The sequence below is a fragment of the Apteryx mantelli genome, chromosome 3 (assembly GCF_036417845.1).
Source record: "Apteryx mantelli isolate bAptMan1 chromosome 3, bAptMan1.hap1, whole genome shotgun sequence".
In the NCBI taxonomy this organism is placed as follows: Eukaryota; Metazoa; Chordata; class Aves; order Apterygiformes; family Apterygidae; genus Apteryx; species Apteryx mantelli.
The window spans coordinates 65,704,883-66,281,598 of NC_089980.1; the positions used below are offsets into that span (position 1 = coordinate 65,704,883).

The 576,716-nt window shown below is 39.5% G+C and overlaps 10 protein-coding genes and 2 long non-coding RNA genes across 24 annotated transcripts; 6 read left to right on the plus strand and 6 right to left on the minus strand.

Moving 5' to 3' along the window:
* Positions 1 to 1,547: 1,547 nt before the first annotated feature.
* UST (uronyl 2-sulfotransferase) lies at positions 1,548 to 253,065 on the plus strand. Its single transcript, XM_067293545.1, has 9 exons — positions 1,548 to 2,178; positions 67,448 to 67,491; positions 86,375 to 86,530; positions 94,669 to 94,748; positions 110,614 to 110,767; positions 137,422 to 137,519; positions 140,368 to 140,525; positions 172,858 to 173,137; positions 251,338 to 253,065. Exons 1-9 carry the CDS (start codon positions 1,920 to 1,922, stop codon positions 251,471 to 251,473), a joined length of 1,365 nt encoding a protein of 454 aa, XP_067149646.1. The 5' UTR covers positions 1,548 to 1,919; the 3' UTR covers positions 251,474 to 253,065.
* LOC106486819 (uncharacterized) lies at positions 246,550 to 247,105 on the plus strand. Its single transcript, XR_001292960.2, has 3 exons — positions 246,550 to 246,626; positions 246,731 to 246,811; positions 246,972 to 247,105. It is a non-coding gene; the product is annotated as an uncharacterized lncRNA (long non-coding RNA).
* Positions 253,066 to 254,929: 1,864 nt separating the features above from the next.
* TAB2 (TGF-beta activated kinase 1 (MAP3K7) binding protein 2) lies at positions 254,930 to 324,068 on the plus strand. Of its 4 annotated transcripts, none has more exons than XM_067293547.1 (8): positions 275,734 to 275,748; positions 295,685 to 295,771; positions 304,098 to 304,287; positions 308,579 to 310,091; positions 317,727 to 317,887; positions 318,520 to 318,613; positions 319,978 to 320,058; positions 322,025 to 324,068. In XM_067293547.1, exons 3-8 carry the CDS (start codon positions 304,186 to 304,188, stop codon positions 322,168 to 322,170), a joined length of 2,097 nt encoding a protein of 698 aa, XP_067149648.1. In that variant the 5' UTR covers positions 275,734 to 275,748; positions 295,685 to 295,771; positions 304,098 to 304,185; the 3' UTR covers positions 322,171 to 324,068. The 4 variants fall into 4 exon arrangements, with proteins under 4 accessions (XP_067149647.1, XP_067149648.1, XP_067149649.1 ...); XM_067293548.1 differs by lacking the exon at positions 275,734 to 275,748 and adding an exon at positions 277,137 to 277,153; XM_067293546.1 differs by lacking the exons at positions 275,734 to 275,748; positions 295,685 to 295,771 and adding an exon at positions 254,930 to 255,218.
* A 15,098-nt stretch (positions 324,069 to 339,166) lies between these two features.
* Positions 339,167 to 356,936, minus strand: ZC3H12D (zinc finger CCCH-type containing 12D). 2 transcript variants are annotated; one of them, XM_067294751.1, is made up of 7 exons: positions 356,882 to 356,936; positions 352,079 to 352,518; positions 346,545 to 346,684; positions 345,229 to 345,463; positions 343,330 to 343,436; positions 341,638 to 342,557; positions 339,167 to 339,238 (listed from the first exon to the last, which is right to left on the minus strand). In XM_067294751.1, the coding sequence occupies exons 2-7, from the start codon at positions 352,459 to 352,461 to the stop codon at positions 339,224 to 339,226; spliced, it is 1,800 nt and encodes a 599-aa protein (XP_067150852.1). In that variant the 5' UTR covers positions 352,462 to 352,518; positions 356,882 to 356,936; the 3' UTR covers positions 339,167 to 339,223. The 2 variants fall into 2 exon arrangements, with proteins under 2 accessions (XP_067150852.1, XP_013813120.1); XM_013957666.2 differs by lacking the exon at positions 339,167 to 339,238 and having other exon boundaries at positions 340,569 to 342,557.
* A 9,446-nt stretch (positions 356,937 to 366,382) lies between these two features.
* PPIL4 (peptidylprolyl isomerase like 4) lies at positions 366,383 to 388,160 on the minus strand. The gene is made up of 13 exons (XM_067293550.1): positions 388,071 to 388,160; positions 386,840 to 386,907; positions 386,691 to 386,755; positions 384,989 to 385,106; positions 382,882 to 383,024; positions 382,054 to 382,150; positions 380,508 to 380,624; positions 378,405 to 378,529; positions 375,866 to 375,932; positions 374,830 to 374,941; positions 373,168 to 373,264; positions 372,576 to 372,714; positions 366,383 to 366,824 (listed from the first exon to the last, which is right to left on the minus strand). Exons 1-13 carry the CDS (start codon positions 388,138 to 388,140, stop codon positions 366,600 to 366,602), a joined length of 1,443 nt encoding a protein of 480 aa, XP_067149651.1. The 5' UTR covers positions 388,141 to 388,160; the 3' UTR covers positions 366,383 to 366,599.
* A 3,732-nt stretch (positions 388,161 to 391,892) lies between these two features.
* Positions 391,893 to 412,268, plus strand: GINM1 (glycosylated integral membrane protein 1). Its single transcript, XM_067293551.1, has 8 exons — positions 391,893 to 392,142; positions 401,267 to 401,326; positions 401,506 to 401,602; positions 404,604 to 404,755; positions 406,795 to 406,951; positions 407,729 to 407,859; positions 409,363 to 409,526; positions 411,378 to 412,268. Exons 1-8 carry the CDS (start codon positions 392,041 to 392,043, stop codon positions 411,484 to 411,486), a joined length of 972 nt encoding a protein of 323 aa, XP_067149652.1. The 5' UTR covers positions 391,893 to 392,040; the 3' UTR covers positions 411,487 to 412,268.
* Positions 412,269 to 416,340: 4,072 nt separating this feature from the next.
* Positions 416,341 to 437,296, minus strand: KATNA1 (katanin catalytic subunit A1). Of its 3 annotated transcripts, none has more exons than XM_067293553.1 (12): positions 437,247 to 437,296; positions 436,725 to 436,833; positions 431,439 to 431,613; positions 430,616 to 430,773; positions 427,961 to 428,144; positions 426,218 to 426,339; positions 424,882 to 424,987; positions 424,377 to 424,535; positions 423,064 to 423,190; positions 421,333 to 421,467; positions 420,935 to 421,061; positions 416,341 to 416,687 (listed from the first exon to the last, which is right to left on the minus strand). In XM_067293553.1, exons 3-12 carry the CDS (start codon positions 431,607 to 431,609, stop codon positions 416,489 to 416,491), a joined length of 1,488 nt encoding a protein of 495 aa, XP_067149654.1. In that variant the 5' UTR covers positions 431,610 to 431,613; positions 436,725 to 436,833; positions 437,247 to 437,296; the 3' UTR covers positions 416,341 to 416,488. The 3 variants fall into 3 exon arrangements, with proteins under 3 accessions (XP_067149654.1, XP_067149653.1, XP_067149655.1); XM_067293552.1 differs by having other exon boundaries at positions 437,175 to 437,252; XM_067293554.1 differs by lacking the exons at positions 431,439 to 431,613; positions 437,247 to 437,296 and having other exon boundaries at positions 436,725 to 437,138.
* A 1,310-nt stretch (positions 437,297 to 438,606) lies between these two features.
* Positions 438,607 to 465,372, minus strand: LATS1 (large tumor suppressor kinase 1). 4 transcript variants are annotated; one of them, XM_067293555.1, is made up of 9 exons: positions 465,192 to 465,372; positions 459,655 to 460,165; positions 455,599 to 455,749; positions 452,212 to 453,740; positions 445,839 to 446,421; positions 444,534 to 444,716; positions 444,184 to 444,290; positions 442,762 to 443,238; positions 438,607 to 439,121 (listed from the first exon to the last, which is right to left on the minus strand). In XM_067293555.1, exons 2-9 carry the CDS (start codon positions 460,003 to 460,005, stop codon positions 439,080 to 439,082), a joined length of 3,423 nt encoding a protein of 1,140 aa, XP_067149656.1. In that variant the 5' UTR covers positions 460,006 to 460,165; positions 465,192 to 465,372; the 3' UTR covers positions 438,607 to 439,079. The 4 variants fall into 4 exon arrangements, with proteins under 4 accessions (XP_067149656.1, XP_067149657.1, XP_067149660.1 ...); XM_067293557.1 differs by lacking the exon at positions 438,607 to 439,121 and adding an exon at positions 443,801 to 443,876 and having other exon boundaries at positions 443,199 to 443,238; XM_067293556.1 differs by lacking the exon at positions 438,607 to 439,121 and having other exon boundaries at positions 442,692 to 443,238; positions 455,614 to 455,749.
* Positions 465,373 to 466,294: 922 nt separating this feature from the next.
* Positions 466,295 to 476,434, minus strand: NUP43 (nucleoporin 43). Of its 2 annotated transcripts, XM_067293560.1 has the most exons (8): positions 476,273 to 476,434; positions 475,486 to 475,608; positions 475,172 to 475,249; positions 474,020 to 474,197; positions 471,206 to 471,341; positions 470,315 to 470,466; positions 468,616 to 468,738; positions 466,295 to 467,369 (listed from the first exon to the last, which is right to left on the minus strand). In XM_067293560.1, exons 1-8 carry the CDS (start codon positions 476,390 to 476,392, stop codon positions 467,155 to 467,157), a joined length of 1,125 nt encoding a protein of 374 aa, XP_067149661.1. In that variant the 5' UTR covers positions 476,393 to 476,434; the 3' UTR covers positions 466,295 to 467,154. The 2 variants fall into 2 exon arrangements, with proteins under 2 accessions (XP_067149661.1, XP_067149662.1); XM_067293561.1 differs by lacking the exon at positions 475,172 to 475,249.
* A 451-nt stretch (positions 476,435 to 476,885) lies between these two features.
* Positions 476,886 to 484,439, plus strand: LOC106496924 (uncharacterized). Of its 2 annotated transcripts, none has more exons than XR_001294706.2 (4): positions 476,886 to 477,122; positions 481,183 to 481,270; positions 483,163 to 483,384; positions 484,323 to 484,439. It is a non-coding gene; the product is annotated as an uncharacterized lncRNA (long non-coding RNA). The 2 variants fall into 2 exon arrangements; XR_001294707.2 differs by having other exon boundaries at positions 484,336 to 484,439.
* Positions 484,440 to 486,055: 1,616 nt separating this feature from the next.
* On the plus strand, positions 486,056 to 522,787 carry PCMT1 (protein-L-isoaspartate (D-aspartate) O-methyltransferase). Of its 2 annotated transcripts, none has more exons than XM_067293563.1 (8): positions 486,056 to 486,311; positions 498,987 to 499,091; positions 500,254 to 500,285; positions 503,035 to 503,139; positions 506,639 to 506,759; positions 513,438 to 513,523; positions 514,967 to 515,181; positions 522,569 to 522,787. In XM_067293563.1, the coding sequence occupies exons 1-7, from the start codon at positions 486,056 to 486,058 to the stop codon at positions 515,144 to 515,146; spliced, it is 885 nt and encodes a 294-aa protein (XP_067149664.1). In that variant the 3' UTR covers positions 515,147 to 515,181; positions 522,569 to 522,787. The 2 variants fall into 2 exon arrangements, with proteins under 2 accessions (XP_067149664.1, XP_067149663.1); XM_067293562.1 differs by having other exon boundaries at positions 514,967 to 515,136.
* Positions 522,788 to 530,112: 7,325 nt separating this feature from the next.
* Positions 530,113 to 555,002, minus strand: LRP11 (LDL receptor related protein 11). The gene is made up of 7 exons (XM_067294752.1): positions 554,405 to 555,002; positions 548,302 to 548,459; positions 544,407 to 544,548; positions 542,134 to 542,259; positions 541,150 to 541,362; positions 532,008 to 532,109; positions 530,113 to 531,723 (listed from the first exon to the last, which is right to left on the minus strand). The coding sequence occupies exons 1-7, from the start codon at positions 555,000 to 555,002 to the stop codon at positions 531,569 to 531,571; spliced, it is 1,494 nt and encodes a 497-aa protein (XP_067150853.1). The 3' UTR covers positions 530,113 to 531,568.
* Positions 555,003 to 576,716: the final 21,714 nt, after the last annotated feature.

The following is a 576,716-nucleotide window of genomic DNA, read 5'->3' on the forward strand; positions in this document are numbered from 1 at the left end:
CTAGCAACAATACTAAGCCAGCAGCATAGGTAAGATTCAGGCATTCAAGGTAAGATTCAGGCATTCACCCAGGCCTTTCAATGTAAGTGGCAAAAACATCTGACTCCTGTCTACTGAGCAGAATTTCCAGCTGCAAGTGCTAAAAAATTATGAGTCAGGCCCCCTAAATCAGACTGCATTTTTTAAGTCTAAAAAGGAAAGGAGTAATTGCTTTTTGGTTTCTGACCTGGCAAGTTGCACTTGGGTCATGATTTCCTATTTTTCTCCCGAACCACGATGGAGAAAACTTGTTTTGCTGGATCTTGAGGAAGCCCTTTCTACAAGGTCCATAAAATGAAACTGTGAGCTGGCAATACTATATTAAGGCCTCCATTGTTGTACTGGTAATGCAACCACAACGTGGAATGAAATGTATTTCTACTTTAGACAATGCCTAAGGACAAGAATAGTTCTAAAGAAGCCATCAGGACATATTGAGGACATATGTTGTATAAAGAGGATGAAGCCATTAAATAGCTCAGCACTGAGTGAATACCATCCCTCCTATGCATTGTAGGAAGCAGTAGTTCTCCAGGAAAAACAACATGATCATGTAATTAGAGACTGTATCACAACTCATATGCACAAGAAGGTCAAACGAAGGTTGCGTAAGCAATCTTAATTTTGGAATTTCCTTACAGGTCTAAAGCCTTGTCTCCAGTAGACAACAGTCCCGTGCTAGTTATCCCAGCAAAGCTGCAGTAAGAACCATCCCTCTTTTCCCCCACGAACAAAGTTACACTAAAATAAAGGCGCCGACTCTTGATGCTGCGTTAGATTCATCTACAGCACCACAACATTAAGTCACCTTTCTATCGCTGCAATCACAGCAACAAAAGCACCAGCAGCCCTAACATAAGCGCGTAGGCGTGGCGCCAGCCTTTGGGGCCCCGGGGCCTGGCCGGCAGGATGGGGGGCAGCAGGTCTGGCCCCCGTGCCACTGCCTCGGCCAGCCCCAGCGGGGCACCCCACCGCTGGAGAGCAGTGGCCCCGGCAGGGCAAGGGGGCTGGCGGGATCAGGACGTCTCTGGCCGGGTGGCCAGGGCCTTGGGGGGGGTCTCGGCCAACAGGCTGTTCCCCGCCAGGTCAGCCGCAAGCACAGCCCGTGCAGGCGGGTGGCTGTGGGGGTCCCTGCGTGCACCTCAGGGTCCCCCTTTGGCTGTGAGGGGCTCCCTGAAGGCAAATTGTGGAATTTGCCTTCGGGGAGCGCCTCGCAGGCACCTCTCGGCCTTAGGCAGCGGGGCACCAGCCCACCCGCCACGCAGGCCGGGGGCCAGGGCAGGGACCCGCTGCAAAGGGCCGGGACGGCGGGCGACCGGGGGGCCGTTGGGGCCAGGGCCTGGTGGGGCCGGGGGCCGGTGGGTGGGGCGGGCGGCCGGGCCCCGCCGAGGGCGGGCAGCGGCGGCGCCCGGCGGCGCCCGCAGGGGTCGCTCGCGCGGAGGCAACGGGCGCGTCGCGGGGGCCGCGGGGCCGGGCCGGGCCGGCGGGGCCGGGCGGCACGCACAAGCCCGCCGCGGGCCGCAGGCGCTCGCCGGCGGCGCATTGGCTGTAACTTGACACCGGCGCGAGAGGCCGAGCGGAGAGAGGGAGCGAGAGCGCGGCGGCGGCGGAGGAGGAGAGGCGAAGCCCCAGGGAGCGGGATGGTGACCACCTCCTCCGCCTTCCCCTCCCCTTAGCGCCGCTCCGCAGCCGCCGCCGCCGCCGCCGCCGCGCCGGGGACTCGCCTGCAGCGGGGCCGGGGCGGGCGGCGATGTGGACGGGACGGGTCCCCTGAGCGCCGGGAAGTTTCCCCGCCGCGGGCAGCCGGAGCCGAGCAGGCGGATGGAGGATGCGCTCTGCCCGGCGGGCTGTGTGACCCGGCGGCGGCGGCGAAGGGGAGGATGAAGAAGAAGCAGCAGCCCGGCGGCGGCGCTGGGGACTGCCCGGCGCCCCGGCCGCCCGCGGCCCCGCCGGCGGGAGGGGGCCCGGGCCAGGGCGGGGGCTGGAAGCGGCGGCGGCGCTTCTCGCTGCTGCCGCTGCTCTCGGTGCGCGACTACGGCTTCTGCATGGCCGCCCTGCTGCTCTTCTGCCTGGGCTCCCTCTTCTACCAGCTCAACGGCGGGCCGCCGCACTTTCTGCTGGACCTGCGGCACTATCTGGGTAAGGGCGGCGCGGCGCGGCGGCGACTTGTTGCGGCGCCTCCTCGCCCCCGCTGCGGGGCGGCTGCGGGGTGGCCGCCCGCTGCCGTGAGGGGCTCCCCGCGGTTCCTGTTTCGCTTCCCCCCCAGCCCGTTTTTTAAGAATTACTGGGCTTTCGCGGAGGCTTGCGGCGAGGGGGCTCCGGCCTCCCCGTCCGCACGTTTCCGCGGTGCCAGGGGGAGCCGGAGGCGGCCCGGGCTCAGTCGGGCATCGGCAGCCCGCGGGAGCGGGGAGGCCGCGCTGGGGGGGACCGTGCCCCGGGGAGAGGGGTGGTGGGAGCGAGTCTCCTCAGGAGTTAATTCTGGCGTAAGGTAGAGTTCCCTTCAGGCTCTCCCTTAAATCCGAAACAGATTTATGGCCAGGGATGTCTCTTTGTTTGCCTGCTGATCGTACGCGGAGCTCGGTTTACGAGTTGCGTCTTGCTGTCAGTCCAGGTCTGAGTTTGGAAGTCAAGGCGAAAGCTGCGCTTACTGCCCGCAGGTTACAAAACGTGGAAGTTCAGGCATAACAAGTTGTATCTGCACTTCTGGACTACGTTCAAACGTGCGTAGCCGTGCTGCTGTAGGCAGTAGGAGGAAAGGGGGATTACAAATGGCACTACTGTCCTCTCTGTTCGTGACAGAAGATGCAGTTGTAAAATATATACATATCTCTATACATATAATACATATATATAACGTACTTTGTGAACAAGGTGTCCATTAATGTGCCACTGGTTTGCTTCTTGAGAGAAGTGCGTCCTAGCGGGGGCCGAGCAGCGATGCTCGAATGCTTGAGTTCACTGTGGTGCTTTGCTACAGCCTGCGTGACCTTGAGCGAGGTGCCCAGGCGGGCATCCAGAGGGAGCAGCAGGCATGTGCGGTGCTCAGTAGCTCGTGGTCCTTGTCCTCAAGTTATGGACCTCCCTAGAGGCAGTCCCACATCCACTAGGTTGCACGTGGTTTTTCTTTGTGTCTCGTTTCCACACTGGTAAACGCTATTTCCCTACTGAACAAGGAAGTGACAAAAAACAGAGTATATAAGTACCTCAGCTTGGCAGGACTAACTCAAATAGGGAACAAAAACTAAGGGTTTTTCCATACGGGAGGATTACTGCAGAACAACTTGAGTTTTTATCACTTTAGCTACTCTGTGTCATTTGCCCATGAAGACAAGCATTTAGTATTATGCACTGTAGAAGGACAATCCAGAAGAGGTGGTGTTAAGTTGCAAACTAAAATGCAGTATTTGAAGAAAAATAAGCTGAAAACCCAAGTCTGTGTGTATTTTATGAACATTTTGGGAATATGACTCTGTGTGTGTGTGTGTGTGTGTGTGTGTGTGTGTGTGTGTGTATGTGTTGCTTTTCTTTAAAGGAAAACAATCCTATGTCTTCAGCTAATTGATGAGATAGTATGGAGAAGACAGAGCCGGGTTGTTCCGAGAGATGCATAGCAATACGACAAGAGGCAAGAGACACAAGCAAAAAGGGAAATTCCAATGAGATATTAGGGAAAAAAAATTCAACATGAGGATGGTTAAACATTGGAATAGGCTGCTCAGAGAGGTTTGAATATCCTTGCAGATATTCAGAACTCAGCTGGACAAGGTCCTCTGCAACCCGATTTAATTTGTCTCTGCTTTGTGGGGGGCTTTCAGAATTCTTTGATTCTAGTGTAGATGGAGAAAAACGTATATGAAAATTCTAGTGAGAACAGGAGAAAAAGAAACTCTTCGAATATTGCTTCCCAAAAACAACAGTGTATTGCATTTTTGGCTTCTATTTTACTGACTTATTTTTCTCTTCCTTTCATGTTACAATTATGAAGAAATTCCTCTGTTGAAGAGAACATTGACAAATTTTCCACTGAGGTGGAAGTAGGTTTTGCTTACAATTGATTGACTTTTTAACTGGGTCAAGCACGTATCTCTCTTTTCTAAAAGCAAGGTTGATGCCAATTTTTTATTTTTAATTTTCATCAAGGATGGATGTTGCTTGGCTAATCTAGGAATAGAGTCTGAGAAATACTGGCTTACATAGCTTCCCAGTTTGTGGTCTTTTGACTGCTTTTGAGGGATCCTGGAAATAAACTAGGATCTACTGTTTTAACACTAGTAGCCAGTAATTGTCTCTCTGCTGGAAATCTTGTGAGGCCTGCAAATCAAACACCTGGAAAGCCACTGGATCTAGGTGATTGGGTCACCAATTGGATCATTTGGATTGGATCATTTTTGTGAGGTGCTCAGCAAGTTCAGCAGAGCCTTACTGTATGCGTCTAAACGTCATGAGCTCATGAGGAAGGAGTGCCATATTCTTTGAAAATGGATTCTGAACACCGGCATCCCTCAGTAGATAGAGAGCTATTAATATGCACCCATTAAAGAACTTCTGCACTTTGCATACCAGTTAGTATAGGAATTTCCTCTTTGTGCCTGGGTCACCTGGGATGCTGAGAAGGCAAGGACTTGTCTAACATCCTGCAACAGGCTGGTGGCTGAGTGGGAAGCAGAGTCCTTGTGGCTCAAGTCCAAGTTGTGTGATCTCCCCAGTGAGCAACCTGTGCTGCTACCTCTACAAACGAATGGAACATATTTTGCCTCACTGCAGTGGTACATATTTGTATGTTACTTTCTAAAAGTTATTTTACACTTTCTTGGTGTACAGGATCACTTGGACTGTCAAAGGTGATCCATATGGTTGACACTGTTAAAGAGTTTTTGTACGAAGTGCAGGTTTTGCGAGAATGGTGGCATATTCTGTGGGCTATCCAGCCGGCAAGGTTTGCAAATGGTACCCCTGTAAACATCTCATTTTAAAAGTGAATTAAAGTGATCTAAACCTGAAAGAGTTTTCATGTTTGCATTAGAATGAATGGTCACAGTTGGTTACTTAAGCACCTGAACAGCTATGTAACCAAGTAGTCTCACTCTCTTCCAGGGAACTAACACAAGTGTTTGGAGGAGTAGGTATTGGGCATCCTATACTGCTAATGACCGAAGCCCTACATATGTGAATGTGTGTTTTATCTGACAGATTGACAAGTCAAGTTTCATGATATTAAAAAATATTAAACATTTTTTCCCCTGAAGCCACAGATCCAGTGAACAGGCAGCTCTTTCCTTCCAGCCATTCCAAGCCACAATTTATGGTGTGAAAATTTAAATCCCCAAACAGAAGGAAACAGTTAGTTTGCAAATCATGGTTCCAGTGTGTGATTTTTGCAGCCACCCTTTGCATTTAAAGCTACAAGAACCAAAAAAAGAACAGATCAAAGGTAAAATTGATTTCTCTGTTTAATTACTTTGCAGCCTTCATGAGGTGGGGGGTCTTCTTGTCTGGCTTTATTTTTATTTGCATTCAAGTTTCATTGCATTGTTCACGGTTAGTTATGTTACTCTGAAGGGAATACTTGGATGTTTTTACCTCAGAACTTGAAAGAATGTTCGTTAGTAACAACACCAAAACTTCAATAGAAATCAGGAGAGAAATCACATCTGCATCAGGCGGGTGGGTGCATAAAAAAATGTAGGCAGTGAGAAAGCAATGGAGTTGAATAGCTTTCATTTTGTTCTTAGACCTGCATCACACACTGTGGAGGAGGAGGAATAAGTTTATTTTCAAAGGAATTAACAGTGAAGATTTGCTAGTTAAAGCAAATCTTTTTTTGCTTTGCCTAAAACTTTTCTTTTTGAAGGGGAACAAAGATGACTGTATTTTCAGAATATTTAGATTATTAGTAATTTTTTTTTCCTGGACCAGCTTCTGTGGTTTCTTGTCCATGAATCTCTTGTTTTGTCCCGTTGCCACACAGATTGGGGAGAATCTTTTGGAAAAAAGTTGTGGCAGCTTGCAGGAGAAGAAGTACCTACATGCAGTATTTCCCCTTTTCCATTGCCATCTTTTCCCTTTTGCAAAATAGGAGTATGGGAAGAGAAATGGGAGGAGATCAGTAGATACGAGACTGTGCTAAGCATTGTGTTTTATCCTGTACTGACTTCAAGTTCATATTAGTTCAGTGGAAAGGTCTGTGGAAAGCCGTTGGTTTCTGCTGTCCATTCTGGCTATGGTTCACAAGAACGTGGCTCAAAATCTGCACTGTTGTAATGCCTTTAGGATAGTTCTAGAGCACTGGTTTTCAGTGTGTAATCCTTGGGGTCATGGGCATTTGTGGGTTATGTCTAAAGAATCTGTGAAAACTAGTAAAATAAGCCTGTTTCCAGTAGGCTTAAATTTGCTATATGGGAGTGCATACCAGTCCTGGACAATCTATGGGGTCCAAAAAATAAGAAAGTTTAAGATTTGCCAATTTTCAGTAATAAACTGGAGAATTGGGACTTACACAACATCTATGAGGTTTTACTTGCTAATTCTGCCAAGGTGGTACTGGCACCCTAATCAAAAATCAACTTCAACAGTTGAAGGAAGTGAGAAAGATCTCCTATAAGATGTATAAGACAGAACTCATGAATCTTGTCCAGTCCTGTGGGTTTAGGGGAGGGCACCAGCGACTCCATTCCCCTGAGACTGCTGTATTTTTAAGTTACCTTTTTTTTCCCTGCTTTAGCTTATGAAATATACCTGCTTCAAAATACGGAAATGAGTATTTCCAAGGGTTGGTAGCAACCCTCTAATAGCCAATAAAAAATAAATCTTTTGATCTTCAGTATTTGCAGTGCAAACTTTTTTGTGGCATTGTTCATGTCAATTAAGCCATTTCCCTGTTGAACTCCCCAGGAGATGGCCAACAAGTACGCAGCTGATGTCAAGGGTTTGATTGCTTGTGGAAGCTGCCTGTCCTGTGCACTTCCTGATGTGAGACAAAAGCCTGAAGTGACTGGTTGTGCTCTAAATTGCTCCCTAGACTCACTCTTCATTTCATTGGAAGCTCTTGAGTAGTTTGGCCAGGAGATGTACTCAGTAGGCTGAAAGTTGTCACAACAACAGTTACGTTTATCTTGGGCACATGAGGGAATATAACCATAATTTTGTCAAATGGAAGAAGGAGAAAGAAATTTTGGTTGAATTTTTAGAGATGCTGTAACAAAACTCTTCAAAATATTTTAAACTAAACCCAAGCAAATTTTTTTTTTTTTTGAGGTAGGATGAATTTGCTTTATTACAGTAGGGTTTTTTTCTGAAGTGTCTTTCTCTTTCCTGTTATCATCTTAAAAGAGGAGCAGAAAGGGAAAACCAACTATCCAAGGGAAACAATAAAAGTGACTGACAGTGTGTGGTATGCTTTTATGCCTGAACTATAGGAGGGGAAAAAAACAGCAACTTTTTTTTTTTTTTTGCTTTTCTTGTAATATTGCATTTATATTGAAAAGGATGGAAAGTGCAGCAAGTTTTTTTAAACAATAAAAGCACCTAGAATGCTTCATCATAGGTAAATAGTGTGCTGCTTTATTCTGGCCAAAGGTAGCATGGCCAGAAAGAGTTGTCACATCCAGTTTTGTTCTGCACGTGGATCCTGAATATGATTTTTTACAAACTTTCCATCTTTGAAGGCCCTTCAGGTGTGTGTGAAACAGAGTCTGGTCTAAGGATGTTTAATATACAGTATTACACAGTATCTATTTCTTAAAGGAGTATGTACCAAGGCTCTGGTTACCTTCTTACTGGCTTTTTTTCCCCTTCATTTTCAAGAATTCATAGTATTCTCAAAATAGTTCTTCAGTACTTTAAAGTATTTTGATTTTTGGTTGGCTTGTCAGTGGATTGTTTAAGAATACATTGCACTCAAGATTTACTACATTTTTAAATTCATTAACATTGCAGGGAACTGAAAGTTCAGTTGAGAAGCTTTTCTTTACAGCCTTGAAAAGAGATAGTCTGAATCAAAATGACAAGTCTGTAGCTATATCTTTCTTAATTGACTTTTCTGTCCTCTTTTGACTACCTTGTTTTGGTATTGAAAATGTGCTAGGTATTTTCTTTTGAAGTAGGATGTGTTTGGAGCCTAACCTACCTTACCAAGCTGTCAGGTTTTAAATGAGCTTGTCTGGAAAACAAGAAAGTGTAGCTCATCTCAAAGAGACTTTCCTGAAAAGCCTGCATGACTTGCTTATCATTCACAAATTGTCCAGTTGTAAGAGTAACCATGCTCTACCTATTGCAGCATGCTGTCAAAGGAAACCTCAAGGAGAAACGGAATGCCTCTGTTTTTATGACTGACTCAAGGCTTTTCCTTTCAGAAAGGCTCGTTACTGGACTACGCTATCCTCACTGGCCCTGTAACACCATATACGGTGAAGTGATAACAGAAAATATTTAAGACTGCGTGAATGTGTCTTGATGACATTCTAAATATATTTGGAAAATCGGACAGTATTTATTCAGGGATCTATTGTCTGCTTTTGAAACCAAACTCCAGCTTAGGTATCAGGCACTGTATATGTGCACCTATGTACATTTTTCTGTGTTTCATATTGTTGACTTTATCTGTGACTTTGAAGGGATTAATTCACTTTCCAACATGAGGGAGTATTATTATAGCTTTTCCAAAATTGTGCTTGGTTTTATATTAGTATCGGATTATATGGTAGGGTGGTATATGCACCTGTAAGAGGAACAGTCTACTGGTTAAATGGGATGCTACACTTGGACTTGGGGAAATGAGGGAGGCTTCAGTTCCCTGCTCTGACAGAGCTCGGGTGACTTGGAAGTTGTGTGTTATTTCTCTCTTCATTTAATACTCTTTTGCCCGAAGGACATTTTGAAGATAAATATGTAGTAGAGAATGATATTCTCAGATTTTAAAGTGATGATAGCCATAGAAATACTTAAAGGAAAAAGATATTAGTGATAAATCCTCTTGTCACTGAGGGATTTTGACCGTATCAAAAGAGATGAGGCAGACAGTGAGTGTTAGAGTGGAGCTGCTGTGTAGGCTGAGGCAAAGTCAGCGCTCCTGCTACTTCACTTTTCTTTTAAAGCTATCGCTAGAGTTCGTTAACTCTGTGGTCTCTGTGCAGTTCTACTTCAGAAGTTACTGCTATAACTGAGCTCCAGAGTCTGATCAAAGGGCATCAGTTTCTAACAGGTTTGCATATATGTTCTCATATCGAAGATTTCAATACAGGAGAATGTAAGCGGGTCACTTACTTCTTGTTTCTAGTGGCACTGCTTAGACTGCATTTGCAAAAACAGGTGAAAAATACAATTTCTTGAAGTCTCTTTCACCTCAAGTGAATGGGGCAAGCACTTCAGGCTCTGTCAGAGAATATTCAGCCAAAACAAATTCTGGCTGTCACAGGAGAAGAAGTGATTGATGGACTTGTTCTCATATTTTCATATGAAATTAGGCAGGAGGAAAATTGCTTTAACTTAGGGCTTGACAAAGAACAATAAGTGTTAAAGGTGGCCAGAAAGGGAAGCTTGCCAGCATAAGTAACTCATACAGAAGTTTCAACACACAAAACCCTATGGGGAAAATAAAACCTGTCTGATTTCTTTTTTTTAACTCTAGTAAATGATCTGAGATTCCTCCTGTGCTACCTGTGCTAGCTCTGTTGCACTGATTCCTGATAAAAATAACACTTTATTTTGAAATTCATAGCTCATGACTGTGAATTCCAGAATCAGTCGTGAGAGTTAAGTGGAAGAAAGGACATCAGTTTTTCATTTGTTATTTAAATATGTCTCCATTGTCAAAATTTGTATAACATATGATGAAGATAAAATGGAGCGACTTGATTTTGGGTGGAAAAACTCTGTAACAGATCAAATAAAACAAGATCCAAAGACAGAAAAGCTTGAAAGAGGAAAAAAACACAACTGGGTTAAAAGAAAGTGAACAACTCATTTATTTTTCCTATCTATTACACTTTTCTGGTATTCTGTTCTCCCTCTTGTTTCCATCTGGGACTTGGTTCTTTCTCTCTTCTTGTGATCCCATTGTTAATCACAAGAGAGGGTTTCTAATCACTTTCATGTCAAACGAGAAACTGGGAGTACTGAAATCTCTTGAGTGCTTTTTGAGAGATATTCACCCCAGGTCTTCAGACTTAAAGTTTTGGCACTTAAGAACCCCAAAGAAGGACTCTGTATTTCTTATCTTATCATTCTTATCTATGTTAATGTCTTACTCCTGTGACCCCAAGAATGCCAGTGGATATTTTGATCTAGTAGCTGTTCCTCTATGCAAAGATAATTTTGCAGATGAGTTGTAAGAGTTTACTACTTCATTTTGGACTGGGGAAAAAAGTCTATTTATAGGTTTTTTGGAAGTTCTGACTTTGCACCTGCTGATGACCCCCTGCGAGTGCTGTTTTGTATTGCAGCATGGTGTGTATCTCCACTTTTATGAAGTACAGCCAGATGAGTGAATAGCTGTGCTGTATGTTTGTGTGGGTTTGTATGAACACACTTAAGAAAATAAACTACCACACTGTTATTCAGGATAGATAATTTTTAAGGACCAGTTCTAATTTTATTGTCTACAATGCAGTTCTAATTTACAGCTGGTTCTAATTTTATGGCTTTTACTGAAAAATTGGGAGGGTGGGGGGAGGGGAGAGGGGAGGTTCCCTCCAGCCCCCAGTTTTGTATTATTTTACTTTGGAAGTAAAGATGAAGAGCCAGGAATTACAAGGGTCAAGAGTAAATGGTCATTCTTACGACAGGGGCAAGAAAGGGCTGAGAATCCCTTAGAAATTAATGAGAATTAAGTGCCTCTTTGGATTTTGGTGTAAGGCTGAGACTTGTATCCAAAACTTCATATACTCAGCAAGGTATCTGCTCTAAGCTGGTTATCTAGGTTTCCCCTCTTCTCAATGAGGAGAGAGAGCCGCCCCACTTCATTACGACTAATGATAGATGTCTAATGCAAGTAGGATCAATCTTTTTCAGAGATGCCAATTGTCTGTTGCCTGTTGCCATTAACTTGAAAGGGAGCACAGGGCTTGAGTACCCTGCTGCTGCCTTAACCTCTGCCTTCTTCCCCTGGCCACTGGAGTTGCTTGTTCATAAGACCTGATCTGACCAGTGCAGCAATGACTCAAAAGCAGAAGCTAAAATCTTTATTTTTTTTTTTAATATATATATATATTTTTAACTTTCAAGAGAAAGCTGTGGAAAATGTTGACGCATGACTTTTCATCAAGGAAAATTTCCCCAACATTATTGGTGAGCAGGCAAGTAGATTTTCAAACATAACTTATGTTTATATAATGAGGCATTTGTTTTTCTTTGTTTCAGAATCTGGGTTAGAGGATGTTTTGAGAATGGAGGGGTGGATAGGAAGTGGAGAGCAATTATTTGACTGAAATTTATTTTACCCCCTTGCCCTTTAGAGCTGCAGTGGGGGGAGCAGACCCTGTTGTGTGAAAAATAGATGTGTGTGGTTTTGTAAGAGTGAAAGCACAATGATTCAGTTTATACTATGGTTTCTTAGTACTAATGCTTTAGAAATAGACATTTGCGTGTTTGCCAGAGTTTTCCTCTTATCACACTTAATGCTCAGGGTAGAAGTCGTCATGAGACTGGGATGGAGATTTTGGAGCCCTTGGGGGTTTGAGTAAAGAAGCAGTGCAACTTGGCTATACCAAAGAAGTATGTTTCAGTGCCCCTGAGGGTGTTCATTTTAAAAACCTCTACTGATTAAGTGGATGGTTGGTTCAGTTCAGTATAGCTGTTCCAGAGAGGATGCCAACATAACCTTGTACTTGTACAACAGGGTCACCAAACTGCTAAGAAATGGTAAATCTTTGAGAATAGAGGACAGCAGCCAGATCAAAAGCTACTAATCAAAGGGATTTGACTCATGGTTTCCAATTTTTTCTCAGTTTGGAAATCACTGAACATCTTTCAGGGCAGCGGCGCTCCTTATCTAATGAATTTAAAGCTTCTAACAATTGGCTTGGTATTCTTGATTTTTTTTTTTTTTTTGGTCAAACTGTAATAGTTCATAGACCACTGTCCAAAGGAGGAATTAGGCATCAGTAAGAGTCAAAAGCAAAATGCAACAGCAAAATATGAAAGGGATGATTTTCAAAAAAACCCCTAAAAAACTAAAAGATAAGACAGACCTGCAAAAGACTGCAAGTCTTTTATATGGCTTTCCTATCCACAGAAGTTTTTTTCTATTGCCAGCAAGTATTTCTTCACTGTTTTTGTTTTAACTTCTGTATATCTTTTTGTTTTACTGTGAAATGAGGAAGATAGCCACAGAAGTGTCCCAAATCTTGGGACATTTCAATAGCAAGTTAGAGGGTTTTTCATAACTTTTTTCATAAGCCAAGGTACATAAAATACCATTTGGGTTGATTTTTTTGCTAGCTTGAAGTTTAACAATAGATATTTCTGAAATACATGTGAGAAATTTGGTATGAGTTGAGTAAGTAAATATTTCATAGCTTTTGCCTAAGTACATTTTTTTTAAGCTTTATGAAGCAGACTAGTAAATTTGTAAAGCATCTGTGAAATGAAGTGTCTTTTAGGTGTTTGATACGTGTTTTCTTTCCTGCCAAGTTCTGTCCTTTCACCTTGACAGGTGATGATAGACCTCTTCTGTACAAATCTGATGAGATTACATATAGAAATTGCATTTGGGTTGGGCAATATTGTACCAAGAAGAGACTGTTAAATGGGGAAGAACTGGTGGGGGGAGGAAGGGGCAGAGAGGTGTCTTTACGATCAGAAGCAGTTATTTGACATTGAAACTGCGTATGGGTCGTGTATAAGGCCCTGTCTCATTCTTTCAAACTCTGAGCACTTCCCTGAAGGGCTCAGATTAGGATCTCCCTCTGCTGCCTGAGGTTCCCTCTGTAGTCAGCAGAGAGAGGCAGGGGTATCTCCAAAGAGCAATTCAGGCCGCCCATGTCTTTATGACAGCTAAGCCCCTGCCTTGTGCACAGAGAAATGCTTCAAGTTTGGTGGGAAGAATCTGGGTCATCATGGTATTTATTCCTAAAAGCATTGGTAGATAACCAGTGGAAGGCTTTCAAAGAGAAGGAGGACGAGGCAGAGGAGAGCAGGAGTTACACTGGCAAGATTTTTAGACTGATAGGTCATTTTTAGATTGATAGGTCGTTTTTAGATTGATAGATCACTTCATGTCAGTTGGTCATTGAAAACTCAGTGCTTAGGATGTCTAAAAATAAGACTGCATAAAGCACTGGAAAAGTAGGCCAAAGGGAATATCTATCACCACTCATTGGGTGGATTTGATGACCTAATATGTTTATTTCTCCCTAAGTTTTGCAGTTCCCTGAAAAGGGTGTGCAACAACAGTTTTATATATTCCAAAACATTGCAGCAAATATTGTAAGGCAAAGGCTGTGAAATTGTGACTTCTCAGATCCTTTCATATCTGCAGCTAATTGTTCTTTTTTAGCAGAACTCTCCATAGAAATGTATAGGGTTTTTTGTGTTGCATGTTGGGCGATATCACAATAAGTAAATTATGGTGAATAATAAAATAGCAGCAGCTAAACCCTACCACTTGTGTTTGTTTTTTTTTCTTTTTTAATTTTAGTTGTGTTGTTTTGCTCATCACTGCATCTGCACAATAGGCAAGAGGGAGATAGCTGTATATATGAGTAATTAATGGTAGCAAATGTATTAGTTATCATTAGGAACACGTATGGAAGCAGGAGAGACTGAGAGTTAGCCAAAATCTGAGCATGTGCTGCTGCTTATTCGCTGAGGAAGCATCAAAACCAGAGGCAGTTTGGGAGGAAAGAGAAGGTCAATGTTTTACTAAAATCAAGTAGTTGCACTAGATGCACATCCCATGATTGCTGAATAGTTCCCAACCAATGTAATCTTCTGACAAAACTGTAGGGTTTTCAGCCACCTTCTGGACAAGGGAGCATGATTTGAGAATGTGAGAGGGAACTCCTTTGCAAAGTAGGTGGTTATTAAGAGGTCTTTTTCAGCCAAGTCTATGTCTGTGCATGTAGGAGGGAGAGAGGAATCCAAGTAAATATTAGGTACTTGCATAGTGCCTTTCTGTTGCTGATTCTTAAATCATTTTTGAGCTGATGGAAGTTCATGTTAGGAACTGGATAATATTACCACCTCTTTGCATGTAAATAGCCATTTGCGAAAGTTTAATATGGTAAAAGTTGAAGTATTAACTGCCTCTTTTTCTAACTGCAAGCTCTGTAAATTGCCTCACTAATAATGAACAAAATTAATCACTTTCTTTCATTCCTTTGGGAATATTTTTCTGTCGAGTCAGTAAAATTCAACATGAGTTAATCTTCTAATAAACAGCCTGTTCTCTTAACCCTGGTGTGTTTTCTCCTCTCTAATTTTGAATCTGATACTTGTCTCTCTAATCAATGAGGCAAACTTTGGCAATGCTCTAGGATTCTTTATAGCTCAGCAGTGGTCTGTTTTCTAAACTATGCTACATGGAAACAGCTGACAGTTTCAATTTTTTCCTGGAATGTTTTGGTTATAAATGTTAAAAGCTGAAGATTTTTAAATGGCATGTAGTGTCTTTCACCTTCTGACCTCAGCTCAAATACAGCTGAGGTTGGCAGTATTTGAATCATTACTGTCTTGAGGTGTTCAGTGGCTTGCATGCAGTAAGTTCACTGTGCAAGTAGCTGTGGTACCATTGCTGGCTTGGCCACTCCACTTTTCACTTGGCTGGCCCAAGAAGCAGGCATGTCAGGCCAGAGTGTGAGCATATGCCAGCAGTGGTGGATCTAATGGTTTTTAGCTGGTAGGGATCTCAACTGGCAGGGGTGCTTTTCTCCCCGTTCCAGTGTGTTGCAGTGCTGGGCTGGGTGCTGGCATATGCGCTGTCCATGCTTAGTGCAAGAGGGAAATAAGATTCAGAAAGATTTTACTGAGGGCTGTAAAGCTCGTGGGGGGGCATGGACCCAACTGTCCCCAAGGTAAAAGCTTCCCCTGTATAGTGGGTTTGTTTGTAGTACATCTGCTTGGTAGGTAGAGGTGTTTGTTTTGTAGCTATCGTGTCAGTGATAAGTGCATTTCTTACCCAAAAAAGAAAGTTGTTTGGAATTTCCTGCTAGGTGTCATAGACCAAAAAGTCTTGCAGCTTCTGAAAAGGAGCTGCCAAGTGTCCTCCTAGCTTCCTCTTCTTTCTCCGTCACTACTGACCGAAGAGTACAACTTTCTGTTTATCTGCATACAGCAGTTTTCATCCAGTGCTTCAAAAAGGAAAGTAAATATTAACACTTTCTTATTTAAGGGACACAGAGAGGTCATGCTGCTTGCTCAGTGTCATTTGCCTGATCAATAGCGGCATCAAGAATAGAGCTGTAATTTCCTGCACTCTTTGAAGTGCAGGGATTTGACTGGAAATGCGTACAGCGTGTCTGATAAAACACTGATGCAGAGGAAAACAAAGACCCTTCTGTTTGCCTTTATCTCAGCACTTACCTGGCTCCTGTGGTTGGTGTAATCTGAGTTTGTACAATCTGTAGGGTGTGTATCTTCCCAGCCTTCCTGAGAAGTAGTGAAGTTATTCTTATTTTTCTGATGGGGCTTCTAAGGCACAAAATAGTACAGGAAAGTGTGAAACCAAGTCTACCAAACTGTGGACTAGCTTTTCACACAGCAGACCCTCCTTCCCATGTAGGTATGGAAACTTGTATTTTCCTATCTGTGAGCAGCAACTTTTTAGAGTCTTTCCTAAGCTTGTTCCTGTCAGTAGGAGAAGCCTGCTTCTGCAGAGCTGTACATCAGGCTCAAGAGTCTTAAAATAGAAGGGAGATGTGTGGGAGGGAATGATTACTGGGAGAGGAAAAAGTGGGGTGAGAAAAGGACAGGTTGCTGGGTAAATCTTTCCCTATTTAAGCTGAAAGAGCATACCTTTTAATGTATTCTCCTTAAAGTGAGTGACAGACAGAAACAGTGAGTGAGAGACAGAAATAATACTGGGGGAGCAGATAAGTGATAAATGGCATGTTAAGGAGTCTATTCCTGCTGAAAAGATAATCGGAGTATTTTTTCCTGCTTTCTGTATCTGTCACCCCTCTGCATAATTTGCTCACCAAAACCTTTACTATGGATGGGAAAAATTGTGTATGTGGCATGGGTAATGTTAAAACAGTTGCTTTATGTAGCCTATGGAGCTTAAAAGCTGTATATTCAGTTTCAGAAATGTTTCCTTAAGTTACTTATGCTCAAAATAGAAATGTTTTTAATGCAAAGGAGCTCATAATGTGAGGGAGTCAATGAGGCTTTCGTGCAAATTTTATCCATTTATGAGACCTTGTGACCATTTTTGGCTAAAACTTTACATCTGCAGATTTCCTTAATTCTGAGGTAGACAGTTGCATCGCTTGAGAAAAAAGATCAAACAGGAAAATTTGATTTCTCATACTAACAGATCATTACCATGTTTCAAGGAAAAAATAATTATGAAATTTTAAGGCAGATCAGTTAGATGGCTTATGCTGCAATTCTTCACTTTTACAGCATGATTACACTTTGGCTCACTAAGTATGAAAATTTTCTGTTTGCATGCAGATTACTCTGGATCCTAATTCAAGCTTGAAATTTCATTTCTGTAAGAAGTAAATGTGGTGATCTTGAACTAGTCCTATGTGAATATGGTTTACATCAAAGAAAGTATGAAACCCATAGTAATTCAATTTGTAGTTAAGTTCGAGTTAAAAATGATGGGATTAGCTATTCCATTGGAATATGGCCCTGGTTCAGTACATTTCCTTACTCATACTCTATAAATAACATCATAAGTAGGGTTTACACTCTTCTCTTTCTCCAAACAGCCATGCTTCACTTCTGTTATAGACTGTTTGCACTCCTGATGCCTGACCTCACACTGGTTCCTGCTCCCTGGCCAAGCTTTTACTAATCTCTATTATTTGCCATGGTGGCATGCTGGGGCGGGGCATGGTTCCTGGATTGCAGAGCCAAGGATTTTTTGTTCATGATGCAACATGACTAGATAGATATATTAGTACATAGCAATATACTGTGTTTTTGTCACATAACACAGAGGCTTGTAATACTATAAAGTTCACGCCTACAGTTTGGAAAATGTTCCTGCTCAACTTGGAAAAGAAGGTTGGAGGAAGGAATAAGGAAGAGGAAAATCATAAGCATTCTTTCTCTTCCCTTCCTTAGCTCTGATTTTGGACACTTAAAGTGATGTTAGCACTAACATAAGACTTAACATGTTCTAACTCCTGCAGCTATATTTTTTCATGAACCCCAAAGAACAGTTTATTGAATAAACAAACTTGTGAAACATTCTTTTGTGTGCTTTTGAATGTATTAAGATATCTTTGACAAAGAAATTTACTTTACTAGCTTAAAAACTCTGGAAAGTAGAGGAGTTTAGAACTGGGCAAGTGTGCAGTAGACAACTAAAAAGTCAGAGTTTGCACTAATGGTTCTTATGTGAGCTATACAAATTTCACTCTCTGTGACACAAAAGTTACATTCCTGCTGCAAATAGCAGTTCAGTTGGGCCTGATGGTTATTTTCTTTATGTAGAAATAACACAGAGTGTGTGACCAAAGTAGGTTTAGTATGCTGTCATAATATTAAATAATGAAATGTAAATTCTAAGAAATTTTAATATAATTCATTTATGCAACTCTATCTTTGGTTTATTTTATTTGGAGTTTAGGCTGTAGTGACATATTTATTTTTTATTATTATTTTTAGAAGGAAAGTCTGCTAGGTTTGTTTCTTCAATAGTAATTTTTTTCCTGCATGTTTTTGAGTATAGAGAGCAAAGCTCAGACTCTGGGTTACAGGACTTTTTACTTAATAGCAGTAAGAGGCACTCTGCTTCTGAAAAAAAAGCAGGATCAATAGCAAATGCATGTGAGTGTAGATATCTGAAAGGAGGAGTCATACTCTTGATTACCATCAGTTCAACCAAAGTGAAAAGGAATGCTACTATTCATGCACAGCATAAAGCAAAAGCACGTGTAATACATTGTTTAAACCCATGCCTTCTTCTTTGACTTGCTACTTAGAAGTCAGTATTGTTTAAAAGTTAGTTGGGAATGGACATGAAGAATTAAAACACTTGCATTGGATCTCCTTTACCAATGCAGGTCAGGTGAGAAATGGTTGATGATTGTCTGCTACCTCACTGGTAATAGATAGCTGGTATTAAGCAAGGAATGAAGTAGTTACTAATTTTTGTGTATACAAAGGGTTAAATAATGCAGTGTATAGACAAATATAGAGAATATTTGGGATCAGTTTCCTACAAAATCTTCTCAGGATGAAAATAGCTAGGTTTTCTGTGAATATGGATACCAACGTGCCTATGAAGATACTGGTTGATGCAAGGTCTGAAGTGCTATTGACAATAACTCTGATTTGTGTGGATACACTTCTCTTGGAATTCAGGAGCTTAGGCAGAAATGGGTGTGTCTTGCTCCTTAAGAAATTGTTTTATACTTTATACTTTTTTAGTATTTTCTTATGAATTATTAAACATTAGCCTAGTGTCGCTGAAGACTTTCTGTAAGATCTGTACTGAATTCTTCCTAGGAGGAATAGAGACTGTCTGAGGATGGAGGGTTGGGATTAGGGAAGCCAAAACCCACCTGTGAATTGAAATCTGGTGAGGGACATCAAGGACAACAAGAAGGACTTCTACAAGAGCAAAAGGAAGGCTAGGGAAAGTGTGGGCCTGTTGCTGAATGAAGTGGGGGACGTGGTGACAAAGGGCATGAAAAAGGCCAGGGTACTCTTCTTCACCTTAGTCTTAAAATTGTTTTCAGGAATCCCAGGCAAGGAAGACTTACCCTCTGTTGAGAAGGATCGGGTTAGGGAGCATTTAAACAAACTGGGCGTTTACCAGTCCATGGAACCTGATGGGATGCACCCACAGGTGCTGGCCAATGTTATGGCAAGGCCACTTTCAATTAACTTGGAAAGTTCATGGTGATTAGGGGAGGTTCCTGAGGGCTGGAAGAAAGCAATTGTCGCTCCTATCTTCAAGACGGGCAAGAGGGAGGATCTGGGAAACTGCAGGCCTGTCAGCCTCACCCCACAATCCCTAGATTGGAGCAAATAAGCTGGGAAAACATTTCCAAACATTTGAAGGACAGAAAGGTGATTAGGAGTGGTCAGCATGGATTTACAAAGGGGAATCATCCCCAACAAACCTAATAGCCCTCTATAATGAGATGCCTGGCTCGGTGAATGAGGGGAGAACAGTACAGGTTGTTTATTTCTACTTCAGCAAGACTCAGTGCTGTCTCTCGTAACATCCTCATAGACAAACTGATGAAGTACAGACTAGACAAGTAGTCAGTGAAGTTGATTGGAAACTGGCTGAACCAGTCCTGGTGAGACCATATCTGGAGCACTGTGTCCAGTTTTGGGCTCCCCAATACAAGAGAGACATGGGCATAATGGAACAAGTCCAGCAAATGGCCATGAAGGTGATTAAGAGACTGGAGCATCTATTATAGGAGGAGAGGTTGAAAGAGCTGGGACTCTTCAGTCCCAGCTCAGGGGGAGACTGTTATCAGTGTGTATAGATACCTGATGGGAGGGTGTAAAGAGGACAGGGCCAGACTCTTAGTGGTGCCCACCGACAGGACAAGAAGCAATGGGTGCAAACTGAAATACAAGAAATTCCATTTAAAAGTGAGAATTTTTTTTTTTACTGCATCGGTGGTTGAACACTGGAACAGGTTGCCCAGAGATATTCAAAACCCAGCCCTGTGCAACCTGCTCTAACTGACCCTGCTCTGAGCAGGAGGGTCAGTGTACACTATCTCCAGAGGTCCCTTCCCACTTTAACGATTCTGTGTTTACTTGATGGAGACTGCATGTTTGGCCTTTCAGAAATTTAGTTAGGAGTAGGAGTGAATAGTTGGCATTAGGGTGAAGTGCAGAGAAGATGTTTCCTCTCTGATGCTAGGAAATGAAAAGGCCTAGAAAAGCATTTTTCATACTACTTTCTGTGTTTAGCCATAGATGAGATTATGAAATACAAACGTCCTTTGAAAGCCATGAGAGTCAAGTCCATGCAGCCAGTTTTTCGCTATTTGTCATACTGTACTTTGAAAATATGTGGAACTGTTGTTTAAACTCTAATGTGTGCATGGCTGAAGATAGATGTGAATTATCATGTTCCTGGTTAGTGGCAGATCCAGGAACAGAACCTGGGTCCTAGAATCAGTCTCAGTCTAAAGGAGATTGGTATGTCAAAATTGCATTTGTCGCATTCATAAATCACTTCTATGACTGGGATTTGTTTTCAGCACTGTTCTGTGAAGTGATTTATTCAATATGGAAGGTGGGAGGACATAATTCTCATGTTGCTAAGGGGAGGATGGAGCAAACCTCTGACTAGTTAACTTTGGACACCTTGAATCTTAATCACCACATTCTTTCAAGCTGGAAGGTGGAATATATCGCTACAAACTTTTCTTGGTCATGGAGTTCCTTGCACACATTTCTTTTGGTAGCTCTGTGAAATGTATCCATCTTCCTACATTCTCAAAGAAAGATATAGCTAGTGATTAGTGAGGAAAAAATAAGCAGTCGGACTTGGGCCCAGGAGTCAAAATAAAATGATTTAGATCTACAATTTACTGTAGTGGAAAACATTTTAGAAATACTGTTTGATTAGCATGTATTCTGCAGAATTAAGTTCTTCCAAAAATTCAACTTCTTAGCAAATGTGTGAGCATGAAAGAGAGAGAACAGATGGGAAATCCAGCACAGGGTGTAAGTATGATCGTGTTGGGAAAGGGGCGTTTCTTAATGATTCCAGTTACCTTATATCACTTTCACTGCCATCCTTTCTCTCCTTTCCCACTTACTTTGCGTATTTTCCCTCTTGGGTTGGGAGGAGAGAACATTCTTAGAATGGGGAAGGAGTACAGTAAATCCATTGTGCCTCTAGGACTTATTAACTTCAAAAGATACGGTGCTTCAGTCTCTCAGCCGAAATCAGGCAGAATCTAGCCTGTTTGTTTTTGCTTCTCTGACTCCAGTGCAAATCTCTCTTGCCAAGGGATGGGCTATCTTCTTTCAAGTGAAAAATATTGGAGCAGATTTATTTCAATAAAATTGATACCTCTGGCAAGTTGGACCTAATTCAGATGGCTGTGCCAAGGATGGGAATCTTGAAGGCTTGAGCTTGAAGTTGAAGGAGGCAAAAGGAAACAAAGAATTTTTTCAATTATAGTTTAATTTTAAAAAATTATAGCAAGTTTAGCTTAAAATTGGATGTGGATTGAGAGAGAAATTGCCATTGTGTTAATTTATTTACTGAGATGAGCAGTAATATTCTGAGATTTTCCTTTAGCACACACATGACATTCATTTTTGGCACTGGCAAACATTCCTATTTGAAATAATTTTTCTTGGTTCTTGTAGCACTTCTTCTGTTTCCTGGAGTTAAGGAAGATCAACCTGAGTACTTTTCCATCCCTTTTCCTATACTCTCCCTGTAATCATGTGTGTTAACTACATCTAGTTAACTAGTTAAGAGATTACAAGCTAGTTTTAAAGGAAACCTTCACAGGTTCTTTCAAAATTGAATGAATCAGTGCTATTTCATCAAGGCAGGCTCTGATATTTTTGCAGAAGTTCAATGAATGCAGTGATACCTCAGGTTTAGTGGGAATTTGTTTGAATAATTCAGATGACAGAATTGAGGCCTATATTTGCATTTCATTGTTTTTTGTTGTTTTTTTTTCCCCTCCCACTTCCTTTTCCTCAAGTGGCTTATTGGATTGTAGAAGCCTTTCTTGTGAAGTCCTCCATTCAAACAGATACCAAGTACTTCCCTTTTTTAAAAACCTTTGTTTTCTCTCTGTATTCTCTGTGGCTCTCTCTGCCGAATTGCCTATAAATTGCCCACAAATCTGAACATCCAAGGTGGAGTGGCAGGAAGAGGACAAGGCAGCCAACAGAGTATATTTTGACTTCTTAGCCTCTAACAGGTGTCTGCTACTAAATCACCAGGGGGTGAGAGGTGAAGGACAGTTCCAAAAAAAAAAACACCAAAACCGAAAAAAACCTGAAAGACCTGGGGAACAGGAAGAAAAACAAGGATTAAATAGTCAGAAAATGACTTGTGACCTTCATGGAAGTGTACTTGGCTGTTAAAATTTTGATTACTAAACTAAATAAACAAGAGGAAAGCAGTTCTCGGGTACTAGATCTGTGTAATTTTACCCCTTAAAATTGTTAAAATTGTGTTGCTCTGGAAGCAGAAACATTCCCTGTTAGTTGTAGGCCGTGCAAAAGAGCTGGGTAGTTTCCATTTTTCTTCTGCTGTCCCTTCAGCTGATTCTTGGATGTAAATAGCTTGTGAACGTGAAGAGAAAATGGCTATAGTCAAGGTAGGGTGGGGTGGTTTTTTTGTTTTTTTTTTTAAGCTGTTAACTTTTTGAGAAACAAAAGAACTGGGAAAACATAGTGGTAGTCATACTTCTAACGCTAAGGTCCTTGCTGCTTTAGTTTACAATTTCAAGCTTTATTCACGTTAAGTTGTGAAGTAAAGCTTGAAAACGTGACTCAGGTCCACTTGAAAGATTCAGAAACAATGAAACAAAAGGAATCCACAACTTTAAAAACAGTGTTGGGTTTTTAATCTGTTGTCAGTCTTTAAAATAGAGTTTTTTAATTTTGAGGTTGCTGTTTAGCTTTTACACATTCAAATACAGTAGAAGATTTTAATGTGTGATTTAATACTTTTAAATGTATGTATGCCTCATGTAAAAGATATTTCAAAGTTAGCGACAGTGTGGTTAATTACACTTGCTAAGGTCCTGTGAATAATCATGAACAAATGCTTGCTTATTTTGAAATGATTAAGTACATTTAACAACCCCTTAGTTTTGTTTCAGCTGATGAGTTTGTGCAAGAGATGTTTCTGTCACCCAGTTCTATCTTCAGTGCAAGAGAATCCAGTGAGTTAGTTTTTGATTTTGCTTCTGAAATAGTCGTGCTACTGCCGTGGCCTGCTTTATAGCAACAGAGCCATGTTATACTAGCTAAAGAGATAAGTAAGAGTGTCAAAGGGAGTGCATTTATAGATTATTAACAATCCACAATCAAAAACATTTTCACTCCCTTTTTGGCCTTCTTTTGTGGTTCTGAATAAATAGAATTATCAATACAAATTAAAAAATCAGGGTTTCATAATTTCAGCTCTTTTAAAATAAATATTCTTCCAGAGTTTACTATAATCCATAATTTGTTTTGCCTTTCTGATTTTTTGAAAAGGAAATCTGTGATATCGTAATCTGGAGAGAGGACTTGAAATAAGACAGGGTACCCTTGAAAATGTCAGAAGTATGCATTTTTAGGTTCCTGATGTAGTAGTGCACTGCCCTATGTTTTCTGCTCTGACATGTAAATGGAGATTCATTATCTCAAATAATTAAATTATAACCATTTTTATGATTACATGATTCTTATATGGCATAAAGAGTTATTCTGAAGGTGCGTTTGACGTGAAAATATATCTCGTTATAGTGCATATAATACCTCACTCTGTAACTTAGATTTATTATTACCAAAAAATGTTTATGTGATTTCTTGTTCTCACAAATAGCAAACTCATAATTCTTATTTATTGAAGTTATGCCTCTGTTGAGGGGCAGGGTTTTTTTGAATTTTGTTACTGGGAGGGGAAAAGTTGTGAAGGTAGAAATTTAGATAATCAGAACAAGTTGTAGAAACAATGCCTGTCAGAAACCAAAAATAAAAAAACGGTTCAGATACCTTAAGAAGGAGATTTGAGTCCAAAAAGAGGAAATAGTCTAGAAGATGATGTTCATTATTATTAAATAAATAGTTAAAATAAACTTAGAGAAATATAAACTTGGATTTAGATAGACAAGAATTTACAGAGAGGGAATCTTTCGTAACTACAGAGAGAAAGGAGAAATTATTTGAGTTTTAAGCTTATTGCTGTCAGTGTACCACTCTGTGTACCACATAACAAGAATCTGGAAACAACCAGGAATCGGAAGATATCCCAGAAAGTCAGCAACGTCAAGAAGGAAGGTTTGAAATGGCATGTAATCGAAATTTTTGTGTCTGTAAAGTTTTAAGTATGTTGCTATTGTGATCACATAGCTGTCGTTCTCTACTGATAGTTAAGAAAACCCCATGATCTGAAGGGAACAAATAACCACCTCTTACTGTTGGACTTGCATCAAAATTGTTTTCTTTCTCATAGAAAAATGCAGGCAGTTGTAGCTGCCAGCTAATGAACAAACAGAACCAAGAGAGAGAACAGCTGCGCTGTGAAAAATAGCATAGCTCAAATACAGCATTACTGGCCTCAGTTACTCTGCTTTTTTGTTTCAGACTAGAATTATATATTTCTGAGACATTTTACATATGTAAGCAAGCTTTTTTATGTGATGTTTATGGTTAAAAGTTTTATTGACTTAAAAGAAATGATGATATATTGATTTTTAGGAGTAACTTCATTCTGTTTTTTCCCACCTTTGTGCTTCTGACATTTCTCATATATTTCTGTGACAGTCAATTAGTGTCTGTCAAAAGGAGATTGTAAATCCTGATTTCTGCAGTCACCATCCTTAAAGTTCCGTGGTGAGCCTGTGTCTGCTGAAAAGGTCTTGTGTCGTGTTCACCTGAACTACTAGGGATATCATCTGGAAATGGGTGGTGGTGGCCTAATAAAATATTTTTACTTGGTGGTCTTACATGTTGCAGGAAGTGTGACCTTTTAGTTAACAGACAAAGTATGTGTTACATTTCAGTTAAGGCCGCAACGGTGTCTGCATACTTGTGGATTTAGAACAAAAGAGTAAGTTTTGGTTAAAATTAGGGAAACTGCAGTATAACAAAAATTTAAGGAGTGGTAGGTATTAAAGATTGAGAAGTATGAAGGTGTGTCGTTGGTTCATGCGTGTTTTTCTGTGCTTCTGCAAAACATTATTCTATATGCCCTTGAAATTTTCTTTAACTTTGCCTTCCATATGATAATCTTTTACAAAGTAGAAACTCATACCTTGACTAATCATCTTTTAGCAAAAGTAAATTTAATACTGTCAAAAAATCTGACTTCCATTGATTGTTCTAAGTGACTCAAAGTTTTTATATGGTATTATGCCCATCAATTATTACTGAGAAGTGGCAGCAGGTCTCCCTCCCTGTTGTGTGTTTTGTTCCAGATGCCACAGGATACGGTATTTTTTGAGGTACACAAAAGTAAGCTGACACTTGATTTGGTCCAAGCCAAAAGAGCAGTTATTTAATGTTTGTCATATTTTAGCCAACATGCTGTGTTTTAGAAAGGGTGAAATGCTGGAGTTTTCTAGATATTATGAATGTAATTTGTCATGCAGGTAAAATTCTGGGTATAGATTGTCTTAATTTCTAAATAGGTAACATGTTTCTGGATTCACGTTACAAAGTTCTGAATTATTGATTTAGTAAGGTTTACTCCTCTCAGGGCCATATGGTGCTTTGGTTTTTCGGATAAAACCAAGTAAATTTAAAGTGCATGGAGATTGTTTGCTGCGTTTGAAACTTGGGTGCCCCTGTCACCAAGCATGCAGGTAATGATTTACATTGATTTTTGACAGGGGTACTAACATACAGCCAAGATCTGTCTCTCTTCTTGCCGGTGGGGAGGCAGGATCTGTCCCTGGCCTCGCTGCCCTGGTTGGGCTCCACTGCCTTGCTGTGGTCAGGGCACGTTCCAGGCCTGAGAAGGGGCCTCTTCACCAGGTGCGTTTTTGGACACTGTGAGCAGGGAGCTTGCCTGACATACCAACATAGATTTTCCCCAATAGGTGGAGAAATAGCATTAGTATGGCCCTTGGTGACAAAAATTTTAAAGGACACGGTAGAAAAAATAAGCATCTGACTTTAGCAATGGCTTCTGTGAACAATATGATACATCAGTATACTTAACTGAAAGTATATTTGAATTGACAGTGCCCTAAGTAATTATTTCGGAATCATGCTCAGTAGTTTGGGACAAAATCCCTGTTCAAAATAAACTTATTTTTAGTTAACACCATCTTTGCTAGCTACAATAAAAATTTTTTTTCAATTTCCCACAAATTAAGGAAGAGGGAAAAAGCATTTATGAAAGGCACTGAACTAAGTATTAATTTGCTTTTAGTTTTATAGTTCTGACAAGATTTATTCCATAAATACAGAAAATACTTCTCAGGAGAAAGAAGCTGAGTCAGTTCTTCCCTTTCTTCTTTTTTCTTTTTTTTTCTTTCCTTTCTTTTTTTTTCCCCCCCTGAAGTTAGAATAAACCAACAATTACTGGCTGCTTCTACTTTTTTGTGAAAAGCATTTTAAAATGTTATAAGGGCAAATGTGCTGTTGGGAGTTGGGAGGTGGGAGGGAAGTGCTGGCACACGGTGATGATTGGAGAAAAGAGGAAGAAGAACTGTAGTATTTCCTGGAATTTGTCTGTGCTCAGATAGCACAGACGTGCTATAGCATGCACTCAGTTTTCTTCTTACATTCTGGAAATCTGGTGGCTTTTTTGATTTGCACATTTTTGAGAGATTAGAAAACTCTTCATATTTGTGAAAATGGTATCAAGAATATAGTACGGATTTCTGTTTGAAAGAAAGCTTCTAGTAATACTGAGTGGCTGGAAAAAATTATGGGTGTTTAAAAAGCAAACAAGGCAGATGGAGTAAAAATGTTGTTTTGGATATGCCTTACCTCTTTGAGTAATTGCAGGCCGTGTTGTGGCCGTGTTACTGGCTGACAAACGTCTCCTATTGAGCTGGGAGTTGCAAAGTGCATGAAGGGAAAGTCGCCTGCTCATGGGTGCTCCCGTGGTGTGGGCTGGGCTGGGGACGTCACCCCACTGGAGCTGTGCATTTCTGTTTCTGCCACTGCTTACCTGTATGAATGAAACTGGGAAGCATTTTTTGGAAAGAGAGTGGGGCAGTGGCTTGTCTGGAAGAATATTCATTTTTCAGGTGACTCAATACGTTGTGGGGGATGCAGGAGTTGGTGCCGGGATCTGGAGAGGACTCCTCCATTCTCTTGACATGAATGTGTACCAGTTTTCCCCTTAAACAGCAATATGACTGCCCTCCTTTAATTTAGTGTATGATACTGTCCCTAGAAAAAAATGTATTCTAAGACCATTAGTGTCTCTTAAAGGGTATCCAAGAAAATCATTATTTGTGTTTTGAGACTACTTTTACGATAATCCAAGTAACTTTCATCAAGGAAGAGTGTTCCAGCATATAAAACATGGACTTTTTTATGTGTGCCTTCCTTAAGGATTGTGTCTTTTTTGCCCTTGTGCTTTTCTGTTTGCCTTTTTTAAATTATTATTCCTTGTGAGAATTCTGAGATCTCATTGTATGTTCTTGCCGCTGTTTAAAAAAAAAAAAAAAAAGTGTCTAAGCAATCTCAGTGCAATACTACAGTACACTGGATATGTAGAAAATGAACTTTGGAAGATTTAGAGATCAATTGCATTTCTATTTCCAAAAAACAACATAACGCAATGCAGACCTGCTTCCTATTAGGAGAGAAAAGGGTTCTGATGAGTAGTGTAGTCACCCGTTCCTGTTAAAATGTCAGATTACATTAGTTACCAGAATACAAGTTAGATGCATGCTGAATCACTTGTGCTAACCATTGCAGGGTGAAGGAAGATGCTATTGTCAGTTGTGTGTAGCTCGTACGCTGTTAAATGCTATAGTCAATGTTGAAAATGGCTTTTTCGGTAAGTTTCCATTGATTTTTGTAATCGATTCTGTTCCACTGTATTTATTTAGAGCTTTTCATTTCTGAATAACCACACACACCTCTAATTACTTAGAACTACAAATAACACCAAAAACATCTATTTCCTGCCATCTAGTTGAGTAAATAATAGCTAGAAGTAAATAATAACTTGTGTATATGACAGACTTATTGTAGAAAGATTAAACGAACAAAAAATTAGATTTTTTTTCTCAGTATGGTTTGTTTATTTCTTGAAGTATATTGTATAAATTTTAATAAGATTTGCCAGGTTTCATGGGCCCAGAGAGAGGCCTTTTCCCAGGAAGGATGGAGACCAGTGGGAAGATGTTTCAAATATTTTAGCTGTGCTGAATATTTTGGTCTTGGTGTAATAACTATATCTGTTTTTATGACTAGGAGAAAGCTAGCAGAAAAGTAATGGTTAAAAAAGTGTAAATTTATGTTGAGTCAATTCTGAAACAATGACATTTGTCCTTCAGTTGCGGAATTAATAGCAGAAATGTTTCAATGAAACATTTCTGATAACCTCACTTGTTTTTCAGGAATACTCCGTAGATAAAGTAAAGCTGCAGGTCAAACTGATTCAAAATACAAAACTTGCCAATAATTGTCTTTAAAATAAATAAATAAATAAATCTTTTTGCAGTTTTTCAGTGGTTGTTACAGCACGTTTACAATTAGAGCTTTCTGTTGCCTTGAGGTTGTGACTTGAAAATCTGAGGTGATGAAGCTTGAAAGTTGTGGGAGTAAACCAAGAAGGGCTTTGTGGCCTATCGGCCAGAAGGTGTTCATTCAGACTTACCAACAGGGGACCTAAGCTATGTACAGAATTGGAGTTATAATGATAGCTTCCTCAAAGAGTGTGAGCCCCACTGTAAAATTCATGTTTTGCTCAGGGCTCTGATTGACGGGCCATCCAGTAGCTCTTGTAATGGCACTGAGTGCTTTTGGTCCAGGACCCCGGGAGGGCTTTACAGCATAAAACATTAGTTTCTCTGGGTGTGCTGGAATCAGTTGTCATGTATCGCAGTGCACCTGGAAGCTGTGGACAAGGTTGCGGGGGCACGGAAGTTGAAGAGGGTGCTGTGTTGCCACACCTGAGTGCCTGCACCAGTCTTGCAGCACATGCAGGCGTGTGTCTTCTCTTTCCATCCTAAGCAAAGCAGGTACTGGTGGTGTACTGATCAGCAAACTGAACAAACTTGCCGGTTTACTTTGTGAGAGATGGAAGTAAACTGTATATTGGCTAAATTAGAAATGTGTAAACTATATTTACTTGTGTTTATTCCTAACTTTGTCTCTGGATTTAGATGTAAATGTTGGGAGACAGCATTTGGTGAATTTCCTCCTCTCCTCTCCATCAGACAGGGACACTCTGGCCATGATCCCATCTACCCTAGCTGTTTTTATAATGTTGCTTCAAATTTGTTAGCACTTGCATGAGAAAGTAATAGTTTGCTAATTTTTTTTTTGTGTGATAATAAAAGTAGAAATTTGAAATCTAAGAAATTAGTCGTGTTTAATGCCTGAGATTCTGCTGATCTTAGAGAATAACATTTACAAAAGCTGGAGATAATAAACTTATTAGATTTTGGAGATGCTTTTTAGTGCTGTTTAAAACAGATTGCAGTAAAATTTTTGATCTGAACATTGCCAAATTCTTTGGGAGTGTTGTCTTTGTCTTTTGAATTTTGCAGCTGTCAGATATTTCTTTAGTGTGCTATATGGAAGTATTAGAAATTATGTGCATTTAGCTTTATGGAAGTATTTGTCTCATAAAGATAAGAGTGAAAATATTATTTTGTCATGTCTCCTCAGATGCAGAGAGTCTTTGGAATACTGTGGTTAAGATGTCGTTTCATTGTTTTCCTTTATGTTAGAGTTATTGACATTTTATGAATTTTTGTAACAACAGTTCAACGGAAGAAAACGTAGATTAGAGGCTTAGGATGGGGGAAACAACTTGCATTCTGTATGCCTCTTACTACTGGATATATTTGGTACATTTTTTAAAATTAACCTACCTCTTTTCCCTCTTTTGATAAGCATATGGGCTAAGCTATTTGTTTTTAAATGCTAAGCCACACTCTGGTGGTTCTGGATGTGTAATTACTGGAAAGACTCGGAACATAATCAAACCTACTCTTTTGGCGTTGTCTGAGTTGGACCAAAATATACAGCTTTTAATAGCACATATCAACAAACCTGTTTGTTTAAAAGTTGTTGTCTTTGTCTGTTACACCTAAATTTTAAAATTCAACTGAAAATCTAAGGTGATGTGGCATAATTTGCTGAAGACATCAGCCTTTTTTTTCTGTTCATTAGCTCTTGTCACATTGTCAAGAGCGAAAAGTTGCAAATAAGCCAAAAAAGCTGATATTGGACTACTTCCAAATTTGATTTGTGTGTTTAGTGGCATAAATGAAAAGCTTTGAAGAGGCGTTCCATGTGTCTTGTGAGGATATTGGCCATGAATAACAGAATTTAGAATATGTAGTTTGCCAAAATTTTGCAATGAAGAAATTCTGTTTTCCTGTTGAATATTTGTGGATTAAGCCCCGTCATTAGAAATGGTGTAGACTGTAACATTTTTTTTGTTAAAATTGATTTTTGTACTGCTGATCACCATACATCGTTTGCTACTGATTGAAAACCAGAAAGAGGAAGTGCAAGTTAGAAAGATAAAAATTGGTAGTAAATGTTTTGGAAGTATCTGAAGCAGTTTTATTTAAAATTAATTTTAGTCTCTCTAGCTCTTAGATAGCTGTAACTCCACAGTGCATTTCATGCTAATTGGTGCCTCTGTGTGTCGGCTGAGCTATAAGGTCAAGGACTGAATTGACATGGAGGATGATCTTGTGCTAAATCCCTGATCTACCTGTTTAGACATGTCACTGGGGTAGTAAGGAGTGAACAAAAATGGCAACAGTATAGGGTTGAAAGTTTTGGTTTCAGAATTTTCAACCCCAATAGTTAGTTGAGGTGAGAATCTCCCCTCTTTCATAGTAGTAGAATTTCTTTTTTTTTAGTCTTACATTACAGTAATTTTTGAGGTGGTGGGGCTTGCAAATAGGTTTGAAACTGTACAGGTGTGTTGGTAAAGTAATGTACTGAGACGTCCTTAAAGATCCAGCTCAGAGAACGTGAGCTAAGAGCTGAGTACCATTCTTCTGCGTCCCATTTCAGTGTACTTTCTCTGCCTTTGGGGTCACTTCCAAAGTTTGCTCCTCCTCTTGAAGACTTCCTGATTTCAAGCTGCAACCTCCAGCAGTGATATGAGATTGTAGAGGTAGCTGGGGGTTTTGTGTGCACGATGCATGGTGGCTGAAATCCCTGCCCGTGTGTGCCAGTCTGGGAGTATGCATTAATCAACAAATTGACAAATAAAGATTAATAATTGTTTGTACATTCTGTGTTAAAGAGGTTTTTAAGGACTTGGGTATCAACATGATACTGGGAAAAAATAACCAATAATATCAGCTAGGTTGTCAGTCTGCCAAATGGCAAGGGGAAAAGTGCAGAACACTATCTGAATCACAGAGTCATTGGGGTGGCAAGGCACCTCTGAAGATCATCTAGTCTAACTCCTGGTGGCCCAGGGCCTTGTCCAGTCGGGTTTTGAATATCTCCTAGGATGGAGACTCCACAACCTCTCTGGGCAACTTGTGCCGGTGTTCAACCACCCTCACAGTAAAGAAGTTTCTTATGTTCACATGGAATTTCCCTTGTTTTCAATTTGAGAAAAGAGCATTTGAGATTAGCTAGATGCTCATGAGCTATATAATATGGATTTCAAAGCTAGGAATAGAGGAGGGAAGGACACTCTGGATCCTAGAGTTCAATCTTGTGCTATTGTGAGCAACTTTATCCCTTTAAAAAAAAATGTTCAAATTTAATTTTAAAACTAGTTAGATTTGTTTACTTTTGTATTCCTACTGAAAGCTTGTTACCAAACAACAGTGCTCAGATGTTTAGAAAATTCCTCTCATTTCCAGCTGAAACTTTTCACTATGACATCTTTATTCATCTTTGTTCTTGTGTCGCAATCTTTTTGTAGTTTAAATAGCTCTTGTTCCTCTGAGATGCTCCATCCCTGGCTGACTGGCCTGTAAAAGCTAACATAACCCTTTACTGCTAAAGAAAAACAGCTCTTTTAGTTTCTGGTCAGACTCCCTATTTTCCTCTTTTGGGGCTAGGAACATTTCTTGCACCTGTTACAGAGTGAATTACTTTTTCTGGAACAAAGTTGACAAGAAAGGTAAGCAGTATTTTATATACACTGTCACACAGTACTTTGTTCAGTGGTATTACTACTTCCCTTCCTCTGCTGGAAATAACTTTCCCTATACACATTGGAATCCTATTTGCCTTTTTTGACTCCTGTCTTATTAGAGAAGTTCACATTAATCCCTCAGTGTGTGCTTTGTTTTTTGGTACTATTTCATTTCACGCCATTTCTTTATTCTAAGCCCCAGCATCACCACAGTTCTCCCTACACCGTGTTCTAATCTTCCTCTGTTGACAGTTCCTTCCAGCTTTGTGTTGCCAGGAAACTTCATTATAGTAGTCTTAACCTTTGTGCCAAATTAATTACAAAAATTATGCCATTCTGATTATAGACTGCAGCATGTCCAAAGTAAAGTTTGTGCAACTTTTCACATTATACAGTTACAAACTTCCTTTCTGTTTTTCTCAGAGAGAGAGTTATGAAGTTCAGAGCAGAGGACCAATTTCTGTTACGTTTTGGTTTGGGGTTGATCTGCAGTCACTCTCTGAAGCTATAGCGATTCTGTATTTGGTCAGGTAGCGGACTAAAATTAGTTGGTAGTAGTCAGTCAGGCCCTTCACTCTGAATTTGCCATTTCAGTTCCCTTTAACTTCAAATATCTTTGTAAAATGTAAGCACACAATTGGAAATTAGGTAAGGACTTAGACTGATGGTACCAGGGAACTCTTTCAAATAACTAGGATTGAATACATGTTTTTTTCCATTTATTCTGTGTATATGTTCTCCTCCTTACCTGAAGATATTCCATGGCAGATTTGTGTGAGGCCCCATGCATTCCTTCCACAACCCTTATATAGCTTGTAGGAGACCAAACTGAAGATCTTAGAAAAGGATGAGATTCATGCATGGATGTTCATTCTGGCTGAATCTTAAAAGATTTATCAAGTCATTAGTTATTTATATGTTGAATAGTAACATTGACTGTTTGTTTGGAAATTCCCATGACTGGAAGAATCTAACAAGTCTCTGAATTGCAAGTATTTAATATTTTTTCTAATTCCATCGTAGACCATTCAATATAAAAAATCTTTAAGTGGTTGATTTTGACAAATCTCTGTTAAAGGGAGCTTAGTTTTGTACAACCATGATCTTACAAGAGCAGGATAAAGAACTTCCCCTAACTAACATAATGTTATAGGTAATTCTTCTCCATTGTGGTAGTTTGCATGTGGTTTAGGTTTGGAGATAGGATTGAAAAGCTCTGTGATAAAGTGTGCTGAAAAGTCTCTTTGGATGTGTGGAATCTTTAACAGTTATTATAAAATGTGTTAATTCATTGAATCTTTTATGAATGAATACCAAAAGTAAAAACTTAGTGTGTAGGTGTAAGCTGCATACCTTCCCCCTTCCACACCTGTCAGATATGATATGGCTGACTCAGGATGGTATTGGCTGACTTCAAAGGGCTTTCTTTTCAGAAAAAACATATGGAGTCATTTATGTTAGGTGTTAAAGTATCTTTCCATCATTTAAAAACATGCTGTACTTCTAATTGTTGACCTTTGTCTCCTCCTATATTTTTGTCTGTCTACAAAAGCAAATGACCTGTAACAATGAGGATAGATGTTTAAACCTAGCAGAACCTGTAAGATCTGGTCAGTTAAGCAAAAGAAGAATGGCAAATCTGCCAGAGAAACACTGTGTAGAGCTTTAACTTGTGGGTGGTCTAGCTTTTACTCTTGAAGTTTTCCATAGGTTGCCAAAGTACCTGAGTGTTTTATTGAAAAGGAAAGCTTTTTGATGTTTTCTTGTGTTGGAAATAGGCAGTGTTTCTCCCTGTATTTGGAGACAGAGGGAGAACTAGGGTGGCTTTCAAGCTGGGGCAAGAAAGCCCTGCTAAAAAAGACTAGCAAGCAAGTTTTGTGCAAAATAGGCTTAAATTGCCCTAAGCAGGATGTATACCCATGGAGTGGAGGCAGTATCATCTCTTGTGCCACCTACTGAATTAGGCAATGGATGGCATGGCTGATGAACTGTTTGAAAATTCACATCTGCTATTTGAAAACTTTCTAAAATGCCCTAAGTATGTTGGATTTTGCTTTCTTACAGTAATTCTTTCCATCTGTTAAACAACAAAGATTTTATCTAGATACTGAGAAGTGTTGTAAGCATTCTTAATCAAGTGATCTGCCAATGCTGCTGAAACTGAGTTGCAGGTCTGATCAGGTGCTGATGTTCTCCATTCTAAACATTTAGACCATCTTGTAATGTCTAACCTGATGCAATGAATTTTGAAAGAAGTGGTAGCTTACCTGAATGATCAGCACTCCTAACATGCAATTAGATGCATAGGAAAGAGACTATTACACAAAAGCCTTTTGGAAGGCATGGGATTCAGGAGACTACTGTTTGTTTTTGGTTTTGTTTTTTTGTCAGAATCTAATTGCAATAGGACTTGTACATACTATATTTAGTGTGATGCGTGATTTAGCCTCTGGAAATCCAGTGCTCGTTTACCAAGAGTTCCAGGGAGAAAATTTCCACTTCATTTCTGCATTGTTTTCCTCACTAATTAGGGCTGGAGGGGTTTTTGGTTTGTTTTTACGTCCTGGTTTTTGGCTGTTGGTACCACTGTGTCCTTTTGCTGCAGTGCAGTAGTGCCCCAAGTCCAGGACTCGCTCAAGCGGCTGAGAGGAGTAAAGTAGGACTCCACAAAGTTGAAGGAGAATACTGTGTGTTAATACAATTTCCGTTTTATTCCTCCTGTTATTCTCAACTATTGTTGTGTGTTGATGGGACCTGCCTTGAATAGAATGGGTGGCAGATCAAGACTCAAAGTGGAACAGAATAGGAAGAGTGATCATGTTCTTCAGTGAGCTTCCTTAGCATTGGTGGATTTTGGTGAAACTTCTGGGTAAATGTATTTCCATCTAAAATGGCATAATACATTGCTAGCAATGCAGAAGAGTCCAGCCATCTAGAATTCTTCCCAGCCTGAAAGTGATGGACCTAAACTAACCATGATAAATGACACCCTGTCATAGTTCAAACTATTTTATTTGAAATTGAATTTAAGTAGAATTTCAATAACTTTCACAATACTTTTAAAAGCTCAAAGCAGAAGGAAGCAAAAACCTTAGAGTTCCTCCCTAAGAAAATAGACTGACATTTTTGCAGCTCAGTAAAGCACCAGAAAAGAAGTCAGCTTTTTCCGTCTTCTCCTGACCTTATGACAAAGTATAGTTTGTTCCCAATTAGTGTGCTTTGCTTTATAATACAATAGAAGATTGAGTCAGTGCTTTAGACAGACATTAACATTTACTCTTCTTTGATATAGCTATGTAATTGGCTTGTTAAGGATTAAGATGAAGTAGGATATCAAGAAATTACACAGATGCTGCCTTTCTCTGGGAGAGTGATGAGGAAGCATTGTGCAAAATGTGTGATAAGGTTAATGGAAAATGGTAACTGGTAAGAGATTTACTCTGGAGACCATTTCCTTAGCCAAGTTAATAAAACCAATTAAGAGCCCTGTATTTTCCCCTGACATTTAAATTTTGCTTAGAAAGTTTAATGGGAATGATGTGAGCTGATTTTATTGTATACTAGACCTTCAGGTGTAAAAGAGCGAGAAGCTGGCTCTACAGCTTAAACCGTAAGAACCAAGGAGAGTTACTGCTTTACCAATTAGCTGGTAGTACAGATAGAGGAAAATGGTGTTTTATATTGCATTCAGTTTCATATCCCAATAGGCAGTAAGAAAGCTCAACTGAAGAAAATTGGAGAGCAAAAACCCCCATCTCTATACATCTTTCTGGCTGCCTATGAATCAAAAATGATTGATATCTTTAATGCCTATGGTTAACAAAAATGGCTGAAGCAGTAGGAAACTCAGAATAGGGTTTGTGATTTATTTATATCTTATGTAGCCATGTGTATACCCTCAGGCTCAGGTGGTTAGAAACATCTCAAACTCAGAAGTGTATGTATGAGTTTGGAGGAATTTCGAAGACAGCTGTCCTTTTGCCATGATGACTAACTGTGCAGTTTTAGCTCTTGGAAAATGGGTAGTTTGGGTTTGATTGATGAAGCTGGCATGGAAAGTTTGTTTCCACTACTTGCAGACATTGTGGGTGACAGATGTATTGCAGATTCACACAGAAATACTGTACAACTGAGTGGTTCATACCACATTGCAAGGAAGACTTAGGCATGCAAAGTGAGAGTAATACCAAGAACCTGGGTATTAAGGATGTCCAAGGAGTTCCGCTGTCATTTAGGAAAGAAAAAATACAGCCAGACTGTTCTAAATAAGGACAAATATCTTTGTCATGCAAAAAGCTTATTGGAGTTGTAGAATGTTACAATTCTGCTGAATATGAGAAGAATAATAATCTGTAGTCTCTTTAAGCTAATTCATACGCTAATCAGGATAATGAGCTCAAGCAGAGTGCTGTGCTAATGTGATGAGACTGATGCAATGTCAAACTAGCTTGTTTTCAGGACTAGCCAGATATCTCCCATGGGACTTCATTGGCCAGCGCAATCCTGCCCTGAGAACGTTCTGATTGTCTGGCTAGGCTACATCTCAGTTCTCATGAGTGCAGTAATCATTGCGTAGGAAAAACAGTATTGTGTTTGGCCTAGATACAAAACCTGTGTTTTCTATGGTTGTACATGGTTGTACATTTGATTTTGTTGGAATAAGGAATGTCTTTATCACGGCCAGAGTCTTCAATTCCAGCTTCCATGATTGCTAATGGGAGTGACTTTTAAGGTCTCTTTGTATAGCTCATTGAATTAAAGGGAATGATAGGGAGCAATTGAGTTTTAGCAGCTACCAACTGCTTGTCCTGGGAAAGAGCCTCTGCTCCTAAATCCTTCTGCAACCTTCTCCCTCATATCAGAGAGCACTTGAAAGCTATCCACGTCTACATTCATGACACTTTTAAGTTAACATTAAAAAAAAATTGTATGTGGAGTTACTCGTATTTGCCAAAAATGGTAGTCTGACAGATAAAGAGGTGCTGAGGTACCTCCTGAGCATGGTGTGGAGGTGTAGTCCTCATTGTAACAATCTTTAAAGTGTTTGAGTATGTGCAATGTCTGCTTTTGCATTCTCTCTTCCTTACATGAAGGGACAAGGATTTAAACAGCAGTGGTCTGTGTCAGAAGTAATGCTTCTGTCAAACAGATGAAGGCCTCCTCTTTGAAACAAGATTGTTCCCTTTTTGAAAGTTGTTATTTCTTTGTAGTTAATTTGGATTATTTTAAATGGCATGTTTATTCCAGAGAATGAAGGGCTTTGTCAGTACAGTTACCTTTACCGCTTTTTCTCTGGAAATGATTACTGTTGGTTTCACCATGTTAAGTCAGCAGAAAGCTTTTCTGCTATTACTATAGTAGTTGCAGTTGTTTGTGAAGTAGGTCAAAGGGGTTTGAAGATATGCAAAAAGATGAGAGACCTATGTTGGGCTTTTCATAGTTAATCGATTAAGTAATAATGTTACAATAGCAACAAAGAGGAAATAAAATGTGCCACGTGCTGGAATTTGCAGGCTGTGGGTTTTCATGCATATGCTTGAAGCTCTTATTATAGATTCAAATGATTTGCCTAAAACTCAGGGATTGTATAATAATGAAAGATTTAAATTCACTTAATTTTTCCTAAGAGGAAGAAAGATTTGAAATCTTATTTATTACTTATTTCTATAATAATACTGCCAAACTTCTGTATTTGGAGGGTGGGAGGTGAGTTGGCTGTTGTAGAACAGGGCTTATGTAGGTGCAGAAGGAGATGCTGGGGGACCGAGCAGTGGAGGACTTGATGTTTGCGGCTGCAGCCACTTCTCTCGGGAGATGTGAATATGTCCCTTCCCTTCCCACAACTAGGGCTCGACCCTAAGCAGGAAGCTTTACAACAGAGATGAACAGGCAGGAGACCACCCTGTCCTGGAAGAGGGAGCTGGCTTTACAGAAGCCCTGCGTCTTTCGTGTCTCTTGATTGTAACCGATTTGTAGTGGAAGCGTAGCTTGATATCTCAGTTAAGCCCCTTCCCCACCTTGAAAATGTAAAAATGAGTTTCTGTGAGATGGACAGATACAGGATGAGGTTTTGGAAATGTCACTATGTTCAAGTCCAGCACACAGTCCTGCCTGTTCCTGAGGTGGACCCTGTGCCTACTGGAGGTCGTTTGAATCACCAGTTATTTTAGATGCAGTCACTGTGTGGCGAAGAGAAACATTCCCTTCCGTAACTGTTCCTCACCCCCCATGCTCTCTGCTTGCATAAAAGTAATTTTACTCATGGTGACAGGATTATTTTGAGGGCGATAGTGTTGGATGCCTCATGGCCACTATCCTTCCTAGAGTTAGAGCCTCTTGGGAAGTGTGTGGATGTTTTTAGCTGTAGGAAAGAAGATTAGTTATAAAAGAGATGTTTGATGTTTGTAGGAATGGAAAAGGAGATGGCAGAGAATAACCTTGGGGGACAGAGAGGAGAAAGAAACCCCTCACAATTGTCCCAAGTCTATACCTCCTTTCTTGTAATAGCAAAAAGGAGAGATGAAGCCAGGAAAGAACTGACCTTTTAAACTTTTTTGTCTTTTTAACAGAAAATGTCTTATAAAGAAAACTGATAGTTTTGCAAGGGAAGACAAACTGAGCCTTTTGATATTTTCACTGTGGATATCTCAAGTCTCTTCTCTGGGAAGTGCTGAGTGTTTTTTGTGTACATTAGGTCAGCCAGCGCTGACAGCAGTGAAAGCCAGTGGGTGCTTCCAGTGCTAGCACAGGCTGGTAAATACTGTGGCTGGTAGGAGCCGGGTATGTTTGTCACACTGGGTTCTGATTACTAGATTTGAGTCATTTGTGTGGTTATAGCTGTGTCTTCACAGTTTTTTTAAAAAGGTGAACACATTTGTAGCTGTTAGAAACTGGATGCTTAGTGCTGTATCACAGATGTAGACTTTTTAACTTATGCTTGCACTGTTAGATTCTTCATGCGTACCTACTTGTTAGACTTCAGATTGAAGAACGCTTGTCACAGAATCACAGAATCACAGAATCGCTGAGGTTGGAAGGGACCTCCAGAGATCATCTAGTCCAAGTTCCCCTGCTCAAGCAGGGTCACCTAGAGCACATTGCACAGGATCACGTCCAGGCGGGTTTTGAATATCTCCAGAGAAGGAGACTCCACAACCTCTCTGGGCAACCTGTTCCAGTGCTCTGTCACCTTCACAGTGAAAAAGTTTTTCCTCATGTTCAGATGGAAGTGTCTGTGTTTCAGTTTGTGCTCGTTGCCTCGCGTCCTGTCGCTGGGCACCACTGAAAAGAGTCTGGCTCCATCCTCTTGACACCCTCCCTTCAGATACTTGTACACATTGATAAGATCTCCTCTCAGCCTTCTCTTCTCCAGGCTAAACAGGCCCAGCTCTCTCAGCCTTTCCTCATAAGAGAGACGCTCCAGTCCCCTCATCATCTTTGTAGCCCTTCGCTGGACTTGCTCCAGTAGTGCCACATCCCTCTTGTACTGGGGAGCCCAGAACTGGACGCAGTACTCCAGATGTGGCCTCACCAGGGCTGAGTAGAGGGGGAGAATCACCTCCCTCGACCTGCTGGCAACACTCTTCCTGATGCAGCCCAGGATACCATTGGCCTTCTTGGCCACAAGGGCACATTGCTGGCTCATGCTTAACTTGGTGTCCACCAGCACTCCCAGGTCCTTCTCCGCAGAGCTGCTTTCCAGCAGGTCAACCCCCAACCTGTACTGGTGCATGGGGTTATTCCTCCCCAGGTGCAGGACCCTGCACTTGCCTTTGTTGAACTTCATGAGGTTCCTCTCCGCCCACCTCTCCAGCCTGTCCAGGTCTCTCTGAATGGCAGCACAGCCCTCTGGGGTATCAGTCACTCCTCCCAGTTTTGTATTGTCAGCAAACTTGCTGAGGGTGCACTCTGTCCCTTCATCCAGGTCATTGATGAAGAAGTTGAACAAGACTGGATCCAGTCCTGACCCCTGGGGGACACCGCTAGCTACAGGCCTCCAACTAGACTCTGTGCCGCTGATCACAACCCTCTGAGCTCTGCCATTCAGCCAGTTCTCAATCCACCTCACTGTCCACTCATCCAGCCCACACTTCCTGAGCTTGTCTGTGAGGATGTCATGGGAGACAGTGCCAAAAGCCTTGCTGAAGTCAAGGGAGACAACATCCACTGCTCTCCCCTCATCTACCCAGCCAGTCATTCCATCAGAGAAGGCTATCAGATTGGTTAAGCATGATTTCCCCTTGGTGAAGCCTGACTGTGGTGAAGCACTCCCTGACGCGCTCTGTCTCTGTGTAGTGCTTTAGTCCGAGTGCCAGCCCACTGTTGATGTGGTATGCTGTTTCTATTTCCAGATGTGGCTTTGCTATCTCTGCACCACCCATTGTGTGGTGCAGAAGTGTCCACAGTTGCATGCTATTGTGTTGTCATCAGTGCACTTTTTGGTGAAATGCAGAAATTAGTATGTTTAAAAGTGTTCTTGCTTTCCCTCAGCTTTATGGCCAGCTCTAATGATACTGATCATTTATTATGAGAGGAACTTGTCAGCATGAGGGTGTTTCAACAGATGCAGCAAACAAATGCTATTATGAAAAAAGAACTTCTAATGGAAATGGAATGTGAAAAAGAACTACTGGAGACTTTTGGAAAAAATGTCGTTCTTGTTTCTGGTGCTAGCAGAATTTCAAGATTTAAAGCTCTGTTGGGAGATCAGATTGGTGCTTGTAGAGGCATGTGCTAACATTTGGAGAGATCTAGATTTGAAATTGCTAATTAAGATTCACTTGATCTGTGTTTAAGAGTAATTCAGATAAAAAATCAGTGATACTTAAAAACAAAGGGGGAATGAAGGACATTAAAAACATTCTTAAAATTCTCTGGTCATCATCTTTTGTTGTTGAAGTGTTGAAAAGGCAGATGCCAAGTATTTGTATTTCTTACCTCATTTTAAAAGCTAACCCAAGGTGAGGGTAGGAGGTGCATAGGCACTTGTGTGTACATCTGCCTAAATCATCATGATAACATAGGAAATTGCCTTTGCTTAAGAAAAGAAGAGAAAAGAGAAGAGAAAAAAATCTACAGAATGGTGAAAAAATGTAAACACAATAAATCCAATTATCCAGTATCTTGTTCTTTGGGTTTTAAAACATTGTAGCCTTTTTGGCTAAGTCTAGTCAGTCATTTCCTCCATAAGAAAAGGAAAATTTTCAAAAGACCTTGAGAAGAGAAATTTTACAGAAATGTAAATACATATATAGGGGGGAAAAAAAGACATAACATCTCCATTCCTTCTATAACAGGAATGCAAGCAGTGTTTTCATACAAAATGTAGTGCCTATAGAGGAACCAAGGATCATGAACAGGTTTCATTAAAGAGATGTCATGCTTTGACTTCTGCTGCTGTAGACTTAATTTTTTTGAATATAGATGCACTGTTTTGCTTCAGAAATATTTAATGATAGCAACGGACATGAGGATTAGTTCAATGGCTATTGGCAAATAACTTTTAAATTGTAACTGTTACTAACTTGCTACATAGATATGGTGCTGGTGCCTATTTAGAATCATGGGGTACTTGCCTTAGAAAGTGTAGTCATTTGATGAGTAAAACTTTTTTTAATTTGAAAAATCCTCCTGGTCTTGCAGAGATAATCTGGCATTTAATATATTTATATATCTGTTAATTTTGGCCTAAGCAGCAGTAGCTGTATCACTAGTATAAAGTTTATGCTATCCAGACTTAAAATCTAACCTTGCAAATACTTAAATATGTGAAATCACTCAATTGTGTAGGTCAGTATTCAAGTTTAAACTTGTTTGATATCAAGTTTTCTTTCTCCTGTATCAATAAGAACTTCAGACTGATGCTCTAGTAAAAAGGAATAATTTGCTTCTGGTTTGTGTGAACAAAAGGATAGTTAAGTAAGTGACATTTTGTCTCTGTGCAAAGGGCAGTTCTGAAGAGCCACATTTTTAAGAAGAAAAAAAAAAATTGGTGAGAGTGCAGAAAAAAGCCACAAAATTGATTGGAGGGCTGGAAAAAATACCTTGTGATGTGAAACTTAGAGCTTACTAAGTATTGGTTAAGCATAAAGAAGACTGAGACCTAACTTGATTACAGTGGTTAAGTATCTTCTTAGAGAGAAAATACTCAGGAAATTATAGTACGTGAGAAAGTCATAACAGGAAGCCGCGGCTGGAAGCTGAAATCAGATAAATTTGATTTGGAAATACACTGCATAATCATGTTATGTGAAGAAATTTGGTACAACCATAAGACATGTAAAGAGATTAAAAAATCTGTTGTGGAGAATCTGCTTGTAAGAAAGTCAGTATCAGTAGCAAGTTTTGGTTGAAAGTTCCATTATGAGAAACATTTTGGCTTTCCTATGCCATTTGTGTAGAAGCTATGGAAAAAAACACATTTTTTAATTAAGGGAGGAGAAAAATGTTCTGGGAGGTTATCAAAAATGTAGGACAAAAACATTTCATGTGGCAAGGACTCAAAGATATGTCCTTTTCGGAAAAAAAAAAAAGAAAGTTCTCCTGATTTGTTTGGCAAATGCTAATGTTAAAATACTCAACACTCCAAAAACAAGTTGATTTTGTACCTTGTTGCAGGGCTTTAGTTTGGAAATAAAACTGGCTATAACAATCGTTGTCAAAATGGACTTGATCTTTTTTGAGCAGTATCGACTGCATTGTTTCTGCCTCCCAGAATGGCAGCTCTCACCGAAGGCAGGCAGACGCTGTGAATACAGCAGGGGAGAGGGAGGCTTGGGTCAGTAAGTGGTGGGTAAGAGTCTCTAACCTGTTATGCAGGATCATGATATGAGCATAATTTCTTCTGGCATTTGGGAGGGGAGAGAAGGAAGATTCTTTTCTCCTTTAGGAAAGAGTGAACTTTATGCTGCATTTTCAGCCGCCTTTGTTCGCTTTAGATACTTTGCCCAAGGGCTAACCTTTCTGTGTTTCAGTTGGATATTTTCCCTCTACAAGATACACATGCTGTGAATCTTTGTATTATTAAACAGCTGTGGATAATAGCTCTTGATAATGGCTCGTGACAGAGCCTTGAACAAGCGGCTTGTAGGGGAGCCAGAGAGAGAGCTCTGGTGAACTTCTGGTAGCCAGCAGACCTACAAAGTTTAGTGAAAAAGAAAGGTTCCACATGAGCTGACCGAACAAGATGTGCAAGTTCTCACTAAACAAGTTTTTCAACAGGAGTGCTTCCCCACCTGTTTTTTCTCCCACATAACCCGCCTTGGGGATCCTCATCCCTACTGACTAGAAGAAAGGGAGAAAGGTTACCTGCATCACAGGACTTGGGAAAGTGCCCAGACAGAGGGGCAAAGGAAGGGGCTTTGCCGAGAGAGAATCCGAATTGCATTTTGTAGATATTGGCAGAGGGAGGAAAGGGGCTCGAGGAGGGACAGTGAGAGCCAGGGAGGCTGGCGGAGGCGCTACGGGGGCGCAGCTGGCCAGCAAGGGCTGCCTGAGGTCTCGCCGGCGAGCCAGGGCGAGCAGGGCTGGCCTGTGCAGGAAGGGGAGCCGAGGGACCAGTTAAACGGTCGTAGCAGTCCCTGGGAAATCTGCATAAGTGCCAGGAGAGAGCTTTGATGCTCATGCTTTTCTTGGAGCTCTCTGTTGAGCTTTTTCGTAGAAAACAGCAAGAGGTTAGCATCCGACTGAATGTGGAGTTTGCCCCCTTGAATAGCTGAAATTGGAAAACAAAGTGTATGACTTCTTGTAGCTTAAGAGCAGATGTCCTGTTAAAATTATATACTTCCCGAAACACTTCATATTTCAAAAGAATTCTAAGCCAGTGCCAAATATTAACGCAGGCCTATTTCATTGGGAATATCAATATTGGTGCTCTTTTTCTGCGTTGGTCTTGCAGTGTTTGGGCTCCATTCAAATGGCTGGTAGTCAAGTTTTTTGTCTTTGTGGTAGCTGGATCTTCTATACCACTCTCTTTAACGTTTTGAATAATAGAACTAAAAATGCTGAGTGATGCTTCTTCCCTCCTATATTTCCTAGTGTAAAATAGCAAGGAAAGTAGGAGACTAGCCCTCTGTAATAGCAGAATAATCCCAGAAGCTCTTCCTCAGTATTACGGTTAGTACTAGGCCTTTAAATGTCAGAATTAGTCGTGACATGCACAACCTGTGTTAGATCTGAGCAAACTGGTAATCTGTTCTAATATAAACTAGAATGTACTTTCATTTGGGATCACCACTTGCAATAGGGAGGTACTGCCTGATTCCTTTCCCATGGTTTAAAAGGCCAGAATGTCACTGAACAAGTTTATTTTGCATATGAAATGGTTTTAGAAAAACGAATGTACTTGTTCTTGTGTGCATGGTGTTTAGCCAGATCTGATAGGTAACAGTGTGGAAAGAAATATTTTTGTCATTTGAAACTGTGACTGGAACACAGAAATTATTTTTTTAAAGTGAGAGATGTTAGTTGCTTCTCACCAAACACACCAAAACCAATGTGATAGTGTCTCTTCCCAGTTATACAAGAAAGTTAATTATGTTCTGCAGAACAGTGCTTGATTATCTTATTTGAACGTGCATGCTTTGGTTACGGAAAGTGTGAGCTAGTTTCTCAAATTTTGAGCCCTTTTATTTTGAATGACTGTGACATTTACTATTTTGGGGGAAAAAAAAAGTGTTAAAACCAGGGTTGGGTTTGCCCTGGCTGATAGGTATTGTTGTGTGGCTTGAGTACTTTGCTGTGGATTTTGTGCTCTATTTAAAAACTTCATAGAGGATTCCCAGGTCATAAGATGCACATCCCCACAGCCTTTTATTCCTTTAAAGCTTAATATTTAATAGGATGACCAGCTTACTAGTCAAAGGATTGTTATGGTCAAATGGGTGGAAAGAGAGACATAAATGCCTACATTTAAATAACGGGATGTTCAGTTGGATTCAGTTCAGTTATTTTTATTGGACAGCCTAGAAATGACAAAAGAAGCTAATGGGCTCAAGCTGTGTGAAGTAATGTATTTGTGTGGACAGTGCTGGAAGGCTTGTTGCTCTCATCATCTCTGCTTGCCGAATTCTGAATTTCTGTCTCAGCCCTTGTTTTTGAACAATTACTTCTGGAAAAGAAGGTGGATCTAGCGCAAACAAATCTTTTGGTATATTTTGTCAGACGTTAGAAAGGAGAATTGTGAATTTGTCTCTTTTTATAAGAATAGTCATGACTCCTGTGCTGTTTGGAAAGAAACAGCAGCCTGAGACATCTCTGTATGGAGAAGGGGAGAAGGATCTCATTGTACAGAATATCCATTACGTAGTACACGTTAACTGGATAGCAGCCAGTAGTTATCAGCCATAGTACATATCAGCCCCCCCAAAAAGGGGCTGGAGAAAGGGTCTGCCACAATCTGTTAATGAACTAATCAGTGTCTGAAAATGTCTGAAACAGGTATTTTAATCTGTTTTAATGGGCTTCACTGTGTTTTTGACATAGAATCCTCCCAAAGACTGCTTCTCTCCCTTATTGGCATTAGCAGCCTGTCTCCATTTTAATAGATTTTAGCAAGACTGTCCCGTCTTCCTCCCATGTGCTATGTGTATTTTTGTGGCTGTTCAGGATTTCACAGCTTTCAGTGTATGTTCTACCATTGGCTATTTCTGTGTTGTTGCATCAGAACTTTCTATGTACCAATCTCTGCCTACCAGCTGTGAAGCGATATCTGGAAATAGTATGCAAAACAGAACTCTTAATTACATGCATTTTTCAGGTTTACTGATCTATTTAAATGGCCTCTATATTACCAGAACAAAATGAACCTTAATCTTTCTTCTTCTGAAGAACAAAAGTAATTAAAATGAGACACCTGGGAACAAATTAGCACATCATCTGTATGCTGAAGACTTTGCTTTGAGGATAAAAATCTACTTCTGAAATTTAGAATATATGAATTAGTAACAGAATGACTACTGCACATCTGACTGGATTGTTTAAGTGTGATCACATTCTTTTTTTTCTTTTTTTTTTTAAACACATCATTTTTCCCAAGGAGCTGAACTAGGATTATGCTTTTACAATCCCATGATCCTGACATTCAACAAAAATGAGTCCATGTAGTTAAATTTTCAATACTTAAAAAGAAGAAAACCCCAAGCCCCAAAGCAAAACTTTGTTTAATTGAATTCAGCTGTCCCGTCTGGTGAGCTTTCAATTAAACACAAAAATAGTATACTCTTTGGTTTAGCACTAAGGTTTTTTCTTTATATTTCTTTGTTTCTTGTTGTATAATTTTGCTTCTTACATGTACTGAAAACCATTTGGATAGTGCAATATCAAGTTTTTGTCTGTATGTGTTGTCTTGTTTTCCTTTTTTTCTGCTCAATAAAAAAAACAGGTTATGTTTCCAGCTGTAATTTCCATGTCTAGCTTGAGAGTCTGTTTCAAAATAAATGTTCACTGTTTTTACAAGTCTTTGTAGATCATAAAATTTTAGAAGGAAAAAGCTCAAAGTTGTTCACACATTCTGCAGTTTTTAGATTACACAGAATAATTCCATTTGTAAAAATTAAATTTAACCTCTTCTGTAACATAACTCAATGCCAGAAATGATATCATATTGTGAAAATAATGGTTTGGTTGGAGAGGCAAGGCAAAGAAGAGTGAGTGAGTTCAGTTGCAGAGTGGTTCTATTGCCATGTGGAGCTGCAGGCATCTGATAGTTATGATATTGATGATGTTTCTTTCACCATTTTCATGAAAAGTATTCACCCAGCGACCAGGGTGTGACCTTCTGGAAAACTTGTGCATGCTCTGTGGGGTCTTTTTAATGTTTGACAAGTAGTGTGTTTGCAAATTTCCTCCTTCCTGCTGATGGGACTCTGCAGATCACTGAGGAAGGAAAACTAGGAGCATTACAGCAAGTATTGAACATGTTAGCAATAGATGTCAAGGAGTGGTAAACAGAGAATCTGGAAAATAGGTGTGTCAGATGCAGAAAGAGAACAGATTTCCCTCCGCATGTGTCAGTGCTGCAGGCAGGCTGGCTGCTCTCACCTTCATCAGGTGCCATTTTAAGATTGGTCACAAATGAGGCCGAAAATGGCAGGATGAGAGAGGGAAGCCTCACGGCTAAGGCAGGAGAGCATCCTGCTGGAGACGGGGATTCATCCTTGCCTCTACAGCAAGCGCTCTTGTGGGCAGCTCAGTTAAGTCAAAATGTTTGCGTGTGGTTGCAAACCCAGCATTCCTCCTTTGCGGACACCAAAGGGAAGACATTTCAGGCAGATTTCTGAGAGCCTTAGGTGTGCAAATGAAATCAGCTGTGGTTCAGGCAGAATGGCACGTCTGCCCTGCGTTTGGGGAGTAGAGCTCTGCTTTTTCATGGAGTAAATCAGAAGGTCGGAGAAGCCCAGTTTCAGCTGATCCCAGTGAGCTGCAGACAACTCCACAGCACTCCTTTCTGCTCTGGTGTTCCTTGCGGCTCTGCTTATACTTGGGGGAAAACACAGCCGAGTGGAATTTACCCGCTTTGCCTGTGGGCAGCGTGATGCTTTACCTGCTTCTCAGAGGTGCCTGGCTGGTGTTTCCCAATGCTGTTTTACTGATAGCTCCATAACTCCAGCTGCTGCTGTCTACTCGTATTGCAGGCTTGCTAGTACCCCTGCCTGCCTATGCACCTTGGTCAGTCCTAGCGGCAAGTAGGCTTGTTCCCCTGTAGAGCGCATCTCAGGCTGGTTATTACTGCGTCTGCCTGCGTCGCCATGGCAAATTCACGGTGGCCACAGGTCTGAGAGCGAGTGTAGGGCTGTAGCGCCTCGGTGTGGGGCAGAAATTCCTGCCGGATGCCTGTGGGTGCTGAGAGCATCAGGTTTTCCGTGGTGGCCATGCACAAGGGTCCCTCGCAGCCAGGCTGGGCACTGCTCGCTGGGGCTGCCTGCTGGGGCCGGGGCCTGGTTTGGCTCACACTGAGGTCCTGGGAGCTGCGCCGCTGATGGTGATAGGGGTAGTAATGGGCCCTAGAAAAAGAGAGTTGTGATCGCTGAACTCTCGCTTGGAGCAGGTTGGGGACTTTAATTTCTGCATTGATTAAGGTGGCAGTTAAGGTGCAGACAAGTCTCTAAGGGTTGAATTGCCTGTCGCTTGACTGACTTTGCACATTTGCCATGAATTTCAGCAGGACACTGTCAGGAAGTTTAGTTTGGTTAATATCACAAGTGAAGTGAATCTGTAGGGCTCAGGCTAAAGCTGTCATTCTTGAATATTATGCATTTGGAGTTGTGAGATATATATATATATATATATATATTTTTTTTTTCTTACTACTACATTAAAACTGCATTCCTCCCAGTTGAAAAGAGGTGCAGAATTGTCATGGTTAAAATGTATACAGGATATGTAAAGGTATGGTGGAGCATAGTGGAAGAGCAATGGGTGGGAAACCTTTAGTAGTCTGCCTAAATTTAGCTAGCCCTGGCTGGCAACATTAATCTGTTTAATTAAAAAAAATAAAAACTCAAGTGTCATTGAATAGTAGTGGGTTATTCATTAAGCAGTGCTTGCATCATTGGTTATTAGGCCTGTTTTTCTACCGAGTCCAAGAACAACTTTGCTGTTACAATAGATATCCCTAATTCAGATACTATTTTCTTCAGAGATTATGTGCCGGCACCAATTATCAAGATAGAAGGAGTACTGGGAGGAAAAAAAAAAAAACAGTTCTGGTGAAGAGATAAATGTGCTAGCACTGTACTTCCTAAACATGAGCTTAGTTAGATAAGTAGATTTGCACTTGTGTATGTTTTCTGTCTTCATAAGAAAATTGTTGGAGACAGAGGAGGTGTTATTTTCTGCTTTTGCAATAGTGACCAACATGGGGCTTCTTATTGATAAAACAGTAGAGGATTTGGTGCTTGTTTATATGCAGAAGGTTTGTAGAGTTTTGTTCTGTTTCTGTCCCCTGTTCAGAGCCATATCATCACTTCATCTGGAGAGACACTGACAAGTAGTCTAATCCTAAAGGAAAGAATTTGTCTCCAAAACCTTTAGTGACAATGAAACCACTAACCGACACTCTCCTGTTTTTAAGACGTAGGGATTTTGTCCTGTCGCTGTATGGAAGTTTCATGAAATGCAAAAGAGACTGCACTAGGAAAGCAGTGCAACTGATTGCACGCAAAATGCTGTTGCATACACAGGCTAAACAGATTGATAAAGAGGAAAGAAATATTTTACTTTGACACTTTTTTTTCTTTTTAATCCTTGGAGCTAGAGATGACTGTAGAAGATTAAAAAGGAGGCATTGTAAAAGCAGCATAAAATATTTAAGAATATAAGTAGAAACGCTATGATGTCCTGCTGGACTATTTCTGAAGTCACCAGTGAAAATGCCAGGATGTCTCCTGTGCCTTCTCACTTCAGGGTTAATGCCCTGATTGTGTCATTATGGCCACTTTTGCTGGGAGACTGAATGTTACTGCAGTCTTCAAAACATCTTGCTGATGCTTATGGTTTGGGTTTGTTTTGTTTTGTTTTGTTTTTTGAAGATGGGAATCTTAAAATATTATAAACTTTTTCCTAAATCAACTGTTGCTTTGAGTGCCCCCACCCCCTTTTATTTTCCTTGGTAATCAGGTGAACCACTGGATTGGGAGGAGAGTTTGAAGAAGAAACCTCTTAACAGTAGCACAGATTTTTTACTGTGCAGTACAGGATGCTCTTGTCACACTAGAAACGTTATTTTTTTAAATTATTTTTCAGAACTGGTATTTCTGCGAAAGTAAAAGCAAGAGAGTAAATGAAAGTGTGAATGCCCTTGAGTTTTTCCAAAAGCAGCAGTAACAAGAGAGTGCAAATAGGTTTCAGTTTCCATAGAAACAAAGGGCGAAAAAGGAATATCTCAAAACAACTTGTAATTCCCATGGCTCCTTTCCAGTTTTAACATTTAAACAGAAGTCTCAGAAGTAACCAGCTTATCATGAGTACTACTTCCAAACTTCATGGTTTTAGTTCAGTGCTGCTGGGAACTAAAACGTAGTAAAGAATGTTGTCCCAGTGAGTAATTTCATACGTGCCACATTGTGGCTTTGGAGCATTTAAAGCTACAGTTGCTCATTCAATCATAAACTCATCTCAATTTAAAAATAAAATGTTGTCGTGTAATGGCACACAGTTTGCTAATAGCCATAAAGCTTTTTTGTATCAAAAGTGTTATTATTCAAATGCTTTACACAAGGTGCAGAGAATTCAGAGGGCAGCTGCTGCATGTTCAGAGCAACAGTCCTGCTAACTGGTGCAGTGCTTGCTTGCATGTTGTAGTTGAAAACTGCTGGTTTATTGTATGAGCAGTTATTTCTCTAAGATGTGGATGATAGCAAATTCCTAGCAGTGTCCTGGCTCTATATGCCAAACTGCTAGTGACTCTCAATAGTTTTTATTAACTTCCTTTGTGTCAGATTTGGAGAACTGTAAAAGGGGAACTTGTGCTTTCTATAGTGATTCCTGTTTCCTTCTAAGGACATGGCTAGGAAGAAAGATTGCACAGCATGAGCTGGCTCCACATGCAGTTTTGCTTCGTGCTGAACCCTTGCAGCAGGAGGTTCAGGCCTTGCTCTGGGGTAGAGCTGAAGTACGTTTGCGGCGTTGTTCACATCACGCACGGCTCTTTTCCTCTGGTGGCGTGGGTGAGATGCCTGGCGAGTAGGTGGGGTAACGCTTCCAGTGCTGCGTTGGAGGCGAAGTGGCACCGCTGAGATGCGATTCAAATCTGCTAACGGCAGATGCAAGAGACTGTTGCGGGGAGACGACAGTCCCGGCTCTTTGCCCTGCAGAGCAGCGCCAGAGTCTCCCTGACGTGGGTGCCCAGCTCACGTCTGGGTGCAGCTTTGTGGCAGGTATGCAGGAGGACGATCGTGTGCCGATTGCAGTAGTCTGTTACGGTGCTAGCATTGGCTTGGTATCGGGTCTCGTTACTGCGCATCGGTTTGTCTGTCATTTAGGTTGTGCTGGAGTGCTACAAAGAAATTATAAACAGAAATCTGATAACGTATTATAGAAGCAAATGTTCTTTACTTCGTTTAATTGTCAATCTCCAGTAACATATCCTTTGTTGATGAAAATAATAGTAGTAAGTGTCATATTTTTCATATATCACAGTGTTAAGCTATAATAGCATACAAACACTGTAAGGAAGGTGTCTATTAAGGATTGGTACTCTGGTTTTGCTTAACCTCTGCATAAATACTTAGAAAGTGGAAAGTTAACTTTTGATTATATTTGCAGATGATTCTGAAGTGAAGATACTGCAAAAGCTGGTAAGGGTAGAGATACAGCTCAGAACAATCCAGAAAAATGAGGTTGACAGTTAATAAGTCAATTTTGCAAAAAGGTGGAACTAACAACCCTGCAGAAAAATAGCCCAAAATGCCAAAATTGCATAATGTTCTGAGTACTAACTAGGATACTAAAAACTGAACTCAAATCAAAAACAGTTTGGATGACAGATTGCATAGAAATAAAAAAAGACTATAATTTCAGCTCTGTGAAAACAGTGTTATGTTAGATATGATGCTAACCAATTCTTTCATTTGTAATGGCAGAATTTTGTAATCACTGAAGAAATCAAAACTGGATTTCTGACATTTCTGTGCTGCTTTATGAATTTCCTGAAAAGTGTGAACTGCTTTCATTTATTTCAGTACTGAAAACAAATTTTGAAACTAAATGCCTGTTTCTCTATGATCGTTTTAGCAGAAACCTTAGCTCCTCCAGAATATTGGTCAGAGGTTGGGAGGAGTAAAACTACTTTCCCCTTTGTGATCTTTGAGTGACTAAGTTATTCCTAGGAGTTAGCTGTGCTGTGAAATCACATTTCCCAGATTACACTATTTACTTCTGATACTGCTTATGCTTTATGTGTCAAGTTGTTGCTGATGCTAGCAATATTGTATAAAGTAATTTAAACAGATTAAAGCTTTTAAACTTTCAGAGTCACTTTTTATTTGCATGTGGAAACTGCTTGTGCATATTTAGGAAAGCGTGCCTTGACTATCTGGTATTTTTGTGTTAATTTTGTCAGAATGTTACATGAAATGTAAGTATCAGAAATGTCTGTCTTCAAACTACTCAGGTTCCTGCAGGAAATCCCTATTTCTTTAAGAGGAGAAACAATTCTGCTTAGAACAAAATTTATGCACCCTGAAAAGTTTTCACTGATTTCAGCAGCGGCTTCTAGCAAAAATTATTTTAAAAGTTCATTTGGCTTCTAATGTCTTGTGTATCTGTTCTCCAGAACTGTTGAGAAATTAACCTAAGGAATCCCTAAGTAAACAGGGGTTTTGTTTTGTTTGTCGTTTTTCTAGTGGTTTGTGGCTAGAGCAGAATAAGCCAATGTGATGATATAACCTATTTGCTTCTCGTGCTTGATCTGCTTTAGTCCTAGTGATGATGCCTATGTCAGTTGATGTATTAGCTTGGCTCAGTTGAATCTACAAGTTAGAGAAACACCTATGCAAGTCCATAAACTCCTTAACAGCTATTCAACTTGCTAATATCTCAGTTTGCCAATTCATTTTCGGTAAAAGTAGAGGAGAGGGATCCACCTGATGCTGGAATGTTTTGCTCCAGATTTCTTGGGACTCATCAGCACTGACCTTTGCCTGCATTAGCTCTTGCAGTAACTTGGAGTGTTTTTGCAATATAAACTAAAATGTTTGTGGTTCCCAAGAGCTGCGAATGTTGTCAGTTGTGAACATACTCTCTCATGCCATGTAGACACTTAAAAGCAATGGTCTGGCTACGGAGCTGTTGCTGGTAATGCTCCCAGAGCCGGCAGTGATAGTGGAAGAGGTCAAGAACCTGAACCAAGCACTTCAGGTAAAAGTGGCATTTTGCATGGAGCGTGGGCTTTTCTTTGCATCCCTGTCACTTCAGTGGCTGAGCTGCTTGGAGGTCACAACGTAGGGCTCAGATTTTTGCAATGTCAGTGAGGAGGTGCTGATATCCATGTTTCTGTTTGCTTTTTCTTCTTCCAGGGAATTCATAAGGGTTGATTGCTTTTAGTTAATAGCTTTCAGTCATGGTACTTAAAATTTGACTAAATATTTAGTGAGTGGCATGAGAATGCAGGGTGAAAATGTATCCTGTTATTTGACTGCATTTTAAAAATGGAGAAAATCATCAGAGCTATGTTGAGTGATAGAGACAAGCAGAAGGCCTTGAAATCTTTTACTTGACTGGAGGTAGGGGAAGAGGGTACGCTGAACATGCTGGCATCCTTCCCAGCCCAAGTAGAAACCTAGTAGCTTAATATGAAATGATAAATCAAGTGACAAGTCCTTCCCATGGAGATTATATGTAGAATAATTGATGATTTCATTACACTAAAGACACTTTCAAAATAGTGGATGAGAGGAGGAAGGAGAGAAGCAACAAACAAGTCAAAACCAGAATGATAAATTAGAACAAACCTGGCCTTCCCAGTTCTACTGTCAAGTTTTAGGCAGAATATTTTGTGCATTGTGCAGGTTTTTTGTTTTTATTTTTGGTGTGTGCACACTGGTTTCCTGTGATTCATGTGCTAGGCTGTCTGCTTTAAAAAGAAAACAAAAGAAACCCAGCTACCCTGGTTTCTACCCAGGGTGGCATGTGGGAGTCTGAGTCTTGTGAGACTGCTTTAAAATGCTATAGTTTTATATAAGCCTCATATAGCTGCCTGTGCAAAATCCTATTTGTGTTCACTCACCACATTTTCCTGCTGACAGCACCATATTTACGCATTTTTCTTTAAGTTTCCATGAACTAAAATGGCAGGGTACATCAGGGCTTCTCTGGAGCTGAATGCAGCACTTGTTTACATCCCAGGGAAACGGTAAAAATTGCAAGAGTATATAAAGTGCTGGAATTAAATAAATGAATAATAAACTCTTAGTGAAGTTTGAAGCTTGATATGTTTTAACTAATTATGAAGCTAGTGAGTGCTGGACACTATAAAAACATTTCAGAAGGTTGTATCTTCTTTCCAAAGAGGTGCTAATCTGAAGGCTCAATCCTGCAGGCACTGCTGCTGTAAAATTTATCCCATCAGTTGCTCCAATGGCTTTGCAGTAACTACTGCAGTAAAGTAATTCTTCACAGGGCTTTTGGGTCAGTTTACTTGTCTAATAGCTCTTACAAAACGTCTCAAACAATGTTTCAAATTTTAAGCTGGTTTTATCTAAAGAAAATAATCATTCTTAGAGATGTTTGAGGCAACAGAAGCATGTCTTATTTTAAAGAAGGATTGCAAAGAAGAGAGGAAAACTGCCTGGCAGGGGGGTAGAAGCTCTAGGCCCAGCTGAGTCATTTGAAGCACTTTATTGCTTCTGCCTTGGCTGTGAATACACATTTCAGTCTGAGTAAATACACCAGTGAATTCTGAAATCTGAATTATCGGTAAGCCCAGTACCACAGCTTTTTGTCAAGACTTTTACCCCCTTAAAGCCCCATTTTCAACTTCCTGATTTTCAGCAGTTTGATTTGTTTTGTTTGCAGTGTCAGAAGTCTGTCTTAGGCTGATTTCCCCCCCCCCCCTTAACTATTTATTTTAATTTGAGTAAAAAATAATCTATTATTTCTGAGAAGGCAGCTAGGGGAATTACATTGTTGTATTGTTTACCAATCAAGAGCTTTCCAAAACTTATTTTTGTCAAACACTGAGAAACAAAGTATACAGTGGAAACTGGTGTGGGAAGCAAGAGGAAAACAGTGGAGACCTGTAAAATGGCTTGTATGAAATTGCAGCAACAGTAGAGAGGATGTATTTTCACAGCTGTATTTTGTTTGGAGTTCAGGGGAGCTGAGGAGTTGACACTTGCTGACTGTAGCGTAAGAGCTGCTGGTAGTGGATCCATAAGGGCATTGAGACCTGGAAGGTAATGACTTGTGGTAGGAAGCCTGGGGACAATTTTTGAAGGCTAGAGAGAAAAATACAGCCACAAAAGCCCTGGCATGTGTGCCAAAGCCTAGAGCTTTGTCAGGCCTAAGGCACCGCAGTCCTAAGTGATTTGCTACAACCTTTGGCGGAAGGTTATTTCACCTTCATAGCAAGGGTAGCAAATGGAGCATGTCTGCTGCTAGGGCAGTGCAGTTCAGTCCAATGTACTAGCTTAAAGCAAAGGCTGCATTCAAATTAAAACAAATTTGGCGTTGGCATTATACTCATTTTAGATGCTATTTGAAATAGAATCCTTCTCCCACAAGAGTTCATTTGAATCAGAGTTCAATATTCTTCAGGAAGTCTTTGGATCAGAGGTCAGAACAATCCACAGAAGTGTTAAACTATCCACGAGTAACTAATAACATTCTGAAATACCAGAACTGCAGGTACAATCCAATACTTGTCTGTCTATCCTAACGCCTTTTACATTGTGGACCGTTGTTTGTCTATCTGCAGATGCTCAATTCCTTAATTTTTAGGTAACCACTTTGACACCAGGTACCTGGCTTCAGAAAGTCTGAGAATGTAACACTCTGAAAATGGCCTCTTTCAAGGTGTAAGGTATCCAGCCTGTTAGTTTTAAAAATGTAGATGTTTAAAAAAAAAAAAAAAAAAAAGGCAGATTCTTCGAGGAGAAAACACTTTAATGGATAGGATGAGATTTGATTTAGTTCCTGTAGTCATTGCTTGAACACATCTCCATTGTTCATCTCCCGAGTAAAGACTGCCAGTCATGCTAAATGGGCTCACTTAGGAGAAGTGAGTTTTGTAATATGCTGCTGACTGGGGAACTCAATAATTTAACTGCAGAATTACTTTACTTACAGAACCTCTGCTGTAAAGGAACAGAAATCCCAAATGAAGAGAGATGTAAGAAAATTAATGAATAAGATCTAGATGATACCGCCTTTAAGAGTATTTTCACTTAAGAAAAAATATAGCACATAAGAGTACACTGATCTATAATTATGTGTAAGTTAATGTTTAAACTTTCAATGCACAGAAGAGCAAGCATGGTTCCATAAACTTCGTAATAGGGGAGAAGATTCTTTTTATGTATTAAGTTTGTGTAAGATTAATTTCTTGTATTCTTCGTGCCTTCGTCTATAAGAAGATGAGAAGAACTCATGTTCAGTAGTTACTCATGAACTTCTTTTAAATTCCTGTTAACAAGTACTGCAATATACAGTTAAATAACATAAAACAGTAGCCTGGATTAGATCTAGAGGGTGTAAAAAATAAAAAAGAAATACAGATGTTCTCTATCATTATTCATGACCCAAACGTCATCTTTCTGAGAAGTGTAGAATCTAATACAGAATAAGAGATAAAGAATTGCATTTTTCAGCTATTTAAATGTTAGCTTCAATATTCTTTACACTGTATCTCAGTCAAGCTCAAAGGGAATTTGTAGAAATGAAATACTGCTGTTGAAATGACCCTGTGAAATGTTGCAGAATTGCGCTATTATGCCTGCTGTGTGATTAGAACAAAAAGCCTACGCTCACCTTTCAGCAAAAGTCAAGTATTGTATTATGGTCTGGCATTAAAAAAAGGATTATTACTCTTAAAGAGTAGGCTGGCAAGCACATCATAATAATAATACAACACTTAATGATACAATTCAGTAATGCATCTAAGTTATACTGCCCTTCCATAAGCATCTGTTTGAACTGGTAGCCTTGTTTTAATTTTTTTTTGAACAGGTAATTTCATTATTACTTAGTAGTCTCCCAACCATTCATACAAAACAGAGAAATTGCTGCTGATACATATTTGTGTAGTTGTGTAGTATCCAACATATGAATATAGATAAACTCAAAAGACTTAAAATCTTCTCTTTGTGTGTGTGTGTGCGCACACTGAGAAGCTGAATTTAGATATGGCTACTGTATGGTGATAGTCTACATTGCACAGATGTTGTTCATGTATTTTAAGATATTTCTTATAAGAAAAATGGTCTGCAGGAGGGCTGGTGAGTAGCAGTTAGAGATCTATTAAACTACCACATCTTGGTGGTAACATCCTGATGTGGTTCTCCAAGCTAAATAAAACACAGGAAACAGATATAAAAGGAAAGAGCACGCCTAGGTAATTGTTACCAGTAGTGAAGGTCTGCATCTTGGAGTGCAGAAGTGTGGTCAAAGCACCCAAGAACAGTCCTCAGTAAACAGTTATCCAAGTGAGTCAAAATGCATTTTAGACCTTCTTAATATTGTCATCAAGTTAAATTCCTGACCAGTAGGAGCAAGTGTTTAGTAGTATATAAAGCAGCAAATGTTTCTAGGACAGGTAGAAAGCAAGAGAAAAATAGTATCGTTTTGAAGAATTGTATTGAAGTCCATGAAACTAGTTGTGTGGTTGTATGACAGTCCTTTCAGTGTTGTTATTTTTTAACATACAAATGTTAATGCAGATCCCATCATTGTTGACATTCATGAGAGGCGGTTTTACAGTTGTTGAAGAGCTGAGGACTGTGAGAGTTAATCAACACATTTGAAAACTGTTCATGTGTCCTTTATATTCAAATGTTTTGACTCAAACTTTCGAAAGTTAAAAGAATACTAAATCTTTGCTATTTACAATCTGGGGAAAAACATCAGTACATACTGATATTTATTGCTGTACACTTTTATGAATTGATGCAGGCTATGAGGATTGTTACCTGTTTCATGCAGGTAAGCTGTGTATATGTTGTGGATCTTAGCCTTCAGTACTAAGGACAGGATTAGATTTTGAAGAACAAAAGTTTTATAGCAATGTCAAATTATTTTTTTCATAGGGCATCATACAGGATGTTAAAAAACTCTGTAACAAATCATGAGCTACTACAAAAATGAGCTAGTACATTGCTTAAGGTCATGAGAAGTGAGGCAGAAAGCAGGAAAACTGATCTTTTAAACCTTGACTTTTTTGCTGGCCTCTTACAGTGCTAGCTAGAAGCAGAAAACTCTTTCAGAAACATTGAGGTTTAAGTTACTTTTACCATGTGCTAAGCTAACTCTTCAAGTAGCCCATTATTCAGAAAAGGCTGAAATCTGAAGTTGAGGATATATATTGCAAGAAGTTGAGATGACAGGAATGTGGTTAATTTTGTCCTTTTACAGCTGTAGGATATAAAGGGGTGCTCAAATGGAAAGGCAGGTTTAAACAAAGTCCAATGCTATATGGTTGTTAAATCTTGCCTGTTATTTTTAAACATAAAACTTCTATATAGATACCAAAAATGTGAAACACTTCCACTGAAAAGTCGTTTTGTCACCAAAAAAAAAATCTGTCTGAGACACAGGTAGAAAGGAGTTAAAATGTCTTCATGAGCAGAAGCCAGTAGCTGGATAGTGTGAAAATTGAACAGTTTGGCCAAAGCATTTACAGTTCTGGAAAATATTTATATTAAATCATATTGAAGTCTAGAAAACCATCTGAAGTTTTAGTATTTTTTTGTAATACAGAATAATAAAACTTTATACTAATGTGTCATAAAGAAGAAATAGTTCATTTAGGTACAGTATGTTCCTTATCTAAGCTATTTATATGCTCTGTTTTGCAAACTTGGCCTTCTTACAGACCTTGACAAGAAATGCTACTTCGATGCTTTATGGTTGCTAAGTCTTTTGAGGAAGGGAAACTACTAATGATTAAACAATTTGTAAATTATTTTAATTTTATCTTCAAAAAGGAAAGCAACATAAAGATAGTTGTTACACAGAGTGTTTTTGCTTTTGAAGAGGTGTATAAATGTAAGGGAGAATTTTACACTGATCCTCTCACAGTACAAAAAATTGGCAGAGAGGAGGAAAAGGAGACAGACTTGTAAAAGGGCTCCTTTTCTACATTCAGTTGTCCTTCTTTTTAAGATCAGATAGAAAGAATACCTGAACTTTAAAGAAAGGAGAAACCTAAAGATTCACAACCTGTCCCTGCAAGGCTACCTCATACGGGCCATCCATTGTGCTAAACGCAGCTGCCTCTATAAAGAAGTGTGACAAAATCATAGCAATTGTATGACTTGAGAGACATTGTGAAATGTCTATGCAACAAAAACCTGTATGATTTTTAGCACGACAAAAATACAAAGAATTCTTTAGACCTTTGTGTGAACAATTGTCCGTAAAGTGTATTCATTTTTTCTTAACTAGGAAGGTGCTGCTGGGGTCAGACCACAGACCTAGGCAGCTTCTTGGAAATCTGTCTCCAAGCCGAGCCAGGGACAGGAACTTCAAGCCAAACGACCCATGCTAGACAACACTTGCAGTGCTTAAGAATACAGTAATGATAATAATAATAAAAGTCTTCCTTGCATAACTGGAGGCTAGCCAGCTGGGTATTTTCCAATTGATTGACTTGCTGTTTTCCAAGAGTGCCTGTGCAGAGGGAAAAGACAGAGGTATGTCCTGCAATATCTGCATGAATGCAATGAGCAGGAATAAAACTTGCAAGCTGGCTAAACTTTTTAAGTAAGTAAATAAAATCCTTGTCTCTGGAAAAAATATCATGCGGAACACCACAGCTGATGGCTGATATTGATGTAATAGGAAACTCTTGAGAACGGCATTGTCTGAGAAGGTGTCTGGTCACATACAGGTCCCTTGGGGGTTGAAGTCTTGATGACAGAGAGAAGCGAGAATAAAAGGCCTAGCACTTGACAGCGTCTTCATTCTAGCTTCATTGTTATGTCCATTGTCCAGCCCTCAACCACATCTTTAAATTGCCATCACTTTGGCAATGAGAGTCTTGTAAAGAGATATTTTGTCTGTGGAATTGCCATTCTGTACTTAATATGATCATTTGGAAGTTCCTGAATTTGATGTGCTGTTCACTGGGCTAGAGAAGAACATGAGCATTAAGAGGGAAAGTGTCATGACTCTGTCAGTACCTTTTGCCCCACAGTTTCCTCATATATGTGGTGTATTCTTTAGGATAGTGGTAAAAAGTTGTCTCTGATGAAGGCAAATGGCCTTCAAATATTCTGCCACCTCTCCATCACTGGAGGAAGAGGGGCAAACTGACAAACCCCTAGAGCTTAAAAGGTTATGAATTGGAAGACAAATTAAAATAGACTTCTTATTAAGCTAGTGAAACTATCACTGTGCATTCAGCTGGCAGGGAAAGATTTTCCTGAAGAATTTTCATGGATTGGTTAAAGAAATCCAAAGGAAGCAACTTAGTTTTCATTTCCCCTCATCTCATTCCACACTCTTTCTCATTATGTTTTTATGAAGTTGTTGCTCCTATCTAACCTGAAATTTTTCTATTTGTCTTTACTGTATTGCATCTTATGTTTTTGGGGCATTTCTTTAACTGCTCAGTATCGTTTTGACTCTGTTCCCTCCAAAGTTTCTTCAAGTATCAAATCCCTTCACTTGGTATTGTTAGCAAATTTAATATTAGTGTTCTCGAATGTGTTTTTCAAGTCATGAGTGAGACCGTTGAATGCTAGGGCCCAGAACAAAAGCCTGAGGAAGCTTGATTGATTTAAAAAAAATCCTTAAAAAGAAGTAAGGCTGGAACAGGAGGTGATTTAACTTACCTGTCTGTTCTAAAGCAGCATCACAGCACCTGTGTCATTCCTGACAGATGCTTCACTAATCTTCTCTTAAAGATCTCCAGTGATGACTAATGCACACCCTCCCCAGAAAGTTATAGCAACATTTTTCTATGCTTTATCCTTCCAGTTTAAGAGGGTTGGGTTTTGATAACTACTTTCAGGTTATTGTCTTTCAACTGGATTTTCACTCATTCATTTTCTCCTCTTTCTCAAAGATGTTAACAATACAGACTGCCACAACCACTTTCCTAAAACTGCTACCTGAATGTCATTAAGTCTAGCTGATTTCAAAATGTCAAATGTACCTAGCTACTCTCTGACTTAGTTTCTATGCTACAGCAATTCTTTTTGTGTTCAGCCTTGGTAATTTGACAGAGCTTCCACTGTTCTTCTCACCTTAGTCAGGAAATAAAGTAAGGGATCAGTCTTTTTATTTGTATGATTTGAATGGGTGGCAGTTCAGTTGTGAAACTGCTAGTTTTTCTGAACTTTATTTTTTTTGGCCTTGCAGAGCAATTTTTAAAATTTTCTCAAGTCTGCTTTTCTGAAGTTCATTATCTTTTATTGTACTCTCTTTTTTTCTATGGTTTCACCATTGTGGTCATTCAGGTAATTTTTTCACCTTCACATTTCCCACCATTTCTTGAGTATTGATCAGAAATCAGAAATTGAGGACCAACTGAAAAATAGAGTGAAGATTATGAACAGATCAATGCAACACTGAAGTACATTTAACAGGGAGTTACCTGGCAGCAGAGCTAGATAGCAGTCTTTGTTCTCATAGAGGAACACATTCAAGAAAAATTGAAATAGATTGGCTTAATGGTGCCCCATTTCTTGGTCATTAGGTTTTCTCTGCACTGCACTGATGATGAAAGCTGCATATCTGTTCTTCCTTTGAGTGCTGGAAAATATCTGTTTTGATTGTCTTTTTTTTTTTCCCCCCCTGCTCTCTCCCCCAGTAGTAATAAAATGGTTTGTTGACCAAACAAAAAATAAAGTGGAACGTATGCCTAGACATCTGTGAAAATGTTTGTTACCTTTCTGTAGCAGGTATATTGAAAGAAAACTTACTGTCACCATTCAGAAGGGATCTGTAATTTAACAGTCTTGCATTCTCAAGCTTGCTCTCTTTGCAGGAGGAAGTCTGTGTGTAACATGCACCTTCCCCCTTTCCTGTTTGCCTCTGCTTGTTGGACACGACCAAACTGGGAGGACTGTGTGCAGCCTCTGGTCAGGTGTAATCAGGAAGGTGGTGGGCATCAGTCCTGTGCAATAAGGATTAACTGGACCTGAAGGGATCTTGGAGAAGGTCTACGAGGATCATAAGAATAGAAAAGGGATGAGAGCTTGGCTTGCTTAGACCAGCAATGCAGACAATAGGGTTGCTATTGTAGGTATATTGGGTGCAGCCAGTACGTATTGTGGTTTGAAGACTTCTAGATGGTAAAGGCCAATGCAAGTACAAGAAAAAGCAGGTGTAAACTGGTCATGAATCCTTTCAGACTGAGGACTAGAAGAAGGTTTCTACTAACGGGTGCAGGGAGGTTTGAGGAAAAGCTTCCCAGAACGAATCTCAGACCAAAACTACTTGATATGTGTATAGGAAGAAAACAGAAAGTGATTGCTTATAATGGGAAGCATTTGAACTTCCTGACTTTAGTCCACCTAGTCCTGTGAGTCTGTAAAACAGAAGGATTTCTCTCCTTATTTGAGAGCAGTTTTATCCAAGAGTTTTGATTATCAAACTGTATTCGGGTTCCATTTCATCTAGCTAGCACTTCTAAATGTTCATTAAAGTATGTTTTTTTTATCTTGTAGAATTATAGGCTGGGAAGTTTGTCATTACAGGGTAGAAGCAAAAGCAAAAAGCATCAGGAATATCACGGATAACACAGTGTCTATGCTATTTCCATCATAGTGCTTGCAGTAAATCACACAATTTGTTAGGTGTGAGTAGTTAGATCTAATTCTGCAGTCTGTGTACTTTAAAAGCGAAGTGTATTAATATAAACACTAGTAGCTTTGGACAAAGTGGTAAAGATACAGAAAGTTAGTATTTTTCATTTTGTTTCTCTTCATAATGATATTTTTCTTTATTTAAACACTTTCTCTGGTTGAATTTTTATCTGCATTGATTTAGAACCTGTGGTTATATAAACCCCTCATATACCCCTTCATATAAACCCTTCTAGCAATACTTTCATATAAATTGTAGATGCAGAATCATCAGTAAGTTTTCAAAAACACTGCTTGACTGTGTCAATTTTTCTCCTAATTGTATTACAAATATAAAACTGGTAGGTAAACAAATCTGAATTATATCTTAATATACCCAGAGTTCAGCTGGCAAGGAAATAAAGCCAACTAGGTATTTTTACCATGTTCCAGGTTTTGGGTTTTTTTTTTTTTTCTTCATTGCATGCAATGATGTAGAGTGAATTAAATATATGATTTTTTTTTCTTGGTATTTATGATTTAAGAAATGAAGAACAACCAAAATGTTTTGAAAAGCAAGAAAGGAAACAGAAAATTCAATTTCAGAGTGTCGGAAAAAATAATGCTTATTATCCTGTTCTGTTAATCCTCAGAAAAGAAAATCTAGACAGGATATTAGTTTTATACTGAGGAAACCAGTAGTAGTTACAGAGCTATTTATACATTGTGGAAGAAATTGCAGTAAGTCACCTTGTACTCCAGCACAGACTAGCTGGTGAGGGGGTTGCGAGGTTAGTCTTCTCTGGCCACCTCTGAGAAAGTTCCCTCTGTTAAGGCTGGTATGGCTCTGCTGACCTCAGCAATAGCCGGATTTTCCTTTTGGATTGGATTTCAGCTGGGCAATGTTGGTGTCCTAAGCTGCTAGTTTTCAAGGTATAGTCCCTAGCCCCCTTCCTGCCCTTGGGTCATAAAATCCTTAAAGGGCTCCATAAAATGATGTATATAAGATGATACTATCATCTTATTTCAGATGTATAAAAATCTATGAAATTTCTAGGGATGCCAACTGCTCTGCTGGAAAGACATTTTAGAGATCCATAAAATGCAGAAAGCAGAGAATAAAATGCAGAAGGCTGAGGAGCGCTGCAGCACCCCCAGTCTCCTGTTTCTTCTGGCAGGCCTGTCTGGCAGAGGAATGTGCCACCAGTGTGGGCATCCTGTTCAAATTAACACTCCGACTGGTGGAACCTCCCCAGCGGCTGCAGGAGTGGGAATTTTTTTCATGGTGGAGAGAGAGGAGTGAGAAAATTGTGTAGAATAAAATGGTAATTGACACTGGGGAGCCATGGGGTGATTTTGATTGTGGGTAGCTTTTCAGATTCTTGATTAAATAATATTTGGCCAGAAGCAGAGCAGAACTAATCCTGTTCTGATTAGTCACTGGCAAGACTTTCATGTATTTTGAAGGTGCAGTTCTTAATAACTAGGGGTTCGTGGTGGGGCGGTCATTTTTCAGAGCTTTGATTTCCAAACCAGAAAATGCATCAGACAACTATTAAGCTACTTCTTTCATCATCTTTATACATCAGCTGATCTAAGGGAAGGTAAGGCAATAAAGATTGTCTTGGTGACCAAAAGTTTGAGACAATGACCAAGTGAAGAGAACAAAGTGGGATTTTCAGCAGACATGAAAAAATTCAGTGGTTGCTATGTCCCACTTCCCTTAGACTGCTTCTTATGATTGCCACCAAGGGAAAACCCTGCTCCAGGAAAATACTAAAAACTCCGTATTTTCCATGTTGGCTTTCTCCCTTCATCCCTGCTCAATTTTTTCCGCATGATATCTAAATTGTTCAAATGGAACAATCCAGCTGCTGTGAAAGAATCTTCAGTAACATGCATAAGCCCATTTACCATCCCTTCCCGTACTTTCCAGTCATTTTTTTAAAGGTTTTTTCCAAGATTGCAATTTTTCTTGTCTTTTGTGGTTATGAACAGGACACAGTGATATTTGTCCTTAATTCTGGTAACTGACCATTTTTCTATGTTTAAACTTGACTTCCTTCAAGCAGAAACCCCCACACTTCAGTGATTCCAAAAAGGAAAAAAAAGCATAACCACAAGGTTTCCCCAAAGATCTTACATATATCTGATTCATTTAACCTCAAAGATAATAAATTATGAAAATATTTGGACTGCTTTTATATATTCACCATGTTCTGTAACAAATCCAAATTCTTTTTTCTCTGACAGGCACTGGAGAAGTGTGTGTTCAGTCAGTGCAAGTGTAGTGATGATCATTTTTGTGGAATGCATAATACCACTGGGGTTTGAGCCTTTATTATTGTATCTGTTTTGTTGTTTCTAATGATCCAGACTTTCACTCTTTAAAAGGAAGACAGAAAATATCATAGGCTGATTTAAGAAAATACTTTTTTTTTTAAAGAAAAAATATTCCTCTCCAGAAAAACGAAAGCTAAAAATGTCTTGTTGGGAGACCGACAAGAACAATGATGTCTTTAGTAATGCTTTATTAAAGGACTTCAGAAAAGTCATCTTAATAATTTAATGAAATAGGTTCCTTCAAGGCATTGGACTACATTCGTAATGAAAACAGATGTCCTCTTCTTTTACTGCTTTATTATATCCACCACAGAAAGAATTTTTTCTTCTTGTTGGCACTTAGTTATGTCAAACACAAGGTTATATAATATTCTAAGTATTCTCTGTGCCAGAGCATTTAAAAGCTGCATAACATTCTCCATCTTAGGTAAGTATGTTAGGTTGATGTAGTTATGGTAAACACTAGCTTATCAGTAGTGGCTTCAGCATTTATGGTAGTCATTTCTAAGTCCCTGATTTTTACTGTGCAACTTTTCTCTTTTTACTTCTTTGTCACCTTTTAGTAGGAGATAGTTCGTAGAATGGCTTTACTTTGATATTCTTTCATTGCTGTGATATTTATCATACAGAGTTTTGGTTTTGTTTTGTTTTTTAAAAAACATAGTCAGATATGTATAACCTGAAAAGTAGCACTAGGGGGTGAAAGTGGTGTCCTCTCAAGTTTGCAAAATTTGTAAATATGCAACTCAGGAGTCATACTTAACATGCTTTTCATGGACTCTTCTGTATTAGAAAATGCTCGTCTTTTCTATAGGTTTTCTGCAGAAGTATTCTAACGTTGTTGCAGATTTCTCAGGCGCTGTCTCATATTCTTTAAGGCTTGTGTAGTGTGGGCTCTGTTTTGCAAGCAAAATGGAAGAAAGCCTGATTCTTTGATATGATGATCAATAGGAGCATATGCAAAACTTCACAGGGTTAAGGAACTGGCAGAAATACTGCCGAGCCTGCCTGCTCCATTTGATCACAGCTGCATTTGCTGAATTATTTTTTATTTTGGTGTTTTTACTTGTATAAATCTTACAGTAAAAGGTTCCATTTTATTGAAAACAAATACTCATTTTAAACATGAACCTAAAATAATTCAAGTTATCGAACTGATCATACCTGCTGTGGATGCTGAAGTCAGCTCTACTTTATATGCCAAAGGAGCACAGTTAGAATATTTGACAGGAGAAGGGAACTAACTGAGAGCATGGAGCTGGGGCAGAGTAACATGAGAGATTTTCCTTGCTGTGGCTTACCCACCTCTTCTCTTGTTTTATAAGTTATTCTAACTGGATTTCAAAACAGTACTCTTAATTTGGTTCACCACTTGTATCTGTTTTGCAATGAGTTCGTATCACCATGTGTTCCTTCTGGATTTGAGCAAAAAACTTTGATTAAAAAGACCTTTTCTAACTGGGTCAAAATTGTACTACTATCTTTTAAGTAGATGCAGTAGTAACTATACTGTGCTGTAAAAATATTTTGACAGCAGAAATCAAGCCTATGTGTACTCGTTCAAAGCCAGGGATATTTTGACATGAATTGAATATCTAGCAGACACTTGGTAAAAGTTATTCCCATGCTCCCTACTGATGTAAGGGTTGTACAAAGGTATTTTTGCTGTCTTTAATATGAGGGTGACTGAGATGAGAGGGATGTGTGGCCTGATGGGAGCCTGTAGAACTAGCACAAGGCTTTTGTTCTCTGCTAGGATGTATTGGGAAAATTGCTTAATCCTTCGGGAGATGGGTTCAGGATGAAAAGTTACAGGCAAGCAGGTGTGTATGTGAGTAGGGGTGTGTGCGTGTGTGCATTTTATATGTCTGTGTGTGTTTGCAAGGAATGGATAAAAAGTCTGAAATTGTTGCCAGTTCTTTTATTGTAACTAACCAAAAAAGGAGCATTTAAAAATTCTGGAAGCTTTTCTTCTGAATTAGAAGAGCATCTGGAACTGGCAGATGTATTTACATCTCAATACAACTACCATTCAAACTATACTTTTGTTCAGGAACAAAAAAATAGCTTAGAGGTTGGGGAAGAACCCTTATTAGAAGAAAGATGAATGAATGAATGCTTGTCAACTTCATCAGACCAAAATCTGATGAAGGCCTTTGATATTTTGTTATTTAAGAAATGTTTTGAGATTGACTGTGTTCAGTTTCTTAAAACGTACAAGGATGCAGCTGACTGCTTTTGTCATGCAAATAATTGAAAGTCATGATTATTTAATTTGAGCTACCTCGGCCTGTTCAGTTTTATGCTAAAATGACAATGTGTATCTAATTTTCTATCACAAATGTAGCCAAATCAAATTAGTTTTGTTTTTCTCTTTTTAAGCAAAAGTTAAAACAGACGGTATTTATTTTCCTTGAAATATTTGACAACACAGAACCAATGGGATAGAGATACACTGTTTCCATGAATTGACAAGTTTTGAAATTGCATTGGGTGATTTTTGTTTATTTCCCTCTTCTTCTTTTTGTAGGAAATTCCACTTATTTGGATGACCATGGACCACCCCCGCAAAAGGTGAGCTGCTATTATTTTGCAATTGCTTTCTTCTTGTTTTCTTAAAGCTAATTATGTGTTCACTTCTTCTGGAATATGTGCAAAGCAACCCTGCTGAGATCAACAGCACTTGGGCCTTCTCGCTTCTTTTTTTCACTGTTTTCTCTCCTAACTTGGGTTAGGTCTCTGTTTGATTAAGTTAATGGGATTTTTGTCATTGACTCAAGGGGAGATATGATTTTAATGATGATTTTTTGTCTGTCAGCATATTCATGCAAATACAAGACTTGGACAAACTTCCCTTAACTGTTCTAGGAAATTCACCAGTTGTTGTAATCACTGTTTTTCTTGTCAAGTATTTGCTTGCAAATGGAAATAGTGCTGGTAACTCCAGGTGAAACACTTTCTTTCAGTTCTTACAGGAAAAAACAAATCTATGCCAGGGTGGTTGAACCTCTCTAACTGTATCATTTTCTAAACTGATATAGTTATAGCATTAGAAGTATTCAGAAGCCAGCCCAAAGCCAAGGTTGGAGTTAATAAGGAAAGTGAAGATGGTCTCTTTGCTGGCAACAGTTCCTAGAACATGGGCTCTGATATAAGTGCAGTAATTTAAAGTAGAGCAGGAGGATATATTTAATGGATGTGCTTAATGAGCCCTTTTGTAGGGGTAAGGTACCCTTCAAATGCAACAGTGCAGCATTGGCTTTTCCCTCACCGTATTAAGTCACTCACAGCATTTTGGGCAAGACCCAACATACTGATATTTTTTTCAAGAAGAAAAAGTGGAAGCAGGCTTTGGCGGCGTTTGTTTTGTTTTACCCTGTGTTGGTAGGGCCATAAAGATGATGAAGGGCCTGGAGCATCTTTCTTCTGAGCAGAGGCTGAGAAGCTGTTCAGCCTGGAGAAGAGAAGGCTCAGGGGGATCTTATCAGCGTGTGTAAGTATCGGATGGGAGGCAGTAAAGAGGATGGAGGCAGACCCTTCTCAGTGGTGCCCACTGACAGCATGAGAGGCGACAGGCACAAACTGAAATACTGGAAATTCCATGTGAACATAAGAAAACACTTCTTTACTGAGAGGGTGACTGAGCACTGGAACAGGTTGCCCAGAGACGTTGTGGAGTCTCCATCCTTGGAGATATTCAAAAGCCATCTGGACAGGGTCCTGTGCAACGTGCTGTAAGTGACCCTGCTTGAGCAGGAGGGTTGGACTAAGTGATCTCCAAAGGTCCCTTCCAACCTCAACTGCTCTGTGTTTCTGTGGTTTAATTTAGTTAATCTCTAAAACCTGATTTGGTGATATCTTATGTCTGTCTGTCCAGGCAACAATAAGGCCATTAGAACTCCTTTGGTACAGTAGCTATTAGCTATTTCAAAAAAAGAGAGCCATTCTCTTGCCCTGTTTTAACTTCTCCACACTTGCTTTATTTCTATAGGTATAGTGTAATACCTTTTGAGTTATTTGGATAGAACTAAGGTGTTTCTTTGTAGTCTTTAAGCTGTGCAACTAGAACACTTAAAAGTGTACCTTTTCTGAAAGTTTCCTTTCCAAATTATATAGTATTTTTGTTGTTACTTGTAAAACCCCAAAGCAGAAGGGGGGAAGATTCTGCGATTGTGTATAATAATATGGAATTTGTAGGTTAGCCCTGGCTGTAGTTATATTTAGTTTGGTACTTTTCAAATAATTTTGTTTTGATGGAATTTAGATGTCTGAGTGCTTCTGTAAACCCTGTCAGTACTCATACACCTTTAAGCAGAAATTTTACTTGTTTTAAAAATTCCACAGAAAAGGTGAGATTCTGTCATCCCTCCAAGCCAAAAAGTGCCTGCTGCTGAGGAAAGGGTCAGTTCTTTCCCAGCAGTGCTGGGTTCACACTGGGCTGACACAAGTGTTCATATGGTGAGCTCGAGCAGTTACTGAAAATGCATCTTTCTTCTGGTTTAATTTTCAGCCAGATTATTTTGCTGATGTAGCTCACTGTGAATGCTCATGCAGCCACTAAGACTGAGTAGTTAGAGATCGAGTGAAAGTGAAGAGCCACTCTTTCTGGAGGCAGCCCACACTCATGTTTGTTTAAAGTGACCATGAAATCACATCCAGAGCCACCAGCCTCGACTTTGTGTTCAATCATATGTATAAGATAGTGTGGTGAAACAAGTGGCTTTTGGTCAGCAGAAGGAGGGTCATGTGGAAAGCAATTTGATTTCGCTTAGTTCTCAGTGAAAGCAAACTAAAATAATCTGTGTTTCTTCACATTTTGCTACAAACTCTGTGTGTGCATGGCAACTGTAACTTCCAGCTGATAAGTGAAAACTTGTTATGCTCTGGTAAATTGATAAAGTTCATACAGTTTAATTAAAGAAGAATGATGTATTTCTGGTTTTCTTGCCCTCAAAGAACACAAATGGCTCATGTGTTTTCTGCCTGCATGAATACAAGTGGCCACAGTCAGAAGTGACAAGATCAGCCTGTCAAATTCATCATTATTAACTGAGATGAGGGGGAAAATGTTAAGCTAAACAAATGTTTCACACTTAAAATTATTTTAGTACCCTCTTGTGTCCTTGAAAGACATTGTCTTTATTGTTTGGGCACAGTCTGCTTCCCTTTCCCCGCAACGCTGCAGCTTGCACGGAAGAAAGCATTACATGTCTCGCCTTCGCAGTGAACCCTCAGCTTGAAAGAAAAAAGTAATGCTTATTCCAGGCCCGTGTTTTTCATGTTTGCATTAGCATTCAGAAATGTCTTGCTCTGCTAATAAGGAAGAGGCTGTAATCTAGATAAGAGTTTTTAACCTTGAAAAGTTTATTCAAATTTTCATGCTGAATCTGACATTTTGGTCCTCTTACTTCAGGGATTTTGCATTACTGTTAAAAGTTACCATGGGTAGGAATTGTGCCATAATGCACAGTAGCAATTTATCCAGATTTATCCAGACCACACTCTTTCCTGTTTACATTGTGCAAATTTTTCTTGCCTATCTAAACCTTTAATTTTGGGCTGTGTTCGCACAGCCTCTTCCAGCTGCAGCTCAGCTGTGTACAGAAAGGCCAGCTGATTAGGTACTTACCCGATTGAGTGAGTGATTGTGTAGGTACTTTTTGAATGATTGATTAGTTACTTACACAGTCAGTAAAGGTTTTGGGCTTCTTCTCCTGTCATCCTCATTGGTGAAAGCTTGGTGCATAGCTCAGAGGAGTGAAAGGATGTAGCCTTATATTAATGACAGATACTTTGCTTTTTGAAGTGCTTGCCTGTGTTTAGAAACACCGATAAAAGATGGATGCAAACATTTTGATTATCCCTTGGACCACATATGTGCAAGCCTGCTTTTTCTTGTTTTTTCTTGTTTGTTTTTTTAGTCTTCTAATCAAAACATGGGTGGGGGTTATTAAAAGGGTAGATATTTCTTTGTATTTGCCAAGGGTCATATTCTGCACTTAGATGCTCTTGTTATGTAAATCTCATGCATTGCATCGTTGGCTAAGTGCAATGATTTACCCTCCTTACAACTTCAACTCTGAACTGTGAACTCTGCTTGTACTAGTGAAACTAAATTCTGATAATGTTAATGTAATTATCATTCAGGTAGTCTCTATTCATATCGCTAGGTAACTGTCTGTGCATAGAGTGATAGCTGGTTGTGGTCAATCGATGGTTTAATTTGACATATAAAGATCTGTGAGAAGAAATTAGCCCTGAATCCCACATTTAAAATAATTTCATTGCAGATAGTATTTTCAATTGTGATGCTAACAAGGCACAGTTCACAATGCAGCTTTCTTTAGTAATGTGTATAATACATAGTTGCAAAAGCCCTAAATTTGTTTCTCTCGATCCTGAAAAGCACTTATCCTGGAAAGAATAATTCTGACTTGCTGAATTTGACTGTGGTCAGTCCTACTTGGCACTATTATGGGAAGCTCTCCAGTGTTTTCCTAGCAGCTGCTGTATTCATCAGAGGGAATTACAGCACGTGCTAAATGAAATGAAAACATGAAAGGTAGATTTGGCAGGTTTAGGAAGTTTCAGAATCAAGATGATTATAACTTTATGCATCTGCTTAAAAATGCTTAAAAACTAGACATGCCTGTATGTTTGAGATAAGGAACAACAATCCAGGATTGAAATGAATGACAGCTAGTATCCAGGAGTTTTAGTTAGCCACCAACAGTTGATATGCACTGAATTGTAGGTGTTTTGCAGAGCATATTCTAATGTTTTGTTGGATATCATATTAGTTTTGGCTTTTCATCGTGGCTAGGTGCCAAAACTGGCTTTTTTTATACTAGCTTCCCCCCACCCCCCCCACTGGAAGAATTGAAAATAGCACTTGTTCTCTGAATAAGGAATGGTGTGCTTACATTTCAGGAGATCAGGGTCCTCCCCCCCCCCCCCCCCCCCCAGATAAAGGTGGCAGCAGCAATTTTCTCTGTGGAAATAGAGCAAGAAAGCTCTGCTCCCTGCTATACATGAACATTGCTCATGTGGTTCTGGTTCTCCTGTAAAAGTCTGTTCAGCCAGCTTTGCAAGTGTTCCCCCCAGGAAAGATTCACTTGACTATTAAAGGAAATGTTCCCGTGGTATGAAACTAATGTATGCAGCATAGACTGCTCTTCTTTGGTCCTTAGTTACCAAAGACTTGACCAGAGATTTATTGTTTTGTCAGTCAGCTCTAGTTTTAAAGCAGATCTGTGTGTGCTCTTCTGCAGATAGATGCAATTTCCAGTAACCTCAACGCTGCTCTGGCCTACCAGCTTGCTGATGTTAGTATGTGATGTATGAAAAGGGAATATAGTTGAGCCAGGCCTAACCTCCTACTGTGACAGTAAAATTTAATTCTTTAAATTGAAGCACTTGCATTTCCTAGATATATTTGAGTCTCTCTCTCTCTCTCTCTCTCTCTCTCTCTCACTCTCTTTTTATGTCCATCCAAAAATAACAATTTTAAGGTTTTTGCAAAATGATCATTTGTTTTTCCTTTCCATGTAGACTGGAGTCCAAGTATTGCCTATAGATGATACTAGCATGTTTTAAAAAATACCTGTGCAGTTGTTGTTAATTACTGACTGATAAAGTTGAGTTGATATATTTCATGTGTGAGCATTTCAGTGAATAAAAATAGTCTACTTTGTTCCAGTATTTGTGCTGGCTCTTTCCTTAGCAATACTTCCTGATTTTATTTTTTTTCCTCCATCCAAGATGATGAAGCTGACCTTTGAGGACAAATGATGTGATCTTTATCAAATCTACTATTGTCATTGATGAAAGCTTTTACCCCGAGAACTTGGTAAGAACGTCAGGATATGGTCCTCCTTTGGTTCACATGATATATATGTATAATGGAACTGTGAACGTAGATGACAGATAAATCATTTTCAAGTAGTCTTTTCTTTGGTTAAGTCTTCCTATAGTATGCCTGTCACGGATCTGATGCCTTTTGGCGGCTGCTTAGGTATCAGCAAAGTCCTGTGCTTGACATTTGTGTGACAGTACTTCAAAGCTTTGAAAGAATACAAAATTGACTGTGGGCCAGGTTGAGGTCAAAACAAACAAAAAAAACCCAAAATGCATACCAATAAGTTTGAACTGAATTTTACTAGTGTATTGAAATGATTACAAAGAGTTTGAAGCTGGAAAGTGGATAAATTGCCCTTACACCATTATTTTAGTTCTTATCTAGTACTTATGTGATAGTTGTGGATGTTTCCCTTGGAGATTAAGACTGTGGGAAAAGATATCAGAATTGTTAAGTTGCTTTTGATGTATACTGTACCTATGCATTGTCACACTCAGTTGTCAAGCAGACACTTTTTTTAAAGGCTATCTGAAAGTTGATGTCGACATTGTCCCCATTTCACTGAATTTGTATGTTCAACATAGCAATCAAGTTCATGTCAGCTTTATTTTTTCCAATTCTTTTGGTAACAGTACTTAGGTAACAACCCAGAGCTATATATTTTCCTTTGGTTCTTCTGAGTGGATGCTTGCTGTTTCATTTGAACTTATGCTCTTGTTCTAGAAATCTTACTTAAGAGTATGATTTTACCTTATCAAGCTGTACAGTCTTAACAGATTTATTTCTTAGAGGTGAAGTGCTTGGTTTAAAAAAAAAAAAAGGATTATTTTCTTTCTGATACATGTTTATTTGATTGATTCTAAAAATTGAGTTTGAAAGCATAAATAGTAGTAGATGTGTTCCTAGAATGCTCTCATTACCTATTCTAAAACAAATGGTACGTACTGTTTAAAGGAAGCCATCCTACTGTTTTTTGCAGTCTAGGTTAAACAGAGAGAAACAGCCAAAAAGGGGGTGGGAGCTGAGGAACAGAATTAAAGTCTCTTCCTCTGGAGTCATCTTGGCTTTTTTAATTTCAGTGATGATAAAAATCTGTCCTGCTTGTAAAATAAAGAGTTATTTATGTGATGATGGTGCAGTGTGGAAGTTTTGAGATAGAAAAAAATTGTCAGAATTTAGAAACACTAAAATGCAGTAAATAACTTTGTGTGCTTACAGGACTTAATGAATGGTTGCTAAAACCAAAATATTAGAAGAGAATTCAGTAAGTGCCTTAACCACAATGGTCCTCGTCATAGTTGGAAGTGTCATTGCACTGTATAACTGAGCTTTTGTAGCTAGTACAATCAGTAAAATACTGTGATTTTAAAAAAGATACAATAGTTCTCATTTTTCTTCATTTGATTAAAGATCTAAAATAACTATTGAAATATTGGAAATTGTCTGTTATTTTGTATTCTTTTTAAATTGTTTTCTCCTTACTATAAATTACAGTATTTCAAGGGGGAAAAATCTGTCCTTCCAGACGATTGTTTCACTGTATGTTATTTATAATTGGTTGGAGTCCTCCTGAAGCTATAGGTGCTGAGTGACCTAGCACTCTAGTGTTAGGGAGATATTGCCAGTAGCAAGAATTGGATCTGTACTATCAACTGTGCTTTGGGCCACAAAAACATCTGAATAGTACTGGAGTACTAATTTCTGTTTGTTTTGCTCATATTCATTTATAGATAGAGAATCTTCAGGATGAGAAATAACTTTATTCTGTTTTTCCCCAAAATAGAGAAGGTGAAGGATTATTTTTTTCTGAATACTGTTTCAGTTAAAAGTATGTCAGACAATGTTGATGGGGGGAAACTGACTGATAGAAAATGGAAAAGTAAAAAGAGACTTGGGAAATTAAAGCCTGGCTGCCTGTCGCAGGAAGATAAATCCATGAGGGACACTGTGTACACTGACATTCTACAAAAGATACAGCAGTAATGAATTTGGTTTTTATTAAGCCTGAAAGTTTCAGACCATAAATTTTGAAAGGCTTTGAGAGGCAACAGGGATGCAGATTTTGTGAATGATGGTAGTCTGTGGGTTTAATCCAATATATTTCAGAGATGCTTGATAACTATTTCTTGATAAGTATCTTTTGATTTGTACTCTAATTGTCGACTTGGGTGCATAGTTAAAGGTGGATTTTGATTGCATATGGTATTAACACAACAGCCTCTCCAATATTACACAAAATAGAAAAATTCTGATGTCGCCAATTTTGCAACTTTTAGGTTTTGTTCTACCTCACATAGCATAACTAAACAACTACTCGAGGCATTAGTGTCCCCACTTCTGAAGGTCTGTGTGTTTCCAGTGAAATTTAGGGCATAATCCATACTTCATATTGAACTGATTTCCATTCACCTGCTAAGCATCCTTGCAGGTTATTTCACAGCATATGAATATCTTCTACAGATTTCAGTTTTAATTTTCCAGCTATCTAAAACATCCCCCTCTTCTTCCCTTCTTTCTGTGACAGGAATGTATTCATAAACTGAAATGAAAGAAAGTACATTTGTACAATCATATACACTTAGACAAGGATCCTGTACTATCAGATAAATTTAGATAGATAGATGTTACTGTACCTAACAAAATGTAGTAGAAAGGCAAAGCTGCATAGAATGCCAGGTAAAAACAAAATTTGATAAATCAGTGCCTCCTTGAATATCTGTGTATTAGGAAGTGCTGGATTGTAATATTGAAGTCCAGCTTACCTGGAAACTGGAAAAAGAAAAATCTGCCATCCAGAAGGATGTTTCTGGATAGGGGTAATATGACAGGCTATCTTGTGAAAGCAACAAATAAAATGTTTTAGTTGATGTTGCTAATGCTTGTGACTCTGTTGAATAACACTCATGATTTTACAATTAATCATATGTTTCTTGATGCTATTCTTAAATCCTGAACTGTTATCATTAAACAGTTACGAAAGTATCATCTCAGCTGACCTGAAAAACAGATTTTTTTTTCTAGCCATTATGTTTGAAGAACTTGAAAACAAGGAATTTGGGATGCTATAGAGGCTGCAAAACTGAAAGACAAATAAGAATTCAAATGTTATGTTGAAAGCCTCATAATTTTGAAGGCAAGCTCATAAATCCTGGTTTTCTAGTTTGGCTTTTCAAAACTATGAAGTATAATCAGAAAATAGTAAGTAGTGATGAGGTACTTGGGCAATGCCACGATCTTTAATAAAAAGGGAGACTGTGAACTCACTAATGCATGTTCAATGATGCAGTCAAAACTATGGGCAAAGAGAACAGTGTGTCTTGTCTGGTTTGACCAAGCAAGTCAGGTTAATCATTTCAGTTTCCAAAGGGTGAAAGGAGAGCACCTGATGCTGAATGGTTAGTGCCTTGTCCATTATTGCCTCCAAAGTGTGGCATCTGTATCACCACAGGATCCTCTTATGACTCAAACATGGTCCATGGTCAGTCAGAGAAGTTATTCTGGGCCTGTGGGTAATTTTAGACACCCTGGGACTTCCATTCTGTCCTGGCTCTGCTAGAAGAGTTGACCCGAAGTGCTTTATGTGGGTACTTCTTGGGGTTAGTCCTTCCAGGTCATAAACTAGATTTGAGTCTATTACCTGCAGGTAGCTGTGTTGGAAATTCAGTAAATCAGTCCCTGTAAGTTCCTCTGAACGAGTGGCATTAGAGCACCCCAGAGTCAACTCATCAATAACAAACATCTGGGTTACGGTCCACCAGAAGTGGCCCGTCTTGCAAATAAAAATGCTAAAATGGTTATAAACATCATTTGTTTTATGCTTTATAAGTCAATTGACTTACAAAGTGTGCAGATTGCCTATGGAAAAGATGAATGTGATTAAGACCAAACTGGAATCATTAAAATGTAATGTGATTGAAGTGGGCCAAAACTAAAGGGTAGGAGGGCAACGTGAGAGATAGTATGACAAATCCTTGGTGAAGGTGAAGCCACAATGTGTTGCAGTAGCTACAGCTTAATAAATAGTCAACCATGGTAGAGAAGAAAGAGTTAAACCTTAATGTGAAGAAAGACAAATTCATAGAGAGGAATAAATTATTTAGTCTACCACTTACTACATTCAAATCCAATATTATTGGCTCCCTGGGTGAATTCATGACTATTTCATTGGAAGCATAGAAACTAATGTAAGGTAGTTAGGTTACTTAAGGGAACTCCGGTGCTGCGATGTATTATAAAAAGTTTTAAAACCAGGCTTAGCTACTTAATATCTGTCATTTTGTAAGTGTCTAAAATAAACATGTGGGTTGGATGTGATAGGATTTACTTCTTAAACAGAGAATAACTGTGCCGGTGTGTTCTGAGCATCACAGAGACTACAAAACCCTGGCTCGGAAGGAATAACAGTAGTTTTAAACCTTACAGTTCCAAGTCATATATAATGTGAAGCTGCCCTGGAATTAGAATATGGCCAACCCAAATTCTACAGCCTAAGCGTTTTTTGATACTATATGTAAAACCTTTCAGTGGAAAATGGGTAATTAAAGTGACGTAAAAATTCTTAACCTACCTGAATTCATGCACATTCCCTCAGCAAATACCAGCATCAGTGAACTATCTTCTTGCATCATTTATCTTTTCTTACTTTGTCATGAGATAGGTGCGTGCCAGGAAGAGGACTGGCACAACACGCTGAACTTCAGAACTAAGATACGAAAACACTGCTTTTCAGAAGAAAACTAATGACAATCTTTCTCTTCTTTATTTTCTGTTTTAACCTGTGTACACTCATGCAGCACTAAAGAGAGGCTAAAGCAAAAGAAAGAGCAAGTGGCTTTCTGTTCTGCACCACCTGTACACCAGAAAGAGTCCCACACACTGTGTTGTTTTTTTTTTTTAATGTCATCCTGAGATGTATTGAAAAGGGATATCTGCAAGTTATGGAGGATAATTATTCAGTTCACTTTGGTGCTAGAGAGACAAGATAGAGCACTGTGTTTAATTTCGGTCTCAGAAGAACAGGTGAACAAATTGTAAGCTGTAGAGGAAAGCAAGAAGAATGAAAAGGTTGAAAAACATGCTGTGTCAAGACAGGCTGAAATAAAAAGATTTGGTTCATCTAGCAGGTGTTCAGCTGTAGCCCCCTGAGCCATTACATGTTCGGTAGGGTGATTACATCTCATCTGCTTCTTCCCTGAGAGGAACCAGAGCTGCCATCACTTCTGTATGGGACAAGGTGTTGGGACTGCGCACAGCTGAGTGATTAGAGCCAAGAGTCCTGCTCACACCTCAGCATGGTGTCTAACATCAGTAACCTCTTAAAACTGCTGAGTAAACAGAGCATTTGCTCTTTACCAACCTCTTCGCATCCATGTGCTGAATTTAAACATTGCTGTGATTTCCTACACCTGAAATAAACCTGATTCTCTGCTCTCTCTAACTGGAAAGCTAGTGCAGCAGATTGCAGAAGCAGAGATTTTGCCTACCTGCAAGCTGCTGTTGTGGGAAAGTGAAAGCAATCATAGTTTCCTTGTGAGATATGAAAGGAGCAAAACCAAATTCACTGACAAGGTGCAGCCATAACTTTGAGAACTTGCTGTTTGCCCTTTTTTTTTTTTTTTTTTTTTAGAATTTTCCCAGCTTGTTATTGATATTATAGTAGTATCAATTTGCTCTAAATATAGACAAAGTATCTTGCTAATAGGGCCTGATCTGAGACTGAACAGGCACTGAGCTCTTTTTAGATTTGTAAGGGTGCAGCACTTCATCCCAGAAAAATTCATGGAGGTTTTGATTAGCAGTATAGATCTGTTCTGTGGCACAGATCAGAAATCATTAGCTAGGCAGACACTCTATAGTAGTGCTTTTCTTTAGTCTTAATAAGTTTAAGGACTGTGTGTGCATCCAGTCTCTTTTTGCTGCTTGCACTCCATGCTTATGTTTTTAATTTATCTTGGTACTTAGGGATATTGAATCATTAGAGAACATACTTTAACTTACTCTTCCAAATCTGTCAGCTGCCAATAGTAACAAAACCATGAAATGTTTTGTTTTGAAAAAAGTCATCCTTTCTCAATTGAATAAGTTGTTTAATGAAGACACAACAGAAGAACCTGCTGTTTCTTCTACTGCTTATTTTCAATGCTCTGTTGCAGCTATTTGGTTCTCCGACTTCGGAAACCATCAAACCCCGCCATTACCTTTCTTGTGGTTTCCAGTGCATTTTCAGTCACCCATTGGGAAGACTATGCTGTCTAGTCTACTTTAGAGTTGGTTAGTTTCAAAAGCTTGTCCCTGTCCTGTGTCACTATACTGTACAGGTAGATCTTTAAACTCTGAAATTAAGTGTGATGGTACTTGGCATAACTGGATCTGTGTGGCTTAGTTAAAGGAGGGATGAAGGAGGCTAACAGGTCTTTTTTTTTCTTTTTTCTTTTTCTAGTTTCACCTTTCAATCATGTTCTCTGTTGACATACCCTTGTGATAGGTAATTCTTTTTTGTAGTTGTTTTGAAAAGTGTGCAAGAATGAGATGATTTTTGTCTGGAATGAAATTTTGTGGGGGCAATTTCTGAAGTTATGTTTGGAATATGTTATCTCTTATTGGTCTCAGAGTTTGTCTTTCAATAGACCCTGACGGACTTGTTTTTGCTTACGAGAGGCATATGTTAGTCTCATATTTCTCTGAGAAAATTCTGTTGATCTACCATAAACGTAAGTATTGTTCTGCTACCAACTAAAAATCCTATGAAAGAACAACCTATTACAATAAATATAAACAGTGGTTGACCACTGCTTTGTTCATTCTTTTTTCATTATTTCAAAGCCTGAATGGGTTCTAGCTAGCCACGGGCATTAGAAGGTCCGTGCTGTACCTTAGGGAAAGTAAATAACCGGTTCTCTTGATGCCTGCAGGTTGTTTTTTTGTTTTTTTTTTGGGGGGGGGGGGTGGAGGGTCCCTATGGATTGTTCAGTCTCACTAGCAAAACAGCAACAGCGTCAATCAGTTCCCTAAGCCTGCACTGGCTGAAACTGTTTGCTATCAAAAGCACTTTGTCCATGTGCAGTGGTTTCCAGTCGGTCTTCTGCTTGATCTTGTCTTGCATCCCCTCCTGTTTTTCCTCTGATTAAGTCTCCAGCTATTCAGCCTCTTAGAGGTTTCAATTGTTGCTTCTGTTTTTGATTGAATTTACCAAGTCCTCTAATTCCACAGAAGTCAGAGGCATGATTAGCTTAGCAGTATTTTACTGCTTTCTGCTGCTATGTATGTTAGGTATGTATGTTGTGTGGATAGCAATAGATGTTATGCTGATTCATTCCCTCAGTGTAAGCTTAGTTGAAGAAGGGATGAAGGAGGCTAACAGGTCATTTATTTTGTTTTTTTAACTTAACAAAATTAACGAAAACCAACATAAATTGGATTTTGTTAACCCAGTAAAAGTGGAGTGATTTAGGCCTTTGTCTGGATCCCTAAATCATTGATGCTGCAAGTTATTATCCAGCCTGTTTTTCAAATGGTGCCAAGACAAAGCCACCACTGAAAATGGAAACATGGATTCTGTCAGGCTCTCTGAGAAGTGGCTCAGCTCCTGAAACTGGTAGACCTGCAGAGCTGCTTGACAGTCTTCTTCCTTAATGCAGATTCACTGTGGGATAATCTCACTTTTTCTTCCCTGCATTGCATTTGAAGTGGTTCTTGTCATTTGCTTTAACTGTGGAACAAAAGAAGAAAATTCGCAGTTTGAACTGACAAGTAAATTGTTTTGTAACTTTTCAAACGCTTGGAGAGAGCTGTTGTAATTACACTGTGGGTTTTACTTTTTTATAGCTGTAATTACTAATTCGTATAACTCCTAAGTGAATTATCTTTGAATTGTTTATATTATCTCTGAGCTTTGATGTAGTGCTCAATAAAGCTGCACTGTAATTATTTTGAAGTTGTGCATATTCTTACATGAATATCCTGTTGCCAGAGCATCGCCTCAGTAGTTACTTAATCTATACGATACATACTTTCATTGTAAAATAAAATGTAACTAAATTAGCCTTTAGTGAACCTCCAACTGCCATTCTTGTACATGTTTCTACTGATATAATGGGAGCCATCTTTTCAAGTTTGTCCTCTGCCACCATCCCTTGTATTGTTTGACTCCTGATGTTGTGCGTATTGTGAGTGGGAAAACAAAGTTGTTCCTCTTTTAAATTAAAGGCTTTCAATTTCTTGCATTTCTAGATCTGCCTGATACAAACACAGGTTTATGACAGCCATATTTCTTCTTCTAACAAATTACTTAGGTGATTCCAAAAACGCAGAAAGCGGATTTGCAGCATCTTAAAAGAACTGATCACATTAAACATACCTGCTTAAGTATCAAAAGTTTTTGTGTGGCCTTACTTTGTGTATTGGGCATGCTCCCTAGTGTATGTAGGTGTGTAGGTGGAATGGTGACATAAACAGATAAAACAGTAGCACAGCTTCAGCAGTGAATCCTTAAAGCTAGCCATATTCAGGAGTGCTGCAGGTGAAGTTTGGGTTACAGTTAAATAGTGTGTTCTTTTAAAGGGAGCATTGAGCTCTAGGGCTTATCTTGCATATTGTCTGATGGGGGCAGAAGTGGATTCTGATGTTTATTCAATCAAGACATTAATATATTGGCCTCCTTTAAACTAAAAAGTCTTCTGAAAATAATAACCTTTTATTTCAGTTTTCTTTGTCATCACCTAGACTGCAGTGAGTATTTGCTTATGGCTTGTTTTATTTGGGTTGCCATGGTTATCACCTATGTGCAGAATGGAGTTGCGTTATGTAAGGTAAGTTTCAGAAACAAAGGTGAGAACTGGCCAAACTTGGTAGCACCAGTAGGTTTTTTAGCTGGTAGAGTTGTTTGCAGCTAGAATAGAGTCTTTACAAAGGCCTGCTTTTTTTTCTTCTTCTTCTTCTATTTTTTTTTCTTTTTTTTTTTTTGGTATGGTATTAATAAGATTCATCCGAAGTTAATGGCTAATCAAATCAGGGCTTTAATTGTTGGAACTTGCATTTAATCAGAGTACAGTGAAATTCTACTTAAAATGATGTACCAATGAAGAAAAATTTTTGCTTGTTATATTGCAAAGTGCAACTCTGCTATGAAAATCAAAGTGATTAATAATTATGATGCATTGATTAACATTTCCATAGCCTTACAAACTCTGGTCATTTATCATATTTCCAGGGTGCTAGGCAGTGCACAAACATAGGCTGTATGAGCTCTTGCTCCTCCATGGGCACTTGTCAGCATCTACTTAATGAGACTGTTTTTCTTAAAGACTTTTACATGCTTCCCCAGCAAAGTATGCCAAAAGGGTATGTGTGAGCAGAGGAAAAACTCATTGCACAAGTCACAATGTTGTTCTGTGGACAGTACTGCAGAGCCATGGCAAATACTTTGGCCAACACTTGCTGAATTCCCTTCACCCTTCCCTGAGGTGAGAAGGCCTGCTACAGCTATCAACACAAGTGCACTGTCATTCTGGTAGATTTTTAGCTTTGTGGCTGTCGACCATCCAATGACATCTCTGTGGTCAAACTACTGAAGTAACTTAAGAAGTGGCTTTTTGTAGCCATGAAGGAGGGAATTGGCTTTGAGCACAATGCAGCTTGTCAGGCGGCTTTTCACATGCAGTTGATGTACACGGCAAGCGTACATTGCTGATTTTGTTGTACAAAGAAATGAATCAAAAAGCAGACAGGCTAGAATATCACTCATTGGCATTCTTACAAAAAATCTTTCATGATGGTGTCCCTGCAGTTGTATTCAAAATTATAAAATGTGTTCAGTGTTAACCATCGTTAGCACTTGTTTTGGAAAAGGTTAGCTGCAGCTGTAACCTACAAACGTTACATCCATCACCTTTGGAGTTCTCTGGTATTTGAAGCTGGGATTTTTCAGTTCAGAGACAGTTGTGTGTGTTAAGTGGGTTTTATGGGAGCCCTGGGAGGCCCGGGTTCACTGGCTGAATGAACAGATGTGATGTCCTGAAATTTTGAAGGCTTAACCAAGACAGTGATCACCAAATACCCTTCCTCAAATAATTTGGAGAATGGCAGCTTTCATAGATATGTAGCAGTGAAGGATTCAGGTGTTAAATTATCATAAACAGTTACCAGAAATAACATTAATTTCTTTTTGGTCATGAAGTGTATTGGTGGTAGCAAAGTACCATAAATAACTCAATATGTTCCCCTTATGTATAAGGGTATCCAGATTTTTCCATTTATTTTTCATTCTAATTTGCAGTCTAATTTGAAGGATTGCTTGAGGAATCATTCTGCTTGCCTGATGAAGATCTAGTAGCTGCTCAGATACTGCCAGAAGCCCACATGCCTCTTCTGGCTGCTGTTAATGACAGCAATCCTGGGAGAAAATGATTGCACAGAGCAAAAGTAACTATTACTTGAAACAAAGCATTACTTTGGCACATTACCCTTGTGCTGAACACTTTGCCTAGAACCACAATTCAGATCCTGTATCAGGAAACATTTTGCACAATCTTTGTAATAGAAAAATGAACTTTCCATAAATTGGTGCTATATATGCTGCTTCTGATGCACACAGAACTTAATTCATTGATTTCTAATTGTTAACTAAAAATGACATGCAAGTGATTTTAGATCGCTGATTTCTTAACAGAAGCAACTGTTGAGTCATAGCATAGGTGTTGCAAATAATCTTCTTCACTAAGAGCACATCTATTTATTGCCTGCTATAGGCGAAACTGGGACTTCCTGACAGTGTTAGCCAATTTAAAGGCCTAACAACAGACACCTCTTGGTCTATGTTATTAGATGATGCTGCCATATACCAAGGCTTTGACTAATGCAGTCATGTGATTTCAGAATGCCTTTTACTGAAAGTGTGGACCATGGCAATTAGTTAGCAACAAAATAAGACTTCATCTAACTCACTTTAGAACTATGAATTACTACTTGCATTTTCTCATTTTCCAGTTTTCAAGAATGGTTATGCAAAATAGATGCCAGAAACATAATGCTATCTTCTTCATCGTTTTGCTCTGGTAACTAGCCTAAGTCAAGGAACCTGGGGAAATCAGGCACTGGTAGCATTTTGGTGGTAACAAGTACAATAAAATGTGCTGTCCTGCATTTTGAGGGTCTGAGTTCTGAGAGGGGGTGATATGGAGTTAAGGGACTGGGACCCTGAGCAGAAACACTGCACAGGTGTGGGCAAAGGTCAATGCTTGGTAGATCTTGCTGCCCTCATGACCAGTAAGGACTAGCTGAAATTAGGAGCTGGAAGAGCTTTTTTAAGGGAATAGCTAAAATTTGCATACAACACATAAGGGATGAGAAGCAGTGAACTTTTCTCAACATCACTGAAGAAATCAAAACTGCTGAATGAATACAAAGTTAGTTTTGCTGGATCATTCCAGAAAAGGAAGCTTTGTTTCTCTGTTGTACAAATTCTGTTTGGTGTGTATTAGTGAGAGAAGGGTTTGGGGGGAAAAGGAAGGGAGCGCAGTGAAGACAGCACAGCAGAAGCACTGCTGCGCTCTTGGCACAGAGCTGGCATCACTGACTCCAACAAATGATTAAGACTCCAGTAGCAAAAATGAAAGTGAGTGAAAAAGATCTGAATTTTAGCAGGCCATATATAGTATTTAGAAGATCAGTCCAAAGCTAACTGTAGAACAGTGTTGTTATACTTCAGTGTGCATTGATTGTGTTACCTCAAAGGCCTAAATGGGGAAAATAGCTGGTGCAAATGTATGGAAACAAACTTCATGAATTTCAGTTTTTCATCTGGCAATTAATGAAAAGTATTTCTCAAATATTCATTTGAAGAAATAATCAAGAGCCTTTTTTCCTGACTCCTGTTTGAAAGGAAACAACCAAGAGAAGAAGTCCCTCCACCCAGCAGAGCCAGATATTCGTGCTGTCAAGGAAAATCTCAGTTTGGCAAGCCTGTTTGTTGTAGGTAGCTGTTTGATTCCCTACTCAAGACACTTAATAATCCTGAAATTTGGTACCATTTTGCTTTAGGTGCAGACAGTTGTGACCATAATTCCTCACTTAATTTGTGATAATGATAGCCTTCGTGATTTTCATGTACTGCTGTCCTTTATCTCCACAAACCATAATGACAAATTCACCTCTTTGTTATCCTCTTCTTTCATCCCTGAAAATTCTGACTGTAAAACTGTTATCTTTCCCTGTGTGATTTGGGGTTCAAATCAAACTGTCTTCCCATGCTGCTGATCTTATTATTGCTGGGATTGCTCTAAGTTGAACATCTAGTAATATGACTCTTCAGTTTAAAAAAAAAGCTGAATTTGCTATTGTTAGTCTAGTGTACAAAGCATCTTCAGTGAGATGTTGCTTTGCTTATTTTTGAAGCACATCTCTTCTGGAATACCTAAATTGTCTAAAAGCATTTAGTTTGCCATTCTAAGCAGCTCTGATAGTTGTGCTTTGCAAAAATACTAATACAACCACCCACATACCCCACACGCACCCCCAGCCTTTCTGTCTTTGCCTTAAAGGCAGTAATAAATTTCATTGTCTACTGTTGCCAAAATACAGTAGGAAGTTCTGTCTGAGAAACTGCTGAGAGAAGTTTCACATTTTTTCTACTATTTATCTTGTGGTTTTGGGGCAGAAAAGGAAACTAACCTCCAGCTTTACTATTTGGTAAACAGCAGTTATGCTTACAGTGCCCGGCCCAGGCCCCGGAACTCAGTTGCCCATTCTGTTAAATTATTAGAATAGTCCTTGGCATGGTTTTAGCCCAAGTCAACTTGCAGTATCCCAAGCAGGGAGAAGAGCATGGTTCAAGAGTTAGCGTGGACTGGGGATCATTCCCAGTAGCCAGGCTGGATGTAGCTGTTCTGTTTCAAGGTTTAATGGATTTTAACAGTACGGACATGATCAGACTGCGCCAGTTGACCTCAAGGCCAGCCAACAGCCTCTGACGTTGTTTAATTCAGAAGTACACATGTAGCCAGTGTCGTGATTTGTTCTCTTAAGTCTCTTTAAGATTTATGTCTCTTTAAGATTTATGTTTATGTTTTAAATTCAAACAGTCAATTCATTTTAGCTCTACCCAGTTGATTGTTGCTTTTTTTCTTTTCTTTTAAGCTGAAGTTTTGCAACTCAAGCATTCCTCTTGCATTATGTCAACTTCACTTTGAATTGCCAAACTGTAGCGAGAATTCACTGCTCTTTGTTCTTTGTATGGAGCCAGTCAACTAAAGCTGACTGTTTGCGATGAGGTTACAAGCAACAAGCTTAAGCCCATCACCACTTTCAGCAGAAGTCATCAGCAGTGGCTTAGTGTTTCTGAGATCACTACTGACCTGAGCTGTTACTTTAAATTGGGTGATAGAGGGGGAAATCTCTGTTTGCCATCTCCTGAGCCACATGTTAGCCCTTTATTCTGGAGAGTTTATAGCTTGCTGGTGGAACTGAATGCTTCTGACTTGGGCAGAGTCCTGAAAATTCTCCTGTACGTGTCTGTTGGCTTGTAGCCAAAGTATGCTGTGTCTGAGATAAATAGAAACAAAAATACCAATATACTGACTCCATTTTTTTTCAACCTTTATTTAGGTACTTCCTTTCCCCAGCCAGGTGGTCTACAACAGAGTTGGAAAGTGTGGGAGTCGAACTGTGGTTTTGCTTTTGAGAATTTTATCAGAGAAACATGGATTCAACCTGGTTACATCTGACATTCATAACAAAACAAGACTTACCAAAAACGAACAGGTAAATTATTCCTGGTCACCTTAGATGCTGTTTTCTTATTATATTTCTGAAACTGTGAAACAAAGGGGTATGCTAGCAGAAATCATACTGAAAGGATATGTATTACTTCTTTCACCTGAGTAATCAGCCAGAATTCATCATCCTTTGAGTGGCTTCAATTAACAGGAGAAATGGATGGTAGAGCCACAAGCAGCATGATGTGGAGAGCTACCAGAAAAAATAACTGTAAATGAGACAACTCTTGGATGTAGTCAACATAGCAGTTGTCAGTCCAGCATTAGTCAGTTCAGCAGAGAGTCAAGAAGGTTACTGTGAGTGGAGTTTGGCACTAGCAGCTTCTGGGACCTGCATTAATATATCTGCAGGGGACAGCCATTTATCATATAGACTTGCCAGCTTATTCAGGCCTGGCTTGGATCTCTTTAAGTAGAGCAGGAATTAAATAATAGCCAACAATTTCTTTGCTTGCTTTCTTCATTTGCTTTGAGTCATTACTTGCTTGAAAAAGTTGTTTCTGAGGGCTATGCTAACCTGTGTTGCTGTAGTCTCACACTTCCTTGATCCTATCCCAATATCTTCCTCTTTGCCTTTTTCACATTGTCATACACACTTTACCAAGGCAACACCCAGTGAAACCTTTCTCCCCAGACACCCCTTTTCATGTTCCTTTAAGGGGTAGAAAGCACTATTTTTGCAGCTTTGATTCCACAAAAGGTCCAGTTACCTAAATTTACCTGTATTTAGGGTAATCATATACTCACCATAAATATCACTACCATCAGGAGGTATTGATGCAGATAATGCAGAAACCTCAGACTCCAGAGACTTGGTGAGATGCTGTACACACAAGCGTGTTCTTTGCCCACAGCTGTTCTTTCAATCTGCTGATTCAGGTGAACGCTGCAATAACGGCCTGCGTCATTCCTAAGATTAGCAATCTACAAGCCACAAAAGGATGTGATGCTCAAAATACAGACGTGGAACCCACCAGTGGCATTGTACTGTAGTTAGGGGTTTTTCATTTGTAGCCTGTTTATGAACATAAGTTTCCCTGTTTGTTCATTTAGGTGGGGCAGTTTGTTCCAAGTGAAAGGCTGTGGGGAAGGCTGGAGTCCCACCTTTCGCCCCCGCTCAGCCCCCCGCGCTGTGGCCGCTGCGCCTGAGTGAGCAGAGGGACGGGGCAGAGCCCTGAGCTGCAGCTCTTGCAGCATCCCTGTGAGTGGCAAACTGCTGCCACCACTGCCACGGTTCCTGTAGGAGGCTGCAAAATGGTCGCATTGCGTCAGGGTCAAGCGATCCTGTGCTACACAGTGTGCTTAGTTATTTTGTCTGCTTTTAAGTTTTTCTGCTTAATTATTGGATATGGGATAGGGGATTTCTCCTGGTATAATTGGATTTGTGTTTTGGGTTGTTCAGGCCTTGTTCTGAAGAAGTTCTTCATCAAATTTCATTGCTCATTGGCTGGGAGATGTATCATAAAACCTAAAAATCTTTAAAACAGTAGTAACCTCCGTCTTCACCTTCATCACCTCCTTCATTGCAGCACTGTTGGGCAGATTGTCTGTGGTTAAGCATGACAAAAGATCACGTATAAACAGTCTTCTATGCTTTACTCCAGCCAAAATATTAAAATCCCAGAGTAGCCTACACTTATTTTTGATGCAGCAAATACATTGATGGAGGAAAAATATCTGTGTTATTTTTTGCAATACAAAAGCTGTTAGATTATGAGACAGCAAATGTGATAGAACAGAGATGGTGGTGGATATATTGCTACAGAGCTGAAGATTTACTCTCTAGATTGCCCTATTATAGCTTGAGTCACTTTATTTTAATTTATGGCTTATTTATGTAGTTACAATAGGTTCATAATTTAATGAGTACTTCTGCTGAAAAGTGCTTCCGATCACCTGGAAACATGCCTGGAGATAGTAACTATTCTGTTGGTTAAGGTATTTTTGGTTGTTGTCTTTTTTTTATGAGAATATGAGAAATCAATTACTTCTCCCACCTTTAATGTGATATACACAAGTGGAAATTAAGAGAATGGATGATCTCAGGCTCCAAGCACTGGAATGAGAAAAAAGTGATCTGAGCTGGACTGCAGGTTCCCAGCATGAGCATGGGCTGCTCACTCAAGATGCTACTACTCTGTTCCTTCTGTCATTTGTCTGTCTTGTGTTTGGTTAAAGCCCTGATCCAGCCAAGACTTTATGTAAATATTTATCTTATGCAGTCTGCCATTGTTAAATAAAGTTAAGCACTTAGGTGTTCTTTATGACTACAGAGATTGCACATAACTGGAATCCATATTCTCATTGCTTTTTCTAGTCTTCTTCCTACTAAGAAATTTTCCCAAATTGTGTGTGCTTGCCAGCAATTAGAAGTGTAGCCTTTGAACATCTGTGGGCATAAGGGAGTGGCTTTTGGAAACCAATGTGTTCATTTGTGCCTTGCCATTTGCAAAAATATTCTCAATTGAATTAAATACAGAAATTATATGCAATATTCATGTATACAGAGTCAAACTAATCAACAGCTTTATATATAATTCACGTTTAACACACTAATAATCCATTGCTAATTTTTCTTAAATGCTTATAAAGACAGAAAATTAGTCATAGCAGCTTGGGGAGTTTAAGAAATTTTTGAAGCAATTCCAAATTTTTAAGAGATGAAAGTGGAGGTTCAGTCACATTCCTGTGATGATGACACAGTTGTGAATTTTCTATGGAAAGGAAGTTCAACCAAGATGAAAGTGATATACTAAATGTCTGCAGATACTTGTCTCCTGGATCCTACATGCCTTCAGTAGAGACTGAAACCAAGAGAAGGTGGTAAACAACTCACAAGAGAGACAGATGCAGTGAACTTTTTGTTTTATTTGTATCAATGTTAGCCGCGACCATAGCGTAATCCAGCTGACATCACTGGGAAAATCACAGTTGCTTCACCATTTTTATACGTTTCAATCTTGAATTCTGTTGCAGTGAATGCAATAGTTTAAAAAAGTAATAGCATTTTGGCCAACCAAAAAAAAAAAATCTATAGGCAGCGTCATTATCTGATTTTTTCGTTTTGTTCCCAATGGAATTTACCTGTTACAAATCTTATCACGATGCAACGGCTCTGAGCAGGCCAACACAGTGGGGACGAATGTTTAGAGAAGAGGGAAAGAAGGTGTCCTATCTTGCAAATCTGACTTTAGTTTTTTTCAGGAACAATGCTGTGGCTGGCACAATGCCGTCCTCCACGTTTCTTTCCTGTAGGGGAGGGCCCCATCCAGTTTCTCCCTGAGTCGTTTCACTGTGCCATCTGCTGGATTGTTATTTAAAATGCAGCAACAACACAGTGTAAATATACTGATGAAGCTGAGCCATTATGATTTGGTTTCTTCAGTATGGCCAACTGAAGATCCTACAATGGTTGCGTAGGACAGTAGTCTACGGAAAAAGTTTTTAACTTGGAGGATTGCCTCTTGGTTTTCTTGCTTAGATGGGCTTTAAGATTCAAAATGAGCTTGTGTTTTACAGAGTTGCCTCTGTTTATGGATCTGGTCTTGCTTAAAGGTTCTGCTTGAAAGTCAGAGCAGAAAATGAATTTTAGAGAAAAGTTTGGAAAGAAAACTTAAGCAAGGAATCACAGTGGCAACAAGATATTATCCTAAGGAGCAAATCAGCATTTAGGCTAAAAGACTGTGTTCCTTGCAATTATTTGCTGTTTTAGTGGGCTTTTTAGAATCCAGATTTTTCTGGCCATGTAATGAGTATTTAAAACCCAGGTATTTCTAGCAATGGCAGCAAATGCATATCCGCACAGTCAGTCACACCGTGGAGGTCTTTGCAACTGCTTGCTTTTGTTTCAAGCTCTGCAGAGTCTCGCCGTGCTGTCTGTGCTCTCTACTTTTCTGCCGTAGCCCTTGGGCAGCACTGTGGGCTCCCTGGCAGGGGCTGCCCAGCCTGCACGTGATGCCAGCACCTGCCTCTCCCCACACGCACTTCATGTCCTGGCATTTCCCCTCTCCCTGGTTCCTCATTCAGCAGCATTAAGTTGTCTGGTGCAATTTAGTTCATTTCCAAAGCAAATTACTATCTTTTCAGCACTGTCTCACTGAAACAGCCTGAGAAACTCTTGCAGGAGAGATCGTGGCGGCACTGAGAAAGAAGGGATGGCTCTTTACAAGCCTAACTCCTCACTGGCATGTGCTCCATTTGGTCTTCCCTCAGCTATTTTTATAGCCTCTCCCACCAAATACAAAAATGTTCCTCTTCATCTCTACCCTGCCTGTGTTTGCCATGGTAGTTTATCTTCTGCTTGTGCCTTTTCATGTCTTTTCAAACTAATGATGGTTTAGGAAAGGTCTCCTAGGTGATCAGTACTTATATCTCTTCCTCCTGCATCTCCCATTACATCCAAATCTACTTGCTCTTATCCTCCCGACTCTCATCCTCTACTCACTCTTCATCTCTCTGTCTCCTCTACTCCAGCCTTCTTGTCTCTCCTTCTTAAAAAAGAAAAAAAATACTAGAGAGCTTACTCTTCTGGTAGATGTTGGAAGATTTATTTATTTATTTTTGCACCATCTTAGAAGGAAGGATGATTGCGTGGTGTTTCTGAGCAAGACGTTTGGCTTGTAAGTTGAAATCAGTTCAGCGCAGTGGGATCAGAGAGAGGGAGAGAGAGAGAGGCCCATGGGAAATCTGGCCACAATTTACATGTGGCCGTGAGCCATTGCAGTTATTTATTTTTCCCTACTGACATCTGTGTGTTGTTTCTGTTGAGCCTTACTTACCCTTTTGGCAGGGTTTTTAAAATAATGTTTTTTGCTTGTTTGTTCATATGCATAGTGCAATTTCATCCACATCTGCTTACAAGTCCTGTTGAGCAGTAAGTGTCTAAATATGAAGGTAGTTTAAGTCAAAACAAAATTCTATGTCTGTTTTGGAATAAGTTATTATCATAGCTCAAGAGATTGAGTTTGGTAGCAAGAACTTAAAAAAAAAAAAAAAAGAAAGGGCTAGGCAGCCAGATGCTGTCCAACTCTCTGTGTGCATCTCTGCAGACTCACTTTACTTCTGACCTAGAGGCACCTCTGCTACTCCAGCATGCAGATGTGCACAAGCCTGACACTTAGATCAGGTGATACACAATGTGAAAGGTTGTGGGATTTTGTGTGAGTCAACTTGGTGTTCGCAAATTGGTACAAGTCATGGGGGCAGGGGGAAAGGGAGGCTTCTGTGGTACTTTATAACACACATACACACACGCACACACACACACACATGCACACACACACACACACATTTATTTGTCATTATTATTTTAAAGCTGCCTGTCTTTTTAAACCTCAGTGTGACTACTTTGTATGTTCATACTATTTTTACATTTCCAGTTTATACTATGGAAAAAAACAAAAAAACTCCAAAATGAGACATCTGATATCTAGCCTTTGGAGTCCTTCTTCTGTTTCATTCTGGAAGCAAAACAAAAAGAGTTACCAATCTTAAAAAGCTGTCAGCTTATTCAGTTTGCTAAAAAAGCCTTTGTCTTAACAAAATATACTCAATTTTTTTTTTGTGACAGTTGTTGCAAAGTGTCCTGGGCTTTCTAATTCTGACCTAGTCAAGTTTTGTTCTTTATTTTTATGAATTTCTTTCTTATAGCATTTTATTGTAATAAAGGAGCTGTGTAAAGACTTGTTTATATTTGGATCAGTCGGAGTCTAGATATGACTGACTAAAACTAGGAGGCCATCTTCACTTCTTCCCATTTTTTTCCTCAAGCATCTTTTGTCTGTTTTTTTCCTTTCATATTATATTTCTTTCAGTCTCCTCCTCTGTTTGTTCCATTCCCTTGGGTTTATAGCATTTCACGGGCTGAAGCCTGGGGAAATAGACCTAAAGTTTGATACACTTGAGCTAGTTTGACAGAAAGAGGCCCATCCAGAGAAGATAGACAGACAAACTTATTGCTTCAGTGCTTCTCATATGTGTATGTGTATACAGTTGTTGAGGGCAGAGGAAGGGCAGGAAGAGAATATTTGTGTGTGCGCTTTTTCATTCCGTCCCAGAAGTTAAATGGCCATGGTTTGTCTTGGCTGAAAGAAGAAGATAGGATATGTGTCTCAGGAAAAAAAAAAAGAAAATGAAAAAGAGCTGATAAGCAGTAAAATGTGACGCACAAAGTAAACCATGGCAAAATACAGCGTATCAAAACTGGGAAATGTAAGAAAAAAATTGACTGATGTCCCTTAAATGTAGTTTATATATTTGTATGACATGGACATAATTTTCTACGAAGCTCTTCAGGGCTTTTTAGTGCAGTAACTGATTGCACACCAGTCAGCTTATCTTGACCACTTAATAAGCTGGACCCCATGCTTCTCCTTATTTTGTCTATGTCAGCTATAACATTCAAGTTAATATTTTTTAAAGTAACAGCCTCTTAATGGTGTTTATATTTAGAATATGAATTGATATGATCCAAACCAGGATGTTTAGGTCATCTTTTCCTGTCTCTTTCCCACTTCCCACCTCCCCTCAAAGGCTATGAATTTCTGTTATTTTCTGTATTATTTTCTACTACCTAGGCTATAAAATTCAATAATTCTGTATAATAAGCAACCTCCTTCAGAATAGGCATCACAGGAAGGAAGAGTGAAGGACTCAAAAGTTGAGAACTGTCCACAGAAGAGATGCTCATACTATATGCAACTACCATAATGCCTTGAGGGAGAAACAAAAACATCCCCTACCCCACCCCACCAGCTTTACCAACAAAATGGATGCAACTTCTTAAATTCTTGCTAAGGAAAGTATGTCTGTAGCAACCTATTCACTCCACTCCAGTGGGCTGTTATTTGGTTTTAGTTGAGAGGTCTCTTGAAAATTTCCACTGGAGATGTATTAATTTTTTAGAAATTTCACAGGTAGACTGCAGAATAGCGTACGGTGAACTTTTTCTTACCACCCAAATACAGTATAGCATCCCTACACACCACAGGTTTAAAGCTGCTACTAATCCAGTATTCTCTGTGATAACCTTTTCCAGCCACTGACACCCATACAAAATAGAATGCATATAATATAAGAAGCATTTCATACCCCTTTGCACCTATGAAAAGCACACATTCAAAATACAAAGCAATAAATAATCAGATATACAGTATCTACATTCCTAGTGCTGGAATATCACTGGAAAGTCTGTATTGTGAGTTTCAAATGCATTTGTGTTTAGTGTCCATAGTACAGCCTGCATTTGAGCATGGAACAGATGCTACTGAAAAGCAAATCTTAGGAGAGTAAAAGTGAGGAAGGAAAATTAATGAAAATGGTTCAACTTTCTAGCACTTTGCTCCACTTAACACTTTCAGTTTCTTGACATGCCCTACAATATTCTTGCAGCTGGAGTTGGGCTTACACAAAATATGTATTCATATTCTTGGAATGTGGTCTTCAGTGTATGCTGTTTACATGACAACTTTTTAATTATCTTTTTAATGCAAAATTTAAATAATTTAATTTTTAAAACAGAATTAAAATGCTGTGAATGCACCTGAACTACAGCTTAGCACCATCTTTCCAAAAGTGCAGGTTAGATTCATAATCTTAATTTTCTGTCATAGTGGAAGGAATGTTTTCTGTATTTAAGTAGGCAAACAACCACACAGTGTTTTGGCAAGGTTAGGAATTTTTATTGTTACATGAAAATGTTCATTGGCTCTGCTCCCACTTTCTGGTATGGTTTCAGATATTTTATGTTTTGACGTTCTGCTTAGTAGAGCCAGTATCTTGAGAAGGTAGCTGCCACTTGCAAAATTCTGATGCAGGTTTAGGCAGAGTTTAGATTTTTCCTTTGGTTTAAGCCCTTCTTTAAACTGATACCAGCTTCTGGAAGCACATAAGCCCCATGAGAGCATGATGGTGTCTGCATTTTAACTTTTCTTGCATAGGCATGAAATAGTAACAGTGCTATCTTGATTGCAGTTACCATCATAGTTTGGGAGAGATAGTGGCAGAGGAATTCCTGAGTAATTCTGGGCTTGAAAATTTCATCATTATTTATTGTTTGAGAGTTATATTTGTCTCAAAATGTGCCTTGACATAACACGGAAAATTTGATTTGTTAATTCTTTTTAGATGGAATTGATTAAAAACATAAGCACTGCTGAGCAGCCCTATTTATTCACTAGACATGTTCATTTCCTCAACTTCTCAAGGTAAGGCATTTATTCAGTTAAAAGGCTTTTTTGTTGATTTGTATTAATTTGTAATATACAGAACGCTTTCTCTTCTTTTTCAAATATAAACAATACAATGAACTTTTTTTTGTCCTTTCTGGCACTGGAAGTCACATTCAGAAGTTTTTTTCCTGTGGTATTTTTGCCTACAGGATAGTTATGTGCAGTATGTTTTTGAAAAGCCAGAAGCTGTTGCATGCTTGTGCTACAGAGACATTTCCAGCCAACCTGTATATAGCGTAGCTTATGTTAATGGAGTTCCTGTCAGATTCCCAACTGATCCTGAGTAATTCGAAGGTAGTGCTAACAGAGTATATGATAGTAACTTGGATCTTTAAACTGTGCGCCCTTGTTTTAAAACTGGCTCATGTTTTAAAAGCGGCTGCACACTGTTGTGAATGTTCTACCTGCAAGTAGTAGCTGACAATGGAAATTCACTAAGTTCATTCATTTTGTGCCTGGAATGACTTTTCACCCATTCAACTTATATTTTTGTACTGACAAAATAGTCCCCAATCCACAGGATACAGAAGCATTTATAAACCATGCACAAAAATTCTGCTCTGTATCATGGGAGTGCAATCCCATCTGGCATAAAATGTAACAGCTATTTAAAAGAACACAGCAAGACGCTAGAGGCATTTATAGCATAGAATGTGAAGAAAATTGAATTTGGATGAAACTTCTGAGGAATTTTTGGAAGGGTGCAGATGAGTTATGCCAGTTAGCAGTTAGCCAGGATACAGAGATTAAAGCTGACTGCAGTTGGTTATTGCCCAAGCTTTAAATTTCATATGAAAATTATATTCAGGAACCATGCCATCTGTGCCACTAAGTTGGACTCTTGGTACTTAGATAAAAGAATTTCTGTAGAAGTGTGGATTTTCTAGAGGTCTTTGCAAGAGCTTGCCTAACTTCCCAGCCTTTTTTTTTATGCAGTAATGTTAGTTCATGTACTTCAAATGTGTGGCTTCAGGCACGGGTACAGAGTGTGGTAAGAAATGCCAAACATTTAAATGGATTTTTTTAATACTTTTTTTTTTTTTTTTTAAAGAAAATGAAAATATTTTGAGCAATTGAAAGTTTGCTTTCCCTGCAACTAACTGTAGGCATGATTTCAATACAGGAAAACCTGATGACTTAACAAAATTCTCATCTTCTGTGTTCTCTATTTTATAAGACTTCCATTTCTAATACTTTATTTTTAAACATTCATTAAAATAGGACTTCACATCTTGGTAAATCATCTCTTCTCCCTGCCAAAACCCAGGATCAAACAAATAGCATGCCTGAGGGGCAAAGGGATGTTTCGTGATTATACTGATTTTTCAGAGATGGTACACAGTGTTAGACACATGAAAAAGAGATGAACATTGTCACCTCTTGCTCCTCCTAAGATACCATTTACTCTAAATATGGTACATCCTTGTCACACAGGTAGTATGTTTCCTGTGCAGTGTATGCGTAAGATGAAATCTCTCTGTTTTTCTTCCAATGTAAATTTTTGAAAATATATTGAAATATAAAATATTTGCAGCTTCCTTTTTTGCTGTTAGTTGCAAAATTGAAAAATACAAGTTTACATATTTAAATTTAGAGGGACACTTGGTTTAACTAGTAGCTGTACAGTAGTGAAAAGGCTGAGGAGTCTTTTAAATGAGACATCACTGAAGTGCATCAACATTGCTTACTTTTGGTTTAGCTCTTTCTAGTATTTTCTGGTACATTAAACACATGTGAACCAGAGCTTTAGTCTTTAATTTCAAAATCTATTGATAGTGTTACATCCGATAATGAAGTAACATGCTGGATTTTTTTTCTGTTCTTTAGTTCTAGGGCTTTTCTTTTTTTTCTTTAAACTGTGGATTTCATAAGGATGTGGAGTGTCAAGTATTGAATATGCAGAAATTTCAAGAATGTGATTTAAACAGGCGTTGTAAATAATACAGTATTGTGAAAGCGATCTAGTTTCACTTGTTTTTTGAAATTTCATTCCTTTATAGTCCATCTCTAGTGAATAGCTCAGCTCAAATTGTCTGTGGAGTATGGTTCTTCCCATTTGCCCTAGCTTTTCTGGCAGCTGAACATTAAAGCTGTGTAGTACCCTGGAAACTAAAAGAAAGAGCGTCAAAGTATTACTTTGGGGTTCTGACTGAGAGTTCACTGCCTGTTAGGCAGAAACCAGTGCAGTGGGTAGTGGGGCTGCTATACAGGAACAGGTAGGAGAAGTGACAATTTATTCCTGACCGCAGACTGAGGAAGCTTCAAATCTGTAAAAGACCCAAAGCCACCCAAAGTGACGGAATACCGCACGGATGGAAACCCTTGTTCCTGCACAGGGGAAGGGTCAAGGCTTTCCGTGCGGTGTTGCAGTACACATTTTACTGGAGAGCACAGACATCTGTGGGGGCAGCGATCCTGGACATGAGTCCAGTGACCAACCTGACTTCAGTCGTTTGTCATTTTATACCTCTGAAAGCAGCCTTCTGCTTGCAGGAAACTTTCTGCTCCTTCCTCCTGCATTTTATCAAAGTGGCAGGCAGGTAGTAGCCAGAAGGCATGTTATCATCGCTGCTCTTTCAGTGAGCTTCAAGGTTACTGTCGGGATGAAAGGAGTCACTTCTACTCAGCATAGACTTTTTTGTTCCAGTCCTTTCAGGATCCTTGGGAATTGCTACAAGCACTTCAGAGCACATCACTGGGCATGCAGGTATTAGATAAGCAGAGAAAGCGTAAGGCAGAGTCCTGCAAAACAGGAGTCTGCTTCGACTTCAGTTACTGGTGCCTCTGAGACACCCCAAACAGTAGTAAGAGAAATAAACTTTATTTTTTGTTAATGTCACTGATATGATTAATAGCAATGAAAAATCACTTGTGTTTTCCCCTTTCCACCCTGCACCTGCTTATAAACCTGTCAGCTCTTAAGCTCTCTGATTATTTAGAACAGCAGCATGGCATTTACTTACACTGTTTAAATTGTTTCCAACTTGGAAAACAGGGGCTTTATCTTCTTTCCAGAAAAGATCTCCTCATGTGGAACTGAGCTAAGCCTTAGCTCACAGGTGAATTTGAGCACATGCATTTTTCAGAGGCACCATTAGTTTTTCTGAATAAAATTCTAATAAATTGAAAATCTCGCTCCAACCTGGATGCTTGCCAGGGACATTTTCCCCTCTTTGCAAAAAATGCTTTAAGAATGTCTGCTGCTTCAGCTGCAGTAATGAATCTTCATTTACTCTCCTACCTTCTTTTCTTTCTTTAATTCGGTCCTATTTTTCCTCAATCCAAAACAGTGCAAAAAGGCAGACAAAAAGTCTAGTCTTGGAAGGACGCATTAAAGCAAATCTTATGTAAATTTATACTGGCATAGATCTAGTTAACTGCAGCTTCAAATAGAAGACAAAAATAAAAATGTTTCTTGCTCTTCTTTTGGTATGAGTGAACTTGTGCATCGTGCTTGTCATCAACCAGTCTAAGAAAAGCTTTTTTTTTCCCAGTGTTTTGCAGCTTCTGTTCCCAGTCAATCCGATGCAGATATGCCTAACATTGGGAGAGATCCCAGTGCCTCAGAAGGGTCGATTCCATCCATTTAGGAGTGGTTTTGGGTGGTGGTGGGTGTTTGCTGAGTTCTCTTTTGCTTGTGATTGCTGAATGAAGCTTTTCATTATGGCTTTCTGATCCTCATCTTGCTCATTTAATCTTAACTGCTGGACTGCCCTCTCCCCACGTGGCTTTCTTCTAATAACCCTACTTTGGAATGCTCCCCTGTGCAGAGGTAAATGTTTAGTTAAAAAGCAAATTTTAAATGCTTTTTAGTTTCATACTAGCTGTTGCTAAAGAGGCTAGCCTGGTGTATAATTTTACAGCTCTTGATTGGAAAATATGTATAATTCTTAGATGTCTTCCATAAAAGCATCCAGGCTGCATTTGAAGGCATCAGGTTATACTGCCTCTGCCACTTCCTTTGGTACTCTGTTCCAGCTGTCTGTCAGCTTTACTGTTAAATTGTTTTGGCTAATTTCTAATGTGAATTCCTCTGGCTTCTGCTGGAGAAAGCTAGTATTTTATTCATTGAAGTGCTTTTTATTCCATGGTGTTTCTCCCTGTGCATCTATCTACTGCTACCACTGCTATCTCCAAACACCTTTCAGTCTTCCTTTTGGTAACAGGTAGGAGACTGAACTCCTAAGCCTCTTGCTGTTGGATGTTTTCCTCATCCACTTAATAATTCTCTGGCTCTTCTCTGTAATTTCTCCAGTTGTTCCGTGTTCTTTGCTAAGTTTAAGTACTGAATCTGTACTCTTAACTGTGTCGGCTTCATTTATGCTATATATAATAGAAAAATAACCTCCTTGCAGCTCACCTGCTTATAGCTTCTAAAGTTAGAGTTGGCTAGTTTTGCCAGAGCAATCCAGATTCTCATGGTGAGTTGTTTTCCACTATGCTTCCTAGATATTTTTCTAGTCACTGTTAAGCAGACTGCCATTTTCAACTCAATGGGAATGGCTTTCGTTCCTTGTTCTTAAATATGCATTAACTAATGAAAAAAAAAAGAGATGTGAAATATCAAGCTGCAGAAGCAAAATTATCTTATGGCAGTGGATTTTTGAAGTAGAAAATTGTCCGATTTAAAAAAAAAAAAACTCTTTTGGTGTGCATCTGTATTCTCAGAATGCTGAGATCCATTGACTTATGTTAAAAACAAACAAACAAACAAAAATAAATAACTGAAGAACTTTTTTTTCACCTGCCCAGGAGTGCTAGAAGTTGTCAGTAGTAACCTGGGCTGTGGTCTGCAATGCTCACTGCAGAAGCAGCCGCCTCCATTTGGGAAGACCTGGAGAATTCAGTAGGTTTGCATCCATGCGCTGATGTATGCTCGAAAGGGGCACATAGCAGAAATAGGATGACAGCTAACATTTCCCTTTGTGATATTCCAGTTCCTTTTCAATGCCAGTGCTGCATGTATTTAAGAACTGTGGGAACCATTAAATTATCAAAAATACTGCTTTTTATTGCATTTTTCATAAGATATTGGTGGCTGTTTCTGAATTTAGGTTTATATGCTAATATTTCTGGGAAAAGCATCTGAAATGTTAATCAGAAGCAAAGCTTAAAGAATGTGTACACTCTAAAAAAAAGTGAAGATGTGTACACTGATACATTTGGTGAAATTACAGATGTTATCAGTAGATCAAAGGAGTACAGTGTTAGACTGAAGAAGCTTTGAAGAGCCAGAACAACTTGCAGAAACACAAAAAGCTAATTCAGGATAGCTGAAAGTTGTTCTCTGTGCTTCGTCATAAACACCAGTTGTCACCTATGTGTTTAGCCTAAGAAAAATCAAGCAGGAAGAAGCTTCAAGTTTGCTAAAAGGCCCCTCTTTGAACTCTTAGCAATCTTCTGATGAATTAACTAAATATAACAGTCTTTGGGCAACTACTCAAGATCCTTGGGGTGTGCTCCAAATGGCACAGATTTCAGAGGAACAGCAAGAACGCTGGCAGGAACGCACGCAGTGGGGATAGAAGCAGCAAGAATTGCATTACTGCTGTTCTGGGTGCACACAGGCAGCTTTCCTCCCTGCAGCACCAACTTGCAATGGGAATTTTTGTCTCTTCGAAGCATGCGTTTGCAGACCACTCTTAGGTGGAGTTGGCAGCTTGGCTGTTCCATCCTGGCCTGGGGTAAATGAGCATTACAGGGGAATGTGTAAAAATCTAAAGACATGTCTCTGTCAATGGTCAGTAAGTGACTGTTGCTTGTATAAAGGCGGGCTGATTAGGTCAGGGTAAAGGCAGAGGAGCGAGAAGCATCAAAAAGAGTGATCTCTCTAAAGATTTTCTGAGATGTGGCAAGGAGATGCAAAGAGACAAAGAGTGAACTTATTTTAATCTTACATTTTTCTTAGCCTTTGTATTTCAGTTCATTTGTTCTAAGCAAGGTTGAATTCATGCAAAGCATTAGGATGTGAGGAATCATCGTTTCTGCACCGTTGGCCTATCAACTGACTGCCGCTCTCTTCATTTCAGCTGCAGTTTAGTGTCTGCAGGGATGGGAAGAGTTTGTCTTCATTTCTGTTCCACTAGTTCCCCCTATCTGTGGGTGTGTGTGTCTGAGGGGGGGTGGCTCCACTTTCCTTTTAGCATAGCTTTCTAAGGAAATAAGACTCCAGCTGTTCTGTGTGTCTTCCCAGTTTCCCCCCCATCCCTAATTCCTAAAGAACTTCTGAACCCTTTGGCCACTTTCGAACCAAATTTGGAAGGGAGGTACAAGACTTGGAGACAGCTACGCTGCTGCAGGTGCCTCCGCGAAAGGGAAAGCCAAGTAAAACAGAGCTGCTGGACCTGCTGTGAGGGCCCGGCCAGTGCCTGACCACCCGCCCTTTGACCTGCTCAGACACTGCTGTATGGGGCCTGCTGGGCACAGGAGAGACATGGGTGGGGGAGAAATAGGTTTTGGGAAGGAGAGCAAGATGTTTCAGAAGCAAATGAGGCTTTGTTAGGTCTACTGCTCCTGAAGGTACTTGCCTTTAAAAGTGGTCCCTGGCATCAGCATAAGACGTATTTTTGGTTTTGTGTTATTCATGAGTAGAGTTAATGTGCAAAGTTCTTGTTTTTCTTGAAAAAGTATTTTCTGGTAAACACTCCATATTTAAATAACTGCACTACTGATTTTTTACATTACTTTTTTAAAGCAGACATAGTGGCCAACACTAACTAATAAAAATCAGTTCATTATAGGGACGAACACTGTTGCATGCAGTAGTGCTTATATGTTTGGACCGTGTGCTTCAACTCTGACCTAAATTCTGAATTATTGGTAGCAATAAATCACATGCTGCATGAAGGCAGTGACAGACAAAGAGAGATTCAGTTAGGCTAAGCCCGAAACTATACATAATTTCTGAATATTGTTCAGTTTTTCTATTATTCGTTAGTTTTGTGCTTTTTCCAATGAGGAAGCAGCTCTAAAAATTATGGTTTAACACAACACTTTGACATTGCAGAATTCCCTGTTCTTGGTCTCTGTAAAATGTGCGTGTAGCCAGCAAACAAAGAGGAGGTAAATCTTGAAGCATTAACTTGACTATATTTCATGTGAATGAGCTGCATGTTTGAAAGCAGAAGCACTCTCTGCACTGAAAGCTTGATGTTTGAAACTGTGACATGTTAGAAACTTACCACTGTTAGGGTAAGTTGATTTTTTTTTTTTTTTTAAGGGGTTGTATTATATGTTTGCCATTTTTTAAAACTAGATTATCTTGATTTGCCATGAATTAACTTATGCATGCATCTCTGGTCCCTCCATTTGGAATTAGAATTTCACTTTTAAATTTCCTTATATAACCTGCAAGAAGTCTGTAAAACCATAGTGATTTTGTGATGCTGTTTTCTTTCACTTAAACAAAGTCATGGAATATTTGTCACAACATTCAGATTATTAATAACTTGAGGATTCTTATTTCTCCCTTTTTCTGGAACAAGTAATACCACATAGAATATAAACGGTTAGCAGAATATGCCTATTATGGTTTTTTGACCATGCTCCACTAGCTTTTGGAAGTAGTGTGCTGGGCAAATGCATAGAGCTAGCATGACAAGATGCTGAATGTCCATGCCCTTTTGAATGCAAACTAAAGTGTGCTTTATATGAACTGCAATAATTCAGTCAATTTGCATTGATTCTGTACAGCTCAGTTGTAGGAGGAATCGAGCTCTTTGAGTGCTTCCATGCATCAATATCTTGAGACACCGATTGCAGCTTAATGTTATCTACCAAAGCAGTTACCTATTGTGAATTTTTTCTCCTTGAAAAAATAAACATACGCACCTAGGAAATGTCATTAAAAATTATGTTAATAAAAAAAATTATTGCCCTTTGGGTAAGCCCTTAAAAGGAGCAAAATGTCAGCTAAACTAGTGCGCATGGCCTTAACATTGTGTCTTTATGTGTGTTCATTACAATCTATGCTTTTCTCTAACACATCATGAAACACTTTCTACCATCATGGGAGGTCTGCCTTGTAAAATACACATTTCATGAATGGCCACATGGTGCAGTAATCCCTCCTACATCTTTTTTTCCTTTTTTATGCTTAATTTTTTTAATGATAGTAACTGTGACTTGATGGAAGGCTAAGCACAAGTGCAATTTGACCTTTGTGTGGTATGAGGGTTTGTGGGGTTTTTTTGTAAAACATTGCTCCATAATGAGTTTTGCCACAGTCTTTAAGATTATCTGATTTAAAATTGTTTCCCCTAGCTTCACTGGATCTATTCTTTACATAATAGATTTTTTTAGCCTTGATTTAGCTAGTAATAAGATATTCTCAAATTGGAAATTATTGCTTGAAATCTAGTCATTGAGAATTGAAGGTGGGATCAGGCACAACACCTGAATTATCCTTTTTTATTGTTGTTTGTGTTTCTGTTTCTCACATTTGCACTGTACATGACCAGTTTGGGTGTAACTTTATTCAAGAAAGATGTTGACTGGTTAGAGAAAATCCAAAAGAGTAATGAGAATGGTCAGAGATGGGGAAAAAAAAAAAGACCTGTGAGGGAAGAGTGAAAGGACAAAGACAGAAAAAGAGAGAAAACTGGGAGAGAGGGGACTGTGACAGTGGTTTTAAATTTTATATAAAAAGGGTTCTGCAAAGATAAAGGGAATAGACTGTTCTTTATAAGTAATGGCATCAGAAGTGTTGGTCTTAAGTTGCATCAAAAGAGTTCTAGGTTAGACATTAAGGAAAGCCGTTAACAGTTTGGATAGCTAAGCGTCAAAATAGATTATACCTGAGGATTGGGGAGCTGGTAATGACAACTGCATAGTTAATCCTGCCTTGAGACAAAAAGAAGGCTCATGGCACTTCTGACGCCTTTCTAGCTTTCTATCCCTTGCGTAATGCAAGCTGCTGACTACTTAGGTTTGAACTATAGTGTATCTTTCAGGAGGGGATTGGGGGGTAGGTCTTGATTCAAAATTACCAGTAATGACGAATCTGCTGTCCTTGGTAAATTGTTCCAACACTGAATTATGCTTTCTGATTGTAAATTGTGAGTTATTTTTTGTCTTAATTTTTCTGAGAAATAAAATTGACTCCTTTTCATTGGATATCAGAACACATTTTCCCACTATGTAAAGACTCCTTTTATCAAATCTCTCTTTCATTTATAAGCACTTACGTACTGTGGTCAAGCCATCTCTCAACCTTCTCTGCATTTTTTTTTGTTTTGTTTTCTTTCCAAGCTAAAGAATCTGAGCTGCTTGGCACTTTTTCCTAGTGTTTTTATCGTTCTTATGGCTCTGCTCTGAACTTTGTTCAGTTTGTTCTCATGCTTCTTAAAATGGACTCTGAACTCCGTTAGTGGTCGCATCAGGGCTGTGCTGGGTCTTTGTACCTCTCTGTACTCTTACATCTCAGAAAGAGGGAAACGAGGATCATTCTGGCTTGTAAGGTCTCACATGCTGCTAATAATCCATTCAGGCTTTCAGGTCCTTAGCAGAATTGCTGCTTTCCTATGAGTGTCACCTGCTTAACCCAAAGATACCCTAAAGCTAGATGCTTTGGGGTTTTTTGGCTGTACTAAAATGTATGTTTGTTTGCTTGTGTCTTGCTTGCCAAGTGACTCAAGTGGCTCTGTATCAGCAAATCACTGCCTTTGTTATTCTCCACTTTCAAAACTTTGCTATCTGAAAATGTTAATATTTTTCCACTTTTCTTCTGAATCACAGATTAACATATTAGTGTAGAACCAGATATTCAAACATGATAATATCCACAGGGACACCTCTACTTGATGGTGACTCTTTACATGAAAATATGTTTCTTGGACATGGCAGCCGTGTTCTAAGTTTAGGTTACATTGATTTTTTATGTTCTGTGTATTGTATACACAGTGCATACTACCAAGTTACAGGGTGTGCTGAAAGATGATTATTTTTTTCACTATGCCCAATGTACTGTATATCAGTTTCCATACAGATATTCCCAGCACTGTCTTCAGTAGCTCTCCGTGACACAGCCATTGCCACAATGAGCTGGAATCCCCTTAACACTCTTAGTAAATGTATTCTTGTGAGAAGCTGAAGATGTAATACCTAGTGCACTGTAACTTCTGACCCTTGCCTACATCCTCTGTGTGATGACCTTCCTAAGAAGTCAAGCCCCAAGATTTTATGTGACTTACCCAATTTTGAAAATATATCTTTTCTACACACCATATTGATTGATTTAATACTTTTGCAATAGTCTTGTATCTGCTGTTCTCTTATTTTGTGGGAATTGCTGCTGGGGTGATAGGACTGTGATTACCCTTTCTGTTCCTATATATAATGTGCAATGTTTACTTTTGATGGAACATTTCTAAACTGTGATGAAATCTCAGTCAGTGGTTCAGAGAGGATCTGAGCCACACCTTCTAAAACTCGTGAATGCAAGGGATCTGGAATTAAGTGATTTTAAATCGCTTGGCTTTAGTAGCAGTTAGCATTTTGAGGAGAGTTAATGTTTGCTCCCTTACTTGTTTCCACCTGTTAAGTTGCATGACACAAATTAAAACACAGTATTTCTCAAGTATTTGTTCCACTTGAGTTGAAGATGCTATGCAGTCACAAACAGAAGTTGTATCAATGTTGGTGTTGTTATATATAGATAGACAGATGTATGCATAATATATGTGTATGTGTGTATATATATACACACACACACACATATATGTATATGTGTGTATATATATATTATAAACTACTTTGATATCCTTAGCATAATGAAAGGCATAGGGGGAAAAAAAACCACATTGTGTGTTTAGCATGTATAAATGTAAAAGGTTGACAGAAACACAGCATAAATATTCTGGGAGATTTAGAAGATTTTGGATTATAAGGCTTTATAGTGTGATCTGCTAACAGTTCACTAGGCTGAGGCTATTTACTAAGCAATTCCCAGATGACTCAGTGTTTTTAACAGTGACATTTCCCAAGTAGTCACTTCAGAAGCTGAAATTTCTTGTAGTGAAATCACAGCTCCAGAAAGGGTAATTAAAGAGTGGAGCATTGCCTGTTTGCACTATTTGGTTGTCAGCCTTGCATCACAAGGGTTTTGGATTCTCTCGACACCGTGTTCAAGGCCAGCCCAGCAAAGAATGCGGTTTTGAAACTAAAAATTTTATCTTGGTTCAGTTTTTTCTCATAATTTCAAGCAAAGAAAAGCTTGAAAACATGACCACAGCCTAAGTTAAAGGCACAAAAGCTAGAAGAGAGGCACTACACACAAAAGCAAGAAGACAAACTCCTTGATTTTGGAGGATGGCAATAACATGTAGTACCACACAGGCAATACCTCAGCCTGCTCCCTGGGAATCTTTGCAGGAAATGTAGCCGCTTATCCTTAAGGAGGGTCATCGGAGTAAACCCAGAGCTGCTTTGCTCTGCTGCCTTATGCACAGAACAAGTTTGCTTTGCCAGAAGTGCATGTTGGTGCAAGAAGTTATAATATCTTTTCATTTCTAACTCTGCAAATAAGATACCTTTTTCAGAGGATTGATTTTGATAGACCTGCATCTATTTAAGTCCTAGAATGTTGAAAGTTGTACATTAGTGCTTTTGTGTGGCCTCCCGTGAAGCTGTGCTGTGGATCAGGCCATGGAGCTGTAGCACAATTCACATGTAATGCTTCCTGGGCAACTGTGCTCTCAGCATGTGATTTGCAGTCGTATGAAGCTGTAAGAGGAAACTGTGCTTCCTTTCTAAGAAGGACTCAGTATGCCTGTCCATGTTTGTGTGAGGTGATTGACAGTTCTTATTTGCTTCCATTGTATTTAACTTCTAGCAACCAATTCATTTGTTTCAGGGAAGACATTTTACATTAAAAGAGTAAGAGGCAGCCAAAGTTCTTATAGGGAATAATTTGGGAATCTTATTTTCCTCTAGGAATGTGGTTTGCCTGAAGGTGTGGAGAAGCCTGCTTCTGCTTGTGCAAAGAGTTTTGTGCTGAGCAGAAATTCAGCAGCTTACTGAACTGAAGTGACAAGACTACATTTATATTTAACCTTTCTTAAAAAAAAAAATGAAGTGAAAAATAACAGGAGCTGAGATATCCTCCATTTTGCAGCCAAGCAAATTACTTCGAAAATTTTTTTAGCTTTTTTTTTAAAAAAAAAACTTCTATGAAGTTTGCAAACTTCTGAAGAAAGTTTTTGCTCATGTAAATAACAAAATCAGAATTCATCGGAGACATTTTTCTAAGGCAGACTTGCAACATCTGGCATATTTGGGGCCTTTTTTTCTTTTTATTAAAAAACAAGTGAGGGAATATATTTATAGATGCATCTAAGTATCTTTCATTGATGCCTGCAAATGTTAGTTATTTTGATGAGGATTCCCAAAGTATATCTGTGACAACAGAACAGTTAAAACTAATGTGATGTAATACCATATACTAAATAAATCAGGAGAAACTAAATATAGAAGCAGAGCTGCAGAGGATCAGCATATGCACTGATACATTTTCATGGCTCTGTTGGAGCTCACTGTTGGAGTTCTGTCCTGACTTGCTCTATCAAATTGCAGCTATGTGCTACTGCGCATGAGAATGATCAGGTGCTTTGATCAGGTAGGACCCCAATCTTAATCCCACTCAGAAAAGCAAAGGCTTCTGCTTATACCTAGAAGAACATGACTGGGTTTCTTTTTGCATCCTTCACAGTAGATATTTGAGTATAAATAAGATGACACGATGTATAATGAGAGCACTGTATATTATTATTAGCATTTTCAGTGGTATTAATTTAAAAAGTTTAACTCTGGAGATCTAAATCATATTTAGTTTGATGAGATTGATAGAGATCTAAAAATACACTGAACATACTTAAACAAATATGTTATCGATTTCCCTTTTTTTTCCCTGTCTAAACAGCATAATATCATTCATTTTTAACCCTTAGGATTTCTTATGCCATGCAACTGCTGCTTAACTTCCATAATAGAGTCTCAGTACAGTCCATAGAAACAAATGGTTGGAATTTGAAGTATTATAAACTATGTTAGAAAATAAACACAGATTTGAATAAGAGCCAAAACAGACTAAATTTTTTTTTCTTTAATCATCTGCTTGTTGCCTGATGGAGCAACTGCAGCTGGGTATTTACTAGGCTGGTTAAAGTATGCAGGAAATCAGAAATTCTGACTGTCCTTTGTTTTGGGAGGCTACGGTCACCACTTCAGAAATCAGAAATTCTTCTGTACTTCTTTGTGAAAGAATGACATCTTATCTCAGCTGTCCTCTCAGGACGAGCTTGCCTACGCCTCTTCTCTCAGAGCTGGTGATACTGAATTTACCGTTCACACATTCAGGGATATGACCTTACCAGCAAAAGGACAGGCCTTGATATTTCATGGGCTGGTTTTGAAACCTGAACCCTCCTTTTACCTCAGAAAAGACAATAAATATGGGTATCTAGACAAATAATAATTGTCTGCACTTTTTTTTCTTTTTTCTGCTGAGAAACTTTCAGGCTTGGCATCCTCTAAAAAAAACAGGTTATCCCTGCTGTCTTGCCTCCTGCTTCTCTGAGACTTGGAGTGTCTCTCTCTCTCTCTCGAAAGTCTGGGAATCTGTCTGTCTCTTGTGGTCTAAAGCAGCTTGCTTCTTGCTGTCTTCATTGCTTCTGCTTTTCTTTATTATTCTCCATATTCTTCTGTCTTCAAATTACTGTTGATCTGTACCAAACAGCAGGAAAATATGTTCTGTAATTTAGGTGCAACCTATTATTGCCAGCAATCTCACTGGAGAAATTAATTGTCATGGCTAAGAAACATGGTATTGACCAAAGTCTTGCTATTTAAATAGATATTGTCAAAGCTTAATGCCCTTAATGTCCTGTGGTACATTTGCAGGAATGTCCTTTTTTTAATGTGGGTCTTATTTCAATAATAGAGGCAAAAAGAGTGGCAAAGACAAGCTCAGAGAAGAATCCGTGCTATCCCTTGCATGCGGACATGTTCCTGAATTGGGCTATGTACTAATCAGGAAGCAAGGACCATCTGCCTTCTTAATTGGGTTGTTTTAAAGTTTATGCTGTCTGTGCATTTTCAAATTATGGCAGTGATCCTGCAACACTGCGGTCAGTGAGATTACTCATATACATAAAATTATTCACATACACAAACCTTTGCAGACTGTACTTACTGGTCTGGAGAATTATGTGGAATAAAAATCAAGTTGAAACTGTATGGGATTTTTCTTGTCTTTTACGTTCATATTTTTAAATAATTTTGCTGGCTCTTTAATATTTGTAAAGAGCCCTGATCTTTTATTATACATCTTCAATTATTCATCTGACTCAGAAGATTAAGAGAAACCGAAAGGGTTTTTTTAATCTAAATGGTGTCTTCTATTTTCTCTCTTCTAATCTAATATTTTGAATTTTAAAAGAAAAAATAAAAGCTGTGACTAAAAGAATCATCTGAACAGCATTTAAATACTTAAATATGACTATGTCCTGAAGCTCCCAAAACAAAGCATGAGCTAATGCTTAAGTAAGGGTTGTTCCCCTAAATTGGGGAAACATAGGAGAGAAAAATAATTCATATTCTTAGTTCAGGCAAATTCCAAGTTCAGTTTATCCTAGAAACATCTCAGTCCAAATAGGTTTTACTTTTCTCTTTCTTTTTGTCTAACAGCATTTGCAGTCTGTAAGTCTGCTCCAGTGTGCAAATGTTCATTCTTCAGTTTTGACCAAGGAAGAACATAGCAGCTTCCCATTTTTTTCCACTGGGTTGGCAATTAGGCCTGTTCTCATTATGATGTTTATTGAAGTAAGATATGCAGTCAGTATTTTAACACTGTGAAAATAAGATATAACCACAGGCCTTATCTTCTCAAAGTCCATTTTCCTCCCTTCCTTCTTTTGTATCACAGTCACTAAACTGAAGATGTTTGTCATAATTCCCGAGAGGAAGCAAGCAAGAGAGTAAGCTTGAACTAAAGAGGTTGCTCTGGTTTATCTGCTCATCTCTAAATTGCAGGCATCTGTGCTGGATTTTCACTTTTGTGCAAACCCTGGTCACAGCCGTTTTTACCCCTTCCTTTTCCTTGGACATGTGTGTACTTGAAATTGATACCTAATTTCTTTTTGGAAGCAGGAGTTTTCCCTTTTTTTTTTCTTTTTTTTTTAATCTTAAAGTGCTGTATAAGGATAAGGTGCTACATAACCACTAAATAACCTCAAACCCAGCAGTTGGTGTAGATTTGGGGATGAGGGGAGGAAGATCTGCACTTGTTACAGCAAATAAAAACATGGAAATTCCATGCATATCTGTCAGTTCATCCAAATGAAACCTTTTGAAATAAGCTGGAATGTTGCAAAAAACATTATGTGTTACTACTCTTATTGTACAGGTGAAGGTGATTCCAAGGCTGTCTTATGGCAGACAGTTTTAGGCAATTCCTGCTCTGACATGATTTTCCAGAGAGGAAATGAGTGTTTAGAAAAAGAAATGTTCATCCTTGAGTTCAGCTGCAGAAAGTTCTTCCTCTGAAAACTGCAAGGAGAAAACCTGCAACCCATAACCATTGATGAAGTGGAAAAAAATGATATTAAACTAAAATGTTTATAGTATACGTATAGCTTAATGTGGTATTATATTTTCCTTTAATTCTGAAGAGATCTTGCATGCTTTTACAAGGTTTTGGTAACTAGTCATAAACTTTTCAGTTTTACTTCTAGCCTTATAAAAGCTCTGAACTTGTGTGGAGAGTAGCTTGAAAACATTCAGGTGAAAGATATGTATACCTGTCTGAAACCTTCTGATGAGATTCACTCATTTTTCTTTCCACCAGGTTTGGAGGAGACCAGCCAGTGTATATCAATATTATTAGAGATCCTGTCAATCGATTTTTATCCAACTATTTTTTTCGACGTTTTGGAGACTGGAGAGGAGAACAGAATCATATGATCCGTACCCCAAGCATGAGGCAGGAGGAGAGATATCTGGTATGTTTAAACAAACAGCTTTTAGTGGAACATTTCTGATTTCTTGGTGTAGTTAGGTAATGCTGATGTTCAAAACTGGCTGCTTGGCAGGCGTCACATTGCCTGGTCCTGAGTTTGGTCAGTTTTAGTATGGAGACTGTTGCATATGAATTTAGTTATCCAGTTTTATCTTATATAAGCTGGCAGTAAGTTCCAAATGCCACTGAATTAGAATCCTGCCATTCAATGGGCTTTGGATCTGGATTGCACACTAGCTGGCGTAATAATTCTGCCAGTATTTATCACTGTGAATATTCGGACAGATTTTTGGATTGAAATGGAGTCAATAACTATGCAGCCTTGCTAGAGGAAATTGGGAAACTGAGCAATTAAGTGAGCCCAAGCTTTTAATGTTTTTGCTGGTAATCTGTACAAAGTGTTCTTCACACCAGTGCTCCCATATCTCGGTCTTGGTTTTATTTTGTTGCCTTTTTTGGATTAAAAAGGTAATAATAATAGTGGTTGAGCTGCTATTCTTACAGCAGTTCTAATTTTGTGCAACAGCTGAACTGTCCTAATGCCTGTAAGCCTCTGTCACAGGCCAGGATCCCATGGTGGTAAGTGCTGTACAAATGCTGAATGAGAAACATGGAAACTAGAGTGGCTGTTGCTTTGTATAATGCCTGATACCTCTGCCATTTGCATGCACACCACCACCTGGTGTACATGCTCTACCCAAAAGACCAAAAGATGGGGTTAAATCGTATCCTTCCTGTAACAGAAAACCAGTTTGGTTGAATTCAGCCTTCAACCACAGTTGACCCTACAGGGGTTCAGTGGCACAACTGTGACAGGACAGTTTGATGCTCTGTTATGAGGTGTTGCAGGCCCAAACTTAATGCCAAAATAAAGTCAGGGAGGCTTGTGACTTCTGGAGAAGAGAAGAGAGAGAAAAAATGTATTGAAGGGGCAATAAAGATCCAGACAGTTGTTTCAGTCCTAGCTGAGGGCAGATGAATCCAAGGAAGGCTGTTTTTTTTCCATATGACAGGGCTGTGCTGGTTTTTTTGGACTTTAATACTCTTATCTGCTGACAGGGCTTTGCATGACAAGTCTATAAATTACAAATAATTAAGAGGGGTACTCTTTTTTCAGAGTGTAACTACATATAGCTTTAAACTTTCATCACATCTGCTCTGTAATTATAAACTCATTTCAAAAATGTTGCAAAGTGTTTCTATTTGATGTGTAGCTAGAGTTATCCAAGAGGTCTCTGAGTCAGCTGAGAAAGTTTCGACATTGTGGTGCGTAGGTTTTGGAAAGCAGTCTTGACAGTTTGCATTCTGCATGCTGTTTACGTGGGCTTTTGTTCCCGGGTGTGTGAATGGGACAGACAGTTTGCAAAAGTCTGTATGGGGTGGGTCTGTCACTGTATTATTACTTTGCTAGAGCTGTCATACTTTCCTTTTAAAAAAATTAAAGATTAGCAGCACAATCTGTACTTCAGCCTGAGTGTCCCTACTTTTCATTTGAAGTGGAATGTACGGTGATTGGCACCTCTCAAGATTGATTTACTTTGTAAAAGTTGATACTAATTCATTAGCAGCTGTGCAGTTTATTCCATTAAGAAGTCATGATATATATAGTGGGTAAAATTTTACTTCAGACAGAACTGGAACTTAATAAATAGATTAAATTCCTGTTATATTTGTGTTGTTTTAAAGACTAATAGGAGAAAATGGCCTAGTACTTTCATGTGTGTGTTGGGATATGCTTTAGTAGATTATATATTTAATTCTATATATGCACACACATACATATATATGTGTATATTATATATATATAAACATATGTATATTATATTTATATATATATATGTAAAATCACACACATACACACATCAGTATGGAAGCTATAAGCAAAAGGAAATAAAAATTGCCTTTCTGTTGGTATCATTAGTCTGGTGGTTCTCTTCAAAAGACAGTTTGCCTTTCTGAGACACCATTGGCAACCTTTATGAAAATTATTTCTGCTTTTTTGTTTTGATCTTCTCTGTTTATAATTCTGTATGAGAAGCCTGGAAATGTTTTTGGATCTGTCCTCTGTCCCTCCTTGGCAAAGTCTGATTGTCAGTTGTGCTGCTCAAAGTGGGTTGTTGTTCTTGTCAGGGTAAAGCATAGGCCGACTGCCAATGGAATTCATTTTAACAAAAGCCAGTCGTTCGGAATGTTAAGTGTTTTTAAGACTTGTGCTATCCAACCAAATAATATAGTACATGACTGCATTTTCATCTTTTCCTTGCTGGTGCAAGGAATTCTATTGGCATATGTTTTAAAACTCAGGTGATGGATTTTGTGGCATGGTAGCTTCAGAAGTCTGCTGAATCAATTGCCTGATCTAGCTATGAAGAAAATACGCAGTTGGTCTTACCTTTGCCCATGAGCCAGTGCAGCCCTTTAGCACACAAGGGATGGCTGGCCTGACTGCAGTCCTCTACTTTTCCCAGTTCTTCCCGGAGATTTTTTGTTGTTGTTGTTGTTGTTGTAAACTAACCATATAGTGTTACTTTTTTACAGGGGAAAACTTGAAGGATAAGCTTAGACTGAGGTGATCTCTGCATTTCAAATGCTTTATGAGTTATTTGTCTTATTTAATAGTTTCTATACTGATCACAGTATTAAACCTAAGTGTTTGGGATGAGATGTGCCTGACCATGAGCAGACGCATGAAAGTGGCAGGATACAAGAAGCTTTTACTTTTCTTCCATTATGCCTCAAATCAAAAGCTAGGAAAATACAGAACTACTAATTGCTCAACAATATTGAGATTGTTGCTTAAGAGCCTGAGAAGTCTAGCGTTGACAGCAGATATAAACTTCCAAAATAGATGGAAAAGTTGTAAATGTCTACCAAGGTCCAGTAACTCCTCTGTTTCTAGCTTCAGAAGAGCGAGGTTTGTTTGGAGGAAAGGTGCATTTGTTATGCAGCTGAGATATTCAGGAGTTAATAGTGCTTTTCTCAACCACTGATGCACATAGCTTCATCTCTTGCAAGATCATGCTGGAAACTTGGAGCCTTTTCAGTCCATTCTTTCATCTTAGTCAATAACTCCTAATACTAGCCTCCCTCAAAAAGTTGGGGGCATGCATTTTCTTTTAGTAACTTCAGTGTGCATCTGTGGGAGATCAGCACCTCTATAAAGTGGGCTTTTAAATAAGGGAAGAAAAGCATTTTAAAATAAGGTTTTCTAAAGTTCTGACTCAACAAACTCCTGCTTGGTCATCTGGTGTGATATCTTTAGATGGAGGTATTCCCTCCCCTCAATTCTGGTCATTAGTAAAAAGGGGGTGAAAAAAAACCCTGGAAGTCTTGTAGGTCTTTGGGTGCTATTTTTTAACTTTGAAAGTCTGAACTGCTGATATTGCAAATATCAGAAACAGAGATGGAAATTTCCACTGTCCACTGGTCATTTGAAAATTTCTCTGAATAGAGCTTCAGGCTTTGACTCTGTTCCAGAGAAAACCACCATTCATTTGAGACTCAGATAAGTTGTTTTAAATGTTTCGGTAAATGTCTGTGTTTACCAAAATGTATTCAAAGCCAAGACAGAAAACAAGTCCTTTATTTACAAGTCAGATATGGTAGAGGCAGCTGCTGCAATGTGAGACTTTCTACTCAGATCAGGCAGTTCCTTGCCTTGACCTGGAAAGGGCACTCACTCTGCTGAAGTGAGTTACTGTCAGTCACCTAAACAGATTACTTCCAAGCTTCTCCAAATTAAATAGTGGCAGTGCTAGTGTGGCTTATTGTATAGAGGGTAATGGTCTGGAACGACGACAGCCGCTTCAGATGGAGTCTCAAGCACTCTCATGCGAGGGTTGCCCTACCTTTTGTTCACATAACATGAGAGTTCATGATAGTGAATTCAAATGCATCCTAGTGAATATGTTGCAGGTTGAACTAAAGTTCTTAGGGTAAATACACTTCAGTAAAGCAAATAAATACCACATTTTTAGTACAGCTCTAACAGCTGTTCATACTAAGCAAAAGAAAAATATGCACCAGTTGATTTAGTTTAAGGCTTGAAAGTTCAGAAGGTAAGAAGCACTCCTGATAGAGTGTGACTACCATAAATATTTGAAAGCTTTGTATTAAAACTGTCCTTTCCAGATGGCCTGTTAGCAATTAGTTAATAATTTGTTACAACTGCAGTGTGAGACATCACATATAAAAAATATGTATAGCGTTTTTCATCTTTCTTTAATGTGTGCTTAAACTTTGATCTATGACTGCTGAGGTTGAATGAATATGTGAAGCAGCCTGAGCTGTGAATTGTTGGCTGAATTTCAAGAAATCTAGTTGTGGATGATTCTGATCTCTATTAACTCTAGAGTCACTTCACTGGGTATAGTAGCATGGCTCCTGACTTTGAGTGCAAGATCTAAACATCAGTGAGCCTAATTTACCAGAAGAGAGAGGTTTTGTGTGAAAAAGAGTTTAGTAAATGAAAAACTTGTCACCCACCTACAGAACATTTCAGACTTTCATTGTAATTAGTGGTTAAGTCTGCATCATATCTCTGTCAGGTTCAACACAGTCTTTCAGGTTCATCTCTGAAAATAAATATGATTTTCCTATCAAAAAAATGATAATATTCTAACCATATTCAGTCTCAGTTATGCTAAAGGTTACTTATTCACATAATCCCATAAGGGATCATCTCTCTTTTTATCTTTCAAATTAAATATAAATATTTAAATAATTGTAAAAAGTGCACTAGGATCACCACAAAGGAGCAAAGTAAAATTCAAAGGATGTCAGGAAACTTTTTAGTCAAGTTTTTTGCAAGAATGTAGATCTCTCCTGTGGCAAAGATTGGCTTTTCATACTAAATATTTGAATCATCATGTTATTGAGTTTTTTTCATAGAATTTAAACAAAAGTATTGAATATACTGAATAGTTAAACTCATCAATCTTTTTTTTTTATTCCTGAATTTTGAGAATTCACTTTGATAACTGCATTGGTTTTCATTAACATAAAGACATTCACTAAGTATGTGTAAGCAATTCTATTATTTATTTCCTAAAATTTCTATCTACAATGAAAAATATTACTTTACCAGTTGCTTTGGTGTTCTGATGGCAGCTCACCATCTTAGTTCTTATCTTTATTTGGATAATAAAAATACTTAACGATTTGCATTTTCAGCTATAGTAACACATTGAACTTTCTCCTTCAGGCTCTCTCTAGTTGGTTCATTTTTTGAATTAAGTGCACAGGAATCTTCTTAGAATTTTTTTTTACATTCTTAGAATGGGGTCTTCTGGTGGGTTTTAATTGAAAAGTAGAAGATATAGTCAAATTATTTAGGTAACACAATCTGTAAAGTTGAGAAATTCCAGGTCAATTCTAGCTGTATTATTTTCTATGTTTTAGGTATGTTTCTCGAGGATTTCAATTTGCCAGGGACATAGCCTTCAGGAGAGATCAGGCTACTGAACCTGAAAGTAGAGGCTCCTGCTCTCTACTTTTGTTCTCATGTGTGTGTTTCTGCATACCAAGGGGAGGGGGAGAGTTGCCTGCCCTCAGATTTATTTTTTTTAATTGCTTTTCTATATGCTATTTTTCTACTGAGGATCTCCGAAGAGGCTACGCACATCAGTTGATTGAACCTTGGAACTTTTTGAAGGGTCTGGAAGCATGGTTAAAATTGTTTAGATTGGAGAACTGAGGGAGGATAGGTTAAAATGATCTGCCTACATACATACAGTGCATATCAGTTATTTGGAAGTAAAAAAAAAATACACTTTCAGTTACTGGATTCTGAGCTTTAGTTAAGAGACTAAATATTTCAAGCGCCCTCACTGCAAGTTTCCCTAACTTACCCCCCATACACAGAGTAGTCATTTTGCTCCCTGTATTATACATTGGTGCTGAGATGATTTGTTAAGTTCTTTTGACGTCCTGCAGTATGCCCTGAGCTGAAGTGCAGATTTGCAGCTGTAAATCTCATTCAAGGCTCACACAGTAGCATCAATATCCAGCACTACCATTCAGGCTGCCAGGAGGGCACTTCTCAAGCGTAGCCACCTGTCAGCTGACCCAATTAGAACAGTTTTCTTTTTCTTCCCTCTGATGAGTTCTTTTAATAGTCTCCAGCTGTTCCCTTTTCCTGCATTAACTCTTCACAGCAAAATTTCTCTCATATTTTTATAACTGCTCATCTAAAGTGTTTGCTCTAAAGCAACAGGCAAACTATCTTTCACTTAGATTTTCCCATTCTGTATTAACAATTTATAGGACCACAAAGTTAAAGATAATTCAGACCCTAGTTGGAGGAGGGACTGATTAAGCAACTTATAAAATGTAATATTAAAGGATATGTTTTCACAGCTGACATTTAAATTTCAATGACTTTAATTTCCAAACCAATACTTTTTACTGTTCCCCTGCAGAGTTTGCACTACAAATGTTGCAGCATTATGCAATTATATGAGGGCCAGGAAATGCATCTTACTAATCTATTTTCATTTATTAATCTGCGTCAGTTACACATAGTAAATAATATACCATTGGTGAAAACTGCAGCATTAAAATCTATTATGTAATTCATAATAAATTCTTATATTAACAGCAAAGATAAAAAGATCTGGATTTTATTAATACCATGTTTTTATTTTAATTGTATCATTCTGTCTTGCTTTTCTTCTCAAGGAGGCAGGCTATAGGATAACCACAATATTTTGCTTCAGACTGTAAAAACTTGACGTATTTTTTCAGGCAGTTTTCTGGTGTTCTATGTGCCTGAAGATTTCTGGCTGTTGTAAATGTTAAGCAACTACTTGAGAAATTAGAGGCCAAGAAGCAGTAGAGTCCCAAGCATTAAGTACCCACAATCTCATGTAAACTAACATTATTACAGGTTCTTAACACCACCAATAAGCAGGACGTGATAATTGAGACATTTGTATTCATAGCAATTGAAGTAATTCATATTCTTTTATTTAAGGACTTATCCGTACTAATCCAAGTTGAGAAACATGATTCTTCATTTTTATGGTGATTTTGCCAAGTTTGTTAATGGTGCCTTTATGAATGCAAAGAATACAAGATAAATCTTTGGGGGGTTTTTTGGTGGTGGTGGTGCTTTTATAAGTATTGTGATAACCTGGGGAGCTAGTTTTCTCCAGCTTCTTTGTAGGAAGCTGGTGTTTGTAGGGTGGAAAATCCCAAATACAGAACAAAGACACTAATATACTGATGCTGGCCTTTTAAGGCCAAAGAAACTGGATATGGGAGGAGGGTACATCCATGTTATATTTTCAGAGAGTATTTTGGAGATTGAAACAAGAATAGAGGAGCATTCTTGTGTAGCCAAAGAATAAAAGCCAGCCTTGCCTTCAGCAAAGGCAGGAAAGTAATTGGCAGAGGGGAGTGTAATCCTCGTTTCACGTGGAAAACGTTGGAATAGCTGACTGTTATCAGTCAGGAATGAGATCTTGTGTGTATAGTGGATAGTTCTGTGATAGCATCAGCTCAATTCTCAGTCGCAGTCAAAAAAACAGATCAAAAGCAATAGAGAACAAAACAGAGAATGTCATTGTGTATAAATCTGTAGTGTGGCTGCATTTGACTTCTTTGAACGTTTGTGACCTCCCGTTCTCAAAAAGGGTATGGAAGAACTGGAAAATATTCAGAAATAGGTAACAGCAGTGAGGACAATATGGAATAGTTTCCATACAAGGAATGGCTAAATAGATTAGGACTCTTCAGATGGAGAAGAAAAAAGTAGGGGAGATGGTATGTTAAAAGACGACTTTGCAGAAGGCATGGAAAAGCTGTGTAAGGAACGATTCCTCACAGTCTGTTTCTGTACAAGAACTAGAAGATGTCAACTAGAAGGGGTGGTTGCCAGATATAATGGAGAAAAGAGACAAGATGGTTTGGACAATGTGTAATTAAGCTGTGGAAGTCCTGTGCTGGAGAAAGTTGTGGATAATAGAAGTTTATGTGTGTTCAGAAAGAACAAATATAACCATCAAGGACTACTAAATACCGCGGCAAGAACTCTACCTCAGAAAATCTCTGATGGGCTGGCGTCTAGGACAGTGCCCTGAAAAGTGTTTTGTTCCTGCAGTCCTCACATGGCAAGTGCCAAGGGCCTGGTGTGGGGCTGGACAGGCCCTGGCACCGCAGCAGGGGACCGTCGTCTGCTGAGGCTGGCTTGTGACAGGGGGACACAAGAGGGATGCTGGAAAGCGATGGAGGCACCGTGGCTGGGGGACTAGGAAACGGGAGATTCATATAGAGCTCCTGTCTTAAGACCAACAAGCTGTCTGGAGTGGTAGAGGTATATAGAATATACAGGGTTTTTTATTATTTGAGTTATATATTTGTAATTCATGTGTTAGCTAAGTGTTGTTTTATCCCTCAGTTAGTAATGAGCATTATTTTGCTTGTCAGTCTCTCCAACAACTTAAGCTCTCACTCCTTACCCCAGGAGAGAGTTACCCAATAAATGATGGCTTATGATAATTAGCCCACAAATAGCCATTGTCAGCTAGAATGCAGGTGATTGGAAACAAAACGTACCAAATCTCTTTGTGTGATGTTAAATGCATAGTCTAACATTTTGTGTATTATGAAGCTAGTGTGTTCTGTGCTCCAGTAGTCATCAAGTAAAACTAATTATTTGTTAATTTTTCTTTTTATGTATCTAAAGTTGGAATAAAGTGATTTTTAGAATTGCAAATTTATCATCATACAGAACTCCTCTGATTTCCTTTTTTATTAGCATACATTTTAAAATTCATTTTTTAATATCACATTTTGTATATGTTCCAATTGACATGATTAGAATTGCTTCTTGAATTTTATTATTTCTGAGCTAAACAACATAGATATGACACTGACCAGCAAACTGTTTTAAAAATATGATGTAATCATATATATATGCTTAGAAGTAGAAGTCTTACTTCTCTGAAATGTTTTGTATTGTATTCATATTTAATTTAAATAAGGTTTGAAATTTTGTCTAATGAAATCATAGTAGCCTTTCCCTAGAAAACCATACTAAATGCCTTCCTAAATGCACTCCTTGCTAGGAGTAGACCTATTTGTTTTTTCTGGTCATTTTGTGCTCTAACCACATTAAATCAGAGCTATTATATTGACAGTGTGATGGGGAAGGAAATTGCAGAACCTTTTAGTCTTCTTTACAGAAGAAGGGCAGGGAGAGCCACCCCTCCCTTACTGCCAATACATTGAATGTGTTCAGATTGTGGTGTGATAATGTAATTTCAAGCAACCAGATATTCATTTCATGCTGTAGGTGTCAAAGCCTGTAGGAACTGACAACTTCTAAGAATAAAACTGTATTTATTAGCCCATTTTATTTCTTGTCTGTCATTCTCCTTCCTCTTTCCTTTTTGTGGTATATACATTAGTTTTCTGGCTGTCAGCACTGCCAGCAAAGTGAAATAAACAGAAATCCTGATCTCTAAAACTTGTTTGGTGAAGCAAAGCTAAAGCTTTCAGAAGGCGGAATCATAGTGAAAATTCCAGTATCCTCGGTCAGCAGAATCACCCAACCCGTGGGGTGCGGGTGACATGGTAAGAGATAGCAGTGTTTTCATAAAAGCATTTGTGTCTGTCTTGTGCTTTAGATATCTGACACATTCACTGCTGACACGTTCAAGCTAATATGTAGTGTTAAAAGTAGTTATACTGATGCCCTGTTCTATTCTAAGCTATTTATTTGTCTCATTAGCATTAGCTTAAACTGTGTGTGTCATTAACCAGATACTTTCCTAAAATGTATTTTTTGGCGACGGTGTGGACTCCTCTGTGGACTTCAGAATGCTGGATCACGCTTGTAAATTATGTAGTTTTAAGACTATAAAGTAGTTTATGTTCAAACCACATGCAAGCAGAGATACAGCTTGTTGCAGAAGAAAAGGGATATTCAGTGCCCAGGCATACTCAAGATGTAGTTTATCCTATTTCTAGATTTTCTTCCCTTCCGAAGCTTCTTAAGACTTTTTCTAGGCTGTGGAGTGGAATACTCTGCTGAGTCCTGGTGCCAGGATCACTTGGACCCAGGGGCCTTCTGGAGCATGCTGTACTGCTTGTGGCCAGCACCCAGACCTCTGCTCCCTGGTGTCCGGGCACACTCTGGGGAAGGTGTGTGAGTGCCTAAGTGTTTTGAGATGCAGCTGAGATGCATGTCCACACCTGAGAGCTGGAAAGCACTTTCCAGTCCCACAGGTCAGGCAAAGCCTGCGGAGCCTCTGAAGCTTCTTGCATGGCTGCCTTCATGGCTACTGCATAGCTGTTCAGCTGCATAAGCACGCACCCTTTCAAGCAGATATGTGTGCTGAAAGATCACTGCAGAGGTTTCTTTGAAATGCTAAAGGCAATATGTTATTTTCTACTCAGGCTAAACAAAACTACTATTTCCTGTGACCAATAGGTCTTCAATTGTGGCAACTGCTATGCTGGTACCATCTGTTTGGCTAATGTCTGACCATGTCTTTAAGATTTTGGTTATTACTAAACATTGGCACACCTCAGAGAAGATGCCTGCTCTGCTTAGTTTCATAATGTCACCTTTCAAGTTAGGGTATTACTGAATTTTGGATCAAGAAGGGTGAGATGGAGCTCTAGAGGACTGGAAGGAGGAGAGAAGAAGGGGTCTTGTTGAGGGGAGGGAGAAGTCTCAAATCCAAGTCCTCAGTGCAGGGATCACAGTGTTTTCCAGGATGGTGGTATTATTTGTTCAGGTCTTTCTAATTAAATGGGGGAAGAGGCAAAAAAGTAAAGACTACTTTTATTTAAAGGATTATGGTCAACAATCACATTAGGAGCATCTGATCAACAATAAACATCATTGTCATGTGAGATTTGGGGGCACTGAAGGCCTTTGATCCGACTCACTCGTCCCCTCAGAGCAGCACTTCTTCCTGTTTTAGAGCACTTGCTCTTTACCCTCAGTGTAAAAAAGTAAGTTGTCTGCACAGTAAGTATTTCAGTATATGGGACACCCCTCCATGTGCACCTCTGGTTATCAGCACTCTCCACCTATCTCACGAGTAGTAGAGAAGGACCTGCATTGGTTTCTCTGCTTCTGTAACGTCACGTATCTTCCTCCTCCTTTTGTTAGATTAAGACTATGTAGTGTTAGTGGTGAATAAATTTAATGAAAGGCATTTAAATTTTAAGGGTCTTGTGTTCACAATATTGTGAATGCAAAGCAGTATATGCTAAGAGAATAGTATAACTTTTTTTCTTTTCATTTAAAAATAAGATTGACTATAATTCTTGACTGACTAAACAAATGCAAATAAAGGAAAGAATCCTTTGTATGATAGTAAAAAAGAGGCACAGAGATGCAAATTTAGTTCTTTGTTTCTGTCTCATTACAGAATGAGCAGTTCTGAACTGGGAAATAATTTTCCCAACAAACAGATGTTGGCTATCTAGTCTTGCTTTGTTTGGTTTAATATGCTCCTGTGAGGTAGAAATATGCATTTGTGTTTCTACAAAACAACTTTTAAATAGATACCAAACGCCATAGGTTTTTGTTGGCAACTGGATTTGGATGTTCTGTCCAGTTGCCTGGCCCTGCCTGGCAAATGATGGGTGTGCTTTCCCACAGGAGTGTTCTTCAGGTGTCAGATATTCCAGAAATTGGATTTTCCAATTTGGCATAAAGGATATTGCTGCAGAATTTTGGGGGCTTTTTTAAGAGTGTGGTGGGGGTTTTTTGGGTTTTTTTTTTTTTTTTTTTTTTTTTTTTTTTTTGCAAGAGTGAAACTTGTATAATGAGGTTATCAGCATTCTGATAGTTTCAATGAAATGAACTTTGTAGTATGGAGGCTCCAGGGTGGTATAATGTGTCCTCCCTTCTCTTTTTTTCCCAATGGGATATGAAAGGATTAGGGACTTCAGACAATGAAGTGGTGGATTGGCTTCACTGCCAGACCGATAAGCAGTTACCATCAAAAGAGCAATTGGCAAGTTTTGTTGTTTATCACAGTAGCTTTGAGAAGAATAACGGCTTCAGTGCCCTGAGACAAGGACTGATTCAAATCACATGCTCTGAGGCATCTCGGCACCTTAATGAAATGGAGACGCAATGGAAAAAAAACCCGAGGCATCTGAGGGATACTGATGGTCACTGAGAGTTCTTCAGAAAGTTATGTGTGACATGATTTCTTCAGCCTTTTTCTGGTGTATTTTACCTGAATTAAAAAAGCAAAAGGCAGTTTTAAATAAGTTGCTGAAACAGCATTGCGAGAAAAAAACTGAGGGAACAGATTGTGATGAGCTACAAACTTGTATGTGTTGACACTGAGTGGGGTTTTGGGCCATTTGGCCATTGCTTCCTTATATTCAGTCAAGTAAGAAATTGTATTGCTGCCAGGAACTCATTTTCCTTTCTTTCTAATAATTTCCTCACACCTCCCCTTTTTAAAGAAAGAAATGAGAGGGAACGAGACAGACACCAACTGTTTCAAATGCTTTAATTTTTTTCTTAAGATGACTATTTAAGTTCAAGTAACTTCATTCAAAAATAGTGTGAGACTCACAGACCTGTTGACTGATGATGTTGCATGATCATGAACTATCACAAGAGGCAGTGAAGGCCTTTCTTAAATGAAAATTTAATTCCATCTCTCAGAATAAGCAGTAAAGCTTCTGCATCGAGTCCATAAGCTGTTTTAACGTAGGGAAAATTTTTGAAGTAAAAGCAGTGTTTCACTTATTTTTATTCTAAGTGTTCTTTTCTTTTTCCCTGTTGACTAGGATTTTCAAAGCTCCTATATCCCTTGTGATTATAATTGCTGTATATAAAAACAGACAAAAAAACAACAAAGGGTGTAAAGCCAATTATTTATTGCTGTCGGCTCTGCAAAATGGACTGGCATTGTTTCAACAAAGCTGCATACTGCCCCATGAGTTTTTGAACACAGCCTCGTCAGGTTGCCTTGAACACAGCTTTTTCCTATGAACTCTGATCCAAGCAAAGCCAGCCCCTATTCATAACTAAGCTTGTCAAGAGTAATTTCCTTTTTCTTGGGGAAAAATCCACTAACCAGTGGCAAGTAGCAAACTTTCCATGGTGAATATGTTTTGCTAAATCTGATTTTTTCAGAAATTAACTTTCTTTTCTCTTTAAAAAAAAAAAAAAGCCCTACACATCAATGTTGGAGGAAAAAAATAGAAAAAAAACTCCTCAGAATGATATCTAAAGAGATGATGTCTTTGAGAAAAGGAAAGAAAAAAGCAGATTTTTTTGCTTTCCCCTTCCCCACCTTCTAGCAGCGTTATTAACTTCCATGAGATTGTAGCTGATCTTGTTATTTGCTGTATTTTTTGAAGCCTGGCTCCTGGAATGAAGTGATTGAAAGAATCTAAATGTGGGAAGGGGGACATGTTTCTGTTCTTTAGGGCTCAAAAACAAAAGAGGCAAAATCTATCATACCTCAGAATCCTGTAATTTTAGGAGTTTGTCTTTCACAGTGCTTAAACACTTGAAGTTGTCGATATGTGAAGCTGTCAATACAAACTGAAGAGTGAAAGCAGTATGTTTGTTCTGTTTTATTTCTGTTGTTCAGAATGGCTCTGCTACAAATAATGCAAAATATTAATAATTTCCCAGAAAAGCACTAGAGCTGTTCAGCAGGGGGAAGATTTAAAAAAAGGAAATTGAATAGGGTCAGTATAGTAAAAACCATCCCTAGTTGCAGCAGCAGGGAAGCCACATGTGAAAGTAGCATGCTTTTCTTCTCTACACAAGTTACCCTGAGGCTTCTGTGGATCTTTTTATGTCTCATTCTTGAGAGATGAAGGAAAAGATTCAAAGTCTTTAGACACTGGGCAGAAATCTAATAAAAAAATGGAATCTAATACACAATACACACATTTAGCTCTTTTCTCAGCATTCAAGAGAGGCTTGTAGTAGAGTGCCACCGTAAGTGTGGTAGGTAGAAGGGACATAAAGACATTTAGACCTTGCTGGTGTGAGGAAGCCTGTTATTTTTTCTCTGTTTGGCCAATACTGTGCTTTTAAGATTTATCATCCAACTTAAAAAATGGGCAAAAGCAAAGAAATTTATAACCTCTTTTATATGGTGATGATCGTACACTTTCTCATTTTTTAGAGAGAGGCAAGAAGTGATTTTTTTCTTTATTCCTGGACAGTGTAATTGATGTCACTGGATTATTTCAGGTATGTGTCACAAGTTGTTGAGTGCTATCCTTCTCCCTTTAGCATCAGTGGCAGGAAAATGTATCACTGGAATTCACAAGAGTAGTAAGTCTAAGCTATGACTGAGCATTATGTGGAAATAAAATTTTTAAGATACATCAGCTAGTCAGCGTTCATTTTCTTTGGTGAGAGTTGTGCTGTATCTGCTGATGAGAGAAGCTTAATAATAAAAAGAGACTAATTTCCTGAAGCCTGCAGTGCGGTTTTTTTGAGATATATTGTAGCATGTCTTCTCTCTTCCATGTACATATTTTTTTCTTTTGAAGATTTATTATGAAGAAGTTAAGAATTTTCTGCCCTAATTTGTGTCACATGAACTTCTGTAACAGTATGTGCAAATGGAGTGCTCTCTCCTGTTTGTTCTGTCTCTGTCTTGATGGCATGTCTAAGACAGTAGCATTAATATTTAATGTTCATTGCAAATGCAATTAATTTCCTTTTGGCTGATGGATTGCTTCTCTCTGGTAACATCTTTAACATTCAGAACTCTGATATTTGTTTTAGCCAGCCCTTTTTATCTTCCGTGTCATTAAAACTATTTCTTTGAGAAGCTTCCCTAAAAAGTCATTATAATGCTGGTTTCAGGATGTTATGGTATTAATAGAACTTAAATATGTTTCTGTTAGTATATGAGTGTTTAAGGGTTTTGCTAAAATCTGCTGAGCATAATTTCTGTACATGCTGTCAAGTTTTAAGGGAAAGAGGACATTTGGCCTAGGAAAGAAGACGTGAGAAAAATGTGAAACTACAGAAATGTCTGTTATAGAAATAGGCTTTCCTATATTGCAACGTCTATGTAACATTTTGAATAATTTAAATCCCATGACATCTGTGCAAATGACATCTAGTGTCATTGTAAAGATGTGAACTTTCTGCTGTAAGCCCTTCTTGAGAACCGAGCATAAGAACCGCTTGTACCAGGTCTGACATAGGCACCAGCTAGCCTGACTAGGGAAAAGGGTACAGGCTCCTTGTATGCTAGGGAAAAACTAAAGGACATGGGGAAACATAGTGTTACTTCCCCGCCAATATCTTCCCAGCTTCTGACATTCTTCAGTTTGCAGATTTCCTAACCCAGTTACGCCTTTGTCACCAGAAGTATCTTGTTTTAATGAGCTACGCTTTTATCAGCACCAGATTTCTTCCGACATTTATCACCTAATCACTCATCATTATGGGATCTTTCCATAACTCCTTGAGGTCAGATTTCTTATCCTCCCCCCCCTCCCCAATATTCCCTGATAAATTTGTTACTTCACTGTTAACCCTTCTTCGTTATAAGCAACAGAATTCTCATCACAGATCTCTGTGCAACCCTACTCAGGTTCTCCTTTCACAGAGAAAACTGACTGTTTTGTTCCTACCCTTAGTTTCCTATCCTTCGTCAGCCCCTCCTCTACTTTTCTTCCTGAGAATTTAGGTACGCAGGATTGTCTTTATCATTTGTTTATTGGCTGAGTCAAAGAATTGCAATAAGTTTGAGAGGAATAGCTTCCTTTGCTAAAACTGTGTTGATTCTTCCTCTGTATATCCTTTTGTATTTGCTAGTTGTGTTCTTCATTATAGTGTCTTCTAATACTAACTGGCTCTGGCAGTTTATTTGTGTTCATTTTATCCATTTTTTCTAAAACATCTTTGACTGTTGCCTCATTTTTAGACTGTTTTTTCTGACTTGTGCCCTCTCTAGACCTTTTCTATATGGGAAAGCATCGCAGATCTCCTGTGGTATGTTTCTTGTCATACTTTTTTTTCATTCCAAGCATTCTTAAATGCATATTACTGCTCATTTCTGGGCAGAACTTGCTCTCAATTCAATACACACAGAATTCTAGTTCTCTTTTTTCTATTATAATTAATATCCTTGGCTGGACAGTAAGGCTTTTAACATTAATAGAGCCATGTATTAGAGAGCTGATGTTCTGCAGTGTTTATAAGATGATTTCCTCTATCTGTCATGCAATTTGATTTTTTTTTTTTTTTTAATGAGTAGTACAAATGGTTTCTAGGATCCAGCACTTCATTTAATAAAGCAGATGCTGGGTACAAGGAGCCAGAGATGTGAAATTGTTCCTTAATTCTCTCCATAGCTCTCTTTTGTTCAGCAGAGAACTTAGGTAAGGCACCGACAAGGTCTTTTCTGCTTTACCCAGAGCTGAGGAAAAGGTCTAAGTAAAGTGTTCTGTTTTAGGACAGAACACTTTAACTTAAAAAGACAAAGATGTTCTAAGAATTTGGAGAGAGTCCAGAAGAGCAACTTAAAAAGGAAACACTGTATGGAGATGTAAATCTTCAGACAAGTGAAAATGTGTTATAAAGAGGATGTCCTTCAGTTATTCGTTGCATTCATTAAGCTTAAGACAAAAAGGAGTTGTCTTAAGTTACATGGAGGTGTATTCACATCAGATATTAGTAAAGAATTTCTAACTGTAGGAGTAGTAAAGCACTGATATGAGTTAGAGAGGATACGAACATTTTTATGAACAGATTGGAGAAATATTTGACAGATCTAGTCAAGATAAACTTGCTTCTTCCTTAAAAAAAGGATGGACTCGGTGGCTTCTCAAGGTACTCAGTTTTCTGTTTTGGTTAATGCAGCAGCGTTTCCTCACTGGCTCAGCAGCAGCCCAGTTTGCTGCCTACCACATTCAGGCAAGGGGATGTGCCTGTTACCATATGTGACCGCTCCTGCCAGTGATAACTTCATGGTACGTTGCCAGCCCATTAACTTCATGTCGTCATCACCAGGCTGAGATGGTGATCTGAAGCTGAATAACTTTCTGTGCTCCAGAATTACCTTTTGTGAGCATAAATTGCTGGATTTATCTGTTAACTCACTGCTTTCCTCACAAGCATCTGTTCACTAGCATCTAGCAACTCCGCCTTAGTGAGGGTTGAGAAATCAGTGTGGTGGAGAATATTGCTTGTTCAGCATTTGCAGAACTGAAAGTATCCTATCCCTAATTAACTTTCTTAAGGGTCATCATCTGAGCAAACTAATTTTCCAGGTTCATTTATGAAAAGCTGTTAGTAAACGGAATTAACAGATGTACTGTCTCAGTGCTGTTGGTTGCCACTGGGATTCATTCTCGACTGCAGTATAATGGTTCTGTATTTTTGGTCTTCCCTGGATCTGTACCCTCTATAACAGGACTGTTATTTAATGCTTATACATTTCCTCCAGCTGGCAGGCAGCAGTTTCCCTTTTCCTTTTTCTTTTTTTTTTTTTTTTGGCATAATTTCTTTCTTTCTTTTTTAATATATTTCCCATCCTAAGAAGGTTTGAGATTAAAAATACAAAAGTGATGGAAGAGAAGGATATGAGAAGGTCCCTATCTACAAAGATGAAGAAGTTCCATTCTAATTAGTAAAATTTGTCTTTTTCAAATTAATAATACAATTTCTGATAAAGGAAGAGAGATAATGATGTAATGTGCCTGTGAGAAAATATTTAGGTGTATGTATTTATAAATTAAAAATAGGGATCTGCAAATGGATTTTATGTTTGTCACATACAAATAGTGGTGTTGTAGGCCGAGTTGATCACCTCTGCTATGTTAATGCCAACAAAAGTATATATATGAATGAATAATTTATGCCTGTGCTAAGTGGAAACTATAGACGGTTAGCAGAAGATGCTGTTTTGTTAGCTGCTGCTTCACTTGCTAAGATGCCAGGAAGAAGAGCTGAATACATTGTTGGCAGAAAAACCAAGCAAATCAGCCCAGCCAAAAGAGTCTGTCAAAAAGAAAAATGTGGGAATTAAAGTTGGCAGGATATTTGCTTATGTGGTCTGGGGGAAAAAATGAAAAACATATCCTTTGCCAGAAAAAAGTGGAAAATCAATTCAAAGAAAACCCACAATTATCCCTTATAAAACAACCCCCTCCCCAGAATTCTATCCTGATGTAAAGACACCACAGTTGGAGTCTAAGCAAGCCATAGTCTACCATAGGGTAGTTTTAAAAAGTCAAGTTTCCTTGTTAGAGCAACATTAAAAGAGACTTAAGTGAACCAAGCTTCCAATCCTAACACTTCTCCAGATTTTCATAACAGACTTTTCTCTTGAATAGTTGTGCTTCTACAGTACAGGCTTTTTTAGTTGAAGAAAAATTATCTCCTACTATGAAACAAGCTGAAGTTTCATTAACTTGTAAGTATAAATGTCCTACCAATGCTGTTACTCACAAAAACTATCAGAAATATTGAGGAGTGGAACAAGAGATGCATATATTCCTTGTGATACTACCTGTACTGATATTTAGGGTTGACCTCGAGATCCTCTTCAACTGCCAACGTTCTTGTAAACTTTCTGTCCCCGTCCTCTCTCTCAAATGGAGCATTAATTATGTGTCCAAGCTACCCTGGACTGTGTGAAATAGAAATAACTAGTAATAAATCTGTAAACTGCACTTGCAGACATAGGTGAAAAAGGCTTAGCAGAAGCAATTGCCGCTGTTCAGTGGCGCAGCATGGTGGCACGCTCTGTCTGCACCAAAGAAATGGGTCCCTAGGGGGTGACTCTACACCCAGGAGCTGAACCCCCCCCAGCCACGAAGGTGAGGTGTGAAACGCTGCTGGGGCCTGCAGCTATACAGCTGATACCCACGTGATGGAGATTAAAGCTATTTGAGCTTGTCTGAGCTGTAGTCACACCTCTAGGCATTCGAATTGGTCTGGATATTGTTTTGGATACAGAGGTAAATACATTTTGGGTCTAAACATGCTAGTGGGTGAAAACTCATTAAAAAACCTAGAGATGAAACTGAAGAAAATTACCCCCAGGCTTGCCAAGATTTTATCACAGAATCACAAATCCTTTTAAATTCTATTTTCTCGAGTCCAGTACAAGCATTTGCAACCAACTTCCTCCACCCTTTCTCAAGATGGCTGGTGGACTTCTCCCTCACTGCAACAAGTGAAAGCTTTCTCTCTTGTAGTCTCCGTACATCAAATCTCTGTGTTGGTACCATTCGCCTTTTTTTCCCCTCATTAAAATGTTTGCACTTTCTGAAAAGACCCAAGGAGAAGAAAAGGAAGAGCTTAGAAAAAGGAAAGGTGGAAGGCGAAATGATAAATTTGCATTTTTTTATGGGATGGGAATATAAATACACAGAATCACTATCATATTAAACTTCAGGGAGAGATTCTTGAATAGCTACTAAATAGTCCTCATTACAGCTGTCTACATCTTCACTAGGAAAGTTCTTACAGCACTGAAATCCCTTTTTAAAATGGAAGACCAAGTTGACCACACAATTGTCAGTGCAATGAGGATATAAAATGTGCATTTTTACCAAAGATCAAGTGGCATCTAATCCCTCATTTATTTCAAAGGCAAGTAGAGCAATCCTACCCATGAAGAGAATATCATGCTAAGGAATGAACAAAAATTCTTCTTTTCTTTTAATTTTATTTAGACTAAGCATTGAAAAGTGAATTTTGGGGGAAGTTTTTAAAGTGTGTATTTCTTTAAAGAAAGATATTTCAAAACAGAGAGATTTATGTTCCCCTTTTCCCCCTTTTAATATATTTTTTCTCACATACATGGTTGACTTGCTTCAATTCCCCATATTGGGTCATTGTATGAGTCGCTGGGCATATCAAATATGCGTCACTCAGAGAGGGCACAAAATATGTTTGGGGCCTCTTAGCTGGCAGTGGCTAACTAGTCTGAAAGGCCGATAAGGAAAAGAACTAACGTGTGAGCATTTGAGCGTTGTTTCTGTTTGTAGTTGTCTTGTTTCCCCAAAACAATTTTGTATGTCATAACTTCTCATAAGATTAGTTTCACAAATAAAGCTGTGAATACTTACAAAAGTGTAGCAGGGTCCGTCCTCCAAGTCATTCTCATTGTCTCCCAGGGGCTTTGAGCAAGGCGCAGGGCTGGCCTTAGTAGTCCTTGACTGCTGACGTTAACGTTGTGCCACCATCTCTTGATGTCCGCAATTTCTGCTCTCCTGTGTGAAAACTGGTCACCCAGGCACTAGAATCGTGATGGTAAGTCTTAGATAAACAGCCCCACATGTCAAAGTGAATAGTTAACACATGATTTGCTGACAGAGACGTGGTTATAGAAGGCATTTGAAGAATTGGGAAAAAAGGGGGGAGGGGATCAATTTCCAGATAATAGGGAGTGACAATCATTGGGGGGAAAAAAGCATTCAGCAAACCATTTTTAAGAGCACATTACCTTGTTTTACAAGAAGACTTCTGTTTTTAAGTGATCTTTAAGTAAGGTGGCTGGAGGACAACCTTTTGCATCAAACAAACTGTCTCTATGGGGTGCTTTTGCTTTTCCTACACACTGCTGCTAAGAGTCCCTGAAACCTTTTAGAGGATACTCTTCTGATGTTTCTGGCTGTTACATTGTATCATTCACTATGAGTACACTGTGCATTACAGAGGTATTGCTGTTGAGAAGACTGATTTTTCAATTTTTCTCTTTTCTTCTCTTTATTCTCTGGTTGCTTTTGCTGCTACTTTTTATACAATGCATGATTTAGGTTAAGGTGGAGAACAGTTGGTAGAAGAAATGATAATGATGCTTTTCTGGGAATTTAAGAGATGAAAGATTTTTCAAAAAACGTTTCAACTACTGACAGATATGTGGAAGAAGGGAATTTGAATACCTACAAAAGTATGAAATATCTGTGAAGCCTTTTGAAAAGCTATACAAAAGCATTCCAAATTGTATCTCATAAAAAAAATAGACATACAAAGTGAGAAAGAGTTGAAAGGAATATTATCTGTGACTAAAAACTAGTTTTAAAATGGAAATCTTAACTCAACTTTAAATGCAGTGTTTGTCAAAGGTAGAGGTATCCATTTTGTCTTTGTGTGGATGGACTCCAGTCCTGACAGCAGGTGGGCATATGTGTGAGCTTCGGCATTGCCGCAGTGGGAGCATTTGGGCGCAGCAGGCGGTTACATCGCAGTGCTGGTGAGAAGAGGCTGCATGATCTGGTGACCAACTGCTTCCCCATCATTGCAATGATAGCACTAACAAAATACCTAAAAGAAATGAACCATGTGCCTGAAGTCACTTGGTATCACCTGCATCACTCCAGTGGGATGTATGCTACACAGTCATTAAATAGCAGTGTTATAGTGGGGATTATGGCATTTCTGTGAGATGGGCTGAGACAAGCCCATTTTGCTCACTGTCCTGGAAGAAGACCAGCCAAATATAGAGAAAAAGGTTTTCTATCGCTTTGCTGAGCTGGTGGAGCTTGCACAGGAGTCAAGGGGCTAGTGTGAAGGGGTGGTTGGGGACAGAAACCTACAGCTAGATCAGCTCTGCCATCTTGTGGAGCTCCACCCTGAAGTACCCACTTCTTGCTTGGGAGTCTGCCTTTGGTGTCAGAATAGATTTGGTCACCTTGCTGCAGTGTCCAGGGGACATTTAGATGTCTCAGAAAACTCCACACAGTTTGGCACAACCCACTACAACTGGCAGTCCTTCTTGGAGGGGCTCAATACCAGAATAGCATGGGCGAGGAGCTGCTCAGCTTCAGCTGTATTGGCAGTTGGGAAGTGACACCCAGTGCCTGTGGACCTCAAGGTGATCTGCTGCCAATGCTGTTTGTCTAGGTTCACGAGCAAGTACCAGATGCCTCCAGAATTTGAAACAAACAGGTCTTCATGATACTGTGCAGCTGTAATTATCCAAATATTTGATTGAGACGAATAGGAACATAAAATATCACCTGAGTGAAAACTTCTTTACTTAGGGTTAAAATTATGTATTGCATTGTAATTTATTTTCCACAGAAATATGTAAATGACTTGTGTTGCTAAATAACAAACAAGAAGTCATATTACAATTGTGTTTAAAAACTGTAATTCCGACTATACCTTGACTTTACAGTGTCTTTGGAGCAAGGTATGTATTTCTGCAGCCTTACAAAGTAGGAAATCATGCCTTTCCTTCTTTCAATTCTTATTTACATTTGCAAGCTGTTTTCTGAGCCATCTTGTTTCCATTTTCTTTCTCATTGCTCTGTGGCTACTCAGAACTCCCTAGCCAGGGGTCAGAGTAGTCAGTATTTCAGTGTAGTTGTATTTAGTTCATATGATGCAACGCTGCCATAAGGATGTAATGGTCAGCTTGACCTCTTTACAAATACCGAACAAGTATGTGAGAAAACATTTAAAAAGTTAAAAAGCAGTTAGAGGATTCTGAGGGCTCTCAGTAGAGTGCAAAAATTTTCCTTGGCTGCCCATGGTGAGGACTAGACTGTGCTTTTGACTGTAGCAGTGTATTAAGAACAGCCTTTTAAGCAAGAGAGGTCACCATAGACTGGGCTCACTCATGGGTTTTCCACATAATTTTATTTCATTTCCTTTTATGGTTCTGTTGCTACTTGAAAAGTATTTATTTAGTTCACTGCTTCCTCTGTAGCCTTATGACACACCTTAACTTCACATCTGTTACCTTCAGGCTTAAATAAGGAACATACGCTGTGACTGGATTGTGAGTAGAGTCTCTTCTGATTGCATCATAGAAGTTGCAGTATCCCAGTTGGGCAGGGCATGGAAAGACTCATATTTTTCATTTTGATTGTGAGAGAAGGAAAGGCTGTTTATATGACTCCCCATAGATTAATGGAAAAGTATTTGCAAGACATGTATGTATTTGAGTTATGATTCCTCATTTTATATTGTTAGTGATATTAAGAAGAATTGCCATACATCAATGGCAGAAGCTGGCATTCCTGTAATTTTTGGTTGAGACAGTGAGAATCAACAAATAGGGAATGTTTTTAAGCCCAAGAATTTTTTTTTTTTTAACTTACCTGTTCCTTCTACTGAGGAAAAATGTATTTCTATTAGTATTGTTGGAATTTTATATTAGAAAAAAAAACCAAACTTTCAAATCTAAGATCAAACCTTTTTTCGTCTGGTACAGTATTTGCAAAGGAGTATTTGCAAGCAAAATTTTACATGCTAGATGAGCAGACAGGGAGGTGGATTAAAAACTGGCTGAATGGCACGGCTCAGAGGGTTGTCATCAGTGGCCCAAAGTCTAGTTGGAGACCTGTAGCTAGCGGTGCACCCCAGGGGTCAATGCTGGATCCGATCCTGTTCAACTTCTTCATCAATGACCTGGATGAAGGGACAGAGTGCACCCTCAGCAAGTTTGCCGACGATACAAAACTGGGAGGAGTGGCCGATACCCCAGAGGGCTGTGCTGCCATTCAGAGAGACCTGGACAGGCTGGAGAGGTGGGCGGAGAGGAACCTCATGCAGTTCAACAAAGGCAAGTGCAGGGTCCTGCACCTGGGGAGGAATAACCCCAGTCACCAGTACAGGTTGGGGGTTGACCTGCTGGAAAGCAGCTCTGCGGAGAAGGACCTGGGAGTGCTGGTGGACACCAAGTTAAGCATGAGGCAGCAATGTGCCCTTGTGGCCAAGAAGGCCAATGGTATCCTGGGGTGCATCAGGAAGAGTGTTGCCAGCAAGTCAAGGGAGGTGATTCTCCCCCTCTACTCAGCCCTGGTGAGGCCACATCTGGAGTGCTGGGTTCAGTGCTGGGCTCCCCAGTACAAGAGAGACGTGGATCTACTGGGGCGAGTCCAGCGGAGGGCTCCTAAGGTGATGAAGGGCCTGGAGCATCTCTCCTGAGGAAAGGCTGTGAGAGCTGGGACTTCTCAGGCTCGAGAAGGGAAGACTGAGGAGGGATCTTATCAATGTGTATAAGTATCTGAAGGGATGGTGTAAAGAGGACGGGGCCAGACTCTTTTCAGTGGTGCCCACTGACAGGACAAGCAGCAGCAGGCACAAACTGAAGTGCAAGCAATTATGTCTGAATCTGAGGAAAAACTTCTTTACTGAGAGGGTGACTGAGCACTGGAACAGGTTGCCCAGAGAGGTTGTGGAGTCTCCATCCTTGGAGATACTCAAAAGCCATCTGGACACAATCCTGTGCAACATGCTCTAGGTGACCCTGCTTGTGCAGGGGGGTTGAATTAGATGATCTCTAAAGGCCTCTTCCAATTTCAACCATTCTGTGATTCTGTGAAAATTAAAGACTTATTGTTTTACAGTAAGTGCTTTGAAGTTTACAGTTTTATGATAGTATTCACATTCCAGAAGAAATTTCTCATCCAAGAAAACTTTTTAATCCTGTGCAGACTTTCTCTTATTGCATATATGAACTTGCTATGGCCAATAAAATGGTTGGTTTCTTATTAACTTAAAAAATAAACAAAAATATTATTAACTTATCTTTTATACATTTCTGATAGATCAGTAGTTGGCTGGTTCACAGAGTGATAGATTAGAGCAGGTCTTGATTTTCATATGAGAAACAGTCTTAGGGAAGAAGGAAGTAGACATTACTGGTGCTATTTAAGTTAAATTGTAATAGTAATGGAAAGATAAAGCATTATGAAAAAAATTTTGTTTCTGTTGTTACTTGCAGCAAGAAGCACGTAGGGCCCAATAGACAGGGTGTGTAAGGGGCCCAGGGATGGTTCATGAGAGGCCCTATGTCCTTGTGGAGATGGAAACCCAGCTGAATGCAATCAATGTAGATTATAGCTGATAGCTGAGGAATAAAGAAGAATTCCTTTTTAGTGTAGAGGGTTGTAATCAAAGTTGCTTTCTTTCTGGATCTTTTTTGGCCATGTTTCAATTATTATTATTTTTTTTAATGCTCTTCAAGTGATTTAAATGAGAAAAGCTGTCGTCTGTCACCTTGGACTTTTTATCTCCGCAACAAAACTATCTGCCCTAAAAGATCTGTGACCTGCTAGGGAAACAAGCTGTTAATGGAAAATGTAGTGTTAACATTGCTTAGGATAACAGAATAACATTGCCTAGAATAATGTAATTTCACCTTGGTTTTTTGTGCTCAGAAAAAACAGAAATTCCTATAAATCACGTCAGCAGCAAAAGAAGAGCTTCATTTAGGTATGTTTAAGTTTTGTAATAATTAATACACTGATAAATGCTTCACACTGGAGTATACCTCAGGCCACCCTTTCTTTTGTCCCACCTCTTGATAAAAATTATGATTTCACGGATCATGAAGCTGCATAATTATCATCAAGTAAAATCTCCTCGGAGGGGATGGGTGGTTGCTGGTGATTTATTTCACAAATTATGAATACATTAAAATATGAAAGGGTAGCAGGTGCTGTAAATGTATTAGAGCCATCCAGCAGCTGTAATGCATATCATATGTCAGTAAGTAATGCTGCTTTTTACAGCAGCAGTAGTAAACAGAGATTGAAAAGGGGCAGTCCTTTGACCACAGAGTAAACCTGGTGCTTCTGCTATCTGGAACATGAGTTTCCTGCACTGCCATGGGAATTTTCATTTCTCACTGACACTGGAATGCTCTGAATATCTCTCAGACTGGTGAGGAATTCTGGCTCTCAGATGACATGTTACCTACTGAAATGTTCTCCATCATGTTTTATTTACTTGATGAAGTATGTATTTGATTAGTCATTGGTTTGTTATTAATGTGTGTGCAGCCCATTGCGTCATACAAGCAGGTGTGTTTAAACAGGAATGAAAAGAAAGATTACTTTGCAAAGATGAGATTCTTTCATCTTTGCTTATGTTGTATTATGCTTTTTTTCCTCCAAAAGTCTCTCTGGAATCGGTGGATCTACTTGGAGAATAAGGATACTTAGGATATTTAGGGATAATAGAATTCAACTCCATTGAAGGTGTCTTTATTATTGAGCTAAAATAAAACTAGAAATGGGGTGCAGTTCCTCAGCATTTAGTAGCATGCCAAGTCTTTGAAAAATGATAAGTAGTTCCTCCTTAGATTAATGATAAATCAGAAAAATGATAAAGAGTTTCTAATCAGCTCTTTTCTCAGTAAGGGTTTACACAAGAGGATCAATTCTGAACATCTGAGGAACATACTGAGTTGTAATCAAAGGTGATATATGCTTTTATATAAAGAGCAAGCTCTGTGAATTAGAGTTTACAGTTGTTCAGTGCAGTTATTGTATGAAGCAGGATAATAAAAAATTATTGTCTCAATTTGATTTATTCTGGCTACTTCAGGTTTTCCCCAGAGTATATTTAGAAAGAAGAAGAATTAGAAAATAATGTCCTGAATATTTTAAATATTTAAATTTAATCTGTAGGTCATCCATGTGTCCTGTTTTGAATCATGCATGAATCCCAGTATAAAAATTGTGTGATTTGCAGCAAGACATTATAGCACAAAATAACTTTTTTTTTTCCTCCTTTAGCTTTCTAATAAAATTCAAAAGTATTAAAATGACCAAGTTATTTTTAAGGTACTTGGTATGACCTCAGCACAATTCTTTCATTCTGAGATGACTGTATGAAATATGAGATAAAGAAAACAAGTGTTAATAGAGTAGGGAAAACACAGTCTTCAGCCTCATTTTCTTTTTTGTTCCCCACAGGACATCAATGTATGTATCCTTGAAAACTACCCTGAATGTTCCAATCCCAGGTTATTTTACATCATACCATATTTCTGTGGACAGCATCCAAGATGCAGGTAAATGTGTACAAGGTATTTGTTAAGTGATAGTGGTTGCCAACTTTTTGTCTAAAGCAGAGGCAACAGCTATTTGAAGTACAAGAGAAAAGTGTATGTATAATGTGACTGTATGGGGTAATTGCATGCATACATTTTGGAGTAAGAAGGGTGATGCAAATAGTAATGTCCGTTTTTGCTGATTTCACACTTGAATAATTAACCAAATCTAGATATATGTATTAGGTTTTTACCACTGCTCCATAATGGAATAATTATATGTATCTTCAAAAATTTCTTACAAAAGCCATGCTTTTTTGTAGCAGTGCTAACAAGTGAAAATGTGTTCATTCCCACATCTTATTTTCAAAGTGTCTTTGCTGTAAAATCCTCCAAAAATGTATTTTGGCATAAATGAGGGTCTAATTAAGAAACAAAACACATTCATGATTTTATTTTCATTACACACTTTTCTCTTAAAGTATTTTGCAAATGTTTATGGGTGCGTATTTAACTTGTGTAAATGAGTAGTCCCATTAACAACAGTGACTCGCGTAAATGCTTTCACAACAAGTCTCTAGGGAGTTCTGAACAGTATATTGAAATACTGTTTCATAGCATTTTATAGGTCCCTTTCCTGCTGTTGCCACAAATCTGAAAAGTAGCATGTCTTTAAAATTAAAATTTCAAGATCAACTTCAACATTACTGCCTCTTCAGCTGAATGTGAGGAGTCGGATGGTAAGATCTGCTTTTTCAAAGAAGTCATGGCCTCACTGGGAATACTGCATGTTCTGCCCACCAAAAGAGTAGGACATGATTTTAAGAGTATAATTTCAAAGGGAGATCCTAAATCCACATGGGAATTTGCTGAGAAAGACCACACAGCTTCCATAGTGTTACCAGATGTCCATTGCTCAACTGAAATACTTGATGGTTGTCTGTTCAGGCCCAGGGCAAGAGATGAATACATACTGGTTTTGGCCATGTGGTGGGTACACATCCAGTCACATTTAACAGCACGTATGCACATTTCCTGTTGCAAGATCAGATATGTGCTTGTCATATTACATAGCCTGTCTATATCTTGGGCAGGCAATGGATATGTATACGCAGTCATGACTTGAGGGGACCATACCTACCACGTCCTCAGGAAATGCAGTATCAGGGAATAGCTTCCAACACAATTCATCTGGCCTGCAGCTGGCTTCTCGCCTGCCAGACCCCAAGGAAAATGTTCACTAAAGAGAAGACCACAGACAGGGTGAGCAGTTTGGGCATGTTGGATCCAGCCCTCATCCCTGCTATGCTGGATGCAGAGACTATCACATTGTACATCCACTTCTGTGAGCTGATTTCCCATTGGGATCTAACTCAGCTGTCAGGCAAACTGCTCTGGGAGCATGGTTATCCGACAAAACCTGTTTAGGATTGAAAATAGCAGCCTTGCTACATTGCGTTCTGTGACTTTGAACATATGAATGAACTGCATTGTAGCAGAGAGGAGATGATCAGGAAACCACCTCCCCATGCTTCCCCCATGGGGTCAGGAGCATGTCTCATATGATCAATTGCAGCACAAGCCCTTGTCTTCTCCTTTCTCACACCTGCCCAGCATCCCAGCACTGCCTTAAACTACTTCCTAATCTCACAAGGAGCTCGAAGAAGGACGATCATAGTCTATTTGTTAGGACATTGTGTTCTTCCAGAAAATGGGCCCATGCAAAGAATGGAATGATAAACTGTTCTAAATGGACTGTTTTGAAAAAGTACAGGTTTAATTAAACAAATTCAAAAGGAAGGCATGGGTAAGGTCTCTGGAAAAAATAGTGAAATGAAGTAAACCAAGCCGGAGTGTAAAGTAATAAGCTTTTCCACATGTTATCCAAAGAGCTTTTGACAACTGTAAACTCACTGGGACATAGCATTTGCAATAGCCTAATGGGAGTCAGGGAAGAGGTGCCATCTCTGGCCACTCTCAGGTAGCATATATGACTCAAATACTCGTCATCCCAGCTGTAACCTGTGAAGCTTTAGTTTGGGGCACTGAGCATGTCCCTTATCAATAGGAATGCTGACTGCTGCTCCCAGAGACATAAATTAATATGACTTAATCTAAGTGATTTAGGATTCATGTCCTTGTTTAACTTAATGGTGCTTCCATGAAACTATGAGAGAAGCATAAAAATTTACTGGTCTCCTACTAGTTTCTCTCAATGGGGGAAACACAGAATAACCTTAAATTGATCTTCAAAACAGGTATCAGTCAGAGCAAACAAATGCACATCTGGTAGCAGAGCACAGGGCAGTCATGGGGTAATGAAAGAGAAAGGGAAGGTCCTGGAGACTTTGGCAGAAGCTTAAATTAATGACAAGGCAGGAAAGAGGCTGGTAGATTCCTATGTGCTTTTTACTGAGTAATAAAAGACAGTGATTGCTTGCAGCAGCTCCTCTTGTGTTTTTCAGGGGACCCTGCCATTTCCCCAGAGCTGTTCACCACCTAGGGAAGCCATTCCTCCAGTGAGATGGACAGGGTCATGCTTCTGAGTAGAAATACATGATTTCACAAGTATGAGGTTTTAAATATCTCAGTAGAAGATGTCTAGAAAACTGAGTACTCCTGTACATTGTTTAACCTCATTTTAAAGTGATCGTGTTTTCACATGCCAAAACGAGTCTAAATGTTTTGTGGAAATGCTCTGTAAGCCACATAGATGCCTTTTTATTTTCTATTGGAAGTACAGCACCAAACACTGAACAGCTTTTCCTGCATTTGTGTTTTTAGTTTGAATTTCCAAGGCAAATGCACATTTAAAGACCCATTCTCTTTTTTTCTCCTCCCTTCCTCTCCCTCTTTTAATTTCATATAGGGAGCCTGGTGAGTGGGCCCTTGAAAGAGCAAAGCTGAACGTTAATGAAAATTTTCTGCTTGTGGGGATTCTGGAAGAGCTGGAGGATGTGCTGCTTTTATTAGAAAGATTCTTACCTCATTATTTCAAGGATGTGCTTAGCATCTACAAAAACCCAGGTAACTTTTTCCATTGAAAATCTATTCTTACAGAAACTTTGGCAAAATCTGCATCAAGGCTGACTGCTCAAAGGTAAGTCTATGTCTTATTCAGTCCATAAAGAGATTTATCTCCCTTTCAGGGAATGGATTTGATTGATGGGGAAAGGGGACATGTTCTGCTTTTATTCTTAATTTTAGTGTGTATTTTGCATTCCTGGGCAAGCACTCAGTGCTCCAATGATCTTGCCTCACACCGGAAAGTTTATCACACAAGTGGCTTTTCTTCTTTTAATTCTGTCATACCTGCTCTCAAAAAGGTGTCAGGGGATACGTACCTAAAGAAACTTTGAAGAAATGATGTGGGGAGCTGGACACTTTCGTACCAGAGTATTTATTTTCCCTCAACCTTGACTAACAAGTGCTGTGATATTAACCAGTTATCTTGAAATCACCCTTCACTTGAACTGAGTTTAGGTAAAGCACAAGTAAGAATGCTTATTTATAGCACGTTAAGTAGAAAGCATGGTCAGAAAAAAGATTCAAGTAGAGAAATGAAAGCAGAGAGCACTTAATCTACCCCTTAATTTGATTTGTACCCAAAGTCGAGTCTGAAAGGGTTTTCTCTTTTCTGTGTTCTCCCAATGCTTATTTATTGCTAGCTTGTTTAGAAGACAGCCTTGTGTCCTATGCCTAAACCAAGGAATACTGTACTGCTGTGGAACTGCACACGTCATTTTGACAGAACTGATTTCCTGCTTACATTTCACTGGGCCATCAAGCTCCTGTGAACCAAAGAGGGGTAAAACTTCCCTTCTTGCCTGGGGACTTGGTTGCATTCATGTCAGTGTCAAATGACTACAGCCACTGAAATGTATGTTTTATAGCAAGTAGTATATTAAAAACACATGAATCAAACACTGATTTTTGTTTGTAATGCATGCAGCTTAGAGCTGCTCTCAGTCAAGAGCCAGTGATAATAGTGATCAGTCACTCTGGAGAAATTAGGGGTTTCAGTGGGTGACTCTCCCCCAATCCCTGCAACCAGAACCCATCTTTGAAAACTTTGTATTTAGCAATGATACAGATACTGTAGGGGAAGGGTGATATTCCTGCACTAAACATGATTTCAGTGAGTCATTAAAACCATTTAAATTAGCTGCTTGCAATTAGGCAGAGAAGGCAGCTGTTTTAAAACTGTACTTATTACTTCGTTGCAATGCTACATCCAGTCATAGAGCTATTTTTACTCAATAGCAGACAGGAGGAGAGTGTGGTACGGAATTGACACAAGAGCAGTGCCCAGTTTTTGGGTCAGTTAATTCTCTTTGCTTTGTAATTTAGAGCATAAAAAGGCCCGTTTTTGTAGAATGTGGAAGTCTTCCTAAAGGTTTGATTCAGTCTCAGTTTTTTCCGTAGGGATATCATCCCAGAAGGAGGCAGGGAATCAATAGAAGGAGGCTCTCTTTGCAATCAGCAGATTTCTCAGTGGGAAACCATAAGATTTTTTCTGTTGTTCTCTACATCATAGATTTTCACTTCTCTCACAACGTGGGGAGCTAGCAAATAGCACAATAGGGTCTCGATTTTCATCAAGGTGACCTTGAAATTGTCAGATGTGAAATAAGTAATGTCCCAGGATCCTTAAGTGCTGGATAATCTTTCTCTTCTCTGTATATTCTAATACCTGTGGGAGGTTTGATCCCATATTTGTGATCCCACAGTGATTTCTTCTGCTCTGGGATTTCTTGTGTAAGGCCTGTCTTATCTAAAGATTCATTTATTTTCTTCAGTATTCCCCATGTGGATTAAGCTTTATTTTTTCCAGTCACTTATTGTCAAGGAAGAATAGAAACAGTTTCCTTGTGTTTACTCTCTCCTCTCTACTCTTTTGTTCAATTGCACATTTTTTCTTTTAGTCATATTTCTTTTGTGATTGTTTGTGATTGGTGCTAATGCTTATAAAAGACTAGCAAAATCAGCCAGAATGGAAAGGGGGGGGGGGGGGGGAAAACCTTGAGTGCTGTGTAAGAGTTGCTACATGGTTCTCCTCAATGCACCTTAGACCTGATCTGCAACACCCTCTGCTGTTGCATCTTGAAGTGCTGGGAAGAAGAGACATTATTCTCTCTGTGTGGTGGCCCACAAAGCAGCAGATATTTAGGGCCAGATATGGTGCCATTCAAAAGATTGCTTCTATTGTGACTAATACTTACAAATTAAATCTGTACAATTTACAGTTTTGTAAGCTAACCTGCTGCTCCACCTGAGATTCAGAAGTTTATTATGGCAGTCTTTCCTCTCTTTGTATAAAGCAGATAAAGCTTTTTGAGAACTTATTTTTAAAAACTGAATATATTGAGATGAGAAAAATACAGTGAAGGTCCCTGTACAGAAAGGTAATATATTGCCAGGCTAGTGAATCCCTGCACCAGAATCCACTGCAATAAGTGATTCTGGATTAGACTCATTTCAAAAATTGGATTTATAGAGCTACTTTGAAGCAGAAGGTAGCTGAAGGAAGAAAGTTTCCATCCAGTATTTCTTTAGTGGTATACATAAACTGGAAAGTAAAGTAAGAAATAGGTGATTGTCATCCCACCGATGTCATGATCTAAACCAAATTAAGAGCAACTTACCTCCTACTGTAGGTAGTAAGCCACTGGATGTGGTCAAGCCCATAAAATGCCATGGGCTCCAGAGGGTGACGTTTGGACGTGCCTGCAGCTGCACTTTTTGCTGTGCTGTCCAGGCCTGAAGGCTGCTTGGAGATCCCTTGAAAAGTGTTTAAGATACATCTGTGGAGTTCTGGGCTAAGCTTCTTCTCCTTCCCAAAGCTGGGACCCTCCTGCCTTGTTCCTGATGCACTGAGTGACACCAGCTCACTACAGCTCTCATCCAAGTGAACTTCTTATTATCAGGAACCTTCAGTCTAGGTTGATGCTAATGGAAATCAAGAAAGCTGTAGACTTTGTTTTTCTCATCTTTGCTTTTCTTAACTATGCAAGCCATACTCAAACTTCTCTTTTGTTCCTTCTTTGTCTGTAGTAGAATTTATCATCTGAGACATCATTCAATAGCATTTATTAAGATAACTCTTGCTTGCTGTCATCCTCCTAGCAAGAAAACAAAGCCTAGAGACTTTTCATTTTTTTTTACTTTTTTAATAGTGCTTTGGTACTATTCTGAAACATAAGATCAGTAAAACTATGACAGTATTGATCAGATAAATAATGGAACATTTACATCACAGAACACAAATGTGAGTGTGGACATCTGTCTACATATAATGACAGAGATAATAGTTCAATTCAATATGATTTGAGTGCTTTTGTCAGTGATGCTAGTGATTTATTTCGTTTTGTTTTGTGTAAGCTGGTAAGAGGATAATATGAAGGAAGGGAATGTTTTAAAGAAAAGAATGAAATGTAATTGGCCTCTTAAGTCATTATCACTAACAATTGGTTATTGAGATTTTTAATACCGTTGCCTTGCCAGCTGCTGTGTATTTATTCTGTGCTGACTTTTCTTTTTGATTGTGTTAACCTCACTTACAGTTTGAAATATGCATAAATTTTTCTTGAATTTTCTGAGTTTAAAAAAGTTATCAAGTCTGCAAGATAGGAAATTTTTGTGACACGGAACACAAGGAGAGTATTTTTCTTCATTGCATTAATAAAAATGTTACCTTCAGCTAATCCATATGCCAAGTATTTTATGACTTGCATATTTTTATAACAATGTGCAATGAAATATGAAAGCTCTGTTTGGTGGTAAAGTTTTCATTGGAACCAATCTCTCAATCTTGTAGAATACATTAAAGCTATGGGTTTCCTGTTTTCTTTTCCTTTTCCACTCTCTCTTTGAAATTAATTATTTGCTTAATGTTGATATCAAGTCAAATGTTGTGAAGGAACTCTTTTATTGTGCCTATCTCGTCCAAAATAACAAACACCTCCTGACTTGGCAGCCAGGACTGCCTTTGACAACAGATAGGGAGAAAAATCAAAAGCGTGTGTGGGATAGTGGAGAATAAGAAATGCTACTTTGTTTACTAGATTTCTTTGCTAACGCGGTAAAATTTGCTCACTATTTTGTCTTTCTTTTTCTCTGACCATCTGAGCAGATTGGTTCCGATTGCAGAGCTTTGGTTAGATATGCTTCAGAATTTGGAGAAAACTGACAACTGTATCCCAACCACAGAGAGGGAACTTCTGTATCTAATGGGTAAACCTAAGCCTGGCACTTAGGCCCTCCTTAATTCTGTGAAAGGCCTGAAATAGTTAGGGAGTAACTTCACATGCGAAATATCTCCTCACTCAGGAGCACAACTGAACGAAAAGTAGTGGTCAGTCCTGTTCATTTTTGCTGGGTATAGCTCACTTCCGTAGTCTGGCTAGTAGCCAGAAAGCAGAGAAAGCTTACACAGTTTCTTTTTAAATGGGCGTGTGTGGGTTTTGATATTCGGTGTTTTTTAAGGGACACAAAATATGCACAACACAGAGCAAAGCATGGCATATTCTTCTGCCTTTTCAACTTTTCTGACATGGAGTAAAAGTTAATAGCATCTAATGTAAAAGAATAGGCAATAAAAAATGTTTTTATCACCTCAGAAATGGCCCTTTTTCTCTCATCTTTCTGTAAGAACTCATAAAATTTCTTTGGCACCAGAAGCCCTAAAAACATTTCTCCCCAATACCAGGAAAAAAAAATCTTTGGTTCTTGGAAGTTAACTTTTGCAATAGCGAATGTGTAGATCTTACTATAAAGCAAGAAAATTGATTAAGACTTTTCAAATGATCGATTTTTCTGAGTATAATGAAATTACTCTTGCTGTCAGCTGGAACAAAATTTACTGTTGGAATAAAATGTAGAATGATGTGCTTTTTAAAAAAACACAGTGTGAAGGTGACTGCACCTCTTTTAAAAATCACATTTACAGGGAATGTTTTTATTTATGGTGGTAATATTATCCCAAGTAATATAAACATACTGATCCTTTAAAATCTTTGTGTTCATCAGTGCCAGTGACACAAACTTGATGGTTTTATTTATGAGTTTCTCCTTTTCTTTAACCCCAGTAAGGAGGGAGATGCTGTCATTTGTCTTTACTGCAAGGCTGAGGACAAGTGAGGCAGATGCTGATGAAGCCTTCTTTGGTGAAGTTAGGAAAAGGGTCAGATGAACTACAGAAGCCTTTACACCATGCTGAAGATTGCAGTGCTTTGGGGGCAGCATCTTTGGACAGTGATCACCTTATATTCTGCCTTTGCTCAGAATAAAATGAAAAGAAGTAAAAAATAAGACAAGTGATCTGCAGCTTCTAATATTCTACCCACTTCTCCTGGGCAGTACTTTCTGGAGAAGGCAGAGATTTGAGTGGATAGGTAGAAAGGGAATAGATAGGCACATCTCCTGTGCACACATACAAAATCTTTCTCTCTACAAGCATCTCCACCCTTGATGTGAGAAGAAAACAGTTTTGTTGAAATTAAGTTTAAATTCAGATTTTTTGCGTCTTTGTATCCATTACTTTCTTAAAACATAGATTGGGAAAACTTTGAATATGTTCAAATGCTCAAAAAGTTAGAATTCTCCAAAAATGCTTTCTTTTCTTTTGCCTCTCACTCCTGCCTTTTCTTTTGCTTTGCACAGCTTTCTTATTTCTCTCTGAGTAATCCTCTAAAGAGGAATCGCTGTATATGAAAGTCTTCTATAGAAAAGGAAAATTCCAAAATTTGTGGAGGTAGAATATGAAGCTGGACTTGAAGTAGCCAACTGCTTCCATGGCATGTTCCTGTCCATTATGTGAAGCAAATTGTATGTGTGACTTAATAGGATTTGTCCAGAAGGTGGTGTAATTTCCCTGCTTTTTTAGGACTTTCAGGGGACTTAAACATTGCGCTAGTGGTAATAACACATGTGAATATACATTCTGCCTGGGTGGCGTTTTCTTCTTTACCACCCAACATCCTGTTCTAAAAATAAAAATAGGAAATGTGACCGAACCATTCCTTCTTCTCCCTCTGAAGTCTGAACTTTCAAAATTACCTAGAAGAATGCTTTAAAACAATGTGTATGGTAAAACAAGCAGTTTTAGATCTAGGTAAAGTGTTTATTTTTTGGGGAGAAGGGGTTGTTTGGTTTTTGTTTTTGTTTTGTTTTGGGGTTTTTTTGTATTGTGAAACAATTTCCAGTTCTCTGTGTGCAAGAAAGACAGGGAAAGAGAAGGGGTCAGAGCACAGACCCTGAAGGAAGTTTGCTTCCCATCAGTCAATAGCATCTAAGACGGACATTCTAGTCCACGTACCACAGAGGCTCTGCTCCTGGGTTCACTTTGTAAAGATGCTGATCAAAAGCTGCTGATTTCACTCTTCAGCTGTGAAAATAAGGTTTAGAGAGCAGGAACAAAATCAGACTGCTTGATCTGGGATACCCTGAAGTTAGTGGATGCACCAATCAGTGATAAGCACAATCTGTGGAAATTTTTTTTTTTCAAATTCCATAAAAGGAAAATATGTGATTTTCTTTCAGAGGATTCAAATCCCATTGTGGATAAACTAAGCATTTTTTAAAATGTGAACTCTTGGAAGGATCTGAGCACTTTTGGGCTTTCTCGTGTCTCTGTATTTTTAAAAAGATCCTCCAGATTCATCTAAGAGGCTAACCCTCTCTATGGCAAGTTCTGCAGAAAACAGTGGCAGCTCATAACAGCTGCAGTTTTTCTTCTGCTGAGGAAGTTGAAGCCACCCCAGAGTATGTGTGTATTGCAGTGGGAGACATAACTGTGACACCAAAAGATATATCCATGATAGTTTGCGTCTCATTACTAAAATACCAGTGACACTAGAGGTGTGGCAAGAGTGTTTGGCAGGGCTTTGCAAGCCCACAGGGAGCTCGCATGCATCCAGGCTCAAGTCTGCTCTGCTTATGTTCCCTGCTAATGTGTGCTTGTTAGATTGAAGTTAGCTCATATGTGCATGTTTATGGAGCAGAGCATTTGTCTATAGATATACCTTCTGATCCAAAATGAATGATACATTTTGAGATGCAAACTGAGGTATCTGAAGGCCTGACATAACCATGGCTCTCACCTCGGGGAAATCTGCTCTCTGAGCTCAAGGTGCAGAGAGATGCAATTTATGGTCCCTCTGCCAAATGTATGAATATGGTTCTGCTTTCTCCTAAAGTCAGCAGGCATGTTGACTTTATAAGTACGACAGCACCAAAAATAATTGTTTAGGTCAGGTGAGAAATTGAAATATTTCATATTGGCAGATCAGGCTAGTGGGCATAGTTCATAAACTGGGGAATGAAAAGAGCTAGTGCTGAGCCATGATGCAACTGCCTGGCGTTCTAGGAGGTGCAGCAGCCTTCCAGGTCTCATGATTGAATATGGAGAGGAAGGATGACTTCGGTGCTTGCCAATAACAATACAGATTTTTAAATCCTTACTTTAGGCTTGGATTTTCATAGGACTTAAGTTTGTAAAGGCTCTGCTCAGATTGAGTTGTAGTGGAAGGTGAAGTCCCTGTTCCTTTAAATCATCCTTTGAAAAACCTAGATCAAATGTTTCTTTTCTGTTTACCTACTACTACTTTTTCTTTTCTACTACTTTTCTGGACATGTGAGCTCATAGACTAGCTGTAGCAACCAACAACGTGTAGTAGAGATAGGCTAAATATTTTTTCATAGAATCACTGAATCCTCCCTTTTTTTGTGCTACAATACAGGTTGCATTAATACTGTTGACTGGGCGCTAAGGTCTTTTTTAGTAGAAAAGGATTTCTTTCAGAGATTGCATCCAGTTTCTTGACATGCTTGTCATGATTGTTAGCTATCTCTGGAAACCCTTTGCTTCTCTGGCCCAGCCTTCCCTTGACGCACAGTCCATGTTGGGTTGGGTGCTGGTTTCAGCTGTTTGAAAATGTGGTTGTTTATGAGCCCTTCTAGAGATGCTGCCCATACTCTTCTGGCTGGTGTCCAGAAATCCTGCTTGTGCTCTGTGATCCACTACCTTTTTCTTTTTCCTCTCCACCACCTTTTTCTTATTCCTCTTTCCCATCAATTGTCAAGGTCTTTATTTGAAGCTAAAAGCCTTTTTTGCCTTCTCTTATCTAAGCCTCTCCATCCTGAACAGAGTTTCCCTCTCTAAACTTTCTGTATATTACATTTATACCTGTAGAATTATGAAGGCCAAGACCACCTATAGCATCATCTTCATATTTTAGTGCCTTTCCAAAAACATTCAGGCTCCAGATTTTGCGTTTCATTCCACATCTTCAGGATGCTTGCATTGTTTTCAATTTCCTTTCATCAGATCTATTGATAGGCTGTCTGGTTTTGGACTAAACTCACACAGATGTAATTTCATACTTCGTTGCAGTAAAAATAAAACATATTTGTGGTCTAGATCCCAAGGGACCAGTTAGCCAAACCCTTGCATCCCACATATCAGTCAAGAATTCGTGCATATTCTTTTGTGTCCAGAGGTCATTTTGAGGGCTAGTGCTGGTATCTTTCAAGCAACTGGAATGTTTATTTAATGAGCATATCAGTCGCTAAAGATGTTATGGACTAATAGCAGTGCTGCTGTTGTTCATCTTAAGTTGATTCCCTGATGCATCTTTTGAATTTTTTCTGTTCTTAATATAACAAAATGAAAAATTCATAGGCAAGCAGTATTGTTAAAGCTCTGACACACAGAGAAAGCTGCATTCAGATAGAGCATTAGTTAAATCTCATAAATAATCCAGGGTCCCTGATGACAAAACCCCACAAACTTTTTAATGACAGACAATTAAAGCTTGCAGTGACAGTTCATTCCTTCTTGACTAGTTTACCAAATAAAATCACAATGTTATTCTAATTACTAACATTACAGCTAGACCTCTGTTACTGTTTATGCTTTAAAAATAGCATTTGTGTAGGAATTATAACAGTACCAGATTATGCAAATTACTTCCTGACAACTTTTACCTCTATTCAGGCAACATAAGACATACAGGGAGGTGGAGTGCAGTTAAATTCCAGTTAATAGGCCTACTTCCTATTCTTGGCTACATCCCCAGTAACAATGCACAGGTTTCCATTTCACCAGTGTGGAAACAATAGAGTTGCACAAGGTGACTGAGGCTGGAATCTGAAAAATTTTTATTAGTAACAGGTCCATAATTACTTAGAATTTAATCTGATTATCATTGTGTCCCACAATACATTTTCAGGGCCATTGTTTGGGGAGAAATATCTTTTAATGGAAAATTAAGCATATTTGACAATATAGGGCATATTTGATGTATTTGGGGAAGAAACAGGTATAATATGGAACAGATCACACAGTTCTCTATTCACATTGCTTTTAGGAGCATAATCATATTTTCAGTTTTCAAAAAAGGCTGTTACATTTTTTTACCTTAGACTAATGATAACTCTTGCCCTTTGGAACAGCAGTGGAATAGACTACATGTTAAACTGATCATTCTCATCTCTGAAGAGATGAGAAGAGCATCTTGGAAGAGCAATGCAAGCAGCATGAGAAGGTATCTGTGATGGTTTCAAACTGAATCTTCTGAAATGTTTTTAAAGTATTAAATGTCAAGTAATTACAGAAAAAATAAAATTGAATATGATTCTGCATACAAATTATGTTCTGTAGGGATGAGTAGCCATAGCGAAGAAATCACTTGAGTTTTCACATAAACATTGCAATTTAAAAATAAGTTTTTACAGTGATAGAAATGAGTTACTATAATAACTAAAACAAGGAAAACATGAAAGAGCATGAATTCTGACAAGTTAGATGTGAAATTATAGCAAGGCACTATCTGGCATGCAGCTTGCTAAAGGCATTAAAGCTAATATTAAAAGCCATTTTCAACACCTCAGACCTAGGTGGCCTACCAGAGAGCGTGTGGGACTGGTGGGTAACTAAGAGAGGTGGCAGGTGCTCTCAAGGTAAGAGAAGGCCATAATAGAGAAGGTAACTATATTTATCTTGTCTATGGAGAAAGCATGGATCTGTTCTTGGTAACAACCAGTACGAGGAGCTGTCACAGACTGAAGTGTCAACAGAAAAGGTTTTAGAACAAATCAGTAAAGTTAAGCAGCAAGTGCCTGGTGATCCTCAAACTGTTAGTTTTCAACCCTTCCCCACCTGCTGGTGCCAAAGAGGATCTGAGGTCTGTCAGTTCCTGGTCGATTAGGAGTCTTCTCATGAGTCTGGAACATCCCAAGAGTATATCTGTAAATACATTAGTTACTCCAAAGAACGCAGTATATTGCCCTCCAAGCCTTAAAACCACTATTAGTATTAGGAAAAAAAGAAAAGAATTAGTATAATTAATTTTAGCAAAGTGCAAGGGTTGGCACTTGATTACAAAATGAGTAATTAAGTTATAACAATTAAAATCAAGGAAATGTATTAGCAATATAGCTCTTCTCTCAGCTGCTGCATGAGAGTCCTTCTGGTATGTCTCAGAGCCATTGCTCCCGAGGGGATAATTTGTTCACTTGAGCATAACTTCACACCATACACGTACTCATTCCTCAGAGTGCCTTTGCTAAAGGCAGAGGTCGGCTTTACCTGCCTTGGTGTAGGAGGTCATTTAAGATACTGGCAAGCTGACCCCTTACTCTTTCAAGAGTGATTCTTGGTGCTTATGCTCCCTGCTTTTTCAGTTGGAATTTCCCAGCCTTTTTGACCTGTCCCTCTTGAAAATTGTTTTCCAAGAAGCTTTAGCAACAGAAGAGATTTTTACTAAATATGGCTATGAAGATTCCCTTTTTCTTCCTTTCCTCTGTTCTTGGAGTTGAATCACAAACTTACAAATGTAGTAAGGAAGAGAGTCCTCCCCTCCACTGCTCTCAGGGCTCATCTTTCCTGTCTCCTCCCTTTCTTCTGAATTGCATTCCCATTGTGTTCTTTAATTAGTATATTCTTTTCAGTCTGGCTTCTTTTTTTCTATCATCTCCATCATTTGTACAATTGTTACTGCACTTTATAAATCTCATTGTATGAGTTGTACTTGTTGTATATATCTCTTTGGACTCGATGTGAATAACTTTTCTGTTATTTGCAGATGCCATCTATAATACAGATAACAGATCTGGTGTTAGGACCTTTTTTCCTCCTCAGTTATCTTTCCTCCTTGGCAATGTCAGGAGCGCTGCTGTTAAGGCTAGCATTCAGCAAGGATCTCTATGGAATTGAAATTTCCAACTCTGCTGTCTTTCCTATCATTCAATCAGCAGCTATTTTGGGAGACAGGAAGGTAATTAACATGACTCCAAGTTTTTAAAGGGCTGCAATGGTGATCTGGACAGCTACAGAAGAAAGAATCTGATTTATTTGTTGGTAGGAACTATAATAAAAAGTAGAATTAATAGACAGTTGGAAAAGTCAGTATAACTTTTGTAGAGCTTCACAAATCAACTAACTCACTGAAGGAGTCAACAAGTATGTGGATATGAGATGGTACAGTGTGATTTTCAGCAAGATCTCTGTCTAAAAGCTCTTAAAGAAAATACATTGTCAGAGTATGAGAGAAAATGTTCTCCTGCAGGATGAAATTGGTTGAAGTGGTAGTCATTAATTGTTTGGTAGTCTCCCTTTACTTTAAAATAAGCAGTGGAGTCCCACAGGGACTGTGCTCCAGCCTAGGATAAATGATCTGTTAAAAAGATGAGACTGAGGTGAGAGAGCTCACTGCCAATATGAAATCACCAGGAGACAGGAACACTGAAGTTTTTAGTGATCAAAACAAAGAAAGCAGTGCATTAAAATTCAGCTTTTATTTGTGTCCAGGTTCAACTTGGGACCTATGTGCAGTTTGGGAGATCTGTCCTCAGGGCTCAGGACCGCAGTCTGCTAATGCACTCAGTCCTGGTTTGTGCCCAAGTCAGTAGGAAAGTGCACATATTGTTGGGTGGCTGGGTAATTTTTTTTGCACAGAGAAGTAGTCTCCTACAGTTTGCCCTAGCCATTGGACAGCAGCATTTCTATGGCAAATAAATTCTTATACAAGGCTAGATCAAGACATGGCTCTCAGTCTTTCTAGATGACAGAAAATGATCATGTGGAGACAGAAAGGATGTTTTCAGACTGCAGCCCAAATCACAGTGGCAGCTGAAGGAAAAAAGTTCACATTTGAGCTGCTGCCCTAGTTGCAAAGAAGGGTATTCATGCTACTGCAGTTATGATCTACTTTTAATTATAGGTGTTTCAGGAGCATCAGTACATACCTACTGTTGTACTGATTTGTCAGTTTGCTTTCAAATTCATGTTCAGATCTGACAAAAGATAGCAAGGATGACAGTGAAGCCCAACAAAGGTATTTTCCTTAAAACACTAGGCCTTATTTGCCATCTAGACCTACCAGAGGAAGCAAGAAACTGTGGGAATGGTCTCTGGTTTTCTAGCAGTGAGTAGCAGCTGTTTTGGTAGCAGTAGCAGCAGCTCATATAACAAACGTTTCATAATGAACGCAAACAAAGGCCAGCCCTGAAATTCCAGCTCCACTATGTACACATAAAATATAAAACCAGTTCAAAATAACATAACCGCTCAACTTAAGGGATTTTTTCCCCCTCTAAATAAATTCCATATGAGCATTGGTGTTTGGTCTGCTTGGTTCTCCAGGGCTCACCCAGAAAACATTTTTATCATACAGGTTGAGAGGAAAACGTGAGCATAAAAACAGACTGAGAAGAAAATATTTTTAAAAGTGCATGTGCAAAGAGCTGTGTGGTTTGGGGGAAGGTTCTGAGGATACCAAACATGCCTACTGGAATGAAATCGCTGCTGATGTTTGTGAGTTAGCTCAATTGACTTGCCTCCAAAATAGGACTTGGAGAAATTCTGCACGCACCTCCATGCAATTTGGTTTCTGAAGATGACTTGTGGTTTTAAAGGCATCTTCACATTAGAAGAGTGTTATGCCCTTTAGCATGAATGTCTTTCCAGAGAGCTAGTGGGAGGATTTCTGAGGAACACAAGGAGCTGATGGGTGCATACTCAGGAAAATGAGGGATTAGTATTGAAGAGAAAGAAAAAAATAATACTTGCAAACTCAGGAGAAATAGAAAAGCTATCCAGGGGACAGTGGCTTAAATTGTCATCTTCCTCCAATTGCACAAATTAAAACAACAACAAAACCCCAGAATTCATAACCCCTCCCTGCTTTGCTGTTTGGTCAAAGTCTGGAACAGCATCTGTTGTATATCCACGCAAGTGCTCCAATCCTTCTTGGACTCTAAAGTATTCTCTCTCCGCAATCAATTTGCTTTCTCCATGCCTTTCTTTGATTCCTCTCTTCTGGCTTCCCTGTAACTAATGGATTAATCAGCTCTGTGTATCCAAAGAAGAAGAAACATTATTTCTTGTGTTCTGCAAGATCAATGATAAAACAATCTGTCCTATTCCCATGTCTTTTGTGGTATGATTCCATCTAACACTTTTTGTGTAGTAAAAATCTTAAACAAGGTAATTTCAGCGGTCTGTCTTTTTCCATAGCTTTTCTTTAAATTGTGTTTGGTGGATGTATGAAGCTATGTTACTGTGTGATGTATTGTAGTACTTCTTTGGGTACATGTGCACTAAGATTGTACCTGTAAAACATGATGAGTATTGCATCTTTGGTATTAAAAAGCACATGAATGCAAGACTTAGACCAAAATCACTTGTTTCACTCTTCTGCTGTTTGACTGTTTTGATTCATTTCCGAACAGCTGACTCCATTATTTGATTTCTTACCTTTTCTAGAATGGAAGAGGGAAGAGGAGAGTGATAAAGAGCACCACTGGGCCTAGCAAAAAAGAGTTTGGGGAGTTTCTTTGGTTTGGGAGGAGATAACCAGAAAGAAGTAATAAGAAGTGTTATTGGGACAATCCCAGTGCCACGTTAGGAAAATGGCACTGAGGTGGAATTGAAGAAAGAAAGAGAGAAAGAGAGAGAAAGAGAGAAAGAGGAAAAAGAGAAAGAGAGAAAGAGAAAGAGAGAGAGAAAGAGGAAAAGAGAGAGAGAAAGAGGAAAAGAGAGAAAGAGAGAAAGAGGAAAAAGAGAGAAAAAGAGAGACAGAAAGAGAAATAAAGAAGGAAGACCTAGAAGCAGGGCCTCACTTGGAGTCTCGGTCACCTTCTCCCTAGGTGTTAGAAGCTAGAATTGGATTTTCACATGAACAATGGTAAAACTTCAAAACTTCATTCATTTGTTTAAATCTTGCCTTCTGCTTTCTGTTCATTTCTTTCTTTTATTACCCCCTTTAATTTTGCATCCTGCTTCTCATTGTTTTTTTCTTTCTGATCTGTTTTTTCTCTCTCTCTCCTCCCAACCTCTCTATCCTTTTCACAGTTATAGATCAGATGGTCTTTGAATGTGTAATAAGTAACATCAGCTGATGTCAGAAACTGTTGATGTACCTTATAAATAAGATAAACTTCAATAAAAATCTTTGGTCACTCTCAATATGGCAATTACTTTCATGGTATTCATACTGCCAAGTTAGTACTTAGACATTTAGATCTCAGTTTCAGTACAGGAAGGATATTTGTCTATAAAATTAAAATTGGTTTGTCCCCAGACATCCAGCTGAATTTTTGCAGAGCTTCATATACTGACTGTTGAAGATTCCTGTCCTTCTCTGAACTAGTATGGCTGTGGTACAATTGTCCCAATGGCTTGTCTAACCCACTGTAAAACTAATGCACCATTTTTTTTTTACCTTTTACATTGAAATCATTACTTATTTTAGGCTTTCTTTTTGATCAGTGAAGTGAATGGTCACTCACCTGACCGATCATTGCTTTAGAATGAGATGAATATAGCCTGAAAAAGTCTAGCTCTTCTGCTGCCTATAAAGGAGATTAAGTGTCTAACTCAGCTGTCACATCAACATTTGGTCAGATGAAACACACTGCCAGGCCTTGTGAGTAATCTTGTAGGTGTTTCCCAGCTTTCCACTGATGTGACTGTTCACAGAAATGTATGGACTCCCCCAGCACACATGGAGGCATCATCTGTGCTACTTTAGTGAGCTCCTATAATGAGTTAATTCACGCCTCAGGCATCATTGAAGTTGTTATCTTTTCCTTCTCTTTTTTCCTCTGGGTCTCCAGACATGACCCTTCAGAGGCTAAATGGGTAGCTCTTGCGGGATTTAAGGTAGTCCTGTACAGGACAAAGGCTGTCTCTACTGGGCTCTGCAGGGCACACTACTCCTACTATTAAAGTGAGTTATAAATCTCATACTGCCCTAACAGGCAATGACCTGCCCCAGTTCTACAAGTCACTGACAAACCTTTGCAGAGCTCTGTTGTTGCTTGTGTTTAGCTTTTCTTGCACAGCAACAGGGGGTGAGGACGCAGCCCTGAAGGATGTGGAGCATGCTGACCTTGCTTCAGCAGAGCATTTAGTGCCTGCTTCACGCTGAGCAGATGGATGGTTGGTGCAGCTGGCTGGGCCAAGCCGGAGCACTGGGTGCTTTGCAGGACGGGGTTCTGAGTGCTTTTGTGGCACGAGCAAGTTTCAAAGTTTACTGCTTGAGCAGGATCGTGTACTTTTTCTGCTACATGAATTGAGAGTGTGGATTAATGTGTGGCTGATACATAATATAACTCTCCTAAAAGTTAGTGGAAATTGGACATGACAGGAATGAGAACATACCCAAAGCAAATTAATTTAAAATGTTGAATGAAAATATTCACAGAAAACTCTGCTTTATCCTAAATACCTCTAAATACTATTTTGTGAAATACTACTATTTTAGTGCAAATATTTTGATGGGCATCGAGCTCTTATTTTCATTTTACTTTTTAAGTTTTCCTCCACTCTTCACTGTCCCTGTAAGTGCTCTACCAGTTTCACAGTAGCCATGATTGATATTTGAAGGCTCTTCAAACAGCTAACAAACCTACTTTACTTACTGGGGTATTGCCATGACTTAAGTTTAGGTACTTAAATTCTGTGCCATGGAAACTTGAACTCTCTGCATGCTCAGTGGATAGAGGTGACCGGTCATTTTCTTTAGGAGCCTGTTTGATGCCCAGCATGGGTGTATGGAGTTCAGCAGTATGAATATCTCTTACTAGTGCTGTATGGTAGTATAAAGCTGGGTACAGATGAATGTTATCAAGGAGCTTGTATGCAGTAGTGTTTGTAGGAGCAAGGACAAAGTGGGCATATAAAAACTGTTTATGTCATGCCTTATTAGTGTTCCCCTTGCCTATCCAATAGATAGATCTGTGCATTGCTGATGGCTGTTTGAGCTAGGCTTTGGCGGGGGGCCAAAAGCGGGACTTTTTTTTTTTTTTTTTTTTTTTTAACAACTTTTGTACTATCTTTTGCTGCGGTGTTTCCAGGAGCAAAGTCTATGACCTGGTTCCCTGTATGGCAAAGAAATAGCAGCAGAAGCCCAGGACTCCTTTGCCAAGAGCAAAGGAGATGGAAGAAAAACAAGATCTATTCCAGTAAAACCTGGAGAAACCCCTGAGTGGTGACAAAAGCTGCTGCGAGAGGAGTGCTTAGAGGGAATGAACTGCAGAAAACAGGAAACCTGGAAAAGCAGTGTGGATACAGAACTGTAAAGGGATCTTGAAGAGGGTGGAGCATGGCAGGACCAGCTGGAGCAGGGGATGATAGTCAAAGAAACTTGTTCAGCTATTTGTCAGTGAGGTGATTTTGCCAGTTGCTTCCTCCATGTTCTCTCTGAGGTTTTTTGGATGTTACAACATGTGAGATGTATCTCTGGCCTTGCCCTGTCCACAGGTCATGTTTCACTCACTAAGACCTTGATCTGTTTTTCTGCGCTGAATCCTAGTACGTAGGTATTGGTGTTTGTCCAGTTTCACCATAAAGGTATCAAGTAATAGTGCTTTCCATGTCTTCCTTAGGGTTATTGTTTCAGGTTTTTTGGATTTTTCAGTCAGCTTTTTTTTCTCTAGATTCTTATCCTAAGCAGTCCCATTCTTAATTTAGCCCATTAAGATTTAGTGGTAACTTTGAGTGCCTGTGGCACCAGTTAAATACCAGCAAAGACAGAGTATAATCTGGGAATCCTGGACCTGTGTTTGAGATGCCAAAGATCGACTTTGAAGCGGTCACAGTCTTTTCTGTGTTTGGGTAATTAGTTTAGTTCATAATTTTGTGTGGTAAGCCAATTGATTTTCTTTACTGACTAGGTGAGATTTCCACATGGTGGAAATATAGTCTTTTTAAGCCCAATAAAACAAATTCCTTTTGTTAAGATTATTTTGTTTTATTTGCAAATGGCAAGTTGTTCTTGCCGGTCAGCATGGTGAAAAAGGGTGAAATGAGTGCTGTTGGTGTCCAAGCTCTTAACAGAGAGACATTATCCGGAGTAGGCTACAGTACATCATGATAAAGCAAGAACTGCTCCTCTGGGACTGCAAACCCTTTTCATTGCAAGCCAAGCACTTTTTAGGTGTAAGTAACAGGTACAAATTGCAGCTTGTACAACCTTGCCTGTCTGGTGCAGCTGTGCCAGTGCAAGTGGCTGATAGCTGAAAACCTCACAGTCTCTGTCCTCTTATATGTTAGCAAACAACTTACCAAAATGTCAGCCCAATTCCTCTAGTACTTTTAATAATAGAACAGCGGTGAAGTTGCAAAGCATATTTGTCTGTATATTGAATTTCAATATTTATTTGGCACTGCGTTCTGCTGCTGGTGGAACATGGGATGTCGGCCCCTGGTAGGCTCCAGCACATTTTGCAGTTGCAGAATAGACTATTTAGCCTGTTTTAAGGATAGACTCACCACTTAGCCAAAGGTTTTGCTTTGAATCGCTGAAAATTATTTTCCTTGGTGCATATATTTGCAAACTGCTTATAGAAATCAATGGTTTGAATTCTTGCTTAATTCAGCTGTTTAATTCATAGGCAGCTTCTGTTATCCTTCCAGACCACATCTTGGTGCACATCCCACTTGTTCAACAGTTTTGTTGGTTTTTTTTTAACAGAAATAGAAACTGTTTATGCCCTAACTTTTTATCTCATGTGCAGAAAGGGAAAAACTCCAAGCCCCACACATCTTTTTTATATTATATACACATGTGTGAATAATTCTATGAAGAAGTGGCATATGCTACATTGGTATATTTTATTAGCAATTGGCAATGCCAGACCAACATTTTGATTTCAAAGTAGTGGCAGAACTTACACAGATTGCCATTAAAATCAAAGGAAGAATCTTTAACACAGCGTTCCTGTTTGTGAGTCTTAGGACACAGACCGGGATAATCAAAGACAAGAGAAATACAAGGAAAATATTTTGATAAACAGATGTTGGACACTTTACAGCATTGAATTGCAGTTCAAATTTTCCCATGCTACATAAATATTCCCTTCACTTCCTTCAACCTCTTGCTTTTTTCATGTCCCGCTGTTATCTGAAAAACATTCATAAGAAACGAAACAAGAATGGGAAAAAAGTAGATATATTTATGAGGGCTCAATATTTGCTCAGTTTAGGATGTTTTTTTTTTTCATAAACGTACTTAATAAAATTAAATGTATTAGGAATATGCCAGGAATACCGCCAACCACTGTGGCAAACAGATGGACAAAGCGTCAGCTGAATGGGAAGTATCTGGGTTACTATATTTCTTTAGAAACTGATGACCATAGTTATTGGCCGCACCATAATAGCCAGCTAGGAATATGTTTTTAAAAGAGTTCAGAGTCACAGATTCATATTCCCAGCACCCACTTTGGGGATCTGGCTTACAGGAAATCTTGGCCTCCATATAGACACTGAACTAGAGAGTTTTAAAGTATTCTGGGATCAGTATACTCAACACTAAGAAAAAATCTGATTACTTGCATTCATTGCAAATGAATGTTGAGCTTACGTCAAAACATGGGCCTTATGGCCTGGTTGGGATGTGTAAGTGCACACACACATCCAATGCATTAGGTGTCCCTTCAACTTAAACTTACTCCAGGTCTCTCAGAGGTGAATTTTGGGTTTTCAGACAGGCCATTACAAGGCTCCCTTAATTTTTTTTATTGTTTTTGTTGCCATGGAAACCCTGAATGTACTGTTCTCTCAGATTTTTTTGTCATATTTTCCCTATAACTTATAAGCAGCCATTTTTGTTCTAGAAATGTAAATATGAGGTAAATAGTAATGGAAGGTGCATGTTGGCAACTAAACATAAAAACATCCATACGAAAGTTTAATACCTTTATCTGACTAACTCTTGACTAACGTTCTCCCATCTTAGCTGTGTCTTGCTTGAAACATTTTAATCTATGCTTTCTGCTTTGTTTCTGAGGAAGGTATACTGAATCTGTATCTACAGTGCCAAAAGTGAAGGGTAAACCTTATAATTCGTGTTGCAGTGACCAGCTTAGCACAAACTGAAGTAGTGAAATGAGTGCTAAAGTGGTAATATGTTGGCAGAGAGTGCATCAACTGTTATTGTTATCGCCTTGGTACCACAGAGGAGAACGACTGGGAGTAAGGGACTGAGAATAAGATTAATCTTCTCGAAAAGGCTTTGCACAACCATGTGAAACAGCCATATTAGTGCAGCATGAAAGGTCCTCAACGCAGACATAAATGACTGATAGCTGTAGAGCCCCATGGTCATGTTAGAGTGAGACATTGAGCAAAAGACCAGGATTTTTAGGCTGATAGTAATGCAGAAGGGCCCCCAGTGTCTTCAGTTATTGCTTTCAGTGTGCTGGCTCCTCTGCAGCACTCTGCCTGTCTGCTGTGGACACAGCTTATGGACGTCTTCTGGCCCTGCTTTTCAAGCTTTACACATTCCTTAGAGAATTGCTGTATGGCGTGAATATTTTTTACGTACTCTCTGCCCTCATGGCTTTTCAAGCCCAATGCTACCTTTATATTTGTTTTTTTAAAGCTTCTGCAGAAGATGACAATGCTATTTTCCTGCTTTCTTCTGCATGCTGTATCTAACTTTTTCTGTATGTGTTTTAGTCCATAGCAGGACATGCCCACAGTGACTGTCCCCTAAAGAGTATTGATACCTCTGTGTCAATAGATTTTGTCTCTTTATCTTGATGCAACTTGTAACATTGTGTGTCTCATGAATAGTGTTGGGGAGCTTTATTTTGCCACTTATGATAATTGTAATGCAAGGTAAACATTATTCAACAAAGGCCTCGTTTGCTGCTCTCTATTCCCTCCCAAAAATGATTTTTGTTAAGAGTTCTTCTTAACTGCTGTCACATCCTTCCTGGTTTCCCATTATACTCATCTAGCAATGTTAACATTTACATGTGGCCTTTCGTACTTACAGGGAAAAAGAAAGACAGTAGGTCATTTTATTTCCTATTTTCTTAAGCAGGTAGGAGAGTTTTGTGCAGGGTGAACTAGAAGCATGGTAGTCATTATATCAGGGCTAGTATTGTCATTAAATCAAAAAAGTGCAGTCATCCTGGAAAGTTTGATGCTAGCCAGTCTCTCTAACAGTAGAATGAAACTATTAATTGAGACACTACAGACTTGAGACAATATGCAGGATCAAGTGCAGAAGTAGCAACTTTTCCTACCATGTAAATCTTCCATCCTGATTCATGGATGTTTTCATAAAACTCAGCTAATTTCTTTAACCTGCAATAGAGTTAGGGTGACTGAAAATATACTTCCTGTAAACAAGGTGATAGATGGCAGAAATATTTACCCATGAATCTCTCCCCCTGTCACCACAATAATGCTAAACGTGACTTGAATTATAAAAGGATCATTGAGCAAACTGTTTGCTCAATGGATTGCTCTTGTGCTGACACACAAGCAAGTATGGTCAGGGTTTGGTGGAAGAGATCACATAAGTTTGTGAAGACAGATGAGAGGTACTACAGGGGAGGCTGCCTTTGCTACTGGCTGGTGCAGGTGCACGGGGTTCATAGGGAGGCCTTCTTATGCAAAGATCATAGTCTTATAAATATGTGTCAGAACCGTCATTTCTCCCCTTCAGGAGGAAAGTCTTCTGTATGGAAAACAGAACAAGTACATGCGGGTGTAAATCTTGATGGTGTTTGAACAGCATCTAAAAATGTCCTATATTAATTTGTGTTAACCTGAGCAGACTAAAAGCACGCTTCACCTTAAATTGGGGCCTGCTTCTGAAAACTCTCAGACATATAAATAATTCCTAGGAAAAGTTTCCTGCAACAGCTCACCAAGACAGTACATCCTGTAATATAACCTCTGAGGTAGCTCATGTCACTCAAATGCTTAAATGCTCAGAATCAAACAAGTCACTTAAACCCTGCAGATTTTGTTTTCAAGTTCCCTACCCTCGGCTGTGCCTGTGCTCCTAGGGAGGTGCTGAGGTTGGCACGTAGGTAGCCACTGCTTCCCTATGTAACCTCCACAGCAGCATCTCCCTGTGAGGTGTTGGGGGGAGGGACGTGACCTCTTGACTTGCAGTGAACCCCAGGGGTCCCAGAGGCTCTGTTACAGAGACTGCAGAAAGCCCAGGTACAAATTCAGCTGGACTTGGGTTTAATGATTTGTGAAATCCAGCAGGAGCCTTGGTCACTATGAAGCCCTGAGATAGCTAAACGTTTGACTTATTTACCTGTTAAACTCTAGTTGCGTGGACATTGCTGCTGCTGTTTCTGTGGAGAAGAGTGAGGATGCTCCACCTTCCGGTGGGCTCATTAGGGCAGGCATAGATGGGAGCAGTGGGTCACCTGGGGATTCCCAAAGGGAAGAAAGATGCATTCTTGCTTCTGGTTCATAATAACTCCAAGGACATGAAGACCCTGGCAGCCTTACGGCTTTAGCCCTATTGAGACACTGTACTTTGCCTTCTAGCCTGAAGGAGGTAGGAGAATCAAGGCAGTCCCTCATGAGGAAAAGCATGGGGTGAGAATTGCATTAGCTTACGTTAGATTACTCTTCTCTCCCAGCACTTTCAGTTAATATAATTCCCCTTCTTTTTAGTTTTTCTCTTGCTGAAACAAGTCTGCCTGTCTTAAACAACGGACCCTTTTCCTCAGTTTTGGCCAGAGGAGGAAGCCTTTGTCCCAGTGCCCTGGCAGCTGGCCAAGAAAGTTGGGCTCTGGGCCAGAAGGGGGTGAACTTGAAAGGAACAGTGTGTTGTTTCTGCTCTGGTTGCATTCTTCCTTCTTTACTAGTGCCTCAGCCCCTGGCCGTCTTTAGTAGCTCATTATACACAAAAGAACCTAACAGGAGAAGATATTTTTTTTCTTGACCTTCTTTAACTTACAATAATAAGAAGTAAAGCAATTTCAGACCTTTGAGTTGTCTATATGCAGACATAGTTAGTAGGAAATCTCTTTAGAACCAAATGGATTTCTCACATGGGAGAAAAGAACTGATATTTTCTTTTCTTCTCCATTTTAATAGCAGTATTTATATAATAATATGTACCTTTCAGTCCCATTGTACCATACCAGTAGTGGTTTTATCTTTGCAGTGCATAGATTTTATTATTGACCATTACTGTGGTCTTATTTAATCTTTTTGCTTTCTTCCTTTCTTATTTCAATGTTTGTTCTTATATAAAACCAATAAGCAGTCATATGAATGCTCTAGGAAGACAGCAAGAGCCAGCACTTTGAATTAAGAATTTTAAGATCATGTGCTCAAGCTTTTTTAACTTAACTAGTTAACTTTTTAAGTTTGCATTCCTACAGGGCCTGATATTGCAAGGTGGTGACCACTAGGCTTTGGAGAGTCAACCACTGGAAATGGTAGCAAATTGGGTGTTCAAACATCTTTCCAAAAATGACATTCATTTAGGTATCTCAGAGTCATTTACAAAAAGGTTTTCAAAAGTGATGCTTCAGATGTGGAAGCCGAGACTTTTAAGACTTCAGAAATTTGCAGCTATGAAAGATGGATCATTAGATCATTAAGTAGACAATTAGATCATTCAGTTTGGCTTCTGTGCTATAGGCCATGCAATTTCACTTACTTCTGTGCAGTAAGAAGTAAATTACTTTACAGTAGTAAGTTACTGTAACTACTATAGCAACCTGCAGTGATCAATAACTTGAGTTGGTTAAGGCATCCACTTTTGATATAAAAATATCAAGGGATAGCAAAGCTACCAACCCCTTTTCTTATTTTGTTCCAGTGATTGATCGCCTTCACCACTTAAAAAATATTGTGCCTTATTTCCAATTCACATTTTTCTGGCTTCAACTTCCAGCTCTTCAGTACCCATAGTTTTCTCACCATGAAAGTATGTAGATGCTGTAATCAAGTCACCTCTCAATCTTCTTTTTTTGGTAAGCCAAACGGAGTGAATTTATCATCCCTCTCTAGAGTGTTCTTTCCAACCCTGGAATTCATTTTGAGGCTCTTTTTTGTACCCTTTCTGATTTAGGGTGTGGTTACTAAAACTGAATGCTATATGCCAGTGTTGCACTCATCAATACTATATATGGAAATAAAAACACCTCTACCTCACTCCATCCCACTTAGACATCTTAAGTTTGCACAGCGTGCCTCTTCCATTACTTCCTTTTTGTGGACAAAATCTTTGACACCAGGCTACTGTTACCTTAAGACAAAGCTAAGATGCCTGCTCTAAGTTCTCGAGTCCCAGGCTATATCTATGTTTGCAGATTTTCTGCGTAACATATCTGCAGTGTGTTTTTTTTCTGCTCATCAGCACAGCTGAAACTTGTCTCAATCTCTGCAATTTCCTCTCCTCTCTGCAAAATGTAATAATGTTAGTATCTGCCTAACCTACTATGTAACACTGTTCACAAGTGATCTGCAAGAACCTATTTTTAAATTGTGGTTTTGTCAGATTGTCAAGTTGACTGGATTCATTCAATAGTACTTGTACAGCTATAAAAGGTACGTTAGAAATTTCATATGAACTGCAAGCATAGCAATTCTCTCAGCAATTTGAACTAGAGAATCCTGGCATTTCCTCTCTAGATGATTTTGGTTTTGGCACCTTCAACTGTGTCTAGTTCAACTTAGAAGTTGCTTAACAGCAGTAAAACTACCTGACCACATTTTCATAAGAATCTGCCTTTTCATTTTACCAATGTGGGTTAATTTTCAGCTTTTTATTTTCTTCTGTGTTAATTTACTTTATCTCAGAATGCTACATTAAATTGCCACCAAATATAAGGAGTCTCTTAGAAGATTCTGTGAGATTTGGTATCTGATCGTGTGTGAGATAAAGCCTCTTTCAGTCTTCTTGGACAGAGCCAGAGGCAACATGTTGTATGGGAGGGTAGGCTGAGGTGTCCCGTGCAGCTGGAAATCCACATCGTTAGATTGCACAGCATAGAATTGGTAGAGATAAAAATACTAACACTGTGAAGAGTTTCCCAGAGGAAATTTGGAGATTTCATGCTAACTACTTCCTGGCTGGAGAAGATACCTCAGAGAGTGATAAGCTGTTTACAAAGTTATAGGGAAAGGTATATATTTGTATTGTTGAATATTCCACATTTTGTAAGGCAGATGTTTCATAATAACGATACAATGCTTTTAATAGTTTAAGTAGTATTTCAACACACCATTGGACTCATATCACTGTTACACTGTCCAGTTCACAGTCAGGCCAATGCAATATTTACCTCCACAGTATTTTTGCAATATACATCATTTGTATCCTGTAGGAAAATGATGCTTTTATTACTTTCAACCTTACAAATCCAAGATACTTAGTACATTACGCAGAATCACAGAAAGGTTGAGGTTGGAAGGGACCTCCAGAGATCACCTAGTCCAAACCCCCTGTTCAAGCAGGGTCACCTAGAACACGTTGCCCAGGATTGTGTCCAGATGGCTTTTGAATATCTCCAAGGATGGAGACTCCACAACCTCTCTGGGCAACCTGAGCCAGTGCTCAGCCACCCTCTCAGTAAAGAAGTTTTTCCTCATGCTTAGACGGAATTTCCTGTGTTTCAGTTTGTGCCCGTTGCCTCTCGCCCTATCACTGGGCACTACTGAAAAGAGTCTGGCCCCATCCTCTCTACAGCCTCCCTTCAGACACTTACTCACTTTGATCAGATTCCCCCTCAGTCTTCTCTTCTCCAGGCTGAAAAGTCCCAGCTCTTGCAGCCTTTCCTCATAGAAGAGATGCTCCAGTCCCTTAATCATCTTAGTAGCCCTTCGCTGGACTTGCCCCAGTAGATCCATCTCTCTCTTGCATTGGGGAACCCAGCACTAGACACAGTACTCCAGATGTGGCCTCACCAGGGCTGAGTAGAGGGGGAGGATTAACTCCCTCAACCTGCTGGCAATGCTCTTCTAATGCAATGCAGGATACCATTGGCCTTCTTGGCCACAAGGGCACATTGGTGACTCATGGCCACTTGTTGTCCACCAGGACCCCCAGGTCTTTCTCCGCAGAGCTGCTTTCCAGCAGGTCAGCCCCCACTTCTCACTAACATTCTTCTTTTTTCATTTCTCTTTGTTGTTCTGGGTTTATATCATGCCTCCTTGGTGTTTACATCCTTCAGTATTAGTAACTGTTTGTTATGTGTCTTTAGAATTTCTCAGCTGTTCCTGGATAATCTCTCTTTTTTTGTCAGTCCCTCTATTTTTCTCTGCTAGGTAATCATTCTCTGAGCTCCCTGCAGTTTGTTCATGTTAATGCTAATAATGAAACTGCAGTAGGTTAACAGTGACATTATTCTTTCTTTATTCGTTGTAATAGCAACAAGAAACAGAATTGCTGTAATGGGCTCATCTAATTCAGGATCTGTCATTAGCAGCCATCATTCTCCAATGTCTGCACTAATTATAATCTGTTGTATTTGATAAGTAAGATGTCAGATTTGCCTAGGATTGCATGCTGCCAGTGTTGGAATTAAACTCAGGTCTCTGAAGTTCTGGGTATTGCCATTACCTCTGGATAGCTGTCATATAAGAGAGAACTGTATCTTACAGTTGAGAGATGGGACATTATTGTGTGCCAATATGCTAGAGTTTTCTTGCTAATCTCTGGAGTTAGTAGTTCCGTGTCATGAAACACAATCATTTATATCCCTTGTAAAACAAAGCAAGCATTGCTAGTGAGCCTAGTGTAACAGTTCTTATTATGCTCAGAAATGTCTAATCTTTCTTTGTCTCCATCTTGTTAAATCTTGCACCTTATTTTGTGAATAACTGAGAAGAGTTAACTTCTGTTACCCAGTAAATTCTAGCACTAAGAAAGTTTAAAAGTGGGATTCATAGTATTTCAGGCAGACAAACTACCACCTACCATGGGACAAACTGACCTTACCTTTTCATCAACTTTATTTTTTAATATACTTCCCAATTGGTGACTCCACTAGGTCTCCTCTGCAGTTCCTGTTTTACTTTGGCAAACATTCGTCTATGCAAGGTGCTCAATTGCACAGTGCGGCCATGTGGCACTGCCTTCCTCCTCCCGCCTAAGTGCTGGAGCCTGCCCTGGCCCCAGGGCTCTCCGGAGCAGTACCAAGGCCGGGACCATCAGGAGAGCAGTATGTGGGCCAAGCACAATGGCATGTCATCTGTTCTCCCAAAACTGGGATACCCTGCAAGATCCCTGCTAAAATTTTCAAGAGAAGTTTGAAAAACTGGTCCACTGTTTCACTGCCTGAAAATTTTCTGCTGTACTGCAGTTAAATATTTGGCGGGGTGGATCTAGTGTAGCTATCAGAGTCCTATTTTAACACTGCACTGATCATTTGAGTGGCATATCAAGCAGAGGCCCTCATTGATTCGTACGTCACATCTAACCACAGTGACATACATTCATTTCCATTTAAATCTGTGGAGAAGTATGTATGCACTGTAGCTCAGCTGCATATGATTGAAATGTGGGGCCTCCCTGTGTAGTTCCAGGAAATGAGTTTACTATATCTTTGACAACCATCATGTTCACACAGTCTTAGAGCAGCAGAGCTTGGTGTAGGATTTTTCCACTGTGAGTGTTAGCCTGGCTAGCCCACAATTACACTCGCTTGCAGCTTTCCCACGCTGGCTCAGCCTCAGTTACATCTCCCTACCTGATCTCTGAGGACTCTCAACTCCTTGCAACTTTGTTCAGTATTGAGGACTACTTGGGAGTCAGCCTTTGCATCGCATCAGCTGAAACATTAGATCATTGGCGAAAGCATAACTCATAAATTCTCTTTTGAGGTAGAGAATGCCTTTAAGATCATTTTGTCTAAATATGGCAATCCAAGTTTTTTCAAGCCACAAATTATAAAAACCACTCTTCCCTATGGTTTAGATTTCTGCTGCTTTACTGCAGTAAGTAAGGCAGATTTCTGAATTCCAAAAAAAAAAAAAAAAGAGAGAGAGTGGGGAAAGTAATGGTAACTACTCCTCACCTGGTAACCCAAAAGAATTTAGTTTTCTTCATCCATATCTGCATACCAGTTTAGTCTTCACCATGTTAATTCAAGGCATGAGCAGACTGTGCTGGGAGGTTTGGTTACTGTACAGTACATTCTTTTTAATAATTTAAAAGAATGCCAAAGCAAACAGTTTAAAAAAATAACACTAGAAAAGTAAATGGTGCAGTTTGTTGCCCTCCATATGGTTAGCTGTCTCAAAGGTCATAAAGTGAGGTCCTTTGGTGGGACAGCTGGGTTTATGTAGCATATGCAGATTGTTATGTTGGCTTAAAGCCAGATCTACATAATTTTTCCATTTTGCTTATACGTTGGGGAGAGTGGTTAAGGTGACTTCAAGGGGCTGTTCTGTGATTTCATTCATGTTTGTATTAAAAGGCCTTTTAAGAGAATTTAAGATTAGAAACCAGTCTAAATAAAATTCAAGTGCAAAAAAGTGAAGTTCACTTGTTTTATCAAAATCCAAGCCTGAAGCCAGGCACTGCCCTGACTTGCACCATTTGACAAACAGCATCTCATAGCTATGTATACTCTGCAGTTAGTAATAATTATACTGAGAGGCAAACCAATAGAAGCCATAAAATCTACAACACTCTTTAATTTTCAAAAGTAACCATAATGGACTAGAAGTTACCATCCTTGTGGGACAACTCACTGGAGGGAGACAAAAGAGCCTCCACTGATTAAAACAAAAAATACCACTTGGAGTTTCCTTTGTCTGATGTGCTGACAAGGGAGAGAGAGTTTGTAGCCTTTCAAAGCAAGAGTATGTGAGTGTGTGTGTGTATCTATGTGCACATATGTATAGATACATACGCATAGGAATGCACACGTGCATAAAGCAAAGCATAATTGCATGTATCCAGGAATCCTCTATTTCAGGACTACTGAAATTGCAAACCCCAGTCAAATTGAGACCACGAGTAAATTTTGCTGCTTTCCCCCTCTTCTCCTGCAGTGCCTGCCCCATGCCAGCACGGCTGCCTGCCGTGAGGGTGACGGGCAGCACCTCGCAGGTTTGGCAGAGCTGGTGCTGGTGGGCCTTTCCCTGCCTCGCATACCAAGAGTAAATTATTTTTTAGCTGGTCCTGCCCCATACTGTTCACCCCCACCAAGAAAACAGTCTAGCCTTTTCACCATGTCATCATTGGCAGCACTCCTGGGCCGAACACAAGTGCTTCTCTCTGCTGGAAGGAGCAGCCACCAAAAGGAGCTGGTGCTGTAAGAAGTGGCTTTTCCCAGTTAGAATCCTGGTGGGACCGTATAAATAAAGAGCTTTTTCCAGCTATATAAATGCAGTTTTCTGTAACAGAAATAACCTATATAAAATAAAAATGAAGTTGGCAACCAGTACAAAGGCTTAAACTTAATAAATTAAATAGTAGCGTATATTTGCTGCTGAGTTTGTAAAGAAAACCAGACTGCAAAGCTGGTGGAAGCTACCAGCTAAGCACCAGAAAGAGGAATTTCTTGAAGTGCTAAATCATCATAAGACAGTTCTTGCCTTCTTACACAAGGACAGAGTGATTATATTATTTTTCCTTGAGTTTTTTCATCTAATAGCTATCAATGAGAACTTGAACAACTAATTGAGAACTTAAAAAGACAAGACTGTTTGCCTAATCCAGTCTATGGGTAAACATGGTGTAGAAGGGAGTAAGCTCTTCTATCTTGAAGGGATCCATTGGCCAAAAACATTTCACCCCATTAACTAGCTACAGGTAGTGCTTTCTATGCTAGTGTCCATTTTAATTGCAAGCATTTCATGATCCTTCCTTTACACTTTTTCTTAGTTAAACAACATATTGAAGGTCACTTTTAAATTGTTTTTAAATTAAACTTTTGTATATAGTAATCAAGTTCCACTTCTATCTAAATAAAACTGTACAAATTGATAAACTGTAGACAATCATTAAGTATAAAGCATATATCACCATTTCTAAGGGAATTAAGGTAAAACTGTAAGAACTCTGTATACTAAGTTGTTTAATTACTTAGATATGTGAGTAGAGATTTCGTGATCAGTGTAAGGAATTATGAAGTTTGATATAAAAGCTCCATTTAATTATCAAACAGTATGTTTTAATCATTACAGGCTAGTGAAAACCATTCTTCCATTAGAAAATAAATTAAGAATACAAATGCAAGATAAACAAAAGTTTAATGCCTTAAGTCACTTTTTGTGATTTAGAATGGCATTAAGACTGGTAAGCTAGTTAACCTGTTCTCTCTTTATATTGTCACCTTCCCACATTTCAGATTACTCTGCTGTAATGGATAACCAGAAATGAGAGGAAAAATACCTCCCTTAGATGTAGCTTTTCTTCTGCAGCAGATGTGTGTCACACAATGAATTTAAATAATATGAGAATGTCCAGCCCAGTAGCACTTGCTGTCTCATGTAGCATTATTAAAATGAACAGCTCTCAGTTGTTTTCATTTAATGTCTTTACTCTGAAGTAGAATATGTCTGCTATGTTAAAATCAGAATGTATTTATATGTATGTAGATGCACTAAACTATATGAACATAAATCTTTTAAAATGTAAAGAAAGATTCTCATGTTCACATAGCTGTGCTCTACCTTTCAGCTGCATTTTTCAAGTTTTAAAATCTTGTGTAAATATACATTTTTGTCTGAAGAACGTTGCTGTTGTGTTCACTAGGTGTTCTTACTCACCTTTTGTTACCTCTTGAAATAAGTGGTTTTGCCTTTGGTTAAAAATCTTCTCTTCCCTAAAAAGTTTTTCTTGATTATTTCTTTTGGATGAATATACAGCTTGTGGAATCCCCAAAACTCACTTTTGCTACTAGGAGCCATTGATTTGTCCTTTAAACTTGTGCTTAAGCAACTGGGAAAACTTGCTGCTCTGTAGAGCTGCTAAGCATGTGTTTAGCTTTGCTTGCAGGTGCTCTGAAGACCTCAGTTCAGACTGAGCATGTGAGCAGAACTCTGCTCATGTCAAAATACCATTTCAATTCAGGGACTTTCTCTAGAAGTGAGACAGTGGTTGCTATTAACAGGACACCGGTGCCCTAGAAGTGGCATCGCTGAGTGTTGAGCTGTCCATGGTAGGCTGCCTCATGCCTACCGGTGTGTTGCTTACTGGTCATTAACACATTGCCAAAGGGTGGCAGCTACCAGTATATTTTCTTCCTTCTTTTCAGCACTGATCAACATAGCAGAATCCATTTTGAAGTTTGAAATGTTCTTTGTTGTCTGCTTTCTTCTTGTAAGTTCTTTCTTTGCAATGCTTCGGGGCCAGACCCTCTTGCATTCCTCCAAACTTGCAGTGAGAACTGCTATTACAATAAGAGACAGGTTTCCGTGTCAAAATCCAGCTTTTCTTCACTACAACAGTTAACCTGTATAGCCATGTAGAATATGGGGATTTCTGACTTGCGTTTGGAGCAGCACAGAGGATATAAATATCAAGGAAGGAGTTAATAGTAGAAGCCAAGTAACTTCCTGGAACAAAAAAGCAGTTCTCTTGCAAACCTTGATATCATAGCAAAATGCGAGGAAGTGACATAAGGATCACAAAGATAAAAATGAACCTATAGATTTTTAGAATCATGGAAAACAGCCTTAAGATGTTTTCTAGTCTAGTGACTTCCCTCAGGAGATAATCAACTATATTTATCCCATTTTTTGCAGTTTTTTTTCTTAATCTGGTCTTAAAAGCCTCCAGAGGTATAGGTTTCATAACACCTATACTCCACTGCTTAACTATCCTTGCCATGAAAAAGATTTTTAGCTAATGTCTAATTGGCATCCATGCAAGCCCACTGCTTCTATGCAAGCCCATTCCTCTTGCCTTTTCTGGACACAGGTATATTCTAAAGATGTTGTGATAATTTCCATATGGGTCACTTTCTGTCAGAGAAACATGAGGCCTATGGGATTGGAGCAATGAGGTTTCAGAAAACCTGATTAATTATAGGGGCTACCTCTTCATCAATTTAAGAGTCATCTCCACTTCTCCTAAAGAAAAATGTAGGTGTTTCGGAGAAAACACTGATGCTACAGGTCAGGACTTCCAAGTTAAGTGCTTTATGATTAATAATGTTTATAAAGCTTTTACTGTTCTCCTCCTTTCCAAATTGACTTTCAGTTACTTCTCTATCTTGGAGAAGAAGAAAATTCTTGATGTTCCAACAGCCTGTTGCCATCTGGAAGAAAACAGAAAAATGATTCCTTAAAGTGTGTGTTCTGTGCCATGTTCACTCATATACGTTAGCCTTCAATGTTAGAATAATCTAGAGAGAGAGAAGAGGCAATGAGAGGAGGCAATTCAATATTTTTGTTAGTCACTTTATTTCTTTATCAACTATAGAGATGTTTTATTTCAGTTTACCAAAGCAAAAGCTGTCAGGTGAAGAGAAATAGACTCAAATCTTCCAGTCCCAGGACACAACAGGAAGATGGGCTAGTTTAATTAACAGGTATAACCAGATGACAAAGTCAGCAGGCACATTCAGCCCTTGAGGTGTCATTTAGTGATGCCAACAGTGCTTTGATGCTAACCTGAGATGGAGACAGATAAATATATATCTGATTGACTCCTTTTTATTTGTTTAGATTTGAACAATACGAAAGCACAACTGAGCCAGTACATAATATGCCACGTAAGAAATAATTGATTAGCTCAGCTCAGCTGTATGTTGGATATACTTTCCATGCATCAGGCAAAATTTGCCAAGCTAGGCAAGGTTATATGTTTCTCTATATATAGTTTATGCTCATGATTGGTGTGACCTAATTTGCATTAGATAGCCCTTGCCAGTTAAGAACCTGAGTTGACTATATGCAATGCCAAATGCTATGAACTAGCCATATTTAAACACGCAAGTCTAACTTCAAATCTATAATTTTTCATCTCTCACTAAAAGTAAATAAATTATTAAGGAGGCAAATGAAGCTCTTTTTCTTAATCAGTAATATAGTAGGGCCATGCCTTAATTAAAAAAAAAAAAAGGTTTAGGTATGGTCTCTTTGTTCAGCACCTACCATGTTTTTGGGGTTTTTTTACAGAACACAGGAAACTTGGCAATTTGACTGTGACAGTGAAAAAGACCGTCCCTTCTCCAGAAGCCATACAGATCCTCTACCAACGCATGAGATATGAATATGAGTTCTATTACTATGTCAAAGAACAATTTCACCTGCTAAAGCGCAAGTTTGGACTCAAGTCTCATATCAGGAAACCACGTCCCAGACCCGAGTTCTTCATTCCTTCTCCCCTGGAAACAGAAGAACCAATAGACGATGAGGAAGAAGATGATGAAAAATGGCTAGAGGATATCTATAAAAGGTGATGAAAGCAAGAGCCATCCTTCTCTTCCGGTGACCCCTTCAGCTTTCTTAAGATTTTTTTAATTATTATTAAAAGTAATTCCTTAAGGAACTGAGTTAATGAGCAGCAGCATTTAAAACAGAACAAAGGAGAACATTTCCACATGCTGGGGAAATTGGGAGATACCTGGTTTTGCGGGTTTAATTTTATTATACTGTCTTGGCTCCATAGAATCCTCGCTGGAACATGGGTTAAGACAGAACTACTATGTATAGTCTCATCACAAAATAACTTTTGGAGTGCACAGTAGTGCTCTGTGCATCTGCAAAACATAAAAGAATAGGTTAGGCAGTATTGTGAAGTAAGTTTAGAGACTTCTCATCTCTTTCTCCAGAAACAAGTCTTCATTGCATAATGCTGCAGCATTAACAACCAGAAATGAGATGTTAGTGAGCCATTTGGGAAGAGTGCCTATTTCTAATTAGACAAAACTGGTGTTTTAGTGGTATAGTCAGAACCATTGTTACTGTCTGCACATCGAAGGATAACAGACTCAAAAGTGGATTAGACAGTGGTTTCTGAATAACTGTCTGTAGGAGGAGCAAGTATACTTTTTTTGGCAAATTAATATTAATTATTGACAATAAGGCAAGTTACAGGAACTAGATGTTTCTGGTGAACCTGTCTTGTTCATAGAGTGGAAAAAGTTACCAGGTCAGTGAATGGCAAGAATGGATGAAAAGTCTGCAAGGCAGGGTTACGTGATTTGTAGAGTTTTGTTGCTGCAGTTGAGTGCATTTCTATTAGGCTGTAATGGAAAAGGTGCAGTATATGGTTTTTATCTTCAGGAAAATTACTTGTAGATCATTACTGTTACTATGGATCACAAATTTGAAGACATACAAAAAGTCATTCACCTAAGAAACTTAAATGATATGGAACGCCTATTACCATGAGTGACATTTCTGTGATCTCAGAATTCAGTTCTTCATGTCTGAAGCAGAATGCAGCTGCCCCACCAATGCAAGCACCAGATGTCAACTTTTAATATGGCTATAAGAAAGTTAACAATATGAAGATACACAACTTTTCCAGTTTAAATATTTCAAAATGATAAAACAAGGAAAAAAAAGCCATGCTCTGTAAAACCAAAGTCAGTTCAATGATAGGTTGTTAAGAGAGTCACTGTAAAGGTTACGCATACTAATCACTACAAGTATTATCAGTAAACACTAGAAAGTGGAATGGTGGAGGCTGGGAGGTGAAATGGGAGTAGCTCCAGTATGTGACATGCCGTTGTCTTTAAGGTAAGTGTCCCTGGGGTTTCCTGTGACTTGTGGGCTAGATGGCTCTTTGGCAGTGCGCCCAGACAGGTGACGTAGGACTGACAGATGCGCCAGCGGGAACAGGCAGAGCTCCTTGGCCATTTGCTCCACAGTAGGACAGGGGAGACCTCGGGGTCTCAATGAAGCCTTGACTTCTTGGGCACCGCTGTTGCCCAGAAGGAGCTGAGCAAGTAGAGGGGTAGTAGCAATAAATCCTGTCCTAGAGAACAGGAAAGAAGCATGGCAGCACCTTGTGAGGATGAATCCCAATAACACTTCTGGGGTAATACAGCTGTATCTAACTCAAGTCCTTTCTCAAACATCTACTAGGCAATTTTTGCTTCCTGTTATGTGGCTGCCTCAGCAGTGTGTCTGCTGTCTGCAAAATAATCCTTTGGTTTGAACTAACAAGCAAAAGTTATTTTGTGATGGATGAGGCATATAAACTAAGCTCGGATGTGCTTTTCAAGGGTTTCCTCTTCCAGGAGCCTGCTGGTAGCCAATAGACGTTATGGACCATCCTTATCACCAGTCAGTCTTTACTGTACTTACATGCAGAGGACTAAAATAAAGAAGTGTAATCGTGTTAAGACAAGATGCTAATTTACAGAAAATATTATAGAGAAGATTCTGTTCTCATTATTAACATCTCAGTTTCATGGTATCAATGCACCACCATGAGGGAACACATTAAAGAAAGCTGGAAATGGCACAGATAACAACTAACGTATTAGCTAAAATATGAATCTGCTGCATTGTATATTTTAAGTGGTTTCTATGAAATTACATTGAAAGAGTAATGATTAGTTTACACACTGTGGAATTGTTATATTTTGGAAAGAAAATTAATATTCTCACCTTTCAGAAAATTCTGTTTGAATCCTTTTTGCCAATATTGTAACAAAATAATCAGTCACTTAACACATTCACCCTTCCTGCAAGTTCACTGCCACTTACTGTAAAGTCTATTTTTATCTGTTTATTTAAAGGTATCTTCAGCCATCACTACTTTATAACCTAAATACAAAAACTGTTTAATGATTTACTCGCTAGGTTTTAATGTTGTTGTATTTTTCCTACCAATCAACCCCGCCTCTCCTCCCTGAATGGTACTTCATGAATTTATTTGGCACATAGCTTGTAAGATTCCTGGTCCTACAGCCCATTTGTCTGTTATTAAATATATTATATTTTACTTAATTGTTAAAAGGTACGTTTTAAGCTGGTTAATCTTTGACTTATTTATTGAAACTTTTCAGCACATTCCAAATTCTAAGTTGCTCAGGAAGAAGTTGATTTAAATGATTTTATTTTGGTCTGATGAATATTTCTTATTCAAAAAAAATCATTGTTTTTAAGCCTTTAGCCCACGACAGCTTTGTAGGAAGTGCCATGCATGTACTTGTAAATCTTTGTGGGAGAAAAAGGTGGGTGCTTGACATTTATGAAAATAAGAAAACATATGTGTACATTAGCTTAGGTATAAATGAAAGCAACCTATGTTTTGGGATGAAATATTCTTTAACTTATTCACTACCATCATCTCCTGAAATATAAACAAGCCATATGACTCTCTATTTTTCAGTCCAGGGATGTTGAAAATAAAACTTGTACATTTCTTCATAGCGCCACAGTCTACTTGCTTGCACTAGTTTTCTTGTCTGGGTATACTGGCTATGGGTAACACTTTGTTTGGAATTGCATCTAGCAGAACAGTATTTTATACAGCATAGTTTATTATCTAAAAGTCATACTTCAGCAGTGAGATTTGGACAGGTTGTTCCTGGGTTGTTCTATGTCCTGAACTGTCTGGAGGTGTGAGATTGAAGGCTGAATTATTTCACTCACCTGAGAAATGCAGTAAGTACCCAGAAATACACTGGGTCATGTGCTTTATTGCTGCTAAGTAGAAAGAAATTTTATGTAGAAGAGAAACAGCTTGGTCCCCATACACTGCATTTTACTAGATGTGCTGTTTGATAGCCAGGCTGAAAAGCTCCAATAGTCCAAAGCTATTTTATAATGTAAGAGAAACATCAGTGCTTTCACAGTAAAGAGAACATCAACCATTGTTATAATGCAGCATTCTGGAAAAAATAAATTTTAGTTTTAAGTTTCAAATGTCAGTGACAAATGGTGCATTTTTTTGTTCCTGTTTAATTTATTTCTTTTCCACACAAATTGTTCTGATGATACAAGACTGAGTCAGAGTTTCTAAAATGCGCTTATAAGTAGAGAAGTAGTTCAGCAGAGCTCAAGGTATGTGAAATCAATGGCATGTTTGAAGCATTTCAATTTGTTTACAGTTCTTTATCATTGGACCTTTTCTGATGAGTTGTTTGACTTTTGTAGTATAGTGTGGTATGCAGTACCATAAAAACACGGAACAAAATTACAGGTTTTAAACACTGGAGAACAGATTCATGGATTCCAGCCATTGACTTCTTCCTCCTTTCAATATTTGATGTAATTAAAATATTTAAAGTAAAGGTGCATTTTTTGACTGACAAGAAGAAACACAATGGATGCCAAATGGGATCCTCTTATCAAATGAAAAAAACATGGTCCACCTATTTTAAAAGCCATCTTATTTAAAAAATAAAGATCTGAAATTCCTAGTTAAGGATAATGGTACTCTGATGTTTTCCTCCATTTTAAGAAAGGGAACATCTGTGATGCTAGACCATTGCCTAAAACAACAGCAGCAACATTTTTGTGAGCTAGAATACTGTAATACAATACCACAGCATTCTTTTTGTTTTGTTTTTTTTAAGGAGTCAGCTTTTAATGCAAAAACTCTAGCAAATATATAAAACATTGTTGATCAATCTGTTCGCATGAGTCAAGACCAAGAAAAGAACTGAGCATTGTTTCAGTCAAACCTCCATAAATAGACTCCATGTGAGAAACAAGAAAGGTCTTACCAAGCCTTGAAAAATGACTGGCTAGTGGTATTGGAATCAATGGGACCACTTCTGCTGTTATACTGTAGTGTCCCAAGGGACTGTTTGTAAAATTAGGGTTTATTCAGGCCCCCAGAGGTATGGTGTGAAGCAGCCTCGAAGAGAATTCAGTGAGAAGCAGCCATTGCAGGGGGGGGGGCAAAATATTAGAAGTGGATGGGAAGGATCTTATTTTGAAGGTCAAAAGTTAAATTTCAGCTCCCCAGCCAGTGTAAACCAGTATAGGACCACAGGTCTGCTGATGTCTCGCTTACTTATAATTGGAAAATTGTCATATATTTTCTTCACTTTGTCCAGAAATTGCACTGCATGCCAAGCTGCAGCAGTGATGTGAATGAAGTGAATTTTTGTAGCTCAATTATAATCTTTTGAAAATAGGTCTGTGTGACACTGTCAAATTTTAAGAGCCCCAGAGGTGGGGTGAAGGATTTTTCTGGGGCCACGGGAGATTGGGCAGAGGGGAGGTTTTCTGCAAATATATTTATTTGGCCTTTCACACTCCATTTGGCTTTCAGCACAAATGTATCCCTCCATCTGGCTCTATGTTGTTTCCTGAAGAACATACTTTGGCATTAGTCAAATGGTAAGATTTGACCAATGGTATATTTGAATGTGGATTTTGACTATAAACATGTGGATTTCCTTTTCTGAGTGCATAAAGGAAGAATGCAAGTCTGTTTTTGTGTTTAACTGATTGTGGCTGTCATGAAAGGGTAAGTAATAACACTGGTGTCAGCCAGACATGGTAGGAGTGTGTTTTGTGCAAACTTTCCCCATCCTTCTGTTCCCTTCTTTGTATCCAATGGGCAAAAAGACAAATGGCAAAGAATTTTGCTATATGCGTAAATCTGCGTTGTGAGAAACAGAGATTAGCAAGAGTGCATAGAGGTAATGCTGCTTAGAGTGAAGAATAAAGGTCTAAAAATTAGGATGATATAGAGCATCCAGCAGAAGTGCTACACAGACTGCTCATTCTATGTCTTTAGCTCATCTGGAAGACCTGAGACCATGGTTTGAAATCAAATGCTGCTTCAGGTGTGATTTGTATTAAGTCAACATTCTTTCGGCTTTTTCCATGCACTTCCAAACCGCTAGCCTAAGAAACTTGGCAGAGTATAAGCACGTGGCCTATACCTTTAACTGATGCCCGGGAACTGATATGAGAGAGAGATTTGATCCCTCAGTAAACCTGTATCCAGGCTGAGTGCTAGGACTACCAAATCAGTCCTTCTCAATGCAGTGGTGCTGCTGATGAGCTTAATAATATTTAGTTACTGTGCCCCAAAGGAAAAGTATAACTGCAGTTTTCAAATACACTGGGCCAGGACAAAACAGGAGACTTCACACAGCCTCAAGGCTGGCGGGAGCATTGTTAGGCTGTGAAGGCCAATTGTATCTTCCCAGTTTTGAACTCCTGACTGTCCCCCATTCAGGTGCAGTAAAGAAAGAGGCCTATAGCCCTTGGCCGAATTCCAGGGTATGGCTTCCCATGGCACAAAGGCACTGCTCTTTTAGGAGTCTGCTATCTGCTTTTTGCGGTGGTAAACTCAGTGAATGAAGGACAGGGAAAAAATTGACCATAGTTTTTAGTCTCTCCTCTGGTTCCCAAAAGTAGACAAGACCCCCAAGATCATGCTAGAGGGATTTACTTGAGAAGAAGTGGTAGTAAGGCACTGGGGAATGCCTGTGGGCTTTTTTTGTTTCCACTTTGTCCGCTTGTTTTGTATTTAAATAAAGCCAACCATAGACTGTATTTGGTGTATTTCCCAAGGTCAATCTATGGAGGATACTTCTGCAGTAGCTGCGTTGTCTGAACGTCTTTGAAAATAATTAGTATCTTTATCCTTATGATCTACAGTGGAGGTAAAGAAGTGCTATTGTCTCAATTTCATACATTGGAAATGGATACAGCGAGTGGGTAAGTAATATTCCCACACCACACAGGAAGGTTGTGATAAAACACAGATTATAATTTAGTTAAATGTCTTAAGCCTCGAACCATCTTTCCTGTTCTAAGAGGGGTCCTGGATTTTAGAAGGCAAAACAGGTACCATGAACGTTTTCAGTTACATGGTGTTGTCTCCTTTTGTCTTTCCCTTAGAACTATGCAAACTTCTCAGGTACCAGCCTCAATGTGAATGACTTTTTAGTGGTTCAGCAGACCATTTATGTCCTTTTGTGATAACAATTAATTCATAAACTTACCTATTTAGTTGAATAACAAACACCTGAAGAAATGGCATGGCTATAAGTTAGGTTTACATTTGGGAAAGATGATCCTGTAGTAATTGGAATAGATAGGTGGGTGGGTGGATGGATGGAATCACATCTTGGAAAATTAGTTGTTCCCAAGAATACGGCCACATTTTCTCCCTAAATACATGGTGCTTGACGTCTACTTGAACACTTATCAAATCCCTGTTTGTATATGTAGTCTAGGTTGTTTTTCCTTTGTATTCCGATAGTGCTTAGAAACCAAGTATATGAAGTGGTGCCTTACTGTTCAGCAACCAGCACCAACATACAGCAAAAAGACATGCTTCTCACCATGTATCTGGTTGTTTGGTGTGTTCATAAAACTGTCAGAAAGGGGTATGTTCCTCTCAGCTGAGAGATCTTTGCTTTTCCCTCATCTCCTCCCAGTCCCTCCCTTGCTATGTTGCCTCAACAGTGCTGCACATTGTTAAAAGCTTTTGCCTGTGTCTGCTGGAGAACTTCTTAAGGAAGAGTGAACAAGCATGGCCATGATCCAAACTCTTCTGTCAAAGTGCCAGTACTTTGTGGAGAGCAAGAGCTGCTGAGCCTTGGTCTAAACTTTGAAACTGGGACAAGGCTCTTGAGGTTAAACCCACCTTGTAGGTGTTAGCTTCATTCCTCTTCCAGATCTAGTTTCTGCTCTAAGAATTAGGGCTAGTCTTGGCCTGTCTCTGTTGAAATAGCTCAGGCTTAGCAATGCCAAACCCATCTCTTTTGGCTTCAAGCTGAGATGCTGAAATGCACTGGCAGGTGGGTGCATCAGGATACAAAGAAGTCTCAGCAGTGTCAGTCCTCAGATGTGAGCACAGACACTCACTATTGGTGTCAGCAGCAGGCCCTGGAAGGCTGGTTTTGAGGGGGGGAGAGGGAAACAGAGCTAGTTTCTCAGTTGCAGCTAGCTGGTGGGCATTTCTGCCAAATCTCCTTTGGACGAGTTCATGCTAGTCCTGTCAGCACTTGCTGTGGGAAAAAGCTTTACTTCCTTCACTTCTTTGGACAGAAAGCTGGCAAGGAGAGCCCAGCAGCGCCTCTCTTCCAAGGAGGCTGGAGGCATGCAGGGAAGATGTAAGGGTGCATGGGAAAGGGAACAGCCATCTCCCACCCAAGTACTGCACAGGGGGCCGAGCTCTGGGCAGTCTCTCACCAGATCCTGGCAGGATGGTGCTAATAGAAGACAGTGTTGCTCCTTGAAGCATGAAAACCGAGCTCCTCACAGTGGGATTACTTGTCAGAAACTCTGCTGCGAAAACTCCCTGAATTCTCCACATAGCTCTAGCTTTCCAGCAGCTTTTGCCCCAAAGAACTTGATTTGGCCCATCAGTATTGGCTGGAAACTGAGCTTTCTAGTGACTCCACAATCCAACCCTTGTCAGTCACGCTACTTTGGTCAGTGCATGGGGTTCTTTGTGATAAACCTCACTGGAATTTGGAAACTGTTCAGCAAATTTGACCTCTACTTTGTCTTATAAATATCACAGTGTCAAACAGCATCGCGCATGTCTTATCACTCAAAAACTGGAAGGAGGAGATGGAATTATTGTGCAGTCAGTTCTGATTTTCCAAAACAATATCTTTGAGTCAAAGGAAAAGCTTTTTTCTTCTCAGAAAGAAAAGAGACTGCCCTCTTTTTGCCTGGGGGAAGCGGGCTCTTCTGAAACTTATACTGATCACTCCTTTGCATGTACTAGTTGCCCCCAAAAGGGCCTAAAGCATTTCCATGTTTTGTAGGTAGAGCACAATTGCAGCCAGCTCCTGCGAGAAAGATGAGAATCAACCAATTTCTCTGTTCTCACTACAGGAAAGGGAATGGAGGCATCAGCAAAACCTTGGCCAAGAACAGCTCTTACCAAAATTAAGAGCTTGTAATTTCCCTGCAGAATAGATAGAAAAGCTCAGCGGAGCTATCCCAAAAATCTGGGGGGAGGGCAAAAGGGGAAAATGTATTTAGATGCAGATTGGCATCTTTTAAGAAATCTGCTTCGCTGACATGAATATGGTCAGGCCCTTTCTTTACTAAAAGTGTGTGTGCTCTTACTGTGCCTCCTGCCCCCGGCCCTGGTTTTGATGCTGCTCAGCATGCTGGGGCAGGGGCTGTGATGTCCAAAGCAAAGGAAGATCATGCAGAGACAGTGTTGCCTTGTGAGCTCAACACAGCTGGCAGTCCGGCCTGCTGCCGCCAAATTGCTGTGTGGCCTGGGCTCATTGCTTAAAGCTTTCCCAACTGTGAAGCCTGGGGTATAGTATTTATCTACTCTACAAAACTTTTATGAGAATTGGTACGTTTTTGTAGAATTCCTCAGTAACACAGATCACAATAGCTGTGGCAGAGCCAGACTTTTCAGACTAAAATGTCTATGCGTATTGCATTATTTACATGTAATCTCTTAAGCCAGGCCATTCAGAGAGTGCAGAAATTCTTGCTTCTTTGTTTCCCACCAATTCCAGCAGCAAGTGCCCTGGACCGCTCAAAATCCAGCTTAGGTACAATTGCCCAATACACCCAAAGCACTTGGGCTTCCACCTCCCTTTTTCAGTGCAAATCCCAGGCTCCTGGAAGGAGCCTGGGTGCCACTGAAAGGCAGCATAATGTAGAGCTCTAAACCACTCAGGAACTTTGCATTAGTTTATATTCCTCCAGAAATAAGAAGGAGGCACTGATGATTTCCATGGGGAAAACCTCCTTGTTTTCCTGACCGTATTTCTGATGGTGAGCTGAGAAAAGTAATTTGAAACAGGCCAGGTTCCCCCTGCTTCCCCAAAGTATCCTTTCAGGTATCAGCCGGCCCTGATGTACTGTATAGCCAGCAGTGTCATGTCATAGTCTTGAAGATTCGTCTTACAATCAACATTTAGAATCAAATATCAAATGAGTCTAATAATAATAACAAGAATATTGTGTTTACCTCACAGTGTTAATGTTCAACTGCAAAGTAGATGCTGCAATTGCAAACAACCAAAGAAAGTGCTTCATATGCAGAAGAGTCCTTGTGCAAGAGGTGGAAGACTGCAGGTTAAACTGTGGGAGCCTCTTGCACTGCTTGAGGCCTGGAGCATAGCTAGCTTTTCCCTTGTTCCCTCCCCTACAGTGCATGCCAATCATTTCAGTTTACCAAAGTGTCCATTGTTTTTTTCTAGTCTGTTACTCAAAAAAAGCTTTTGCAGTATGCTTTAGTCCAGTGAGTCAAAGGTATTGCTCCCTCACTCAGCGTTCCTATTTGCATTTCTCAAAAGAAGAATTGGCTGAGAACTGGTGTGGACAAGCGCTGAAGATTGCACTGGAAGCAGCTGAGGCTTGGTGGCTCACACACAGGGAAGTGCTGCATTGGTTGTTGGGGCTGTAGGCTTGGAGACTGTGTAAATGGTTATTGTTATTTGGTCAGAGCGAGTGGAGCCTGTGTGAAGGTGCCACCCCGTAGGGGACTGCAATCAGAAATGATCAAGTGGAGCAAAGCAGGGCTGGCACATGCAGCAATGGCAAGGGTCCCTTATAGCACTGATGTATGCAAAGTTAGGCAATTAGCGTGTATTAGGTCTCTGTACTGTAAAGAAACATAAGCAAGTATATGTGTGTAGCCTTGAAACACCAACTACAGCCCTCTGGAATGCCATAGGCCTTTTAAACACTAAAGACAGAAGGGTTTGGCTTGTACTAAGTTTGAAAGAAGTTTGGAGAGCAGACCAGAGAAACCGGAAATGAGGTGAGATGCTTGGTGAAGGTATAAGGAGCAGGACCCTGTACAAAAGGATGTGAGGAAAGATATTCCCAGTGCAGGTATTAAGCAGCAAGATGTACATAACACAGAGCTCACAGAAAGGCCAGTCTCAGCCTCTCTAGCTCCTTTCTCTCCCTGACCCCACTGTTGCAGACACACTCAGTGAAAAGCCTACACCTGATAAAGGCAGGTGCACCCAGCAACAGGCAAAGCATTCTTCTGCCTGGGCCCAGAAGTAGACATGGGTCCATGTTAAACCAATTAGTAACCTTGGAAGTCACTAGCTATGAGGTGCTGGAGCCAATCTGAGGTCAGTCAGGTAAGGATGGGATGATTTTGGTTCCCCTCAGCAAGGGCCGCTGTGGGCACAAATAAGTAATACCTCACATTTTTTAAAGGAAGCAAGGCTGCTTATGATATTGTTTCAAGCTTTCTTCTTGAAATCTGCCAACATCAGCTTTTTTTAAAGGTTTTCTTCACTTCTCGATCTTATCTTTGTGCCCTCTGCATCTCCCAAAAAGAGAGTGCTGAAATCTAGGAAGCCTCTAGATTGACTCATTTTTCTCAGAGGAAGGGTTTTGCCTCCTCCTGATGCATTCCCTTGTTCCCATACCTCATGGATCTCAGCATTTGAATGAAGAGCTTGGGCTCTGCAAAAATGCCTTCCAGGTTTTCAAAGAATGTATCTGTTTATACAGATATACCTCCTTACGGTCCAACATCCTGTTTTGGGAAAAATATCCTCTATAATGAGAAAGGGGGGGGAAGGGAACAAATGATTCTTCACTGAAGAGGTGAATGTCTTTCTTTTCTCCTTAACTTCTTTTCTACTTCAGGGATAGGCGTTTTTTTCAGAATAGTTGCCTGGAGAAAACATTTGATAATCCCAGCACACAAAGCAGCACTTCGAAGTGTTGGGGGTCTCCAGTCCAGCCTCTTTGCCCCTCCTCTCCACGCAGCGACACGCAGTGCCCTCTGCCTCCTGAGCCACAGTCCTAAAGAGCTACTGCCAGCTCAGAAGACCTGTGTATGTAGAGTTACTGCACTTTAAAATGGCTTTTTCTTTAGGAAAATACTGTGTGCATAGTTTTGCTTATTACTTAGGGCTGCAGTCATGGCAAAAAAAGACCTCTTGCTGGCCGCAGGACAGGTACAGCACAACCAGCAGTGGGGAGTTAAGACTCATGCTGATTTTGTGGTGAGCTGTCTCCTGATGAGTATGTTGGCCAAAATCCATGAGGTTTCTGTCCTGGGTGTGCGCTAGAGGGAGCTGCAGCCGCAACAATAATCTCTGCTTGGCAGTGGGCGCCTGCTGAAGGCCTCGCCTTGCTGCAGCTGGGCTTTGGCTAACACTGTGTCACCGTTGGCACGTGGGGGACCACGGACGGTGTGGTCCCCAGAGCAGACTGGGAAAACCGTACTGGCATATCAGTGTGGAAGCGTAAGGGAAATCCAAATCCCAGTTTGTCCTTCCCCCTTGTGCACCCATCTGGGCACATGGGGCAACCCAGGTCGCTGACACAGTGCAGATTAATCTGTGGAACGTGCTGCCTGTGGAAGATCAGCAATTGACAAAGTCGAGTAACACAGAGGTTGATTTCTGGTCACAAAACAACCCCTGATGTTTTCTATTGGTGTTGACTCTGGGTTAGTTTTGGAGACCAGCTCAAGTAGCATATTGGTTGGTTGTTGCTTGATGCCTGCGGCACTCCCAGCTTTACTTGCTTGCTCCCTTTTGCATCTGCCAGGCCAGTCGTTCCAGGTAACAGCACGGCCGCTGCTAGCCCTGGGCAGCTGGGGTGGGTGGGGGACAAACTCTTTCTGGCGGAAGGGCAGCTCTGTGCCAGAGCCCGGATAGAGCCAGGGATGCGAAATGATGCTGAAAGACAGAGCATTCAGGCACTGAGAAAGGCAAGAGACTACAGCTATGAGATCGTGTGAAATGTTGCAGGCTGTTAGGAAAGGAAAAACAGGGAGTGGCCACATCTCTGGGGATCGTAGTAAGGACAGGCTCGCTAGAAGAGAGGGGAAGAGAAAGGAAGTGTCTTGCTGTGCAATGAAACGATAATATGCAGCTTACTTTCAAGAGCCAACCAAAGAAATCAAGTATGTTAAAAGTCCCTTCCGCACTGAGGCTATAACAAACTTCGAAGAACAAATGTAAAACCTGCAAAACTGTATTTAAGTTGACTTTTGGCAATGGGAAGAACAAATGAAACTTCTTTCTTCTGGAGACATCAAAGCCCAGGAAAGATTAATGGCCTAAACGCTATTGCTCTCTTGAGAGATCATTCACTGTTATAATCCTAGTTTTGCAGGACACATTTAGAAGCACGTGACTTACACAGGATCACACATCAAGAATGGGAATCTAGGGCTCTTCCTAGCACTTCACTTTAAATAGGAGCCTTCCTCCCCAACCTTTGCCACTTTCCGTTGCCTCTCCTCCAGCAGCACTGTACGGGGCATTGGCAATTATCATTCGGTGAACTCACCCGTGGTCCCTTGTTAGCTATTTTGGTCAGCACAGAGCAGGGACCCTGGGACATGGGCACAGGGAGATTAGGTGATTTCAATCTTATGCCTTGGGCCCCTCTCCAAGGAAAAGCTGTTGCTAACTTACAGCTGTCTCGTGCTCTCTGTGGAATGAGAGGGAAGTCCATTCAGTGTGGTGAAAATAAACCCACCATCATAGCTGGCATTCTCGTTGGTAGTCTCAGTGCAGAGGCCAAGGATTTGAGGGCTATGACACATGAGGCATCTCACTCCTAAAGAGCTCGATCTGGGTTGAAACGTGTCATCAGAAAAGCATGAGGAGCCTTGTGCTCCTCCTGTCAATACAGTACTTGCCCTCTTCACACAGACAGTCTTTCCTTTTCTGTCCTGCCAGTCTGGCACCTGGCATGGGGACCATTTACTGTACACTCACTTTAAAGGTGAAGAACACCCAATTTCCTCTCATTAAGCTCAAGGACTCAACCATCATTCCTGCAGTTACCGTTTTTTTCATCACCACTTGCTCTTTTCTCCTCTTGAACAGAAAGTTGTGGCTTGTCCTACCTGCTACCTGGCAGGTACCCCACGATCTCCTTTGCCTATTTATCCTTCCCTGGCTCTTTCCAGACATGCAACTGAGTGCCAAGACAGTATCTGGATACAGTGACACATAGCTGGGCAGACTGTCAAAAGGATGGGCTGAGAGAGCAGTGAGAAATGGGCACTTTTCTTCTGCTAACAGTCAGGTGAGGCAGCACTGGGAGACTCTGCAGGCACCACTGTGCTGCACTGCATGCCCAGGAGAGCATGGGGCCCTGAGCAGCAGCCGTGACTTTTGCTCATCTAGTGATGGCTGAGAAGTGACTTGAGAAATTCTTCCTGAGTTTGCCAGCTGTTTGCCAGCTGCCTCCATCAGCTATCTGAGCATCACTTGGCAGCTGGACTTTCATGAAGAAAAGCTTTACATGCTTCTGTTTTGTGAAGCACTGTTGACTGGAGGGGCCACAGAAATAGTGCACAAGTGTTTTATTTGTCATTCTTCACACCACTTAAAATGAAGTTACTACGATACAATCCAAAGGGGGATATTAAGTAGAGGAATTAAATCTTGTCAGAGAATTATTCATCTCACTGGCTGGCCATGGGTGCAGCGCTAAGAACAAAGCAGTTGGCAGTAACTCTTCAAGGAGCACTGCAGTGACGTAGTCATGTATACGCTCTGCCCTTGTCCGACTTCTTTTTCTGTTTAGGACCAAGAGCAAGTCTATGTTAGTGCCAGTGGCCATCACAGGCAAGAAGTGTTGACTATAATAAGGGTATTTATCATATGCTATGAGAAAGCTGAAGCCTTCACCATAGAAGCTTGGAGTTTTTTCTTTACTGTTTTATCAACAGGTCTGAGAGTTTATACAAGATCCTCATGGAGGGTGAAATTTCTTTTGAAGTTGGTTTCATAATCTTCCCTCCTGAATTCATTTCATTGTGGCAAACAGCAGGAAGTAGATAGGCCAGACCAATTCCATGAGACAAGAAGGTAAGGAGAGTGAGGAGGACAGAAGTGATAGCTGGATACACCACCAGCACAAACTGAAACACAAAGAAAAACCTTCTTGAACAATTGTCATCCATCAAAACTGATTTGTCAGTTTACAGTGACACTGTAACTAGCTCACATTTCACAAGGTTTTCCTCACAGAGCCTAATTCAGCTACTTCTGGCTCTGTGGGGAAAATTCAAGAGGTGAGTTACCCTGGATGTGACCTGTGGTGTTTTTAAGTGAAAGAATGATCAGGAGGAAAAAAAAAAAGGAGGAGGTGGAGAGTAAAAAGAATCTGTCTTAAGTATCCAAACTTTCCCAGGCAGTTCTGGGTGGCCTAGTTTGATCTCCTCTCCCTGCATTCATTGACACAGATATTTTCTTGATACAACTTCCACACACTCGCTGTGAGTCCTCCTGAGAGCTGAACGTGGTATGTTCTCACTCTCCAATTAAAAAAAAAAAAAAAAAGTTGGAAAACTGTAACCAAGCGGTGCTCCAGTGAGGCTATGTGGACAGCTCTTCAGCTTCTGCAGCACCCAGCTTCTGCACACCTTTGTTTGAAGGATATGGAAATGGTTGTAAATGATACATTGCCAAGAGAAGGGGAGGCCTGCAGCTGTTTTGAGTCCTTGGGTGAGGAAGTTAAAAGAATAAAAGAATTAGAGGCAGTTCTTTCACATAGCTGATTAGTGCAATGGAATGTCAGATTCGGCAAAGAAAGTTTGCTTATCATGCTGGAGATTTATTAAATGTGTTCCAGACTTGCACAACTTCATTCAAGTTTAACAGAGCTGTAATACTTAATATGCCCTTTAGCAATTTAATACTCTCTTGTACAAATCATTGGAAAATTTAAAATAGAAAAATATGTCCAGGCTTAACTGTAAGAAGAAGGGGAACTCTGTACAAAAACAGAATAAAAGAATGTATGGATAAAGCTGAATATTACAGACCACCTTACCACATGCATTATTCTGCTATTATTAATACATGCACTCTCATCTGCAGACTGCGGAGGAACTAACAATAATAACTTACAGAACAACAATTTTCAGCATCAGAGCTAGAGACTGGCTTCATATCGTGCCCACAACTTACTCCTCAAGAACCATGTTTTATACATTTTTCATCTTCAGAGAGTACAGATGTGGTTTTCTTCTTTAGGGAAGTGAGAATCAGTTGTTGGTCCTGCTTGTAAGAGAAAGGGAATGTTGCTGTCAAACATCAGACAATTGCTTTCACAATAAAAAGGAGTGTAAACATTGAACAGGTACATCACTAGGGCATTAAAGACACTATTTGTTGGAGACAGAGAGTGGACAAGCTTGTAAAATGTCTAGCTGCTGCATAATTACATGTGAATATAAACACTTCTGTAGAAACATATTTGTGCATAAGTATTTTCAGTCTCGTACGCTGTGTAAGATAGTTCTTTTGAGGTTCTGTGTGCCCCAGGTGTGCAGGGATCTGTCCCAGTTTAGACAAGAGAATGTTATTTAACATTATGCATGCATGTGGGAAAGAAGAAGGACTTTATTTTGTAGCAGTCACTTAGACTGTTTGACTTTTTTTATGGAGAAAATGCTCTGAAAGCATCCTCTCCAACTAATTAACTTCACTATAAAAACATACTTCTGAATCTGTAAGTGCCTTGCAGGGGCTTGGACAAAAAGAGGCAACAGTGTCTGTTGCATCCTACAGTGGGATGTTCCCAGGACAAAATTGGAGTGCACGAAAGGGAACTATGCCCCTAGCTTTCAAATGCAATGACAAATATTATAAATGCTTACAGTTATATATGTGACAAAAGTACATCCGTTTTAATCGAGATGCAAATAATACTAAACTATTGTATAACGGTCACTTCTAATGACACTGACTAATTCTGTCAATCAATGTGTTGTTATTGAGCCACACTGACTGCCAGTAGCCAGCATGAATCAATGATATGCATAGATCAGAGAACCTTACGGAAGCTGGGAAGAACCATTGCTCTCATGGGACAAATTTATTGTGAAAATAAAAGACAGAGAGATCAAGGATTTGCCAAAATTCATGAACTGAATTAAGCAACAGCTGAGACTGGAATCCCCCATCTCCTGCCCTAGTCGCTCACTGCCAGGCCCTGAGCCATTTTAGCAATTATCGTTGCCTTCCACTGGCAACCTCAGACTAACACTTTCCATGCTATTTAACAGCTGCAGGGCTGGAAGGGACCTCCTGAATCACTGATCCCAGTCCCTTCTAATTGGAGGCAACCACATCATATGATCCTAGTCAGAAATGCCTCAAAGTGAGCAGGGTGGTGGGATGTGTGTGTGATGATTTCATCCTTCCAGATTCCAGAGGCAATACCCAAGAGTTTGTGGTTGTGATTGTCTCTTGCTCAGACATTACAGGAGAGACTACAGTTGCCTGTTAACAAAAGGAAATTGTACTGAGAGGTGTTTTGTTTGCTTTAATTTTCCTCATGTGGCTATGGAAACATGAGTGAGATGGGATTGGGATAGAGCAGCTGCTCATCTCTACCACCATGCTAAGCAGCAGTCACATAAAGTGCTATAAAGTAACTCCTCAGCATCTGAGAGACTAAGAGAGTTGTCTAGGCCTCTGAGAGCGCTATTAAAGCAGAGGCTGGTACAATCAGAAAGATCTGGTGTACAGCAATGGGACCTAATCTAGGCATGAATGTGCTAGCACTGTTTGCCTTTGAATGACAAATATTTTATGGCCCTTGAAATACACAGAATTTACTTTCTTCAGCAGTGTGGGGAGGGCTTTAGTCCTTTCAGAAGCTACAGGCTAGGGAGCAGCGTGGAAGCAGTGGGATGTGCCTGAGGTGGGGATGGGTGACAGCAAGAGAGAGAAAGAGAGAGAGAGAGAGAGAGAGAGAGGTGGGAGCAGCATCGCTTGGAGTTTTTGTGGGATGGAGAAGCAGCTAAAACAAGAGGGGATAGGGTATCCTATCACACCATCCTCTCTATTGACCATAGAGGCTGTGCCCACTGGGAGGTGGGGTCTGAGCCACCTGGGTGAAGCTCAAAGAGCTCTTAGATTTAGTCAGTATATGAGGGAGTCTGATTATGGACCAGAAATGCAGGGGAAAAAGAATGGAAAGGACTGAATGGAAGCATGCAGCAGCTCCTTGCTAGAAAGCAAAGACTTCTAGCAAGTGCCAGGGTCACCCAGGCATGGTGAGGCCCAACAGCACATTCCATCGTGGCATGGTAGAAACAAACAGCACACATGTCACTCAGGAGTAAGGGCCTTTCCACAGAATCAGCCCTCTTGTGCTTGAGTCTCCAAAGAAGTTGTCAAAATACAGTGGCAAACAGCTATGTTTGTATGTAAAAACAAAGGCCCATTAAATATCAAATGGTGTTTTAACTTGCTCCAAAATGCAGGGAGAAAACTGAGTTTTGTGTCACCATTGAATTGTGACAAGCTACCATAAAAGCCACTTAGGAGGAGCTGGCATGGTTTCTATAGCTGATATCCAAGAGCTACATAGAATTATCTGTGGAAACAAAATGAGGATAACAAACAAAAGAGATTCTGTTGTCAGAAGCAGGAAATGGGAATCACATATCTCAGATGTACTGAGGTAGATGATGTGAATAACTCAGATTTTTTTTAGTCTCATTTTCAATAAAAATCTAATAAAAGAACTCAGGAAAAAGAAGGGCAGATTACTTGTATGCATTGTGTGGATCTCATTCATGTAGCATTAATAAGCTCCCAGTACCACTGTAATTCAAGTACAGGATATTTCACTTGCATTTAAATGTTTAAATGAGAATAAGCTTTGTCACTTTATTGCCTAACACAACTGAAGAAAGTAATAGAACAAAGATTATCTCTCACAATTACATCTGTGTTAGTGTTAAACGCTCACTCAATTTTGCAAAATGATGAAGTGACAAAAGATTCTACTACCTAGAGTTTAGATGGAAAAAAGGAATGAGCCATTAGGAAAGCAGGAGAGCAGATAAAATGTGAAGCAGAAAAGCAACCAAAAGTTCTGGTGTGACCTGAGATGGCAGCTCAGATGTGGTCTGACATCTGCCTTGCAGGTAAACGCACTGTATGGCATCGTTACATTCCTCAGACAGGATCTTGCATGAGCATCTATGAGCCCAGCTTGTGTTTGGATCACAGCTGAATCTAGTTTGCTTTGCTGTGTCTCTGTGAAAAAGAGGTATCCAAATCTTGCCAGTCCTGAATTAGGTTTTAAATCTGAAGATTTAGGTCCCCAGAGTACAACTGGCAGTTTAGCATGATGGTTAGTGCCATGTGTACTCCTTGCACAGTGGACATAAGTAGCTGAAAATGATGACTGAAGTTTTAGAGTCTTTGTATGACTTTCAGTAGACAATACCTGGTTAATTTTCTCCCTAATTTGGGATTGTGAGGAAGAGAAATGTTGAAACTGTGGAAAATAAGTGAGTCCAGCTACTTAGGGAAACACAGACTAGCTGTAGGCTAGGAGTAGAGATTTGGGATTTGGGCTGGGAAGAAGATGTGGTGTTGACCCTTTCAGGAAAATACTGTGGGACTGCACAATGTCTTGAGTGGCTGGTCATTCACAGCTAGGGGGGAATAATCAATCAACCCAAAGACATTCTGCACATGCCCAAGTAGTTAAAGCTGGCATTCACTGTGAGGAGCTGTAGTGGCCAGGGACTTGGTCACGGTTCATGCATCAGAGTGTGCCCACCACTAGCCTAGGTGTTCTGAGGTTTTCTCTCTTTTCATAAGGCACCGACGTATCTGCAAAAGTTAAGGTGGGAGAAAACCTTTCAAACTACCAATAAATTCACAGAAGGCTTTATCCATTTCTGCTGGAGATTCATCTAGTTGTTTCTACATGTGGTTGTGCAAAATTTCTTGGCAAAGCTCAGCTTTGAGGAAGAATATTAGCAAATAGAGATTGTGTTACATCAGCATTGTGTGAAGAGATATTAAAAATGGACATAAATAGGAATGGCAGGTGTTGGTAGCACCAGTCTTCAAGTCAATCACATGTGGTTTCCATAAAATCCTTTCTTTATGAAAATCAGTGCTAAGAAAATATGATGACTTCTGCACCTACTCTGGAAACAAAGAGCTCCTTTGTGCAAGACCCAAAGGGAAGAGACCTCCTCAGCTGCAACTGAAGCAGCATGCTTGCAGCTCCCATTACTCTCTTTCCCTGCGCCCTCAGCCCGCTGCTATCCCTAACACAGAAGCAGTAGTAGAGTAGCATTGCCTCTCACCTGAGCTCTTCTCCTCCACCTGTGGCTACTTCTACAGGGCATTTCTAGAACCAAAAGGATAAGATTCTCACCTCACTGAAGTGATCTCATAACCCTTCCTTCAGAAAATGTAGGATCTTTGCCTATTTAGAAGGAAGACATGAAGTCCTTACTTGCACAAAGCTGCACACTCAGGCCCTCCAAGAACCAGGAGCTTCCTTTGATTGCATATTCTCCCTGACCTGATGATAAAAGATGTGATGTGGGCACAGGGACCCCAGCCACCAACACAGGGTTGGTTGTGGGCTTTAAGGAGGAATTAAAGAGAAAAATTTTCCTATCAAAAGTAATTTGGTATGTGCCCAGATGGGGTGATGGTGGCTGGCAGTGGAGTAACCGTAAAATACCTGTGGCAGGGCAGATCTAACAGCCTAAGAAAGTGCCGTGGTGAAGGGCCAATTTTTCCCAGTAGTTTATATTACCATGCAGACAAATTGGAGGTACCTCTGCAGGTACCTTGTCGGGGCTCATTGCAGGTTGACAGACCCAGATGCTTCTCTTGGGTTCCAGGTTCACAAGCATGTCTGTCCAACAAGAGCTGCGGGTTTGGGGCACTGCTTTTGCCACAAAGGGTCTCCCTCCTCCCCATGTCTCTCCAGGGCTAGTGGTTGGACAAGATGAGCTTTCAGCAGGCTGCGGGTGCTTCACAGCTGCTGAAAGCACACTTGGACACTGCTCCTCTGCTGTCTCCCCGCATGCAGTTACCTCTAGGAGGTAACATGGTTTCACATCATCCCAGCCTAGGGCAGGCAGACTACAGAAGAGCAGCTCCCACCAGTTCCCAGAGCAGACAGGCTTCTGTCGGCAGGAAAAGGTTTAGCCTGAGGGAGGTGTAGAGTTTCATTTCCTTTAGTCTCTCTCTGACTTTAACAGTTTATTTCCTCTGCTCCCTTCTACATGCACAGCTTGTAAAAAGGGGGAAGGAGAGAGGAGGGTCTCAAAATAGCCTGGCTGCCTGGGAAACTCACAGAATCACAGAATCACGGAATGGTTGAGGTTGGAAGGAACCTCTGGAGATCATCTAGTCCAACCCCCCCTGCCCAAGCAGGGTCACCTGGAGCACGTTGCACAGGATTGCGTCCAGGTGGGTTTTGAATATCTCCAGAGAAGGAGACTCCACAACCTCTCTGGGCAACCTGTTCCAGGGCTCTGTCACCCTCACAGTGGAGAAGTTTTTCCTCATGTTCAGATGGAAGTGTCTGTGTTTCAGTTTGTGCCCGTTGCCTCGCATCCTGTCACTGGGCACCACTGAAAAGAGTCTGGCTCCATCCTCTTGACACCCTCCCTTCAGATACTTGTACACATTGATAAGATCTCCTCTCAGTCTTCTTCTCCAGGCTAAACAGGCCCAGCTCTCTCAGCCTTTCCTCATAAGAGAGATGCTCCAGTCCCCTAATCATCTTTGTAGCCTTTTGCTGGACTTGCTCCAGTAGTGCCACATCCCTCTTGTACTGGGGAGCCCAGAACTGGACGCAGTACTCCAGATGTGGCCTCACCAGGGCTGAGTAGAGGGGGAGGATCACCTCCCTTGACCTGCTGGCAACACTCTTCCTGATGCACCCCAGGATACCGTTGGCCTTCTTGGCCACAAGGGCACATTGCTGCCTCATGCTTAACTTGGTGTCCACCAGCACTCCCAGGTCCTTCTCCGCAGAGCTGCTTTCCAGCAGGTCAACCCCCAGGCTGTACTGGTGCATGGGGTTATTCCTCCCCAGGTGCAGGACCCTGCACTTGCCTTTGTTGAACTTCATGAGGTTCCTCTCCGCCCACCTCTCCAACCTGTCCAGGTCTCTCTGAATGGCAGCACAGCCCTCTGGGGTATCGGCCACTCCTCCCAGTTTTGCATCATCAGCAAACTTGCTGAGGGTGCACTCTGTGCCTTCATCCAGGTCATTGATGAAGAAGTTGAACAAGACTGGACCCAGTACTGACCCCTGGGGGACACCGCTAGCTACAGGCCTCCAATTAGACTCTGTGCCGCTGATCACAACTCTCTGAGCTCTGCCATTCAGCCAGTTCTCAATCCACCTCACTGTCCACTCATCCAGCCCACACTTCCTGAGCTTGTCTGTGAGGATGTTATGGGAGACAGTGTCAAAAGCCTTGCTGAAGTCAAGGTAGACAACATCCACTGCTCTCCCCTCATCTACCCAGCCAGTCATTCCATCATAGAAGGCTATCAGATTGGTTAGGCATGATTTCCCCTTGGTGAAGCCATGCTGACTACTCCTGATCACCTTCTTGTCCTCCATATGCTTGGAGATGGCCTCCAGGATGAGCTGCTCCATCACCTTTCCAGGGATGCAGGTGAGGCTGACTGGCCTGTAGTTCCCTGGGTCCTCCTTCTTGCCCTTTTTGAAGACTGGGGTGACATTGGCTTTCTTCCAGTCCTCAGGCACCTCTCCTGTTCTCCGTGACCTTTCCAAGATGATGGAGAGTGGCTTAGCAATGACATCCGCCAGCTCCCTCAGCACTCGTGGGTGCATCCCATCAGGGCCCATGGATTTGTGGGTGTCAAGTTTGCTTAAATGATCTCTAACCCGATCCTCCTCCACCAAGGGAAAGTCTTCCTTTCTCCAGACTTTCTCTCTTGCCTCCAGGGTCTGGGGTTCCTGAGGGCTGGCCTGAGCAGTAAAGGCTGAAGCAAAGAAGGCATTCAGTAACTCTGCCTTCTCTGCATCCTTCGTCACCAGGGCACCCACCCCTTTCAGCAAAGGCCCCACATTTTCCCTAGTCTTCCTCTTGCTACTGATGTATTTGAAGAAGCCCTTCTTGTTGTCCTTGACATCTCTTGCCAGATTTAATTCCAAACGGGCCTTAGCCTTCCTCGTCACATCCCTGCATACTCTGACAACGTTCCTATATTCCTCCCAAGTGGCCTGTCCCCCTTTCCACTTTCTGTATACTTCCTTCTTCTGGTTGAGTTTTGCCAGGAGCTCCTTGCTCATCCATGCAGGTCTCCTGCCTCCTTTGCTTGACTTCCTACTCATAGGGATGCACTGCTCTTGAGCCTGGAGGAGATGATGTTTGAATATAAACCAGCTCTCTTGAACACTCCTTCCTTCTAGGGCCCTAACCCATGGGATTCCTCCAAGTAGGTCCCTGAAGAGGCCAAAGTTTGCTCTCCTGAAGTCCAGGGTTGCGATCCTACTTGGTGCCCTGCTGCCTCCTCGTAGGATCCTGAACTCCACCATCTCATGGTCACTGCAGCCAAGGCTGCCCCCGACCTTCACATCTTCAACCAGTCCTTCTTTGTTTGTTAGTACGAGGTCCAGCAGCACACCTCTCCTCATTGGCTCCTCCACCACCTGTGTCAAGAAGTTGTCACCAATGCCCTGCAGGAACCTCCAGGACTGTTTGTGCCTAGCTGTGTTGTCTTTCCAGCAGATATCGGGGTGGTTGAAGTCCCCCATGAGAACCAGGGCCTGGGATCGTGAGGCTACTTCCAGCTGTCTGTAGAAGGCCTCATTGACTTCCTCATCCTGATCAGGTGGCCTGTAGTAAACACCCACAACAGTGTCACCCATGCTAGCCTGCCCTTTAATCCTTACCCATAAGCTCTCGACTCGCTCTTCATCCACCCCTAGGCACAGCTCAATACATTCCAGTTGCTCTCTCACATAAAGAGCAACTCCACCACCTCGCTTTCCTGGCCTGTCTTTCCTAAAAAGCACGTAGCCATCCATGACAGCACTCCAGTCATGCGAGCTATCCCACCATGTCTCTGTAACTGCAATGAGATCATGGCCCTGCGACTGCACACACATCTCTAGTTCTTCCTGTTTGTTCCCCAAGCTGCGTGCATTGGTGCACAGGCATTTCAGGGAGGTGATCGAGCATGCAGGTTTCCCAGGAGGGATGCAAGAGGGTCCTCCATAGCCACATCCCATGCGCACTTCCCCGGCTGCATTCACCTGCTGGAGGCATCCTGACTTGAGCAGTCTTTTGCCAGCTACCCTGGCACTATAACTCACCCCTTCCCCCATCTTTCCTAGTTTAAAGCCCTCCTTACCAGGTTGGCCAACCTGTTGGCAAAGACCCGCGTGCCCCGCCTCGTGAAGTGGATCCCATCTCCTTTGACTGGAGAAAATGAGTTGTAAACCAGCACTTTTTCCTGCAGCATGAAAGACAGAGGATAACTCAAGACCTTGAACAGTCTACCTTCTGTTACAATACATGCATGTCTGTTAGGTTATTCTGTAGACAGGTCTCAGCAGCATGCCTACCAGATGAACTGCCAAGCACAGAACATCAAGAATTTACAGCAGCATAGAAGTCTTCAGCTATCGCATTGCACGCATCACAGCTACAACAATACCATTACTACAGCATCGAAATAGTGAAGGACGGGATAATGTTGTACAGGAAATTAGCCACAGTAAGTCTTTCAGGGAGTTCTTAACATTCTGAGACTAAGCATAATGAAATAATGTTTTTTTCAGTCTAATGTTTCATATGAATGCTAATGCTGGCTTATTAGCAGTGTGTGCATGCATGCATGTGTGTGTGTCCATGTTTCAAGGTTGCTTTGAATTAGATTGCATACCCAGCCTGGATATGAGATGCTGTACCTTTTTCTTTACATCCAGGAAAATGAATCCTTTACATTCAGGTGCTGTACACTAAGTATGTTTCCCTGATAGCTCAGCAAAAAGGTTCCAGCTGGCACTGACACAGTCATCAGTAGGTGCAAATGCAAAGATGATAGAAGGTCTGTTGGCATCTGGATCCTCCCCAGCCTCATGAGTGGAGTGCAGGCAGATCTGACAAGTCGGACTGTGACACACGTACTTTAAAAGCCATTCACATCTGCTTGTAACAAAATGCTGCTTGAGACAGGTGGCAGCAAATTTGGAGAGAAGCAAAAAAATGCATTTTCAGGGTCTGCTGTTGTAACTCAGAGGTGACAGTAGTTGTAACAGGAGTTGAAAGCATCCTTTCTTTGGAAAGAGTTGATTTCTGGTTGTCTTTTGAGGGGACATTCAGATCCACCACAAACCATCCAGATAGGCATGTTTGTTTACTAGAACTTCCTCAAGGGTGATGAGAGGAAGGCTGAGGAGGAAGAAGGTGGCTGATTACCAGCCTTCTCTTGCCCTGCCCCAGAATATATTTTTTTTGTTGGAAATGAAAGCATCCATATTCTACTGCCAGAACAGGATAGCCAGTGAGACTGGATAACTACTGAGACAAGGACCAACACCTATAACCAACAGAGGAAAATATAATCCTGAGAAGGGAGCTAATGCTGCCAGGACACCTGCCCATTTGTGACCATTATTTTCACTAAACAGCCATTTGTTTTCAGGTGGATCAGAGCATCTTCTCAGGGGAACAGAGGTCTTTCCATGGGTCCTTGAACTCGCAAAAACAGCTGGAAATAGCCCCAGTGGACTACTGTGGGCATCAGCAGGTTAAAGTAACAGCATTAAATCCTTTATTCCCCCCAAAGGTTGGTTGCTGAACACTTGCCTCAGTTTAAAAAGCAAGAGTCAATCATTTCAGGTGAGGTGTACAGTAAACAATGACCACTAGTATGAGTTTCAGATGGCTGCAGACTGCTCAGACACTGTGATTTTGGTGGTGCCATCAGAGGTTACCACCTATTCTGCCTGCAGCATCCGGGGGAGGGAAGGGGAAGGGTGTCCTATATTGTTTGAGGTGCACTGAGCGGTCCCTATGCCAAACACATTCTTTTGCTGAGTGCCCCCCCCCCCTTGTCTGTCAGACTGTTTTGATCCGAAGCCAAACTTTTTTGATCTTATCTGCAATCATCAGTCTTCCCTGGCCAGGCCTGGGGCTCTGCTATTCCTTAACATAAAAGGGCTTGCATAAATCTGATTGGCACCCCAGGCCCAGCTCACTACTTGCTGACTTCCCACCATTTTTCCCACCAGGCATTTTCTTCTTTTTTCAGGATGCCTTAAGAAAGCCCTAACAGCTGGATGAAATGGGTACCTTTGGCTGGAGAACAAATGACAGCTTTTAGGCTGTGAACTTGACAACCCAAGCTGATGTGAAATACTATCAAAGCCATCCAGTCAGATTTAAGTAGTCCAGTGTTAGCAGGATGAAACCCTGCCTATCCCTCTGTGTGTTTCCACTCCAAGTTTCCTTGTACAGCACATCAGCAAGGGGAGGGCCATGTTATTAGCTGACCAAGCAGATTGCAAGGAGTAGAGAATTTGACCTGCAGGATAAAGAAGCTGGGTTCAGCTCCCTGGTCTGTAAATTAGTTTTGAATCTACAAAAGGCTTGATCAGTGACACAGAAGTGACATGGAAAGGTGAAGCATGATTCAAAAGGAGAGGGGAATACAAACAGCACATACCTCTCCCCACAAACCTTGCCTGACTTTTTGCCTTATCCTGTCACTGCTGGAGTTACTCAGTGCTGACTCACTCTTCTTTCTAATGATTAAACCCTGACTGTGCTTGGGGGAGGAAATGGTGGTTCAAAGCATAAAGATGTGAGGCTAAAGGTCAAGCCTGTCAAACCAACATTTCAACATCCAGTTCCTATTTCCACCCTTTTCCAGGACGTACTGGTCTGTACACTCAGTTGGACTCTGTGTCCACTGGATACTTCCAAAAATTTGCCTCAATTTATCTAACTTGGTTTTCATTTCTCAGTGTACAACACTAGAAGATGTTTACTCTACTGTGGCTGCTCCTCATTTATGTTCCCATTCCCCCAGTGAGACAGATCAGTTCCATTAGTCTTATTTTGTTACAGGGCTTCAGAGTCAAGCTGGGGCTCCAGGTTCATACAGGAGGTCTGCGGGAGGGACCCCAGGCAGAAATTAATATCCCAGCCCATGGCACAGTATTCTCCAGTTTGCCAGAATCTACTGGAACCATCGTGGAGAGAGGCAGCAAAGTTATGATAGGCAAACATGCAACCAAATGGAAGATTTTTGTTTCCTTCATTGTGGGTCAGCCCCACAAAGATCACTGGAAGCAGGAGGGGAAAAACATAGATGCAGAAATTAAAGTATTTGCAATTTTGTGTTGAAGTAAGTTTGTAGCCTCGTGCTTTATTTTTAAGGGTTGGCATTACATGCACTGAGTTGAGCACAAAGTATCTCTAGGTCTGAATCTGCCCTGTGGAATTAGAGTCAGTGGATTTGGAGCCAGCCAGCCTTCTATTCGGGGAGGCAGGAAAGTGGTCATGTCTGAACTTCCTACCTGATCTTGCCAACTCTTCAATGACCTTTCTCTAGAAGTGAAAGCCTGGAGTTCAGTCTGAGCACAGCCTGTACTTTAGAAAGAAAAAAAAGTCAAGGCAGGTTCTGATTTTGGCAGCTTAAGCCCATCTCTTTCAGGGATGCAGGAGCCTCAGGCCTCACGCTGGTGAGACTGAGCCTGGAATGTGGTTGGTCTTTCTCATTGAAACCAAATTTGAGTCATATCAATAAATATGTAAGGAGATGCGTATGTGTGTATGTCTTTAATTACTGGCGTGCTACGGCCTAGAACGCTAACGTGTTCAAGCACCCCTTCTCCCTTAATCATTTAAAGCGCTGTGCATGCTGCTTGGATACGGACCTTCTAACAGTGTTTGCTAGATCAGATGTCAAATAGGAATGTTAAACTTTGAAAGGGACAGTGGTATGCCTTGGTAATTGCCCTTCTCTCTGAGTAACGGACTCCCCTCAGGACAGGACAATGATTTATGAACATTACCTCTCCTGCCTTCTCCCTTCTCCACACTTCATCTCAAGAAATTGAATCAGTAATTCTTATTGCCACATTTTAGGGTACCGTAATTATCCTAGAGGACTGGCAAATTTATCCCCCTAGAAAACTCATATTAATTCTCATAGGTGTTGGTGGAACACAAAATATTTTTCTGTCGTTGTTGTGTGAACATTTTTCTTATTCTCAAAGCCAGAATTCTTGTATTACTTCTATTCCTGATATTCCCTTTGCTTCTAGGTTTCTGTTCCTGATATTTTCATCAGTAACTGGAAACTGTTGAAGGTTAGAAGCTGTCCTAAGGCTGGGATCAGACCTATGAGCCTTTCACTGCTGCAACAGTTGAAACAGCTCAGAAGTGCCAGTAAATCCAGGTGTGACAGAGCAGAGTTTTGGTTCGGAGCTCCTCTCTATGGCTACTCAAATGGCAGCAGCTGCTACAGCAAAGGGCTGCTGCCCACCCCGTGGATACTGATGTTTGAGTTTCACTTCTGGCTAGTCTAGAAAATACATCATATTTCACCTGCTCACATTCCTGCCTCAGTGGCTTTACCTTTGCTGAGTTGTTAAATTAATAATCACCCAGAAAAAGCTCCTGGAAATGCTGGTACCTTGAAACCTTTTCTGAAAATACACTTGCACATCTCTCTCAGTTTCACTTACTTTTCAAAACTTCACTTCAGATCCCAATGTGGCTGTCTCAGAATCTGTCTGTTAAAGTGATATAAATTGTGAGTGTGATGAGGACCGTTCACCTTAAAAAGCCCATGGATGGTTAGAGATGAACTATCCCAGCCTTCAAGAAGGGCTCATGAATGTTTGCAACAGCACTGACAGGAGATGGTCACATAACTTTTCCTGAAGCTAAACAAATGTTTTCAAATTAATGAAGAAAAGCATCTCACTCCACACAGTAATTTAAAGTCAACTTCTAATGTCTAAAGCAACTTTTACCGCCATCCCCACAGGGACTCTATTTGCCCACCAGCACAATGCTTGACTGGCTCAGAAAAACCTGATTAGCATCTCAGAGGAAACGACTGGTATCAGTCCTTGGTCATCTACAGTTGAACTCTCTGTTGAGCAGAATGAGGTGTTTATCCCTCCCCAAATGGCACACCCTTTCCTTGCTCACATTGCAGTGTTTGCACCACCCCTTGCCTCTGCAGCCAACAGCAGCATTATGGCATGCTCTTCCTGCTAAACCAGTGCCGCTCTAGCTATGCACCTCTCATAAATGCTCCAAACCAGCATCTCCTCAAAGCTATTATCTCTCAATCTGGAAATAATAGCCCAGCTTGGCTTCTTGGACATACCTGCAAGGCTGAGCAACAGATTTGCTTCTAAGAAGTGTGACAATTCCCACCCTTTGTAACAGGGCAAATTTAGTCCCTTCTGCTCTGCTAATGGGACTTAAAAGACCCTGTTCACACAGTTGCCACTCTTGTTGAGAGAGAGCAAAAAACCTCCCAGGCTGAAATGGAAGTAGTTGGCATTTGCCAAGTTCAAGTGTAAACCATCATTTTTTGTAGTGAGCCAACTGAGACACTGGAAAAAGTTATCCAAAGACAGTTTTCAGAATTAGCTGATTCCTGATGAGGAAGGTCAAATCTAACCATCTCTTTGGACTTCTAAACCTATGAATTTATGGCAAAACACAGGAAAGCACTAAAGGAACTGTTCTTTTACTGCAAACAAAATATGAAAAGGAAGACACAACCACAGTCAACTTTACTGCTGATACCTGCCAGTTAAGTCTCCCTTCCCCTTAAACTTTTCCCTTGTTGCTCCCCTGATAGGCATCATGACTGCATTACTCTTGAAAAGAGATATTTTAGGTTTCTGTTGAAGTGATGGCTGAGCTGTGGGAAGAAAATTGACAGAACCAACCTCTGCTTTGAATAGCTGTATCTTTAATAACTTAATGAAAATGTGATAGAAATGCCTCAAATGGATCCTGAGAGAATTGTTACCTAGAGAATCTTTGTTCATGTTCCATAAAGCAGCGATTCTTTCTGTAATCCATGCTTAATATTTTTACACACACTTTGCTAATCAGATTCAGTATTTTGAACTTTTAAGGGGAAGCAAACATATTTTTCACTGGCTTCTTTACAGTGCAAGTGTCTTTCCCTCCCTGTGGATAGGGGAGGGAAATCCCTTGCAAGTTGACCATGCTTCTGTAGGAATGGCTGGATTTGGCCTGTTAGCCAGGGATTTGGCGTGTGCTCTGGGATTTAGACACGCATCAGCATTGGAGAATGCTGATGTGATGTCTATGGCACAGTCTCTTCACTTGCAGTAGGTTCAACAGAGCTTGGGTCTCATCCACATGCCTGGTATGTGGCTGCCTATACAAGCACACCTGGAGCTGCTGACTCACCCACAGAAGGTGGAAGTAAGCAAGTCTGATATCTAAAGTGATCACACAGCTTGCCTTTACAAGTGGTTTAGACACAACCATGTGCCTTCCGGCATGCTTTTTCTTTAATGCTCGTTTTGGCCAGTGATTATTTACACCTGATCTGAGGGACCAGCTAGATTAAAACATCAGGCAAAGGCATGTCTGCCTTTCCATTTTTCTCCCTCCCTGTGCAATGGGCCGAATTCTGCCCAAATGTGCAGCTCAGAGAGGTCTTGTCACAGGGGCCTTACTAGGACCACTCTGTGCCTAGAGTCTAGCTCAGAAGGCAGCTTTGTATCATATGAGGAGAGAAAAAAATTGTTCCCACATCAGCTTCACTTTGGGATGACATGAACAGGTTTATGTTGAGAAAAGCACAGCAACACAGGCTAGGAACATTCACGACACCAGTCTTTCCAATGTCACTTATGCTTACTGTGCCTTCATACACATTTTTAAAAAGCAGTCTATGTCAATGGAAAACAGCTCCTTTGCATCAGGAAGTCTGATCTCAATTGTTTTCATGGAGCTAGGCATCTATTCCAGTTAGTTGTCCAAAACAACTTTGCAAAAAATATGGTATCACATCTAAAAGCCATTTCCTGTTAATGTGGCATCTTCCTTGGCAGAAGCTTCTTAAAACAAAACAAAACAAAAAAAGCACAATAGATAAATTTCTCAACTTAAGACTTGCTTTAGATGATATCTGCCAGATAGCAAGCACTGTTGGTCACACAATAAGTGGCTTTCCCTGCTTTCCTTATTCCTGCTACAAGGTCCTGCACACGTTATATACATGTTTACGAATAAAACTCTGTGATTGCTTTGAAAGTGCAAAATACTTGGCATAAGGAGTTGTGACAGAGTTTCCTTGGCTCTGACAAGTCTTTCCTGTGCCATCAATTTTGGCTAGCCCAAAACAAAATCTTTGCTTCAAAATACTGTTCAATTTTTCAGCAATAAAACAAACATCTCAGATGTTGTCAGACAGCTTTCTCCTGTCACATGAAAACCCAATCTGCCCTCCTCAGGGGTTAGGAAGGAGGCTGGGGGAAGAATGCAAGTTCATATCTGAAAATTGGCATTTCAGAGGGATTTCTGGCTTTGACTTTTCCTTTGTGGAATCCTGGCAAACAGCCAGTTGTCTGAGTGTGAAAATCAGGGTCTTGTCTGGCCATTTCAGTGTGAACCATTAATCAACAAGCATGCAGGATACAGTCTGCTACTTTGAAGAGGACCTAGTGCTGGGGTGTGATGTTATATATTATTAGGGTTTGCTCTGGGCTCTTTACTTCAGGTTATCTCACATCTGAAATGTGCAGTTGGTACTTCCTCCCTTCCCCTTTCTACTGCTTACCTGTTCCTGCTTCTTCTGGCTCTAGCTAAAGCTGTGTTGGACCACTCACTGTGCTTTGCTTGGTATTGAACTCAGGATTGCTCAGGACGCTTGAAAGAGCTCCATACAACACATGCATGAGGTTAGTGGATGACGAGTTTTGTACTGGAAGAACAATTATTGAGAGGCCTGGCACAGTACCGGAAATACAAGTCCTTTTCTTACCTAAACATTTTCAGTTTTGATTAGCTGAGACTTGGATTCCAATTCTGTATGGGCTGGGATCCCTTAGGTTTATTTATGCAGTTATTTTGTTGTTTTTGAATTTAACAACTCCCTAGCTATCCTCACCATGGTAGAAAAAATATTAATATGCAAGGGAGAGGAGACCATTTTATGTTCAATTTCAGCAGAAACTAGGAAAACTATTCAACAAGAGGCATCACTGAAGAGCTCTGTCTATATTCACACACACACAAAAAATGGATGAACCATATTTGTTATCTCTTGCCACACAGCACTCCCTGTTTCTTGTGCTTTCCAGAATGGTGAGGGGTCTTAAAATTCAGATGCTAAAAAACAACACCTTTTTTCATTTAAGCTCTTCCCATGTATCTCTGATAAGAATATTTTGTTACAGGAAAAACAAAACTAAAAAAATCCTACAAATTGTGAAATCAGGGGATTTCTAATCAAAATACTACATCCCACATTGTCCAGCTGCACCAATATGAGAGACTGGTACACTGGGAGAAATACTGTCAACGGTGCAAACAGTCTAAGTAACACTGCATTTAGAGTTTAACAACAGTGTTGAATAAGCAGGGTTTAGGGTAAATACAAGTCTCAATTGTTTATTATGAAGTAGAAAAGGAATAGGCATTCCAGAGATCAAAATAGACAGCATATACTGCTTGATGCCATGGAAACAGGTTATGGTAGTGTCCATGAAGTAAGTCCATTGAATTATCTACCCCTCAGTCAGCCTTACTCTACCTGTTTCCCTCTACACCTCTTCTCATCTTGCTCATTTCCAGCACAAGGCCACAGATGGAGACTTTGTGGATGTTGGGAGGGGGCAGATATGACTACTTGCTTTACTTTTTTTTTTTATTATTCTGAAAAGGTAGGAATTCCTTTGCAAGATAATCCTTGTCTGAAAAGAATTTCCAACAAAAGGGGTATTGTACCCACAGAGAGAAATCTTTTGGCTTTCTGTATACTAGATAAAGATAATTAGTCACTGGACTGAAACTTGTTAGTTGCCTGCCTGTAGCAGCATGACATTCAGCAGGGGCAAACAGAAGACACTGCTGACTAGTCATAGAAGTATTTTCAAAGAACTAGTTTCCTGAAACTGAGAGAAGTTGGGAGAAAAAAAGGTAGGTAGAAGAAGAATGAATACGAACTTAGAGACAAATGTGTTTGATAGACGTATAAAATTGATCCAGTGATTTGGTAGAATTGAAGAGAGGAAGAGTTTGGGTTAAAAGCCCAAGGTGATGAAACGGAGGCAGAAATTCTGAGCAAAGAAGCAGTATGTAGAAAAGGGAATAAAGAAAACTATGAAGGACCACAAAACTGAGAAAGGAATCTAGAAACATCAAACAAATCACCAGCTGGCAAAACAACAAGGAATTTTAGAAAGTAAATGAGGAGCAAAAGCTGATCTAAAGTGACCTCATTCAAATTTTCAAAATAAAGTGAAATTCGGAGCACTTCACAAATGAGCCTACATTTCCTACTGAAGGAGATAGACACTTTAGCAAATGATTCAGATGCCAAAAGTTTAGACAGCATGAATATTTTTAATGTCTCTTAGAGCAAAATTGTCCCTGGTTGTTGGGAGTAACACTCAAGTGAAATTAACTTTCACTGTGCACTAAGAGAGAGAAAACTTTGGCACTTCAATAACATGGAACATATGTAAAAAGCTAGGTGAGAAGATAGGTGAGAATGAGGCAACCTTATCGATGATCTAAGCAACAATCTGACTACTTTGACACAAGGCTTAAAGGAATACTATGAGAGGAAAAGGGCCCCATGATGGATGAAGATGATAAAATGATCAGTAATCATGTAGAAAAAATAGACTTACTCTGTTCTTACCTATGTTTGGAAGGCAGAAGGCTGAAGTGCATATACCCCTTTTTTCCACTCATAAAAATGAGCTATATTAAACCACACTGACTCAGAATGAGTATTTTGAAAATCAGCAAATCTGGATAACTTGCAGCCAAGAGACCTAAAGAGATAATGGAGAACATTTTGGCCTAGAAATACTCAGTTTTAATGAATCTTGAAACATATGAAGGACCCTAGAAAAATGCATAGTGTTCGGCCAATGTCCCATTAGGTCACCAGGACACTTGACAGCACTGCAGCTCTGTTTGCCTAACAACAGATCCTGGGCCAAAAAAAAAAGGGATACTAAGTGGGGAAATGAACCATTAAGGACATTAGCTGGGGACACACTCAGTGGAAATCTACAGTGCTTTACAACACGGCATCTTTGTAAGAAACTAGTGATTGTGTCCAGGAGACTTGGCAAAGGGATTAACATAGGGGCTTGAAGCCACTCCAAAGAGTTTAAGAGCTCATCAGCTGGTTACCTTTAGATACAGCTGGTCATTCAGTGTGGCTCAGATACAACTAGACTGAACCAACAATCAGTTAAACCGCAGTTTTACTACTGCATATTAGTGGTCACTGAGGGGTGACCAGCTGTGGGTCACTGATAAGACTGACACAGCATTGACCTTGCCACATTGGAAAGGAACTGGTCAGGTGAGAGATTCATGAACCATCTCTGCTATAGAAAGAGGTGAAACCTCCCCAAATGTCCTCAACAATTTGACCTTTCAAAGCCATGTCAGGCGATCAATATGACTCAGAGCATGTGAGCAAGAGACACCAGCCAAACACCTAAGAGAGGAGGATCTCATCAGGAAATGGAAGCCAGATATCCTGTGTCCTATGTCTGCCAGGCTTTCCTCTTTTACAGGAAGGTGAATCCTACACGAGAGTAACCATCTGGTAAGTGTGCATCTGAGGAGGAAAAAAAAAAAAAAAAAAAAAAAACTTTCCTGAACCTGACAGGCTCTGACAGGGATTGAAAAAAACTCGGAATGAGATTGTCAGAACAGAAAATTTTACTACCCCAATCCAGTTTGAGCAGGATATGCTTTTATTCCTGTGTACAGTATTAAGGGGATTGTTTCAATGCCCACAGTTCTAGAAGGTTGTTGAAATATTGGAGTGGGTGCAGAAAACAGCCACAAAAGTTATGCAAGGTCTACAGAAAAATGCCATAGCACAGACTTGGAGAACTCAGTCTGTTGAGTTTACTAAAGACTTGTAAAAAATGAAAAGCAACTTGATTACAGGGGGCATCTCCCTCCTGGGGGAAAATGTCATGGACTAAAGAGCTCTTAATCTAGCAGAAAAATGCAAAACAAAAGCCAATAGCTGACAGCAGAAGCCTGACAAATTCAAATGAGGAAATAATCAGAAATGTTTAACAATGAGAGTAAGCATTAAAACAAGTTACCAAAGAAAGTGGTGGGTTGTTCATGTCAAGCTATAGTCACATCAAAGCTACAGGCCTTTCTAAATGATGAGCTTTTGTTAGACAAGCCATTCTGCTCCTTGTGAGGACAACTGTCCAAACCTTAATGACCCATCCAGGGGTAATTGTCTGAAATATAATAGGCTTCTGGAGGCTCAGAGGAGTTGAGTTATTGACCCTGCTAGCCCTCATTGTGTGGGTGTAAGAGACCGATACAGGTTGATTTAAATTTAAAATTTCTTATCTAACCACCTTATTTGTTGTCTCTCTAGTAAACAAAGACTTCCTGCAGCTATCAATCACCTGTTGAAAATCTATGGGCAGAGCAAATCCTCTTCTGAGAGAATTTCTCCTTGTAGCTAAGTACCCTGCAATAGCAGGGGCTTTTCTGTTCCCAGACGTTTCCATTATTCCTAAAAAAGGGGCAGTTTCTCTCTCTCTCACTCTCTTTCCATCTCCAGTTACAATTGCCAAGTCTCCTGGAAAATATTTTCTAGCTTCTGGAACGGATTATTATCCCTGCTTGGTGTAGATCTTCTGTACAGTATTTCTCTGGGTGGTTTTCAGAGCCTCTCGGGGCTCACTACTTCCTATGGTCTGGCAAAATCCCTGACCACCACTTGGGACCTTGGAGTGTTTATTTTAACATTTATAGTGCAAAAAACTGAAACCAATCAATGCCAACCATTGGTACAGTACAAAAAATTAATATAGACCAAACACATTTCTATCCACTAAAGAAAGATGTAGAATAAAGGCCTCACTCAGTGTCAAATTCAATAAAGGCCAGAGCTAAAAGTTTTGTCTTGTGACACATTCTACAACTGTCCAAACTGCGTGGTAAGAAGCAATAAATATTAGAGCCAACAGCTTGGAGGGGATGGATCCTCCTGCCTGATCCCGCAGCTCAGGGCTCAGAGTCAGACAGCAGGAGCATTCTGGTTCATTTCAACTACTGTAACAATTTAACAGCCCAAGGGCAGATCTCAACTCCTGTTGGAGCAAATGGGGAATGGGTTGTATGAGGTGCTCAGCTCTAGGAAAGCCAGTGCCTTAAATAACCACACATGACGCAGGCCTCAAAGGAGCAGTTCCTTTTCAGTTCTGCTGCTCTTTTGTCACTCCTGTTTTCCTATTTCTGTTTTGCTACTTACTATAGTTGGCCTTTGACTCTATTAGCTTTTCGACCACCTCATCTGTGGGGCTGATTTACTCTATGTTCTTTACTTTGATCTTTCCATATCTCTCTCCAGTCTTCCCAGGTTGGGGGATTTCTCACTAAAAAAGGAGGGCAAAGGAATTAAGTGTCACAGAGATATCTGGGAAAAGCTGTGTTACTCTTCACTGTAGTGTGCAAGCCCAGGTTGACAATGGAGAGCTGCCTCAGTTCCCATTCCTAAGTCTCTGGTGTTGCTGCTCTCCATGGTGGGGTTCCTGGATTTCCAGCCCTTAGTCCCATGTCTCAGGCAGCTCCAAAGCCATTGTTTTTTGTGCTGGAGTTATGTGATTTCTGTGCCAGGATTATAAGTAAACCATGAAAAACTATTAACATTTCTGTGTAGACTTTGTAACTTAAGATCCTCAAAAATGTCAAAATTCTCGTCTTGTCCTTAACCATAGGGAAGTGTATGGGATATATGTGTCTTCTTAAAGTAACAATAGTTTGTCCAGAAAGTGCATGTTTGCAGACTAGAGATGTTCTGAAGCACAACATCATGTATACAATTCCCACCAAAAGGACTTTGCAAAGGCCTAACCAAGCAGAAGGAAACAAAATCTGTTTTCCAGGCAAGCTTCAGCCTACAGGCACAGCTGCTGCTGCTGCTCTTGAACAGTCACAAAGCATGGTGGCAATGCCAATTACACTGGGACCAAGGCCTACAGAAAGACCCAGCATCCCCTAGGTCCCAACATGGAGCCACTTTTTACCAGGACTGGATGTCTTTTCCAGTCCTGGGGCCAGAGCTGGATGGGAGAATGGTAGTAATTGCCAGCCATGCGCTCATACTCTGGGGCCCACTGGCTTCATAACTGCCTTCCACCTAGGGCCCCAGTAATGCTCCCTTCGCTATCCTACCAGGAAACACCATTGTCCATGAGATCCCAAACATTTTATAAAGTGCCTCAAGCCTTAGCATTCATATCAGCACTTTGTAAAACACACAGAGATGGAAACACACATGCCAAATTCTTTGAGCAGTGAGGCTGATTAGTAGTTCAAGGTCTGTCCTGAGGAAATGCTAGCTGTCATGAACTGATAGGCTGCTGTCATTTATATTCGAGCAACCTTTCATTGTTCTGGAGCTCAGATACATCATGTGAAATCTATTTGGATTGATACATGTTTCTTGAGGTTGGTGAGTGGACATATGCGCATTACAGAGAATAGCTATACAGATGCTCAACAATTAAGCCGTTAGTGGACTCCCACACACTTGCAGGGTACATAAGGCCCATGGAGTGCCTGCCAAGTTCCCCAAGTTGTAACAGTTCATGACACTCTTGAGATATCTGCCAGATGCCGACACAGTGTTCTGAAGTTCCTATTTCAGGACATAATTTTAAAAATACTTCTATCTCAGGATTTAGAATGCCAAAAAGCATTTGTGTATGAAATTTAACGTAAACCATAAACCCAACAGGAAACTTCAGAGCCTTCTCCTTTTGTAGATATGATGTGACTAAGCAGTGTTAGAAAAATGTTCCTTTATTGGAAAGAAAACAAATACATTTTACTGTGCCATATGTGCAAAATGAAACAACCGATTAACATATATCTAGCACTGAAAATTTTTTTTTACCTTCCAGCACTGCCCACACATCCCAAATTGTATATTGATTGCAACATTTATGAATATTGCACAGGGGGGCAGATGGCAAACACTGCTAAGCACTGAGTTGAGTTGACAAGGAGGCACTGCAGTTTTAATAACTGAATCAGCAATATGCTTGGCCTGAATTTGCTCATGTTTCTGGTTCTCACCCTGGGAACACTCAGTGGCCTAGCAAAAGCTTTAACATCGTCACTTTCATGCTGTCAGCTGACTGGCATAATCACTCTCATAGTGCTAATATAATTCTTACCCTTTCAGTAGATGCCAAAATTAATTGCAGTGGAAAAACAGTCCCAAGAAGAAACACTGGTCTGCTTTGCCTAATTTAAGAGCTACATTTGTAGGTCTAAGTTCAGTAAAAAGTGAGTGTGTGTGTGTGTGTGTGTGTGTGTGTGTATGTGTGTTGGAGTGCGTGTGTGTGTATTTTGAAATATTTCTGGCACACTGGCCCTTTGAACCTTCCTTTCTTTTCTTAGTTAAGATTCGAGTTGGTATGAGGAGCAAGACTTAAAGCTATCAAGATGCTATCCCTGTTTTTCCCAGTGTGTTTTTACAAGGGAAATACAAAGACATTGATACGGACGACAGAATGCAATTCTCACCCCTGAGGTGAGCCATCTTCTACGTATCTTTTTACCCTAGCCATACCAGTCTCTGGACCAGAATAAAGTATTTGTTCGTTGTCGCTGGGATATTTGTCCACTGGCTCTTTGTACCTGCTGAGTAGATTCAGATGCCCCAGACCATAGCCAGACAGTTTTGATCAGCCCCCCAACCTTCGTTATCAAGACAGGGGAACTCACATATTGATTCGTAAGAGGATGAGAAGGGCCAGATGGGTCTGAACAATGGGCCACCTAGCCCAGTATCCTGGTCACACAGAATCTGGTAGGGAATGTTTGTAAAAGAGTGTAAGCATGCAGTGATATATCCCTGGTACATGCTCCCAAACTTCATCAACCAGTGACTGAGGAACCTCCTGAGCCAGAGGTGATATCTTCATGTGAAGGCCCCAAAGTTCAGGCTCACCAGGCTGTGTCACTGCTGCCCCTCAGGGTCAGTCTGTGGGCCAGTGACCAGCTCTGCCAGTAGCCCTTAGGCCTGCCACTGGTGATAGACTGGTTCAGCTTGGAAACTCCTTGAGTTTCCCCACATTGAAGCAATGTCACTCTGACTTACCTCCCAGCCCTGCCTCTTGCCATCGTGTGTTCAGAAAAAACTGCTGGCCTTGAACATGACCAGTCTGTCTGCATCAGTCCTGTAATTTCCTTTGTACTGCCCTCTTTTCCCTCTTTACTGTACTTCTTTCTAAAGCCTATTGCTAAACACAAACTTCTAGAAAGGTTCTGCTTAGCAAATGAGTAGCACAATGTGGATTGTTCTGGCAGTATGATAGGGACAGACCAATCCCATTTCTAAGACACTGAAACACCATATAAATGATAGTTTGGTGCCCCCTCTGCTGAAAGCTTTGGACTCCATTAAACATCTTCTCCAGACTCATGTAGCATGAGGTTAGCACACTCCACACTGTCCCATGAACAGCATAAATCAAGAGTTTTGATTTCCTGCATATCTGCATACGCTGTCCCCTATGATCTTCACCAAAATAACCCCAGCTTGTTCTTGATCCCTTACAGGATCATTATAATGATATAATGATAATCCTTATAACACCCAGGCTTTCCCCACATCCCCAACTGATCCCTTCTCCCGCCCCCCCCTAAGCCTCAGCTTCATCCGATGTTCTCATCATTTCCCCTCACCATAATAACTCCACTTTCTCATGCTCCTTAACTCAAATATTTCCTCCCATTTTTACTATTTACCATTTTTGCCTGGTAGGTGAGCAAGAGGCTCCAAGGACAAGGCCAGAACTATGTGTTCACCAAAGGTTCATAGGTAATGGCTACCTTCTGTCTGTCTTTCCCTTGGAAAGGGCACCAGTTTGGGTGTCTCTCTTTTTCCTTCCTTCCTCTTTCCTGGTACATTTCCATAAAACATGAAATTAGCTTTAAGAGGCTACCCTCCTGTCAAGTATGGTTGAAACTGGCTAACAGGTTCAAAAGTACTTAGGGAAAGAGTTGATAGACAGATGGGTTTCACATCAGCCCCATTTCCTCTGAACTCTTGCACTATTCACTGCAATGATGTTAAAGTGTTCAGGGTCTGGTATTAGTTTACTTCCCTCATTGTTTACTTCAAATTTATCCAGCAACATTTGTAATAGTGTATTAAATATATTTTTAAAATATTATTTTAAAATTGCAGCTTTACAACAATACATTCAGCGTAGCCAAACATGATAAAGTATCCTGCTGAAGTATCCTGCTACCTTCTGTTTTCAGAACTGTATGAGATTAGCATTTTACATAGAGTGTGGTAAGAAAGACCCGAACAGTAATTGCACTGTGTGAGTATGTAGGCAGCTGATTTTCATTAATTTGCAACAGAGGAAATTTTGCAGTTCTGATGAGGAAAGAAACTAGTAAGTGTAATTACAATGCTCCTCTCTTCTTTTCTCTTTTTACTTTTTTCACACTACCCCAATGTGTAACCAGATAACTTTCTGAGACCTCTATTAGCAAGCAGAGTTTGGTGCGCAGGCACTAATATTATGAGAGCTTAGAGGTCTTTGAGTGCAGAACAAATTGGTTTTAAAAGCAATAGCAATTGCTAAAAGGATTGTATTACAATAATAGATTTGAAAACTTATACTCTGAGCAATGCTGCAGATGAGAGCCAGTGATATAGATGAAGTACTTTGTGAGCTGCTGGGAGGAAAGCAGGTCCTGATCATTGCATTGACAGAGGTAGGTTGTGGGGGCAGCTGACACCTCATTAATGTCAGACCTTTCAACCCATGCACAACTACTGAGGGACTCGGAAAGGGTGCAGGAGCAGCACTTCTAATCATAGGCTGCACAGGGGAAGAAGGGGAGTCTGTATCTGCATAGTCAGTGGAGCTCTGCTCCGACTAGCCTAAATGCTGCTGTGATACAGATAATAGTAATTAACTCTAATAGCAAATGAAAGGAAAAACAAAGAAGAGGGGGATCCCCGAGTAAAGGGAACTCTAGAGAGTTCTGCATGACCTTAATGGAAGTCACTGAGGCTCAAACACCCAAAGATGTTCAGATGAGAGTCAGGTGGCAAAATAACTTTGAAGATTTAGGCCATACTCCAGAAGGACAGAGAAGGAGCTAGCAGTCTGCTAAGCTGCTTCTCAGCAGACTGCTTTGCATTCATTTTGAGAGGAAGCCTCAAAAGCTGAACTCTCGATATCTTTCAAGATGTTTGTGCCTTTGGGAATTAATCATGCTTTTATTTACTGCATCATAATATTTACATTCTGGTTTACATGTGGTATATGCGTCGGAAGTAACTTGAAATGCTAGAGATTTCTTTGCCTGGCTGCCTAAATACAGCAACACCATGTTTGGCAGGCTGAAGAAAGAAGTAGAAGTGTTTTGGCTATAATATCCTGCCATGATCAAATCAAGACCTTGATTTCCTCTAACACAAACTCCTCATTAGGACCACACTTTAGCAGCAACAGTTTATATAGCTAAAATACAATAGTTATTATTAGCTAAAGTCAAAACATATTCTGTCAATCAAATTCTGGTTTGGGGATGTTATGGATGGCATGTAAAATGAAGTACTAATGCCTGACAAAATAGCACAGCAATGAAATTCTGTTCATTAATTCATGCTCACTAATTTCCGAACTATTGTTAATGGCATCTTCTTTCTGGACATCAGCAAGGCAAGAATGGAAAGGCTGAAAAACACCAAGAATCACTGAATTAAATTTTAGTGTGTATACACATACAAACACACACACACACGCATAGATATGCATATAGACAGTCATATACATGTGTATGTATGTGTTTATTTATAATTTGTACAAGCGAAGTAATTCCATGTCCATTCTAAGTCACTTTTCTGCTTTTCCATCTGTACAAAGGGTTCTTAAAGCAATTATAAAAAAATACAGAGGATGAAGTAAGAAGCAAAGGAATATATGAACCAAGAGAAGCATACAAATCATGCAGACGCATACTGTGTGGGTAGTTTGAGCTGGCTCACAGACAGCAAAATAAGACGAGTCTGCCTCAGTGGATGCCACTTTGTGCTTTATCCCTAGCTTTATTATTTTACAAACATTCTGCTGGCCCTCAAATGGCTGTAAAGATGGTTTTGAAAATGTGAGCCAGAGATAAGTAATACAAAGGTGTCTGCTTGAGTCCGCAGGCAGGCAGAGCAAGGTCTTCAAAGATCTGAACTTTTGCCATTCATCTTAACGGCATGTTACTGCTGAAGTCATGCAGTAATGTACAGTTTAGTATTGTTAACTATTTCATTGCTGGATAAAACATGCAAGAAAAAACTAGAATGATGAATAGTATGAAGATGCACACTAGTCACTCTCACCGGCATCTCACTTTGGTCTCACATCACAGTAACATTTTTATCTGAGCTTCATATTTGCATCATAAAGGACTGTCTTGAAATTATATGCTCAATAACATAAGCTGATATCCTGATTATCCTATTGTTTATCTGACAATCTGCCTTTATGTCACAATCTAACATTACTGTGACCATTACCGTAGAGCTTAAGCTCCTGAGGAAAGTAAGGAAGGCAAATAGCATGGTAATAACCCTGGACTTCAGAATTATTCAGGGTAGGAAGGAAGACTTCACCTTCTTCAGGGTACTGGTAGGGAAGCTGTCCTGCAGGGTGAAGGAGCCCAGCACAGCTGGTTGATCTTCGAGGACAACCTTCTCAGAGCACAGGAATGGTCCATTCCAGTCTGCAAGAAAAAAGAGCAGCCGTGGCAGGAGATCAGCGTGGCTGAGGAGGGAACTCCTGACTGAAACGAAATACAACAAGGAAGTGCACGGAAGGTGCAAGTGGGAAAGGGATACCAAGAAGGAACGTAGAAGCATTGTCTGAGTGTGCAGGGGTGGAATTAAGAAAGTCAAAGCTCTGCTGAACTTGAACCTAATGGGGGGATGTGAAGGGTGACAATAAGAGCTTCTACAGTACATCAACAGCAAAAGGAAGAATAAGGAAAATGTTGGCCTGATGTTGAATGGCACAGGTGACTTTGTGGCAAAAGATTCAAACAGGGCTGAAATAGAGTGCCTTCATAGCCTTAGTCTGGCAGATTCTGTTCTCAGGCATCCCTGAGCCCAGGAGCAGAGCTGGAAGCAGAGTTTTGCTACCCATGAAGAGGATCTAATTAGAGACCAGTTAAGTAAACTGGACATTTGCAAATCCCTGCAACCAGAAGGGCTGCATCCAAGGGTGCTGAAAGAGCTGGCTGATACCATTGTGAGGAGGCTCTCCGTCATCTCTGAAAGGTTGTGACAACCAGGGGAGGTCCCCAATGACTGACAAAAGAGAAATGTTATGCCCATCCTCAAGAACATCAAGAGGGAGCATCCAGGGAAATACAGACTTCACCTAGATCACCTCACCTTACTTCAGTCTCTAGGAAGATTATGGAGCAAACCCTTACAGAAGCCATTTCTGGACACATGAAAGAGAAGAAGCCTGGGAATTGCTAGCGCAGTTTTACCAAAAGCAAATCATGTTTTGACCAACATGTATGAACCATCCTGTTCACTCTTCTTATGACCTTATTTCCTATAGAGCTTGCTCTGATTCTCCACTGTAGTACAAACAACATCTAAATCTTGTATGACTGCAAAGATCAGCAAGAGTCATGTAAGTAATGAAAGACAGAAAAGGCTAGTAGGTGTTTTGTGCAGTGTTATATCTTGGTAATTCTGAAAGTTTTGAGGCAAATTTTGTGGTCTATTTCACTGGAGGAAGCAAATGTCTCTTACCCTGCTAAAAATAATGTGCAGATCATGGAAGGTAGGACATAGGTATCTGTCTCAATATTGCAAGGCATTTTGACAGTGTGGCATTTTAAAATGCTTATTTCTTGTTACTCCTTAGTGAAATGTATGTGTTTTTCAAATCCTAAGGTGTTTGTGATAGGACTCCAAGTTGACTAGAACTTTGAGGTGGATCTGCCACCCTCTTTTTTCTTAAGTTGGGCACTCCTAAGACAGCAAAAGAGCTTTTAAACTCAAAGACAAGTTTTATTTGAACAGAAACTAGACCACGTGGCTTTTTGAACAGATAAAACGCAGAGTGAGACAAAATAGAAATAAAAGTGTTTGGAAACAGAATTCCTTCTTGCCCACTATGTCCTAGCAGAGAGGATCCTTTTTTCGGGCTTGATCTCAATTCTGCAGCTCAGGTCCATTCTGTATAGCAACAAAATCTGCAGTCTTCTCTGAGACTCTAGGAAATATCTTTCTCCCCATCTCTGAGGCCTGGATGTGTGTCTGCTCTTCTCAGCTGTTTGTCAGGCTGCATATAATGCAGGCTCTATGCTTGATGAGTTCTCCTCATATTGTCAGCATGAGTTCTCACATATTTTACTCAGTGATGTATTCTTTTAATTTGGTTATTATTTAACTGGATTCTTTGATTATGCAGTATCTACAAGGAACTCATATGAAACATAAAAGAGGCTGATAAGAGGGAAAATATTTGGTGGGGGAGTGAGGAGTGGAGGATATAAAGTGTCAAGGAAAGTTTATTTTAAGACCAGCGCAGCACTGAATGTATGCAGTGAAAGAACACCAAGTAAAGATTCCAGCCAAGTTTTTGGGTTTGGTTTTTGTGTTTTGTTTTTTTTTCTTTAGTTTTAAGGCTTTATCTCATATAAATTGCATCATAGGCGCAATAGGAAGAATTGTCCCATAGACTGGTATGTCTGTCAGAGAAGGACAAGATAATGGACATCTTCAGAAAAGACTATAGAAGACAGAATAAGAACAGCTACAAGAGGTAGAGAATCATAAAGCATTGGCAGAAAGAGAAACAGAAAGGGAGATGATTTTGCTATATGATGGATGTTGTTTTAGAGTAATACTGTAAATACTGTAAGAAATTTCATTCTATGTTGTACACAGACTCTTCCAGAAAGGAAAGTTGTATGTAGAAAATAAATTATTTGGTAAGTATACATTAACATAAAAATGTAACTTTGCTCACAGGCACTTTTTCTTTTTAATGGAAAACTGCAAGAATACAGATGGTTTTGGAAGACTTTCTTTGGTTTTATGCCATGTAATGCCACTGATTGGCATAAAGTTGTCTTACCCCACTAGTTCCAAAATTTTGGCTCTTACCAATTTTTAATCTGAAAGTGTTAAATTACACTATCAGAGAGTTTAACAGTACCTATTAAAGCAATGGTTCCCAGACTTTTTGTACTAACAGACTGCTATCTACCCATGAGATGTTTCCTATTCCAGTTGCACCCTTCTCATCAGATGGCTAATCAACAATCCTGCAAAAGTGCACTAGGAACATCCATCTCAGAGGATGGCCAAAGACAATGCGTATTGAAAGCCAAACTCTGATTGACTGGTTTAACCGCTTTTCACAATGCCGAAGCTGTATACCACCAATGACACCCCACTGTAACCAGATTGCTGAAGTTTGTCCTGAATCTCTTTGCCAGGTGTAGGGAGAGGATGGGGGAAGAGAAGACTTAGCAGAGATGAGATATGGAAAGGGAAAGATACCTACCCCAGGTACGCCAAGGAGCTGTGAGAAAGCAAAGAGTTCAAGAAGAGACAGCTTTATATTACTTTTTACATCCATTTTAGCACAGTCAGACAGCTCTTATTCATGCATTGGCAGTATGCAACTGATCTGAAGACTCTTCGTTGCCCTGCAGTTTATAGAAGAACAGGATTTGAACCACACAGGCACTGCTACGCAACTGACTGCTCTTGTGTAGTTGAAGACACGTGTCCCAAGTGTCAGGAACTGCAGCTCTGCCAAACTATGCAGTAATTGATGACAAGAGCAGAGCCTGGTGATTCAGAACACAGAGGCAGTGAACATATCCCTACCCACATTGTAACCAACTCACCATGTTGGTCTGTAGGATAGACAGGACCAAAATTCAGCTACTGTGTAATTGTATCTGTTTATTTCTAATGGAAAATTAAATGAGTGGGACAATTGCTTGACTGTGATCTGACAAGGGGCTCCACTTTATAGCTCTGCCTCTTTGGTTAAGAGTGATACAACTCTTTTTAAATGGAAAAATGCCTGAAACTAAATATAAAAATATCGCTCCAGTAAAGCTGTACTATAGCACAGAAACTAAATATGTGTAGAAATATTTTCATGACATCTACATAATCTTGATGGAGCTGAACTAACAGTGAAAATGAGGAGTTTCTGTACTGAACTGTAGTATGTGCTTGAAAAGTGTCACAGACTGCATTAGAAGAATCTGCACTGTGTTACCTCAGCCTGCAGAAAGGCAATCTTAGGGCAGTGAAGATCCTACTAAAATATGGGTTTACTCTAAACTTAATATTACTTTGAATATGTGCGTCTAAACTCCCATTTGTTTGCAGTACATGTTCTTTCCTACTGCAGAAAGTGCAAGCAATTTTTTTCATATTTAATTCTGATATTTTTTCCAAATTAAAAAATTGTATTGCTCTTAACCAGAGAGAGAAAGCTTTCTAATAATACCTTTCCTTTCTTTTGCTTTTAAAAGGACTGTGTGCACAGCAAATGGTGCTCATATTTTGGTCATTCCACCCTTTGAGTCAGCCATGCAGAGGAGAAGTCAGGCCTGTCCCTGAGGCCACTGGCCATAACAGAAAGATAAAGCTGCAGAACAGATGCCAAATCAACGCGGTTGTGGTGGCAAGAAAATGAGCTGGTCAGGCTAGAGAGATGGCAGGTTCCTGGCACTTCGTATTGTTAGAAAGGTCTGGGTGCGAAGGAAGAGCACAGTAGCCAGTCAAATAGTCCATCATAACAGCAGGTTGAAGTCCCAGAAAAGCCAGTGTCACATGGCAGGTATGCGTGCAGGAAGCTCAGAGATCTATTCCTTAATGAGGCTGCAGCGTGCCAGTCTTTAGATTGGCATGAGTCAACCATTTGGTTTTTAATCTCTTCCTCTGCATGCATAGTGACTATTCATGAGAGGATTACTATGAAGTGCCCTGAAATTAAATGGTATGTTTAGGATCTCATGGCTACATAAATAAAAGTCACAAGCAGGCTTGGCTAGTTTTAAGCAAGGTGCAGCCCTGTTTATATTTTTCAAAAAAAAATTTAACGATTAAATAGTTGGTGTCAAACTCTTACTCACAATTATCCAAACTTACAATGCAACAACATCTCTGAAGGTTCAATTGCTGTTGCCAGTGCGTAAGCAAAATACCTCACATGGGTGTCATCTCTTCAGGATCACCTTGTTCTTATCATTCATGAACCCCAGCAATGGGAGCAGGTGATCACATCAGCTGAGAAAGTGGACAAGCCAGTATCTGCTGCAGATCTAATTTTAAAAAATGTTTTAAACAAGCATGTGTCTGCCTGGATTTACCCTGCAAGAAAGTATAACACCCAGCTGTGTAACTACACACCTACTGCTTGTCACAATAAGACTCCTGTGAAGCTGAAGTTTTATGTAGATCCAGATGCTTCAGGCTCAGCCTTCATGAATATCTTCAGAGCACGTGCACTACTTCATAATTAAGGCTGTGCGTATATGTTTCAGAAAACAAGATCTCTTCCACCAGGGGTGAGGGGAACAGAGACATGGCACCTAACTACCTGCCTCAAGAAAGAGGAAAGTGAGTCACAGTCACTAAATAGGTCACTTCCATTTCATGTAAAAATGCTCTTTTGGTATTCAGGTTAGTTTCTGTAACAAAGAGATGTCTGGCCTCAAGTTTCCCTCCATGTTTGCTGTTTCCCCCCTAGAGAAGAAGGAAAAAGTAAGGAAAAAAATCTCTGTATAAAAATTAATGTTTTCAGATGATGAATATGTGATCATGGGGTCTAGTGAAAATATTCTAACTTCCACTGATTGAACATGTAGTTTAGTTTTGTTTTGTGCATCTATATAGCTTCTTCTTTTTAAAATAAAGCTCTGTAGCAGCTGCATTGGCTTCTGTTAATATTCCCTTCCCTTACAGAAAAACCTAAGCAGTTCAGCAAAAGATGCAAACCCTGTCTTTATTTTAATTTCAAATCATTTCTTTGAAATGTGGGCTTCTGCTGGAAGATGGAACACAAACTTATCCGTACTGAGGGGGAGGTTGTATTTGTTAGATCTTCTTTCAGGAAGCCTCTTTGACCCCAGACAGGATATTTTAGAGCATTTGAAGATTTAGAGATAACTATTTTTTTCCAGAAATTTGTCAAAGAGAGAGGGGTATTATTATTGCTTAGTTTTGTTGTAGTAGATAGACCTTTGTCTGGAGAAACTGTCCTTGCCGGAAGATCAGTTAAGGTCCAGTTTTGAATAGTGAGTATTTCCTCTGCTTTTAGTTACCATATTAGGTTTTTATAAGAAAAAAAAATTCTGTTCCTCATGTTCCTGTTACTTCCCTGAGAGCTCTGTGTCACAACAACTTACTGAATATGAAGTAAGCTGCTGCTTCTTTTTTTCCTCCCCCTTTTAGGAAACAGTTGCTATAAGACTGATTCTGATAACCTGACACCACTTGATATATTTTTGCTGGAATATGGAGCCTACATAAATTGCACCATAAGCAAATTTCTTCATAATGGAAGGATCGGGAAGCTGCAGCTTGGCAGCCCATTTCATTGGTGTTTTTTTTTTTTAAGGTGGATTTTCCAGACACTTTTTAACAGATAGTAGTGGAGACTTTTTCAAAAGATATTAGGGATATGCAATTGTCACTGTTTGTACAAAGTGTCCCACCTGTAGACAAGCGCTTGACAACCAAAAAAGATGCTCTCTGTCATAGATACCACTTTTCAAGCTGAAAAAAAGCTGCTGTTATTTGCCCTTCCCAATGTGCACAACTACTTATTAGCAGTGTTACAGGAACCTAGAAGCTCCTGCTGAAATCAAGTCTATGCTTCACTCTGCCCCAGATAAAGACCAAAAGTCAGTCCCTCTTCTACAGAGATGAACTGACAAAAAGTCCATAATGAGTAAATAAAAAAGCCATGCATGTGGTTAAACCAAAATATCCCTCCTTTCTGCCTGTGATACAGTAGCTGATGCAGAAACTTCTTTAGACACAGAATGGACAGATGTAAGAGACTGCAATGTGGCGTGATGCAGGCAAGGGCTCTTGCAGTGCCAGTCCTGAAAAGACATTGGTACAGAACTTAAAGCAGGAGAGTTTCCTCCTGGCTGAGCAAAAGCTCTTGCACATTATGGCTAGAATGAGCTCAACCAAAGCAGCTGGATCTGCTGCACACTGAGTGCATCCCAGGACTCCCCTTCAGCTTGACCATATTATGCCTCCCCAGTAAGTTGATCCTGCACTCCAAAAGCTTTTCTTTTAAATTGTTTGCATTGGAAGCAATGTTTATAAAAGGAGTCAGAGGGAGACTGAAATCCTTTGGGCATCCCTGGGACATATATAGCAAGCATGGCTGTGAGAAGAGCCTCCCCAGGCTGCCTTGCCAGGGTATATTTGGAACTTGCAGGGAGGGAAGAGGAAATGTAAAGCCTCAAGGCTCCCTTATTTCCTTATTCCCCCTGAGGAGACTGCCAACAGGGCACCAGATAAAGCAGACAGGCTGCTAACCAAACTTACCTAGGTGACAGTACCTAGCTTGCAGGTACAGCAGTACTGGCCACAGGTCCCCATTGCCATGGGCTATGCTTCAGCTGGTGGGAGGCTTCCTCTCCCCTTACTAAAGTCCTGAGACACTCAGTCCCCAGCACCTTCCACAAGTTGAGGGGTCAGCACTGTGTATCTGAACACATTAATAGCACGTCCTTTAACTGAGGCCCTTCTAGGGAGTCACGCTGATGCCTTTACTAGGACTTCCTCACAGCTCTGAGGAGAACAACTCCTCATAAGGCCAGGACTTTTTCCTCCTGTCACTGGGAGCTGCTATCCTTCCCTGCATTCAAACAAATAAGAGGAAATCTTGGCCGGTGACTTTGATATGGGAAGCACTTTCCAGAGAGTTTAAAACTGGTGTTGTTTGTCTGGCAGATGATGAGGTGCTGGGAAATGCTCCGAACTATGCAGACCATGCAAGTTCTGTCACCACATCATTCGAAATGGAGAGCTCCATTACAACCCATTAAAGCTCCCGGACTATTCAAACTTGATTATGTTGTCATTACAGTATTATCTGTCCCCAAGATACTGCATAGTAGTGCATCTTCAACCAGCTTTTATGCTTGCTACTCCACGTGAATGCATGTTGCCTGCTGCTGAGCTGTTTGTCAGGCTTTGCTGCACAGGAATTTCTCCTGATAAGGTAAACCCTTATGTTCTGTCCCGAAATGGAGCCTAGCCCTTCAAGAAGAAGGAAAGAAAGAGATTCACACTTTGTTTTTTGCACTGGAAGAATGTTGCCTAGTGATCAGATTCCAGTAAACACAAGATATAAGACTGGGCTGTCACTCCTGCATTATCAGTTCCAGGCCCCTACCTCAGGAGCCTTCTGTCATATCGTCATTCACCTTAGACTCAGTAAGCATTACAAAGACTTCTGGCTTTAGGGCTTGGTTCTGCTACTAACTTGTGGGATGATGAATGAATACTTTAAACTTACAGTGGATTGCTCCATTCATCTCCAAAACTAAGCATTTCCTAACAGGAATTTCACCCGACTCCCTGGAAACTCAATGATGATAAATTGCTTTGAGAGCCTTTCCTGAAAGGCTCTGAAGGGGCAAAACATATCTTCTTGTTATTTACAAATAGTAAATAAAATACACTCTCAGAGGCTCCTTTGAACAGGAGTTCAAAGAAATGGTTATGAACAACTAAAAAATGCATTATCACATAATAATTGGGACAATTATCCCATAGTCTTATGCTTTAACTATTCGAAAATGAAGGTATACCCTTAAAATACCCTTTTTATATCTTATTTACAATGTGTGAAAACCTAGTTTCTCTAAGCAAAACCTCATCTCTGCTGCTTGCTAACTGCTAAAGAGGAGCTGGTCTGTGGTCTGCAGGAGGGACTTTCCCCAAAACTCAGCACCTGGGGACACCAGCCCTCAGACCTTGTCACTTTGCATACACCTCCAGCTCTGGGGGTCTCCCAGACTCATCTCAGATTGCAGGTATCCTTAGTCACCAACTCTGGCAGTTTTAAAATTTTCATTTCTGTTTTCATAATGTATAAGTAGGGGTCTTTTTTTTGTAACTAATTTTCCAGATCATCTTTTTTTGTCTCACAAATTCTTACGGGCTGGCTGCTGAGGTGATGCTTCTCTCCTCACAGGGACCTTATCCTCTACAACGGCCAAAAACTAGATGTAAGGCAAGACTGAGGAAAGTGTCACTTTGCTGTAGCTGTGCAGAAAATATTCAGATGCTGTAAACGGGTGCTAGGGAAGTGGAGGGAGCCATACCCACAAGATGCACCACCAGCACAGCTCTAAAGGGGCAGCATGGTTAAAGATCTGGGTGGGTAGCACAGCTAGCACAGAGATACAAGCTTTTGCCAGGAAAGTCCTTTGGTCACACGATCTCCTACAGATCTGTCAGATCTGAAGATCTGTTGCCTTTTGTGGTGCAACAAAGCTGGAGATCCTGATAGAGACCTTCACCAGCTCGACACATTTCACCAAAAGAAGGAATAATCAGGTCTAATAAAAGAAGGAAATTAATTAGGAAGCAATTGGCTTAACTGTATTTTATTCTTTGCTAAAATTTTACTCTTAACTTTGCTTGCTTGTGTTTTTATTTTTACTACCTTGGTCTATGTCCTCTTCTTGCAAATTTCCTTTTTCACCTTTGTAACTTTTTTCTTGGTGTGTAGAATTTTGAAGAAAAATGATATAAGATGGTCTGGTGAGGTTTGGGGTTTTTTGTTTTTTTTTGGAGAAGAGCCTCACCTAGTCACCTAGTCACCTAAGAGAGTCACCTAAGAGCACTCTGAATATTATGTGCTGATGATATTCTATGGGGAAATCATTCAAACAGGGTGAAGTTCATGTCCACTAGTTCAACTGACCAATTCTCAGTGAATAAATAATTACTGTTCTTGTTTGACATTGCACAGCACAGGCATCCAACATTACAGTCTTAAAAATACAGAATAAAAAGCAGATCATGGTGATATAGTTCTCATAACTCTAAGATGGTGCTAAAATTGGACATTATTTGGCTATGATAACATGTCCAGGTCTTAATCTGTTTCACATAGAAAATGTTAATGGAAGACTAACTGAACAGTTCTAATCAGGATGTACTGGACATTTTATGTCCTATCAATGAAACATCAGGAAAGACATGTTCAAACAACCTGCTACTTTCCAGAGAGAATAAACAGCAAGGTACTCATGGTAGGGCTTGTAATATGCTATGCCAAGTTGCTACAAAACAAAGTACTTCCCTCTGGGATGGGAACCCCAGCAAGAGATCAACACAGCTTTGTTAGAAAGGTAGAGTGGTATATGTTGTTTAAACAAAGTGAGGAATATCAAAAAGACAAGATGCATGCATGTGTACAACAGAAACACATGTAAATTCTGTTCTTTCCCGTTTGCCTTATTTAGGATTATCTTTGGCTCTAAGTAGAACTTAACTCCTTCATGCATAGAGTGCACTGAAAGATGGGGATAAAGTGGCAGATGAAAATCAGTGATGAGAAATACAAACCAGGGGACATAGGGAACAAGAGAAATCAAACTACATATACAGAATGCTGGGTACTATATCACTTGTTGCTGCTTAGGAAAGGGACCTTGGAGTCACTGTGGGTAAATCTCTGCAGACGGTTGCATAAGTCTCAGCAGCAGTCAAAAAGCTCAATAGAAAGTGAGGAGTCTCTAAGAAAGGAATGAAGACTGAAACAGACAACTTCATTGTTTCACTGTGTAAGTTTATCATCCACCTACACTGTGGTTATTGCATGCAGTTCTGTTCCTTGTTCCAGAAAGAACTGGTCAAATGGGAAAAAGTTCACGAAAGAGAGACAAGGATGCTCAGTGGTGTGGAATGTGAGGGGAAACCAGCTGCAATTTTTCATCCTGAAAAAGAGATAACTGTGAGATGTGATATAGAGCTATAAAAGAACAAATGCAGTGGAGAAGATACATAGGTAACACCTATGATATTCATTACATTTTGTATCAGGAAAACTATGAGTCACATGAGAAAATGATCAGGCATCGGGTTAAAACAATACACACAGAGCACAATTATGCTGTGGAATCCATTCCCACAAGATGCTGTAATGGCCAAAAGAATAAATTAATTCTTAAGAAAATATTAGGCAATTTGTGGAGCGTAGGTTAATGAAGAACTAGTAACACAACAGTCCAGACACTATGTCCTACTCCAGAAATCCCTTATGTGATGATTGCTCAAAGCTGGAAAGGTAAGTCAGGTCACTCTGCCCATACTACTTTTGCTCTTCCTTTAAGCATTGCATCTGCTATGGATCACTGTCAGAAATAGGATACTGGATCAGATCGATTGGTACAGATATTCATACCATCCTGGCTTTCCAAGCTTGCACCCATTATGTGATCTAGGTAACACTCTGCAATACTATCAGAAAGTGAACATTTTTATAAGAACTAAGTTTTCAAAAGGATCATTGTCAACGAGTGCTAACATTGCTTTCAGTTGACCAAAAAGACTAAAGTGTCAGTAATAATAAAATGAAATACAAAAGCACAGGTCATGTTTTTTAAAGTCTTTAGAAATAATAGCAACCTCATTCAATCAACAGAAGTGTGATTCATTGGATACCTGTTTTCTCTGCAGGGTTCTTTTTTTTTTCCTTTGGAGGTGCAGAACAAATATAAGAAACTAATCATAAGGCTCCATAATTTACAACCAAACTACAATGGCATTATTTGTAAGAAGGAAAAGTTATTGCTCCACTCAAGCTGGGAATGCGAAACTTTTTAAATCTGGTGACCTATTACACTTCAGGAGCAAGTTCACTCACCTAATACAGTGAAGGCTGTCTGCTATGTTGCCCACACAGAGTTTTGCTGCAAGAAAAGCTCCTCAGCAAAGGAGACTGAGGCACTTTTAGAAAGAGAGGGAAAAGACAATTGCTTTTGTTACAACACGTCAAAGTATTTCCCATTTCCATTTCAAAACAGGTGAACTTTTAATAAATAATAATCCATTTGGGTGCTGTACACCACTTGGTATACACAGTGCAAGTACCTAACCGGTACTGTCTTTCCAGATACTTTGCTTTAAAGCATCTATAGGCATTGGAATGCCAGCATCTGAGAGGGTCATTACATTTTTCTAAGACCATGAAGTAGGTAAGCCCATATATGTATTTATACATATGTAAACATACACTTATGTGTTCAATATATTCAATCAGGTAATAACTTTTTTAACAGAAATTGTGCAACAGTATCTGTGTGACACTATTCAAATTTCTTCAGTATTTCTATCATTTTCATTAAACATTTTAACAGAGTCCTCTGAATTCCTATCAAATGCTTGCATTTTTCAGAAAGGGTTTGTTTCAGTAAATGAACATATCTGTGGATCATTTAGATAGATTGACTCTAATGCTATAGAAACTTTGCTGCAGAAAAGCTGTTGGTAACTTTTCACTTTAGGGGGAAAAAAGACATTTTTTTCTGGAAAAGACTTCTCATAGACAAATTTTTGACCGATTGTAATAAAAAGTCAAAGAAAAGAAAACATTCAGGTCTCTTGGCTCTTGCCAGCTCCTGCTGCTGCTATTTGTTTTTAGTTTATTCCTTTATTTTTATTATTGCCAAACATTTATTAGTACTGTAGTGGTGCCCAGAGCCCCCCACGATGATCATGACTACACTTTGCAGCATGATTTACAAACAGATGAGCTGATACCATTGCTCCCACAAAGAGCAATCCACCAACCTCGGAGCGAGGAAGAGCAATATAATAAAAACACGTCCAAGCTTTGGGTCTGTGTGTGAGCAAACACACAGGTCTTAGCATGTCCCAGAGAGGACTTTGAACAACTGCAGCCAAATAAAGTCCTAGTGCATCCCAGTCTGCACGCTGTGGATACTGGTGTACCCATGAGGTTCCTGCCGTACAGTTGAACACAATGTCAAAGACCAATCCCCAAGCAATGTTGAGAAGTGATGCTAACTAGAAAGCTATCAAAGATGGATACACTAGCAAAAGAGTATGTTCCTCCCTTAGCAGGGAAACAGAAGGGGAAGGGCAAACTAGTGCATTTGAAGTGCTGACTTCAGCCAAGGCAGGAAAATTTTGGAGTCACCTGTCCTGTTCACCTGCAGGGGGAAGTTGGTAATTTTTAATGTGCTTCTTAAAGGAAGAAGTGGCATTCCACAGGCAAAACAAAGGCTTTTGTTTATCCTCCAGAAATGGCTTATAACTGGATTCTGGAGGAGGCTTACCTGCAATGTCAGGCTGTGGTGTGCAACCGGTTCCCAAGCAGCTCAGTGATGCACACAGCCCAGTGACTGATAGCAGGAAGTTCATTAGCGACTCCCAGCTAATCATCCTGCTCAAAGGACAGAGCACTAAGCTGGTAGGACATGATATAGCCACAGTGGTGGGAATGTGGATGTATTTCTTCCCCTACTGTGTGCTTCAGTAGGTGATAGTAAAGAGGAAGCAGAGAGCCTTGGGTGTAGGAATGGTTTTGTGAATGAAAGAACTCATCTAGGTTTGAAACACAAGCAAGAGGAAGAAGAGTCAGGTAAACAGGGCAGTGCATAAAGTTTGGGAGGGTTTGGGCAGGTGATTATGAGAAGGAGAGAGGTGTGCGATCTTTTATTATTTTGAGAGTGTGGAGGGAGTCAGAGAGGACTGATGAAATTTAATGAAAGGAGGGAAGGCAGGAGGTCTACTGAGGCTAGAAGAGATTTCTTGCCCCCTTTGCCTACTCAGTCCTTCTGTGTGAGAATGGGCTAGTCACCCTGAGGGAAAGCCATATTAGACAGTGCACCAAAAATGGAATCCATGGGTTTTTTTTGTGAATATACAGAGGGGGGAAGGCATCAAGAGGCTGCAGAAAGCAATTGTCCTCTAATAGAGAGTAAAAAGATTATGAGGGAACCAAGTGGAAGGAAGACAGGTGGAAAGATTTAGGACTGAATGACACAGAAGAGATCAGGGACTTTGCAGTAATAGAGGAGGAGCTGGGCAGGGCTGGTAGCACCTGAGTCAGTGACAAGGGGAGGAAGCTAGAAGTAAGTCTGAAATAAGAGATATTGAAGAGGTGAAGAAAGTAAGGCTGATAGGGCAGTGAAGTGAGAAGAGTCTGTTGGGACAAGGCAGGAGGAGAGTGTTCGCTAAGGCGGGCAGCTTTACACTTTAAATAAGAGTGATTCCCTTGAAGGTAATGGGCTCAGTTTGACATTCATTAGGTGAGGACAGTGAGGAGATGAAATAAGAAGATGAAGATGATGAACTCTGGAATGAAATTCATTTCTAAGCCTACTAGATAATGTCTATCTTGGGAAGGCCATACTGTCAGGGACATGAACAGCAAGAGAGTAATTCTGTGTCTCCTATGGTAGTGAGGCCAAAGGGAACAAAGTGAATTATTAACAGTAGTTTATGTCGTCAATCACATAAAATTAATCCTGTAACAAGCTAAACTGATATTAACTAATAACTGTTTATGGATTTTTCAATGCAAGTTAAGCCAACAAAGAGTAATGTCTAGTCAGATATGCAATTAATGTTAGTTAACAAACTAGAGACACTGAGACAGTCATTGGAAAACATGATTATAAATGCTTAAATAGTGTAGTAGTTGCAGAGCAGATGTAAATTAGGTTAAATGGACAGCCTCAGGGACAGAGAAGGTATGCTTAACAGGTAGTAAATATTCTGCAGTGAACTCCGGGGATATTGGAAGGACGATAGGAGCAGTATTGCATTGCTGTATGTTAGATGATTTGCTTATAACATAGCCATGAATTTCTACCTCTTTATGAGAAAAATAAAAACTAAGGGATCAGTGCTCAGTCTGTAAACAAAAGCGTATCTGTGAAATTCACCAAGACACATCTGAAAAAGCATGAAAGGCTATCATTCATTTTGATTCGATGATCTGGAGAAAGCTGGCTTGGGAACTTATTAAATACATTGTTTCGAACAACTACTGATACTATATAAAGGATGAAATCCAGGTAAGCATGATTCTCAGCAAACTATTGCAAGCAAGGGTATATTGGCATGTTAAACCTATATTTTGCTTTCAATATCTATACTAGCAGCCTCATACAGAGAAAAAAAATCAATTTATTGGTATACAAATTTGTTATGGTATGTTTCTTTTGGCTGTTGGGAGTTGTTCTGTAACTCAGATCACGCCAATAAAGAGAGTCTACCTGAAATATTGTTGCTGTCATATGGCATTTATGTTGCTGATAAACAGGAAAATGTTTGCTCAGCATCTTGTTGTGAGGCCAGCATGAGGTAATAAGTGGTTTCTGAAAAGGAACGAGGTTGCTGTAGCTTGTATTTTACGGCTTTACTCTGAAAAATGATGTGTGAGATAGGAGTTTTTCTGTTCACTCTCTCATTCCCTCTCTGCCTCTTAGCCTCTTTAATACAATCTAGGGCAGAAAGATGGTGGGTAATCAAATAGTCTTTATCTCTTCTTCTGCCTGTTTGCTGGTGGTTGCCTAAAGCTCAAATGTCAAGGGTAGGCAAAGGGTCATAGAAGCAGTAATGAACATAGTACCAAGCCTCTATGCGGGAGTGAGGGTGTGGCGGTCTGGAGCTTAATAGTTATTCCATGATTCCAGCTGGGGAGAACTCACCATGAACCCGAATCAGGTTTTCAAGTGGCCTCTGCAAATATATTGTCTTTTAGCTTTCTCCCACATCCAAACACTTAATTCCAAGATTATACACTCAAGGGGCATCATTCAAGGTCGTCTTTAAAAACTCCAAAAGGAAAGGAGAAAGAGTTCTTTTCCTTCCACACAACATAGTTTATACTAGAAAATAAATATGGCCTTTTGCATACATTTTGATTTAAAAACAAAAAAACCCCAAACCAACAAAGAAAAAAACACCTCCTGAAGACAGAGCAAGTGGAGATGTCTGTTTTGAAAAATGTATTTTGTATTCTGTATTTTTGGAAGGGAATTTTTTATTGCACTTTTTTCTGTTTGTTTGCTCTGTTTTTGTTAGTAGAGAGGAGTTCAAGGTAATGAAATTAAGCCTATGAACTAGTACCAGTAATCACATTAAACAGCAACAATTTCCCCCAGCTGTAGGCAGTTTGTGAACCAGACAGTAAATCTATTGCCATCCAGCAGTTTCCCTTCTCTCTTCATCTGAATTTCCCTTGCACTCAGTGGATGGTTTCAAAGCCTTGTCTGCATTCAGTAGGAGGGATACAATACAAGAGAAGCCGAGGGTTTCCTCCTTTGTAATCACAGACCAGGGCAAGGCCTTTGAGTAACACACATGCTTCAGGGGACAGGCACAAAGGAGCAATCAGGTGCTGTGGAGCCTCCTGTGTCGCAGAACTCAGAAAATAGGTCAGCCATCCTTCAGCTGCTTTGCAAAAAAAAAAAAAAGGAGGGGGGGGACAAGTTTTTGTTTTTGTTTTTTTTTTCTTTCTCTCCTATTAATGTTGTTCCAAACTCGGGGGCTGGGGAGAGGAGGAGATATCCATCTCCTACAAGCTGGGTAACTCCTGATGTGCAGATTATTTGTTGTTTAATCTTTTTTTCCCCCTTTGACTTCTCAGCTCCTGGGGCTGTTAAGATATATAGGTGCCTGGGCAGTGCTGGGACAAGCAGCAACACTACTGAGGCAAATCTGCTGCTGCTGCTAATCCTGGAGAGCACGATGGTGTCCAGGGCACTGGAGCACTGCCCTTACTGCACTGCTCCTACTGCCCTTCGAAGCTAGACCACAGCTCTGCAGAAAGACCTCCTTTCTCTACTCTGTCTTTAATTTCCTCCCTAATCCCACAAACGTTTTTTTTTCCCTTTTCTTTTTTTTCCCCTTTGTACAAAGAAAAAGCTCTCTATGAAAAAGAGGGCTTGTACTTGGCATGTAGCATAGTAACATGAGCATAATAAACAAGAGTGGCTGTCCCCATAAATAATAAAAGGAATGTTTCTCCTCACATGGCAGCTTTTCAGAGCAGAAAAGGCAGGGAATAGGTAGTCCTGCTCTAATGTGCACGTCACGAGCTCTAATCCCCATTTCTGTTGTTTTCTTTGGCAGACCACCAGTTGGTGAAGCAGGGGGTACTTTTCTGTTTTGCATTCTCTTGTAACTTTTATTTTATTTCTTATCTTATACACTTTGGGTCTGTTGGAAACTGGAAGGCTCCTGAAAAACACCACTGTATTTCTTCCTTTTGTCTGTGTGGTGTTTTGTATTCTTACAGCAACTGAGCCACGCTCTGCTGGCAAAGAACTTCAACTCGTAATACCAACCTAGAGGTGAAAATAGACCATTCTCAACTTAACATCATCCTGATTTACATTACTGCAGCAAAGGTGACAAGCTTTTGATACAAGTGAATAACTGTATCATTGGAAAATGTTTCTGATGTTGTTTCAGCTGCTTATGTAAAAACGTTAAGCTTTCTCACCATTAAGGAACATGATTTACTGACACATCAAGATTTCCCTTTTCTGGCCACTCAGTTCAAACTTTGAATATATTGTAGTTGGCTTCAGTCTTCAGAGCTGTGTATTAGCTACTGCAGTAGCTGAAAATGCATGCAAATCATCCTTTTATTCTGACTGAGACTACAACATTAAATCAACAACAACAGAAAAAAGGCCATGCAGAAAGTATCATAAATAATTTAGCCTAAGTGAATGCTGGAATTAGTCAAGGCACCGCATTGCTTGGCTCCAGGCAGTCTATTTGCAGCCAGATATGCAGAGTACCCTCTGGCCAAAGCCTAGCCTTTCAAAAATGGAAAGCAGGAAAAACAATATGATCTTCTTTTAAAGAAGCATGTTAGAATGATCCGCAGGGTTAAATATACCTAGACAGTCCTCCGTGCCATAGCTCCAGTGATATCCGGAGAAAACAGAGCAGTTATAAAGAGCTATGAGCTAGGAAAGGGGATAATAAAATGTGCTTGTGTATTATTGGCAAGTGCTTTGAATGGTCCAGGCAAGCTAACTGCATACAGTATTATCTTGCGTAATTATTGAGTCACTGTACTGTAAGCTAAGTGGTTACTATACTTAGAAATACTACAGTGCTCAGTGCCTGATTACGGACTAGATCCATCTCTGACTCCCATCAGGACTGTATTTACACTGAGTTCAAAGGTTTGAATCGAGGCCTAGCAACTCTTCTCGGGACATCCTTCATTTCTGAATAGCTGAGACGACCGTGGTGACTGCACAGCGACCGGCATTCCTGGTCACAGCAGTAGGGATGCTCCCGCCACAGGGATGTCCACAGGAAGCCCTGAGGTTGAGAGCTGGCTGCGACAAGGCATTGTACAGCCTTTCCGGGGTGTCCGTGACATGAAGATACAGTGAGACAACAGGAGGACAAACCTGAATGGCTGAATAGGAGGATTTTGGAGAGAGAACCAACGTGGATTATAGAGCAGACTATTTGGCAGCCGTGTCATTATAGCTACTGCGTGATCAGAAACTCCAGATATTCTGCTTAGGGAACAACTGTCTGTTTCTGATACTTGCCTTTAAATGTGGGTACCACCCACAGGCAGAGTTTAAGAGGAGGTATTTCTTATCTCTATCCAGCAAAGTATAGCACATAGGGAACCAGCCATCTGGGCACTCACAAATTTAAATACAGCTCCAACAGGCAATGACTGCATTCTGCGGATGGGGGAAACGCTGAAGGAGCTTTTTATTATGCTCACTTTTAGAAACAGCCTCCTTAGCACATTTAAGAGTCCCAAAGTGACTGTGCAGTTGAATTAGTCACGGAGAAAGGGGGAGACCCCCAGAATAGCCAAAGGCAATTAGTTAAGCAACTAACTGTGTGTGTGTGTTTGTGTGCCTATGTATGCTTGTATGTATGCTCACACAAAAATACACAGCTACTGGGAGTTTAGTAGGCCATTCCCAGTGACACAGGACTGCACCAATGTCAAGAAGAGAGGCTGTGAAAACAAGGGGTGAAAGAAGAAAAAGAAGCAAAGATTTTTAGAGCACAATGAGAATGAAACAAGGGCCAGGAACTGATATACAGAAATGGGAAGTAGAAAATACACAGCAGCAAGAAATGAAGTTTTGAATAGAAGACAATGGAGAGAGAATAAAAAATGAAAATAAAAGGAACATTTCTGTTGGTTAAAGGAAGAATAAAGGACAAAGAGCCTTGGGGAATATAGAAGGTGAGAGAATAAAAGAAACTGAAGACTTGTGTAAAGAAAGCACCAGGAGAAATTACTGAACAACATTATCACAGCAAAGGGGATGAGAAACCTATCCCAAGGTGCTGGTGGCAATACTTGGTTTAACTGACACACAAAAAATGGGTTAGAGTTTATATTTTATTGCCCTTAACCAATGCAGACATTCTGTTGTTAACAGTTGTACCTGCACTGTAATAGGTCTGTATCTATTCCTACTCTGAAAAGTTTGCAGTTTAAGGGTGGGTATAGAGAAAAGCATAGGTTTTATTTGTATACCTGTATTGACTGACACATTGTTAATGCATCTCAAGTCCCAGAGAAACATTCTGAATTACTAGATCATAAGGTCAAAAAGGGTCCTGCTGATATGGGTTTCTTTCAGTTCCAGTTTCATGGGAATCAAATGTAATCGCAAACCCTAAACATCAAGGATTTCCTGTGTAAACGCTCATCTTCCCCAAGGCAATCACTAGGTGTATTGCTGCTTGGTACCATTGCATAACGTAACTGCTGTAATAGAGAATTTCCTCTGCCAGTCGTGCCAATCCTATCAGTGTTGTCCATCATCCAAACATGTGGGTATAAGGAGGGAAAGGTACTTCACTCCTTGGAGAAAGGAGGAGATGGTGAATCAGTCAGTAGATAAATTATCTGCGCCACTTTAATACAGGAGGAAAAAAAGGCAAAGAGAATCTGTTTTTATTATTTACACATGAAACATTAAATTTTGGGTTAGATCTTTCTAACTGTGTGTGTTTTAAGATCTCTAAAGATCTCTTTTCCAAAGATTAAACTCTGTTTATAACAAAGATGTTCCAAAAGGACCTAGATCCAATGACTGCTGCAGGGATGTTGCAGCGGGAGCCAAGATCTGACATAAAACCTCATTAAAACTGGGCAAAAATATTCAAACTTCATATAACCTGGAGATTAGTGGCAGAGATGCAGGTTTCACCCTTTCTCCTCCCTCCTGTGCAAGCCCCTGCTGCTGCACAGGCCAGGGCTTGCCTCAGGAGAAGCAGCGGGCCCTGCTGTGGGCAGACACCAGGAAGTAGGCTCCGTTGCACGTCTATGAAGAGCATGCTGCAAGTCATCCTTGGACTTGTACTGGGTATGAACCTTCTGTAGGGATACAGTGGTTGTGAAATAGTATGGTAAGGGTGCTTCCATTTCTTTCTTTCTTTCTGCTGAAGACCTCCGGTGTAGTCCTTGGGTGGCCAAAAGCACAGCACTTTTATGGAACAAAAATATATCTTTTGACAAGGGTGAGCCAGGCCACTTGTAGCTACAGTTTGGTAATTGGCAGCTGATTTTAATTCCTTTAGTGTTCTTTTTACCTGCTTCAGAGATGGTCAGTTATCATAAATGTAGCTTGACCTTTATGATTATGAGAGGTGCAGCTCTATCATATGGTAAGCGAAGACTGAGGTACATCAGCAAAAAGCATTTCCAAAGCATCTTTTTTGTGAGACCTCTGTTTTTTCACTTTTAAAGACACAAAGTCTATCTTAACGTACCTACCTAAGTAGTCTACCCTACTTCACTAAGATTAGGAAAAATACCTTGCCTTATTACACAGGACTGTTTGCCATATGAAGTCATGTTCACTCCATGTGCACAGCCATAGCATTGACCAAGATACCACCAGGGCTAGATTAGAAACCTTCTACAAGTCAGAAAATCTCACATGAAAATGAATTTGGTGTTCGTCATCAATGATCTTCAAGTCCTTCTTTGTGGAAGACTAAGATTGCACAGGAGCTCCTGGTGAATGTTAAGGGGACATCTAAACAAACATTTCAACAAATGCATAAATTATTTCTGGAGGCTTTTGTGTATAAGTAAGGCATGAGACAAGTTGCCCTGACTCGAAAGTGTTAGTCTTTCTTCTGAATTCTTACAGTAGTTTTTGCGGGGGGGGGGGTGTTACATTAGGCTTGCTATTTAGCCTGCTGTGTGTGCATTCAAGGCACAAGGCGGTAGCTTAGAGGGAAAGGGTTATTCATTCAGTAACCTTTGTATATTTATTTGTTCAGCATGCTAGCTCTTGTGCTATTTGCTGGGAAGGAATGCCTGCAAAAAACTGAGGTGGCTCAAATAAAAAAGCCCAGAATGTTTTGAAACCCTCCCTCCTGACTTCTGATTGAAGGAATCTGTAGGATTTTTGGCACGTTATAAATCTGTGTTTACTGAAACAAAAACACAACAACAACAACAAAAACCAAAAACACACTCCAGTTCAGGGTTTATGTCTATGAAACCCTATGTCAGTTCTAGTTTATAGAATGTCAAGTGCTAATAATTCACAATAGACTCAAGACAGAAGAAGACTTTAACTGCATTTTGGGTCAAAACATGTACAGTATTAAATCTAAAAATACTATGCAATTTGATCTTAAAGGAATGAGAAGATCCAAACTTACTCCAAATTGTTCCAAGTCTTCTCCTAGAAACTTAAATGTAAACTTTGCATTTAAATATAAACCCATCCCTGGATTTGGCCTATTCTCTCTGTTTATTTTATTTGCCATGCTGCTGAAAAGGTTATGCACACAAAGAAACGCCCCTCTCCTAACCTTTTTTAAGCCATTGACAGTGTAGCTTGTGCAAAACACTTGGTATCCTTGTGCATCTGGAAAAGGAAAGCAAATTTTAATTCCTTGTTCCCTTTTTCACACTACTGAATCTTTCTTTCTCTCCTAAATATTCATTCTAGCCTTTGGTTACATATATGCACATTCAGAACGTGATATGGACATGTTTCAGGGTTTAGAAGTTAACTCGGGCACAAAACTCTTGTTCTAACATGATGAAATCATTCTTTATGAAGACCTGGCTAATGTCTACAGAATAGGTTGGTACTTCATTAAATATGACCTGTCTCAGTCCAGTGTGCCATTTGTTCATAAGAACTGTGCCAGCTTCCTAAGTGAGGCAGAAGGACTTTCAGAATAGCAAACTGTGTTGTTACTTAAGATATTGGCAATCTAATTAGATAAATTGGAGCTCTGAAGATGAAATCTAACAATTGGGCAGGTGAGTTTGTGTCATTTTCTGTATGGTACCCTCCGAATTTTCCTGAACTTCTGCCTTCTGAATTTTCTTGGACATTTTCACACCTCACCTCGCCTATGTGCCCTTCACTGCTTGCACTGTGAAAGAGGTAGAGCTGTCTGCTTAAAATGGTGGTATCTGGGTACACTGTGGTAATTAAAATGAACACCTTTTGTGAGGAACTAGATGAATCAAAACAGTCCAAGCCTTTACTTTCAGCCCCCTCATTGAAATTTTAAACGCTCCTGTCTGATCACTCAAAATAAGAGTGAAAATGAAATGAACAGGTGCTTTATTGTACTACCTTATAATACTACTTAATAATAATGGCTGAAAAAAGCATTTACTATTAGTTTCCCTTATCATTTGCCAAAGGGGACCCAGTGTCAGAATACAACTACTGTGATGGATTTTAGCCATAGAAGCAACCTCTGAAGCAGAGAGGTTTGTTGGCATTACAAAAGATAACAATTTCTTTGACTGGCACCCAGAAGCTCATTCAGATGCCAAGCAGAGGTGCGTGTCTGGGATGTCTGATCTCTCTGAGGTACGTCGACGTGTCCTGCTCAACTGGATGCCTCTGTGGCAATGTTTACACCAGAGTCCTAAGGATAGGCTTAAAATCACCAGCATGGTTTCGGTGTTTATTGCTGGTTATTAATTTAGCTGTGGGTAAGAACTGAAGTTCTTCAGTTGAGCTTTGGAAGAGAAAAGTTTGGGGTATCCACTTGGATGGGATTACTGCACTTGGGGCACCACCTGTGGCTAAAGTCCCCCTGAGTGCACCACGGGAGACTCATACCTGGGAGGCAGGAGAAGCCAGAGTCATCGCCACCACCTTCTACCTTCACCTCTTTTCTGTAATTCCCAGACTAGGTAAAAAAAATACCACTCCTTTGGAATAGTGCCACATGCAAAAAAAAAAAAAAAAAAAAACCTAAAACATTACTGAGGTGGAATTTAATGAGCCATCCACAACACATGCCTTGCTTTTTATCACCTGAGTAGCCCTAGGCATTTCTAGTTTTCTGTACACCCCATGAGTTCTGCTGCCGCATGCCCAGAACTGCTGCCAGCTGATGGAGCTGAGCATCTTCACAGCTGCTTCCACTTAACCCCAAATGGAATTCACAAGTGAGGTGGCCCTGGTCACCTGAGGGGCTTGCTATCAGAGGGACACATTGAATTCAGCGCAGCAGTGCCATGGTCAACTTCCCTTGTGAATCTTCCCGTCTTTGGCCAAGAACGTTTCTGGTACGGTGCTAAAACTAACCTCTACAGGGAAAGAAAGAATATGAAAAGTTTCTTTCATGAAGCCTTGAAAATGTTTCTTCTGTATGTTAGAGTATCACTGTCCTGGCTACACTGAATTTAAATCTTTTGGATTCTCATCTCATGTTCTAATATGACCCAACAGTCAGAAAAAAAGGCACTATAAAGTCTATACTGTCTAAAAAAATGTAGGGAAGGGACTCTCTGGCCAGTCAATTAAATTAGTTTCCTTGAGGACTATGGAAAAGGACCAAGTACTGCCAGGGGTCCTGTGTCCTAGCGAGGTGAGTGGAGCTCTTCCTGTCTTAGCTTCTAATTAAACACAAATTGTTTTGGAGCAGATGGTGCTATTTACAGGTGGTGACCTGAGCTGTGTTGTATTCTGTGAAGAAACATCCAGAAAGCTGATTCTGGATACAGCAGCAGGAACAGGCCATGTGGTAACAAGGGGGAAAAAATTGGAGACCTGTAAATAACCATAAAAGTAATGACAAAAATTGCCAGATTTAGAAGTTTGGAAACTTTGCTGATAACCAGAACTCCACAAAGTTGCTAAAACAAAAAGTAAATGAGCTGCTTTATTCTGCTCTTGTGGAACACAGAGTTTTGTACTTGCTGGCCTTTATTTTGTATTTATTTTGTGTGGATGGGGCAAGGAAAATGTCCAGATGAAGAGCAGGACTGAATCTTCACAACATGCTACAATGTTTTGTTTAGTCCTGTCTTTTATCATTGGAAACTTGATCATCTTTCCTGGCATTTTAGAGACTTCACAGTTGCTCTTCTCTCAGCACTGCCTGATAATGGGAGATTTGTGAAAATGTCTCCGTGCAAAAGAGAAAACAGAAACAAATTTTTCACAGTGACTCAGAATTATCTCCCTCATAAGTCTGGAGAGAAACTACTTTTAAAATGTTCCTGCTGCCTTTGGAGCAAATCAGGAGAAGAAATAGTATTCATTTACATTGTAAAGTATTCATTTTTAAACAGAGAGAAAGAAAGAGGTATTTAAAGGGGCAAAAAATCATATGTTTTTCATAGCAACACTTCACTTTCTACCAGTAGTTCTAGAATTTCCATTAGGCAGAAAAACAAATAACAAGCCTGCCAACCACAGAGATGAAAGAAGAAGCCAATGGAGAGAAACAGATTTTTACAAATAGTACAGCGATGACAAAATACCCAGGATCACTGACAGCATTGTCGAAGCTTAAAATTATAGTTAATGATACAGTAGTGGCTCTCCGACATTTTAAAGCACCATGGCACATGGATTTCTCACTGTATTTGTGGTTCCTTCTTCTCTAGAGAGTAACAAACTTAAATTGATCCTGCTGCTAGGTGATAACAGCCAGTTTAAAACAATTACTGTCTCAGGCTATAGCATAAATTGGACCAAGCACTCCTCCATATACTTTATTATCAGCCTGCTGGGAGCAAATATAGCACTGTAGTATCAAGAGTCATTAGTTCAAGTCAGGACTTGGGTGACAGAGCAGGTGGAAGTTTTACGTGTCAAATGGAGGAAGCTTAATGCAATATTGAGTAGCAGTTATATAAACTCTGCTGGGCTGTTACTGCTCCTTTAAAGACTGGCAAGCTATAGAGGTTAGGAAGCAAAGAAATTAGAAAAGTCAGGTAGTCCAGAGCCATAAAGCTTCTCTTTAATTTGTGCCGGACTCAGGTTTTATCAGCAAATTGCTGATAAAGAAGTTATTTTGGCCCAGATCCACAAAGGGCTTCAGTGCCTACATTTGGTTTAAAGTGGAATTTAGGTGCCTAACTGTAGCCAAGCAGTCTGCAAGACACCCATCCCAACTCCTTAGCTGCCTCTCCATCCGAATGCATACTAATCCACATCACAGCAGAGGGTTTCTCTCTCCTGTGTTGTGGGTAGGCACTAAAACGTGAGTGAGAAGCAGGATTTCCCATCACTCAGCATTCTTTTTGTTGGGAGTCCCATCCTGGAGTACCCACCTCTCTGCATCTGATACACAGAGGGTTGGTACAGTCAGTGCCATGCACTAAAACATCCTTTGGCGAAATGCATTAATAGTCTGGGGACTAGACCTCAAGATTCACCAAAACCCTAACACGGGGCTACCAGTGCAAGCTCTTTTTTCCTCCTCCTGCTTTTGGCCCCAAGAAATTTTTGTTTGCCACTCTGCAGTAACTAGGGGAAGGGATGAAGAAGACCCTACTCCAGAACCACCTGCAGCCAGGTGGGTGAGCAGGGCCTTCCTGCAGGAATGGCTTGGACCCTCTCTGGTCAAGAAAGACTCCAAATACTAGTTGCCTCCTTTTTGGTGAGTACTATAGGCTATCAGGCAAAATGTAGCTGGTGAGAACAATAACTGATGTTTGCTTGTTCACTGGTTTAAATAAGTGCCAATAATCATCTGAGGAAAGACTGAGCATGGAAAAGAGGATAGGGAGCAAAACTATAGGCAAAAAAAAAAAGGTATTGCCTCTAAGTCACAGAGGATTACACAGTTTCAGGAGAAGTGTGTTAAACCCTGAGAAATGGAAATGAGGGCACCTGAGATAGTGGCAAAATTCAAGACCTGAATGTGCTCAGCTTAAGGGGTGGGACAGAGATGATATACTAAAAGAATCAGAATGTTAAGAGGACTAGCACTTAAAATGGAATCCAGAAGTGAGGATTTTGAATACTCACACTAGCTGAAAAGTGAGGAAAGGGCATAAATAAATACTGAGCCTATGGTTAACATGAAGAGGAAAAAAAGCATAAACAGTTAGAGCCATTGGTCTTACCTCAGTGCTATGCAAGGTTTTAAAGTATTGAAAGAAAAATAATAAAGACATTGAGAAAAATGAAAAATAAGATAAAACACAACATATTCTTTAAGAATTGATTATGCCATACTGATGAGGTACCTTTCTTTACCAGCTGATCTTGCTGAGGACAAAAGCAGCAGATCTAATCCATCTGGACTTCCATGAGTCACATCACGGAAAACAAGAGTTAATGTAGCAAAAGATGAGAATTAGTAGGAGAAAATAGAAGGTGGCTGTGGGACTAGCTAAAGAGACACAAAATTTGTAACCTAAAAAATGAGAGGGGATAAGATTGCTCATGTTGGGGTGGGGGCAGAGAGAGGACACCAGGGACAAAGGAGAGACATTTAAGGTAAAAACCAGTGCTGGCACAAGAGCAAAGTAGTACAAATTGCCCTAAATAAATTTACACTGAAAAATTAAAAGGTTTAGAAACATCAGAGGAGTGTGGTCTGGAACAGTTTTCCTGTGAGTATAATGGAATCAGTGTTTTAAGACAGAACTTTGCAAACAAATTTGATCTTGGTAAGTTAAGGCCTACAGGGTTGCTTCTGATAACAGGGACCTGGCCTTGATGACGCAGGAGATCCTTTCTAATCCTTTGTTTATAATTTGGAATAGAGGAGCTGGAATAATTGTGGATCAGTCTTCTAACTGATAATGCATGAGATTTTCATTTCTGATACCAAATCACGTTAAAGAATAAAGTTATTTGTTCCTTTATCAACTGTTAGTCTGAGGGAAGAAGCAAATGAGAGGTATAACCTTTTGTGAATTTAAGAATTTCTAAAAGTACAGATAATTTTCTAACTGTAGGCACTGAACAACCCTTTTTTGCATGTTGTTGTATCTAGCATTCTACATTGCTGGAGGAGTTTGTCGCAACAGTAAAAAATACTGATAGACTAGCAAAAATGTTTGCATCCTAATTACAATTTTTTTTTTTTTGTATAAACAGGATAGTGTATAATAGAAGTAGGCCTGGGGAGGAAATGAAGAAGTAAGTCCATCCCTGTGGGATGAACTATACCCAACAGTACTCCTGACAGATGTTTATATGTTAACCTGTTCTTAGAAATCTCCAAAGATGGAGCTCTGTGAAGTTCTCCAGCTATTGCAATGTTTCCGTTGCACTCACTGCTAGAACACTTCACTTGAGGTCTAACCACAAACCTTGTAGCAATTTAAGCCTGTATTTTTTTTCATAGTAATTGTCTCATATTTGAAGACTGTTATCTTATCTGGCCTCCCTCTTACCTCAAGAGGAAATAAATATTGTACAGGTGAGCATCTTCCTACAGAATCAATATGTTAGCGATTACAGTACATGGCAAACATCTCTATTAACGATGTTTCTGTCATTACTCCTGACAGGAACTTCTTGTTCACTTATGCTCTGTCTTTCCCATCAAAATAATAAGAAAGCATTATATTGTCGCTGCTGTTGTCGCTGCTGTTGTTTTCCCCAGCTTTATTTTCCAGGGGCAGCAGTATAACCAGTTCTTGCTTTGGCGCACGTGCAAACAGCTGCCCTGCATTATGCAATGGGATAAAACACACACCGTACTTAAGGGCTGCTTTGAATATCTATTGATCACATAGTCTTAAGTGGGATGTCTTTAAGGCGTGTGGCTCAGGTATAGCATGTTGCGTATTGACACAGAACTCTGCTCATAAAATTAACTTGATTAATAGGTGCTTGATTTAGAGATGGCCTGCAGAGCCAGCGCAGGCTGTAGCTGTGTGCCGCAAACTGCTTCCTGGTGCTTCCTGCAGACTCGTGTCCCTCCTGCTAGTTCTGCATGGGGTGTTACAGGCCAGATGGAGAGTTTCTGCCTGCACACAGGCTGATTTGACGTAGCATGCATTGCTGCTGGTATGACGCTCCGAACAATTTTGCCTAATACTACCTGGAGTTATGCCACAAGCACAGGACCTCACTACAGTCTACACTAGTTAGCTCCACAAGGTCAATTACCAAAACCTTTCAGATTTACATTTGAAATGCTTTTCTAGCTAGTACAGAAACAGGAATTAATGCTCACAGGCTCTGTGGAGTTTAAAACATTAATTATTTGTAATGAAAACACATTAATGAGGCCTCTTAAAGTACACAGCTGATTTGCTAAACAAGTTCTTTTTAACTGATGATCTCTTCCTTAAGTATAAAGATTAAATGTTGCATTGACTTAATGATTGACCAGGTAACTGGAATAGGACTTTAAGGTAACTCTGATAGCTACATTACAGCAACCCTAGAGCTGTGCTCAGTAAAAAGTTGTAAATGTATATTCGAACACCCTGATTATCTGATCTGCATATTTAAAAACAGGGTACTGGATTATTTCAAGAAGAGGTAAGATGATACTGCTACCACAACTGTCCTAAATTTCAATAGCTATTTGCAGCCTAATTTCAATGCCTAGAAATGATACCACACCACAGTACTGCTAAAAGTCCAGCATTTCCCAAGAAAATATCATACATATTTTTTCTTAAAAATTGCTACAAAACTATCAACTTTAACATGTTTCTCTATTATAAGATGCTTAGAGCAATTTTTAAGACTTGTTACAAATGAACATAAATAAAAATTTACATTTGTCCAAAGATATACACAAAAGAGTTTTAGTGAAACAACTGCAATACAAAACACATTACAAGAAACATGGGTGTACTGTCTACAAACAAACTGCTTGGTTGCAATGCATTGTGTTTTAATATGTGGGACGCTGTTATTTGATTGTGTCATCCATGGCAATGTGTCCCTTTATTTAAGCAGAAATTGTACATTATACAATTGTAATATAGTATATGTAATATATGATAATATACTATAAATATTTTATGTAATACGTAAAAACATTGTAATACAATTTCCCCCCCCCCCTTTTACAACATTTCTATTGATTCCATTCTAAAATGATACTGGGTACTGTTTTTCATCATTACATTGCTTCAGAGTGATTACCTATATATAAATTTTCCTATACAATTCATCATACCTCTAAAAGAAACAGAAAAACCTTGCAGTTATATTATCTAGTTTCATGGACATGTGGTCTGTGTCATTCCTTTTTTGAAGGTGCATTATCTAACCTGCAAATTACAAAGTACTAATTATCTGCATCACACTTCTGATACAGGTATGCTTTTGAGAAATGTAGTTGGGGATTAAGGTGGACAGAATCCTGATTCCAAATTAATGCTTTATATACTCTTAAACTAAAAGTTGAACAGAACAAATTACTGATTTATCACAGATAATCACAGATTTATCACAACTGATAAACCAAGTGTCTCATCTTGACTTAGATACTTAAAAATTCACCTTTGTTCTAATCTTGTGCAGCATGCTGTTACCTGTTCTTTATACAGGTACTTTGAATCTCAGCTGCAATAATCTAACATTGTGTCTTAGTTTTCCATCTTTTTTTTTTTTTTTTAACTTTCACTGTGATCTTGTTTTGTTTTTTTTCAGGATTAGGAAGATAAACTATAATGGAAATAATGACCAAAAACTAACTTTCTTTTCTGGGTCTTTCATGTGTGTTTTTTATTTCTTTCCTCTCTCATATAAACTGATGGGTAGAATCTAATTTAGATTAAGAAATACTGATTTTTAAATGAAAACTCATAAGAACGCTAACCATACTTGAATCATATTTACTACATTTATATTTATTGCCTTGGGGACGTACAGGTGTCTTTATAATTTAATATGTGTCATCTTTGTAGAACTTCATTCTCTGGAACAAAAGTTCATGCACAGTGCTGTAGCAATTATACATGTATTACTGCTACCATTCTTCATAGGGGTAGAAGAAATTGTTTTATTTAACAGCTAAAAATGGGAGACTCTAAAGAAATATGAATCCCTTTCTAGTTATTGCTTAGTAGTATATTTTTTTAACTTATCTCCTGTAAGTTATTGATTCTGTATATTGGTTATTGATGCACTGAATGCTTATAATGCCTATAATATTTATTTCCTTAAAATATAAGAATAAATATTTTAGTCTCCTTTTAAAGAATAGCGTGTGTTTTTAAAGATGCATAAGATTTCTGGGTAGAAACCTTATTCCTAAAATTAAAACTGAAACTCTCTAAACTAAAAACAAAGTCTGTTTATGCTGTTAGGAATCAGATATTTACAAGCAAGCTGACAAGTAGCTTATTATAACCAACAGTTACTGACAGGGGTTCGAATCTGCTGTCTCAGTAATGACGGTCTCAGTAAAATATGTGGTCAGTGAAAATAGTTTTAAACTGTAACAACTCAATGCAAGTGCGGGATTTCAGACGACTGTCAGATACTGCATTTTGGCAGCTAGGAAACTGAACTGGACGAGACCTCTGTGGTTCATTGAACATAGCTCCATGAAGCTGCAATATGTATTTTTATTCCATTTTGCAACTGGTTCTCATTCCCCATTACTGTTGGAAGACTATTTCAGAACTTCATTTCTGTGATTAGAAACTTGTTTTTAATTTTTACTGTAAATCCAGCCTATCATCTGATACCAGGATTGATTCTGACAAAGGTTAACTGAAATGGGTGGGAGTCTTGCTTGGAGAAGGGCTGATGATTAAGCTTAAAAATATGTAGTGCATTAGGAAACAGCTCCCAAACTGGAGACCTCAACCTGATAGGAGTTTTTACGGTCCTATTACTACAGCTATTTAAAAACACAGCACTGAATTCAGTGTTGGTATATCTGAACTGTGAGTCAGGCCTTCTCTCAGTGTTGGTATATCTGAACTGTGAGTCAGGCCTTCTCTTACCCTAGTTGGGTATATGGGGTTGGCTCCTATATGCAGGTCAGCACATCTTGACTTAGCTGGCCAGTTTGACTTAACCCTGACCTTACTGCTATTGCCAATAAATCAAGTTTTCCTTTCTCCCATAATTTTAATAATTAATGCACAGGTGAGTGCTGAGGCTTCTTTGCAACACTGTCGAGACAGAAAACCTGAGTGCAGTGCAACATAATTCCAGTTTGGCTCAGGTCTCCTGCCTGTCAGCAGGAGGAAACTGATGTGTACCTGGATCTCAGATGGGATTGCAATGTGCTCTGGCTTCCGCAGTGCTTATTTCTAGCTGAACTAGTCGCACAGTGGTTTACTAGAAGTGCTGTGCACAGATTTAAAATTGCTGCAACTTTCATCTGGTTAATGTATCCGTATACATCACTACAGAAACCAAAATGGGACTTCAGAAGTGTTAGTGAAAGGGGGAGTTTTGCAGAAAAGTCAACTTCTGACATTAGAGGTTGGAGGAGGAAGGGAATTTTTTGACCATCTCTGCTAATTAGACTTCCATACCAGATTACCAGAGAACATAAGCTCTCGGAGACATTTTTCCTCTAATCTATGATCTCATAAGGTTTACACAGTTCTTAATGTTTAATTTTTTTTTGTAGGGCATCAGGACCTTGAGCAGGTCTTCGCTGAGTAGTGGACTGTGCAAATAAGATACAAAAGAGGATCCTGACTTACAGAGCTCACAGTCCTAGTGAAATCAGGAATTTGGCAACAGCGGAGCCATGAAACCTGTCTTTTCTATAGAGCTGCGTATCAAGGTTGGGGTCCCCAATGGATTTTCTCATGTGTAGTAAGGGTGATTGAAGCTCTGTCTTCATTCTTTCCTTTCCTAAGGACACTGCTGTCTCTCTTCTCTCCCCAGTTTTTCTAAAACACTTCACAAGAATTACAAAGGTGCCTGAAGTTGTCCAATAGACTCAGAAGCTACAGCTGAGAATGACGGGTGAGCACACACACATGCGGGCTGTGTAGTCAGCAACCTTGTTGTCTTTGGAAAACTGGCTATAAAAAGGAGACTACCAAAGACAGGAGAAAAAACTAACTTGAAAACTAATGATTACACCTTGCCTTTTGAATGAAGAATTTTTCTTTTCAAAATGTAGGAAATGCAGAGCACCTGCATTGCCTGGTGATTCAGATATCACAGTTCTGACAGAAGTCACTCTAAAGGTAAAAGAAGCTATGCTATTGTGCAACAGAACAACACATTTTCTGTGGAAGGGAATTGGTAAAAGGATTGCCCATTGGTACAGCTCTGCTGTGATTGGGAACAGCCATAAGTTGTATCACCAGGTAGGCTTCTGTGACCACTGGTGTTTTAATATACCATAAGTCCGATCTGTTCTGAGCAGGGCCAGATAGCACTGCACTTAAAGCGCCAAAGGAGCTATATCTACACTAGAATTCATACTTTGCTGCACTGTTGTTAGCAACAGAAAGTTTTTGCTGGAAAAAATAAAATCAACATAGACACAGTCTAGTAGAATTGTATCCATTCTGTTTTTGCAAATGATGTAAGTTCTCTTTAAAGGCTAGACGTACAATACCAAATATTTAGAGAGGTTCTTAGCATTAAAAATAAATACACATCAGTTCACAATGCATACAAGAGAATTAGCTAGCTGGCTTTTATTGTATATATGCAATTATATGATTTATTTGTTGCGTAAATCATTTGAATGAGCAAATTCAGGTGCATGTGTGTAATGGATCTTGGTGTTTAAAAAGCTTGGGCTCATGTGTATCTGTCTCCTTCTCTAGGGAATGTAATGGTATCTCTGGAAGAGCCAGGCTGTTACTAAACAGTGGGAAAAGTTGCTTTTGAAGCTTGTGCTTAGAAGACTTTTTATTTCCTTTATATGTAGTTTAATTTGCTTTTAGGGATGCAAGGATGCAAAAAATGTTTTTCATCTAATTAAGAAAAATTAAGGTGCTTCTGTAAAAGACTAATTAGATATCTATCAAAAATAAATGTTTTGTTTAATGCCTGATTTCTTCTTTAAATATATAAATACCAGCTAGTGTTTTAAAGCTCCTGTAGCTGTGAATGGCTCTGCTGTCCCTCACTGCAAGCTACGTTTTTATTACTTCTTCCCAAGAAATTTATTTTGCTGACATGGGCCCCAATCCAGTAAAGTGTTAAAACATATGCTTATTTTTAAGCATGTGAACAAACCAGTAAAGGCAACAGAACTGTTCCTATGCCTAAATTTAAGCACAAATTTGTGTTTGGCCTAGCTGCAATTACAGTTTCTGAGTTAAGTTCTTGAGGATTGTGTGCCTTTTGCAGAATGGGCACCCTCCTAATGGAAAAATAGAGACTTTCATGTTTATTTTTAAGGTATTTAGTTATTTATCAGAAGATGTCATGAAGAAAATGTACCAACAAGGAAATATTAAAAATTTTGGGGGTATCAATGGGGATCATCAAATATGTTAGTTATGTGACTCCTAACACACTGAGCACAACCGTCCTCTCCTACCTCTAGGTGATATTGTAGTAGCTGAAAACAGCTGAGGTACTAGCTGATCATTTTCATGACTAACCAGCCATGTCAGGAATTTCTTCTGATACTCTAGAATGTAAAATACCTGATTTTCTGTATTGTTTTTTCTAGTTGTATTGTGTCTTTTAGCTAGAAGAACCTAAAAGAACTTCCTTAATTCTAATGAGCTGATGAATTAGAAGTTCAATATTTCTCCTTCTGAAATACAGCTCAAGTCGGAACTTGAAGGTCACACAGGTAGAACAGGCATTTGGTGATTTTGATGCAGTAACTAGTGGACAGCTGGTTACATAGCAGAATGTATTCCTGCAATTTCCACTTCTGCTGGCAATCTCCGACAGACCTAGGACAGAGTGGACCTGGAATCGGAGCTGCCTTCTCCTTACAAGGGCTTGCATGAGATCTAGGATGAAACAAAGCGGTACAGTGTGTATATAAGCTAACATGACTGATTCTGTTTTGTTACACTGGTGAGTTTTCCGCAGAAATGGAGAATCCAGTACCGCTCTTCATCAAAATTAACTGTTTCTAATATACATCAGTATTAGAAAGCTCTGCGTTGCCTTTTTTATATATATACTGGATGTCTTAAAGGCTTTGCCTCTTTCATTAATACAATGCAAGTTGTCAAGTACACCAGCTGAAGAGAAGAAAGAATGCAGGGAATCTGTATTAAGCTTTAATTTTACTTAATAGCAGGCACAGGATTTGTTCAGAGAGTTTTATTATTGGGTGAGGAGTTAAGGTAATTACAGCAGTGGGGCAGAAGGCCAGAAGATGATGGAGAAGTCTAATACCACAAACCACTTGGGTTTAGAGAGTACTGTGGGTTATTTTTTAAAATATACTAGCCACCTACCAGTGATCTCCTCCATATTTGGAGGAATTTAAACACAATATAATTATTGCACCTTGTGTGTTAACATTTATAATAAGATTAAGTATAGTACAGTTTGTACTCCTGCTGTTACATTTACAAAGTGTGTAAAGGAAAAAGATTTGGCTGAAGTCAATGAGAAGAGAAGAGGTTAAAATCAGTAGTTGGAAAATGAGAGAGCTGTAAGACATTCTGTGAGGGTTTTTACTATGAAAACACTCATGACTGATTTCAGTCTGGAACAGGAAAGTCATTTGTTTGGACTTCAAGGTAGGTTTCCTGTCTCAAATCAGCAAGTCATACCTGTCCAGAAAAACACTTAAGCCCATTCTTTGCCTCAGGTTTCAACACAGCATAAAATTTAAGCAAGTGGTGGAAAGGTATCCTGAATAAAGATGGACTTTTGCAAGAGTCTAGGTGTTTTGTTGCATCAAGACCTTAAAGATATGTAGTGACCATATACTGTATTCTATAAATCTTAAGAAAAAGGGAAATGTATTTTTATCATTAATTTTTACTAAATTTCTCACAAATCATAGGAAATAGTGGATTTGGGAAGAAACATAGCCAATATTTCTTCTGAAGTGTTTTGGAGCCTCAAATGATCTTGTCTTTCTGTATTTTATTTCAGTGAGTTATTAAAAAATGTTTTCATGAAAGAGGCTAAGGTAGCATAAAACAATACTGAATTTGTCCCACTAGTAAGTAGTGACTTAGCTGTATGTCTTGTGAACATATATGGCTTTACATTCATACATTTATTTTTTATTTATTCAGAGCACTGAAAGATCTGTAAATTGTTGATGCTATCAACAATTCACTTTTTCCAACTTAGTCAAAAGATTGATTTAGTAAGGCAGTCTGTCCCAGTATTAAAATCATTATTTAAAAAACTTCAGAATTGCTTTGGCTAGGCTAAGATATTTTTCTTTGAGTTTAAACATTCTTCCAAGGCATTTGTGATCAATATAAATGAAAGCTTTTTTTTAAAGCTGTTACTTGAGGGGAAAAAAAAATCCTACTGAGTCTCCAAAAATATATTATTTTGTTATGTCAGACTAATACATAGCCTGCAATAATGTTCCACTGTAACATAGCTCATTATGCTTTTAAAATTGAAATGCCAGAGTTGACTGTCTCTCTCAATGGATTTCCCTTATGGAAAGGCTTTATCCAAATCTTGCAAGGCTGCTGGAACTCAGGAACCACTAAGGCACCTCTTTATCATATCCTTATCTCAAATGTCATGTTTGCTCTCCACTCCTAAACGGATGAGCTGTTAGGAAGTAAAAAAGCTGTTATCTTGAAGAAAAGAAGGGAGCAACCTGGAAAACCAGGGGAGTCTCAACAGTGATAGTGTAGCTGTTGATTGTGTACTGTGGATTGAAAAGAAAAACATCAAGATACAGTAGTTTTTTTATAACTGCCAACAGGTAAAATCTGAACAATCAGAGTTCATTATAATTTCTGAATAGTTGAATCTCTGAACTGAAATTCATTCCTTTACCAAACAGTTTTAGTCTACTTGAATGATTATACTGATTTGTTATTTTAGGTAATTTATTTCATAAATTCTGAGCTCCTAGAATTGATGTTTCTGATTAGAAAAGAAAGTGTTTTGCTTTTGTTTTGTTTTTAAACCAGACTTAGAATTACACTGACATTTAAAACAGAAGGAAAAAAAAATAATTGAGAATATTGATGCTACAGTTTTCAACACAGTCCTCCAAATAAACGCGAATAGCTGGGCTATTCCTACACTGGAAATAAAAAGGGTTTTGTTTTGTTTTGTTTTAAGTATACATAGTACAAGCACTCAGGGAGGGTGGGGGAACAAGCTGTGAGAACTCTAACTTGAACAAAACCACCCTGTGTATAGATCACAGATTTGGCTTTACGCTGCCGTAGGGTTTGCTTTCAAATCCAGCAATACTCCTCATCAGTCTGGGCAAATTCCTGCACTATAGTACACAACTGATAACTTTTAGATAGAACAGAAAAAGTACAATGTGTGAGTTCTGTGAAATAAGATGAATTCCAATTTTTTTGGCATGTTATTAACATCATTTCTAATCCTTTTTATAGGAGAAGCTGTGGCTGCAACCTCAGACAGGGAGCTTTCAAGTACTGTCCTTTGGCCAGTGAATGCTACCTCTGTTCTGTCAGCCGGACGACTGACAGATCTTCTGTCTCAAAGAATGAAAAAGAAACTGCCAGGTGAATGGTCAAGTGAAAAACAGTGATTTTAAAGCTGTCAGTCCCACCTTTTTCCATTGTGAGAAACTAATTTTAAACTCAGTTTCGAAAATAATTAGGCCAGTTCTTGTGGACTGGTTTTTAACGGGGCTTGTTTTCTTACCTTTTCTAAAAAAAATTCTCAAGACATTAGAGCATCAGAAACGTCAGCACTAAACTGACAGAATCGACTGTGCTTTCCAGAAACAGTTTTTCTGTACAATATGTTTAAAATAATTCCCTGATCCAATTTATAATTTTACTCTCCAGCAGTGAAGAATATAAACAGTCTGATGAAGGTTTTAAAAACACGAACTCATACCTTGTATGGCCAAAAAAAAAGGGATATGCACCGGTAATATTTAAAATCTGCAGCAAAAGAAGGAAAGCTCTGAACCTACAGGACTGCTGAGCAGGCAGCTCCCTGCGCCTGACTGATGACTGAATTTGCATCATGCTAAGAGTTACACCCAGATTTTAATATTAGATATATCCTCCTACTTCTTGTTACAGATACATAGGAAACTAGTTATTTTCTGAATCTCAGTTAATGTACAGAACAAGTTTCTGAAACATATTGTTCTTTGACTTTGGAAAGGTGCTAAAAATGATTTCAAGTTATTTGTTATAGAGGAGAGAAGAGCAATTTTAGCTACAGGCCCAGACATAGATGCAGTGTGAATAAAAAGCCTGGGAAGAGGAGGAGAAGGACTGTGCAACTCAGTCATGGGATCTGCTGCTTAAGCACTGCAGTAAATATTGCTGATGGAGCAGTGAGAGACGGTCTTTCACTCTCACTGTGGTAAATCCCTGTTTTAGCAACTGTAGGAAAAAAGGGTCAAATATTTAACTTGGTATTAAACTTAACAAAATAAACTCAGTTTCTAGTGCACAAAACACTTATTTGAGTATACTGACATATCTGTTTGAAAGGTCAGGTATTGCTTAGCAAAGTTTGAAACTGTTGTGCAGGAAAAGTTGAACACCAATCTGCTTGAGCAGACAACTGGTTAGATCCATGAATTGCAAAAGAATAAGATGTGGTTAATGTATATGAACAACTACAGTGGGCCAGCCCAGGTACAGTTCTCTGCAGTCTGATTTTTCCATTGTGTCTTCTTTCCAGATGTTCCACTGCACATTTTTGTAACAGACTATACTCATTTCTGGCTGTTTTTTTGGAGTTAGTATTATACTTACAGATTTCAATAGATCCTCAGCCCTGTATAACCTTAAGACTGGGGATTGGCGTCATAAGAGAGATGCTCCAGTCCCTTAATCGTCTTAGTAGCTCTCTGCTGGACTCACTCCAGTAGCTCCATGTCTCTCTTGTATTGGGGAGCCCTGTACTGGGTTGGGGAAATGAACTTTTGGACACATACATTTCATGTATCATATTGCTGATGTTCAAAGGATCTGTAAACTTCTCTGCATAGTGTATGAAAATGATTAATTCCTACTGGAAGGTATATTTCACAACCATATTTCTATATTTTGAGAGCAAAACTCTGTCTTTTTTCCCATTTTTTTTTCCTCCAAATATAACATCTCACCACTAGACATGTTGGTGTTGTGCTCTCTCTCCCTTTCTGCTCCAAAGCTAGTCTCTGCAATTACTTACCCTGGCATTCTATCTTTATGACAATTTTAACTACATGCAGTTGAGAGAGGTTTTTTTTTTTTTTTTTTACATGTTAATACTTTCATTTGGAAAACACCTTTTTAATCATTTCTGAAAATATCCATTATTGTAAAGGCAAAGTCAACTTTCTTATAAATAACGAGACACTTAGGAGTTAAATTGTTTGTTACATAATTTAGGCTATCTAATGCATTTGTTAGTTCTTCCTTACTTTATTTATGTCATTTAATCTCACAGTTGTCAATAGACCAAGTTGACAGCTGATGTCTTGGGAAGAAACTATGGCCCTCTCTCATCACAGCATTGCAATGCATAGTGCAACTTCTAAGGTTTTAGGATGGCTATGGCCTTGTAGTTCGTTTCATATACTTGTAATGCCCTGGAAATCACTGGTGACTGTAGGAGTTACAAGGTGGAAAAAGAAACTTCTTCCTCTTTACTGATTTATTCACAGTACCGCTGTTGTATGCGAAAATCTGAAAGTCCCACCATTTCTCTTCCCCTGCCAGGTCCCTTTCTAGATTGCAGGATTTCAGATAGTTTCATTCTCCTACAGATGATAAAGATTATTTTTAAAGTATTTCAGTCTCTAGCTGTATGATACAGACTAGGATTAGCCAAGAATGAAAACATAGACTGTCCTTTGTTAGACAGCATGGGTCAGCATCTGCTAACTGTAGAGAGAATGCGGTAACCAAGAGATGTAGGGAGAAAACAAGTAAGGAGAGCGGGAAAGTGGTGTAATGCTTATTATGGGTTATTTGGGTGGTAACACCCCAAAACCCCCAACTGATTTACTGAATGATTTTACAAACTCATCTGAACACTGTTTTTTTTCATTCAAGGCAAAACTTACTGAATTGGGGAAATACAAAGACCTACTCGAATGTCCCACTGAAATCAAGGACATCAGTCTTCCTATCTGCGGAGGAATTTGACCCACATTTGAAGGGTCAGATTAGGCTGAGCTGTACCTCTGAGGGATGATGGAAATACTGTTCTCTGTACAAAGCTGAAAGTTCAGAGAAGGCACCAGTATTCCAGATTGAAAGCATCTGCCATTTCCCTCTCAGAATAATCATTTCAGGTCTACTTTTCTTTTTTTCTAAATTCAACTTTTCCTAGTCTCTTCCACCCCAGCAGGCAGATGCCACCCTTTTCGGTGGCTGCCTTTCTCCCCTCAGCTCATTTAAACGGGCATTTCGTCTCCCTCCAGCCTCCCCTCTCGCAGGCCGGCAGGGGGGGAGGCCCTCGGCGCTAGGGAGCCCCGGGGCAAGTGGGGAAGGAGCTGAAAAGGCGCCGGGGGCGAGAGAAGGTGGCGGAGGAGGGGGCAAGTCTCTGGCGCATCGCCCCCCTCCCCGCCCGGGCCGGGCCGGGGCTGCCCGGCCGCCTCGCAGTCCGCGGGAGGAGAAGAGGGGCGGGGCGGGGGTCGCTCTGCCCGGCCGCCCGCCCCCCTCGAGGCGGCCGTTACCGCACGCGTGTCGTGCGCGCGCCGCGGAGAGGGGAGCAGGGGGGAGGAGGCGGTCCGGCCCCTCCGCGCGGCAGGGCGGTGCCTCCCCCCGCGGCCCCCGCGCGCGGCGTGGAGGTGCGGCGCCTCCCCAGCGGCGGCGGACCCGCCCCCGCCCGCGCGCGGCCCCCCGCCCGCCGCCCATTGGCGCCCGCGCCGCCCCCTTCCCCCGCGCGCCGCATCCCGTTAGCACTCGGGGCAAGGTCTCGCGATGCTGGGCCGCCGCCGCGGCCGCCATATTGTGACACTATTTTGATTTGGAGCGCAGCGAGCGGGGGGAGGGGGGGCCGGGAGCGACGCGGAGCCGGAGCGGTTCCAGCTGAGGACGGGAGCGGCGCCCGCAGACACCCACCCACCCCAGCCTCCCCGCTTCGCCCGCCAGTGGCGGCGGCGGCAGCACGGACGCCCCCCCTTCCCTTCCTCCTCCTCCTCCTCCTCCCCCGGAGCGGAACGGCGGCGGCGGGAGGCTGCGGAGCGGGTCGGGTCGGCGGGGTCCCCCCTGCCGGGCGGAGGCGGCGCTGGTGGCGGCGGTAGTGGCGGCGGCGGAGGAGGAGGAGGAGGAGAAGGAGAAGAAGAAGACGGGTAAGGCTGACCTCGCCGAGGCGGGCCTGGTGGCACCTCCCCGGGCTGGTTTCCTGGCGGGGCTGGTCCCATCCCCGGAGGGCTGCAGGGAGAGGCGCGGGGGACTGGCCCGACCCGCAGGCCCGGGAGGGGCAGGGGGCCCGAGGCCGCTGGCCCGGCGGCTCCCGGAGCACCTCTCCTCGCGCCGGGCTCTGCCAGGGCGAGAGGAGGGGAGGCCTCTGCACGGCGGGGAGCAGCCCCCGGCGCCCCGCTCATCCCGGCGCGGTGGGGGTGGGAATCAGCCTCCGCGGCGGGGAGGGAAGGGGAAGCTGCCGCCCGGCGGGGTGTCCAGCGAGAGATGGAAACTTATTTTCCTTCACGAGGTGTCGAAGCTTTCCCCGAGGGGGGAGGGATCCGGGTGCGTCTGTCAGAGGGAGCGGAGCGCCCTGCTGACCTGCATCTCGGGGCAGCGTGCGCGGCTGCGCCCGCGGCGGGGGGCAGAAACGGGCTTCCCCGGCGCTGGGGGCAGAGGAAGCAGTTTGCCAGCGGGCCTGCCCTGCTGGGGGAGGGAGGGGGGTGGCCTGACGCCTAGCAGGTGACAGGTGTGAGTGTGTGGGGCGAGACTCCGCCATTTAAGGATGAGTAACGAAGTGTCAGAGGTGCGATTTTTGGTGTGTGGTGTCTTTGCGGGGTTTGGCTGGGTTTGATTCCATATATAGTATATTTGGGACGTTAGTTTCCATTATTCAAGTCAGTTTAATTGTTGAGTAGAAATTCTTGAAATGTTTCTGATAAGAGGGGTTTTGAAGAGAGCAGATGGATATAGTTTCACTTTTTTCTGTTTTGTCCCTCTGTAAGATTTGGGAATACTATGCAGAGGTGTCTAGTACTTCATCTCATTCATTGAAAGGCTCGTGTTAAAAATAAAAATGCTAAGTCCTGTTAAATATTGTAAGGCCTTCAGGGCAGGGACTATATGTTCTTTGTACTTCACCTAGTAGCACAGTGGGCTGTGGTTTATGCCCAAGACCTGTAGGTGTTTCCGTATTAGTGGTAGTAAGCACAAATGAAAAACAAAATTATAATTGAAAAACAAGCATGCATAGCAAGGATTAGGTTTCAGATGTGTTTTTTCATGCCTTGATTTTAGGGTATTTGACAGACTGAATAAAACTGAAGTTTTAACCATAGAACAATGAGAATGGTGTTGTATATAATGCTTGGTAGTCTCACTTATGTAGATGCTTGAAAGGTATATATCAAATACAGAGTCATCCTATTAAACTGTTCAAATTGTTTTGTATCATAAGTTTAGACACTGTAAAATTGTGTTGCAGATGGACTACGGTAGCAGGCTTGCAACTCTATAGCAATAGCACTATATTCATGATTAGCTGTGATTTTCAGAAATCAGAAGTAGTTCTCAGTTTAGCTAATGATCTACCAGATAACCAGGCATTTGTATTTTATATGAATATATTTCAATTATTCTTTATCTGGATTATTGTAATTGGGTTTTGTCATACCTCAGAATTCAAATCTTGTGTCTCCTAATTCATCAGCGGAACTTCCCTCTTGCCAAGAGTATATACATGTCATCAGCTTCAGTAAGTTCTGCCCTTTTATTTAAATGAAAATTTCAGTCACTTGTGGCTGTTAATGTTATTCATATAGTAAATTTACGGAGGCCCATCCCCATAAGGCTCATCCCCATAAGTACTATCTTGAATGGTGTTGTAGCAGAATAAACACTGAGCTGATTTTCAATTAAAAAAAAAAAAATGAAAAGAACAGAGTCCTTTTTCTAGTGCAGCTTAACAGGAGATCCTGCAAGTGGCAAAAAAAAGAGAAGCTGTAGGAGGAGATACTCTTTAGAGTTTGGGTCATCCCAGTTTGATGACTGAGAGAGGTTTGATAAAGCATCCCTATCATTACATGTAGGGGTGGTGCCATGTTTTTGCTATACCACCCTTCCTTACACCAGCTTCCAAAGACTTTCTGAAATGTAAACTGTTTTCCTTTTCAACATTGAGAGAAGCCAGAGGGTCCATCTCTCTTCCCTCAAATCTGCTGATATAAAAATAGAATTCTTGAAAAGGAATGATTTTCCTATGATAGTATCCCAGTAGAAATTTCTTCTCTTTTCCAGCAGTGACAGGATGGAAGAAAGCAGTGATTTCCCCCCGCCCCCCAGCTGTGGCCTTGCCTTGGAGGCTGGGGTCCTGTGTTTTGTAACGGTCTTTGGCTTCATAGATAACTGTGTACCATACCAATGTATGCTTTTCAAGCCTCATAGAAGTATATCTGTCATCTGTTGAAGAGATTATTCTCAGCAAACTTTTTTTTTTTTTTGCTAGCTTTTGGCAAACTACTGTATGAGAGTAAGTACTTTGAAACATAAAACTAGACTGCTCTTCATCCAGTTGCAAGTTCCTCCCTCTTACCATGAACTCTGTTAGAAACATTGGAAGAAATAAGTTGGTTAGATATGACCTAAAGTTTATGAAATTACTGTAAATTTAGGACTTGAGGGATCAGGCTGATCTTTTCTGAACTATTGCAAGCAGAATGCTGAACGATGTTGCTGTTGGTGCTTTTACAGGAAATAGAACAAAAATTCCAGTGATTCAGAACTGGATTTTTTTAAAGCTGTACTCAAAACTCAAATATTTAAATGATTGAAATGAAAGGTAAACTTTTTCCATTAACGTATACAGTGATTCAAGGTTTTTTTGTTTTTTTCTTTTTAACTACATAGTAGTTATATCCACTGGATAAGTACACTTTCTATATCAAACAGAAAAAATGCTGGTGGATGCTCTAAGACTTCTTGAATCCTGCTTGACAAACTGTTTGGATCCCACATATTTAAATGCAACTGTGAGAGTGAGAAAGCCATCAGATTCACAATTGGATAAGATTTTTGATAAACTCTTAATTGCAATCGGAAGTTTCGGTGTAATGGTTGTTTCAGTTTGACCCTCTTGAGAATGCCTACCAAAAAAATGACTGTGATAATTTAATGCTGTTTGTGGCAGAAGTTTTTTTGCAGACCTATTTAATAACTATAACTCACAGTAAAATTAGGGACTTTTTTTCATTAACTGTAAACACCTGACCAGCAAGCTCATGCACAAAGGTATTCCAGACAGAATACAGATGTTTACTGAGTTTTTTCTAGCTGTATTATGCTGCCTTTGGATTTCAGTGTTCCTTAATCAGTAATAATCAGTTTATAGTCAACCAAGTGAAATTACTTGGCATAGTTAATGTTGTGTGATCTATGTTGTGCATATATGATATCTTGGTATTCCTGGAACTTTGTTTGTTGTTGAATGAAAGGCATCTCTAAAGATCTTGTTGCTGTTTGCATAGATGTAGTTAATTTTTTTAGTGTGTTTTAGGTATTTTTTGGTGGCAAGAAATTAGGCATAAGTTATGATAATGTGCTAAATAGTTTTGTCTATGTTAATAAAATTATAGTTGACCACAGAATTATATGAAAAAGATTTTCTTGATTAAAATCTGTATTATATTCTTAGGCAAATGCTATGTATAATCAATTTTATAGCAATATGGAAAATGTATAGCTCTTCTGTTCTGAGTGTAGATGAAGATCAAATTTCACTGTCTTTAAGGATGAGTGGCTTAAAACTTATCCAAATCTTGGTTATACCATGAGTGGAATTTAATTTTTCCTTTATTTAAAAATCAGTGTTTCAGAATGGATGTAAAACTTGTACTCTTATTAGTGTTTAGAAGAGCATTAACTCAGAAACATCTAACTGCAGTAGGAAGAAAAAGCTATCTCTACTGGTTGCATGTAGTAGATTCTAAAACATTTTAAAGAAACCCTGCATGTGTATTAGCCATTATATTGTTACACTTTCTAGAATTTACCCCCCAAAAAAGAACAAAACTATTATATATGCTCAATTGTTTTACAGTTTTTTAGGTTAGTATTTGAATGTTTATCCAAGTACCTTAAGCTTATTCCAGAATTAATGAAATCTGGTGTTACATGTATGCTGACTGGTTGGTCTGCTTGCGCTGCCAATGGAGAAAGCAGAGTTCCACCTGCTTTTCCCCTCATTAAAGGCACTAATTTGAGTCTCTTTTGTCTACCCAGCTGCTAGCTTTCACAAAACTTGTAGAAGCATTTTTATCTTTGAGATTTTTACACCTCCTTTAAAATGTTTGGTAATGGTCAATGTATTCAAATAGTTACTAAAAGGATAAATAGAACATGTTAGTATTTCTTTAAGAAACTTTACATAATTAGACAGAAAAGAATTTCTTGTGACTTTAGAGTTCCAAATCAACTGTTCTCATGTGGGTAAGATATTGGGATGCATCTATTTTTCATGTCATTTTTTAAGAGATATAGAGTTGCCTTTGAAGAGATTAGATTTCAGTTTTGTCCAGGCATTTTTGGGTACTTACTCCAGAGTTCTCAGTTTTTACAGATCCTTTTACACTGTCTTTTAACTTACCACAAAGCAGATCAGAAGCAATAAAAAGGCTAGTGGAGAAGCATAGGGATGCTGAGGGTGATATAAAACTTAACAGATTACTGTTTTTGAGGATTTTTTTTAACATTTAAATGTTGTTCCAGACTGTTCTCTGGCAGCTTGCATTATGTATAGTCATATTTAATTTGCTTTTCTAAAGACACAAATCTTGAGTGATTATGGTTTCTTCAGTCCTATATCTTAGTAAATTTTGAGCTCATCAGCTAATTTCAGCAAGGGGGAAATTAGCCAAGGGGAAAGGTCTCAAAGACTTTGTTTAATAGTATTTAACAAGCTTTTTTAAAATAGATGGCTTCATTGAATAAAAAGATCTCTTTAGCAAAAAGTTTGGATAAACTTAGAAGTTACCTGCATTTTGGCCTGCCAGTTGGCCAGCAAACATTTCTCCACTGTGTAAGAACTAGATACGATGCATGCTACTCTTTTTCAGTCAGAAGTTAGAGGACATGAGAGGTTAAGTATATTGTGGCTAGTGCTTGGAAAAGAGGGGTAAGATAATAGGCATTTGGGATAGAGGTGGAATATGATTACTTCGAACATAGGGCCATGACTGAAATGGAATGCAAATCTATGGGAAATAGAGCTTTATTAGTTCTGCTATTTATAGGACAATTCCTTTAAGAAAATAGTTAGCAGCAGCTGCCAGTTCTGGTTTGCTAAACAGAAATGGTGTTACAATAGGTTCTTGAGAAGATGAAGATCACACAAGAACCCCAAAGTGAGATACATAAGGTAGCTAAGCAGGCTGCTGGGCTGCTAGGATCATGTTGTAACAGTGCCTAATTTCAAATACAGTGGTAGAAACTCTGAGGGTGAGGCTATTGGTAGGTGGTACAGAGCCTCTTCTGCTGTGCCTGCATGTGTTTGTATGGTTCTGTGAATACGTATATATGTGTGAGTGTGTGTATTTCGCTGGATCTTGAAATAAGTATTTATATGGTATGCCTCTATCTTGCAGATAATGCTAGGATAAAAGGATGAGAACTCCCTGGCAGACATGTGAAATATGCTGCAGTAAACAGAATTGAAGTTTTGCTGTTAGAAGTGTATCTTCTTTGTTTAGTGGGCTAGAAGGTGCTTTGTTGTGATCAGGTATTCTTATAGATGACTTGTACAAAGATCAAGCATTAAGTTTAAGGAATAATTCTTAGGAAAATCTTTGGAGGCTTTTAAAATGCATTTTCAATGGAAATTGCTTTGTAAGGGTGGTTTTTTTTAAGGCAACTCATTTGTTGATGCATCTATTTGTTTATCAGTTTGTTTTATCAGTGTATTTTCATAATGTTTACTGTTTCAGCAGTTTAACTGAAAAGAAATAAAATAGGCTTCACATTATTGTTATGTGATTCACATTGTGTGTTTCACATTGTCTTATGAAGCTGCTTCAGTTAAAATTTTAGTGCCTCATTTTTGCCATTTTCTAAAAGTATTGCTCTGGTCTTTGGTAAATGGAGATAAGATCTTTTTTGTCTCACACTGTATATTTTAAGCTGTTTTGCCTGAAAAATTGCCAATACCAAATTATTAATTTTTATTTATGTTTTGGTATTGGCTAGAGAACTTGACTTGGATTAGGCCCTGTTCTACAAGGCACTGTGTAAATATTTATTAAATAAGTCAGTCCCAGAAGGGTGTGCAGTCCCATGAATAATAAAATATGTTTTCCAAGATACATGTATTGGACTAGACAAAGATATTAAGCAGACCAAGTATTTGTGTTATCTTTCATATATTATGCTTGTTAGTTCTTCAGTCACCTTGAACTGTGCCTATCTTAATTAAAATTGTCTGCTTACTGCAGTATTGTCTTTAATAGCTGTAATTCAGCCCTTTTGACACATGACTTGTATGAATCATTCAGACTAATCTTAAAAGAATTATGAAATTACATGAATTAAAACCTCACCAGCCTGTGTTCATTGGTAGTCAGTTAGGACAGAGGTGAGTCAAGAAGTTAGTTAGGACAGAGGTAAGTCAAGAAAAGGGGTCAGGAGACCTGCATGGATGGACAAGGAGCTCCTGGCAAAACTCAAACAGAAGAAGGAAGTGTACATAAGGTGGAAGCAGGGACAGGCCACTTGGGATAAATGTAGGGGTGTCATCCGAGTATGCAGGGATGGAACTAGGAAGGCCAGGACCATTTGGAGTTTAATGTGGCAAGGGATGTCAAGGACAGCAAGAAGGGCTTCTTGAAATGAATCAGTAGCAAAAGGAAGAATAGAGAGAATGTGGGCCCACTGCTGAATGTGGCAGGGGGCCTGTGGTGAAGGATACAGAGAAGGCAGAGATACTAAATGCCTTCTTTGCTTCAATCTTTACTGCTAAGACCAGCCCTCAGGAATCCCAGACCCTGGAGACCAGGGAGAATCTGGAGAAAGGAAGACTTTTCCTTGGTGGAGGAAGATCAGATTAGAGATCATTTAGGCAAACTTGATATCCACAAGTCCATGGGCCCTGATGGGATGCACCCGTGAGTGCCAAGGGAGCTGGTGGACATCCTTGCAAGGCCACTCTTCATCATCTTGGAAAGATCATGGAGATCAGGAGAGGTGCCTGAGGACTGGAAGAAAGCCAGTGTCACTGCAGGCTTCAGAAGGGGCAAGAAGGAGGACCCAGGGAACTACAGGCCAGTCAGCCTCACCTGCATCCCTGGAAAGATGATGGAGCAGCTCATCCTGGAGGCAGTCTCTAAGCAAGTGAAAGATAAGAAGGTGATCAGGAATAGTCAGCATGGCTTCACCAAGGGGAAATCATGCTTAACCAATCTGATAGCCTTCTGTGATGGGATGGCTGGCCGGGTAGATGAGGGTGTAGCAGTGGATGTTGTCTACCTTGACTTCGGTAAGGCTTTTGACACTGTCTCCCATAACATCCTCACAGGCAAGCTCAGAAAGTGTAGGCTAGATGAGTAGACAGTGAGGTGGATTGAGAACTGGCTGAATGGCAGAGCTCAGAGTTGTGATCAGTGGCACAAAGTCTGTTTGGAGGCCTGTAGCTAGCGGTGCACCCCAAGGGTCAATGCTGGGTCTGATACTGTTCAACTTCTTCATCAATGACCTGGATGAAGGGACAGAGTGCACCCTCAGCAAGTTTGCAGATGATACGAAACTGGGAGGAGTGGCAGATACCCCAGAGGGCTGTGCTGCCATTCAGAGAGACCTGGACAGGCTGGAGAGGTGGGCGGAGAGGAACCTCATGAAGTTCAACAAAGGCAAGTGCAGGGTCCTGCACCTGGGGAGGAATAACCCCCTGCACCAGTACAGCCTGGGGGTTGACCTGCTGGAAAGCAGCTCTGCGGAGGAGGACCTGGGAGTCCTGGTGGGCAGGAATTTGACCTTGAGCCAGCAATGTGCCCTTGTGGCCAAGAAGGCCAATGGTATCCTGGGGTGCATCAGGAAGAGTGTTGCCAGCAGGTCGAGGGAGGTGATCCTCCCCCTCTACTCAGCCCTGGTGAGGCCACACCTGGAGTGCTGGGTCTAGTGCTGGGTTCCCCGAAACAAGAGAGACGGATCTACTGGAGCGAGTCCAGCGAAGGGCTGCAAAGATGATTAAGGACCTGGAGCCTCTCATGAGAAAAGGCTGAGAGAGCTGGGCCTGTTTAGCCTGGAGAAGAGAAGACTGAGGGGGGAATCTTATCGATCTGTATAAGTATCTGAAGGGAGGGTGTAGAGAGGATGGGGCCAGACTCTTTTCAGTGGTGCCCAGCGATAGGATGAGAGGCAATGGGCACAGACTGAAACACAGGAAATTCTGTCTGAATGTGAGGAAAAACTTCTTTACTGAGAGGGTTGCTGAGCACTGGCTCAGGTTGCCCAAAGAGGTTGTGGAGTCTCCGTCCTTGGAGATACTCAGAAGCTGTCTGGACGTGATCCTGGGCAATGTGCTGCAGGTGACCCTGCTTGAGCAGGCGGCTTGGACTAGATCATCTCTGGAGGTCCCTTCCAACTTCAACCATTCTGTGTTTCTTTAATTCAATCAAAGTTGGCAAGTCTGTTAAGATCTATGATAGTAGCTCATATCTGTGATTTGACAATCAGAACTTCAGTTGGAATGAGACCTTTTTTGTAAAATGAATTGAATACAATTTAAAAAAATCTTACTGCTAGCAATTTTTAAGCAATATAACCTACATTCTTATGTCCAAGTTAGGCCTGTAATGCATACATTCACGTTAAAGAATTAATTCCTGCTCTTCTGGAAAAAAGTACATTTCCCAGGCCTAAGGAAGTGCAATACTTCTAGGGTTCCTCTTCCACAGTATCTGATGAAGGAGAATAAAATAAGTTGTAAACAGCAGAAGAGAACTGTCACCTGGATTGGGGAAACTTCTGTTCTCTCCAGCCTCTTGTTTCTAGCAGGTGATGTGTCAAGCAGCAAGGTTCAGAGAAAATACCCATTATTTGTTGGGTTTTTTTTTTTCCCCCCACATGGGGCTGAAAACCCCTGTGGTTTCCAGGCTGAAAGGAAGACATCAGTTCTCCTAGTAGTGCTTTCAAACACGCACCTCAGAGGAAAAAAATATCGATATAATAATCTGATATCCTCTTTACTGTGATGATCTAGGTCTTGTCAAAGCTGTGAACAGCTGCCAACGTGGTTGTATTGGTTTCGGAAGCATGAAAGATTCATCCTTCCTCTAAGTAGTTGTATGTCTTCAAAGGCTGCTAGTGTAGATGCAGTTATACATACAAAATGGTGGTTTTTTGGAAGACTTTCCTTCACTGGGGTGAGTAGTATTTATTGGTACAAAATATGCCTTTGCTGCCACAAAAGGAGTGCTTTGCCTCTTTTATCAGCATTTCCATATAAATAGAATACTCCTAGTGTACACATAATGAAGTGGCTTTGAGATAGTGACTTTAAAGGAAAAAAAGGAAGAATGCAAGTGTGGATGGGAGAAAAATGTATTTGTATTTTCATATAGATAAATAATCTTTTGAAATTTGAAAAGGGGTGTAGTTATATCTGGAAAAAAGTGGAAGAAAGTATGAATTGTTCTTGCTTCTGTACATGTTTTGAAGAAGTAGAACATACATATTTCATAGTTGTCATTAAAACAATACTGAAGTTAGGGTTTCCTTAATTTTTTCCTGTCTAAGTTATAGTAGTTGCCTATTTTTGAAAAGTAGTTGGCTCTTGTCTCAGAGGGTGCGATTCCACAGACAGCTGGAGCAATTTAATGGCTGTCTGTCACTGAAAGGAAAAGGTCTTTCTCACCATATACTGTCTCCATTTCTTGCACCAACTCTGGTAATTGTCAGTTCCTTTTATGCTCTGCTTTGGTTCACTGATGTGGCAAAACAACTTTATTTATTAACCTGGGAGCAAACAGAAGTGGTGTCTGTGCCTTTTTTGTGCAAACAGGAGGTAATATTCTGAATAGAAAGTATATCTTTCTTACAGAAGTTTATAGTACCTCTGCTCTTAAAGTCTTTCGGGGCTTTAGCGTGAGGAAAACAAGATTAATAGGCAGCTGGGAAATTGACATTTGATCAGTTTTATGGAACCTATTGACAGCTCTGAGTAGCACTTGCAGTAAATGATTGATTCCACCCTGATACTGATTACCAAGGACTTTTAAATAAGTCCTGGGTATGCAGGCTTGTGATTCAAAGAATGAGCAGTGAGATGCTGGTGAAAGAATGCTTGTTTGGTAGCAGGTAGAAATGTGAAGCAGAGTGAAGTGGCATGTTTAGAGTGCAGTTTTGTGTATCTGAACCAGTCTGATAGCTTTCTGTGACTGAAAGGGAAAGATTTCACTATTTCTTTTGCTGTCATGAGCAGCTCGTCTCTGCCAACTTGTCTCATCTGTCTGTGAGCCAGTTCAGTTTATGAACTGGGTAGGAAACTAACCAAAAAAGGTGCATTGCTGTTTCCATTTGTGAGGTGATCTCATTAAGAAGGAGACCACCTCCTTCTGGATGCTGGGGAGCTGTTAGATCAGTTCAGCATTTTCATGTGACTTCCCACTGGGGTTGATGTTTCATACTTCCACAGTAATGCTGGCATATAGATTTGCCATCCTTTCCTCTTAGTTTGCTCATTTGGCTTATAGTATGATCCCACAAATAGATTATTCTATACAACTGAGGTATGGGAAAGTAGAGGAAGGGACAAGAATTCTTTAAGCTGGTATTGCTGAGGAAAGCCTCTCATGAAGGTGTAGATCTATGGGTGTAGTTATGATAGATAAGTGGTAATTCCAATTCAAGAATTTGTCTCCTGACCTGTCAGTGCAGCTGTTTACAGGGTCGCCAACTGAATCATTGAAATGATGCACGTTAAAAGTTAGCCCTTCAAAAAGTAGGACAAGAACTAGCTGAACTGGCTTCTCTAGCAAAACCCACATATGTGGGTTCTGACATACTGTCAGAGATCTTCACCACTGGCATACATTGATGAAAGATGGTAACAGTGATCTTTTTCCTGTTATCTGGAGATAATCAAGGTATCTCAGATGCTTTAAATAGGCATACAATTAGTGAGATTTAAGATCCGATGCCTGTAAGAATTGAAACACTCTTCTCTTTCTCAGTAAGAATGGCTAGAAAGTCTTTTCTTTCAAGTCTCTAAGTGCTGCAGCCCAGTTTTGCACTGCAGTAGGAAATTCTGGTCTCATTGAAACTGATGAAATCCTGCCTAATAGACAAGCAAAACAGCAAGGAGGTGGGTAAACTATAGAAAGAGAGAAAGGTTGAGATAATGATTTAGAAAAGAGATGTAACATCAAGTATGAGGAAAGATGTGGTTAAAATGAGATACAAAATTGGTGTTTTGTAAAGATACTCCCATTTCACCAGCATACTACAAAGGATTATTATTTGAGCTGGACTAGAATTAGAGTTTTTTGTAACCTTTAATGGTTATGACAGGAAACTGGTGAATCTATTAAATTATAATGTGCTATTCAGCCATATTAGTGAATGTTAAGCTTCATTTAAAGGTGAGTAAATTAAAATTAGTGTGTAGATATTTTCTTTCTTTAAATTGCAGGTTTTGTATGGACTTCGGAGCAAAGCAGGGTAGTTACCAGTTTGGCCAGTGTGTTCAGATTCTGGGCTGACAGGTACTGAACAACTTTTTCAAGCTAAAGCTTAATGTAAATGCCCATCTGTGTACAAAATACTGTGAGAAACAAAACTGGTTAAGATTAAGCCTTACCTAGATGCTGAAGTTTGACATTACCTCTTTTTGGTTGTTAATGTTTTTATCTTCTTTTTTTATTATTATTTAATTTTTTGTTGTGAATTTTAGTTACAAGGAAATTCCCTGTGATGGAGAGTATCTTGAAGTCAAAGTATCACCTAATGGTGTTAGCAGAGTTGATGGAGCTACAGGCTTCCTTCCTGTTGAAACTGGCCAAAAGAACAGGCCAAACTGTAGCTTGTGTTTCTTCAGTGTAGAGCCAATGGCAACTACGTGGAATGTTTTTTCCACTCCCCATCAATGAGTAGGGAACTTCTTGCCAACGCAAATGGGATCGAGACCTGCAACTTGACTCAACATAATACAGTTCACACTGGGAAAAATATTTTAGCTAGAAAAATAGACGGGATTATACTAGCATGAATTTTGTTAATTTTTTTTTTCTGGTTAAAAGTTGTTTTCTGGTTTGAAGTCCTTAGGAATCTTAGAGCAAAATAATACTTCAGCTTTGTCTGTGTGACTTCAAGCCACTGCCTGTCTGTGATAAGGGCAAGTTATCACCTTAGACTGTCATGTCGATGAATGTTGCAGAATGCCCACAGTGACTTTACAGACTGCCAAAATTCACTGATTTCAAAAGCGCGTTCAGATTTTACCTTTGCAGTACAGCTTCTCTGTTTGCCTTAGTTGTGTTTTCTGGCGTGTATGCATTGACCAGCTAGGATTTTAAGATGATTTAGTGGAAGCTTAGTATTGCAGTTTTGCATACCTTCTGAACATAAGAATCTGTTGTCAGTGCTTTATCATCCTATCTGAATCTATTGTGAGAATGAAACTATTTGTATTTGGAAGGAATAATACTTACTTTGCTATTCATTTATGGAGAAAAATCTGTACTTTTATCATTAAATTAAAGCACAGTTTTATTCATACCTATGTTCTTGCCAGCTTCTGTGAAAAGTCTACATCTGCATTTTTAAATTAGCCCTGCCCATAACCCACAGCTTAGTATTTTTGCAGGGAAAGCATTAGAAAATTGGAATGGGTGAAAATTTGTATCCCTCTCAAATGAGGTTAAGTATAATAGTTACAAATCCTTTACCACTTATTCTACAGAAATTGTTCATCTGCTCTTCCAAAAGTTGTCTGCTTCTATTAACAAGCCTTTTATCTGTGTTGCAAATACAAAAAACTTCTTATGTTTAAGTGTGAAGAACTATCCAGCCTAGCAGCCTTGCATTTTCCTCATGGAGTTGTTGAATATTTCTTATCGCAAAACAGAGGATCTCAGCTCTATCTTTAGTTTCCTGAAAATACCTGATATCTGGCTATATCTGTGGATAGAAGAATAAATTTAAACAATGAGGTTTAATAGGCTAAGAGTTTTTCTTGCTTGTAGGTACTTTTGGTACTTTCAGTGTTTAACTCCAGTTGTAGGTAAAGGTAAAATAAAATTATATCTTTATTTAAAATTTTATCTTTATTATCTATATAAAGATATGCTATATCTTTTAAAAGATGCAAAAAAGTTAAAAGATGAAAGCTGAACACTGCTAATTTCCTAATTAAGGGCTGTAAGGTGATATAATATCCAGAAAGCACAGAGGAGAGTCAAAATCTGAGTAAGAAAATAAGTGTGTGAGATAAATGGGGCAGGAAATTCTCTCACTTTTAGAATGATCTGCAAGTTAGTAACAAAATTTGCATCTTTTTAATAACTAGTGAAATGTATATTAACAAAAATATACTTTTGGCATGTGTTGATATGTTCAAAATGTCCATGTTTCTATACTAAGAAATGTTTGTTAGCTGTTGTAGTCTAGACATGTATGTCTGTTTCAGAAATCTAGCAGCAAAAATAGAAAAAGGTTGCTGAAAGTGTAGCCTTATTTTTTTTTATTTATTTTTTATTTTTTTAATGATAGTTTATTTCTACATTTTCCCTCTGCCCTCCTGCCTATAGTTTGCAAGGAAATGCTTAGAGCAGGAGGAAGACAGGTACAGAATCTTAGTTCCAAATGTTCTGGATTTTTTAAATGAGGTATTATCAGTTTCTGGATAAGAGATCTAAATTTTATCATCTACCGAAGATAAGTATGGAAAAATAATTGGGAGCCAGAGGTACATCTGTTTAGAGATGTCTGTTGCTTTTCCCTCCTTGTGTCTAAAATATGCTCATTGAAGAAAAGCAACAGGAAAAACAAGAAGTTGCATCAGAGCTGCCATGACTCTTTCTGTTCCACTATTCTGTGTCAGTGTCTGTTCCCTTGTCTTGGTATTGCTTTTTTTCCAGGTGAACGGAATTTTGTTTATTCTCTACCCTACTACTAGGAAATCAGCAGAAAATAAGTAGAAACTAGAGGTTTCCTCCCAAATGGTGTGACAGTGGCCTTGGTTTTGTCCTAATGGGTATTAGTTTGGGAACTAACAGGGTAGAAAGAGAAAACAACTCCTAGTTTCCCTGACCACCCTTCTTTTTTTCCTCCCTTTTTCCTGGCAGCTATTCTGTCAAAGAAGTCTTCTGTTACCTAGGACCTTCTGCCAGTGCAGTTTCCATAGGTGAAGATAACCCCACTTAGGCTAACAGAGCTCAAGTTTATATCTTAAAAGTATGGAGGCACAGCCATAGGCCTCTTGCTAATACGGGTCCCCTTCGTCTTCAAGAGTTAATTCCCATTCTAGAGTAGAGACTAAGCAGGAAAGTGGACTTGCATTTCCACTCTTTTCTCTACGTTTCTGTGTTAAATAGTTGAGGATTTTTCTTTCCTGCTTGTAGCTTCCCTCTTAGAAATATTGGTATGAGACTACTGAGACTTTTCCACCTGCTCTTGCTTTCCTTGCTGTCTTTTATCACAGCTGTTTCTAATTAGCTGCTCACAACTCAAGGAAGTAGTTTGTCCTTATTAACCCTTTCTGGGTTGCTCCTGTAGAATTCATATTTCTCTTCCTTCCTCTTAACCCTACTGGCCCACATTGCTCTTTCTTTGTAACAGCTGCCAGGCACTTACCTCGTGTAGTTGGGCCAGCTGTTTTACTTCCTAAATGCTTACTCTAGTGACAAGGTAATGTAAAATCACAAAAGTCTCTTCTGGTGTTAAGTATAACCTTGACTCTCCCCTTCCCCCAAGATTAACCTCAGGAAAGCCAGAGGAGAGGGTGTGATGTGTAAATCAATCTAAATGGGTTCTGCTGCTTTCCCTGTGTTGGCACTGGCATTCATCTGACTACAAAGCAAACTGGTTCAGAAAGCTAAAGTAGCAGAAAATTGACCCTACTAATTCTGTGCCTGTGTGTGCGCACACACACACACACACACACACATGTTCATGCACCCATGTTGCTCCCTGAACTGACTTGCTGCAGGATCAGATGAGTGTCAGTGTTGGCTCAGATCGCAGGAGGGAGAGGGAACGCATGCCTGGGAGTAGGAGGAATGACAGTGGCAGTACTGAATTGTTTTGGAACCCCATTCTAAGGGGTGGCTGCCATATCTAGCCTTACTCCCATTGAAACATGGCGAGTAAATGATATATTAGTAAACAAAAAGTCAAATCCATGAATAGGATTAAAAATGTAATTTACTTTCTTCCAGTGCCTGACTTTGAATAAGTATTTACCCAAATGCTAGATTTACCAGTGACACCTCTCCTATGGAATTAAGAAATTATTTGAGTTTTGTAAAGAGAGAAAGAAGGAAAAATATTCAGTCAGCCATAGCAACTCAGAAGTAAAAGTTCCTTGACCAGGAAAGAATAGCATGAGGGTTGCAAACAAATTAAGCCTAAAATCGCATGAAAGAAACTGAGGTAACTCTCAAAGTGGGTCTTCCAGGGTCATTGAGCAGAAGTTGCCTTACAGTTTTTGGGTCTATAACTAGGAAACCGGAGGGAAGTTGGAGATCATGGGCACTTAACTGCTTTAGTTGTCTAATTCCATTCCCACTGGTCCAGTTGCGTCAGGCCTTTCATTCTGCTCATGTCTGTTTCTGTGAGAAGTAGAACATGGGACTTGGTTCACTTCAAGACCCTGGTGCCTGACAATGGTCACAAGTGATCATTTTACTCTTTTTACTAATCAGTAGTGATAGATGATACTATCATATTTATTATAAAAGATGAAAATTATGTTTTGGAAAATGGACAGTGTACTTTCAAGAAGGAGTGGATGTACTTCCCCCCCCCATTAGCCTCCTGTCACCTGCCTAACTTTCAGCTGATCAGATAACTATGGAGTAGGAGTTATCCATGAGAAACTTCACCATCCTGGAGAATGCATGACAAAGTTTCACTGGTCATGCCTGAATTTCTTCTCACTTTGTACAGTTCCTCAGTAACGGTGGCTCTTATATGCATATTGAGCTGGAGAAAGAGAAAGAAGTGCTGCCTGCTATGGAAAGGGCAGAGAGTTTGCAGTCTGTCCTCTCGCCACAAGAGCACAAGGTATGAAGTGAGAAGATGGTGGAATAGCAGTTGGGTAACATAAAATATGTGAGACACTGCATAGTATTTTTGGATAGGTGACTTAGTTTTCTTATTAGATACATTTATACTTGTAGTAGCAATGCTATGATGGTATGAGTATATTGCATATCACTGCTATCCATACTGTATTTATCAGGATTTTTTAATGCATTCTGCCATTTTTATGTGGATGCTTCTAGTTGTTTTTGATGCTGTCTTGAGGCTCGTGCTGCCACACCAGCTTTAACTGGTGTTGGAAAAATATGCATGTGGCAAAATGGAAAAAGGAAAATTTCATTTCAATTATAAGCCTAGCAAAGAAAGTTCAAGCATTTCTTCTTAATAACTGTAGTCATTTTTCAGGAAAGTATGGGTTAAATGAAGTATAGTAATGCACGAAAATTGAAGATATATTCTATTATTAGATCTTTGGACATTATCTCTTAATTAAGTATTTGATCATTACACTATGTTTTAAGCCTGTTCAGAAGGTGATCTTTTTGAACAAACTTCTGTTTTACAAAGATTTCCCTCAAATCCTTAAAATAACTGAGAACTGTTTGCCCTTATTAGAACAACTCTGCTTTTACTTAACTGGCATGAGAGAAACCTATGACTGATTGCTTTAGTCAGTCTTCCTTAAACTTTATGAAATGTTTTCAATCTCCTAAAAAGTTTACCTGTCACAAAGCAATTGCTTTCTCTGACTTCCGCTTTTCAGTTTGATACACCTTTAGGCTGTGATACAATCACTTTGCATGTTATATTTTCATTAATATGTGATACACTTTAATATGCTGACAATGTTTACTTTTCTGGATCAAAGTAGTATGAGTGTTTCTAAGTAGTATTTGTCTGAAATAGAGTATTTTAATTGAAGGTTCTTCCTAGCAGAAAGAAATGTTGCATGTGAAAGGTGTAAAGGAGGAGATTGGGCCCAAAATTAGGTTCTCCAGGTTTTCCAAAGAAACAAAAGGTTCAGAAGAAAGCAGATAATCCTAATGAACTGGTTTTGGATTAGGTTTAAATAACTTGTTTTCTCATTTTTAAGGTTATATCCTGATCTCATAACCGTCCTGATTCAAGGTTTTTTCTTCACTTTTTGAATGACTTTTATTGGTCTTTGAGCAAACAGCGAGTCAGGGACACAAGACTACAACAGTGTGGAGGGTCTTCTCTGAGAATCTGTTCTGAGACTTTTACTCCTGTTTTCCCAGTTATGATTTTGTTTATTTACATTTGGTCTTTTTTCTTCCCTTGACAAACAAGAGACGCATGATTCTTGTTTGTTTCTACATGTTAAATCCATCATCCAGGTTGATTCAGATAGCTCAGTCATCTCTTTCTTGGACTCAGAGCATGAAATTTGAAATGTTGAAGACTACTGGAATTAAAGGAGAAGAAGCTGAGATTTAACTCTTAAAATCATGTTCATGCCTTATGTTTTGGAGTAGATAGGAGTTCAAGCAGAGGAGCCAGTAAAACTGTCTTTCAAGAGCAGATGCAGTTCCCGAGGAAAGCTGGGTCAGCAAGTCATGTAGACACATTGGACTTTCTGTATTGGAGACCTTGGATTTTTAAGCAGTACTTGATAGGTTTCATATCAATAAAATGTAAGTTAGAGGAATGCTGGAGAGGAGGCTAGAGGAAGACTCTTCGAGGAGGCATTATTAACTCCACTGTCCCACTTCAAAAGTCTGCAGTTTAAACTGTGTCTGCTGTTTCAGTTTTTTTTTTCTTCCTCTGTTCTATGCCAAAGCTGAAAGGTCCACAAGTTTTTCTTCTTTTTTAGGCTGCATTTATGTAATACTGAGTATCTTACAGCTTGTTTCTGGTAGATGGAAGAAATGATGAGTAGTTTTTATTTTCAGTTTTGTTTACTTACATGGCATGTATGCAAACTCTTTTTTATATACTGAACAAAGTAGAAATCACACAGCAGGAACAGCAGAAGCCAAGAATATTGCATTTATGACTTAAATTTGTGGGCCGCATTGACTTTGGGGCCATTCTGTTTGCTTCTGATGCACACCTTTCCCAGGCCTACGATAGTAGCCTTTAACACTAAGAAAAACTTGAAATGACATAGCTGTTGTTAATGGTTGTTTCTCAAGAACTTTTCTTCACATTATTCCTCTTTCTGGATGTCTGGTGAGGGAAGCCCTGCTTTCTTCTTTCATTATACCCTCTTTTTGCCTTTTCCTCCAGTCTATAGTGACACGGCTGTTTCGAACAACATCCATAGATCTTTGGGGGGGTTTTGATTGCAGCAAGTGGAACTTCTATTATGATTTTGAAAGTGAAATTCCTTGTGTTCTAATAGAGTGGGAAAAACAGATGCAGGGTAATTGAAGTGTTGGTTTCTGAATATATTGGTTCTGTGACTTCTGCATATATATTTTGTTTACTTGGCAGTATGTGTGTGAAGAGGAAACTTTGTGAGAGGAAAAAAGCAGCAAAGGAAACACCATTGCTAACTCTAGTGGTTTTTACATGAGTTTCATGATACTTAGTGTTCTTAAAGCCCCATCTCCTGAATTCTAATAATCATCTGAGAATTTGGATGGTCTTGAAACACAAGCTTCTATCCTTCAAGGCTGCAGAACAAAGCATGCTCATATAAAAATTCAAGCTTAGGAAAGTGGAGGGAGAATCTTTAAAAAAACAAAAAAACCCAAACCCAAATGTTTTCTAGGTCAATCTTTTTCGAGGACCAAAAGGTTTTGAACTTTTTAAACTTTGGAATGGGTGGACTTGTGGATGACATGAAGTGAAAGGCAAAGACAGAAGAGAAGTGAAGACAAGACTGCAAGTGTGAATCAAGTTTCTTCCCTTCCAAGTCTTTCAGTCATCGCCTTGCTTTGGAAGAAATGAAACAATGTCAGATAAAATTGTCAGATGGGTAGAACAGTGTTATCACTGAATGTGAAACTGAAAGTCTTTGCTGTGTTTACAACTGCTCAGTCTCAAGCTTCCAGGGAGGTTTTACTCTTTAACACTGTCAGGCAGAAACTGTGTGGAAGCTAGTGTCCTGCCACCTCAGAATTTTGCAGAATTTAGACTCTAATGCTTAATCTGCTCCATTAAAGAAAATAACTGCTGCTTGTTATGAGTGGAACAGATTGAGAGAGAGAGAAGAAGAAATGATACTAGTAAGAATTCCTGTCTTTTCCTGAAGCCTTTCAGGAAAGCAAGCATCACTTCTGTGTTGTCACAACAAGCTCTTTTTCCGTGATTGTTTCTTATTTTTAAAACTAGAATTATAAACAGTTCTAGTCAGCTTCATGCTGATGATGATTTTGGATCAAGTATAATTGTTGTAAAATTACATTTCTTGTAGTTATAATTGTAAAATTATCCAGCTGTAAGATTAGGTACTCTGAAGGTGTTTCATAACTGAGTGCTAAAATGTGGGTCTGAGCAAAAAAGCTTCACTTCTGGTGCCAAGCTTAAGACTCTGTTATTTCTGTAAATTACTAGATATCCATACAGTTCAGGTTATTTGACGAGCCTTGTTTGGGGTAGCTTCATGATGTGAATAACAGATTTTTGTCATGTCAGGCTAGAACTGTTCTGTGGATGTGTTTGTGGAATATCTAGCACTTGGGACTAACTTCATTTTAGTCTCTTAGTCTTAGGTTCATTTGCAACGGCTTAATTCAAGTTTTAGGGAGGTTAATGGAAAGATGCATTTGTGTTGGGAGGTTACTTTCTATTCTCTTACCAGACTTGATATATGCTAGCAAAGTGGCTAACAAAGGAGTAGTTTGTCTTGTAACTCTTTGGAGATTTACTGATAGCTTTGAATCCAATATGTGATCTTCATATTAAGTACTTTAGACTGTAGTTTAATCATAAAATCACGTAAGCCAGAGAATTATACAAGGTACGTAAAATCAGCAGAGAGTTTCTATTTTATGAATGGTTCAAGCATCTTTGAACGTATATGTGAAAGTAGTAGGCTTGAGAAACCAACTTTTTAGTGTTTCTGTCAGCAGTAGTGGTATAGTTAGATATTTGTTCAAGATAGTAGTAGTAATGGTCATTTTGTTTATAACTAGCAGCATGCTATTTAGCCATTAGCTGCAGAGTTCTGCAGTTTTTCTGTTCTTCCGTATAACTGGAAATAATAGGGTGAAGTAATGCGAGACTGCTGAGCCAATCTAACAGTTCCCTTCTATTAACAGGGTTCATAGATCCCCAGCCCCTATTCTTCTCCTAAATGTATGCTTCTGTTAGCATGCTTCTTAGGTCCCTCTGTTATCCAGTTCAATTTGCTAGCAAAATACTCCAGCCCCAAAAAAGAATATCTTTATGTTCTATTAGCATGTGGAACTGCCTCCATGAAGTGTCCAGTGAGCACCAGAACCAGAGAAAAGCAAGCAGTGAGGAGAAAGAGTGAGACCTCTTCTGGTAGGTGGCAGCAGCAACCTGTTGAACTGGATTGAGTAGAAGTGTGGGGGGGGGGGGGGTGCGCAGAAAAATGAGGACAGGTGTAGGACAAAAGATGAATAAAGTTCAGTTTGAGATAACTTGTTAGCTTTTAATAAATGATACTGTTAAAGGATTCCTCTTATCAATCAGCCCGCAACAGTTGGTGCGGTGCAGAACGCTTAACTGCAGGACATGTACTAAAAGAGCTCTGTAGTAGTCTTTAAAAAGGACCCTCTGTCAAGTGACAGCAAACTGTTGTTTGCTCAACTACCTGTTGTAGGACCTTTTGAGAAGGTAGATGAATTTAGGTGCATCTAGGTTACCATGATGATATGATAAGACTTAGATACGATTATTTAAAAACACATATTACATTTTTGTGCATATTCAGATGGTACTTGTGTTTGGTGATATACTTGTGTGCATCAAAATTCTTGACCCTCACCTTACCTTATACACCCATGATAATGTGCTAGTACAAGTACCTGAATGAAGCTGTATATTAGTGGGCTCCCATTGACTGCAGTTTAGTTACTGTGAGTCTAGCAGAATTCTCACCATGAGAGTAGTGCTGTGCAACCTGGCTCTTGAAGAGGTATATTCAGACCAGATAAGGGAAGGAGGAGTAACCAGCCTCCTGACTTAAGACTTCGGTGTGATGTCTCCTTTACAATTTAGACTGCTGCAGAGTTGCACTATAGGACAGTCACATAGTGTGAGACTCATCTAGATCTGACGTACACTGCTTGTTGTGATTCTGTTCCTCTTAATTGCTGGAGAAGTGCACACTTTTAGTATTTCTATTTGAACGGATTTGTAATTGCACAGTCTTAGCTTCTGGGAGGATAAGTATCTGTGGTGGGAAAAGTTGTATTCAAGACAGAGGGTAACTCTGTCTCACCTGAATTAAGCCTGTAACAGTTTTTTCACTTCATTGCTGCTTGAGTTTAAAGAACAGTCAATGGATTTGCATGTATTACTGTTACTAAAGTTTGTATTATTGTAATATTCATTGAAAGTTTAATAAAAGACCAAGCACCACTACTAAACAAGATCTGTTGCTCATGATCTGTCTCTGGGCACTGCTTCTCTTCTGTGACAGCCATTCTGTTCTTGGCAATCATGTTGATTTAGAGTAATTTTTTAAATGTTCATTTTTAATTACAATAGTGCTCTCTTGAAATTCTAAAATGTAGCTTGAGTTAAATCTGATGATAAACATATGAACTTAACTGGTGAAAAATGCCTTTATTCCCATATTCTCTGAGTAGATAATATTAAAACTTCCCATGGATTCTTTGAAGCAGATTCATAGAAAGAAGTTGTAAAAGTCTCACTTACCTGTTTGAACACTGAGAAGGAAAATACATCAACATTAAGAATGGTACATCTGAATTATTAGTTTTTCTGAGAGGTGTAGGGATACTGTTACCTACATGTGAAGTATGCATGTGTGAATAATATATGAACTTGAATAATGGACTCTTTCCAACATTAATTTTTTTTTCTTTTAAATAAAGTTTAAAGCATACACTTGCTTTCAGGTATTAACTGCAGTCCTTTCAAAAACCATGCTGTGATCAGGAGGAGGAATAGGATGCTGCTGCTTTTGAACAAGGCTGAGACACAGGCATGTGCTCCCTGTAACTTACGTGCCATGCTAACATGATATAAGCCAGCTCCTTTCTGGAAGCCTTGTTCATGTAGTGATTCTCAAAACCAGCAAGGATACATAATTTTTCGTGGGTAGGTGTCTGTCCTGCAGTTCCTTTGGACTTAAAAATTTGAGGAGAAATAAGGCAGATTGCTAACAGAAAGGTTTATTTTGACAGATAAAATCTTGTCAAGGGGACAGGGGGGTATCCCTTACACAAACAGAGTAGCTAGTATTGTGAGGTGCATTAGTTTTTTATTCTTGTTACATTTTCTGTGCAATGATAAAGTAATTAAATATAAAGGTGCTGTAAACAGATGTTGTCTTATCTTACAGCTTATTTTCCTCTCCCTTTACCCTGCCCAGAATAGAGAGAGATTTGTTAAGAGAAGAAATGCAGTAGAGTCCTGCTAGTTTGCAGTAAGGGTAGAGATATCCAGTACCAATTATTGCAGCAGGTAAACCAGTGAATGAACGGTAAATAATGAAATAAATTTATTCCACACAAACAGGGATTTTTTTTAATTACTTATTATTATTATTATTTATTTATTTTTTTTTAATATAACAGGTTCTGTGAGAATTCCCTATAACCCTTGCAGGGTATTTCCTCAAAAGTAGGTGGAAACCCGCTGCTATTTTTTACACATTTTTAAGGTAATATTCTTCTCATTTATTCTGTGCTCTTTGGATAATGTGTTTAATCAATGCCAAAACATTTAAAGACTGTGGGTGTAGTTTCATGAGCATTTCTTTCCATGTCAGTACTGGCATGAGCTGCCCTGACCTGAGCTGCTTATTCCTGCCTTGTCCCTCAGTTGCAATAGTATAACTAGTTAATGTTCCAGGTGGCTGTGCAGCAAAGTAGACTGTGGAATTTACCATCAGAAAAATATTATTTTTAACCTGGAATGATTCCCTGACCAGCCTCACTGCTCGGCTGCACAAACAGTTGTGCCAGCACAGCTGAGGGATGAGGGCTGCTTAAGCTGGTACTGCAGTAAAAAAAGTGCTTGTGAAACTGTAGCTTAATCTTTGTGTTCGAGGTGTTTTGCTGGTACAGTTATACTATGCTGGCAAAATACTCTTCATACAGGTGCAGCTTTCATCAATATAGTGCATTTCACTTGTGAAATGGAGAAAAGAATACTTGTTTATTTTGTTCTGATATTGCTATATTGTCAAAATATATAATGTATGCATAGCTTCAGAAGCTGTGTGTCAATTCTGTATAATGTTCCTTATGTAATAAGGTTTTGAACTACTGTGGATTAGAAAATGAAAGAACTATCAAGCTGAGATATCCTTTGTTTATTTGTGCTGTCTACTTGGAATACATATAACACTGAGATAGTTGCTTCCATCTTTAACTATGTTAGTATTCCAGCAGATAAGGAAAGATAAGCAGCAATCTTTTATTTTTGAAGACGAGGGGAGCAGGAAATATTACAAGAAATGAAATTCACAGTTCTTGAGTAGATACAGTAAGAAGCTAAGAGCTCTTAAGGAGAGGTTTGGGATTTCAGAGGATAATATGGGAATTCTTAAGAATCCTTTTTTTTGTTGCTACATGTCTTCAAAGAGGTGTTATGTTGCTATGGGTCCACTTCAGGAAGAAACTGTCAAAATGTTTCATCATTTGATTCTTTGTGCAGAAACTCACTCCTATTCTCAAATTTCCTGCACTCTAGGTGATTAGATTCTTAATTTCTGATCTGGTTCTTCCATCATTTTAGGTATCAGTTTACTTCAGTTCTCAGTCTCATGCTATATAGATGGAGAAAAGGCAAGTGCCTCCCTTGGAATAGTTTAAGAACTAGAATTTTTTTATGCTTTGCTTTAAAATGTATAATTCTGCATATTGCTGCATGTGATATACAGAGAAGAAAAACATTGAATTATTCTGAGTAATTTTTTAAAAGTATTGCTACATTTCTTTATATCCACACACCATTCAGCTGATATGGGCTTCCTTCAACCATATTTGTGTAATAGTGTATTTATAGGATAAAAATAATCTGTTACAATATTTCATAGACATACTGCCTTAAACTGATAAATATCTATGCTTACGTTCACATGTGGCTGCAAAACAGTTTTATTAATCTAGGTTGGTAATTACTATTTGGAATGCCTTTTTTCCAAATTTACTTCTGATTATTGGTTCAGAATGAGCTTTTTAATACTTATATGGAAAATGAGTAATCTTAAGTTTTGAAATGAGCAACTACTCTAAACACTTCTGTCAGATGTTAATTACAGTCATGCAACATTAAAGTTGAACAATTATAAATCAGTTGGGAAATGTAAGTTAATGCTACAGTAGAAATACGTGCTCTACATATTCTTTTAAGAGTTTATTATACCTATGCCAACAACTGGAAGGAATTTTTTAATTATGCAAGTTTTAAGCTTTCATTAGAATGAAGCAAAACAAAATAGCTCCTAAACGTCTACATTTTATGGCTTGAAGAAAAAACATACATCTGTTCTTTGTAGACGGCGTTTTTTCTGACTCCTTGTAGCTTTCCTAATCAGTGAAGAAAAACTGGAATATGTGGGTAAACCTACTGATCTTTGCAAAGGTAAAATTGCTAGAATTACTGATATTTGAGGAAAATACGCCATAGTTCAGAAGCTATAAAAAAAAAAAAAAAGCTCGTGCAGGATTTCTCATGAAACTCAAAAAAGCATGTGGGACCGACTCATTTTACTGTGATAGAAATGTATTCCTTATAGATTAAAAGGCAAAGGAAACTACTAACTTCCACTGTTTGTAAGGGAGTTTTCTTTATAGCAGTATAATAATTAATGATGAGAAGTACTGGCTTTTTGTCCCTTTTCTGATATCAATTGAGACAGGAAATAAGGCATACTTTTCAAAAAGGATAATAGCATTTGTTGTTGTAGATTTCAAGTAACTTACTGTTAGATTAGTTTTTGCTATGAAACACCACACTATTATAGTGTATGTTTTCATATATACATATATATGTGTATATGTATGTATTAGACTATTATATGTATTAATTTTACTATGAAGCCAGGCATTGTTGTATTTCATAATTCTTGATTCTAAGTTAATATAAGTGAAACAGCCTTACAGCTCATTTGAGTTTTTTGTTTTGCTCTTCTACAGAGAGGTTATCATTGGTTTTAAGGTTCATAACATATATCCATGGGAGACTTCACTGTTCTTGGGTATGTTGGTTTATTATGTTCCTGAAAGACGCAGGTCTGTAGCTTGCCTCTAAGGTTGGTGGTATTGTTACTGGCATTTATTGTTGATTTGGCTGGAGCAATCAATCCTGCCATGTCACTGGTGGTAAAAAGGTGTTGAATTTAATGTAGCTGAAACGGTGAAGCAAGTGTCAGTATTTCAGAGTATGTTTTAACATTGTAAAATGGCATGCCTGTAGGTTTATTGCTTTTAAACTATTTATAAATTCAGTGGATTCCGTAGAAGACTTGCTATGTGGTCTGCTTGCCTCCTTGAATGCTCTCTGTGGGCCAGTGACACTAAGCCTCTCTTCTAGGACTTAAAACTAACTTATTTTAAAACTGTATAGCTCTCACTGACGTAAATGGGAACAGTGTTTCTAAATTCATGCTGCAATGCATTGACAATTTCCCCAGATATGATTTCATTACATATTATTAACTCAGCTAATGTGCAGGAGTTGCTGCTTCCTACTCTTTGTAGAATCTTGTTTCAAGCTAATTAAACAAACAAACAAGCTGCTGTATCCTTTGTGGCTCCCAGTGAAATGATTAGGTTGTTTTGGTCAATCTCAGTAGCACTGCTATATACTTGTGGTAGGTGAGAGGCTGGTCATCTGCAGACTGGGCAGGATTGAAGGAATTCCTGAAATTTTTTGCTGTTTGATTCTTTAATGGCCAAATCACTAGAACTGTCCGTTTTTTAAAAAGTGGGTGACTTGTTGCGACTTCCTCATTCTAAAATTTTCAGATTATTTCTGTTGATAGGTTACTGATTCTTTATGGCTGAATATAGCTTTGTGGGTAAGGTAGAAAACCATCTAAGCTCAAAGGAAATGTATTCTTCTAATTATATTTGATAGGCTGTTGTGTTGTTTTTCCTCTAAGGATTTCTCATGAAATGATCAAAATTAATTGCATGTCTGTTTGCTTCAAGATTAATAAGTGGGCTTTCTGGAAGGTCTGTAGAATAAGAGGAAGCCATAGCATTTCAAAATGTTTTTAATCATTTTTTTTCCACATAAGGAATTAACTATACCACCTCATTTAACATAACCACCCATTCATTTGCAACATGGTGGTAACTTTTATTTCATGGAAAGTATAGCAGTTTCCATTCCTTACTGGAAAGAAGCCGCTTTTCAAGGCAGGGTGGTTGGGGTGGGAGAGAGTTTAAAAGTCCATCTGAAACTTTATTTTTTTCTTAATTTCAAATGATTGGTGCCAGTAACAACTCGAAGTAGGCAGTTTTGGTATCTAATTGCTCTTTCACTTCCAAGGTTTACGGTTCTGTTAACCAATAGGTGGTCATCCTACATTTATCCATAGAGGCAGGGCAAGATCTGCCAGCTGCTATGACATAAGAAAATATGGCAGCCAGACCAAAGAGCTTGGTAGTTTTCTGTACTGTAATATATGGTATTGCAAAAAGGTTTTCTACTGTCTATACTGGCATTTAAAACTTTCCTACTGCAAAAAACATTGTTAGCAGTGGCTTTGATTTTTTGGCATTGAGGTTTACATATTATTTAAATTTGCATTTCAAATATTGAAATGGGCCCTCTGTGTCTAGAGGAGACATCTGCCTGGGCTAGAAAGCAATAGGCCATATTCAAATGGAGCTAAATTCCACTGAAGCATGTAAACATCTAGTCACTGAAGAGAGATCTAAAGGCCTACGGGGAAAAAAAATAGTTGGGGCTTGTGTAAGTTACTGATTACGGATCTGCACAGAGCCCAACAGTAGCAGAGAAGTACTTCGCACAGAAGTTTGAATTGAAGTTGGACTCAGTGTCACAGAACATATTCAGGCCCATAACTTTTATATAGCTGTTCCTCATAGTATATTCAGCCCTATAACTTTCATTTTTCTCTGTGCATGTTTTTCTCCCATTTCAAGTCCTTAAGTAGGCAGGTGTCAAACTAAATACCTTTCTCCAGCTTCTGTGTGTGCATTCACAAAATAATCAGAAATGCATTCTAACATTGAAAGTAATGCACATGTAAAAGTAGAGAAAAACTTCTGTACTAATTATTATATTTTTTAGAAAAACTGTTTTTACTTTATTTACAATATGATTGCTGACACACAAGCACTGTGAAAACCTCAAGTTAATTAACCTTGTAAAATGAAAAACACTTCAAATGGCAGCTCTCAGTCTAAATGTATTTCAAACTATCTCCCAATGCTTCAGTCTTCTCAAAGTGTAGGCAAAAAGGGCCTTGCAGATTGAATGTAAGAAAGAGCATAGCCAGCATGTTGTGGGATGTAATTATTCCTTCTCTTCAGTGCTTATGAGGCTGCATCTGGAAGACTGTTTTAAGCATCCCATTACAGGAGAGATGCTGACAAACGGGAGCAGGGTTAGTGGAGGACCACTAGGATACTTGGCGATATATTAGGAGATGCTGAGGGAATTCAATTCATTTAACCTGGAGAAGACACTGCTAACGGGGCACTTAATGGTGGCCCTAAGTTATCTTATGGGAGTTATTGAGACGATGGGGCCGTACTCTTCTCAGAGGTGTCCAACAAAAGGACAAGAGGTAACAGTCACAGATTGCAATAAGGGAAATCTCAGTTAGATATAAGGCAAAAATTTTCCTTAGTGAGAGTGGTTAAACACTGCCGCAGGTTTCCCAGGAAGCTAGTAGAATCTCCATCCTTGGAGACTTTTAGAACTTGGCTGGCCAAGGCTCTGTGCATGTAATTTAACCTTGAGGTTAATCCTGCTTTGAATGGGGTGTTGGCCTCCAGAGGTCCCTTCCAACCTGAACTGTTCTGTGATTCTATGAAAATGGAGCTCCTTTTCATTGCACAGTATTCCAGAGTTGTAGGGCTAAGTTTAGAAAACATCCAGATCAGCACTGTTTTATCAGGGATATCCTAGCATCTGTTTCTGCTCTTGGAGATGGTTTGAGAAGAAGCAGTCTTAGGTAGTATAATCCCAGTCTGTTAAAGGCTGCATAAATCAAGATTAGTGTTTAACACATTTGGAATTTGTTATTCATCAGTGAGAGCCTAGAGTACAGTTTTTACATGTTTCCTATAAATGCTTTTTTAGGGATTTATTAGTCATTGCTCTTACGCACCTATTCTAGTTGCAGAATTAGTTTAATATGTGATCCCAAAGGGAGATAATATGGGTGAAATATGCAAAGCAGGTAATCATACCACTGATCTGATGCCAGCTGCTAAAATGGTATATTGTATGGCTCATACAACTATCCAAATTCAGCTTTTGGTCTAGTCCAGGTCTCATATCTCATAGGGTGTCTGAGGTCTCCTCATGGGGGATCTTCACAGTGAGCAAGAATGGTGACAATGGACTCATCCCTCGTAAGCAGTCTGGAAATTGAATGTTAGAAAGCACAAAGTCACCTCGAGGTGGTTCTGTCCCTCCCTGGCTAAGATACCTCAGGGGCTTTGGTGGTCCTGCAGGACACAGCTGACATCTATTAATGGCAGCATGGGCACTTGGATGTTTGTAGCTACAACACTGAGCAGCCTTTTTGCTTGGTTTGAAAAGGTTCGTAGAGATTTGGGGCATATATATTCAGAGGGGGTGTATATAATATCAGAGGATATTCTCTGCTGTTTCCCCAAAAGGGAAGGCATGGCATTGATAAGTAGTCTAGCTCATTAATTCTGAAATTACTTTGAAGAACTGAGCAGAAAACTCTTATGTAGTTGACTAGCCAGCTTTCATTTCTACCCAAGCCAGTAGATTTTTCAGCTAAAAATATTTTAAAGTAATGTTTTCTTGGGGGGGGAGGGAGGGAGGGGAGAGAACTCTTTATTTAAAGCCTTAAGTGTTTTAGTAAAACTTAAGATGACTAATTTGCATCAGTACTTTAAAAGCAATGTCAGCAGCTGGTTGACAAAAGAAAGCTATGAGTCCTTAGAAAAAGTGTAATGAATGTTACCTGTGGAGTCCTTGATCTGGATGAGCGCAATCCCAATTTCAGCAACTAATTTTTTTTCTTTTCTGCAAATACATTTTTGCCATAAATCGTTGTCTGTGTTTGGCAGTGTGAATTGAAAGTAAATTCCTGCTTCATTGACACGTTATGATCAGTGTCATTACTGTCCTGGACTGATTATTTAAATTACTTTATTTTTATATTATGTTATTTGAGCTAATTGAAACTATTTGTTCTTGAAATACAGATTTGGAAAATAAGTAAGATGCTTTTTGCATAAACAATGTGGAATTGAAAGTGTTTTCTTGAAGGAGTATGTGGGGAAAAAAAAGAACACTTGGAGTTGCTCTAAACTTGTTGGATTGCTTGTGGCTTTTCGTGACATATGCATTCACTACTTGGTGAGTGCCAGAGAAGGTGTAATTTGATCGTTGAGCCACGTTTGGTAAATACTAGTTTTGCGGGGACAGCCTGTTCTGTCCGTAGGGGAAAAGCTCACTGCCAAAATGTAAAAGCCTTTTATTTAATTATATATTCTTTTGCTTTAGACTATTGAAATGCAGATAAGTGTTGCTTGTGACACTAACAGCTTCTGTGTTTGCTGTAATTGTTGTAGTGTTTGTTCGGTGGGTTTTCAAACTGTGCTTGTGTTGAAATCTGGCTAAATAGTTACTTTGAGAAAATATTTTGATAAATGATCTTGCAAAACTTTCTCTAGCATGCAGTCAGTGAAACATTAAAATCTGATGTGATGCCCATAGCCTGCTGCTGCTTAGCAACTATTTGAATACTTTCTAAAGCCTGGTATATATGAAGCAGAACTATTTGTGTTCTGTTGTTTGGAAGTAGTTTTGGAGCTTTAAATTTAAGGAAGGGCATCAGTTTCCCCCTAATCCCTCTACCCTCCCTCCCCCTCCCCCCCCCCAGTAAATTATACTTTTAAAAAATGCTTTGCTAGCCTTCCGCACATAATTTACACTGCAGCTAAGGTTGGAAATACTAGCTGAAAGCTCTTTAAGTTTTAAATTTGTGTTCCTTCCATTTAGAATGTAAATGAGAATAGAGTACCTACCTTGCTAGGTATACTTTTGAAACAGCCATTCCAAAAGCTTATTTCTTTGGCATTAAATAATACTCTTTTTACTCTAGGGGAGAACAGCAGGGAAGAGGGCAAGTATTAGCATTCTGTGAAATAGTTTTTCATCTTCAGATCGTAGTTCTAAGAATGGTTTTAGCCGACGCTGCTGCTTCCAATCTGTATTGCTCATGTTGGCACAAGCTTTGAATGGCAGTGTAATGAACAAGACCCGGAAACTGATCTAGGTTAAAATTAGCCAAAAAAAAAAAAAAAAGTTATGGGTAGACTAAGATCTATTCTGAATAATTTCCTAACTTTTTCATACTTCATGCAAGTGTTTGCAGAAGGGACAAAGTGGAAATGCCCAGCCCAGGTACTAATGGAGAGAGAAGTGGGATCCTGTCCTTGGGAGAAGCATGCCCTGAAACTGCCTTAAACACATCTTGTCCTAACCATCAAACCATGTCTGGTATAAATCTGCTTAAATTACAAATATTAAAGATGTTGATGTGGTTCATTAGTTCCTTGTAAAGAAACTTCCTGACATTCAAGGATTTAGGATACCACAGTATAATCTTAATCAGCTGGTTAATTAATGGTATTGAGTTACAAATACAAGTCAAGTAATTTAAACTTTATTCATTTCTGCATTGTGATGTGAGTGAAAGGATTTAGTTTGTGGTAATGAAGTCTTTGACTTTGGGAATTCAGCTGCTTGAAAAGCAAAAAATTGTGTGGTAAGGAAGAATGTAGTCATGATAGCTCAGAGGAAGTAAAACAGCTTGTTCTTTCCTCTTCTAATGCAATGCCCTAACAGTCCAAACATGCAGCTATCGGTTGGTGATGATCCATTTTAATGGTTTGAGTGATGACTTCCATGTAAACAGGATCACAGATTCCACCACAGGAGTTTCAAACTGCACTTGTACATGGCATGTAATGTACATTTTTAGGTCCAGGTAACTGAGTTTTTATACTGTATAAGAAAGAACACTGAAGATATTATGTGATGAGTTTATTTTGCTCTTAAATCATACTGTTCTTAACTGATGATAGCTTACAGACTTGCTCAAAATGCTATTGCTCAAGCTGTCTTTTTGCTTTTCTTTAAGCAGATGATAACCCTGCTAAAGCCAGCAGGAGTGCTCAGGAATTCTCATTTCCAGCACTCTTCTTTTGAGCAGGGCGTTGAATAAACCAGGTGTTCTCAAGGTAGTCTGTGAATCACAGTGAAATGCTATATAAATATGGCTTGAGCAAGCTGAATGGCTTTTTTTGTGCACGTTGTGTACAACCAGGAACTCTCACCTCTGGTATGACCACCACAGGTTTGAGAGCCCTTGCTATAAATTTTTGCAAAATGTTAGTATCCTCCTCTCCTAAGTGTCTTCTGAGGATTTGGGGAATCTGAGGTTTTGACCCTGTGACCTGGGAAAGTTCATGTCACTTCACATGTTAGAATTGCTACTATGTTTTTAAAGAAAACGTCAGCAAAGAGACTACATTGGTAAGACTGTTTAGAAAGACAACATAGTTCAGAAGTAAATGTTTTGCCTAGTGAAATACAAAAGAAAAATGATGAATGAGCTGGAGAATGACAAGAAGAGAGAAATTCTCTTTGGTTGCATTCCAGTGTGTTAAATTCAGAGCGTATGATACTATTCCTGGCATTGCCACAGAATTATTACATGTTATTGGGCAGGAGTTTGTGATCTGCATGCCAACACACATCATATGTCTTAATTGAAATGTTACTAATTCTTTGCTCTTCTTAACTTCCAGGTACTTGATTTTTGCAACCTTAATGCTATTTTATATGGATGTATATTTAATGTCTTTCCTGATTTAAGTCACTATGGATACAGACAGCTCTGCAAGAGGTGTATCAGTTGAATACTGCACAGCAATTTAAGATATAAGTAAAGAATAACAGAATATCTGAAATTAAAAAATAGATTTATTTAAAATAGAGGGTTTTTTTTTAATTTGGCAGTGATAGTATGACTGAGCCACCCTCTAAATTTGTAAATAATATAGAAGACTATCACAACTGGATTCCGTCTTCCTCCAGTATATTAATGCTTTTTTGAAGCCTATTATTCAGGTATTGCATTGATTGGAGTTTTGTTAATGTGTAGGATATGATGAACAGTACTTGACATAAGGTGGCTGTGAAGGCAAAGACGCAGCCGGAATATTCTTCATGGTGGTTTTATTCTTCGTAGTAGCTTTATTGTAGCAAGAGTTGGTTAAGAGAATTTAAAGCTTTTTAAAAAAAATTCTAAAATGCCCGTTGTTGGAAGTGTGTTCTTAAAATCTGGTGATGAGAACCTCCTCACACTAGAGACCTCTCTTGCTTGCCGTGTGAAATGTCATTTTATCTCATCAGCTGAGTTAGACTTTCTAAAATAATCATTTCCCTCCTAATTGTATGACTTGAGGAGATTTTGGCACTGTGCTATAGCAACTGCATTTGAAAGCATTGGCATCAGTGTTACCCTTGCTGCAGTGGGGACAAATGTTAGAGCAACAGAATAAATGAACGATCCGTCTGATTCCTCTGCTCTGGGAATATTACAAAGAACAAAAGATTCCTGTAACTCTTAGAGCAAGGGGAGTAGTTCCCTCAAAATCAGTTTTCCAAACACAGTGTTTTTCTTTTTCCAGCTTCTGCTTATGGCAGGAGTTTTATAGTTACCTTATACCTTATTCTCGATAGGAGGATTGAACTGTCAACCTATTTCAGTCTGTCCCTTTAGACAACAACCTGCCACTGTTATCAGTAACTCATGTGGGCCTGTACTAACACTTCTGATTTTATGTTCCATCTGCTATCCAAACCACAGATGAACTATCTACCTACCTGGTTTAACCTGTTTCAAAAGATAGGGAATTAAAAAAAAAAAAAAATCGCCAGACTTGCAGAAGGTCAGCATCTTCTAAATAAGAATTTGAAAGTTCTGAGTTGAATGAGAATTAGTCTCTTAATGTGGTGTCCAGTATAAAAGTTGTCAACTTAGAATAACACCTAAGAAAACCTATGCCTGTAAATAGTTTGAGGGAGTGAAAACAACCTTCTTTACCTAATTTCTGTTGCTGAGATTAAACAATACTTTGTCCTAAGAAGGCTAAGTCTATCTTTTTTGTTCCTTTTTTGTTTTTTGTATCTCTAAAAAAGGAAGAGAAGCTGTGTGAATGTAATCAGCAAGCTTTATTAGTGTTACAAAGGCAGGAGTTGGAATCCAGTCTAAGACTGGGATAGTATGCGTTGAAAGTGCTGTGCCAGTCTTCTGAGGGTGTGTGCTCGGAGTGGGACTCCACAGCAGTTCAAGCCAGTCTGAGCTTGCACTTCTGCCGGCTTCTTGCCTCTGTCACTGCTGGTAGTGATGAAACCAGTTAGGGATTCATGTGGCTGGGGACAGGGAAGGAGAGAAGGACAGCAGCAAGAGTATGATCCGAAAGCTCAGTGTTGCTAAAAAAGCTGTTTTATGTTTTCTGCATGTCCTGCTTTTTCACTTACTCTGTTCCCCGTGAAGCAGTTGTACTCTTGGAAAACCAGGTGCTTTTCTGATTCCAGGTTAGGATATTTCAGCTCAAATAATACCATGAAATATTGCTTCTTTTTGCAGGGTTTGTTTGGGGTTTTTTTGTTTGTTGTTTTTTTGCTTGAGTAAGGTGAATCAGTTCATCTAAGAGTCTGGTGTCTGTGTAATAGTTAAAAGCATATTCTGAGCAATGGTAACTTTCTGGAAGATGTAAACTCAGAGGAAAAAATAATATGAAATTCTTATTTCCCTGGGAAGCACCATAATATCCCTAGTGGTTGTGTCACTTCACAGACTTCTTCACAAAAAGATAGCCAAATAAATATTCAGCTCTTTTATTATCTTGGAAATAAGTTCCTGAATTTCAAAAAGAACTCAGACTGAGTCAGCAACATTGTTTTCAGAAAATTATGAGCATCTGGGAGATCATCAAGCAGGTGTGTTGGTTCACGAGACTAATATGAGCAGTATTTCTGGACATTCTTAAATACCACTCTTGGTATGTATCGTAATGAAAAACTGCTGAAGAGCCCTATTAGATCTTAGGTTAATCAGTTCATCTGTCACCTGTGTTCCTTCACCTCTGCACTTCTAGTTACCTTAAGTTGTATAAAACCTAGAGAGCAAAAAATGTATCCAGGTTTCAAAGAGCACTATTTGAAATGGGTGCAAAATAAACTGAAAGTTGAGTGACATTGCTTACCATTGTAGAGTAATGGATCTTCTCAGTGGTTTTTTTAGGGGTGCTCACTTTAGTATCAGTGTGATATACAGTAAGAAGTCTTACCGCTATGAACCTAGTCATAAACAAAACCACTGTAAAGCTGAGTTTCATAATGGAATAATGGAATTGAAATTTATAATGCTGTCAGTGGTTGCTGTACAGATATTTGCATGGGTACTAGCACATCCCAATGCTTCCTGCTATGAACTGAAAAACTCAAAATACATATCACAAATAGAATTACCTGAAAAGCAGCTAAAACACGTTACAGTAGTACTTGGCTTGCTTATGTTCTGATACAAACTTTGAAGAAATATGGTAATACTGTCAATGGGGATAAGTTAAAAGGACACAAAGTTCATTCTCAGACTTTTCCACAGAGTTGTGAAATGTGACAATGTGATAGTTTTACATCCAACAATTGTAGGTCACTATAAATGACAAGGAAAGTATTATATGATGCATGTAAGTTACTGTTACTGCTCTTTCAGTCTTTTGTCTTTAATGACTTGGTAACATAGGAGAAACAGTAATGTACTTTCAATTATGAAATCAAAAATTATTTTCCAAACTATTTGTTGTGGTTATTGCCTCCCTGTAGGTCATTCTTTGGCATATTTAACTTTAATTGTGACAGTTCTCTCAAATATACCAGTTTGGTAGGTTTGAAGTGCATCTCTGATAGCCTTCCCACTGTAAGGCTGTAATAACTGTATTTTTCTTTTATTTAGTTCTGAATCGAAGTGATGACACCTTTTGCTCTTCAATTTAGAGTGAAAGCTAAGATATACTAAGAAAAGAGAACTTTGCATAAGTTTCATTTGTGAGAAACTTTGTAGCAATGCTGTAATCAAGGATGCTCTAGAATGGCTGTATGTTAAGGCATAAATGCCTTGTTTCACAAAAGTTGTTTTCTCAGTGTGAAAGCAGGTAGTTGTACCTCATTTGAGTACTTCAACGTGGGTTTGGTTCTCTCAGTTGTGCTTTTTAAAATACAATTTCAGACCATTTCTATCAATTTTTCTCTGGTAATTCATTGTGTGACTATCTTCTAAAAATAAATTGTTTATATGTAATTTTGAAGAGAGCTCTATGTTGAGCAGACCTGCAATATTCCAGTGACTAGTGACTCCAGAATTCAGACCAGCAACTCCAAAGCAGCTGGTCCAGCTGGACTGCGGTTTTTCAATGGTGAAGCCAGACACCTGAAAACAGTGGGGGCCTGCTTCTCCCTGGAGTGCGGTTTTGTATTATTGAGAGGGTGCTTGGAGCCAGGAGCTTCTGAGATAGGTTTTTGTGTACTTGGGCTATGGGGTAGCCCCTTTTGGCCCAGAGTCAACTGTTGTAGTGGTTCCTGAAGCTATTGAATGAAGTTGTCATTCACATCCATTTTATTGCTGCTGTTGGCAGTGGATTACTGACAAGTTCTCTGAATGCTTGCAGAGTTTTAGGGGTGGCTTGTTCAAGGAAAGCTTTGATCTGATTGGAACTGAAGTCAGATATAAAAACTGAAAAAAATTTTTTTTTTAAACTGTTCTTGAGCCACCTCTTAGAATTGTTCTTGTGTGTAGTGATTAAAATTCATGAAAGCAAGGGCATGGGAATAAACCATATAACACTTTGAGGCACTTGTTGCCCTACTTGTTAACTGTGATTATACAAAGCCTGTTGTACATGCTGCTTATCACAAGCTTAACACTTTTCTGACTCGAGGTACTAGCTTTCTACTGCAGTTTTTACCAAGCTGTACCCTGTTCAACAAACTAGTAAGTAGTACCACATTGGAAAAAAGCTTCAGACTGTCAAAGCTAATGATGTTTAGGGAAGTACATATGGAGAAAGAAAATAATAGGTGGGGATGAGGGATAGGAGCGGCTGATTAAAGTTGCAGTATGTAGTCTTCTGGTATGTAATAGGCCTGATGATCTTTACAGGTACTATATTCAGAACTGTCATTACAATTCAGAAAAAAGATTGTGGATTCATGACAGTTAGCTGAAATTATTGCCTTATTGTTCAGCAGCAGCCACAAAGTCTGCAGAGGTGTTGGGCATCATCAGTAGGGTACTGAGGATATAAGTGTCTTTTTGCTTCTATATAAGACCTTGGTGAGCCTTCTTTTTGAGTCCCGGGTGCTGTGGTCTTCATATCTCGGGAAGAATATACTGCTACTATAGAAGGTGGATTGAAAAATATCAAGAAAACAGAGCTGTTGCCTTGCAAGGAGAGGCTTAAAAGGCTGAGACTTGTCAGTTTGGAGAGGGGAAGGTTGTGAGAGGACTTACGAGTAAAACTTATGAATTCATGAAGGCAATGAATGCAAACTGTCACTCACCAAATCCTCCAACCCTAGAACTATGGGGAACTTGAAGCTTGTAGAGCAGTTGGTTTGAAGGAGTTAAAGTTTTTGTTGATGGTTTTTACATACCAGGGAGTAAATTTCTGAAGTCTTTTGCCAGAGGATTTTGTGGAGGCAGATCACTTCAGCAGATTCAAAAAGGAATTAGATAATTCAGAATCAACAGGTCTGTAAAGGGATTAGACAGAGACCTGCTCTCTAACTTTCCTTAATCAAATAGTTGTGTATACTGGGAGAACATGAGAGGAACGGACTGCAAAAAGGCTCAGGCTCGTGTGCTCTTCATGTATAGCACTTTTTTTTTTGCCACTCTTGGAGACAATACTGGGCTAAAATGACTATTGGTATGACTCAATAGGGTAGTTTTTCCATTCTTATATTAGTGTGTGTTGTAATCAGATTTTATAAAGGACTGCAGCACCTAGTTAGGTTTAAACTAATTGTTTAAAATCATCCCTTTGTTTTAGGAAGGTCTTGAATTCTTTTTCTATTTGTGAAATGTTTTATCAATCAAAAATTAACACTTTAAAGGAAATCTGGTCAAGTGAGTTGAGATGAGGAGGAAAAACAACAAGGTTAATTAGATGAATATTGCTTCTGTGTAGATTCTGTCATTGTGTTCAAGCCAGGTTTCGGGAGGGTCAAATAAAGATTGGTGTGTGTGTATATATATGTATATATATATGTGTGTGTATGTGTGTGTGTATATATATATATGTATATATATATATATATAAAACATTTTTCCTCCTGCCTCTTTCTCTAATTCTTCAGTTTTGCACACAATGGTATTTTTGGTCTAAGTTCTTCCCTGCCCCGCCCCCCCCCCAAACTTCAGAACAGTTTCACTAAAAATAATGCATACTCTTCAAAATACGAATAGCTACATTTGACAACAGACTTCAAAGAGTTCACAGAGGATTGTCTTTATGAAAGCTCTCTGTTGCAGCCATAGTGGAAACTTGTGGGTGCAGAAGGGAAAAATTGTGGAATGTACCTTGCAGCTTTTTCATATTTCTAATCTGTAAAAGAAACCTGATACGACCGTAGTTGGGGATGTGCAGATTAATACTTACGGTTTGGACTTCCCCTGAATCTATGATGGAAATTTCATGCCCTGGGGAGCTGACAAATGGGAAGAAATCTATAGATGCATTAAAAAAAAGAAGAAATATGCTCAAAGGTGACAAGAATTGATTACCTGAGTAAAATTGACCTGAAGGATGCTAAGACTGGAATCTTAATACAGGCAGAATTTAGAGTTAACCTGGAGTTCATTAATATAGCTAACAAAATTACCCCTGATTGAGTTATGTAGTGAGTTTTTTATTTTGTAATCTGTTTCACTTCCATATCACTTCACTTCCAATCCATAGCTGCCGTGTTACAGGTGCTGCAGGGCATGTGCAAAGCACGTGGTTGCTTCTGAGGTGAAGAGAATGTTTCAGCTGGATAGATTTGCAAGGTAGTTTCTAGGGAGGCTTTTCAGTTAAACACTATATTTAAGATATGCAAGGTATTCAGTGGTCTTGAGATTAAAAAAAAAAAAAAAATTAGAGACCCTATTTTCAGATTCATGTGACTACTGACCAAATCACCATTTATTTGACATCAGTTAATTACAGTTTCACTGCATTGATCAGGCAACAAAAATGAAAAACAACATGTCCTAAACTTTCTCCTGCAATTCCCTTCATTTTAACTCAGGAGAGAAATTTGATTCTGAAGGACTGGCGTGATCTCTTCTTAACCAGAAGGCTAATTTGTTGTGATGCAGAGCTTTTAATGGTCTTGGAAAAACTGAGTGGAAATGAGAGCAAATGAGAAGTATTGCTTTTAAATGGCCTGAGAGTGTACAAAGAATTTAAAATACATTCTTAGCCATTTTAGAGGTGCTTTTCTTTCCTCACCTCCACCTCATCTCTAGCAAAAATGAAATTAAACCCTTTTGCAAATCTCAAACAAAGCCTTCGGATCAAGTTCTTATGTTGTGAACATGCTGTGCAGAAAATATAGGTCAAACTTCAAACTGTCACCTATAACAGTAAATTGGAGCAAGCTTGATAAGCAATGTGATATATTTTGTCTAATGAAACCATACTCCTGAGGAATTATTTATGTTGGTCTGGGAAACGGCATGTTTAAGGTGCTCATGTCTAAGGTTTTTTACTGTATTTTTGCCCAGCTATGAAAAAAGTCAGCTATTCTTTGTTAGAGCCACAGTAAGAGAAAGTGGCCTTGTGTTTTTTAAATCTGTAAGTACCCCCCCCAAAGAAGCTCATAAAAAATCCATGAATAGAAACACTTAATGTGCATAGGTTAGCATGTCTGACCTAGTGAAAATTAAAAGAATTCACAGTAAAAACAAACTGTCCAATTTTTATTTGCATAACATGAAAAAAGAACAACCCCAACTAACTAATTTTCCTTGAAAAATAATTAGTAATTATATAAGTGCTCATAGTTTCCAAGGAAATACCTGATGGATTAAACCTGTTTAAATATTTTATATGTGCACACTTTTGCTATGGGACCCATTATAGTAGATGTTCATTCAGGCCAGAAGTTAAAAAGACTTTATGAAAAGTGTTAAATAAAAATTTATTTCTATGAATGAATACTTTTAACGAATTTTGGGGGAAAAATCAACTCATGCTTCAAAGTATGAATCATTTCCAAGCATGTTTGCTTATAATAAATCATCCTTCGGAACAGATTATCTCTGCGAACTATTGCAGTTTTCCATCTTCCTCTGATGCTGACCATCATTAATTATTTGATGCCAGTCTTCTGGTCTAGTCTATTCCAGTAGTGTTTTGGGGGAGAACTCGTAGTAATGCTGTGCCGTGATTCTAATTTTTCAGTTTTATGGTCATGTGACTTAAAGCAGTTTCCTATCCTGTCTCTGGTTCTCATGTGGATTAGGAACAGTGCGGAGTTGAGCTTCAGCAGCTAGCTGAATAGAAGTATCACTGCTCTGTGAGTTGGGGAAGGGCCTGGGAACTACAGTCTAATTGTAATGAGGTTTTTTTTATTATTATTTAGGAGATGGATGGTAATGAGTTGAGGGTAACTTCTATTTTTGATAGGAATTTTTTTCTATTTTAAGTAGACATATTGCAAGGACTGTTAAAATGGTTTGAGGTAGCCACAAAAAGGCTCGGGGAATGTATTAAAAAAAAAAAAGTTAAGTTCTGCTAGAATTTTTTAAATAATCCTGTTTCCATTGACTGGTTCATGCACTTTTTCTTTGAAGATATGCATTTAAAGTGTTAGCGATCCATATTAAGCTCTTATATTCTATTGTTTCAATTCATAATCTCTTTTGCAGAGAGAACGTGAGACTCTGGTGAAATGTTCTTTCTTCGATATTTTCTCCCTTACACAATTTCTCTTAATTATAATTTTACAGAAAAAAGTGTGTTCAGGCAGCCTGATATATGACTCCAAACGTCTGCATCCAGGAAAAGCGTATTTGGGTTAGATGTGGGGGAAAAAGGTGATTTCATTATTTCTTGCTGTTTAATGTCTAAATGTGTATTAATGTCTAAATGTATTCTCAAAGAGTCATACAATTTTAGTTTTATGCTTCTTGGGTTTTTTTGGGGGGGGGTGTTTTGTTGTTTTTTTGGTATGCAAGTTGTTCAGTTTTTATGATGTTGGTGTAGCTAAAGCTGTGTAGTCCTCCCTGGAGCTGGAAGCCAGTTTCCTTAAGGTGAGATGGCATTGCATGCATCCTAATTTTCAGTTTGCAATGGCTCTTCTTGATTTTCCATTTGATAGGCACATAAGGTGGGAGTTTCCATTCTCCCATTTAACAAGGACTTGGAGGTAGAGGACAGGAAGGAGAGAAAGGAAAAATAGGTATGTAAATCATTATGGTAAGAATTTGGAGGGAGAGATTGCAAGAGGCACATAGGGCATGTCAGAGGAGTGAGATCCCATGTAGCTGTTCCTTTTGGACAGAGATTCATAAGTTTATGATGTGATTTACCAGTCCTAAGTATAGATCTGAGAGAACTTTATTTTCTTGGAAGAAAGCTGAAAGAAATGACAGCAATATCCTTACCTGACATACTTTATAATCTAAGCTCTTCAATGTAGGCAAATACACAATGGACATTGACCTAAGGTTGATCTGCAGTTGAACTAGCAACTTTGAATCATGCATCAGAATTGGCATCTGGCTGAAAAACAGGGTTCATGGGAAATTATTAATATTTGTCATTGATCTGGTGCTTTGGTAGATGTTTGGGTGAGCTCACAGGGAAAGGATAGCTAAATATATGGGGTAAGGGACCACTCAGCACAGGGGTTGGGGAAAGAAGAAAAAAAAATGTTTTTCCTTTTGTTGAAGTATCTGTTGGATAGGTGAATAATTTGGGAGAATGGGGCGGGGGGACACTTAGTCCTAGTGAAAGAACCTGAGATAAGTGCAGAGGGGGTTTTAGTCATCTTTATAGTTGCTTATCTGTTCCTGCTGTCTTTCTGCACGTCTTGCATCTTTCAAAAGAAATGCCAGAAATCCCTTGGCTGTTCTCTCAGCAGGCATGGCAGCAACCTCTACTGGTCTTGCACTGCAACTTGTTGCAGCTAACTTGCTGCTGTTACAGCAGGCTTACGTGCAACATATAAAATCAGCCATTAATAACACAAGGAAATGCGCTCTTGTTTTTGCATTCACAGAGCCATTTTCAATAAGTCTTCCTATATTTACAGCCAGGTTTCTAAAACAAGTTTTTAGATAAATTATTACAGCATTTTTTGCCATGTGAGTCGATAACAAAACATTATCCAGAGCAATTCGACTTCTAAAAGAATCCCGTAAAACACAGCTCATATGTGATCAGATGGAAAGTACAGAAAAACCTGTGCAATTTACTTGGATATAGCTGAAATATAAAGCCAGATATAAAGGTTTAATTCATTTGATTTTGGGGAATACGAAGGGTATGCTCTTTACTGTTGCAGTGTTCTGTGAATTTCCAAAGGCTGTTCATAAATGGCATTTGAGTGATTACGAGTGCATCATAAATTCAAATGAAATTGTTTAATCCAGTTAGTATGCTAATATTTGCACTGAATTACCTTTGGTATTTCAGATGACATAAAAGTAACTTTGTAGGTGAGGCTGCAGTAAGAAAAGTTTGTGTTATTTGTGCTTTTTGTTAGTTACCATTTAACAGTGTCAGCTGCTTGGTTTAGTTTTGGTCAGGTATACTTATTTCATTAAAGTAGTATTGATTGAATTCACTCTGAAGAACACTTGCATTAAAGCATTTTGTGAAAAGTCTGTGACGTTAAACATAAGGTTTATATTGAAGAATTGTCTCTGGTCCACCAGATATGTCTGCTCTGCCAGAGAAAAGAAGATTTAAAAAGGGATTTCCTTTCTTTTTCTTCGGTAGCTATTGGTCCAGAATTACTACAACCTAGTATTTGGCATCTGAATCATATTTGTCATGAGGTCTTTTTTGACCCCCTGACTGAACAAGATAAGCAGTTTAAATGTGTGTTCTATACTCGCGGTTCTGAGTAGTCTTATGGAGATGACACCTTTACTTACTGATAGTTTTCACAGAATAGAGCTTCAACAGGAGATCCATTTATGTTCCATGATGTTAGAATTGCCTGGCCCTTTAAGTTACCTGAGGATCTTGCCAGTCGTTTTTACAAGAACACTGCCAATTAATTCTTCTATTTATTTAGCATTTCTGGCATAAGTAGGCAGTAGGATTTTTGTTGTGCATGTGCATCTTCAACAGTGTAAAAACACACTGTCAAAGGTCTTTTGAAATGTCTGAAAGCAGTATTTGTACATATTAGTAAATGTCCATTACTCTAGTAGTAATTTCATATTGTACTGCACTCTAGCAATTAGAAGTTTTCCTTTGTAAGCAAACCACTTTTAACATTTGTAGGAAGAGCTCTCTCTCTGAGTCACCATTGCTGTATTTCTTTGCTGCTTCTGCTAATAATTGAATAGTTTTTCAGTTTACTTTTGCAATGCTGTACATTATTTTATGCCTGAGTCTTTGAATGAAACCAAAATGTTGCTGCCAGCAGTTTGCTTCACCTCTTGTTGATACCCTTTTCTTATATACTGTATTACTAGCAGTCTTGGCTCTTCACTCTTGCATTTGTGCCTTTTATTTCCTGCTAGTACATGTAACTTTGTGACATTATTCTGGATGTCCTGCTGCCAGATTCTGAATTCCATCGCTGGCAATAACACTACGTTTGTTTCTTAGACTTGCAACTGTCAAAATAACTTTCAGTTCCTTCATCTAGCAAGATGGATGCTGAGTCCTTTTTGTAGTTTATGTGCAAGATCAAGAACTGTATTAAACTATTTTTAATCTGTCTGTACTAGAGAGGCCTCATAATGAATTCTGTCCTGCCACTTACGACTCTCTTAAGGTTGATTTGAATTTACCAATAATCTTAAAATCTCTTTTGAGTTCTGCACTAGTGCTTTTTGGAGGGGGGTTATTTGTGTTTTTTTAAGTGATGGTTGAAATGAGACCTTAATACTCATACACAAGTGTATTTTTATATGCTACCTTGTTGATGAAGTTGTATAGCTACCTATTGTAATTGAAACTAAAGAAATTTTATGTGTGTGTGGATGTGGTGGATACACTACTTACAGGATTTTGAGTATATTTCTCCGTGGTCAAGACAGTAAGTGGCATACAAAAATATTCTCATAGTAATTTTAGTAAAGTTACAGCATAGGCATTAATTCTAGCTTTTCCTGCACTATCTGCATGCAACCTCTTCGTGGTAAGCCTCTGAAATTTGCAAGTACAATAATAAAATGAAAATAAGCCATCTCTTCTGCTGTCACACACTGTATTGCGTGCTGCCCACAAATAACTGCATTTTGAAAACATTGGATGATACCAGTGATGCCTCTTGAAGAAGCAGAAAAGCTTCTTTGGAGTGCATCTTTGGAGTATAAGGTAACTATTGTAATACTTGGATGGTGATGTTCGAGACTAATAGTACATTCAGAAACAGTGGTCTTTGTATGATTTATCAAGATTGCAGACACTGAAAAATCAGCTGGGATTATAAATAAAATATTTTATATATAAAAATATTTTATTAAAATGAAGTTGTGAGGTAGCTATGTGTAATGTTCCAATTTTAAAGATTTTAAATTTTTGTTCATCTGTTCTGTGCTTTTCATGTAGATATAGATGCATGCATGTTTTAAGAGTCGTGAAAGTATATTAATCACAGGCTCAGAGTAGAAAACGTTGCTTCATGAATCACATTGGCAAAACAAGATGGAAATGTATATAAATAGTAAATCATTTTAGTACTGTACAGGTAGCTTGAGAGTATAGAACTTACTGTTCTGATGATGATACGGTGTATTGTGGTACAGTTACTTTAATATACGTTAGAAAAATTAAATTATTTTAGGAGGATTGATTTGAGGTTTGTTTTGTTTTTAAGTTTAATGCCGTGAGTTTTTCATGGCTGGCTTACTGAAGAGGAATGGGAAAACTGCATTTAATACTGAAATAAGACAAGCAAGTTAAATCAGTTTTCATCCTGTGAATAGAAGCCCGTATCTTTCTGGGCTTACTATGATTTTGCTAGCTTTGAATTTTGATTAGAGAAGCATTTCAGTACAGTTCTACCTGCTAAACTTTTGGAATCTTTAATTTCTTAATTTGTGTTTTCTCTGCAGAACAGCATTTTTGTTAATAGTCACTTAAAAGCGTGTGCTCAGTGGTATTGTTTCAGCATGGCTCAGCTTGGTCAAAGCACTGAGCTGGTGGAAAGGTGTGCAGTAGTGTGACTGGTGGGCCAGCTAGCTCAGCTCCTCCATGGGGCCTGCTGCAGGCAACAGCCGCTGGCTCCTGCCCGGCTCCTGCGCTTCAGGAACTTTTACAGAACTCTGTTCCCAGACCTTTATGAACTGCTCGCTTTAAATCTGAGCAAATATAAATGGGCTTTAGCATCACTTTAACAGCATGTGTACACACTTATGTACATTATGCTAGCCTTTTCTCTGGATGCATGTGAAGGTGGGCAGAAAGGAACTCTCCAGTACTTGAATATATGTAAAAGATTTTCATGACTCTTTAACTATGGCAATTCCATTCCCTTATTTTCACCACACTAATGTTATATTTAATGTAGCTTTTCTACATAACGGAGTTCACAGCAAAAGCCTGACACTTTTTCTAGTAAAACAACAATTGTTGTTTTACAACAACTACTATTGTTTCAGATTAGATATTTACTTATGTTTCTCTCTGCCCAGGATGATTTTCTCATCTGTGTAAGACAAGATTTGCTGCCTCAATTCCTTTTTTTTTTTTTTTTTTTTTTTAAGCTATACGTTTGAAAAACAACTGTGGTTGAGTTGTTCAAAATTAGATAGTACCTCTGCTTGTCCAATGCTACAGCTTGTGTAGGCATATCCATGCTACTTTTAAATTAGTGATAAATGCAAGGCTTATTTATAGATATATCTACCTGAACTGCAGTCATACTTTGGCTGTTAGTGTTGAAAGTGTACTCATCTCTTAATTTTCTGGCATAGAACTCTTGCAGAATCCTGTCTTGCCTACTGTATTCCCAGATTTTCGTGTTAATCACCTCTTTCCAGATATTTCTTTAGTTGAACAGCTATGATTGGAACCAGGCTTTCTAACTCTAGAGTTTGGCTGCTCTGGTTCCAGTAATAAAGTACCTGAAAAGAAGGGATGCTGGAAATGCTTACTCAGATAAACATAGTGTGTATTCTGGGAAGGAATACTACCATCATCCCAGTTTCCTGTTTTAGCAGTTTTGTTGATGCTTGTCATGTGTTAAAGATTTTTTTGAAGTTGTCATATGATTTTCAAGAGTGGAATGTTGTGGTGTTGCATAAATTATAAAATTACGGGTAGGATTGTGATCTCTGTTTTATCAAAGCATCTCTGAATATTCTAATAAAAGCTCCTATCCTTGCCTGTGCTTTTAATTAAATATATATTGTATCTTTATCGTAGAGGATGGAATTTATGGGACTAAAATAATTAAATGGGACTAAAAATGTTTCCTGGAATATTCATAGTACTTTCAGTCTTCACTATTTTATTAGCTAACCTTTCTTTTTCCAAGTCTAGTACATATATATGGACTTCTCAAAGGGTAATGTATATTTTGTTTTTTCAGATCTTTTTTCGCATTGTTGGCAGGAAGTTGAACTGATTATTGTGTTGCCTTTCAGATCAGATTCAGTTATTGCTGAAAGTGTTCTGGTTCAAACCAATTGCCAGTTCATATCAGACTACAGAAAGCATAGGAGTTCAAAGGTCTTGTAGTGGAGTGGCTCAGGACTTCAGTCATAGAAAGGCACTGTTCCTATCTTGTGATCCCTACTGGAAATCATATGCTTCTCACTTTCCCATCAGTTCTTTGCAGTTTTCCTCCAGCTTTTCAGGCTTCAGGGAAGTCAGAGTGTACCATTGCGCTGCACTACACTGGAATCACAAGTGATGTAAATGCAGTAGCAGATGACTAGAAATTGGGGATAACTCTCCCTAATTAATTTCTCCCTAGTCATCTTTTAGAGCACAGCAGTACAGAAACACCAGCATGTAGGCTCACTTTGAACAGCGAATGTGCCTGTGCGGTGGGCTGTTGGGAAAGAACTCGGGCTGATGGGGTCCGGGGAGCGGTGTACAGGGCGCCTGGCAGGAGCAGAGGGCAGTTTTCCGCTATAGGACACTGCGAGTGAATGGTTATGCCCTTTAGCACTTTAGTTAGAGCTTAGTTTGGGCAGGTGTGAGAAACCCTTTGCTCTGCAAAGCAGTGCAGTACACAGTGTAGGAACAAAAGTTTGTCCTGTAGCAAGTCAGAGATGGAGGGAGGAAAGGAATGAAGAGAGAAGCTCCCTGTGACTTCCCTTTGCAAGTGACTGTTCCAAGAAAAATAATAAGTCAATTCCCGAATTCAGGTTTGACTCCTTGGTTGCTTTCATGAAGGAAGCTAATCTAAGTGTATACGTAGGAAGATGAGTGTGAAAATTTTATGATAATTTCTCTAAATCCCAGATGAATTTAATTGTCTTCATCTCAGAAGATAAAGACTTTGAGTGCATTGGAGCAGGGGAAAATCCTTGTTACATTTAGAGTTTGTAGGCGCTGGCTAAAGGTGTGTGTGTATGTATATCTCTTGTTCTAAGTGTAAAACAAAGGTGTGGTACTCACTGTCCTTGAATGTAGCTTCATATTTTCTAGTGAAGGAACAGTAGAATGTAAACTAAATGAGGGCAAAGCATGAGAGAAATGATAGGTCTAACAAAGTATCGGGGAAAATATTACAGGTAAGACAAGAATCTGTAGAGCAAATTACTAAAGAGACCTTGTACAAAAGGACATACATCTAGTGTTTTGGAGTACTGAAGGGAGCAAAAAAGTTGATATCTGTCACTTAACCAGGAGTGTAGATTTGTCCAAAAATTTAGTCCTCTTACCCTTTCTTTACCTCCCCTCAAAAAAAAGGGGGGGGAAAAGTGCATAAAATCAATTCCAAAATTAAATCTGGATTATTAGTGAGACCTTTACTCTGTGGGTGTTTTATTGATTTGATTGCCTCTTAAATTAGTTGTTTAGCCATGTGTGCGATACTTTGACAGAAAGGTCTGAGAGATCTGTTAAGGCAGAGGCAACAACTTGAGTGTTTCCAAACCAATCCAATTTTTGGAGCATTTCTCTTGGAATGAAGAGTCCAATATTACTTGAAGCAGTATACACTGTGCACAGGGAAATGGCCGATGTAGTACTTGTCTGTGAAGGCTAAATGTGAAGGTGACAATGGTGGAATAGTAGTGCATGTTGAATATTAGGTGAGATAGACAATATTAAAGGAGGTGAAGAAGAGCAGGTAGCGAAGGGGAGGAAAAAGTGAAATAAGTTGATAGGCATGCTTGGTAAGCTGGATAAGATTCGTTAACTGAAAGAAGTAAATGAAAGTTTGGTTTGTGTGGGTTTTTTAATAAATCATGTGGTCACCTTTATGTTAGTTTATGCAAAGAATATGGCATTCCATTGGTTAATAGAGATAGGTGCATTCTTTCAAACTTAATTGCTAGAAATTGTTTTTGGTAAAAGCCAATGAACATACTACAGCCAGTGTGGATAATTTGCATAAATATGTTGTTTGGCCGATTGCAATATAGTTATCTTCATAACTGAACTCCATTTCCTTTGAAGGAGAAAAAGAATAGTTGAAGAAACCTGAGGTGTTACAGGGTTATTTCCTTCTAGTCATAATCTCAGAATATTTCTAAAGTTTTTAAGGTTAAAAACTACTATGTTATTGCTAATAAGTCCTGAAATTTATGAAGACTGAACTTCTAGCCACAATTTTCTGATAGCAGACAGTAACAGTGATGATAAAGGTAACAGTGTAGGTATCCTCAAAAGCTGAATGAACACTTTCTCCCTGTTTTTATGTAGTTTTTCTCATGTAGTTTTTCTCATTTGTACTTCAGTGTTTTAAATGGGCAAGCAAAAAAATGCTATTCTTAAAATCAAGAATTTTAATATGTTGCTAAATCAAGTATTTTTAAATTCTCATTAGTATATTTTATAATGTTAATGATGTAAAACGGTAGAAGGAAAATGATTAGGAGATGTGCCTATAAATGGGCAGTTTTCAATTTTGAGTGTCTGAAGGACAATTAGTTTGCAGAGCTGTAGAATGGGAAAATGTTGACATAAAATATAGACTTATATTTAATAACTGGAAAAACTTTTTACATCAACAGTGCCTGCTCCCACAGTGCCTTAAGGTTTTCCTTCCTCTTCCAGAAAATGCTGGGGCAGAAGAGATGAGTATCCCTTTTACTAAGGCCTAGAACTGCCTGTTGAAGAACAATCCTGACCAGGCAGTATACGAATGGCCCAAGGAAGCCAGCAAATTGATATTCAGGTTTTACATGACCTGCGACAGAAATTTCCTGAGGTACCTGAAGGTGTTGTATCCAGATGCATGTTACAGGTCAGTGTTCTGCTTATGATTGTGTATGTAAGAGGTAATGCTTATCTTAAATGTTAACTAGTCGTGTGTGGGTGGCTCTCTTGAAAGCAGATTTTTTTTCCCTTTCTAAATGAGACAAATATATACAGCCAACTTGTTTATTTTGCACAGCAAACTAAGTGTTAAACTGGCCTCTCTTATTCCATGTCTAATCAGGGTTGTCCCAAGGTGAAGCCATATGTGCATGGAGAATACCATCTTGCCAATCAGTATGCCTTTTGGCCATCTCAGGAGCCAAAATGAATTGTGGCAGAAGGAGGAATGCAAAGCCAACTTGAGTCCAGCAGGGACAATTAAGGCAGTGCTGCACGGATGAAGCTTTTTTTGCTTTGAGGATCAGGGCAGGTCCAGAAGTAATTTTGCCACCCAGTCTCCATCAGGCTCAGGGTTAACTGGCCCTTGCCTGCACCCATGTTGGCCCTGCTGCTTTCCTCTCTGCAGCTCCTTTGGCCAGCAGAGCCAGCACCAGTGGCCTTACACGTTTCACAACGAGAAGCCCTGAGGAGTGTCATGCAGATACACAAGTTCTCTGTGTTCGGTCAGCCTGTATGAGGCAGGACTAGGTGGTTAGAAATGTTAGATTGGGCTGATATGACTCACTGATGTGCTTCTGCCCTGTGCTTCCCATGGCTTTGGCTTCCCGATGGCCTTAGTTTGTTTTATTTTAGCCTTGGAGTCCATGCTGCTAATCTATTTTATGGATTCCTTCTAGGCTTGGAACTAATGAAGCATATTTTTCTGGTGCTACGGTTAGTGCTAAGGCTATGGCCTGCCAGATCGGCTAATTTCTACCCCAGATATGTCTCTTTCCTGTTCTGCCACTGTCAATATACTCATATGCCCATATTTTATACCACTTCCACTCTCTGTAGCATCATATATTGATTAGTTGTATTGGCAGATGAATTAATATGCCTGTCCAAAGCTTGAGGAAGCATGTTATAGGGGCACTTTGAGTGCTTGGAACTAACAAATGCTGATAGACTTGCTTAACTCTGCACATAAATGTGTTTGCTTTGCATTTTCCAGTGATCCCACAGCATCCATATTGACTGGGTTTTTTCATTATCCAAGGTATTCCAGCCTTTCAGTACTCTGGATAGTAGAGGATTGCCTGAATAGTCATGTTGATCATCAGTATACACAGCTTGACTGGGAAAAAGATGGGCCATGAGTTTCCAGAAGCTAGCCATCTCTGGACTTTGACTATGACATCTGTGGCCGTGATATGGTTATGATGTTAAGAATGTTGATTGTCTTTTTATACAGAGAGAAAGAGAGACAGACTATATTTATGTATATAAAGACTATATATATATATATCTATATAAAGGCAATCAACATTCTTTTTATATAGTGGAAGGAATTTCTGATAAATGTAGTAACTATTGTTTAATTTAGATTTAGTTAAGTACCTTTTCAGATACAAGAAAGGCTTCATTTGCCTTGCCTGCAACTCCTGATGGCAAGCATCACTTGTTCAGGTGAATTTGTTTTTAAACCAGGAAGTATAAAATACCAAAAGAAAACCTGAAATAATTTAAACAGAGGAAATTCTTCACATTATGAATTGTATAGGAAAGTAATACACATCTCAGTCCTTTGAAATTTTTTTTAGAGAAATCTTTTTAGCTTGTTTACAAAGGAAGGTTTATACAGTATTATATGCTTATAAAGAAAAACTTAAGGAGACACAGAGTATGAAAAAGTCTTGAAGGTGAATAGCCCACCATTTAAAATACAAACAAAATCTAGTATACTGAAACCAGAGGACCAGCAAAAATTTAATAGGATGAAATTTAAACCTGCGTAATTTAGGGAGCGTAACATTTTATTGCTTTCTTGGGCTGTGAATGTATTGAGTGTTCCTGGAAAGTTTTGCATCTCTCCATTCTTCCCGACAAGCTTCCTATATTCAACTCTCCCCTGCCCTTCGTTTCAGGGTCTCACTGCAGCTTCTCCCTTCCCGGAGCATTGTCGCCCATTATTCTTTTTTTAATGTCTGGGGCATTTTATAACCACCTGCTCCTCGAGTCTACATCCTGTCCTTGCTTCCTCATTTCCCTCCAACATTCTTATTCTTTCTTTTTTTTTCTTTCTCTTTCAGGGTGCCAGCATTTTAAACTCAATTGAGACATGGGCAGAGCTAAGATGAGGGGTATTGTTATGCTGGAATATGCTCAATTCTGCCATCAACCGGTTCTCTGATCTATAAAGAGCTAGAAGCGGTTGAAACTCTGCCTCTGCCAACCAGAAGATGCCAGGGGTTCCATGTGCCCCCGTTTCCCCTTTGAGTTCTCCAATTTGCTCATTGACGTCACTGAAATTTTGGAATTGATTAGATGCAGTCTTAAAAAAGAAAAAAAATTGTCCAAAGAAATGCATTCAAGTTGAATGTAAGGGCCTTGCAAGCTTGGCCTGTTCCTTTTTTGCTTGGTATTTTTGGCCTTTCTGTTAATAATTTTAATTCACTTAAGTTCATTTAAAATTCTGCCTCTAAGATCTTTCCAGCTTGTTATTCTGTGGCATCCTACCTCTGTCCCTTTTCTGGCTCCCTTTTCTCCTTTGCAACAAATACAAGGCTATTCTTTTCTTACTCACCCACCATTCTATCTAAGTGCATTACCCTTCTTCATGACTAACTTCATTTGATTACTTTGTCCTCTTGTGCTTGTTCCAAGCTAGAGCCAATATACCATACCATCATTTGACCCATTTTCATATCTTTCAAGACTCCTCTGCAACAATTCTTATCCATAATTGACTAGTTAGATGGCCTTCAGGGAATCCTGATTTTTTTAAGGATTTGAGGGTTTTGTTTTGTTTTTAAGAATTTAGAACTGCATCTGGCCTGTATCAATACAACTTTGGTTTTGTGGGTGGAATTTTGCCTTGTTCTCCCACTTCTGTTATGTTCTGTCTTTCTCTTCTTTTGGTAAATTTTTTAGAGACAATCTTGGTGTGTCTGAACAGCTGTCTGTGAGCTCTCATCCTGATTGGAGGATGAGAGCTACCATTTGCTGCTTTAACAAAAATAATGATACAAAGCATGTAGCATGGGTTAACTTATCTTGCTTGTGTATTCTCTAACTAAATTTCTGATAATTTTTTTACTATATTGCATATGCATTTTTCTCTTGATCATCTACATTCTCTCTAGTGACTGGTTTTGTGTGTTGGGATGCATTTGTTTAGTTTTAATAGTGTCTGGGCCATAGCAGGTGCTTTTCTGACTGAAGGTATTAACCCTTATTTCTTCTTCTTTTTTTTTTTTTTTTTGTAAGTAATATAAACAGAGCAGAATGTTCTGAAATGCTACCTATGCATGTTCACTCTTTTCTAAAAGTCCTTATGTGGAAAACTAAATTGGGGAAATCTAGGTACAATATTAATAAATTTGCGGACAAACAGAAGAGGTACTAGCAGTTTACTTTTGAAATATTCTTAAAAGGTATATTAGCTAGGTATAGAGTTGGGTGTTTATTGTTTTAAGTCATCATATTACAGGTTTTATAGAGTAACTTCATACAAACGCAAGGTTGTTTTTTTTAAGCTTTGAAAACAGTGGTTTAAAATAAACATTCAAATGTCCCCTGAGTTTTCCATTAATAGTTTTGTCTTGTGAAAGAATAGTCCTGTGCTGTATGTGTATAAACTGAATTTTTATGTAAAGTTTAAGCCATGTACTCCTGTGCAACTTTTCTCTTGGTCTGCATGTTTCTTTTCATAAAGTTTACTTTTTATTTGCAGCAGGAGGTAATGTATAACAGGTACTGAAAAGTTTGGGAAAACATTTAAAATGAACATGTATTTTTGTTGTTGTTGTTTTTAAGTTATTTACCAGTAATATACAGGTACTGTGAAACCATTCCTTCTGTCATTTTCCCCCTCAAGCCAGAAACTTGGTCATTGCTGAAGATTGTTCTGAAATTGGGGAGGAATAGCAAAAGTACTCATCCAAGGTGTATCGTACTGTATCGTGTTAGCTTGTCAAGGTCCAAGATCTCCCTGTCACTACTTCAGCAACAATGCAGACCTCCGCCCTTGGTGCCAGTGACTGAATCACAGTTCTCAAAATAGTAAGCTTCACATGCAAGCCCCTTGTGCATGTGCGGCATCTGTGCTGGCCGACCACCTAAAGCTTTCCATTTGATGCTGCATTATTAACTTTTCAATGATGATTCAATGTATATATATCTAGCCATGACAGTATTTTATCAGTAACTTCAAACTTTTGTGTCTCTTTTTATAGAATAATAACAATTTGGATGCCTGTTGTGCAGTTCTCTCTCAGGAGAGCACAAAGTATCTCTACGGTGAAGGAGACCTAGGTTTTTCAGATGATTCTGGGATTCCTGGACTACGAAATCACATGACATCTCTTAATTTGGATTTGCAGTCACAGAACGTGTATCACCATGGAAGAGAAGGAAGTAGAATGAATGGAAGTAGGACTCTAGCTCACAGTGTTAGCGATGGACACCTTCAAACCAGTCAGCCCAACAATGAACTATTTCAGCAGGAACCACAGACAGCACCTGCGCAGGTTCCACAAGGTTTTAATGTCTTTGGAATGGCTAATACAGTTAGTACTTCTAATCCAGGGCAACATCTTGGATTTCACCTAGGCAGCAAGGGAGTATCTAGCTTGTCTCAACAAACACCCAGATTCAACCCCATTATGGTAACTTTAGCCCCAAATATTCAGCCTGGCCGTAATACCCCTACATCTTTGCACATACATGGTGTACCTCCTCCTGTTCTTAACAGTCCACAGGGAAATTCTATCTATATTAGGCCTTATATCACAGCTCCTAGTGGTACAGCTCGACAGACACAGCAGCAGCCAGGCTGGGCATCTCAGTTTAATCCCATGCACCCTCAGCAAGTCTACCAGCCTTTGCAACCAAGTCCCTGGACTACTCTTCCTACATCCAATACTACGCCACATACCTCATCGCAACACTCAACGCAGCCAAATCAGCAAGGCCACCAGACTTCTCATGTCTATATGCCTATCAGTTCTCCTACTACTCCACAAGCACCTATGATTCATTCATCTGGTAGCTCACAATCATCTACTCATAGCCAATACAACATTCAGAATATATCCACAGGACCTCGCAAAAACCAAATTGAAATCAAACTTGAACCACCACAAAGAAACAGTTCTTCTAAGTTGCGCTCAACTGGCCCTCGCACCTCCTCTGCTCCCTCTTCCCTCAACAGCCAGACCTTAAGTAGAAGTCAACCCACTGTTTACATATCGGCCAGTCCACCAAATACTGATGAAGTGATCACACGCGGTCAACCTAAGGTCTACATTTCAGCAAATGCCACAACAGGAGATGATCAAGTTGTGCGGAACCAGCCCACACTTTTCATATCGACAAACCCTGGAGTATCTACCACTTCTAGGAATATGTCTGGTCAAGTAAGCATGGGTCCTGCATTTATTCATCACCATCCACCCAAGAGTCGAGCAGTGGGCAACAGCACCACTGCAACCTCTCCTCGAGTGGTGGTCACACAGCCTAACACAAAATATACTTTTAAAATTACAGTTTCTCCAAATAAGCCCCCTGCAGTTTCTCCAGGGGTAGTGTCCCCAACCTTTGAACCTACAAACCTTCTAAACCTTCCTGATCACTATGTTGAACCAGAGGGTATCCAGCATCTTGCTGACCCTGTTTTAGCACATGTGGATAGGATCAGTGATGCACGGAAATTGAGTATGGGATCTGATGATGCTGCCTACACACAAGGTAATATTCTTAATGTAAATAGTAGAAATTTCAACCAGGTTGTCAATTCAGCATGTAGATTACAGAACAGAAGGAAACAGTTGATCAGCCTTTGTGATGTTAATACAGTATCTTCAACTTCAGCATTCTTAAGCATTTCTTAAATTTAAAAAAATTTATAATCAAGTCATAGATTTCTTTTTATGGTGAAGACATGTAACTGGATATTTGGAGATAATTCATCTTTTTGTCTAAAGTAGATATGTTATCTGTTTAATGAAGTGGAGTCATAGCATCTTCATTTTTACGTTGTCCTGAAACAAACATCTAAGCTTGTTCAATTTGTTGTAATAATTTAAAGTTACAAGTTTACTGGCAGATTTTTGAATCAGTTGATATTCTATTGGATAAGGGGTTTTTGTTTTTTCTTCCTTCTTCTTCTTCTTGTAAGTATTATTTAAGAAGCCAGGAAAACAGATTTCAAAAGCAATTAGTGGGAGGAAATGTTTGCCTCAATGTTTCTTTATGCGTGCTCGACAATAAAATGCTTAAAGTTCTGGTACTTACTTCTGTTACACTATTAAATTCAAGAAGAAACCCCACCCCAAAGAAAGCTGTTTTAAATGGTCAGTGCTGTAAACGGAGGGTAGAACTTAAAATATGTGATACAGCAACCCAATTTGTTAATCTTTTTGCTTCTGCTTTCATGTTTTGCATGTTTTTGTTACCAATTTGAAGGTTTATGCAAAAAAAAAAAAACACATGAGGGTTAATAAAGATGTCGAATGAGTCTTAGAATGAGTCTTTGGACTTAGCAACTAATTCAATATTAAAAGATTGGCTTGTTCCAAGACTACTGTAAACATTCTCAGTTAGTTTAGCCTTTCTGTTTTGTGTAGGTACAGTGACCAGGACAGTAGAAGCCTGGTCCACATCTGGAGTACTATAGTAATGAGGTAAATAAAAACTGATTATAGCTTATTCTCTGCTACTGGAGGTAATCATATCTTTGGTGAGATAAATTCCTCCCTAACTCAAATGTCTAAATTTTAGTTGTCCAAATAAAAAAACTAATCATTCTAGATTGTCTTTTGTGAGCAAGGGAGAGTTGAAGAACTTCAGAAAGTGATTTGTCTGTGGATGAGTAAGACAAATTTCCCTTTGGCGGTAGCATTCTCTTTCCTTACTGTAAAGAGACTTGGCTGTCTGTTTTAGTCCTAGAGGACTTTAGATGTCCAAAAATGAAGCAAAATGAATCTCATCCTTACTCTTTTAAATATATCATGATCTCGGCTCTCAAGCACCCTCCATTTTTAGCTACTCGTTGTGAGAGGGTGTCCCTTTCTCCTGTTCTGACTTTCTGATGGGACTGACTTCTAGCAGGTCGAGCTCTGTATCTCTTGCACCCTGACAGTAATGGCTATTGTAGTCTGACTTCCTGCACAATTCTACAGGCTGTGAGGTATCAGCATCCAGTTTGTCAACCTGAGGCAAGCTTGAGGAGCCCCTTTTTGCTGTGTAGCCTCGAGTTCAAAAGTATTGTCTGGCATGCATCTGCTGTGGGGCCCAGTTGTTCCTAAAGCTAAGATACAACCCTGGTTTTCAGATCAAATGCAGATGTGTGACGTGGGCTGTAGCACTCTGTCTTTGTGATGACCTTTAGGAAACACCCTCCTTTTGTTTTGTGTTCTTCACTAGTACATAAAGTACTCTTGTGCTTCCAAAGAGTTCCTTACATTTAGAAGCATTCAGGTTTCTGGTGTATGTTGTCTTCAGTTTTGTTGCATGAACTGCAGTACTTCTTAATTTTTTGTTTTACATTTAATCTTTCAGAAGTTGAGAAATAGGTGATTGACTTATTGGTATGACCTTGATATCTAGAAGTCCTAATTATTGCATCTAAACTTGGCTCTTTATTAAAAAAAAAAAAAAAATTACTAAAAGTGTTTTGGATTACTTGACACTTTTGATCATTAGGCCATGTTCTAAGCTGCTTATAATTTTGCCAGGCTATGTGCAGAAACCTTCCGTGCTAGGTGCTGTCTCATTTTAATTTTAGTCAGAACAGATGAGTAGTTTCCCTGGCTATGATTAGAGAAAAATGCATTTTCATCAACTTTTCCATTTCTGCCCAGAATGCTCCTTATTTTGGCAGAGGGATTTGCAACTGGCTTGGGATAGAAGGAATGTGGTAGGTGGAGTTGCTTTGGTGTCAAAGGACATTTATTTTGCTTTGTTACAGTGAAATAAATTCATGTGCATGGTCCAGCCCAGGAGCACAGGAAGGTGTGTTAGACCTACTAAGTGCTACTGTCTGCCATCATAGTTGTGTTGGTGAAAAGCAGAGAAACTGATAGCAGGAATATTCCTTTTTCTATTCTGTCACCTGATTGCTATCCAGACAGAGATAGTGTCCCTTACTAGAATGCCTCGATATGAGGAGCTGAGCTTGATGGCAAAAGGCAGGATGGGAACAGTGATCTAAAAGGATCATCGCCAACCTGAAATCCTTATTGCAGATTAAGTGGGATAAAGAGAGCTCAAGTCTTGTCAAGAGCAAAATGACCCTTGGCCATTAGAGAGTCCTCTGCTTCCTTCAGAACCTGGGGCAGATGTCAGGATTCAAGAATACCATTCTCCTGTCAGCCTGTAGCTGTGGGGCTCTCTGGTAAAGCACAGGGCTTGTCTACTTGGTAGTTCATCTATAACCTACAGTTAATTCCTTGGTTAGAGTGGCAGATGCTTCTTCTGTGAATCTGAAAAATCTAAACCACATTGACTCACAGGAAGGTTGGGTCAGTTCCCAAGGGAATTTATTTTTCCAGATTTCTTGGAAGTTTCAGATGCATACACAAGAAAGGTGTAATTCTGTATGCAAGTTACAAAATCATGAAATCAAAGATCTAGAAATCAAGAAATTTCAGAATAAAAGTTATCTGAGGTACTTTATTTCAATTACGATCTGTATAGGTTTTTCTGATCTTTCTTTTCATGATTGCATTTCTGCTTTTCTCCCATGTCTTCCTCTGCTGTTCTGTGCAGTGACACAGTGGGTAGTAGAAGGCTGCCACAGATCTTTGTCTTGTTTGCTGCCAGAACTGGAGATTGTATAATGTGAAAAGTAGTAAAGCACTGCTCAAATGAAATAGATGCAATCAAGACATTGATTATTGTCCTGGAATATCAGGTTGTCTCTGCCATTGACTTCGTGATGCGAAGAAAGTCTCTGTAACCAAACTCTTCAGAAGCGGTTGCTAATTGCATGGTTTCTTTTTCTGGGATTCCAGCTTGAGATCCTGTAGACTCACTTGTGGAAGTGTTGACAGCATTCACCCATTAATGAAGTCAATAAGAATTAATAATAATGCTGCTGGAAAAATAATGCTGTAAGCATGCCTGACAGGATAGCTGAAACAGGATAGATTTTGATGCTAATCTATTTAGTATCAGTTCCCTGCTATCAGTGCCCCATTACTTAGCAGAGTTTTCAATAGATAATATAATTAATTTTTATTATAATAAAGTGCCTGATTGTTGAACAACATAGGGAAATCCTGTTAGAAACTGACAGTTCCGTACTCAGAAATAGATTTATATGTTCAGTCAGTATGCATGTAATCATATGTTGAATAGTGAGGCTAAATCATTATTTAGTAGTTTATTCTTTCTGTACAATGGGAAAGGCAGGCCATCTTATCAGGAAAATGTATAATTATGTTATTAAATTCCTAACTTAATGTTTCCATACTAGAGAACTTAACTAGAAGTCTTAGTTCAATGCTACTTAACTTTAGACTGTCTGACATACTTTCATGTTTTTCCCTTAACTAGAGGAAGGGAGAGGATGCATAGTTATAGACTTAGTCATCTCTACAAAGTTTTTTGGGTTTTTTTTTGTTTTGTTTTTTTAGTAAACATATTGAAGAAACTAGTTTAGTAACTTGACATTTTTCACAATTCTCACTTTTGTTTCTTGGAGGTTTTTAAAGTTTCAAAAAAATGCTACAGAACAGACTTCTTAACATTCTAACAAATCTGTACAGGTTTTAAAAAAAAGACTTGAGTGAAATAGCACTGTGCCCCATGCTCCAAGAGGCCTTACCATTCATTGCATAATGTGATTTGAGAAAACATACTGCATTATTTTGACTCTGCATATCAGGCCCCACTCTTGCCTGGTGCTCTATTTTAAAAGTGGAGTGAAAAGAATATTGGAAAGAGATAACAGAGGTATCAACATAAACTGCTAAAGTAGTTATTAAATGACCGATTAATTTTGTGCACTTTAAAATGCAGATTTTGAAAATATGCACATACAGAAGTCTGTCCTCCATGTTTCATATACCTGCTGATACTAGTTACCAGAATTCCCCTTTACTCTTAGGTCTCTAGAATAGGATGAAATCATTTAGTGTTCCTAGATTTACATTTTTCTTAGAAACACTTAAAATAGCAAAAGACACTCTAAAGCAGTAACTGTTTAACTTTTCTCAAAGCGTCTGCAAATCTGCTTATGTACAAACTTTCAGTTTTACAAGTATATTCAATATTTGAAAAGGTCTCTGGTAAAGCAGCAATAACCCTGTGTCCTCCAGAGTTTCATGCTCCTTTTATCCATGGTCTACAGCCTTTGTTGTGGGAAGTGTCCACTTTGAATGTGAAAAAAAAACAGTGGCATCTGCCAGAGAATTAACAGAATCAAAGCAAACCATTCCTGCCAGTCTGATCAGTGTGAAAATGCAGAAATTGAATGTGCGCACAGTACCCTATTTGCACATAGTTAAAAAGCCGAACATGAAATGTATTCAGATTGTGGTACACTAATGATGAATCAGGGAGGCAGACTTTGTACTGCTTCTGCTAGAAGGCTTACAGTAAATACTTTCTTTTTAAGAAAGTCTGAATGAACAAGTGTAAGCCTGAGCCTTTCTGCTCATATTTCAAGTTAGCCCAATGCAGAGCAAACTTGGGTGTGTCTGTGCTGCCCACTTACAGAAGCTCATTCCTGCAAGTAAAACAGTGCCATCAAAGCCCATGAAATGTCTCCTGGTGGACAGTGTAAACTAATGCTAGGAGCTGAATAACATTTGATTTAGATGTGCTTTACAGTGTTTTGTTTCCTAACACTTTCAGTTGCTCTAATCAACACTAGAGGGAGCTAAAAACTTAAATTGCTTTCTCCTGTTAATAAATGATACAAGAGGGAAACATAGGGGAAAGACTTTTAGTCTTTCCTTCCCCCCTTCTTTTTCCCCACAGTTGCCAAATTGGTAGTTAAGCAAGATTATCAAATATTATGTAAAAGCCATCACTTGAACCAATGGCTTGTCAGTCCCTTATCCAAGTTATTTTTAATAGAAGAAGTTTGGGGTAACAGTATCAAATGATTACTCTTCTCTAATCATAAGAGTAATTTTGTTATGAGAGTGTAAAGCCCACTGGGATTTGAAATTATGGAATGGTAAAATAGTCACAAAGCTGACAGGAGAATGAATTGGATCGTGTCTGTAAAGTGGTGTGAAAATGAAAAGTAAGTAGGCATCCATCAGCGCCTTTCCATAATGACAATCCCCAAACTTGGAAAACATTGAAATGAGAAGTTGCATTTGCTTTCCCTTTACAAGAAGAGCTAGAAGAGAATAAAAAATGCAAAGTCTTCCAAAGATGCAGCCTTGCCCATAGTCTGACTCTTGAATGCATGCCATAAGGTGTCCTGGAGACACTCTGACAGTGCTCTTCCTTATGTACCTAGTGCAGTGTACTCGTTGATAACCAGCAGCCTATGTTAATAGTTTGACACATCTACGCAAGGATCCTGAGTCTGTTTTGTGGAGGGTTCTACCTAAAAGTGGAAATCAAATGTAGAAGGAAAAGAGGTTTGTGCTCTCCCAGCAAGAGTAGGAGTAGAGTAGTCTTGGATTTCTTTTCTTCATAGTTGCAGCTACATTTGTTACTCTTAAAGTTCAGAAATGGGATTGTTTCTAAAAGACTATTTGAGAGGGGATGCTGTATCTTGAGACTCTGTACCTGATCTTGAATCAATCTTCAACAAAAATCTGGATCTTGGGGTTTCAATTGCTACACTGTTACACTACATCAAAGCACAGCTGCAGCTTTAACCATAGTGTGGCTAGTGGCTGTTTGAATATGTATGTAAACATCTCTAAATTGAACAAAAAGAGATAGCAACTTGCACCACTCTTGTCATTTCAGTCTCTTTTGAATACAACATGTGTTTCAAATGAAGGCCTAGGCTGAATCTGGCTAAGGCCTTGCGCTACTATGACACAGTACAAATAGTTTGGCATGGTGCCTCCATTTGAAGAACCTCTAAGACAAAATATGATGCGTGAATAAATGAATAGGCATGAATAGCGGTAAATGGCAGTTTTATCTGCTGAAGATGTGGAAAGTTTCATCTTTTTGATGTGTTGGGGTTTTTTTTTCTTTTTCTCTGCAACTAATGAGGGAACCTAACCAACCAAATTGGTGCAAGTTTCAAACTTTTTGTACACAAAAGAAATTGTGATGAATTAAACCTCACATGCCAGCTGGAGGCTTTCTTTGTGAGGCAAAGTTCTAGCCTTTTTTTTTTTTTTAATACCTTGTATTGCTACTTTTTAATAATTTCCACAGTGTTATAAAGGTACCAATAGTTTCTGAAACTGATTACAGTTCAAATGGATTTTAGTTATCTAATGAATGAATGACAATACAGAAGTTGAAATGATTGTTGGGTTTGTTTAATGAAATATATTTTTTCATTTATATAGAAAGCAATTATTGCTTTGAGCAATGTTATGTTCATATGGTGACATTTAACAGTATGCCTACCTTTTAATGAAATAAACTTTTTGAGTATGAATTAGTTTGCATATTCTGCTACTTGCTGTGTGTTTTTTTTTTTATAGCTTTGAAAAGTTGTGTTTAAATGCTAACTTCACCATTTCTGAATTAGGCCTTTAATGTCATTTTCCTTATGAACAGTAAGCAGCACCAGAAGTTAGAAGCTGAGCTAATGATTCTGCACTATAGTTTAGGGATAAATTGGCATATACACCAGCCTCTGTGATAAATGTAACTGATGTTTACCAACTGTGTTGCTTGTAGCATTTTCTGTTTTGATTTCACTTGATATATCCTGCTATGAAAAGAATACTGGATTATGTTTGATTTCCAATCACAATAAAAATCAAAATCTCAATTCATACTTAGTATATATTGCACTCTGTAGCAGACACATCTCTTTGAAATCTGCTTTGTACTATGTGTTTGACAATGGTTGGGTTGAATACAGTGCAAGAAAATGTTTGGTTTCAGTTTCTAGTAGTCATTCTGGTAAGAGCCACTGCGTTCTTGAAAAAGTGGATGTCGAGGGTTTGTTTGTTTGTTTTACAAATTACAGCTATATTTTGGGTGATCGTCTGTTATGTTGGATGACTTTCTCATTGTATTCACTTGTCTTATTTTAATGCAGCGTGCATTAAAATTCCTGTTGTCTTATGGCAAAGATTTTTCTTGTAAAAAGAATGGAAAAGTAATCTGTAGTAATGTTTTCATCTGTATTTTCCAAAAATAGTACTAACTTTCATCTTTATCTGATGTTGCCATGTGAAGGATAATAAATTAGATAAAATGGGATTTTATGTATTGCAGCTTTACTTGTACACCAGAAAGCCAGGATGGAGCGACTTCAACGAGAACTTGAGATTCAAAAGAAAAAGTTGGATAAACTAAAATCAGAGGTCAATGAAATGGAGAATAATCTAACACGAAGGCGCCTGAAAAGATCGAATTCTGTTTCCCAAATTCCATCAGTAAGTTGAAACGTCTGTAGGCTATAAACCTTAAACCACAAGCATGGTCTGTCATTTAAAAAAAAAAAAATTAATAATTTGAATTTAATAATTGAATTTAGTTATAGGTACTATAGCTAGAATTACACTGGTGGGCAGCGTAATTTAGAGTAGAGATTAAATATGCTTTATTTAGCCACAGCCTTTCAGTTCACCAACTGCTTCGTGCAGTGTTGCTTTTAAGGGTAGTCATGAAAGTTTTGCATTTGATAGTCCTTCCTCATGTTCTTAAAGGCCTGATCATCTAAAGTTTCAGACTACAATTCAGTATTCATTCTGCACAAAATGTTTTTTATTCTTCATCAGTATACCAGTCTCAGAGAAACTAGTTAATACACCAGCTGTCAGTGCTGGAGGGTAAGCCAATGATCTGGCAGACCGTTGACCCTGGTCTAACCACAATCTAGAATTGTTCATTCAGCTCTAAGTCTGATAAGAGAGAAGAATTCAGTGAGTCTGAAAGCTTTGCCATTGTAAGGGAAGATTCTTTTATCTTCAATTCAAAAATAACTAAATGCTGTCTACCTACATGTGAATGATAACTGATAATGAAATGGGAAAATTTAGTCTAACAGGCAGATTTATTTTTTCAGCTGGAAGAAATGCAACAGTTAAGAAGTTGTAACAGACAGCTGCAGATAGACATAGATTGCCTAACCAAAGAGATTGATCTTTTTCAAGCAAGAGGTACAGTATGTTCTTAGTACATCAGCAACTGTAAACATTGTTTTTACTTTCTCCTTCCTTTCACAGCTGCATGTATCCAAAGTAACTGTGTTATAAATGATAGGTATACACACTGTTTGCAGAATTATCACATTAGTTTGAATGAAACTATGAAAGTAATTGTATTCTAAGCCTTTGTTTTTGTTGGCTTTATTTTCCTAATCCCACTGTCATTCCTGTCTCATTCTTGGCTCGGAAGCTAAAAACTTGTCATGCCGTTTATTTAATAAATGCTGAAAAAAATCTGTTTGGTTATTTGAATATCAAAGAAGAGGGTGGAAGTAATTCTCTAAATGACATAGCCATACATATGTGTTCCTCTTTCTCTCATCTTTCTCTTCTGTCTTGTATTCAGCATCTCTAGTTAGCAAATATAAAATGCAACTGTAACTTCCACTGTGCTCTCTTGCTTCCACTTTCCTTGTCTGCAAGGACACAGCCTTTGGTCATGAGGGTGAAATTATGAGACAGCTGACCCAAACCACAAGCTGCCAAAAGGGAGGTCCTTCCGCTCCCTACTCTTGCCACTTATTGTGCTCTTGCCTTATTTGCTCTTGCTTTTAGACCCTTTGCAGAGCTGATTCTGCTCACTAATCCGTGAGAAAGTTGGGTTGCTAGAAAAGCCTGCTACAGCTGACGTGTGGGAGAGGCACAGGAAAGAATAAATGGGATACTGAGAGAGAAGGACTAGTATTTTCTGTTTTTGGCAGCAGCAAGTAGTTAGATCAGCTCAGTCATGAGCCATGCAAGTTCTCCTTCAGACGGTGTACCTGCAGATAAGGAGAAAGTAAACAGGTATACTGAAAGTAGTGCTGCACTGAAAACTTCACCTTAAATCCAGTATGCAAATTGCATATATCGATATTTTATATCTGTGTGTTCTAGCTATGTTTCAGGAGTTAGGAGTTCCAATAAGTATGTAATATACTGCATAGTAGATAGCACACCTCTTTCAATGCAGTACCATTTAAAAAAAGTCTCGAGGCAAAATATATTAATAAAATGCCTTAAAATAAGAGAGTGGAAGAAAAGGGATATTTGAGGAGTTTGGTCTGTCAACTAAGAACGAGGGAGTAGGAGTCAGGCCTCCTGGTTTCTGTTTCTGTCTTTACTTTATATTGCATATTTTAGGCAGTAAATTTCTTTAAGTTCATTGTTGACACCACCAATATCTCACTCATGTCTGTGTTGACGCTTTGATGACAATAAGTGAATAGTAGTACTATCTCTTGGAGTTACTGCCCAAAAAAATGATATGCTTTCGTACCCAAGTTTCTTTTAAAAAGTGATGCACTTTCTTTTCTTTTTTTTTTCTTCATTTTTAGGACCACATTTTAATCCCAGCGCTATTCATAATTTTTATGATAATATTGGATTTCTTGGTCCGGTGCCACCAAAACCCAAAGGTACTGTACCTGTTAAATTTGGTTTTAATACTAAAATCTGGCTTGCATCTAACATCATGTTCTTTTCTGTGAATCTCATTTAAATGTTGATTATGAAATAGATTACTTTTTTCAAAAGCTTACAAACCTTGCTATTTTATTTGCTTTGAAAGTAAATATACTTCTATGTGCTTTTGTTTCCTCTCTGTGTTCACACCTTCAAGAAAAAGAAGTATATTAAATACAATATGTTTAAAGATGGCTAATATATTGGGAGGTAGTTTAAGTAAATGGAAAGATCCATTTTTAAAAACAAACATAAGATTTATTGCTTAGGGATGAGTGGAACTCGCTGAGATGACTTCATCATTGTCCATGGTGAAGGGTGGATTTATTTATATGTTACAAATATTCAGTTTGGTTACCCAGACAGGGAGGATTTCCTGGTTGCTGTAAAATTTGTATTAATTTTACATAAAAACCCTTCATACTAGTTTTAAATACAGTTTTAGGTAGTTGTAGAGGAGAGGGATGCTGGCCCTATTACATTCCCAAGTTTATTAGTCGAACATTGTTTCTCATTTTGAGTTTTGCACTTTTTTGTCCTAATGAGATGTCCAACAAAATAGAATAATTACCTCTTGTGTGTTACATAAAGCAGAGAATGACATTAAACTTGTTTGCAACAGCATGCTATGACTTATAAGTAGACTATCGGATGAAATAATTCCCGAATGTTGCTGTGCAGTATTTCTGTCCAGCAACATTATGCAATTATGTTTCCCACATAATATGTGTGTGTGTGTGATTGGTCCTTAGAGTTAGCAGTAACTGTCCTTACAGAATATCATCTTACAGGCTTTTGACCATTCTGTATTTCAAAATGGCCTAGATAAATTGGTATTTTTGTCCTCCAGACTATTTGTAACTCCTCCAAACTGGTGTTGTCATGCATGCTTTTTAAGTTTGCTATGTTTCTTTATCCAAGCTGTTAGTGAAAATATTGAGTAAAATTAAATCCATGTACAGTCCTCTTAAACATGTTTTACAGTTGAACCATGAGAAATCACTGTCAAAAGAGTTTATGAAAAGTTTTGTAAATTATGTAGTTCCCTTTACAGTAAATAAATCTAGATACCATTGCTACTTTCCCATCAAAGAGGAAAATGAGTTTTAATTTTCTGTGAATAGTTGTTGACGTTCACATTGACTCATCTTTTAGGAACTCACAAATTTGTGTTCAACAATTTGGAAAATTCAAAGTGAACCCTGACTGGTTTATAATCCTCTGAAGCATCTCTTAGTAAAGAAAGAAAAGATGAAAATATTAGTACTACTTTTTAGTCCTTCAATAAGTTTAAAAATAAAAAAATGAGTTTTCACTAATCACAAAAGAATGATAAATAATTCTTGTTGCAATTGTGATATGAAGCATTGTACTTTCTGAAGCTGTCTCCAAGTTTTTTTTTACATGTCATACGAAAAGATAGACTTGTACTCTTGGGAAGAGTACTACAGAGCATGACAGAGGAAGGTACTGATTTTGCTTTAGTGTAACTGACTGTTTATCTGACTTTGGGAAGAGCTGCTGTTAGTCTCTCTAGGGTCAAAACATTAAATATGTCAAAAGTTCACAGAGCACATATTTCATGTGATAAGAAATTTTAGACTGCTCCATATTGTCCTTTTAAATTTTGTGCGTGTTCCCTGTATTAATTTCTTCATTTCATATGACAACTTCAAACTGAGACCAAAAGGAAAGTGGGGTGAAGGGATGGGAAACTTGCTTTTTGTAATTTGACCTTTTGCAGCTTGGCTGAATTATCAAGCTGTAGTCAAGGAGTGGTAAAAAGCCCTCTGTCACTTGTAACAGCTCTGCAGTTCTCGAGGAGCAAGACAGTTCTCAGTTACTGAAAAAATCATCTCAAAATTCTTTCCATGCTGTTCTTGGTTAGTAACTGCTTATCTTATCTCTTTCATGCCACAGATCAGAGGTCCATTGTGAAAACACCAAAGACTGTTCCAGACACAGATGAAGATGAGGGAGCTCAGTGGAGTTGTACTGCCTGTACTTTTTTAAATCATCCGGCCTTAAATCGCTGTGAACAGTGTGAAATGCCCAGGCATTTCTGAGCCAACAGGCCCATTATCTTCTGTAAAACAATAGCAAACCTACAAGGAACTATCCAGTCATTGAGGGGCAAAAAAGCATTTATGCATAGGATTTTTGTAAAATTGAAGGTGTGACAAGATGGTATTCTGCTAAAGTTAAATGTCAGCCCACAGAGCTAGTAATACCTCAGTGTTGTGTCAGAGGCAGTTGAAATTCATCGGCTGAAAGGTAATCTGCTGAAAGACTCGGTTGCCAGCTGCCTGAACCATGTACAGTATTACCAGTAGCCCAGTAATACACACCATGTTCAGTGCTTGGGTGTTGCCCATCCTCTTCTGTGCCCTGATGTCACTACTGAATTTTGACAGGGGAAAGGAATAGAAGCTAGAGAATAGTTTTTGTTTTCAGAGCTTTCAGTGAAACACTACATGCACAGAGGAAATCTAAAAGGAACAAGGTTTAACTATTTAAACTGTTTGCTGCCACATGGTGCCTTTGATAAAGGGAGGAACTTCACAAATCAGTGGTACTCTTTGCCTTGTCTTCCCTGCAAACATCTCTGTGAAGCCAGAATCAGTACAATCACATCTAAAGATGAAAAGGAAAAACTGCATGCGTTGTCTGTACAATACACACAGTGAAATACCCCAAAGCTTTTCCTACTGTACATAGCTCTAGAGCCTGCTTTAAGTGATTTCTTTTCTTCACCTTTATTATTTTCTTGTACTTCTGTATGTATAGTGTAATAGTCTTTTTGTTAACTTTCTTTTTTTCCCTTTAAGTGATTAAGCACGATCATGTCCCTTTTTTAAGCTTTTTATCTGAGAGAAGCAATGCCTTAAAGTAAGAGCATTAATAAGAAACTATGCACAAAATAGCTTTCCTCTGCTCATTCTGTACATTGCTCTTGTAAATGCTGATGATCTGTGAAGACCTGCAGATGCAGTGTGGTAAAAATGCAGGAAAAGTTGGAAGAGTTATGCATATAGTTCACTCTGTACACTGAGTTTTACGGTGGGTGACACAAGGTAGTATTTTGTCTGGCATGAGGGAACTTTAAACTAAAACTTTCAACCCACCAACAGATCAGCATCCGGTTTAAGCTTGCTTCATCTGCTGGGTATCTTGCAGACTCTTGAAGAGAGATTCATTGGGGAAGTACATACAGTGCCAAAATCAACAGCAGCAGCATCATACAGCTTTGTTCAAGAACTTTAAATGCTTTCCTGTTTTGGCAGCCAGTTTCTAAACCTGACTTTGTGGTGAAGTCTCATATTTATAGAAAACAAGGATAGCAATATTTAGGACAACTGAAATAAAGGCTGGAAAAGAGAAGTCAGACTTGAACACTGAAGCAACCTCAAGCATCTCTTTGTTTTGATGATCTATTTTTTTAAGGAAAATATTCACATGATCAGGAATGTATGTAACTGAGATCAAGAAAATGGAATTACAGTACAGTATGCACAAAAGACAGCACACAATTATGTAGCAGCACTTAGAGTGAGGCTGCAGGGAGTGCTAACAATGTAGCAAGAGACAAAGTAGACTGTCACCCACTGTAAACATTTGCCAGTGGACATTTTTATTAGGAATTTTACAAGTGATCTATGTGAATGCACAAAGGCCTTTGTTTTGAAGGCTTTGCATTTTTTTTATGTGGGAAGAAAACGCCGGTCCCAGGTAATTAGGCAGTAGACCCAAAGCACTTGCATTCAATGCATTTTGTTTATAAAATGAGGCCTTGTTTTTCAGCTTCATCTGCAGTTCTATGTGAAGATTGACAAATCAGTTTTTACCTGTTTTATTAATAAAACCTAATTTGGATATCTTGAGTTGATGGTTTTGTGATTTAGCTGGGTAAACTGTCTTTGTAACAGATAAGTTATTTATAAAAATTAAAAAAATATATATTCTATTGTTTGTTTTTGTGATTTGTTTGCTTTTCCCATGCTGTGAAGCAACAGAGTATTCAACTAAACAACAAGTATTAACAGTATTAAAAATAAGCTGATTTCCTATGATCACAGATTTTTATTAAGTCTTTGTTTTATTGAAGCTTGTGTCTTGCCTCCCATGCATTGTTCTGTTAATGCTAACCTTGTCTGTGTGTGTGTATATATAAGGGATATATTGCATAGAATTGCACCCACAGAATTATGTACAACTCTATATACCAAAGAATCATTCATTTCTTCATAAAGTAATAAGCTAGATAAAGGCCCTTCTTACTTCATGCTTTAAGGGTTTAGCATCTTTAAAATATCTTCCTAATTCAAAACAGCAACCACTTTGTCAAAGGTGGTATTTGAAATACTTTGTGCACTGTTACATTAAGCACAATCCAAGGATTAAAATGGTTAGGCTAATGGTCTGATACTGTCTTTTGTGTTATGCATATTATAAAGCTATAAGATACAGAGTTTTCTTGGACATCTTTCCCACTTGGACCCTGTCTAGTCAGATATTTGGTATGTGGAGCTGGGCTTTCCTGAGATGCAGTGATGCTGGGTGAAAGCTCTTCAGGAGACATCTTTAAACAGCTTTAACTACAGATCCAGCAAAAAAAACATTCCTTACACAGATTGATCAGCCAAAATGTCTGAAGCCACAGTATGAAAAACAGTGTTTGGAGTGAGGAGGCAAGAATGTTTTTCAGATGTATTTAAAAAATCAGTGCTGGGTAGGAAAAACATGTTTCTGGAAATACATAAATTCTGTTTGCCTTATTCAAGTGTTTAATAATCTCTTCCCTGTATTTATTTGTTTACTGATTTTCTGGAAAAAATACATATTTACCATTCTAACTACAGCTAGCTATGCAGAGCCATCAACACAGTATAAGCGTGCATCAGGCAATTTTCAATAACTTATCTTGGAACAGTGGGAAAAGAGGAATAACATCTCTGGTGCCTTTTATTCCATAGATTTTTACCTTTGCCACTAGGGATTTTATGTTCTGTATGTATTTTAGGTTATGTATAGCATCATTAGCTCTTGCTTCAAATTGATAACCTATTGCTATATCTATTTTGTGTATTTTTAAAGGTTATGCTTTTAAGGTTTTAAATTCTAAAGGATGAAATAGAACTAGATTTTACTGCTGAATTTTCTCCTTTTCCTCATAAAATACAAGAGATCAAACCTTTAATGCAGTAAGGTTAAACTGCGCATCATGCACATCAATAGTTTATCTTAGATACTGACTTATGACTTTAAATTTCTATAATGTATTTGTCAGGGGTCTCTGTAAGTGTAATAACAATAGATGATGTCACTCTTTAATGGGGAGGAAGAAGTACAGTTCTTGGCTTTAAGAGATGCTCCTGGTTTTTCTTGGTTTTGGGTGGTGGTGTTTTGGGGGGGGGGGGTTGTTTTTGGTTTTTTTTTTTTATATATGTGAAATATTCTGCTTTTGGTGCAGCTTCAGGGTTGGAATAACCTTATGAGTGAAGGCAGCAAAACTGAGACAAAGATGTGGTAATCAAGTTGCAGATTCAGGTCAGTTCTGTGGCAGAATATAGAACTGACTCCAGTGCTAGCTTTTTATAGAAGTCAAAAAACTATTTTTCTGCTGCTATTTCCAATTATTAGAGCTACTCTGTTGCCCAGGAGTGTGGTTGTGTGTGGTGCCCTTGACATTTAGAATAATTCTGAGATTTGGTATCTTCTGTCTCAAGCTAATGACAGACTGTTTTAAAATCTGTGTGAATTAGTATTTATGCCTTTCTGTGTGAACTAGGAATCTTGTGATCTTGAAATATCCACTTCCAATGTAAATTGTAGATGTCCAGAGAGAATGCATTTTCCGTTTTAAGGAGAGTATGCTGATCAATGCTGCATTTCTTTCATATTCCTCTACCTTTAATGTGCGTTAGAGACTGGAAACAAATTAAAGGAAGAGTTGATTAAAGGTATTGAGCAAGCATGTTTAAACCCCCTCCCCCCCCCCCCAAAAAAAAAAAAGAAGTATTGAAATCTACGGAGTACCTGTCCTTTTGGATACTTCTTATTTAGCATTCTAAAATTAGAGAACTGCTAAAACAGTAACTGTAAATTTTCAGTACGTTAATTAACAACATTTTCAGTGCATCTTGTAAAACCATGATAGCTCTTACAAGCATTTTGTTATAAAAATAAGTTTAAATAGCAAGGAAATGCTTTGGCATATATTTTATTTATTGATGTGTGAAGAAAATTCCTTTCCTTTCCTTGCAATTTGAACAGAAAATATTAGTGTTAATTTTAAACTTTTGATTCCTTTCATTGGCATATAATGATTGCAAAGTATTCCTCTTTCAAGTGCGACTATGCTTGAATAGCTTTTCTGTTGCTAACATTGAAGGATAGTCCTTGGTTTTGTGTAGTCAAAGATGCCTTGTGAGGCCCATATCCTTTGTAAACTGTTTAAGAATTACTGGAGAGCGAGAGAACAGGGAGAGTGGGTATGAAGTGTTTGAGGGCTCTGGGGTCCATGACAAGTTTAAGTACTATAGAAATACTTGACATGCAAAGAACATTGAGACTGATGTGATGAGACTAGATTTAAACTCTTTTTCCATTTTGCTATAACTCTAAATGATTGTGTTGGGGGGGGGGGGGGGGGATTGAGCAATTCCCTATCGGTGACAGGCTTCCTTCCGTAGTAGAGCTTCCCCAGTACTCTCCCCATTGGAGACAGCACTGGTACAACTCACAGAAGTGATTGCTTCAGTTGGATGTTAGACGTGTTAACTCTCAGCAGTGTAAGTGGAAACTCTTACATTTTCGTCAAACAAGTGCAGATATTTTTAATATTTAATCAAAACATAAGCACAGGCCAATAGAACACAACTGCAGCATGAGTTTAGCCTACACTGTTTTCCTGTAGTAGGTAGTTTGTCCCGTGCTCTTCACTGATATAAGTTGTTACTATCTGTTACTACTATACAGGAAAGTTTGGTTGGTTATATACATGGGTTCAAATTGCACTTTAGGTGCAAGTTTATTTAAAATAATAAAATACTGTATTATCCTATGTGAGTACAGGAGAAGAAAATAGTGTATCAGTTTGAGTATACTTACTGTACTAAATTAAGTTAGAGATGCTTGTCTAAACCTGCTTCTGTTTTTTATGGGTGTGCATTGTATTATGCTTTTAAATTCTGTGACTACAAACTATTTTTCCACACTTTTTTACAGGTGCACAGTTCCAATACAATTTTGATGTAGTTGATCTGCTAACAAGTGAGTGGGAGAAATGTATGTGAAGCATTTTTAATGTGGCTTTATCTTAGTAGATCTTCAACAGACCACATCCAGGTTGTGATTGATAAGCCTTGCCTAATTTCAAGTTCTTATTGCAAGTGACTGAGGTCCAAAGTTAGAAAAGGGCTGATGGAGACAAAGGGAGAAGGAAGAAAAGAATGTCATTCTTCATATGCAAAAAGGATGGCATTGCTTTTCTCATACCCCACTGTCTAACATATAAACTAAAATGTGGCAAACATGAGGCCAGAACCTCAAAGTTGAAAAATCTATTAATGTTATAATTGGGAACTTAGAACAGAAATGCAAAGCATACTAACTTACCATAAGGTGTTTTTGTGTGCTTGGTCAGCAATGGCGTTGTCTCAGCAGTCTATTGGTACAGGTAAAGGAGTTTATCACTTCATATAGCCACTCATTAGGGGTTCATCATTTTTGCGGTGGTTGGTTGAGTTGATTCACAGGTTACATTCTAGGCATAGTGACCAGTATGTTTCCGTCAGCTCGTGGCTTTCTGGACTTGTAGGATGTTGAATGAGGACAGCAAAAGAGCAGTAAGGTTACAGAACAGCAGCATCAGAATATTCAATTTCCATGCATTTATATGGAAAGGGATGGCCAGCTCGTCAGGCATTCTTCAGAGGCAGTGGTATATGTGCAGTCCCCAAAACAGTTTGACACAACCTATTTCTTCTGCATGATAGAAATGCAGATGTCACTATTAAGTGTCTGCTCACTTGACAACAATGTCTCCATTCCATGTCAGGTCTCATGTTTTGTACATTTGGTTATGTGCCAAGAGACGGTTCAAAAAGTCCTCATAAAAAGGGGGATAGTGGGAAGTGAACTCCAGAACACCTTGTCTGGCTTGTAAACAGACTTACAAACTTCTTACCCATGGCAAAAGGAAACAGAGAGTGGCCTGCAGAGGTAAAATGGATTAATCTGATGAGCTGTTTCAGAGGCTGGACCATTCTTCTTTTAAAATGCACACATTGTAGTGTCAAATGAAGGCCAATGCATCAGTAATCCTGGATTTGCTTTTTTTGCTCGTATTATAGTAATAAACTCTTAAAGATTTATTGTTTTTCTGATTGAGGCAGTAAGCCTAGAAGTGAGCTCAAAACAGAGGTTAGTGAATATTGATTGCTTTTCTGACATGACAGGAAGTGTGTATTTCAGCTGATAGAAAGAATGTTTATTTAGAGTGAAAACTTGATTAGGAAAGTATATTTGTCAGCTCAAAAACTCAATAAAGAGTTAATTTTATAGTGATTTTATACTTATGTTGATCTAAGAATATAAGCAAGTTTGTAGGCACAGAGTCTGATCAGCTGACAGTAAAAAAGATACTACTTCATTTACAAATACCATTTTTCTTTACTCATGGTAGCATCTCTACTTTGTAGTTAGACTTTTTTTTTTTTTTTTGATGTTTCATCTGTTGTATTCTGTCTAGGATATAATGGGGGAGAGATTTTTTTTTTTTGAAAAAGCTTCTTAATTTGTAAGCTTTAACATTCAGCTTCTCATTTTTCCTTTTCTTTTGTCTTTTCTATTAGTCCCACTTCCAGAATGACTTGCTTAATGTCTTACAGTACTGTAATAGGTATATATAATAGTTCACTATCACACAGAAAAGTCTGGTGAACTGCTGTTTGGAAAAAAGATACAGAACATATTCTGATGCATTGAGCCACTTCCCACTGATCAGATTATTTTGGTTCCTGAGCTGACTGGGGGCCTGCATATGCTAGCAGCTAATAGTGGCAAAAAAAAGTGAAATGCCACTCTCAAGGCATTCGGTCAAAACTAAATTTGTCTAAGGGGAGCTGCTAGCTGGAAAGGCCTGAGAAAGCAAATCAAGAAAGTTGTAAATGGAAGAACCTTTTTCTGCAGCAACTGAAGCAGCAGCAGTTTCAGTGCTTCATTTTGGTGGAAGATTTATGGCGCTCTTAGCATCTGTAAGCTTCCTCTTATGTATAACCAGTAAGCAGGTCCTAAAAAAATGGATGTTTTCTCACAGCCTTTGTTTTCATACATTTTTTGCTGCTTCTCAGGAGGGAGGTGAGAGACAGGGAAATAGTTGAAGAATCTTAGAAAATACTGATTAAAAATTGTAAAGGTTCCACAGTTGCCACTACCACCGCAGCAGTCTGAGGCCAAGCGTTTATCTCAGCAATATTATTATGTCACTAGGTCACTATTTCTAAAAGAAACTCTCTACTCTGGTGATAGCAGGACTGTGCTCTGAGCAGTGTGCAAAATGTTAGTGCAAGGTTTTGGTATTCCCTGTCCTTTCCTCCATCTCTATTCCTGTCTTTGCTTCTGTCTTTTCAGTTTTCTTTTTCCCCTGTGTTTAATTAGAGACTTTAACAACCACTCAGGACAAGTTTACTATGTTTTGTTGTGAATATCCAGCATTTACAGTGAAGATCTGGTTTAAAGCTGGTATGCATCTTTTATTTTCTTTCATGACTCTTTTCCTCCTTTATGTGTTTTGGGACCAAAAGTCAGATTTAAATGAAACCTAAGAAAATAAAATACTGTCTTCCAGTGGAGACACTTGACACAATATGAAGAGATTGACAGGTGACATGTTGTCTGCCTATGAAAATAACTTCCATAGCCAAGTTCTGAAATAAAATTACTGTCAAAGAGAGGATGTTGGCTGCTCTCATCAGGGAAGAAGACTGGAACTTGGCGTTTGGATCCAGTTCTGTGCTGTGCCATAGACTCGTATGGTGATTTAGAGAAAGTTACCTGAATTGTCTGTAACTACCTGTAAATTGTCTGTTTTAGTTCCTCATCTAAAAACAGCTGCAGTATTGCCTTTCTCATTTTTGCAATGTTTCTTGGGCTTCTGAAAGTGTTTGGAGGTGCATACCTCTTTTAATGTTTTCTGTGATAATCAGATCTTTAAGGGTGTCACCCATGCTCCTGGATTTTACAGTTTGAGAAGTGAAACTGTGTATTAGAGATTCATGCTGTGTCAATGAAACTAAGCTGCTGTGCCTTACTTAAGTCAAAAAAATGTTAAAGGGTACCGTAACACTTAGCTTTAGAAACCCTTTCTAATCTTTGACACAGATGCCCTGTGCATGAAAGAGAAAATAATGTAATGTTAGCATTTTGTGAGCTGGATAGTTTTATCATGACACAAGCTTTCCCTCTTTAATAATGATTTCTACTCCCCCCCCCCCCCGCCTGAACTTGATACTTTTAAATTAAGTGGCTTAGACTTTCTGAGCCACCTCGGTAAACTTGGAAGTGCTGCGCTGGCTGGCCAGTGCTCTGCCCCTCAGAGCCTCCCTTGTGGCCCTGGGGCTTTGGTCTACATGAAGCTGAACCGCCAGCTAGCAAGTGCCAAGAGTAAGTTTCCTTTCTCTTCGTGGACCTTACAACTGCCCCAACAAGTGTCACCAGGGAGTGCTTTTCTACAGAGCCCACAGCCCTGGCCATCATACTTCGTACTTTCAGAAATGGGAGGTGCTTAGATGCATCAATAGTTTTGCTCTGAAAAATGAACTTTACCATTTTTCCGATGTGACCATAATACATTTTGGTTCTCAATGCTTCTTGAAGCAACAGTAGAGTTTGGTGATGGAGAGAAATAATTTACTATTAATTTGATTTATGATTGCCCCCCAAATAACTGTCTGACATAGCTGTGCCATGTGACAGAGGTGCATGTGATGCAGTGCTCAGTTACCTCCTCCCTCTTTGAGATCCCAGCTGTGTTCAAAGTGAGTATAAGGTTTGTAAGATGCAAAAGTGTGTCCTGTGTAGTTATGTTGAAAAGCATATTGTACATCTCCTGATTTATCATTTCATGTTGTTGTTTGATTCTCTCCTATCTTTTCATGCTATTCTTTTCTCTGACCAATACCTGTACCCTGCTGTCAGGATTGTACCTATTAGTTTTTAAGTGCATACAGTGGTTTAGTTCAAAATTTGAACTGATGTCTACCTCTTTCTTGAACTTCAGTTTGTCACCCTGCGGTGACCATGCTCTTTTCCTCTTTTTCAAATACTTACATTAGTTCTAGTACTGCCCCAATGGGTGGTAGGCTGCTATGTGATGATTTCAACTAATTATCTGTTTTTAAACTTCACGTATGAAATTCATCTTATGAGACTTCAACACAAAATGCACCAGTAATGCTTTGGAGCAGGGATTGCACCATCCCAGCTGGAAGCGTCCTCGTTACTAGTTTACAGGGTTGAACTCCATTATACTTATTTTCTTTATGAAGCTATTAATTCTGTATTTTGGCATCAGAATGGCATACCCTCTGCAAGGGGAGCTGGAGAATGGCGAATCTCGGCAATGCCTATAGTTTGGTCACAGCTGCTGTTTTCTAGCTAATGCAGTAAGGCATTTAATTCTGAAGCTAAAAGGAAGATGTTACCAAGTGTTGATAAGAAAACTTGCTGGGGAGTTTTTCCTGAATTCTGGTTGTATGACCTTTTGATAAAGATTGTATCACCTCAGAAAGGTGATACAGCTCATTTTACAGCACTAGATTCTGCTGTTACTACCATACCTTAATTCTTTTTTTTTCTTTTTTTTTAGAGTAAAAGCATTTAACTGCAAATTTATGAAAGACCAATGAGGAAAATGCCAATAAAGAGGTTGTGGATGAAGGCCTGAGGTAGGCGGCATACATCAATTGCTAAGCAGTTTACTTTATCCGTCATTGGTCATCTGTTAATAATGACTGTCTGATCCTCTAAAACAACAACCATCACCCATGCTTAAAAAAGCTTATTTTCTTTGGTATTCTCCATGCTCAAACCCTGCCATACTGTAATTAGCTACAAAAGTAGCTCTATACCAGTTTCTGCTGGCTGCTTCTGGGTATTTTTTACTTGGTAGTTTAAGAAGGTGCCTGCCAGTTGTTAGGGCACAGGCACAGTTAGTACCCTCTGGGTGCCCATGATCAGTAGTGAATGCCAGCATGCTCTCTGACTTTTTGCAGATGTTTTTTCATCATCCTCCAATATTTGGGCTAATGGAACCTTATTTCCCACCTTTCTAACACTTATGCTCTGGGGTAGGCAAGCCTACTGCAGTATTGTGGGGGGTTATACCATGTATGATCGTGGAGAACTCCCAAACTGACTGCTTTGCCATTATGTATTGACTTTTTGTTAGCACCTTTGATGACGCAGGGCTTGATGTAACATGCACAAATTGCTGAGTTTAACTCCATATGGAGCTGTCTGTCCTCTGAGCTGTTGGGAGGAGCTGATATTTCCTGCTTCATTCAAAATCACATTAAGGCCAACCTTTCTGGGAATCTTTGCTGCTATCTGTGTGCTGCTCTCAGGGCAGATTACCCACTTCGGGAGTCCTTCACTGAAGAGCAGCATTTCTAGGCAGGGCCACCACAACGCAACGCTTGAGGACATTCCAAATAGACCCTGTGGGCACAGTGAGTTGTACAACCTTCCCACTCCCAGCTCTGTATTGGTATGATGTAATGTGGTTTTGTACAAAGGATATATATGTCATAACATCAGCTATGTCCTCCAAAAGATTTGATTTGGAAGTTCACTGGTGGATCTGTATAGTTTAGAATTTAATAACCTGTACAAATGAGTAGTTTCTCATTTGAACTATTTAAGGAATCAGTTATACTTGAGGCATGTTTGTTTCAAATTCCTCTTGCAGTTTTTGCTTTCACCATGGCAATCTCTTGAAAGCAATTTTACTAAAATTATCTAAGAAGTCTAAAACTTTCCTGTTAATTATATATGTCCAGGAACGGGGGGGAGGTCTTTTGTTTTTACAGATTCAAGTCTAGAAAGCAGGTATGACTTTTGAAATATTGTTTCCAATGGTTATGACATAATTCTCTCTTGAAATGGGACAGAAACTGCATTCTTTGGAACATAAGAAGACTGCATTTCAAACTGTGAAATCGAAGAGCTGGGGAGCGTAGGCATAGTATTAGTACAGGCCTGAATAAAGGAATGTGAGGATGGTAGCGTGGTAGGAATCATCTTAACTACTGGCCAGCAGGCTAATAGCAGCTCTGTAAAGAGGCTCAGGAAATTCTGCCTTCAAACTGATGTTGCTGCTGAACCAGTGACAGGATAGCTGGATATGCAGGAGTTATTTGCGACTCTGGCAAGGAGCTTAGAAACTAGTTGCAAGCAGGTTTCAGATAACTGCGAGCTCAAGCTTGCATGTGGTCTCTGTTCCAGACATGTGAGAAGTTTGCTGGCCTTTGCTTGTATATCAAAGAATTCTATTTTCATTTTTACAGAGATGTGGGTGCACAATCAGGTTACCCAGCCTTAGGTAATTGTACCTCAGTTCAGCTGTGGTAACCCTGCCTCCCAAAGGCAAAGAAAGTAAGTATATCTGCTAATTATTAAGGTGAATGCAATAGGAAATTGTGACGTTTTGAATTGCTTTGGTATAACCTTTTTTTTTTTTTTTTTTTAATGCTGTCTTACAGTTGCATGCCTGGAATATTTGTTGAATCTCTACTTAACTCTTGATTGACATGTATGTGAGATAATAAACTTGATTAGTTAAGATCCTCCCGTGTTTGGATTGAGAAATACTGTCCAAAGTACACCTGGAAAGGACTTAGAGATAAAGTTAGTAAGGTAATGCTCTCTGGACTTGAATAGAAAGAGTTTTTCTAATTAATTTCTGTCTCAGAGTTGGCTATAATCCTTAACCAATGGGCAAATCTAGTTTCAAATTTCAGATTTAAAATATAATTGGCAGCTCAACAAATTCATAAAATTGATCCCCATTCACACTTATTTTTGGCTTGTGTTAAGAATGTGCCAACCTGGAATTCTACACTTAACCCTGAGTGACTTTTCCTATCACTCCCCTAAAAGGGAAGCCTGGCGGTGGAGCCTGGCCACCAGCCAAGATAAATCCTGAGCAATAGATGTCAGCACAGCGGTAACTTGAACTACAGGTAAGGGGAAAATGAAAAGATAGCGCGCACAGTGGATTCTGTGAAATGCCCGCTTTCTGAAACCCTTTAGTTAAATGATCCTATGTTTGGCTGTCTCTCCCTACTTTGCAATCTGAGGCAGTACAGCAGATTCTAAGGCAGTCCAAGCTGCTGTATGCATTTTTACAGCCATTTAAACATAAAACATATGCTAAAGTTAATGATGCATAAATGTAGTGTATTTCAGCTCCAGGTACTGAGATGCAAACTAGCAGAAGATGACTGAGAATCAGTTCAGCTGGCATGATCCAACCTCATCTGCATCTACGTGAAGCTCCTTCAAACTCCTGGAGCCCCTTTGGCAAGGACGTCAAGGTGAACATGAGGCAAAGTCTCTAAATGCTGAGCAGACTTGAAACTATACTGCATAGCCCTCCAATGTGTGCTGCTGGGCCAGCTCTGTTTGAAGGTACAGGCTCCTGAACCACAGTGTATGAAGCTTATACAATCCCAAGTAGTTATTCTGCAATTTCAAATGTTTTACCATGACTCAGAAATAAACCTATGGGTAATTTCACCTGAATAATGATACCTGTTTGGAGCTAGCATTTTTCTTACCCAAAAAGAACAATCTGCTGCTTGGACTTGTCTGAATTGTACTAGCTTGTGAAACCATTAGCCCTTGAGTATCAAATCCGCTGTTTCTAGTGCTACCACATTGACATCTTGTGGTGAACTTAACCATCATGTTAAAAAAGATATATTGTAACCTGATTGGTATACATCTTATGGACATTGATTACTAGATATTTCCAAGATGCATCCTGTCTATACTTTTTCCTTCAGCAACTCTACCCTATTTAAGCTCTGTTGAACAAATACAAACATTGGAACATCAAAGAGCAAAGTGTAGATGCTGATATAAGACAGTATTTCGCAAATACCGTGACCAGTTGCATATGCAGTATCATGAAAGATGAACAGAAATGATCACTGAAGAGTCATTTTTCCTATTTTTCTACTCATCTAAAACATTCATTCTCTGCCCCTTTTTCTATAATACTGTTATTTTGACTTTGGTTTAAATTGACACTCACATTTCTTTCCTCTTCTGCAAGGCTTAAATGTGTCCTGTGTAACTTAAGAAAGATGCTCTAAAAGTTTAAAGATCTTCCATCTGCTTTTTAAAATGAACCCAAGGCTCTTAATCCACCACATGTCATATATTACAGAAGGAGTCATTATGAGCAAAAGGATATTCAGATGCTGAAGTTCTTATCCGAGAATGTTTCCCTGCTGGAAATAACATTTTTACAAGCTTCTGTATTCCCTTTAGTCTCTTCCTAACAGGACCTCCTGTGGGGAGAACTTAGTATTTCTCATTCTGATGATAGTTTTGAGTAACGTTTATAATTGTCTGCCAATGGCTGTGTATTTTTTGGCAATAACAAATCATATTCAAGTGTGCTTCCCTGTTGCAATTTCTTTAGCACCGCTTTTGAAGCAGTGATGGGATGGACCTTAGCTTTTGCCAGCCTGTTGTGGGATTTATGTATTCAATTTCCCTGAAGTTGCAGAATTCACTATTATTTATGAAGTATATTTTACCATTTACCATTTGAAGTGGTAAAAGCCTTTGCCTTCTTCTGCACTTCTCCTTCTAGCTTATTTAGTAAATGTTGGTTAGTCTTTAGTCTTATTATACAGTTCTTACACGATTCAGTGAAAGAGCTGTAGATAGATAAGAATAACATTTTCCCCATGGTAAAACTGAATTTTATCTGGAAAAGAAATTGCCAGACAGTGATGGTATCTTTGTCTGTTTTTTCACACTCAACGTTGTAGTACATTCTCATTGTTAGAAGCTGTTATAGTTGGTACAACTTTCTATTTAGCAGCTTCCTCATTTGGTTAAAATCTCTGCAGTGCAGATGTTAAATTCAGCAAGTTGATGATCGCAGGAGATCACTGACAGATGCCACACAGGCAAGCGTGGGGCTCTGGATGGTGCAGCCCATAGGAGAAGGGTTTGCTCTGGGGTGCTCCCCAGGAATTAACAAACCCTGGGTGCACCGTGAGGTTGGCAGCCTGGGGGCACACCCTCCAATGACCCCATGATTGACAAGTCCAGACAGAAGAGAAGTGACACGGCAGATCCACACCACAGACATCTCGGCGCTGTGGAGCCATTCCCCGCAGAAGACCTGCTAACGGGCGGGTGCGTTGTTACCCACGGAGCAGTGCGGTGGGCTGAGCACAAGGCGAGGTGACCTGCTGATGTGCGCGCTGGTGCTAACCAGAGCCCTGCGGCCTTGGTATGGCTGTGGGCTGGCATTGGTCTGCCTGGCTATAAAAGGGAGCAAGCCACGTACGCTTGTGTGGCCTTGGACCCGCAGTCAGCTGGCCTGAGGACCCAAGGACCCACCCGTCAGCAGAGACGCCCCTGATGTCAGCAGCGTGGTGAGTAGAAACCAGGGAAAATTAGACTGGAGGGGTGGCCCGTAAGGGGCGAGAGCGGTCACTGTACCATGCACCCATGATTGAATTGTATGACATACAGGATGACGATATAAATTCTGGATTTGAGAGTGAGGAGCATGGGGCACAGCAGATAAAATGGTGAGTGCCTATGATAGGAAGGAAGCAAGGAATAGAGCTAAAGAAGAAATAAACTTAGGGGTGGTGGAAGAGGGTAGGAGGTATGTGGCTTCTGTGGAGGTGGAAGAACAGGGCTTGGGAACTGGGGTTGGAATTTGTCACCCGCTTAATAAAGGATGCAATGGAAATTCTGAGACCAGTAAGAGCAGGAGAAAAAATATGGAAAAATTAGGGAAGAAGTGGAAATTGTGACACAGGGGAAGGTTAGAGTGGGAACTGGCAATGTGGTTATGATGAACAATTTTGACACCACCATTCATTGGCAGAGCTAGGTTGTCTAATTTGATTAGTGTGTTTGCAGGCCGGCAAGCCCTGCCTGCACTGTCGCCTTCTGGCTCACTGCCTTGCATGTGCTGTCCTCACGAAAATGCTGTGTTTCCAGTTTTGTTTCATTTGTGCATCAGCTTCTGGCAGTGCATTCTCCTCTCAGAAAACATGCAAGGAAAATTCATCTCTCTCCTTGTAAAGAGCAATAGAGAGAAGAGGTTTTTTTAAACAAACATATCCTAGTTTCAATTGTGTTTGCCGAGTCAGCACATTGGTATGTCTTAAAAAAGAATTTTCTTGAGCCTGCAGCAAGACTTCAACTTGTTCAGGATGGTGATCTCAACTGAGAGGGGGCATGGCTGAAATGCTATAATTGATAGATAGTTAAGGGAGTTTTATAAGTTATGTTTTCTTAGTAATACTAGCCACAAATGATGCTGTAATATTAACCTGTAGTTCTAACGAGTTCTTTTCATTCAAAAATTTTAGTCCATCCTGCGCGTCTGAGGTAAATATTACAACAGTTTTATATGTGAGTGAATAGATAGACTTATGATTGCGAAGTGAGTTAGTTACAGCTCTAGGAATAAAACAGGGATGTTTTGACACCTTGTTTGGGGAGAGTCCATGCAAAAGGTGAAAGATAGTATCTGAATTGATGCTTTAGAGATAACGTAGGTAAAGTACCTGCGTCCAAGGTAGGAGTCTGTTTGTTAAAGGCTTTCACAAGGCTCTTTTTTAACTTGCAGAGATGTTCCATCTTGCTCTGTAAAGTGTAGGTCTTGCTTGGGGTTTTTCTAGCAATCCAAGCACTTTTAAGCAGGAAAGAAACCATGAAGCCTGTCTTGTTCTATTTAAATGCTTGTGAGTAGTTCAAATGTTTCCTTCTAAATTGTGCCATTTTCTATGGGAAGGGAGTTAGAATGTTAACAAAATCTCTCAGAATAATTGACAAATATAACGTGTTTGATGCAGATATGTGGCAAGATTATCTACTTCATGGACTTTCTTATGGTGTTAATTATTATGGTGTCTAAGCTCACCAAATTATTAGTAGGCTTGTCATCAATGTTCTGTGAGGGAGGGATATGTATGTTTAAGCAGTCAAATGCAGCAGGTATTGCGAGCTGCGCAGGACTGCGCTGGGCATAGCTGTCAGAGGACCATGCTCATTTTCCCTTCTTTTTACATTGGAGGAAGCACTGTTGCACAGGTGACTTCTGCCCATGACTTTTCAGTGAAATATTTGTATCCAGTTTCTCTAGCCAGTTATAAAGGACTGCCTCTATGGCTTCCTAACTTTTGGGAAAGGGTGAGAATAGGGAAGGGAAGAGGATTTTTTGGTTTTTTGTTTTGTTTTGTTTTTAATCTTAAGATTCATTTGGCAACTTTGCAAGGAAAACAGTCTACCTCCGGGAGGGTTGCTCCCACTACTTTAATCTTCTTCTGAAAGAGTCTTGACAACCAAAAAGCATCAAGGGCTTTTTAAGTCTCTGAGCCTCTTGGGATTTATGGATTCGTTTTCAACTTGGCAGCAAGAGCTGGACTCAAGTGCATCTCAGCAGAGATACCACAAACAGCAACAGCCTTTTACAATGTTCATGAAAAAGCTACCTCTTCCTTTCTGTTAGCAGCCCCTTCCCTTACCCCATGGGCTGCTAAAGCCAAAAAATAAATCCTACTGTCTTGGAAAGCATAAAAGACTCTGCAGCACAAAGTTCTGAGTCCCAGATGCTTATTCTGTGGTGAAATAATGAAATGGTTTGTGCTTTCCGTGGGCTTTTAGCCAATGGCAGAGTTGCTCTAAAGCACTCAATGACATAACACTGCTGCTGTGCTGCCCTTGAAACAGAAATTTCATGAGAAAAAGCTCACTTAGGAGAAGAGCCAAGAGAAACCAAGTTCTGTTCAGCACCAAAGTTTGATTTATTTTCTCAGACACTTTCTTAGCAGGATGCATGTTCTAAGTATTTTACTGCAAGATTCCCTAGTAAATAAAAAAGAAATGAAAGCAAAATAAGTTATTAAACATCAAGAGAGTTGTGAACTAATAACAAATCTGTTTAAAAATGTTAGGGAATTCCTGTGCATTCTCAAAGAAAAGGAGAAAAGCTTATGCACACATCTAATCTGCAAGCTGAGGACACTACATAAAGGTTATCATGCTAGTTTTACTATATATTTAAATGCTTTCGCTATTGATATATGTAATGTGCATATCAGATGTAAAAAATGTGGATGTGTGTGGTTATAATCACCTCTATTGCTGTGTGTGCATTTTCTGAATGTTGTCATTCAGAACTTGCTCTATGTGAGAATGTGGAAGGTATTTTTTCACTCTGCATCACACTGCTTTGTGCATGTGCATATGTGTGCACCAGTAGTTTGGAAAGCTCCTGCTACAAGTAGTTTGGCATTCCAATGAGCCTGTACTTGCATAATCACAATATAAGCACTTAACCCAGGAAATGTTTCTGGACAGTTTAATGTGTTGAAAAAACAAGCGGTGCATTGTTTTTTCAAGCCTACAAGCCTATTTCAGAGCAAATAAAGATGGTTGTAGTACTCAAATGCTTTTCAAAGCAATTCATGGGATATTTATTGCATGGTTTTCTTTTAATGTCATTTCTAATCTTCATGTATTATGCTGTGGAAAACTTATAGACTGAGCCATTCTCATGATCCAAAATTTACTAGTCTGAACCAGGAAACTATCGGAAACTATTTATAATGACTATAATTAGTGGAAAAATTGTGACACTTTTTTTTTTTTGTGGCGAGAAGTCATACATCTCACAACTCTAACAGAGTTTTTTGATGGAGCCAATTACCCTGTGAACAAAATCAATTCAACTTACTTATTTCCTCAAGATTCTTTAAATAAACTAAGCTGCTGCTGGTTTCCAGAGGGAAACAGGCCAAAGTATCACTGCTATAAAAAAGCATCATGTGATAATGTCACTAAGGTAAATTACTATCCCTGAGTCACCTTTTCCAAAATACTACAATTCAGAGGTGTCAGCCTGCTGGTGCCTGAAAGAGAGCTATGTTTAATTTGTGCTTAGGAACATCATCACTGATTGCAATGGTTCTTCTGAGAAGAACCTAATAGTGATACTCTGCAAGGTGAGAGATTTTGTAAATAGCACCTGAATGTTGGACTTAATCAAGCATTGGTGCAGAGAGGCATGGAATAAAAGAAAGTTGAAAAACACATTATTCACAGGATAAAGTGTGCTAAATGTTCATTTTATGTGTTAGAGTTTTTAAAACATGTCACACTGACATACTTAAACTTTGGTAAAATGCCAAAACAACCTTAATATTTGAACAATAGCCTAAAGAATTCAGTGGAAAATGCAGAGGCTAGCAGCTTCACAGCTTACGAAAAATCAAACATGTCCCAACAGAACACAGTTTAAATGTTTGTAATTATAACCAGCTGTATTTCTAGACCATATTTGGTAATTAACCTTTAATTCAACCATTGGTTTCAGGTTCACTGAAATAGAAAAATTTATTTATTTTTCTTGCCATCATCTGTGTTAATTCAGAAAAGAAGACAACCCTGAGCCTTTGACCCACATCAGGATTTATGCTAAAGATGACTTTCCCCATTTGAGTTACGTTGTGCACATTCCCTGAAAAATTTACCTGCAGTTGTTTCCAAGCGTACTGGAGTACCTCTACTAGGAATTTAGTGGCATCACAGCATAGGTTTATAAACACTAATCCTATCTTTTGCAGTTCACTGATGTAGGGATGGGCCTGTATGACATAGTTCCTTCAGTAATTAAAGACATTAGACACCTTCCAGCAGACAGCACAGACCAGTGTTAAGGGAAACATGCCAATTTACTACTTAAGCTAGTTCAGAAAGCTAGTGATAATCAGCCCATAAAGAGTCCTACAAAGGGACCCTTTGGGAATGGCTCTTTTACAGTAGTTGAACTCCCTTGCTAAGACTTTAAAACTGGTCTAGTGTTTCAAGGAACTGATGATCTTTACCATACTGAAACCAGTCAACAGTGAGATTCAGTGCTGTCAGCTCAATTAGCCTGAGCCCTCTCATTGGCTTCAAAATGACTTTGCCTTGATTCATACTCTGGAAGACAGGACAGCACACACTTGTAAGACGGGGATGCTCCGATGCCCCATGCAACACAGCTGATGGGTGCTTAACTTGTGCTGTTTGAACTGCTATAACACCTTTCAAAGCCTTTATAACACTGAGTTAAGTGTCAGAATAGCAGCTCTGTCCCCAGGACTTGTGCTTATGCAGAAAGGTTTAATTGGGAGGTTTCACAAGTTTCTGTGTCTTTGATTTAGTAAAGTTAAGCTGGCAATATCCTTGAAATCAGGGTGCAAAGCCATGACTTCATTCACCTCATCAGAAGGGAAAATGGAGCGCAGCTCCCTGTGGATGTTTGCTTGCTGGCCAGAAGGTGGTCTTGCAGTGCGGATGGGCCAGTAAGCAGCATCTGGGTAAGTGTATGCTTTCTGGAGGAAGCCAGGACCATTGCTGGAGTCTAAGAGAAAGGGCTGAGGTGGAAGCTGGCTGGGGAAACAGTGCTGCTGCTGTAGCTCATGCTTGCTGTGGAAGTGAAGTGGGTCAGTGGGTGGCACTGCAGGAGGTGGCATGTGCTGAGCTCTGTTAGGGACATACTGGCTCTTCTGACCCAGCCTTGCTGGCACTTGCATGCTGCAACTGTGCTGAGGCCAGCTGTGGTCTGGGTGTCTCCCTGCTTGAGCAGATGGAAGTATCATCTGATGGAAGCTGCATCCTGGTAAGCAGCTACAGTCCAAATTATGGTGGTGAGGCATCAAGTACAGATTGTGCCTGAGGTTGCAACAGTGATGAGGACTGTCTGTCACCTCCCGGTCTTGAGAGGTACATATGGACCTCTTTTTACGATATGTATCATCACTGATCGATAATGCTGACATCTTTTCCATGAGCTGTTGGTCTCTCCATAGATCTGGCTGTAACAACTGCTGGTCCATTTCCACTTCAGAGTTTGGGCCACGGGCCCAGGCACCAGCTGACTGCTCATGGTGGCTCCCCTTGGACCACTCTGCACAGCAGGAATCCCCTGCACAGCTGCTGGCTTCTTGCAACCTTTCTGTACAGGCAGCGTGAGGTATATTCTCTCCTCCAGTCCTGTAGGGAAACTTCTCTTCCTCTTTCCCCAGGCTTAATGAGACCTTTATTTTGGCCCTGAGCTCATCAGCAACTGATAGCTGAGCTTGATGTGGTCTTTCTGGGTGGTAAAATTTGCATTTATTGCCGTAAGTGCATTTTTTTCCTGAAAGAACCAAAATCAAACAGGAAATTGTTACTAGCAGTAAAAGTTGATTAACACACTTACTACTTTTCCCTACTGTACATTTAACAAGGGTATGGTGAGCACAGACAGTGAAGAGGGGGAGGTGCTGTTTTCCTCTCTCACTCTTTTGACCCCAGATTTAAATGTTGCTGACCTAAATAGCAGGGTGAAGCAGCAGTGAAAGGAAGTAAATGGCTCAGAGTTTTGCCAGCAACCTGCCGTGTAAATCAGCATGAAGAATTAGTTGAAATTCATTTATGTTCAGGTTGCTGCACTTGCAGATGGGTTAGGAGACCTATTTCTACAAAGGGCTGCTTTAAAAAATGGTGTAAAGATTTTCGCCTGAGAAAACCTCAAGTTACTGGAAAGTTGCTTGGGGAGGAAAAAAAGAAAAAAATATATTTGGATGGCATTTCCTAAGTGTTAGGATGCAGGTCCACACTGTAATGTGTAAAGCATGCACAGCCTAAAGGAGTCAGCACAGGCACCACGCTGGTTTTGGATGCTGTGAATGGGTGAGAATGAAGGAGCGGGAAATAGCTGGCACCTTTGCTGAGGCTGAAAACCACTTAAAGGGGAGGGGGGAAAAGGCACACTTTTGAGCAGCTCTGGCCCAAGCCTCTACTGCATGAAGCCTGAAGTAGGAGAGCATGTGGCAATGACACTTTCCCTTCCCTGAAGGAAGGCATAGCTGAGAGGCAAGGCCCAGGAGGAAGACTGGTAACAATTCACAGCACTGCAAGAAACCTACCATATGGGCAAGGTTGCCATTTTGGTTCAGGAGGCACTGGCTTTTTGCTGAGGAAGTTATTAAGAGTGGGTCCATGACGGCCTAACGGGTCATCAGGAGGCATAAACCTGAAAAAGCAAAGGGTGCAGGAGTAACAAAAACACCTTGAACTTTTGGATCTACACTGTTGTCACAACTTATTGCACAAACTTAGGGCAGAAAAGTCTTGTGACCCTTTCAGAGTCTGGTCTCCAGGAGTTAGGCTGCATTTTTAGACATAGTGTCCTCCTGCTTGTCAACCCCACAATACTTCAGAAGTTTGTGTGCCTGTTGTTCTTTTCTATAGACTTAAAATAATTGGAAAGGCATTGAGGCTTGGCATAGCTCTGGCCTCTCAGCAGCCAGGAACATTGCAATTTCACTTCTTTTTTCTCTGAAATAGCAGAAAACATTATGCTAACCAAATTCTTCATCTGTATTCACAGCACTGTGGTCTTCACTGGTCAGCTCACTCCCACCACAAACATATTTTCCTCTTACTAAATACTTCTCAAAGAATGGTGTTTAAAGCCACCACTTAATTCAGAGCTAGAGCTGATCATTCACCTGGTGTAATAAATGTGCCAAGTCTTTTCAACGATTCAGTAAGGCCTCATGCTACAAGATCAGGAACATGCTCAGATAAACCATTCTTCTATGCTAGTACCTGAATGTGATGCTTCAGGAAGAAAAATAATTAGCATCTGTAGGTTCGTTTGCAAATTAATCTTGGCCACACCCATCTGTGCAACGATTCTCTAGTTTTCTGTTAAATATCACTGGGCCATTGCATGAAGGGATATAACAACTAGAAGGGAGGGGAGGGGAGGGGAGTCAGTCAGGGAATTTGTTTATCTCCATAATGGAACTGAAACCTCTGGCTCCAGGCTGTGGTTTTTGAGAGATTCCCAAAGCTGTACAGGAAGGTCTCTCTGAAACTATTCAAACATGCTTTGCAATAACAGCTAGACTTTCTGTGGCAGGGGCTCTGAAAATTTGGCAATCCCTACGAAATAAAAAGGAAAATATCATATAAATATTTGTAACCTAGGGAAGTAGTCTTTTGATAGTTGGAGATAACAGAGTGGACCTTTGAGAAAAAGAATATGTTGATGTTTAGTTATTGCATTTCTGTAAACAGTATCAGAAAATTGAAATTCAGTGCCAAGTACTTCCATACAGTTTTGGTGGCTAGAGAACTGTCAGTGCTGATCAAGTGTGCTGCACTTTGAGGTGGCTTCTCAGCTGCCTTATTAGCACACATTCGACTTCCCTGAGTGAATTTCCAAGCTAAATTGACAACTAGCATCTCTGTTGCTAAGAAACTCAGACAAGGTTAGTATGTACAAACTAAACAGCATACAGTTCACTCTCATAGACACAGCGTGAGTTTGTCAATGAAAACCTCCCTCGGTGGGGATGATTAAAGGGTCAGAGAAACCAGGTTCTTATTTCCCTTCTTCTAGAAAGTTAAGATTATAAAAGCATAGGAACAAGTGCTGTTCTGTCCTCTAGGGGAATTAAAAATACTGCCAGGTAGGCAGCCTCCTCTCATTGATTTCATTCTGTTATACTGCTATGAAATAGAATGGGAAAGATACTACGCCTTGGGTTAACATCACAAATTGGATGGGCAACAGGCAAAGCTGGTCACTAACATTACCATTCAAATAGAGAAGTTGACTGAGGAACAACATAGGGTTTTAAGACCAAAGCTGGGGAAGCAGAAACTAGCGAAGAGGGACAAGAAAAGTTGCAGTAAATTCTCCTCTCTAAAATAGACTCCTGTACTCTGATACTGATTAGAGCTGCACTGATGTTTGAGCCAACTTGGCCCACAATGCTTAAACCTAAGGTTACTTAACAACAACTTTCTCTTACCTGTTACTGACAAAAGAGTACATGAGTAGTCGCTGCTCAATGAACCATTTCCACTCAGGGTTTTCATTTTGGAGATCCCGGTAATGGTCATTGGAAACAATGACTCCATCTTTCTCATAAGCAACTTTAACTATATAGCGATCATCATAGCAAACCACCCTCTTGCCTTTCACCTTCCTAGATGGGGTATACACAAGAATCGATTGCTTTTCAAGCTCTTCAAGGATGTGCTGATCTGGTGGTGGGGGTGGGCAGAAACAGAAGGGAGAAATGAAAGAAAAACAAATCAATCAATAATGAGCAAGTCTCAGTCACATGCTGGAATCCTACAGGAATCTAAAAAATGTCTTGATGCTTTAGGATACTTTAAGAAGTGGTGTGATTTTCAGATGCACTGGCATCAAGTGGATGTTCAGCAACTTAAATTCTAGGTCTTCTATAAAAGCATCTAACCATAAATTTTAAGATGCTTTTCTTTCTCAATTTTTAAATCTTGTTCATGAAAGGATGGCTTGAATTCTACACCAGAGGTATTCTGAACCCCTGTAATTCATTTTATATCCCAGCAGATGACAGAAGACTCCCTCATACCATCCCTGGTATGAGTCTTGCTGGGAGATAAAATATGCCTGATTGATTGATAGAAAAAATAGTCCTCTGCCATTGAGGACTTCTTGTCATTCCTGCCTATCGCATTGTAAACATCAGAGCTACACAGAAAGGCAGATCCTGAGTCTTCACATCTGTAGCTGCAATCACATCTCTCTGTCATCAAGCTCCTGGCACAAATTTTGCAGATCTATTTCCACACAATGTAAATCTCACCACCCTCCACATACTTCAGCTGATGCATTTCTTTCTTTCTCCCAGAAGGGGAACCTATATAGCTCCTGTATCAGGGTAATAGGCTAACAGAAGATAGTCATACAGCAGTGAACACTCGAGATACTACTGCCTTTGGATCACGTGGCATGTATCTGCTCAGAAACAATGTCATGGTCTATGGGCTGCCCTTAAAAGCTCTGCAGTCTCATTGTAACAAACTCATTCTTCTGTAACTCAGCTGGCAGAAACTTGTGCTTTTGAAGCAGAGAGTTCCAAGCGCTGTAACGAAGGTTTGTATGCAGTTCTGGTTGCCAGCCAAGATCATGCATGTGGCAATAAATTAATGACTAATTTAAGCAGCTCAAACCTTATACACAACTTGCAATGTGCTCGTCTTCTTTACAGGGCAAAACTACACTGGACTCTTCACAGCCCCCCATCTCCAAACTGCACCTAGCGTTTGCCAAATTATGCTTGGGATGCCAATCTACCTGCAATGGGACTGTCTTGTCGAGGGGGTTCCTTTCTCCAGGACGGGACAAAAACCTTGATGTATGTGTGTCCCCTCCGTCGGAACCAATCCACGGCCAGTTGGATCCCCCAGCAGGAGAATACTTCTTTGTTTCCATGGCTATAAAAAGGGAAGTATGGTGAGGCAAAGTTTTCAGGAAGCTTACAGAGTTCTCTCCAACTGAATCAGGAATGAAAAGGTAAAACAAATAGCTTTTGCATCATTTGCCAGTTTCCAAGAAAACAACACCCCGTCCTGAGTAGAGTGCCCTGAGTGGACAAATTCAAACACTTCCTCCAGGGAACCATTTTATCTGAAGCAGTTTGGATACTTTCAAAACAGAGGTATTCCATCCCCAGTTTCTGTGACCTAAGCCTGTTGCTTCCATCTGTATCTAGATGGACTTGGATCTTAAAGTAGGAGCAAGATCTTAGGCTGTCAGACCCTTGCCAAGACTTGCCTTGCCTTGCCCCTTAATGGTGCAAGGAGGGAGAGTGTCTTCCAATATCAGCAGAAACCCATGAGGTTCTCCCATATGAAACAAAATATGGGGATTTTCCTCCTCTGCAACAGTAACATATGTACAGATTTTTATGTTCAAGATGTCAGCAAGTTTGATTACAGGTCATTCTTCTGCTGCTGACCTCTTTTGGAAACAGGAGTCAAACTATGGAGGAACAAGGATTGTGAAAGGCAGGATGGGAAATATGGAGAACCCAGCCAGAGGCACAAGAAAAGGGACAAGATCCCAGTGGAGACAGCCACAGATGCCTCAGCCCCATGCCCTAGTTGGCAGATTGTCTTGCTTGCACCGAGGGGTAGGAAATCCCTGGGATATGTGCTATAGCAGAGGTAGGCAGAGAAATTCCAGAGAATTATTAGTATTCAAAACAAGACACAGAAAGCATCCCCAGGAAAAACAATTAGAGATGGTGGCCTTTCTAAGTTTCTTTGTCCTTTTCAAAGTTCTTACTGCTCGTCATTTTCTCATCTAAAATTTGACTACAGTTCACATGTAAAGGAAAGTAATTTATTAACCACCTCTGCACAAGGAAACAAATACACATGTTCTGCATCTAGTCATCAGGAGGAAAATAAATTCTACACAAAGGTCCTGAAATGAATAAACACCCTCACAATATCTATAGAAACCTCATCCTTGTACTTTGAGCTTTCTGGATATCTCCACAATCTCACTCATGCTTTCACCTTTGCAAAATATACATGTAATGGCTCCTTTGCTCAATATTACACCTATCTACAGTGACAGAATGAGTGAGAAAGATGTCTTCACTCTTAAATGCTTTCCTCCCCCCAAGTAATTCATATCTAGATTCTGTTCATCAGCCTCAAAATCAAAGCTCCGTTTTACATCTAATAAAAGTTATAGTGCTGTAATGGTGACCACAAATGAAAAATAGTGCAGTTTGGAGGAAGAAAGCTGGTTATTTATTAACTGATACTCAGGCAATAGGAAGTTTATAAAAACAAATCATACCTATAATAAATTGTCTGAAGTGCTTGACACATCTAATTTCCATTCCAGAACAACTGCTTTGTTTGTTTTCAAAGGATAGGTAAATACTTCAAATTCACCTAGACAGGTGAATTTGAAGTTCAGGTGATTTCTTCAAATAACTGCCTTTGAAAGGAAATCTAGGAACATCTTTAATGCCAGGAAATAAAGTTCAGTAAATCAGCAGCCTGCTTTAACAATAACTAGCTGTTTATATAACCTTCTCAATTTTAGGAAAGTAAATTTAGATGTACCCCTAATGCAAAGGACAAAACAATCAAACATAAGGTATTTGGTCAGAAAGACAAGTAAAACAAGTGAGAAGAGTCATCTGGAATTGTTTCTTAGTGTTATCACTTAATCCAATTGCTGATACATTGCTATGGCCAAACATGGGGGGAGAAAAGCTACCGTTTCTACATCTAAAATATCTTATACACATATTGTGCACTGCAGTATTAAATATAAATGAACACCAATATCTGCCTTGCAATAGAACAGGGGCTTTAAATCTTTTCAAGTCCTGCATGGTGAATTTATGTTGCCTGACAACAGATTTGCCTTGTTGGTCACCTTTCCAACACTGTCTCACAGTCTGTGGACCATGACTGACCTGTCATAATTCTGTCCTCTCTCTCTCCCTCCTGCCAGCAACACCGTATATCTTAGTTGTGTTGTAATCACCAAGACCTATCTCACAGAAACCAAAGCAGCAATTTGGCCTGGCTGCAATTATGCTAATCAGTCTATACTTAGGCTAATGTGAAGTTGTTTCTTTTCTTTACTTATGCAATTCCAACCCTTTTAAAAAGAAAATTAGTCAAAACACCAGCTTTTTAAAAATACAACTGACACAGTATAAGATACGTCTAATCATGGCACAGTATAAGATACATCTTTGGCAGAAGGGAAGCAATTCAGCCACTGGTACTGCACTACAATTTCCCAGTAACCTGTACCTGGAGATATGCTTTATTCAAGCTGGCTAACAAACAGCATGCTGGTCTCAAGTTTTTTTTTTTTTTACTAATGAACAGCAATAATGGTTTACCAGGCACCAGCCTAAGCGGACACTAGGACTGTATTCTAATTTTGATACAATAGGCAATCACACCCTTCCTTCCCCTAGCTGCAGTTGTATTTTTCCACCTTCCTACAATGTTTTAGGCTTGGTGAGTGGGAAGCATCAAGAATCAACACTAATTCACTCTAATAAGAATATAGCCAAAGTAGAGGAACTTAAGAGTCTACTTCAGGACTCAGCTCACCTAAGAAAAAGCCTCTGTCCATATTAGAGCTTAAAAATTAGACATGACTGCAAACACTAGACTAGATGATAACTTCTTCATGTGCGGTGAACAGGGTTATGACAGTTCCCTCTTAAGTTTTTATGGAGAGCCTGATTGATTGATAATTGCTGACTGCTAAATCATTCAATTAGTTTATTACCTTGGGGCATATAGATCCTTTTCAAAACCTTGCACCCTGCAATGGGCTTTCAATGCCAACTCTGAAATGTTCCATAGACACCAATCCCAAGGCAGAAATACAAAAGCTCAAGATGTTTTTTCTCCACACAGGCAACCACCTTTTCAACATTTTACAGCTTCATCCGTAACTTGCTGCTTCTCCTGCACATTTTTTGTGGTTGATGATGATGATGATTGATGATGATGTTTTTACAGCAGGGAAGCATAACCACCTTTTTTCCTGGCTGTGTTGCAAACAGCCCTTCTCCATGGGATAGCAGCAAACCAGGAATATTAAAATGAGGATACTCATTTTACTCAATTCACCAATCCCATCCCATTAGCCAAAGGCAAATGTCATTCAACACCACTTTGGAAAGGCATCTAGGACAGGAAAACAGCTCTCTCCAGGCTGTGTCAGTTCGGCACAAAGCAACAAGCTCAATAGTCTTCTCAAATGTTGCAAGAGGTCTTTATCGGGCCTTTCCCAAGACAGAGGTTGGGGATGTTTGAGAAGAGCTCTAAAATATTTGCCTTTCTGAAACTGAAAACTACTTAGTATTTCACTAATTCTTTTTAGGTGAAAGACAAGGAATCCCCAGGCAAACACCAGCCTCCAATAATGTAGCAGGCAAATATCACTCTGTCTTATTTGGAAATTTTCTGTTCTACGAAACGGATTTTAATTTTACATGCCAAAAGCAGGGGTGGCTCCTTGAACACCTGTTTCGAGTATGTGGTCTAGGAAAGCAATATGACACGTTAGGTCAAGCCATCTGCTGCACGTACCCATAACAAAATTGGTTTTAAATAATTTCTGCCTGGCAAGTGCATAAGCAAGAGCTGGCACAGTGGGCAGGATGGTACAGCAAGCAGACTAAAGCACTGTGAAAAATGGAGCTAGGATGGGATTTCGCAGAGTAATTAAAGTGGCCCGTGAGCCACCAGACTATTCCGGGCCTCCCATTCAGTGGCAAGAGGCATATCTTCCCTTCATTCAGCTCAACTGGCGTATCTCCTGCCATCTTGGGAACCATGTTGGTCTCTTCCTTGTCCACCTCTGCCTGCTCTAAAAAGCCTGATAAATCAGCCAGGATGAGGTTGCGCCAGGAGAATTGAGCACATGGTCCGTCACAGGTATTATTGCCCTTAAAATGAGAGGGTAGGCGCCCAGCTCAGCTGCTCTGTCCAAAGGCGTGATCGCAGAATCCAGAGAGGCAACAAGGACTCTGTAAGGAGGGGTCTAGGGCGAAAACGCAAATGGACAGGAGATCCCAACACCTGGCTCCTGAGCTCATGGCTCAACCAAGGCTAATTGACTGGTGTTCTCCTATGTATCTGTCACTCCTCGGTCTTCTCCATCTTTCCTACCTGTGGACTGCCCTGCCTGAGAATCCCCTCATTTTTGGATGGGATTTCTCTTTCCATCCAGAAGATGGCATAATTTGCTTAGTGTCCAGGGTCAGCTGCTCTGAATATGCTTGTCCCTTTTGCCCTCTGATCAGAGGGCATGGGATCTTATCACACACTGAAGATACCAAATGAGGAAGCCCTCCTCCCACTCTATTCCAAAATGCAAGGACTGGCTTGGCCCTGCTTGGAGGAAAGGGAAATCGACAGGGAAAAATGGTGGTTACTCAGTGCATTCAGCACTCTGGACTGCCAGGCCTGAGAGGGGCTTCTGATGGTTCATATTGCTCAGGTAAATAGAGGCCAAACCACTACCGCCTTTGGACTTCCCATCCACATAGAAATGCCAGGCTCTACATCAGTGAGAGTGCTTTTACAGTGTCAGGACATACATATACTTAGGAAATATAACTGGCCAGGATGAATTGTTATGACACTTCCCAGAAGCAGAACTATTTAAGGAGGAAATTAGACTGTTTAGTATGGAAGTCAACCATCAATTTCCTGATATTCCTATAAAATGAAGCCAACCCAAAACCCAACAAAAATACACAAGCCAGGGACCTTGTTGGGATGGGCTTGCAAGTCAAAACAAGACAAACATATTTTTGTTAGGAAACACCACCAGCTGTCTTTTTATCTTCCCTCTCCGTCTTAAGTCAGTTAAGCTGTTCTGACTATCTGGTCATCAGTTTTTTCCGAAAACACCTCAGCATATAGATTTAGAGATCCTGGGTACCGATTTGAAAAGGCAGTGAAACATCAATGATGAACTAAAAGGGAAACAGAGCTGCTGAATCATGTTGCTATAAACAATAGTAGTTAGCTAGCTGTTAACTTACAAAAGGTCAAAACGCAGAGCAAGCCAGTGATTGCTTTTGGTGCATGTATTTATGGGCATAGAGACAGAAGGGTTAATATAAGCTCTGCCTCAGCAAAAAAAAAAAAAAAAAAAGGGAATAAATGGTGGTTCATATATTGTTCACCAAATAAATACATCAGTGCACTTCCCACCTAGAGGGAAAAAAAAAAACAACCACCATATTTCACACCATCAATCAGCTTTAAAATTCAAAAGCTACTAAGGAAAAGAGATCCCCTTTAGGAATCAGAGCTTACCTCATTGCAACATTGCTGCCATCGATCACGATGGATCTCAAGTGACCAGAGGAATCACTTCCATCTTCACCAAGCCACAGTGGCATGTCTGGAACGCTACCTGATCCACGGGCGACCAGTTTTAGTGGGGCAGGCTGAACCTGGATCTCCAGAGCTTGAGGTTTTCTCCCCATCCGAATCAGCTCTTTCAGCACATCATCCTCCAGAGCCTCTTGGCCCAGGCTCTCTAGCACTTTGCAGATGTCCTGCTTACCATAGCCCAGCTTGCAAAAAAAATCCAGCTTGCTCTGGTGCACTTCCACTCCTGTTGTAGGAACTCTTCTGGAGCGTGGTGGTACTGCCTTGCTAGAAAGTGAGCTAGCCAGTGCCATCTTAGGAGGCATTTACGTGCCTTTCAACGCAGTGTTCCTGTCTTCACAGCCTCATTCAACATGCATCAGCTTTAGGTGGAGGAAAGATCAGAAATAACAAAATGCAAGTGTTAAGAAGAATGTACAATCATCATCTCAGTTATTTGTCCAGTGTAAAACAAAGGAACAACCAGAGTAGCTGTCTTCCCTCAACATTGAAGCATTTTTCTGGTCCACTCTTATAAATAAGAGCACTGAAGTGGTACATGCAAAGCTTGTCATACACCAGGCATTATGTCAGACAGGTGTCATCCTACTTTATGAGCTATGCAAGTTTCTCTGTACATATACACGTTGTATGCGTAAGTTTGTTCTTCAAACTTATCTCACAGGAAATAATGATATAAAAGACTGTGTAACCGGGGATTTTTCAATTTGCTCAGTGCGGTTAATGAATGATATAGATAAAAGTCTGTCAAATGTTGTTGGATGAGCTCAGATGCCATAGCAACTTAAAAAAACCAGCAAATTTCATCAAGTGATTTAAGTAACTGTGTTATTTGCAAAGTAGCTTGGAACTCTGAAAGTTTTTTTTTTTTTTTTTTTAATACTACATTTCCTAGTATATGCCTATAAGTTTATACACAGTCATACTTACGAAATTCAGTCAGTCATCTGTTCCGATGATGCCTGACTTACTATTTTCCTGTTATTTTCTATTTCAGTGAGGGTTTTTATATACAGAGAAGCAGCTTGTTTTCTGAAAGCTTTTGGGTAGTGGCTGGAAGCACACAATTGTGGTTTCAATTTCACTTAGATTCATTGTCAAGAGAAATTGGTAATTCTGAAATGAGTGTGCCAAAGTAGCAGCAAGTATTACTCAAGCTTCTCCAGAACTTCACTATATGTGTTTCTGGTCTGCCCAGTAAATGAACATGATGGGCAGCCCAGGCAGGCATACCCAGAATTGCTTCAATCTAACAAGTGTGACAACAGAAGGACATATGCAGTGACTGCTCATCCATCAAGCAAAATATTTTCAGACATGGTTGGCATGCTTGCACTGAAGCTTCTCTCAAATCTTCTCTGCAATTATTAGAGCTACCTGGATTAAAGCTAGGGCTGGTACATCTACCCATGTGTAAAAAACTAGTGTGGCCCACTTCCCTTCACTGCAGCTCCATCCACAGTGGAGAACTGTGGGACTAGTTTAGACAGCTCACCAGCAAAGTCCAAGCTGGTCAGGGAAGAAGGTGCAGCAAGCTCTGAAGAGCTCTGTGAGCCAGCCAGCCCTGACTCCTGAGGCTCCCTTGTCTACAGCATTGGAGAACCTTGAAAAATCCCCCTCCCAGGGCCACCCCTGCCAACAAAGGGTCTCTGGGGCCACTGCAGTCCATCTGCAGTTCCCTCTGTTATGGTTTAGATAGTGTGTGATGGTACAAGCCAACGTTAATAGGCCTAATAATAACCAGTATATGAAACAGAATTAACTGACAAAACAATTATGTTCATTACAAGCCCAAAGCCACAACCATACTCCATTCACATACTCCCCCTACCAGCCAGCCCTGCACACAACTTTCTTATCCCCTCCCTCTCCAGCTCTCATCTGCCACTTCTTCCTTCTCTCCCACCCACTCTGACCCCTGCTCTTCCCAGCACTGGGCCACCCCAGGAGCTCAGAAGTTGCAATGGCCTTGAGGAAGACATGGGTGGACTAGAAATAAGAAGATGGGAGAACATGAATGCAGCTCCTCCCCACAGCATTAAGAGCCCCCCTCGAGGGAACAGGGTGGGGCAGAGGAAATCTAGGTTGGGTTCGGTTAATTAGTATTTGTTTAACCAATAACAGGAAAACCCGATTATTAGTTAATAACCCTACCTACGACTTCGACTTTTACTTTTCTATATAAGCTTGTAACTTCAAGGTATTTTCTGTGGAAGAAATTTGGAACTCAATTAAAAATGATGAATAGCATCAATAAAATAAAGATACCTTGATTATGCTATATACAAAAGAAAAAAGCAGTTACTATGTGTATTTTTCCATCTAAACAATAGCCAGTTGACCTGACTGTTTTCCCCACACGCTGTGTGATCCATAAGTTGGTTTTTTTACATCTAATCCTTATTTTTAATTCATGGACTGAACATGAAAATGAGCTTTCCTGCTTTTCCAGTAGTAAACTGATTTCTTAGCTCTGAAATAACTAGTCACTGAACTGAAATATATTAATATTTTTGTACCTGAAAAAAAGCTCAAACTATAACAGCTGGGCTAGTGATGTAGCAAACCCTACTTTCAGGGGTTAAGTCAGTAGCTCCAAACACTTCAGTCAACATGTACTACTAGAACTTTTTTTGTCTAGATTATTTAATAAATTATTGTAAATGAAAAACTGAAATGATTATCTGTCCTCAGGTCTAAAAGAAAATACTGAATGAATAATTTAAAAAGTCATCACTATTATTTTTTAAGCCTTTATTTCTACTCATTCTGTGCCTGACCTTACATATCAGAGCAATTTCCCATGTTAGTATGATGTTGTGTTGTGTATAAGTTTGTCCTGGATTTAAAAGGAAAGTAGGTGCAATTTAATTCTTGAGAATTTTACCAGATTTCTAAACGTAGGGGGTATAAAAGCCACATTTGCCTCTCACTGTGCACCGAACAGCCCCTTTCTGAAGAACTCTTAACCACATGTGAATGTTTGCTGAATGGAGGTGGCTCACCAGAATGGGTTTTCTAACCCAGGGCTAGCCCTGCTCCAGGAAGCCTCGAATGTGCAGTCTGTGCGTGCATCCTTTCCCCCGAGGGGCAGAGACACCATTTTGCGAGGCTTGGCACCCTCTGTGCAAGCAATGGACCCCTTCAGCTTGGCAAGCTGGGGCAGCTCATGGAAAACACTGAGCTCTGCCCTGCGACCTGGGGTTTGCACCATGCAGTATCAGCCTTCATCAGCAGTGTGCTAGCTCTGTGAAGTTAACTGCTGGATTTCTGCTACAGCTTGGCCAAGTATTAAAAATGAGCAATACTGTGACTGCAGGGTTTTCACCACAGAAAGAGCAAGTTTGAAAGCCTGAGATAAAAGCCTTGGTTACAGCTAACACTAAGGTCCCCCTTATAAAGGCAGAATTAAATGATAATAAAGTTATTAACTTACACTTTAGTAAACAATCAATAAAGTGAGCAAGTCCAACAGGTCATTGGTTGCTTATAACAAGCACAAAAACATATGACAAGAGGAGAAACTGTGTCACAGAGTTCAGTAGAAATTGTAAAATCCCATTTAAAAACCTTATTCTTCATTTTCAAACTACCTGTATTTCTTCTCCTGCTTCTGCTTCTGCTCCCCCTCCACCAGATAACTCTACTGGGAAGCTGCTCTTGTTTTTCCTCCTCTAATAATCAAAGTCTTCTCATTTCCAGACTACATTTATCCACAGGTAATCATGTGTTCCTATGTTCTAGCTTAAAAAACAGTACTCTTTCTACAGTGTTCTTCTTCTCACTTCTCACATACACAAACACAGCTAGAAGGAACATCTAGCTGCGACATGTTTACAAAAATACATAGTGACATGTTTACAAAAATACAATCTCAATCCTAACATTTTAGGTATAAAAAACATTGACCAAGAAGTTATGAGACTTGTCAAGATCTTCTGTCTTTTCCATCTGTGGACAAATTTGGAAGATCAGAAAACAGTGATTTGAAAATTTTGTAAAAGCTTTCCAAACAACTATTGGTTATATTCTAAATCTTCTGCTTAAACTACTTTAGAAAATGGGTTTTGCCGAGTCTTTCCACCAGCTACATACTCCATTTGCAGCAGTAGGAGCAGGAGCAGATCCCTTCAGGGCACCTGTTTGAGCAACACCTCCAACTGCCTCAGGCCACAGAACCATACATAAGGATCAGCTCGATTGAGGGGGAACAGGAATTTCTCGAAGCTCACACAGAGGCCCTCTCTGGCCGAGAGGGGACCAGCCAGGGAGGTGGCTCCTGCCCCACTTCTGAAACTGTGGGGCAGGACCTGGTGCTGGTCAAGGTAGAGCAGGTTTGAGTCTTTTCCGAATCAGATGTGCACGTGGAGTAAGGCCAGGAGCACAGGGACAGCTCCATGCCATGGCAGTATTCCCCTTCACACCTTAGATCTGTGCTGCCTCTTCCTCCTCTGTCCCCCAGAACCAGGTCCCAAATCAGCTGAGTCTACAAGCTCATTTGAGCTTTTCCATGAGCTTTTTCTCTGAAAGAAGTTGGGTTACTGCACTTTCAGATAAATAGGAATTTTTACATTTACAAATTACAGAGATGCACATAATGTCTTTATAACAGACTAGTGATTTATCATCCTGATGGCTGAAAACTGAACTGCCTTTTCCTTCCCCACCTTCCCTGCTGCATTTGCTGAAATAATAGAAGCAAACGCCACAGAGGGCTGTACTCACAGGCGGTCCCACTTGCTCTGCATGTTACCTGACAGCTGCTATTTCAGAGTCCCAGCAATATCGTCCCACCACCAGTGTGCCAAAAGCTGGATTCAGAGTAGTACTGAGCTCACAAGGAAGTCAGCCTGTATTTAGAGACTTTATGACAAGGCTGATGTCAACTGAAAGCAAACAAGTACAGTGAGCAGGTTAGAACTCATTCTGCAGGAAGGTTTTACTTCCTCATTTGGCTGGCTGAGCTTTCATTTAACTGTACAGGTTGATAAACTTTCACTTCATTTTTCAAAAGAAAAAAAAAAAAAGAAGAGGTTCCCAACTCTATTCTGAGTCACAGGCAAAGGCTAGTCAAATCCCTTCCGGCAGAAATCCACAGTGCTGGGCAGTCAGAAAATGCCATCTGTATTCTGGGACAGGTGAAAGGTTTCCAGCAAGGATGTTTTACCAAATTATTTCAACTCCCCCCCGTGTCTTGTAAATTCTCGGCCCTCAGAAGAATAAATAAAATAAATAAATCAACATTTTGGTGAGCACCCAGTATTGCACAACCTCATTCAAACACATCCACATCTGGGAGGACCTGGTCTGCAAGATCACAGTAAAATATCTAACAAAAAATAACCTAACTTATTGGTGCCTCAATTAAAAGAGCAGACTTCAGAGAGACGCGGCCTGTCCACGGCAAAGACTGACAAGTGTTTCCCAATAGAAACCTGAGGTTTTCTTCTGCTTGTTTATTACCTTGCTGCAAACAAACAAATGCCCCAAATCCACTGGAGGTAGAAGGGAGGGTTCAAGAATCGAGGTGGAGTTAACCTCTGGGACACTTAAGATGCTGCAGACAGCTCGGCTTGGAGCACTGCCCTTTGCACACTGCTTCAGAGGGTGGGGGTACAGCACTGCAGAAGGAAAGCACCTCTGTCGCTATCCCAAGGACTTTTATCAGAGCAGGCCTGCTCTTTTCCAGCCAAAACCTCCTCCCTGCTTGCTTATTTTGGGAGAAGAATCAGGAAACAACAAAAAAAGAAAATCTGAAAAAACCTTTGTCACGTCATGCTGTTTCATCCATAGAAGGAGGTGGTTCCTCATAAGCAACCTCACCCTCGCTTCCCTACTTGTTACCATATGTCCAATCAGTCACAGAATAAAAGGGCAGCACAGACAACCTGATCTATCCTGCATACTGCTGCTTCTACAAGCAGCACAAAACTTGTTCTGATCCAGGATTGGGCAGGTACAAAAATGGGAAAATGTTCCTAAGGCCAAAGCTAAACAAACTTGCTAGTTTTCTACTACCCAGAACAGCTATAACAGCAGAATATCCACTGCCTTTGACTCCGTTGCCCTACACAAAGAAGAAGGATTTTCTTTGCTCAGTTCTAAATTCACAGAATGCCAAATACCTCATCGCAAGACCACCACTAAGAAGTACTACTGTAAAAGAAAGAGAAAGCTGCTGAGTTATTTATAACCTGGGAAGGCAGAGCAAAGCATATGAAATTGCATAGTATCATTTTAAGTCCGACTTCTCCGAGAAACGTTCTCCTCTATTACAGAAATAAGAACAAACCAGAGCTTATTAAAAGAAATTATAAGAAAATCAAGTAAGAGAATTTCGCACTCATTTTTCATTTGTAATAAATGACTAAACTAAGCTATTGTAAAAAGCCATGAGTACAAGATTTCAACATTACTCAAACAGTAGCCAACCTGGAAGACCTTTACCCTCTTCCTGAAAAATCTGTTAGGTGCCTTTTATTTAGGCATTCACTAGTAAGACACAGTAGACCATGCAAAATAAAGGATCGTATTTAATTTTTAAAAAGCAAAAATCTCTAACCCTTTTGCTCACCAGCATAGATAAACATTGAGAGACCAGGGATGTGGTTTCATAGACACTTCCTTTCTTTGCTGTGTTTCCTTGCAGTGACAAGCACACTGAGTTCTTCCAGTGCGAAGATTTATTGCTTCTCGATTATATTGTTCTGTTCAATAGGGAAACAGATAAAGCTGGGAAGGGGAATACACCCACACTAATGGATGTTCCTATGCTAAGCTTCAATTTGAGAATTTACTGTGTTGTGAAACAACTAGATTTTCATCAGAAAGAATTATTACCAACCTCAAAGCAAAATAGCCTTGTTTGTGGCTGCTCCTGCATGCTGCATGGGAGACAACCAAGCATGCTATTTATGTAGGTTCTCTGTGCAATACCGCTTGCCTGACTGTGCTAGACTTCAGTATGGAAAAACATTTGCTTCAAACTGGTAGCGTGGAACACCACAGGTGTTTTGATCCACACACCCCAGTGGGTTATTTGCTTTGCTAAAGGAAACATTCATTTATTGCATCACCAACAGAGAAAAGCATTATTACTGTCTTCCTCATCTCAAAAAGTTCACCTGCTGGGAAAATCAAACAAATAAAGTAGCTGTAGTATTGCAGTGAAAATTCTTTGGTCCCTAACTAGCAGAAGACAGCCAGGATAAAGCAAGCGCTTAATCAAATGCCGTTCCTTTGCCAGAAGTATTTTAAAGACTTCCATGAACTGACACTTCCCACTATAGAACCTGGGCAGGTATATCCCCTTACTGCTTGCAGCAGGGCTTGGGGCAGACCTTCATGCCAGACTCCCAAAATTTAATCTCTTGGTTAGCCCTCACTAGAACAAGAAAACATTGCTATCCAGTAGAAGCTACCCTCCCAATTTTAAATGTGATTTTTACACATTAGGCAAAGCCAAGACATTTTCTGAAGGTGAAATTCTTTCCCTGCTGGAGAGAGTGGAAATTTTCACTTGTTGGGGGCAGGTATTCACCCCTAAAATTTACACCAACTTAACAGTGTTCTTAGACTGCTGGATCATTTGCTGACAGACTATACTTTATTCAGTATCTTTCAAAGAGGTATTTTCACACGCTTAATGAAAAGACTGCCTTTCCTCCTTCCCCCAAAATACATAATAGTAGTGAGCACTACATCTGGTGACAGAACAGGGAAAAGCAAAAGAACAGAAAAATCATAAACTAGTGATGTCTTCTCTGTATTGTCAGAATATAGGTTAGTCTTCACCTCATAAAACTGCAAATGTAAAACTGAATGCAGCTAAAACATGTATTTTCCTCTACTGCATTACTGCTTCTGAAATTCTTAAGTCTTGCAGTGAATCAGGGAGCATTGGTCTGGAAGATGTAACAGCAGTTGTTAAGAGTCATCTGTTTGAACAGTACAGGCAGTGGCAAGTTCTTTTACTTCTTGGAAAATTACAATCCCATCTTAAGATCTGACATAGCAGAAACCCATCTTGTTTTTGCCTAATACCTATTTTTCCTCTGCATTTTATACAAAAAGATACTGCTATTACTCAGATGTTTTCCATCAAGTTTATATAGAAAGTACCTTTCACAGACAGAAAGTCCCAAACAAGTTTCAAGTTCAAAAGTTTACTACTGTTCAGCCTAAGATTTCAGAAAGCTCTTGGAACTGACTTTTGGCTTCAGTGATATATCATATGCTTGGAAGACCTAAGTCTTAAAAGGTTTACTGTTGCCTTTTAACACAGCTACCACATTTAACCAAAAGCATACCATCTTGGTCACTGAGAAATAGCATGTTCTACCAGTAACCAGACGAAAAGTTTTACACAAAAATGTTAACCAATAGTAAGTATTTACATAAACCTCACTGCAATTAACATTTTTCAAATCAGTTGTACTATCCCTGTGTATGTAATATGTGATTAACAGAATAGAAGAGATATTTCCATGCTCTAAGAAGTTTACAAGCAAAAATTGTGATCCTGTTTTCAATAATATACCCATTTTAGATCCTGAATAATGAGTCATCAGCCTAGATGAGGAGAAGATGAACAAAAGTGAGGAGAAGAACAACAGACTTCTCAACTTCTTGAAAATTCTGAATATCACTTCTTAATGGTGTGATTAAGAATGCTTGTCCAAATTACTAATGGCTCTTTTTTTGGACAAGTGGAAAAAAAACAGGTATGGATTTATCTACAGAGAGTAAAGATTCTTGGTAGCCCAGAACCAGGTGTGAAAGCACATGCTTGCATCAGTGCCTGGGACTATGCAGAGCTACTCTTGGCACATGCCTCAAATGAAGAGCAAGATAACAAGTCACTGCTCCAAAATGGGATTTTGATCAAGAAAGTTTATGTGATCTGTCAGCTCCCTAACCCACGCAAACCATGACCTGAGTTTCTGCTCAGGCAGTTTCATAAACATGCTAATTATCTTTGAATGAAGAAAAACAGGAAGTCACAGAATCACGGAATGGTTGAGGTTGGAAGGGACCTCTGGAGATCATCTAGTCCAACCCCCCTGCTCAAGCAGGGTCACCTAGAGCACGTTGCACAGGATCATGTCCAGGCGCGTTTTGAATATCTCCAGAGAAGGAGACTCCACAACCTCTCTGGGCAACCTGTTCCAGGGCTCTGTCACCCTCACACTGAAGAAGTTTTTCCTCATGTTCAGATGGAAGCGTCTGTGTTTCAGTTTGTGCCCGTTGCCTCCTGTCCTGTTGCTCGGCACCACTGAAAAGAGTCTGGCTCCATCCTCTCGACACCCTCCCTTCAGATACTTGTACACGTTGATAAGATCTCCTCTCAGCCTTCTCTTCTCCAGGCTAAACAGGCCCAGCTCTCTCAGCCTTTCCTCATAAGAGAGATGCTCCAGTCCCCTAATCATCTTTGTAGCCCTTCGCTGGGCTTGCTCCAGTAGTGCCACATCCCTCTTGTACTGGGGAGCCCAGAACTGGGCGCAGTACTCCAGATGTGGCCTCACCAGGGCTGAGTAGAGGGGGAGGATCACCTCCCTCGACCTGCTGGCAACACTCTTCCTGATGCACCCCAGGATACCATTGGCCTTCTTGGCCACAAGGGCACATTGCTGCCTCATGCTTAACTTGGTGTCCGCCAGCACTCCCAGGTCCTTCTCCGCAGAGCTGCTTTCCAGCAGGTCAACCCCCAGGCTGTACTGCTGCATGGGGTTATTCCTCCCCAGGTGCAGGACCCTGCACTTCCCTTTGTTGAACTTCATGAGGTTCCTCTCCGCCCACCTCTCCAGCCTGTCCAGGTCTCTCTGAATGGCAGCACAGCCCTCTGGTGTATCAGCCACTCCCAGTTTTGTATCATCAGCAAACTTGCTGAGGGTGCACTCTGTCCCTTCATCCAGGTCACTGATGAAGAAGTTGAACAAGACTGGACCCAGTACTGACCCCTGGGGAACACCGCTAGCTACAGGCCTCCAACTAGACTCTGTGCCACTGATCACAACTCTCTGAGCTCTGCCATTCAGCCAGTTCTCAATCCACCTCACTGTCCACTCATCCAGCCCACACTTCCTGAGCTTGTCTGTGAGGATGTTATGGGAGACAGGGTCAAAAGCCTTGCTGAAGTCAAGGTAGACAACATCCACTGCTCTCCCCTCATCTACCCAGCCAGTCATTCCATCAGAGAAGGCTATCAGATTGGTTAAGCATGATTTCCCCTTGGTGAAGCCATGCTGACTACTCCTGATCACCTTCTTGTCCTCCACATGCTTGGAGATGGCCTCCAGGATGAGCTGCTCCATCACCTTTCCAGGGATGCAGGTGAGGCTGACTGGCCTGTAGTTCCCTGGGTCCTCCTTCTTGCCCTTTTTGAAGACTGGGGTGACATTGGCTTTCTTCCAGTCTTCAGGCACCTCTCCTGATCTCCATGACCTTTCCAAGATGATGGAGAGTGGCCTAGCAATGACATCCGCCAGCTCCCTCAGCACTCGTGGGTGAATCCCATCAGGGTCCATGGATTTGTGGGTGTCAAGTTTGCTTACATGATCTCTAACCCGATCCTCCTCCACCAAGGGAAAGTCTTCCTTTCTCCAGAAGTCATCAGCAATAAGGCCAACAGCAAGCAAGCAGAGCACACACCAAAATGAATGCAGGATTATCATGAATATTTTTGGATAACCTCTTACTATGTCACCCATACTGGAATACCAACCACTTGTATACAACCCTTGTGCCACTTCTACAGACTTGTATTACATTCACAGAACTAAAGAGATACTTCTACTGCAAAACCCTGGTCTTTCTCATTTGCTTTCAGTGCCTTAATACCAGTGCCCATTGATAATGTGGTTTTGGTAAAGTATATCTCAAGCCTACAGAGAGATACAGAAGATAAAAGGAACCATGATGCATCACTGAAAATTAGGTCTCTATCTTCCACTTCTCCATGGATTGCAACAGTGTACAAGATCTACATCATATTTTTAAGTTGTTACAGATAAATGAATCCAATAGAAAATTATAAGGAGTTGCTTTAAGCCTCTTATCTCTGAACTGACAGCCTAAAGCATATGAAGAATTCCCCTTCAAACAGGTTTCAGCTAAGTTGAGGTGGAGAAGCTGAAGTTTCTGCTCTGATGTTTTCAATGTTATTCTTAATATTATAGAGGAATGGGTTTGGGGTTTTTTTTTGTTTGTTTGTTTTTACTACCACAAGCACCAAAAGGTCAATACTGAAGCTGAGGCTGGAGATGGCACTGAAGAAAAGAAAAAGAGAGTAGGGAAGTGTGAACTGTCAGTAGAATAAAGTAACTCAGCTCTCCAACTCCTGGATAATAAAAAGGCCTCTTAGAACTAACGCTTCTGCTAGGGCAGGAATAGCATGAAACGTTTGTGGTTTCAGCTGACCATGGAGTTGGTACATGTCATTTCCGAAAGTACCACATAGACACAACCATAACTTCCGATGACTGTGGCGGTAAACCCCATCTAATGCAGAATGCTCGGCACTTTCTACGTGGACCAGGTGAACTGCAGCCTCTGTGAGGTGCAAGCAGAGTATTCAGAAATTCAGTCTCATTTAGCAGTACATAAAATTAAGTACTCACCTCCAAAGAGGGAGCTTTTATGCTGTCACCTAATTTTTGAACATCCATATTTGAAAGTTCTGCTTAAAAATAAAAGATAATTTTATCAATCAGAAGATAGTGTTTTTAAAAATGCATCCAGTAAGAAATACTGAAAATCAGAAATTTGAGTCCTTTTGAATGTACTTATTTTTTTAACCCTTTATTCTGAAGACTGGCCAACAATGCAAAAGTAACTATTTACTTCCATCTATTTTTTACGCTGTGATTCAAGACTTTGTATAAATCTACAAGCTGCCTTCTATCCAAAGGCCTCCTTGACCAGACCCTTAGAGAAGCACAGCCCAAGAATTAAAGGTTGCAAGAAAAGAAGCCATTTCTGCTACTGAGAAGTGAGCACATTTGCCAGGAATTTGATGTGTGTTTGTTTTTAAACAGCAAGAAGTTCCACATGTACCACAAGTGCTCAGGAGCTAGCTGAGGCCCTAGGAAGGCAGATGTTCCAACTGAAACTTTTCATGCTGTTAATTATTATCATCTCTCCAGCAAAAGGATTTCCTGGTGTTCAGCAAAATCCAGCTTTCTCTCAGGGTAGAAATTTCTTCTCTATGACTGCATTTTTGTAAAAGCAAAAAGAATTTAATAGCTTTAGCGCCTCCTTGCCCTTGTCAAATTTGGTCAATGTTTTCTGCATGCTAAAAATATGCTGTGAAAAAGAAGAAGTGATGACAATATGACGGCCCAAACCTTATTTCTTTAACAAAGCAGGCTAAAAGCTGGAAGAGCTAGAGAAAGTCTGTTGCCTCAACACTACTACCCCAAACGCATCATGTCCTGGCCTAGTACAGTTCTTCAGAAGTCTTCTTATGCCTGGATTGAAGGCAGAAACCTTTTTAATGGGAACAACAACCTGTTCTCAGGCCCAGGACTCCCTGACATGCTCCCAAGAACAGGTTTCCTGTTTATTCCCCTTCTAGGAGAGGGGCTCTGCACTCTTGCTCAGACTCTGCAAGGAATGTCCAGGCCTTTGCTAGTCCCCAGTGGCTTATAATCATTTCCTCAGGATCCAGTTATGGAAATTCTGGATTTCTAATTCCATGATCTGGAGCACACAAAAATTAGAAAGGAGAGATTCAGCAAAGGCAGCTTCTTAGTCAGATATACTTAATCTTTAACAAACCAAAGACAGGCAAGACATCTCAGAAAAGCGCATTCCTGTATACAATGCCCTGAAGTGTCCTTGCTCGGTTTTAGTCTGAATATTCCAGGCATCTAGCTTGACCTGCTTGGTCAGAGTTTTCTGCCATAGGCCAAAACAGCTTCTTTTGTTCCTTTAGCACCAGTCTTCCTGTAGAAGAGGTATCTTAATCAGAAGTTCAACCTCTACAGACAATCCATTGAAATGCACCAGCCAAGTCAAGTGGAACTGCTACTGGCTCACCAGGGCAGAGTAATCTGGTAGTGACTCTTCTTGGCTGCCCTGCATTTTAGATTTAGTCTTTGTACTGCAGATCACGTTCCAAATGACACATATCAAGCTCTAAAATGTCACTAAAACGTATCTACCACAGAACCAGCTGCTACAGCAAATATTACAGCAAAAACACCATCACAGAAGAAAAATTAAATTAATCCACCAAATCAGACTGCCTCCAAGCAGTAACAGGCTTCATGGAGGGGAAGAAAAGACAAATGCTGCTCTTCCTCAGCCTCACCTCCCCTTATATCAATGTAAAAAGATCTCCTCTCCTCCTCTGGAGAGAAAGGGGCCATACACATTTTTAAAATATATGTACATAGAATAATAGTATTTAAATGACTATGTCCTGTTTTTTGTAATAGGCTGGATAAGAGCCTACTGACCTTCATTAAGACCCAGGCTCTGATAAATATCACCTGCACTCCTTTGTAGATGAGGAGTTATTAACTGAGCCACTTCTGCCACCAAACCTGAAAAATCAATCCCATCAAGGATTTCACAGTACAACAGAAGTTACAAATTCTGCTTTTCTGCTAGGTCTGTTCATTCCTGTGACCACTTTCTTCTCATTTAGCCACACAACATATGCCCTACCTGACACCATGTGGCCTGAAAACCCTGACACCATGAAGGTGGGACCCCTTACAGTGATTACAGTTGTGCCAAGTATCAAATGATACTCAGTTTTGAGAGACATCCTCCAACAATGCCACGCAGCTAAGCTATTAGTGTAAACAGGTGAGCAAAAACAGTGCAACTGATTTAATATGGTGCAGCACTTCTATCTCCCTCAGAAGCAGCACAGCAATACTTCAGTGCCTTTAACCACTGACGCACAGGAGTCAGCAACTTGAGCTGACAGGACTAGAGCTTTGAGTATTCATGTACAAATGGTATCTGCCCACTTTTTGGAGTGAGTCTGCACAAGACATTTCTGCCCCCACCCCCCCCCGAAATTCTTCCATCACACTTTTTACCACAGCATCTGAAAGTGCTAGAAGATATATACGATGTAACTGGGAATCAACACCTCTTTGTAGACAGGATGCATGCCCTGCAAATCTCTTCAGTGAAGAAGGGCAATTCACCTGATGATGCATGCTCGCATTTCCAAAAAGCTTTAGATAACATTCCTTATCAAAGACCCAAACCATTTCACCAATGTGAAATACTTTATTGAGACGATCTTTTGGGAATCAAGCATTACTCCAACAGTCATAGACTGGGCATTCATAGAGTCATAAGGCCACACTGCTAATAGAATGTGACTTCTTTGATCCAGCACCTGCACATTCATTTGAGAGCACATTGGAAATGCAGGAAGAAAACAGTGTTGTAGTTCCCCTCTCTGTCTTTTCCTCCTCTTTCAGCTGTATTTGGACCTCTCTTTGTCTTTTGATTTCTTAGGACTTCTGCTTCTGTCTGCCTTTTTATCCCAGTCTCTTACTCGGAAGTCTTCTTTGTATTTGTCTGTATGTTTGCTGGAAGTGTAATGCCTCTCTTGAGATCGGCTGCGACTACGATGCCTGTCTTTCTTCTCACTCTTTTTCTTCTCTCTACAGCGTTCTCCTTCATGTTTTCGATCCAAATCCTGTTAAAGGAATTGGATGGATATGCAGTTACAGACAAAAGGGGAAGACAGAGGACTGACTAAATGGCTCAGAACACAGAATGGGTTTACTCTGGAGAGAAATTAAGGTTATGTAATAACGGAGATGTTGCTGCCAGTAGAACACATACTTCATGAAATAGCTGAGTGGTACAAAACATTTGAGACGGTGTATTAACAAATGAAGGAAAGACAGCTTAACAGCTCAGACAGTCATTCTAGCATGTACTATATCATAATCTTGTTCCGGTGTGATGTTTCACTATGTGGAGACATCAACACCCATATAGGCCACAGTGTCATGGCAGTTTAAAAAGTAAAAATATAAAGGTCATTTAAAAAGTTGCCATTTCATTTGGATAGTCAAGGAACCAAAAAGATTTCAAAATTATTTTCTTAATACGCATCACTGAGCTTTAACATGTGTGAACTCCTGACATTTTTAAGCACTGCTAAGAAATACTTGGACTTTATTATTCAACTAAGACATTACATAGACACAAAATAAAAAAAGAGGGCTTCAGAGTCCTACAGAAAGATACATGTCCAGCTTGCTATTCAGAAGCTGGCAGACACTTTCATTTTGAAGGTACAATCACTTGAAAGCTTGGTATCACTGTATGCCCTAATAGATAGATACCATCTTTGGGGGGTATTTTAATAACAACTCTATTAAATACTTAGAGATAATTATGAACTACATCTGCATTAAATTATATAGTATTTCTTCCTCAGTTTCAGATAAAATTTTCATTTTTCTAAATATGTACTTGTGGCATTGGCATTCACATTTGTATAGCTGAAACTTATATTGCATGTACAAACAAGCAAATTTTATTTACAGGCATACCTCAGAGATATTGCAGGTTCGGTTCCAGACCACCACCATGAAGCAAATATCGCAATAAAGAGAGTCACATGAATTTTTTGGTTTCCCAGTGCATATAAAAGTTATGTTTACACTATACTGTAGTCTATTAAGTGTGCAATAGCATTATGTCTAAAAAACCAATGTACAAAATGTGACACAGAGGCATGAAGTGAGCACATGCTGTTGGAAAAATGGCACCGATAGGCTTGCTCAACACAGGGTTGCCACAAACCTTCAATTTGTAAAAAAAGCAATAACTGCAAAATGCAATAAAGCGAAGCGCAATAAAATGAGGTATGCCTGTACTTAAAAGAAGGGTAAAAACCCTACTCCAAATAGAGCTTTTAACCCAAAAAAGCAGAGACCATGATGATTCCCAGAGGTCTCCAAAGAGCAAACACTGCTTTTAGAATTACATTGATAATACCCAAATACTACAGGTCAGATAAGCAAACATAAACCCCTAGGACCAACACAAACACAAATTAATCACAGATTTGATCTTTATCTACATAACTAAAAATTTCTGCTACCACTGAGTACAGTAATCCCTCATTTGTGGCCAAACGCTTATTACACAACTTTACAGTCACATGCTATTTCAATACAGATTTTAAAATTTGAATCCATCAAAAAGGAGTGATGCTTCCAGCATTTAAGAGCTTTGTCCATTCATCTCCAGAATGCCACATAGATATCATTATTTCAAAGAGCAACTACTTTACTAGAAGCCAAGTATATTACTATTGCACCCAAAAACCTCATCATCAGCCCCAACTCCACATGCTAAAACAAAAAAACAGGTCCCAAGCCCCTTCATGACAGAGGCTAAGTAAATATCAGAATGGAGAGACTGGTGGTGGAGTACAAAGGAACAATGAGACAAAAGTACTGGCCAGTAAAATAAACAGTGGGCTTGGCTCACTGCTGCTTTCTAGACGGTTTGTTATGGAAGTTTCCTCCCAATACAAAGAGCAGCAGGAGAAAAGCAAGATGGCATTCAGCTGAAAAATCTACCAAGCCAATGCTGGAGACGGGCTACTGGCTAACTAGAAGCAGAATCCCACATTCCCAAGTCTGAGCAGAGAGCAGGCCAACGAAGACTTGAAAGTGAAGATAAATAGCCTGTGTTGAACGTGACAGAAAAGGGTAACTGTGAAAAGATTCCAAAAAAGGTCACATGAGCATGGAGCCAACTAAGCACAATGATCTTCACAGAAGCACTTAGGGCAAGTCTGAAGTCGTGAGTGCCACAAAAATGTTGTCACAGTAGCTAACAGGATCACAGTCTAAAGTAAAAATGCAGTAGTTTGAATTATCAGAATGAATTGTATCTTAGTTCTAATAAATAAATAAATAAATAAAATCATTTCTATCTAAAAAAAATTAAATCTTATTTAAGTCTTATTGGCACAGAGAAAGGTCCAACTTTTCAAACACTCAAAGTTTCTAAAAATATCAACAGTATTTTGAAATTGAATCTCTTATGCCCTGGGTCAGAAACATGCTATTTCCCATTGGAAGAGGAGGAGGAAGATGCCTGCTTGAAAACAGGATCTCTCTCAATGCTGAGGTCCTGATTTTTCAAACCAGGATCACAGCCTCTTATCAGTTAACGAGTAACTGATGATCACCCCAATTCTTAATCCAGCACTGTGCTGGTAAACACACAGAAGGAAGGAAGACAGTTCTCTGAAAGTTCATGGCTGGCTTTGCCAAAAGCAGTTACTTCCTAAAAAGCACTTGCAGGTGCACAACTGCTGTAAATCAGGTAGAAGTACCACCACACAAGTAGAATAAATACGCCACCTCTACATACATTGAGCACACTAGTTAAAGGTTAAAAGGAGCAAACAGACAGACAGCCTTTTCAGGAGGAGGGTTTTGATCAAACATGACCGTCAATATAAAGAGAACAGTGTCCAGTAAGTGGTAAGAGCAGGAGATTCAAAACAGAAGAATCAATGTATATTTGCCAAAAACATTAACTACAGAAAAATGAAAGTCAGCAAGACCCTAAGGCTAACAAAAATCCTGTGGAAAAGCTATACTCCTCCACAAATCCAGTTATCTTAAGAAAATCCAGGGAATCAAAAAACACAGAGAACTAGAAAGGAAACAATGTCATAATATAGATCTCAAAGACAGGCATGACTAGTATTCAAAATACTCTGTCAAATCCTATTCACAAACCCACACAGTAGTGCAGCCTCTTGCTCCAGACCCACATCCTGTTACCTACTAAAAGCAAGCCACAACACCCTAGCTCTTCTACTCTCTGGAATCGAGTCAAGCAGCACAATAGTCAAAAATAAATTCTTAAGCTTCAACACAGAGGCTGAAGAGTCAGGAAACTGGTGTCAGACTAAGAAAAGGATGAGTCAAAAAATACTGAATTAAAAAAAAAAAAAAAACAGCAAGAGAACAGAAAAACAACTCAACCTCATGGAAACTATTCGGAGAATAAAACCCCCTTTTCTTCAGTCATACTGAAGCTGGGAGTACCAACTGCAGTTTCAGTTGCCAGAACTTCCCATTGTAAGACCCTGTTCTCTGATAATTAAAATCTCTGCCATGCTATGGGCTAAGGATGGAAGTTCAGCTACGAAGCGCGGCCACTGTGGTCTTTGGCAATTGTGGTGGGTTTTGATGTTGTTTTGTTTTAAAGTTTTTATCTCAAATTTGGAAGCATTAGAAGTAAGGGAAACACTTGGCCTATGCTAAAAATGCTGCCATTCATCAAAAAGTTTCCATTCAGTTATGCTTTGTGATGACTTCAGCATTCGCACTGAACATACCCTGCCTCAAGGACATGCCTCCTTCTACGGTTCCCATTAAGAGCTCCCCAGATTCTGACCAAATTATAAATCTTAAAAAGAAAAAAAAAGAAAAAAAAAGAGAGAGAGACAGACAGACAGACATTTTATAAATGCTAGGCATGATTTGGCAGCTAAGCTGCCTGCAGATTTCATCTGGCAAGGGCCCTGCCCAAGTCACTTACTAGTCCCCTAAACCAGACTGAGTACATACTGCTACCAAAAACTCATGAGAATATTCAAGCACAGAAGCAGAGAAAGATTCTTCCCAGAAATTTCTTTTCTCAGTTCCAAGAGGGAGCTGGGCTGCTTGCCATTACAGAAGTAAGTCTCTACCTGTGATCTTGGGCATAAAGAGAAAAAAGCTCCATTTACCCTGGAACATGTAAAGGTGAGCAAGAGAGAGGAAAGCAGCAGAAAAGAGGAACACAGCAGAATACAGCAACAGTAAGTGACAGGCACAAGTCACAACAGGAGCAGGTGACTAAATAGTAAAATGATGTACAGGGACACAGAAGAGGCAGCATAGTCAAGCATTAGTCAAGAAAACATTCTCCTCCAGATCCTGCAGAAAGCACCAGGAATCTTCTGGCTTCATATTCTTGCGCCATGAAATCCACTGTTAATGTGTCTCTCAGTTCCCTTGTAATGACTAGAACACAGAGGATAACAGCCTCTTGCTGTCAGCACTTCTTATATCACCTGTAGAGGTAGAGAGCGCTGAATAATGTAAGTGTTCTCTGCTGATAACACAAGACAAGCCAGTTCCACATGTGGAATTTCTGAGTCATCAAGAACAGAGACTACATCCAGAAGTATCTGTTGCAGGAATGTTAAAAACTGCAACGTCAAGCAGCCAAAAAGACAGAAGAAAGTCTCAAATCTCCTTAAATCAGACATCTTGCACGTATGTGCTACGATGCAGACTTTAACTATCTGAACAGGTCCTCCCCTTCCACCTAAACGTTCACATCTGAATCACTTTACAAGCAACAACAGTGGTTTGAGTGGCAACAAGAATTATATCATAAATGAGCAAGAGGGCTCACTGGTGGCATTGAAAAAAATTAGTTGTTAATGTGCATGGAAAAAGTTATTTTTTATTTATTATTTTTAAAGAAGTGATGAAATGGAACAACAGAATCATGTATGCTCTCTGTACTCAGTGCTGAAAGCAGCACTCAAAGCTAATGCCAAGAAGACTTTATTTAGTGCAGCTGGAACCTTATCACTGTTTCTGCAAAGCTGTTAGAAGACAGTTTTGTTCTCATCCATAATCAAAGCTTGTATTGTTAAAATACTGGATTTTTTTCCTTCCTGCTTAGCTTGGTTCTCCCTAATGCTCAAATTTCATCGGTAGTTAAGCTTCCACTTTGTCACTGGATGCATTCTGTTCCCATGAAACATCAACATCTTGACTATCCCAAGTTCACAGAAACTCGAAAACCCTGACCTAACAGGCTGCAACGGAAGAAATGAATGACAAAACTACTGTCTTCTGATGATCTCCCTCACAGCCAGTCCTCACTGTATGCTTGAATAATACGGATGCAAGCAAATCTGCACGCAGATTTTACACAAGCACTTCCAAAACAGCTAGCAAAAAAATAAACAGATAATGCAAATAGACTGTGTTTCTGATTTCACATTGGAGAAGGCCGGCACACATGGTTCTGGCAAGCAAATGAAAAATACCTTGCATTCATGAAATATGATTAACTCCTGGTTTATGACTAGAAATATGTGAACAACAGGTTCAAAGTGCTGAAGATCTCCTACTTTGTGAGAGGCTACATTGCCTCTTCAGGATGTTTCGACAAAAGGCCAGTCAGACATGCCAGGCCTCAAAAGCCCAGGAAGATTTGGGCAACCTCCTTCACAATCAGCTACTGACATCAGCCTTGTACATTTACAACTGTTGTATTTTACGGGACTTTGCACACAAGGTTCTCAGTTCAAAATCAGATTGTTTTTTCTGACATCTCTTACTATGAGAACAATAAACTGGTATGAAGTTAAATCATTAATGCAAGAAGAGGCAAGTACCTTAGATTTTTTGGTCCTCTTGTCATCCTCTTCATCTTCAGAGTGGTGGTGCTTTTTCTTCTTTTGTTTTTTAGCCAAGTGAGAATGACTTGTTTCAGATTCTTCTACTTCCTCATCCAGCACAAGGTCATACTTGGCACTGATAGTGTTGGTTAAGGACAGACCTATTACTTGGTATCAATAAATATCAGAACATAAACGTTCATGAAGCAAACAAACACCCATTTATCAAACCACGGTTTATTCAGACCTACTGGGTACGCACTTCAGTCAGAACAAGATCATACACACTGAAAAAGTCAGCTGTGCTAAAATAACTGAATTCTGTCCCATCGAACAGGACAGTCAGGTCACAACTCACCTTTCTAAAAACCTGTGCATTTCAGAACAAGTTACGGCTTTCTCTTCTCTCAAAACCACCACAGGCCAAGCAGGATCACATAGCATGATTCAGTCACTGATTTTGTCTGACTTTGTGCAGCAGATCCCAAACCCATCCATTTGGCAAGCTTTAAAAATGAGAAGTCTTCTCTAGGCTGTTTTCATAAGCTCTACTTGGTGTAAAACATGCCTCTGACCAGAAGAAGGATACTCTTGCTTTGGTTTTACTTTCTCTTTCAGAGCAAGTTTTGAAGGTTTGCCACGTTCCTTTTCATACTCTTTGAAATCATCCTTGGTATACTGCCCACCTGTCCACAGAAAAATAAATTTAATTCATTCCAACTCAAAAAGCAATGAAGATACCATAGCTATCAGGAAGTTTTGCTTATAAATTTAAGGGCTCTTCTTAACAATAGAGAGATTCATAGAAGGATACAGTTCCAGAAACAACATTAACACCTGGACAACACAGAAGAAGGAAGGTCAAGCCATCACTCTCAGTCTTTCTGTTTGCAGTCTCATTAAACAAGCTATGACTTTCTCCTCAATCATGTCCAGTGGAGACAAAGCATGAACAGGATCACATGGATCACAACTGTTTTTGTCTCACTTTCATTGCAGGTTCTATGTCAGACTACTTAAAATTCTGTTACTGTGAACGTCTACAGATTATTTTCATTATTAAATGACTTTTGGCTCTGGGCTGCAAAAAGGGACACTTCTGAGACAGACACAGTTTTCTGTGTGAGTTCTTAAGCTATCAAAAATGTTTGTCTTGATTTAAAGAGGGGTGTGATAGATTTCATTTTCCATATGTCCACTTGAAAATACGAGTTCACTGATTAATATACTATTCCATAACAATGTGCTGCCATCTAATGGTGACAGTTAAATTGCAATATTAAGTGGCTAGGTGAGGAACAAACAGCTACTATACAGGGAAGAACAATACTTCCCCTAGCTAATTTTTTTGTGCCAGATAAGCACAACAAAGATACAATACAGTTAGCTTTCCAGTATTTATGACAATATAGGCCTAAGTTACCCCAGATAAAGAAAAATTTTCCATCTATACAGTTAATACAGGATGCACTGCAGAGCATGGTACAGATCGCAAAGTTAGCTCAGCTCTGTGCAGGGCAAGCTCTAGCACCTCCGTGTCCATGGCTAGTATCAAACCTGGGGAAACTGTGTGCAGACAGCTGAGGGCTGCTTGCATTCCTAGATGAGGACACACCAGAATGTCACCACTGCAACATGCAGTCACCTCTTCCAGTCCACTGTTCTCCTCACATCCCCAACAACCGAATAAACAATGTACCCAACTATCCTATTGTCCTTCTCCTCCCAAAATATCCTCTAACATCTGGAATGGGATTTTATAGCATACAGCCTGCTAAGCAACATGCTTGACCTACAGGAGATGGGGGGGGGGAAATCCCTGGCCTGAATATTCAGTTTCTTTTGAATACATCTGTCATACAGTGAGTAATGAAAAGAAGCTAGAAATGAACAATGCACTGCCATGTTACATTGCTAGTAAATAATATACAGAAGGATCACTTTTAAAGCTTGAGACAGGAACAAATGATTTACTGGCAAAAACAGATCTGGTAAAAGAGCAGTCTATGGTAATGTAATGAAATTATAACAGCAGTAAACTCTTCTACTCTTTCTTATGGAAGAGATGCAAAGAAGAGCTGGCAACCTTGTTGCTCTGGTGTTTTATGTTGCCAGGAAAATTTATACCCCTAAAAAAGAGATGATGTAAGCTCATAATAATTGCTTCTGTTTATATAACACTCATAGTTTAGAAGTCTTGGCTTATTAAGTTATAAGGGCCAAATAATCAAAGGATGACAAGTGTACCCACCTTTTCCTTTCCACTTAATCTTTGCAACAGACTGGCTGAAGTCCACATGTATCCGCCTGTCATCTATTAGCACGTTATCCATTTTGAAGTAGGCTTTCTCACAATCTTCCTCCTGATATTGACGTTTCCAGAAAATTTTGAGTCATGAGTATTTCATAAGAGTATTCATTAAAGAGCTCAAATCCAGATTCAGCTGCTTAATGACGTTTCCAAATTCACATTCCACAAAATGTTTTTCTAAAATTGCCTAAACCACAGCAGTTCTTACTCTATGCCATTTCAAAAATATGGCTTTGTGTTTTGTCCCAAAGTAAGCATTTCAAATTTAATTTCTTCAGTTCATTTCACTACTTTAAGAATTTGCCAATCCAGCTATAATATATACATTTGACAAATAGATGCACAGAAACAAGGGGAAAAAAGGACAACAGCATAATACAAGCTCCATTTTAAGTATATAAGTAGGTTAATGAAAAGTAATCTCACACTTTCACTCTTTTTCCAGTTTTCCTCATAGATTAGAGACTAGCAGACCTAAACAAGAAGCTATGTACTATCAAGAGAATTTGTACTATTAATTACACTCTGAGAGGAGTTTGCTCATAAAGCACACACCATTTATAAGCCCATATAGATGTCTACATTACTGTGCCCTATCTACCTTCTTTTATACTCCCTCATCTCTTTATGGAGCACGCCTCCTTTTTCTCCTATCATTCCCTTCTTTAGCTGTTCAAAAATCCTGGTGTGCTCCAGGGAAAAAAATGGACCTGTTCCACTCCCACTGATTCCAGTACAACTTAAGCACATATTTATTTTACTTGGTTAAATAGAGTCAGACTTAAACATCTACCTGATTTAGGACCAACAACTTCTGTGACTAAGTCACTAAGTGAAAACATTAACCATCCCACATTTGAAGATTTCATTGTTCTTCCCTAATGAAAGTAAACTGCAAATGAACTTCTATAAGCAGAATGTAGATTCCTAAAAACCATAGCATTCCTAAAACCAGTAGCATGCCTAAAAACCATACCTTTTCAAACTCAATGAAAGCATAACAAAGAGATTCACCAGTCTTCCAGTCTCGAATCACTTCACAGCTGAAAAGTTGGCATAAAATGAAAATGTCAATGCTTTTGAAGCAAAAAATGTAGGATAGCAAGCATTGCTTAAACAAGAGACTAAGAGCTGAAGAAGAAAAACAAACCTCGAAGGTGTTGTTGTTATTAATACTTGATCCTGAAACACCTATTGACATGGGTTGCCTCTGCGCAGAAATAAAATGGATGTGAGATTACTTGAGTGAGTAGTAATTACACTTACTCACAAGTGATTAACATGGACTGTAGAACTGGGGATGAATTTCTGATTAATGAAACAAAATCTGGTTTCCAACGTTACTGCTCGCAATTTAGTTTTCTGCATTTCACTAATGCAAGGCCAAATAAACTTCACATTCTGTTTTTTAGTCATTTTCATGAAACTTTAAACAGGCATCACATGACAAACTTCTCTTCTTGGCAGGCACCTTCTTAGCACCCATCTTCTTATCAGGCAGTTCATTGGGCAAAAACAAGAATTTTACAGTATTGGACCAGTAGACACAAAATAGGAACGACAGTATTGCCTCAGTATTACCAAACTACACGCAAGATGACAATTCTGACTGCTCTGTGTTGAGGGAGGTCAAACAGATAACAAGGGCAGGAAACGCAATATTAATGTGAGACTTCTACCTTCCCCATGTATACTGAGCAACTAACATATTAGGATTTAATACACAAAACAATTGATGATCAAGATAAAAAAGGAGAAGACAAGCCTATTCAGAGAAGCTACAGGAATTCTTTTCACCAGCCATCACTGAGGAAGAAGCTTGGAGAATCCTGTACCGCAACCTTTTTTTGGGGGACCCTTCAGAAGATCTGTCTGAAACTGGAGTAACTGTAGAAGAGGTTATTGAACAAACCAATAGACAGGAAAAAAAAAAAAAAAAAAGTAAGTAACAAATCTCTAGGATATCCAGAACAAATCCCAGAGTTTCCTTAAAACTCAAAAATGAAACAGAATTACTAATTCTGATATAACTTCTTGCTTAAAATACTAGAGGACAGGAGGATGGCAAATAAAATGCCAAATCCCTCACCCTCAAGGAATCTAGTGAAGGATTTGGGAGCCTGCAGGCCTGTATTCCTGTTGCTTTTACTGCACAACCTGGTAGAAAATCAACACAGAACAGAGTTAGTGGGCACCTGAATAAATAAGACCTACTAAATTAACACAGTTTTGCACTGAGCAGCCCTGCCATACAAAACTTAACTGCAGTTCTTTCAAAGGGTCAGTATGTTTATGCCTGATGGTGATCCATTTGATGCAGCCTGTTGAAAACCTCAGGAAATTCTAATAAACTCCTGCACCAATGGCTTTTAGGGAAACTAAACAGCCATGGCATAAGAAAGATCTCTGCATCGATAAAGAAAACATGTGAAAGACAAAGCAAGAGTAAATAGTCAGTTCTCACTGAGAAAGGAAAGATGATCTTGTTAAAGGTGGTCAAAACTGAGAAAACTTGCAGAAAGCTGTTAGGAGACCAACTATGTAGAAAAATAGCAAATGATGTTCAAGGTAAATAAATGCTACAGGATGAGCATGGGGGGAAAAATCCTAACTGCGCATGTGAAAAAAACAGACTCTGAGCTGGCAGTTACCATTCAAGAGCAAGATTCTAAAATTCGTATGAAAGTTTCATGAAGATATCATCTTCATAACAGTACATGTTAAAAAACATTTAAGTTTTAGGAATAATTAGAACAGGAGTTGAGAACAAAGCAGAGGACACCACCATGCCACTTAAATCCATAACTCCTTTAATACTGTGTGCAGTTTTGGTCCTCTCAAGATGAACACCAAACACCAGGAAAAGGTTGAGAAAAATGAAACAAAGTACGAAAAAAATTCTCTGCAAAGCATGACTATGTAAGCCAGTACTCTTTTAGTCAGAAAAAGATGATATGGGGGTATATGATAGAGTGGTGCAGGAAAGTGGATAGAAAAGGATTGCCCATCATGTCTTTTGATAACAGAATTAGGGGAAATCAACTGAAACTAATAGGAGACGAGTTCAAAACAAAAAGAGGTAGCAGGCATGGGGAACACCTTAACAGTGAGTGTTCTGGATGCTAGAAGTTTCTATCACTTCAAGGGAAAACTGGACAAATTCTCATGGAAGAGAAATTCCCAGAGAACATACCTAGCTCATGAAGTCTCTGAGCTGGAAACAGCTGAAAGAAGGGAGAGGATGGGGGAGCTGGGGAGAGGATGGTATATGCTTTTCCTGTTCCTACACTTCCCTAGGCTTTCACTTACAGCCACTGCTGCAGACACAATACTGAGCTAGCTAGGTCTGACTTCAACAGTTACCACTGTTGTGATCATCGTGTAAATACATGCAGGTGGGGGATAATTCTCCAGAGACACCAGAATACTATTCAGCAGCCACACCTAAACAAACCAATAGCAGTCAAGTTCAGTTTCAGCAAAGAAAATTTTCCTTTTTATGTTAAAATAATTACCTTTTAATGGGACCAAATCGCGAAAATATTATCTCTAGGTCTTCATCTGTGGTCACAGGATTCAGTTTACAAACAAACAGCACGTTTTCTGGTGGCTTAACCTCTGCATCTGGTAAGTCTCCCACCTGTGGCATAAATAAAATGGCACCATTTCACTGCTGCATAAAGCTTTCTACATTTTATTGCCACAAACACACTGGCAACATGTCTTTTGGATAACTTCAGACACATTCCTATCACAAAATAGCAGAAATTAACAAAATATTTTCCCCCCTCCAAGGTCACAAAAAGGGTATTTCCTATAGCACCTAATACAAGATTAGCTATTTTCAATTCCATCACTGATTTCAGGAAAGTCACAAGTATTCTCTACCTTACTTTCCCTGTTCATAAAATAACAATACTTGGTTCTAATTGCTGTAAAGCTTAGCCTTTTTTTTGTTAGAATAAAAGGTGAAATTAAAGTGTACTTTTAGAGACACCAGAATGAATCAAATTTAGGTGGATGAGAAATTTTTACAGTCATGGAAAACACTTCATAATTGTTTGCATACTTTCATGCAATGAAACACCTGTCTCTCTAAAAATAAAAATGCACTGCACCTGTTCCTCAGTGTCTACCTCTACTTAAGGTAAATTCATGCTTCCTTGAACTCTGGCAACAGCTATCCTAAATTTTAGCTTATTCCAGCTTGGTAAGGTTGAGAAGTTACAATCACCCAACATTGTTCAGGGACAGACAGAAGGCAAGAAAGCAGTCATGCTTACTAAGAGACAATACTTGTTTATAAGATATAAAACTGATGTTTGCATTCTCTGATAAAGATTCCCCCCTCAAACTAGCAGGCTACATTTAAGGGGAAAATGCAGATACACAGCAGACCTGCTGTGAAACAGGAGCATTTCTTTATAAAACCCAAACAAAGGACAAGCGATATCAATTTGTCTCAATCTTTTGGCTAATATGCTAATAAAAAGGCAACATACATTAGTCTGATAATGGAAAGAAGCAAAATAACACAAGTGAGAAAATGGATTCCAGAAAAAGAGTATATAAAAGGATTTTAAGCACATGATATTTTCAGAGACATTTACTGTTTTGACAAAAGACAGTGAAGCAACTAGTTTATCAGCAAAATTAATGGTACACTAATTTTTTCATTCTCTCCAGCTTAGGTAACATTGTTCCCTATCACACACTACCCAGCAATACTCACATTGAAATCATTGAAATTGAATTCATTGAAGTCATTGAAAATGACTGAAGTCTCACATAAACCACTCGCTTTTTTCAGCTAACCTTAACTTTATCCTGAGAACAGATCAGAAGTCAAACTGGTGCTGCAAAACAAGTGTCCACACATGCAGATCTTCTGCAACACTGTGGCCACATTCTGGAGTGACCTTGGGATTACACCTTACAGAGAACTACTCACCATCCACTTGAATGTGGTAACTCTCCAGAAATGTAATGGATTCATTCATCTTTCAAGACATTTAACAGTTTTGTTTTTTTAAAGGGTCTTTGAAACCTATACACATTTTTTGTTGCTATACGGAGTTTAGAACTACCAGCAGCTACCAAACATTACACTGTAAGAAGGAACAGCATAACGTTAATCAATGTTAAATTCAGTTAATTCCACAGAAGGAAGACAGCCATTATATATATGAATAATACAATATCAATGTAACTATATATACTGGGAAAAAGACTATCTAAAGCTAGTTCAACTCTCCTGCACGTGCTAAACCTTTATTCAGTAGCATATTATATATGTTAGGTTTTATAAATGAATGCATTTCTAGCAAGTTTTTATAAAGCTTCCACTGGTCCACTTTTAATCCTGGCTTTGAGAATATCACTGATTTTATCACAAAACCACCTCCTAACAACAAATAAAGATCAAGTGCTCATGCTTAATTCTTTTCATTGTATCACAGACATTAAATAGCACAGATTCTGAGCCATGACATCATTAGATAAGCAGTTCAAGACAAATGTTCATCTCAAGTACACATCCTAGACTTAATATATAACATGCAAATACATGTACATACACAGAAATAACATCTAAAAGGTAAATATAGAAAGATGCTCACCATTTCCAGAAGAATAGCACGAGTTTTTGCTTCTTTTTCTGCTTGAACTTCTTCTATTTCATCTGCAGACCGCCCTTTCAAGTCATCAATTTCTTCATCTGCCCCTATTCTGCCACTCTGAAAAAATTGAGGAAAGCTATGTAACGCTAAGTCATGGCCAAAAATTTTCTTTCAGTTTCCAAATCTTTCTTTAACTTCTTCCTTGTCCTAGGCATGAAAATTGCTTTGACATTGTATCTCTGCAAAAGTGGGTTTCTATTCTGTTTTCTATACTTAGATCAAAAAAGAGAAAGAAAAGACACCATCCTCATGAGTACCAGGCACCATCAATTTGAACTATATTCAGTTATTCTAAATTTTTTTTACACCCCCATCTCATACTTAACGTGTCACCACAAGTGTCAACTCTTTTCTACTCCAGACAACTCCTCCAAGAAATGAAAATAAGGAATACTCCAAAAGTCTGTAACGTCTAATAAGACTCAAACATTAAACAGAGTACGTTACAACAAGAATTCTATTTTTACACAGCTACATCCAGGCTCTATTTCAGGGTTAAGTCTTTCTCCTCATCAGCACCTCTACAGTGCTACCTCACTTACAAATATTTCTACATCAAAAGCCATATCCTCAGCCAAGGATGGGGGGAAGGGAGTAAATATAAAGCATTCAAATGTTTGCCCAGTTGGCAGTGAGTTATTAAATTCCTTACATAGTTTAATGGGTCCAGGGGTACATTAGAGATTAACCAGAGTGCAGATGTACCAAGAAAGCCCGATTCCAATCTTATAAATAATTATTATCTATTAAATTTAAAAAAGAACAACGTTCTCTCTAGTCAATCTATTCATTGCTTGAAACAGCTGTTCCTTTACAAGGAGATAATTTCACACAGCAGCTTCCATTACTGCATACTATGAGTAAGTTAAGAATAATTACAAACAGATTTTTAGAACTCCTTCTGGCTGAACAAATAAACCACAACAGTATGTATACTTGCAGATGTTACTCAAAGAGTTACTTACACTGAAACAGAGACAGGGTATTTCTCATTTAAAAGAGAAATAGCAATAAACAAAGTTCATATTAAAAACAGATAGTAACACTTTTGATTCTTCCAGAAGAACACACAAAAAAAGAGTAATGCCAAAGGGTGAACATTCTGAATGACAGCTTTACTGTTCTGTAATTAGAACAGTAAAATAGGGCTTTCCAACCTAACTGCACCACAATAACAAGGGAGAGCACCCAGGTCTTTTTTCATCCTTTTCCTCAAAGATTGAACAGCTGTATTTGATTAGAAACAGTAATAGCCCCAAATAACACACAATATTTAACATACCAGAACTCAAATTGACGTAATAGATATGTATCACCCATCCTCCTACACTAAAAATGTAGAGTTCTTTTAGAATACAGATTTCACTGATAAGGAATTAAAGACAGGATTCTTATTTTGAATAAGTCTGTGATGGCCATTAACAAGGACCTATTTATTTAGTTCTTTTTGCCAACTTTTCTCCAAGAAGCTATCAAAAACACTCACATCTAGCTGTTCCTTAGTAGGTTCTGGTGAGCGATCAGGAATAGGCAAGCCAGGTGGATCTTCAAATGGATCATCTAAAATTACTGTATGATTTATCCTAACAGAAAGCAGAATCAGGACCAGTATCAGACATGCACAGACAACTCTCTTTTACACAAGTAATAGTAAACCAGCCCTGCTGATCCTCAGTTACACCCCACATGGCCAAACATACTGCATGCTTGTAAATACTAATATTGATGCTTCTGGAAAGCCAATATAGGCGCATACAAAGGCCTCCATGAGATAAAAAGCTAGTTTTTATTAGTTGCTTATTTTTATATAGCTATTTCTAGACTAATACATAATCTAATGAAGTTTAATATGAAGTAATAATTTCACCCATTTTGCTTTCATCTAACTTCCCATATCAGAAAATATAACAAAACTGCATAGAGCAACTGCACCAATTATTTTGGTCGTACTAGCTTATAATTTAGGCTGGACAACAATTCCATCCCTGGTCCTGTAAGGTCACATAGGTCAGAAAGACTATAAAGATGCAGAGTCCATCTGGACACACAGGCTTATACAAATGTACAGATTTAGGCTCACAACTTATATTAACTGATATCAGATTTCTATAATAAAGTTACTTTCAGAAGAAGACCCAAGTTCTGATAAGACAGAATCACACATCATTTTATCAATAATACTGGGAAATAAAAGAGTATGTAGACTTTGTGCTAGTCATCTGACACTGCTATATTAACTCAGTTTCCAATATGATTAATGAATTTGTCAAATTATAATATGCTCTTCAAAAAGAGAAATTTAATGAAGTCACACCTGATATCTTGATATGGGAAAAAATCCTTATCCACAAAGGTTTCATTAATTGTCTTCAATACATCCATGCCTTCTGTCACTTCTCCAAATACTGTATGCACACCATCAAGATAATCCAGGTTTTCCCCTGTAGTAATAAGAAACTACAACAGAAGATACAAAACCAAGAAGAGTAAATAGTAAAATTCAGGACTTGAGTTTTACCTTAGCAAAGATACTGCTGTCATTGAAACCAAAGGGAAAAATCTCTTCCTGACTTCTGTTCTTCCATCAGCTGTGAGAACCGGGTGAGTCAATCTATAGTTCACAGCCACTGCCTCAGAAGGGGAGTCTTTCTCACTGTCCCTCACAGGTTTGCACAAGCTCAAGCTCATTGGACTCTTCTGTGAATTGATTCAGCTCAGTAATATGGCAGAAAACCAGAGCAGCAGGGAGAAAAGCAGATAGTTATAATCTGCTAGGTAGGAGAGCTGACTAAGACCAGCAAAGGATGTGACAAGCATCAAAGCTGGTGAAAGGCAGGGGGCAGAAAGAGGAAGGCTATTCCTTTGGGCCGCTGTGAGCTGCGAGATGAGCTCAGACCTCCCTTCCCATGTATCACAAACCTTTCTCTATCAAAGTTTTCTATAGATTTACTGATCAATCTAACTCACTGATGGGTCAAGGCAAGTGCTAATGCCAGAGAGAAGAGGACCCCAGTAGCACTGACTTAGTTCAGCTTGAACTGTCACTGAAATGTACTCTAATACAAATACAGTGTTTCACCTCCTCTTCAGACCCACTCAATGACAGCAGCTGACATTTTTCCAGTGAAGCTTTGAAAATTCATACCATGAATTTGAACCCATTGAACCCAAGGAGCTATGAAAATTCACACCAACTGAACACTTGGAAATAAATTAAGAATGGAGGACACTTGGTAATGAATTAGGGATGGAGAAGCAGATGTGCAAGAATAACAGAACATAACCATTATCTCAACACTTTACAATCTGATTGGAAACATCTCGCTTCTTGTTATCTGCGACACAGTTAAGACTGGTTAGTATTTGGTGTAGTTTACATCAAACCAGCCTACATTATGCTTGCAAGACAATTTCACATAATTCTTCAGTGGAATTTTTATTTCCCAAGAAAGAAGCTGCACTAATGTTCCTGGGAACTGCATTCATTCCCATATGCCTACATATACACCAGCCAGCTGCATTCTGAGATGTAAATACAAATGTCATCACTGCCTCCCCAAAAAAACCCCCAAACAATCAATTTTATAAGTATAGTGCAGAGCAGCAACAGAATTAATTCCATACTTTACAAGCTCTAGCTGGAAGAAAACCAGAGGTCTTTTTTAATCTTCCCTTTAATCACGGAAAAAAAAAAACTTTTTTTAAATTCAAACATACCAATACTACATGTGAGGCATTTTAATACATAAAAGGACAATGCATCTAAAATAATCATTTAGAAATAGTATCATTCTATGAGGCTAGCAGCTTTAAATACACCTACAGTAAAGACTACGTGCACCTGAGGCAAGGGAACAACACTTTCAAAAATTATTCTGTAATAGTATGGGGATAAAACCTTAAACTTACATTGTACCAATCAATGCATGCTTTTATGGAATCATACAGAGGAAATGGTGGTACAGTTTCAGTTTCCACACTGAGATGATATGATAACAAGAGAGTGTTAGGATTATTTTAAAAAACAAAAACAATTTCTCTATGGTTCATTTCCATTTAACTACAGTTGCTCTTCCTGCCTATTCTATAGATTAGCAAAAACACATCAAGGTGTTAACAGAAATAAATAAACAAAGGAAAGAACTAAAGAGGGGAGAATTCTAACAAATAAAATTTATAAAATCTAGGACAGGATTTTAACCTGAGCTTTTTAACCTTTTTCATGTCTGTAATCAAATACTTATTGGGGCCTGGAACACTATGTAAACTACTTATCTATGGCCTTCTTTGTAAGTACATGCCTGTGAACACAATGCAAGATGATGCTATTGAGACGACACTGTCATTGTTACATCTCTTTTGTAAATCTAGTTTTCCATTTTTCATATTTGTACCAAGGCCTTCCAACACTGTATGCTGACCTGTGATCCATGCTGATCATTGCCATTGTTCACCATTGACACGGTTCCCTTTTTCTTGTGCTTAATTCTTGGCACTTTTTCTGCCTCAAAATATCTGGCTTGATCACCGTATAGTTTACTGAAAATATATATAATAAATATGTTACAAGACAAAAGAATTTTAACAAGTGACAGATAAACAAGTGCTGTAAATCAGTAAACAAAACATTTATAAATTTCTGACATTGGTATTAGAATAGAAACAGAATTTATATTGCATTCATACACATTTTTATGGATTGGTACATCTATATACTTCACCTTATATTACAAACAAAACCAGAATTTCCTCTGAGGCATTTCATAGAGGTTTTTTGTTTTTTTTTTTCTTTTTAAGTGCAGTATATAACAAACAGTTTTCTAAGGCAAGAGGCAAATACATATTTTGATGAGTAGGTTCTGTTGAAATAAATTAATCGACACTGTAAAAGAAGTGAAAATAACTTACGCTGCAAGTGTCTCTTTGAAAACAAACTGAAAACCACTAAATCTCTATGCATACTAAGTTCATCATGTGTACAGGGCTTCACACAGTAATTTAAGATATACCAAATAGGACAAATTGTTAATTTGTTTTTAATTCTTGAAGTCTGATCCTGATCTCACTTATTTTGTCTCACTCCATAATCAACAGAAGGATGGTCAACACACACATTTGTCCAAATTAAATAAACAGTGTTGTTTTTAAACCATTTTGCTAAACATGTGTAAGCACCTATGAAGAGAGAATTCAAATTAAAGTTTGCCTATATCAGTTTTCTGTGTAGCAAGAATGGAAATCTCAATCTGCCAAATTCAGCAGTAACAAACAGGTAGAAAAGGCATATTGTCATTCTCCATACCGGTGGCGGAACAGAATCTGCCACTCTTTTGGAACACCATACTTCCCCACCTGCCATACCAATGAGCCTCAGCAGACAACCAAAACTATCCTTGTAATAGAACAGAATATGAAAATAAGCTTGAGCTACCCCTTGTGCAGAGACAGTTCAGGCCTATCAAGTTTACTTACCCAGACTTGCACCTGCTTTTAGCACAATTAAACTGCTTCCAGGATCACCACAGTTCCATGTGTTCAAGGTTTTGCATTTAAGATGTTCTGCCAGACCAGACTTATGAAAGTGTTCAAACTGAGTTACTGATCTCTGTACACTGCATTCCCTAGCGCTTGATAAAATGAACTCAAGTAACTATCTAGGGCGACAGGATTATTTTCTAACACACAGAGGAATTTAAACAGAGCTCCTGTGTTTCCCTCCCTCACAATTAAATATGTTTTGTGACAAAAAATAAAAGTAGTAGTAAACCAAGAATGATTTTGCCTTTCACAGAGCAGTCAGCTATGACACTCATCTTACAAAATCAAACCTATGGTAATTTGCTTATTTGTAAATAAACAGAAATCAATGTACAACTTCTTATACTTTCACTTCCAAGGTCAGAGATAGCATACTGCCCCTCTCCTTCCTAAATTGTGATGGCCAAAGACCGTGTAAGAATTATAAAGGTATATAGCTAGAAAAGCTAAAGAAGCTTTTGCATCAACATTTTTACTTCTCATCAGTAATTCTGCCAAAAAGCAGCTGAAAACAACCAAAGTGGGAGCTTTATTCTCCTATATGACTTCTATGTCAATTACATAACACAAACATGCTTTACTCACCAAAATACGGATTCCCCTCCACGGCCAGTTCCCATGGGGTCACCAGTTTGTATAATAAAATCCCTCTATCACAAAGCAGAATACACAAGATACTGATTTCTTGTTTATAAATTTAAACCAAAAATATATATATAATCTTAAATACTCACCTGTACATTATAAATAAGACAATAGTTGTAATACTTGATTTTGCAGAGCTTCAGAAAATTCAGACAAGCTGTAAGAAATCATACTGACATTTAATAAAGAAACCTCTAGATATAATGGATACACAATTCAATGTATACAAAGGAGTTTTTCGAGTAGGCAGTGTTGGGGTTCATCAACATATGACCTATAAATCTGTCAGAGATGCTATAAGAAATGGTAATATTTCTTCCCCTCCTAAAGCCTATCTCCAGTAATTCAGAGAACCCTAAATGTCACTCATCCTACAGAAACGCACATTTCTTCTCCCCAGTTTCTTTCTAAATACCTAAAACAAAAGGTCCTTATTGCCCTTCAGTTTAGAATATATTGCATTTACTTATTTTTTAGAATAAAACTGTACTGTCTTTAGTTAAAAAAAAAAAAGATATTTCATAATATATTTCAAACAGTTATATAAACTACCCATGGAGGAAGTTTATGGCAATAGAAATGTTGGCACTCCTTTGGATCTACCTCCAGGACTGTGGTCCTATACGACATGCCAAAACACAGGGTGGATAAGAGCACGTATTTTTAATTGAAGCCTCCAGATTTTTAATTTAATTTTTAAGAAAACGTATTCGCAGTTAAATTTTAAGTTATGGCAACCTAAGTAAAGAGGCCAAGCTCAGCGTATTAAGCTATGGACTTGTACTGACCAGCAGGGGACGGTTGCGGGGGCCGTTGCGAGGAGAGCCCAACGGCCGCGAGGCGCCGGGCCGTTGGGAGCGGTTGGGGGCGGGGGAGGGCGCCGCTCCCTCACGGGCAAGAAGCCCTGCGGCGTGCTCCCCTTCTCCAGAGGGACGGAAACACACCGTGAGCCCTCCGAGAGCCGTGCCAGCCAGACGAGCCCGGCTCCCCGCCTGCGCCCGGCCGCCGCGCAGCGCGCCGGTGAACGGAAAGGCGGGGGAGGAAGCAGCCAGCTCGCCTACCGGCCTGCCCACAACGCGCCCCCGAACCGCGGACAGCGTGAGCTGCGCATTGTACGCCGAGAGCCAAAGCAGCAGCACGCAGGGCCGGCGCGTTAAAAGCCGGCATTTCCTGCCGAGCTCAAACACCGCCTCAGCCGCCCCTCCGCCGGCAGCGCCCGGCCCGCTCGCTGCTTTCCTCGGGGCTTTCACCTGCCCACGCAGGGGGCCAGGCCGCACCCGCCCCAGGCCCCTCAGCTCTCCCGGCCCGCCGCGCCCCTACCGCGGGGCCGCTCCTCCGCGTACAGGTCGATGACCAGGTCGCCCAGCGTGGTCTCCAGCAGCACCGCCATGGCCGCCGCCGCCGCCCGCCCGACTCCCCTCCCCTGCGCGGCGCGGCGGCGCCCGGGCCGCCGCTGTGGCGCCCCCTGCCGGCGCGGGGGAGCAGCTGTTCCTCACCGAGGCGGCCGGAGGAATCTCCTCGGGCGGGCGACGGCGGTGGAGGCTGAGGATGCAGATTTTGAGCATACCGAGGGGTGTCTGTGCTTATTCTACATAGCCAAAGAAAGTCGCTTTCACTTGATGGTTAAGACATTAATTAGTGGGTCATAGAGAGAGCAACAGTCTCAGTATTTGCCTGGAGCACACAGTGGCAGCGCAACCTGTAATATCAGGGGTGACACTGAAAGAGCAGACAAGAAAACAGAATTTACCCCCTTCTGATTTAGATCATTCCATGTTCTCCGGTGTATGCGATAACAGCTGACTAATGGCTCGTTGCCTTCAAAATGAGTGATCTTGTTCCCCCTGCACAAAGAACTTCCACATCAGGCTGCACAATCTTTGTTTTTTTCTGGAACAAGCTCTGGTACTCATTGCACTATGAGTTAATTCTAGTCACTTATCTGTCAGAACACTATTTATTTTTTATCGCTGAACTAATTTTCTGCCAGATTAGTGACCTGAATTGACTCACCATACAGTAAAAGGGAACAGTGAAAAGGGGGGGGGGGTGCACAGGAGTGCACAACTAGGAGTACAAAGAGATGCACTTGGCTTGGTAAGAGCAGGATCTTCTCTTTAAGTAGCAGCAAAATCTGATTACTGTGTTATATAACTGCACCCTTAAATACACCCAGGCAGGGAGTTTACCCACTTTTCTGTTCATCACTATCTTGTTTGTTGGGTTCTGTAAACATAATGGGCTGGTTCTTGGATCAGGATTTGCACTGTAGAAAGTTGTATGCTGCATTCTTAATATGCTAGTTTTCAAAGCTGTTTGTGTTTTGCATTGTTGTATTGTTTGTGTGAGCTTATTTCCAGTCTGTACATCAATACTGAATTGATCCAAGGCTGTTTTTAAGCCATTCTGCATGGCAGTTATTGATAGAAGAAAACACTATAGCAAACATCACATTTATTACTCTGAAAGTTTCAGAAGGAGATAAACACTACCTGTCTTACAGGGGCCTGTACAGGCTGAAGTTTAACTGTTTACTTGCTACTTCAAGAACTCTTGCTTTGCATTTCAGTAAGAAAGCCTCACGCTTGCTTAGGTCAGACCTTTTATAACTACTTTTATTCATAAAAGAAATAAAAACATAATTCTGATTCTTTCTACCAACTTTTGCCTTCTAATAACCCAGAGCTATAATGAAGGTTCAGAGAAAAATGGGTTTGCATGATCACTTTAAAAAGTCAGGAACATCCCTCCCAATTTAAATATAAAACCGCTGACATACAGCACTTTTGGCACACCCAGCAGCTCAAGCAATAGTCAGTCTCAGTACCAAATATTTCAAAATGTTGCACATTTTAATAGTTGCAAATGTCAGGGCACATTCAGCAGGCGAGAGGAATGTAGAAGGCACTCGTCCTAGACAAAAGGGAAGTTCTGTTAGGCTCCTAGTCTGTCCCAGCACTATCTGTTGAATTACCTGAGAACAGGTCACTTGTGAAAGACAGAGGAGAAAAAGAAAGAATCAAACGAAGAACAACAATAGTTATAGGTAGGAATTTTACCATTTGCATTAAATATTTAAACTGTTGTGACATCTGCTGTGCTGTGAGACTGTAGTGGAGACTTGGAAATTTAGGGGGAAAAGTGAGAATTATGTTAGAAGCATTTTTAATGCATATTTTTTTGCAGTTTTAATTAAGGTCCAGGAGATTAAAAATAAAGGAACTGATGCCTGAAGAAAAGGAGGTGCAAAAGATTGGGAGAAAAAGGAAAAAACGGGCAAAAGAAAAACATAGAAGGAAAGCATTACTTGATATGTATTTTACCAGGAAACTTACAGGCTGAGGCATTCAAAGACATTCAGAAAGTAACAGGCACTTGTCCATTCCATTTCTGCGAGGAGAAAGGCTAAATTCCTTGATGTCAACTGAGAGCGCAGCTTATAATTTGCAGTATTTTTAAATTCTGTAAGTCAGAGATCCTTGTTTTCCTGTATTTTTATATATCCCATAGCATTATTTATTATGCTTCTCATACATTTTGAAAACACTGTGGTATTGTAGCTTGCTCTGCTCTTCTAGGATTCATGAGTCCTGTTGGGACACAATCCGCTATCTTCTATTTATGAATAGAGAGCAATGCACAGCTAGGAATGTACGTAATTTAAATGTCCTCCCACCAGCATATGCAAATGACTGCAAGTACCAACAAGGGTTGCATTTTTATAGCTGCCATTCTACCCCTCAAGATACTTGTGTGACCCTTATGAAATTCAGCAAAATGTGTTGTTGGGGAGCTGACTTACCAAGTCATTTTCTGCCTCATGAGACTGCACAATGAACAGGCCCTTTACCGATTTCTTTCAATCCACCATATACAGTGGATAAAAAGAGCTCTAGGACAGGTCTGAGAAACGAAATTTTGTTAAAGGCAGCAGTGGAAATTAAGATGCCTGTGTTTTTATTCCTTCATCCATTACTACCTTGTGTGATTATGGGCAATTCAGTTAACCAACCTGTACTTAATTTTTTCTGATCTCTAAAATAGTACTAATGACTGATAATATTTAGTGATGAAATATATGAGGTTTTCACATAAATCAGCACAATATACTACATCAACATTTTATAAGCAGTTTATTTGGAGATTACCCCACTTGTCCCCCTACCCTGAAATAAATAGCCCAAACAGTTCTCCAAGGCTAAAATATTTCAGACATAGAAAAGTAGCAAGATATTTTCTCACCCTCTGAGGCATCATTTTCCAATGCTTTCTGGCTTGTGCCAGATGTTTAAACCAGTGTCTCATGAATGCAGAGAGCATATAAAATACTAACTTTCTGGGCTTTTTTATGATTCATGTACACTATCAACAAAATGCGAGTCATAGAACAATATAAAAGTGGGCTATGGGTTGCTTCAACAGGACAGATAGTTCATTGCCCTGTCCTGGTGGCACTACAACCTCCCTAGACAAACTGCTAAAATGTTTGCCATCCTCACCGTTAGAAAGTTTGGGGAGGTTTTTTGCGAACAGATAACCTCAGTCTTTCTTGCCGCATAAAGAAAGCGCTATTTATCTTCATATCTACCAAGGATCTGAAGATTCAGGTTGTTTCCTTTTTACCAGAGACTCTGTGTGTTTTTTGACTGCTGTTATTAAGTTTCCCTCAGTTTTCTCTTCTCCAGACTGAGGAACTCCAGCTGCTCACATCTTCATCCTTTCCTTTCTTTGCGGCTCCCGGTGCCGTCGGGAGCCCCGGTGCCCGCGGCCGCCCTGCCACAGGCAGCCTGGGGCTGAACGCCACCTGCCTTCCTCGAGCGGCTGCGGGAAGCCGCAAATTTGGCCATTTCTCTCACAGAATTTCCCTCCCCCTTTCAAAAAAAAAAAAAAAAAAAACACGCTTCAGAGTTGACATCTGTCTTCAGCTTTTGCCATTAAGAAGGGGAAGCAGACGAAAAGGCAAAAGTCCCCTTCTTGAGCGTGGCGCTTTCTAAAGAAAATCCGGGCGCGGCAGCCCGGGGTTGCCCCCGTCCCCTCAGCTGACGGCGGAAGAGGCGCCGGGGCCGGGGCCGGGGCTGGCACAGACCCCTCGGGCGTCCCGTCCCGTCCCGCCCCGCCCTCAGCCGGCGGCCCGCTGCCGCCGCCGCTGCCGCCGCCGCCTGGCTCCCTCCTTCCTCCTCGCTCGCTCGCTCGCTCGCTCCCGCCCCGCCTCTTGTCGCCGCCGGCCCCGCCTCTTGTCGCCGCGGCCGCTTGTTGATGTTTCACTTTGTTTTAATTCCCGGGTCGCAAGATGGAGGCGGCGCTGGGGCCGCGCGGGCGGTTGCTGCTGCCGCTGCTGCTGCCGCTCGCCGCGGGGCTGCTGGGCCCGGCCACGCCGCGGCCGCTCGGCCAGGTACCCGGCGGGGGGAGGGGCCGGGGCGCGCGGCCGTTGCGGCTGTTGGGGCGGCGGGGCCGGGCCCCGGTCCCGGTCCCCGCGGAGGGGCGAGCCGGGCCCTTCCGGGGTGCCGAGGGCGGGTGGCCCCGGTCGCCTCGGCCTGTCCGTAGGCTGAAGAGGCGCGCAGAGGCTGGGAAAGGGAGGCGAAGCTGGTGGCCCCGAAGGGGTTGCGTGTGGAGCGTGAGGATCTCTTCCCAGCTGTAGCACTGGGTAGCGTAAGGTCTGTTACCTCTGCCTACAGTCCTCCCGCTGCTGTTCAAACATCTTCCAGGGTAAAATGCATAGAAATGGTACAGCAAGTCAAAATTACACATCTGCCGCAAACTAGTTTACCACGCATGTAATGTTTCCACCTCCTTCAGTAGCTTACAAGAGGATTTGATATGCTGAAATAAGTATGTGACAGGTTGAGGGGGGAAAAAAAGGTTGTTAATATTTCGATCTAATGTGGGTATATTTACTTTATATTTTATATGTGTGCCTATCCACATCTTGATAGTTCTGCGCTATAGAAATATGCAATGTGTTAAGTCCACATCTGCTCCTAATGATTTCTGTACTCGAACCAACGAAATTTTTTGGACCAACAAAAGGTTTTGGATGTATCGGTACATTATGAGGCATCGTGCTGTCTCTTTTCCTGTTTCACTAGCTACACTGTATCCTAATAAGATTCGTTCTAAATTAAATTGGTTTGGCTTTTTAAAGAGCTGAATGGATTTTTTGGTTCTATTTAGAAATGTTCTCTGTGAGAATAAAAAAATGTGCTATGACAGTGGTGAGCTTTGACCTCTCGAATTACAGAAGAGAACTGGGTACTACTTGTATCTCTACTTAAATCATGACTAATATATCCTCTAATTATAGTAACTGTGAACTCCAAAGTGTGAAATCATGAAGAGGAAAGAGCTCTGTTGGGTTTGTAGTCACTTGTCCAGCTAATACAAAATTTCTGTTGTGCAAGTGAATTTATTATGACTTTCTCTCCCAAGTTTTTTTTGTTTAAATAAAACCTTTCCAAGAAAGCCTGCTGCAGGCCCTGCGCTGGCACATTCTGTGCTGCAAAGGATTTCTGGGCTTACTTCCTGATTTTTGCTTCTCTTTATGGACATTTGAAGAGAACTGGGCTTAGCACCAGGAATTCTGATCTCAAAATGGGGATCTAGATCTTTAAATGTCCACAAAAGTACATCTGTTCTTGAAGTCAGGCCTGTTAAGGTACAAGAGAGCAGAGAAAGCTATGTCCAACTACTCAGATACTCTGCTTACCCCCTTCTGAGAGAGGGAATGCTATCTTGAATTTACCGAGAAGACGCATAAAAAACAATGGAATGTAAATCTATAATGTTGCTTACCTTGTTACCAGAAGCTATCACACTTTAATATTATTAAGTTGAGGTTTTAGTGTGGAAGCTATCACAGCTGGCAGTTATATAAGATGTGAAGGCACATCTGCCTGTGCTATCTTTGAATCTGAAAGTGTGAGTGAGCATGGTGCAGAGGTGCCTGAGCTGGTTATGTGCAAGCCGGCTTGGGGTCAGAAATAGGATAGGTACACCTGCAGAGTGCTAGTAAGGCCTGACTTACGAACTGGGGTGAGATGCCTTTTGTGCATAGCCATGCTATTTGTGGATTTGAGATCATCCAATAGTGCTGCACTGCTTAGGTGGTTTATCAACTCAGTTTTTGCTAGTCTGGGAGTGTCTGCACCTTTTTAGCTATATGGTGTCATAGGTAGGATAATATAGTGGTATGGGTAATGCACAAAAAAGCACTTAAGAGTCAAAAAGAGAGCATATGGTTTTATTTCTTTTTTCTTTTTTTTTAATTTCTCAAAAAAATCCAACTTATGTTTCCTTCTGCACTCCTTTAATACATGCAGGATCATTTTTGATGTAGAAGGAACAGCACATCTCAAGAGAGCTTTGAGTAGAAGAATTGTTCATGTCTGAACATGAACTGATTAATTGTAGCCTGGTAGGAATGGAAGGGCCTCGGCAGCGCAAATAGGCAGAGCAGGAATTGTGTCTGTGCTGTCAAGCTGACTTCAGAAGCCACAAGCTTAACGAAGGATGGCAGTGGGGTCCGCATGATCTTTCCTCGGAACGGTTTGGGACTGCAGACTTGTTGATGCTGCCTGTTCTTAGAAAATCACCGTTTTTAGCTTTGCTTTCACTGGATACTGTGATTGTGCATTCTATAATACTGGCAGAATACTACTGATAGCTTCATATTTTATAATGCTTGTACATGATATTAAGGTTTCCCTCTAAGTTAAAGGCTATGGTGATACAGAGAAACTGTAATGGAAGGATTGAGGAAAACCTTGAAACGCTAGAATAACGTGTGTGTAATTTTGTAAGTCTGAAATGCTTTTGTTAAGCTCTGGAATGTGAACGCCTCCATTGTTGTGCAATGCTTGTCATTTCTTAAATAAGCTGTTTTGAAATCTGGGATTTTTTTTTTTTTTAAGCATTAGCATGTGTGTTTTGGGTTTTCTTTGTCCTTGTGAAATTTGGATACGTAAAACTGGGTTACAGATTGATTAATATTAGACAAAGTAAAAAATGTAGGTAATGATGCAACAAGAGAGCTGACCTTCACATTAAAATAACATATTTTTCTGATATTAGGTCAGGAATTAGATTTTGTGTTTTAGAGCATTTTTTCAATGTGTGCTGTTAGGAACTGGCGAAAAGAACAGTGGACTGAGTGCTGTGAAGTTTGTTTACTCCATTTGCGTCTTGATAACATAGGTTTAACTTTTCTTTCTAAATGGTTTACTCACCTGCAAGACTTCTTTGTAATTTAGTTGCCTGGAAAACATTGTTTTCAGATTATTTATTTGTTGGCTGCAAGAAACCTCTCTGTAGGTTGGATTGTTCCACAACAGAAAATATAGTCTTCACTACCTCAGCTCTTTGAATACATATGCAGTGGGTGTCATGTATTTTAATTAGAAAAGAAACTTGTTAATAATGACATGCTGAAATATATACTTTTTTCATAGCTTTATGCCAGCTTCTTTGTTAACAGCCTGGTGCATGTTCTGAACCTTATACTTGAAGGATTTCACGTCATCTTTCCATGTATATTTGATTAAATGAAAGCAGTGTGATGTAACCATCTCCTGGTGTTGTGAGACTAAGTATTTGCCTTTAAAACTCCTGATAAAATATTCATAATATGAGATGATTTAATAGAGAGAAAGCACAGGTGATTAATTCTAGCAACATACCTAGAGCAAAGGAAAAGATAAGCAATATTTTATTTTGAATCATTGCAAAGCAAGGAAGGAATATGAATATACTCATTCAGGAACTTAAAGTAAAGCCAAAGCATCGTTGCGTTAGATTCGTGTATTAACAAGGCTAGTTCAGCTTTCGTGACTTAAGCAAATACTGCCAAATAATGCCAAACCTTACTAGCGAAGATTTTGTACTGAAAATTTGTAAAATGTGGGGGACTGTAATTACTGTCCTGCAAACCTGTCAAGGATGCTGCCATGATTATTTCTTAACTTTAGTTATGCCTGATTATGGTTAAGGCTCATCCTACAACATAGCTATATTTCGAATCTGACCAAAGAATTATGAGAGGCACAGGTCACAACCTTAGACTCTTTTGAGCCAATTTTTCACATAAGTGCTAGGACAGACAAGACTCAAGTGGTTTGAGTTTGGATGGTAGCTTTTTTGTTTCTTTGTTTTAACACTCTTTCCCACAATCTCTTTTCAAATTTAGAAACAATCATTAGTTTTAACTATTTCTTATCTGTTTGGCAGCCTTCTTTGGACTTTATATTTTCCTACTGCAAACAGGATATCCCAATTGGGCCTGCATAACTGCTGTGAGGGAATTGTCCGCCTGCCAGTTCTCTGTACAGCTGGCCATCTTGTAAGGCATTGTGCCATCTGTTCCTAGTGCTGCCTGCTCCACTTCCCACAAGCCTCCTAGTGCAGAAAAAGCCTTGTTCAGAGAGCATCAGTAGAGAACAGCTGTGCTTTAAGTGGGCTGGCTGGTAGTGGCTGAATTGGTAGATGGGGTTCATGTGACTAATGCAGTTGTTCAAGACTTAACAGTTATCCTGTACTGGTAGAAACTGTACAGCGCATTGCGTTGGGTACCTGCTGCCTGTGGAAGAAGCTTTCCTATCCCATAATCCTGTAGACAGAGTCCATTTGAGTTTCCTGTGTGATTAGAGCCAACAGCTTTGTCTTGTGTGGTGTTTTTCATAAAAGGCTAGAATTAGGTGAAACGTTCTCTGTAGATTTATTTGCGTGGCATTGTTGGGGGGAGTCTTTAAGAATTAGTAAATACTTCCTTTTAAATCATGTCAGATGCTTTGTATTCCTTGCTGCCATCTTTTCCCCATCCTGCTCTTCTCCTGCTACCATGGTTGTACTGCCCCACTTATGCTCCTGGGTCCCATTGTAGCACAGGGTGAAAGAGAAGGGATTAGAAAATGCTCATCATTTGCATTCTCTGTATTGATTCAGGTTCACAAAAATTCATTAGTTCACAAAAATTCTGGAAGGTGTATTGCTATGCTATTATTACGATCCCCTAACTTTACTAGAACAGAATGTCATAAAGTTGTGGTAGAAGTGCTGTCCTCTTTACAGGTACTGTGGCTGTTACAGCTGTAAATAGCATTGCTGGAGCACTAGAACAATGATGGGAAATCTTAGGAAAATGCAGGAGAGAAATCTACTTTCTTGGACAACATTAAGAATTATAGGGCCATTTTTAGTGTATATTGATGAATTCAGGACATTTTAAATTATAAAACTGCATGAAATTTAGATGAACCTTTAGATGATGTTGTTAATGCTCAAAAGTGTATTGTAAGCTGTACAAACAGTAAGTTTTATACTCTTAGTTTAGGCTTCTCCAGAACTTGGCAGTGCAGTATTATGGATTAATGCGTATGGCCCAGGTCTGGCTCCCAGTGACTTCATTACTACAGGATTGGCTTAACATTTTTTTGATATACAAAATAAATCATGTGGGGTTTCTTATTTACATTTCTTAGTACTGAAGCATACAGCTGTAAGGATGTGTCTGTAAAACAAATCTGTTTTTTCTAAGTAGAGAATTTTATTGTGGTATCATAGAAGTATTTCCTCTGTTGAAATTAAAGGATGTTTCATAAGACTGTGAGTCTTGACCTCTATCATGGAAAGATGGTTAGATGGAGATGGTTCCATATGTGTATTTGAGTTATGACTGAAATTCTAACAAGGATGGTTTTCAGTTCAGGCATCTCATCAGGAAAGCATGATACAAGATTTCTTGGCCTGCCCAGTCTGTTTTCCACCCAGTTTAACAAGCATTAATAACATATGGCTCTTGAGCACTTATTCTTGAGCAGAAATCAAGGGGGTACCAAGTGGGGTTGTGTTAGCAGAGGGAATGCTGTGTATCATACATCCTCTGCTGTGGGTGGAAGTGGGCCATCTGGGATGGCCCCTGGTCCTCCTGCCCACTTTTCAGTATGTTTGGCATGTGTCTTGTGGTTATGTAGATTTGGGTATGGGGCTTATAGGGTCAGGAAGATTGGCCATGGCAGTTAGGTCACAGCAAGCCCCACTGAGTTTTGGGTGCAGCACTTCAGGAAAGACCAGTGGGAAGCTGTGGTAAGACAGCAGTGAGGAGCTGACCTTCAAGAAATAGTTAAGTTAGCTGGGAGCATTAACATAAAATCAGGAAGACTGAATGGTTGAAGATGACACTTATTTTCCATAGGAAGATGTTGCAAAGAGTAATGAACAACCTGTTCATAAATTGCAGCAAGGAAGGTTCAGGTTAGATATTAAAGAAAACTTTCTAGTATTAAAGATAGTTGAGCACTACAATAAATAGTTGAGGGGAGTGTGAAGTTTTTGAACATCACTGCAGAGCTTTAAGAACAAGTTAAATGACCATCTGTCAGGAATGACAGATATAGCTGGTTCTGCCTCTGGACAAGGGGAAGGACTAGATGATACACCGAGGTCCTTTCCAGCCTAGTGATTTTATGGGTCCTTGAGATGTTTTTATGTCAATCTGAGTATATTTGGAGCAAGAACAATTTAAACTTGGTTATCTGACAGCACCAAAACTTTGAGATCTATTTGGAGTGTTTCTTAGCAAGCTTGGCAACAGTCTTGTGAGACTGCTTGGTGAAGAGGCAAAACAAGAACATATGAGTGATCAGGAGCAAATGTTTCTAGCTGGCAAATTCAGACATGGCATTATGGCAGTACAGAATATGGGAAGTCATCAGTAGAAGAATTTGTCAGGTCTGAATGTGAACTAAGTGAGGGCCACAGGAGCGGCAAGAATATGAGCTCTCCATTGCCTGTGAACACAAAATAGCAAGGGTCAGGGCATAACAGCTGTAGTGGAATACTAATCATTTCTCTGGGTTACTGAGCAGCTTTATGAACCTGTGCAGTTCAGGAGGTGCACCATCATCTTAGCTCTGATCAGAGGAGATACTGGGAGGATGGTAGACCATACAGCAGAGCCAATCCAACAGCTTGTGGCTGCCAAAATGAGTAGACCTGCTCCCTCCTCCCAGCTGCATGCTTGCATCCCGTCCCTTGCACTGTCTGGTGCTTGCCTAACTCATCTTTGCTTGTTGAAATGACAGAAGAATAGACTAGCAATAAAGTGAATGGTTTCCTGCCAATTTAATGAGCTAAATTGGCCCACTGACTGCTGGCACAAACGAGAGGGAAGGATGATGTGGGGGAGAGGAGAGAGCTATTCTGCTTCTTTTAGCAGCAGGAGCAGCAAACTGTTCAGCTGTCCTAATTGTCTGCGTGCTATGATCTATTTTTTGTAACTAACTTGGCAGCATGGAAATGATCCACTGAAATGCTTTAGTTTCTTAAACGCATAATATGCTCTTCAAGTGCAAATTAAGCGTATACTTAAATTCATGCCTGTGCTTTTGGACACTAAGTAATAACAGAATTGAAAACTGTCTTAAAAAAAATCACATACGGTTTAGTTTGTACATTTAATGCTCAATAGTAAGCGTATCCATTTTTCCCCATGTCCTTCATTTTCAAACACAGCATTTGCTTTTAAAAAAAGTGAGGGGGGAATTATCCTTCTTTTCATTAGTTATTGGCTATCAGTCATTTCCTTTTTCATGTAATTTCAGTGAGTCACTTCGGAGATGCTGAAAAAAGATTGCAGAATGCCTTCTGCAGAAAGGAACTCAAATTTCATTCGAAGCTTAAAAACTGAAGGAAGATTAAGACTGCCTGGAAAATCCATCCTTGAGGCCTTTAGATAGAAAAACCTAGGAAATCATGACACAAAGATTTAGTAATCTGTTATGCAATGTGAGGCTGTAAAAGAAGTACAGCTCTGAATGCTAGATAAAGAGCTAAACGTTTTCAGGATTTTTTAAAAAATATATAGCATTCTTAAAATATGAGAAGAAAATATTTGGTTTGAAGAAATTACAGATAACAATGGATTGCATCCTATGATCTTTTTATTAATCTGATTTATATTTTCAGTAATAGACTTCCAGTTATCTGACTAAACTGATAATTTTCTTTTACTCTGATTGGCTAGGATTTGAGTTTTGGAGAAAAGTCAGTATAAACACCCATTTTCTAGAAAAATCATTGAAAAGAGATTTGCCTTTTCAGTCTCAATGGCCAAAGAGTTTTCCAACTGACTTGACATATGTAGCTGAAACATCATGATGAGTCATTTCCAACCAAAAGGCCATCTGTATTGGATTTTAAACCATGCTCTAAACCATGCTGAAGCCTGATTCCTGCTGAATCAATTTTGAATGTTGTTTTTCAGTTTGTGATAGTCCTGTGTAAACTAATCAGTGCCAGTTGTTGTAAGGAATTTTTTTGTATTACAGGTGTGCTGCAGAGCTCTGTTCATTAATTGTGACTATACTGTGTTGGGTGGTCTATATTTCAGGTATTTTCTTCCTCATAGAATTTAGTGTTTTCTAAAAATGCAAATCCAAAAACCTTGGAGTGGGGGTAGGAATTGTGTGTGGTTTTTTTTTTTGTTTGTTTGTTTTTATAGTCTGGGCAAATTCAACTTTCCATGAAGACAAGAGTTACTTTTTTTAGCTGTTAGGTGTGAAACTGTGACACAGACTTAGAACTAAAGAAGATGTTGAAAGTATGGAGAATAGTCCTCCAGTGGAAAATGAAATCTGGATAGAATCCTTTAAGGCTCCCAGAAGGCAAATAGGGAGTTTGCCATTGTTTTTGAAGAGGTGACTCAGGAAAGTAGTGTGGCAATCGTTACTTTTGTCTGTGTCCAAGGGAGGTTATTTTGTGTATGGGTTTTGTCAGGGGCAGGTTTGGGAAATTTAAGGGCCTATCTGCAAAAGAACCCCTGAAATTACAAGGATGAAATGAGAGGACAGAATGACAAAAGGGAAGAGATCGCTCTAACATTCATAGAAGAAACAATAAATTACAGCAATGAGGGTTGGAAAGAAGGAAGTAAATCCCTGTTAGCTGTGGGTTTGGAGGGGCCCCACATGGCATAATTTGGGAATGATAACCAAAGAAAAGAATCAGAATTACTGCTGAGACTGAGAAAACAGAGTTGCTTTGGGGTAGGCTACCATTATGTCTTAAGTCTTCAAAGTGAAATGTAATTTAAGTGGAGCACTTAACAAACTTTTAGGTAATGATTTTGTACTTCACAGAGGTAGAGAATCTGATGTCATCTTGTATTAAGTCTGTTCTGTTTCAGCTAATGTGAGAGACTTTGTTTCCACTATATCCCTGTGTAACACTTGCCTAAGCATTTTGCTTTATTTTTATCTTTTAGCTTTAACTTAAGCAAAAAGTACTTTTTTTTTAATAAAGAGGAAGCAGCAGTCATTCTTTCTCATCATTCTATTAAAAAAGGGGAACAAAAACCTTATGTAGAAGAAGTAAGCATATTCCTCCTGTTTCCTAGATAGTCTGGGAATGTGCTCAATTGTCTTACACAGTCTCTCTGTCAGTATATAGTGTCAAAGTTGCTTGTGGCTTGCAGCGGCTTATGCACTTTCTTACAAAACTTTACATTGCTCTTCATTGTTGTTTTCCAGGAAACGATCAGAGTCAATGTATTGATGTTGAAAGCCAATGGAGAGTTTCACAAAGGACAGGTTTGTCAAGTCTTTCTATTTATTCAGTGAATTAATATGCAGTGAAACAAGCTCTGCCTGTGGATGAGAATACATTGTTTTGTCTGACTTCAGTCAGTATTAAGTGTGTTTCTCTGCAAACAGAATTGTAGCATAGGGGCACAGGAACCATACATTCATTCTGTCTGTCTGTCTTTCAGGTTGTTTTTAATATCACCTATGTTAATGGACAGGTATATTTAAATGATTTCCCTATGAAGAGCGGGGTTACCCACATAACATGTCAAACAATAATCTGTGAGTATTCTTAAATTTTTTTTCATGTGTATTTTGCTTCCCTATTATCCAGCAACCAAATCTGACAATGACTACGTGTTCTTATACACTCCAAATCTGAGCATTGTAGAAGCAAATCATTTCCTGAATTAGGAGAAATTTGTGACTAAAATGGGGAGAAAAAATGTACTGCCTTGTTCTTAAGTCACATTCACATGCTTAGATGTACATGATTTAATCTGAAATCCAGGCTCTGCCTATCTTTTCAAAAGAATGTTTTGCATCACAAGCTAGACAATGTAAACAGAAGGATGCAGCTCCACCCTGCTAATGGCTGTCTCCCTAGGTTGTTTGGCATATATCCAAAAAGAGTTTCAATAGCAGACATATGAATTAGTGTTAGGAGGATCTTTTAATTATCTAATTTCTGTGTTTATTGGAACAAACAAGTTTCTCCTGGATAGGCTGTTACAGCACAAATACTTCAGTTTTGCTAGTATTCTGTAATGGTTAATGACCTATAATGATTTTGCAAGTGCGCTTTTTTCCACTAGTTCAATGCTGCACCTCTTCTGAAAGACCAGAGAGCACTGTGATTTTTGAGATACACAGAGCATACTGTATAATTAATTAAACAGGGGCTATTATGCTCTTTTGATTTAAGCTTTATTGTATTCAGAATGATCTCTTGATGGATCAGTCACAGTCAGTCTCTAGCTTGGTTTCTGAGATCATCCTCTCTTTACAATCATACATTTACTTAGAAAGTACTAATGCTTTTTTAAATTGCTTCTCTGAGCCATGACCTCGTCTCTTGAATGCTTCCCTCCAAAGCATGATCAATTATTAATTTGACACTATTTCTTTTCTGGGGTGGGGGGACAGTAATTTGTTTCTTTTTGTCTGGGATAGTTATGTTCCTATTGTTCCTATCTTTGTTTTTTTCACTCTAGGATAGAAAAACGTGGCAAAATGTCATTTACCTACAAATTGACTCCAGAAAAATAGATATGATTTTTATTGACTAATTCTGAGAGATGCTGAGCACTCTCTACTATTGTTCCTATTAATTTCCCAAATCACACTTGTATAGCTTGAAGTGATTACAATTATGAATGTAAATCTGGAACAATAAGAAACCCAAACCTGGGAGCTAGGAACCTGGAATTCTCTATCTCCATGTGTATGTCTGGGTCCTCTCAATAGTACTTCTCTGTCATCTATAAAATGATGTTTATACTATTTACTAAGTTGTCACAGTAGATTCAGATAATCTTTGTAAAATGCTAAAGGAATATTGCAATACTTGTGACTTGGTCTCTTGTACCAGAGAAAAATATCCACCTGAATATCTGTATGTAAAGTCAAAACTGGGCCAAACATTCAGGTTCTTGAACATTAGAATAGAGACCAGGCCTTCCTAATTGGTATTGTCCTGACACTGCTGTCATACTGTTCCTGGCACCTGTATCCTCACTCGAGGCTCTCTTGGAAGGGTGAGTGTCTTCAGCTCCTATTGAACGTAGCAGGGATTGAGTGGCCTGGCACATGGGGAGGGTTGCGACACAGCGAGCCTTCACTGCTTGGCATCTTTTAGGCTTCGGCCAATTAATGTATGCTTGCTGCTATAATTCAGAATACATTCAGCAACCAGATTAGTGCTGTGGCTCAGACCTGTGGGAATGGTTCCTCTTTCCCTCCTTCTACCACTTATTTTCACAATGGAAGATTTTGCTAAATAGTGTACAAAAGTATTTTTCTATGTTTAAAAAAAAAGGCAGAATAGCTTAATGAAGAAAGGGGCCATAGCTTAAAACAAATGAACATGATGAGGTTTTACCATGTAACTGAAAGACACAAGTCAAACATTCCCTGCACTGAGCCTCTTGGGCTTGGCACTACGAGTGACACACAGCACCAGTGGCTTAGGTACAGTGGCCAATTCAGTCCCAATTTGTGTGCCGTGCTATGTGCATGTCGAATAGATTTCTGGGACCTCCACTGTTGCACTTCTGCAGCATGAGCCACTTCAGTTCTAGCATGCCCTCACCTGCAGTAGAGGCATGGTATTTAGGAAGAAGATACTAAGTTTATGCAGAAACAAAGAGGGTAGAAAGGCAGTTCTCTGCGTACTTGTGGAAGATTAGGTTGTTGAAATAGCTAAAGGCTTTGGGGTAGGAAGGGAGTTTGAGGTGTCACAGCCACATATGAAAGCGATGGGGGTAGGGAGCATCCAGAAAAAAACATGTATGAGGGAATTGTCACTCATCTTGAGCCTAGTGTAAAAGAGGTGTGCAGAAAACAGCTGTGTATTACAGCTGGAAACATTGGAACCCAGAGCAACAGGTTTCTTTATAATCACTGGAAGGAAAATGTGATTCAGGTTAAGCAAATATCTCGAGAAGAACAATTTTGGAGGTGTAGGATATTGTCTTCTGTATTGAAAGGAAGAAAGATGTTATGTGAATGAAGTTGTTTACACAGGTGGCTGGCTGGGCTGTGGCATTTCCCTTTGGACACCTTTGGACAACTAAATTGAGAATACAGTAATAACGAAGCCACAGAATGCCACTTAGAGTGCTCAAATGCAGACCTCAGTCAGGGGTGTCACACTGTAAAGCTCCCTCAGGTTTGGGATCATTTAGGGCTGCTGTTGTCCACAGTGTTATATCATATGAGACCTGCTCTGAGTGTGGTTTGGTGATATACTGGTAAAAATCATGGTATCTGTTTTATCTTAGAGTTACCCAGAGTTACTGTCTGGAATAGCAATTACTGGAAATGTGAAGGACGTCAGCATAGAACAGACTTTCATACAGCTGTTAGGGCATCTCTGGTTTGATGCTAGTGGCCCTCTGTAGCTGTAATGTAATGTAATGACTTTTCCATTCAGAAGGTACATGTGCAAAGACTCCTGTGCTGTGTGCCAGAGTTGCAGCCGTTTGCCCCAAGGAGAATTTGGCTGTGTACCGCTTTCTGGATGGGGTTTCTCTTTGAAAACTGTGATGTTATGTGTTAACAGTGGAGAATGGAAGCTTGGATAATTTACCAGATCAGCAGCACCTGGGAACTGTCAGTGTTCGCATCATGGTTCACGAGTGGCCTTTGGCATCCAGTTCTGATTTGCAGCTGATTGTCATTCAGGAAGAAGTGACAGAAATTGATGGAAAACAGGTAAAAAATAATGCTCTGCTTGTTTTGGATTTAGGAGAGGCTTATAGTTAGCAAAGATTAAAATGTTTACATGTGTAGGGTGGTGGTTGGAACACAATGTATATAATCTAATGCTAGCTGGCACAGTACTGAAGGAGTTAATACCAAGCTAAGTCACCTGTATAGCAGCTGGGGTGTTTTGTGAAGAGTCTTCAAGTTTTAATTTCTCTTATTAGAAACATGGTGTTTCTATTCTTATTTTAGTAGTTAGGAGTTGGATAATTTTCTAAGAATACTGTTAATTCTGTTGCACACTCTTTCAAAGCATGCATTTATGCAGGAAAATTGAGCTCACATGCAATATCTCATCTACAAAACAATTCACAAAGTTAATAGAAGGGGCGTGTGTTCATTCTGAGTTTTGAGTTTTGCCTTGTTGTTTATTCCAGTCAAAGTAAGTGTTTGAAGCAGGAAGCATGGAGAGCAGCTTGCAGCAGCAAACTCTTAAGGCAGGTGGGCTCATTATGAAAGACCATCTCAGAATTTAGCTTTAGAATATTTCATAAGCAAACTGATTAATTAATTTGAATACAAATCTTGTTGTTGACCATAGAATTTGAGATGAACAGCAAAAACAAAAGAAACTCTAACTGTACACAGTTGCAATTGTAACTGAGATTGAAAGTGTGCAGCACTTAATTCTCAAAATCACCTATAAGCTATAGTTATTTTTTAAACCTGAGAGGTTTAGGGAAGAATGGGAAGATATAGCTGCTGCAACCAGCAAAAATGTCAATTTTTTTTTAGTGCGTATCTGCATCTTACATGAGGCCTGGTTCCTTTGAAGCTGGCTTATACTCTGCTGTTTTTTTAATGGTAGAATGCTGATGATATCATTGATCTTTAATTAATTGCATGATCAGTATGTAGTATTTTTTTACAGGCATCTGCATCATGTTCAAATTTGACTCTGTTAATGAAGATGATGGTCTCACTGAGAGATTTGAAGCTTTCAAATGCTGTGTTTATTCCACAGTTAAGAGGCTCAAATATCCTATTTTGGTTCAGTTGTTACACAGTAATGTTGTATTATTTCAGATCTCGAACTAAACAACAAAACATGTTTCAGGTTTTGATAGGGAGCTGGTAAGAACAACTAGAAAGCTAATGCTGGTATGTTAATCATCAGAAGCTCTCTTTCTCGCTAGTTATCAGCTGACACTAACAGTCATCTATTTTATTGCATCACTCTTGTGTGTGCTAAAAGCAAAATGAGACGGCCTATGGCTCTGAAAGCATGACAGACCGTAACTTTTATTGCACGCTGCATTCCTGTTCTGTTGTTATAATTCTATGTTGCAGTTATAATCTTGGTCACACACGCTTTGGATTTCTGTTAGTTCTTGGCCTCACAGAGCAGTTATTGCTATTATTAGTAGTTATGCTGAATATTTTCTATATAAGCTATGCTTGTAGTGATTATTAAATGAAGTGGGTCCAATGCATCACTTGGAAGAGGAGGAGGAAACTATACCTTAATGCTGCCTGCTTTGAATAATATGACTTTAAAGAAAAGGAATACAAGCTTAAGCTAAGAAACCAAATGCAATGAGTGATCCCAGTAGAATTTTTCTGGGCTGTTGAAAAAAGCAACATTACTACAAAAGCAGAAGTATTAGTCTTGTCTCAGCAATACACTAAACATTTGCATGTGCCCTTTTCCTTTATCCTTATTACTCACATACTTGACTTTTCCATGCCCTAAAATGCCTCCCTGATCATAATGAGCTGTATAAAGACACAGGTGAGAGCCTGCAGATTTAATGCCACATGTTTTTGCAGGGAGAGAGACCCCATCTGTTCAGCATACATTCTAATGTGATACAGTCTGTAAAAACGTGTTAAGTAAAAACAAAGAATAATAAATTCATGTTAGTAATATCTGTATGTCTGTAAATCTTAATGGCTTGGAATTTTCTGTGATGTATTGTTTTTCTATGCCAGCCTACTTCACTTTTAATTAAAACTTAGAAATATCAACATGTTTGCATCTCTTGCAGATTCAGCAAGAAGTAGTAACTGAAATAGATATTTTAGTAAAGGACCTGAGAGTACTTAGGCATTCAAACTACACTGTCCCTTTGAAAGAAAGCATGCTGTATTCCATCCCTAGGGACAACGATATGTTATTTACCTTTCCCAACCTCTCAGGAAAAGGTAGGTCTCTTAGCTGTTACATAATGTTTTTAACCATAGTTCACATATTGTTTTATAAGGGCAAAAGGATATTGTTATTCCCATGTTCTACATAGGATAACAGTTTCTTCATGAACAGGAACATATTTGTTATACCTAAATTCCGTTCTTGTACATTCTAGGCATTATTTGTCTTTTTTTGGTTTCAAATCTATTCTCCTCTGAAGTACTTGATACTTGTAAACATGCAACCCAGACGTCTCATGTGAATAATTTCTTTCTCAGTGCTATGATGGAAATTTCTCTAAAGCTCCCCCTTTTTCCTGAGACTGAAAGTGAAAACTGGAAAGGAAATGCCTGTCTGGGTCACTTCCAAACCAGAGAATAGTTTTATGTTACTAAACTTCGATACCTTAAAAGCAAGCAAAGTTATTGGATGCCTCAGTCTTGTTTCAATTTTGTTAATCAAAAATTCTCAAGGATTTCATAGGAGATGGATATTTTGGTCTAGTTCCTCCCTTTTTATCTGATGACAGCTGAAATTTACAACTAGTGGCACAGCTGAAGTCTTCACCACAACACTGCTTCTGCTTCTTATTGAGTTCACTACTGAAGTCAAATAAAAATGTCAGCCTTCTGTAGTCTCACTGTAAGCTTATAATAACTATACCATAAATAATAGAAATGCAGCATTTCTTTGTTTTGCTTCCACTCTGTGTTATCATTAGTTGAATTATCATGAATAGTGAGTCAAGTAAAAAGGAAAAAAAACCACTTAATCTAGCTTCTCTTCTTCAGATATTCAAGATCCTCTGCAAACTACCAGTCAGTACCTTATCCGGCAAGCAGAAACTACAGTAGATGAAGAGACATTACCTGGCAAGTTACCAGAGACCCCTCTTAGGATAGAACCTCCATCTTCTTATAAGGTAGTTTTGTTTTGTTTTCATTTTTGGCATATACCTTTAAAGACTGACTTAAAAAGGAGAAGCATTTTTTTCTATTTTTTTCCTCTCCCCAGGGATGAAAATGTATATGACTTGGTGTCTTTTCTAGGAGGAAAAGTTATAGGAAAATGCTGTTGAAAAAACTGAATGTTAATCAGTATTACAGTTTGAGAGAATAGACTTTCTTCCTGCTGTTCCTGCTATTGTCTACAAAAATAAGCACAAATATTAGACTTTCCCCTTCATGGATGTTTAGAGACAAAACAAACAGAAACAACATTGTTAAGATTCAGATAGCGGGTTTTCCTGATGGAAAGACCAAACGCACTATCCATTTAAAGATGGTAAGAACATGCATAACATTCCTAGCACTTCATCTTTGGGCCTTTATTTTTAATTTGAAAAAAGCAACACAACATATAACAACTTATTTCTTGAAGAGATAATTTCCATTCCTACCTAACCTAGTGTTGTGACTTCTCAGACTGCTATTTTTGCAGCTTTGTATTTGATAAAGCCCAGGATTTTCTATTGTGTAAGATATCCGACAGTGACTAATTTCTGCAGAAGTCTAAGAAATCCCTGTAGTGGATCATTAAGAAGAACAGACTTTTAAGGATAGAGTCTAGGAAACTTAAAACAAACAAACAAACAAAAAAACCCCTTCCTAAACTACCCTTTAGCAGTCAGAAATTGCTTTTGTACTCAGATAGAAATCAAGTGGATGTCTAAATCCTGTAATGTCCTGACCTCACAGATACTTCATGAGAGTGAGTTCTAATACTTAAATCATGTCAAGCTAAGTATTTATGACAGTTTTAAGTTTTGTTCAGTTTTAAATTACAGTAGTTTTTCTTGATTTTTGTTGGAGATACGAAGTGCTTGCCACTCTGGGAGATGGGCCATTGGTCTCACACCATAAGAAATACAGTAGCTGCTTGAGAAGTTACAGTTCCAGATTAAGTAGGGATGGGATCCATGCCCCTGTTTGTGGCTGAAAGAAACACATTATAACCCGAGACTGAGGCAGAGTGGCCAAAACAGTATGCTGAAAGTTCCAGATAGGCTAGAGAACATGCTACCCTTGTGAGCTGCCAGTAACCCTTTCCCATGCTGGACAGGCATGGATACCATGGCATTGTAGCTGCTCTAAACATAGGCCAAATATAGCCTTCACCTGCTCTGTTCACGTGTTCCTTATTTCCCAGGTAGCTTTCCTCTCTGCTAGGATGAGTCACTTCTACAAAAATTAAGCCTTCATATGTCCCAGACTTCAGTGAAGAAACATGTTTGAGTCATAAATCAATTCAGTCCTGCTTTATATATATAATATACATATATATATATACACATATACACATATACACACACACATGTGTATATAAGTCAATCTACCGCCATATAATATGATTCACCAGTAGCTACAAAAACTGCTCTTGCTGTGGTTTGTAACCTATCTTGTTTTGCTTTCCCGTTTGGTTGTAGGTGATGTGCCAGTGGATGGAAGACTTGAGAAAAGGGTTGTGCAGATTCTGGTTTCACTCGTTCCCCATATTCTTTAATTTGATGGAGGTCATTGTGGTTGGAGTTGTTGGGGCAGCTCTTATTCTGAAAGCCTTAAGGGTGATTTTCCCTTCATGTGAACACAAGTGAGTAACTTTTGCTGCCTTTTCTCCAATAAAGGCAAAACATTAATTAAAAAATCTTTTAACTTAGAGGCAGGCTAATTCTGTGGGAAGATGGTGGCTACAATTCAACAAAAAGGCTGCCAGTAATTTTCCATTCTAAATGACCACATGACATGTAGAAGTTTCAGAGGAAAATGGGCAAATCTGTCACTGGAAATTTTTTAGCGTGGCTGTCTCACTTGAAATTTTAATCAAATCTTCTGAGGACTATGATTTGAGAAGCCACTAACAGTGCACGCTTAATATACTGCCAACCTGGAGAAAGGTTGTGCAGAAGAGCAGAGAGGAGAATAGAAGCTAGAGCTAAACAGCAATTCTAAATCTCTTCCTACTGTCTAGTGGTTGGAGTCATCCAACATGAAAGGCCTTGCATTTGGCTTTGCAAAAGCCCGTAGGAGTCATAGGGGAATTCTCCAAGTAGGAGCTATCTGTAAAGGCAGGTTAGAAGCCATAGCAATTGGTGCTACAATTGGCAGCAAAAGGTTATAAAGTTGACTGCAGACAGCTTCATTCATTCAGTTGGTATGCTGTTACCAGCAACACTAATATTTTTCAGAGCATGCAATTGTCAAAACAAGGGATGGAGAGATGAATCAGTAGCTGCCCCTTGGAAGTCAGTATAGTTTTGGTGCAGGAAAGGGGAAGCACATACATTATTTAAGCAGCTTGGGACAGTTCTGGAAGAGCTAATGCTTGGAACCATGTGTTCCTTCAGGAGAAATGACTGACAGTGAAGTGTGCTTCGTCAGCTGGAACAGGCACAGCTGATGTCTTCAAATGTGACTGACCAGCTGCACCTCTGAATGGCCTCATTTGTGTGGCTACCCAGGCATGAGAGTGGCCCTAGTGCTTCTGATGGAACAAGAAAAATGGAGGGTTGGTAAACTGGGAAGGTTGGAAACTAGTAACAAAACATTTATCATGCTTCCTCATGCCACCTCACAAAACATGCTGGCAGCTTGGAGTACTTTTGGTAACTAACTTAGAGTAGAAAAAGTGAAGAACCAGTTTGTACCAACTGCCCTACCACAACAGTAAGTAGCTTAATACTGCCTTTTGTGAACCTCCGAACAAAGTAGAACAAGAAAAAAAAAATCCTAATCCAGAAAATCAAATTGTTCAGCACAGTGTCTGATGGAAAATGTTCATGGCAGAGGTCAGTAATAAGGGCAGAAACCAGACTACAGTAATTTCTTTTCTAATCAGAGAATGTGTGGCTTATCAGCTTTCCAAGAGACTATAGTGCTGGAAGAATGGTTCCTTTTTTTTTTCCCCCTCCAGTCCTTTTCTGCTTGTATAATTATACGTATTTCTGTATAAAGCAATCTAATAAAAAGTGGTAAAGGTTTAATTCTTGATTTTAAACTGACAGAAATGAGTGGAAGGTCTCATCTGGTGGAGGACCTGGTCTCAGATGAGAGTCAGGACATCATTCCAAGTCTTCAGAGTTCTGTCATAAAATGATCAAAATAGAGGCTTTAACTAATCTTAGAAAATAGGTATAAGAGCCTGTCAAAGCAGTTCTGATGGCATAAAATTTTAGACTACTATGAAATTGAGCATAGAGCCAACACTATTGGTATTTTAGATGTAGAAAATGGGTCAAAGGAACTGCCTGAAGCCACAGCTAATGTGTCAGAACCAGTTTTCTATCAGGTTTTCATTCAGTCTTCATGAAATAAGTATCATTAGGGATAATACTTTAAATTAACATGTCAGATAAAAACTCCCCAAACTTAAGAACAAATATAATTTTTAGAACAAAGAATAGCTTGGTATATTTTCTTACGCCATCTAATCTTATTTTTCCAGAGGCATTCTTCTCCTGGATCAAATCAGCTTTGTACCTGTGGTTACCATCAGCTTGCCTTCAGATGCTCCAGACTGGAAAAATGATTTAGATGAGAAAGCATGCACTTAATGCTCTATTACTTTGGAGTTTTTTGGGTTTTTTTTAATGAATTTTTAGTTGACCTGAAATTTGGCACTTGATTTTAATATCTATCTTGTTTGCTTCCTACTAAGAAAATTAAGTCAGTTGATAAATTGGTGAAGGGACAGTGAGGGTGAGGCCTAAAGCTGACTTCCCTGTGCCTCTGCATAAACATACAGCCTTTTCAGAAGACTCAAAATAGCTTTCCACCCTGAGGGCTACCATTTGTTTTAACTTCTGTGAAGTCACTTCTCAGCAGCTCAGACAGGATGCTGGCTGCCTTTGCACCCATAGATAAACTAATTCAGCTATCTTAAGTAGTGAGATGAAATTCAGGGTGTCATGAAGTCTTGAAATAACATTCTGCAGAAAAGGATAGAGGAGTAGCACAGACATTACACGTGCCTGCAAGCCCAAACAAAGCTGCCCAACCTGGTTCAGGTCCAGCAGGGCTGAGCATGCCTTGCAAGGAAAATATCACTACTAAACATTTGTGTTGCTAAAGAATTTCAAGCACTTTATACCAGAACTTTCTTTTATGAATCCTTACTGTCATAAAAATTGTTAGCACTTGTAAACTTGTAATTGGCATGCTTACGATGTGCTTTTTGTATCCATGACAGCAGTACTATGTAAAGTTTCAACCCCTCCCCCCCCCCCCAAAAAAAATTTCTACAACGTATTGGCTTACTATTACTGAGTAGGCCCAGTTTTCCCATATTGATTTGTATTGTTAACAATTTTCAAATAAATGTTTGAATTGTTTATTAGACTGCGTTCATGTGTGCATCTATATTTATCTACCAAGAACAGCAGTTTATAGAACACATTAGATGTGTGGTGCTATTTCTGGTCTTTAGCTTTTGCTATTCTTTACAAAAATTGTTTGTCAGAAGAATGACTATAATAAAAAAAGAAGTAAACCTGACTACCTGGCATTTGACTGAGCACAGCTGACACTTGAGTGATCAGACTGTCCCTATTTGCAGAAGTTGTTAAGGTGAGGAGGAGAAGCTGGGATTTTTTTTTTTTTTTGGTCCTCTTCCCTTTCCCCCTTAGAAATCTTATTAAACATCAGCTAATCTTTCCCTAAGATATTGAGGTACTTGTTTCTGTCACAAAACAGTTTAAGGCTGCATTTACTCAGAGTTGTCCCAGTAAAACTGTCAGTATTGCAGCAATAAGTAGAAAAAAATATTTGTAACTCCTGCTATTCTACATCTTCAGATACTGTATCAGCAAGACATTGAACTGCCCTGCTGCCTTCTCTGAACCTCTGCCTTGCATGCAAAAAAAAAAAAAAAAAAAAAGGCAGAGGAGGACTGTGGCATACATATACAGAAGACAATAGGGACCTTACCTTAAACTTCCACTTTTTTTTTTTTTCCTCCTTTTCCTCCTCCCTTCTAGTAGCCTGTGGATTTGTACTTTGCATTCAGCTTCTTACACTCAGTGTCAGATACACAGCTGAGGAAAGCAGGATGATAAACAAGTGGAGCATGCAGGTGGTGCATCCCAAATGGCTGGGTGCTTCAGGCCAGCGTGGAGAGTGAAACAAGTTCAAGTCTGATCTGGAATGAGTGGCAGTGATTGACATTCCTGAAATCATTAGCAGTGCTTTTCAGGACTCTGCCAGGAGAGAGCTACCAAAATGATCCCATAACAATTTAAGAGATAAGTGATGCTAAAGCTATGGAGGCATTTGAATTAAGAATGAAATTGAGTGAAAAAACACATGAAAAGAGGTAGTTGTCCATGGCTGAACTGGAAACCATTAAGACTCCATAGGGGTGAACATGCAAGACCACCCAGGCAATAGGAAGAGTTGAAGCAAGACTTCAAACAGTTGTAGAGCAACTCCTCTACAAGTACATCAGAATGAGTTTTTTCTACTTTCTGAACATAACCCTAGCTGCTTCATTAACATTGTTCAAATAGAAGCTGTGTATAAGACAGAAATTTAAGGTTTTAGAACAAAAGAAGGAGGGGCAGACAACACTTCTTCCTTACTACACAGACATAATAGGGACTGCAACACAAATTCAGCAGCTGTTAGCATATGCTCTTTGCATTCCTGCTTATGAAACTATAAACCAAGCACCCGCACAGCGAGACCTGACTGATCATTTATTAATGTTGCAGCTGTTCTGAATGGAGTTATAAGCCTGAAAAAGTATTGGCACTACTTCACAGTTTGGCTGATTTCAATGAGCTAAATAATCCTCCTCTTATTCCTGTATTGTTTTCTACAAAAAAACCCAACAACAACAACAAAAAAACCCACAAAGCACAAGGAAAGAAATATTACCATCAGCTTAAAGAAATTCAGCTAAAAAAAAATATATATATATATAGAGAGAGAGAGAGAGTGCAAATCTTGAGCAGGAACACAGTACTTATCAGATAGAATGTTGCTGCATTGTGGAGCTAGAACTATGAAGTCTTTTAAAAAGACACACACACACACACACACACACACACACACACACACACACACGCAGTGCTAGTGTTCTGCTTTAGCATGTGTATGGTTTCCTCCCTGAGGCATAAAAGTCTCACGCCTTTCAGAGGAGTGCTAACTTGAGCAGGGACAACTCTGAGCTGCAAGGCTCATTTTGTAAAATGATTTTAAAAACTCCTTATCAGAGATAATGCAATAGGAAGAGGCAACTGCTCCTGCATGCTGGTCACAGTAGCTCCCATTTTCCAGATACAGGAGCTGACAAGGCTATATACAGGTGCCAGCTAAGCAATCATTCTGTCAGACAGTAGTAGGTCATTAGGAAAGACATCTATACATCCTGTTCTCATTAACCCTAGTTCTCACTGCAGCTCTTCTCTTCTGTCTCACCCTCAGTGTCTCTCCACCCTTGAACAGGCCCAGTTAAGCAGTACTGGCTCTCACCTCCTTACAAGGACACTTCACTGAAGGGGGTAGGTATCATCATGTTCTGCTTGCCAAAACAAGATGAACTGCTAAGCTATGAATTCAACATCTACTTCTTTATCAAATTAAGTATTAAATAGACAGGTATTCATTTAGTTAATTCAGACTGAACATGGCTGGTTGAGCTGGAAAACCAAAATACTTCTTATTTTGTGAACTTGCAAGGTAAACATGATAAAGTCACACTTGCAGTCTTACATGGCCCCTTATTGGATTGCTTTCAAGGACTAAGTCTTGTGTACTTTCCCTTTTTAGTGAGGTGTCAGATTCAATATTTTTGTTTGCTTGCACTTAACTGATTATGAGAAGAAATTCCACCTTGCAGCCCAATTGATAGCTATATATTCATCCTAACACACAGACAAAAAAGTAAGTATTAAGAGAACCCACTTCTTCAAAATGCCGCATCTTTCTATGAACTCTGGCACTTAACTCCATCCTTTTGAAAGGAAAGGGAAGAAGTTAATATGTTTCTCTTTTGGAGACCAAAGTCTCCACACTTGTGTACCTACCTGAAGTTCCTTCCTTCCTGGGTTCACCCCTGTCAGGTCCACCAGGGTATTCAAGAGCTCTCAACAGTATCTGCACCGCAGCACCTTGCTAGAATGTCTTGTCACCATGTCACTGCTGAAATTCCTCTTTCAATGTGTCCAACTACTCATGACATAGGGGTGAAGTTTAAGGACAGTAACAAGACCTTTGTAACAGTGGCATTTGTAGACCTGTGCACTGGGACCCGTTTGCCTTCTACTCAGACTGCCAGTTTTCCTTCTCATTGTCATTTGTCCTTTTCAGCTGCCTTGCAGCATCTGAAGAGACACATTAGCAGGAATTCAGCAGCTACACTTTGGTACTGTACCTAACTATCAGCTGAAACAAGTCTAGGCATATTTGGTTCATGAAGTTTCATGAATGTAGCTGTAAACAGAATTACAGCCATCTGGCTCTGGGGTGACATAGTAGGAAGAAGTGTTTTTGAAATGTAATAGGTATTTTAAAGGAGACTGGCAGAATGGCAGAGGTCTCAGTTACTATGACCAGCAAAGTTATGTTCAATAAAATCTAAAATTATGACTTATGTGGTCACTGTCAAATTGTTTTCAGGAGAACTGTTTCTACATTCTACTTGTCAAATAATGCAAAAAGAGGGTTTAAACTGTAAATCAATTGTAAAATCCAAACTATAAGCAGGCCTCAACTGAGCACAAACATAGCATGCGCATTGCTTTTATCAGTATAGCCTTGACAGTAAAAATGCATAGTGCAAACCAGAACTGTAGACTGGTAAGTCAGGGACTGAAGTTTACATTACAATACAAGGAGGAGGAAAAAAATTTCAGAAATAATGCCAATCAAGTTTCCATTTCCTCTCGGAATTACAGGCAGACTACACCTCTAGCATGTGACTCTGCACCACTGCTGGCTGCATGCAATTAGCCTACACTGACTGGATATGTTTTAATACTACTTAATAGATACCGTTTTCCTGTGATGATCTTACACCTCACTTAAACTTAAGTTGATGCCAGTAACTGTGAGCAGTGTAAGGGCTGCTGTTCTAACTCTCAACCTTTGTACAGATTCTTTGATAATAGATTAAAAAGTTTAAGGCTAAAATTCTCTAGGATCAGCTGGCAAATCTTCATAACTGTGTCTTATTCCTACCATTTTCTGGTTCTCAGCATCCATCAGTCACTTAGCAGGGCTAGTTTCTTCACTGTTAAAATGCAGTTATTATACAAAAAACTCTCTGATGCAAAACTTACTGGAAGTTTTAAATTTAAGTCACATTTAAAAACCTTGAAGATCAAAGCAGATTCCATCAATAACTTCAACATTTGAGAAAGAGAGATAAGAAATAACTTCCAAGCTAGTTCAAAGAGAGCTGGAGAGAATTTGCATTTAAAAAAAAATTTATTTAGCTATCTGTTGCTCTTAAATTTAATTACAAAAGTTAAAAAGAGCACTCAGTGCACTGACACACTACTTATTACTTCTGAAGCTGTTTTAAGATGTAAGGTGGCTTCTTCAAGATAAGACAACTCAGCATGATCCAAATTCAACTATCCATTTTTCATATTTCTCAATGTCCGCAGCAGATACAGATTTAGAAACCTTTTTTAAAGCTATTTCAAAGTCTTCCATAGTTGTTGGCATGTGCATTTCATCTCGGGAAAGACTTCTTATTTCTTCTGGTGTCAAGCCTTCAATACGCCTTCTCATAGCCATCAACGATGCATCTCTATGAGAAATACAAGAAAGAGTTATCTAGTAGAGGATGGTGGTTCAGGTGTTTAAAGGGCTCAACATAACATTCCAGTTAAGCTGTTGCATTCCACAAGATACAATACAAAATTGTAAACTTTCACAGGAGGATCTCCTTAGGTGCATGTACAGCCCACATTAACAAGCTATCCATATTTTTCTAACATTAATTTATCCTCACTGGATCTTCAAATAGCTATCATACTAAATACACAAGCAGGGCAAATGAGGTAAAGATTAACTGATTTATCTAAGGTCACTCCATGCCTATGATGCAGCTGCTGTATTTGGCATTTTTAAACAGGAAAGAGGCAAAGTAATACTTTCACTACTTCTACATATAGGAGAAGTGGCTGGAATGTTTCCTGGTCCAAAGAGGGACTCTGTTGCAAAGAAGAGGGGTCTGTAGTACCTACCTCCACACTATATTTCCACAGGTAAGAGTTTAACTACAAAACCTGTTCAGCCTTCCTCTTCTTAAACTTCCGGCCTCAGTAAGCATTAAGTGTCCTATAAATGCATCATTTTCTTGCTGCATTAAGTTTACTGACTGTATTTGATTTCCAGCACTAATACAAGAAGTAGCAGGTGAAGAGTTGAGCTGAATGCTCAGTGGGTAACATAACACTGAAACACTAAAGCTCATACTATTTTACTATTATATAACTTATTACTGTAAGAAAATGCTACTAATTTTGTTTAGCAGTACAAATTGATGGAAGGGTAATCCAGGCTATATTACAGCATAAAATAAAGCCATACTCTTATTAGTAGGTGAGAATCCATAGAAGCAAAGACTCAGAACAGCAGTCCCATTGGGGAAAGGCCACAAACAAGTGCTATGCTTACATTTAAAAGCTCAGTGAGCATGAGCTAAGCTAAGTTTTTTTCCCCCTACATGGACACACTGAAGACCTATTATTCTAGGCATCATTAAAGAAAAAAAAAAAAAAAAACACACACAAAAAACAAAAAAAAACAACCCACAAACAACAACAAGAAGAAAAACAGGGCTTGGCTGTAAAAACAGCAACTACAGAATGCAAGTTTACAGCATTGTTCTGCTATTTGCTTAACACTTTTAAACAACACCAGTAGTATCTGGGGCTGCCAAGCCTGCAGGACAACTGTACCTCAGATCATGGTAGCACCTTGACAGACAGACAAAATGTGAACAGGAATCATTAAACTTAAGGTATTATGCCAACCGAGGGTCAAGCTACTGTCAATCAGACCCCTTGATTGCTTCCTGGGAGGCATTAAAATGAGGAGTCTAGAGGCAACTTGGAAGATTTTCCCAACATGCCTTTCTATGGGAAGAACTTGCAGTGTATTTTCCTAAGGAACTTGTATCACTCTCTCCTATCCCTGTCTTCAGGGAGAGTTGTGTGAATAACTTATACTTCTTCTTCTAGAAAGATTTACAAAGACCATTTCAGCATATTCTGTTTCAGGTATTCCCAAGTGACCATGCAACTGACAGACTTTATCATGAATTTACCAAATAATCTTTGGCAATTAAAAAGCGGAACACTACCTAGAAGTAGACACTTCAGAACAATATAAAACAAATTGCCTTGTTAAACTTTGTCTTAGCCAAATGACACCATGCTTTGCTGTTATATCAGCATTTGTGAACTAAAAGCTGATGTTAAACAACCTGCAGGAGAAAAAAAAAAAAAAATTCCATGTATCTAATTTGTCTCAAGTCATCAGTTTACCAAAATCAAGTACAGCTGCCACTTTCTTCAGTGAAGTCATTTTGCTGACAGTCATTGCAACATCAACCATTAGTGTTCTCTAGAATGCACCATTTGTGTTTGGAGAAGCACCAAAACTATATTCAAAAACAGGAAAATATCCACCTGAATACACAGTGAAAGCCAGTTCTGATCCAAAGGCCTTTCGACCTTCACATTCTACTCAAAACAATGACTCAAAAGTCAGTTTACACTGACATCTAATACGTAATTTAGACATATTTTACATTTTCTGAGTATGCCTTTTTTTTTTTTTTTTTGAAGTTTCATTGTCATCTTTCAAGTTTATATGCTGACTGTTAATAACCACACTTATCTCTAACTGGTTCTTACTCTGGCACAGCAAACTTAACATTTCACCTCAAATTCTTTAAGATAGAAGAATAATTTGAGCAAACCAGAGTTCTTGGCTCGCTCCTTCCTAACTTCTGCTTTTGTCACTAGCAAGTACTGTTATATTCTACAGATTTGTTCTACAAACATGGTAAAGTTTGTATATTATAATGCTGAATTATATAGGAGTACTTTTAGATCAGCCATGTGTCTTTTTGTCTGAATATAAATGAAATAGTCTTGTCTAAAATCCGTTTTCCCTGATAACACTAACAAAACGTAAAATATACAAGCTAATTTGAGTACTTTTGTTTGTTACAAGTCATGCACATCCAGACCCCAGTTTGTCTAGATTTCTAGTTGCTGCCACCTCAGTCATCTAGGACTGCCACAATTGAAAGATCCATTAAAAAATAAAAATAAAAATACAATATATATATATATTATTTGTCCAAATAGGCTTTGATAAAAAATAAAAAGCAATGTACATACAAATGAAATTCACTCAAAAATGTTACAAGTATTCTGACTTTTACACAACTGTATTGGTATCCAGTGTAGTAATAATTACAAATAGCAAATGTTGTATCTGGAAAAGCAAACAGACCGGTGGAGACAAACTGCAGCTAAAATGCACAGAGTAACAGGCCAGTTAAACATGAACCTATTACCATAAAGTCCTTTCGAAGAACAACAAACACCTAAGCAAAGGCTAAGCAAAACACCACCACAAATTCATCCTGTAAACCTACAAAAAGAACAAATCTGTACAGCACGGTTTTAGTGCAGCTACACATAGCACTCTTCCTAGACATTGTGAAAGCCTGTTGTCCTGAAATAGAGCTTGAGGATTTTGAAAAGATGAAGAGTAAGGTCTGTTCAGGAAATAGTAGTGAGCCTCCAAACTCTTAGTTCAGCCTTAAGCAACCCTGCTAATAGAGCCTTTGGCGGCAATTTTGGCTATAGGCCACTCAAATTCTGTTGGGGTGCTACAATACAGCATACTGTCCTCTCTGTTATGCTGACAAATGTTTGCAGGGCTGTATTATGAATTGAGGCAAGAAATGGATCTGGGTTTGAGAAAAGCAATGGAGAGATGTTTTAAAATCCAGAACAGTTCTCTTGCTCAGTTCAAAGCAGAGGCCCACAACAGTTGTGTTGGCACAGCTTGGAGCTCCAGCCTTGCATTACCGCTCTTTAGTGCTACCTCCAAAACCTGAAAACATAGTTCCACGGATACATATTATATGACAACAGCATCATAATAAGTTTGAATTCTTGGTCATTTGCTGCCAATTCCATAGTTTGCCATCTCTGCAGCTGTGGCAATACAATCTTTTAGATGCAAGCCAGATGACTGATATTAGTTTGTTTAAAAAAAAGTGTGTGTATACACACACACACACTTTTTATTTTTTTATATATATTTATATATTCAAAAACTGGAAAATGAAGGGAAATGGGGGTGGGGGGAGGGCCAGATGGTATTTTTAGTCTGGATCATTCCAGTAATCCAGGTTATAGAACAGCCCCACAATTGATTGTATAATAGCAGTAGTTAGGGGAAGGGGAGAGGGAGGAAGTAAAAGAAAACTTCCCAAGTCAGCCTTATCACTAAAACCAGCATGTTAAATAATTGTACTTCAAAAATTTCATGGCACAGCTCTTGTACTGTCACACAACATGGCATACCTTTTCTTCATAGTGAAGGAAGAGCACTATACATTTCTACTTGGTTATTCTGGCCTCTGCCAGTATCACCTCCTACTACTTCATCAGAACATCCATATGTATAACCTCAGTGGAATGACCGCAGTAACTCTACAGGTTAAACTCTACCAGCCTGTAAGTACTGCTTACCCAAGGGATCCGGTCTGCATGAAGGAATGCGGAGTTTTACCTAAATTATGGTTCGATTAGATTACTATGTTGCAACTGCTCTTTATTATTATATGAAAATATCAAACAGAAATCTAGGTAAATATTAACACAGTATTTCACCTTTCAGCTATACATAAGTGACAGTCTATTCTCAACCAACAACTTTAATCATGTCAATTTACTTTGTTGCTTTAAAACCAGTTTTCTCAGAGTTTATAGTAGTACCACAAATGATGCAATGTTAACATACCTGCATACATTGGTAATGTCTGCACCTGAATAGCCCTCCATTTTCTCAGCTATATTTGCAAGGTCAACATCATCAGCCAATTCCAGCTCTCGCAGATTTATTCTCAGGAGCTCCTCTCTACCTTTTGCTAATCAAAGAACAGAAAATTAAGTCTATACAACCTGCTTTCTAAAGATAAATAAACAAATTGAAGAGAAGGAGGAAGAGTGAGAAAAAGATTCTGTACTTATTACAAAGGTAATGTTTAGCATTCAGATTTAACATGATCCTGAATTCATTACATAAATATGCATACATGCATCAAGAAGATTTTGAAATCAGGTAACCAAGACTGAATGAATATTGATAAAGTTTTGATTTTGTTTTTTTCAACCCCTCCTCCCCACAAGTGTTTATACCTGATGGTAAAGGAATGTAAATTCTCTTTTCTAGTCTCCGCCTCAGGGCTTCATCAATATCCCAGGGAAAATTAGTAGCAGCAAGTACCATAACCATCTTAGAAGGATCATCATTTTCAGTGGCCCCTCCAACACCTGGGTTGGAAAAAAGAGGAAATAAAATTTATGTTTTATGAAATTTTATGCATAGAGAGAACAATAGCCACAGTTCCACTATTAAAGCAGCTACTCTACTACACTAAGATATTGGTTTAGTTTTTCCTATATCTGGTGACTAGCAAGCAAAAACTGAGAATCAATTTAATTAGGGGCATCGGCATAGGATCCACAAGATGAGGAAGTTGTTCTCTCTCACAGCTGGAATGCTTTTACAGCCAAGCTGTTTACATTTCTGCCACAACACTTAAATTTTCACACTAATGTCCTGTAACAGCATTTGGGGGAGGGGAGAGAAAGGGAGTGAACAAACCACCAAACAACAACCTCCCCCCACCAACTACATAGTTTTTACCAGCAGCCATGCCAAAATGGCACTACTCTCAAAAAGAGTTTCTTTACTTCTGAATTCAGGCCAAATGTTTCACATACTCAGGTAGATTCTTACAAACTGCTACTGAAGTAAATGTTCAGATTTGGTGCATTGAATCGCAACTTGTTATGGGCAGAAAAAACATCTCAGTCTCTAAAGCATGGTGAAACTGCTGCTATATGAAAGAATTACATTTCATTAAACTTGCTAGTTTCTGCATTTACTGTTTTTGCTTACAGTCATAGGATTGGGCTGTGGAATACCCTTTGTACCTGCCCTGTAGTCTGCCCCAAAATTTGCATATAAAATACCACTTATGAACACTCAAGTAAAAGAACTTCAAATAATTGTTACTAATAAAATTAGCTTAGGCACATACTTGAGTTATGAGAATAGTACTATAGCTCTGCTACTATTCAAGGTCAAACATAAAAGGGCAGCAACACCAGAGAACAAAAAATAAATATACAAATCTTCTGATTTATGAAATTCTATCACAAATTACTCCATAGATTAGGACTTTTCAGTTGCTCCTTTCCTTCTCCCCTCTTACCAAAAGGGTATAAAAAGGATTCCTCTATAAGACTATGGTTTTATCTGTGCACAATGTTACCTACTTTTAAACTTTGCTGTTCTGCTAAATATTAAGCAAATTTTTATAAGTTCACTCAATGTTTTAGAGAGAAAACTCCCATAGAAAAGATTTTTATAGAAGTGGCTATCTTATTTTTCCCTAAAGATATAAATAAAAGAACCCAAAGAAGTTAAGCACAACGAATGCCTTTTAAGTTTAAATTGGTACAGGTGACAGTTGTTTTGAATCACTTCTCCAAAACCAAGTAAGAAGTAGGTGATATACTATGGAAAGATTCAGGGGGAGGGGGAGAGCAAGAAGCCATCTTTACTGCTACAGTTGTACACGGGCAAGTAATACTTTTTTCTCCTGTAGTTTTGAAATCTTGCATTCTGCAGTGAATCTTCATTATTCTGGGCAAATAAAATATGGTTATGCCAAGAGATGCTTAAGTAATTGGTATCTTTTTTCTTCTACACCAGCAGTTAAAATAGTGCATTTATATGTTTTTACCCCAACTTAAAGTAAAGTTTTCAAAGGAACTGCATCTAAGGAATGAAATTTGAATCTTTTCTTCCTCTCTCAAGTTTCCTCCAATCCAGAACTTCCCAGTTATCAGGTTACTTACCATCCATTTGGACAAGCAGTTCTGCTTTCACACGCCTGCTAGCTTCATGTTCTTCTGAAGTTCCCCTGCGACTACAGATAGAGTCTATCTCATCAATAAATATAGTTGTTGGGGCATAAAATCGAGCCTAAAGAAGGCAGAAGATAAAGCAGAAACAGAAATGACAGGCTAGTTGCACTTAAGAAATAACAGCGTATTCTGAGTTAACTAACACCACATTTACCCCAATGAATCAGTCCATAAGTATCAAGCAATAACCTATTCAATAACCTAACCTTCTCCATCTTTGGTCATTTTAACAAATTTACAGCTGCTCTATATTTGTCTAATAACATTTGAGCAGAACAGTGTTTTGGCAGAGTCCTATAATCACTAGGGCTATGGCAAATATTTAATAAGGTTATTTCTACTTTGTACAACTACCTTTACATTTATGATTGTATGAAAGCCATCACAGAATGCTTCAGTAAGAACTCAGTTAAAGTTAAGACTAATGCTAAGTTAGGATACCATGTGACTGAAGGACATGTACTACAATATATGTCACTATCAAATTCTGAAGTAACTTTCCAAGAAACTGGTCCACTGCAAAGTAACCCTAATCTTTCTGAAATATGAAGGAGGTCAAAGAGGAAAAAGGTCCGCTGTAATAAAAGTTACTGTCCTAAGGCAACTGTGATATGTTCCCTTGTGTACATGCAGTTTTCATCGATAGGCATGATATTAATCGTACATTCTACACTCATTAAGTGTGGTCAAACTATGTTGTAAAACCTGATCCTGAATTTCTTGACTTTTCTGACTACTGTAATTGCAACTCTACCACCCTCACCCCCCCTTTCAGCACTGGACACCCTAGCAAATACTGCATGTGAACCCAGTTACACATGAAAAATCTAAGTGCTCTGAGCCAATTTCAAATGTTACATGCTCTGAAGCCAACTAAGTACTTGATACAGTCTGGAAGTCTGTTTATATGACATGCACAGCCTGAGTAGAATCTAATCTTTTTCTGGGCAAGATTCCTATATAAAGATTTGCCTGCAAGTATGTTCAATAGCACTCATCAGCTTACAGCAAGCCACTTGTAATATAACAAACTCCAAAAATAAAGATGACCCTTTTTTCAGTTAAAAAACTATTTACTAATAAAACAGATCTTTGATATACATGGCCAGATCAGAAGTCCTGAATGTTTGCAGCCTGGAAAGCTTTTTTATGTTTGCTATAGATCCTAAATTTTGCAAGGTTTCACTGTTCCAGAGTAATTTTACTTCATTATTACACTATTTACATTAAAAAAGTTCTATCACCATTTCAAACAGTAGACGAACAAGTTTCTCAGATTCGCCTCTGTATTTTGAGGTAAGTGTGGAAGAAGAAACATTGAAAAAAGTAGTCTTGCATTCAGTAGCTACAGCTTTTGCCAGGAGGGTCTTTCCAGTACCAGGAGGACCAACCATCAGCACACCCTGTTAAAAGAAGAGAGTCCCACTTTTAGGACAGGAATCAAAAATAGAGACAACTTCACAATTTGTTTATAGCATACTATTAGAATACTAGATGTAAACTTTTGCTTTAAAAGTTACTCAAAGCTAAGTAATTAAGTACTATTGCTTTCTAGAAGCAATACCAACAACACAGCTGAAGAGCGTATTTATTTTAGCTAATAGCTTTATTTTGTTACTACATCCTGCCATAAATTTTAATACCAAAAGTGGAAAGAATTTATATAATCTATAGAACACTTGTAATTTCTTTTTCCTCCAAGACCCAATCTCAGAATCCTACTTACGATCACAGGGTCGGATTTCATACCTTCCATGGTCTTCTAATTCCCTTAAAAAATTCTGGCATCCACATCGGTAAAACTACAGCTTCTTTGAGCAGCTTTTTGGCTTCTACTAAATCAGCAATATCATCCCTAATAAGAAAAGAAAAGTGGCTTAACAAATTAAAACAGGCTGCAAAAGAATCAGTTCACATCTCAATTAATATGCAGCCAAACACACTATTACATAATGGCTATTCCATAATTTAGATTATGGAGTTGGGTGTGTTTAAATTCTAATGGGAAAAGCCTACAACTATAGTTGGCATCCAGTTGGTAGATGGATGTCATTTCATTAGAGCATCACTGCTCTTATTCACAGAAACAGATTAAGCAGGATATGGCAAGTTGGGATAAACTTATGCTAATCATAGTTGATGCTTTCTGTTATGCTAAGAAGTTGGTTGCTCCAGAAACTCAAATAGTATCTTTCTCCATTAAGTGAACAATCTACTGAAGGTCAGTAAACAGAGCTGAATTAAGACAAATTTTTAGAATTCATTTTCACAAAGTTGTAAGTGTATTAAATCTTAGAAACCCTATATGCTGGTCTCATTTTCTTGCGGGCAACTCTAACAGCATTCCACTCACCAGCACCTGTCCAAATAATATTTCAGTTACAAAATGTTCCTAGTTGAAGAATTAGTTTCAAGTCTGAAGTTGTAATTTAAAACTCAGTACAAAAACTGAATAGTATATTTACCTATTAAACTGAAATACATGTCATTGTCCTACACATAAAAATTTGAGTGTTTTTAAAGCATTCTTTATTTGCCAGAGATTTTTTGCTCATTTAATCCCCACAAAACCACCTAAGCTCAGTAACATTCTGAACACAAAACAACCTTTGTGTAAGGTTTAATATTTAACACATTTATGTAGAGGCACTGACGTGTGGTTATATCTTATACTGGAAGTCACGACATGTCCAGAACCAATTCAAAGGGATCTTATATTGACACAACTTCTCTGTTAATTAGTTTTTGACCCTTGTGTGCCTCTGGGTAGTGAAACAGGTTTTCAAACTAAGATACACTGGCAGACAATAGTCTTATATGCAGCAAAATAGCATCTCATAAGCTTGTTTCAGGATTCTCTTGGAAAAGTATGAGAAGGTTTGTATGGCTGGGAGAGGGGGAAAATTAGAGTTCTAAAAAAATTCAACCACACAACTTTAGTTGCCTATTTAATGAGTAAAGTAAGAACTGTAGATATATTTATATGTAGGCATGTGTTAAAATATTTAATTCTTGTCAAGTTATAAGAGGAAAAAGGAGAAACAACTCAAAAAAAACCCAAACACCCAACTGTATTCAAACTTACCATCGAATGTTGGGGTTTTGAGAAATTATATCTCTTTCCAAAGCTTCTACTAAGTCTTTATCATACCCAGTACCATCAAATTTCTTTGGTTCAGATTCTGAAATCTCAGATGTGGATTTGTTCTGCATGAAAGAGATACAGCAGTGTATCAGCTATGTTACTGATAGATTTTTATATCAAGTCCACAATAGCATCATGTTTCTAGAAGAAAGCAACTCAAAACAGCACCAGAGTTATAAGGCATCTGTATTACTGTTGCATTGCAGTATCTGTGCAGTTTACCATACTTCTATACTGCCCTGGTCCCATTTCTATCTCCCCAAAGCCAGCATATTGCACTGATGCCCTTTCTTTGCTTCAGTAGGTAATCAAAGCTGCCCACACCTATCCCAGTCTAGCGGAGTTCTCCTCTCCTTCCAGAGGAGTCAAGAACTACCCAAGATGACCAGGTGGGTAGGGGACATTCTGTGGGAGACTGGATTAGAAAGTGTCACACTAAGTCACTAATACACATTTGTATATGGCACCAAAAGAAAGGAAAAAAAAAAAAAAAAAGGAAAAAGAAAAAGAAAAAAAAAGGGCTTCCATCTGTAGGATGAGCATAAGTGATTTGTGGGAAGACCATAAAAGACTAATAAGACAAAAACCTGATAAAGAAGCATGGACTAGGACAGCAGAGCAGTAGCTGTGCAGTAGACTGAAAACAAGGAAGCCACATAGCTGAAAGGACTCAATCCTCCCCCCCCCCCCCCCCAATCAAACTTGGGCCAGAAACAGCAACCAAAACCACAACCCAAACAACCCCCCTCCCAAAAAAACCCAACCCCCCCCCCAAACAACAAAAAAAACCAAATCCGTGCATGTGTGTGCATCTGTCTGTCTGTCTCTCTCTCTGCCCCTCCTTAGGGACCAAGGATTATCATGCAAACAACACAATTTAGCTCCTAGTAACTAAAAGTAGTAGTTTTACACAGGTACCCATTTACACAGATTGAAGAAGTTAATAAAAACTCTGTACTACACTGGTATTTAATTTATTCAAATTTTGGAAAACTATGACATAAGTTTAGTTGATGACCAGAATAAGAGATCATACCGAAAATACTAAATTCTATGAAGACTACAGCATAGGCAAGAATGAATACACTCACTGATTACAAAGACTACCTCATAGATCATTCTCCCTCATGAAGTGTATTGGGTCTTTGTTTTAAGTTGAAAAGAATCTGGAGATATTACCAGATTAAAAAAAAAAAAAAAAAAAAAACCACACCCCATACACACAAACACACACTCCCTTTAAAATTAAATTTCTGAAAACATGTTTCCTTGCACATGTTCTGAACAGGTGAGTCAGTCTCAGACTAAAACATGCAAAAGCAATACAAGAACCCACAATGAGCTCACTCCATCAGGCTTGGTTTCAGCAATTCAGTACTATAATTTTAAGCAACTATTTCCAAGCTGTAGTACAAAAGCCACGTTTACAGAGAGGGACAACTGACTTCTAGTCTTATAGTAGTTCCACCAGATCAGTTTTTTATTAGCTTTTTTAATTAATCCATTTTATACCCTTCAGTCATCAATACTGTCCATAAAGCAAAGATACCTTACAAAGCAAGATTCAAATCTGCACACTGACTTGGACAGAAGAAACATTTTACAGGCATCTAATTTTGTCAGATACTCAATATTAAGAAAGCAAGAAGTCTCCAAAATTCATTAAGTTATTTGCGATCTTACCTTCTCCTCCTTTCCTTTAATTTGCTGATCTTTCTTTTCCCGGCCACGGACTGCCTTCCCTTTTTCGTTGGGATTTCGAGAAGATGGACGGTGAGGGCCTCTGACTGCTGCACTTATACGATTATTGTGACCTCTACAGTCACTGCACTGAGCAGACTGACGTTTTCTGGGTCCTGGCGAAGGTCTAATTAGTCATAACATATGCAAAAAGCCTCAGTGGGAAGTCACTGGAGAGCACTACATAACCACATCAATTGGTTATAAACTGTAAAAGCCATCTTGCTCAAGGTAAAAATCTATATGTAACTGTATATATTAATATATTTCACTCACTAAAATTAAAGGTGCTGCCAATATTACAAGTTACCATATGTATGGTCAGAAACAAGACAGACTTATTTTCAGAAAGCCACTAAAAATTCACTTTCCCTTTGCCACCAGCTCTGATCTCATTATTTGCTTAAAACAAGCCCCTAGCTTTGAGTATTATATAAACAAAAGTAATCCTGGTATAAAGGAGCTTAAAAAACAAAGAAAAAGCCAACAGATTTTCTCCTTACCACAACTATCCTCACTCTCCCACCCAAATGAATTAAAAGGTTCCTCATGAATGCCAGGCTTATTTTCACTTCCTTCAAAGAAAACGGTGTGTGTGGTGGTGGTGGGGGTGGGGTGGGGTGGGGAGGAGATCTGGTCTCTCCCATCGTTGTCTATCATTCTATTGTTGGAGTAGCTCAAAACTACATGAAATAATAGCTCATTTAAAATCTAACGTACAGACTTTCAGATTCTAGTTTTCGAGATAAGTTATTTTTGTTTTAAAGTGAAACGAAGAAATGCACAAAATTACTTAGAAAAAGCATTTGTGAACACCAATCCAGATCTCTTATCAAGATCCCCAAAGGAAAACAAACACTATTTGTTTCCTGTCCCTCCAAATCCTCTTTTTATAATTTCCATTTTAAAAAGACCCTCCCCACAAAAGAAAGTCATATAAGATTTATACTTTCACAGTCCTATTAGAATTACTAGATTGCTCTGAGATTCAAACTTAGAAACACGCAACATATGAATAAGCCAGTATTATGATTGGTATTGCAGATTTCATTTTAAGAACCCAGTTTCTTTTCCCATATAAATCTGTTACTCTTCCTGATTAATGTTTTTAAAATCTTTTCACATTAAAGTCTTTTCAGTCTCCAAATGGAGTATCTGCCAACCTATACATTAATAATTGAACAGGTCATCAATATTTAGTCACCTCTGAATTCCACCCCTAAGCTCAATGTATAGGAGCAATCTGTTTCCACACTCAATTCCTTCCTAAATTAGCAAGCTCTGCTTTCTCAGCACAGGAATTCACAGAGATTATTCCAACACCACATAGCCTGAGTTTTCACCATGGCTTTTCACATTACCACAATCCAATACTTAACCAGGCGACAAATAAATGGAACAGACAAATAGTTCTGTCACTCCAGTCTTTCCCTTTTTAGGAATACTAATTTGTCTCTCTCTCCTCTAGAAAGCTACAAAAAATTAGGAAATTCCTGCATTCCTAAAATTAACTATCAGTGTTCAAAAGTTATTAGATGAGATAGATGGAGAAACAGTGTGATCAGGTAAGCCTCATTTCTTTCAGAAACAAGCAAACCCCCCCCACAAAAACAAAAAAAAACAAACAAAAAAACCCCCAACCCCCAAAAGACCATCATTAAAGACTGAAGTTATTAGCCTGAGAGAAATAAGTTGCCAAAGGCTGAAGAAGCAGTTTGACAGTATAGCTAAGCTGATCTAATAGTTACTTTCTGCCAAAAGGCACAATCCCATGTCTGCCTTGCATACACTCTTGTTTCCTACCTCATGCTGCATTGGCATTTGTTAGATTCCCCCAGTTAACCAGTTCAGGTGGCCAACTCATAAGGAAAAAGAAAGGGAAAAAACCCAAAACAAAAAAAGCCCCACAGGCCTAGGCCTGCAAAACAGTTAAGCATCTTTTTTGCCAATTCAGCATCCTGAACCAGCTAACCAGTGCCAGGAAAGAAGAAAGCAAAAACACTCGGGTAACTGAGGAGAGTAGTATTCGGCAGCACCTATATTGTCAAACCACACCCCAGGGCCCTGGTTTCACAGACACTAACTGAGCATAATTCAAAGCTACTTCTGAAAAAGGAAGGCAGGCCTGCAGCTGCTTGTTCCCACTCCCTTCCTTTGGTTTATGCTAGTATAACTGACCAGTTTCTGAAGATCAGGGAACCAACTTGCTACAGAAAAGCAACTCAACATAGACATTTAGAGATTTTACTGTTACTTTGACAGCTCTTCTTCATTCTCTTCACATCAACTAAATGCAGACTCATTGTAAAGTTGATGAGAAGAGAAATTCAGGAATAAAGTTGAGCTTCCATGTAACAACAAATTTATCTTAAGTCAGAGTATAAAACGAAGTCTGACATTAGTCAAGCCTACAAAAGATAAAAACCCAAGATGTTTCAAAATGGCATGTCCTTCACAGTAAATGAGTGGCAAACTGCTGGTGTTTTTAAGTACTGTATACCTAAAATCTAGAACCAAAATTATGCAGTAGAAGACTGAAGTCAAAGCGCACTGCCCCAATAAACATATATTTAAGTCTTCAGGTAAGTCTTCTCTTACCTACGTTCAGCAGGTACTGGCAAAGACCAGACTTCTGCATCATGAGCTGGTAATTCTTGTTGTGAAGCTTTCAACGGAGTACTGTCTAGCTTAAAACTCTCTAGTGTTTTCATTATATCTTTCACGTGCTTAGCTTCCACACTTATCTCCTGCCAAACCTGATAAAAAAATATACAGTGGATTAAGCATATTGCAAATAAGTTTGTAACAATCTTAAAGTCTATACAATTTCTGTCTGGATTCCACAGCATTTCACAAGCTAGCCTAATCTACTGTACTAAACAAGAATAATGCACATCAGATATTAAGAACGTTTTTGTCTTCCTCAGCACATTTAAAGAGCAAACAGATTTTGGATTTAAAGCAAAGACAGAGACGTTTGGCACATTTTGCTTATTAAACAAGTACAACCTAATAGACTGAAGAGCAGTAGAAAATGCTGTTTTGTGTTATGGTTAAATTAACATGGTAGCCATAACTCAGCTTCTATTAAGGATCTACAAGTCACATTATGGAAATATTGAGAGAGGAGTAAGACTATTCAAGATAACACCAGCCTAAAACTTTAACATAACAGGGGTATTCATCAGTGAGAAACCGAAAAGCCAGACAGTGCACTGGCCCCCCATGGCTGTGTTCCATTGCCTATTTGGCCAGTGTCAGAGCAAGAAATCATAATGAAGACTTGATTAAGTCTATATAATAATGCTACAGTTTTATCAGAGAACTGTGTGGATAGTTACACTTCTGTTCACCATAAACTAAGCAAATTTTGATAGTTTAATACTTTCCCCTCAAAATGTCTCAGAAAAGGATTATTTACCTGTTGCCATTTCTGTTGCAGATATGTATCCCTGACAGAGTAGAGGTATTTATTCATTTGGTCAAGAACACCCTGGTAATAGACCATTGCAGAGTCATAATTGCCCAGTAAAGCATATTCACGGGCCAGCTTTACATTCTCACTAATCATAACAAGGCTCATGTTCAACATGAAGCTGAAAAAGATAAGGAATATTTATCTTAAGAAAAATCCCACAACCCAGGAACAGAACAGATTTTTCAACTATTTTCATATGATCACCACCTCACTAGGCCTATCAAAATACAGAAGCAGGAAGTAAATTGGTTAGAACAAGATTCTAGAAAAATTGCGATCAATATAGAATGGTAACTGGGCTTTTCTATTGCTACAGATGAAACTTGTCACTCCATAAATTTTTTTTGTGTGATGAAGATTTTGTTGGAAAGTGTATACAAGACATACAGGTTTACAGGACTTGAGCCACAATCACAAGCTCTCTGCCACTCTTTATTCCTTTATTCTATTTAAGATGAGTGGATATTTCATTGTTAGCGCTACAACATTCTCCACACCATATAACACTTTTTTTAAAAAGGCAAAGTGTCCTTCCACCAGATGCATTAAGTTTTGTTAAATTTGTTGCCTTACCATTCCAGGTATATAAGTTTTACAGTCTGACTTTGCATTGTGGAAAACACTAATTCTCTGTTAGTTTGATTTTACAATTTTTCAGTTTTATTTAATGTTTCTTTGAAACATTAAATATCCATCTTCCCTACCCTGCTTATCCCTTCCCATCACCTTCATTATTACACTTAAAAAGAAATATGAAAAATATCAAGTTTGCTAAGATATCACTGAAAAGTAAGGGAAAGACAGAATTAAACATTTACTGTGTGGCTACACACTTTATTTAATACATCGCTCAAATCATGGCACTTCTTCCACAAAGTGTTTTTGGGGGAGCAGACATCACAGAATGGGACCACTTCCATTTTGCAGCATTAGTAGAATCCAAACTTTTAGATTAGAATAGCACAGAATTATGTATACAAATATAGTAATGGGTAGAAGCAGCAGACTTATTCACTGTCTACATAGGAGGGTTCTTCTGCTCTTACCCATTACTTATACCTCCCCATCCCCTTCCGCTCCGATATCTGTGCCGTTTCTACTTCAGTTTCTCTTATACACCAACTTCCCTGCTTTACTCCAAGCTTCATAGAACCAAGCACAATAAAAAACAACAAAAAACCCACAACACACCACACACATTAAAATAAGAACATAAACAAGCTTGCAAGGTCATCTTGCTCTCATTTTAGCACCTGCACCCAGTACCAGCAAGAAAAAATTGCAGGCAAGCAGTTACTGCTAAGCCCTAGGATGAAGCATACTTGATACAGATCAACTATTTAAAGAATGTAAGAGGTACTAAGTCTTTACTGCGCATGTGAGTTTAAGATTGAAAACATTTCAAGACCAGGTCATGGTCAAATTTGGACACGTTATCAGAGGTTTCAGAAATCACGCTTCGTACACCAGATGATCCATTGCCAAATGTTAAGTCCTTGCTGTGAAGGGCAACTGCTAAATACAAATCAAACATTGTAAGACTTGCACCCTTCCTTTTTTTGTTCTTTTCCCTCCCTCCCCAAGCAGTTTTATTCCTGGATATACAGCTGATCTGTTCTTGAGCCAACATCCTCTTATTCTTCCTTCATTCCTCTTTATTCCCCAAAGTTACTCTGAAGCAGACAGCTACCATGAAAAATTTCAGTCCAAATGGCAAAGCTTTGACAATAGCACAACTGAAGACAGGCCTTATTAACAGGTCATGAAAGGGAAATTGAAATATCAGCATCATCAACTGTGCCTATAATCACATTCTTTGCTAGTCTCTTTTCTTATAAAATAATTCCAATCTTGTCATATCATAATTTTCACAGAGGCATAATTAATTTTTTTCACCCTGTTTATTTAGGCAACAGCATTTTACTTGTAATAAAAGTGTTGCAGCTAAGATGACACACACACACATTATATGTATATATGTGTGTGTGTGTATATATATATACACACACACGCACATATACATATGTAATAAAGAGCATTTTGTACTGCTTTCCAGTCAGTCTTGGTACACTCTGACAGCCCGCACCCCTCCCACATTCACTGACACACAGAACACATCTGTGGAGTCGAGTTTGGTATCTTGCTATCATAAAAACCTACACTGTAAAAATCTCCATCAGGGCAGAGATTCACTGAGCTAGACACAATGTCTACAAGTTGATATGGTTAATGTGACCAGCAGTTACAATGACTGCCATATCCCAGCTTAATTAGGCTTTGGAGATGTAATTTGACTTTGGAGCTTTGTTGTTTTTACCTCAGGAAAAAGGGCCTTAAGATGTTTGTCAACCGCTGTGTGGATCATCAAACAGATATTACTATAGGTTTTTACTCCTATTTTTAGGAGCAAGCTTTTCCACTCAGGCTCATCCTACCAGATACACCTGTTTGCCCATCTTGAGAATTCTAACTGATGACTAACCCTGCTGAAATCACAAGTTGAGCAACAAGTTAATAAACATTTTAAAATCAAGTAATAGCAAGTTACTAAAGCCAAACCAGACTTTCAAACACAGTGAGAAGTCATATACAGCTTCTTACACTGAATGCTCTGGAGCAACCCAAGCAGAAAACCAATTCTGCTCAAATATCCAGATGAAAAAGCTTATAAGAGTAATTTTCTTTTGTAAAGGAGAAAATAGTAGGAATGAAAAGAAGCCAAAGAGCCCAAGTTGGAAAGACAGGAAAGCCTGGGTCCAGAATCATGGTATTCCATTACAAAAGAGCAAGTATGTTTTTTTAGGTGGGGGGGGGAGGAGGAGGAGAAGACAGGAAGGATGGAAAGAAAGAACAAACACAGAAGAAAAGTGAGTTAAGCATTACGCAGGGAAGAAAAGAAAAATTGCTCACTTAAATTTCTAAGGCTTCTAATGTAACTAAAGTAGTAATTAAAAAAAAATATATATATATAAATTTCATCAGTGGATCAGGGTAGTAAAGATGCGCGAGAATTTAGTTGAAACTAGCAAAACGTAATTTAATTTGTCGCTTCCCATTGAGTCATAAGAGCAGAAGAGCTTAACGCGGCTTCCAAACACAAGCCTCTTGTGTACAAGTGGGGCAGAATTAAGCTACTGCCTCTGCTTGTGTCCGGACATGCCACTGCTAATGCCACTTGCATACAAGTGGCAGGAGCTGATACACTAATGCTAGGCTATGGGCTTACTGTACGTGTAACTGAAGATGCTGAAGCACCTCCAAGACAGGAAATATGGAGCTAGAATAGCCTGAAAGGGATGTGTGCAAGAGGTATGAGTACATATAAATCCAGAGTTAAAGAAGACCAGAATGAATTTAAAAAATAATACTAAAATAATCTAATCCCAAATCACTTAACAGTTTTTACTTTAAAGTATTTACAAATACCTAGAACTACCACGTAACAGGATGTCAAAACAGCAAGGCAGCCCTTATCAATTATGACCATTCCATGAATCATACCCAGTAAAGTTATCTACGTTCTAACAGCAACTAAAATAGTAATGAGCTTGTAAAATTTACACCAAACAGAACACAAATAACCCAGGCATTTTGTCTTGTAAATTTAATTCTACACTGTATATACATAGACATACATACCCCCCCCCCACAGAGTAAAGGCTTTGTGATAAGAACACCTGTTCAATACACTGACTATGAATATTTATAGTTCCCAGAGATAAATGCAATAGAAATTCATCAAATTCCCCACCTCAAAAACCCATCTCTAGTAGCAGAATTCATTTTATTATTTGCTCCAAGCACCTGGAATACTTCCAGAGCTTGAAACAGGCAAGAACAGCATGGGTCAAAACCTAACAAAGTTCAAGATACCTAAGTCTTGAGAATCAAGTTTTGGAACTTATTTTTGTATTGTGTTTTAAGATAACAGCCTCACAATGACTTTAAAGAATTGTCAAGTATCTAAACTTGTTCACATTCATTCAGTAAGATTTTTGGAAGCCTACGTTAAAGTTGAGCATGATCTCAATACTGTTTCACAAATAAATCCCACACAAATATATAAGATCGATATTCAGATGTTGGGAGGGAAGATTAAGGTTGGGACCTACTAGTTACTATGGAGATCCATCAGCTATTCTGCTCATTTAGAGAAGAGCACAAATAGTAAGAGGAAGTATTTCAGAAGAGTGCTTCAGCATACAATCTGGATGTTTGGACTATACCAGAGCCTGGATTTTGGCAGTGTACACTTTTGCATTATTTGACATCAAAACCTGCATATCAGACTGAAAGCAACCATGAATATTCAGGAAGTTCAGGAAGTTCAGCAAAACAGAAGATAGGAGAAAAAAAAAAAAGCAAACAAACAAACAACCCCCCCCCCCCAGAAGTAATAGCTTTTAGGAATCAGGTTTTGCTCATGACAGTGGCCTGTGACTGTACTGTATCACCTATGAGTTCCCCTTCAGCTTTAACATTCTGCTTCAAAACACTCCTAGCAATATTTGCTATTAGCAGGCAATTTTGTTCATTGCTTTGGTAATATTAGCTGCCAGACTTATTGGATATTAAACAAACTTTCTCATTTACTTATTACACTTAACAGTAATAGTAGTGAAAGAAAAACATCAGCAACCATGAACATAAACATACCTAGCTTTCTGTTTATACAGAAGAAAAATTCATTAGACTGTCTGCCAACAGTGGTTCTCTATTTTATACTTTCAAGACTGAACCTTTCAAAAAGACTCATATTATTCACTCCCACTTAACAGGGGCTGACATTTTTTTAGATAGCCTGTATCAACATACAGAGCTTTTCAGTTAGTAAGTTTAGAAGGGTATGCTGCAGAATGGACTTCTAAAATCGATGCCTACTGCTTCCCTCTGTTAGGGGAAAAACCACTGGCATAGTTTCCCAAAAGCTTATTTGGCTTTTTTTTAAAAAAAAAGGGGAGGGGGAGAGGGGAGAGAAATGAGCAACACAAAGTAAAATACAAGAGACACTAGCTTCTCAACACATCAGCACACCTAGTTTCACTTCCTAATGTTACAGTGATCAGCAGCCATGCACCTGCAGACAGTCACATTTCAAACGCTTTAAGGAGAACACGACGATGCTCTGCGTGACTCTGAGTACGTGGAAGTTTAAGTTATGACATAGGAGCGACAACTACAGTGTAACGGCTCACAGATGTCACGACAGCAATAACCGCGGCAACTCACATTCTCCAAAGCAGCGTCCGGTCTCTGGGTCGTGGGACGCAGGAGCCAGGCTCATGCCGCCGCCCAGCGCCGGCCGGGACCTCGAGAAGCGAGGGCGGGCGCCAGAGACCTGCCGGGCGAAAACGGCAGCGCTTCAAGCGCCCCGCCGAGACCGCGCAGCCAGAGCCCGGCCGCGGCTCGGCTCGCCCCGCGCAGCCTCCCTCTCGCCCCTAGCCCCCGTCCCAGGCCGGCGAGGCAGGCTCCCCTGGCCGCGACGCCGGTGAGCCGGGCCGGGCCGAGGCGCGCCGCAGGCGGCGGCAGGAGAGAGGGGCCCCCGCGCCCCCCAACCGCCCCAGCGCGAGGGGGACGGCTGGGGCAGCGCGAGACCCCCGAGAGCGGGAGGGGCGTCACCGGCTGCCGGTCCGCCGGGAGAAACCACCGCGGCTCCCGCTCGCTCACCCACCCACCCACCCGTCTCTGGAGCTCGGCCCCGCCGCGGCGGCAGCTCCCCGGCGCCGCGACCCCCCCCGCTGCTCCCACCACCTTCCTCCTCCGGCCGGGCCCCGCCGCGGACCCGCCCCGCCCCCGCTTTGCCCGCCTCCTGCCGCCGCCGCCGGTTTGAAGGCAGATCCGGCTGCGTCACTTCCAGCCAGGCACCGCGGGGGCAGGGGGGAGGTGACTCTGGCGGCCGAGCCGGGCTGATGAAACGTTGGTGTCCGAGAATTTTTTTTTGTTTTTTCTGTTTTAGCGCTATTACAATTGGCATCGGTGAGATCGTCTTAAAAAAAAAGGGGGGGGGTTAGATGAGAAACAAAGAGCTGCTGTATTGGTTGGGAACCGAACCCGGGACTCCCGCCTGGCAGGCAAAAATTCCACCACTCAACCACCAATGCTTGCGCGGGAAAACCTCCCTGCCTCCGTCACTCATGCCCAACTCCACCCGCTGGCGCTCGCGAGCTGAACACTGCGCCTGCGCCGCCTTTCAAATGGTATTACTAACACAAACTGCGACAAACAGTCGACGGAGCTAAGATCAGCCTGTGAAGAGGATTCGCAATAAGGTACTTTCCTCAATTTTCAGGGATGAGTTTTGTCTAGTGAAAAGAATGTATACATTTCTTCCACAGAGCTTGCATATTTACTGCTTTGTAACAATCTCCAAATCTTCAAACTATTACAGAGGGTGAAGATCTGGGAAAGAAAATGCATCAAGTACTACAGCGCTTAAGAAAACTAGATGCCAAGTTCAATAAGCCACTTTGGAAGGTGCCACAGAAAACTGTCCTTGGGTGGAGTGCACCAGATGGAATAGTAACTGATCACTTGTCTAAATAGACTCAGTTGCTTAGCAACAAATAGGATCTAAAGGTTGGGTCCAATACAGCAGCTTTATGATAGTCCATTAGGGTGAACCCAGAACACCTGCAGTATTATGTAGTCTTTTAATTATCCCACCCATTTTTCCCTTTTTATTCCTATGATATTTATCTGCTTAACATTTTTGAGCTGTCAGCTGATTAGCCTATCCCTTTAATAAATGTCTGAATTTAAAGCAACCATTTCTACATGGCTCTAGCTATAAGATAAAACTGTCAATGTGTTTCTAAAATTCTCAGTGCTTATTTTATCATATCACCTGAACAATATGTGCTGGAGGGACTACTTTTCTTCTGTTTATCAGTTGTTAATGTACAAAGAGTAGTGCTATGCTTTTTTACAAAACAAAGGTAGAAGAATTTGGATATAATATAGTCTCTGTGGTAAGACATAGGTATTTGCATCATTAGTTTTAAGATGTGCACTTAAAGAGGGAGACTTTCTCAAAGACGATTCCTTCCCATAAACATGAGCACTGGGATTTGCTATATCTCTAAGAGAAGGAATAGCTTCATGATGCATAATCTATGCATAATAAATAAACAAGTTTTAATTATTTTGATGCAAGAGGCAGCAGAGGACAGGGAAAGAGCAACAACAAATTCAACTTCTGAACACCAAAATGTAGAGTTTTGAGAACAGGTTACAAACAACATGAGCTGATAGCGAACTACAGTAGCATTTTTGCCATTAAACATATACCAGTTCTTTGTTAACCACTAAGCTGTTGCAGTATAAAGGATACTTGGGAGAGAGGTAGGTGAGGGAGAAGGAAAGAAAACAAATGCATTTGGGCAATTAAAATTTACATTTCATATTTGATTAGCAGAACAAGAATTTGATTTCATTTGTTATAAAGACTCGTATTTTTTTTATTATCCCAGCAGATGTTACACTAAAGAGGCTGATTTTGAGAAAACAGAAACAGTTTCATAAAACGCAGAAAGAATGTCACTAATTACCAGTAGCTGATAAAATTCAGGAATATGCAAAGATGATTCAGTTATACTGTCCACAAATGCTGGAATTCTTTCTCTTAATCTAAAGTAAAATTTTAATAGAATTGTAGTGTTCTGTCAGTAAAATGTTTATAATACAAAAAAGACATTATATATACATATACACACACACTCGCACACACAGAGAATATATATATATATTTTATAAATATATATATATAGGTAAACTTGAATAGTGCCTTTATCAAGAGCATCTGAGGGCGCTCAAACATATTACTATGACATTGACCCAAATTTATTCTCTCTTTGCTTTGGTTGAATTAAAGCAAACAGATTAAAGGTCTCATTTGAAACACCAAAGACATCTGAAACCCAAAGTCTAATAGTATCTTGGGTGACAGCAGCAGCATCTAAGAACCCACCTGCTGCACTGCCTGTTAGCTAAATAATATTAAATGGAGTCTAAATAAATCACTCCCACTCACAGCTTTGCATTTTGCAACAGCAGAAGATATGTCAGTCTCAAAGTGACTCTCTGGTCATACATTCTATATATTTTACTACAAATTGAAGACAGAAAAGACACAGCAAGAGGGCCTGCCCTAGGACTTAATGTCACTGAATATCAGAATAGTATTTACAGTAGTTACATGGTTATAGAACATTTTATAAATACAAATTATATGTATACATGGGGCACATACAAGAGAAATTTATTTTCATTCTTTACAAAGTGAAAGTAATCTGAACTAAAACTTACTGTAGGATCTCACAGCTGCTAGTTATGACCATCTCTTCTCAACCACCAGTACAAACCAATCCCATGACAGGTCACTACTGAAATTTCCACATTTTAAGCACCCTCTGAATACATATGTAAAATGTGAAACTTATGGGAGTTCCAAACTTGGGTAAGGCATAGCATGTTGGAGAGCTGGAGCAACATTTATTTACATGAAATCTTTTTCTTCCACTCAAAGAAGAACTTGAACTGCAACACACTGCATTTTTGCAAAGAAATATATAAAACTGCAGCATATAGATGGAAAAATTCAAACAAGGAACAATGGAATTTCTAACACTAGGTAACAGAAAATGCCAGAAGCGTCTACTGAATTCTAAAGATTTAAATTATTTCTGTATTTGTTTCAGAATGGAAAGATAGCATTTTTCAGTACTTGCACACTTGTTTAAAAGACTCAAATATTTCTTTTAATAAAAACAATTGTTTTAGCTCATGTAGAACTGTGGTGCCTTCAGAGGACTCCCCCCCACCTTTAAACACATACGGGCTAAAAGATCAGTTATAATGTTAGGAATATAATATATTATATATTGCAGGAAAAGGAGAAATATACTCAGATAAAAATGCAGCTTCAACAGATAATTTAATGAAGAACTGCCATTATTTTCTCTGCAAATTTCACAAATGGTCACAGGTAAGGCAAGTTTGATTAAATTACCTTTAACCAGTAATATATTTTATTCCAGGACAAGCAGACCAGTTTTACTGGGATACTTACTATGAAGGAGGATAATCTTTGAAAGTTCATTTACATTGAAAACAATCTTTTTTACATAATGTATAAAATGGAGTAGTTATACACTGCAGCCATTTTATAATATTTAAGCTAAATAAAATAATTCTTAAAAGCTATTCTGTTTCAACAACTGTAGGACAAGCAGAGAAATCTATTTTGATCACAGAAAGTAGCTACCTGTTTAAGAAAACAAAGTGTTTTTAATAACTGTCTTTTCATCATGATAAGCACTTCACAGTATAGGGGTGAACATCCACAAATATTTTTTTCCTGTGGCAAAGTCTGTTTAAGAAGTTTCCACAATGCCTTCTCTCTTTACTGCAGTTCACTTCCTCCTCAGTTATGCCAATATAAACTATTTCTTCGGCTATACTTGAAACCGAATCACTCAAATGAACCAGGCTACAAGAAAAAAATCTCCAAATATTAAACACCAACCATTTTTTTCACTGATCTATTATTTAGCATAGTACAACAGAGAAAGACACTGAAGCACAGAAAGGGAATAAATGGTTGGAAGAACACATGAATTTCTTAAACCAGCTTGGTGAGAAAAGTAAGCTAGTGACCGGTGTTCACTATGAGAACAGCTACAAATAGCAATTTCATGATGTTTAGATAGTTATAATGCCAGTGCAGTGGCACAAAATAATAATTTTAAAAAAAGCAGTAATCCTTACAGTTACATTAAGATTAGTCACTGGAATTCAATTCCAAAAAGGGAATGTCTAAAAAGACACAAATTTAACTACAAATAGTGCACTTTCTTTACCACTGTGCTAGCTGCAGGATAGAGAAAGAGCGAGAGAGTGGAAGAGAGACAGAGAAAGAAATGTAATTCTCTCTTCCACACGTAACTCCTGATCTTCTCAACAGGGAAGCTGCTTAGAGGGCTGCCTCCTGAGGTTATCACCCTCCCACCATGAGACCAAGGAGATGCCGCTCACCTGCTGTGAAAAACTACAAAAGCAATAATGCAGAACAGAGGACACACAGCTGTATGTTCCTAGTTTTGTTTTTTGTTTTGAACTGGGCTGTGAAAGAGGAAGCACTGAAGGTGTAATGAGAGAAACTGACAGCTCACACTGACTGTGCATGGTATTTCTCCTCTTTGTTAACTATGGGGAAAACTGTTAAAGCCAAGTCACACTGGTCTCCTCAACAACACTCTCAAAAGCCGTACTTTTTAATCTTTTCCCATTACTATCTCAAGTGTATAAGAAAGGAAAATATTCTAAAATTTATTTTTTCAAACTAAAAATTCTGAATACAGCAGAATTGTACAGACTTTACAGTATGGTGTAATCAGAAAATTAAACTAGAAGAGTTCAAAAAGTATTTTTCCTCACATAACAGAACTGATGACAGGAGAAGAGTAAGCTGTTTATGAGTGAATGCTCCTTCTGCTTTAAGAGTACCACTCACATGCTACAGGGTTATTAACTTCAAATTCAATTACCCATTCAATAAAAGACTAGTTTTAATGCTTTATCACTTTACAATCATATTGCAGTCAAGACTTTCTTGTTCCAAAGCTGAGAACTATGCCATTACTGCAGTGGCTACAAACATTTCATCAGACAGATGGCTCAGTTTTTCCAACACTCTAACTAGGCTAAGTATTGTGAGAAGGGAGGGTACAGCAGCCTTTTTTTCAGAAATAGATCAGATAGCTTTATTAGTGTAAAGTAGGTTTTATATTTGGTCAATGAAAGGAAGAACTGTCATTAAAAAATTCTGGAACAAAGATTTGGTTTTTTAAAATTATTTAGTATATGTACAAACAGATACCAGGCATCTCTTTAGGATTAAAAAAATCACTATTTCCTATTTTGAGTACTTAGAGTACAGAGAACTGATAATAAAATTCAGGTCATAATTTTTTTTCATCAAACATCAACTCTCTAAATTAAACGATTAACAATGCTGGAATAAATTAATGTTTGAGAAGGATTTCCCTGTATTTTGGGGAAACAAAATGTACAGGAGTGGGGAAGACATAACTGTCTTAGTGTTTAAAAAAAAAAAAGTGTGCATATATTCACCCTAGCAATCTTCTGTCAATTCTCTTATTAAAAGAGATTTTTCAAAAAATTCAGCTGCAAAATAAGTTTGTCTTATCTATTTTTTATTCCTCTACTAAACATAAACCAGGTCACGATTTTGAACCCCTCTACCTGCCTGTTCATCATCATCATCGTCGTCATCATCTGACTGCTGTTCTGAGTTTTGTGGATTACCATATTCATATTCAATGGGCTTTGGATTGTTGTAAGGGTAGCCATTGTCATCAAAAAACCTTCGGAATGTGAACTCATAAAAAGCATGCTCAGGATGTTTTCCATTTTTGTACCATCCGTTAAGTGTATCATTTATGTTCCCTTCCTTATCATCACTCCACAATTTATCTGGATCAACTGGATCAAAGTTTGATGTGTCTGTAGGATGAGCAATTTTGGGAATGTAGAAAGCAGACTGCCGCCGTAGATCGCTTGAAAAATCAATTGTTCTAAAAAATGGATGAGCTTTTATTTCATCTGCACCATTTTTGCCTAAACGATCTTCTGGCCCTCGGCAGAGTTTAATAATAAGGTCAGAGGCCTCTGGAGTCAGTTTAGCTTGAGGTGGAATATGAAGAGCAGTCTGCCAGTTGATAACCTTAAAAGCAAAAAGAGGTGTTGTTATATTTATTATTTCATAAAAATAAAAACCCCAATGAAAAAAAAAAAACATTTGACAAAGTGTTTTTACACTAGAGGGAAAACCTGAAGCTGCTTTTTCAGAAAGGCAGGGAATATTTTGTTTGTGAATTTGACAAAATCTAGATAAAATTTATTCACATTCCAGGTCTAAACTGGAGTCTGGCACAGAACACCCCTGCCGTAATGCAGCAAAGGCATCATAAAGGCCAGTATCTGGAATCTGAAACTAGGCACCCAGCTTATAATCTTAAAAAGAGGGTGAGGCAAATGGATTTTGAATTACTTGATGCATTGGAAAGATAACAGCTTTAAAGACTACATATGGGCCAACTAATATCTTGCAAGCCAAATGTAACTTTGCAAAAGTGGCACTTGCAGAAGATTTCCCTGGTGGATTTTCTTAAATGGCTGAGACTCAGGAAGGGAAGGACCAACAGTTCTGAGTGGGACCAGTAACCCTGGGCAGCCACTCTCATCCTCTGTTCCTCCACTTTTTTATGTTGAGCAGCAGCACATACTTCACCAAAGAAAATCCTCTGCAGGTGACAGCAGGAGGACAGGGAAGGCAAATGTTGGGAAAAGAACACCCAGATGCTGGAAGAAGAAAAGAAAAAAAGTGAGGACCTGGAAATGAATGCAGGAAGGGGATGGTTGAGATTTGAAATGTGATTATTAGCTGGCATATTTACTGTATGAGTGGGAAAAGATAGGATCTTGATGCTTAAAGATACCTTACAAAATAAGTGCATTACCTGTAATCCTGTTACTTTATAACATACTTGTATACAGTAGCACTCTCAAAAATCACCTTTGATTCCATCACAAATTAGAAAGATTATGTTAATTTCAAGCACACTTTTTTGGCTTTTTCAGACTGTTAACATGAGAGTTTTAAATTTACCTTCATTTGTGTTTCCAGGGGTGTTTGTGCCAGGAAAGGAGGCTGCCCCACTAACATTTCAAAGAGAATTACTCCAACACTCCACCAGTCACACAATTGTGTGTAACCTGAAACAAAGTCAAAACTAGGTAATCAAAGCCTTAGGATAATTTAAAACTTTTATTTATAAAAATAAAAAGGTTTTACTAAAGAATTCTATTCAGTACTTAAGACTTCCATATTAACAATCATTTAATATTTATTTTTTGTCAAACATCATATAGTTGGTAAAAGTGCATGTATAAGAAAGCTGAAGGACACTACCTGGGTATCAGTTACTTTGCAGTAAGATTAAAGTAAAAACTCTTCACCTGTTCGTAACAATACTTCTGGTGCAATATAATTAGGTGTGCCAACAAGGGAATGGGCCAGACAGCGCTGATGCTGACGTGCAGCCCTGCGTTCGAGTGGCTTCAGCCGATCTCCACATCTGCAGTTTGCTGGGTCACCCCATTCATTGCTGAAATCCATACTGTCTTGACGTGCATGATCACCTACAATTGAGCAAGACAGTTGCCAAAATTGAGGAAGATTACTTTAGTTCTTAACTAAGATGCAATTTTCTCCATTTGTTAACAGTCCTTGTTTTAAGACAGAATCTATTCAAATTCAATACTCAAAAATGGAAAAAGAAGAACTAAAAAGGTCTTAGAATATCAGCATTTTGAACTTTTTGCTTATGATATAAAATATCAGCTTTTGAGGTTCTTTTTTTAAAGTTAATTTTTGGCATAATGATGGCAAAATATCAGGTCTGATCTTTTGTTACTTTTTCCTGGGGGGGGGACACAAAACACACTGAGTGTACAGGATGTATATTTTTCCTGCTCTTATACAGAGGAAACAACATAAAAGTATTATGGAATCAACTGATGCTGAAAAATCAGTCACATTTAAAATCTTCCACATATTGTGATTATTCAGTTTTATTCTCTTACCCTGAATAACGTTGATACTTTTGCTTCCTCTCTAGTGACTGTGTAATAGTCTGGCCTAAGAGGCATCATATTTTAATATAAAAACAAGCCAAAAGTAACTTAAAAATAGTTTTTGAAGATTTTTTTTCTTTTTGCAAAGCAAAAAAATTGTATCGGTTATTATGAAATCTGCATTTTGCGACTCATAGTACTGAGAAAATTTCTTTGCTCAAGCTTTTTTCAACCATTTTTTTTAAGGCATCAAGTAGGCTTTTTGAAAGCCTACTGAAACATTTCTCATAAATCAGTAGGTTGCACTGAATGGAAGTATAGGAGACACTTAGGCAAGACTTTCAAGAACACCTAAATTTTAAACTTTAAGCCTATCTTCAAAACTGAGGTAGGGCTGTATCTACGTAATTACCTGGTTACAGCTGTGATTTTCTCTCCCCAACTTTTGGAAACCACTAATGGGACAAACTTAGAGTAACATAGCTTATTCCTTCTGCCTTAAGGAATCAAGGCCTACACTTGGAAAGTCTAACTAAATGTTGCTTTCTGCAGTTTGAATGGTGTGCAGATACATTGCTAGATGCTTTGCTGTTCAGAAAAGAAATGTCACCGTCACTTATTATTTAAGCCCTGGCAAAGAATGATGCTTCAACAAAATAAAAAGGAAACTATTTATATTTTTCTTACCACTCTGGTAGTATTTTGAATCATGGGTCCATCGAAAACCTGTACAGAGCCCGAAGTCTGTCAATTTAATGTGACCATCGCGGTCTATCAAAATATTATCAGGTTTAATATCTCTGTGAATGAAGCCCATTTTATGAACACTTTCAACTGCGCAGGTCAGTTCTGCTGTGTAGAACCGTGCCAGATTTTCTGGAAAGACACCCATTCTAATTAAGAGACTCATCATATCACCACCTGGAATGTAGTCCATTACAAAGTACAAATTGTCCTTATCTTGGAATGAATAGTACAGACGAACCACCCATTCATTATCAGCTTCTGCAAGGATATCCCGCTCAGCTTTAACATGAGCAACTTGATTCCTAAGCAATACATCTTTCTTTCTCAAAGTTTTTGTTGCATATAAAGCATTGGTATCCACTTTTCTTGCTAGGCAGACTTCTCCAAATGCCCCAACTCCCAGGGTTTTAATTTTTACAAACATCGACTTGTCCATTTTAGCTCTTCTTAGACGAATGTAATTAGACTCTTTCTGGCACAACATTTTCCTCATTTGATCTCGGGCTTCTGGTGACAATCCAACCTGTGCAGCAAACAGAATTAAATCTGATGAGTGAATACTACTCTTAACTCTTGGTGTTCTTCAAATAATTAGAAGGCTTAGGCAAAGCAAACCACATACTTATATCTACAATGTGGAAAAACACTTCAAAAATTTTTTAATTTATATATTAGGATTCTATGAAAACACATAGGAGTGATACAAAACAAAACGTGTGATCTAAGGGGCACTTTCAACAGCAAAATGCACAAGGTGCCATGCACCAGCAGGTTCTTGAGAAGGGAATATGTTCTCAAGGAGATAAGAGGGTGAGAAAGCAGAAAACTACCCTCCCCTTACGCAACAAGACTGTGGTGCAGGAGGGAAGCCATTAGCGCTCGCCCCCTCTCAGATAGTTCTTTTTCATATTAAATTGTCAACTCATTAGTCAAGTAGTTTCCAAACTTTTGGACAAAGTCACCCATCAGATTTTCTTGTGGATCACCAGCATAGCCATGCAGCTTAGAAGTTTGTAAATTGTCCAGTTTAACACAGTTGAAAGACTATTTACTATGGCGTCAGACAGCAGTTGGTCTACAGTCTTGGTTTGGGAATCATTAAATTAGGTCATAAAGTGTTCTATATGCTCAGTTTTTCATGGATGCTCTGGATTAACAGTGTCATTGCTAAACTGATTCTTTACATAACTATTTAATGTATTGGCCTTAAGATTTTATAACTACATGTGAAAACTGTTCCCCTGCAAGCTTTTTTTTTTTTTTTTTTAATTGTTTCCACTGATTCTCTTAACTGAAGAAGACCTGTCAAGGATTCTGTCCTTTTCTGCTTCTTGGGCAAAACAAAGAAAGCCTAAAAAGTTTTCTGATTATTTTTATGTTAAAATTGAGCTCTTATCCATCTTGGAAGACCACACTGCATCTGCACATCTAGTAAATGGATATTAAAAAAAAATCGGATGGTAGAAGTTAAACAGTTTGCATTCTTACAATTGCTCAATGTTTATCCAACTTAAATCAGTAGTATTTAGGAATTTTCTGTTGAAGAATCCAAACCCTTCTTAAAGATATATGATCAAACATTACAAACAATACAGAAGTCTCAAGAAAACCAAGGTAAAAAGCAGAAGCAAATATATTTGATGCTTTTCACTCTCCCTACATATTACTGTTGAGAGAGAGAGAGAGAGAGGAAAAAGAAAAAAAAAGCTTTTTGAGCTTTCCTTTGCAGTAAAAGAACACAGTCCTTCAAAAGTCTTTTTGATCATATTTGGCTAAATAATTCATCTTTTTACTAACTTTGCTAATTCCATATTCACTATGGAAATGTAGCTGAGGGTACAATGATTACTGCATTAACTGCTTCCCTGATTCTTTACAGAGCAAAAGGAAGCCAGGATATGCATAGTAGCAGTAAGTTTTTAAGAGCTAACTAAGGAGCTGCAGTAGGAAAGACCTCCACTAGCTAGAGCAGAAATCACTAAACTTCCTGACCATGCCAGCAGAATTTCAATTATAGGAAGGAGTGAGTATGTGACTCTCATGCTTCCCCATACATCTATGCAAACCAGAACCTTACCCCATGGCACTATTTCCATTGCTCACCCAAGCCAAACACATGCATCCTACCACTCAGCTTTCTGCCAAAAGCCAAGACCTGATTTTCCCTCCTATCATAAAATCCACCTCTTTATAGCAGGACTTCAGGCACACTCTTTACTGCTTTCCACTCTATGTTCCAGTAAGTTGGGCAGGGCAATTTCTTTGAAGTGGCTCATTCCTCTACACAGTATCAGTTCCTGACTTCCATCTCTGTGTGTGCCCCTATCTTGAATGAACACCCCTGGTGTTTTGGTCAACAATACTAACATCCTGACAGCCGAAATACTTGCAGGCCACATGTAACTCATCAGCTAAAGCGTGGCAACACTTATCTACAATAACCACCCGGAGCATTCCTGTCATACTCCAACCTGGATTCCTTCTAATATACCTTTGCTGGCTTCAATTCATTTAAAGCATTCCAGTGCCATTTTTCTGGGCAAGTTTCAGGCCCCAGAATCAAAACATCTGTTTTTTTTGGTTTTAATGTGAGCAGAACCTTCCTTCAAATGTTTATGTTCTTTTCTCTGTGATACTACCCCCACATAGCCTTATGTTCATTCCTGCTTTTGCTTTCTTTCTATCAGCAATTTCAAAGTTGTATATGCTCCTTTTATAGCACCTCAATTATTTTATCTGCCATTTGGCTTTGAAGTCACCATCCTAAAGCAATGATTTCCTAGTTCAACCTACACTATACTTTCTCTTTTCATTTTCTGCTGGACATTCTGATTACAAAATTGAATATGGCCAAACATCCTGCAATCCCTGCAAACATCATCACCTCTATTCAACCACTATTCTAGAGGCTTTCCAATTTCTTACTTTCACATCATCTTATCTATTATTATGGTACCACATCTTGCCACTTCTGTCTTCCTAACACTTAAGACACTATTTACAGTATAGTATTCAGGACCATCATCAGGATTAGGTAACCGCTAGTCTAAACTTGTATAAACCGTATGTTAATAGATGACTCCTGCTTTGTGCAACTTAAAATATAACTTGAAACAAAATATAACAGGCTTGACTGAGAAAAAAGGAGCAATAAAAGATCAGTTATACAGATGCCATTTAGAATGTTAAATATTTTCAGGACACTATACATCACCTATTCAAAAAAAAATCTGTTAAAATCACAGAAAATTTCTTACAGGCATCATAGCAAAACTGGATCCAAAGGAGATGCAATTAGGAAAATGTTTACAAAATGTTTATCTATCCAAACAAACTTCACAAGGAGTATCAATTCAAAAAGATTTAAATGGGAAAGGTTGTCTCAAATCTGAGACAAAATTTTTGGTCAAAAAATCAAAGAAAATTTCCTAGCCCAAATCAACATTTCAGTAGTTAGGATTGGACAGTAGTAGTTTCAGACTGGATATGGGAAATAGTTTCAATTCTCTAGTCCAAATCAAGAACAGCAGATTTATGAAGTTATGTTTTCCACAACACATTACTGTAGCAATACCCAGGGCACTGTTCTTTCAGGACAAAGATACAGGGGAAGACATCTCAAGTTTTCTGTGAATAAACATGCTTAAGGTATATTTCAAAGCAGAAGGTGGGATTTTTTTGCAAACTTTAAACAAACACATTTGAAGACCTGACCCTGTTAAATTTTAGGCCACAATGGGTCAGCTGCTCATCTTCCACCTGAACTACAAAGTCTGCTTCAGTGCAGTCCCACTTGTACACAACCAAACCCCACTGACCAGTAGAAAACTGGGAAAGAATATGACCTCATTAGCAACAAAACACGGGAAGGTGGGAGACCCAGTACAGTAATTAATCACTGCAAGTCATGTAAATACAGTCTCCAAGTAGCTTGTAACTTTACCTTCTAGTTCTTTCTGGCTGTTGCACCCTAAGAACTTTTTGTTGTTAAAAATAGTCTAAGCACCCTAATCTGTTGTCTTCCCGACCCAGTCTTCACTTTTTCCTATGTCACTCATCAAAACATAAATATTCATCCCATACTGATCACTCTCCTCTGCATTGAAGTATTTTCCCTAGAACTCCCCTCAGCTACAGCATCTACCAAAAATTAACCAACTTTATCAACTGCACAAATGCTCACGTTCATACCTGCAATGATTTCTATTCAACGCCAGACAAAAGAGCTTATTGAATATGATGTCACGCAATTTGTTCTTATTGCGATTCCTTCTAATCTTGCTGTGTCTTATATCATGATTAGTTGTTCTTTGGGGCAAAGATATTTTCAAAGCTATCCAATATAATATTTGGACATTAGAGTAACGGAAGTAAATCCACACATATAAATTGCATATTTTTGAGATACCTCCACACTATTCCCTAGGATACCTGATACCATATAAAGTGCTGCTACAGACACATTCTTATAACTTTTTTTTTCAAAATTTCTACTAAAGGGAAGAAATGAGGGGATTCAATACTTGCTTAATCCTTTTGAACTTCCTTAAAATAAGTAATGAGCTAGTTTGCCTTTCTCCTTTTCATGAATATCTGCAATATACTTTGCTGCTGTTGGATTTCTATCCTTTACCCTGATAAAAAAGGAGAGGTCTACTGCAGCATAATACTCCATTTTCCACCCTTCCCTTTCCACCCTGTCATCAAACACCCCAGCTTTAAATCTAGCATGAATACTATAAATCTGTTTTCTCATTTCAAATACATTTTACTAGGCTGCTTTAAAGGCACAAGGAAGGTATCAAGGAAAGTTGTATCAGTGTCTGCATATCAGTAATACTTATGCCTGTGATACTATGGAAGACAATCAACATGGTAAGAAGGGAAAGTGAGGTTTGCATATCAACATTAATTATAATCTTACATTTAAGTATTCAAATAGTCAAAATAAATTCATGCTTAATTTTGATGCAGGTATGCATGCAAAATCCTTTAAAAAGGGATCATGCTATTCTTAAATACTGTTGCTCCAAAATCTTACTTGCCTACACAGTGATGGAGGCTACAGAGTTCAGGAAAGCTTCCCACACCTTAATAGTTTAAATCAGCTGTTAGTGGAAGTGAAAAGGAAAGAAAGAAAGACTAAGAATAAAGATCTAGAAGGAGTTCCAGGAAGAAATCTTGCTAACATTTACATATATTGTGATTAAGCATACACTTGTAAAACACTACAGCTTACAGTAAGAACTTTCAAAGAGTAGGAAAACATGGATTTTAAAAGTAGCATTTCAAGAAAGTGGCATAAGACAAATACATTTTTTTCACAGAATCAGTTAAAAGGTACATCATACTTCTCTCAGGTCTTCAGCTACAGTTGTTAAAAAAGTTTTGTAAATACACCTCAAATCTCCATTTTTCCAAATCATAATTTTGCTACTTCTCACTGGTTTTGCTTTTGAAATGACACATGTATACATAAGCTCCAATGTGTACCCTTTCAATTTCATTTAATAGAACATGAAATCCCAGGAATGGACACCACTGACTCTGCCTGGGCAGGAAAAAGTTGATTTTACCTGTTGTTGTTGATATCTGTTTTTCATTATCTCATACAATTATACCTTGTTTAAATAGATACAATTACAACCTGGATTATAAAATACTTAGACAGAAGATACCATGTCTCTTTCATTCTAAAAATCGTAGCTTTTTAATACTGACTTTTTGGATGTGAACTTCTTAAAAAAAACCAAACAACTTACTACTAGCAACAAACTGCTGAAAGTTAAAGGAAGCATCACTGGGTGACTGTATAAAGGCTTTGACCAGCCTACAACTAGTCAATGCTTTGCTATTTGTACCTCCAATGTTTTGAAAGATTATTAAAAACACTGCAAAAAATGCTCTAAAAAATCAGGATTAAATATATTTTATTAAATATAAAATTATTATTAATTATTAATTAAATATAATCCATAACAAAGCTATGAGCCATATCGTTAAATCTCAGTTCATGCAAAAATGATTTTCTTTCCTCCACTTTATCATACATGAGTCAGATGACTTATGTTTAGACACACAAAATCTTACTTTAAGAAAATTAATTTTTAAGATGATAAAGTAGTACCTAAACAAAGCAATGAAGAATTTGACACATTTCAAACACAAAAACTGAAAGTAAACTTCAATACCACACTATATGGCAATGTTCTGTTTATCTGTACTATTTAAACACCCTACTATTAACAAACATTTCTTAAAATTAATACTGAAACAATTTCAGTCAAAGATTTAGAAAGAAGAAAGATTTTACCCGCATCATTTCATTCTCTAGTTGTTTTTTCCGATGCAAACGCTGCTGATGTGACTTGAGTATATTTTCCACATGTTGCTCCATGAAGAACTTAAAGGCCTGAGGGGAATAGCTTTGAATGCGAGACTCTCTTCGTTCTTCATCTTTCTTATTTTTTCTAACAGGAACAGGTGATGTTGTTATTTGTTTCTTTTCTTTATCTGTTGAATCAACACATTCATAACTCTTTTCATTCTCTTCCTCCTTAGATAAAACAGGTGGCTCCTCTTTGCTGAGCTTGGGCCCTGTCTCATATGGATTGACAGATGGATTCTGGTGTAACAAGTGTTTTGGGTAAGGTGGTGGGGGACCCTGGTAATTTGGAGCCTCTGCAACAGGTGACATAACTGCCATATTTGTAGATGGACTTTCAGAGAACGGAATGGTCTGAACAGTTTGCACTGGTTGTGGCATCCATGAAGGGTGAGTTGGTGCTAAGGCAGTCTGTAGCTCTGGCTTTAACACACGCATACTTTTTACTGGTTGCTGAATGGGAGCCGGTGTTATAGCCGTTACTGTTGTAGCTGAAGGCTGAGAACTGCTAGAGTGACTTTGCCTATTTCCGTGATGGTTGTTGAAAGAATTTGATCTTACTGGAACATTGGGTTGCCATGTAGGGATTTCATGCCCATTGCCAGGTGACGACTGTGGTTGTGCAGGTGGAGGCTGTGACCAGGATGCAGGTATTCCAGCTACATTTGTATTATAAAGTTCCATGTTGTGGCTATTCCTATTTGGCACCATCATTGTCTGAGGAAGATTTCCATTGGTGTATGCTGAAGGAGGAGCAGATCCTCCTGCCTGCATCTGCAGTGCTGTAGGACTTTGCCTATTAGTTGGATTTATTGGGTATGGGGGTGGCTGGCGACTCACTGAGTTCCCAGACACAACATTCTGATGAACTATGAATTCTGCCTGGCAATTGCCATTTTGCATTCCAGCTCTTCCCGAGGGAAAGCTAAATTTGCTGTTGGCAGAGCTCTGCATGATTATTGGTTGCCTGCCAATGGGGACAGCACTCATGCCTCTCTGAGCCTGTGCAGAAGAATTCATGGGTGGAGGATTCATTGGCGGAGGTGGATAAGCATCCTGCCATGCTCCTGGTGGTACTGGAGAAATGCGAGAGATCATATATTCCATGCTTCCAGAGTAACGCTTTGTTTGAGAGTTTGGTTCCCAGGAAGGAGGTGGAGGAGTCGTTCCCCTTGGAGGGGGTGTCTGTCCTCGAGGAGGTGGAGGAGGTGGAGTGACGCTCCTTATCTGTGGTAGAGGTGGCGGATTCACTCTTTGTCCATTGCCAGGATGAGCCTGAGCAAATGCTGCTATGCCAGATCCAGATAATGGCCTTCCTACATCAGGCTGAGAACTGGGACTTTCTGAGCGATAAACTACACCATCTCCCAGGGAAGGGCCATGTCTCTGAGGAACCAAGGACTCCTTAGAACCTTTCCAGCTCTGTCTGCGGTGAACTGATTGCTGCACAGTCCCTCCTTTCATAAAGAGAAAAATGTATCAATAATATTACTATATATTATTTCTATGTACTGATTTGAGTATTTTATTTTTCTGCATTAATTACTACAGCAATATGATGGAAATTTTCAGATTTAGCATAATTCACTGAATTTTGCATCAAAGATTCATATTTATCTGGTAATACACACCATGGCATGGTAGTATGCCCAGTACACATTATATGAGCAAACAAATGCAAAGAAACTATGTTATAGGAAATTTACAGACATTACAAATCACTCTTCTGAAGATGCCTCTTGTTTAAATTACTGATGTGCCTGTAATTTTTAATCAAGAAAAAAATAGTAATTTGCAGAATTATTAGGCACACTATGTATTAATTATGCATGCAAGCAACATTCCAATGAGCTCTTCAGTACAAATGCACAAAAATAACAGTATGGAAAAATAAGTTTAGTCAAGTTGCTATTCCTTCCAGTTTAACACTTACAATAGATGAAGTGCTCTTCAACTAAAATTTAACTGAAATTCTGAAAAAAGCAAACAGCCCACTTAAACCCCATACGCAATACAGTTCGTCCAAGTTTATTAAATTCTTCATATGCAAAATTTGAGTAAGTTACTTCCATTTTAACAATTATGTGTTTATGGGTAAAAGTGTTGTGTGGAGGCAAGAAATAAAATTGTATGAAAGCAAAACTTACTGAACCAACTCTACAATATATTTATTTTACATACATTATTTTGCATCTCATAAACAAAATACTAGGCAAGGAATTGATAGCGTATGCAGTCTTGTGCTTTTAACAGTATTGAGATACCTGTAAATACATGCAGTACTACAACTGCTGAAAGCCACTGTATCTTCAACAAAATATAGTGTCAACTGGTATAACTTTGCAAGTAATAATGAAAACCATGGCTGAAAGCATGGTTTAATGTTTACCTAACCATCTAACCCTATTTCACAAGCTAAATGCAAATTAATGCTATACTTTGCTAATCTTGACTACCCATTTTTCTCATGCCTGTATCATCAATTTAAATGTAACTTTACAGAACCAACAGTCAGCACTTGACTTCAGTTGAATAAAAGTTCAGTATTTCTGCTGCATTTGTGAAGTACAGTCTAGGCATATGCTACTAAAACCTGATAAGAAAGAAAACATCAAGATGCACTAAAAATGTGTTTGTATGTTTTAACAGAGTAGTAATGGTGCCAAACTTGCGATTCAGTTGCTACTAATGCTCTAGTCTGTCCCCTAAAATCCACAAAAACATCAAGTCAGCCTTAGAAAACATACAAACAAAATCTGGAACTAAATAGAAAATTAACCAGAGAGGGAGATCCTGAAATACGGCATCCTAAAATACAAATACTGGAACCAGATGCAACACATGCATACGTTGTGCTGCTCTGTGGGAAAGTGTTTGAAAAGAAAGACAAAAAACCTTAAAATAAGAATTTGCTTCCTGTGGCCCTCCCAGTCTGAACTGCAGTGCTCACCACCAACCTCTACATGGCAATTGATATTAACAGTTAAATACGGGCATTACATCAACTAGGGGCAAAAACGACTAAAATGAGATCTGAACCAGACCTGAATGCCATTCCTTAGATATAATACTTAGATACAATACTAAAATATGCAGTCAAAAAATTCATGTTCACCTAAGAGACTCGCGTCAAATACACCTATCTTTCAGAAGAACTATATTACATACTTTAGATACTATTTTTAAAGGAAAAAACTTAAGTCAACATCTCATTCTCTCCTGTTGTGAGCACATGAAGGAGGAATTTGCTATTTTACATTTTCCACCTGTAAGGAAACACTCGCTGAGTTACTGAATTACCCTGGATACACCTACCTGGTGGTTTCATACCTGCGTTAACAGGTCTTGCTGCTGCTGCAACCATCTGTTCCCGACGAGGATCCTGGTAGCTCATTTTACTAATAAATTCAATTGCTGCTTCTATACTACGGTTGTTAGTTTGCCTAAGAGCTTGTACAACCATATCCTAAAGGGAAAATTATATACAAAAAAAAGTTACAAAAAAGGCAACAATAGCAAAAATCATGGGGATTTGGCCAAATATCCCTCCACAATTTTATCAAGGTAGTACATGACTAATTTCTCTCAATCAATTAAAAAATAATCTAAAAATTTTTTCTCCGCAACAGATCCTCAAACACACTTAAACAGTCTGGATCTTCAGAAAGAAAGCTAGCTTGTTGAAGAACCATATTTTGATGTAAATTCTGTCTCATCTCGCCATTCTTATGTAGTTTGTCCATACAGGCATACTGATACTGATATGCACAACTCAGGTTACAGCTCGCTTATACAATGACCAGAGGTCAACCTAAGTTATTTTATGGCAAATACCCTAATGTGAAATTCAAAAGCCTGTTTTTGCTCATTTTCATTCAACTCAGAATGACTTCTGTCAACAAATATTCCATTACTTTCTCCCAAAGAAAGACTTGTGCATGAAAACAACAATATTAGCAGAAATTTCATTACTTTTGAGGTAGATTTAGCCTCTATTTTTTAAGAGAAAAGCTCTGTTAGTGGAAAAAGTATTACGGATCAGTGTTTTTGATCTCATTAAAGTCAGTGGAAAAAGTCAAGCAACAGAGGCAGAATTTCAGAGAAGGTTAAAGTCAGACACTGCTCTCCCACTTATATTGAATGGATTTGTGCAGTTAACTCAGAGTTACAAATCCACAGCATAACTCTTTATAATTAAGCACACTGCCTTTTAGTGATCTGTTAAAGCTGTATTTTGTCATGTCAAAGTGATCATTTCAGTTCACATTGTTTGAACAAGTTACCTACATAAGACATGATTTACCTACTATTAAAATCAATGGGAAAGTGAGGACTTAGAAGGGAAGTAGCCAGTATCCGTTTAAAATTCAAATCCACATTCATAATTTCACCATGCCCGTGCACATTTTTGACATTACAAATGTACATAATTACACACAGTCTTCGAAAACAATAACTGAATTTAGTGGACAAAACAGAACCTTGAAAAGGGTTTTTAAAACAAAAAAATATATAGAATAAGCTTGCAGTAGGGTTTACAGAGTAGCTGTCATTGTTGGAAAAAACAGATGTAGCTTTTAATCACATAGCTCCTTCATCGGATGGTTATGCCTGCACTACTTCTATTGTTATAGGCAAAACTGATTTGTTGCAAAGCAGTACATTTTCAGCACCAGTATGCTACTTGGTCATTGTGCAAACAGAAGATTTAAGTTGTCCACAGTATATGAATTCATTTCCACTTTGAATGTGCTTTTATAGGACTCATCATTCATGTCTACGTATCAACCTTAATTTACTTTTTAATCAACGTTTCAAAATCAAATTTATTGGCTTTTCAGCAAAATAAGTCTGCACTATATAAACCTAAAATAATGAACTCACTTAACCAAGCCATAAAGATAAACAACCAGCAATATTTTAAAGATAAAACTGTAATTTATCCTTAGTTTTCTCTCTCCATTAACCAGAGGACCTGAGGAAGAATCAAAGGATATATTTCTCCTCTGGCTGAAGAACAAAAACCACCTTCGTCACCAATGTGGTGAAGTATTAAATGTCTTGAAGTGTATCACCTAATGCAGAATATATGAGGACTGAACTTGAGTCTTAACAGGTGAGAGAGTTCCTGTGAGCTATTTAAGATGTCTTAAAAAAAAAAAAAAGAAAAGAAAAAATAATGAACTGCATTCTCCTATAATTGTATTACTATATATATCAGTTTCAGCTTTAATCCTGAATACTACCTATTATCAGAAGGGGGGGTGTGGGGGGGAACCAGCAAACCTTCTGTAATGTTCTATATACAGAAAAAATATGAGGGAAAAAAATAAAATCATTATGTTTCCAAATGCAAAGCGCTGACTGGGTCACCAAGTGGTGACTACAGAATATGGCAAAGTAAGAGACCTTTCTCTAGTTTAAAATAAATTTGTATGAACTACTTTGAATCCATTTTCAATACCTCAATGAAATCTCACTTAAAGTTGAGATGAAGAAACATTGCTCACATAGGTACATCCAGATCAGAGAAAATTAAAACAAATAATGGACTTGGTAACTATTAGGTATCATATTAATCTCTACAGAAAGCCAGCAGTACACCAGAGCTCATGAAAGTAAAAGTTCTACATGTAATCTGTTAAATCATGAACACACCCAATGGATGTGGGAAACAGCCCAGACTGGCCAACTGTAAGTAGCTAACATACACTTCTGCTATGATTCAGTTCAAAAAACAATCCCAGCTCAAAATATACTCCCATTTCATTCCTACTTGCTGTCTCAGCCCCTCCAAGAAAAATGCTTTCCTGTTTCAGCTGTACCTGTTCCCTGCATGTTTACAGGTCAGTCCAATATGGGCAACTGTGGAAACACAACTCTGGGTTAACACATGGCAGAAACTGCTTACCTTGACACTGTGCCTGAAAAAAAGGTCCATATAATTGCAAAAGAGTGTCCAGGGAATTCTCAGTTGCATCCAAGAACAAACCGTAGAAGTAAAAGATTTCAAGATACAAAGCGTCCAACAAAACTACTAACTCAAGATACTTTTCTAGTTTATTCGCTGGCTACATATCACTCTTCAGTTAGTGCAGATGACTGTGGGCTCATTCTGTAAAAATGAATCTGAAAACTGATCTAGCGTAAAAAAAAACAAACCCTCAGCAACAAACCACACTGCAGCAACAAATCATTATAAAATCATTTATCATTATAAAAACCCTTTCATTCTTAATGAAAATGCAGTCTGGACCATGTATTTGGGTAAGCCATGAAAAGACACTATCAGCACCTGATAAAGGGATGTGATATAAGGAATGCCAGTTTACAGCTTTGGAGAAGTTCAATCCTGTTAGAGGTAGAGCTCTCTGCAAGCCTTGAAGCATCACACCAGGCAGAACTTTTGAGCTGGTCTTTACTGAGATCAGTGCACTGCTGAAAGGGCAATCCCTGTTGTGGTACAGTGCCATTTTCCTTTGGAAGATGAGTGGTTGGCTAGCTTTTCTTTAACCTGTTTTTGTACTCAGGTTTACAGAAAACATATGAAAATGGGAGTAACTTAGTTTGATGTGTACATCCCAATAGAAACACAAGAGCTATAAGTACACTAATTTCTTATTTCTGGAAACCCGTTTGTCCATCAATACAACTTAAATTCTTACACTTACTAAAGTGAATGAACAGAAATAAGTTTAGCCAGTAATTTCAAAACACAGACTGTGCAATTATCTAGTTTTCCATTCTTATAATGACAACAATACCAGAGCAATCACATATATCCAAATTTCCAAGGGATACAATCTTTCTGTTTTTCTGTTGAAGATGTAATTCAGAGAAGATGCCCACAACTGTTTTTGTTATGTACCCTGTTATTTTATCTGTATCTGATAAAGTACATAATGTAAGGATAGACAAAACTACAGATGTGAAAAGTGCATTAAAATTCATTTCTGAAATATTTGGTGCTGCTTTTCAATTCAGAATGGTCATATTTTATCAACATATTTTAATGGAGCACAATTCAAAATTCTTTTGAGTCTATGAGGAAAAATCCATGTTCTAAAGAGTCCATTTCTATCTGTCTAAAAATGATATAAATAATTAAAACAGCCTACTCCAACCACATAAGAGCAAACTGCACAGGATGCTAAAAAAGGCCAAACCTCTCTAAATCCTTTTGTTCCTCTCCTTCATTCCCCAATATTATCAGTCTCATTGGGTCCTAATTAGAAACCTGTCAGATTTTCAAGGAAATATTCTGCTTACCATAAGCTGTTTAAACCAATTTATGATCAATCCCCCACCCCAAACGTGCACTAATACTTTATAGTTAGCAGAACAACAAATCTTAAAAATAAAACATTTCACCTCATCAAAGCCAGCAGCTTGTAAATCTTGCAGCATTTGTCGATTAACTTCTGATGGTCCTTTGACTGCTGAGGTGGTTTCATTTGCAAAAGGCAGAAGTGAGTTTCGTATCTCCTGCAAAACTTTATGGTACGTTACAAATTTGGGGGGATTTCGGCCTTGTCTAAGATCTTCAGATGACATTTTACCCATGCTGTGATCAGCTTTAGCAGCATCGGAGGGTTTAGGTAAATTCCTGAGGCTCTCTCGTATTTCCTGTAACATCTGCTGGCTACTGCCAGTGTAGTTACTGGCAGGAAAAGTCTTAGGCCTCATTTGTCTATAACCTTCTGGCTTCTCACTTCTCTTCATGAAAACATGTATATATGCAACCTTCACCAAGGACTTGCGCACACAAAATTCAACAAAGATTGGCTGGTAGTTTCAGAACTTGTGAAAACAGTGACTATTATTCACTGTCAAGCTGCGGTTCCTGTAGTGCTGAATTTTCTCACAACCCAAAATAGCTATTCTGGAACAAAACAAAACAAAAGAATTCCTGTTACACATAAAGGAATGAAAAAATTCACAATATAGCACTGGTGGTGGTGAAATGTTCACATGTAGCATTGCCTCTGTAGTACTGAACACGTGCTAAGCAACTTCAGGCAGCCTTCAGTCAACCTAAATTACAAACTGCATTGACCTTCTAACATTCCATTAATAAGCAACGTTTTAGATGCCTCAAGTCTGAACAGTCTTAAATTACAAAGGATCTGGAGTAAAGAGGAAGTTAGGGTGGCAGACAAAGCTTTCAAGAGAAGATAGGAAACACTGCACATGCTTCCCGCACTCCATCCATCACTACTTCTTTGCCTTTCCTCTCTGCTGGTTGCTGCCTCCCTCCCATCACCCCCTTCTCTCTGTCCACTCTCTAAAGCTGAAGGTGTTGATCCGTCAAGAGAGGAGCCAGTTAGCTAGGATATAGAGTTAATAACCTGTTCAGCAATTCTGCCATCAAGCTCCACAAACAGGTGGAAGTTAGAAATACAAACACCAGCACACCAGTGAGAGTATACATATTTGTAACAATTTTATCCACTGTTTACTAGTCATATATTTAAAAAACAAACACTGGGCAAGCTCATGCAAGTTTATGATTTTTGTAACATTTTCCATTTAATTCTGTTTAAGGGCTCAGCTTTCTAAGGCTTTCACAGTCTTGCAGCTCAAGTCTTCTTGACTGCTTCGTTGTCAATAACTCAGTCATTTTTCACATAAGGGGAGTTGGGTGGAGGGAGGAAAAAAGAAAGCTTAAAAATTTTAATCTTAAACTTTATTACTGTAAAATTGTTAAACAATTCAAGCATCAAATTCACTGAGAGCACAACTGTGACATTTGGTAAGGGAAACAGAACATTCTGCCAAAAACAAATAAATAACGTTTGTGTTTTGAAGGGGCTGACTCATCAGGGAGAACCCTGTGCTCTGCAGCAAAGTAAAACCTTTGCATTTGTGCCGTGCAACTAGCCTGTACTGTAATTGGTATGATAAAGGATATAGCAACCAAGGTGAAACACTGAAGAAGTTATAGAGCCTTGTACCCTTTTAGAGTATCATGAAATAAAACTTTTTGTATCTCCATAGAGGAAGAACATATACTAAAGGCAGTGTAAGATACAAAGATTACATATTCTAGCATTGTCGTTTTTTACAAAGGCAACTAAAAGAATGGTAAAAATTTATACTGTTCCTTTACTATAATAAGTAACAATACAAAAATATTTTGTTTTTCTTGTTTCTGTTTCTCAATGTGTTAAAATTTTGCATTTCTAGTTTTCTGAAAGATTCTTTTTGAGGACTCAGATGTTTGTAAGCATCACTTCTCTCTTAAAGAAGTAATGCAGAGACAAAAGTGTTTCTCATATTAGACATTTGCATTAAACAGGTGCCTAAGTAGTTTTAAACAGGCTACACAAAAGCCACTCTCCTTCCATCCAAGTTTCACTTTTATGATAATTTGCAGTGTCATAAACCTACTACTGATTCAGTGACTGAGGAAGAATATGACAAAAAGTTAATAGGAAAAAGAACCCTCTAATCCACATACAAATATGAATGAAATGTTCATACTACCCATATATGAATGAAACTTGATAGCTCAGAAGGGTAGTACATAAATAAGGATGGAGAAGAAGGAACATAAGGGATAGCAACCTAACTCCCTTCTCCTTGGCCAAACACTTACGAAATAATTTAGTTTCTCTAATGGAATTCTCTAAATCTTAAGCGCTGTGACTGTACCTGTAAGCTTTCTTTGACCTGTGCTAAGTTTGAAACTTTAAAGGAATGTCATTTGATAGTGATATTAGAACTTTTTCTGCAGTTTGGTAACACACATTTCTTCAGTGTTCACTGAATAAGGAAAAGACCATCAGGCATCTAAGTGAGATTTAATAATAAACAGGTTTTGCTCAAAGTACTAACTAATCTAGATACAGCAGAAAGCATGCCAAGAGAGAAATTAAAATGCAATTTAATCTTGGCCACTTTCAAGATCACTTAAAAACATGCAAAATTTAAGACCACATGGAAAATATTCAGTTAAAAAACACTTTTTTTTTCCTCCAAAGAAAAGGGAGAAAAAAACTTTGTTTAGACCACTTTACTAGAATTTAGCTTTGCTAGGGAAGTTTCCTTTCTTTTCAAGACATCTGTTTTTCAAAACGCATGTGTTGGTACACAAAAGTGTGTGAGGATACGTGCTAATAACATGCTAATAATTCCAGAGAAGTGAAACCTCTATCATAAGTTCATCCCACAGCACATAACAACAAGGTTGAATAGCTTAGAGGCTTAGTAATTCAGATTACTTGTTCAAATTCAGTCAAAATTAGGAGTAATTACTAGCTCACCACTGGCAGGTAATCTAGATAAAACAGTTGGGATCCATCTTGTGTCAGACAAGTATCAAATGAGAGAAGTAAAAAAATGTCTATATACAACATTTTCATTTTAAGCTGTTCGAAAGGCCTGGAATCCAAAAGAAAACACTTGCTTTGCACCATAATTTTATTTAGTGTTTCAATATTCATTTTACCGTCACCATGCAGGCAGCTGAGATAAATAAATGTAACACCCTTAGGAGAACTCCAGGTTAAATTAAGATGACACTTAATCTGTAAATCAGGAGACCTAGAATCTACCATCTATTCAAGCAGATGGCCTAGGGGAAAAAATAAAATCACCTTGTACACTGACTTGTTTAGGCGTAAAAAAAGAGATAATTGTATTTCTTTTTAAAATGCTTTGAGAACTTTAATACAAGGGATGCTCTAAGAATTCAATAACTATTATTTTGTTGGCAACTGCAGCATATAGTATATGGATTAAGCAGTCTTGGAAAATAAAGTTACACTTTCACATACATTTTTAGCAGAAGCAGTGGTTTATACCAGTGTAAAACAGCCAGTCCACTTACTCTGTGCCAGCATTAACTAAGGCCACACAGAGTGAATCAAGCCAGGGAACTTATCCAGATAAAAAGTAATTTTTTTCCTGGTGGGTTGTTTCTTTTGGCAGCAGTATTGGTTAACAACTTCATGGGTATGTGAAACTACAGTCTTAACTGCTCAGAAACCCAATTAGAACAGTCCTCTACTTCAATGAAGTATGAAGAAGCAAGCATTATCATTGACTACAGTTCACCTTGCTTTGGAGAACCTCAAAATTCAGGGACCATCAAGTCACCTCCTCTTACAGACATTTACACACATTTTAAAACAATCAAGTTTTGACTGATCAGGAAGTAACCCTTCTCAACTGTGTACATCTAACTAGCAAACACTAACTGTACTTGAGGGAACTGCCGCATATTCCCCCTTGCAGTCCTGTATGGTTAAATGCCCTTGATACATCTGTTTGTTAATGCAAATATTTCCACTGATGACATTCTCCATTTCCCTGAAGCAGTTAAATCACTTTTCCTTCCTTTTCAAAATATAAGGATAAACTATTTTCTTCTACAGGTCAAACTGTAAGAAAAAAAATACCCGTCTGTTTACAGCATATCACAAAAGACTGGACCATAAAAAATAGGTGTTTGAATGAAAACACTAAGTGATTGCAGATGCTGACAGTAACATGCTATTGTTCTCTCACTGCCTTTCAACTTCTCTTGGAAATAAAATACACAGCTTTGTAGTAGCTTTGTAAAATTTAATATATACAAAAATTTTGAATATACATTTAAGTACTATATGGTGCTCCATATTCAGCTAGAAATGAAAACAATCTATTTTGGTTTCCTCTCCCATATCACTATTCTAATAACTTATCTTCCACATAATCTCAATCAACTCTTGTTAGAAAAAGTTTAAAACAAGAATTTGGGAGGTATCAAATTAAGTTTGTAGGGGCTTGGCTCAAACCAAAGGAAGCAGTTCTTCAGGTAATAGGTGGTTGAGCTGTAAGGCTCTTTGACAAAGGATGTTTTCAGCACTAAAGATTTACATAGAACGAGGAGGAAAATGGGCACTGAAAATTTGTAAATAATTATGACTACATACATTTGAGGAAGACTTTGAGCTGAAAAAGACTGGAGGCTAGCTGAACATGAGCAGCACTGTATGCTTGCTCTGCTCCTTTCCATTCTTATACACTATCTCCTTTTAATAGGATATAGTTCTTCTTATGTACAAATATATTCTCAGTTCTTATTATTAGTTATTTCTCGAGTGTGCAAGAGTGATCTTCATTGCTACCAGCAGGGCAACCGTTGAAGACCAAAGCATAAGTAGCACTGGCACAGACAGGTACTAAGATATTTCTATTAGTACAGAAGGATCCAACACATCAAGGACCATCCAGACTAGAAGTGCAACACTGGGATAAAAATTTTCAGTATATGACAACCATGAGTACCTCAAGCCTATGGATAGTGTTAAGAAACTGCATTTTTGTTGCACAGCAAGTACCAGACCGTGACCCGGGGTAAAACATGTATGCATGTACTACAGCATGCATCTATATGTAAGAAGAGTTTCAATTTGGTCTGCTGAAGTGCGGGTTTCCTCAGTACCTTAAGTATTCTCCCGGGGAGCTAAGTGGGACTAACATAAGCGGGACTAACACGGCCAAGCACCACCACTGGGGCGACGGGACCTCGTGAGGCAGCGGCACCGTGGTCCAAGCGGCAGCCGCCGCCGCCGCCCGAGCCACGGCCGCGGGGCCCGGGCGGCGCAGACACCGCCTCGCCCAGCCCGGGCCCGGTCCCCGCCGCCTCCGCGGAGGAGTCGGCCCTCGGCGACCGCGAAGTCGCCTTCGGCCACGCAACCCCCGGCAGGGCGGCGGGAGGCAGCGCCGCCTGCCGCGGCCGCCTGCCGCCGCTCCCGGCGGGGCGCAAGGGCCCAGGCTCTGCCGGTCCGCCGCCGCAGGGGCCCGGAGAGGGCCCGTTACCGCCCCCGCAGCCCGGCCGGCCGCGGCCTCTCGCCTTCCCGGCGGCCGCTCCCGAGCCCCGCCAGCGCCCCCTCCCCGCCGCCGCAGCACACCGGACCTACCTGCGGCGAGAAGGCGGCGGCAGCAGCGCCCCGGGCCCGGGCGTGTGCGTATGGCGCCCGGCCACGCCCGTGCGACGACGGCAACGACCGCCGCGGCCCTCAGAGCCGCCGGCAGCGGCTCCTCGGTCGCTCCGCCAGCGCCCCCCTCCCGCCGCCGCCACGGGTCCCTCACTTCGGCGCCGCCATTTTGTCGGTGGCTCCGGCGCGGAGGGTTTCCCGGATATGGGCAGCTCCCGGCCTCCTTTGCGCGCCTCGCCCCCCCCCCCCCCCCCCCCCGTATGGAATGCGGCGGCCAGCGCGGCTCGGCCCAGCCGCGAGCGCCCTACGCAGGCCCCGCCCCCCCGACGAATACAAACGGCCGTTGGTGCTTGTAGCGGTAGCGCGAGCACCTCCACACGGAGCCCTCGTAAGGACCTTTCAGGCGCCGCTTTTTTCTTTTAATGCCACAAAAACGGAGCCCCGTTAAGAGTTAGGAGCCCAGGGAAGCTAAACGGATAAGATCAAGACCCAGTTAATCAAAACAGCTGGGCTTGCATGGTATTAACCACAGCTGTCAGCATGCTGATCAATAAATCTGTTTTCCAAGGGAAAAGATCTCTGATATGACTGAATGGAAGACTTCTTACAGAGGGAGGTCTAAGTTCCCAGAGAAGAACGATTGCTCAGCAAGGTGCATTTTCTAGTGATTTAAACTTTTCTTGCTCAAGTAAAGTGTTGTATTTCAAACAAATAGGGAAGCAAAATTTAAAACTAATAAGCCTCCTAGCAACTCACTCTTTTCTGAAAAAGAATATCCCTGTAACTAATGTACAACCCATGTTCTTCAGCTAGACACACAAGAAATCCCAATCAGGTAAGTTATTATGAGAAGAGATGAAGAATGCTTTTCTCACTGCCCTGAGTGTGAAATACTCTAAAGCTGTTTTGCTGACAAGTGATTTTTAAAGCCTTATAACTCCATCTGCTGTTGCCCAAATCCTAAAATTTCCCTCAGAGTGCCCAGTCTCATTCCCAGACCCAGTCCAGATAGCTTAGTTATTTACCCTCCTGCAACAATAACTAAAAGCATATCTATTAAACTAATCTAGTAAGTCAGACCAGTATTCTTGTGCAAAATATTTTAATAAAAAGAGAAAGGGTTCTCTGCAACAAAAGATAGGTATAGCAGTAATCATAAAATTAGCTTTTTAAACATTGCAAAACAGACTAGATGCAAAACTGTGACAAAGACCATGTCTGACACTGAGAGTCTCCAACACATATTTTAAAACACAGCCAACGTATCTATCACTTATGACTACTGAGCTATAAAAACACTTTTCCAGTGAGTTGTAGGCACATTATCAAGATCAAGTTTTAACATACCATAATGTATCCATAATGAAGTTGTAGTAATCCAAAATAATGCTACTAAAATGTTAAGATTCTTATAGAACCTTTTGCATTTCACAGCTTTTAGTTTTCCTTTCCAACTCCCACACACCAGCATAAAAAGCTTTGTTTCCAAAATATATATATAAAATCTCAAATAAAAAGCCATCTCTCTCAGGTGACATAAAAAGAATGTCAAAGAACCTTATGAATTGGCCTTAATACACGGAAGTATCTCTACATATGCATGAATAACTAGGGGTTTACTTTTTCTTCACCTCATGAATTATGGACATCAGCTAAGAACATGCATCTTGCCCTTGTGACTAGCTTCCTGCTTGCCAAAACCAAACAGGCAATGGGGAAGAAATGAGATCAAACTTGCACAAAAGCTGGTTTAATTACCCATGGTAGAGCATCAATAATAAGGGACAACTTTAAGAGTCTGAGGTAACTTGCATTCCTTTTGCAATAGCAGAACCAAGCTGTAGGCCTCTCTCCCACACGCTGATAACAGTTTAGTTGGAAACCCTGATGAACCTGATGCATTTCCCAGTAGTTCAAGGTGATTCAAAGGGACACTTGAGTAGTTTCATGCAAAAAGGTGTCTGTTAACATAAATAGCCTCTGCATCAGTACCATATACTAGACATGGTCCTAAAATATCTAAACTGTTCACAGACAAAGTCTGATTTGGAATTAAGTTGGTAATCTCCATGCGGTCTTTGGTAGGATCGTTGCTTAGCCAGGCACTTACTACAGACTGGTTAATGGTATTGTGGGAAAAATATGTAGTACTTCTTCCTCCTAAAAGAAAGAGAAGGAAAGAGGAAAAAAATTAGTTCCAATTTAGTTTAAATAGTCTCAGGATTTGGAGAAACATAGCAAGTACAGGACAAACATAATGGGAATAGCATTTTAAATCAGATTAGTTAATTGATGTAGCAGTCTTCCTGGTAAACAACAAAAGATAGCTAAAAGCCAAGTACTTCAAATGGTTACCGAAGCCTGCTACCAGCTCTCTCCTCACTTAAGAGGACGAATAGGTCAGTACAACTAAGAACTCATCTCACTGAACAAATAGTATGAGTAACTACAAGTTCTTATAGCTGAAGACTAAAGCAAGCATGGACCTATGAACAAAAGTCTGCTTATGCAGTGGTCTTGCTATATTTGAGACATCAGCTTTGCTTTAATAGTATTTACTCCCTACTGTACCTTCTCCCTACTTAATCTGGAAAAAGTGATATACCTGGATTTGACTTCAAGTTTTTTTTTTTTTCCACAAAAAAATTCAAATCCAAACGAAAGTTTTACAGTTTGAGAACTATCAGTCAGCATAAAGTTTACAAGTGTTTGAAGTGGTGCACTTAAGGGGTTATTTACTATACCCAAGAACATGCAGAGTGCAATTTGATTATTAGTTGTACTATTATTCCCTTGTACAGAACTCAACTTTGAATGGCAGCTTTGAGGGCAAAGGCAGCAGACATTTGAAAGTTTCCCCACTGTTTATTCTCTAAAGCTGCAAGCAATTAAGCAGTCCAAGATTATAAAAATGCCTTTTTGCATTCTATCAGTTTCATGTCTTTAAAATCTACCATGACACAAAGGGATACAGTTTCACTCACTGACAGTCTTCCACTTACGACTTGAAAAAATTGTCTAAAGAGTAAATTCAGAATTCTATCATCCCGTTAACTTATACAAAATTCTGTAACACCAGTATAGCTTAGATCTCCCTCAGATTCAGGTAGTAATGCATCATTTAGGCCTCTTTCATGTCTGGTCTATATGGATATAACTTAAGTGAACTCAATTTATCCTTGAAATTCTTTATGTGCCCCCTCACACACTAGACAGAGCACAGCAAGGATAGATTTAAAAAATCCACCATTTATCCCCATACGTACTTAGCTTTCCTAGAGTGCCCACCAGTGTCTAAAAGAAGCTGTATGTTTATTGTGTTAGTAATCGGAGCATATGAGATCAAGTGCTTTAGCTAAGTTGCCAGCTGACAAATTCAATGTAAGTTGACTTCAAACATCCTTACCTTGATGAAGAAAAGACGGTTTTTCAGATACACTTGTGGAAGTATCCCAGTGCCAAAGAGAACCATCTTCAGAACATGTAAATAAGTGATCTGGGTTGGAGGGATGGAAGTGAACTTCCCACACTGGAAGTAACAAGAAAAAAAAAAAAGATACTTATTGGGGTGTAAGCCATTCTCCTCATGATTTCTACATTGCTGTGATACTGAAAGTGGTTTGATATCTCCATTACACAAGTTATTCAATCCAACAGCAGAATATGCTTACTTACTATAAAACTCTACGAGCCTACTTCAGTCTTAAAAGTACTGAGTGTTATTTATGACAGTATAAAGATAACTTTGCAAGTATAAACTAGGATGGCTTTTTTTCAATGTGGACAGTTGTCAAGATACAAAGCCATCACCACTTCCTGGTATTGCAGACACTCATTTATCCAGTTCAGAAGTGCAGCAGGTGCCTCACAAAGGCCACTGAGGTCCTGATATTGCAAAGTACAGAATTAAAACTATGATTCATGCATGCATAAAAAGGAATCATACATATAACACTAAAATAATGCTACCGTATATGTAACAAACCTTGGCCATATGCAGAAAGGAGTTATACAGCCAGTGCCTCCTACAGTTATACTAGGAAAACGGGAAGGAAGAAAGACTGATCAGCTCCAGTGAGAGAAAAGAGCTTCAGATAAAGAAGAATGCTGCTTTCTGTTGGAAGCTGAAACAGTTTTTCCTTACTTTTTTGGATTAGTGAAAACAATTTAGACCTCAGGCTCTGGAGAGGAACAAAATCATTTCACAAACGTCAAATACTTAGCTCTGTGCACTGTGCCTAGTAAGTGCATGTCCATATCATACAAGAATCCAGGCCTCACCGAAACCTTGCATTCTTGGGGGGTGGGGGAAAACTACCATCAGTTATTTACTGCAATTTTCCCTCCCCTGAAAAAGCATATCATTCATTCTGTTGTACTTTCAATACTGTAAAAATTGTTAGAAGTTGAAATCTTATCTGAATTCAGACATTCTGAATAGCTTTCTCATGCTTTCTTCCCTACTATTAAACTTTAATCTGCACACGGCAAGCATTCTTTCCCAGAACACAAAGTTATTGTGTTGAAATACCACAATTATCAAAATAGTTAAGTCAGTAAAATTCCTTATCTCAAGAAACAATTTACTTAAATATAATCCTGGTATTGAATCAATAAATTGCCAGCACAGAATGAGTTGCTATCTTCTTGTTCATGTAACATTACAAGGAAAGTGAACTGTTTCAGCATTGTGGAGGCATCAAATGGAACTGTAATATTTTCAGTCCCCTTCCTTCCTTAACCTCACATTTCCAAGCTTGTCAGTAGCTACATTCCTGCTTTACTATGCCAGAATACTACAGCATGAATTATGAGCTGAGACTATTCATACACCTATGTTCTAGAAACAAACCCATTCTGATTAAATGCATCTGATGACTCATTAAAGATTTAAACTGCTTACTAATTTTAGTTTAAGGAAAATTGGCTTTTAGACAACAGTAGTCTCACATATAGACAAGGAACAAACCAAAAACAATTGGATGAAGACATTAAATAGCTATAACAGAAAACAACTCTGCTGTTCCTACAATATTTAAGTCTTGCCTAGCACTTGGAAGGCTTTTCTGAAGAAAAGCTGCCTATTTTAAGATCCAGACACTTACTTTCTGCTTCATGAGCATTTAGCAGGGACACCGGCATAGTACCCTGCCTGATGTCCCATATACTCAGCATCCCATCCTGGCCTCCTGTAGCCACAATGTGCTGCTGATTGGGATGCCTGTCTACACAGTGCAGCGGAACTCTGTCACCTGTCCTGCAAAGGAGGAGGAAAGAACAATGTCAATTTCCATTCAGCCTGTATTTTCTCCTTCTTAATCCCTAGGAGTTTTGACCAACAACATAACCATACTAACTGCAAGCTAAATTCCTGCATTATCTGGTCACTAGAGACTGGAACCATGTGACACCTGCTGGAATTTAGAGGTATAACAGTAACATAAAGGTACGACTAGACAGGCATCAGGTTCTGCGCCCTATGGTATACAGGCATCTACATACATACAGGCATCATACAGGCATAACATATCTGGCAGCTCTACAGGAATGAGAGGGCTTTGCATACAAATACTACTCTACATATGCCTACAGCAATAAGAATGTTACTCCCAATTTCACATTATAATTTCAGTTTCAACATACACTAAGAGTAACAAAGGGAGACTTGTCACTATCAAAACCATGTACCTAACCCACAGCATGTTAACGCTATGGGAATTGTTTCACTGGTAACAGGATTTGAATCTAGCTCTAAGTTTCTGCATTTGTGTCTCTAAGACAGAAAGTTATCATTCAAAAACATTTTGAATGTCAGAAAGTTTATACCAAGCTGGGGGGGGGAGGGGCAGACAGAGTACATTTAATCAGAGAAAGAAAGTTAAAAGCCTTTTAAAAAAGTTATTTGATACCTTCTTGACAACAGGGTGATAAGAGATTTAAAACAGATTAAAGTATCATGCGCTTCTTGGTAAATATGTCAAAAATAAAGGGCTTACAAAGAAAATATTTGAGATGGCTCATTTCTTTGCTGTCTGAGGTCCCATATTTTCAACTGTCCAATTGAGTTTACTGTCAAGATCTCAGTTGTGCGAAGGAAAGTCACTGCATGGAGTGTGCTGCTGTCTGCATTGTCTGCAAGAGAGATGAAGAAACCATTGAAGTAAAAATTCAGGTAAACATATTCAATGCTAGCCTCCATTTAGTTGTCAGGAAACACCTGTCCTCTAAAACAGACCTATTTAAACATTGTTACAACCTCTTCCTCTCCAGGGGCAGACACAGCCCACTGTCACCTGATACTTTAAGTGTTGCAGGGGTGCCCTGTGAAAAAGGAGCCCTTGCTTCTGGTGTCATACAGCCCTGAGACAGAAATCCATAAGAAGCTATATTGAATTAGTTCTAGAACTTACAATTCTACTTGCTGTTCTGTAAGATTTCTTCCTACAGTTGCTAGGATCAGGAATCATTTAAAGTCCATGGCTTTCATAAGATGCAATCTTTATACACCCTGCATCTACTGACACAAGAAAGCAGGCTATGGAACTTTTCATAATGCGATTCTCCTTTTGAAAACAAGAGCAGTAATTCTACCTAAGAACATTAAGCACTGTCTACAGAAGCCCTTAATTCATAAATCATTAAAACCACACTTTTAGATATTTTCCAGGAAGTGTCACCAGTATGATATTCACTCAGAATCACAGAAAAATCAGAGTATTGGGAGTCAGAAGGGATCTGTGGAGATCATCTACTCCAACCCCACTGCTCAAGCAGGGCTGGCTAGAACAGGTTGCGCAGGACCACGTCCAGTCAAGTTTTGAGTATCACCTAGGATGGAGACTCCGCAGTGTCTCTGGGCAACCTGTTTCTGTGCTCAGTCACCCTCATAACTAAAGAGTTTCTTCTTATGTTTAAATGGGATTTCCTGTGTTTCAGTTTGTGTCCACTGCCTCTTGTCCTGTCACTGGATAGCACTGAAAAGAGTCTGGCTCCATCCTCTTTTATATCTTCCCATCAGGTATTTATACACACTGATAAAAGTCCTCCCCTCCCCCCACCCATTCCCCAGGTTGAAGGCTCCCAGCTCTCTCAGCCTCTCCTCATATGAGAGATGCTCCCTTAAACATCCCTGTGGCCCTTCCTGGACTTGCTCCAGTAAATCCATGTCTGTGTTGTACTGGGAAGCCTAGAATTGGACACAGCACTCCAAATGCTGTTTCCACCACTGAGGAATAGAGGGAAAAGGATCACCTCACCTGACCTCTGGCAACAGTCTGCCTAATGCAGCCCAGGACACTGTTAGCTTTGCCATGAGGGCACATTGCTGGCCCAAGGTCAAGCTGTTGTCCACCAGGATCCCCAGACCCTCCTCTGCAGAGCTGCTCTTGAGCTCGTTGGGCCCAGCCTGTACTGGTGCATGAGGCTATTCCTTCCCAGGTGCAGGACTTTGCATTTCCCTTTGCTGAATTTCATGAGGTTCCTCTCTGCCCATTTCTCCAACCTGCCAAGGTCCCTCTGAACAACAGTGCAACCATCTCATGTATCAGCTACTCCTCCCAGTTTTAGGTCATCTGTGAACTTGCTGAGGGAGCATTTTGTCCCATTATCCAAGTCATTAATGAATATGTTAAACAGCACTGGCCCCAGTATCAACCCCTGGGGGACACCACTAGTGACTGTCCTTAAAGTCAAACCAAAATTCTGCTTTGCTTGTTAATCTTCATAAATAACAAATAGCAAAGCCTTTGTATCAGGTCCTTTTCCTACAGTACTTCTTTGATCAGCATGATTTACAATCAAATGTCAAACAGTTCAGAGCATTGAGGTAAATCTTTTGAGAATTTAGGGAAGAATGACATGGATATCACATTCTTATAATTTCATTTTCTTATTATTTATATACCTTTCATCTTAATCATGATGGGTCACATCATTAAGTCTACTTTTACCTCAAAGTATTTTTTAATTCTTTGTTCAAGTTCATACTGAGAATGCAGGTAGATTTTTTTGCTGCACAGGAGGCAAACTTTTCCTCGTATTGAGACAGACAAGTTATATTGCTTCCAGGCTACAGACATTTGAATGAGTTATATTTTCTGCCTACTTTTTAAATGAAAGCTGGGGCGGGTCAGGGGTAGAGGGGGAAATTACCTTTAAAAAGAACAGTGAGATTATTGACCACTAAAGTTCTAATGGATTTTAAAAGTGTTATGTGACAGAACAATAGTAAGCAATTTGGCAACGCAGTATATTTATGGCTCCAGAACATTTTTACATCCTCTAATTTCAGAGGTTTTTCTGCTAGGATTAATTACAAACATATCAATTTTATATTATATTTGTAAATCCATTAACCAAAAAAAAGCATTCATTTATGAATATTTTTGTGGCTAAGAGTTCTGTCAAAACATGTAGAGAGCTCAGCTTCTGAGGAATGTTAAGATGCCATTGTATTAGGAGTCTGTACTAAGGATTGCTGCCAATATAGCAATATTACACTGTACTATCAAATGAGCACCAAGAAAACAATTTGAATCCTGTACATTATTAAATCTGAATGCAATCAGCTGAGCAATTATCCAGAAAGAAAAAAACAACAAAACAACAGGTTTTTCTGCACATCTGTTTCTTTGGGTCAACAAAACACTATTAAACTTGTACCAGAACACTCTGCATTAATACCTGTATATAAATAAAAACTTCAAATGTAATTCATTTCTCAACTGATTTCTTTTTTTGGGTTATCACTTGAGAAGCTAAAAAGCCAAACAGCTCCAAACCCAACTAGTTTAAGCACTTATTTGGCATACCTATAGTTCTCACTGCATCCTTTTGGTCAGCTCTGAAGAGATTTATTCTACCATCTTCTCCAACAGTGACAATTTCTGGATTGCTGCAGATTACTCCAGTGCATGCTGCACCACCACACGATGCATCTCGATCCACATGATAATGAGCTTTCTCCCATCGCTGGTTGGCAGATAAAGTCTAAGTAGTAATCAGACATGAAATTCTCCTGGTAAGTAATGATTCTGATAAGAGTAAAGCACCCAGAATACTCACAAAACCAGCAGCTGGTTCCAGTAAAGACATACTACCCTACAGGAATCAGCATCTTCTATATAACTAGGAATCAGATGATCTGTAGCTTCCCTCTACTCTTGAGCACACAACCCTTCAGTGAAACAGATGTTTCTGGTTATGACATCTTCTCTGAAACATCTTTTTCCACACAAGCTAAAAAAACCCAGAAAACTGAAACCATCTGTTCATGACCTGTGATGTGCTCTTCACAAGACTTATCCCTCCACTCTTTCCCCAGGCCAAGGGAAAAGACCCTAGGCCTTTACAAAAATCTAAAGTCAGATTTAGATCCTGATTGCAAGAAAGTTAGTTTATTTTAGGTACCAAGTCAAACTATTAAAAGATATTACTTTATTATGTTATTGTGGATAAACTAAAATTACTAAACATTCATTTGCAGTGATGTATAACCTGAACAAAAGAATAAAACTAAAGAGTTTAAATATTATCTTCCCTCACATGACACTTGTAAGAAGAAAATCAACAAGATCAACTGGCTTTTTTAGTTCAAGAACGTATAAAACTCTAATAAGGCAGGCACAGGTTCATTAATGGTCTCTTTCCCCCCACCCTCAGATTATTCTTTCATAACTAACTGAATCTAATCTCTTAAGTTATCTGTTCAGTGAATGGACTATTTGGTTATAGATATATACGTATCCAGCCTATCTGGCTCTGGAATCTAATTTAATAGGTGTATACAACACTCTTTCCTCCTTCCTTACATGTATGTAACTGAAGGTCTTCCTAAGAAGCTTCAAAAAATATGATTTTGGTAGACACATTTCCTGCTCTAGTAGCTTTGAGAATCTTATGCTAAGATCAAAGTGACCTACATTACACAGAAGGGCAGCCTAAAATCAGTCCAAGCAACTTACCTGATTATTTTGGTGATGACGGAATATAGTTACATTTCCTGTTGATGAAGCAACTACAATTCTCTCTTGATCCAAAAACTAGAGAGAGATAAGTAGTGTGTTTACGAGTTGACATCAATACCAAGATGATCATTTTGAATTTAGAGTAACCTAAAATATTGCTAAATACAGTAAAAAGCACAAACTTGTATTGATTAGTTTTTCCTTTCTTCATTTTTTAAATCTCAATATTTTGTCAGCTCATTATCACTTAAGCTCTCATGAGTGACAAACCCTTAAAGAGAGTACACACCTACTAACCAAAACTATTTTACCTGCATGTCCATAACATCACCATTGTGCCTGATGTCACATAATAGCTGAGGTTCTCCTTGATATTCTCCACTGAGGCCCACATTTCCAAGATCTCCAACAGACCAAATGGAAATCCTGTTATCCTGTACGGAAATGACACCATCACTTTTACTTGAAAGTGTTTACAAAGGTATTTAACATTCAGTCAGCTTGAATTTCAGTCTTCTCACTGCATTCTGGGAAAGCAGAAGGTTTTACATTTACATTTACAATTCCTTCAGGAAGTTACCACATGAAAAAAGCAAGTGCTCACAATGCACTAGCTGCATTAAGTAAATAGTTTTTCTTTACAAATAAATAAGTCTATTTAGTTTTAAGGAAGGAAATAAAGCAGAATACATACAGAAACTCTTAGGAAAGAAAGCTTTGACTACAAACTTGGGCGCACACACGTTTTTAAAACAAGCCTGGCAAACACCAGTAAGGGGGAAGAGAGTCCTGCCCCTGGGCTGTGCCCTCCCCAAACACGCAGGACCGTCTCCCCAGCGGCCAGGAGCTGAGCCCGCGCGCGGCCTGGGCGCTCCCACAGCCCCGGGGACCCGCTCCCCCTTTTCCCCTTCTCCCGGGGCTCCCCGTAGCCCGGCCCGCCGCTGCCGGCGCTCAGAGCCGCGAAGGGGCCCAGCCCCGCTCTCCCCCTCCAAGCGGCGGCGGCTTAAGGGGGCCGCGGCCGGGGCGGCGCGGGGCCCCGGCGGGAAGGACGCGCCACGCCCCTGGGCGCGGGGCGCCGCTCCCCAGCCCGCGCGGTACCTCGTTGTCCCAGGAGCCGGTGGCGAAGACGTCGGGCGGCTGCAGCGCGGCGGCGGGCAGAGGCCGCCAGCGGGCCTTGCTGACCTTCTGCGACACGAACTTGGCGCACACGTCCTCCATGGCCCGCGCCGCCGCCGCGCGCCGGCTCCCGCCGCCTGCCTGGCGCCGCCGCTGCTGCTGATTGGCTGCGGCCGCGCGGCGACGGCGAGCGAGGAGGGACAGGCTTGCAGGGCAGCGGGCGCGCCCAGGCGGGGCAGGACTCGCCATCGCGGGCGGGGAGCGGCGCCGCGCGGCCGTTAGTACTGACGGGGCGGTGCAGGTGCGTTGCGTTTTGCTACCGGGACGGATAACGGCCGTCCGCACCCCACGTGGTCAGCGCTAACGGACGATTAAAGCGGGGCGGCCGCCTATGAGCCTCCCTTCTGTCCGATTTACTAAGCGACAGTGAAGGCAACAACGGTTTCTTATCTCTGTTACTGGCTTTTCTGTAATCGCTGTCGCCCCCAAAGAGGCACCTGGGCAGGGCCCGGACCCGGGTCTCGTTGCGCTATGCAGCTGCCTAGGGGAATTATATTTCTGTTTTGAGAAAACGGGAACAAAACGCTCCGGTGCGGCCACCGCTTGGGATGTGATGGGGAAAGGGAGGAGGACATCCCCCAGCGAGGGCGGTGACCCTAATCACCGGCTCTTTGCTCCTGAGGTCCCTCAGTAAGTGAGCCTGGATCAGCAAGGAATGCTTTGTTTCCTTCACCCTTCCACCAACTTCACTGTCTCTATGCTGCTCCTTTCACACTTCTAAAAATAGATTGCAAAGAACTGAAAGAACTGCCTAGACCCCACTACAGCAGAGGTAATGTCATTTAACTGTCTCAGAGATGCTGTCTTTCCTCCAATCTATTGATGGTCCCAGCTCAGGAAAAAAAAAAAAGCATCTTACTGTTTTTTCTTTCATGCTTAGCTCTTACAAACTCTCATGTCATGAAAATTGGCAATAAGCAGGTAAAGCTACATATATTGCACAAACACTATTTGCAGACTATTTGCAGAATTGGGTCTAGAAGAAATAAAATGAAAGGTGAATTTGCAAATTCATTTTGTATGCTCAGCCAGCCTATTTTCAGTACATAATGTTAAACCTTTGCAAAATCACCAATTTTTATTTTCTTGAAATGTACTAAGCAGTATCAATGACTTTTATATGAATTGGGCTGAATATGGGGACTGGAGCATCTCTCTTATGAGGAAAGCCTGTAGAAGAGAAGGCTGAGAGGGGATCTTATTCATGTGTACAAGTATCTTAAGGGAGGGTGTCAAGAAGATGGAGCCAGACTCTTCAGTGGTGCCCAGTGACAGGACGCGAGGCAACGGGCACAAACTGAAACACAGGAAGTTCCATCTGAATATGAGGAAAAACTTCCTCACTGTGAGGGTGACAGAGCACTGGAACAGGTTGCCCAGAGAGGTTGTGGAGTCTCCTTCTCTGGAGATATTCAAAACCTGCCTGGACACGATCCTGTGCAACGTGCTCTAGGTGACCCTGCTTGAGCAGGGGAACTTGGACTAGATGATCTCCAGAGGTCCCTTCCAACCTCAACCATTCTGTGATTCTGTAATTGTCTCTTCTCTAGATTTGTTTTTAAATCTCTACTTATGATACTCTTCTCCCTCTGTGAGATCCCTAGTGGTGGTGAACTGCAAAAATCTTTTTTTGTCCCAAATACTGTTTTAATAAACATGAGCACAGGTGTATTGTCCTATTTTCTTTATCATATTTCACTTCAGACCTAAATGACTGTGCAAAAAAAAAAAAAAAAAGCAAAGGTTAGTTGTAGAGGGAGGTAAAAGGTAACATGTATGCTGTCATTTCAGAGGATTGGACTATCCATTCAATCACTGCACTACAGTAAAGGACTTTTTCACAGATGCCTTTCTACTTTTTCAACTTATTTTTCTGCTACATCTTTTAGAAGCTACTGCCATCAGCTATCTGAGGTTTTGTCAGGTGTACTTACTAGCATTGGCAGCAGTGTCATGGTTGAACTTTCACCTGTATTGTTGCAGTTTGCCTGCCAAGTCTTCTGTTAGTTCATATTATACAGCATTTGTCAGTTCCTCATCAAGTCTGCTGTGCAGTGTGGAAAACCTTAGATGTGATACCAAATCAATGATATTATTTTATATGCTTTATGCATCATTTGAGCTTCAGTTGTGAGGAACATTTTTTTCAGTTAGGCATTGCAGAATCCAACACTGAACTTATTCAAGAGGCTGAGTGCTATTGTGTTCTACTGTACTGTAAGCCTCAGAACAGCTTTGTTACACTCTGCAGTAATATTATTATTCTACAGTAACCAGTACCTCAGGCACCCTGTATTAAGCCACTAACAGCAATTGTGCAAGTCACAATCAACTCCAAGGTAAATATTTTGAGCTGATTCTTATAACAGGTGTGAGAAGGGTCAATAGGTGACCTCAGAATACAGCTACAGACCAGGTAACCAAAAGTGGAAGAGCTGGGACAATACTCTGGAATTGTTGAAATGTTTTATTAGGCACCTATTTTTGCTGATTACTCTGCCAGAAAATGAATTTATAATCTTACTGTATTTTTTCTCCTTTGCTCTTGGACAGTTTCATTCTTTGCACAGGATTGCTTGATCAAAAGCATTTGGAAAGTATGAAGGAGAGTAGGTTGGCCATATAGGCCATTTTCATTAGGGCAAGAAAATCATGGGTTTTCTTTCCTGTCTCACCTTTTAAGGAATATTTTGGCAGCATGCTATGTGATGGAGTTGGGAGCTATGATGGATTTAGGACTGCTCTGTAAGACCTTTAAATATCTTATGTTCTCTATATTTGATCATTGTGAAAGATGTGTATTGTGTTGATTGTTGTTTCAGTGTAATAGCAGACTTAAATAAACAAAAGGAGGAAACACTCAGGAGAAAATATACCTCACGAAATATTTCTGAGGTTGCCAAAAGGGGATTTAAAGTCTAGACAAAGCTAAGTCTGGGCATTAGATCCAAATATATTAGCTGAAACAGCAAGGAGCTTTTAACAGTTATCCTTAAATGTGGCTTAAGTTATCAGAGTGAGTGAAAGGGAGGAAAACATGCCTCTCTGCCAGAGGTTAGGGAGCCTGGGAATGAAGGGATTTACTAGATTAGTGGCTGTACAAGAGCAGGATAAATCTAATTATGCCTCTTCTGAAGATGCTGTTTTCTTCTAATCTACTTTGCTCCAATTATCATTCAGCAATATTTTAAGAAAGCTATTTGGAGACACTGTATTTATTGCTTGTCACAACTCCTAGAGTTGTGCCCAGTTCAATCTGTTGAGCAAGCACAGCTGATATGCAGGTACTGCAGGACTGGCATAAAAGCAGAGTGCCAGGGCCCTGAGTGTACCCACGGCCCCTACTTGCCCTGACCAGCCCCATCTGGGACCCTCACCTGAGCTGGGGCACCCACTCCTGGACTGAGCGGTATTGCAGGAGGGCCTGTGCACCTGTGTCCATGACTTAGTGACTGCCTTGATTTGGGGCCTGACTTGTCACTTTGCTTTTGCGTGCTGGCAGAACCATGATTGTCCCCAACCCTGCTCTGCTTGCCTTGCTCATGTGCTGTGGCACTGCACCCTGTGGCGTGGCGTTGTCATCCTTGGCTCTGGGCACATCTTCCCTCACGGAGCAGCCCCACTCCTGCTGCTCCCCGGCACCAAGAGACGCTGATGTGCCTGAGTCCTTCTCACCTCCCTGCCGGAGCTGGGGAGAGAGGGATGCAGAGTTCAAAAAACCCTAGATGTAAACTTCTGAAATGGAAGTACAAAATGAAGGTGCACACCAAGTTGGCTTGAGATTGTAGGAAAAGAGATGAGATGAAGGGAATGATTAAGTTAAAAACAGAACAGAGGCATGGAGAGGAGTGAGCGTAGGTGTAGAAGACGATTAGTGCATGGTTTGGGACATAACTGCGGAAATGCTCAGTGCATGAGGAAATTTCTGCTTGTGATATGTATATGCAGAAGCAGATGGGATCAGGCAGTGATGACCAGCGTTTCATATGCTTTTCAAATTCAAAGAATTTTAAATTCTAATGGGTTCATGGAGTGGGAGGGAGGGATGAAACAGAAATAGTAGCAAGGAGGGGTTTATGTATAAGTGTATATAAATACAGCTAAGGGATTGAGATGTGGCTGAATGGCTGGAAGACGAGATCTGAGATTTGCTGTGTGCTTAAAATTACTGGAATCACCACATTAAAACAATTAAGTGATTGCCTGCTTTGGCTGTTGGCATGCCCCATGCATCCCATGCCTCTTCCCTTATAGGCCAGTCCACGCGCCAGCTCTTTTGGACCAACATCCACAGTGCTGGAGAGTCTGTGAGGATGGCTGTACTTACAGAAGATGGAGGTATCTGCAATTGGCAGTGGGCATTGAGAACCAAGGCACACAAACTGGCTTGCACAAGTGAGGGGGAAGAAGATAAAGAAATGCTGGGCATAAGAGGAGGTAGAGAGGTTCCACAGAACTACTGATAGCCAGAAAACATCTTTTTAAATTTGAGATTTTCTTCCATTATAGCACATAATGTTTGTGTTTTTTACAGCATTATCGTACTGGACATGTTTTTAATAAGTTAAAAAGTGGACTCATGGCCTGGGGCTATAGAACAGAAAGAGCTAGTGACCCTCATGTTTATTTACTGCACAAATGGGTGCATCCCGATGCTATTGGTGTACTTCAGTTTCTCAGATGCCTTTAAAGCAAATGGACTTGTCTTAAAGCTCCTGGAAACCTGCAGAGCCAAACACCATTTCTTTCACATGTACCTGGTTAAACGTCCAAGGCACCCTAGATTTCATTTTGGAAGGCTCATGCTTGTGTTCTTGTCTTTCTCTGAACAGTCATGCCAAGAACATAGCCAATAGGCAGCCAACGGTACATTTGGTTTGAAAGCTTCTGTGCGATCCTGCATGTTCCTAGCAAACAAAGGTAGGCTTTTTCTCTGTGCTCTGTGACAGGCTTAATCCTAATTTGAGCTGGTCCTGGTAAGAAGAGTCAGTCTGTATGTAAATGTTTTCTCATGTGTTTTGGTCTTCCAATGGGGTAAGTATCCCTGGAATGCTTTTAAGTATGGGCCAACTCATTTCTTGCCAGCAGCCTCTCTATGTGAGAGTAACGCAGCTTGCTTGCATCTGACAACAGAAAATGTCTTTTGCATTTAAAACAATGAAGTATTTGTGTGTGTGTGTTTTTACAGTGTCTGCTTGTTCTCTGTACTTGCTGCCCTTTGGGAATTCCTTTAACTCCATGACTTCCTTCTTTCCTGGCCCCCTGGAGACCAGAAGGAGACCTCTATATATGGTGGGGCAGGCTGGGAGTCTCTCGTGGAACATAGAATAGCTCCCAAATCATGCATAGGGGAAAAAGGATGGAGAATACAGAATGAAGCAGGGGATCCATCTCCAGAATTAGAAGAACCAGATGGGAGAGGTCTGGGAAGTCTGTGGATGGGACCTGGTATGTGCATGGGACAACTGCCAGATTTGCTCTAGATTGGGTGCTAGCCGGAAAAGCAGATTCCCACCTCCGCCTTATTCCCTTCACTGGGACTAACAATCATGAGATGAAGCATATGTGTGGTGAGCAGCTGGAACAGACTCATCCATCCCAGGATGGGTTCTCACACAGAAGATGTTATCTGTGTCTCCCATAGCGGTACATAAGGCTGCATGTGTCCTTAAATGTTGAATTTAGCTGCTCGTAGTCTTCTGGAGAAAGTTGTAGTCCCATTACTAGGCACACAGCTGTATTTAGAAGCCACTGTGACAGGATGGCAACCTCCAGAAACATGGCGACAGTCTCAATATATCCATGGGTGGCTGAGACATACCTCTTACTGCCTGTGATGCTGGAACCATGATTTCCCAAACAAGGTGGCTGACGGGCCCTGCTGAGACCATTGTGCTGCTTCCTCTCCTTAGTGACAAATTTACATTAGTCTGTGACTGAACTCTTGGAATCCATTATCTGCCTTTTGGCAGGTAACAGGGCTGTACATGTGCAGCTGGGGTAAGGCCAAAGAGAGTATTAGAGGGCCAAGAGACTCTTGAGAGCTCAAAGGACATAGGTATTTCAGGGAGCATCCTAAGCATGATATAATTTGGACACATCCAAGGAAGCTGCAGTTGCCCTGAAGATCATAAAGTTGGACTTGTAGCAGAGAAGACATTTGCATTACAGCAGCCCTCAGGAATGTCTTTAAAGAACAATATAATCTTTGAATTTATATCTGTCAGAGGGTATCTTTTCTCGCTCTCCTTCACTGAAATGATATAAGCTGCATTATTTTTATCTGGCCATGACAGCATATTAATTGCATAGCTCTCTAGGTGTTCATTAACTCCTATATACAATATTTAACTAAAAAAAATCAGAAAAATTGATGGTAATATTCCACATAAGCACATTATATCATCTGTATGCTACAATTCTGCTCATCATTAATCCTAAAGATGATATTCAACTCCCTCCTACGATCTCTTTGGTAAGAAGACCCCTTTACCTTACTGCTCAGATAACTTATGCAAGTGCAGCTCAGCCATTTGCTATTTTGGATTTTACAAGATACCCCGGCCCTTTTTTCACACCAGTATCAAGTGGAGAAGCTCATCTTTTATGCTTAAAATGCCTTGCATTTGCCTTCCCAGATTGCTTCAAATCTCTACTACAGCTCTACCAAGCTGTTTCAGCTGAAACATCCACACTCAGTACCAGCTACATATGCTTGCAGTGCTGCAAATAGTTTGCTTTGGCTAGTGTGAGTCACTGGGGAAAGTTCAGGTGGCCTGGGCAGGTACCTTAACTCATTTCTTATTTTGCAGGAGAGTTCTAGAGTTTTGCTGAAGATCTCACCCAAGACATGAAGTCTCACAGTTATGGCTGTAACTGTGCAGTAATTGTACTGAATACAGAAACTGATTCCAAAAGGGAATTTTCTTGAGAAGGAGAAACAGAATGGGGAAAACATTCTCTGGAAGATAAACTGAATGAACACTGAGAGCCTGGGGTTCACTATGACAGTATCAATGGATTTTTCTTGTACGGTAAGTCAGGAAAAAAGTGGAATGGAAATTTTCCCCAAAACTATGAGACAAGTCTAAGTGTGCCCATAGATAGCTTGAAATACTATTCTTCTCTAGTGTTTCATACTATATACTATTGATATGGCCAGGGTTTTTACAGTTATGCATCACTATTCTCATGTTTCAAAAGGGAAGATTGGAAACTGTGTTGTCTGGTAATAGGTAGAAGATGCAACTATAGTGTTGCACCTGGTTAAGAGGAAGCACTGCAAAATTGCAGTCCCAGATGTGTGACTGCCTGAGAAAGTTTGCTCACAGAGACCAGAAGGGGGCATAAATGCAAGAGTCCCAGCAGTGACGGTAGGGTCTCTGGAATTGTCTGTAATAACCAATTTTTCCCCCTTTTTCTTAAGGCCAATAAAATCACATTTAAATAATTGGCTAAAATAAAAATTGGTGGCAAAATTAAGCATTAAAGAGATTAGGAATACCCAGGAATGCCCCCTTGACTGTATGAGATTAATTCTTTTCTGCATTATGATACAGGCTGCAGGAAGACAAGGATGTACTACTTTTCCCCTTAAGATTACTATCTCATTTTGCACACACATTGGGACAGAATAAAGGCTGTATAGAAACTGTCAGTTTGGCATTTATTAATTTCTGAGTTACTGATCTTGTGATCTAGACCCCTTTTAAAAGGAATTTTAATATGTAATTTAAAAATGGAAAATGTACATTGTTCGACAATAGCTTTTGGTAAATTCTGTTTAAAATAACCCACCTTATTTCTGATGATAAGTATCTTATTTCAACACCTAATAAAACCAATGAAAATTATACTTTGTTATAGATAACAATACTACCTAGTAATAGATCTTTGGTAGTCATGCAAGATGGTATTTAGCCATAAATGCAGGTGCAAACTCCCATAACATTCTATCCCTTCTCATTTTCAGTGTTATTTTCCAGGTTTTCAATGACATCTTTTCTCTACCAGTCTACAATCCTTTCATCTCCCTCCCAGTGACTGTCAGTTATTTGATTTTACACAATTGTATTAAAAAAGGTAAACTAAAAATTAAAATTAAATGTTCAATTTTTTAGTATAATTAGTAAGCAAAGCATTAAAAAAGCCCACAAGAATACTGTAAGGAAATCCTCAGACAAGTATTAGGATCCCTGAAAGTTCAGAATATGAATATAAAGCAAAAAAATCTCACCCCATCACAGAAAGCAGTGCACAAGCAGGGCACCCCGGCAACTTTCCTCCCACCCTCCGGTGACTGTGCAGTAATCGTGCAGTTGCAAAGGGATGTTAGCCTTTGAGGCTCCGGATTAGTTTAAACCGATTCCTGTAATTTTTTTTCTCTCTACCCTTCTTGTGACATCAGCACAGGGTAAAATGAAGGCCGCGTGTCGGCGTACTTCCGTAGTTAATGTAAAATTCCCCCAAAAGACGTCGTGTACCTGACACGCCGGCGGACCAGGCGGCTTATTTCACAGTGACCCGTTTCCCCAGCTGGCCCGGATGAGACGCGCGGGCGGGGGGGAGTGGGCGTGCCCGGCCCGCGCGCTCTAACCAATGGTAGCCTCCAGCACGTACCGCTGCCCTTCGCTGGGCTCACCCGGGCCAATAGGCGCGCTCCATGCAAACGTAGCGCCGCGCGCCGGAGGTAATTGGCTTCGTAGCAACGGTTGCGCCGCGTGGGGCCACCCCCACCCCGCTGGCGCCGTGGCAACGGGGCGCGGCCGCGGCCCGCGGCTCGGCTGAGTGGCAACGGAGCGCGGCGGGTGCCAACCGCCCGCTCCTTCCAACACCCAGCGCGGCAAAAACAGGAGCGGGCGTGCAGACGGAGTGCAGACGTGCGGTTCTAACAGCTCGGGCATCCGTTAGTTGAACTCTTAAGCGAATTAACAAACACGTTTGAAAGTTCATTTTTACTCTTAAACCCCTGCACGTTCTGGGCTGCAGAAACGCACGTTTTTCAGGCACAGCAAAAAAACTGAACTCTCACCTTAAGCACAAAAGCAACCAAAACACCTAAATCAGAGTAGCTACTAAAACCACACAACTTGTACCACACTGTAAAACTGTGAGAAGCAGCAGGCCTCAAATGGGTAAAGTAGGGCTCAGAAAGATGCTGCAGAAACCTGTGCCTTGGCCCCATGTACTCCGTGACCTTGGGCAAGTCACGTAGTCTTCCCCACATCCCCAGCGCTGTGCAGATGGCTTTACAAAGCGTTGTGGAGGTAAGTACGGTCGTGTATCATCAGGTGCTGAGACCATAACAGAAAACAAGGCCCCTCCACCCAGTGTGCTTCCCAAGCGCTGGGTGCTTAAGCAGCCGGGGGAAGGAGGGGTGCACGGGGGTCCCAGCACCCCGGCGGGCGGATCTGGGCAAGCCCAGCGCGGTGGCCAAATCTCTCCACGAAAACAGCGGCCCCGAGCGGGGCCTGACAGCTGAGAGCCGCCCGCAGGCAGCGCTCCCCGCCTCCAAATACACGTCCCTACCCACGGGCCGCAGGGACAGAGGAGAAGGAGCCCCTCACGCGGGCTCCATTTAGAGCTACAAGCAGTGCCGCCAGCCTCTGCCAGGCACCCGCAGTCCCCCCCTGCTCCCGCGGGCCGAATAACCTTCCCGGCGCGCATGCGCGGGGGGCAGCGCGGGGCGTCGGCGCTGGCCGGAGAATGTCGGGCGCGCGGGGCGGTGGGCGCGTGGCCCCTCCCCCCGGCGGGCGCGCGGCAGCCGCAGCGGCGGCGGGGGGGGGCGGGGGCGAGGAGGCGGCGCCTGTGTCGGCGCTGGAGGTTGTGTCCTTCCTGGGGAAGCTGCTGTGCGCAGTCGCGGCGCTGAAGGCGGCTCTCTACCTGCTCCGCAGAGTGTGTCTAGCGATGGCCTGGAAGTCGGGAGGCGCCAGCCACTCCGAGCTCATCCACAACCTCCGCAGTGAGTCTGCGGTGCGGGGGGGCGCGGGTGGGGGCCTCCTTCCCCCTCTCGCCTCACCGTGCGGTGGCCGTTACCAGCCGCTCGGGCACACGCACTTCGCATTCCCGCGGCGCCAGCCGAGCCGCCAACTGTCAAGGAGCGGCGCCGGCGGGGGGAGGAGGCGAAGGCGGCGCCGGGCCGGGGGGTGTGTGCCTGGGTGTCCGTCCGGCTCCCTCCCGCGAGGGCGCGGCGAGCGCCGCCGCCGCCCCGCAGCCAGGCGGAGGGCGGAGGGCGGCGGCCGCTGGCGCAGGGCCGGCCCGGGCTGTTGTTGCGGGAGGAGATGCGGCGGGAGGGGCGGCGCCCGCGGCGGTCCTGAAGGGGAAGCGCCGTGCGGCGGCGGCTGTTGTCAGCCTGCCGCCTCCCGCCGTCGCCTCCCTGCCTGCCCGTAGCCGTCGTGTGCGAGGCGGGCTCCGCCGCGCGCCGGGCTCCCTGTCCGCGGCGTCCTCCTCGGTTCAGCCCGGCCGTCGCTCTCGCTGCGCTCCGGCCTCCTGTGCCCGGGGAGCGCAGCGCTCCCGCCTCTCGGGGCGAGGCGGCTGGGCGGGGGGAGCGGGCGCCCCGCGGCCCTTGACGTGGGGGGATCGGCAGTATCAGCGGGCGCGGCGACCGCCCTTCGGGCGCTCAGGTTTCTGCCAGGTGCAGTGGGAGCTGACCTGGTTTGCGAAACCCACCGAAATGGCCGATAAGCAAAAGATTGTTTTTGTTGGGGCGAAGGGGGTGTGTGATGACAACAGTCTACACCTGACATGTGGAGCACTGTCTTGGCTCCAGTCCCGAGCTGCTCCTTTCGAAGAGGTGGGCCACTGGGAAGGGAGAATAGCTGTAAAGGTGACAAACTCATACTGTCAGCAAGCTTTCCAGGGACTGCCTGCGACTAGGCATTCCTTGCCTTTATCTAAGGTTTATGCTGTCCCCGTGTTGAGCGTGAAAGGTATTGCACGGGTGCTCTTCACTGATGCACTGTAGTGACTTGTAGTCTGAGGGAGGATGCGGGATCATTTACATGTGATCCAAGCTGAGAGGACAGGGTGATAAGGGACCTCTTTCCTGTTCTGAGGTTCTATTTTTTTTATTAGTCTCTGATTAGTATGTATTAGATACACATGTAGTGTCCCTTTCTTTGATCCTGGCTGACGAGTCTTTCTTTTCCTTTCCTCAAATCCACAGTCATAGATGTAAAAGGATGTAGACTTGGAGCTGGCATTATAGCAGTTATCTCTTATTCTAGTGGTGCTGCAAGGCCATAGACAACTTTACCTGTCTGGCCTTCTCATTATTGCGGAGACAGAGGAAAATCATCATTTTCTCCAGTCTGCTTATCTTAGATCCTCTGATCCTGTGAGGTTTTCCAGCATTTTTGTTTTGCCATCACTGATAACTCTTCCATGAAGCAGAGCAATATATGCTGAAATGATTTTCAGTTTCACTGTAAAAATTGCCTGTTTAAGAAAGGGATCTTGCAACTTTTCTAGTTACAAGAGTTGCAATGCTTTCCCCCCCACACCGCAAACTGTAAGGGCTAGAGATACTGTTCTAGTGAAACTCTGGCATAAGTCTTCTTACAGTGCAGGGGAAACCTTTCTGATGTAAAAATGGATTCCAAGCTCCAAAATATATCTAAAAAGTGATTATTGCCCAGAATTGTTTACAGCTCTGAGAACCCGAAGGCAAAACTGATTTCTTTACTGAAGAAAACAATGACGGTGCATTTCAACACATGGAGACTGTTTAGGGCTTTGCAAATTAAAAAAAAAAAAGTTAAAACCCATTATACTAAGAAGACAACAAACACCCTATATATAAAGAGAAAAGCAAACTGGAAGTTCAATATTTCAATCTCAAAATATTAAGTGATAGTAATTACCAGGAAAATTGCAGGCTGTAAATTTTTCCCCCATATTTTTTCCTGTTTATCCCGAAGTATTTTGAGTGACAGTAAAAGTGAATTGAAAATAAAACATTCTAAAGGCATAGAGGCTTTTGATCTTGCAGCAAGACTGTGTTGCTGATTGCTATTTTGTTGACATAAGTGGGAGTGCAGTGATGGTGCTGGGCTCTACTGGTGCACAGCAGTTGCAGGATTAAGACCAGAAACTTTAGGTAAGAGTTTACCAGGTAAAGTGATAACTTGTTGCTGTAGTTCTGGAAAAAAAAAATAGAAGAAAGTGCCGTTTTGTCTGATACATGATTCTCTTAGAGATATGTTTTTAACAAACTTAAAAAAATCATTGGCTACAAAGACTAAAATGTTCTAGAGAGTTAATTTTCAATAGTAGATTGCTTAATGCATTTAACTTTTTGCTCTAAAAAGAGCTAAACAGCTCTACAGCCTTTTATGCTAGACATAAGAATGTCAGCCAGATTAGGTCAATTTGATGGTGTGTTAGTGTGTAATTTGTGCATGTGTAATTTAGTAACTTTGTGTGTAGTTTAGTGTATGAGTAATTTGTGTAACTTTCAGAATTAAAAAGAAGGAAACAACTCACAGTGTAGTGACACAATATGTTTTTTTCCACAGTGAAGCCTGGTTGAGAGGTTCTTACACCTGCCCTTATGCCACAAGTTGCCCTGGTTGTACTGAGAGAAAAGCTTGTGAGGGAGACTGTGTTGTAGGACTGGATCACTTTCTCCTCACTCCACATTCAAAAAACCCCCCCAAAAAACCGAGGTTTAAACCTCTCAAAATCAGTAAGCAGTTGTATTGTTAGACAAGTAGTGAGCTTTGGTATAGGTGTAAGTGGGCTGGGAAAAGTGGGAACTTCTTAAATTGGTTTTGCTTTTAAATAAAAAATCAATGGAAAACTCCTTTACAGTTCTTTAAAAGAACAGTAAAGATTATTTTTTATTAGAAGTTGTTATTGACAGTTAATAATGCTTCTATCTTGGGGTGATAAAGTGTTCTAGTTTCATGAAGTTATATTGGCATGTGCTCAATTCACTGTTGCCTTAACTGTGGAAATAGCTTGTTCTATAATGGTAGCAGTCATTGTGTTAGAGCAGTGCTAAGTGCTTGTGTGTGTTTGCATGCAGACTTAGGCAGCTGTTCCTTACAAGCCTTGTCTTTGTTTTCATACCTTTAAAAGGTGCAAACTAATGAAGAAGGCCCTGGAAACCTGCATATTTTTCAGCGCATGCTTAGACACAAGTGATTGAAGAATGTTGTGTGGCTTTTTTGTTTTTATCTATTTTCTCAGTGTTCTGAAAACATGTTTTTGCACCATTAATTTGAGGCATCATAGATGTACAAATTTGTGACATATAAAGTTACTTTGAATGTTAATGCTTTTTTCTTCACAATAAAAGTGCTGTCCTTAAATATGCTGACTGTTTCCTCAAGGTGTTCAGCTACTTTGTTTTCCAGTATCTTTTGAAACTACTTCTCCTTTAAAAAACGTTTTTTTTTCCACTGAATGTTTGATTCTCCCAGTATTAGAGCAATTTAAAAATTATATTTTTCACCTTTGTAGAGTAATTATTTAAATCTTTGCTTTTTCCTAACTGAAAATGGTTGAAGTATATGTCTTCAAACTTGCACACCTTTCCCCCCTAAATAATTAAAACAAAAATCTTTGAGCTGACAGCACTTCTAGAAAACTTTCTCCTATTACCTAACTGCAGGTTACTGGAGGGTTGCAAATCATACTTGACACTGAAATATTCAGTTGTGTTTAAATGCATAACTGTGAGTAGTGGTCCTTTTTGTGGTGAGCCTAGCATATAGAGATATTGAGAAAAAAGGAAAAGACTAAGTAGTTGGTGATTTATTTACCATTATCTTGCTGTTTGAAGACCTTTGGATTCTAAATCACTATCTCTCATCCCCTGCCCCTCCCCCTTTAATCTGTTGATATCCACTGTTGTCTTGATTTCACTATTGGTTCATTTTAATCTCCTGTCTTTCATACTTGGGTTCTTGCCATGTCCTGTTACTTTACACTCCAGTCTTAGAAATCGGGTTTTTTTCCACCACCTGCAGAACTGAAAAATTGATCCCTGTCCAATTCACAATCCATCAAAGTTAATCGTTTCATTATCACACCTCTCTTTCCTACAATCAATAGGGAATGCCACCATAAGAGAATCATTCTTTGCCTGTTTCCCTGATCATGTTGTGCCACTGGTGTCATAACCATGTGTACATGCTTTCGAATCCACATTGTCAGGCTTGAAGGTGAAGTAACTTGATTGTGACTAAAGTGCTGCATAATGTTGTCAACCATCTTTGGGCTTGTTTCCTGCTACCGTCCTTTCTTTTTCCCCATCTGATAGGCTTGTATCACAAATGTTAGTAAACTGTCATTTACAAGGTATCTCAAATTCCATAGAAGTTAATAGCTCACTTGAGAGACAGATTCTATTTCTTTCTGTGTGAATTGTGTTTTGAATGAATATTTGTTCAAATATTGCCAGGCTTTGAGAACTATGTTCTTAGACATGCTAAGGATATTTCTCTGAGGGTTTTGTTATTCAGATGTTAAATAATTAAAAATCACATTGTCTTCCTTGGCAAGTTTCATTGTAGTGAAGGCTTATCAACAAAGAATCTGCACCTTTGTTGCAGAATTCAGTTTTCTGATTGCTGAGAACAGATCTCTTTCTACAAACTACCATGAACATAAAGGCATTCAATTGGCCTCACTGAGCCTGAGCTTGATTCAGCAAGAACTGAACGTATTTTTTTTTCCTGCCATGGCATTTCCCTTGGATTATCCAGATCTCTTCTACAACAGACTAATGGTGCTCTAGGGGGAGTAATGTAACATGGATAACAGTGAAGAAGGAACAGCAATTGAAAATTAAAAAAACAATAAAAACAACTTAAGAACCCAAATTTACTACTTGTACTGTACAAACAATTATGCTGCCTGTTGCCTGCATTCAGTGAACAGACTTTCCTTTAACATGTATGTTGTATTGAGGCTTGAGTGACTAACCATTGTAACTCATGGCAGGATAAGGAAACAATTGAAAATTGAACTATTTTTTAAAATCAGAAAATGAACACATCCACTGATATGTTACTTTAAGAATATTTAAAATTTGTTAGAATTAGTTAATGGCTCATGAGGCATAGGTGTGAAATCTGGAATAATGCTATTTTCTAAGTATTAACAATTTTGATTTTGTTAGTAAATATTTCAAATAATTGAGTTAGACTTGTCATGAGACTTTTTTATTAGTGATTTAATTATTTGTTAATGATATGCCTATACCAGTCAAATATTTTGAAGGAATTTGTACTTGATCTTCCAAGAGAATGGCCTTCAGGTAAATCAAGCCAATTTAACATTCCAGAAAGTAAGAAATGTTAACAAAAATAAAAAATAACCTACAAAAAGACATCATTTTATTTATTTGTAAATTAGGATTTTATTCTTAACTGTTCTGTGTTATTGGCATATCTATTTTTTTCCCCCTAAATGTTAGCAAGATGTCAATGTAATGATAAAAACATACCCTATTTTCTCGCAAAACAATGCCAAAATTCAGTGAAGCAAAGTCCAAAGCTTCAGTTATCCGAAAAAAGGGAATATGTTTCTGGCTGCTTAAAATATCACTCTTTCAAATCAGTCATCTTAATTAAAAATGCTTATTTCTTTTGCTTGACTGAAAATAAACTTTTTGTCTCTGGCTGGGGTTAATGGCATAATACTATTTTTCTGATAGTATGAAGCTGCCTAATAATCCATAGTAGAATGAAAATAATTTTGCAAATCTGTCCCTTAGAGGGGATTACCATTGCTTGTGGGCATGTTAAAAAGTGGGAACCTGGTATGTTTTAGTTTCAATACAACTCCAAGCTTTTTTTTTTTTAATGCTACTGTTTATTTTACCCTGCTGTAGTATAAAGAGCTTACTGAGAGCTATTTATAAGCTTGAGAAGAAACTGCACAATGTTGGTGTTATTTTGAATGACTGTTTCTGCAAATATAATACATCAAAGTCATGTTTGTTAGTGGTTTTTAATTTTTATAAGTAAAAATTTTTCTTTAGGCTGATTAATACAATTAACCTCTTGTGGTAATGCTTTTTGTTTTGATTTGAATAAGACTAACATTATCAAATTTTGGCAAAAACAGAGCAAACTTTTTCAGAACTTGAGGCCAGTACATTTTTGGAAGGACATCCCTCCTGGCCTGGTTGACTTGTGATTGTTTTGAGACTTCAGAGCCCAAATGCTACAACATTGGTCTTGAACACAAAATAGATTTAAATGCTCGCACTGACAAGAACTAAAAAAGATAATCATACAAATGTAACTTTAGAAGTCCTTCCTTATTACTACTAGTGCAACAGCTCTGTATGTCATTTTGTATCTCACTTTGTACATTTGTTAATATTCTGTAAATATTATTTTGATTTATGAAGTTTTATCTTTTTAGCTTGGGACATTCCTGGAGATAGCAGAGCTCATTGCTCTTAGCAATGGAGTTGGTTCTCATGGTTTTCAGGAGTGTCAGCTTTGGTGGTTCCCCATTTTAATGGAGTTGCCACAGAACAATAAGCAAAGTTTCAGAGGAAATTTAAGACAGACTTCTTCATTGGGAGACTAGTTGGCTCAGCCTAGAGAATCATGCTTGGATGCCCTAAAGGTTGGACTCATCTTTTGCTGTTCTATAGTAGAATAATTGTCTCCTGTATCCCTCAGCTTTTGCGTAGTACTAGTGCCTGTTTAAATGAAGCCACTTTCATTGTCACAGGCAGCCAGTGTGGTCTGGCTGCTGTTTTTGACAGCACTGCCTTTTCTGAAAACAGACTAGCAAAGCTGATGCATGGAATTTGTTTGGTGAGATACAAGATGTGCAACATCTATGTTTCTTTAAAGATTTACTGAAGATACTGAGCAGTCTGCCTCAAGCCTTACTGTGAGGAGAGTTCTTTGTCTATTTATCCTATCCAGATATGTTTATCTTAACATCTGCAACAGAATTTTGTTACTGTTAATGGTTGTCATGACCTTGTATTGAACTCTTTGGTTTTGACTTCCCATGTGATCTGTAAGTGAAGCTCATTCCCTTCAAATATAGAGTGATCAATATGTGCTGCTAGTGCTCAGAGGTAGTCTTCCTCATCTTTGCTCAGGCCTTTACAGTTTATTGGAAAATGCAGTGTGTGTAATTGCAGGCTGAACCCAATCTTGATGTCACTTCATTCTTTCATGCACACTCAGCTGCTGATATAGATCTAATTTAAATTGATATGACTATTTAAATGAATATGACACACACTGTACAGCTAACGTAGTCCCTAATAGTATCTTTATTGCAATAAGCAAAGAGCTAGCATGTCTTTCCCCTCCCCATCCCACCAGAAGAAAACGATTAATACCTACTTTGCAACATTAGCCTACAATACAAGGGAGCAATATAGCTATGGTTAAATATGTCTAAATTAGTCATGTGCAGATTTACAGATCCATGAAAATGAATAGAGAGCTGTTATCTGTTATATCAAATGGACAGATTGTTTTTGAGTATAGTTCATCAGTATTAAATGGACAGGGAATACTCCCATAAAGTACAAGTGAAATTACAGGAGGTAAGTTTGTATTTAACTGTGTCTTGAGGATGAATACTAATTCATCTGTTGTATTGAACCCAGCTTTTGGTTCCCACGTGGTTTTACATGTATATGTTTTCAGTAGCATTTAGGTTTTCTGGGGGTTTAGTTTGTTTTTAATTCCTGCCTCTTTGGGAATTCCCTGAGATCTTGTTTTTTTTCTAGACTCAAGATTAGTTCTGATGGTCCCTTACTTTCCTCATTCTTCCTCTAGTCATTCTTTCTCTGAACTGCAGAATCTTAACTGATTAGCCATTCTTCCAGAAGTTAACTGTATGCAACCTTCTGTTCAAACCTTCTGTATTTTGAAGCCATGTCATAGTGAAAACAGACCTTCAGCTGAATGTTTGAGGCACATACTCTTAAGTAATCAGCAAAGCACAAGAGGCTTGTATGTATGCATGGTTTAAAAAATGCCCATTTGCAAACACTTGGTTTAAGTTTCTTTAGCACAAAGAGCTTTGTACATTTGGGGATCAGTGTCCTTTTTTTGGATCTCAGGATGCTTATCCATCATTTCTCCTGCAAAGTCTTTTCTTTGTCTTCATGGTTGTAATGAAATCTTCCCATGCTTGTTACTTAAATAAAATTCTATTAACTAAATTAATTTCCTTTTTTTTTTTTTTTTCTTCCTCTCCCCACCAAAAAGACCCAAGCCTTAAAAACATCTATCAGTTGATCAGCTGCTCAATACTAACTAGCGTCATGTTGCTTGAAAATCAAGATCTGGTCCTAGTCCAGCCTATTTTCCTTCTGGAAGTTGCTAGTTGTTTTGTATGGTTCAAATGGAGATATCTGAAAACTGTTGTTTGTCACTTAAGTAATTTGAATCAATTTCATTTCATCTTTTGCGAAATAGGGCTGACCTTTGCATCATACTTTAAGACCTCTCTTTGATTTGAAATATTGCTGCTGTATTGAACAGTCATCTCCATAAATGCAGTGCTTTGCAGTAGTTATGGGGAAAGTCATCTGTGAAGAAGCTGAATCGTGTAGATGCTGAAATAGTCTCCCAGTAAATTGTTTTGGGATCTGCATGAGTATTTTGTCTATGTGAAGCCTGCAACAGGAAGTGTCTCAGCAGCTGTTTCTCAGCTATGACGGGCCATTGCAGCAGGACCATTTATAGTTTGTGTAGTAAGCTTGTGTGCTAGATTATATAATAGAGCAATGAGACATCCTTTTTGTGGTCTAGAAGCTAGTGTTAATGTAGATGTTGACTGCTAGCGCTTTATGGTTTAGTTGGAAGCTTGTTTGATCAACAGTCAGGATACCGTCAGTGATGTGTAGACAGTTCTTTGAAAGATAAGCATTTCAGTATTTAGTTCCCAACAAAGGCAGAGATTGTTTACTTATTTCAAGTCCATGGTGTCTTTCAAAGTTCTGGCTCTTTTCTTGCACTCTGACAATCAACTGCCCTGTTTCCCTGGTTACGTTCAATAGTGGTATATTTACACCTTCAAATGCAAGGACGGCTATATGAGCTTTTTTTTTTTTTCTGTTTTCAAGGTGTTATTTGTGGAAGAGAGGCAGACCAGAATGAGTTTTCAAAACATGCTCCAATTATGTCAAGTTGTCATTGCAGCAGCCTCTGTAGAGAGTAACTCTTGAACTCTGCAGGCCATGCTGTACTCTTAAATAGTTTCTTTGCAGTTTCAACCCTTTGAAGCTTAGGAGTTGTGCTGATATAACTAATAAATGGAGATTAATTTTGGTTTTAAACTCTGAACTAACCAATGGGTTTGGGTATTGGTCTTTGCTTGTAAGCACTTTCTAATTTAATATCTGATTTGTTTTCATTACTGATTATGAGAGTTTTGGAACCAAGCAGTCGTCTTAACTTCCAAGAAGGAGAGATCTGTGCACACTGAAAAGAAAAATCAAGCTAAATATATTTAATTATGAATGATTTTTCCTGCCATACATAGCTTTTCTTTTAAGATTTAGAAACTGTTTTGCATTGATATTTTATTAATAAATAACTTACTATTAATTGTCTTATTTTTTGGCATTTAGAGATAGCATGGAAATAGAATGACTTGTTTGCAATATAAACTTTATTATTGGAATTTTCTTAGGGAAGGTACTTATTTTCTGAGCAATTCAGAAACTAATAGATATTTGCTCCAGACAGAATTAAGATATTTGCTCTTGGTCATCTTAAGACTGACTGCTGGAGGAAGGAAAGGTCTTGCATTTGATTTCCAGTACCTTACAGCTGCTCTTGTTCAACCCTTAGGCTAAGAAAAGTTCAATTTGTTATCATCATGGAAAAAATTACTATGTTGCCTTTACCATTTAGGGCTTGCTTGCTTTTTTTTTTTTTTTTTTTAATTCCTTCCTTTAAGCTTACTGTTGTTGTTACTTTAGGACTTAATAACACGAGTGTTCTAAAACTTCAGTTTTTGTGCTCCATTGTTCTCCATTGTTCAATAAATGAATTTGAAAAGTACAATTAATTTACTGGGGGATAACAAGATAACCCTGTAATTCCACGTTCATCATTGAGAGGCTGTGTTTTTATGAAAAGGAAGCATTGTTTGATAATTGAAGCACATGCCTGAGACAGGAGATCCAGCTTCTCCTCATGGTTTTGCTGGGAACTCTGAGTTTGGATAATTTGCTCAACTTCTTATTTACTGATGAAAAAGATGATACTACTCAAAGACGGTCCACCATTCAGCAAATCTCAGGAGTACTTGCTGGATGGAAGGTCTTGGGATTTGTAGAGTACTCGCAGCTACTGCTTTCAGTTCTTTGGGTTGTTTGTCCATCAGCGTAAGCATCACGCTTGGTAAGGTTGAGCTCTTTTAATCTGATTAAACAACGTGGGGGAAGAATGGGTGAAAATGTTTAAGCAAAATAGCAGAATGTCAGGAAAATTTTCATAAATGCTGACAGGTGAATTTACTTGGTGATACCCTAAGCAGAAGGATGACAGTAGTAGATGAGAGAGGTGGCAGGCATGAAATGTTGTTTAAAAAAAGAGGAACAGATTAAGGGGCTGTGTGAAAGAAGAGGGCTGGAAAAAGCCTCCAGTTACAGCAGAGTAGAAGAGGTCCACTGAAGACTGGAGGAGGTTCCCTGCCTGACGGTAGGGCCTTGCTTGGCCTGGTCTGCAGTTGCCTTTCCGACTAGAATCTTGAGCTGGTTATTCTCTGCATGTTTTCCCCCAAGGCCCAAAAGGAAAGCGTGGATGTTCCCTATAGCTTCTAGAATATACGCATCTGTCTGCACAATACAGCATCAAGGAATAAATCACTGTTTTAGATTTTTCCTGAAGATGTTCCTCACCTGCTTGTTCCCCCCCACCGCTTCCCCAAAGAGCCTTCACTCCTGTTATAATCAGCTCTTGATTATTCTCCTGCCCCTCCTTGTTTCTGAACAGAACCCAAGCTGGCTGTAGCCAATAGTGAAAGCAAATGACACTAGGCTTTTTCTCAGAAAGGACATTTATCCCAGAGGTACTTCTTGGTGATATCTAATAAGAAGCTAACAGTAAAGTTTGGGATTTCTATGCTTAGTTCCCAGAATTAATATGTAATTCCAAATGGTTGAGGAAAAAGACTTTTTTTTTTTTTTTTCCTTACTATCGTATATCATCGGTACCTGTGTGTTGGTGGGTGGACAGAAGGAGGGAGAGAGAGAGACATGTTCCCTTTAACTGGGACAGTAGTATGCAGTTCTGAACGAAGTCAAAGCACAGGGTATGCGTAATGTGTTGTAGGGGAGTATATGTTTTTTAGGAAGTTATCAGAATAATATTTTTAAAGTAGCACTCTTCTCCTTTATAATTTGGTAGTATGTTCTTATTGCAATCCTACCTGATACTTTGTCTCTGGAGCAAAAAGCAAAATATCTTTTGGGGTTATTTTTCTCTCTAATGTCAAGCCTCTGTTATCTATAATAATGAAAGCCTAGGACACCAGGTAGTAGGGAGGAAAACAAAAAAACACAAGTGATAAGGGTAGTTAGGAGCGGATTGTAGGCAGTCGAGAAAGCCTCTGCAGAAGTTAGCCCAGACCTCTACAGGAAGTATTTAATGTTGATAGTATGTTCAAAAACTGATGTAACTTCAATTGAGACAATCTCACAAAAACTCCCTAAACTGATTTTTATAGTACTACATTTTGGGCTGTATTTTGCAAGTGCAGAAATTAAAATTAAAAAAAGAGACAAATTTCCAAATAAATCCTCCTTGTTTAAAATCAGTAGTTCAGTGAAGCATTCTGTTATTGAAATTTTGGTCATTTGGGGTTTAAACTGTTACTTTTAATGCAAATGATTAGTTTTTCTCCTGTTTATTTTCTAAAGCTTTCTGTTGTTTATAATTTTTTCTTCAGAACTAAAAAGAAATACATATATATATATATATATATAAAAATGATGACTAAAAAAGCCTTATGAACAAAATTTACAAGAAAAAATGACTACATTACATAGTGCTTCTGACATTTTACATGTATGTGCATTAACATTTTTATTTTGAAAAGTGAACAAAGATTCAAAGTGTTTTGATGTGAATACTCTTTGGCCTCAGTCTGCCCCAGCATAAGAATTCTGTAGGAGTTTCTTTACAAAGGGATTTTCTTTTTTTGCCAACAAAAAAAAAAAGAAACAAAACTTGAAAATAAAATACTAAGCAAGGATGCTGTAGCTTCATGCTTGTACACTGCTTTTGTATATTTCTCAATTATTGATCCCTTAAGCAATTTCTTAGAAATATGAAGTACCTCATGTTTGTTGTTTAGTTTAATATCAGTTTCTTACTGAATTAGTATTCAGGAATATAAAAGGTATGAAGTTCAGTTTTTCTAGGGAATAGATCTTTGAAAGCGATCTCTAATGTTTCCGAAAAGCATCTGTAACTGCCAGGAAAGTCTTGTTCCAAGTTCACTGTCTTAAGCACTGTTTGATCTAGATCAAAGCTTAAATTCTGGTATGGTGAGAGTTAGAGTATTAGAAAGGGTTAGGTAACATGATTTCTCACAATTTTAGGAATATGTCGCTGTATCTTGCATGCTTTTGCATTATAGAAGAGAAATAATGTCTTCAATTTTATTTATTATTATTTTTTAGAAAATGGAATAATCAAATCAGACAAGGTATTTGAAGTAATGTTGGCTACAGACCGTTGCCACTATGCAAAATACAACCCTTATATGGATTCTCCTCAGTCTATAGGTAAGAACATCTTGTAAAAATGGTTGTTCGCTCTAATTTGTGTACCAGTGACTGCCTTTGTCATACGTATGTTAAGAACGTTTGTTTAATTTTTAAAATTTGGGAGCTTATTTAGTTCTTTATCAGTTTATTTAGTATCTTTTAAGTACAAAGTTTCAATATGTTATGGTATGCAGTTAATGTACTTGGATACATCAAGTGGACTGATGTTCTTTAGTCAGTATTAATATGTGTAAAGATGTATTTATTCTTTAAACGGTAAGCAATTTGTGTGGTGGTTTAGTTGACTTTTAAATTCTTAAATCATCCTTTTAGCCAGTTTACTTCAGAGATGGTCTCTTTCTTTACAAAAATGATTCAGTTGAGGTCAGAGTGGGAATCCTTAAACTTTTACATGAGATTTTTATATAAAAATAGATTTTAAAGTAAGTTTTTAAATTGGAATGATCTGCTTATAGGGCAGTTATTTTCCACCTGAGTCCTTAGTTTTATCTTTCCAAGGTAGGAGAATGAATTAAATGTTCCTGTTCCCTTTCCTGTTCCCTGTCCAATTATCAGTTGTAATGAGGCTTTATTATTTGGATAGGATAGTTCAAAAATCTTTTAAGATATATATGCAGAATTGTATATATCACCACAGAAGTAAACACAGATGAGTGTTCTTCCATGTTTTCTCTTGGGTGTATGTATGCTGTTTGGAAAACAGATGAGGTCATTGTCTCCAGGAGTTTTATAGTCCATACTATGTCACACTGAAACTAACAAATCCAGGTTTTTACATAGGGACCAATAGAAAAAGGAAATGCATCATTCTGGGGAATATTACTCTTTTAAACTGAATGTACTTGACAAAACTAAGGAAGTATAGTGCCAAAATGGAGATTGTAACTGAGATCAAGGGTAGATTTTTTTTTTTTTTTTTTTTTTTTTTTTTTGCATTTCAGAGTTGACATGGCACAACTTGCACAACTTGTAGATGATATAGCTTAACTCACTTCCAGAGTAGAATATTTCTGTAACTAAGCCAATACTGTTTTTGTGTAGCGTCCTGTATGAGGACAGTAATTAAGGTATTGCTTTTTACAGTCAACATCAATAAAAACGGTAAGGTTGCTGTCTGAACAATTATATCAATATGTTCTTCCTTTTTCTGGTTTTACAGGTTTCCAAGCAACAATCAGTGCTCCACATATGGTAAGCTTTAAACTTACATGATTACTGAAGGTGATTTTTATAAAAATCCAAGTGCTTCTAAAATAAAATATTTATCCTAACAGTTTCATCAACTGTTGGTTAATAGTGGTGTTTATGTGAACCACCTAATGGGAGGATACAGAGAAGACTGAGCCGGAGTGTTCTTGGAGGTGCACAATGATAGGATGAGGGGTAATGGACAAAAACTAAACAAGGGAAATTCTGATTAGATACTAGGAAAAAGTTTTTCACAGTGACGATGATCAGGTGCTGGAACAAGTTTACCAGAGAGATTGTGGAATCTCCATTCTTGGAGTATGCAGAAGCTGACTGGACAAGGCCCTGAGCAGCCTATTTTAAGTTGGCCCTGCTTTGTAAAAGGGTTGGATCACATGATTTTCACAGGTCCCTTCCAACCTAAATTACCCTGACTCTATAAGTTACAGAATCACAGAATGATTGAGGTTGGAAGGAACCTCTGGAGATCATGTAGTCCAACCCCCATGCTCAAGCAGGGTCACCTAGAGCACGTTGTACAGGATCGTGTCCAGGCGGGTTTTGAAAAGCTCCAGAGAAGCAGACTCCACAACCTCTCTGGGCAACCTGTTCCAGTGCTCTGTCACCCTCACAGTGAAGAAGTTTTTCCTCATGTTCAGATGGAAGCGTCTGTGTTTCAGTTTGTGCCCGTTGCCTCGCGTCCTGTCTCTGGGCACCACTGAAAAGAGTCAGGCTCCATCTTCTTGACACCCTCCCTTCAGATATTTGTACATGTTAATAAGATCTCCTCTCAGCCTTCTCTTCTCCAGGCTAAACAGGCCCAGCTCTCTCAGCCTTTCCTCATAAGAGAGATGCTCCAGTCCCCTAATCATCTTTGTAGCCCTTCGCTGGACTTGCTCCAGTAGTGCCACATCCCTCTTGTACTGGGGAGCCCAGAACTGGGCGCAGTACTCCAGATGTGGCCTCAGCAGGGCTGAGTAGAGGGGGAGAATCACCTCCCTTGACCTGCTGGCAACACTCTTCCTGATGCAGCCCAGGATACCATTGGCCTTCTTGGCCACAAGGGCACATTGCTGCCTCATGCTTAACTTGGTGTCCACCAGCACTCCCAGGTCCTTCTCCGCACAGCTGCTTTCCAGCAGGTCAACCCCCAGGCTGTACTGGTGCAGGGGGTTATTCCTCCCCAGGTGCAGGACCCTGCACTTCCCTTTGTTGAACTTCATGAGGTTCCTCTCCGCCCACCTCTCCAGCCTGGCCAGGTCTCTCTGAATGGCAGCACAGCCCTCTGGTGTATCCGCCACTCCTCCCTGTTTTGTATCAAAGTTACAAAAAGATAGGAGTTCAGGAGTGGAGAAGAGTAATTTCTGTGGTGCATTATTGATGTGATGTCTTTAGTTCTTCAGACAGGAAAAAAAATTACATTGTACTGAGATGCGTGTTTCTTGCCAAGTGATTTGAGAGCAAGGTATTCATGGCTGAGCCTTAATTAAAGCATTAAGGGGAGATTTCAGTTCCTATATACATCTATATGTAGCACAGACATAAATTTTTGTAAGTTTCCTTATTTGATATGAAGAAAGAATAGAAGCGTATATTTTGTCCATGCAGTGTTTGAAAAGTGGAAAACGTATAGAGTAAGGAATGGTTTGAAATGTTGGTAAAAGCTTGCTCCTTTGACTTTTTAGTCAAACCCTACCTAGTAGAGTTAGGATGTTCCTAAATAATTATATTAAAAACTTTTTTTTTTTTGGTATAAAAATGTTAACAATTGCATGCAAGGATACAAAAAGATATACTGCAACTGTGGTTAAGCAATAAAATAAGTATAAGCTATGTTTTCAAAGTTTTAATTCACCTAAGTCATTATATTTTGAATTATTCTATGCTTACCATTGGTATTATATGAAGTGTTGAAACCAAAAAGAAAATATATCCTCCATAGCAAATGCTAAAACAATAAATGTTTTAGTTATTTCTGTATTCTGGCTCTGATGGGTTAAGTCTTAAGGGTTTGAGAATGGCTATCTGTAAAACATTAAATAACAAAAATTGTTTTAGTGTGCACCATAAACTTAGTTGTATATTGGTCCACCATATGAGAAAGCAAAACTGCCTACAAAGTGTGTCTGTAGACTGCTGCACTTTCATATATGAATCCTGTTGCCTATCTGCCTCTGTAGAAGGCAACTTCTTTTTCCTACTCTTTGATTCAGCAAGTGTACAGGTAATGCAGGAAGCTTACCTACAATAGCCCCTTTCTCTGGCCCTCCAAACTTGCCTCCTTCATAACTAGCATCTGTGCCAGCATGTTCCAATGCATATGGTATAATGACATGCCAAATTATTTACAGACCCTATACCACCAGAATAGTGAGAACTATCAGACCTGAAAAATGTTGAATTGCTTTATGGTGTCTGCCCCAGTAATTATATTTTAAGTTGTGTGTGTGTGTGTGTGTGTGTGTGTGTTAGGAAACCTGAGTAGTTGGAAGATTATATATGGTTGGAGTAAGTGAAATAACAGCAAGTATATATTATATAGTTAACTTCCTTTTTTTTGTGTGTGTGGTCAAAAATAATTCTGAAATTTCTTATACTAACCCTCTGCTGTGTATTGCCTGAAAATATTGAAGAAATGAACATGTGTTAGGTAAAACAAACTCAAAACATTACAAAGTTTTCTTTTTCTCTTTCTTTCTTTCTTTCTCTCTCTCTCTCTCTCTCTCTCTCTCTCTCTCTGTCTCTCTCTCAGCATGCATATGCTCTTGAACTTCTGTCTGATCAGTTACATGAAGGAGCCAAAGCACTTGATGTAGGATCTGGAAGTGGAATCCTTACGGCATGCTTTTCACGAATGGTGAGAAATCTAGTGTCATCACTCAACCATCAGAACTGTTTGAATTGCAGTATAACTCTGAATAAAAGATTAAAAAGACCAAGCTTCTTACAGTGGACCGAAGTATGTTACACAGGAAAAAAGGATTCTCCTGGGTGAAAGTAGTATCTATTTCTTATCATAGCCGATACTAGATGCTTAAGTAAAAGGGTCCAGTAAATTCTGTGGTGGTGAAGAAACTGCCTAGATGGAAAGCTTTTTCTTGGTTACGTTTTTAATGGCTGCTTTATACCTTGAAGGAAGGAGGTGTTTGTCCTGTCTAACCATGATTTTTACCTTATCTTGTGTGGCTGTGAATGTTCTCATTATGACCAGTTGTCTTGGCTTTCTGCTGGGGTGAGAGCTTAGCAAGGCTTAAGAGAATCCTGTTTCCATAGGTTGATTATATGTTGTGTGTATATAAATTATTTATCTTTGAACTGAAAATAACACTTTTTTTCTTGTTACTGCATTGTGGGAGGGTCAATACAATACAAATCTAACTTTTTCTAAGTTAGATATTAATTTATATTCTGTTTATGTCTTTCCTAAGTAACTTCATCTCTGGGTTGTTCAGCCTCTATGTAAGGAATTCTTTCTGTGCTTTCACCCCATCTTACATCCAGGGAAAAAAAAGATGAAAGAATTTGTTTTAAGACGGCTGTAATCACAGTATTGTCAGACTGACTTAAATAGTGGCGTATAACCAACCAGTTTTCCCTTCTCCATTTCAAGATTTTATCATCGCTTTATAGGTAACAGCGGCCTTCATTAAACTGCCAGCTTGATGGGTTTTTTTGTCTGAGAAGTTAATCTGGAATGCAGTGATGGGTTATGATAAATTTTCATGTGTTATCTTTTACTACTTAAAATTTATTGTTTTCTGGCACTTATCTGTTGAGTCTGAGATCATTTTTGGTTTAAGAATTAGGTCAGGATGTTTAGGACTGGATGATGTACTTTTTTGTTAACTGTCATATTAAAAGAAATTGCAAGTGAAATGAGTTAAGCTGCAGCTTAGCGGAAATCTAAAATGTCATTTCTTCAATATTCTACCTATTATTTTTGTTCTAGCCTTGGAGTCAGTTATCAAGTGCTAGTAGCATGTGTTGTAATTCACATTCTACAAGAGTTAAAGCTTTTTTCAAAATTATGTTTATTTTCTCATTAAAAATATGAATGCGTCCAGGATGCATCCATATTAGATAAAGTATGTGATCTATCTAGTTGTGCCCTTTTTTCTTTTAAAACAGCTGTTTAAAAGCTGAAAAAATTCTGCAGAGAAGTCAGAATTATGACAGAAAGGAAATCGCATTTCAGTTTGGCTGAGGTTAAGCACGCTTTTTATATCACCATATGAATGATCCTCTTAAATCCTGCTGTATTTTTCTTCTTGGTGGTATTTTGTGCAATGCTTTACAGATATGTGTTTTATGAAAAGTGTTGGATAAATGCTTTTGATCTGTTTGATAGCATTATTACTGTGTAATATGGACCTGGCTTCATCCAGTTGAATGATTGTAGACAAGTCACTATATATTGCTCTGTCACAGTTTTCTTCCTCTGTGAAGTTGTTTCTAACATTGCCATCATTCCATATAATGTACTTCTTTCAAGCTTTTGTTAAAGGCTTTTGCTACCAAAATTCAGTTGTCTTGGAGGTCTTCTTGGGGATGTGCATGCTGAATCACGTAAATGTTGCTTCTCAGTCTACTGGAGATCTAGAATGAACAGCTTACATCTGGGCCACAAATACCTGAGTGCACGTTGATGCCATGGCTGTTTTACTCCTATGATGATAATCTTATTTGTGGTTCTTCTGGGAAAGCCTTATGTCTACTTAGACTAGTAAAGCATGTTTAAGATTGTTGCTGTTGTTAAACTGATATGATAAATTTATTTAAGTTTGTGTGCTTTTTAGATAATTGTATTCACTTTTAAAGGTTGGTAGCAAATTAAAGGAATGTTTGCCTTTTTTTTTCCTCCTATAAGTACAGGAATTATGCAAAGAGTGTGGTATATTTCTATTCTAAACATACCGTGGAGACAGTGAAAGTTGTACCATTTTGTTATTGTCTTGATGACATGCTTTGAAGTTCCAGGGCAATAGGTGGAGATGGTCTAGATCGAGGATTTAGAAATAGTATAATGAATTGTGACAAGCTGCTGGCATTTTTAGGAGGTTCTGCTACTTTAAATCAGGCTATTTCATGCTGTGCCCATTTTGCTGAATTTTCAATTCTGTGAGTTACCCTTTGAAGACCAGGGGTACACTGGGTCTTTTGCCAACTTTTGATGCAGCTGACTGCCAGGCATTCCTCCAAATAGTAACCTGTGGTTGTCATAGTGCAAACTTGCCATCTGTCTCATACTCTGTTTCAAAAGCTAGGCCTGCCTTGTTTCACTGGAAAAAGAAGAGCCAATGCTGCTGTTTTGATGTTTTTAAACATAGGTCTTGTCCATAATGAAACAGAAAAAAAATCCCCATGATACTGATAACCAATTATTAGTTTTACATGCTTTCACAAGGTTAAAATGTAAGATACAGAAACATAACCAATAAATTCAAATGTGGCCATTCAACTACAGAATTGTATGACAGCATGGGCTGCCAAGAGACATTCTGCCACTATGTTTTTTGAACTGGGTCTTGTTGAAGATAGTCAGAGTTTTGAGAATTTGATTCTTTTTTTCCACCTCTTTCCAAAACTGGAATGACTTCTCTGGAGTAAAGAGACAATTCCAGAAGAAATGCCTGTAACAGAGAAGTTTTGGTTACAGTGATTTTCTGTAAAAGTATATGCACTTTCTGAGACCTTTTCTCCCCCCCTGCTCCCCCGCCCCCCCAAACGTATCTTGTGACCATTGTCAGGTTTGAGCTCTCAAAAGTTCCACTCTTCCTGTGGAAGAGAGTTGTAAATCTGAAAGTAGATTCATGAATACAAGAGTTGAAAGGTATTGGTCCCTTGCTGTTAACTGTTGAATTTGCTTCTGAAAGGATAGGACCCTTGAGATAATGTAGAACAAAATGCAGGACTTACTATTGTCTTTCAGGTAAGGTCGACTCTAGAAAAACCTTAATCTTTAAGTTTACTCAACGTGAAAGGAGATTAGAACTAATCTTTGTCCTTGAAGTTTTTGCTTCCTATTGTAGGCAATACAAATATGTGTGATAAGAGTTTACCTTCTAAAAACAGAGAATGGAAATCTCTACTAATACTGTAACTTAGTTGAATCACTTCATAAAATATGACTATAACGAGCATTTATGAAACTGTACTGACGTACTTTAAATATCCGTTGCTTCTAGCAGTCAGAATGTCTGATTCTAAGCAGTAGCTTTAATAACATTCGGGAAACACAGTACCACTTAACAGTCTCTGTTTTTATTTTAGAGAGATGGGTTCAGGAGATGGAAATACTGATTCTATAAATAAACCAAAGCTAGCAGATATTTTTCAACTGTATATTTTTATTCCAGGTTGGTCCCAAAGGACAAGTTGTAGGAATTGATCATATCAAAGAACTAGTAGATGATTCAATAAATAATGTCAAAAAAGATGATCCTACATTGCTGTCTTCCGGAAGAGTGAAACTGATTGGTGAGCATCAGACTCTGATATACTAGTTAAACTAATATTCTTTCTAGCAGCTGGCTGAAAATGTCTGGAATTTAGATGTGATTAAAAGGTTCTAATTTAAGAAGTTGAACCAAAGAAAGAAGAGCCAGTTGAAAACTTAAAAATCCAAGCCCTCTTTAGGCCTGTGAAAAATGTCATCTTTGCACACTTTTGAGTATATGGCTTCCAGTAGTTTTAAAGAATATGTAATCATTCTATTATAGATGCTTATTTAACATGGAAGTGTATTTCTGTGAGACTGCTTTTCATGCTGAAGCTCTGTCACATTGTTTGCTGTTTAAAACTGGGTTTGGACCTACAACTTTTCTTGAATGAATATATTGTCATTTAAAAGTCAAACATTTTAACAAAGCCTTTATGCTTCTGATGAAGTAATTGAAAAAGTTGCATGCAAAAAGTCAAAAGTGAAAAAAGTACTAGATTGGCAGCATGCGTTGCTGAAGTTGATCTCACTTGTGTTTAAAATGAACATTATTTGTATTTCAGAGAAGTGGTTAATTAATATCAAACAAGTTTAAATCAGAGTTATTGAGAGGGAATAATGCTAAAATTATATAAGAACAGTGAATTGTTCTAAATAATACTTATTCAACTAAAAGAAAAATCATGTATGTTTTTTTGGAAGATGGAGAGCTGGCAGAATGAAAGCATTCGCATGATTATCATTCTGTTTGTTAAGTTTAAAAGGAACTTGAAGGACTATGGATTGTTTTGGGGCTGTTCTTAAAAAAAAAAAAAAAATGCTGGGAAAAGACGTTATGGTTTGTGATGTTTGACTCTTACCAAATTCTTCCTGTTTTGGTCCTTGATACTTTTTTTCATAAATGAGGGACTCTGTAAATCTTTTTGAAATAAGCCAATCAACACATATACTTGAACACGTATATGGAATGTGTTCTCAATGATGAGCACTGTATGGCTTAAAGTTTCTTGAAAAAGGAATCATACTAGGACTGTTGGGGGGAGCATGGAGTATAGTTTCTATTGGTGCTGTTTGCAAGAACAGTTTGGACACTTGCTTCCAATTACATCTAAGTCAAACTCTGACACTTTGGGGAGTCTAAAATTCTTCTAAATGAGTCTCACCATGTATATTATATTTGACTATGTAGCAGAATGGCTATGAACTGTTTTGTTGTGAGATACATAAAGAAAATGGAGGTGGAGGAGTAGCAGCTTTGTGAGCTGGGTGGAGAAGGAGAATGCTTCAATTGTGCTGGATTCCTGGGAGCCCTTTGGTGTGGAGCTAGAATTCAGACAAAGCTGTAAAAAACCAGCAGGCAGGGTTGGTTGGTGCTGGAAAATGTGTGAGTTAAGGCTAGATAAGTCAGTCACTGGCTTTTGACAGGTATGTTTGAAATGTTCTCTGTTGCTTTGTTGCACCTCAGATATGCCATAAATGCATTTCAGAACAGAGGAATAGGTGTACTTAGGGTATGTGTATAGTAGCTTTTTATTTTAGGTTAGGAAGGTGCCTTTGAGGTGAATCTCTCAACTGTTTCCATTTTTCACACTTTGGCTCACATCATAGAGCAGTCTTGGAGAGCACAAACTTTGATTCCTATTGGATGAAACTAGATTGTGTTGTGTGCTCTGGGAAGCCATCAAATGTGTTTGAAATGTTAATGGGTGTTAAGCTAGTAAGACTAGAGCTAGTTCAGAGCAAACATGCTGAAATGTATATGTTGCATGAACATCAGGTTGTCAGCCCTAACTGCTTTGTTCTACAAATCTGCTCCTATTGTGCTGCACTGTTTGCTAATGCAGACATAGCCAGAAGCGATGAGGGTACTATAACCACAGCAAAGAAAAGTAGTTTTCCTCTGTTTCTGTATTAATGCTACAACTCCTTATGTGAAACAGTTTAGCACAGAGACATTGAAAGCTTAAGTACATTATCAGCAGATCAGCTTTAGGTTTAAAAGCAAGCAACAAAACCCTCTTACATGAGGAAGCCCTGTTTGTTTTTTTCCTGTTTGTTTGTTTGCTTGTTTTCTAGTGATTACTTCATTAACATGGGTGAAGTTATTCAGGGTGTGAACACAAGCTCAAAATTTGACCTCCTGTTTCCCCTTGGACATTGAATAATGGAATAATTTTTGTGCCACATTGAATGCTTACTTAAAAAAACAAATTATCCTCTGGTCATCTAAAAGTATGTTAGTGTTGTGGGTGGATATATATCTGATTGCTTGAGCCAGGAGGGGCATGCTCTACTTATCCACCGAGCTTGATGCATATAAAGGATCTTGATTATTTGGTGCCGTTTCTGAAGACAGTAGCTCTGTTTTGGACTATTGAATCTATGTAGGTCTTTTGAGTCCTTTCTACCACCATCAGTGATAACATGTGCAGAAGTCCTTTTTCCAGACTTCTCTGGACAGGGCGCAAGGTGCATCTGAATCTCAGAATATGTGCCTTGTTCTTCGGAAGACAACTTAGAAGTTTCTTCCACACCCGTCTCTTCAACTTAGCAGTCTCTTCTTTTGCTGGTAGTGCTAGAGACAAGTGCTTCAAACCCCCGCTGCTCAATCTTAGGGAATGATGGTCTCCCTGTGTGACATCATTCAAAGCAGTATCTGTATCTTTGAGCTTAAGAAGTCTCTTTCCATTGCTTTCTGTGGTGCTACTAGAATATGGGCAGATATATAAATGACACACTTGACTACACTGAGGTAGTTATTCCAGTAGAATGCACTTTAGCAGGATCAGAGAGACTAGGTTCTGGGATTACTGGAACTTTCATCTTTGTTACCGGCATCAGTTACAAAAACCAAATTAGTGGAGTTGGTGATCTGTAGGCATGTGTTCTCTTAAAGTATTGGTAGTTCTTGGCAGCCTCCACCTGTGACCTGTAGTTGGAGTCTGTGTTGGTTAGAATTGATGATATGAGGAAATGTGTCACTCAACCTTAAAGGATTCTTTTGCTACTAGGAAAATGTGCTCTCTTTTTATAGTCCTTAGGCTTTGGGTGTAGAAAGTCTCTGCAGGGTGTTATTTCAGGACCTCATATGACAGATAGCAAAATCCCTGCATTTAATCCTTTCAAGGAGCTGTCCAAATTTTTCTATAGGCTCTTGGATCCTCTGCAGTATGTCATTACTATCAAGGTGGCCCTCCCTATCATTGAGGTCAAAATGAAACCTTCCATGGTCACCTTGTATTTTCCGTGCTTTGTGACTTGTTGAAAGGCAAAAGGTTGACAACATTCCAGCTTCTGGCAGGGGCTCAGAACTTCTTTTAATTCACTTAGCATTTTACTTAATCTGTGGTAATAGTGGTTTCTTTTGAAAAGTGTAAGCTCAGTCCAAAGACAGGAAACCCCAAGCAACTACTTGCGCTGAACAGAAGAACGTGTTCATCAGCCTCCATGCATTTTCTTCTTGTCCAATTGCTGGGACTTCTGCACCCACTGGGTATGAATTTATGGATGATTTATCTTCATTTACTCCTTTTGTTCATAAATAACTCCAGAGAGGACTCTGTCTAAAGCCTAGCTTGCTCTGAACTTTCTGGTGACTTGCTCTAAATATTGTGGATACCATATTCACATCTTCCTCCTTCACAACTTGCCTCAAGTTTTGGTCTCTGTACATAGAGTCACTAGTTGAGGACTTTCATTTTAATTTTATTTTCCTTTCAGTTCTGTGGTAACTGGGCTATCAGATTTATTGAAAAGCACCAAGCTGAGAGCTGGGATCTTTGGAAATATTACTGGCCATTTCTCAAAGGAACCTGCAGTTTCAGATTTCAGAGGTTTGCAGATTCAGAATTAGGCTCATTTCTTTTGCCTGGTTCAGTCCCAGCCTCATTTTTGACAAGAGGATTGCCGTAAGAATTGCTAGAGGTTACAGTTATTTTAGGCATCTTTGGGGTCTGGATTATTTTTTTTTCAGATAGTCTCTTCCATTCTGTTCTTTTGAGACTACTCAGAGAGTGACCATATCTACAGGTACTGACACTTGTCTCACTTATGAGTAACTGCCAACACTGTTACTAGATAATTTTGTATTCATGAGTTCTGAACAGTATAATTGATTTGCCTTATTGAGTTTGATATTTTGTCATCCCATAGTGGTCCTGGTGTCAACCTCCTGTGGGGGTCTGCAAGCAACAGACTTACTGTGGGAATTAGGACATACTATATGACCAGATTAGTGTGGTTTTCTGCCCTTTTTTATTATTATTTTTTTATAGCACGTACTTAGAACAGCACAATGCCTTTATTTTTCAATACAAGTTCAGGTGTCACTCTTGCCTAGATCATCTAGACAAAGTTGGGGAAAGTTTGTATGTCTCAACCTTCAGAATGGCTGCCTTCATATAGGAAATATCTTTGCTTTACAGTAGATCAAGTGGGCAGCTGAAGCAGTTTAACTTGGATGAAAAGGTTTCCTGTTTCCGTATTTGACTGACAGTCGTTTTTGGTCCTGTTAATAGTCCTGTTTGGTCACTGCAGACCATTTGTTCTATGGCTGTATGAGGACAAGCATTCTGAAACAGTGCTTCAGTCCAGTTCAGTTTTCAGAGTTAAGAGTGAATCTGATGACTGTAGCAGGAGAGGCCTCAAGATAAATTTCAGGCTTCGAGGAATCCAGTAATGCACTGTGGCTCTTATTCAGCCACATGGTGAGGAGTTATCACCTTGCTAAATCACATGGCATCATGCACCTAGGATGTTCTTCATGCTAAATTTTCCATGCAGATTTTCCGAACATAGATTTGTACTGTATTTCTAAGTGGCTGGTGTCTTTGGAAAGTAAGATGCTCCTCTGCTGTAGTGAGAGAGTCTGTCCAACATATATACAAAGGGGTGCCCTGCTGTGTCCCTCTTCCCTCCAGCTTAGTTATCACTGATACACTGTGTCTGGAATGGGGGAATCACCTCTGTGCTGATGGTCCCAAAAAGTAGCAAAGGCAGCCTATCATCCTTGTAGAACTTAAGGCACAGTGAACAGGAACTATTTCATCCGCTCTTGAAGTTCATCTTATCTAAGCAAAGATGTGCAATGCAGCCTGGAGTTAGCAGAGCAGAGATAGGTTTACTTTTGTTTAAAATAGTCCTACATATTTAAGAATTTAGTACTGAAAATAATTTTATCTCAGTGATACATGTCCCATATACCCTCCATGCTGATGACCAGGTTGTTGTCTTGCCCTCCCAGATTGTGAATAGAAAACCAGGGTTATTTTCCTGAAAGCTGTCTTACAGTATTCAGTAGGTACTGAGACTAAAATATTTTAGTTTTGCTGACCTTTGCTCTCAAGAAGGACACTTTTTTATAAATATATATAAATTTTTACATTGTCAGGGTGACCAGTGTAATTGTCTTTCTACTGATCCTGAGGTTTGTGACCTATGTAAAACCCACGAAGACATTAGTCTCAACAGTTTTCTTGGTTAATGTGTATTGTGTTTTGCTTCTAAAACTAAACAGTGAGGAGTCCAAGGTTTCTGCCTTCTCTTAGACTCATTTCAAACTTACCTTGTTCCATTTCAAGACACAAGTGATGAATAGCTCCCATTAGAGTATGCCTGTTTCCCTTGGAAGAAAAGGGACTTTGTGAGATTTGAACAATGAAATAAACCATATTCTCTGCCTCTTGTTGGTACAGCCCCTTTTCATCTTCGAATGTCAACTGCAATTAAATCAGGATAATTTCTGGGCCTGAGTTTGGAGCCTTTCTCAGATTGGCCATAGTCCAGTTGATAGCAAGTTTAGTTAGCTACTTTTCAGTATTTAAAAAAAAAAAAAAAAAAAATCCCCTTTTCACTTGCATAATTGTGGTGGTGTGAGACATCTGTGGTAGGGTGCGTCTTGGTTCTCCACCAAAGCTCAAGCTGCATCAGTAGCCCTCTGAATAACTTAACTACTCTTGATCTCTTGCTAGCAGCCATCTGGAGCTTTAGCCACAGGTCTGACCTGGCTATCAGTGTTAGCCCAGCAGTTGCTGTCTGCAGGAAGGATGGTGAGACCCTTCTGCAAGGAAAGGGGAGTTGTGTGGAGATCAGTGTGGAACTGTAATCTTGAATGTAGGTGTGGACTTCCATTCTCACACAGAGAGGTTATTTACCAGTAGTGTAGTTACAGATGCATAGTCCAAGTGAAAACTTCCTTCATCCTTTCTTCACCTTTATAGTCTTCTGATATGTGCCCTTGAGATTTAATGCTTTAGACTAATGATTTGTGTTACATTTAGGAATGGTGTGAGTTATATTTGTGTTACATTTAGCAATGGTTTTGCAAGGGAAAACTTATTTTCAAAGACTGTAATGAGGGGAAGTCACCTGCATTGGAATGGTAAGGCCCATATGTGCTCAGGTATCTTTTCTGGATGGCCCACATGTTGCAAAACTTTCATTGTAAATTCATGCTTTCTGGTTTTAGGTGCTTCAGTAGTATTTCATATATTTTATAAGTGTGTGTATTTGTGTGTATATGTATGAGGGTTTTTTGTGTTAATTTTATTTTGTAATTGTACTTTTTTTTTTTTTAATGATTTCATCATGTTATTACAGCTCAGCAGGTGAGAATTTTAGTTGAAATTTGAGCATAGACTTATATTTACCTATAGATATGACAGATCAGCAGTTTTCTCCACTACTTTTGAAAAGGTTAAAAAAGTGTTTTCTTGCAGTGGGAGATGGAAGAATGGGATATGCAGAAGAAGCTCCCTATGATGCAATTCATGTAGGAGCTGCAGCACCAGTTGTGCCCCAAGCAGTAAGCCTTTATGTTTTGTGTGTCTGATTCTGTAAACTTTTTGTTGTAAAGAATATTTTTATATATATTTATAAACATTTAATTAAAATACTTGACAGACTTGCACAGCTGGAGTGTCAGTAGGTAAAATGATGTTAGTGTATGGTGTGTTTTTGTTTCTGTTGTATTTGGGTTTCCCATTGGTTTGTAGGAGTTGCATGATCTAATAACTTTCCTGGAAATAAATATATTTTAAAATGGCCTGTTCACCATCTGTGTTACCACAATGAACTTGAGTATTTTGTTTAATAAATTAATTTGGTTTTATCAACACTGAATTATGAAATTTAAATCTTTGTTTCACACTTTCCAAGGTATTGGGCCTGTTCAAAAAGCAACATGCTCAGCTGGAAAGACAGAGAATGCCATATGTTCATAGCTTTCAAAGTGAATACAATGCAGTTTTTCCTAGAGAGGTTGAAGAGTAACTAGGGACTTCAGAGTATGCATAACTGAAGTAAATTACAATTCTTACAGATAAGCTTTTTTTCTATTCCTTTCCCCAAGGGAGTGGGATAGAGAAATTTAAATACTGTGATATATGGCATGATCTTAAATGGCTTGATGTGCTAAGTATCAGTTAAGTTTACTTTTAATGTGAATTTTAATGAGAGAGAGTGAATGACTGTGGAGGTTTGAGTTGCTATAGGTAGGCTATACATTTCCAGATGTTGGCTGTTTCTGGAGTGTTTCTGGGGGTGGGGTTTTTTTTGTTTTTTTATTTTTTGTTGATTTTATGTTTTTTGTTTGTTTTTTAGTGGGATGTTTCCAGCAAAGTGTTGACAAATGGCAATTGAAGTGGTTATTTAAAGCATATTAGTGAATGAAACATTTCTTAATGATGACTTTCATTAGAGGTGTTGGGGTGCTTTTTTTGGTGTGTTTCCCTGATCCCCCATGGCTTCTGGAAAATACTGAATTTTCATTGAGACTACTGTAGTTAACCTCCTTTAATTTCAAAAGAAAAAAAAAGTTTCCAAGCAATTCTTTCATATATTCTGTTAATTGTCACTTATGCTAATCATATTCAGATATTTCAGACTAGTTTCATAAAATGCTATTGAATCCACAGAATGGAAGAGGGGCTGTTGGGTAATGAGTCCATAACTTAAAATTATTCCAGAAAGATAAATAAACAAAATGTCACAAATCTCAAATCTTTGGGAATGATATGAAATTATTGTCAATTTTTCTGTAATACCAATTATTGTACCATGTTGCTGTGATACTATTGTTTTCAATGCATCTTTTTATTTTATTTATTTATGTTTTTAGTTGAAGTAGTTATGTCCTGCATAATAGTAGGTAGATAAAATGTGGCAAAGCTGTTCACTTAATACAATGAACTTTATATCTAGCTTTTCTGCAGTGTCTGGTTACACTAATTTCTGTGTTGTGCTCTAGCTTATAGATCAGTTAAAACCTGGAGGAAGATTGATATTACCAGTTGGTCCTGCAGGGGGAAACCAGATGCTCGAACAATATGACAAACTAGAAGATGGCAGTGTCAAAATGAAGCCCCTGATGGGAGTGATATATGTGCCTTTAACAGATAAAGAGAAGCAGTGGTCCAGGTGGAAGTGATTTTCTGTTCCACTTACTTCTTCCACACACGCAAGGTGAAAGGGTGTGAATTTTAAGCAGATAGACTGCAAGGCCTGCCTTTGCTGCTGTCATTGCTTTCTGCTCTTCCATACCATGAAAAGTGACTCAGTCTGCATTCCTACATCACCAAAAGGAGGTTATGCTAAGTTTAAGTTAAATTAAAAGCAGAAGAAAAATATTGCATGGATTGCACTTTGTCTCTTTTGGACTCGTGTTTTCTGTAGTCTTCTGTTTGTGTTGAAGTTTCTCATTCATTGTTTGAGCACAATATTTTCTAAATTTAAACTTCCCTTCACTGAACTCTTTAAACTAGCCTGCCCAGTAATTATGGTAAAGTATAAAATACTACTTCAGAATAAATATTGTCTTGTCCTGTAAGTTCATGCTAATCGAGAGTTCATTTTGTATACGTATTTTTTAATTTTACGAGTGAAGAAAAATCTTTTTTAAGATCGTAAGGGGGCAATATAGGTAATCTCTCAAGTACTTCTCCCTGGGCGAAATTATGAGAAGTGAATTCCCTTCTTAAAGAATAGATGCTGTTGAGTAGTGCTCAGAAGATTTTTCTCAGACACGTTAATAAAAGTCTGTCACCTGTCTCTGATGGAGAGGGACAGACTTGTATTCTTCAACACAGCAAACTCTAAAGGCCTTCTTAGAGGTAGTAAACCTTCCAGTTTGCTAAACTGGATGGCCAATAACGTAGACATAACACAGCTGTCAGCTTAAACCATGCTAGGCATTAGTATGCAAATGAACAAAGCAGCAGTCCAGTTTTGCTTCCTGGACAGAAAACACTTGTGAGTGTGTTGTTAGCTGTATTAATGAAGTGTGTGCATGTGTATTGAGCTCTGAAAATAACTTTTGAGCTTTAAAACTCTTAAATTTTGATTTTTTTTTTTTTTTGAATTTTGCTTAATTCAAAGCTTGTGAAGCATGCTGTCTATTCAGATGTTTCATGTTTGTTATGCAAATTAATACTTTATCCTAGCACATTGCCAGTATTCCCTCAGCGTGGTTCTCCTGGGCTTCCTGCCTCTGTGTCAGGCTTTGGAAGTCTTGCTTTGTGGTCAGTTCCTCCTCTGGCAAATATGAGGGGCCTCATTCAGATTTGGATTCCACTCTCTGCTTACCTCGAAAAGAGGAATATTATTTCTGAGCCTTTCTTTTTCCAGAGAGGTTTTATACTTTTTTTTTTTTTTTTTTGTATTTCCGCCTGTTCTGTTTACAGTTGCAATTTTTTTTTTAATGGGTGTTGCTGTTTTATAAATACTGTTTATTTAAGGGTTTCTGGAATGTGCATGATTATACCTCTATACTAGTAAGGGTGGTATTGTGTATTTAGAACTAGGATTGTGAGGTCTTTGCATATCTTTTCCATGGAATTTTGTACTCCATTTTCTCTACCAGCTCAGGAAGAAATAATAGATTTGTCTTTGGGTCTTCCTCCCCGGGTTTTCCTTCCTCCCCGGGTTTTCCTACGAGTTTCTATTCTTCTTTGAAATAGTTCCTGAATTATTTATTTATTTAGTAGTAAGAATATATATTGGTGCTACCAAAGAATGTGAGTGAAGAATATAAATAGCAAGAAGGGAATCTTTAGTCACCACAGTGCCATAGAAGCTTTTTCTTCCTATATACATTTAAATTTGCTTCAGACTTAGGAATCTCTGTTAAGGACAGCTCTGAAATGTTACAGCTCTTGTAATGTTTGTTTGTTTTTTAATTATCCTCTTGTGATCTGAAGAAGATCCCCATTCCCTTCTCAAGAATAACTGCCCGTGTGTTCTGGACCTTACAGGAAGTAGTCACCTCTGTCTCTTTTGTCGCTTTTCTTTATTGGTGAGCCCAAAGAGTATAGGCAGCTGGCTGCTGCTGAGGAAATTGCTAATTATGAATCACCATTTGCAGTCCATGCTAGAGTGAAAGGTAAAAGAGATATTTCTTCTGCACTTCTTAGATATCAATTTCAAACTTGTTGAAGATCTGTGAGTGGAGATCAATTAGCGACTCCTCTGAAAGAGCATCTTCTTTTTTTTTTTTCTTTCTATAATAAAGAGCTGCAGTATATGAGACTCTCTAGTTGCTGTAAATGCAAAATTAATTAGATTTCAGTAGCTGGATGTGAACAGTCTTCTTTTTAGAGTAGCTCAAGAATCCCGTGTGCTTAGCTTGTCTTCCTCCTAGTTAACATTATGTTATGTGACTTATTCCTGATGTGGGTAACTGTTTCGTCATGTTAAGAATCTGTGTTCCTTCACAAAACAGTTTAAAATTGTTAGGCCAGCATTTTCCTAGGCTAGCAGACCTTCCAGTTTGCAAGAAGGAAGCTGCTTGAATTTTTGCTTGGCTATGCATACTTTGGAGTGGTTAGTACTATCCTGTATTAGGACTACAAGGTGCTCTTTATAAAGAAGCACAACAGTGTATGTATGAGACTGTTACCAGCCAGTACTAGTAGTTACAGAAATTGTTAGTCATCCTCTTGTGGCTTTTCTCCTGCCTAGGACAGATTAAATATCGTCTCCCAGACTCCTTCTCTTAAAGCCTTTCAAACAGCCAGGGGAAAAGAACTACTTTCAAATTAATTATTCACAGGCAATATGAAAACACAATCTGGCACAGTAAATGGAATAAGATACAGAATTATAACTTTAAGGTAACTTTAAACAAATTCTTTTTTTCTTGCTTTATCTCTAATACTGGCTTTATTAAATGAGATTTAATTTCCAGGTGGTACCTGAGGTTAAACTTACCTTCAGACACTTTGCATCGTTCTTGTATGTGTAGAGGTGGAACTTAGAGCAAAAGAAAATTTGAACTGGATGAAAGGATCAAACTGGGTTTTGATTAAGTAATGTTGTGGTGGTATATAGAGTCTCATATTGTGAATATTTTTGCGTTTCTTTAAATTTAGTGAATTTTTCTGCATTTGGTTCAGCTGCAGTAGTATGGTTAGACCCCAAATAGGAATGGGAGTCTTCTCAGATGTAGCTCTGTAGGACATTTGAAAGTAGACTGTACACAGGGACGCTATCTCTGGAGTGTGGTACAAAGTACAGACATATCAGTGGTACACAAATATACAGTAGTAGTTTACACATTTATGCATTTACACGATTATGCAGGTAAGGATGTTTGTCCTTTCACATAAAATATCCCAATTATGATTCTTTTTCTTACTGAGAGGCAGGGAGGAGGTAAGACCTCTCATGCCTCACAGTTGAGAACACAGCGTATTGGCTGCCTTATCGGCAAGTCTTGTGTAAATCAGTATCTCTCCAATTTTAGTTTTCTGTGGAACTTCATTTATTAAAAACTTATATGGAGAGACAGCTTGGAAAATACCGATGTAAGAAATGCTTAGTAATGAGTCTATTGCAAGCTTGGCTTTATTTCCAGACAAAAACTGTTTAAAGAAACTAACATATTACATTTTTGATTGACTTCAAATATTGCATTAGTATCAATGATTTATAAATGTCTTGCTAAATTCATATTTGTTCATCAACTACAAAATCATAGTGACAGTAAGTGTGGGTTGTTTTTTGAACAAAAACTACAGCAAATAAATTGGGGATGTTACTATATCCCACTTAACTTCACATGCAACATCATTAAGTACCCTTTTTAAAAATGCATTTATCAGTGAATATTTTAACATGTTTCTGCTTAGAAAATTGTATTAATGCTTCAAAGGCCTCTAGTGAACTAGCTGTCTAATTTCAGTTGAAATTAGTAGGAATCTTGTGTCCAGAATTCCTTAGACTATGTAGAATAGAGATTAACCTTAAAGTTTTTAGTTTATTTTGGCAGAAGGAATCTCTGCAAGAAGTACTTTGGGTTAAATGTAAAATTGATGTCATGCAAGTATGCATGTGATGTAACTTGTATAGCAGGCCGCAGAGAAAATTCGTCATTTATTTTGTCATTTGAACTTTCTCAAACTGATGATTGATCATAGCAAATATTTTGTAACAGCACCTTACCAGATGAAAGTGCTTCAGGTGTAAATAAAAATAGACCCAGTATTTACCTTTAAAAATTATGAAGGGAGAAATAATTGGCTACTGAAACACTGGTTGGGAAAAAGCTGCAAATTCAAAGTGTAGCCAAATCCTAGGAGTTAGAAATACAGTATCAGTAATATTTTCATAAATAATATATCAAAAAGGGAAAGTCAAATGTTGCCTAATGACAAGAAAACTGAAGTGGATCAAAAAGTGCAAATTACATATAAACTTATATATACTGTTGAAATATTTAATTTGAATACTTTCCACCGAGAAGATAGAGACGGATCATATTTATATAAAAGAAATTTCATTACTTACCTCTGTTGCAAACTTCTTATTTCTTATTGTTATGTGTTCTTTTTAAATAATGAACAGTGATATATTCTTGAAATGCTAGCTGTCAGATTTTCTGAGAATCTCTTTCTTAATTTTCTGTTGGATGCTCCCAATAAAAAATGTGGGATGCTCTTGGTATATATGTTCCCTACTAGTAAGCCAAACTTTTTATTATTATTTTTTTTTAGAATAGCAATTTTGAGCTAATGACTTTAGAAATTTGATTTGAATTGGGCTTAATAAAGCTTCCTTGATGCCTGAATTGACAATATTAGATGAATGATTCTCTTGCTAGAATTTCAAGGTACTGAGAAGGATTATTGTGATGACTTAAGCTAAATTATATATATTGCTTACTAAGCAGGAGCTAGTAAGCAGATTGGAAAGAGTGCATATATGAAGGTGGAGGGAAATTACCTGTGTTGTCCAAGAATCATAGCCGATAGTCCTGGCCAGAAAAGGGGAGAAAAATACTAGTTAGTTAGTAGATCTTTCCAATGGTTCTAGAAGACAACAGCATATTCTGACAAGGAAATGGCAGTCTTTTTTTGAGTCTGCTTATAAGTTTTGTAGCAGCATAAATCTTTTAACACTGGAAGGATAGGTTAGTGTCCTGTTATAACAGTAGGATTACTGTTTAAACCTGATAGACTTCATAGCTTGACAGCTTCTGATCCATATGACTGCCATTAAGATCAACTGATTCTATATTGCAATGTGTAGTTAAGTCTGCAAACTGTTTACATTAGGTAGCAGGCAGAGTACTGTTATCTGTCTGATTATCTAAGACGTTTCTTTAACTTTCAAATATATGTAAACCAATAGTGCACATATGAGATCAGTTTCTCATTATAGTAGAAATAAATACTGCATAATTTTGAGGCATATATCATGGATTGTTACGGGCTGGCATGCTGCTGTTGGATTCAACAGCTAATGAAGACTGAGGGAAAAATCCCTTGGTGGAAGTTGATCCCCTTAATACAGTAAATGTTTGGATAAGCAGAATATGAAAGTCACTATTTTGACAGGGACTGCTGAACTAAGATATGCTTGAATTTACAGGAACATTATTCATTTTGTCAGTAATAGCTTAATTAACACAAAACGCCAACAATTAAAACGTTGACATAATTATATCTATTACTCATTTGAATTCTAGGAGCAAAAATTATTTTGCAAAAGAAAAATATTTAAAATATGTTAAGTGCAATAGCAACATTATGCAAAAACCTTGCCAAATTTTGTGGATGGGTAAAATTGTCATGTTTATCAGTTTCAGAGCAAGTGTGAAGTTTTTCATATGATTAGAAATTTTTGAGGATATAGATTGGGTTTAAAGGATTAAGAACTGTTTGTCACAGTAAAAGGCCAGTTTCTTATAAAGCTGTGAGAATGTTTTTAAATTAATATGATAGGATTCAGGATGAAAATCACGTCAGCAAATAGGTGTATGAGGCCAAACAGCAATAACAGTAGTCATTATTTACATATGCTTTTTCATGCTGTAAATACTAACTGGTGATGCAGCTCCTGGAGGCATTAAGGATGAATGAAGTACTTGTCTTAAGTTCACCTGCACCGCATTTTAAACCCAGTATCAGATGTTAGTTTATTTTCTTCTGTTTGAAGTAAACAAGTAACTCCTCTGTGAAACAGACAAATATGGAAAACTTCCAAACATTTGGCTAAAAACAGATTTTTCTTTACCCCTGCCAAGATTTGTTTTTCTCCCTTTTGCTGTCTTCTGCTTTCTCAAATTACTGCAACACTCTGAAGCTTTATTTAGTTTCAGTTCCTCACTGTTAGAAGGCAGTGCAAAGTGCAAAGAATGCAAATATTTATCACAAATCTTAAGGTTCACATCCCAGCTGCATTAGACAGAAAACTAGTAATTTAAGCACTAGTTTCAACAGCCCTTTCAGTTTTTCTTTTAAATGCTTTGCATGCTGTCATTCCACGCTCTATGACTCCTGAAAGATAATGTCTTTGTAACTTTAAAGCTTTTGCTCATGAGCACGTAGCACTTAGTTTGCATGATAGCTGGAAATACTGTTGTGTATTAGGCCAGCAATCACATTAGTGAAGTTTTTCTTGATTAAAGCAGTGTTTGCTTTCATTAATGAGGGTGATGAATCTACTAAAAGAAAAATTGCAGCAAACTCATTGTCAGTTTATGGAATGCTTGTGCCTTGGAAAGAAAGCAAGCACTTCGATTTGAATTTTCCAGCAGTCATTGTAATAGAATGGTGCACAGCTTTCATATTTGATGGATGCTTTGCACTAAAGTTAATGTTTTTAGAAATATTTAAATAAATCACTAATGCACCATGCAATTTCACTGTTGGAATATGGGTTCTCTATTTCAGTGTGTGTTAAATGTCCTGTAGGAACAAAAGCCTGCATTTTCTAGAGTCCTCATAGTGATTTAGAGATACTTTTTGATGTACCCTTTTTCTCCTATGTAAATCTCCTTTGTTTTAAAGAAGCCTCTGCTTTCCTTGCCTTAGCATAGTTCTGACTTAGCATACAGTTCCTTCATGAGCTAATAGAGTTACTCTGGGAAATAAAATAGATGGTACAAGCTCTAAACTGTTGATGTGAGGTTATGTTCCTAGCTCTCCTGAGAGACTGCAGCTGAAGTTAAGCTTGCCACTTTGGCAGCTCTTGAGAATGCTTTTTGCCAATACTCTGTCTAGCAAGTTGGCCCGGTTTCTTGCTAGCACACACACAACAGAGTTTGGATGACAGGTAGCCATTTAACTATTTTAAGCGATGGTGTTTTGGGAGGTAGGGGGTGTTCATTGAAGCAAATGATCCAGTCAGTGTAAGACAGAGGAGGGACCCATATTTCACAATATGTCACAAAATAATATGAGATGTTATGGGATTGCTGTTGCCTTTCCTTTTTGCTGAAATGCTTGAAGAGATTTCTGAAATTTTGCTGTTGTGTTTGAGCATTACATGTATTTTGATTCAATATAAAAAATTCTTGGATGTGAATTCCTAGGGAAGAAGAATCATAATTGCATGTGTTTTCTTTTTGCAGGGATGAATTGTAAAAGCTACATCATCTTGACCCAAACATAGTGTTACAGTGGACTGCTCATCTCCAGTTCTAAAAGCTTTTTGAAAACCAACAGCATTGCAGCTTGTTTTGGACTTTGTTATACTGTTGTTATCAGCATGGAAAAGCGTGGTGTTTGTTTTATTTTATTTTATTTTTGGATGCTTAAGGCAAATCTGATAAAGAAATGGTGGAAAGTTTTATGTGGGCACTGTTTCATTTTACTTTAATCTGTTCAAAGAAATGAATTTCTGCAAAACTGCAGATAAAGACCTATAGCTTGTGAACGCTAATTTTGATGGGGGTACTTGAACACTCACTTCTCTCAACACCTGTGTCCCTTGGCAAAACTGCTTCTGTGCACCTTATGACACTACGTAAGTAATATCAGGTTTTCTGTGTTCCAACGTCTGCTAGATGCTACTAAAAGGAGATGAACTTCCTTTTTAAAGCTTTTGACATGGTGTCATAGACTAGCATGCAGTAGATACAATCAGCTGCTTTATTACCTTAAAACCAGGCATTTGTGTATATTAAAGACGTCAGAGGTGGCCGCTCTTGTTAAACTCTGCTGTTCAAGTTGGACATAATGAACGTGGTTTTTCCCTTTTCCTTCTAAAACAATTAACGGAGTCTTGAAACTCTGTATTGTTTTATAGCTCACTGCTGATACGATACATGTGGATTTAACTCCATAAATATAATATAAGCTGTGTCCCAATCACTGAACAGTTTATGCAGTGCTGCTTTGCGAAATAAAGTTAAAAGCAAAAAGGGGGTTGTGTGTTTGTTGTGTGGAGGATTAGGATCACTATGTGGTAGATTAGAGACACAGATGTCTGGACTCCAATAAAATGAACTTCTAGATTAGTTTTAAATGCAAAGTGCTTTTGACAAAACTATCTGCTGTAATAATTTTCTCACTTTTCAACCAGGAAAAGTTCTGGTATAGTTTTTAGAAGATGAATTCAACTTGTTATACAAGGAGAACTTGATAGGTACTGAATGAATAACAAATCCTGAACACTTAAATACAGATAGAGATGTAATTGTTCAATTTTCAAAGTTGTAATGGTATAAACCTTTTTATGCCCCAAGTTTTGTGGTTTGCTGCTGTAAAATGACAACAGGAAAACAAAGTAAGATAGTAAATTGAGCTGCTTTGGGAAAGGGAGGAAGCGTGTTCTTGCTCAGTTCTGAGTAACCAGAAATTAAAGTAAACTGCATGTTATAATATTCCTTTCTTTTTTACATTAAAAAGGATTATAGAGTAAAATAACCTGCATAAAAACAACCCACAGTGATCACTGCAGAATGTATCTGATGGCTTATGGCAGAACAGCAATATTTTTGTGATAGGATTAATCACTGAAAGCATAAAGGTTAAAGTCAAAGGCCTCTGAAGATGAAAGAGGAACATTTTAAATAACCTTCCTTTTGAAGGTCAGTCCCATCCTATTCCCATGTAAAAGCTATGTATCACTTTAATTTATTTAGATGTTTTGGAAGATAATATGCCACCTCCTAATCTGACTGCAGCCTGGGAGCACGTACACGAAGATCAGTCTTATAAAGGAAATAATATATCATGTGTTCTAGAAAACACAATTCAGAAAAACCCACTTGTGTCTGGCAAATTTTTACTAACCCACAATCGACTGTGAATCTAGTTCTTGGTGTTGAAGTGAAATATCTTAAATGATGCATGCTAATGTTCAACCTTTTGGTCACTGTTATCATTCAATTTGAGTTCAGCTTTATTTACATCTTCTCACTAATTTAATCAGTTTAAATGAAAGATAAAAGCTCAACTGTATCCAAATTCTTGTCTTTGGACACAGTGTAACAAACTAGCCTAACTCAAAGAGGTGATAAAGCTGAGACTTGGCAACGACTTTTTTAGAGAGAACCACTTCAGGAGGTGTAGGACTTCAGGGACCAAGGCTGTTGGGCTTAGTATGCCCATTGCACAGAAGGGGGTTGATGATAGTCAAGTTACTGAGACAGAAAGGAGTATCCAGGAGTAGCATTTAGGAACTGGAAAATGAAGACCCCTCCATGATGGATCAATGGTTCTGAAGTAAAAGCTTCTTGGAGAAGAGGATGAGTTGAAATGCAGATTTGAAGAGTTCGAATAAATGCTGTATGAACTGTCTGAATTGCTACTTTGCCAAATAAAACAAATGGAGAGGAAGCTGTGTTTATTGTCTGGGTTGTGTTTTTTTGTTTTGTTTTGTTTTTTGCCTTCATGTAACTTCACGTGTCCCAGAAGAAAGCAAACATTTTTAAAAATTTTACTAAATGATCAGAAATAGGTATCCATTTTTAGTTAATTGTATTGCAGCAGATACCAAGCCTAGTAATACCATATGGAATATGAGTAGGGTTTTATATCACTATTTGGAGTTTCTTTTAAGTCACACCAATGTGTTTAGGGAACAGGCTTTGTGAGCCTTTTGAGTTCTAGACCTGTATGCAGTGTATTCCTGCCGTAAATTGTTGATTACAGCTAGCTAAGAGAGTTTGGTCTGCCAGTTGCTATGATTTAAAGTTTCTCCATTTATAGGAGGTGCAGTGGTGTTTCATTAGATTTTAATGGATCACCTCTAAGCCAAAACAACTTGGGAGAACAGACTGGCTGACCCAATGCTAGACACACATCCAGTTGTTTCCAGGGATCAGACAGTAGAAAGCTTCCAGAGTTTGAGCGGAAGAGCCAACAGCATGTGCATGTATCTTGAAATCCAGTCATGAGCGCTGGGCAGAGAAGAGTGATTTGATGTAGCATATGCGTGTTTGCTGTTTGTTTAGGTATTAGGAATTCCCTGTTTATTTACTACTTCCACTCAAATTAGTCAGCTAACTTGAAGGGAATAGAGACCATTACATGATTTATTTGAAGGGAAACTAATGCACAGAGTGTGCACCAGGCCACCCTGTGCTCACCTGGATGATTCCTGCAATTTCTTTAAAGTCAGCAAGTTTGAAATGGACAATAACGCTGGGGGGACTCTGAACAACAGGCGCCAGAGCATCCAGCTGGCAGCGGTTCTGGCAGCGTGTGCAGTTTTTGCGACAGGCTGACACGCTCTGGGGTTTTAGAGTGTGGAGTTGCTGTGGAATTAACCATTGGCACAAAGAAGAAAATTAGGATGTCCTGAGGAAAACTCTGGACTGATTCTGTCATTCCTGCCACAAAGGAGGGTGGTAACCCGTTGTTACAGTGGAGTGGTGTTTCATTCCTTTTTACTCATTAATGCACCCTAGGAGAGTCTTCTGCTGCTTTTGATTTAAACGTGACTCACAGAAAGAGGATGTGATTGCAGTTCCCACTTTATTTTGACATGATGCAAAGGATGAGAGTGTAACTTAAAATTAAGCTAATGATTTGTATATATGCGTCTGTCTGGTTGAATTTAGCTCATTTTTGAGGCAGAACATATTATAATGCAATCAGGTTCACAATACTGACCTTTGCGGAACCCTTTTCCTTCATCCCAAATGATGTGGAAGAGGCAGTCTGGCAGAGTGAATGGGAATGGTCCTGGCTCAGAAAGAAGATACAGTGAGGTCATGGAAGCATACAGTGCAGAACAAAAAGGGAACCAGAAGAAGAAGGGGAAGGAGAGGAAGTGTTGCCTGAGAGGCAGGAAGCGTGCAGAGGGATACTGGAGATAGTTACTGCTGAAACATGTATGGCGGAGCTTAAGCTGCCGGTTTAAAAACTGCCTGAAAACTTCAGGAGGGAAAAATTAAAGAAAACGCTGTGTCTCATTACACCAAAATGAAAACTTGAATGATTTAGCCCTCTGCCTTTTTACCAAACCTCTGCTTTAGCAAAAACTTGTTTGTATAAAGACTGCTGACAGAGTTTCTCTGTGATCTTTCTTTGATCATTTCTTTGTAGTCCCACCATTTTTACCATGTGCTTCTGAGGACCTGACCTACTACATATTCTTGAAAATGTTCCCTGAAGTTATTGAGAAGCTGAAGTCCTATTTTCAGCCATGATTAGGCATATGTTTACATCTTATGTTTCTTTATTATGAACAGGTGAAGTGTCTTGCTTACCATGTTCTGCCACATTCTTTTTTGCTCTAATGGAGAAAGAACATTTGAGGTTAATCAATAAATTCTATTTAAGGTGTCTTGTGGACCAAGAGGACACCCTTAAAGGCCTCTGGTTATGGAAATGAGTGATTCAGAGCATCTGTTTAGGCTAATGCTCTGACTAGAGCTCTGGGGAAGCCTGTCTCCTCTGTCAGTAGAGGCAGCCTAAGGAAAGTAGTCTCTTATGCATAAAATTAGCCTTTGGGTATACTTTCCCATAGTCCTTACTTTCCATTGTTCTGCCTTCTTTCAAGTTCTTTGCAGTCCTGCACTCATTCAAGATTCCTGCTCCCTTTATATCTATGTTGTTCAGTCATCTGATTTCAAGTTAAACGTCTTAAATGTGTCTCTGTGCATCAGGAGCTGGTAGTTGTGAAGAAATGATGTTAAAATGTCTTGCTTTGTCCTGATCAAAACAGGAGTATAAATTCCTGTTGGCTTAGAAGCTGATGACATCCTTACAAGCTCTTATCCACAATTCTTCATACTACTGAACCTTTCTGTCTTATTTATTCAGCTTCTCAGCTGGTTCAAAATACTCTTTCACTGATTTATGGGTGATGTATAGCTGTCAGCCATAGGCCTTACAAATGCAAAATTAGAATTCTAACAGGTATCTTTAAACTGACTTTTGAACTTTTTGAATTCTTTGAACTTTTTGTGGTGATTCAGTTCTTCTAGACTTTTCATTTGTTTCACACTGAATTTCAGTGCAGATGTTCAGCAAATGTTTCTGTTGCATTACAAATGTTGTATTTTTAGCCTTATTTTTCTCACTTTCTGACCTGTTTTAAGTAATACTAATTGAAAAAAAAACAGCAAAAATAATTCTACGCATTTTTCCCTAAACATTCCCTCTTTACAGCACATTTGCCTTTTCTCACTCTGGTCGAGCTGATTCTTCATGGGCTCTTTTCTTTCATGCTAATTATCATGGGTTTATTGCCTCTGCCTGGTTCTTATGTCTGTCAGCTCCCTTTGAATCTTTTTTATTTTTTTTTTCCCTTTGCTCTTACTCTTTTAACTTTTGCCTTTAGAAACCTAAAAGTCCCAGTTCCCGCTGCTCGGGAGAGCAGCAAGCTTAGACTTTTGTGATGCCTGATTGTAAATGCTGCGGAGGCTTATTAGAAAGGCGTTCTCTTTGTTTGGGGTGGCGTGTTTGTGTTGCTATTGGTTCGTGCCTCTGACTCACGCTATGGAATTTTGGATTGAAACCTTTTTGCTTTATCTGGGATTTAAAAAAGCAAATGGAGCATCACACTGACCTATTTCAGCCTTTTTGTTTTGCAAATGTGTTTTTGGAACTGCTGCCGCCATAGCCCTGCAGTGCTGTGGAAAGACTACAGGGGGATGTTCAGGCTAAGATCCCCTGCAGAAACTAGGCAGCATGCAATCTGCATTGTGGAAAATCCCCATTTCCTAATTATGGCTAAAACTCTGGTCAATGTTGTGTTTGTTATTTTAAAATAATTTGTATACAGATGGTCTGAAAGGCAAAACTATTTAAAATACAAAAAGCCACCTAACTGAACTATATATTGTAACCAATATGAAAATACACATTCACAAAATAAATTATGACCTTCCTTAATACACAGAGTAGTAATACCCCCAGCTATATGCCATCAAAGCAATTCATACTCCCTGCATATCTGTCTAAAGGATACTGGTAATAAAAATAGCTGGACTGGGCATGTTCTCAGGCCACTTCATAAAATGTTAATTATAGGGACATTTATCTCTCTACATATAATTAAAAAAAATCAGTGTTTAGGACAGGAAAACCAGAGTTGGCAGACCTCAAGTAGGTATGGATTTCACACAGAATATCCAGCTTCTGCTGTAATAAAATTAACACAGTTTAAAGCTCTCCAGCTCCTAAAGCTTGCATGAGAAGCCATGGAAACAGTTGGCAAGATAACTGTAAGCTTTGGGTGCCCCCTTTTGTGATCGGAGAAAAAGACCCAGCAGGAGGCAACGGCTGGGAGCAGCCTGAGGAGAAGGGGTCAGTACCTCCAGCGCTTCAGCGGCGGTGTCTTGCCACAGCTTTCTCTGCTTCTGCTCAGTGTGCTCGGGCTCAGTAGCTCAGTCTCACTCCTCTAAAGTCAAACAGCATGTAGAAAGCGAATAGTATTGAGACCAGCGTGTATTAATTCTATGAGCTGTCAAGTGAATCTGTTACTTTGCTAATTTTATCTTCGTGCTCTTAATCTAATTGAAGATGCCTATTCGGTTAAGGTGCAAACTTTTTTATTTCAGTCCGGCTGTGGAGCTTTCAGTTACCGGAGAAGTACAGGCCTTATGTTGGTGTCCTTCCTAGTAGTAACTGTCACCCTTTCACCTCCTAAAAAGAAATGTCTCTAGGAAGAAACTGGCAATGGTAACAGTGATAGCCACTCACCTGTGCTACGCTTGCTGTCTGCTTCTCTGGCTGAAGCTCTACCTGGAATGCTGCACTGCAAGAGGTGTTTATTCTTGGCTGTCATAAGCGAAATCCATGAAGGTTAATTCCTCTAACACCAGCAGTGCGACAAAGCCTGTTGTCAGGTAAAGCTATTGGAAAGCTGGGTGGCTTCTCTCACTACAGCTGTACTCACTGGCTTGTGCTCTGTGCTCTCTGCCAGCATGAGCTGGCTGTTGTCCTTCCTGGAGAAACAAAAACAAACCTTTTGCTCTCCTGCTGGCTACACTGCCGGAGTCAGGGATTTTGGTAGCGGGAGCAGTATGGACACAGTGAGAAAAAGACTACATTTCTTGCTGCTAGGGGAGGGTGGCAAAGAAGGATTAGATGTTTAATTAAAAACGCAAACAAAGCAAGTCAACGATTTTTCAGTAAAGGGAAAAAATGCACCAACCAGATGGGCAGTGCTTCTTTCCTAGCAGGCTGTATTTATAAGGTAGTCTCTCGGGTCTTGCACTGTTTGCCATGTCTGCTGTAGGCTGTGATGGAAAAAAGGCTGTGCTCCTAAGTTATAAATGGCCAGTATGAGCAGAAAGTCTCCCAGACCCAGTGTATGCTGAAGTATGAGCTAGGCTTGGCCTAATGTGGCAGGAGGGCTCTGGCCCACTGTCTTGGGCAAGCAGCACAGACAACCACATTCCCTGGCAGCTTGGCAGGCAGCCCCTCTACTGCTGTCATGTTCAGCTCAAGTATTGCTCTTGAGAGACAGATCACGGATGGAGATGGGAGCTCCTGGCCCTATTCTCAGTCTTGCTACAACAAAATGACTCAGTAACACCCCTTGCCATACAAATTCCAGCTTCTTTTAAGGCTGTTTCACAGAGAAGAGAAATACACTTCTGTCTGGTCTCATGCTATGTTTTTTCCTACCTGTTGAGAGGAATGTAATAGGCAAATTTATCTGGTAGCTGAAAATAAATGCAGTGCAAGAAATATAAGAATAAAATAGGTTTATTAGAGCTATTTTACATAAAGGTAATCAAGACCGAGCAAGTTTGTTTGAAGAACTATTTGTATACTATGGCAATATTCTAGTTGACTTTAAGTTACTGAAGTACAAAAGACGACATACAAAAAGATGCATGCCTCATCTGCCTCTTTTTTTTTTTTTTTACTGGGACCCTTGATGAATGTGACATCCTTGGACAGTCAAACAAGATAGACAGCACGGTGTGTGTATATATATATATATATATACGTATATATAACATGTACTGTACACATTTTACTGTTAACACATCTGAAGTTCACTCACACATATCAATTACTTGCTATAATTCTATGAGAATTTTACTGGGGTGGGGGGGCAAGTTGCTGAAGCTTCCAAGCTTTGCAGGGAGCTAAGGGTTAACCAGCAAGAATCCCAAACTCCTGGGGAAGCAGGACAGGGCTTTAACTCCACTGCATGGAGTGTGTAGTCCTGAGTACCCAACCCATGGTGGCGGAAGCAGCAGTCGCACTGACTGCATCAATTTGGCTAGCGCTAACTTTGTTCTTTTTATCTCCAACAGACCAAAGCCTGTCTCTGCTACCAAGGCTTTGGCCAGTCCCTCAGATAAAAGGCACTGCCTGCTGTTCTTTCGCAACGTGGAATGTGTTGAGCTAGGGATGGAAAAGGCTGAACAAGCCATGAGCTCCGGGGACAGACGTAGCTCTAGAATCTGACATGACTGCTGTTGGCACTGGGTAAGTCCAAACCCATCTTTTGAGTACTTGTGTTTTTCATTTTAGCATTTACTATGTGTGACTGTTAGCTGCACAGAGGTTTAAACTATAAATGAAAAAAGGTGTTTTGTTTTGTTTCTTAAATCCCAAATTTTGTTACAAAAGCTGGTGCTTAAATAGTGATTGCTTTTAATTAAAAAAGCAAAACAAAACCCTTTAATGAAAACATTCCCAGTGTATCACGTGGAACTGACACAGATCGGTCTTTGCTGGATGGTAAAGTAACACATTGCTCTAGAGTGTCCCCGTACACAGAGCAGAGCACAGAGGTGGCAGCACTGAGGAGCAGGGCAGGGTGCCGACAGGCTTCCCTCTGCAGCTCGGCCAGTGCGACTTGGTGCTGATGGGCCCGGCTGCTTCGTAGCGTGACAGCCTCCAAGCCCTTGGGTGTGCGCTGTGGCCACCCGGGCCCCAGCCTCCGTGGGGAGGGCTCAGGTGTCCCCCCCAACTAGGGAGGTTTCTCCGCCTTGCAGTGTCTGCTACACAGAGTCAACTGGAGCCACTCTCTGTTGCCTGAACACTGCTTATTTTCTGACCATGTGTGTATCACCAAAGGGGAAGAACATGTTTCTTATCTTGTAGGCTTCTAAATTTGAAACTTAACTAAAGATTTTGGTCCTTTTTTAGAGGCAGAAGTTTATGGATACAGGAGAAAGGGGAGAAAACAAGCAACCTAAATCCAATTTTCAGAGATACATCCCATTGATGAGGTAATCAGACTCTTCAGATGTAATGGGTCGAGCTTTTTTAAGCTTCTGTCTCACTAAATGCAGTCTGCAAGCAACCATAAGCAGCAGTAAAGCAGTGATGGCCAAGCCTAAGGCCAAGGGTAATACAGCACCTACAAAGAGGTTAAGAAAGATTACACTTTTAATACAGTGAGAATTCAGCAGAGGAAATCTGAAAATTCTTTTAAAAAATATGGCTAGTCTATCAGCTATGTGCTAATATTTGGAGCAACTCACACTGGGAAAATATACTGTATGAGCATATGTGTAAAGAATGGTTCAGAATATGGAAGTACATCATTCCATCATTCCATTCTTGACTATAATAGCTAGGTCTATAATGCCTGACTGAAAAACCCTAACACAATTCAAAAGGAATTCACATGGTCAGTCTTACCTGTTTCTGGGACTAGACGACTACCTCCAAGCTGATCTCTCTTTGGCACAGTTATGCCATTTCCATTTTTATCATCTGTTCTTTTCCCTGAGGAACTGTTATCTGTATAAAGTCAAGCAAGATAAATGAATACTACAGTTTAGTCATTCAGGAAGTCTTAATCATGAATTTAAATAATGTGAAAGAAGTATAAGAACTGCTGCCACCTATTGTATAATTTGAATTTTTGAAGTAACATGAAATTTAAGCTAAAATGTAAATTCATTTTTGCATCACAAAACCACAGCACATTTCAACGAAACCCAAGTGGGGTCAATTTCCACTGATTAAAAGATAGATATAAATTCTCTATAAAAACTTCTATGATGTGATCTGGACCAATATGAGCTAAAACATTACTAAAGCAGTTATATATAGCTGAAAATTAGGCCACTTCAAATTATGTTGATCTCCACCCTTAGTTTGTAAAGCAGGAAATGCATAGCTTGGCTGCACAGATTGCCTTAATTTTGCCCTTTACCCAACATATACAGGTACAGAACTGAAGTACTGTTTGTACTGAAGTACAAACAATATTCTTTTATACCTTCTGTTCTACACAAAGCTGAAAAGGCTAGTTCATCATCTTTGAAATGGTTTCCCCACATGTTTTTCTAAATACATAAGAAAAAAAATAACACACACACTTTTCTACCAAGAAGTGTTCATCTTGGGAGCATAGACAACAGTAGTTTTGCTTCACAAGAGCAAAAAGTAGCTTTGCTGGGACTCCCTCCTCCTACCCTTGCACTAAAGTTTCTACACCAACAGCTTTGGATCCACTTAATACAAGAATGACAGCTTAATCCACCAAAAACCTCACAAAAATCAGAAATATGGCTGTTTTAAGTATAATGACATTTGTTTTTTTAGCGGTAACATAAATATTGAAAGGCACTTTGGCTATGGGGTGAAATACTTCCTGATGGCCCTCAGAACTGTCACAATGCCCATGGAAATATGTTATGCTACAATATCAGTAAAATATGAATGTGAAACATTGTAATCAGAATTTCATGTAATGGTAGGTGTTAAAAGGAAATGTTTAAGTCAATTAGCTTGGAACATAAACCACATCCACCTCCTACCCACCGAGAACAGCTCTGAAGCACTGCAGAAAGCTGACTAGCCAGTGGAAGCAGCAAATACACCTGCCTTTTAATTGATGCTTAAATTGTTTCATTGGTATTGGCATGAGGTTGGTACTAATGTCCCCACTCTAAGTTACAAAACAGCCTCCCAGGCTCTGGGTTTATTGTCCTGTCATGGTTAAGGGGGTATAAACACTAACTTCACATGCCAGGAAATGCCTTAGAAACAAGCTACAGTCCTCATCATTTACACTAGGAGTCCTCTAAGTTGTTCTAGTATGTAAAGGGGTCTTAAGGAAATGCTAAGTGTAAATTGCACTGGCTTTAAGGTACTTTTATAGTATCAGGGCTGCACAGAATAATCTGAATGTAACAGAGACCTAAGCCAGCAGCTGCTTTTTGTTTCTGTTTTCCCTAAATAAAATTAAATAAATATTTTCTTTAATTCTGGAAATACCCAAAAGACACTAGCTCTTCTTAGAGCTGCTCCAGCCTGCATGACAAAGCTAGGTCTGAATGCCTGCTTTATGAATTTGTTTTTCTGCCATTTGAATAAATAGAATATTTAAGTCAACTGCTTGTAAAGACATTTAGCAAATATATCTGAATATACAGGGAAGTCTAGTGGAAAAAAATTTAGAAGGGTAGAAGAATAACAGAATCCTTCCAAGAAAGCTTGTAGGGTTTTGTTATGATTTGTGGCTATTCCTACAGGACTGGAGAGGCTATCTTGTCTGTTATCAACTGGAAAAAAAAAAGATATGCCAAAGAGGCTTTGGAGCCTGACACGGTGAGCGTCTGCATCTCTTTGACAACACATGAAAAGTAAGAGGGTTTTCCTCTGACACTAATCCAGTCACCTTGGAATTCACACAGACCTTCCAAGGGACTTGAAATTCACCCCACTAGTGCTGCTTTGAGTCAGAGTCCTAAACTAACTTGTGAGATTTTGTCAGATAACTCTAGGGAGTTGGAGAAAGGAGGATTTTCCCCTGAAGTATTATAACTTTTATATATGCGGCCTTCTTTCCTGCCTAATAGTATTTTTAACACTATTAAGCTAAAGCATCCTTTGTGGGTTTTGTTTTGTTTTACTTTCTCTTCATTTTCTAGTCTGTGTCTGGGAAATTGCAGTGTAATTTAGGGTAACTGGAAAGGGCTATACAGACCTAAGTTATGGATACTGCTATTGATGCCTCTGCAGCAAAAACATGACTAAGGCCTGGGCACTCAGTCAAATGTTGTAATCCCATCCCTGAACAGTACTGCAGAACAGCTGGTGTAGGCAGCCTAGAGAGAGGCAGAGATCCTATGCCAGGGGAATGCAAAGCTGTTATGGTGATTTATACACTTGCATTTGCTATGCTGGGAAGTGAAAATCTTCAGGCTGCTTATGAATTCAACCTGTCTACATGACCATGGTTGCTAGAATAACTATTGCTGCTTAGAAACCAGTCCATCACTCCAGTGTGCTTTGCTGCAACTGTATTGTTGTTATATTCATTTATAAGTGCAGCAGTGCCAGAATGTGCAGGGTTTGAGAGCCTCCCTGGAAAGGAAATCTGGGGCACTTTGGAGGCAGCCGTGCAGAAATGCTGTGCTGGCCTTTTGGAAGAGATGCAGTCTGGGCTACCTCACTCTGGAGATGTGCCTGCAAATGGAAAGGAGTCCTTTACTGACATCAAATTCCTTTTCCTGCATCTACTCCCAACTACTGAAGAAAAGATTTGGTCTTCTAGCTTGGACTAAAATATGGGCATACTTCGTTTTATTGCGCTTCGCTTTATTGCGCGTTGTAGATACTGCATTTTTTACAAATTGGAGGTTTGTGGCAACTCTGCATTGAGTGAGTCTATTGGTGCCATTTTTCCAACAGCATGTGCTCACTTCATGTCTCTGTGTCACATTTTGGAAATTCTTGCAATATTTCAAACTTTTACATTATAATTATATCTGTTATGGTGGTCTGTGATCAGTGATCTTGGATGTTACTATTGTAATTGTTTTGGGGCGCCACGAACCGTGCCCATATAAGACGGCGAACTTAATCGATAAATGTTGTATGTGTTCTGACTGCTCCACCAACCGGCTGTTCCCCTGTCTCTCTCCCTCTCCTCGGGCCTCCCTATTCCCTGAGACACAACAATATTGACATTAGGGCAATTAATAACCCTACAATGGCCTCTAAGTGTTCAAGGGAAAGGAAGAGTCGCAGGTCTCTCCCTTTAAATCAAAAGCTAGAAATGATGAAGCTTAGTGAGGAAGGCACGTTGAAAGCCGAGACAGGCCGAAAGCTTGGCCTCTTGCGCCAAACGGTTTGCCAAGTTGTGAGTGCAAAGGAAAAGTTCCTGAAGGAAATTCAAAGTGCTACTCCAGGGAACACACGAATGATAAGTGAAACAGCCTTCTTGCTGGTATGGAGAAAGTTTTAGTGGTCTGGCTAGATCAAACCAGCCACAACATTCCCTTAAGCCAAAGCCTCATCCAGAGCAGGGCTCTAACTCTCTTCAATTCTGTGAAGGCTGGGAGAGGTGAGGAAGCTGCAGAAGAAAAATTTGAAGCTAGCAGAGGTTGGTTCATGAGGTTTAAGGAAGGAAGCCATCTCCATAACATAAAAGTGCCAGGTGAAGCAGCAAGTGCTGATGTAGAAACTGCAGCAAGTTATGCAGAAGATCTAGCTAAGATACTTGATGAAGGTGGCTACACTAAGCAACAGTTTTTCAATGTAGATGAAACAGCCTTATATTGGAAGAAGATGCCATCTAGGACTTTCATAGCTAGAGAGGAGAAGTCAAGGCCTGGCTTCAAAGCTTCAGAGGACAGGCTGACTCTCTTGTTAGGGCCTAATGCAGCTGGTGACTTCAAGCTGAAGCCAATGCTCATTTACCATGCCAAAAATCCTAGGGCCCTGAAGAATTATGCTAAATCTACTCTGCCTGTGCTCTATCAATGGAACAACAAAGCCTGGAGGACAGCACATCTGTTTACAACATGGTTTACTGAATATTTTAAGCCCACTGTTGAGACCTACTGCTCAGAAAAAAAGATGCTTTTCAAAATATTACTGCTCATTGACAATGCACCTGGTCACCCAAGAGCTCTGATGGAGATGTACAACGAGATTCCTGTTGTTTTCATGCCTGCTAACACGACATCCATTCTGCAGCCCATGGATCAAGGAGTCATTTCGACTTCCAAGTCTTATTATTTAAGCAATACATTTCGTAAGGCTAGAGCTGCCATAGACAGTGATTGCTCTGATGGATCTGGGCAAAGTAAATTGAAAACCTTCTGGAAAGGATTCACCATTCTAGATGCCATTAAGAACATTTGTGATTCATGGGAGGAGGTCAAAATATCAACATTAACAGGAGTTTGGAAGAGGTTGATTCCAACCCTCATGGATGACTTGGAGGGGTTCAAGACTTCAGGGGAGGAAGCAACTGCAGATGTGGTGGAAATAGCAAGAGAACTAGAATTAGAAGTGGAGCCTGAAGACGTGACTGAATTGCTGCAATCTCGTGATAAAACTTGAACGGATGAGGAGTTGCTTCTTATGGATGAGCAAAGCAAGTGGCTTCTTGAGAAGGAATCTACTCCTGGTGAAGATGCTGTGAGCATTGTTGAAATGACAACAAAGGATTTAGAGTATGACAGCGGCAGCGGCAGGGTTTGAGAGGACTGACTCCAAGTTCTGTTGTGGGTAAAATGCTATCGTCAAACAGCATCGCATGCTACAGAGAAATCCTTTGTGAAAGGAAGAGTCAATTGATGTGGCAAACTTCACTGCTGTCTTATTTAAGAAATTGCCACAGCCACCCCAACCTTCAGCCACCACCACCCTGATCAGTCAGCAGCCATCAACACTGAGGCAAGACCCTCCATCAGAAAAAGATTATGACTCGCTGAAGGCTCGGATGATGGTTAGCATTTCTTAGCAATAAAGTATTTTTTAATTAAGGTATGTACATTGATTTTCTTAGACATAATGCTATTGCACACAATAGACTACAGTATAGTGTAAACATAACTTTTATATGTACTGGGAAACCAAAAAATTCGTGTGACTCACTGTATTGCGATATTCTCTCTATTGCGGTGGTCTGGAACCAAACCTGCAATATCTCCGAGGTATGCCTGTAAATCATGAGCCTGTTACAGAAGGCTCAATGCACTGCGTGCCAGGATAATCTCTAAATTGGACGTGGCCTTCCTCCAAAGTCACACTGCCACAGAGGAACCCCGCTGGAGATGCAGAAGTGCAGAACAGATTCACCCATTGTCAACAGTGAATGACTTTTTTTTCTTTACTGTTACTAGATCCCCTTTTAGGTGAGGGAGAGGTTGCAAACATTCCTTCTTATCTTGGACTTGTATATTACCCCATTTCATGCTTAAATGTAAATCCTCAAAAAGCTTGTACCAAATCAGAGCCAAAAGCAGGGAGCTACTAGAGTAGAGAGAGCAGGTTATGGGAAATTGGGAACAGGGAAACTATGAGGAGAGAAGGGGTTCTGGGATAAATTTTTTGCTAGTATTATCCTCATATGCAGAGAACTTGCATTCCTGCTGTAAGGAACAACCAATTCTCCAACAGCTTAAAACATTACAGCTCATGGTCCTTTTAAAAATGAGAAAAGATAAATATGGTGGTCTTTGGCAAAAAGATCCCTTTACTGAATATCTTCACTCTCAGAGATGAAGGTTACTGATGGGAAGTTAAGTAGCAGAAGGGTCCTGTCTTTACTGGTATTGTAACCACCACTGTAACAAAGGCAAATGTGAAAACAAAGCAAAGCAATTCTCCTCTCCTGAAACCTCTTGGTAAAAGCTTCTATTCTTGAAAAGTCAGCTGAAAACTCCTGGATCAAGCATCATGTCTAATGGCCACCTAGAATGTGCCACATGCTGTCTCCAGTAGGTAAATTACTCTTAAATTAGCATCTTCACTCGTTCTGCCTTGAAGTCACAGTATCTACTAAGACTGTCGTGTTTCCCACCCTAGCTTGTATTTTCATAACAAGCTACAAATTCCAACTAAGAAACCAGAAAAATGTGATGCTGAATGGAGCTCTCTGAAGTGAAAAGCTGGAACCTGCGTTGCTGCTGTAAAGCCATACTTGTTAATATACATCTTAAAAAGACGGCTTCTCACCATGTTAGCATTAAATCTCATTTATAAGACAACAATTTATAACAGTATGTTTTCAGTACCCTGGATGCTTGCAAAGTCAGCTCTAAGCTAAAAAGCAATATTATTGTGTTGTGACTATGAGGCGCACAGGTGCTGCCTTGGCACCGGCAGAGGATGTGACGTCTCAGGAGAGGGTATATCCTAGAACAGCATTTCTGCTAGTGAATTTGCTGAACTTTTAAGGCTGCTGGTATGATTTCTGTTCAGTACTTACCTCTCTTCAGAATTCTTCTAGCAATTATTGCCCTTCCTGACCACTTTTCCAGATGGGCTTCTTAGAGCTGCCCCAGTCTTTCTGTCCCTCCTAACGAAATCATTCTCTTTTAAGCAGTGGGTCAGATTAAGGCAACAAAGTGAGGCAGGGGAACCAAAGACTGTGTATATGAGCACAGTGACTGTATTTACTTTCAGTAATCACAGAATAAAACACACACACATGCCTGGAGGAGGGAAAAGCAGTCAGGATGCTCAGGGAAGTGTTCTCACCACTATGCCACAGAGTTTTGTCCTGTTTTCTCTGCCTCTCATTATTCTAAACCAAGGGGACTGCTTGAGCAGGGAGGTGGTGAGTCCCTGAGAGCAGCCCAGACACTTTCCGCAAGTCTGAAGCACCTCTATGGAACTGAATCCAGCTCTCCCTCTGGGCCAGTGCTCTAGCATAAAGCACACACACATGCACAGAGTAACTGTCTGCATTTTTGTGGAGCCTCGTTAATAGGTTTGGTTTGCAACCTCCTTGATAGGACTGTGACTGAGGGAGGCCTAATTTAATGGATATGGGTGGATTTTTAGGAATGAGATAAATGTCTGTCTGCTCAACTCCATAAAGACTGCAATGCTTGCCAGTGGGGCAGGACCAGATGCTCTCTTGGACCTCTGGGAATCATTAATGCACGTGACCCCGATGGATTTTAAGTGCCTCCATGAGAAGACAGCAGCTCAGCAGAGATTTTGGCAGCTGCCCTTTGGACTTGGATACCTAACATTCAGGTCCCACTGCCTGCAACCCCTTTGGAAGTGATCCATAAGCTATTTAAAAATGCATTGAGATGTTTGTCATTTGCCAGTTTTTGGTTAAAAATAGTGGCTACTGGGTTAGTGAGCTGCTATTTGACAAGGAAATCCTTAAGTGTAATTAACTGAGATTAAATTATGACTTGTCAGTAGAGCAATATTAAAAACAAGAACTGAGGTGAGACATGGTCAGCTGGAAGTCTTGCCTATTTAAAATTAAAAAGAGTTTACAACAGCTTCTGATATTACACTAATCACTGAAGCCCCATCACAATTTTTTTAGTTTTATAATAATTTTACTTTTTTTCCTTTTATTGTCTGCTGCTGTGCAAAAGGCTACCTTGATAGAGAAAACTGTCAAAGTAACTCACTGCAAAGGGTAAACACCGAAAATGACTATGCAGAAGTGCCGCTCTTCCACATTCACTTTCAATCATAATCTTAGATTATAGGTTGCCAAACTTTTATGCTGGTGACCTCAATTCTGGTTTTACTTCTGGAATCACAAGCCCAACAATTTTTAAGACCCACTTACCAGCTGAACTTCCATGGTGTTAACAATGCTCTTGGATGATTTAATCATTAGTTTGGGTAGCGCTGTATCAGCCATTGCTCAGAACTATGAAAGCCAAAAGGATTCTGGGCAGACTTAAGAATTTTAAGTCATCCCGGTAGGGAGCAATGAGTTCATTTACAATGCCAGAAAAGAGGAAGCATTTGCAAGGTAATTTTGCCACAAATTCCTACACGTTCACTGAAGCAGTCAAATTCTTGGAGAATATTGTTTTCATTCCCTTTGCAGCCACCATACATGAAATGTAAGTAAGTGCCTGACGAAACATGGAAGTGCACAAGGGAAGCGCCCTTTACAAGGGCCAGCATCAGAAGGCACTAAGGACTGCTCTGTTGCAACAAGAAAATAAAACTATACTTATAATTAGCTGCATCTCTGGCTGCAAGAATCAGTCTAAATCCTGAAGAAATAAAAGTGGGAGGACTTGCATTCAGTTTAAAAAGGCTCTGTGCACACAGTTTTAATTTAATTCATTTGTCATTTCAGATAATTTTAAATCACCAGCATGGGAATGACCTGTTTCGACTGCCTTAAGAGGCATGCCAAGTTCATTGGAGCTTCTGGAGTTTTCAGGCAATGTTTGGTAATTGCTGCCTGTAAAATTACTGCACACTGACTCCCAGCAGGCTTGTGACCACTACAGGCAATACTTCTGGGGACTTGTGAGTTTTGTGACTAAAGAATGAGCCTTCTCTACAGTGAGGAAAGATTTTTCTGGCCCTGGAGATGCAATTCAGAAAGAAGTGCCCATAAAAATTAAGATATTTGTTCAGAGAAAAACAAAAAACAAAGAAACCCTTCACCAATTAGCATGAGAAGCGATGCAATTATGCAATTACTTTCACCCAAGCTTTACTTTGGTGTGCTCTACTGAAGGTGTCCCCCTAAATATTTAAAGAGCCTTATACATCAGCTTATATAGCTGAACCTGTAGCAGAATTTGTTTGTATTTAGATCATTGCATGTTTTGTTCCTTAGGCTGTATTCTATTCTTAGCATTTCCATGTTTTAACTTTCTTTTTGCCACCTGGTAAGAAGGAGACTAGACAATTATAAAGCAATACCTAGTTGTTACTTACCTATTAAACGCTCCTTTTGTGTTTTTTTTACATTTGCAAAATTTTACTGTTAGCAAGGCACCAAAAGACAGCTTAATTAAATTTAAGGTGAAAGACACTTTCTTCCTTAATAGAAGACAGTTCATTGGAACGGATTCTTTTCAATTCTTACCTGGCACAAATCCACTGATTTGTTTCTTTGGTCCCTGAGAAAGCGATTGGTTAGACATGTCTGCATCCAGTGAAAGAAGCGGTTGATTTCTTACAGTGGTTTTCAGGGTGTTGTCTGCAGAAAAGTTTTCATGTGCATTTTCAGTCAGTCCTACAGTCCTTTGCTGGGTAGTGCCAAGAGCTGCATGGGTCACTGTCTTCCGGCCTGGGCTGACTGCATTAATAGAAACAAAAAAACCCAATCATTTTTGTATGGAATTAAACAGAATGGGGAGTGTTCTGTTGGAAGACCCTGCAACATGGGCCTTGAGGTAGACTAAACAAGCTCATCAGGTTCAGACGTACAATGAAATGTGAGTTCCAGTTGCATAACAAGTTACCAATTGCCCCTGGTCAGCCATTAGGTAAGAGTACACATATGAACTCTAATGTGAAATCTAGCAGCTGAAATATTAATGAAAGAGTGGTTAGCCATCACGCCAATCCACCCCCTGATGCCCCCTGTTGGTTCTTGTTAACTTTGCTGAGCATGGGTACATACTGAAGATGAATAACAAAGGCTAACAGAGCAATAGTGAATCAGCTTGTTACCCTACTTGCCCAGATTTCCAAGCATTTCAGATTTTTGTAAGGTGCATGATTGCTTTCAAGTGTACCTCCGAGACACCCTCTCAGATGAAGACAAGGTATCTGGAATCATTATGCAAGTAAGGAACTGATCTTTTAAATGTTGAGAACTTTAACTCAAAATCTGTCATTTTGGGACTTTGGCAGTTTTAATATGCTTTAAAAAAATGGAGTTAATTTCTGAGTGCCTGCTGTATGCTGACATCCAACCTGCCTGCATACTATTTCCAGTGAAAGGTTCTAGACTGAGAGCAAGGTGATTGTTCATGGAAAGAGAGAACATAGAAAGCATCATTTCCCTTTGGTCGTACAGTCTACGATTACTTTCATGATCAACGTTGTCGCACAGCGCACTTACGGTTCTGGCAGAAAGTTTCATCAGATCCATCAGGGCACTGTTTCACTCCATCACAAGCAAATGTGATGTCAATGCAGCAGCCATCATCACAGATAAACTGGTAGCGAGAACAAACTCCGACACAAGCTGTTGAAAAACAATTCTCATATTACCAAATGAGAAGTCCAAAATACTCAATGACTAAAATCTCTAGTATCAAGCAAAAGTAAAACCAGAATGTGTCAAGAAAGACCACACATAAAGTAGAAAGTTGAAGAAAGGCCTGGCTCAGCTCTATAATGCTGTACAGACATAGAAACTATGCATAAGAGCTGTTCCTTGCACCCTCATCACTGTTCTGGAAATCTTTTTTTTCTACAGGAGCTCTCAACCTGGAGGCTGTAGCACCTTGCAGTCTGTGCAGCACCCCTGCAGCACCTTAAGCTCTAGTGGCCTAAGCTGAAAGGAGATCTTCTTTCCAGGCTTAAAAAATCCAGGACAGCCCTGAAAACAAATAGATGAGATCTCTATGGTTTTAATTGCATTTCTCAAACACGTAATTCATACTACATACCCATTCTGTATTTCTGACAATATGTTATTTTATATGCACATATATGAGCTGTATTATAGCTACAGGCTCTTTTACAGCATGTTTTCTGTAACCTAATTGAAAGACTAAAGAAAGAATGCCCATCATTTATTCACATGAGCAATCCATTGACTCAAACACAGCATATGTCAGAACAGGAACAAGCATAAGATCTTACAAGTGACCCTCACTAGAAAGAACTGGATTGCTGCCTGCTTTAGTATTTAGATTCCTCTATAAATAGAGAATGTCCCTGGACATTTCACAATTGCAGATACATACTCAAAGCTCTCCTGAAACCCATTTTGATCTTATAATTACCGAGTGTTTACATATGTACTATTGTCTTTCCAACAGCAATGTATTTCATTGCTTTGTAAAGCACTATCAAGTTCAGTGTTTGGTTAAGCTGGTAACAGCAAATAGATTTACATAAGCAAGTCACAGCCTTTAGCTGTTATACTGCTATGCGCCATAACAACTTTAAAAGCTGAGCAATGCTAATGAAAGTATAGCATGAACATGTACTGCCTGTTTAAAACTCAAAAAACTCATACTTTGAAAATGCATCTCATTGACTTCAGTGCTAATAATAGCACAGATCCTGTATGCAGCAAGGCATTGTGCATTGGTTTAACTATAGCAGGAGCACTTGAATTGCAAACATACTTGGGGAATTAGAAAAAGAAAAAAAGCAGCAAATCCTCTACTTGTTCCACCCAAAAGACACCACAGATGCCCACAGCAACAAATAAATCAGCAAACTCTTAGCCTGCTTAGCTGAATGAAACATTAATGAATACAATTCTACCATCCATTACTGGAACACAGACTTTATTAAACAGATTCATAACTGTTTTTTCATAATACCAATTTATTGCCACTGGGACTACCCTCTAACGTAGAGATAATCCACTGGAGCAGAGCAAAGCTTTCACTGGTGCAGCTGAATATAGTAAAATATCCAGATACACCATGCTAGTTTAACCTTTACTTTGTGCTAGAACAGCAGATCTATATTAGCAACTTGCTAATTATAAGGTAATTAGAAGTAATTACACTAGCCAGATCTATATACATGCTATTTTTTAGTTAAGAAAGAACCCCAAAATGACAGCCACTGAAATGCAACTTCCTTTCTATCTTTTATGCTTTTGGCTTTCTTTTTATATGTCTCCAAAGCTCAGAGTTTAAAAAATGATCAGTTTCAGTTTTCACAGTGACCTAAAACTTCAACAACTGCTTAACAAACATTTAACAGAAAAGCTTAAATGCATGAAAACAAGAAACCATCCCACCTTTTAGCCTACAGGTGCAGGCCAATATTATTATTAATCTGTTAGTCTTGCGCATTATTAACTACTTTTAACTGGTCTTCCCTACAGTAGGAGCCCTGCCATGTTCTGAGCACCCTGTCTGACCATACAATGAACTGTCACAATGTGCCTGACGCATATGGCAATATTTCATTTTTCCAACCCTGCATGCTTATTAGCAATAGAGCGATGAATATTTAGACGATTGAAAGCATTATTGCTCTAACAAAAAAGTGACCTTTGCTTCCTGAATTTGAAACAGCCATTCAAAACCAAAAGAGATGTCATTACATAAAGAATAAGGGAGAGATAATAATAGAGGAATGGACAGTAAGATTTCTGCCTCCATCACATCACACAGCCAATGATTTCAGTCATTTTCTCACCTTCTGCAGAATGAACCATAGGAAGAACAGTCACAGAGACATTATCAGAGCTCTGCTGTCCAGCAGTGTCCGTCACAGTTAGCTGGAAAATATATACACCTTCCTGAAAGTGAGACAGCTTCAGTGTTCCTGGTTGTGGTACCTGATAAAGGAAACCCAGTGAAAAAAAATCGCATTGGTATAAAGGATCTGTCCATAAACTTTGTGTCCAGTGCTTTTCATACAAATAAAATACTACTCTTAAGTCTGGCCAAACCACTCAAGCATGTATATCAGCCTATCACATTTTGATCTTTTTTTGCTTTCAGTATGGAAAAATAAACATGCTTAACATTTGTGTACTGTTTTTAATGGTTCACTTAATTACGTGGAGCTGTGGATCCTAACATTGGAAAATGTCAGAGGCAGTAATATTTTAGAATATTTTACCTTGTACTCTCTATCCAGTTAATCTGTAGACCAATACATATCTAATGACAGAAATGCCTTTTACAATATATTGACTTTTGATAAGGTGACTGACAGCACTGCTTTATTAGTAAGACTGCCTACCTCTTTCCAGTATGACATATATATATGACTTGCAACTTTTACAAATTGTCTGGACTGAATTTTTCCACGCTCCGTCCTTCATTTTTATGCTTTGTTCTGTACTGGAAAATATGTTAATCTATGGTGACTGCCCTAACCATTAGATTTCAGAAAGTCATTTCATATATATATATATGTATAGAAACAACTCAAATTGGATTATATCAGAAAAGATATAGGAAAATAACTTCTTTTATCATAATTTAAAATGGGTACCAAAATGACTTTACTAGTAAAGTAGTAATTTACAAATAAGTTTGTATAAAATGAGTACGATATTTGTATAGATAATTTTTTAAATCTCATGACAGTTTCCACTCACAAATAACTCCAACTGTCTGTGAATTCAGTAACACCTACTTTAATAATTACAAAAGAATAGATAAAGCCATGCACAAGTTAATTGGACATCTAGTGCATTTTTACAAGTGAAGAGCACAGGCCTATTTTTATAGTGATGATTTACTGAAAAGTACACTGAAATCCTCTGTGAATACCTTTAATATTAAAAACAAAATTCAATAAAGAGCTTTGCTTTCACTCATTGAAATTTGCTCTTAATGCCTAAAAAAGAACAGGAAATTTCAATAAACATGATAACAGAGTCCTAGGGTTTTAAAGCAGGGCATATTGATAAATTCACTTTACTCTTCTGGTAAGTTGATTTCTTAACTGAAATGTCTTTCTTTTTCCATATATCCAAGTGCACTGATTTATCTATTTGTGCTGTTCATTGCTTCCTGATGAAGAATATGACACTTTGCATTTTTATTCTTTACTGTATTACAAAGCTAAATATACTCTAAAAACCACCTGCTGCTGTTCACAATGGTTGCTGGGAGAGCAAATATGATTTTTAAAACTCATAAGCCGCAGAGTCCCACTCTCTTCTCGGCAAAAATCCAGAGAAACTCCACTAACTTCAGAATACACCCTTCCTCTTGAGGACCTCTGTGCTTTCCTTTTTATCTCTGTTCTGCCCTGAACAATGCCTGACTGTACCTGCTTTGTTCTAAACTTGGGCTCAGACCAGACAGTAATTTTCCAGGTAATCATCAGGAAAAAAAACAATCCCCCACAACTGTCGCCAAGCTTTGCAGCTACAGTATGTAGAGAGCAATCTAACATGCAAATTATCCCTAAGCTAACTAATCACAACAGAAAAAAAAAGTATTTCTGCTGGCTTCCTTCTACAATATAAGAAGATCTCTTTAAGCAGTCCTTTCCCCTCCTGTGCCTTCTATTTATTCTTTGGTACCTAAGTGCAATGTAACAGCTGCCTTTTATCTTTTTTAAACACACAGCCTCATTATCCCTGGTTGCTATGGATTCACTTATAGTTTTCTAAGAATAGATTACAAGAAATCCAGTAGCTTCAGGATACCAACTAACCCACCAAATATTTGCATGAATAATTACAGTTATTAATTCGACACTAAAAATTAAATTATCATGGTAATCATCAGGACAGACATCAATGGGAGAAATTCCTGCTCATTTGAAGACAATGGAAAAGTAGCTCTTTAAGCTGAAACCTGTGTCAGAATTGATTTCAGTTATCAAATATAAAGAAATCACCAAGATTAATGGGAATTTTGCAGGTTTAAATAAACATGAGCCTGGTCTCTATTTTATGGAGCAAATTTAAGTTAAAGTAAAAACAGGAACTTTAAAAATTTTAGTTAACTTTTTATTTATGTGTTCCATTTGTAGGCATATTACTACATCACATAATAATTTCAAAAGAAATCTAGTGATGCTGCAAAAGGTCAGATTAACAACTCAAAATAAGAAAATCTTCCTTTTATCCAGATGATATCTAGCAACTATTCAAGCTTCATTCAAGTCTTTTCTATGTATTATGCTGTTTGCACTCCTCATGAATGCCTTTTGGCCTTTTAATTTTCAAGCCAATAAAATAATAAATGACGATAAACAACTCACAATGGTCTTTGACACGACAGATTCAAATCATGATACAGCATCAAGTAATTCAGAATTGGCTAAATGTGGTAACCCTTCCAAAGATGTGGACCTTGCAGTAGAAAATAAGACTTTCAAAAGTATGCAGCACTGGCTTAACTAATACTTTTGAATACCCCTGCTGTGTTTTCTTCAAGGAGCATGGTGACAAAAAATTACTTGTGCATAAATTTCAGTAACTACGCACAAGAGAAACCCAACTGTCTTCTTAAGGTTCATCCAGCAGATTGTTTCCTAACTGTGCCATGGTGATGTTCAATAATCACACATTACTTACATTGCCCTGCAGGAGATTAAGAAATAACCACTTACTCAGTTGTTTTTTTTCATGTCTTGGTTGACAATTTTAGGTTTCAATGCATTTAGCCAGCCCTTTGTGTTAGGTTAAGCTCTGGTTTGTTCCAGTTTTACAAATCTTGAGTAACTTTGCTGATACTGTTAGTTTATCCAACTTGTCTTTGATGTAACTGAGCTGAATGGACGTAAGTGGCAACTGTCAAGTATGGCTTGCGGTGGCACAAGCACACATGGCCTCCTGGGTTTGGGGCTGTTCCTGTTGCTGATGCTGTGCTGTGTAAACTCTTCCTATCTAGGGGCAGCACCTCTGCAACAGTAAGGACTATGGTCTACTCCCTCTCCCCTTTGATATGTCCTTCCTGCTCTAGGTGGAGTCCCCAATGTGCTTTCAGTATTGCAGGCTATAAGAGACTGTGAGAAGACTCAGTCAGTTTGAAACATTTTTCCTTTCCTTTTCTGCTGCTCTATAGCATCCACAAAAGAAGGGTAGGGTGGAGAATCCCTCTCTTGATGGTTATTTTGATATAATGATGAAAAAGGTTAAAACCCAGTTGTAGCGGAAATGGTACACATACAATAAAATAGTCCTTCAATATGTCTTGTAAGGTCTACACCACAAATTTCTTTGCAGTTTCTCAACAAGCACTAACAAAAAACTGTAGGTGAAAATACCGTATTATTTTTAGTAACTGAATTACTGAGGTTTCTCTGGCCTGGATCACAGAAACCAAAAAGCAGTTGCAGTGAGCACAAACAATGCCTGAAGAGAGCAGAGCTGAAGTACAGTAGAATACTGGCATCTACTTATTTGACGTGGGCTGTCTCATGCCATCCTGGACATAGGTGAACTGTATAAACCACATGAAATAAAGGCTCAAGTTGTATATTCAACCTACTCATCCTAAATTTGGCACTTGGTAGCCATTTGAATACATGTAATGTTTTTACTCCTGCATTTAAAACTGAGCTATAATGAATACAACAAACTGCCAGTAACTGGCTATATGTGAGGTTCCATGTGTACCTTCATTTCAATAGATGAGTCACCTTGCAGCAAAGTCCATTCATACTGCACAATTCCGTGGTCATCTGAACTTTCTCGGCCATCCAGAAGCACCCAGTCAACAGGCGACTGCAGCACAGTATCTTGTCCCGCCTTGCACTGTGGAGGCTCATCATAGTCTTCAAAAAAAAAAAAAAAAAAAAAGGAGGGGGGGAGCGTTATTTATCAGAGGAAAACATTTTTTTCTTTGTTAAGATATTCATCCACCACTGCGCTAACACCAGAAAGACAACACAAATACTTCTCAGCACTCAGAGCAGCAATCTTCTCTTCCCCAATTCTCAGTGAGAGACTGTTCACTTAAGCGCACTGTTCAGTGCGTTTGCATTGGTTAACTGAATGTGCTGTCAGATGTTTCTCATTGAAGCAGTCCAAACCCACGACACACATTCTCAAAAAGCTAAGCTTTCACTAAAAGAAAGCCTGGATCTGTGTTTCTGGTTGAAACAGCATCTACAACATATTGTTTCTGTTTATTTGAAGGCTTAAAAATATCAGAAACACAATGTTCATTAGCACACATTTTGTTAAAGTGAAGTAATTGTATCTACTTAAATTTTAGTACAGTTAACTGTTCCAAATTGTTCAATGAGGTCTTGAGGAAATTGCTGGTATATCCTTAAACTTCTATTTGCTTACAAGCATGTTACATAGAAAACCTCTGTTACGTACATGGATGTTTGCCTAGTACAACAAAGAGGACTGCTAGCATTGTTTGTTTATTTTTTTAACCTAAATTAAGGAAAACTGATGTAAACATGAATTACATACACATTCAGATGGCATTTACTGTACACCTTTTAAAGCACTCAGTGCATAACAATATCTTACAGGAGTGGAAGACTCATTTAAAGTAAGCTGACAACGTGGTGAAGCAGTGCACAAAAACATGATACAAATGCGATCAGAAACGATGACCAATTTTAAGTGTCTGATTTAAGACAATTGAAGCTTGATTTTCAGAATATTTAGGATTTGTAGCATTTTGAAATATTTAAAGTACAGTTCTTATTGATTAAAGCTGTGAGCATTAAGTAAAAAGTGATTTAACTAATTTGCCCTGCAACATTCAGGAAGTGCAGGGAAGAGAGATGGATATAATTTAGTTCTACAAGTCAGCATTTGACAGCTTTAGCCATGAGACCGTAACATTTTGTAGTTCCCTGCCTCAGACACACTAGAGCAAGTCTCCACCACCAGTTTTGTTCATTTCCTGTGTTCTGGGCACTCTGAAGCACCAGGATGATTTCTGTTCTTTGATCTTCCCTCTGCCCTCCCTCTGCCCCGTGCAAATAATCCGCATAGCTCACTTCTCCAAACTCTACTGAGACACACCAGTAATACAGCTTTCATGCCTAAGCGTTTGCAGGAGACATCTTCCTTTTCCTGGAGGAAGCACGTGCCACAATCTGTTTGGGTGTGCAGCACGTTCAGTGAAGAACGCCCATATGAAGAATTTTCACACCGAGCTCTAAAAAATATCTACTAAACACAAGCCTATAACTTCACTTAGTTTGGGTAGAGCTGCACAAATGAAAGTCAGTGAAGGTATTCCTCCTTGCACACACTCTGTCAAATTTCAAGTCCTTGCTTGAAGGCTTGGAGCTCAACAAAGCAATGGAGCCATGGTACAATTTTTTTTTTATCACTGACTAGACAGCAAACTTTTTATATGCTTTTTTTCTCAGAAGTAGTTAAGGCACTCTTCTGAAAACTTCAGAGAAATCCAGCTGACACCAAACATAAGGGACAGAAAATTTCAACACAAATGCCTTAAACTAGGAAACGTACAAATAACTGAAAACAGAGTCTAATAATAGAACGGTATTAAACAGCTCTTACTAATCCAGCTGGCACAGGAAGCTTTGCCTAACGTGTATTCACAGAGTTCTCAAAATCAAGTATGTTTAAAAAGCACCATTTAGGTGCAAAAAAATGTTCACTGTTAATAAACACCAGGATTACAGTGCCAGGGCAACCGCTATTTGGAATGTATGAATTATGTACAGGCTTTACATTATTATTTACTTCACCAGCCACTGTCAGAAAGAGGATAACGAACTTGACTGACCTGGATCTGAAAAAGCACAGCCCACTCTTATGCTTCTAACTTGAAAAGAGGTTTCATGTCACTAGTCTGTTTTAAATGACTTGATTAATCTCATGCAGAAGCTCTGAGGCACGAGCAAAAACCATTTCCCTTGGGCCTTAAGCAATAAGCATCTTTTGTCTTCCCAGACTAACTTAATACTACAGCAGCCTGAATTGTAATGGCAGGAGTCATTTTGGGCCAGTTCACGTAGGGGAAGCTGAAAACATTGCAGCTCACAGAAATTCCTGACAGCTCTGTACTGCAGGCTAGTGAGTGGGCTGGGCAGACAAACTGAACTCACTGCAGCTGAATCTGACAGGGATCGAAAATCAAAGCTCAAAGTGCTGGTAGATGCCTCAGATATGTCTGTTAAAAATTCATAAATTTTACTAAGCATATATCTATTCTTGGCTCTATTTGGTCACATTTTTGTGAGACTAGGAAAATGCTAATACACAGCCACTTCCTGCCAAAATCCAGGCCTCTGTTCCCAAAGTATGAGGGCACTATGCCTTTTAAGTTGCCAGAACTTTTTCAGACAGGTAAATCAATGGCAAATCAACTAATCTCTTGCTCTAGGAAAGAAAAATTGGCCTGAGAGAAACATTTGGCACATGAAGAGACAGTCCATACAGCTAAAGACTTTCTTCATTGCAAAGTCATATGCAATGGAATATATAAACCTTATAAAGTGAAATATCCTCACACCTGGATAATGTGTGCTTCTAAAAAGTCAGTGGAAAAAGCAAGGAGGCATACTTGGTAGCAATTCGCAATCACAGCTCACAGGTGTAAAGGATGATCAGACACAGGTTAGTAGAAAAATCAAGCTCATAATGTATATTTTAACTTCTATTTCTAACCTTTATTTAGATTGAACGTAGATAAGTAATAGTAAACTGATATAACAGAGTAACGCTCTGAGATAATAGAACTGGTGGCTTTCTAGAAAAGGAGCTACAGCTTTATAAATAACCCCTTTTTCCTGCCGGGGGGACACACCAGGCTTAATTTGTTCTACTGATCCAACCTCTATATAGACTTGGACTGTCAACAACAACGCTAGTGGTCTGAATGAAGGCTTTTTTATAAAAGGCGACATTACTACATATTCCCAAATTTCTTTGACCTCAGTTTACCTTAAGGTTGAATCCTCCACTGCTCACCAGTCGTGAGTACCACTGAAGGAAAGTTATACATTTCTGGTGAGGCATTCAAGTCCTTCTTCTTTCTTTCTATGTCAAAAATTTAAAAATTTGCCTAACAAAGGCAAAAAGGAGTGCCCCTTCTTTCAGTACATGTATATGGGGTTTTATTGTTAATACAGCACAGATGGCTTGAGGCTGCTGATTGGTAATAGTACTGCTTCAGTTTTACCTTCAAGTAAATCCACAGTTAAACCAGCATAAACCAGGAGGAAAATGAATCAAAGATCAGGGCTCTGATACACTGGAATGTCCTACCTCAAAAATTCATCCCACCACCGACTTTTCTGGAAGAATACAAAGATGCACTTGATCTGAAGAATACATATCTGTCATTAGTTGCTCTTAGAATTAAATACACAATTGGTTTTGGTATACTGAAGATCATTAATATATATAAAGCCAAAACACTAGAGATCACTGTATACTAATGCTCAGAAGCATTTTGAAATTACAAGGACACTACGTTCATGAATAAATACTGGTTTGGGATTATCAAAAAGAAAACAGCAGAAGACTCAATAGCACAGTACTCTGAAAAAAAAAAAAAAGAATAGGTAAGACATGATCCCTGTATGAGAGAAACTCTCGAAATGCAAAGCTTGTTCCTGTAAATTAAATCACTGTGTGACATAAGAGAAAAGAGATACATCTTCATCTTCCTGCCATGCATTGTCATCCCGATTAACTTTTCAATGTAATTTAAAAATGCAGTGATAACATAACATCAGACGGCAATACAATTTAATCTTAATTTTTTCTTTCCTGTTTTATGTCATGGCTGACAGATGTTTGAATAAAGTTTCTTCTCCGTTGTGGCTCTGCTTCAGCTCCAAAGTAATTGCATTAAGAAGCTATAATCCCCTGTTTCTGATATCATAGTTACCCAGAGGGAAGACTTTTAAATAAACCCAACAGGACACAGAACAATTTGCAGATTACAATAGAAAATGCCTTCCTAGCTCTGTTCTGATAGTCACTAAAGCTGCCAAAAAGACAGGGCTTTGGAATTCAAAATTTCCAATAGCTAGAGTATCATTTGATCAATAATATTATTTATATAATGCCATAACTTCATTCTACATTAGGAGATGCTAGATTTTAACGAAAGGCAGTTCAAAATGAAGAAGAACATTTGTAGATATTTTCAAAGTTTTTTAAAGAAGCCTAATTCTCTATGACTTTGGTTTAAAATCTAGTCTTAAGCCTTCTATATTGCAATTTCATACATGGTTATAATACACACCCAAAATTTGCCACATAAATAATACTGTGTATCTAATACTCCCCCTGTTGTGAATGTCAAAAACATATCTTGGGTTTTTCTGCCATCTTAAGCTTGCCTCATCTTCATTCTCCACAAGTTTCTTCCCATAGCTTTCTACACATCTACTCATGCACTTTGCAAAATATTTAGGCAGCTAACTCCTCTAAAAACTGAGCCCTTGTTTCCTCTTTTCTCCAGTATAATTCCATGGACATTCTCATACAACTGGTGGAACTGGATGGGGAATCAAGTTCAAATTCTCCCCTGACAAGGGGGCAAGTAATAGCAGATGCAATCTGGATACAGTGTTTCCATTCACACTATGACTCGGTTTTCTTCATGTTGTGCGTAGTGACTAACTTACTTGGGTAGATATATGAATCACTGAAGATGATGAGGAAGAGGACATTTAAAAAGTACTGTCAACAGAAGGTAATGAAATTAAGATGACATGAGCTAAGATCAACTGTTTTCTAATAATAGATTGTATTTGTGGGAGGTGGGGGAGTGACTGCAAGTTCTTTGGATCAGATGGCAGGAAATACAAAGAGCCTAAATTCTTAAAGACAGATGTGTCTTCACCTACAGCTCTTTGCTCTGGATTATTTTGTGTTTAAATATGCTTCAAGGGTGACCAAATTGCTTCTTGTGACGTGGTCTAGACTCTAGAGGTTATATAGACCATCTGTGCCACCTCTTGACTATCTGTGAAATATCTTTCTCTTCTTTGGTCTAAATCTTAAGTTCTTAAGCAGGAATTAAGTACATAAGAGAGCAGCTTAGGTGACAACTGTGGACAGCTGCTGGACCCAAGAGGAAGGGTATTAGCTTGTTCAGCTGTGAATCCTTCTCAAGCGACCCCACCGGGCTCTGCCGTGAGTGGCCCCAGCAGTTCCCATTGCCAAGGCGCTAAGGGCGGGTAACTGCACTAGGGAACCTGTGCAGTGATGGTCTGCGTGATCCTCACCGGGGAGTGCCAGGCTCACGAGCGCGTTCCTCCCATCTGCTGGCTCTCAACTAACCGCCAGCTGGTGCACCGAGCACCAAGCTTTCTGCGGAGGCAAAAACGCGAAGGCCTTTCCCTCGCCCCCAGCTCACAGACACTGCAAAGCCCTCGCGGGTACGAGCCCCGCTGGCGAGTGCTCCGCCGGCTCGGTGGGAGCCCGCGGGTAACGCGGGCCGCCGCCTGAACCGCAAAGCCGCCCCGTGGCCAGTGCCGCTTCCTCCCGCGGCGGCTCCTCGCCACCGAGGCACCAGCTCCTCGCTATCGCGGAAGCCGCGCGGGCAGCGGCCGGGGCCGCCGAGCCCCCCGCAGCCCCCCGCGCCCAGGACCAGGCCCCGGGCCCCGCCGCGGCCCTGCCGCCCTCCCGCTGCCGCCGCCATTTCCCGCCGCGCCGCCGGGGGCCGTTACCCGCCGCCTAACGGCCGCCCCGCGCGGCCCCCCCGCGCGAGCCTTTGCCCGCCGCCGCCACTCGCCAGTGGCCCCGCGGCGGCCCTTACCCGGCGGCGGCACGGCGGGCGGGCCGAGGCCCCGCGGCGGCGGCGGCGGCGGCCCCCGGCGGGGCGCGGCGGCGGGTGGCGGCGGCGGCGGCGGCGGGGCGAGGCCGGCGGCGCGGCGGCTGTAGGTGCTGTAGCCGCGGTGCGGGGCGAAGCGGCAGACGGCGCGGCCGCGGTGCGTGCAGTTGAAGAGGTAGCAGCCCAGCTCCACCGCCTCCCGCGCCCGCCCAGGCCCCTGCACCACGGCCAGCGTGCAGCGCGGCTCGGCGCAGCAGGCGTCCAGGCACTGCCGCCAGCCCGCCACGGCGGCCGGCGCCCGCAGGAAGGTGGCGCCCGCCGCGATGGAGTCCTTGGTGCGGATGATGGAGTCGGGCCTGGCGGAGAAGCCGCTGCTGCCGCGGCACTGCTCCCCGCCGCCCGCCGCCGCCGCCGCCGCGGGGCCCGGCTCCTCCTGCTGCAGCTGCCGGCGGAACTCCTCCAGCAGCGACTCCACGCCCGAGATCTGCGAGCGCAGCTCGGCCAGCGGCGCCGCGCACTGCCCGCCCGGCAGCACGGCCCGCCCGCCCAGCGCCGCCAGCACCACCAGCACCAGCGCCGCCATGGCCCCAGGCGGCGGCGGCGCGCAGGCGGCGGCGGCGGCCTCGGCTCCCCCCGCCGGCACCCGCGAGCGCGGCGCGGGGAGGCGCCGGCCCCGCCCGTGCCCAGCGCGGCGCCGCGGGGCTCAGCACCGCCGCCCCGAACAGCTCCGGCGGGCGGTGCCGCCCCGCCTCCTGCCCGCCCGGCCCCGCCCCCCGGGAGGCCCCGCGGCGCCCGCCTGGCCGCGGGGGGCGCTCGTGCCCGGCCCGGCCCGGAGCGGAGCGGAGCGGAGCGGCGGCCACTGGGCAGCGTGCTGCGCCTTGCCTTCACCGCGGCCTTTCTTCAGGCTTTAAAGAACCTTTTTTCCCCGCCTCCCCTCTCTCTAAAAGCAGGCTTAAAAATGTTCTCGTTGGCAGACGCCTCGGGGGAGCTTCTGCGCGCCTTGTGCAAACCGCAGGCTTGTACCCTGGGCACAGTTTTTTGGAAGGGAGCCCCCATGCGATGAGTCGACACCGAAAAATCATCACAGAAAGGTGGTATCTGAGGTTGTGTGAATATGAGGGAAACAAAAATAAATTGTGGAGGTCTCCCTCCTAGAAGTAGCCTTTCTGCTCAGAAGTAAAAAAAAATCCAAAGTGAAAAAATGCATCAAGCAAAATCATGACATTTTCCATTTTAGCAACAAATCGCAAGCATGCTGGTTAAGAACTGTTCATGGAAGCTCTTGGCATGAAGACTACAGGAATTTTAGAGGAACGTTCCAAATTAAAAATCATCAGTTTTAAAACTGTCATAATTTTTGCTTTAATTTTATCATCAAATGATGGCCTCGCTGATTGTGTGACACAAATTAACCTCCCTGAAAATCAACAGCCCCCAAAACAGCTGCCTCACTGCTTTTTCATCAGATGGATGGAGCCTTGAAGCAATGAAGTGGCACATTCAGATCTATTAGCATTAAGAAATGTAAACATGCCAGAACATGTGTAGAGATGAAGATGAGCTTTGCACTACATATGGAGGGGTGGTGTATGTATTTTTTCTTCAGTATAAGAGATCAAAGTAAAGTCATACCTCTGTGCTTGTTTCATTCTTGCAAGCATCTTTAAACACAGGCTCCTATTATACATTACTGGAATTACTGGAGTGGTCTTATCTTAATAGATGCATCTAAAAATGATCATTATGGCAGGGTATTTTAAACAGGACCAAAGTGGGGGGGAAAAAAAGTGTATTAGGAGTGGCTTTAAGGCATCTTTCTACTCCCTCATATTTTTGGGCTCTTGTAGGCCAAGTCTCTGGTGTAATGCAGAATTGACCCAGAAACAAATTACTTTAATATCCTGCCATCATGGGCCTTAGATGTTGCCCAGGCAATTTGCGTGCAGCTTAGGTTTTTATTCCAATTTCTCCTCCTCCTCCCCAAATCACAGGACTGTAGTTCATTCTTTGCAGCAGATTGGTTAGCCAGCAGTGCAGCTTTTGAAGACTGCTTTCCTCTGGCTATCTGTGGGTGTGGGTTCTCTGAATTTCTAGAAATTAGATTTTTGAGACTTTCAATTTCCTGTCAGATTTAGTTGAAATTAACCAATGCACTCAAAGGTTACAGGGGAAGAAGGATGTGGCAGACAGACAGTAAGATGATATAATCCTCATTTCCTTTGAAAACCAAGCTAAAATGTTATAGCTTTTATTGTTTAGGTAAAGCTTTGGAAAGGTGACTGATCTGTTCATGACAGAGTTACTCATGGGCAGAGACTGTGAAGCACTGGTTTGCCAGCTGTGACACTGGTTTGTTACTGCTCTGCTGTTGTTGCACCCTCTGCTCCTGCTTGTGCTACCATAAAACATAAATACCGCCATTGCGCTGGTTGGAGCTGGCAGGGTGAGCAAGCGTACCACATTGCCTGTTGCTCATCACTTGTTCACTGTCACCAAAGTTTTGGGGCTCCTCTGTTGGAGCAGCAGCTCCTAGTGCTCGGCCCATTAGCAGGGACCCATTTACAGGGCTTTAGAGGCTTCCTGGTGCCACCCTTCCCAGTGTACCCAGTTTTACCAGTGAGGTGGCCCCAGGTTGCCTGCAGCAGTGACAGCACGTCCGGGAGAGGCAGGATGGCTTCTTCAAGGGGGGCAGAGCTCCCACCTGCTGGCCCTTCTCCCAGAAGCCGCTGAGAGAAATGCTGACTTTCTGCCACTTCATAATGAGGAAGGCATCCCCCAGGAGAGGGTAGACTATTATTCAAGCAGATGGACATTTTAGAGTTAAACAAGTATATAGCTGAAGAAAATTAATTGTACCATTGGTTTGCTTCAGTGGCGCTTATGCCTGCTTGACGCTGAAGCATTTTCTCAGTTGGGATAAGGATGACATGCCTAAATTTGTACTTAGAAGTATTGAGGCTGTCCTCAGAGTCACCTCTTTAACAAGAATGTGTAAGTGCAGCAGATTTTTTCATATTTATGCTAAAGCAGAACTTGCTTTGTTGCCTAATTTTCTTGAATTAGAAAACATATCTCACGTTATTTTTGCCTTGTGAGAAAGACCACATTCATAGTTATTCTGAGTTTTATTCAGAAGGTGGCAGCAGGTTATTACTTACATAAAATAGACTGCTTCTTTTTGTTAATATATGTCTGAGTGTAAATAAATACTTGTATTTAATTACTTGTTTCTTCACTGGTTCATTGTTGTGAGTTTATTGGATTTTTTTTAGGCTATAGAGTTGCAAATCTAAATTAATTTTTCATTTCTTAAATAATATTTAAGATATTTTATTCCTGCCTGCCACAGAAGTGAAACTTTAGAACAGTTTGATTTTCAAACAGAGTGCGTTAGAGATTCATGAAGATATATGGCAGGTTTCTAGTTCATTTTACCTTTTCTAAGGATGCATGCATATATCACAGTATATTGTCCAAAACATGCACTTCGTAAGAATGTGGGATAATTAAAGAAAATGCTAGCTTTCTCTTCCAAAATGTGATGATTAGACAACACATATATTCTTTATATCTAAACAATACCTGGCAGAGTAATACAGTATTTCAGAGTTCATGAATATTCATGTTGCCAACCATCTATTGATTAGTTTTAATCCCTGGTCATATTCAAAATCCGTAAAACAATCAAAATTGAGAGTAAAATATGAGTGCATCTGTTTTTCTTTTCCTTTTGATATACTTTTTCCAAAGTAAGAGAAGAACAGGATGAAAAAAAAGTCGGGACAGGAAGATAATGGAATAAATAGGATGGAAAGAAATGGAGAGAGTGGAAAGGGAGCAGAAAGAAAAGGCAAAGGGCCACTCAAGCTTGCCCATCTGAATTGCTTTCCTATGGACTAGTGTTTTCATTTTTGTTGGAATATGTGCTCAAATGAGAAATATGTCTTCCTTTACATTTGGTGTCTTCTGGATGCTCTGTAAACAGTTAACACAAAATGCAAATCTTATCTGCAGAAAATGTATTGTCAGCATGATGCTGTCATTAAACACACTTTCTCTATTCCAGCTTGTCTATAAGAACCGTCATCTAAACACCCGTGATAAATACAAATTTTCTTGGATGCTGGAGTGGACCACTGATTGACAGCTGAGTTTGAACAGTTTGCCCATGAATGAATTGAAGTGATAACCTTTTCTTTATAGCTGGGAAATTCAGGTTTCAGATTGTGAGAGTGAAAGCCAAGGCATTCAGCAGAAATTAGAGAGAGTAGGAAGGTAAATATTAGTAGTGGGAGCAGAGGAATTGCAGGTATATAACTCAGCTTTTGTGTTTTGTCATTTTGTAGTATTTCTCGTTCCTCCCAAGCAAAATTGTGTAATGTTATAGTACTGGTGTTATGAAAACAGCAGGAGGAATCATTATTCAGATTCCTAAATAAAAAATGTAATCATGAAAATGTTTCATATCATATTGATTATGTACACATCCTACAGTGCTGCAAGTTAAAAAAGGTGAATACAGTTACAGTTAAGATGATTTTAGTCCAGGTATGGAAAACAGTTTTGCTTACCCACTTTAAGAACAGAAAAACAGCCAAGCTCAATCTTGGCAATGTGTGTATAATTTTGCTTACTCTGTTCTGCTATGTTAAATATCAGTGTATAAAAACTATGAGCTCTGCTATTTGTTAAAGTGGAATATTACTAACAAAAAACTCCTTTCTGTATGCCTGACTATATTATAATTGTATCTAACAGAGAACAAGTATCTTACTAAAACAGGGAAGGAGATAGACATGGAAAAAAGGCTTGAGATCATTTTTTAAAGAGCCTTCCCTGCTAGCAGCAGTGGTAAGGATGAGGCTAAGAAAGACACACCATGTGATTACTTTAACATAACACTGCTATGTGCTGTGATTGCTTCTCTGCCCAGATACTGCATAATTGACTGCACAGCATTAGCCAGACACCACGTGGTATGAGAACAGATAATATGATGGAAAAGGCACTGAGGCTTTGGTACTGAGATAAATCTTAAGAAAACCCTCCTTGTAGAAACAGATGATGGGTAGGAATGAGAGGAGGGAAACATTTTTGTAAAATGAAATTATTAACTGTATGTATGACCTGTTCTAAGGTGAAATTCACTGTGAGAGGAGAGGTCACATAATGGTTGTTCTCATCACTGCTCAGGCATAGGCACTGTTAGAGTGAACTGATTGATTCATCGAAATCAAGCATAGAGGTGAGCAAGGAAAAAACAGGAGTAGCATAAAACTCAGCAAATGAATCCTAATATTGCTGATAGAATAGTGTCACTCTTTCACTGTGATTCTAGGTTGGACCTTGGAAAAGTGCAGTATTTCTTTCCAACATGGAATGCACCAAATATTCCTTCAGCAACCTTCTGGTCAGTGCAATTGTACTGGCAATGGCTTCATTCAGCAAGAAGAATGAAAAATTGCAGACCGGGAGCTGAAGGACAATAGTGATTTTATTTTTTTAAAAAAAATTATGCTTAAAATAAGCAAAGGGATTCCTAGAAATACTTTTCTGGGGAAGGAGACATGAGAGCAGTAGGTTTGTAACTGGAATTTTGGCCAGTTCTGTGGAGACATATTACCTCTATTAAACAGTAAAAACCTAATTTGACATCCTGAGCTCAGCTCAAGCTGGGTGTACGGAAAGTCATTGTACTCCTAAACAGCACCATTAATATGGGGATGGTTGAGAGAATAAAAACGTCCCAGTACCATGCATTTTTTACAGTCAGCATATTTTAATCTTTGCAGACAACACTCTGCCCGTATTTGTACTGGAGCACAACAAGCTGTGCTTCAAACTTTTAGCTAAGCAAAGATTTGTATCATGTGTGTCCACTATCCAGTGAACAAAAATTTCTTTCTGTATATTCAAATCACAGAAAAGTTTTTCATTTACTGGGTGGAAGTGCAAAACTGACAGCCTAAATCGTTTGTGTCTGGCTTTTTTTGAAATATATGAAGCTTCCATATTATGCATAAAACTACAGAGGATTGCTTCCCAGAAGGAAAATATTTAGCTGAAAAATTGGCTCATTGCTATTTCAGCCGTGTGTTCTTGTGCAGTATGGTATGTTGATAGAAATCAGTTGGGTAATAAGCTCATGAACAGTGAGTCAATGGAAGCTGGGGCAGCCTTGGCATTGATCAATAATGTCAAGATTTTCTAACAGTTTACAAAATAGTACCATGCTTTGCAGATGTTGCTGAATTAGCAAGTAAACTGGACATGACCACCAACACTCCTCTTTCTGTTAGTAACTGCTTCTGATTTTTCATTCAAAGGGCAAAAAGATTAGTTCTCTGTGAGCAGTTTTGTATGGGATATTTCATTTACACATTTTCTGAATTTAATATGCTGCTTTAAATGAGCGATTTTGAACTTCACGGCACTTCTTTTTTCTTTTTGGCAGTTTCCAAAATCTTCAGACAATACAGGCTTCATGAACGTTTGTAGGGGCAGTAAAACCTTTGCTGATTCTACAGAAATGCAGAAATACAGTAACGATAACGTTTGACTTGCCAGCAACAGCAGAAGTAATGAGCTCACTGGAGAGCTTGATCTGAGATGGAATATGCCAGCGTCCTCCACTGCTGCTTTTTTAAGGCTGCCTTTTAACCTCCATTACAAAATACAAAACTCATTTTAAACTCAAATCTACTCCAATTCTTCTTCCAGACACTTCTGTTATCCTCTTTTCCTGTGAAAGATAAACAATAGAAATGACGGTAGCAACCATTATTTATAGTTTTAACCCATTGTATTACAGCTGGTAGCTCTCCAAGTGATTTTGTTGGGTTCATCAGCTAGGATTTAATAAATCAACTAGTATGTTAAAAATGCAACCTGAAATAGCTGGAGGTTGCTGCTATCATATTTTTCGACTACCTTAAGTGAATGTAGCCAGGATTAGATGGGAAGAAAATCAGATTCATGTAAAAAATTGTTTTAGTTCTGAACCTTGATGGTTGCAAAAAGCCAAAGACTGTTCTTGGTCTTCAAGTAATTAATTATTAATAATAAGTGATAGCTTGTGGCCTTGCTGCATACTTCTATTTGCTTAGCCACTATTTTGTCAATAAAGAAGTGCCTAATGTATTTTTTGTTACAGGCATAAAAAATGAATTTGTGATAGCTGGAAGCACATTTTTTTCTTAGTCTGAAGGCGCAGAAACAAATGTCACTAGATCCTCTCTCTCTGTTGCTGGGCAAAGCACATAGCTTGCCCTCCCAAGGAAAAACTTCTATCAACTTCGGTAGGCTTTAGGTCATAATCATAATCTACATCTCTTATTTAGGAATTGAAAATACTGACAGATATCTACAAAGGGGGGCTATGAGAGATAAATTAATTCATGTTAGCAACACACTTTGAGGTCATTGCATTGAATAAGTAAATGATACATTTAAACATATTCTTGCTGACTTTTTTTTTACTCTGTTGGTACAATCCAATTCCTTGTATTTCTGGACAGTTTCATACTAACTGCTGTCACTATTGCAATGAAAGTCACAAAGACAAATGGATTTTAGGTGTGTTGTGACTTGCCTGTTAATGGGAGCTCTTATGTGAGTTTTATCCCAGGCATTTTACTTCTGTCCTTGTTAAAAAAGTCTTTGTGGACTTCAGAGCGGGAGGGGTTAACTTACATGGAGGGTTAATTAATTTACATGGGTTTATACTAGGCTGCAACTCACATATTTGGCAGTGGAATTTGAGGCAAAATAACTTAAATTCAGATAATTGTCCAATTCCTAATGTTCTTCCCATATGTTGTCTCACAGGTGACAAACCGGGCATGGAAAATACCACAGACTGTGTCAGCATAAAAAAGCAGCTGTTGTGACCCAGTCACCAGTAATTTATGTACTGTCCCAGTATATAAGATACAAGCTGTAGAGATGTGACTAGGACATTTTGAGGGACTATCTGGATCTTGGTTGGGCTCAGATACAGATTACCTGGATAACTGTGTAATGAAGATGCAATGGTCACATTAACAAAAAAGGTCCTAAATATGATACAGATTTTGTTTCAGGGAGTGTAAGTTTTCACATTTTCCCAACACTTTGGATTGTGTTATAATTATGAAACATCAAGATGCTCGAATACATGTCTCAACTGTCTGCATATTGTGAACTTCCAGAACTGGGCTGGTGATATACTTGAAAAAGACTTTTTAACTAGAATTTCTACTTTCTTGCTTGAAATGTGGCCTGGAAATATTGAAATAATAACCGTGCTACTAGTGTTTCTGCACTTCTTCTCCTGGCTCATCTGGAAATCAGCAGCAAGAAAACACTTACTGCAGAACCTCAGAAGAAACTCCCCTGAAGCTCAGTTCTGAAAAGAGGTGAGGATCTCAACATTTTGAACAAAACAAGTTGTCCCTTATTGTGTTTCTTTTAGAGACAGCAAAATAAAATACTTGGACTTGAACAATCCTGACCTTATATATTTTGATCACGGTATTACATTCTTACTTCACCAAATTGTTCTTGGTATAAGTGATTATGAATGAAGGCGTTTTATACACAGCAATATCCTTTTTACTCTCAGGCAGTTTTCTTGTGGCTAATATTGCACAGAAGTTATTTCTGTGTGAAATTTGGAAACTGTGATTAGAAGTATCTCAATTCACAGTGAGTGTATTCTGAATGTCATGAAGCCCCATTTTAAATGGCTTTTGTCACATGGTCAGGAAAGAGTGTAGTACATACATTCTTGACGCTTTTGGAGGTAAAAGACTGCCCATGTTTTTGTATCTGCAAAAGCCACAGAAAAGCTGAAGGACTAATCCTGCGAACATAGCACCAACATAATAAGTTAGCAGGCTGAGTGAGATGTGCCCGGCTGATAGCTCGTATTGCTGGCTGGAAGTCACGTTTACATCCAGAAGTGTTACTGAGGTGTCGCTATGGGATGATTATAGACCTGCTTGATTATTGAACATTATTATTGTTATTGCTTGTTTATAAAACATACGTACAGTCCAATAATTTATTTTGATATAACTACTGAATTTATCTGTTTTTCTAATCTGATTAGCTCTTATAGGAAATATCTTGCTGGATCTGTAGGTGGCCAGACTTCAACCCATTGCTGTCTGCTGGTATACAACCTGCCTGTATTCAAGTTCGTAATACCTGAATACATACATACATTTTTTGAATCCCCATTCACTCAATAAAAATCCAATGTCTTCTTTGAGGGCCAAGACATTTGGATATGCTTGGGAAATGTATTCCTTAATTAAATCAACCTCACAAATCTTACTGTTAGGTCCAGCTTGGAGTCAGAAGAAGTTTCTTTGATCCTGTGTAAAATTCCTACCAGATGTCAAGGAAAGTTTTGGGTAGTGTGTGGGATTGACCGTTCACTTGAGATGTAGATGAAAGTGGTATTACTTTGTATAGGGTTTTTGGGTACCTTTGAGTAGCTCTCAGTAAAACTGGTCTGCTTTGTTTAATGTTATTAAAAATATACATCCTCTCATTCATTAGCTTTTTCATTTCTGACAGTGACTTTTTGATCCAGAGGAGGAGAGAATGTTTTTCCCCTCTCTGTTTCCAGGAAACAGGGTAGGAGAATCATGTGACTTAAAGCTGATATGACAGATACAAGTTAGTATTTTAACTGTATTATAATTACATTGTATTTATACAACTGTTACTCAGCCCATATTTTCAAGAAGAAAATAGGTAAAATATATTAAGACAGTCCTCTCAGCTTCAGCAGCAAATGATTCTTCTTCGTGGAAATACAGTTTCTGTGGGCAGGTATTCTGCTAAAATAAAAAATTCATATTATTTTTGTATTTTTTCAAGCACTGTGCCATCAGCCATTTCATGGTTTACTTACAGCATGCATATGCCCTGACTGCACTATGGAAACAGCGAAGAAGGAAGGACTTGACAGTAGTTTTTTCAACTGTGATATTAACAAGATGTTTCAGCTTTGCTTACTCACTTTTCATGAGCTGTTGCTGAAATTCCAAGTCTGAGAATCATTTCACTGGTATTAGTTACTATTTGATATATCCTGGAAAGGAATATCATCCCAAGGTAAAGGCTTTTTAAAATCTCATATTCTATTCCATGATGTTTGAGCCTTTTCATTGTGAGGTTGTAGATATTTGCCCTTTGTCTCTCCAGCAGTCTGATATAGAAAGGAATGGCAGACATATTATACATTTAAGTATTGCATAAGCATCTGTAGCCTGTTCAGTAAAATTAACACAACTGTTTGTAGGCTGGCATCACATTTGGTTAAGCTACCACTTAGTTAAACACCTGTCCTTAATGGAGTTTGGGATCCTGCCATATTTTGCATCATTTATTACTTGATTACAAGGAATGTATCCTCCTATGCCACTAGGCTAATTTCAATTACTTATTAATTTGCGTATTGTTTTAAACAGCTTATCAGTAGCCTGCATGATGTACCCAGTATAATGTTTTCCTGTAATAAAGCCACCAAATACTTGCAACAGGTCACCAAACTGTCACCCTCCCAGTGCCCGGCAAGCTCACAGCCTTTTAACATTTGTACAGACACGTTAATCCAGGTTGTCATTGCACACCCAAAGGCAGCAGGAGCACTCCTGCATAACCCTTCAGCTTTGGAATTCAAGAAATGGCATATATCTTTTTGTTTATTTATCTATTTTTTTTCCTATTACAGGCTTTTGCCTATATTAGCAAGCATAAAGGAAACATCTGCTTAAACAACTTCTGTATTCAACAGTGTATCAATGTGATTTTTTCTCTAAGTGAACTCCTGGGTGCCTTTCACATCTTGCAGCAAATCCTCAGTACAGTTGTTGCATTTACTCTCCCAGCATATCCTGGTTCCAGATCAGGACGTTGTGTAAGCAGAGCCTGGCCAGCTAGAAGAGGTTGGGCCTCCACTTCAGGCTGCAGCTTTGATTTATACTAGAAATAAATTTGCATTCTTCCCTCTTCCCCCACCCCAGCCCACAGGCTGCACAAACCTTAGGCTCTGTTCCCCCTCCCCAACTGCACACCCTATCTCTCTCAAACAAGACACAACCCTTCCGCATTTTCTGTCCTTCTCTCCTGCAGGCAAAAGCACACCACCTCTCTGGTCACCACTACTGCCCACCCCACCTCTCCCAAACAGGACACAGCCTTCGCGCCCCTGTTCCTCTGCCTCCTCCTGCCCATCTGCCAAACAGGACCACCCGCCTCTCCCAAACAAGACACCAAACTTGTGTGCCTCTACTTTCAAGCCCATGCCTTTCTCCTAGGTAAATGTTATCTGAGTTTAATTCTAAAATTTAAAATCCCTCTTCGATTTCTTTTGTTTATGCAAAGCAAGGAGAGAGACTTTCTGAACTTAATACCTTTATTATATACAGGACAGTGGTAGGTGAGGGATTACATTAACATACTCACCAAGGCCATGAAAAGGCAGGTTTTGCTCATTTCCCCACCAAGACTCTAGAGGCATTACACTACTTCTTGTTTAGCTAATACAAGTTCCCATGTCTTTCTGAACTTTACTTACATTAAAATAACAGGATAAGAATTTGGTCATTTGATTTGATAATTTGCAATACCTTCTTTTGAAACAAATCTCTTGGTTCATTTGGGGAATAACAACGTGGCACTTTCATCCCGGTCTGCTCTGGCAAGAAGGGATGTCACAATCTGTTTAACAGATGTTACAGCTCAAGACCAGGGTTTTCTGCAAGTGTTCCCCCTTCTCCTCTGTCGGTTGTGGTTCAGGCTGCCATGGTCCAGTGAGGTCCATGGGAAGACTTCAGTTAAGCCCAGCCATCCTCAGTCCAGTCCAGCTGAAGAAAAGGGGCTGAAGCAGCCAGCCAGGTCTTGAGTTTCCAAGTCCCTTTCAAACTGCCTCCCGCAAAATTCACTTTTCCACACCAACCCATTTACACCACACAGGCAACCCCAGTTCTGCCCCAAAGCTGCACCTGACAGTCCCCTGCGAAAGTCCCTCATGTTCACACATTCACACTGAGCTAATTCTCTGCTTTCCACACTGCCCCTCAAAGGTGACTGCACAGACAAAATCACTCCTACAAAACCATGCCACCAGCAGCAAATTCCTACCACAGCCCCATCACCAAACTCCTACATGGAAAATTCCACTTTGTCCCCAAGGTGGCCTCTAACACTGCCGACACACAGAGTTCCCCTGTCCCCACAGCAGCCAAACCACTCCTGGAGCTGGGGCAAAGTCGCAGTTGCCTGCACAGTGCAGTTGTATTGGCATAAATCAAAGCAGATCTGGGTTTGAAAGCTGCTGAGTCTGGCCCCAGCGGTGTGACATGACATTTTATGGGGTGATCAGGTTCTTGCTGGAAGAGGAGCAAGTGCAGAAGCTGAGACTTGGAAAGAAGCTGTTCATCTGTACCTTGAGGATGAAGGAAATCAACGGATTCTGTATTGGTAGGTAAAATCTTGTGGTCCACTCGCTTCCTCCTCGGTTCAGGTACTGCAAAAAATATGCAGATTTGGGACAGGCTTAAGCACCTCATAGTTGCTACGCCAGAGCATGGTTACCTCAAGCCTACAGGCAGCCTGGATGTCTAGTTCAGATTTCTGCCAGCCTCTTCCTCCTTGCTGGGATGTGCTGTTCTCCACAGCCCAAGCTTCTGGCGCAAGGAGAGTGCTCCACTGTGCTTTATGTGGCTTTTCATTTTACTTTCTTCACAGTAATATCTGAGCATAGCCTGTAAGCAATGATGGAGCTGATATTTGCCACTAACTGCTCATACTCATCAGTGTTTTGAGGGAAATAATGTGTTTGGAGTAATGCTTTGTTTTAATAGGGTTTTGTTTATATTTTATATATATATATATATTCACAATGCACTTTTTTTTTTTTCAGAAAAAGCAAGGCTCAAGAATAGTGTCTTTTCTGAAGGGTGGAGGACAGTAATATGGAGGTGGACAGATGTGGATGGAGGTGGTTCTTGGTGGCTGTAAGAGTTCATTCTTTAGCCTCAGGCTCTGTCCTGAAAGGATGAAGCCACAGATGGGCTTATCCTTACAGCGGGAAGTGCCACTTTATCTCAGGAACAGGGCTCTGTACCACAGCCTCCATGCCTTGTGCAAACACATGAGAAACAATGTGATTCCTCCCTGCTGCTTTTAAAGAACAACAAAAAAAAGTGAAATTAATGTTAAAAAGTCTAGGTCCTTGATATCCATCATCAGCTGGTATGCTGCCAATGGTCAGAAAGTCGTAAGATATCTCCCTTGCTTGTCTGACTTTTGACTTCAATATGGGTTAATTGAGTTGCTAAAAAAATAAAGCAGGTTTGCATTTGAGGGATAAGCTTTATGGTAGGGAGAACAGATTACTGTAATATTGTAAAAGAAGTGTTTTCTATCTGCCCTCAGAAGTTGTGATTAACCTGTATGAGGCCAGAACTATGTATTATAAATGAGCGAAAAGCATCCAAGCTATTTGTAGACTAGGCAACTTACCTATTTTGAAGCAGTCATATGGCACCTGGTGCAGCATTTTTAAGGGTAGACTTTAAAGCCTTTCATTTTAAACAATAGTTGCATGATCTGTAATTGTAATATACTGCTGTAAACCACCATTACCCTACTCTGTATTACCTCTGTGACTGCTCTTTCCTCAGTGGGCTCTGAAAGAATAACTCAGACAAGTTTCATTTATTGTTGCTTCATGCTTCCTCACCACAATAATATGCTTTGTTAACAGGTTAACAAGTACTCCTGCTCCCTTTCTTCTTATATGAAAAGATTGGACAGGTCCTAGAAAACACTCTCCAAATCATCTAGTATCCTCCAGATCTTGCAATATTAATAATGTTCCCTGCTCATTTCCGATCTTTTTCTCTGCCAGTCTCTAGCTTTAGAGTCACATTCAGAGACCTTCATATAACTCCTGACTGGATGCTGCTTTCAATCCACTCCCTCTGGAAATTATATTATATGCATATGATTCTGTGATATGAATATATACGTATAATGCTCTAACTGCACTAGAGATGAAGCTGAAGATCTGACCCAGAATGTGTGCGCTGAAATGTTGAGAATGCTTATCATTATCTACAAGCAGAAATGTAAAATTACATGATTCCTAATTTACATTATACTGAAAGAACATCTAAGGTGGGTGTAGGAGTAATGAGAAATGATCAATAGATTTTTTTCCTTTATGGTTAGGAAATGCATTTTAGAAATATGCTTTTAGGTAAGTCATTTAATATATCATGTTTTGGACACATGAATGAAAATCAAGAGGTGTCATCTGTACATCTCTGAAGTTTTGGAGAGAAATGATATGCAGAAAGCTCTGCTAGTTTGCTGAAGTTTTCCATTGCTTAGATACTCAGTCTCGATAGGAGTTAAGATACAATCTAGTGTGTAAGAAGCATGGACCATGTCTTTTTAATCTGATGATCTGGTCTTCTATAAAATCCTTTTCCTAAAGCTAGCTCTCTGAAATCCCAAGCTGTACTCACAAACTCCTTGTGAATGTATTGCCAGAATATACCTTCCTCCATTTCTGATGTGTTACAGGAATGTGAGGTTGCAGCTAGAACCAGCCAACTAACTCTTCAAAGGAGACATAGGTAATTTTTTTTTTAACTAATAAATGTGCAGTTTTCTCTGGTTCTACCTGTCCATTGCTAATACCAAGCTCTGTGGTAGTGAATAAAGAAGAACTAAAGTCAATGAGGTAGAGGAGAGTCTATTCAGAATAGAGAGCAGTTGGGCGGTGAAGCCATTTGACATAAGATAAGGATGAAACTCATTAGACCTCCAAAATAGGGACTTTGTTTAGTATTCCAGTCTGGGCATGTTGGGGACTGAAGTTGACTTCAGTGTCACTTTTCAAGTGGGCATCTGTGATTGTGTGGGATTTGGAGGCACTGCCACCAGGCATGTGTCGATGTAGAGCAAGAGGCCCTGAGTGTGCAGAGCGGGGTATTAGGCTGCACGCACCAAAGGGGCAGGCATGACGCTGGTCCCTGTGGGAGCAGGTGGCAAGGGACCCTAGCAGTTTGGGGGTGGATGTGGGGAGAGGCATGGGCTGTGCAGCCGTCTCTGCGCCTGCAGTGCAAGGGGCTGCCTGGGGACATGCTGTGGCCGTTGGGGAGAGAGCAGAGAGTGCACAGTGTCCTTCCTGTAAGAAGATGGAGTGTATGGACTTAAAGCCTTTGAATAGCCCAGAATAGAAGCAGAAAAACTGGTGTTTCAGGGGCTGGCAGGGTTGCCATGGGGCAAGAGAGAGCAGAGCCTGTTGGAGATGGTTAGCAAATCTTCCAGGATACTTCTGCGCTTTCAACAAATCTAATTGTCCCCAGCGCAGCCTCACTGCATGCAGCTGTACATTTGCATGCTGGCCTGCAGCAAGGTGTGCCCTGTTTGTAAGTATTGCTTGAGTCGTCTACTCTTATGAATTCCATGTGGATTTTTGGAGAGGCCATGGACTTCCTGGAGACACGGGGTGAGGAAATAGCCCAATTATGCTTAACCACAGACTTTTCATAACTGCAAAACACTCAGGTGCAGGTGCTGAGCAAGGGGGACTAGGGGCGCTGGGGCAGGGGGTCTGCAAAACCTGTGAAGGAAATTGCAATCAGAAGAGTCGGCCTCTTCCATTGGTGGGTCCCAAAGGAAAAGTTAAGTCAAAGTTAAATTAAGATGCCTGCTGCACATGAATATTTGCATCTGCTTGGTAAATGATGCCCTGGATATGGCGGATGAGGTGAGAGATCCCCACCCTTCTGCCTCTGGTTTGTAAAAATGAGGAGTTCATCACAGCACATCAAGTGGCTGAGTCATAAATCAGCAGACTTTAGCAGCAGATTATAGAAATAAAAAATAAAATTAAGAACTTGACTCTAAGATTGTTGCCATCTCTGAAACAGGGTCTTTCCAAAATGGTTGGGAGTCTTCTCTGCTTATGCTGCACAACTAATTATTCTGCATTTCCTGATAAATTTAGGTTAATTGAAGTAAACAATGATGCACAAGGGGAGAACTGGACAATTCCATTTTTAGATATTAATAATTCAGAACCATATTTGAAAACAAAGGAGGGATATATACAATACATCATAGGGTTTTTTATTATACCCACTCACTGTCTATCCACCCACACAGAGGTCTGGATGCTGTTTCTACTTGGAAACAATATAGCATCCTCATATCTGAGGCTTGTTTAAGTATACAGAAATACAGGATACGTTTACAAGATTTCAGTGTTTTAAGTGCAACCAGATGAGTCATTCTTTTTTTTCCTGCAACCAGATCAGCCTCTGAGTATTTAAAGTTGGTATTGACAAGCATTCATGCTTAGGATAACAGAAATTGTGTTTATCAGATTACACAAAACTAGAGAAAACTCCTTTCTACTAATAATGTAGAAAATATTATTTTAGAATAAAGATCTGTCACCAAGCTCTCCATTTTAGTATTACGTTTGTCATCTCAATACTTTTGTATTGTAATTATTTATTTTGCTGTCCATTTAGGGCATGCAAAAAGCTTTTTGCTTTGGGATCAATCTGACATATTCTTTGCACAATACTGTTACCTATGTGCTCTTTCTCACTGTGTCCCATGAGTAGACCATGTCCCTGACGCCAAGGTGGCCAGAACGCCAACAACTACCTGGAGGAGAAAAGGAAACGAGAAGAAAAAGAGAGGTGGAGGACATATCTGTTAGGCATGTATCTTTATCGCAGTCCAGGGCTGTGGTTTTATTTAAGGATTGATACTTTAGCTGCCTTTCAACCACTTCAGGAGTCATTTAGCTGGGGTGAAACAGGTTTCTAGGATTTTGTGCTTGCCCATAATCCTGAGCAACCTAGAGCAGCCTGCAATGGCATGAATATTGCTATGGCTATGCTGCTACGCATTGGCCTCGCTACCTCTTTACACCAGAAATCACCCCGGGGATGTATAGGGCTGAGGAAAGGTGTATGCAAGATTGATTTCACTTTCCTGGAGATCAGTCTAAATGCTACTCCATAAAAAATTCAACAAGATAGGGTTAACAACCTAAGGAGCCAAATTCAGCCTGGAGGAAGCAGATGAAATTCCAGCAAGAAACAGGGCTAAATTCAGCAAAGACCTAAGATATTCATCAGGTGGAAGAGGTAAACAGCTCAGCCCCTTCAATGGAATTGTTTTAGGTTTATCCTGGTGAAGTGATGATCAGAATTTGGCTGGAGGGAGCTTTCTTTCTTTTATAGATATCTAGTTATTTTTTCTGCTGCCCAGACCATCTGTTCCATTGGTGCATATGCCATCATTCACACACCCACTGAATGCCAAATTAATCGAAGTCACACAGCTTACACCTCCCTTCTGACTTAGACCAAACTATATTTTATACTAGCATAAAATATATATCAGAGCTATGTTTGCCCCCCTCACTTCTGAGGTGGAAAAGATAAACTTTGGATCTGATTCTGATCCCCTAAGGGATCAGGACAACCTAGAACCATCAGAACTGTAGTACCAGGTCCCAGCACAGCCCCTCAGTGGTGGCTGCCCACTGAGGAAAGAGACAGGAGTGGGGCAAGCACACAGCAACGCTGCCAAAGGCCACTCTGCCACGCTCCTGAGATCGCAGCTTAGGGAAATTCTGCATCTTTCTATCCAGTAGCCCTCAAATGGATGCACCTTCACAGACTCGTCTGGCTATCTTTTCAGCCCACAGAGAATTTGGTGCCCTCAGCCTCCTGTGGCAATGAGTCACACAGCTGAACTGTGGTTGTTTGAAGAAACATCTCCCTTTGCTTTCTTTGAACATGTCACTATGGGTTTTGGTTGATGTTCCTGTATTGGAAGACAGTGAACAGTTATTCACCGTTTGCTTCCTTCTAGCCACCTAAGGTTGTTTAGAATTTATCACACCCCCTCCCTGGTATTCTGGTCTGCCAGACAAAGGCTCCTACTCTGGCTAATCATTCGTCCCATACAAACTGTTCCATACTTTGGAGCATCTTTTTTTTCGTCCACTTTTTTGAGCTGGGAGGAGGGAGAAAGAATAGCACACACTATTCAAACACAGTCACATTATGAATCTATACAGTGGCATCATGATATTTTCTGTTTTGGTTTTTCTTTCTCTCCTAGCATTCAATTTGCTTTTTTAAATGCTACTGAGCACTGAGCTGACATTTTCATAGACCTATTTATAATAACCTCAAGATTGCTTTCCACAGTGGTGATAGCTATTTTGGAGCCTAACATTGCATACATAAAGTTTTTTTTTTTCCTCCTCTCATGTACATTACCTTACATTTATCAATATCGAATTTGGCTACCTTTTTTATTTCTAAGTCATTCTGTATTATGACATCCTTCTGCAGCTCTTAGCAGATGGCTTTAAATTTACTACTTTGAATAACTTAGTATTGTCAGCAAACTTACTTCATCTTGTCCCATTTTCCAGGTTGCTTATGACTAGATCCATCAGTATGTATTCCTGTGGGACTCCACTGGTGACCTTCCTCCACTGTGAAAGCGATCTTTTACTGTAATCCTTTGTGTCTTACCTTTTAACCATTTATTTCTCCATTGGAGTACTTTCTTTTTATCCCATTGCAGCTTAGCTTCACTTTAGCTTTGGCCCACTGAAAAGGCAGCTTGATAACTTTCAGAGGAACTTGATGACTGTCTGTATCTGAAAGCAACTGAGTGGGACACTGTGGAGATAGGACCAAACCGAGATAGTTGCTTAAGAGAGAAAAAAATATGCACTGATAGTTCATGTGGTGTGTATAGCATATAGTCCTATATATGAGTTTTGGAAGAAACTGATGCTCTTATATCACAATTCAGAAAATGCCATTTCTCCTGACAGTCATGTGTGGATGCCTGAGACAAACTGTGGTTGCATCTGCATGCCCCAAGGATGTCCATACTCAAACTGAAGGGGCACACAGACACCTATAGTAGCAAAGCACATACCTGTCTGCAAAGATCTAGGTTTGCTCCACATTTGATCTGGGATTCACTGGGGCATATTGGAGCTATCTGGCAGTAGAGGAATATAATTAACTGTGCTTTGGGGACTGGACTTGTTGATCTGAGTTGATGCTAAGTGTGAGAAGGACTGTGGCCTGCAGAGATGGGGTCACTGATATGTGAGGTTGGGAGACAACTGAGTGAAACATTGGCAGATCTGCAAACCTGGGAGAAAAAAATAACAATTGCCTTGAGAAGAAAGGGCAATGGAGGCAATTACTGAGTGAAACAATTAACAAGACAGTGCTCCACTGATTGCCAGAGAAGCAGTGATTTAATGTTAGGGACAGTCGAGTTAATTGCAGCAAAAGATATTCAAAAATACTGAACTTTGAAAACAAAGGCTAAATGCACAACTGTCACATAGGACTCATTTTTACATGATATTGCTGAAACTGAGTTTTCATCAGAGCTCAAATCTCACATGGGCTAAATCAGCTTGCCCAGTGACAGTTATGTCTTTTCTACTCTGCTACTGATGTTAAGAAATAGCTTTCTTTAGTGATCATTCCTTTCGGTTTCCTGGTGTCTCTGCTTATTCCTAATATCCTTTTTTGATGTGGCTGTTCATCCAATAAGTCTATGTCCCTTTCCTGCAACTTTTTTCCTTTTCTTGCAAAATAACTTCTATACAAGTTTTCATCTTTTACTTGAAAAACTGTGAAGTATTATATGCATTCAGTTCTCTGAGATCCTCAGCTCAACTGATTTCATTTCCTAGTTCTCCTTGTTTATCAGAGTTTGCATTTTTGCAGTGAAGAACCTTAGTTCTATCCGTTTTTCTCTTTAACTGAACGAGGTCATTCAGCCCCAGGTTGCTCAAAATACTTACACATTTAAAATAAAATGTCATCAGAGCACAATAAAATTGAACTCTCTGACCTGGAATATGAATCAGTGAGGGTTAAAAATGACTAAGGCAGGTAAGACTAACCTGTCATTTGCAAATGAGTGGGTGTCTGGCAAAAAGTCTTTTTCATGTGTGATAGAAAGTTTTAAATAGAAACTCAGCCACCGAAAGGTATATTCTCAGAGAGAGCCTCAATAGCACCAGCGTTGCTGGAACTGAAGTATGGAGCAACAGCGTGGGTTTGAAATAGCCTCCCAGGATATGGCAGAGCAGGGCTGACACGGAAATGTCTGTAGCTGAGATTTCAAGGTGGGAGACGAGAGGATGAAAGTAGAAATGGTCCCTGGGGTGCAGCTGTGTTCTCTGAGAGGTGGAGAAGTGACTACTCCTTATGAGCCAGGAAATGGGGATTTTTGATTCAGACAGGTAATGGTGACAAGGGATTTAGTCAGAAGAAACCTGGAAATCTAGGTGGGGGAAACCCCAGGAATTTCTATTACTTTAATCAAAGGTAGACATGACTCAGCACACCCTCTTACTGCTACACTGTCATCTCCTATGACGGAGTTGGATAATTTGCTCTGTGGAATAAGGGAGCAAAATAAGTAAGTCTTGGAGAGATGTCTGCTTTAGTGCCACTAGTGATCAAGCACGATCAGCAGATGAATAGCATCACCTCAGGGAGATGCAACAAAAGACCAGTGAAATATCCAGAGGAGAAAAAAGGCAGGGTATGCGAAAACAACAGTTTGAAAGAGAAAACTGGATGTCAGGCCCTGAGGGCCTCCCAGCCCTGCTTGTCCCTGGCCACCCCGGGCTCCTCCACCAAGCCGCAGCCCCGTCTTGGCCCGGCCACAGCACCCCCTGGCCCCCACCCCGTTCCCGCCCCGCAGCGGTGCCCAATGTCCCCTGGGCTGGGGCTGCCCCGCCTGCCCCCAGGGCCCTGATCCCCCGGGGAAGGGGGACGGGCCCCATGGCAGCTTGAGAACCATCCATCGGGGAGGCCCAGAAGTGCCATTTCTGCTGGTCTCCTCCTGAGCCATCTTACCTCTGCAGTGATGAGCACTGCTGTACACAGATTAAAAAACCCTGCTGTTAGAAATCCCTTTCACTGACCATGCAGCAGGCCCTTTGGCAATGTTGCAGGGGTACTGGTTCTCTCTTCCTGCCTCAACCTTTCTCAGGTCTTCTTGAAAGTCAGCGTCTTTTCTTGAGGCAATCTGCTATTACACATGGTGCAACAAACCCCAAAAGTCCAGCAGAGAAGGCCATCCATCTCCCCCAAAAGAGCACATGTGGTGTGGTACACTCTGGATCCAGAGTATTGTCAAATAGCCCAGGTACATCCTGCACTGGTCCTCCAAGAGCTTCCCAGGTCTTTCTCCATGAGGAAGACCACTACACTCATGCAGTGCTTATTCTTTGCCTTGTGGATGTCAGCAGCTTTCCTCCTTGATTGCATCATTTGGTCTTCAACTTTCTGACTCTGGTTTAGAGAGAAACTAATATTAGACCCTCTTCCATTTCTCTGTCCTCCAGCTCTAACAGGGGAAATGTTAACAGATAAATATTTCTGCTTCTCCCCCTGGCAATTAGTCCTTAGGGTCTGAACCTCTGCCACACAGAAGTCAACAGATGAGACTTCTGTTTGCTCTCAGACTTTTCCAAGGGGGGGAGGTGTCTCCGCAGGGGCCAGCAAGATGCCTCTTCCTGGTTTCAATTTGTATTGTATTTTACTACCTATGTCACCTTATGGATCAGCTCCATTTGGAGGAAACTTACACAGGATAGCTGGACCTACTGCACCAAAGGGCAGTTCACCTTAAATGGAAAACTATGCTATTGCATCCTGCTTTTAAGCACTGCCAAGGGAGACAGCAAACCAGAGTTTGCTGGAGCAAGATTCATTTTTGGTCAAGCGACTGTCTCAGCATATTCCTGCTGAAGACAAGAAATATTATTTTGTAGCACCTAGATGCTTCTGGGCATTGTGGCTATAGGAATGCTGATCCAGGGTGCTTATTCTTTGTCTGTTTTACATTGCTCAGGCAAAAGTGTGAAGATGTTTTGTGCTAGGAAAAAAAAAGTGAGCTGATTCCTGCCAGCATTAAAAATATGGCTACACCTGTGTTTTGTCTTCCCATTTCCCTGGGTGAGGACCCTTTTTGCCTTCCCTCCCCACCACAGCTTGAACCTGGCGAGTGCTGGTGACTCCTGGCCTGGGAGATTTGGTCAGTGTGTGTAGGGAGTCACAGTAATGCACGAGGTGCAGTCCCATGCTGCAAGAGCTGCAGGGATAAGCAGCTGTCCCTGATACCTGTGCATCATGAGGGCAAAGATAGTGAGCTCTGGCAGAGCTTTAAGGATGCTGAGTGCAGGCAGGGTGCTCCA

Coding starts and splice junctions, on each gene's coding strand:
- ZC3H12D (XM_013957666.2), bottom strand. CDS start 352,461: ATGCCTCCTAAGATGGCACTGGCTAGCTCACTTTCTAGCAAGGCAGTA. Junction 346,685..352,078: donor GGCAGCAATGTTGCAATGAG/GTAAGCTCTGAT, acceptor CCCTTTTTATAG/CCATGGAAACAAAGAAGTAT. Junction 342,558..343,329: donor ATGGCAACCTTGCCCATATG/GTAGGTTTCTTG, acceptor TGGTTCTTTCAG/GAAAAAAATGCACTTACGGC.
- UST (XM_067293545.1), top strand. CDS start 1,920: ATGAAGAAGAAGCAGCAGCCCGGCGGCGGCGCTGGGGACTGCCCGGCG. Junction 2,179..67,447: donor GGACCTGCGGCACTATCTGG/GTAAGGGCGGCG, acceptor TTCTTTTTGTAG/GAAATTCCACTTATTTGGAT. Junction 94,749..110,613: donor CATTTCCTCAACTTCTCAAG/GTAAGGCATTTA, acceptor TCTTTCCACCAG/GTTTGGAGGAGACCAGCCAG.
- LATS1 (XM_067293555.1), bottom strand. CDS start 460,005: ATGAAGAGAAGTGAGAAGCCAGAAGGTTATAGACAAATGAGGCCTAAG. Junction 444,717..445,838: donor TTCAAAATACTACCAGAGTG/GTAAGAAAAATA, acceptor GCTCAATTGTAG/GTGATCATGCACGTCAAGAC. Junction 439,122..442,761: donor ACGATGATGATGATGAACAG/GCAGGTAGAGGG, acceptor ATTTTACTTTAG/ATTAAGAGAAAGAATTCCAG.
- LRP11 (XM_067294752.1), bottom strand. CDS start 555,002: ATGGCGGCGCTGGTGCTGGTGGTGCTGGCGGCGCTGGGCGGGCGGGCC. Junction 548,460..554,404: donor GCCCGCCGTGCCGCCGCCGG/GTAAGGGCCGCC, acceptor TTTTTTTTGAAG/ACTATGATGAGCCTCCACAG. Junction 544,549..548,301: donor ACTCATCTATTGAAATGAAG/GTACACATGGAA, acceptor TTCCTTTATCAG/GTACCACAACCAGGAACACT.
- KATNA1 (XM_067293553.1), bottom strand. CDS start 431,609: ATGTTGAACATGAGCCTTGTTATGATTAGTGAGAATGTAAAGCTGGCC. Junction 423,191..424,376: donor TTCGTCTACTGTTTGAAATG/GTGATAGAACTT, acceptor TGCCTTCTTTAG/GCTCGATTTTATGCCCCAAC. Junction 416,688..420,934: donor GACATTACCAATGTATGCAG/GTATGTTAACAT, acceptor TATTTCTCATAG/AGATGCATCGTTGATGGCTA.
- NUP43 (XM_067293560.1), bottom strand. CDS start 476,392: ATGGAGGACGTGTGCGCCAAGTTCGTGTCGCAGAAGGTCAGCAAGGCC. Junction 475,609..476,272: donor CCGGCTCCTGGGACAACGAG/GTACCGCGCGGG, acceptor ATTTCCGTACAG/GATAACAGGATTTCCATTTG. Junction 474,198..475,171: donor GTCATCACCAAAATAATCAG/GTAAGTTGCTTG, acceptor ATTACTACTTAG/ACTTTATCTGCCAACCAGCG.
- TAB2 (XM_067293546.1), top strand. CDS start 304,186: ATGGCCCAAGGAAGCCAGCAAATTGATATTCAGGTTTTACATGACCTG. Junction 304,288..308,578: donor TATCCAGATGCATGTTACAG/GTCAGTGTTCTG, acceptor CTCTTTTTATAG/AATAATAACAATTTGGATGC. Junction 310,092..317,726: donor TGATGCTGCCTACACACAAG/GTAATATTCTTA, acceptor TATGTATTGCAG/CTTTACTTGTACACCAGAAA.
- PCMT1 (XM_067293562.1), top strand. CDS start 486,056: ATGTCGGGCGCGCGGGGCGGTGGGCGCGTGGCCCCTCCCCCCGGCGGG. Junction 500,286..503,034: donor CAATCAGTGCTCCACATATG/GTAAGCTTTAAA, acceptor TCTCTCTCTCAG/CATGCATATGCTCTTGAACT. Junction 513,524..514,966: donor CACCAGTTGTGCCCCAAGCA/GTAAGCCTTTAT, acceptor GTTGTGCTCTAG/CTTATAGATCAGTTAAAACC.
- PPIL4 (XM_067293550.1), bottom strand. CDS start 388,140: ATGGCGGTGCTGCTGGAGACCACGCTGGGCGACCTGGTCATCGACCTG. Junction 386,908..388,070: donor CGCGGAGGAGCGGCCCCGCG/GTAGGGGCGCGG, acceptor GATTTCTTACAG/CTTGTCTGAATTTTCTGAAG. Junction 383,025..384,988: donor ATGATCAGCATGGATCACAG/GTCAGCATACAG, acceptor CTTCTGTTGTAG/TTTCTTATTACTACAGGGGA.
- GINM1 (XM_067293551.1), top strand. CDS start 392,041: ATGGAGGCGGCGCTGGGGCCGCGCGGGCGGTTGCTGCTGCCGCTGCTG. Junction 401,603..404,603: donor AACATGTCAAACAATAATCT/GTGAGTATTCTT, acceptor ATGTGTTAACAG/TGGAGAATGGAAGCTTGGAT. Junction 406,952..407,728: donor TCCCAACCTCTCAGGAAAAG/GTAGGTCTCTTA, acceptor TCTCTTCTTCAG/ATATTCAAGATCCTCTGCAA.